This window comes from Chelonus insularis, unplaced genomic scaffold, assembly GCF_013357705.1.
Source record: "Chelonus insularis isolate UGA/USDA-ARS -01 unplaced genomic scaffold, ASM1335770v1 contig_44_pilon, whole genome shotgun sequence".
Lineage (NCBI taxonomy): Eukaryota > Metazoa > Arthropoda > Insecta > Hymenoptera > Braconidae > Chelonus > Chelonus insularis.
The window spans coordinates 307957-872778 of NW_023276585.1; the positions used below are offsets into that span (position 1 = coordinate 307957).

A 564822-nucleotide genomic window follows, 5' to 3' on the forward strand; every position below is an offset into this window, starting at 1 on the left:
TTTTTTTGTTAGTTTGAAAAACAATTTATTGATTTGATGATAATCTTTTAAAAAAATTATAAGTATATTTTTGAGCTTTAAATTTTTTTTTGGTAGAAAATTCATATTCATTTCACGTCGAAATTTGAATTTTTAATAACAATTAAGAATAATCATTCTCGTACTAATTTCTACTGAATACATTTTAAATCTCAACAATTTGAATGCTTAAAGCGTTTCTCTGACTAAAGTAAACTTAATTCTACTTCATAAAAAAAAATAAACATAGAATTTTTAGTAAAATAAAATGAATGAATGAATGTTTTTGACACAAAAAAATTTTTTTGGAAAAATTTTCAATTATTTTATTGAATCCAGCTGTAAATTTTTGATGAAATTGAAAACGATTGAAGTTTAAAATAAAAAAATTCATTAATAAATGAAACTAAAATTCATGAGATAATTTTCCATTTTTGTAGCAAAAAATTAAGATGTTCATGCACTTTATATTTATTGACTTATTCAATATTAGAAACACGTGCATAAAGTAGCTCCTCGAAATAGTTCTTAAAATAATACATATCGTGTTTGGCCTTGTCAGTTAGCACTGTGAGATTTCACTCGTCTGCAAAAGTATTTTAACTACTCTCAATGTTTATTTTTATTCTTCTTAAGCAAACTTTTTTTTGTATTTGCAAATGCAATATCATACTTGCTATGGCCCAATATCCTCTAACATCAAAACAATCATAAACTTTTCTACTTTTCATTTTTTAATTCATCAGTTTAATTACAAATTGACATCAATATACCTCTCATTTGCACAAATAAATTTACAAACCAAATCAATTCAAGTTTTTTACTCAACTTTCAACAATTAAACAACAGAAAATAATTTTTATGTTTAACCAACATAAAACCTGAAGAACGGAAAATATTTTTTTGAAGCATTAAAAATTTTATGAATTATTTACATGATAAATCAATTTGCAGGTTTATTTATTGATGTAAATTTTCCATGAAACATATATTTTGTTTTGGCTCCAAATAATTAAAGATCATTAATATGCTATTCGATTCAAATCAATAACAATTTATCGATCAGATGCATTACATTAAGGAGGTCAGAATAATTTGGATAGTACCAACCATTGATTACCGGATATAAATTTCCAAACTTCTCTCTATTCTAATTAATCGGCAAAACTTGGCAACACTTGGAAGTACTTCGAATCACCCGCAGAACCTATTTCTACCGCATTCTGAATCATTGGAAAATAATTTATGCTTTTTGGCAAGGAAATGTAAAATCGGCTATTGAACCATGTAGAATTTTATCGCTCTTCTTGGTAGATACTTGTATTTTATTTCTATCTATTTATTTATGTATTCAAATATTATCTAACGATCTCAGCGAATATAAAATGAAGTAAATGAATAAAAGATGATTGAAATGTATTTAATATTTGACTATTTTCTACTTTGATGAAAATGAAAAGTCATTTTATTTGATACCTCTTCATACATGATTTCTAGCTTTAGTTCCGACGAAATGTTCACAATAAACCAGAAAATAAATCACAGATAGGTATGTGGTGAACAAGCGAATAGGGTTGTTTATGGCTGCACGTTTAGTTCAGTCAGTTATGCGTGTATGTACATTGCTTGCATGGTATATATTGCGGTATTTTGAAAACTTGGAACTATTTTGTTTGTAAAAAACAACTAAAATTCATTGCCAAGAATTCCTTATTCAAGAAAATAGATAAATTTTATCGAAAGTATTAAACTTTCTCAATTTCATAGATTCTATCCAGCATTATGTTAATACGTTCTTGTAAAATTTTCTAATATTTTTATTGATTGTTCCAATAATTTATCACTTAATGACCCTGAAGTCTAGATTTGAAACAAAAACTAAAAATTATTTTCAGTTGAAAATATGTCATTGGAAAAAAATGAAGTCTCAGAAACGAAAGAAAAACAGTTGGTAATTTTTCACTTGAGGTTTTAAAAAGAAGAAATAATTAATATTTTCGAATAAAAGTATTGTCATCTATTGTTATAATTTTAAAAAATGAAGAATATGTCATAAATAAAAAATTAATTTATCTATTATTTATAAAACTAGAGCAGCATTTTTACAATTCTTTCGTACTCAATTTTGCATTATTCCTTCGAATATAATCATTTACAGAAATATCGACAGATTGTCAATAATTAAAAAATATCGATAATTTCGATGAATATTTATATTACTTTTCATCAGCACTGATGAAATTTTTGTTCATTCATTATTTAATTGCACCATTCGTGTCCATTTACAGCATTAAGATTCAAATACAACATAATGATTTGAAAAACAATTATTTACAAAAGTGAATAATATTGTAAACAATAATTAAAATTAGAATAATAGAAACATGATTTTGAAATCAATATTTTAAATTCAAAATCATTAAAATGAATCCAAATGGATTTGATGAAACAAACAGATATGATTTGATGATATTTAAAATTCATTATTCAACGGTGGTCATATGCTATATACTGGCCACAAGTGGTGCTTCAACCTCAAATATAACCGAGAACATGAGGCGGTAATAACAAAAAAAACTACTACAACACATACCTGTTTAAAACCACGATACATGACTCGAATTTCCTGTCTAGAGAATTTAGTCTGCCTGAGGAGTTCTTCTAGAGCAACTGGTCTTGTAGCTTGATGTCTTGCTCGTGAACTTTCAAATTCAAAGAGGGCCTCTTCAGGACCTGGTGAATCCGGTGGTGTTGCCATACCTCACACGTCAGGTCCAACGTCTTGACTCGTTGCGTTGCAATGCAACTTCAGACCCAAGCTAAAGATGACACTCCTTTTGTCATCTTAATTGAAACACGTCTCTCGTGTTCTCCAGGCCTGAAAACAATCATTGATCAATTACTTCTCTTTAAAAATTTTTTTTATTTTATCTTTCTCGGTAAAATATTAAGTAACATATGGTAGACTATGAATAAAAGCTTTGTCGAGATTTCGGATACATTTATAAATTCATTTTTGGTTAGTAAAATTTTTTATTACGTCAATTTCGATATTTTTATTCACATGGGAAGTAATGAAATAAATTTAGTCGACCATGACCTGCGCTGTCCGACGGTTTCTCCGATATCTCATGAGTCGATAAAGTACGACCCGGTTATCTAGACCGCGAAAGAGACAACCTAGGTTTAATTCCAATCTATATAACATACAGACAGACCTATTGCGTGCAATCTCACTTTATATATAATTGTCGTAGTCAACATCAAACAGTACAATTGCATTTCTCAGCCACTATGACGTACATCAATGTCAGAATTAACAAATCGTATTTCACACATTTTTTAAAACTAAAATTGCTCTAATTTTGCACTCTATCAATTATGTTCCTCGAGTTAATTCGTCACTAACATATCGATTTACATCCAATGACAATAGTAACATTTTAAATGGAAATATTTATGAAACTTTTTCAATTTATTATAATCAATTAAAAATATTTTAATATCAAACTTGAATACAAAAAATATTTTGTTCATAACATGAGCGAAATAATGCATTAATAGAAATCCAAAGATTGGATAATTTTTTAATGAATTAATTACTTAGAATAATCATCATTTAATTGGAAAATTTATTATAATTATTATGTCTGAACTTTTCCAGTTACCTTTTAATTAACTAAATAGATAAATTTTAAAATTAATTTTATCCTAGCGAAAATAATAGTTCTAATTAAACAAATGACAAAATTCATAGTTCAACTTCTTAATTAATTTCTGTTAACATTTATTAATTTAATAAAATTCAAAATAATTTTCATTAATACATACTCACAGTGATTCAAGATAACGTGCTTCTCGTAAAGCAAGATAATCGTTGCCACTTTACTACCTCCTTAGTCTTTTCCTTTTTGATAATTAATAGCAATTATACGTTTTTATTACCAAAACTTTTTATCCTTTATCAATTAATCTTATTTTTGCTTTTCCTTAACGTAATCAGTACACTTATTGAATGTGATCATCCACGAAATTTGCGCAATAATCACGATTTATATTTTATTCAACAATTTTATTAACGGCACTGAATCACGATATGCTTCATGAACGGCACTAAATTGTTAACGTTATCACACTGGGCCTGCTTTATTGCATTTTATTTTCAATTTCAGACCTTCAATTAGATTTTCTTTGATATCTCATCAATCACCAGCTCACTGATCGTTCAGTAATTAAGAGAAAAACTTGACAACTTTTTCGGCCTTAAAATCATATCACGTTGCAACTTTTAAAATATTACTATTCGATTGAAAATAAAATATTTAAATATTTTTTTGATATCAATCAATCAAATGTACATTAGAATTTTTTTAAATTTATGAGCATTGGACGGAAGGATTTAAATAACTTTTCCTTCAACATGATTTTTGATTTTGATTAAATATTTTTGTCAATCCGTGAATAATCTTAATACTTGCGAGAAATATTCTTCGTCAAATGTTATTCGACGTTTGGTCAATAATTAATTGAGTTGGCCTTTTACTCGAAGCAAGTAGAAGAAAAGTTGTAAATTTGATAAAATAATTTACTAATCTTTGTGGTGATAACAAAAGCAATATTTTCACAATCTGTCTTGTTTAAAAACACAGAACCCGGAAAGTTTTGTGATCGATAAATGGTGTTTTTATCAAATAAATACTCGTATTTTGGTGAAATGTATACGTGCTATGAATTCAATTCATGCAGAGAAAAATAAAAATGTAGATCAAAATGTCTATTTATTTATACTCGTTGTTTAACTTTCTTGTGAGTTAAATTCCAAATATGATTGTTTTAAATTTTGAAGTCTATTTAACGACAATTCAATTATCAAATTATTTTTAAATCTTCTTTCATAGAAAGGTCAGTTAAATGCAGGTGTTCAATACATCAAAAAATTGACATTACATTCTTCAAGCATGTGATCTTCTTCTTCTTCTTTTTTCACTTTTTCTTTCAGTAGAGTTTTTTTTTCAAGCGCTTACCTTGAAACTCTAAGTCATTAAATTTTTCGAAATAAAACTGAAAGACTCCAAGTATTTATAGCAGTATAAAAAATCCATATCTTACAGTAATTTATTGCAAATGAATAATCTATAAGGGCAATCTATTCAGTGTATTTTTTCATTTATTTTCCCTTCTCTTTGCTTTAATTACAAAATTTAGTCTTTCATTCTATTAATTACTTCTCGCTTTTATTTCTATTCCCAATGGACCAATTGAATATGTACGACGATAAAATCAACATCACCAATGCATCTTGCAACAATAATACACAAGTGATAAATAAAGAAACCTATGCAATAAAACAGATGTTTCTTTTTATTTTATATGTATCGCACATCTCTCACTCGTTCAAGGAATTTGTTTTTTTTTTGTATTTTTAGTCATCAAAAATTCTTTGTCTTTTATTTCTTTTCTCTGTTCACTCTATTTCGTGTTGACAATCCAACACTTTTTTACTTGCTTCCTACTTATAATTCTGAGAGCAAATCACTCGTTTTTTCTCTCTCTTTCTATTACAGAAATATGTATGACACACTTAAAGAAAGGGCGATGTCACTAGATAAATCAGAACTACCTTCCTGCTGTCTATCACTTTCACATCAGAAAGAATCAAAGAAAATATTCTACATGTAGGATTCTCAATAGACCTTTTATATCTTTGCACTCTTCACATCCCTATTTTTTCACTCTCTAAAACGAGAGCAATATCATCTTCCCAATTTACATTTGAGATTTATGGCAATGAATATTGCAGAAGTATAGAATGTATCTAGTTTATTAGTTTCAAATCAAAAATATGATGATGATGATACGATATAAATCCACGATAATTAACTGATGATTATTTCAATGATGAATTTATTTATTATCTCACGTATTAAATGATTTATTATTTATTGTTTATTATTAATAGTTTATCTGAATGAACAAAAAAGGATCGATTAAAAGGAAAAACGCGCACGAGCGAATCAGTAGAAAGGGGTACACGAGTTAATGTAACCCGGCCTTGGGGAAAAAATTGTATCTTCTTCAAACTCCTCCGTGGCGTCAGACGGCCGGCGCTACACTGCTCTTGTTGAGAACCTGTCCCCGGGTTATCGGGGGTGGAAAGCTCGTCTCTAGCGTCGCTTCTGCCTCGCTTTCTCTTCTCGCTTATTCCCTTTCTCCATGCGCCGCAGCTTTTGCTATATAATACTATACATATACAGTATACACTGTTCTCTCTCACTCCCTCCTTCTCTTACCGTCAATCACACACGTCTTATGCTTGCATCCTCACCCTCTTTCCCTCTTTTTCTTATACACACGTTTGGAAAATTATGCTCTTAAACACTTTGAGCCTTGTTTCACTTTGATACGGATTTTTTTTTACTCATGAAATAAATTTCTGTTCGACACTTTGATGTTTTTTTTTTTTTTTTAGTTTAATTTGTGTATATATTTAATTTTTTATTGCTGGTGATATTAAATAGGAAAAAATATTTTTTTCAATTTTTCTGTTCTATTACAATTTAATAAAATGTTTAATAAAAAATAGTTTCAACGTATTTGCATTAATTAGTGAAAAAAATAGTTTTGTGAAAGACAGAAAATTTTTTATTCCATCTAAGTAAATGTTAGCGTTTTGCGAATTTTTATCAGTCTCTAGACTTCAGTTTTTTCCTAGCTTACAGTATGAGTACATTTTTCTATAAAAAGACCTTGTATGTTCGATGAACCGTAATTACTCCTGATGGTGACATTTTTTTCTTTCAAGACTTTAGTCAGGTAACTGGCCTTCAACATTACAGTTTCATATTTAAATAAAATAAATTAAAAAAAGCTCAATTAATTTATCTATTATTTTAGATTTATGAGTATCTTTATAAACGTCAGTATGATAATTTTTTTCTAAATATTTTGCATGAAAGCGCAATAAAATATTTAAATAAAGAAGTTATTGATTTAATAAACAATGTTTTTTTCGTTTCTATTCAGAAAAATAATTGCAGATTTTCTAAGAAAAATTCCAATACTTAATGAACAACTTGAAAGATGTAAATTGAAATAATTAATTTAAAAAAAAATATGTAATTGTTTTTTTTTTTTTTTAGTACATCATTATTTTTCTCGACTACTTTTTTGAGCGTGTTCGTGTGGTTGTAAAGCCTCTTTTAAGCAAAATGAATGAGTACATGCTTCAAGAATTTACTCCAAAAAGAAATGTCAGAAAACTCGTGGCAAAAGATTATCATTTTAACTTTTATCACGTACTTCAGCGACTCTTTTCCAATAGAATAATGCGAACTACGATGTACATGTTATGTTGGTAAAAAAGGATACGAGATATTTTATAGTAAATAAATTTATAATCATTTCATATTTTATTAAATTATGCTGATGCTATAAATGTAATAAATCTTGCGCAAAAATGGAAGAAATGAAAATTTCTATAAAAAAATGACAATTCATTTATCAAGTTGATGATAAATGAATAGCATAAGAGAAAAAAAAACACAAAATAATACAATATAGAATTCAATTATAGTTTAAACTCGTTTATAGCATTTAAAGAGGAAGAATCAATAATAACAGTTTAAAATTCTGTGAATAAAAACGTTCAACTTTTTTCGAAGGAGTAAACAAAGAAACTGGAGTAATGAAGAAAATTAAAAGTAATTTTTAAAAACTCCGATAGACAACATATTGAGCTCAAATTGATGTTAAATTTCAACTTTCATCTATCGAGGAATGTGAGACTTACCACCACATGTACTGCAACAGACGAGATGTAACATATGACACCACTCAATTCATCGTCTTCCGAGAAATTTAAGAGTCAACACTGGCAAACAAAATAGCTCCAAACGATGGAAACACAAAAGGCAGCACAATACGCCGTCTTATCTAATGCAACTAGTGTTTACACTTTTAACATTCAAGGTTGTTCTAAAATTCTCTAAAAAATACAGTGAAGATATTATGAATACGCGCACATCGTACGATTATTATCTTAAATTACATGCAAAGCACTTAATGATTTATTATATTATATCGTTAAATATTCAGTATATAATTTAAAAACACTCGCAATTTTCATAAAAAAACACTCCAAAAATTATTAGTTGAAAAAACCTTTAGTTTCTAGTAACTCATAAAAATGAACCCTTTTCATATTATTTTACTAAATTTAAGATTAAAAAATTACATAAATACACTTATTATACTTTTTCACTCACAATTTACTTAAAAAGGCAAGATAAAATACTTGAAATTCATAAAAAATACTTGAAAAATAGGGAGACGCCGGGAAACTGAGTGCAAGCGCACACGATGTTTAAGAAGCTTATCCCCACCATGTTGTCTTTTTTCATGCGTGATTAAGATGCGCAATGGCCGTAATGTTCGAAAACTTTTTACAATTAATTCAAAATAAAAGTCGCGAGAATAAAAAGAAAAATTATTACGTAAATGTTACGATTAAAAATAACACTCTATTTTAAATAAATCTATCATATGATATATTATATACATGTATAAAATGATAACTAACTCTTAGCGCTGACATATTTTGTCGATAGGTCACCATCAGTTGAAACATGCTTTGACATAATGTAAAGCTAAACAATCTTCAACGGTATTTGCAGGCTATCACGTGTTTTTATTTTGATTCACAGAACCACAATTAAATTTTAAGACATATAGCAAAAAGAATACTTAAATTATGCAAAAAATGGATTTATCATTATTACGGCAAAAATTCAGAGGCTCAATATTAGGAGCGTTAATTGGAGATTGTCTGGGAAGTCCTTATGAAAATGAAGATATGTTGACAACCGGTGAAAAAATTGTTCTTCAAAAAGCTTTTGATAAATTGGAGGGTCCTGAATTCAAAGGTAATACTAAGCCAAGAAAATTTAACTTCTATCGATTGATAAATCTAAATATACTAATGTATTTTAGCACCAGTAAAACAATTTACTGATGATTCTGCCATGACAATGAATGTTGCTCAATCTTTGGTTGAACATCAAGATCTTAACCTAGTAGATATGGCAAAAAAATTTGTAAAAAGCTATTATAGAGAACCTCATCGTGGTTATGGTCCTGGAGTAGTAACTGTCTTTAAAAAACTGAGAGGAAATAAATTTTCTGATCTTATTAAACCTGCTAGCGAACAATTTGATGGCACAGGTTCCATGGGAAACGGTGGAGCAATGAGAGTTTCACCAATAGCATTATTTTGTTATAATAATTATGATCGTTTAATAGATATGACAAAAAAAGCTACTCAACTAACTCATACTCATAAAGAAGGAGTTAATGGAGCTATTTTACAGGTGATGATAGCTCAACTAACATTAAAATAATACAGAATGTTTACATTATTTTTTCCCCTTCATTATTAATTTGTAGTAAGCAAATTATTTATTACAGGCTATAGCAGTCCATCAAAGTCTCGCATTGAATCCAAATCAACCGTTAGATCCTATTATTTACATTGATGATTTAATTAAAAAAATGGAGGCGTTTGAAGAAGATGATGAACAGTAGTAAGTTACGGAAAATCTTAACTAATATACAAAACAATTTAATAATAAAATGGTTTACTAACAAAGTCTTTTTAGTTTAGACCTAGATGAGACAGAAGTAAAACCATATAGATTTAAATTATTGTACATAAAAAAAACCATTGATCGATGCTCAATGAATAACAATGTCCAAGATGAAGAAGTTATTCAAAATTTAGGCAACAACGTCACCGCGCTAGATTCAGTTCCAACAGCTATTTTCTGTTTTCTTCGAGCTCAATATCCTGTTAATGGTATTAAAACTGATAACCCTATGAGAAGAGCCATACAGTATGCTGTAAGTTGGTGTTCATAAGGAGTAGATTTTATCCAATAAGAACTTAATACTCCAAAAGAAATAAATTTAATGAGTACTATAAAAGTTGTTTTTTTTTCAATAGATTACTTTAGGTGGTGATACTGATACTATTGCTAGTATGACTGGAGCCATAGCTGGAGCTTTTTATGGAGATGAAAAAATCAGTAAATCATTATTAGCACATTGTGAGTCATCTATGGAATTTTGTGACATAGCAGATAGACTATTCGATGTAACTGTAACGAATAAAAATTAATTTTTTTATAAACATTTATGATACTGCAGACTACATCATTATTCGAAATACTAAACGCATGCGTATCAATGAATGAAGTAATTCCAAAAAACGAATGAAGATTTTAAGTATAGAAATATTGAAGAGAGTTATGTATTTTAAACAATTGTAAATTGAGTGAGTAATTTATTATTAATTTCACATATAAATATCTGGAGTATTTTGATAGTTGTATCACTTGTGATAACCTCCAAGTAAACAGATGGTTCAATACACGTACAACATAATATAGCATAAAGTAGACTATACATCAATCAGCTGATTCAATGGATAAATCAAATTCATGAATTTCAGTCTGTGTCCTGGTTATCAATCAATTTGATAAACAATAGTTCTGGTTTCTGTGAAAAATTTTTAAAAAGTGAGAAAAAATCTCAATTGTGATGGCTGAAAATAATGAAGTTCTTGAAGGATTTTTGTGTCCTATTTGTATGACAGACTTAAAGACACCTAATCAATTAACCAAACATTTCGAGGAAGTTCATAATGATGATCCTGAAATTTTGAAATCCTTAAAAGGTAATGTATTCAATCGAATAGTAAGGAAAGACTTTATTAGAAACTTTTTAAAATAAAAAATAATATCAAATTCCAGATCTTTTCGGCAAGGCTAAAAATAAAATTTTTAAACAAGATGAAATAACAAATGACAATTTATCAGAGCACCAGGTGTCAGTGAGAGGAAGGCGTAATAGCCCAGAAATTAATTGGGGGCCACAAGAAATCGGAGCTATTAAAACACATACTGTATATTTTAGAGATAGAAGAAATGCAAGACTGGAAAGATATTCTATGGAAACGAACAAGTTATTGATAAGATTGGATAAATTATTAGATAATTTACCATCAGATCCTATTGATCGAAAAGGTATAAATCATTCAAAGTAAAGTAATTTATAATACTTGAGTATTTTTATTAGAAAAAAGTTTTATTCTTATTATAATAATTTTTTTCAGTCCATGAACGATCAATCGTTCCTTGGATTGATGATAAAGATGTCAAATTATGTCCAAACTGTGCAAGAAGTTTCCATTTAGCTAGAAGAAAACATCACTGTCGTCTATGTGGCGCAGTTATGTGCCATGATTGTACTTGTTTTTTATCTCTAGTTGAAGCTCGTAAGTTAAATTATTCTCCAACTTTATCACAATATGATAATGAATGTAGGGCATCAACTAATTCAACTTAAGTTTCCATTTAGTTTAGAATGACTTAATTTTGATTTAATCTAATAATTATCATTACGTAACTTTTCTATTACGTGTATCATAGCTAAACGAAGCATCGTTAAGCATTGTAACAGGTGAAAAAATCATCTTACATCTCTTCATATACAATTCTTACGTACACTAACGTAGTACCAATCTTAAAAATATGCTTGCTATTATTACTTAATAAACTTAAAAAACTTCTAAGAATGTGATAACAATTCAAAAACATGATATTAATTATTTAGGGAAGATGACGAGTCCAATATCAGTTCAAGATGATTCAGCAGTATCTCCGACAGTTTCCGACTCTCCTTTAACAGGTAGGATTGTCCGAGCTGGAATAGGCCTAACAAAACTCGCACGATCACCTTCTAGTGGAAGTCTAAACAGTGTTTTATCATTAATGAATGATCCAGCGAGTGGTGAACAACACATCCGACTCTGTATTCATTGTAAGAACCTCTTGGATGCAAGAGAACGATTGAAAGCGAGACAATTCTCCAAACCAATCATCACTAAATTCTACGAAACTATGAGAACGTACATGGAGGAAGCTGAAAGATTCATGACAATGTATATCAAAATGTGGGAGTCATTGAGTGAAGGGGAAACAACGTATGATTTAAGAGACGCACAAATATTGAGGATAAAAATAGCTAAAGTTGGAGAAAATGTCGATAATATTAGTAAAAGAATTTTAGCTATTGGAACTGCCGATATTGATAATCCTCCTCAAGGCCAAACGCTGAAGCTTCATCAAATGATAAGAGCATCAGCTATGATATTTCTGAAGGAAAAATTATTAACTATTCCTTCGTTGCCTACGGAAGAAGAGTATATAGCTTTACAAGAACGACGCCAGAGAAAAATTGAGGAACGAATTGCTTACGAACGGCAGTTGGAAATTGAAGAAACTTTACGAGAAAGGCGTAAAGAACAAAGAAATGAGAATAAAAATTCTCAAGGATCGTCTGTGACGACTAATAATGAGGTACAATTCATAATTTTTAATTGAATCATCGATAAAAATGAATTCTTAGTTAATCAATTTTGTTTTTTTTTATTAATAGCCAATAATGGAAAAATCTCAAGGTTGGGGTCCTTCCAACACAGTGGCGATTCTTCCATCAGCATCGATGGATCCAATAATTGAACAAATGAGTAATTTACGATCTTATATTAAGCAAGCTAGAGCTGAATGCAAGTATGATGAAGTTGTTACGTTAGAAAGCAATTTACGAGAACTTCAAAGCGCCTATTTTGCAATGAAGCAAAATAATGACGGATAATTTGAGAAAAAATCAACGGCAATTAAAAATCAATTTTTACCGTTTTTTAATCTATTAAAAAAATAAATATGACTTTAAAAAAAATATTATGAATGCACTAAAGATTTTTTATGCAATTTATAAACGAAGCATTTGATAATTAAAATTTGCAACAATTTAAGTATCCATGGCAATTTAATTTTAATACTAGTTTTTTAGTTTTATTATTCTGATTTTTAGATTCTTAAATAAATAAAAATGAAGTGCATAAATCCATTAAAATACAAAATGGAAATATTTATTTCATAAACTCTGAACAATTCATATCGTAAATAATGGTATTATTTAAAATATATTAGGTATTTATTTATTTATAAATGTTTATTTACATTGTAATTTTTATTATTGTCAAAATGTATCACGTTTCTTTTTCCAATATACATAAAATCAATATAGAAACTTAATAATTAGATATCATTTGAAGACTTTATTATTAAAAACTTTTGTTGGTTGTTCTGTTCAATCAAATACATCCAGCTAATGATTAGTTATAATCATAAATCTATAAAAATACTTGTAATCAATATAATTAACGCTTAGAAAACTCTAAAACAGTTAGAGGTAATTCTTGGGAATCGATCGGTGCTGGACAAACGATAGATTTAAAAGTATCAGAATTGTTACTATTTATCCGTCTGTTAATCGGAGTGTGTTCTTGCTGTGATTGATTGTTATTTAAATCATCAGATACAGAACTGCCTATTAGACGAGAACTTTCTTGACTGTAATTAGAACTCTTGGATTCAGTACAACTCGATTCAATATCAATATCGGAATTTTCATCCCTCACTTTTTTTATACAAAGAGGAAGTTCAAATGACTGTAATTCTTCAGGTAATTGGAATGGTACTCCATTGGATAAGTTTTGAGGTATTATTGGAATGCTTTCTGATTCTTTTGCAGCTGCCATGTTAAGTTTTAGAGCCTCTAAATTAGGTAAAAACGAACCTGATTGTTCTACACCATATTGAATTTCTTTTATATTATCAGAACTGAACTTAATTAAATTTTCACTTTTTTCAGTGCCATTGTTAATCTTTTCTTCCTCAGATTTATTTGAATCATTGAATTCATTACTGAATTTTATCAAATCCGATACTGATTGATTTCCAAGGTTTAATTCATTTTGTGCTTTATCTTGTCCTGCTGATTCGGAGTAATTTACTTTAAATTCTCTGATATCATCAGTCCTTGAAACGGCATTAAGCTTTGAAAAGTCGGGTAATTCTCTTGAAGGATATGCAATATTTTGTTCATGTCCCGCTTCGACAGTTGATTGTCGACAATATTCAGTATTTGAATTCTCTGGAGAATCTTCTAAGCTTAAATGATCAATAAAATCTTCAGGAATTTCAACTGGTGCAGCTGGGCCGAGTTGTGGTCGTTCTGGAGGAAGTGTTTTCAATATTTCAACTGCTAAATAGTCAGCAGTTCTGAATAATTGAGCTTTGATTGAAAGATTAATGACTGAATTAACAGTAGGTCTTTTTCGACCCCATGTACCCCATTCGTCTAAAAAAATTTCTGCTGGGCAACGATGTTGCTTTGCTGCTGCACATTCAATCATCCTAAAAATAAAAAATGATTTAAGCATTATGATGATCATTACTTGCATTAATCAAGTGTTAATTAACGCATTTGCTTACCCTACGTGTTCACTATTGAACATAGGAGATGAATCTGATTCAGACTTAGGAATGATTCCCATTAAAATTTTCCAGGAGTATGGACTTAGCGTCTTGGCCAGCGCATAAAGTTCTGCTGGACGTAATTTTCTGATCTCTGTTTCACGGTCTACCATTTTTTATCACTTAAAATCACTTGCTTCAGTATAAAAATATCAAAATAGTTGATTCTGTCACATGCTCATGTCTTTCTATTGACACCATTGCTGTTTTTACATGCGTCATAGCATTTGAAAGTACTGCCCTCTAGTTTTGTGTAGAGTAACAAAATTGGTTACCAACAGAGAATAATAGTCTTTTATGATAAAATAGAACCCACATTGAGCTTTAAAAATGGCTGATAGATGACAGTAAAATGTAGCAGAGGCGGTCGAAGTTTAATTAATGGAAAATTCTGCTCTTCATGGAATCGTATTTAATTACTCATAATTTTTTGTTCTCTTTTTGTTCTTCCTAAACCAACGAGCGCTTATAGGCCATACAGTTAATCGTGCAACAAGTGGACTCCTTGTTTGTCATTACAGTGAGAGAGTGCATATTTTTGATATAATATTCGATCTTTTTAATTTAATTCATTAGCGTAAAAATTATCTATAAGAACTGATGAAAAAAATAATATTCTAATATGAATATTAATCTGTACGTGCAAAGATCATTTCATACAATGGTATAATTTACATTTTATACAATAAAAAATCAAATTAATTATTTTTTTACAGAATTATCATCCACTTGTTATCAACGATCCATTTTTCCTTAGGAAATGAAGACAAGATAACTCAAATAAACGAAGGATATCCTCTTGATACTGAAGATCTTCCTGCAGAATCATCATCTGAAATCCTAGAATGTCCATCTTCAAATGTTTTCCGTATCAAATATAAGTGTCCTGGACCTTCAAACACCTGGACAGATTGTATTAGAGCTCAATGTTGTCCAGGTTATAATCTAATTAATCGAAAATGCTATCCTCAAAGTTTAGATCCATGCAGTTTGAGTATATGTGAACAAAGATGTTCTGTTATTCTTCACAAGGTCATTTGCACTTGCTGGGATGGTTATAGATTTAGTACAGATAATCAACGACTTGGAAAGAAGCCTCTATGTATTGACATTGATGAGTGTTCAGAAAATACTCATGATTGTGAACAGATCTGTATCAATAAACCTGGGGGATTCTCTTGCAATTGTAGGAATGGATTTTCTTTAAGGAAAGATAATACAACTTGTGAAAATAATCATTTAAATGAACCAAAAATTAGCAATAATACAAGTACAGTCGTAAATAATTCTCAGTGTTTATCAAGCTGCACCACAGTTCAACGTCTTCAAAAAAAAGTCTCTAAGCTACATGAAAAATTAACTGCCTTAGAAACTGCAGTTTCATTATCAATAAATATTTTGAATCAACGTGATAATTTAGGTCTTTACAAATCTAATGGATATCGTGAAAATGTTGCACAGAATATTCACTCTAGTTCATCAGCAGCTTATAACGAATATTCTCATAGCAAATCATATTCAGTATTTGATAGTTTTGTTCAAATCGGATCTGATTATTGTAAATGTCAACGTGGGCCAATTGTATGTATTTTTTTCATTAATCTTTTACAAATTTTATGTCACAATAATCATCAATTCTAACGATTTTTTTGGTAAAGGGACCACCAGGCCCACCAGGCATGACTGGACCAAAAGGTGCAACTGGAGAAAGAGGATCTCGAGGGCCTAAAGGAGCTGATGGAAATATCGATTTTTTGCTATTAATACTAGCAGACATTCGATACGATATTACCATACTTCAAGAAAAAGTTTTTCCTGGGCAAATGTAATTATTTGAAATTATTTGCTGATTAATTAATGCAAGTAATCATTTCAGTTATTTGAACTTTCTTTTTTATAGACCTCCAAAGTTTGACTTGGATGAGGTATTAAAAAAGCAGCGGCTATTGGATGAGTCTAAAAAAGTAAAAAAAGAGGGCAAAAAAATAGAAGATTTTAAAGGATCAAAAACTCTCCACTTCTCCGATTACGCATCGCCTGAAGAAGGTTTTATTGAGTCTTCGGGTGATGAATGGGATCACTATGAAGAGTAAAAGATTCAGCAATATGAGAATATCTTTCATTCGTTAAATATAAGTATCATACATGTTTTTATTATTGAATTTTATTCCTATGTAATATAGAAACTGTTTGATAGGATCATTCAAGATATTTTAGTCTACTAATGGTGTTCAAAGTAGCTCATTATAATACTGGTTATTAAATTAATTTAGAATCCGTAATATGATTAGTAACTACATAACGCTGGTATATTATTCTGAGGATTTACTCCAAGGATCAAATTGGGCAGTCCTGTAAAGCTGCGCCTGCGTTTGCAACAGTTGCGAGTTTGTACCAATTGCGCATTGGCCGTGAAGAATCTCACTCACTGAGAAGAGATTCGATGTTTCAGCTTTTAACCACGCCCAGATCTTGCTCCCCTTAGATCAGAGCATTTATCCTTGCATTGAAATAAAAAAAAATATATGTGCATTGAAAAACCGGTTGAATGTTAGAATATTTTATGCAAGTTATTATATGGATTTCTTTATCCTTAATCCGTTTAATGTGATATTGTTCAAGATATTTATTAATGTGAAGGCACGTGGAATAAAGCAAATAATTTGCAAAAGAATCATAGAAAAGAAATTGAATAATTTTAACAATAGTTAAATAAAAATGATTTTAAAAATATTCTTTATTTTTTATTGTTTGCTGATGCATACAACTTTCAGAAACATTTTAGCTCTCGAGTACTTTCATGATTAAAAAATAATTCTGTACATTTACTCTTGAAATAAATGCATGAAATAAAAAAAAAAAAAAGAATATTGAAATTTTAACAAATAACTGGTAATTGGAAAAAATTAATTAAATTCATTAAAAAAAACAAAAGTATTTTTATTTTGTAAAATGTAAAACGATATAAACGAGAAATGATTTAAAATTCTAGTGGAAAATATGTAGAGATGAATAGATTTCCAAGGATGTGTTTGAAGGTTTGTGGATAAAATATGGTTAAAAGAGAAGAGGTTTGGTGAGCTTTAGGTTTGACCGTTTCATCGGACTTTATATGCTCACACCAATTTTTTTATTTTTTACTATATCCATCACTCTTTTTTACAGCTTGAGTTATCAAAGCTTTCGTATGCGAGTGAGTGAGAAAGAAAGTTAAAAAATGAGTTAGCACATTATTTTTACTGCCCCCGCTGGATTCAGCTGACCAGTCCAGCTTCATATTCAGCTTCAACCCTAGCTGGAGCGTCGTTCGAAGCTTTGCAATATGCCGCATCAGCGGACGTGAAAATGAATATATACAAAAAAAAGAGCACACATCCAACGTTTATAGATCCAAACGTATGTGTATATATATTTTCAACGCGCTACGCTTTGACGACAATCGTTTTAGGATAGATATGCTCTCTCCAATGTCGGTACCAGGAGGCCATTTTCAATTCAATCTGTTGAAAGCACGTCAAAAAGTCATACTATATTTCATTCAGCTTCCTACTATGTAGAATTTATATTCTATCTTTTTCCTATTAATAAAATCATTCACCATGCAAATAATCAGACTTAAAACTTGACTAAATTTTCACAGGAAAATCAGAGCATTGAATCAGCTCCCACGGGTTCAATGAAGCCACATTGTCATCATACACTTAATCGGATACAGTCAAAAACAGATCACCGGCATTCAATTGAATAAAGGTAAAGAGCATGGATCTCAATCAAAGTAGTTTTTTGTACTTTCAAGTATCTTACACCAAAATTCCCACCTACTTCTCAAACAAATACTTACGATAGAATTTGGGGGAGATGAAAGATAAGAGAAGTGTAGTGAAATGCACATGTTAGTATATTTTCATCTGTTGCAATTTTTTAATCCACCCTCGCTTTGTTTGGCTTCTGACAGTGGCTCTTTAGATCTCTATAACTAGTATCTGATCCGATCTAATCTGTGGCATAACATTGCAGGACTACTATAGATCTTGTTGGCAAACATCGTAATTCGAGATACTTGAAAAACGATGGTTCAATTGCTCGAATCTTGGAACTTTTCTCGCTTGATATAATACGACCTTTTCTTCTCTAAGAATGTGTATATAATATAATGCACGCACAAATAATATATTGGAATATACCTGTTGCCTCAGGACACTCTGATAAGGTATATTACAACTGATAAAAAATATTACTTGTGATTATATAATAAATTGACTGTTGGAATAAAAGTTTTTAAAGTTAGAATGGATGATTGTAACGTATGCTGGAAATAATTATGTAGATGGATACCATCAGAAAAAATGATCTACATTTAAGAGTAGTGAAAAAGAGAGGGTGAGATATTTGGGGGCGAAACACAGCTGAACACAATGGTATTATCCCATTCTCATTGCGGCGAAATAACATCTGTACATTAGATCACTATAAAAATCGGTCGCCATTGCTAGTTAACAATGGAGTACCCATTGAAATCTCGTTCGTGGAATACGATTCAAAGGTTTCGTCATGGTTCCCAAATGTGTTGATGGTGGTTGGTCGCGCAAACCCAAGCGGCATTTGAGAGATATTGAGACATCAAGTCGGTAAATTTGTATGTAGTGGATATAATAATAAAAAGAATAAAGAAGTAATAAAGAAAAAGAAGTAAAAAGCATATTAAATAAAAAAAAATCACTCTGATGAAATGTACGCGGGGGTTAGTAAAAACAGTTGGTCGTAACAAAAGAGAAAAAGAGAGACGAAACGTCTGAGCATCGCATCAGGTATTGTATTCGTTTATATTAGAAGGCTTTTAAATAAAAGAGTAATGTATTGGTTGGTTGCATTTACACTCTTCTATGTACACATATGAACTTCACGTATACATTATCGGTTCTTTATCCAGTTTTACATGCAGCGAGAAAGTGAAGAAGAGAATCTGAGAGAGGGAGGAGACGAGGAGAGGAAGCTGTTGGAAACCTAAAATACATAGTAGACTCTAAGTGAGATGGAGATCATGCCAAGGTATATGCCCTTTCGGATACCATCGGGAACTAGCTGCTGCAGATATAAACTCTTAACATCTTTGTGGGACGTCAGAGATCCGCCAATGAGCAGCAAGAACGGGCGTGGTCCGGGACATTCGAGGGTTACGTTTGGCGGAAGCCTCGGGGTGGAACACTGTGGCACAGTGTTTTATTTCGCGTAAATGTTGGAGGGGCTGTTAGTTTCACCGTCATCCCACCCCACCAAGTATTCCCCTCTCTTTTCCCACCCTCACCTCTCACCGCCGACGCCTCCCAGCTACCTGAATCTGATCCCATCGTGATGCTGCAATTGTTGACAACGACTAAGAGACCTCACGAGTCTGTTACTCTGGCATTTCGTCCGGAACGATCAACCGGACCCTTTACTATCAATCCCTCGGTACAGTGTCCAAGTGTGCTACAGTTTATCAAGATCACTGTAACTCTTAAACATTGTTCATCATCATTACTTATTGATACAGTTATCAAACCAGTGTATTTATTTCACCCCGGGTAAATAATCTCCCAACCAAGTGTTAGTCGTTGGTTGGCTGGCAGTCACGACGAATGAGACATTGCGACATTGCGCGGGGTAAGCTTTGCGCATATCCCGCTGCTTGGACAATTGAATCGTGGATTTGAATTTCCAACGAATAGTCAATCCCAACCAGTGCATCATGCATTCTCGTCAGAATAATCTTACATTATTCCGGATTTCTTATGATTAACTGTGCAAGTGTCGTTCCGTGATTCACATCATTTATTAAAATATAACTTACATCAATAACACTAGAATCAAAAATGTCTCAGTGAAATTAGACTTTGTAAGTCATAGTAAAGTGATTGAGTAGCAGCAATGTCTTTGCCAAGAGGAGTTGGTCTTGGAGTAGATGTAGGTCAGTTGATGCAACATCAACAACAACAGCAGCAACATCACGTGTTACCTGCTGCGTTTTTTCTGCGTGCCAGTGCTGAACGTTATCAAAGAACACCAAAGTGCGCGAGGTGTCGCAATCACGGAGTTGTGTCGGCCCTCAAAGGGCACAAACGTTATTGTCGATGGCGGGATTGCGTTTGTGCTAAATGCACCCTTATTGCAGAAAGACAACGTGTCATGGCTGCTCAGGTATGTCATGACGTTTATTCAATATTTCATCTTTGCCTAAAATTTTCAATCAAAAACTACTTCAACTATTCTACATTGTCCGATTGCTGCTCTGTAATTCAGTAAAAGTTGATGCAAAAATAATCAACGAAACGAGAACTCATTCTTAAAAATGATTTCGAGTGTTGCTTTGATTAAAATGAAAAAAACAACCCCGCCTTTAAGAGGATTTAGCATGCAAGAATTACACTTTTGTAATTCAAGTCCTGGGACACAGTAACTGGTAAAAAAGGGGGCAGGTAAAGCTCTAGAAGAAATATAACCAGCCTATCGTGTCACATTACCAGCCTCTTGGTACACAACCCTGATGTTTTTGCCGGGAAAACTAGACTGGCAACCCTCCTTTTGATACACACTCCAAGCATTCCCCTATGTTACATTATGTATACATGTACATTCTTTTTTATTTTACCAATGCGAAAAATGACACCCTGTCATTGATATGTTAGCTGAGTTTTATTCGTTTATACAGTTAATATAAAATTTGATTCAATAATACTCTCTAATAATAGAGATACCGTTGAACATTTTGGAGTTTTTTTCATACTGAAGTGTAATTAATTAACAGGTCGCATTAAGAAGACAACAAGCCCAAGAAGAGAGTGAAGCAAGAGAGTTGGGTCTCCAATTGCAGTATAATAATGGTAGTTGTCCAACTGGTCCTGTATTACCTACGACTTCTGCAGCTGCACCTACAACCGGAAGCTCACCCCCACATCCAACTCACGTTCCGAGTCCAGCTGGTCTGGCAATTGCTGCTGCAGCAGCACAGATACAAACTCAACTTCATCAGCAACCAGATTGTGGTCTTCTTCAACGAATTAGAGTACCACAGGATGATTATCGGCCTGACATGAAAACAGATACCAATTCGTTAGGATCACTTTCAGGTAAAACATTGATTTTACTAACAACTGAATTAAACAGAAAACGTATGTTATTGCGTAAAAGCTCATAAACATTGTCCTCAATTCAAGTATGCTTAAGATGCAGGTGATTATTAAAAAATTGGCATAAGTGCGAGTACTTGCGGGTCTGCACGCGCTTACTCTCAAGCTAGAAGAACAAGGAGCCAAGAGTCTCGAGAGCGACGTGTACTAGAGTATTAAAAAGCGATCCAAAACATTAACGGTCTTCTAGATGAGGGGTATTATTAAAAGAGCTCTGCTATTATTTACTCGGCCTCGTGGCTTTAGCATTTGTTCTGACACTTCTTAGCCATTTGTTCTTCGACATGAACTTTGAATTAGTAGTTAACGTGTGGCAGTATTTTTTGGTCGCGTGTCATTATCCAATTGTTGGCAGTTGAAAGTGAAGTGTTAGTTGAGAATGGAAATGAAGTGTTAAGAAGGAAGAAATCGTATTTTTCCATTTTTAGTCTTGATTTTTTTTTAATGCTCGAGACAGTGCTCAGTGTATAGATACCAAGCGAGAGGCAGAGAAAACTTAACTGAAGAAGTTTAGCAGTAATTGAATTTCTCGGGCCAGTGCCTCTTGAGTCGAGGGAAGAAGATGGCTGGTTGGTTTTAGTACTCGGTTAGATTCCTGCGTTATATACAGGTATATCATCTGTATATATATAAATGTAAGGGTGAAAGACAGCAGAAAAAAAATGAAAGATATTGAGAGGTAGTATCTATATAGGTAAGAGAGAAACTTGGACGATTCCTTCCCCATCGTACGATACTTGAATCGTGAAATCTCATCTTATGTATTCAAACGAAGATGGATACCGAAGTATAGAGACTTGGTATGGCCAGAGGGAAATTGTCCAACATGTACACATTCTTTTCACATACAGAGGTTTACTAAAAAGGAATCCTCTTGAGTTTAAGGTCATCCAACTTTGGACTTTACTCGTTTTCTATAAGAACCTGGAGACTGGTGTCTACCACCAGAAGTTTCCATGCTATTCTGTCGCGTAGAAGTTAATCTTGAGTGTATATGCAAGTCAAGAGAGTCTCCTCGTTTATTCCAAGATCTGTGGATATCACTTTGCTTCTTTAGTCATCGGCCATTATGCTCCTAACTTATTCTATGCTCAAGCAGGAAACGAGCCACCCAAGAAACTTTGTTCTATAAGACACTTGTTTCCGTATACCTGTTAGGGACATCAGGAAATTGTTTTTCTCATATAATGACACATCTTTAATCAATTCATACCATTTTCCTTTTCATTTTATGTCAAATATTGATATTTTTATGATGTGAGTCATTGGAGATGACTTTTGAAGAAAGTGAGTTGATCAGTATGTTGGAAAAAAATTTTTTTTTAGATACATGAAGTTATTTGGTTGTACGTATAGAAGATAACAGTATTTATGAGAAGTTAACCCTGGTGCTAGAATGATGAGGGTGTGCATCAACGTTCGTATGATGAACCAAGTACTTTGTGCTTATGTTTACCTAGGTGTACTCACGCGTGCGAACCCATAAGAGCACGTTTCCCGCAAGTGTTTGAACTAAACCTTCCTATACATCACCAACTCATTTACAGTCACGTTACTTTTCGTGTTTAATTCTGAAATATATTTACTTTAACGATTCTTTAAGTTAAATCTACATACTACAGCATCAATTTTACAACATTCCTTTTTTTTTCAGTATAAAATCTAAATATTTTTTAAAAATAATTAAATAAAAAACTCCTTGGAAAATATTCATAGAAGATAATATTTTTGGAGTTAAAATTTTGATGAAAGAATTTTCCTTGAATGAAATATTTTAGGATAGCTTTTTATTAATGGTAGAAAAAACTTTAAACTTATTTATAAATATTTTCGATGTATGCAATACAATTTAATTTATTCAAAGCCTATAAAAATTTGAAATTAGAGATTAGAATATTAACTTGCATCATTTTATATTGATACATGAAACCACCGGCACTTCTTCAAGAATAAATGAAATACGTTTAGTGAAAAACTACAAGTTGAAAATATTTTATAATAGGTTTCCTTCGTGTTAGTATTCATTTTAATTATAAAATTGAGTAATTAAAAATGAAAAAATTTTTAAAGGCTTGATAAAAATAAAGAATAATTTATGGTTGCACGAGAGTTGAGCGAATACCTCGAGAGAAAAATATCGAAAAGAATCGAGACGACGTGAAAGCATCGAGAGGTTAACGCCATTCGCGGGGAAACTTAGGAACAAAAGCTAGAAGTTGGCGAGAAACAATTAAAAACGTTTTGCTCGATCGCTTCCACACCCCCGACGCTGAAGTCTTTTTTTCTCTCCTTCTTTCTGTCGTAGTAAAAACGGCTTAACCTGATTACCCTACACCCTTTCGACGGCAAGAGGAAGAAGTGAAGAAAAAACCCAAACACCCTGATGTAAGGAGGGTGGAGAAGAACAAAGAATAAATCGGCGACGATTTAATGACTGATCGTGCTGTTGCTTGCTCTGTTGCTGGCGTTTAGAGCTGTTGCATTAAATTCTATACTACACCTTAGACTTTCGCTCATTTCCTACTCTTCAGCCCTTCCATTTCCCTCGTTGCTTTTTCCTAGCGTATCGATACGTGATAATGAGATTCTTTTGTCACTCCTGGAGCACCTGGAAATGCTTGCTAGCACATCGAGTGTCCATTGTACGTGACAAATTCTCCATCGTAATTATCACGTACTTATTATTACAGTGATAGAAGAAATTATTTTTTTGGATTAATCAGTTGATTTATTTCCAATTTTATTCATCAAGTGAATCAATATTTTTGTTTTACATAAACATTAAAAATAAATAATCTTTTTAAATTGAACTAATGATTTTTTTTCATCATCAATTGTCTTAAAACATGTCTGAGCATAATTATTGTATTCTACTTATTAAACAATTGATGCTATTTAATTTTGCAATATTCATCAATTGATTATACTTGGAAAAGAATCTCTAGTACAAAGTATACGTGATGATTGAATAAAAAAGTTTCTCATCAATGTATCTCGCGAGTTATCACCTTATTTACGGTTTACGATCGCGTCATAAACCAAGTTGTTTTATAGCAATATCAGTTAACAATAGAGCTTGATAATTCATGAGCCATGTCTGCAACAAGCCGCGAATATCTCGGGCATCCATAAGCCACACGGCTTAGTAGCTTAACCGCAGGGTTCAAAGGGGAATGATCCCTGAGGGTGTATCTGCGAGTGAGAAGTGTGACGCCTCGTCTAATTTATCACCTCGGGAACTTCCCTCTTTTTCAAGTCTTTCGTTAACTAGAATAATCATGGGACCAAACAATAGAGTCTATTGGGAAAAATAAAGATTAAAGTTGCTCATTATGTGCAAGTGTTGAATTGAGTTGGAGACAAGAGTAGACAATGACATATGAAGGAGACTCATCTAAATTTATAGGCGATGTTTCGTGTCCTCCACAGTTACCCAGAGCTGTGTCCTATTGCTCCTATTCTCTATTATGCCGCGCAGCAGCTCGGATGGAGCACCAGCTAGGCCGGAAGCTCAATATCTATATGCCATTCTAAATTATTCGGCATTGTCCCACGTTGATTCCATTGTCCGTGTCTGTCTCCACCGTGCGAGATACGCGATGCGCCGCGACGCCGTGCTTGTGGGGCGTATCCCTCTCCTCTTGCCTCTATTACACTAGAGAATGTGTGTATGTCCTCAAGCGTATGAATACACATATTCGAGCACTCGTTTGACCCTCGAGCTTGGATTAACATTCACGCACATGAGGGAGTACTAGGGATGAGAGAGACAACGTTTATATATCCTCCCTGGTGCACTTATGTTGAGATATACGTCGGCTTTATCCGTCTGATGCTTGTCCGAGAACACTCTCTTCAGTTTATAAAACTCTCTGCTAGTTGTTTAGTGACATGTCGCTTTGTTCTTTTATTTCTATTTTATTTTTACATCGTATGGTAGACAATGTCATGTTCCAAGAGTCGCCAAGAGCTTGTGGAGTCATAAACAGAACCTGAAGTTTCTTCTCAATCCCCCCTAATACTGATGACGTAAAATAATGTGAGCTTCTCTTATATTCTTCAAAACATTCCAGAGATTATTAAGATATATATTATGAGGCTGCTTGTCAAGTATATGCAAAAATAAACTTTATTTTTTAGGGTAATAGGTATTATGATGGAGAATCTCATAAAGAATGCCCCCAAAGGGATGTAAATCGTCTGTAATCGAATATAGAAAATGAGGGTGGAATTTCGGAGGTCGAGTATATAATCGTTGGACACTCTTGTATAAAATAGATGATAGAACATTTACGCTTCGACGCTAGTAATACATTTCAACGCTTCAGAGCATAATAATAATAATAATCTAGAAATAGACACTTATGGCACGTTTAATAAAGTGTCGCCGCCGGCTGACTCCGTTCATGAACATTATGAGAGATCACGAAGAATGACAAAAGCGAACGAGGTCAACCCTACTCACATTCTTTACATTTTTCTTTCGCAAATTGTTCTACTAGTAATATATGGTCGACAGTTATTACTGTTTCATATATAAAAAATACTCTTTAACAACTCAATACACCTTTTTTCATCATTAGTTGTTTTTCTATGCTTCATTTAACTATTACAAAATGTTAGTTCAGACTAATTACATTAAATGTACTTATCTAATGATACTTCAATATTTGTTAATCAAACAAACTAAAGACTTGTATTTTTTTTATTTATACAAAAAACTATATTTTATCAGGGTGTTTTTAAATATGAAATATTTAGACAAATGATAATTAGCATTTCATCATTAATTCGAATTTTATTGATTCATCAAAACATATTTAATACCAGGTTGAATAGAGTATAAAAATGGAAGGTAAAATTCTAGTATTGAATAAAATACTATCCAGCATAAAATTAATAATATCAATGAAATGTGAAGCAATTATAAGCTACATTATATTTGAATGAGTATAGAAAATCAAACAAATTTTATTTGAATGCTTGAAGACTCACTTTTCTTGAAATAAAAATAAATACGTTGGGAGAAATGAAATCGCTTAATAATCACTGCAACCCTTCGCTAATTTAAATTATCGCAAGAGTTTTGTCCGAAATAATTGCTAGCACACGAATGTTTTTATACAAAAGCGTTTTTACACCAATTGAACGTACCAATATCCCAGAGTTTTTGAATAAAACGGAACTTGCAGAACCATACGGGAAATTGTGAGCTTTTAATAGCCTTGCGATTACTGTGCGCTGATACATTGGTTGAACCGGGAAAAGAAAAAGAGAAATAAAGAGAGAAAAAAATTTCAAGAGCCGGATAACCCCGCTATTCCGAGGCTCTCTATCGCTGGCCGCTCGTTAAAAGTTCCAACGTCCGTTTACTATAGATTGATAGAGCCGCGAAATGTAGCCAGAGTGGTTGTATCAAGTGGCTAATACGAGTACATGTACATACAAAAAGCAACGCGTGTTACAAGAGCACTGAAGAATTTCTATTATGTTGTGCTCTACCTGCCACAACCTGCAATGTATATACACTGGCAAGCGGATCATAATAAAGATGCTGAAGAGAATAAATGAGTGAGAGATGATGGGAGGAGGTAGACCAAGAGGTACATATTATACGCACGAAGTTACCCGCAAGTGCACGTGTACACGCACTCTCTAGGATAATGGTCGTGTTTCAAGTGGCGGTGGTTTAACTTTCAAGGACTATTAACGATAGTATAGCATATAACTTAGCAATGGCACGAGTATTCGCCCTCTTCTTGCCTCGTTAGCGAGAATCAGTCGAGCGAATCTCATGAAATGATCTGGGGAAAACCCACCGACCATTGTCCGTTATCATCCCTATAAGATACTTGTCCTCATTTTTCCATTCATCCTAATACCAAATTTTTTTCTATAAACCATCCCACGTTTACACAATCTATCAAACTCACATTCAACTCTTTGTCTGATGTTTTTGCTTCAACACTGATTTTATTTCTCTTCATTCACCAAAAAAATTTTTTTTTCTTACAATCAAGGATCCAAACGGCCGAGACTAGCAGTTCAAGATTCTGGAAATGATGAGGATCGAGATTCTGATTCTGGTGCTGAAGCAAGAGGCTCTTCTACAGCACGATCACGCTCCCGATCGAGATCTCGTTCACGTTCTGCATCACGTTCTCATATAAATGTATCCAGTGGTCCAAGTTTGATAACAGAGACTGATCATGTGATTGGAATGAAGAGAGAAAATAGTATCAATGAGTCAGATGATGGTAGTCCTGAATCTGGTAGTCCAAGTCCAACGCATACACCTCCTTTAACTCCAGCCTTAACACCTCAAAGAGTTGACACGCCAGCTCCAGAGAATCTTAGCCTGCGAAAAACAATTAGTCCACCACAAACACCTACTCAAACAGTTCTTCAAGCTGTTGATCTCGTACAACCTCGACACAGTCCACCACCATCATCTTTAGCGGTTAGTAATATTTTTATTTGTTCAAAAAATATTATTACACACTACTGAAACTAAAATAACGTTTTTGATGATTCATGAACAAATAGATTCATTTGTGTCACTACATTTATTTTATGAAAAAAATTTAAATGAAAAATCAATGTTGAAATAAAATTGAATAAATAGGATTTTAATTCTTTTAAGAAAAAATAAATTATTTTTCATGTTTATGGTAGACTGATGTTGATCGTTAAAATGTTACAAGCAGGCTGCAGCAGCCGCGGCGGCTCACTTCTCACCTTATGCTCCACTTTATGGACCTGCAGCAAGTTCACTCTACTGTGCCCCAGCTCTCTACCAACATCAACATCATCATCATCACTTGGCAGAACCTCGAGAAATCCAAATGCAGATGCAAATGCAAATGCAAAATGTCCAACAACCATGTGGCATTCAGGTTCAACAACAACAACAACAGCAACAGCAAAGGTCCCCTGTCGATGTTTTATTGCGAGTTTTCCCGGGAAGACGTCGGGCAGATGTTGAAGCACTTCTGCATCGTTGCAAAGGTAAATTTATTCATAAAAAGTTAAATTTAAAAATGTTTTTCATCCAAATTGAATTTTTGGATATAAAATATCTCTAAAAATTTTTTTCATCCAATTGAATATAATTCACATGAATACACATAGAAAAAAATATTAATTTCCAGCGGAAATATTTGTTAAATGAATAGAGAAATATTCTTTTCTTCATTATAATTATTTGTATGAAAAATTTTAGGGCACGATATCATTTTATTGATGGAAAAAATATTTAATCTAACAAAAATAAATTTTTTCCATTATATAAAAACATCTTATTCGAACTCAATACATTTTTTTAAATTTATTTATTAAAAATAAAAGTTTATTCGCAAAATATTAAATTGATTATCGAGCTCAATTTATAGTCCGTTGAATTTCTGTATTAAAAATTTAAAAATTTCATGAAAATAATTTTTTTGTTTAGGTGATGTTGTATCTGCGATGGAAGTTTTAGTTTGTGAAGACAATCTCCAACCAAAGTCAGCATTTTCTCCCCTTGCTGGAGCCTTGGCGTCTGCAGCGGCGGCATCAGCAGCTTCAGCATCAGCTAACGCTTACGTATCACGAGCCAGTTATTGTGGTCCAAGTCCACCAACTCGTCACAGATTCTTAGCAGCCCCTTACACTGGTACGGGGTACCTGCCCACAGTGATCAGGCCGCCGAATCAAACTCATGCAAATGGAACTGGGGATGTATACCGAGAAACAAGTCCTGATGATGCTAGTGACAAGACCAGTTACTCTGAGTGACCTACCGAAATAATTCATCAGATTACGTGGTCTTACCCCTAGTCTATGGAGTATATGATGTAATAAAAAGTGAACAGTGTTATTAAATCAAATTTAAAACTTTAAATAACCAAGACTAAATGTTATAAATATTTTGAAAAGACTCAATAAGCCTTCTGAGGATCATGTAATGATATACTAGGCATTCAGTAATGCCGAGAGATATACTTTATGTGAGTAGTTAATTCCGTATAAAAAGACTAAGTAGCATTTCATAGATAAAATTATATATATTATATATAAATTAAGTATACTCGAAAGGTGTAATAGAGATGATGAGAAATTATGTAAATAAGTGCAGATTGTAACCTGAAAGAATGATTAAATTTTCGTCTATCAATTAATACTAGAACTATGCAATTGAATAATGAAAATATATAAATATAAAATTATTTGAAAAAATTATTTGTATAGAGCAAGTGCAACATTTAAGATACCAAATCTTTCAGAAACAGGTAAAGAAAAAAAGTTGAAAATTTTCTTCTGGAGCACATATGATTGTGCGAAAGATCTTTATTGTATAGACCGGAAATCCTTAATAAACCAACCATCGATATATTTGATCTATCATTTGAATGACAAGTTCAAGTAACCAATTTCTCCCTTAAATCATCCTCTCCACTGTATCCATCAAATGTTTCATGAAGCGAAAGTAAAAGTCTTGTCGATGAATAATAAGAATGATACAACCAATGTACTAGACTGTCTTCATTCCCATTTGGGTTTGAAGAGTATCTGGTTTCTGGCAACTAAATGAAAAACTTGAAGTAACAAAGATCAAGTTCACGACGTTTCATTCCACGCCCACGGACGTCAAGTGGTGAATCAAAGTAAAAAAAAAAGAGGAGGGAAGTTTCATTGTGGGACAATTAAAGCGAGAGCTTATAGAGAAAATGTTTGAATCGCAGATGGTTTCAAACGTTTCTGGTTGGTCGATATAATTCAGCAGGCTCGTGCAGGACTCAATTGAGAGTTTAAATTCAATTGAATTGAATTACTAGAGGTTTTGTTTGGAGCTAGTAGTATGAACAATGCGGCATCGATACTCGGTATAATCCTATGTCAAGTTTATATCTCTATAGCTTGACAATGGATCTGTTATTAACGACCCAGCATGGATGCTACAGCTCTAAGGCAATATACAGACACCCTATAGAGTTGGTAGCGGGTTTATGCGTTCACGAAGATTCCACATTCCCTTCACCTGATTCTTAGGGGTTACACTCTAGGGGTTATATTGTCTACAATTTGCAGCCTTTCGACATTGCGAATCGGAATTTTAAGCCCTGTTTAATTGATATAAATATTGAAAGATGAATACGACTGTGTTAATCTCTCAATAAAGACCCTCGAATTCCGTGATTTTCAGTTCAATGTCACTGATCATAAATAGAATATCTTTTATATTGAGTAAAAACAAAAAGAATCAAATAAAATCTTACTGTCTCACGAAATGTCAGGTTTTTTCTTCTAAGAAGCAGAAGGTTTTAGAGTATCTATACTGAACCCATCGACACTCGTGGAACCTCTCAAGTAACTTCTGCAAATAGACTGATCCATACAACAGTCGGCAACACTTTTTATCTTTCTAACCGATGAGATGCTCACCTGTGCACGTCAATGAGGTCCTTACGAAATTCATTCTGGATAAACAGGTAGGTACCATAGGTAAATTGGGTTCTCTACTGTGTTTAAGAGAGATAAAAAGACCAAAAGACTCAGCAAATATTTAATGGACATTCGAAACGTTAAAAGCCAAAGAGCCACCCATCATATACCGTTTCAATATTCTCTAACATCGTTCATAACTTTTTCGTTATTATTACAGGTAAAATTAATGTTTCCATTTTTTTTGTGGATGATGATAGATTGATCGTGAGAAATAAATTTTCAGATGAATAAATGATTTTATACCATAATTAAAAATTGAGTAAAAAAAAAATTTAATTTGTTATTAAATTATTTTCTACTTATAGCTACTATACATACTTTTTTAATTTTTGATCAAGAGTTTCAATAAAAATGAAAGTATTGGTTGTTTCAAAAATGGTATAAATCAAGAAAAAAATGATCGGATTATTTTCAATAAATCATTTTCTACAATGGAAATTCAAAGTTAAATATTCATAATTACCCCATTCTCTTCTACACATGATAATAACCATTCTCGTGTTTCAAGTGAAAAGGTATGAGAATACTGAAAATGAGTGAGACAGAGTTGGAATATTATCATGGATTTAATTAATATTTCATTTGTATGCTATTTCTCGCCTCTCCAAGTCACCCCTATTTTGTTCCACTCATATATACAGTACGTAAAGTTTGTGTCAATGTACAAGTTCAACTCACACAAGTTGAGGAAAACGCACCAGTACTTTAACATGGAGTTCATCCTGGTGATGCACACCAATGCTATCACATAACTAATTCTGGCTATGTATTTGTGTGTGTACATTATGTAATCATAGGAGCATTTACTGTGTGCGTGTTTCGTGCCCACGAGACAAGGCAGTGCAGAATAAACCGACCCGTCTCTCTATTTCAATTTAGCAGCTCTATTGTTGGATACTAATATTATTCAGTTGGGAATTGTTTCGCCAATCCCACGAACACTGGAATATCTCAACTATATGCACTGTCGGAGTCGTCTCCAAGTTTATGAAACTCATTTTCCAACACTCTCACGAAAAGCTCAATTTTACTTTCTTTCACAATAAAGAAAAAATTTATTGTGACAATTAAAAAAAATTTTTTTCAACAAAAACTACTTTATTTTTTATTATTTTTTTGTTACTGATCATTAGAAGAATATAACAATTGAACAATATGGAGAATAAAATTATTAATAATTTGCTAGAATTTAAAAAAGAAATATATATTTTATATTCAAATTCAATATTTTAATTTTGAAAAAAATCACTGGCAAAAAATGAATGCAATGTTTAAAGGATTTAATCTGTTTATTCTTTGAAGTCTCGCATTATTTTTGAGATACATAAAGCCCCCAACAAGAGTTTTTATGCTTGTTGTTGATTTGAATAGATTGTATGTATCACAAAAAATATAAAACAATTCATTATGATTATTTCAACAATATATCACACAAAAGATCCTCAATAAAAAAAATTGAATCATTTTTTTTTTTTTTGATCCAAGAAACAAATAAACCAGCTAGATAAAAATAACTGTCCCTTTCAATCGTCCTCATTCCACGAGAAATTCTTAAAATTTTAAATTAACAAAAAAATTAATTAATATTCTATGACTCATTGAATATCCATCTAGAGTTCGAGGCAAAAGTCACACCGAAGGCATCGTAATTTATTGACGACGATTTTGTGGTGACAATGAGAATACCAAACGGCAGTCTGAGCTTCCACCCGCTCAACAAAAGGGATGAGTAAGAATAAGAAGGGTGAAAACCAAGATATTGAATACCGTTTCACATGCTTTTCACGTAGCCATAAGTTAAATACTCGTCTTAAGAAAGAAATAATCAGAAACAAAACTAGACAATATCTTATCAAATACATTCCAATTATCATTTCATATAATGGTCCGATCCCTTTCTTAACTCTTCTCGATCATTTAAAAGATATCTTTTTTTTAATTGAATCTTAAGCTTAGCAACCCTCACACCAACTCCTTCAAATTTTATTGAATAATAATTCAGCGATATTAAAAAGTCTTCAGTGTTTACCGAATGATGTCATGGTACGTAAAAATAAATGTCGATGAAAGTTTCTCAACCCTTAACGTTCTGATGGAAAATATCATTTACTGAATATATGTATATATTACCTGCTATGTATATTTTATATTGCTTATTGTATTCATCTATTTAATATATTTATCACGAACACCAAACATCCAACGCTCTTTTGAAAGCGTTCTGATGGAATTTTCATTTAAAGGAATAACGTTAAAATTTGTTTGATGTTTTCTATATCTCTGTTGTGTACTTTATTGCATTATAACACATTCTATTCAAACTTGTTTAAAATTTTCGTTTATGTGACGTAACAATATTTCATTTATTTATTGGATTCCTCAATGAACAACTAATGTAGTGAATTTTTTTGAAATATTTCAAGCAGAATATTATCAAGGTTGATCTCAAGGTCACGTCAGGAATGTTTGAGATGATGAAGAGCATTTTATCAAATATTTATCACTTTCAAGAATTATATTCTCTCTATTTTATGAAATCTAAATAAAGTAAGAAACTTGAATTTTTTTCAATTCAATAAATTATAAATTATTTTTTTATTTAATAGTGGCTCTATTCTTTAGGCTTTTAATATCATTTTATTGTTAGTTTGACGCTTTTTTTTTTGTTTAAAATAAATTACGAATGATGAATTAAAATTTAATATTTATTTATTCATTCATTGGGTTTGGTGAGAAGTAATGAGCGTTGTAAATAAAGAATAGCATTTATAAAAATTCTTATTACTTTCCTTCCAACCCGATAAAACAATTACATATAATATAATATTATTCATTTATTAATTTATAAAACCTAACGACATAATAAATAACAGTATTACATAAATTTTATGTTAAATGGGACTTTTAGACATAATATACATCACATTACAGACTTAAATCAGAGTGTTGATTATTAACACTTTTTTCAGTACTATTTTTCGAATGAAAATATCTAGAGAGGCTTCAGATTTGCATAATCAATTTTTAAGATTTTCATAATATCGGTAAAATATTATTCTAAAATCGGATGAAAAAAAAATTGACGACTATCCCATGTTAAAAAGTAAATAATGTAATTAAAGCCAATGTTTGACTTCAATAAAAATGGGAACTAACAAGCCGTAATTTGTCCACGCAGCTTAGATTTAACCAGTAAGAGTAAGGGGGATATCAAAGAATAGTTTTAAAAAAGGAGAGGGTGAATTGAAAAAAAAAATATATATGACAGACGAAGCTTCAACGACTTAATTCTAAAGCGATTAGCCGCACGCGCGACAGGGCAAAGGTGTCGACCTGCAATTGACAACATTGGGATAACGGTCTCTCTTACTTCACGGACTCCGAAAGGGAGGCTGAGCGGGTGGTTACGCACTACAACCCGAAGCATTGCTACGTGAACCGCAGAAGGCGCGAGAAAAAACTTTCAATAGGGGTAGCAAATTCAAACTAGGGGATCGGAAAAAATTTAATAAAATTATTGCTTCCCTTTCTTATATTGCTTCTTTATTATCTGATGATCAAAATATTGAAATATGTTTGAGTTCAGTATAATTGAGTTATTCATCTCTAGAAGATAACTTTATCTATCGAAGAGAAATGAGAAATAGCTCAATGTAAAGAGAAATTTAATTTGAAATAAAATCTTGTTAAAAAAAATTAACTTAAAGTTTTATAAAAGAGGTTGATAGAAACTCTTCTAAAATGAGGTTAAAAGATAATTCAATGAAAACAATATCATCAAATAATTGAAATAAAATAATGGGTATTTAACTAGACAACGAGAGTAATCAACGAAATCTTCTAATTATAAAATTGAATCAAAAAGTATAGTGATGTCGATTGTCAGCTCACATTCGTATATTGAGAGCCAGCCATTTAGTAAAATTTTTCCATGAGTTAATGTTAATTAGTCGACAGTGACGTGATTGAGAGTATACTCAATAATTCGGTATGACTTCCACATCGTTCGATCTCTGCCGAAATTCCCAATTCTCATTTTATCACATTAATTATTGGTTCCAACAGTGTGGATATATCCTCAGTACGTGTTCATTCAAATCATATCTCTCTGCTTTGGGGAATTGTCGACTGTGTACAAAATTAACATCGTAATTAATCATTTGATATAAATAATGAATTGTCAAATAAAATTTATTACATTATTGTACATTTGGTTTTAAAATTCAAATTAAAACAGTGATGATACTTAATGGCTGTTATTGTACATCGTCTAGAGTCTTTCAAAAATGTTTTTTCTCTCTAATTGCTACAAAAATCTACATCATAGGAAATATTAGTCCTCATTAATCTCTTTTAAACCACTAGTAAGAAATAAAAGTGAAATACCTGAACTTATTATTATGTGTTAATACTCTAAACATTTAATTCTTGAATGGTTAAATAAGCTTTTTAACACTAGTAAATCAAACTAACGTAAAATGTTCTATAAATGGCTATCATTATCCAAAGAATAAGAGACCAGTAGATAAATTATTATTAATAATCTATTTTTTATTTTATAGTTGTCTTTTATTCTTAATTTCAGGAAATACTAAATAGTGATTAATAAGGTTGGAACGATTTTTAAATAAATCAATAAAAAAAATTGAAAATCAATCATCATGTTGATCAACCATCAATGCCAAACTGACCACTGATTTATTCAGAGCTCTATAGACTTGGTTCATGGTGATGGTCTTGATAGACTGGTGATCAATGTACAGTTATTGATTTAGAGTTATTCGTACTGATTCATTCTGAAAGACTACTATCCAACTGTACCCCATGTCCGACAGCTCCTTGACTTTTTCTACTTTTAAGAAATTTTCCAATAAAGATTCAATTTATCAAATGAAATAAAGTAAAAAAAAGTTTAGATGTTAAAGTTGCAATGAAGAATGTTGTAAAGAGTTTACTCTGGTTTTTTATTCCACATGAAATCTTAAGTTTCACTACTGAGTGCGTGAGTCTCGCAATCTTGTGGGTACCAAGTATTATAAAATAAAAACGCTTAAGAATCTTTTGTGTGATGAATTGTTTTCGATGTGGTCCAAGTGATATAGGTATAAAAGCAGAAATACAACGTTTAGTTTCATGGGATATACATGAGAAGGGTAAAGAACTAGACGGAAGAAAGAAGTTAAAAAAGAGCGAAGACGGTGGGGCGCTCGCCGTAGGACTCACTCTCCATATAATTCTTCATCGATAAAGGATATGTGAGTCTATATAAGTATAATATAATATAAGTCCGTCAAATGTTCTTGGTCTTTCTCACTCTAACGAACAACACCCTCGTTGACAGAAAAAAGCTCTGCGGGATTCCTAAAGCTAAATTTCAAGTAGATCACGGATATGTGGATAATATAACGCATTTTTTCTTCTGTCTTTTTTTATTTCTTTTTAGTTCTTACATATTATATACCTCCTCACTCTTTAAATTTCATTGTGTAAATTTAAGAGTCCATAGTCTTTTTTTCTCGAGTCGATCGAGCGTGGAAAATTCGATGTATTATATTCCTCGATCATTTTTATATATTTTTCTCTCTTTTCCTTCTCTCATTTTTATCATCTTTCTTTGCTTCTTTACACCATTTTCCAACTCGCTAAAGTTTAAATTAACATACGAGAACTATAAAATCCAAAAGTCACTGACAAAAAAAAATATATCTCACTATTTCTCACTTTCTTTTACACTCAAGAAAATGTTAAGTAAGAAAAAGATAAAATACCATAGGGTACTTGTCGTTCAAAAGTAAGGCATAAAGACATTATTTTCTTCCACCGAAAAATTCACCACCAATGTTATATCTATCCCCTGCTATTATCTCTCCATAAACGCATCTGCTGAATATTACTCGCGATAAAAATTTCCATGCAAATTATAGTCACAGAAACACGCCCCTCCCAAGTCTTCTATCCCTACACCTCATCCTTTTATTTACCTATTTCTTTTTTTTTACTGTTACTACGCTTAAATGCTCGCTTTGCATTTCAATTTGTCCGCTAATTTTTTCAACTATTTGCATTACAAAAATTATTTTCAGATAAGAATAATTTATATTTAGCAAATAAATTACTTGATTTAGAAATTTTCATTTAATTTCTTTTCGGAATCAATTAGTTACTAAAATTATTTATTGAAAATAAACATAATTTTTCAAATAATTATTAAATTATTAAATGGTTATTTTATCAAAGTCATCAAATAATTGAAATGTATTTGATGGAATACATGATGAAAATGAAAATTATAATCATTTGGTTATGATCAGTTTTACAAATGAATTGCATTGCCGATTAATCGGCAATTAGATGGTTTCAACCGCAGAGAATAATAGGGTCAAACTCTACCCTTGGTAAAGTAACATGAAATTAACCCTCGGCAGCGATTAAAAGCCATGGAAAATCAACCCTCGCTCTGTACCCTCTCAATCTGTCTCTTCTACTTCTTATAATTCATCTTTTGGGTACGATACATATGTTTTCGTTTTATCTCAACTCACGAAACTTCAAAGAAAAAATATCTGTATTAATTTTAAAGATTTTATTTTAATCATAATTTATTTTTTTATCTCTTAAAAATTAAATTTTAATAAAATTCTTTACTATAATCTTTTTTACAATAAAAATTTTTTAATTATTGGTATCATTATAAAATTAAATTATAATTTATTAAATTTATAATCATAAGTAGTTAATGTCAATTGCTGAATTCATTTTAAGTAAAATTACGTGTAGGGGTTCATTCAATGTTTCGCCTCTTTACATTATTTTTTAAATAAAATAATTAATTTAAATACAAGATAAATCTTCTAATTGGATTACAATTTTATATAATTATTATCTGGTTATGTCCCTCCTTTAAGAAAGACCAGATAAAATAAAAAGTTTTTAATAATAATTTGATATTGAAGCACTGAAGAATTTTAAAAATTTATCAATTCCATGAAAATGCTATTATTGTGCGCTTGTCTCAATTTGTATGAATAAAAAGGCTTGAAAGTGAAAATAACAAAAAAAAAATGATGAGTGAAATACACGTGCGTTTTCCGTCGGCTTACAAAAGCTGCTCATGTTCATCGATTCCCCGCTGATTCTTACCCAAGGTCCATCGAAAATCTATTGTCCCCTATCTATATACATGTATACTATATATACTCTGTCAAATGCATGGTATACCTTATATCTAACTACCCTTTGGCCCTTCTATCGTGCAAAAACGTGCGCCACACAATTTTATGGCTTTTCGATCTCGTCACCCTCACTCTTTTTCTCTTATTACCATTTGTTTTCTCCAATAGTAGTAGTATAGTCCTTGAAATGTCCGGGTCCGTCATATTGGATTCAAAGGGATAATGAGAAAAAATACGTCAAAGATATTTGAAATAAAATTCTATTGGTGTTATCACTGTTCGCTATTTACTTTATGATATCTCTTGATTGTGTTAAATAAAACTATGAACAGATTTATTCACGAATCATTTCATTTTTTGTGAAATACATTTTTTTAATAATTTTTTGCAATTAATAAAATTCAATAATGCGCAAAACAATCAACAATAGCTATCAAATTTTTATAATCATTCACAATATTTTTCATTGAAATAAAAAATTCTTTTTTTTTAATTTTTTCGAGAATTTGCCAATGACCAGGATAATTTAGATTATAATGATAAATGATGTTAATAAATATTTCAATAAGTAACATATAATAGCTAATTTAATTTGCTCCTTTAAATGTCGTTGACAAAATTTAAGTTTTATTGAATATTCCAATTAGATCTTTAGCAATTGCTGAAATAATTAACAGAAAAATGCAGAAAATAAATTTTTTAATTAATTAGTAAAAACAATCTCGACAATTGGTGCTATGATGTATCAATCAATAAAAAAAATAATAATCAAAGTATTAAAAATAAACTTTGAAGAATAAATAATTATAAATAAACCCGTGAAGACTTTGTGCATCTTAATTGACTTATCTATCTTCATTAAAAGCCTTTGGGTTAATTGCACGAGTAGGCAGTGGTAAAAGTGTCAGTCAGAGAGAGAAAGAGGGAGGCGAAAAGAGATAAAGGCGAAAAGAAAGTTTGGACGACTATTGCATGAATGGGTTTGGCTCTTGCGATTTAATTCCGAAACCTTGAGTGCCATGACGTAAATCAAGATTTAGGACGAAGCGAAGGGTAGGAATGGATTTTAAGGAGTCTATTTCGCCTCTTCTTTACACTTCTACACTTCTCGCTACGTCTTCGGGTCCTTCTTCTTTTGCTCACGGCCATAATTTGAAAAACTTTCGGACGAGGAACAAAAGTCCTTACTTTTGTTCCAAGTTTTAGTTCGCGAGAGCTGTTTGCGAGTGGAACGACGCCCCGACAATGTTTTGTGCGCTTTGTCTCTTTTCCTGTTAGGTATATAATACCTATATAACTGCTGCTGGATCACCCCCTTCTTCTTTATCGTCTTCTTCTTCTTCTTCTTTCTCATTCAAAAGCCATCCGAGAAGTTTCACTCGTTATTTTCCCTTGACAAACATTTAAATCATCTTCATAGTTACGTACACTAATTTTAAATAAAAAAAAATCCAAAAGAGGCAAATTGGAAAGAATAAAAGAAGGGATGGTGAAAAAATATCAAGCATTCTTACCCTTAGAGTATCGAGAAACCTTCCGGTAAATTATACATATAAGGTATCCCGTAGAGCCTTCTCTTTATTTCTTTGCAATAATAAGATGTCGAGGAGAACGAATAAGAAGGAAAAAGGTGAACTAAAGAGAAAGAAGAAACAAACGACCTTCATTCCAAGAGGGAGAGCTTGAGACAAAAAAATCTCGAATTCCCTTTAGCAAACCGTTTCCATTTCGGTCTCTCTTTTTTTTCTGTTTCTCATATATAAATTTTCGAAATCTCAAATTACTTTATAATTGTAAAACTCCACCCAACGAAATTCACTGTTGTACAACCACACATCATTGTCATTCAATTACAACTGAAAAAAAAAGCCAGACATTTTCAATCAAATTTTATACCTTTTGTACAGACAAGTTACCACGAGATTTATTGAATAGTAATAGTCTCCTTTTATGACAGTTTGTTTTCATAATAAGAAGAAGAAAGGAGAAAAAAAACATTTTATTGAATCATTTTCTTAATGCTGTCCTATAAGCAGACAAATCGCCGTGAGGACGATCGTGATGAGATGACATCAAGTTTACCAAACACATCGGAATGACCGTGACAGAATGCCTCAGCAGGATATTATACCGCATTAGTTTAACCCTCTGCCACTTGAGGCCTCGTACAACCCCTGAGGATACTACGAGAGACGTGCGAGGGTGGTAGAAATGAAGAGAGAGTTGGAGAAGAGATGCTGATCGGACAATACCGACTATCATGACAATGATGATTTCGAATTTGTGGACAAAGGGGTGGAGTACATTTTAGTCGCAAACACGCTATTTTCAATGAAGAGAGTTAGAGTGAGATGGACCTGTTAATACACTTCTCATAATCTTTGATTGATTCTGTATGCCTCGTAAAACTCCACTTGAATTTGAAATTATACTATTACTTGAAACTAAATGAGGTAAAGAATGAGAGTAGGAGTAGAAGACAAACCCTTTGGAGATTGAATTTCGTATTAGAAAATAAGTAGTTATATTCAACCGTAACTATAGACATTTGGAAGATCCTTACTTGAGGCTAAATTTTCAGTCGATCAATTGTATTGGCTATTAAATCTCAATCTTCTTTAAATTCGAAGATCTTCATGAGATAAATTAACGTGGGGGAACTTTGTCCCACGCTGTCGACCTGAAAAAGACGTACTGTTGAACTTGGGTCTAAAATCGTTTTTTTTTTCTTCATCGTATCTTGTTATTTGATCGATTGGATAAAGATCGATGTGGTCTTTCTAATATAAACTTAGTGTTAAAGTTACCTAAATATCTAGAGTTTTTTCTTGGCTATAAAACAATCAGCAAATAAAAAATGTACTCGACACTTTTTTTTCTTGGTTTACTGTGATTCAAAAAAAATTTTTACCAATTTTTTTTTACAGTGATTCTTTTGATGAAACAAAATAATAAAAACACTTAAGATGTGTAGTTATTGTTGAATAAATCAAATCGGTAAATATGAAATTTTGAATAAATATTTGATTTCACCTTTGGATTAGAACTTTTCCTCAAGTGAACTTCATTATGCTTCTTTACTTTAGTTTGAAAAGGTAAAGATTGTTGACGATAGTAAAACACAAAGCTAAAAGTTTAAAAAGATGATTATCCTTAGCAATAATATATGCATGAGTAAATTCAGATGAATTTTAACTGGCATACATTAAAATTTGATATTCATGTTGGCGTAAGTCTGATTTAGTATCCTAGAGAAATAACAATAGAAAGACCAATGGAAGAAAATAAATTAAAAAAAAGAGAACTAGTGATGAACAAAATAGGGTTAGAGCATGTATGCCCAGGTGCTTTATACGAGAATTGATTCACGCTTGAGTAAATTATTTCATATCTTGTCCATTGACCTCATATACACTGGGAACGCATCAGCGTACTCGAATCAAAACTATTATAAATGTAGAGTCGAAATCGGTATATCTTCTTACATACCAAATCTTGATGCTAGCCATAGAGAATTAATCAGCCTTTAATTGGACAACCAACTTGTTTATATTGAGACCTACAGATCGTTATCGCTCTTTTCAACCAACCTTTGATTCAATTGAAAAAGAACCTTCGTAAAAGCTCGGTATTTTTCTTGTTTAATATGCCAAGAAAGTAGCTCTCAGGAAAAACTTTCCAATGAATTCGTTGATTCTTTCATATTTTATCAATCGATTCAATATCAAGTTGTTCATTCAGTATCTAGAAATTTAATTTTTCCAAGTGACTCCAATACTTCAATTTTTGATTAAGAATACCTTGGCTTGAATTAAACCCAAATGGGGGATCATGATGTTTACTTGAATCAAACTTACTTCTATCTAATAAAATTTCAGAGTAACGAACTTTACCCATGTATTCTGGTGATGGAGTTTCAGAGTCATTACTAATGATAGAAAAGTGAACAAAATAAATTGTTAGATTAATTAATAACAACAAAGAATAAACTTGGAGGATGAAAAGTATGTGGTTTATGAAGGGAGTATCCAAATATCCTATCCAGTTAATAGCGGTCGAACGTGTAAGAGGAGAAATGAAAAGAATTTGCAACGGTGTGCAAAATCGAAGGGAAATTCGATGGGGTTGAAAGTAGAGTGATGAAGAAGAGTAGTAGGGTAGAAAAAAAAGGATAAAGTTTATGTATCTGTGCGTGAGAGAGTACATTGAAAACCGATTCGATTCACGCGTTCGAATAAAAAAGTATACGTGTGCAACACATCCATTTCCCTGAGCCTGGAAAAAACATGAAGAAGAAAGTGGTAGTGATAGAGGGGAAGAAGAAGGTGTGGTGAGAAAATCCAATATAACTGCACACACGTTCAGTTCGGTCTTCACTTGGGAATATATTGGAGCGGATATTGAAATACTTGTTGGTAGTTTGAGTCGAAGGTAAGAAAGATCGAGGGGGCGAGTGGAAAAGGAGGTGGTTGAGGAGGATGCCATTCCCGATGCCATCTTGATTGCGCAATCGAGGAATCGTCAGGATCGTCCGCTCCGCGAATTCTATACGATAATCAATGAATATAATACTGGGATTGCTTTCTCTTGACGACTTTTGCCAATGACCCAGTAAGGAGTCATAAAAATTCTCAATACCACCCCATGTATTTATCACTCCCTTATATCTATGGCTTAGTTTTTACTCATCTCCTCAATATTCATTTCCACTGACGATGTCACCAATGGAGAAAATGTAAATGGCAATTGTTGATGCTGCGATTGAAAGCAACGGGGGTGTATTGGGATGAGGGCATTGCAGATTCGAGTCTCAGGCTCGAGTCGACAGATAGATAGAGTCAAGATTCAATTAGCTCTAGCTGTCATTCGCATGATACTCGTCGACTCAATACCTATTCCCGAGATCCGCGACTGCGGCTTCACTCATGTATATCTAAATAATCAAGTGTGAATCTGATCAATTTGTTTCATGTTATCGTTAATAGAAAATTGCATGATTTAATCAATTGAAAAAAAAAAACTAAATTAAAATGTCTGGTTAAGAAATGATTGATACAGAATGAACAATTTAAACAATGAGATAAGAAAAGATGAGATAACTTAATCGAAGAGTAGTATTGTTAAGCGAAATGAGTAAAAATTGTTTGGTATGTAGGCTAACGTATCGAGAGGGTGGAAGTCAGTATCACTTATCCGAAGCAGCTGGGAGATGCCAGCCATTTTCAATTTATTTCAAGAGTCTTTTAGTGGCAGAGGATAGAAAGTGAGATAGATAGTATAAGAGCAAGGGGACTACTGCAAAGGAAAAGAAGTAGTAGTAAGCACAGAGAAGATACCCGTTTACTCTTCACACTTCTCATTTTCTTTCTTGCAGCTAGGAAGCAAAAGCTTTAGCACCACCGATATCTAGTGATGATATTGAGGTCTCAAAGTTATTTCAATTTGAGCATCAGTTGGTGCGACGGCTCTTGCGATTGAATTCAGATATTCTAGAAAAATCGATAACTGAAAGGTATTCTGTTGATATCTAATATAAATATATCAAATTAATACTTAATAAATAAATTTTAACAAAAATCTTATTTATTTCAATTATACTCACTGTTACTACAAAGATAAAGTGCTTTTATTTGTTACATTATTGTAGAAAAGCGGATATTTATTTTTAAAGATTAAATATGACTAAAATCATCTCCATTTAAAACAGTATTTTTCTAGGAAAAAGTACCCATGATTTTTACTGTTTGATTTTATCCCTACTTGAATGAGGTTTACATTGAAACATTACCATCTTGAAGACTAATATTTAAGTCGACTTGAGAATTTTAAGTAATTCTAATAAATAGTGTTGATATTTTTTAATAAATAAAGTAAAATGTATCAATATTAGTTAATATACTCCAAAAATGTTTTTCAGAAAAAAAAAGAAATATTTTGAGAATAATTGTTGCTTTAAAAAATACTCAAAGTTTGACGATAATTAATTTGAAAATAAAACGGTATATATGCTACAATCCACTCCATAGTTAACACGGGTATCCACAACATTAACACGAGCTCAAGTTGATGAAAAAAGAAAAAAAGAAAATGTAGGCAGGTTTTAACCACGCGTCGAGCTCCAACTACGTAAACAATGTGTGAGCAAATAGACGTGGCATGTACATGCGAAACACGTGAGTTTAAACTCATATATCTTGGGTCCACTGGTGCTATTGAAGCTCCTTAGTGGACTCGGCATTCGAGCAAGTGGGATAAAAATATATGCCGAAGAAAGGGAAAAAAAATTGTAAAAATATAACGTAGTTAATTAACGGATTTAACTGGGTACTTTAGTTGAAGCTGGAGCTCATTTAGCACAGTGCACACTGTAATAAGCAAAGAACAACTCGCGAGCTTCGGCCTCTTAAACCTGAGGAAACTGTGAAATGGTGGCCGTACCAACTACAGACTCTTCAAGTAATCCCTCCGCACATTTCACCTCCCTCTTCATGATTAACTGCTTTAACATTTTACCTTTATTATTTTAAAACAGCTTTATTTATTCATAAAACATTTTCCTTTATAAAAATTTATTTTCATATTTTTTACTTAAGACTCATATTAAAAAGTCTAAAGCTCGTTTTTCAACAGTGAGACAATCATGACGACATGAAACTACAAACAAAATAGAATCGTCTGTCATCTAGAATTCTACGGAAGTCATTTCTGTTTTATTCAACAATTTAACAAGATGAGATAGTAAAGAGAAGAAGAATTGCAGTGGCAACATCATTAAGCATACCGCAAAGGAGATACCAAAGAGAAAGCCCTGATTTGGAATGTGAATAAGAGGGTAAGTCAGATAAAGACAGAGAAATCAGAACGAGTTTTACGCCTCCACGAATCTCAAATCGTTTGAAAACGTGGAAAGGACTGCACTGTGGAAATAATACAACTTTGGGTACCTTACGAAGGATCAAAGAGAATTCACAGAAGCAAAGGTTCAGTAACGTTTGTAGTATAATATAAGGGCTGGAGAAAGCTCTTACCCTTTCACTTGCCTCCTTTTCTTTATCTTGTGAAACCTTACTAAATCATCTTTTACATTGTCTTATCTAATCTTATCTTTTCTTCTCCCCTATTTTCAATCTTTCTCAAAATATATTTATTTGCTCCTTTTGACTTTCCAATTTTTAAGGCTACTTCTATTAAAATATTGAATATCTCAATGGAATTAAAAAAACATGAAACACTAAATATTCAAACTGTAAGAACTATTTTTTTTTTCTAATTTATTGGAACCAATATTAATGTCAATACTTCATTTTTTAATGTCTTAGTAATCAATAATACCATTCTGATTATATGATATTTAAGTCTTCTTTCTGTTGTCATGGAAATATGCTCTAACTTTTTGTTGTTGGAGATTCTGGTAGAGGATTTCTACTTTTATTGTCAATAACTTGCTGCATTACATCAATTATTTGTGCAGGAGAGCTATAATAATAGCGATGATTAGGATCTGCATCGGGATGACGATTATAAGCATTATGAATGAGTTGACCATCGTAGGTGAAAAAAAGAATTCTCGGGACATATTTTCCATCAGGAGTATATTCCTTGTAATATGATAATATATCAGATGAATTTTCAACGTTAATCATCACAAAACTAAAAATAAAATGACATCAATTAAATATAACCTGTTTATTAGGTGAAAAAATAATCGACTTACTAATTACTGAGGTCAATAAGCTTGATTGATCTAGAAAACTTTTCTTTCAATTTTTGACATGAAGGACAAGTAATTTTATGAATAAGCAAAAAAATAGGTTTTCCAGTACGTCTAGCTTCTTGTAAACCCCCTGGTAAACTTCGCCATTTATAAGCTGTACCAAACCCATAATCTGAAATTTCTCCCTTAGCCCAAATAAATGCACTCTTTACCAGGTAATCCTTGATAGAAATTAAATTCAAAGAAGGCAAACATTTAAAATATCTTACCATATTATACGACACCATAATGAAAAGATATACGAAAAATTTAATAAAAAATGTCAAATCTCAAATAAAAAAAAACAATTGACAGCAGGAAGATTTTATCGTGTTTTAAAAATTGATATCACCTTGTTACTAATTAGAATATCAAGAGTACTTGCATATTGAATAGATTGAATACTATATTGCATGCATGATAAATTATTATATCATTCATGTACAAGTTAATGTTATGATCAATATGAAAATTCGAAATAACCTTGGGCGAGGAATAATTGAATGATGACACTTAGACAAATTGTCCACATTCATCGACGCCTTAGCAGTTGAACATAAATCAATGATAACACAGTTTCAAATAAACCTCCAGACTAAGCAGGTGTAAATATATTGGTCTCTGTTTTTATAACGTATTAATATTTGAAATAGTCTTTTTTATATCGTGAGACATGGTTTCTAAATATTATTTGATATTTATTTTTATCTGTACTACTTTAGCACAAGATTGTGCTTTTCCTGGGCGATATGTAAGTTAACTTTGGTAATAGATCTTCTCAAATATTAATAAATACCTTGAAAACTTTTCAGTGCATTGATGATGCTGCTTGCTGCGGGGGCTGCTGCAGAAATAATGTTTGTATTGAAAGTGAGTAAAAGACATGATACTAGATTTGTGCAGAGTTAATGTGAATTTTGGTTTTAGCATATGGTCCATGTATGATTCAAGATAGCCCGTGTTTGTCACATTATTGTCCTCCAGGGTTAGAATGCCGCGTTTATCAACCTGAATGCACTGGTTGTGAACCCTTTGCTGACTGCATAATGCCGCGAAACTAATGTAAAAAAGTAAAAAATAAATACAATGCTGTCTCAAGCGATCCTGTTTTGTCGCAACTTCTAAGACTTTTTTTTCTCTTACAATTTGAATTGAAGTGGACTCGGAAAAAGATCAGAGGCGGTTGGCGTTACTTTAGTTTAGCTATCTTACCGCAAAACGAGGGTGATCTTGAAATTACATGGTCGGTTGAACAGAATCTGTGTAGTGGTTTTGGGACAATTTTATAGCGACTTCCTGTGACGGTTGTGTAAAGTTAGGGAGATGTCGAAAGGGAGTTTTGTGACTTCCCTTACCATTTAATAAATTTGTAAATCAATCTTGTTATTAAATCACAACTAAAAAATTAAGTATGCAACTTTTTATTTTTCTTTCTCATTTTTTATTCTAATTTATGTGACCTAATTTTTCATATCTTTTGTCCTTGATGAAATCAATACTTCTAAGTTTTTTCAGTTCCCTGTACACAACTTTTTCTTGAACTGAAAAAGAAAAAAAATTATAATTTACTTCAATTGAAAAATTACTAATTCAAACACATTATAAAAGTAATAAAGTTCTGGTTACCATAAGGATCGAAATATAAAAATTCTAATTTGTCGCCCAATCGCTCTCGAATTCTGTTTACTCGATGTCCACTAACCAGGCTTGCACATGATACTAATATATGCCTGAAAAAAGTATCAATAATATTTTACATTAATTTTACTGAATAAATATTTCTTACATTGTTTTGTCATGCGGCTGATTGATTTGAATAACATTGTTCGATGTACATATTATAAATGTAAAGATAATATAGAAAGAATTTCATTAATAATAAACGAAAAAAATATAAAAAATATTTATAATAGAATTGTGTATTAATATTCACTTAACCTTACTTTGCTCTTAAAAAGTATTTTTTACAAAAAACGAGATGAAGTACTTACTTGCTCTTGGCTTTTTTAGCACAATTAATTAATGTCAAGAACATTGTGACTATTGTCAATCATAAAAAAACATTTAAATCACAGTTTTTTACAAACTGTTAATTGCAAATTATTACCGGATCAAACAAATACCAGGCTCACAGCCATTTCGCGGCCATATTGATTAATAATAACCTCTATAACTCGCGGTATTTTTTGAATAAAGCTCAAACTTACTTTTATTGATATAAATTTATTTTCGTAAAAACGTCACGTGTCTTACAATTATAGGATTTATTAGAATATTAATAAAAATCGAGTAAAATTGATATTATTATATTATTGTTTATAAGTGAGACCATATCATAACATTTATAGTCCACAATAGAATCATATAATTTGTTCAATTAATTTCATTACATTTGAACGAACATTGTATAAAATAGAGAAAGTTCATTTACTTGTTCTATCCTTTCAAAAAATAAACAATAATCGTTTTAAAAAGATCGGAAACATATAAAAATTACGAGGAATGAAATATTTCAGTATAAATGCAATACGAAGTGATTACAATGTCAGTCTCACACACATAAATTATATAAATTATTTCGATATTAGATGATTTTGTGAAAAAAATCAAAATCATTCATTTATTATGTATAGCCAAATAATTAATAATTTCTAATAAAATCATGCTTTTATTTTATCGTTTGCCATAATTTCAAATCTTTTAACTATTTTGGCAATATCAATATCCTTTGCTATCTTGAGGTAATCGAGTTTTCGTACATTATGAATACTTGCCCATGTTGGTAGTAATTTACACATAAGTCTTATATGTTCTTCTAATTCATTGGAGGATAACTTTGTTCTAAATGAATTGTCCAATTTGTTAATAACACTTTCTAAAGGAAGTACACTTTTTTTCTCAGCTACGAAAATATTTCTAAGAATTTTGGACATTTCAGGAAGTCTGGAATAAATAGTTGCTTCTTTATCTGCATTAGGAGTCCTAGTCATTGCTTCTAAAGCTTTCGCAGCTTGTTTTGCACGAACCTATATCAAATGAAAATATTTTTATCAAAAAATCGACTAATGGGAAATACAGTTAAACAATTATTTAAAATTATCAAATATTTACCCGTTCTAGCAACGCTTTTGGAATGCCTTTGAGTGCTGGATTAATAAAATCACCTTGTGTAGGAGGTGTGGCTGGTGGAGTATCGACACCTGAAATTTTTATTTTTTCTGAGCATCCTGATTGTTGTGGATCAGTTGTCTTTACGGTCTCTGAGGTTTCAGTACTTTTTGATGTCATTTTAGATTCAGCTAAATGTTGCAAAGCTTTTTCCATGCGTGTATTGCAATTGAATAGTGATTTTGCCTTCTCTGTAAATAAAAATTAATTCATTTGTAAATATTTTTTTCCATAGTTTCTCATAACTCACGAATTCGAGCCATCGCTTCTTCTGTGGTCAAAATAATTTCAAAGCCATTGTCAAAAGATAACATTTTTTGAAATATAGTGTGTATGGAATAGCTATTAAATTCAAATTCGATTTATGAAAGTTCAAAAAATTGTAGTATTTACAGATTGCTAATACTGTTTAAGAATCTCCAAATATATTATCACCTTTTTTTAAATTTATGTAATTGACTAAATTAATGTCGCGAAATATCTCTGTCAATATTTGCATGTTCGAATTAATTGCATTCTTATCTAAACATTACGGTTTATTACCAAGGACGTCTTGAGCTGACGTAGCCTTCTCTACAGTAGGAGGTTGAGGTAATTCAGCTTGCTCTATTGCTGGACAATTATCAACATCAAACTCTGGATGCCATCTTGTGATTTTATCCTTCGGAATGTTCATTGGATTTTCCAAACTTAACAAAAATTTCTCGTGTTCCAATTTCACCTTATCTGAAATTCATTATATTAATTTATATTTGAAAGAATCAACATGACCTAAAATATTCTGTTGACAAAAATAATACCTAAAAGAATGTTGTAAAGTTTGCGCTTTCTTTCCAGCATAACTCCTGGACCCATTGTATCCGGTCTAATTCTACTACCATCCTCTGAACTATTTCCAGTTTTATCAGTATTTTCTAAAATTGGAGTTATAACTAGCTCATATTTTTCTTTTGACGCTGATCCAAAAGATCGCACTTTCTCTTGACTGAATTTAAAAGCATTTGGATAAACACTTCTTATCTGAGCTAAATGTTCAAGGCCAAAGTTACGTCTCAGAAGTTCTTGAACAGCTGGTTTGAGTTTTTTGAAGGTAATGGTTTCCTTTCGATTAAACAACATTGCTGATACCTAGAATAATTTTTTATATCAATAAATGAGTCATATTGTAACTAGAATCTCAAAAATAAAAAATTAATTCATACTGTATCGACGCATCTAAAAATCTCAGCCAAAAATCTGTAGCTATATGGTAAAGGTAGAGCTGGAGCACCGCTCTCTATAAGGGATTGATATCTCTGATAAGCAGGAACTTTAGTTGGACTACATTTTACTGGACTTGGAGGTGTTTCCTTTGGTGAAAATAATAAACGCCGCTGAGGACTTGCTGTTGATGGAAGTTGAATGTTTTTCGTTGGAGTTTTCAATGGTGATCGAGCAAGTTTACTTGGACTAAAAAAGAAATTAATTAAATATTTATTTTTACAAATAATATTCCAAAAAACAACTCAAAGTAACTTTTTACCTGACTGGTATTTCTAATTCAATCTTCTCAAATTTCTTAATTTTCAATTGAGGTTCTTCTCGACCCTGCTGTTGTAATTTGTCAAGCTTTTCCTCACATTTTTTAAATTGATCAATCCTAGCTCGTAATTCTGCTAATCGTGAAGACTTATTGATTCTGTTTTTAATTTCTGTCAGACTTAAATCTTGCTGCGCTAATTTATCCATTAATGACCCTTGTTTCGGAGTCACAGAACCCGCAGCAGGTTTCTGTTCAGAATTTTCTACCAGTTTCTCTTGTTTTTCTGGATTTTTTGTATTTTTCTTGGACGACAAATTTTTCCGTGGACTTAAAAGTCCTTTTTTTTCAAAAGGCACATTACTTTGTTGCTTTAATTCTTCACCCATCTTGAATAATGACTCTTTAATATCAGTCTGCCCTTCATGTTGAACGATTTTTTTTAATTTCGAAGATCTTGCTCTCGTCATTCTAGTTTTTGAAGATGATACTTTTGGAGCATCAAATTGTATATTCCTAACAGCAGAATTTTTTTCTGAGGCACTAGAAGGTTGTGTACTTTCAGATGACTTGAAGACAACTTTTAAGGCACTTTCAAACTCTTTTTCTTTTAATGAAGCTTTTGGATCATCTTCTAGCTCCTTTTTAATTTCACCGTTACATGTAATTCTCATCCTCTCATGCTCCAAAACCACTACCTTAGATTTGTTTCTAAGTTCATCAGTGGCTTGTCGTTTTCTCGTATTAAAATACGCAGTAACTGACGGCTGCGACATTATTTATATACTGATATATACGACTGCAGCGCGACAATAAACAATACAACTTTAATTTATTTACTTCTGAATAATCTAAATGAATTATTTATCTTTTCAGCCTCACAAGTTTATGGGACAACCTCAACAATGTCCCTGCCTTCTCACTACTTTGTATTATTCTAACCTCTGTACCAAAATCCCGCCTTTTGTTCTTATTTACGCGCGTAAAGCAACGACATCAGCGCTTATCACGATTATTATCTGCCTTATTATAATTTACATTTATCAAAATGACAAGTGACGCGGTGTGTTTAATTAAGCACTGTTTACAACCGTCAATAACGGCCATTAGCGTTTTAAAAATGGCTACTGTTGCTGCCGAGTAGTTTCAATCATAACTTCGAGGAGGCGTTTCAATCGAAAAAAGTGTTCACATTGCAGTATTTATTGTGAACAGTTTTTTTAATTTATTTATTAAATTTTTACAAGAAAAAAATTGAAAAATATTAGTATTATAACAATAATAATTTTAATAATGACATCAAGTTCAAGTACCAATACAGAAGTTAAACGAGGTTCAAGGTTGTGCAAAGTTAATCCAAAATACTTTTCCCTTCATTGGAAATCATTGGATTCTGGAGAAAGTGTTCCGGATAATTTAACAAAATCCAAATCTCATGAATTTACTTCTGATAATGCAACCGAAGACAAAAAAGCCAATAGTTTCTTTAAAAATATTAGGAAGAAATTATCAATTAAAAACTTCTACAAATCAAAACGGAAGGTTTGTTTACTTATAATGACAATATTGTTTATATTTTAGAGTAATATTGATGTCTAATTTGTAATTGACTAACATAAAAATGGAGATTTAATAGAAATTTTACTTCATTCAGGTTTTGATTAATTTATTTTTTAGAGTATCACTATAGAAACTTCTCCAATTTCTGAAGAAGGAACAAGTAATAATAAAAGATCTTCAACAAATGATGAGAGACTTGAAATCAGAGATATCGATAACCCTGCAAAAATTGAAACACGAACTTCCGTGAGAAGTGAAGAGTCATTAAATCCAAGTCAAATAAACAGAAATACTAATATTACACAAAATACTGTTAACCAATCTAGTTTGGATGCAAATTTAAATGTAAATAATAGTGAAGATAATTTGGATCCTGAGAAAAGAATACAACTAAATGAAAATGACGGAAGAGAAGGTCAATCAACCTTATCGCAAGAATTATTAAAATTAAGTAAATATGGATGGTACTGGGGGCCTATGTCAGGAGATCAAGCTGATGCTCTACTTCTTTCTGAACCTGATGGAGCATTTTTAATTCGAGATTCCTCTAGTGATAGGTACTAATTTTGATATTAAATAAAATTTACATTAATAATAATTTTTTTACCAATTTGTACATATTTAGACATTTGCTAACTCTAAGCTTCAAATCTGCTGGCAAATTACTTCATGCAAGAGTAGAACATAGTGGTGGTATGTTCTCACTTTGTGACCAAGGAGAGTGTGGAAGATTTTCATCGGTTCCAGCTCTTGTTAATCATTCAATGAATTTTAGTAAGTACTCGGTCTTCTGCTATTCGCGACCAAGATATCCAGGCCATCCAGCATTTCCAGTACGCTTGACAAAACCAGTGAGTCGGTTTAATCAAGTTAGAAGTTTACAATATCTTTGTCGTTTCGTGATAAGACAAAATACTCGAAGAGATAATATTCACAAACTTCCATTACCAAAACCTATCAAAGGATATGTTGAGGAAGATTATTATTGATGAGATTGTTTTATGAGAGGATGAACCTACATAGCAGCAATTTAAAAAATTCTATATGTATATATAAATATTGAGTATATATTTCGCTGTATTTGCATTTGCAATAAGTAGATATATATATATACATATTTCGTGATATGTATATCGTGATAATGATAATCAGTAACGAATCTAGTTTAAAACGAAGCTTAATAGATAAACGGTCGACATCTCATAACTAACATTCTGCATAAACATTGTCATTAAGGTCACACATGGGAAATAGTATAAAAAAATTCATTAAAACTCAAAAAAGCTGAGATTTTTCTTACGATTCTCATATAATTGCACAGTTTAATATAAACATAACAATTGTTCATGTAATCGACTTTCCGTATATCTATTGATCGATTTACACTACTTTTTCCACGAAAATACTTGTTAATTATAAACATATACAAATCGTTACAAAGGCATCGAAAGATATATTTATCAGTTGATATTACGTTGTCCGAAAAAAATCTTAATAAATTTACGTACTAAAATAGCATTACTTTCTGCCGAATTTGAAGACTGAATTGTCGATTCATTAAAATAATTATCGACAGGTGTTTGAGCTCATGTTTACGAAAATTATATTTTCATAGTTTATAACACAAAGATCACAGTTAATAAACTAGTTTGATTCAAGACTTATAACAAAGATTTTTTTATTAACATAATAGTGTTTTATTATATAAGTTTTGATAAATTTTTTAAATTTAGAGTTGAGAATTTTTCTGTTATGACAATAAAAAAATCTTCACAAATAAATATGTTATTGCAAAAAATAATATCATAACAACTTAAGTATTGACTCATAAATAAAAATAATGATTTTAATGATTTAGTGAAATTTCTAATTAAATAAATATATAATGTTATTATTAATACGAATGTAAGAATAAAAAATTGTTAAATACGTTAAAATTTAAAAATAAAACAAAAGATTTTTATTTAGTGCAAGAAATCCTCATGACTTACATTTTTAGATATTTTTCTTTTATAAAAACTAAAGGTCATTATAAATAACTACAACTATTGGCAATACTTTTTACTTATTTGCTTCATTTATTCCAATTCAAACCAAGGATATTGCGGGCCTGAAATTTATAAAAAAAATTAAAATCAATATACAATTTTATAACTAAAAAAATGAAAATGAAATTACTGTTGTGAATGCTGCACTTGCTGCTTCAGTAGCTCTATTAATGGCTTGTTCAGGTGGAGGAATCTCAGAAGCGACATTTAAAACTCGCTGAAGTTGAAGAGCATCTTCAATTCGTCGTTCCATAAATTCCCATGTTTGTTTATGGTCCTCGCTACTATCCTGCAGTAAGTAAAGTTCTGAAGCTTTATATATTCCAGCAAGACCTATCCTCCTTGTATACCAGTTAAGCTGTAATCATTAATTTTATAGAATTAAAAAAAATCATAATAAATAAAAAAATTATTAATTATGCCAAGACTTACATCAACAGATCTATCACCAGCATAGTAACAAATATCATCAACTAAAGTAAGTAAATTCGCTAAAGCAGTAGGTACATTTGGTGGTAGTGTCATAAGAGCCATCGCTTGAGGCCAAGTAGATTTATATGGCACCAACATCCGTAGCCTAGTTTCCAAAGCATCTCTAACATGAACTTCTGGCGGTTTTTTGGTCTTTGCAGAATCTGCTTGAATAGCCAAAGCTTCAGCTTTAAGAATATTAGTCAATTCTGCATTACAACTAGCATAGAAATGTTGAACTAGTTCTGCTCCGCCATTAGGGAACATTCCATGAATAATTCCTGGGTATCCAATAGACTCAGCACCTGATTAAAAATAATAATTCCAAAATAAAGTATGTAAAAAAATTTCAAGCTGCTTTGAAGAATCTTAGTTAAATGAAAACCTGCACTAATAGCTTGCTGGCTCCATCCTAACTCTTGTACAAATGGTATTGATGCAGCGAGAATTTTTGATTTAATGTTCTTTTCGTAATCCTCTTCGCTCTCGTATTTATTTTCTTCAGCAGTTGCACTTTCATTAGGATGTGCTTGGCCTTGAAGTAAAAGCCTAGAAGTCCATAAACTTCTAATGCCTGGAGAATTTAATACTATCATTTAATATCATAACATTAATAATCTAACAATAACTAAGAAGAAATAAAAAGATAAGAATTTAGAAACGTATAATGAATATTTTATTCATCAATCATCATTTACACTGTGAAATATTATCTTCTATACATTCATTTATTCTAATCCTTATACTTTCTATCATATCAAGAATATTCAATGCTTGATGACCCGTTTTAATTTTTTCTGCAATTGGCATCGGTGGCAAATTTACTCCACCAACTGTTAAAGTGATATCGCTGTTTATATCAGTATTTGATGCTTGAGGTTTATTTTTTTGTTCTGTTTCCAAATATTTAATCTTTACTGTCCAGTGATTTCTTGCTATGTCTACTACTTCTTTCAAAGGTTCTAAGTATTCTTTTTTAATTATCTCTATCCATGTCCAAATTCCTGTTATATTAGTTTTATCGCGCAAAATTAAATATCGTATGAGATTCAAAGTAGCCATGACTTCATCAGCTATTTCTATAGGATCAGTTGAAGATCCACTGGGAAGGTGACAGATCTTTTCCATAAGAACTTTCAATTTTTTACCAATGAAATAATCACAATGAGGCACTTGGTCTAATGATTGTATTATTGCTTCTTTTAGAATACTGGTCACCAAAGCTAGAGAACCAGAGTGATTCACTTTCTCGTATAAGTATGTAAATACTAAGTGACGTGCCCTCATGTCAAAGCGTTTAATATAATCTCGGAAAATTTGTAAAGCTTGTTTTCTTTCATTCTCTGAATCACAATAAATCATTACTTGGAACAAATTGGTAAACAAATCTGTGAAAGCCTTAGACTGCAAGACTTCGTATGAAATTGATTCAATTTCTACTCGCTTTAGAACAACATCAATTAAACTTAAGCCTTTAAAAATCAGTATATATTTTTGTTGTTTTAAAAGATAATTTCCTAAGTAAAACAGAGGATTCATCAAATAATGGGGATGGTAAACCTGTGGAATAAAATCTTGTACAGCTTCTGATGTCATAAGAATATAAAAATAATTAGCAAATGCTAAATCCGTAACTTCATTTAATATTTGAACTTTGGTAGTTTGCAAATCTTCTTTATCTGTTTTTGGTTTCATTGTACGGCTATGACTTCGATCTTCAATAATAAATAGAAAATCGAAAGCATTACCATTCAGTTGACACAATCGCTCAATTAATGGTTTATATAAATCTTCTATTTCAGAGTTGACAGGTAGATGAGAAAAAGGATCTCCAAACAAGATTAAATATAATTGTACTAACATATACTTTACTTTAGGAACTTGAGCACTTTCATGAGTAAATAAGACATTAAAAAATGATTGAATATCCCCACAGATTTCCATCAAATTTTGAACAGTATCATCTGTTTCCTCTGTAGGTATTTTTCCTTCAATAGTCGGCTTTATATTCTTCGGTAGGGGTAATTCTTCAACATAAAGTTTAATCATCCTAATAACCCATTCGATTAAATTCGGTAATTTTGATTTGCGTAAACATGTTGCTAGAGGCCTTAGAAATGCATTAAATTTAACATTTTTAATATTGTCAACTTGTCCCAAAAATATTACGGCTGTTTCAGCAGGATTATACCGTTCAGCAATTATTTCAAGTATTTCTTCACAAGTATGAAATAATTTATTGTTCACAAGATAGTTTCCTTCAGTAAGTTGAGCTATAAGTTCTGGTATAATTTCCCAGAGTGCTGAATCAAGACTATCGTGATTAACAGTATTTTTTACATATTCTAAAAGTTCTTCATATTTGTGATTATTTAACAAATCTTCAATTTTCTTTGTAGCAGCGTTATCGGCTTTAATTTTATTCGGATTATCCATTGCCTTTACTTACTATCGGCTTTTATCTTTGAAATTGAAATGAATAAAATTGTACGATTGATTTGTTTATATTTTTGTTAACAATTAAACACATTCAATGAATTCGTTATATTAAAAGGTTAAAACCGGCGAATAAATTTATTTACCGGACATCTACAGCTTTTGCCCATAGAGCTCTCTAGATTTTAAATACTGCACTAGTGTTGCAAAACATTATTTCTGCTGAACACAGCCAATAAAGAATTGTCATCCAGGTAAGTTACAAGTAATGATGAAACAATAGTGTTAATAAATGTGTTTTTGCAAAAATGAAGTAAAGTAAAATATTGGAATTATTAGAAATTAAAAATTACAAATAATCATGCTTACCACTTACTGATAACCCTTTTTTTAACGCAAATAAGGTAAATACAGCCATGCCTGTGTCTAGGCAGGCGCCCTTTTAGACAGTTTGCAAAACATACAAGCTTACCAACTTTTTCCCATGTTGTTGAAGAGTCTAGCTGCGCCATCCTGGGCTTTTCTTTCGAACTGTCAACAAAACTTTTAGTAATTCGTATGCTCAGAATTTCTACGTAAATATTTATTCGATGAAAATAACCATACTATTGATGCCCTCTGCTTTTTTCTTCACGAAACGTGCTTGGAAGATAACCTTCTTTGGCAAAAACTGTCACCCTCGACGCGAGTTCAGCGTTGATTAAGCTCGAGGAGGTGAAGTATCCCTGATAATTCCAGACACCTTGGAAATTCGTGTAGACTGACCATAGTCCACGAATTTCCGGTGGTTTAAGGATAACATTATCAGTTGATTAACGTAAAATTATCTTTTCCCACGTCGACCGCACCCACGGAATTTCCTCCGACTGATTCATCCCGCAAAACATTTATCTGTACTTTGCTGTTGCAAAACTGTTCAATTTTTCTTGTTTTATTTACGGTGAGATAAACAATAAAAAATCATGACGGAAGTTCACAATTTAGGATTAGATATTATTACCTGTCATGCTTGGAATAAAGATCAAACAGGTTTGTTTATTTCATTATGAATATTTATCTGCTTATAGTACTTATTACTAACTTATCAAATGACTTCTACTTTAATATAGAAGTAGCTGTATGCCCAAATAGTAATGAAGTTCATGTGTATAAAAAATCAAATTCAGGCTGGAAACAAACGCAAATTTTAGAAGCTCATCATATGAATGTAATGTGTCTTGATTGGGCTCCAAAAACCAATAGAATAGTTACTTGTGGTGCTGATAAAGATGCTTATGTATGGAACCAAGATGGTAATGGAAAATGGATACCAGCTTGGGTAATTTTACGAATGAATCGTGCAGCAGTTTGTGTAAAATGGTCTCCCTTAGGTACTACAACAAGAAAATAACTTTAAATAATGCTAAAAGATACATTCTAACAATAAAGAAATATTTTCCTTTCACAGAAAATAAATTTGCGGTTGGATCGGGTGATAGAATGATAGCTGTCAGTTATTTTGTATCAGGGAACAATTGGTGGCAATCAAAACATATTAAACGCCCAATTAGATCAACGGTTACTGCAATAGATTGGCATCCGGACAATAAAGTAATAGCTTCTGGATCAACAGACTATAAAGTTCGAGTGTTTGGTGCTTATATAAAAGAAATGGAAGATGCTCCAAGCCCTGGAGTATGGGGATCGGAATCAGCGATGGGTTCTTTACTCGCAGAATTTCCAAATTCTCTCAATGGTGGTGGTTGGATTCATTCAGTTGCATTTAGTCCTTGTGGGAACAAACTTTGCTGGGTCGCACATAATTCTTCTATATGCGTTGCTGATGCAACGAAAGGAAATGCTGTTATGAGACTTAATACAGAACATTTACCATTTTTAAGTTGCGTTTGGATAGGGCCTACCTTAATAATAGCCGCGGTAAGTTAAATTTTATAACATTTTTTCTGGTCAATAATGTAAGGACAACTTTAATTATTTTTTTATATCAATTGTAGGGTCACAGTTGTATGCCTATGCTCTATTCACTCGATTTAAATGGTCAATTATACTTCGTATCGAAGTTGGATACCTCTCAAAAAAAAGAAGCTGCTGGTATTTCAGCAATGAGAAAGTTCCAATCACTTGATCGCCAAGCAAGAACAGAATCTAATGATAGTGCTCTTGATAGTATCCATCAAAATACGATAACATGCGTTCGTAGAATTTCTTCCAGTCAATTTAGTACCAGTGGCTTAGATGGACAACTAGTTGTTTGGGATCTAAAGGTATTCTCAATAACTTGATGATGACTTATGATTATTTTTTTTTAATAACAATTTTTAATTAATAAATGTATTTTTCTATCTTTATTTATTACAGACACTAGAAAACTCCATGGCTGGTTTGAAGATCGTCTAAATCGTTAAGTTTTCCTTCCTCGTGCTTAGTCACGGTTGTACATCAACTACAACGATGTTTTAATGTTAAAATAAATGAAGAAAATTTCTCATTTGTCATGTTAACAAGATTTTTTTTCAATTTTAATTAATAATAAAAACCTTGAATTTATTTTATAATTAAAGTAGATTTTATTATATTGCAAAATATAATCATTACAGGGAAACATTGAATTGGACCGCGAATATACGGAAAATTCACGCAAGCGCGTCGTGATAACTCTCGTACTCGCGGAGAAACTGGTGGGGATAGGTATGTCCAAGAACACGAACCAAGGGCTATCGATTTTAGTCGTACGCAATCTACCCCTAGTTTGTGTCCATAAACAAAACCTTATCGTTATTTCTCGTTTTGATTTTGTACAAGAAAGATAAATTAAAATGCTATATGTTTCAGAATGATAATTTAACAAAGTTGCCAACAATTTTTCTTTGATGTTAACAATGTGACAGAGTGTGAAATTATTTGAAATATTAAATCGTGAAACAGAACAGCCGACACGTACGAAACTACTTGGATAAAACGCCAACCACCCCCGTGCAAGCTCTTGCGGTCGCTCCGGCAGTATTGATTTACCTTACTCTCAGTGTCTTTTCTTCTCAAGATATTTAGGCGCCCATCCGAGCAACACTGCTTACTCGTGAGCCGTGATTCTTACAGTGTGTTAATCATTTATTTATTATATTAAATAAAAAGTTTGATTTATTTTTATTAAATCATATAAATTATATATACATATATCTATATATTATATATATTTTTATTAAATCCTTGTATAAAATATTGCAAGATAACATAGTTTATTATTGGAATATTACTGAAATTTTATTTATAAATCTTTTGTTTTAAGCTTAATATGATGAGAATCGTTTGCATCACAAAGATAGCAAGTTTGTCTTGACTATCGAAGAAAAACGTGAAAAACTAGGCGAGTTTTAAGTACAGAAGAATATATTACTTTAAGAAAAGTGAAGATATGTCTTCAATATCAGCACAAGGTGTTGTTGAGAGAGCAAGTGCAGAGCTTTCTAAAAGAATCAACGGATTGGCGTTACGAACTTCGAAACACCATGGTATAAAGATTTATTAAAAAATCATTAATTATTATAATTTTTTTTTTTTACTAAAACATATTTTTGTTTTTATTTTACTTAAATTTTTTATGTAGTAGTGAAGTGAATTACGATTTATTTTCATGCAGCATTTATGGCTTAATACTCGAGATTCCTGGTAACAAAAAGAAGTTAATTGGCAGATACTAGGATCAACGAGAGACTAAAGAAAATTTATCATTTTTTTCTTTTTTCAACTCATTTTCTTTGCTGATTATTTAAACTTTCTCAATCAAACACTTTGACAATTGAGCGTTTCCGCAATTGAAATATAACAAAAACTAAGAACAAAATCACTGCAATAACTGCAACGGAATCAATAGTAGTTGGCAGCGTATTCATCGTGTACTTCATTGACCAAGTATACAAAAGAATACTTTAAATACTGTATTCCAATCACAAACAATTGTGAATTTTTCAAAATGATTGTCATTGATTGCTGACCTCGTTCCATGCATCCTCGAAAGCACTGACTTATGTTTTAAAGTTTCCAAGAGTTTTCTCAGAAGAGACAAAATTTATCTGTATCCCAAATGACATACAATGTCTTCCGTACTAAGACATTCGTTCGGTGAATTTGGACTATTGCCAATTCAGTCTGAGGGTATGAGACACGATCTCCTTTCGTTAGATTAATCATCCCCATTGCATAATTTCATTCAATTTCTATTTCATTTTTCTTTCACACCTTCCGAGAAATAAAAAATATAAAACCATTTATCAACATTAATAACAACATGATTTTTTAAATACTTAAAATTATTACAAATTATTTTAACTCTTGAATAATTTAAAACTAATTATCAATGAAAGAATTAAAATTTATGAACTGATTCATAAAATGATAAAACGAAACACTTATTGCATTTAAATAGACTATTACAATAAAAAAGTCTAGATTTTATATAACAAGCTTAGAGACGTAAGTATGTCCGTAATCCTTACGAATATTATAAGTAATCTAGTTAAATAGTGTTAGTGGGAAATATTATTTGTAAAATGAACAATTATCCTAGTATTTAATGAAAGGTAAGCCGGAAAAAAGTATTAATGTTTCACAAAACTGTTCAGTGGATCATAGGGACGAGGTCAATTATACATCTGGTACACACAAATACACGCTTAATATCAACCACAATAATTCTTTGAGCTAAAGACAAAGCACATTCGCTGAATGAAAGACGAGTGGAATTTCCGGGCATCTTACACAAATGTTTTATGTGTCTTAGTAAGACTTATTATTATTGCTTATAACATTGTATTCTTTATCTGTATGATAAACCTCGCTTCTCCATATTTTTATTTAATTAATTCGACATTTCCTTATTGTCTTGTATTACGTAGTTACAATTTTCTGTTATTATTTTAGGCTACAATATATAAAATATCAGAGCACTGCAGTATGACCTACATATTTATTTACCATCCTTTTATGTTCATTAATATTTAAATAGCAACTTTAATCATACTCTTGTTATTTATGGTCGTCACGAATTTTTTAGAGCCAGCACTGCGTGTTCAGCAGAAGTGTACAAACTATATCGATTTGGCTTACCTGAAATTATACTAAAAATGAAAACTTTTACTTAGAGAAGGAATAACCATGTTTAAATATTTACAGGGGGTGGAAAGACGAGTGTTATGGAACGCGTGACAAATGTCTTTTGTGGTGGTGGTGGAGGTGGCGGCGGTGGTGGAGTGGGTTACATGAGTATCCAGAATACAAACACTACCCCAACTCCAGAGAAGCCAAGCAGAAGTGCGCCAACGCCTGTTAATAATCCAACTAATGTATCCAACAACAAGGGTCTGAGTAATAATACCGCTATGACGAGGGTAAAAATACCTCGAAAAACTAGAATAAAAACAGTTCCATTAGCTAGTGGTGGTACTGGAGGATATATTCCACCTACGTCTTGGGAGCAATTGATGCTTGATGATCATTTTCTCAGCCATTTTTTTCTCTACTTCAACGCCTCTGAGAGAAGAATTCTAGCTCAGGTAATTATCATTATGAACGCATGAAACTTTTAATGATGAATTACTCGGGAGAACAATAAACTCATTCGAAACAATGAGCATTTCTTGATTAAGTTATGAGTAGTTATGAAAGACTATTATGCTTCTAATTCAAACAATTAATTAAAATGATTTATTTTCATTTAATTAAAAGTTGATTGATTACCTATGAAATAAAAAAGTTTATCAGTATATTTGATATTCTCATTGATAATATTATAATATATTTTATGATTAGTTTTTTATCTAATCTGGCATTCAACACTGATATCGAGGTGCTAATCAACACGTTTATCTCATAAATTAAAAAAGAAATGTATATATTTATTATTCACATCAGTCAAGGATTCGATCGTTCACCTTTTTGATTCTTTATTCACTAACTCGTTATTGAAGCTTTTTTTAAATATTAAAACTCCATGGTTGTAATTCAATAACTTGACCTGACAAATAATTCCATTACAGAAACATTTTTTTAATTTAATATTATTCATAAAGTATATGATTGTATCCAAAGCAAGAATATTGATCTAATTTGATTTCAAGTTAAATAAACTAAATAATAAATCGCTTAAAAGTTCTTGAAAAAATATTAATCAAGTAACCTTATATTTTTAATAAAAGAAAAAAATTTATTCAAGAGAATCTTTTTTTAATAGGTCTGCTCTCGGTGGCGAGATGTCTTATATGCAAGACCAAGATATTGGGCAGGTCTAGTACCAGTAATAAGATGTCGAGAAGTTCGAGGAATGACTCCAGGATCAAGGACAAAACTTTATAACTCATTAGTGAGAAGAGGTTTTCATTCATTGGTTCTTCTTGGTGCTGCTGACGAGGATATTCCTGAACTAACTCATGGATTTCCTTTGGCACAACGTCATGTTCACTCGTTATCGTTAAGATGTTGTGCCGTGACTGATAGAGGTCTAGAGGCTCTTTTAGATCATCTTCAGGTTGAGATTGATAATATTCAATGAATTTACGTGACAAATACTGTATGAGCACTTGGTAATTGCAACGTATTTATCATTTTTTGCAGGCTCTCTTTGAACTCGAGCTTGCCGGCTGTAATGAGATCACAGAAGCCGGTCTCTGGGCGTGTCTTACACCAAGGATAGTCTCTTTATCTCTATCTGATTGTATAAATGTTGCTGATGAGGCAGTTGGTGCTGTTGCTCAATTATTACCAAGTCTCTACGAATTTTCGCTGCAAGCTTATCATGTGACAGATGCAGCGCTTGGTTATTTTAGTGCAAAACAGAATAGTTCTCTCAGTATCTTAAGACTTCAGTCATGTTGGGAACTAACCAATCATGGAGTCGTTAATATTGGTAAGACATTTTGAATGAATTTAATTTGAGTTGAACTAGTGAACCAGTTTCAATAAATACCATAAATGAGGATGTATTTTTAGTTCGATACAAATATGCTCTCGAGAAATTTATTGAAGTTATTTAATACGGAAATTGTGAGACAAGAGTAGATAGATTGAATATTTAAACATTTTGATATTCTATTTTCACTTAAATCTAAATGTTACTTGTATCGTTAGTTTCAATATAATTAAGCTCACTTAAAATAACTTTGATCATTTAACAGAACGACGAGACACTTTTATCAACTAAATTAAAATACCGTGAAACGTAAAAGCAATTCAAATATAACCAGAATAATGAGATGCTTTAAAGGAATCCTGATTTAAGAAAATTCTTTTCAATCTAGGAATGAATTGTAACCTTTAGAGTCTTAATATAATGAAAAATATGTTTCTAAAGTTACTTGTAAAAGTTCTATTCCCGGTTCTATAATTAGGAATAATTAATATACAAAAGTTTACTCAGCTTTTAAATTAAAATTCAATCAATTTTCAAGGCATAAAAAGTTTGATTTGCTTTTATGCTGTCAGTTCTTCATAGCCAAGAGCTCTCATTAAAATTGCATTCATAAATAGATGGATATCCTTATTCGATATAAAATATATCATCATAATATTCTGATGTATGTCAATCAATAGTTAATAATATATTGATTTATAACATAAAAAATAGTATGAGTCATGATCATGACTTTTATACATAATTAATGGAAAATCAATCAACACTCCTAGGAATTTTAGATCAAGACTATGTCAATAATCAACACAATTTTGATTTCAGTACATTCTCTGCCAAATCTCACCGTACTTTCACTATCAGGCTGCAGTAAAATAGCAGACGATGGAGTTGAATTAATTGCTGAAAATCTTTCAAGACTTCGGTGCTTAGATTTAGGATGGTGTTCAAGGATTACTGACGCAGCATTGGAGTACATTGCCTGTGACCTTAATCAACTAGAAGAATTAACACTGGACAGGTTCGTTAAAAAATTATCGAACAAAAGAATAAAATAAAACGACTCCATATATGGCGAAGGAAGTTGCCTAATATAGAATGACTTTTATATGGATATCTAATATTAGCTTTGCATTCAATAAATTTAATATCGTATGATAAATATTGGCTTAATATTAGGCAATTCCATTAAATATAAACTTCCAGTAGTCTATTTATATTGAGAAAAATTAGTTGAGTAAAGAAAGCAATAAAATTTTTGTTATTGACTTAACTTGTTTTGTTGAAGCTTAGCTAGCTCCAGATAAATCAATTGTAGTCTCTTTTTTCAAAAAAAAAATGGTTTTTTTTAGTAAAAAAAGAAAATGAAATAAATCTAAAAAATAATACAATTAATTTTACAAGATATAAATGAACATTAAAAAGAATAAACAAGATAGGATCTTGATAAATTATTCAACTAAATGACAAACTGAAATATTTGTCTTTTTAATCTTGCACTTAAGACTTTTGGCATTTATATACAAGTTTATTGCATACGACATGTCGTTATAAATCTTGTCTACAAACATGAATAAATAGACTTTGTCCACGATTTACTTATAATTTATTGGTTTTAAATAAGGTTTGAGATTTCTAGTAGAAGATCTTCAAAATAAAACAATAAATAAAATGAAGGAAAAATAAAAATAGAGTTACTAGTGACTCATGTTGAAAACAGTTAGAGAATACTGATTGCACAACAATCGTAAATTGAATGTTATGCTGAGAACGCGGAGATTTTGGCAGGTGAAAAGGGTCTATGATCGAATATCATCTAAGTTTCAGCTGCCAATTCAATTGAATCTCTGCCATGAGTGTTAATTGAGTGTCAGACTGAAAACTTTCGCGAATCGATTCAAGCGTAAATTTCGATGTGACTAGAATACAACGTCCAAAAGCAGTTGTCGTTACATTCCTTACTCAAACTCAAATTATTTTTTATTTCAAAGGTGTGTTCATATTACGGACATTGGCGTTGGATATATATCAACTATGGGATCCTTAAGCGCACTTTTTTTGCGATGGTGTTCACAACTAAGAGACTTTGGTCTTCAGCATCTATGCAGCATGAGATCACTTCAAGTTCTCTCAGTTGCTGGTACGTAAGCTTTATTCATCAATATCTCATTTGTTCAGTGAGTTTCACGACTGAAGTAATTCATCACGTTATGAGAAATTTATTAATTCATCAAACTTTCAAATTCAATATTCAATTAAATTTTTTCATCTTCAGGTTGTCCTCTATTAACAAGTAGTGGACTCTCCAGTTTAATTCAACTACGGCATCTCCAAGAATTAGAATTAACCAATTGTCCTGGTACCTCACGAGAACTTTTTGACTACCTCCGAGAACATTTGCCACGCTGTTTGGTGATCGAATAAAAACAAATTGGATAAAAAAGAGAAATAAAACAAATTTTTTTACAATTAATAAATATTCGTCAACGTCCAATGAAATATAAAAAGTGGTATACGAACCAACAACTCGTTACAACATCAAAGTATTCTTTTGAAAGACTGCAATCTTAATTACAAGATTGTATATTATGTATTTAGTTATGTTTTAATATCTTACAAATGTTTACCATCAACTATCTAATTACTAAATTATTCATTAATTCACGCTCTATCACCCTTTAGATAATTACTATTTTTATGAGTTGTCTACGCCGAAGAGTTCAATGATAGTATCTTCGATTTGTTTTTGTATCTGTTAAGTTTCTTAATTGCTTTTTATTTGCTAATATGCGTTGATTGTTAATATTCTGCTTGATAAAAGTATGATGCAATAATAATAGAAGAAAGTAGCTTCGCTGCATAACTAGAATACGTTCAAGAGTACACTCGTTGATATCAGCAAAGGACCCTTGGCGTAGATCTTTGACAAACTCAGCCACAATCATTTTAGATGGCTCGTGGCTTTATTAATATAGTAGTTGATCGCAAAGTATACATCAAAATATACTTTGCAAGACCACGGCACGCCAGCTAGGACTGTGATAAATTTATATTATTTTGTTTTATTATATTCATTTATTAAATATCACCCATCATCAATAGCCCATTAACAAATGATAATTTCCAGACTGTCTGCTTTAATAACTTCAGAATTAGATAGAAATTTGCTCTAATCACTAGTCAAAGAAGCTGTTAAAAGACAAAATATTGTTATAAGATCAAATTGAAGTATGTATGAAAAGTAAGACATTCCGGGTCACATTAAATAACTGAATTGTTGAGAAATAATTTATGTTTCACATTACTTGACAATACGTCTATGGAGTGAGTTTATTCCATTCATATATTACCTTATCACATTATATGTAATTTAAACGTTTTAAAACCTTTAGAATTCTCTTGGTGTTATAAAAACTTTGTTCTATTTAATATTTTTTCTTATTAACATCTTTATATCTACTTTACTCGAATAAATGTGGTAATTATAATTATTCATTAGAGTGCAATTTTGTGTGATCGCAATTGTTATTACATTTAAGAAATAACAATGACTGAAACAATTATAACGGGCAGAGATATTTATGTATATGCAAATAAAAAAAAAAGTAATAAAATTTGAAGTAATTATGTTGCAAATGACTACCAAACTCGGCGCATTTAATGACCGTGATTATAGATAGCGAAATAGTTTAGTTGGATGAAATTTTTACAAAAGAACAAATCCGCAAAAATTCAAATTGTTACATGATATATTCATGTGCTAACGAAACTTGCAAAATGTTTGTATATATTGTACAAATACTAAATATGCAACAGATTAATGATACAGAATATCATGTCATGATCATGTAAATTAATGAACAATAAATAATAAAAAATACATTTTATTGTAACTCTGCTCGTAAAATAATTAGTTTTAAGAATAAAGGAAAAATAAATGAATTAAATTGAATATTGCGAGTGGAATAAAAATGTTGTTCATTAAATGTTCAGTTTTTTCGTAATTTTTAAAAATGATCAAAAATAATCTTTATTTTTAACTTACATACAAAATATTCAAGTATTTTCCCACCAAGATAAAAGACCTAGACCTGGCTCATCAATCGCACCCTGTAACATATGATTTAAATAAATCATTTAAATTCGAATATATTTTTCAAGAATACTTACGTTGAGAACATAAGGTGAGACTGATTTATTTTCAGGTTTTTCCACTTCTTTGCTTCCGGTTGGCCCAGATATTGGTAATGTTTCCATAAAAGTTTCACTAACTACTCTAAATCTTATAGGTTCACCTGCATAATTTATTATTTGATATTATTTATCTGAATTCTTTGATAAAGTTAATTCTAAACTAAGATACCTTTACACACCTGCATCCATAAAAAGATCATGCTTCTCACCGTCTCCAGTATCATACTCCCAAACCCACGCTTGTTCTGTTTGATCAAACCTTGAGGGATTTTGGAGCTTGTGTGGAGGTATTATAATGTCTTCAAAAAATCCCAAAGTTACTGTAAAATTCACCATGTGTAGAAAAACATTCCAACTTAATTAAGAATTTATAATAAATTGATGAAATTATCCTATCGTTATAATAAAATGATAAAAATTACCATGCACCCCATCTGCACTGCAGCTACGAATTTTTCCAATAAGAATTTCTTCCATAAATGGCCTGAAGACAATATATCGGAAAACCACTTTTGTGTGGGATGATCCATCACCAGGAAAAATGTATGATTCCTCGATTTTGGTAATATCATATAAAGCTATACATAATCCTACATTTAAAAATACCTGCAAATAAACAAACAAAATTCATTAACCTTCAATTAGTATTGGAGAATTTTCCCGACAAAATAAAAAATTTAATAATACTTTATTAGCAAGTTTGTGGTTCAACTCATCCGTTATTGCATCATTGAATTTCCTTTTAAATTTCCAGGGTGGGATTTTCACAACATCTTTGAATTCTGCAAGGACAAACATTTTACTACTTCAAAAAACACGTGTCAAACCAAACTGAAAACAAAATTGCCGTAAGAGAAGACTGACAGTGAAAAATCTATACTATGTGTGCTTGCTAGACAGAGAGAAAAGATTTACATATACTATACTGTATAAATTGTTTTTTAGGTTATGATGACCAAGTTTTATTTATCACATGTTCTCAGGAGGTGCAGTGAAGTGTATTGATCAAAATGGATATTGTAAATTCAATTCTTGAACAATCTGAAGATGCAAGTAAATCAATTAATGTAGATAAGCCTATAGAACTTGATATTGATGAAGGAACTCTTCTTGTATCAGATTATAATACAATAGACACTGACAGATTCAGGTAACCTAGAATAAAAGTCACTCATTGTTTATGTTAACAATAAAGTTCTAACAAAAATAGTTTAAAATAAATTTTTATTTTTCTAGGTCTGATAAAGATGAATATTTAAAATCATTAACTAGAGATAACACTCAATTACTTATCAATAAAATTTGGGCACTTCCAACTGAACGTGTTGATGATGTGGTAATTGCTAAATTGCCAAAACCTAAGTATATTTTACCCAGAGCTCGTGTTGTTCCTAAACCTAAACCCTTAACTAAATGGCAGAAGTTTGCTAAAGAAAAAGGTATACAAAAAAATAAGAAGAACAAATCTAAATTAATGTGGGATGAAGAATTGAGGGTGAGTGTTAGATAACCTTTTTTTTTGAATTTCAGAGATGATAATAAACAGCTTGTTACACTAAGTAATCTTTTTCATTTTATTATTCTAGCAATGGATTCCAACATATGGATATAAGAGAGCAAAAGCACAACAACAAAAAGAATGGTTAATGGAAGTTGGCGATGATAATACTCCAAAAGCAAACCCTCGAGAGACAGCGAGTCGAGCAAAAGAAGAGCGAGTGGCCAAAAATGAACTTCAAAGACTTCGAAATTTGGCAAGAACTAAAAATGTAAAGATACCTAGAGTTGGATTGCCCACAACAGAGCAATTGGCTAGTTCAAAGCATCTTGCTACAGCTTTAACAGTCGCTCGAGTGTCGACTGCTTCTGTAGGAAAGTTTCAAAATAAGTAAGTTTTTTTTTATTGAAAGTTAAATGCTTTATAATGATGTATATAATACTATTTAATATAAATTACAGATTACCTAAAGAAAAAGATGCTAAAGGCATTACTACAAAAGTAACAGGATTAAAAAAGAAAAGAAAAGCACCTCCTTTGAACATGGTTGATGAGAAAAAGCGAAATACTGAATTAGTTAATGATATAATCAGCAAAAAAACTACAAAGGACATTCTTCAAGTACAAGATATTCCGACGACTCCATCTGTTTCTTCTGAAGTTGAAAAAAAGAAAGGAAAGAGTAAAAAAAGTATAGGAAGTAAAAAACCAAAAGCTGGCAAAGGAAAGAGGGATTTACATAAAAAAGTTGGTGGTAGAAAACGGAGATAAATTTTCTTATCTCCGTATAAAATTGCATTGTAATAAGCGTTTAAATTACTTGAAATATGTTTTTAATATAGATTATACTTAAGTATAATAATTATTATAACAATTACATTGAAATTATAATATCAGAGAAATAAAAAAATCAATACGTTGAAATTATTTATTCAAAGATTAAAAATAATTTTATTGATAATTTTAATTAATTAATTTAAATAAAAAGATTGATAAAGACGATTTCTTTTTTAAACTAGAGTACCGCAGTAAAACCAATAAGTTGGTAGTGTGTAAAGATGAAAGGTCAACAGTTGCGAGCATAGCAGAATATCGACTGGATGCCGTGAAAGGGAAGAGAGGGTTGAGGGTGGGTGCGGGTGTTCTCGTCAGGTTAGCTGAGGAAAAGAGGGAGAGAGTGTGAGTGACTGGAAACCGGGGCAGTCCCGAATCCTTAAGGGTCGCGACTCAAACGCGATTTTGACTCTCGGGAGTCAACACAAGTAGTTTTCGTCAATACGAAATTCATCAGTCACTGTCGATAGTATTTTTTAATTTTAGTGATTTAAAGAAACTAGTCAGCGTATATGCAAAATCAATTGGCGCCAATGGAGCGAATGTGTTTGTGTTGTGTAACATTGTCGATTCAATTGTCATGTAATGAACAAAAGTACTCGTAAAAGTGATTGATATTTTCGATGGATTATCATAGCAATCCTGGACGACGTGGACGGCCCCAGGACTCCTGGCTTAGCCAGGATGATGGGCGAACCTTGGATATTTAATAAATAAGGTGAAAGAAGAAAACAGAAAAATAAACCTAGCCGTAATTCATCACGCACGCGTACATTACGATTGGCGTGCAACGGAAAAAAAATAATAGAGACGAAAGGAAAAAAAAAACAAATAAACGAGAAGACTAATCGTGTCACTCTCGTATGATATCAAGATAACGCACAATGACTTCATGAGAAGAATGTGGGTGTACGCACAGGCGGACGGTGTGTAGTAAGGCAACAAAGAAAATAGCAAAGGAGAAAGAATAAAAATGAATATAAAAAATAATTCAAGGAGCATAAAAAAATCGTTAGACGTGCGACGATAAACCTCTGATAATCAGTGTGATTCTGGCTTAAAGCCTGCTTTTTTTGCTCTTGGCATCATTGGCTGCTCCTGTTGCTACTGTTACTGCTAATAATCCTAATATCATCGCCAAAAAAACAAGCGTTTGTCTTTTTCTCTCAATATACCAGTTTATATTAACATATATTACTTGTTTTAAAATTTTTGTAAAAACATTCATTGTGTTTTTTTTTTTACAACGGGTACCACAACTCTACGTTACAATCAGGACCACCAGTCAGCCTTTAAATTATTCCTGTCTCGTTGCTCACAGTCACGATAACCACTGATAATCGCACAGTGTGATAGTTCACGAGTTTACTTTTGTTGTTACTATCATGTGTGCACATTTTGCTATCTCATTAGTACTAGAATAAAGGACCAGCTTTGTGCTTTAACCCACTAACCCGCATTGTATACCTATAGAGTTGTAAAGTTGATATATGTGTGATACGCTTTTAGTCTTATTGTATTCCCTCATTATTATTTCATATTTCTATTTGATCTGAATCAATGCCTAATCATACATAAATTTCTGTTCTGCTTGTATCAGATACAAATAAAAGTTGAAAAAAACCGATCGCATAAATTTGAAAAAGTCCTTCATTGCGAAATTCATGTTACTACTCCACCTATTTGACGGGAATCGACCACTTATAAACTCAATTCACGTCACATGAAAGTCAATATTATATTTTAACTATTTTTTATTTATTAATTATTAATGTTATTAATATTTTTTTTCTATCATCTTCAATAATAAAGCATGTTCGTGATAGAAATGATTAAGTATAATAATGCTTTTAACACTTGAAACTTTAAAATCACATTTGCTGTTGTAATTTAGTGCATTTTTTATTTATCATACATATTTCAACAGTGAATCAATTTCAAATTCATGAAAACTTTTATGATAACTATGTGCTGACATAATTTTATTGAATAATTGACGGAGGAATTTTTTTCATACCTGTGCATGAATTACACAAGCAAGAATATGTTGTATGATAATGAAGAAGTTTGAGCAAGATGTAATTGCTGTGCTTTAATCGTAGAACATCAAATATTAGCACGCCGAACATGTATCTCATTTCAGAATGCAGAAGCATGCGTTGCTCTTAACGGGTAGCCGCCTGTCCCGGCGGCGTTAAAGCGGGAACACTAGAAGAAGAAGAAGAAGAAGGAGAACAAGAATAAGAAAAATAGAAATAATAAAAAAGAAATAAAATCAAGAAAAATGTATGCAGCAGCTGGAGGAGCAAGCATAGCTAATAGAAGGAAGCAAAAACGCCTTCAATTAAGTAAACAGCAAAAGCCACCAGCAGTGGTAGCAAAAAGTAAAATTACTGGGTCAACAACTGGAGTACATGCTGCCAAATTTTCACAACCGCACGTTCTATCTACACATCCTGCACCATCTTCAACGTTCCACTCTTCGCACGAACACCATCGTCAGCACAGTCATCACCACCAGCGTCGACGACCAGAGAAAGTGACACCTCATCGTTTGGCACCTCCACTTTCACCAATCCAATTCCCAATCTCACCACCTCCACTATCATTGGAGTCAGCAAACTCACCAACGCTTCCATTAAAATCCAACCATTTCCCATTTCCGCCACCCTCGTTTCTCGATTTAAGAGTTTCGCCTTCTACTTCAGAGCTACAGGTGGGTTTCACACGGGACGCTAATGAACCCCATAAAGTGACACGCGTTATTCCGCACAATCGCTCTTCTATTTAAAATAGAGTAGACAATCTATTCAATAATTATACATATCATTCGATCGTAAATATATTCATACTTTATCTAATATCAGCTGCTATTATCATTAGTACTTAATTATAAAGTATACATTTACTAGGATTTAGATAGTTATAATAATTTAGAAGTCATAGAAAAATGATGAAATCTTGAGGATCAATATTAGATAACATTCTTTTAACACCCGCACTGCACATTGAGGCAGAGAAATTTTTATGATCAATAGGATCAATAGAATAAGATAGTAATGAATCGGCTGTCTGGTGGAGTATTACGTTGCCGCGAAATCTAAATCTTCTTTTCACGCCTTGATTACATTTTTATATTTACGATAATAGACCAAGGCGTGTTGAAGAAGATTTATTAAAGTAACAATGACATGAAAGGAATGAAAAGAAAACATATGAATGAGACTCTCAGTCCGTAGACTATTCAACATTCTCCATGGAGAAGGATTGAAGCACTAGTCGAGTTACAGGAGTGACAGTTGATGTATTAAATCGAAGAGAACTGAATCGTGAGGAACGAATCAAAATATCATCGATGATTAAAGTAAATGAGTGAGCAGAATGCAGGCTGCTCTACTAATTAGACGTGATAAACAGCGTAGAAAGGCGAACTTTAGGGAGTTGCCATCCAACTTAGCGACAAGGCTTATTCCTCCTCTACCACGTTATCCCCCGAGATCTTACGTTTACGGGGTGAGTAAAATTTACAAGAAAGTTCTGACGGTTGCTCATCAGAAAACTACGGAGGTTTGATTTAGGGACTTATTAGACTAGCTCAAGCCCCTTGGTATCGAAGTCCGGTCTTGGGTCCTTTTCAAGAACTATAACTATCGAGACAAAAATAAAAAGCCTGTGCATTTGTTATTTTTGTACGATAATTACAGTCATCTTAAAGCCGGATATTGTTCATTGTTCAACTGTTACAGTGTGGAGCTCAGGGTCCTGGAAAAGCAGCATGGCAAGGCTGCAGCAGACCATCCCCGTTACCTTTATCTCCAGTATCACCCCATGGCTCTCGAGAAGGATATAAAACTAAACAGTGTGAAGCTCACCGAAGATGGATGAAAAGAAATAGGGTAAGATTTGAAATCATGATTGAAACATCATGTGATAAAAAAAGAGATGATGGATTTTATTATTTTTTTATCAAGAGTATAGATAATATCTACTAGATATTAAATGATTGATTTTATATTTCAAATAAAGTTGAAAACTCATTTTTTTTAATTTAAAAGTTAGTAGGTTTTTCATTTTTATTATCGATTAAAATAATTTCAAGTTCAATTTGACCTACATTTTTTGTTACCTATTTCTATTCTGAATGAGGGCATAGAATTGAGTCACTTTATTTTTGTATAAAAGTTTTTTTTCCATCTAAAGTTCATTCTTTCTCTTTTTTTATAATTACATTAAATGCGAACGAATTTTTTTAAAAGCACGAATATTCTTAATTAAATTTTAAAACTATGTTTTTTTTTTATTTATGATAATAAAAATTAACATTATTAAATGTATACTATTAAATTTAATTATGATGAATAGTACTCTTGTATTTTACATATTATACTCATTGATCATCAATTATGAATTTTTAGAAAAATGTAGACATTGATAAATTATTGCAGTAATAAACAGTATCAGTAGTATTTTTAGACCAAAATCTATTTTTATAACACTGATGATTCGATAAAAGCAAAGAATATGAAGTAAAATTAAATTTTGAAATGGTTTTCAAATAATGATAAATCTTATTTCAGATAAGAGATGCAAGTTATTGCTACGGGAGCAGTGGAGAAGATGACGACGACGATAGTCAAGCAGGACGCAGGCGTCCTGAAGTAAATGCAGCGTTTAATACAGTTCTGTATGCGGGTTTAGGTACCACAGCACTTGGTCTTGTCATATCTTTTGTTGGAACTGGTGAAAAGGGTTTTCTCAGTCCGGAACTGAGACTTGTAGGACCTAGTTTACTCTGCGCAGGATTACTTTGCTGCTTGCTGCGAGTTCTTCTATGCTTATGTCTATGTCATTGTTGTGATGATTGCCGATGGAAGCCATGCAAAGTGGTTATTGTTGATAAAGACAAGATAAAAAAAGAAAAAGAAAAAATTTCAACGTCACCCTCACGACAGCCTACCACATCGCTTCTACCTCAGCGTCAAAATCAAATAGCAAAAGCTCCAACGATGAAGATGTCTCCTCCTTCATCATCATCATGTTCAAAACCTGTTAAAGGACACGAGCTTCTCCTCTCACCCGCTCAATTGCCAGAGTGAGAAACACCAAAGATATAATTAAAAATTATAATGGAGAATTCAATCTTAAAGATTCTTCTTATATTATACAACAGAGTGTGACGGTAAAATTTTTCTACGAGATTTTACGACGAGAAGAAATACGTCGATATAACTACTGCCGGTTCTATATAGAAAATATAGCGTGGCTTAGCCTCAATCTCTAGCCCAATCTCCCGACACGACACGAATAAAAACCACAGCCTAGTCTAGTTTAATATGACATAGTGCTTGAAAGAATTACAATAAAGAATCGGCTACGTTTTTTCTATGTCTCTTGCATTTATTAACAACCCAAACATATTTTATGCAATTTTTGTAGTGTTTTTATGATAATTTATTTATCACTCATTTACATAAAAGATCAATTAAAGAGTATTAATAATATGATATCCAATAAAAGTGCAAAGAACTGAAGAAAAAAAACTTTTTTAACTTTTCAGGCAAGACCAGCTGTTTGAGAAATCGTTGGATGATCAAGAAAGTTGAAACTGCATTTGGTCTGATGATGAATAACTATATATAACAGGAGTGTCTGACGTTGAGGCGTTAGATGCAGTAATTCCAAATAATTGCTCTTCGTACAGTGTATTAGTAGAATCAGTCTTTCCATTACCTGCTGAATTTATGCCAGCTTGTGGATTGTCTCCTTTTGTAGCTTCTCGGTATTTCTGTAAATATATTTTGAGTGGTTCAACATAATTATCGAAACCAAGTGTCGTCATAGCAAATAGAATATCTTCTCCGTTGATTGTCTTTCGCTTTTCCATGTAACAACGATCACTAGCTTCTGACGTGATAAATGATATAAATTCGGATACACATTCTTGAACACATTCTCTGGCGTCTTTTGCTATTTTTCCTGCTTCAGGTATCGCTCTTTTCATTATTTTTGCTACATTTGCTATTGGTAAAAAACGATCTTGTTCTCTAAGAGGTCCTGAATTGCTACCACTTCCACCACCATGTAGAGGATCACCTCCTTCGTGAGTGGAGTCATCAGTGTTCTCCGGATCATCTGGAATAAAGTTATATTAATTACATTATTTTTCTAAAATAATATACAGAATTTAACATTTACACTATTTATTTATATTTTTGTTTACTTTTATTCTATATAAAATTCCAAAGCTACTAGGTATAATACACATGAATTAAATGTCTCCATTTTTTCTTATCAACAGACTATGTTACTAACAGTCATATCAATTCCATGACAGTGTAACTAGCCTAGTTTTTATCCGAAACAATTATCACGATCAACTTCAACGTGATTATCTGTTCAATATTCATATTATTCAAGCAATTATTGTTTGATTTAACTTGCATAGACGTAATTTGAAGCTGATATTTACACGTCATCCATCGTAATGTTAGAATACCATTAATGTAAGATAATTTATGCAATCAATTAGTTATATAAATAATTGTACATTGTTACCTAAAAATTGTTTATTGTTATTACAACAAAAAACGAAGAATATTCCTGAGAATAAAATAATTTTTATGAATAAATAGAAAATGTTCTATTCAAGTTTGCCCGCTGTTAGTACTTAATTATTACTAGCCAATCGTTTTATATGTTATTGCTAACGCTATTGTTGCGCAAATTCAATTTCAATTTTAACACACGTTGAAAATAACTAATTGAATGTCATTATTTATATAAGATACTAATGACAATTACAATGCCCTTCAGCTATGTTTGTAAACAAAGTATTAACTGCTCATTATAAGTGAACATGTCAGTGATTGTGAAAATAAAGTTTATACCTTCCAGATCATCTGACTGAACTCCAATGTAATTGGCAGGAACTCCACTACTGGTAAAATAGCTTGATGCGCTTTGAGGACCCGTATCATCAGCACTTTCACCGCTATTTTCCATTGTTTACTACTTATTGTTTTTATATCTTATTGACGAATCGCAATAGGTGTTTCAAGAAGTGTGTTTTCTCAAAACATCAACTCTACAATAACTCGTCATTTCTACCAACATTTTTAACCTATAAATCTCCCTAGAACATTCATTGTATATCAATGTGCAGTAGTGTATGAAACTGTTTTAGTGACAGAGCAGATTCTAATTTCTTATAAATTTCAGTAAAAAAATTAGTGAATTAATTTAAATAGAACAACAATTGAAGCGATCATCTGTTTTATTTTTTTTATTAACTGATCACTCTATTTACAGAACAACGCAGTCATTACTCAATAGCATATGTTAAATCACGAAACTGAACAATAATCAGTTTCATGATAATATTTCTGATTTGATAATACGATTGAACATTTCCTGAACAAAATAAAATTGAATAAATTGATTCCGAAAAATGATATCAATGTATTTCCTAAAATTTTATTAATTGATGGCAGTATAGCCTTTGTGAATGACTCACGTCCGGTAATATAAATACTGAGGAATAAATAATGAAAATAATTATTTGTTATTCAATAAAATTGTAATTGGCTAGTATGTGATGATATTTTCTTGTTAACGAATTTATTTTATGTGGATTCCTCTAGTTTTTTTCTGCTCTTTTTTGCCTCTCAATTATCTATTGACCAGCAACGATGACTGGAAGTGTACGAATTTAAGCCACGCCGTACTTCTTCTTAAGAGATTCAGGCATTTCTGGTGGTGGTGGTCGTGGCATGCGGAGCCAGACTTTAACTGCATCGTAGATGAACCATTGAGCTGCTGTAAGAGTACCAATCATAACAATCCTAGGTCCTAGACCTTTCCAAATTCCAGCTGGTCCTAATTTCTTTAATACTTGTACTGCTGTTGATCCTTGTTCTTGATTAAGTTTAGAAACAACCTAAAATGATATATAAATTATAATTATACTTATCAATCTTTATAATTATAAATTGAAGACTTTTTTATGCTATATATTTGAAACTTACGGAATCGGCAGGGTGAGAAACTACTGCACAGAAAACTCCAGCAATATAACCAGCAGCAAAAGTGACAATAAGTTGTTCTCCCTTAGTACATTGTTCACGAGGTTTAGGTACAACGAATTTATATAACAATTCAACGGTACGTTCGAAGCAAGCAAACTTCATCATTGTGTATGGGATTTGTCGTAACCAGAGAGGTACCAAACCTTTGTAGAAGCTTCCTAATCCTTCTTCACTCATCATCTTTGGAAGTGCTTGACGAAGAGTATCTGCGTAGCCAGGCATTGTTTGAATACGTACCTAAGTAGAATTTAATTATTACTAATTAACACTGTTACTTTCAAAGAGATTAAAAGTCATGCATAAAAATGTCAGCTTACTTTAGCGGCTTCCATGGGCGCAAGAGCAATATCAGCGAAGAATTCAGCCGATGCCGAAGAAATTAAATACAATGATGTTCTGTATTCATAAGACATTTCTTCACCTGCCAGAGTAGAGTAGTAAACTTTAAATACTTCATAGAGACCGAATTTGAACATTCCTTGCATGGAGTATCCAAAGAAGGTGGGTGCCCATCCTCTAGCTAAACCTTTCACTCCACTTTCTTGTAAGCTTACCTAAAATTTATATCATCAATAATCAATCTATTTTTTTTTAATTATTCATTCAAAGTTCTTTAAAAAAAAATAATTTTGGAGTAACATACTCGGAAACCAGTTACTACATTCTTGTACTTGGCAGGATCGACTTGAATACGGCATTTTACTAAATCCAATGGAGTTACCATGGTGTGAGTAAGTCCACAAGATAATATACCACCGAGTCCACATAGTAGGAAGTAATGATTAGATCCAAATTCGCAGCTATCTGTAAAAATGAATAAACATCATGATAAATAAATTTATTTGAATAATTTTTCATAATTAATATCAAATTTCTCACAATTATCATAAATACCATGTATTCATCGACAAAAAAATTTTTGTTTCGATAATGTCAATCAGGAATAGATGTCATTTTCTTAATTAATGTTCATGAAACATTTGATAATGAAAGTCATTCATAATACAACACAGGAATAAATAAAGAGGCTGTTGATTGAGTGATCACTGCGTATTTTTAGGGGTCTGTTATTTTAAGCTATTGTTTGTATCATATGCAATGGCAATCCTGAATGAAGGTTAGTCAGCTGATCAGTTCATGATCTCTACGAATACTGGGAGTAACCAGTTCATTAATTTTGACCTTTTATTTCTGTACTTTACATTGATTTTATTTTCTAGCATTGATAACTGGGTTTAGCTTATAAAATTTTGTAAAAAATTTGAGGATTAAAGGGGTTAATGTAGATTGTCTTCAAGGTCATCGAAAGACCTCAATACCTTGACAAAATGGTTGCCATTACGCAATGACTCCCGCGCGGTTGCTCCACTGACATGCGAATAAGATACATAGCTAACCTCGTACTTTATGCTTATATAATAACTCATCTCTTGTCTTTCAAAAATTATTCCAGGGCTTCTTCAATAAGAAATGACTTATGAAACTTTTTTGTGAAAAGCACATTTTTGTTCACGAATTCATCTGATCTGTCACATGATCGTTGACAGTTAATCAAACGTATTAAGTTCGAATGAAGTTTGTTGAAACGTCTGTGAAACGTCAAATTTAAAAAAAAATAGAAGAGATAGAACTCAAAACTGTGAAATTATTAATAACTTTGACAAATACTGGATTTTTTTAATTGACAATGTGAACGTGATATCGATTGTTGAAATTTAGGTGAAACAAATGAAGTTGGAATTTTTTTTTTAAATACTTACCACCTTCTGCTACGGCGAAAGCACCAATATTACGACCTGGTATCAAACTTTGGGAATTATCTGCCAATTTTTGACATTGGGTCGAAGAGTAAGGTGTAGAAAAAGGATTCTTCTTGGCAGCTTCTATCATTGACGACCACATTTTGTATATTTCCTGTTTCTGCACTCTACCCGCTGAAAATTATCAAATAACCTGTATTATTATTACGTAAAAGATATTTTATTTATTAAATTAACTCTAATATAAGTTTTAATTTAATTATATGAAACAAATTCAGACCTGACAAAAATTAACCCTCGTCTCCGTGCAATGAAAGTGGAGTGGAAGCGTGGAAGTGGAAGGAAAGGACAAGCGATAATTTTATGAATTAAAAATTACTTAGATGAGAAACTACTTTGTTTTAAAATTTACATACAGCGCTTTATCGACATTTGTGAGTAATTATTTATATTACCGACTGATGGTAATAACTGAACACAGACATAAATAAATGATAACCGGAAGTCTGCACTTGTGATATAGTTCATGACAATTTACATTCAACACTTGTGTGTAACTGCATTTATGGTGGTTGTCTGATTGTGTTTTTTGTCGAGTTCATTTTTAATATGTGGCAATGAAAACAATTTAAATAAATAATTAATTTAAATTATTTTAAGTTTTCAAGTTAAAAATTTTATAGCGTGTCTCGTAAGAACACGATTTTTGTAGTAAAGAAATGGCTAATACTGTTTTGGTTCAAATATAAGGATTGATGAAACTTAAAAAGCGTAAGAGTTTGTGCGCTCATTGCGTTAGTATGCCCGCCAAGGTCTCTCAGAAAATCGTCAACATGATTATAAGGAGTAGAAAATCCATCATGAAGGATGGAGTCATCACGGTAATTTCTAATTTATTTTATTGTTGTATTGAATTGCTACCCAAATACCATAGCATCATCCTGCATCTAACCAATCTTTTTGTGACCACATTTCTTTTATGTTGTTGTGGTAACATGAAGGAAAAACCAATTTCTTCCAGATTATTTGCAAGCTGTTAACGTAGTTAACCATTATGAAACAATTTATTTTTAATACTATTTGTGAAGATGTACAATTGATAAAATAATACAGATCACCATTTGTAAAGTATTTATTGGTTATCAATTGGTGAACTTTACACATTCATTATACTCATCTGTATTGCTATTAAAATACTTAAAGATATTAGATTTTTTCAAATGGTAAATGAATGCGTCATACTTTTTTTATATGTGATTGGATAACATATTTCCATATTATCTGCCTCATATTATTACCGAGTTACCTGTGTCATTTAAATATTCTTATCATATCTGGTCATTTTATCATTAGGACAGATAAGTTTATTTTATAAATGAATAAATCTGTTGAAAATAATAAAAATAATCCATATGATCAATGTCGTTACGTGTATCAATAAATATTTAGTATCACGATAATAATTATAATTACTTTAGATTATCATATTCTGCTACAAACAAAATGTAAATAACCAATAGAATTACAGTTCAACCATGGTCTACATTACGTCGATGCTAATGTGTTAGAGAAAGAGGTTTGTGGATTAAAGTTATATCACATCACTCAGTTGAATTTGTCGACAATCTGTAATTATTTAATGAGAATTTAATCATCATATATACAAATATAAAACAAGATTATGTAATTTTTTATCAATGTCAGACCGTCAGGCAATGACTAAAAAAAGTTTCAGAATTTTCAGAAAGATTTCCCATGCGCGAACGCCGAATCGCAGAAGTTGTATAATATTTAGAAGATAGAGATAGAGATGTGGAACACGTATGAGCTAGAGAATGATAATAGACAGGGAGAGAAAGATCAAAGCACCCACACTCTTGGGGAAAGGTCGGCAATGCAGTGGTTCGTGGTTCTATCACGAACATTTAACTATATAGTTCTACACATTGTCGATAAAACCCTGCTGGCGAGCAGATGATTCGCGAGGCTGGGAATCATCTCAGAATCAATGTCATCTTGATATAGACACTTGAAATCAGTAATTAAGTTGATTAACAGTTCGAAAGTGAATGTGTTGAAACATAAATCAAGTGCACTATGCAATTTTGCGTTTAGAAAGCAACAAAAACTCCACAGTAAGATTTTGGATTTTTTCGGGGTGTCAAGTGTATAGAGATTTCACGATAAATGTCTAAACTGCTCATTGAACATATTTTTGACATTGTTTTCATAAAATAATCAAGGAGTATCACAAGACAATGGCGTGTCCGTCAGAATATTGATCCGAAAAGAGAATTTCCCTAAGAATCATGAAACTACTGGCCTGGTGACGAGGACGAGGAGGATCCGGGTCACAGGGACGACATGCGTTCGATAGCATACAGAGTCGTTTTTACTAGTGTGACGGACGCGTTAGTAACTCCGTTGATGTCGTGGAATTCGTGTCTTCTTCATTATAATATTGTGGCAGGGCTTAAAGTTTCAACAACTCTAAATTTGGTTAATTTATTATATCATCAATGATAAAGATATTCATACACTCTGCCAGACGAAACCAGATTTGGTTGAACTTCTGTCCGTTATACTTACTACATGTAGATTGTACCACTACATTGTTCCTCGGATTGACGTGATTTACTCTGGATTTTCAAAGAAATGAAGATTTTTAATTATACGTGATAGAATCTACGTAATTATTAACAGGATGTCAGCTGACCGCAAGCGTCAGCCGCACTGGCAAAGACTATGGATCAAAAATATCTTCACATCATTTACTTTTGCTCTCTTTGGGCTGTTTCCTAAAAGATACGATCAGGAATTCCGCTAACAGTGACCTTGATAAATAAATTCCAAAAGTATTGTTAAACTACCTAAAATTATAATTTTTTATTTTTTTATCGTGCAACCACTACTCAATTACCGCAAAAATGGAGTGTTTTTTATGATTGAAATAACAAATCATAAGATAAGTTAGAAGGAAAATTTACTCTTATCAGACATTTATGAGCAAGTTCCTCTAATCTCAGGTTTATGAAAGTTATCATTATTTTCTTTGAACCTGCTAGTGATTAATGGTTAATGATCGAGCAAACTTGGATAATAGTCAATAAAGTCAATGCAACGATTCGTTCGAATTATACAACAACCAAATTACTAAGTAATTTGAATAAGATCAAAGTATGTTTCTCACTATTGCAATATAATGAAATTACATTGTGCAACATGAATTAATAGAAAAAACAATGCTTCCCTAAAACTGATTATATGAAAAACAACACAGAAGAATAAAGAAGGGGTTAGATTCCCCAATTGTCATGCCCCCAGGGGCAAAAGGTGGGACAGAGGGCCTAGATCCCTCTTGTTCAGAACTTCATGATAGCGAAGAAATTGCTCCTGAAACTATAGAACCTCCATTAAGTCTTTTTCAAAAATGTTACAGACATCTAAAGGTCAGCCAATAATCATGATGTAACCAAATTACTATTTCGACAAATCTAAAATAAAATGTTGTATCAATAGGTACTATCATTGCCTAAAATCTAATAAAAAAATGTATTTTTATGTTCCAGAGCTCCGGCGTGGGAGAAGCCAGTGTTTACCATGCACTGGTAGTGATATTTTTGGAGTTCTTTGCTTGGGGCTTATTAACGATGCCAATAATATCTGTGTTAAACAAGACATTTCCGGATCATACATTTTTGATGAACGGACTGATAATGGGAATCAAAGGGCTGCTTTCATTCTTATCAGCACCATTGATAGGCGCTTTATCAGATGTATGGGGAAGAAAATTTTTCCTCCTCATCACTGTGGCTTTCACGTGCGCGCCAATCCCACTTATGAGCATCAACACCTGGTGGTTTTTTGCAATGATATCAATTAGTGGTGTATTTGCATGCACTTTTTCGGTAGTTTTTGCCTATGTCGCAGATGTCACAGAAGAAAATCAACGATCCTTAGCTTATGGATTGGTAATTTTTATTTTACTACATCATTATTATAAAAATGAATCAAAGGAAGAAAATAAAGAACTATTTTTCCTTTGGAATACTTTAAAATTACTTTGATAATTAATAAGGTAACAAACATTTTTTTGTACAGGTATCTGCAACATTTGCAGCAAGTATGGTCATAAGTCCAGCTTTAGGTGCTTGGACTATGACAACTTATGGCGAAAATTTAGCAGTAGCTTTAGCAACTGCCATTGCAGTTCTTGATGTTTTTTTCATTCTCGTAGCAGTACCAGAAAGTCTACCTGAAAAAGCACGTCCGCCTGTCCCTATATCTTGGGAACAAGCTGATCCATTCGCTGCATTAGGCAAGGTAATGAGAAAAAATTTCAACTACGGTTTGCTGTTTTTAATTATTACAGTATTTATCATCGTGGAAAAATACCGCTTGTGATAATATTAACTCAATTAACTTCTCGATGTGCTACGTAAATTTCATTAGCTTATCATGTTTTTTTTTTCAATCTATGTTTTTTAACTTTTTTATGCATCGATGACCTTTTATATCAGCCACAATTATTCGATGATGAGAATAATAATAACTATTATTATGTCAATTTTTTTAGGTTGGCAAAGACCACACGATATTGATGCTATGTGTCACAGTATTTTTAAGTTATCTACCTGAAGCTGGTCAATATAGTTGTATATTCGTATATCTCGAACTTGCAATGGGTTTTTCAACTACAATGGTTGCAGTATTTATCGCAGTAGTCGGCATTCTCAGCGTTGGAGCTCAATTACTTCTCGGGCCTTTAATGAGGACACTAGGAAGTAAACATTCAATTATGCTTGGCTTATTATTTGAAATGCTTCAACTCATGTGGTATGGTTTTGGATCTCAAACCTGGTAATTAAATCTTAATTCAATATGTATATATATATGTTCAAAGTCTTCTACCTAATAATTGTATCGTGAGATCTATTAGTGCTATATTATATACGATTTTAGTTGTATATCCCCTCTGAGGGATTTTAGTTACCTCACCACATTCTAACGATCTAGTAATCAATCTTACAACAATTAAATATGAGAAATCCGAGAATGAATTTATATTTGTCGTGCTGCATTTAATCTCACGCAAATTTTGTATGAGAAAATGGGTAACAAACTATGAACGACAATTACGAGCTGGTTAAAATCAATTGCCACTAATAACTGCGGTAAACGAGTACTTATATCTCGTTCGATACATCCTTGAAGCTTACGTGGCTTTGTTTAGTTTACTCAGCAATGTTATTGATTTCTTTTAATGTCTATAACATATCAGAGTATTATGTTTATGAAACTTGAAACTTTTTTTATAGAATTATTTATCATGATTATTATTTTCTTGTAAAATATGAACGAGCGGATAATTTTTTTCAGTTAGCCTGCGAATGTAAATAAAAATTCCATCAATTATAGCTAGTAATTCAAGCATAAATTCATTAAATTCAGCAATCAAATTTGATGGTTAGTAAATATTTTTGCTGCATAATCTCTGGATAATTTTCGATTGTTGTAAATTTAACGTTTCAATTAAAATTTCGCCAATTAAAAATTTTTTTTCCACATAAAATTGTAATTTCAAAGATAGTTGGTTAAAGCAGTACGATTATATATCGCTACCAATAATGAAATTTCTAAGAAAATGACAACTAATTTAAATGATAATACTTGATTGTTTCTACTATTAAATACATAACTAATATTATGTGTATATTCAATACTCTAGAAACCTTCGATATTTATAATCGAAGATAGAATCCTATTTATATCTTGCACGCGTGAGTTTTATTAAAATCCAAGCAGTATGCTCTGCAATGGTCTGTGTAATGAACTATATTATACCTTCAATAATCAATACAAATATTTAATGACGTAGTTTATGCAAAATGATCATTGACATCAGATAATTAATAAAAAAAAAATTTTTTTCTAGGATGATGTGGGCAGCTGGAATATTGGCTTCAATTTCGAGTATTACTTATCCAGCAATATCAGCATTTGTATCAATGCATTCAGATGCAGATAAGCAAGGATTAGTGCAAGGAATGGTAACAGGGATGCGAGGACTTTGTAATGGTCTCGGCCCTGCCATGTTTGGAGTTATATTTTATTTATTTCACGTCGATCTCAACGACGAAACACCGTCACTACCTCTTAAACCTCCTCTTTTAGAAAACAGTAATCGGACGGGAACTGTGACACATATTGATATGGTTCCCCAGGTAAGATGGACATTCATTTTATTGAAAAAAATGTGCTTGCAATAGAAAAAATCGTAATTTTTTGTTGTCATATTTTTTGAGTAAATATAGTTCTGATAAATTGAAAGAACACAAATATCATATTCCTAACAACAATGCGGGTTGAAGAGTTTTGATCCTCTGCAAATAGTTGGACAAAAATGGAATAAACTTTCGATCTGTACGTGTTCAAGCTTATAACAAGAATAGAATTTAAAAAATCGCGTGCAAATGAAATTTAATCATGGTAAACAAAAATTTTTTTATTTGTAAAAAATATTTACCTGTTTAATTTTTATTTTTTTTTTAATCAGTCTCTGAAATCAGAAAAATTATAAATGCTGTTAAATTGCATGCTGAACAATATAAAAGGTCTTTTCTATTCCAACATTTTAATTCAAAGTTTTCTAATATTATATTTTATTCACGTTTTGAAGACCCTAAGTCGAACGCTATCGTTTTTAGGAAGATTTCCACGCATCTTGAGAACAAATGATGATATTTGACGCCCATGTTCTAAGCTTTCTATGTTTTTTTACTTCCTGCTGAGAAATTAGTCGTGTAGACCTCTTGGGTCGCACCCAGACCGTTTTTTTTATTTATGATTGCTATTAGTAAATAAAGAATGAATTTCAGTTGGTGCCTGGACCACCGTTCGTTTTTGGTGCATTATTGGTGATATGTGCGCTGCTTGTTGCTGCGTTTATTCCTGAGTCAAGTCCAATGGCAACGGGTCCACTACATCATTCTTCCACTTCTCGCAGGCCATCTGGTAAATACGCATATCAAAAATGTACGTTACAGGTTTCCCATCCTAGAGGATACTGATGCTTCCGGTGGTGGGTTTTTCACACGTGGGTTTATTTAAATAAACACGAGACTTACGTAGATCGAGGTCGATAATGATGAGATGAAAGATGCTTCATTACACGTCTAAATAAAATTAATAAATTTAAAATGTTTGTTGTTCATGAACTAACTTGTATATTTAACAATTAAACTCGCTTTCATCTCATCTCGAATAACCTCTGTAGCATAATCTACTTATAAATGTTTGACTTTTATAATTTTCGTTTCAAATGTCATTTTATGAGATTTTTTGCATTAATTTTCACAATTAAGAAATATAAAATCTGTGGAATATTTGTAATAAAAAATTATAAGGATAAAAAAATTTATTTATTTTTTAAATATTTTTTAACGTAGAAACTAGAACCGTGTTGATAATTGTTCAAAGTAATTTTAGAATAGGAATTAAAAATACTGATGACATAGATGTTGACATTTCACTTATAAAGTATCACAAAAACTTCTCGTGCATGTTAGAGTATCATTTAATTTATTTAATACATAAATTTATCGGCATTTCTTCATATCATAGCTTTCTGCAATTTAACATACTTAAAAATACAATGCAAAATAATTTTATATGAAATAATTTTAATTTTCAGGTCTGTCTTTAGACGTTCATTACGAACAAGATAGAATTGGTAGTAATCGAGGTAAAGTTGGACCGTTGTCACCTCTAGTCGACAACTGTAATTCTGCTGCACTTTAACCATTTTTCCCGGAATTCCGGCAAGCTGTTATCAAACACAGAGAAGAAACTTATTTTGCCTATTAATCGACGGCATTACTTTCGCTAGACTTACTAAAGTCTACTCTGTGACAGGATGATATAATATGGAAATATTTATTGTCTTTCGCGTATTTATGAATCAAAACCAAAATACATTGTCAGGTTGTCTAGTATAAATTACAGAACAGTGTTACAATTAGTATTGTGTAAATTATGAATTAGCTCATGTTTATTTACATGAGATTTTGTGATTATAAACGCGAAGACTATTTACAGAAAGAATAATTTTAATGTTTTCTATTGACTGAAAATAGCTCGATCGTCCTAGCATTTTCCTGCACAGACGATTGATTTCTGCCGAGAGCACAAACGACGAGAACTTTAGTGTGAACGATTTAAAGTAATCGTAGACAGTAATTCCACTACAATACCATAAAAACAATCAGTTCTACAAACTCTGTAGAATTGTGAGCTTTCGGTGTCGTGTCCTTTTTATCTCGCGACTTGGCATTGACGAAAGAGAGAGCAAAAAACAGTATCCTTATTTTTACAGTTATTTTTTTTGTAAATGATAAATTGAACTTAATAATGAAAAATTTCTTTCATTGTTCATTGAGCTTTTTATTTATTTATTTATAAGAATTAAGTTGATTTAAGCACATAAAATTTTTATTACATGCTCTCCATTCTTTTGCCGTCCTTTCTATAGATTAAACTTTCGTATGATTTTTTCATCAGATTGTGAGTTATAAAGATAATAATAAAGAATCGAGTTTAATAGTATCCTATGATTAATTGTGAATCATAACCGCGAGAAAAAAAGGATTTTATCGGCCTTTACGAATATTCATTAACTTAATGAAACTCTAAACAATGTGTGTAAGATATTTATCCTTAAACTGATTCAGTCATCTAATTGTATGACAAAAATATCAATTTTTTATTATAAAAAATGAATTACCTTTTTTATAAGCACATTATGGTCACAATTTACAAAATAATCGATTTTGTAAGATAATCGTGCTCAATAATTTTGAGACAATCACAGTCTACACATCATAGTTTGTTTATAAAAAATTGATCTATTCGTTCATTTTTTTATATATTACATTAACTACTACCTTTATTTATTCTCTCTTTTATCGTCAGTCAGCAAGCGAGAAAGTTGTAAGTTCTTCATCGAAGCCAAAGATCCTTAACACATTTGTCAGATCCATTGGACTAAAAATCCCTGAATAACATACATTGCCTTGGCAGATGATTTGTTTATAAAAAAATAAAACGTGTCAATTTGAATGTGGATTAATTAATAGTTCACTCAAGGAGCTCTCCTGTTAACATCCTCCAACTCCTGGTGAGTTCAATGATGTACGTTTTAAATAAAATTTATATTTACTGCACACAGAGAGAGATCTTTGAGATGAGTACTGAGATGTGTACAAGCTATTAGCGTATATTTTCTGTTACATAAAATTTCTCTAGATCATATTTAAGCCATTAATTTATGTTTGTACGTAAACAACACGCAGTTATAAAATTATGTGCGGAATGTAAAAATCTAGAAAAAATATCAAATCAGTATGAAAAAATGGAAAGATTGACACTTGATATAAAAATAAGTAAATATAATGCCTAGTTTAAGATTTAGAACTCGATTGACTGTCGAGTAATCTGTACATGTACGTTATATGACTGCATCAATAAAAATTATTTTTAAGATAAAGGAAATATGCAAAATCTTATTAGTCATTTTTCATCCTTATAATTATCTTATTTATTTACAAATTCAATTAGTATAAAAATTATTTGAACCCTGAATTATTAGCTATGGAAACTTGATTTTAAACTCAGTCACGTATTTAAAGTGCAAATTGTATTAGGTGACATTGTCACAAGTCCTGATCCGCTTTGTTGCCATAATTCAATTGCTTTATTGACTATTACTTCAGATGTTTCTTCGTTTATCTGTAATTTGATAGTTAAAATTAATCGTCTACAATGGATTAAAAGTAAAGTCAATCTCATAGGTGATTTACATTTGAAATAGTTTCTAAAACACGATTTATGTTGTCACAATTTAAAAGCAGTCTCCTAAGAGTCATGAAAATAACGGCAGCAATAAACGCCAAAATTTTGTAAGCTCCAACTGCAATTTTATCCCAAATTCTGAAAAACAAAGATTTAGATTAAAAACAGGATTCGTTTATTTTTAAGTAATTTTTGACATACTTTGGGAGAGATCTATCACTTATCGTTCCAGCAAAACACGATCCAAACCATCGATCAAACGGAATGTGATTGAAAGTTTCAAATTTTAATAAATGTTTATAAAGACAAGGATCTTCTTTCTCAAGAAGTGTGGAAGTACATTCTATTAACCTTCCATCATTATGAAATTTTTCTACGTGATCCAAAAATCCATCAAGTAACCAATAAATATCTATCATATTTTCATATTCGCCATCGCCCTCCATGATATGCCAAAGACTTTCAGACATCCTGCTCATTGCTCTGAAAATTTTTTTATTAATAATAACTTAATGACAGTGTTGAATAATAATTAAGCTTACAATAGAAAATGATTATTTAAAATATTTCTTTTACCTCAATAGAGGTGTATCCAATTGAGCATTAATATCCATCTTAACTCGACGTGTTCTTAATAACCACATTGTTAATAAAATTTGATGCGATTTTGCATTTTCATCAATAATTCTTGTAACTTTTAGTGCATTTTTTAAATCGTTAAACTCTTTTTTTCTTTGCTTAGTAACAAATTCATGACTTTCTGGATAAATTGGAGTTATTCCAAGTAATATCTTCCATAAAAAATTTCTATGTATTGCAGGTACAGTAAATCGAAGACAAAATTGTTTTAATTTCGCCTTGTCAAATGGTCGTTCTTTTAATAATATTTCTAATGATTTTTTTTCTTCAACACTTCGAAAGCCTACCTATCAAATAAAATCAAATTGTCATAAATAAAAATCACATCTAACCTCTCGATGCAATATTTTAGAACATTGACTATTTTTTATATAAATCAAAGTACTCACTTTTTCATAGTAAGAAGAACGAAAATTACGTTCATCTGTCATGATCTCTATGTCTAATTTAATGACAATTAATAAATACTATGATAATAATTAAATATAATTACTATCAAACAAATAAACACAAAAATACTCAACCTCTAATAAAAATCTATAAAGGTGCTTACACATCAAACGCGACCTCGCTATCGCCGCCATGTGTAAGCTGCTTAATCAATTTAATTGCGCAAACGTTATTTGAAGTTGGCGCGAATTTGTGTGTGATAAACTTAGATCGATTGTTGATAATTTTAATTATTATTGGAGTATATACAGAAAGTTATTGTCATTCGCAATCGATTGAAAATTAGTTTAGTCAGTTATAAATTTATATTTTTAGAATTTTTTCCAATAAAAATGACAAATGAAAATAAAAAAACCGAGAACGATTCTTATTCTAATAGCTTAGAAATTCAGGAAAGCTTTTGTTCTGAATGCAAAAATGAAATGGCTCAAATAGCTGAAATAGATCAAAACCAGGATGAAGATACGCCAAACAATAAAAGCTTTTGTTCTTCATGTAGAAGCGAAGTTGTTACTGATGAGACTCAGAATGGAGGAATTTTGATGAAATTTTTTCATGAAAAAATTGTCTGTTCCAAATGTAAAAATAAAGCTGCTGCTGACGAACATCAGAATCCAGAAGATATTGATAAAAATTGTTCAGATTCTGAAAAATTAATTAATGAATTATTTGCGGAAGCTCTTAATGACAATGAAGAATTATTACAAGCTACTCAGTCATTATCACAAATTAGTTTGAGTTATCCTATTGAGAAAGAAGAAAATCAATCCAATAATCCAACTCATCTAGGAGAAGATAACCTTTTATCAAATGAAATAAATGCTAATGAATATAAAAATATTGATGAGGAAAATGATGTTTCTCTTTATAATGATCATGATGATGAACTGCACAACATAGAAGTGGGAGAAAAAAATTTAGCTTCTCAAAATTATGATGATAATGCTACAAGTAATATTTTTGAGAACATAAATGATAACTCAAGGAAAATATTTTTCTGTGATCAAGAAGTTCAAACTGAAGTAGAAAGTACAAACAAAGAAAATGAACCAATGTGGGATCCAGAGTTCCCATCTGGAATGGAGCTTGAGCAGATTGATAATGCAGTTAGAGAAGCAACAATTACGCCTGCTTCCAAATGCAAGAGAAAACTTAATTTTGATGATATCGGTAGCAATTTTAAGATAGCAAAGAAAAGCAAAGATGTCTCAAAACCAAATGTTAATGCAATGATATCTACTAAATTTAATCGAGATAAATATTTAGCTGATTTAGCTAATGATTTATATGAATTGAGGTAAAATTGTAGAACAAATATTATTTTTGTTTTATTTTCATACAGAAGATTATTTTTTTCTATTCATAAATTACAATCAATCAACTATTTTTAAAAATATACAGCACTTATTTAAATGATATTGGAAAAGCTATGAATGTAAAAGAATCTAACAATAAAACATCAATGAAGATTCCACCTGCACCAAAAATTGTTGGGTATGATATTCAATTTGATTGTCTTAATCAGAGTCGATTTTCAAAGTTACCTATTACTATAGAGAACAATGATTCAAATAAATTTAATGGTTCGCATGAATCCTTGAATTCCAAACAACGAGTAAAGTAAGTGATTTACTTTGAAAAAAATTATTTACTTTATTTTTATTTACAACTTATTGATATTTTTTTAGGGCATTATCAAAAAAATCTTCAAACAGTGCGTTAAGTTTGAAAAATGTGAAAGCTACAAATAATAGTAAGGGAGTTGGAGTTCCTAAAAAAAGTTTTTATCAAACAACATTAAAAGAAGCATTCAGTTATGGTAAAGAAAATAGAAATATTCAAAACTCAAACACAGGGAGTAAAAAAATATTACATAAAATAAATCTTTCGCACAATATTAATGAAGATAACAAATCATTAGATTCTACATCAATGTATGATTTTAATCCACTTCGTTCTTCAACGTTCTCTAAAAAGAAATAAGTATTTTTTTTCAATATTTAATTTATAGTTTGATTATTTTATTGAATATTGTTGTATTTCACAAAAAGTGGCAATTTTGTAATTAATTATTTTAAATACCCGCCATTTCTTATTTTTATTTTTCCTACGTATAAAGCCGATAGAGGGCTATATCATAACCAAAAAAAGTGTTAAAAAATATCAATAAACATTGCCTAATTCACTGGAAATTACTTTATAATAATTATAATAATATAAGAATTAGATTCATAATTTTATGTTTTTGTTTACGATGTATTGAATTTTTTGAAATTCTTGTAAAACAATATATCTATGTTAAAAACTTGTGAATAAAAAGTTTGAAACATAACAAAATAAATACCTTTGCAATGTTACTTCAATTTAGTACTTATTAACAAAGGATGTAATCCTTAAACTTTCCAGTTATTTCTATCAACCCATAAAAATGGATGATAAAAAAATTACCAATATAATGCGTACTCCATTGAGAAATAGCAATTTGGCTAACAAACCATTTTGTTCACCTTTTAAATGTGATACTACACCGATAAAAAATAATGCAAAAAGACTGTTGTCCTCGCCAATACAGTAAGAAAAACAATTTCGCATTGAAGATAAATTTATTGAAAATATAATTATTCTATGTTCCATTTTTTTGTTCTTATAGTATATCCTTGTCTCCAGAACATCTAATTAAACGGAGACGCATTGAACTTGAAGATCCAGAAAATAGTCCACAAAATACTGATTCTACTGAGAAGGTTGAAAAAAAATTCAATGTGAATAAAAGGGATTTACTTGAATTAAAAAAACGAGTCAGAAATTTACGACAAGAAGTTGAAAGTTTAAAAGTTAAACTTGCTTATAGAAGAAAGGTAATTTTTTTAACTAACCGAAGTCTATAATTATGATCTAATTCTAATTATTTTCTGTTTAGCACAAAAAGGAAGATTTGAGAGCTGATATTGATAAATGGAGACAGGCTTGCCATAAAGCCTTAATTCAATACCAAGTAGATTGTTCAGAGAATAATCAAAGTGAAACATCTATTGAAATATCTGATATTCTGTTAAATTTAGGTATTCCTGAAGATATTGTAAAGTTTCCTAAAGATTAAGAATAATCTATATAAGTTAAGAAATCTAAAATTTTTATTATAAAGAGAGTTATTTTTTCATTTTCTACTAAAAATGTTATCATTTGATTTAACTAATATTAAAGAGTCAAAGTAATGTATAATATATTTATTATATTGAATAGAAATAAAAACGTACATTTTGCTACATAAAAAATTAATATTTGTGGGGTCTGAATGGATTGTCAGGGTCAAATAATTTAGGATCATGTATAAATGGAGCATGTTTATGGTATGTTGGCATAAAACCACTCTGTTGTGCTCTCCAAATTTCTATTTCAACAGCTTCTTGTTTATGTTTACATAAACCTGTTATGTGTCTTCCATAAACTTTTCCTGTAAATGTACTCTGGAACTGAGATAATAATCTCCAATTTTTGTAATCAGGTCGAATGTTTAAACGACATAAGATACATTTTTTTCGTTCTCGTTCAAATGGATTAGATTTTAATGTTATTGGCTAAAAAATAATTTCCATATAAATAATTTTATTCAAAAGTTAGGATCATTTAATACTTACAAGGTTATCATCGACTTCATTTTCCTGAGCAGCTGGTTCAGCTTGTTTACTATTAGTTGTATTATGAACAAGGCGATATGAAATTTTAACGGGAAATTCTAAAATAAATTGATTTATAATTTATACAAATAAATTGAGCGAATTAATGTCAAGCGTGAGGTTATGTAAATTATTTAGAAAAGTTACTTACTATAAATTTCTGAAATAGTTTTTATTATTGATATCATGATATTTTTTCTGTATTTTATTATATAAATTACTTTACAATAATTATCAATTGTCAACTTATTATTATCTTCAAATTAAAGTAGATATTTCGTTCTAACAAACAAAGACAGGCATACCGGTTGAAAAAACAGACTGGTGAGGGCGGTACCATATGTGCGCATGAATGTTGGTTGTTTTGTGTTTTGATCGTTTTGATTTACATTTTATCATGAACACACATATTTATACGATTACATTAAATATTAGATGAAAAATATCTTGTGTACTAATATGATTTATAAACGCTTTATTCACTTGGAATTATCAGATATTTGTATTATCCATGAAACATTTTACGATTAATTAGAATGAACAATTCTGAAAACGATAAACTATCGAAAGACATTGAAGAAGACGATGTAAATGTTAAATCAGAATCACCCATTAATTTAACTATTAGTAAAATGACTATAATTAACTTGGAACCTTTAATCTGGCACAATTATGATAAATCTCCAGAAAAATTGAAAGCTATGAACACAGGAAGAACAAGTATGTAAGAGGAAAATGATTTTGTCTACTATGACCTCTAATCTATTTAATAGTAATTATATCAATATTTTTTGTTTTATTGCGTAGTTATTGTTAATGGCAAGTGGCAAGAAAACCACCATCCTCTCTTGACTGGTGGACCATTATCTAATAATTATATCTTCTCTCAATTTCATTTTCATTGGGGACCTAATGAAATGGTTGGAAGCGAACATTATGTGGATAGTGCTAGGTAAAACGTTTTAAATGTTTATTTTTCACAATCACGCAATTTTTATTACGTATAAAAATGAAATATTTTAGATTTGATTTGAAAGTAATTCAACTTGTAATATTCACTTCATTAAATAAAATTTATATCGTTGATACTACGTATTCCATAGATATCCAATGGAACTCCATGCAGTTCATTTCGATGATAGAATTACTAGTCTTGAAATTGCCCGACAGAAAAAAAATGGAGTAGTAATTGCTGTTTATTTTTTTATTGTAATTGTTACTTTTAAACACGCAAAACTAATGATTTTTTACTTTGATCATGATATAAAAACTATTTTATGTTTTGTAGTTGCAGTCACAAGCAAATGAAATATTAAATAACATTATCAAGTCTCTTCCTACCTTAAAAAGACCAAATACTTCAACACGAATAGCTGCAGAACCTATCAGTAAAATTCTTCGACCATTTTCACAAAATTATTTTTTCTACAATGGCTTACTCACGGAGAAAAATGATGAATCTCAAGTTTTGTGGCTTGTTAGCAGGAGACCAATTGGGATATCGATCGATCAAGTAAGTTAACTACATTAATTCACCTGATAAATTATAAACCGACTAGTTTACTTAAAGTAACTAAAATTACGTCAAAAAAAATTATCTAGATAGCTGAGTTCCGTAAACTAAAAAGTGTGCGGTTTAAATCAATATTAAATAATTGCAAATCATTGAAAGATGGAAAACATGTAGAAGTTTTTTTTGTAAATCCTTCAGGGTCTACACATGCTTCATTACTCCCGATTATTCAAGATTAATAATTTTTATATTTGGTTGATACAAATATACATGATCTTATAAGTAATTATAAATAATATTATTTTTTTCGACGTCGACGCCGTTTAGCTCTTTCGCTCACCAAATCACAATCAGAATAAATTGCAGCACAGTTCGCACCTCCCAATCCAAGAACAGTGGCTTTGATAGATCTGAACATAGCAGACCAGGAATCTTTCTGTATCATTCGGGAAGATAGCCAGCTCATACCCAAACTATTAAATAATAATTTTATGTTATCAATTATTTACTTTTTAAAGGATTGTTGATTTGAACATTACCTCCACATAGGTATCCAAATTCTTTGAGAACTAGTAATTTGAGTAGAAAACTGATTGTCTCGACATAAGACCCACTCCAAACAACGTCCAGAATCATTCTCTGCTACTATTATAGCCTCGATAGATTGTAAAACTCGATGAGATAGTTCATTTATTTCAGAAACATCTCGATACGTTGCCGCTCGTTGATGTCTTGCTATTTCTGTTGCAACTGATGCAGTTGGTGGATACTATTGAATATAATGATAATTCAATAATTAACCAATTAGTAAAATTTCTAATCTAATCTTTACCGTCATAGCCATGAGTAATTGAATAATAAAACATCCAAAGGCTAAGAAAGCTAAAGCTGTTAAAGCTATTTCAAAGAAATCCTTGATTGACAATTCATTTTTCTTATGATGGATAGGAGGCGGTCTATGTTCTTCATATTCTTCTTCATGTGGAAGAGGTGCATGATAATGATATTCTTCATGGACTACTGGTATTACTTCATCATGTGTTGGATAATGATGAGGTGGTGGATGGTGATGATGATGGGGAGGTGGTGGAGGATGATGACTATAGTGATAACCAGTTGGAGAAGCTTCTAGATTACAAAAAAATTTTCAAATAAATTTGTTTGGACATTTTTATTATTGTAACTATTAAAAGTATTACCTTCATCGCTTTCATAATAATGCTCTGTTTTTTCATGAGATAGTGGAGCAGGAATAGCATATCCAGTGACTTCACCATCGAATTCTTCAATAGCTTCTAATGAACTTGGTCCCATTTTTTTATGTGCCATTGATTTAGCGGCGTTGTATTTGTAGTGACGATAAATATCGTCTAGAGTTGTTGTTCTAAATAATAACTGAGCATTAAGAATTTTCTTTCAAACTATGCAAAAGTTTTATTCGATGTATACCTTTGAAGCCATTCTTTATATTTACTACTACCTTCATCAGAAAGTAGTTTATCATGTACAGTGACATTAGTATCTCCTAAAAAATCTGGCATTGAGTTCATTGAACTGCTTTCATCATGACGTCGCTTTACGCGTATAGATCTCATGTCTCTAAATATTTCTTCAGCCATGAAGCCATGGCATAAGTATTCATTCATTCTTTTCCTGAGAATTTAGAATTATATTAAATAGTTTTTTCAAAAACATTTGATTGGAACAAAATTTTTAGTAAATTTAAATTATGTACCTGTGATAATCCATCTTATTTAAAGCTTCTTCAAAAGTTCCATTGTTATTCACTTTCACTCGAGCCTTTTTTTTATTTGATTCTTTAAAAGGATCACTTAGAAAAAATGTACCGGGCAATAAATCTGCTGACAAAATATCTTCCTGAGAAACACAAAAGTCATCTCCATCGTAATAACACTCTTCCGATGTTAAAGTTGAACTTATTAGTACAAATGGTATCAATAAAATGATTTTAGATTTAATTTTCATGATGATTTATTGAATAAAAATTACATTTACTCAAAAAATATTGTATAGCAACTTTGTCTTCACAAACATCAACGTTAAAATGAACTATCGTAGATTAAAAGACACACTGTTGTGTGCAATAATTATTTGGACCGCTAGATGTAATTGCTTTGACCGTGACGTTGTTGCTTTTTCATAAAAATCGTTGGTATCATTTAGACTTGCATATATTTTCTTAATAAAGTTATGTTGACTTGCTAAATAGAATTTATTCCATTAAATTATCGGAGTAATTATCAATGTAGGTTTTTCGATGATTCAGAAACTAGTTTATGTTTGACTGATACAAAGCTAAAACTTCCTGAAATATAGTAATAGATCTTTAAGTGATAATTGGAGCAGTAACATTTCAGATTGAACTAAATAAATAACTCAAATGTATCAAATATAGAAACAAAAAATTATTACACTGCTGAGAATTGAAATTATTAAGAGAAAAAAATTGAGTTTAACATCATAGGAATTTAGCAAGTCGAAAATCATTTTAAATGATAACAAATAAAGTGATTATTAAAAAGTATTAAGTCACCATAACTTGAATATGTATCATTTAAATTATTTTTTAAAAAATCTCGTTCTATCATAAACGTATTCAAATTAGTGAAAATGATCTAAAGAAAACATGTCATGACTAAACCTCATATAAACAAACTTTAAGTAATCCCCTATATTTTTAAAGACCGATCGATTTTAAATGTAATCTGACACTCATGATTAAATATATATTTATTAAAAACCACTTACGGAGCTCTTATAAATGTTTTACATCGTAGTGAATCAGTATGATTTTAGGGGATGTCTGGTTGAGGTGATGGGACCTTTTGTTCCCTTGGGAACTCGCTCACCTGTCTAATATCTAGCGAGAGTGGCAATATTCCTCCTTTCTAGTGATGTTCGTGCTACTCTATAACAGCTTCCATTCCAGCTTACAACATTAATCGCCCACTTTTCACGTTCCGGTTTTTCACCTTGTTTTTCCATCACCTACAAACAATGGAAATAAAAGAATTTCTTAAACCATAACGTGTCCAATGGATATTTTGATAATAGAATTTTATTTCTGTATTGATAGTTCTCACGTGTTTTAATGTGAGAAATTTTTTTATAGATATCATAAAAAAATACTTGTTTTTTTATTTCATTTGATTGATTGGCTCAATTATATTATATTGAATTTTATTCGTAAATACGCAATTTTAGGATTCTTATAGTTATTATTTGAGATAAATGATATAGTTAAAATAAATAAAAAGCACACTTAAATTTAATTAATTGCTGAATATATTTTATCTAATTATGTAAGATTTACGAACAGTTGGTGCTGAAGATCATGTAAAAGAATGTTTAAAATTTTTATGTTTCTAGGAATTTTATACTTCATTTATTAGGATTACTTTTGGCAAAGACGTGCTATTTTTCTCACAATTTCTCATCGCATTTGATAATTTTTAGAACCAATTTCGTAGAACAGGAAATACAGATGGATGTCATAAAACAAGTAGTATAGATAAACGAATAACTAAACTATTTTTCATATGAGTGGGTTTATCAATTATTTTATTTAATATAAAATTGAAGAAAAAATTCACTCATGATTTATCATTTTTATTACATTTATCTACTGATCATTTTTATAAGAGCCTATAGAATATTTTACTTTTGTTTATTATTATCATGTTTCTTTTCTGAAAACATTCATAGCTTCTATTTATTGCTAAGATTTTTTTGATGGAGTGGCCATTAGTTTACTTACACCAATATATTTATCCAGTATCTTTTATTTCCTGTAGCTACCAGTGATATTTAGAGGGCGGTTATCTTTACTAAAGCATGCGCACGTATCAACCAATCCTAAATTTTGGCATTGTGATAATCCATGACTTTCTACAAATTTTTTATTTCGTCTTAAATGTTTTAAGATACAATCAATTTGTTTAATTATTCAAAAAATTTATTAAAAAGGCTCAAGAAAGAAAAAAATTGTTTAGAGCAGTACCTTTTTTTAGGAACAAAAACTAGTTATTCAATAATACGTTGCTGGAACCTTTGCTCTTATTTCATTATAAATAAATTTTTTTTAAATGTCTGAGGTAAGAGTTATGAGTAAAAAAAAAAATGATTTAATGGTGGGAGAGATTGGAAGTGTCAGCGTTCTCCAGCTTGCGAGGGCGAAGATCCGACCTCTCAACAGAGAAAAGGTGGGGATAATACGTAGGGTAGTTTGCTTGCTGGACCACAACACGTGCCACCTGTCATCTATTAGGTGATACCACCTTTTCTACTGACAGATAGAGGATTAGTGGAAGATTAGTCGATGATGTGAGATCACTCTTGAACATTAGGAAAACATTTTGAATTTCTCATTTCTAAAAATTTGATCTAAATTCCACAAAATATTAAAGAATATTCCAAATAAAATGTAAATTGTTATTTACAAGAAATTTAATAAATAATAATTATTTATAAATTTCTGATGAGTTTTTAAAATATCAAGTTTTATTCTAAGCATAAAAATTTTGTGAAGTGATTTATAGGTCTTATCATTAAAAAAATGAGAGATAGTAATTCAGAATATTTTCATCAATTAAATGAACCTATGGATTATGCATCAGATTCTAGTGGAGATAGTGTGGTGAATAACTCAAGAAGAAATGTTTCATCAAGAAAAATATCTTCATCATCATCAGTGCAAAGTGCATTTTCTATAGACAGTATTCTCGGTAAAAAAGATGTTCAAAAGAGTGATTTTGAAGTTGAAGTTCAAGATAGACTTCAACATGATAACAGTGATAAAGAAATTCATAAAGAATTTAAAGAAGATCGAGGACATTTCGTGAAGCCGACCGCGATACCAGCTGTACCTGGAAATTTATATTATGAAAATAGTGAGTGAAATATATTTTTTTATTTTTAATTTATAGATCATCAATAAAAATTATGTAATACCTTTCTTAGGTATGAATAGAAGTTATTTTCCTTCTGATTTGACTTTTGCTGACAACTTTAGAGCTCCAACAGAATATCCAACATCATTGACTTCAGCACCATTCTTATATGGGAACTGGTTTACTCAATCTAAAGCTAATCAATTATTTGGACTTCAAGGTAAATTAATTTTCAAAAATATTTTTTCAATAATAAAAAAGAATTTTCAAATTTCTCTGTAAAATCTGATTTTTTAAGTCAGTCGTTAACTTTCTCAGTTCAAGTTTTACATCATCCTTTAATATTGACGGTCTATGTATGATAAAAATTTATTATATAAATTTCTGAGTAGATTTTACCGTAAAATATGAATGAATTTTCTAACAATTCTTCTTAAATGCCTACCCTTCCAACAAAAAAGTCGTAAAATGTATATACTCATCTACATTGACTGTATCTTTAGCAGAATTACATAAAAATACTTAAGGTCTCGGCCAAACATGCGACATTCAATTATTGACTGATTGTGTGAGCACTTGTCAGATAATTATTGGTGTAAATAACACATGGACAGTCATGTTGAGTGGCCGTTTCCACTTCTATTACTTTAAAATCGTTAAAAATCCTGCTAAAGATGTTAAAAATCCTAAGCAAATAATTCATGATGTAATTGTCTATGTATTTATCAAATTTTATATCTCATTAAACCGAAAAATTTACATGAGGTATAAAAATCAATAATATTCAACATCTTATATCTTTTGTGAAACAACTGATAGCTTAGCTATAGTATTCAGGACTTTTCTGCACGGAAATATAATATTATTACTTATTTTCACACTTAGACGATAATCGTTGTCAAACATACCTCATCATAAACTGTTTATGCATTTTCTTGACTTTCTGCCAAGAGACCAGATCGCATTAGGACGCTATTTATCCTTAAATATTTGAATAAAAATACCTTCTATATGTTATAGGAACTTTGTTCAGGTGATAATTGATCTTCACCCATTGTTAAGATTCAGTATTTGTTCAGCAGAAATATGACACTTAAAATATTATTTGTTTACATTAAAAGTCGTGTCTGTACAATTCATATTCTACTATTTTAGCACCCAAACCTAGTGGAAGAAGGTCCAGGAAACCTGGGATTGATCGAAAACCTAGACAAGCTTACAGTGCGAAACAACTGGAAAAATTAGAAGCTGAATTCAAAGTAAGATTAACTACTATTACCTAATGTGTAAGACTTCTAAGATTATTTTTGAATGTAAATAATTTGCTAAATCTAATTGATACTTAAAGTAAAAAAGCCAAAATGTAGCATAAAAACTACAATAAAAAACAGATGAGCAACAGGAATTCAAATGAATTTCTAATAAAATGATAAGCTGTAATAAATTTTATTCGTTATCAATTTTTTCTCAGAATTGAGTGTAAAGATATTAATAGAAGTCTTTTTAATCGGAGCCAATCTTATTTCTCAATGATATGTTCCCATTGATTAAGTCACCTATCATAGTATCAATGCAACTTTCCTAGAAAAAGAGTGAATTTATATATAAAAATTTAGTAACAAAACCTTTCTTAGTTTTTTTTGTCAATTGTTTGTTATCTATTTTTATAATATTGTTATTAAAATCCTATGGAATATTTTCTTATTATGTACATAATAAAAATCATTTAAAATAACATTTTTCAACTATTTATATAATTTTCAGGTCGATAAATATTTGAGTGTCAGTAAACGTATGGAGTTGTCGAAGACTTTGAACTTGACGGAAGTTCAAATAAAAACATGGTTTCAAAATCGAAGAACCAAATGGAAGAAACAATTGACGTCTAGACTGAAAATTGCTCAACGTCAAGGTCTCCTTTCATCTGCCTATTTTCCATCAACTCAGTATTCATTGTTACCTTATTACACATCGCCCTTGATGTTAAATACAGTTTTGACTGAAGATCCCGTGTCTTCAACGTTGCCCAGTAATCAAGCCATGCCACCAACTGATAGAATTGCTTAAGATTGGTAATCATATTCGTGATCAATACAAGGCAAATATTGAATTGGCGCCAGTAACATATTCTACACATATGTTTGATTATGTTATCTATTCGTTGCTTTACTCACGTAGACTGAATTTAACAGGGCCATTGATATTTACGTTTTGTTTAAATATTAAATATATCAGTAAATTATTAAAAAATTAACATTGAGCGAAAAAAACATTATTAATTATACATATTCTTCCATTATGACAAAATGGAAATTAGATTTAATAAGTTATGATTAGAAAAATATCATAGTTTATTCAGATACTCTCGAAGTTAAGAATGTAAGAATATTAAGTAACTTATCATTTGAATAAACATTAATTGTATATGAAATTAAAAAATTTGTATTGAAATATTAAAATATCAAATAAAAACAAAAAAGCAATTTAAATTTTTTTTATTGTTTATATTAGTGAATAAGCAATCGATAAAAGAAGGTCATTTATCTATTTTTGTCTAACAATAATAAATAAATATCTGGTGTTTTTATTTAGGCTTCATTATTATGGTGTATTTTTCATAGATTAAATTTATTTGATGAAATTCAGAATTATATCAAAAAAAGAAGTTAATTTATTCTGGTAGCATTCAGCTTTTCTATTATTATGAAGACAAGAAAAATATGAAATCAAGAAATATGATTTATTCTGACAAGTTGGGAAAATTTATTTTTCATTTAGAGATATGTATTTAAAGTGCATATACTTCGTAATTAAATAAAAAATTTATGTACAATTAATTAATTATCCAAGCTAAAACGTTATTAATTTTTATTTTTTCTTTATATGATCATCATATTGGCACCTTGTAATTCTCCATTGATACAAATATTTTCATTTAATGTTGTAGGAAAATTATTTGCTTTATATAAGCAGTATTTATAGTAATTCAAAATGTATGTTCTATGAACAAATGTTTTATTACAAATAAAAAATATGTTGAGTTCTACAACGGTATTTAATAAATATTAGTTGTAGATAAAAAGTTGTACAAAAAAATAATGTCTTTTATTATAAAAAAAACTTATTGTCACATTGTCAATGTATGTCTATAGTTGCTTAAACATATAAGATAATTCTCTAGAAGTATTTTATAACACTAGTCTTATATTTAGTAATGAATGGAAATGATAAGATGAGTGAAATAATGAATTTGGTACCTATGATGCAATTGAAGATTTCATTACATTCCTCGTTTTCTTTTTTAGTGGAACCAATAAGCCTAGGATACCACAAACTGCAACAAGTATTTAAAATTATATTTTTTTATATCATTAAAAGAGCTGTTGAATGATTTTTCGGACTTACTCAATAATTGTACTGCAATCATGATAATTAATGTCATACAATTTGCATCAATTAAATATCCAAATAACGAATTGCCAATTAATCCACCTAAGCGTGCAAATGCGCTACAAAGTGCAGCTGCCATTGACCTGTTGAAATAAAATTAGTTGTAAATGGATGAAAAGCTCCATACCATTAATTTTCTGAATTCCTCTGTTACCTTAAGTTCGTTGGGTAGAGATCTACCACTATACAAAGCACAATACTCAATCCTACAGATGAGAAAGCTTCGAATATACATGAAAGGATAAGATTTTGTAAAGAATTTTTAACAAAAAATAATCCAACGGTTGCTCCTGAAGCTAGGAAACATGATATAACTAAATAAAATTTGTAACCAAGTTTGTTGACAAACAATGGCAAAATCATGCTTAAAGGTACACATGCTACTCCTAGAATTAATGTATGCACATAAACTTCTGTTGGAATCTCTGACACGCATTCAGTACTTTCTGGAATCTGTAAAATATAAAAGTTTAATTATTCATGAAATGAGACTTGATCCGATTGATTATCTTACCGTAGCATTAGTTGTTAACTGATATTGTGAAATTTTGCAAACACTAGTAGATTCTCCAGGATAATCATTTTCAAAGCGAGCAAACCTTTGAAAAAGTTCGGGAAACCAGAGCATGAGTGCATAATATGAAGAAGCAATACAGAACATTAAAGAACATGTAATTGACGTCTTTAATAAATAAGGAGGTTTGATTAATGTCAATGACTGTGAATAAATGCCTTTAACTATAGCGACTGATTGGTCAGTTCTTGTAATGCGTCGACCCTCGTTTGTAGCTGTTTGTACTGATTTTAATCGAGTGTTCAGACTTTCACAGCCGCTTTTTGCCACTTTTTCCTATCAAAAAAAAAAACATGTTCAATCAATTGATTGATTAAAATGAATATGGAATGTAATAAATTAATCAATAATACATACCAGATAATCCTCAAACGATTTTCCTGAATTTTCTTTATACATTCGTTCCAATGCACTAGAAAATCTGGTATCTTTTCCAACTTCTGCAAGATATTTAGGAGTTTCGGGAAAAGTAAGAAGCCATAATCCTATCATAATAGATGGAATAGAACAAATTGCCACAAAAAGATTCCATGATCGGAAAAAGAAAACGCCACTCACGAAATCGATTTTTAGAGGAATGATGACCCATCCAACCACTAGATCAATTTTTTTCAAATTCTTTTATTTAATGCAGAAAAAATGTAGTCGGTTAATACTAAAAAACATTACTTACATGGCAAAACAATTAATCCAAGAGACCAAGCCATCTCCATCCAACAGAGAATCCTTTCCCTCATTTTTGCAGATTGGAATTCCCCAAGATAAGTGAAGAGAATATTAGTTTGGCCATTTATCCTATAATCATTTTGATATTTAATAATTATTCTTTTATTGGTAAAATAATAAAATACTCATAACCGTTACTTACGCAACACCACTGAGAAATTTTAAAGCTAAGTATCCCCAAAAGTTAGGAATTACAGATGATATGAATTCAATGATTCCATGGCAGAATAATGCTACTACTAGTGCTACTTTTCGTCCTTCAATATCTGCTAAACAACCCCAGAAGTACGCTCCAACGAACATTCCTACAGAATAACATGATTATTAATTGAATTTTCTGTTGATATGATGCCAATCATCTTGCTTGAATATCTAATAAATGATAAATGGTTTATAGAAAAAATTACCAAGCATTGGAGCAGCACTAATACGTCCTTTATCAATGGTCGTTAAATTAAAATCACATGCTGCAGATGGAAGAACCAAACCTACACTACTTATACTGAATCCTGTATTCATGAAAATAAGACCACAAACGATCACTACTTTGATATTAAATTTTCCAAAACCAGCCAATTCTACTGCAATTTCTGCATCACGTTCAGGTGATTGAGAATCAGTCGAAATTACTTTAATAGTCATGTTTAAATCAAAATAAGAAATGATTTAATACACGAATGACTTTACGTCGACTGAACGCAAACCTCCGTTAGGAGTCGACGAGTGCTTTCCAGACGATTCAGTTGGGACTGATGTTAGCAATTCAATCAATTTAATCGAACTGTATAAATTAAGACCTCTCAGCCACGTACATCAGTGATAGAAATGACCCAATACCTTGGTCTATTATCAGTTCCCACTCTTTTGCTCACAAATGTTTTAAATGTAGAGGCAGTGTGATAAGAAAAATTATAGTAAACCACAAACAGTACACATATATCTCGGTCATAATTATTAAAAAAATGACGGTCTCAACGCAATACTTTATATTATTTTTTGCTAACGTTAAAAATGTAATTTACATAAAAAAATATTTAAAATTTACTTTCAAAAGTTTTAGTCATCGAAATTATTTTCAATTATTTTAAAACTACTTTTTCAACTATCAGTATATATTGTTAAACAAATTTATTTATGTTTTTATCAGAAAAGTTTTGATTAGTTGCTCAATAGTGACTAGTTGATTGCAGTTGAGAATATTTAACTGGAATGTAAAAAGAATTTTACAAGTAATTGAAAACCAATAAAAACTTTTATCTTAATTATTATAATTGATTCGTTATAATTCTTAATTAATTTAAAAATAGATTAGTACATGAATCTAATTACAGAATACAATCAGGTGGAAATTAAAGATTAATTAAATATTGAAAGTAATAATTATTTAACGGTCATTAACCCTTTTATATGTATGAAATAAGTAGAAAAAAATAGGAAAGTTTATTTTTAAATTAGATGGTGGTTTAAATTATTATTTAATCAAAAACTTTAGAACAGTGAACTAAGTAGTTTCGATAGCATTGTGTATTCATGGAACTTATAGATATGATGTGTTTGAATAATGATTAATTTTGTTGACTTTTTGATTCTAAAGGGATATTATTGTAATTATCCTAATAATTACAAAATAGTTTAATCTGAAATCTAAAAATTATTTAAATTTTTAAAAATTTTCTATGGATTTATTTTAAGTTAGATATTTTAGCTGATGATGCAATCAAACTTTTTAGTTTTAACCATTTTTTTTAATGTCATTTGTCAAGTTCACTACTTGTAGAATTAATTTTATCACGGCGCTAAAATAAACTACTCAATCAATTGAAATATTATCTTCTTTTCGATCAATCTCGATATCTTCAATAGCCCTTGAGTTGTATGATTAATTAGAGAGCGTAAGAGCACGGCATTAACTGGTAAAAATACATTGTTTTTTAATAAATAGACATAGAATAGACATAATTCAAAAAACTGATAAACGCTTATTATCTAATCATACGTCTGTCTGTGAAAAGAACAAAATTTTTTTTTTATAATTTTTCTTGAAAATAAAATTGTAAAGATCATAAAAAGTGTTATCATTGATGTAAGAAATCTATGAATAACTAAAATTTATTTTCTTTGAACAACTGATTTTCAAAATTGTATTTGTAAGAAAATGGTTGCTTAAAATGCTACTGGGTTTTTTTTAAGAATGAATGATGTTATAAAATATAATAAAAAATACATTGTTATTAAATATAATCTATGATTATTTTTAATATTTTACATATCGTTACAATTTATAAACACTTATTAGTAAAGCTAGATAAAACTATAACAAAAAAAATTATGCTAAAATATTCGCACTTGATGAATTTAATACTCAACGATTTCCATAGAAAAAGATACACCAAAAACTTTTGGAATGTCTTTAACAATTTTTACACAGTAGTTATTTAATAATAATTAAAACTAAACTTTTTACAGGGTTTATGAATATTAATATTTAAATAACAACATTAATTTGATCTAAATAATGAAAGTTAAGGTAAAAAGATTAAACAATAAATGTAGGATTAATACGTATAAATAAATACTTTTACGAAAATAGTTTCATCTTATAAAAAATAATGATGAACTTTCAGTTAATTATTTTTCCCTACTTACACATTAGATGTATAATTTACATAATTATTAACAAGAATCAATCTAAAACTAATAGGATCATTCAGAATAAATCGTTGAGCATTGTCCAATAACGGACAAAGATCTATGTAAAGAATCTGAAAAACTAGAAACTCCCTTTGGTATTTTGAGCTACATGTAACTTGTGAGCATTTTATTAATCTAATTTTCTCTTTCACCTGAGAAGTTGGTGCTTATTTATTGAATGAATTTTTTTCTCAATCAGTCGAGAGTATCTTTACCAGTTCTTGGTAATAAGACGGAGAGTAATCCACACACTGTAATGAAAACAAAAATTTAGTTTATGTTTTAATTAATTAGATTATAAAAGTAATAATCTTTCGGTAATTATCTACTTACTAAATAAGAATGATGCAAATAGGGCAACAGGTACCACACAAGCAAGATCAATGAGATATCCAAAAATTAGATTTCCAACAAGAGCTCCCAATCTTCCCATGGTCAATGACAACGCTGCTGCCATTACCCTAAAAAAATATATTATTTTTTAACTCAAAGTCTCATTTATTAAATTACACTATTATTTAAAAAATCTATTTTTATTTCTTACCTGAGATTTGTTGGGAACATATCTACAATCACACAGTAGACTAGAGAAATTCCTAAAGACGTCAAAGCTTCAAAAATACATGAAAGAATGAGATTTTGATCGGCATTGACGACGTAGTAAAATCCAATGGTCACCGCACCAGAAATTATCAATGACACGACTACAAGAAAAGGTACAAAAATAATATCATATTAATAATTGTCAATTATATTTGGGATAGCATTGATAATTATCTTAAAATGTAGTCATTAGCAATTCTTACTGAGAAAAACTTTGGCTCCAACTTTATGAATGAAGATAGGAAGTATGATTGAGCCTGGCAAACAAGCAAGACCGATATAAACAGTATGTAGATAGACATCAGGAGTAATGATTGTATGACAGCCATAAGGGTCAGTATTAGTGTCATTAGGTGACAATGCAGAAACGATACACACTGATGTAGTTTCACCTGGATGTTCTTTTTCAAATTCGTCAAATCTAAATAAGCAAATTAAACATTTTTGTTATTAACATCTTAAAGTTGATAAATCAAATCCAATTATTGAAATATGTTACATTGTTCTCACCTTGTAAATAATTCAGGAAACCATACCATTAAAGTATAATAACTGCTAGTTAGTCCAAATTGTATTGCACATGCTAGAACTGTATTACGAAGATAAGGAGGTTTGCAAAGAGATTTTGTCAGTTCCCAGACTTCCGAGCAAAGAACCTTAAGATCTTTACGTTTATGCAGCCTTAAAGATCGTGTGCTCTTGTCTTTTGGATTGGTCTTTTTTTCTTGGAGAGATTTAATCTGAAAGAAAATATAAATTATAGATATTTACTACAAATAATTCAAAACAATATTAGATTAATTTAATTAAGAAAATAAATAATAAAAATTCTTACAGGATATGAATCAGGGTCACTTCCAGTATTTTGTGCATAGATCCACTTGAACACTTTCAAAGCTTTATCAGTCTCTCCGCATTCAAGAAGAAATTTTGGGCTTTCAGGGAAAGCAAAGAGCCAAAGTGATAAAATGAGAGAAGGAAAAGCACATAAGGCTACAAAGAGATTCCAAGACTTAAATTTAAAGTCAATAGAAGTAGGGGGAAGATCAAGTGGTACAATTATCCATGCAATAAGTGGTAAAGCTATGACTCCAATTGTCCAGAACATTTCCATCCAGCAGAGAATTTTTTCACGATATTTCGTTGGTTGAAATTCACCCAAATATGGGAAGCATATTCCCATTGCTCCAGTTACCCTGCACGTATAAATGAAGTTAAAATTATATCATCAAGTCGTGATATAAGTATGAATCATTATACTTACGCAAACCCGTTGAAAAACCTGAGGATCAGGAAAACCCAAAAGTGTTGAACAAAAGAGGAAATTACTCCTACTATTCCGTCCATCATTAATGTGGCAATCAGAACAATTTTGCGGCCCTTTGTATCAGCCAGGCACCCCCAAAAATAGGATCCTATCACCATCCCTATACCAAAATGGCATTGTTTTGTTAAAATATTTGTTTCATGAAATGCAATCGTGTTGTAAACACTTCAAGAAGCCGATGAATTTTATAACTCATTTTTAGGGCTTCAGAGTACTATAATCGATGCTCTACATTTTCTCGGTCGAGTTTATTTTAAATTAACATTGAGTTCTTATTTCGAAGAGTCCAAATAATTTTTGACTATTTTTAACAATGATGATAAATACAATTTTATTAAAAACCTTTGATTATCTTTATTAAGATCATTTTTGATTAGCTTCTTTACTAGATATTACATTAAATTAATTAACTAAGCATTAAAACTTGAATAACTAATAAAACGTAAATGGTTTCTACTTAATTTAATTTAGATTAAATATCCAACTAATCAAAATTACTTGACTTTTATTTTTTTTAATATTAAAAAACGATTGTTAGATAATTTAACTGAAGTTAAAATAAAAACTTATTATAAATTATTTCAGCTTCTTTAAAATTCATTAAAATAAATATTGACATATTTTTTGATAATTATTGATACAATTTATGTTTATTTAACTTTAAATTTAATGCATTTGTTCCTTTTTTGGTATTTTTTAATGATAAGAGCAGCTGCTAACATTTACCATTTAAATATTACGCAAAATAATTACTTAATGAAAAAAGAATTTACATTGTTATTGTAAATAAAAATTTTTGCCAATCATCACCTGTAAAAGATTGCCTGATTAAATTATTATGATGAAGAATTAAAAGAATTATTTTTAATGAAAAAAGAAAAATATTTTGTTTACTTTAATGTTAAGTAATTAATTCAATTTATGTACTAAAAAGGAAATGCATTTTACCTAGCATGGGTGATGCGGTGAGCCAACCCTTGGACGTTGAATCCATTTGAAGGTCGCATTGTGCTGCCGGGAGAACAAATGATAGAATTGTCACTCCAATTGCAGTGTCCATATAAATCAGACCGCAAATGGCTAGCAGCATGTAGTGGAATTTGCCGAAACCTAGACATGAGTAGTTATTAAATAATCGATGAATAATAGAAAGAATTTTTAATCTTATTTTGTATGACTTGTGGATTTGTTTTTAGCTCACTTGATTATACTTCATTACAATTAAGATACTCGTAATCTTTATATTTACTCAGAATGTTTTTTTTTTATTCCACGAATTATCACTCTCTAAATTTATTTACGTCGTTACAATAAACTGTTCTTTTCATAGCAAAAAAAAAAATTTAGATATTGTTTATAAAGTCAATTATCACTCGATTATTTCTGATAGAAATTTCATTTGGTTATTTCAGGTATTATCCACGTATATAGAAGTGTTTAATGAACTATAAAATTTTTTAGCACAATAATTTAGTTAATAAAAAAATTTAAACTCCACAACTTCTGTCTTGAATGAATACTTTTAAGAATTTAATTGTTTAATTAAAGTGCTGATAAAACAGATATTTTATAAGCTTGTTTAAGTGGTGACAATTGATGACGAGATTGGGCCAAGTTTATATTTGACATAACATGTTTTTTTTTAATCACAATTTATCAAAAATTTCATACTATCATCTTTACAAAGATCCGCCTTCACTTTTAAACTTATCTTCTTCATGTTGGATGTAGTTATCGAATCACTTTAGTACACAGATATTAAGAATATTTTTGATATATACCTGTAACGGTGATGGCATGCTCGAAGTCTGCACCTCCGTCTGCCAGGAAGTCGAGCCCTAGTAGCACAATAAATAAAATAAAATGATTAAAACTAGTACACCACTATTGATGATGATAATAATAATAAATAAATGATGATTGAACACTAACCCATGGCTGAATCCTGCGATTCTAAAGTGCTCCGTGATCGATGATTCGTAGGAAATTGGGGTCCAAGGTAAGACTGGCAGGTACCTTCCAGATGAGGTAAAACAATGTCGGTTTGTTGCTCGTGTTCCACGGTTTTGTCTTTGCCAAGCACTGCTCCCCTCACTCATTGGTGAGCAGCTGATATCTGATTGTGGATTTTATCACGCGGCAAAATTACTCTCTCCACTGACAATCAGTCACTAACAATAATTTTTTATTGGATATATTACCAAATGTCACGAGACACTGAAGAAAAAGGTTCTATCTGAAACTCAAAACTGAACAAAACAAAGAAAACCTTGAGTCAGCTTTACCACTCTAATTTAGTAAATATGTGTATAAGGGCCGTATATTCGTAGAGTACTATATAAGAGCATGATCATTCGAATAAACAAATTCTGGTTTATCAAGATTTATCCGGCTTTAATGAGAAGTTTCTAACTCAATTCTGTAAACATTTCGAGAAAATTCGTCAATTTATTGATAAGCTTGTAATGATGGAAATTTTATTGTTTTAGTAATCAAAAATCTGTCCTCATTTTGGTTTTAGTTACTATAATGCTCATTGATTATTAGAAAAACAACTTGCTACATGAATCGTCATCACAAAGAGATCCTCGAAATTGTCAACAAGGTGTTAGTCATAAGACGTGTGACGAAATAAGGTGTAAATACGTTGCAAATCTTCTCAACCCGATATGAAAACAATGATACCGATTGTTTAAATCCTTATTTAAATATATGGGTTTTTAATAAACTTTATTATTCATACTACTTCAATTTCAATGAAGAAAAAATTTAATATTGAAAGAGACATTTTTATCATTTTCCTTGAAATTATTTGATTACGATTATAGCTACTTTATAAAAATACCTGATGTGTAAAATTAATCTTAGATCTACAAATATTTTTTGGCTAAGTGTGATACTGATCATTTAGCTAAAAATATCCAATCGATTGCTACAATGGATATCATAGACAGAGGTTATTGATCGATCATTGATAATAAAGCTATAAAACTGTCAATCATTTAAATCTTGAATTAATCCACCTATAAATTACACTTGGAAATGGCTTGAAATTAGTATGTTAAATCGGTAATTTACAATTGCATATCAATCTTTTATCAGTGATCACTAACTCGGTAAATAATGATTTATTTGTTTATTAACAATAAACATTTAGAGAATCAGCAATTTAATTTTATCTTAACCAAATCTTTCTTTTATTGCGCCCGGTAGGCTAATAAAATACAACGTCGATACATTATGTAACACCATCAGAATCTTAATATTCTGTTTTTCCTTGATAACAACCTGATAAGTTTATTTTCTTTTATAAATTAAAAATTGGTACTTTTTTTCGGATAATGACACAGTCTACAAATGCCGGAAATTAGATGAATAACAATTGGAACAACAAAACTATATCTTACGTCATATTACCTACATCTTATAAATTTTATAATCTGTAATCACAGTCATATTTGATTTCATTCACTTATTAAAACAAATTTATCTCAACTTTATCACTGACAACAACACTGCACTTCTATCTTATTTCCTTGTCATAAATGACACATTTGAACTTGAAATATTTCTTATTAAAAAATTTTAGCTTTACTTAATCAACGTTATAATAACGATTATCACTTTGAAATTTATTCTAAAATTCATTTAAGAGCAGTATTCCTATTTCGACATGACTTTCAAAACCCAATTAATCTATGAAAAATATGTAAATGATCCTTACAGCTGTTGTCACAGATTTTTATTTGATCGATATTATTATTTCAATTCTAGATAACTGTCAGTTATTACTCAAACATAATTATCACTGCCTTTTTAGTAAAACTTTAAGTATATTGGGTAAAAAGTTGCCAAAAAATTACCTGTTGCGATAAAATAGGTGAAGAGAATAAGATGTATTAAAGAAAACGATTGGATACTTGACGAAAAAGGAAATTATTACGGAACTATGGAGACAGAACGACTTTAATTAGAACACAAGCCAAGGGTAAGAACAACTATAATTGCCAAGAGGAAAAGAGCAAACGAGATGTTGTAGCACGTCAGCAAGTGTCAGGGCAAGTTATTCTAATTTTGGCTACTTTGTCTGAACTCATATATCTAGCCAATCAGCATAAGTGAGCACCTGCGAGACCTATTTTCTACAACTATTTTCTATAACTCTAATGATCATTTAGCGACTGTGTATGATTTGTCAAAAGTTGACATGTAATAACTAAGATTACAAATTGGGTATTATCTCACCAAAAAATGTTTAGTATGCGAAATGATAAGAATGATTGAAAATTAGTCAATATGAATCACTTTATTTATTTGAGAAATGTCATTAATATTGTATTCTTTGTTTTTTCTTATATAAGACACACTCAGTTTGATATGTGATAAATACTTGAATAAGCACAAAAAAATGCTACAAAAGATTTTAGCTTGTCAGACATTAATCACATGTGATAAGTCATTATAAATAAAAACTTTATGTTGTACTTCAGGATTAACTTTTCATACTTTTATGTCTGACGTCGTGTCATGTTTACTAGGTAAGCATTGATGTTTTTAATTCCCTACTAACCGAATGTACATAAATTACTAGAGCTTTAATTGTATACTTTTAGTCATAGAAAATCATTTTTACAATGAGGTATCATTGGATGAAATAAAAAAAAATTGTAAATTTATTTTTGATTAAGATAAGTTGAAAAAAGTCTGAAGTTAATTAGATAATATAAATATCTTTAATTTTTCTTTAATAATAATTAATTTTCATTCAAATCTACCAAATGATTGCTTAAATCTAACAGAAAAATTGAGCATGTAAATAAAAAGATGCATCTGTAGAAGTAAGAAATGTATTGAATGTCATTGTAAATGTTTTCTTTTTCAACAGTATTATCTGAGCACTGATGATTTACCGATACTATGAATTCATTGGCATTATTAACATGAAGTCGATACTTGAACTGATGAGTGCTGTTTTCATATCATTCAGTCGAGTCAGATAGCATGCTGGCTATATAGAACAAACTGCAGCAACAATTAACCATAGTAGTTATATCATTGATACAGAGGTGATCATCCATACTAACATATGTGATGATCAAACGAGACTGATGATCATTTATTTCAGACATTATGTTTGCATGAAAATCAAGTAGAATGTTAATAACTTTTGAAAAGGGTCATTGAATTCTATTCTAAAAATGAATTAATTCAATATTAATCAATTTATCTTGCATTTCAATGATCAGTAGGTTTAATAAGATTTCCTTTGATTGATCAAACAAACCATAGCAGAAACAGAAACGTTGAACGTTTCTTTACTTGCTGATAAGTAGAATGAATATGCATAATAAAGTTCTTATCAATGATGTTTAATAAAGTCAACTCGAATACTCTAGAGTCTAGATCGCAAGGGTAACATTGACCAGGGATTTTAAATATTTCCTGTTTTATCGAGATAATGTCTGTTAAATACAATCATTGATATAATCATTAAAAGTATAAATAAAATCAACAAAAGATGCAATAAATTCTAAAAATACTTGGAGTCATTTCATTGTAAAGAGTATTTTATAACTTCAATAATAGGTATATAGATATTCTTTATTAATAATTAAATATATTAATTAATTTACCTGAATGTTTAACTTTAAGAAAGGGTGGATATTCTTACCTAGTAAGCCAAGATTAAAAATCAACCACTGGAACTTATTCGTTATCTGTTTCCATGCTTCAAGAGTTATATGATCATTCAAGTAACTGATCTGAATTAAATTTCCAGCGAAACGATTCTGGATCATAAGTAACAATAATTTCAGGCCAGCCTGTATCAATCATGTGAAGATGACTATTTATTGTTGAAGTCAATAAACACGCATTTACGACAATTGGTCTCTTTATCAACTGTTTTTAATGCTGTACGCGTGATAATTTTTATGGTTCTTCAATTTTTATGTAATAAAAACTTTAATTATTTCTTTAAGAAGTGAAATTAGTACAAGAGAAACGAATGAAGTATAATAACAATTAGCAGTACATTTGAACACATTTCTCACTTAACTGAGAATTTGTCAGATCAAGAAAATATTGCTTGCAATAAAGATCATAATAATTTATATGTCTTTCTAAAAAAATTTATATTAATTCAACTGAAATAACGAATTGATTTAATTAAATCATCTGACTACTTGATTTTATAACATGTTCATTATACTTGGAGATAATACACCTTGCTTTTTGCTCAGTGTATTGAACCTTTTATTTGAATATTTTCCTTTCATAGAGCAATTCTTGATGAAGCTTGGACTTGAAATACACGAATGATCTTGGCAAATTCATTTGGCAATGCGATACAAGAACTATTTTTGTCTTGGATTTATGTCAAGTGCACATTTCTTAAGAAGCTCCGGCTTTAAGCTTCCACAAATCTGAAACCTGCTTCGTACCTGTTACGTTTCTTTCGTTTCATTAGTTTTGTACAATACTTTATTGTCTACATTTTTTTAAACTTATTTATTGAGCATGTTTTCTCCAGTCTTTGCAATAAAACGACAATGAAAGTGTCAACTTTATCGTTTCTTTTCCTTGGGTGCTGAAATAAAGTTGATGGAATGATTTCCTTCGGTTTCCTGTTATTTTCCACTTTGAACTTTTATTTTTTCAACTTTTTTAGATAACTACTGAACATTTTATCGACATTGTATCTTTTTAAAAAACCATTTGATTGTATGTTTTGATACAAAACATTCCTTTTGAAGCAAATAAAGCTACAATAACCAATATTGATCAATTTTTATTGCTATTAAAATCAGAAGTTTCTGACTGAAGATATCTGGATATCAAAGCAAATTTAGAATTCAATGAATAGCTATGAGCCTGTTCGTGACAAAGTTACCCTTGATAGTGTGATTGGAAAAGTAGTCTAGGGGTGTAAATTGAGAATAAGTTGCGCTGATACAAGCGACTTAGAATTAGCCTTGAGTTCACCCTGTTCAACGATTGATAGCTGTGAGTTAAGGTTTCATCTCGTTAAAAAGTAGGCCATTTACATGTAAAAAATACCAGAAAAATTATTATTATTATTATTATTATTATTATTATTATTATTATTATTATTATTATTATTATTATTATTATTATTATTATTAAGATGCAGAAATTATTTTGTATTTAACATAGTTTCAAATTTGAGGAAAAAAATTATATTGAAAACTAATAAACCTTTATTTATTTCCTGTCGTAAAATCTGAAAGAAAGCTGCTGACGTCATTTACAATGCAAAAAGCATTGTGATGAGCTTTAAAATCGGATTTATTACTTCATCTGTGGGGATTTCTATTTTTTCTTATTTACTATTTATTATAAAGTGATATTCTATTGCAATAAGTGTTCATTATTTTTATTTAATTTTTTTACAACTAATATTTTAAATATTCAAACATTGAAATATTCTTACTAAAAAATATTCAACAGAAGAGTAGTTGATTTTAAAGAAAAGAAAAAAAAAGAAAAATTGATACACTTTTTCTAAGTAATTAAGGAAGCATTCTCCAGGATAGATACTAAAACATAATAAAAAAGAAAGAAAACACAAGTTCCATTATTGCGGAGTTGTTTATTTTATCAACAAGAAAATAATGAAAAAATTTCACATTCGAGAAAATGACATAATATCGATTTCAGCTGTTATTCCCGGAAATTACATTAGTTATATCATTGATGGTTTGAACATCATACTCTATCTCTGTTACGTACTAACGATACATGCATATATATAATCAATTTTATTATAGAAATAAATTCAATTTTCTGAACAAATAAATTTATTGTGTTAAATGAAGAATTTTACCCTTTTTGTTCTAGCTATATTTCGCTTATATAAAATGATTAAATATTTGCTCTGACGCTGATATCCATGATGTGAATATTTTGATCATGTTATTGACTCTCAATCAATAAAATAAATAACATCTCTCTAGATAGAAAAATGACAAAAAAAGACTACTTTATACGTTAATAAATGAAAATTTTATTATCCTTCATCAGTTTAAAAACTGTTCAAATGTTGGAGTCGGCGTGATTCTACAATAGGTCTGACGTACAGAGCTTTCATCCCCTATACAGTAAGGTAGTTGAAGGGATGCTCTCAGTTAAGCGCTGGACGTTCACTGAGCAGTGTCAGTTTTATTTCCCATATAGTAATCAATTCTTTAGATAATATTGTCAAGCCTTCTTAACAAATAAATACTGAAAAAATGAGTAAATGATGAATACTAAAATTCATTAAAGTAAGTTGATAACTATAAAATGGTGTACCTTTGCTATTCTAAATAGAAGTGACATCTCCTATTCAAAACAACTGTGATTTTACACTTGAAGTTATATCTAATTACCTGACTAACTTACCTTTGTTTGAAATAATTAGAATCAAAGTTTTGCTGAAAACTCTGTCAAAACTCTAGAAATAACTATCACGATTAGAAAAAGAAAATGTTTGATGACTATATAAATGTGGAAATAGCAAAAATAATTGCGGAAGTCTTCTAAATTGGAATCTAGATTTAAAATCGTCCTTAATTATGGTAGATAAGTTGCATGATTATCAAGGTCTTACGGGACGAGTCCATGGATTTCGTGATAAAATTAGTGAGAAGTGGTCTGGGTTGAAAGAATGGAAAAATGAAATTCCTACTAATCAAGGAATCGGTGGTGTTATCAACCATTTTCGACAACCACCCAAGTTAGAACGTACTATAGAAGATTACTCACATGTGTACAGGTATTTCGAAAAGAATAAATTGCATTTCTTTCTGTCATTTTTTCTACTCCTTCTTCTTATTCTTCAAGGCCAAAAACACGTTGGGAATTAGTACGAATATCAGCAGCTGTGATGGGAATTGAATTTTCTTATGCAGCCGAAACTGCCTTTGTTACACCAACTTTATTAAAAATCGGTGTGGACCATCAACACATGACATTAGTTTGGGCTTTGAGTCCTCTTGTAGGCTTTTTCGTAACACCAGTTTTAGGAAGTCTTAGCGATCGCTGCAAATCTAAGTTTGGCAGAAGAAGAATTTTTATTATTTTCCTTGCTATTGGTGTTTTTCTGGGTAAAGTAATTTTCTTAATACTCCGTATTGATTCAATTAAAATAAATAATAGTATTCTTAATCAACTAATCCATCATCATTATGTTCATTATTTTAATTGAGTCTTCTGAAATTGAACGATGAAGTTTTTTCTGTATTAAGCTCTCACTTAAAGAATGTTTTGAAATTTAATTCCGAATAATTTTTAAAATTAATTGATAAATTTTTAATCATAATAACCATTGTAAATAGATACGATAATAGTAATTGGAATAATTTTTATTAGGACTTCTATTGGTACCAAATGGCGAATCAATGGGGTATAAATTTGGTGATCCACTACCTTTAACGAATCATACAATACCTTTAGGGCATAGATTATCAGCTAAAACGGATAACATAACATTGCCAGAGACTCCACCTACATCTCACTCTTGGGGAATATTTTTTACAATTTTAGGAACTGTTTTACTTGATTTTGATGCCGATGCTTGTCAGAGTCCAGCCCGAGCTTATCTATTAGACGTTACAATTCCAGGTTAAATTATTTTTAAAATTTTGCATGGATAGCTAATATTCAGCAAGCTACGCATTTTACTAAAACTCATAATATAAAATACAGAGGATCATGCACGAGGTTTAAGCACATTTACAATAATGGCTGGTTTAGGAGGTTTTATGGGGTATGGATTGGGTGGAATAAATTGGGACGCAACAAGGATTGGAGTGGCTTTGGGAGGACATGTTCATGCAACGTTTACTCTCATAACTATTATTTTTATTATTTGCGTGACTTTCACGATTACAAGTTTCAAAGAAATACCACTTTATTTACTTGAACAAGAGCAACATCGAGCTGCCATGCAGGCTCAACAGGTTGGTAGTAGATCTGAACATCAATAATAATTTTCAAGAGACTAAAAACTAATTTTTTTATGAATCAAAGACAGAGAATCAAAGTGGAAATGAAAGTGAAAAGATAGCTCTTAATGATGGTGCTACTTATGGAACTCTCGGAAGTACAACGGATTCTTCAACAGAACAACATGAGGTATTATTTAAAAATAGGTCATTTAATCTAAATTTCACTAATTGACAAGGCTAATTATTTATTTTTTAAAAATTCTATTCATAGGAATTTGCATTAAAGCCTCTCCCAGTGGAACATCCTAAAAGACATGGCTCGGTACCAATGGTACCAGAAATCATAGAAAATTATGATAATTATTCTTCCGAAATTGATCAAGTTGACCCTAAAGCTACTTTAACAGAATATTTACTTTCAATTGTCTACATGCCTCATAGCGTACGCATGGTTTGCTTAACAAATTTATTTTGTTGGATGGCTCACGTTTGTTACTCCCTTCATTTTACTGACTTTGTTGGCGAGTCAGTTTATGGAGGAAATCCCAAGGCACCTGATGGCTCTAAAGAAAGAGAGTTATATGAGACTGGAGTTCGATTTGGCTGCTGGGGGATGTCAATGTATTCTTTATCCTGCTCTTGCTATTCGTTAATTATAGAGAAATTAATTCAACGATACAAGTAAATTTTTTTAATTTTTTAACAATAAATTGCCTAATGTTCTTATTTATTTTACATAAAAAAGCTGAAATAAAAGTAAAACTTTATTGAAACAAATTGAAAACAATATCTTATGTGATTTCGTTGTACTAAAAAAAAAAAAAAAATAAATAACATAATTTACCTCGATATTGATTATATTTTGCAGAGCTCGGAGGGTCTACGTCTACGGGTTGTTATTTTATAGCCTTGGGATGATGATGATGGCTTTAACAAAGCACCCAGTGGGAGTTATAATATTTTCTTGGACTGCTGGAGTGATGTATTCAACTTTATTCACAATACCATATTTATTGATCGCACATTATCATGCTTCATCGACGGTATGGATCAAAAATCTTACCAAATTATGATGTAATTCGAAAAGGTGTCTCTAAGAGTTGATGATTTTTTATAGTTTGCTGTTTCTGCTGAAGGCGAGGCAATAGATAGTGGTGGAGTGCGAGGATTGGGTACTGATGTAGCAATTGTATCATCTATGGTTTTCCTTGCACAATTTCTACTATCATGTTGTCTTGGCACGATTGTTAGCCTTTCGGGAACGACGACAGCAGTTGTTTGCGTTGCCAGTATACTCGCTGCTTGCGGAGCACTCTCAGCAACTCAAATTATGTATTTGGATCTTTAAGTGTGAACATTTGTTTCTGTAAATTATTTAAAAATCTTTCATTATCAGTGTGATAAAAGTAAAAGTAAACCAAACAGCAGTATTAGCTAATTACTAACCATAGTTTCAGGAGTGTTCAAAAATTAATTGAAAAATAAATCTCAATGGTACTCGTAAAGCACAAAAATAAAAATAACTATTATAATTATCTTAATGTAAATACTATTAAAAATCAATTAACGAGTATGTAAAGAAAAAAAATCAAATAAAGCTACAATTAAGACAACATTTGAACATTTATTTGTTTGAAATACTTCAAAATTATAATTTTTATAAATATTAAATTTATTTCAAGTACGAATATAATTGACAGATTTTTCAAGAATTTCTTTTTTTATTCTTGGAAAATTTGGATTTTGTTTCAATACTTCAGTACATGCTTGTATAGCATCAGCATATCTTTTACTCTTCAAACAACAATAGGCTAGTTTATATCCTAACGAGAGCTTTGTTTTACCACCAAATTTCCATGCTTGAGCATATCGAGTTGCAGCTTCTTTGTAGTTTTGCTCGCGTTCAGCAATGTGTCCGGATAATTCATGAGCTCGGACGCATGTCGCGTTATGTTGCAAAACTCGTCTTAATAATTCATTAGCAAGGTCGTATTTATTTGATTGAACGTAAATATCAGCTAATAAAAGCCAACATCTCTCAAGATATTCAGCATCTTCAAATGTCCAAACATTCTTTGAAACACGTTTAAGATGATTTCTTGCACGAGGAGTTTGTTTAAGTAGGATATGAGCTGTAGCAAGACCTAAAGCTGGACCTACATGATCTCGAAGAGTGTCTTGACTTGCCAGAGTTGTGCAGTCTTGTAATGCTCGTTCAATATTAGATTTTATTTTTGTTGCGAGTAGCAAAAAGTTACTCAACAATCGATGAGTCAGTATCTCATGAGGGCTTCCCTTTGGATTTAATTCCTATATTTACAATAAGAAGATTTAACAAAATTAAAATATTTTTATATTATAGATATTTATGTAAAGCAAATACCTGTAGTAATCTCTGAGCAGTTGTTAAGGCCATTGTTCTTGAATCTTGATATTCAGCATCCTCTTCAGTGAAAGCATCACTGGATAGCGCGGAGTCATCGTCAGGGTTCAAGCAAATTTCTATCATATTGTAAATCGCTTGTTGACCCCACTCAGGATCTCGCCTTGCTGCGTTGAAATTTCGTAAGGCTGAATTTAATCTACCAGTTCGCCAATCTCTCAAACCAGAACAATAATAATATCCAGCATCACGATTTGAACTTTCCGTTGCGGATTCTGCTCTTGATAACCATTCGTCCAGATCACTAATATTACCTATAATTTCAAAGTTGCTTAATTATTGTTATCATCAATAAATAAATAAATAAATAAATAAATTTACCAGTGCGACGGGAAACTTCAATCAATCGTGCTAAAGCTGTCCAATAAGTTGGTCTCTTCAACAATAATTGTCGAAAATGGAATGCTGCAGTTTCAAAGTCTACCTTTCTAAAAGCTAGATCTGCCATCATTACAGTAGCTGCTTCATTATCAGGATCTGCATTCAATAATGCTGTACAACTCTGAGCACATTTATCTAGATCGTTCACCTGCATATAAAGTTTTGCAAGCGTCAAGAGTGTTTTAATATCTGAAGGTTTGTGTTGAAGAGCATCTTTGTAATGAGAAATAGCACTATCAAAATCTCTCAGCGCAGTTGAATGATCTGCCATTGTTAGGCAAATGTCCACCAATACTTGTTTTTGGTTTGTAACTCCAGGTCCGATTGTAGCTCTTTGAATGCACCTAATTTGATTTTCTTTTGCTTCTTTTAAAGTAGATATTGCTGATGGAATATTTCCAGCTCGTTCTCTTACTTTAGCAAGTAATAAGAGTTGTTTTCCTCTTAATTCTAAACCTGATAAATCAGTTGCAGTTCTGCCTTCTTGTAATTCTTGTAATAAAATATTTTCAGCTTTTTCATGCTGTTTCATTCGCATAAATAATGCTGCTAGATCTAATTTTAACTCTGCACATCCTTTATTTTTGATTATTTCTTTATAATAATTTATCGCTCTTTCATACTGATGAGTTTTAACGAGCGCTTTGCCCATCTTGTTAGCAAGAATTATATCACTGGGATTATTTTTCAATGACTGTTCGTAGGCTTCAATTGCTCTATCAGGTTCTTGAATTGCCATATAAGCATCTCCTAGCATACTATATGTCATTGGACCTGGACAGTGTTCAACCAATTCTCTGAAGCTCTTGGCAAATGCTTGTCTATCTTTTCTTCTATGCAAATGAATATTTGCAAGTTTGGTGTGAGCTTGAAGATAGTAAGGTTCACCAGGTTGTACATCATTTAAATAATTAATTGCCTTTTCAATATCTCCTATATCTAAACAGAGATCAGCATTGGCTATAATTACTCTTCCTTCTTCAACTGTATTTACAAATTGCATTTTAGCCTCGCTCATCAATGCTGCTGCTTCATCGAATTGTTTCAACTTACTATAAGCTGATATGAGCTCTAGATAGAGTGTTGTTTTATCTGAAGATGAAAGAGTAGGTACTGATGAACCTTTTGATGTCTTCATGTCCATTAATTTCATCGCCGTACGTAGACTTTCTATACAAGCTTGTAAATTACCAGTATTTTTTTCAACGATACCAGATATTAAGTGATATAATGGATCATCTCGAACCTTGAAGTTGTAACTCAATCCTACCTCTAGACTTTGAGATGCTGATTGGTAGTTACCTTGACGAGTAAAAATCTGAGCCATTAATAAATGTGCACTGGCATTCGTTGGGTCTACAGCATCCAATAATTTTTTTAAAGCAGCTAACGCTTCTTCATAATCACCAATCTGCATGCTAGCTCTTCCAAGTAACAAATAAGCTTCTCCAAATCCTGGACATGCATCAACTACTTTTTTTAACAATGTTAAAACCTGTTTTTCACTCTCCAGTCTGAGGTTAGTGTCATTGTTTCCTTCTGTTGTTGGTAAATGAAGAATAAGTTCATTGACAATTTCCAAACAGAAGTCGGGATTTAATTCTTTAATATATGTATAGCTATAAGAAATATTTTTGCATTTATCTAGGATTATTTTAACTGCACTATTTAAATAACCTAGAGCTTTTGCAGCGTCATGTCGACAAATTTTAGCTGACATGAAAAAAAGTCTAGAATCATTTACATTAGGCTGATTTTCTATCAAAAAATCAACTTGTTGACGTGCTAATTCTAGTGCATCAGGAGAAGTATCAAGAACCTGGCAGTGAGCTAAGCCCATCAAAGCAGCAAAAGATGATTCATCAATTCGTATTGCACTTCTATACCAATGCTCAGCCTCTATGAGTTTATTCATATATAAAAAAATATTTCCAAGCTCTATCATCGGTTCAGAGACACTTGAATTTTGTTGAACGAATTTCTCTGCAATTTTTGCAAGTTCATTTAAAGGCTCAGAATCTCGATTAGTAATTCGAGAAAATAATTGAATGTCATTGACAAAAACCTGAACATTTTTTTGTTCAGCAAGTAAGAGATTACGAAAATAAGACTGTATATTTTTGGAGCCTGTAACGTAATCTCCATCACGACATAAAGTAACAACAGCTTTAGCTTTCATTGCATCAATATTATTTGTATCAATCGATAAAATCCTATTTGCAGTTTCTAATGCTTGATCCCAATCTTTTGTAGCTAACTGATTTATCATTTTCTCCACAAGGGGTAAATAAAGCTTAGGATATCGGACGATTAGAGCATTCAAAATTAAAATTGCTTGTTCATGAGATTCTTTTAACTCATGCATTTTGGCTGTTCCAAGTAAGACATTTAATTTTCTACTACTGTCTTTGGGAACTAAACCAAAATAGTTAACATTTGCACCTTTATGAAAATGTAAATCGATCCATCCACTCATAATTAATATCTCTGGATCATTAGCTTTAACTTTATATGCTCGTTCAGCATAGTCTTTGGCTTTATCAAATTTTTTGAATAAATATAAAACAAGTGCAGCTCGTATTAGAGCTGTCGAAGAAGCTGTACGCCGATCTTCACGAATTTTAGATTCAATTTGAGTTACACGTCCTCGATCTTTATTTCCATTTAATCGATGTACCAAAGTTTCAATCAAGAGAGCTGGTATTGCTGTATCTTCATTGGTAGTGAGCTCAGATATTTCTTGTAATGCTTCTTGAAAGCGATGAGTTAGGGTATAAGCTACAGTAAGTAAAATTTTAATATTTTCATTAGATGGGAAATTTTGAGATGCTTGTTTTGCATGATGAAGCATCGCATTGTAGTAATATTGTTGGCAGTGCCAAATAATGACTGCTTGAATGTCAGATTCATTTAAATTATCCATTTTATTATTGTTAATTTCAAGACTTTTCCAAAACTTTGGGTGGTCCAACAACTCGTGCTTGAAGATCTGGAGTTTTTATCATAATATATAAATTCTGAACATATCCACACGTGAGTATTAAGTAGTAATCGTTAATGATAGCATACGTAAAGGCCGCCTGAAATATTGTTTTTTGATTCTAATTAAATGATATCAATGTTGATTGAGGAATGGTAATTACCTCCGTTAATAATCTTGCTATACCTCGATTCTCAAATTTCTTAGGAACATATATTGCACGCATATCTAAAATATTGTCATATTTTTTATACCACAAGGTTGCACTTTCTAAAAAAAATTAATATGATTATGATTGTCAATTTCAATGGTATAGGTAATTATAATAATTAAAAGTTATGTAAATGTTACCCTTATTGTCGAGTTTTACATAAAAAATTTGACGTGAAGGATTATGATTAACTCCAAAATAATATCTTTTTAGAGTACCTTGTACTTTTAAATACTTAAAAATAGATGAAACTAATTTGATATGCATAAAATTAAATTGATATGAAAATAAGTTAACCACTTCTGAATAACAAGAGAAAATGTCATTTATTTTTCACAGATAAACTTAATTCCATTGTATAGTACAAAATCTAAAATATTTTTTATATTAATGAGTGTATACATTATTATTTCAACCGGTTACTCTTTTAGTTGTCATTCGTGGTTGCTAAGAAACAAGTGTTTCGGTAATCTATACATAGCTCAATTTGTCAAAAAAGAATCCACAAATACACGTTAGAAAGCAAACTCCAATAACAGAAGCAGCTCATAATTTATAAACTGACATGGAGTGGAGCAGCGTTTTTGTTCTTAGCGCGGAATTTAAACAAGAGATTCTCTAATACACTTTTTATTTAAATTTCAATTCTATATTGATTTGTGACGTCTGTCTGTTTTCATTAATTACAAGAAATAATTAATAATTGCTCTTTAATATAAAAAATTTTCATAGAATACTGATTATTTTCATAAATTCAACGTATTTTATTTATAAAACTAATTTTCATGTTTTTTTAAATAAAAAAAATTTTTCTTAAAAGTCTAATTATTTTGTCAATATTACATTTGCAATGTAATCAATAATTTACAACTACGGTACTTTAATTCAAGGATGTACTCTGTCAACATTTATGAAATCTGTAATGAACCACTAATTACACGAAGAAATTCGACAGAACCATTTAAATATATGTACTGAAGAAAGTACAATCGATAAATATCGTAATACATTCCAACTTACAACTCAAAAAATTACAGTTAAAAAATGTATTTATAGTAGTAATTATTAGAAGGTAATTATTCGCTAGTGACATCGGTTAATACTGATGAACCTAGTAAATAAACACCTACAGGCTAGAGCCATTAAACCAATATGGAAGAGATAGTATGGCCTTGAAGTAATAGTCAAACCAATAAACTTGAAAAAAGTCAAGAATATGAACAGTTAATTGATTTTGACATTTCCTATTCTTAAAAATGTCAATACCCAACTGAAATAATATTCGCACTCTTGTATCAAACCAATTACCAGTTGTGAAGTCATCACTGAACTCAAGAGATATATTTTTTCAATATACATATATGTATGAAATGTAATTCTGAATTTAAAAATGTCTGTAAAGTGTTTAAGATGAAAAACTTTTTATATAAATTGTACTATTTCTGTTGATTTAGGGTATAATAATTTTGTATAATCTTATATTTTATTTCAATTAAACCTTTTAATATAAGACCTAATAGATAACTTTCAAACACATTATTTGTCTCAATTATTTTCGACTTAATTAAATAAAATATTAATTTTATTGATATTAACATGATAAGATATAACATATTCAAAGCATATGATGTTAGCTAATGTATTATTTATTGAATAACATATAGTATTTATGCTTTCATAATTTAAAAATTAGTTTAATCTTCATTGTAATTTTTATAAACTACTAAAAACTAGTAACAAAAGCTGGAAAATTAAATTATAATATTTATAATTATGTTAAATTGGAATAAATAATCATTGAATAAATTTCATGTTTAGAGAGAAAAACTAAAAGATACTTAATGCTCCATTTCTAATAATAAAATTTGTAATTTTTATTTGCTCCAATTTATATATTGATTATAATTCAATTTCTGAAAAATGTATTATACTTCTCAATAATTACTACACATTGCTTTTCGTTCAACTGTCAGTAAAGACTTAATCTATCATGATAATAAGTTTTAATAACATTTTTCTGTCTATAAATACATATTTATTTATTAGTATAATCAGCGTAGCTTTAAACACATAAAATAATTGTTTCTCATCTTCTTTTTCATTGTTATTTTATCGGTTTTGTCGTCTTATCCTTAAATTGATTGTTTATAATGAATTTAAGTCTCATATTTTCGTATTACTATTTTTAATAATTTTTATCTATTACTCGTGGTTCCGCAGAAATTATCATATTATAAAATCTGTTTCGTTTTTATACACTATCATCTGTAAGTAAAAAGTACAATTTTTTTTTTATTTCATATTATTTTCTAAATAACTCAATAATTAAAAAATGAATTCATTTTACCATGATACCACCATTTTGTCTTCTTTGGATTTGTATGACAAGTTTTTACGTAAAATGAATTGTCCGGGGGTCTTTTCTATAAGAAAAAATATTGAAACATTTTAATTAATCAATTGAAACTAAAATCATATCTGTTGAAAGCTTTCAAGTTAATCAGGATTAATTAAAGATTTTTTCACATAATTCTATTTACCTTTTCTTTGCAAGAACTCAACATTGATACGATACTAAGGCAAACACTTTGAACAGAGAGAGCTGGGGACCAATCATCCGTTAGGATTGATAAGCAAATGTGCCCATTACTGTAAACGTGTGGATGAATAGGAATGTTTCCTCCGATGAAAGTGACTTGAGGTGAGTCGAAAGGATACTTTGAGCTAAACTTGAACTGCAACTGGAAGCGTTCACCTTCGTAAAGAGTTCCCTTTGCACCTTCCATGTTTACAATCCATTCAGTGAGATTCTGGCCAACTAAATCTTCATCAATTTGAACACCGGGTGGTGGCTCCCGTATTAGAGATATAAGCTCTTTTTGAAGTCGACGCTGCATAATACAAAGAGAAATAGGAATAAATGTCTGTTAATTTTCTTAAATATTAATATATATTCAGTAAAACGTTAATTTTATATTTTCATCTACTTATTTTGAAGTTGTGTCATCTATTTGACTTTTGAAAATTTTTAATAACCGACATGCAATTATAGCTATTTGAAATACATAGGTATTAATGTAGTGATGAAAATTGTTTGTGTCGTCATGATAACTAAAAAATTGTGGATGATTAAATAGAGCTGAAAATGAAAAAAAGTGTAATGATAATGTAATACTTTTTTTAAACATCATGCTGTTTGGAGTAATCGATAAACAAAGATCAAAGTTGGAACTATAAAATACTTAACTACATATTAATTGATTGTTTTAAGAAATTATATATTATATAAAGTTTAATTTTGCAGGATGATAACAATAAAAAATGATACAATGCTAATTTACGTGATAAAAATAGTAATGAGATAATAATATGACTAAGTGAATTATTCAGATTTATAGTGTTAATAATTTTTATAGCTGACACTATCTCGATCTCTTCCTTTGTTGATATAGACATATATAGTTCTAAAATAAATTCTGTTTATATCTGTTAATGACGCAATATTTACTGACTTGTAGATTCATGAATGGATATTTCAAGATAATGTATAGCTAAAATTCACGTAGTGAACTTTGAATAGTACATATTGCTAAATAAAATGATTAAATATTTTAAAAACTGAGTTTTTATTCATTTAATGATTTAAGTTTTAGTTAATCATGATTACTTTACTTTTTTAATTCCAATGAATTAATTTTGTAAAACAGAAAAACTCATTTAATGGAGTAGATTGTTTTGGAGTTTTTATTTAGTTGCGATCAAGCCAATGAACTTTAAATAAATAATTCAATGCACTCCCATTATATTGAATTATTATTATCACATATTATTAAGTCAGCAATAAATGGTTATTATTAAATTATCTGGCTTCCTATAGCGAACCATTGAACTAATGAAATCTTATCACCTTCGATGATGTAAAATAGTGCATTAGAAGTTTTAATGATATCGTATCATAAATGTTTGATAATGGTGTTGGTTTATAACGCATCGATGATCATAAGTTTCATCTAAACCTTTGTGATTATGATAGAGAAAGTACGTAAACTCGAATGGATAACCACTAAAAAAAACATCATAATGGAAGTCATACAAATATTTACTTACTTCTGATGGAGACATTGTTGACATTTTTAGATCGTTGTCTTTTATAAACCATAATCATTCTTCATGATAGAAATGAATATTTAATAAAAAATACATCATTCAAAATATTGTTATTCCTTGAAGTCTCCAATAATGAATGTAGAACCAAAAACTACTTACAATTTGTTCAATTTTCAGTAGTTAAAGATTTGTAACAATCAAAGTTTTCACAATCTACTCCAATCTTTTAATGCTTCCTTATAATGAGAAATATTTATTGCCTTTGTGTTTCTTTTATATGAATCAAAGCTTATTCATGTCAAATGATCAAATGAATGTTCTACTACAAAACTTGACAAATGTCATCTGTCGTCAACGACTGCAGCGACACTCGTAAACATTCTATCACATTCTACGTTAAAATTTAAAAAGAAAAGAGTGATGCAAATAATTATTATTGTATATATATTCAAATAAACGCAGCACAAATCTTTAACTGATTACAATTTTTTTTAAATAATTAACGCAAAAAATACATAAAGCTTCAAGTAATGTAATTGCTTTATAATAAACTGAAAAAAATCGTGTAAAATAACTGACAGGAATTATTTTAGAACAGTAAAATGTCGGATTCATAAAAATGGTGGTAATTTTCAGTCGATAAAAAACTGAAATAATACTACAGCGCTTTTTTGATGGTAATTTAACGACTATAATTCAATGAATTTCTGTATTATTATCACTTGGTGTTATAACCTAAATTTCTTGCATTGATAAGTCAATGAAATACGGAGTCTTGTCTTTTTGATCCTTGAACGTGGTGTCAAAAATAATTGATATTATAGGTTTTACAAATATAATAATTATCAAACATTAATATTATATAATGGAAGAATTGTATTTATAATTGTGATATTAAAAGTTATTGTAAATATGGGTGATTCCGATGATGAGTGTTTTGTAACTTATGGCGAGCCTTTGGAGCCATTAGATGAAGGTAAATGTCTATTGATATTTTTATCCTTTTATTTATTAATAATATTTTATTAAAAGAATGTAATTGAACAATTACAACAAAATCTATTAACTCTATACGAATATTAATCTCAATTATTATTCATTTATATTTATTATTTAACTTTAAATATTGATATTTTTACCCTTTCTTAAATTTTTTATGCCTTTTTCAACATAATCAAATTGTTTAAAAGATGGTATAAATTATTTTATTATGAAGTATTAATGCATAAAAATTGTGTCGTATTAATTCAATATCAGATTAGACTTCCGCCGAGGTTGTCAAAAAAACTTAAACTCTTTTACTTGTTAAAAATACAATTTATTTTTTGACTTAGATAATTTACCAAGAAAGAAAGCACAAACAATAGAAGATCAGTATGCATTGGATGATCAAGGAAGACGTAGATTTCATGGAGCATTCACTGGAGGATTCTCAGCTGGATATTTTAATAGCGTAGATACTCGAGATGGATGGAGACCACAACAATTTAAATCCTCCCGCAGTAGTAAAGCGGGATCTATCTCTCAACGTCCTGAAGATTTTATGGATGAAGAGGACACTGGAGAATTTGGAATCGCACCATCTGGTATTCGAGCTACAAGTGATTTCGCAGATCAAAATAAGAATGAGAAGAAAAGACGTAGAGGACAAAGTTATAATCAAGAACCTATTCCTGGTGTTCCTGTATTAAAGGAGTTACTTAAGCCAGTCACGTAAGTTTTAAATTTATTACAGTCTATTAGGGACACTGATTAAAAGTTTAATCCGGTAAAAAACTCAACCGCAAAGTTTGAAAAAATTTTTTTTTCTATTGAATCAGTTACTTCTTAACTATTGAGTATAATCAATAAAACCAATGCTGTAAATTTATTTTTTTATTTTTTTAATTTTGTCAATAAAATTATTTACAGTCTCTTAAGTTGAAATATTTTTTAATTTGATTTCATTTTTTTTTTGTTATTCCTAGTGATACTGTGGGTGTAACTTTATTAAAAAGAATGGGATGGAAACCGGGTCAAGGTATTGGCTTGAGACTTACAAAAAGGGAGAAAAAAAGAATTCGTGAAAAAAATGCGAAGAAGAAAGTTTATGGATGTTCGTTACCTGGTCAAGAGTTTGTTACTTCGAAAAGTGATTCGGAAAATTCTGATGATGAACAAGAAGATGATAATGGTCAAGCTATTTTATTTGCTCCTGATGACTATGAACCTTTCAGGTAAGATAGTTTGAACATATTTGTTGCTATCATTATGTAATTTTTTTAGTGAAACAAAATGAAATTTTTTTCTATGAAAACGTTTTTATCATCATATCAATATTTCTTTCTAAAAAATTACTACAACAGAAAAATGGTATTTTATTGTGTAGTATTGATTTTTTTCAACTTATATTTTTAAAATACATGGAAAAATATTTATTTTTTATTTTAGTCCGATTGATAAAGACTTCAATTAATAGCTAATTTTTCGATCATTACAGATGTAATCCCAAGGATAATTATTTTGGACTTGGCTACAGCGGATTAGATCGTCGACCAGTGCTATCAGGTCACGTAAATCTTTTCGACACGCCCGCATTTCAGTTACAGGAAAAAAATAAAAAGCTTTCAATTCGTGGTCAAGCTTTTGGAGTAGGAGCATTTGAGGCGGATGATGAAGATATCTACGCTGTGGACGACATGTCTCGCTATGATTTTACTCTTGGTCCAGAGGTAAAGAAAAAGAATCGATGGTCGAAAGAAGAAAAAGCAGCATGCTCACAATCGAAGTGTATTCCAGGATTTGTACCAGGTAAAAACAATTTAGAGAGAAAAAAACCTTATGAACCACCCGTGTTACCGAAAGACTTCAAGCCAATTCATCTAACCAGGAAAAGTCGGTTTGATTGTCCCGATGAATCAACTAGTAACATTAATCAGCAAAAATTAAGCAGACCTCAATTAAATGCTGAAGAGAGAGGGATAATATTAGGAGAATCCACACGTACTCCGTTAACTGGCAGCAAGCAAGAAATATCGGTAATGGGTCAAAAAATTCAAACCAAGAGTTCTACAGCATCTAATATTATTACAAGAACGCTGAATCTCAATGGAAGAGAACAACAGGAAATGCGAACACAGTTGAAGGATCAAAAGTTCGAAACATCGAAAACGTGGCTCGATAAATTGAATCTAACAAATTTTGTTTGTGGTGGTGTTGAAGGAACTAATCCGAATTCTTCCGGAAGTTTGAAGCAGTTAAAGGACTTTCAATCCACCTGTTCGCTTGTAGAAACAAAAGTAAGAACGAATGAAGAAAATAAAGAAGATTGTGACGATTTGGAATTTATAAAATCGTTCACGACCGATGTAGATAAACAAAAACGGTTTCTAAAGTATTTTGATATTTTAAAAAATGGCGGTGAAGATAAATTAAAGAGTCTAGGATCTTTAAAAGTGACCGAATGGGAACAAAACCATGAACATGAAGAATTTGAAGAAGCGGTACGGTTATTTGAAAAGAAAAACGCTTCAGAAAGTTTAAGTAAATTTGCAAAGGAAACTACTTCGAACAGTTGTTTAAGTTCTTCTGTAGAACCGGCGGTGAGTGCAGCAAAAATGAACATGTTTGGAAAACTTACTAGAACAGTTGATACTTGGCAGCCTGCGAGTATTGTCTGCAAAAGATTTAATATTCCAGAACCTAAAAGTGGATGTATGCAACCAAAGCTTCAAAAGAATAAAAAGTATTCTGTTTTTGAGTCTCTCGATATTTTGGGGGATGGAAATAAATTTCAAAAGGCTGTTGAAACGGCTGGAAGCTATAAAGAACCGTATATACCATATAAAATAGCTGATAAGAGTGTTAGAAGTGATGATAGTGATGTTAAAAATTCTGAAGAGGCCTCTAACCATTTGAATAGTGATGTGAATTCTACTAAATCAAGTAAAAGTACTGAAAACTTCAAAGCATCATATGAAAAAGTATTTGGAATGAATAATTTAAATGAAACAGGTGTCCCAGCAATCAATTTAAAATCGTCATTTGAAAGTTTGAATGATAAAAAATCTAATAAAGAAAAAGAAGATATGGAAACAGGTGAAATTTCATCAGTAATTCAATCTAAAGAAAATACTGAGGAAAAAAAGGATCTTTTTAAAGCGATATTCTTAAGCAGCAGTGATGAATCGGAATCAGAGAACGAAACGAATGAGGATGTAGATAGCAACACCGTAAAGTCACTTCTAATTGGAAAACCTGTGGGCGAATTAAATGTTCAAAGGAATACATCTCCACCGCGAGGGATCTTTGCAAAATTAGATCTTGATGATATTTTGGTACCTGGTAAAATAACAGAGAAGAGTAATGAGAATCTTATTCAGTTGCAAGATAAGCAAAAAGGAACAACTGAAAAATTAGCTGTAGCTCATCTAAATAAAAGTATTCCTGATGAGAAACCAACTCAAACAGTTGAAACTGAAGCATTAAACGAAGCTTCTAATACTGCTGATGCTGACGCTGAAGTCTTACCGGATGTATATGGGCCTGTTCTTCCGAGTAAACCATCGACACACAACAATTCTAATGACTCTACTGATATCCAGAAACCAATATTCAAGAGTGTCGTTGTACCGAAGTTAAATAACCCAGAAATTATGAAATGGGTGGAGAAAAGCAAAGCTAAAAAATCGAAAAAAGAAAAGAAAAAACACAAGCACAAGCAGAAAGAGAAAAAAAAGCACAAGTCTAAAAGAAAACATTGAATGCTGAAGTAATTATTTACTGGCTCAATATTTTTTTTTTTTGATGTAAATAATAAATTATATTTGTATAGAAACAGAGATAAACGACTTTAATTCTTGAATATTTATTGAGCGTGTTTAATGAATCGTCTAATGAATTGATCTCATAATAAATTTGTTTACAGTCTTTAAATTTTTGATAAAGAAAATTCTTTTAGTGATTTTAAAGATCGAAACCATGATTTTTTATACTTGAATATTTTAAAATCATTTGAAGTTGTTGAATCTATTTTTAGTTTGTGATAATAACTTTAAAAGGATTACAAATATATTGAGAAAAAACTTTGAAATTTTTGAAACTATTTCATTATAAATAATAAAGTAAAATAAATATCATATGCATATTTTCTATTGAATTCGGGAAGTTTGGTGTGTAACTCATATAGCCAGGTTGCTTTCAATCTGATCAAAATTAAATCCCAATACGGTTCGTTGAATACTATTTTTTATTGTTTCCATAAATTTAATTACATAGTTTCATTTTATCAAAAAATAATATGTTTCAGGTATTAACAAGATATTTAAATGAAATCCTTTTATAAAAGTATGAAAGAATATAAAGGTTTAAAAGATTTCTATCATATGGGATAGGTGAAAAAAGATTCAATTATAGATAATGATTTTTATAATAGAAACATTTATTTATAGAATCCGTTATTGAGATACAACGGTTTTTTGATTCTGTATACTTTTACCCCATCCCTATAAATAAGAGATAAGGTACAGTCTGCGTGGGATCACCCCTCACAGGTAAGAGTTTTGCTCTTATAATTCATTGGGATTTCCCGATGTATAGACTCTGAAATAAGTGCACACGAAACACAGACAGGTAGATTGTCAAGGTTTAAGTGGAAGAAAATTCGTGAGATTTACGATAAAGAGCTTTTTATAGTCTTATTTGTTCTCATGATTTTTTTTTCTTTTTTTTCAAGTTCATTTTTTATACACACGAATTTTCATCAGTCCCTTGAGTGACATGGATAAGACTTTGGTGATTGGGATTTAAGGCATTTCGGACATTTAAAAAAATAGTTTAAAAAGTAAAAAAATTTCCATAATACTTGCATCAGAGTATAATAGTATAAACAAATTTTCTATTGCATAAAGATGATTCAAAATAAGATACAGTTTATATTAAAACTATAAAGTTAAATTAAAATATCATTTATGGCTTATTTTATTACTTTTTAAGATATTTTTTGAGCCATTAATTCTCGAAATACCTTACACTTATGTTATTTTTTTTTCTAATTTTTTGAAAAATGAACCACGTGATAAATGATCCATTCTTCTTTTCCGACAACAGGTACGTGCTTGTGTTTTTTTATTTTATTTTTTATAATAAAAGTTTCAGTCAGAAAAGAGAAGTAACTAACGTATAAATCGTACACTTAACACGATTTTGTTCATTTGTTGTTTACCATAAAGATCCATCAAGTGTTGAGGAATGTGTATGTATGAAAAGTATTCAACACATTTGTGTGTATGTGTGAATTAGGGAAAAAGATGACACGACAGTTGGTAAGTGGTCAAATTTCCGTAACTCTTTGCACTGCGCTGATGTCTAATGCGCAATTGCCAGTAGTGTCGGGTGATTCAAGGAATTCTTCAGATGGCTTGACGCCGGCTGTTCTCATTTCATCGCGAACTTTTTCTACCTAAAAAACATATTAAAAAACAATGAAAAACATCGTTCTAAGCGCTCAGAGGATTAAAAGTTATCAAGTCGAAGAAAATAAATCTGTCTTGATTGAAAAAAAGTCTAGAAACCTGTCTAAGAACCCTGAGTAAGTTCAGTCCTGCAACTTTTTTCAGATCTAAAACGTCCCATTTTCCACTCCTCAACAATTCAGCAAAGAGTTCTGGATATCTCGAAACGTCTTCTAATCCTCTGGGTGTTCTGGAAGTTGAAAAATTGTAAGGATCAGCTTTATCATCATGATTGCATTTTTTAAACAACATAATTATATAAATTATTATATCACAATTTTTTTAATGTAACTAACTTTAACTAATGAATTTTCATTAAAGCCTTACAGTCATCCGATAATGAATTTATTACAGAATTTTTTATTAATATAGTGGTTAATAATTATTGATAACCTCTAATTAAACATTTATCAAATAATTAATAAAACCTAATGATTATTCAATCAACTAATATTGAATTATGTTGATTAAAATATTAATTATTATCAGTAGCATTATCCTCTTACTGTTTCACAAACTTTTGACAACAAATATTAATCAATTTCTTAATCAGGTTAATAGTATATTAATAAATTATTAATAAAAAGCAAAAAAAAATTGAACAATCAAATGCAAGGAAATAATGAGGTTATATAGTTTTTATGATGAAACCATAAAAATGTTCTGTAATACTTGTAGAATAGCTTTTATAATGCAGATTGTCTAATCCACAAAGCTAGAAGGTGTTCATCAAAATTTTTCAACACCATTTTAATAGTATTAGTATGACGTTGCGATTTAATTAAAAAATCATTTGAATCTTCTGATGTTATTATTATATTAGTTTATTACATGCATTATTGGATTATGATGATTAATTTTACGTTTATTGATTAAACAGGTGAAACAGAGCTGGAAGTGAGGAGTTTATAGAAGTTTACGCAGTTTATGGCGCAGTTTGAATGTACTTCATCAAAATAGTAATTCAATATAGGGAGCATACTTGTTAATTCCATCAAAATCTCCCCCAACACCAATATAATCAACTCCTATGAGATTGCGAATGTGATAAATGTGTTCAGCAACGTCAGAAACACTTGCATCTGGGCCACACTTGACAAAGTAGTTGTAGAAAGTGACCATTACTAATCCACCATTGGCAGCCTGTAAGTGTACAAAGAAAACGGATCTGTACTTTTCTATTTCGTTCGAGGTAAGAAAATAAACATCAAAAGCTTTATATAAACTTTATTTTATGAAGAGTGTTTTCAACTTTACCGATAAACAGAAAATAAGTAAAAATAATTGGGAAATATAAATTAAAGAAAGTGGCACTTGATCAATTTTCCTTTAGTTTACTTTATGTACTCTTATAAGGGATTACAAATATTTTCCCAAATACCTTTCTCAGAGTCGATGATTGATGTTAATTAAGAATGAATTCATTCAATTCAATATTCTCTTGAAATAAAGCAATTCATCATACTGAATATTACAATGAATGAAATAATATTGATAATTTTATATTATTCAATTAAATGACTTTGATCAAGGGTTTCAGATTTCTATAGAAGTTTCTGCAGATTATGATATTAAATACAAAAAAGCCCAAAATGTTTAACTATCGAACATTGGTGATTTAAATATGATTACTTTTGTTGAGAGTATTCAACTTTATTACGTTACTAAGAATATAATAATCTGTCGTCTGTATGAAAAACATCTTTATCGATATTTTAAAGACTTTTGCAATAAGCCAATGTAGTTTTAAAAGAGCAAAGTTATTACTTCCTCTACAGACTTGAGCTTAACTTTTAATAAATAACTTCGCGTATGTATTTCGCCAAGTTAGCGTTTTCTTCTAACGGTTATATAAAATTCAAAGTAACGATTTGAAATGTATAGTAATGCCACCAATGTAACCTACGAGACTTATATGTGACCTCAACAAGACTTATGTGACCTATCTCTGTTTCATGAATAGTTTGAAGTCTATTTGAACGGGGATATGTCGAGATTTAAAAAGGAAATATTTTTAGAAAAGACGAGTTTATATCTAAAAAAATATCAGTTCAATATCTTAAAATTATCAATGCTGCTTTCTTAGGCATCTCACTTTTATTTGTTATTTCAACTAAGAAAATTTTTCTTTTCGATTTATTCATCTTTGTTACTCTCAACGAGTTCAAGTAAATGCTTCGGGTTCGCGTTTGAAGATGAAATATCGAGGGATTTAGAAAAAAAATTGTTACAAGGAAAAATGCCAAGTGCAAAGAAATACCATGTCTGCGTCTTGAGATGCAATTTTCTTTCGGTTCTTATTTTTTGTAATTTTTTTATCTACCTATTTACATTTGTTAGTATTTTTAACTTTAAGTAAACAGCCAGAATGCTGCTTAAAGACGAAGAGTCTGGGAATTTATTGAAAATCCAAGTAACATTTTTATATTAACTAGACTTATTAGTCGAAAATATTAATTGATAAAACTTTTTTTTTCAGTTCATTTTTATTTTATTTCTTACCATTTTGATGATGTATCTGAGTAATTTAGTTACAGTTTTATTCATAGCTAAAATATTAAAAGCTTTAAAGAATGAAACTTTATTAAGTTTATGTCGAGTCAAAATATCTTAATTGTTTCAAATAGTCAGATAAATTCAACTTTTTATTTAATTGTTGTACGTTTTATGTTTTTAAGTAAGTGATTTCATTGATGGCTGAACGCTTTCATAAATCGTATTCAACAAACTCAAAGCTCAAAGCTTTAATTTTAAATAATTCAAAAGTTTTCTATGTGTAATTATTCCATAAACTTTTTTTTAGTATGCATTATAAACTTTGATGAATGGTTGACGAATTTTCTCTCAAAAAAAATTAATATTTAAAAAACAAAAAATGTTTTTCATTTCCACATTAAAAACCTTTAACACTTCATCAAACAGTTTGAATAAAAGAGAATTAATATGTTTGAAAGTTAATTAATCAAATGGGAAAAAAAAAAGAATAAGAGAAATTTTAATTAATTATTTAAACTTATTTATTTTATTACATTAATTAATAAATACTTATTTACTTAATTCAATATAGAAGTATAAATAAGTAAATAAGTAAATAAGTACTTTAGCATCAATAAATAATAATACATCCGGCTCGAAGGACCACATAAAATGAATAAAAGAGAATTAATATGTTTGAAAGTTAATTAATCAAATGGGAAAAAAAAAGAATAAGAGAAATTTTAATTAATTATTTAAACTTATTTATTAGCAAAAGTTGAATTCGGCATTAATAACTGAGATTAAAATAGCTGATCTAAAATAACGTAGAATGTAGAGAGCTGGTTACACGTCGAGGTGATCGCAGACCAGTGTTTGAACAATAATTAAGAGGTTGAAGCTGTTGAATCCTGAAAGAAAATATGAATTGGTATTTTCTCAGAGAGTGACACGTATGCCCGTAATTAGACACAACATTGAATCAACATTTTTAATCAAACTTTCTTAGAATTGAATCAAGTGGTTCTGTCAGCAGAAGTGTAAAATAAACTTCGTGAAGATTCATGCTGAATCTTCCAATAACATGTGATCAGAGACTCACTTGATTGCCAATTGAAAATCAACAACAAAACTTGATCTTCTAGAATGTTTCATATCAACCAGTTTAGCCAGCAGATGTTCCTATCTGGAAATCATTGAGATTTGAGAAAATCTCAGCACTTGAGAATGTGGCTGTTTACGTAGTTGATATGTCTCATTTTTAATCAATTGTAGATATAGATCAAGGTATAAGTCAGCAGAAATCGTGTATAATTTCGTGGAAGACCATCTTAACTTCCTCAAGAATGTGACTTATACGCAATTGATCTAGTAACATAAGAAGAATCAAGGCTGGGCTTGATCCAAACAATAATGAACTTGACTCACAACTTAGTTGAAGATTGAATCCAGCAATATGACTTATTGTAATTGATCAAACAACAATGAAAGAGAAAATCAGAGGCTTAATTCCAATTTGGATTGACCACACTAGAGATGTATTTAATTACAGCAAAACGACACAGTGCACTCGTTGGAACTTTTTTAAAGACTGACTCATTTTCTTTAAGATATCTTTGATTGAAAACCAAACATCTCTTTCTTTGTCCTGATTATGCGTCGATCAGAGACTCATGTGCTGGTACAATCATCATGAAAGTAATAAAAGTATCAACAGATGAATGGAAACCAATACTTAAGTAAACATGAGAGTACTTGAAACAGACTCTTAACGAAAACCTTATACTAAATATATTAGTTAAAAAATTGTAGTCTTAGCTTCATCATTTTATTAAAAATAAAAGAATGGTGTTAATGTAACAATGTAACATCATGATTTCAAACATTTCCGCCCGCCTTCGTCGACTTCAGCGACGAACTCTCAGAAGTTGAATCAATCACAAGAGGGCAGAGCTTTGTAATTGGTCGAGTCATTGTTGTTGTACTCGTTTTAAGAGTGACAACTCGAACTAAACCATCCTTGCCTGGATGTACTTGAATAATTTTGCCCATAGGCCACTTACCAGGTGGATATCGTTCATCGATAATCAGAACAATATTACCTGGTTTAAGAGATGGAGTAAGCTTGTTCCATTTGTAAATAGCTTGAAATCGTTGAAGATATTCCCGAGACCATTTAGTCCAAAAACTTTGTGTCATCTGGCTGATAAGCTGCCATCGAGAAAGCCTTGATGACTTTATAGTTTCCAAATTTGGTTCTGGAATTATCGTTAGAGAGTGGCCAATTAAAAAATGCCCTGGAGTTAAGACATCAAGATCATCTGGATCATCAGTCAATGGCATTAACGGTCTTGAGTTAAGGATTGCTTCAACTTGGATTAACAAAGTAGTAAATTCTTCATAAGTGAAGTGTATGTCGCCTGCAACACGTCTCAAATGATGTTTCATTGATTTAATAGCTGCTTCCCATTTGCCTCCGAAATGAGGAGTTGCAGGCGGGTTGAAATGCCAAGAAGTACCATCATTAGCAACCAAAGCAGCCATTTCACCAAGTTGTTGACTGTTTTTCGTGAATAAATCCTTTAATTCCTTTTCAGCGCCTTTGAAATTTGTGCCACAATCACTGTATAAATCCGAACAAATACCTCTTCTTGATACGAATCGTTTGTAGGCAGCTATAAATGCTTCTGTTGTGTAATCAGTAACCAATTCTAAGTGTACTGCTGAAGTAGTTAAACAGATGAACAAGGAAACCCAAGCTTTATAAGTCTTAGGATTCCTACCTTTCCAAGTTTTAATCACATAAGGTCCTGCATAATCTAGGCCAGTATGTAAAAAAGCTCTATTTGGATTTACTCTGGAATAAGGTAATTGTCCCATTAATTGACTTGCTTGAAGTCGCCGATACCGAGTGCATCTGACACATTTGAGAATGAACGAACGAATTGGATTTCGTCCACCTAAAATCCAATACTGATTTCTAATATACATAAGAGTATCTTGAGTAGAGCCATGAAATACCCGCTTATGAGCTTCGTCGATGATCAAAATTGAAAAGTGCACATCCTTTGGAAGAATATATGGATGTTTGGTATCAGTTGACAATGACGAGTGATTTAATCGACCTCCAACTCGTAACAAGCCTTGACGATCTATGAATGGAGTAAGTTTAAGCAAAGAACTTGAGTTTGGAATCTCTTGTTTCTGTTGTAAACAAGAAATTTCTTTGCTAAAATACTGGTGTTGAATTAACTTAATCCAGAACAGTCGTGCTTCATTGATTTCAGCTGGAGAAAGTGGACAAATTGCGAGAGATTTAGATTGATTTCTAAAACATTTAATTGCTCGTTTGCATGTTGCTGTTACTCTTAAAAGCTTGGTCAAATTTGAAAATCGATTTTGAAGATCCCAGATTTGATTTTTAATACAGAGATGAACAACTTTAGGTAATATTTTACTTCGTTCTTCTAAATCCTTTGTAGACTTATTAGGTAAAGGTAGCGTAGGCCACATTGACGAATCATCAACTAACCAGGAAGGGCCTTTCCACCATAGTACATAATCTTTAAGTTCTTTTGCAGTTAAACCCCTTGATGCACAATCTGCTGGATTCATTGTTCCTGGTACGAATTCCCATTTCGCTTGCGGAATTAAATCTTGAATTAAACATACTCTATTATGAACAAATTCTTTCCATCTAGAAGGATGATTATTGAGCCAAATATGAACAATAGCAGAGTCTGTCCAAAGGTAGCATGGAGCTTGGTTCAGATTTAATACTTGTCGACACTGAGCGACGAGTTTGGTTAATAATACTGCTGCTGATAACTCCAGTCTGGGAATTGTCATTCTTTTAATTGGTGCAACTCTAGTTTTTGAACACAACAGTGTAACTTGGGTTGTATTTAATCCATATGTCTTAATATAAACTACTGCTGCAATTGCCAATTGAGAAGCATCACTGAATCCATGTATTTCAATAGATAAATTCTTCATCATACCAGTCCATCGAGGTATTTCAATGTGATTCAGCTCATCCAATGAATCAATAAAAGTCTTCCAAGATTTTACCTGAGAATCATTGAGAGGATCATCCCAACCAGTTTTGATTACCCATAACTCTTGCATAAAAATTTTAGCTTTAATAAAAATTGGCGACAATAAACCAAGTGGATCAAAAAACTGTGCTATTTTTGATAATACCGAACGTTTGGTGAATTTTGTAACAGATGCATCCAATAGTTTAAACTGAAAAGTATCTAATGCAGGCTTCCAAGACAGGCCAAGAGTGTGAACAACTTGCTCTTTAAGTGAAATGGATTGTGTATTGATTACATAATTAGAGTCGATGAGCTTTAGAACTTCTGGTTCATTACTTATCCATTTTCTTAAAGGAAAACCGCCCGCCATGCAGAGATCATATGTTTGTTTAGCTTTAAGTTGAGCTTCTTCAATTGTATCAGCTCCTCCAAATACATCATCAACGTAACGTCCTTTGAGCAATATTTCAGCTGCTAAAGGAAATTGATGACCCTCATCTTTAATCAATTGAAGTACAGCACGTAAAGCCAAGTAAGGAGCACACACTAATCCGTAAGGAACTGTTGTCAGCTCAAACTTGATAATTTTACCCTCTTCTTTCCAAAGAATTCGTTGAAACGGCCAATCATCTTTATGTACTTGAACTTGGCGGTACATTTTCTCAATGTCAGCAGAAAATAAAAATTTGAATTGCCGTACCCATATTAAAATATCGAAAAGATTGATTTGAAGCTTTGGACCAGCATGTAATGCTTCATTTAGAGGAATTCCATTTGTTACTTGACATGAGCCATTAAAGACTACTCTCAATTTCGTTGTGATACTGGATTCACGGATGACTCCGTGATGAGGTAGATAAAAACTAACCTTTGGTTCAGGCTCATCGTCAGCTACTTGATTCATATGATGCAACATTTTATATTCTTTAAGAAACGAAGAATAAGCTTGATAAAAATCAGGATTAGAAGAGAATTTTCTTTGTAGATGATTTAACATTCGAATAGCAGATAACTTTGACTCTCCTATTTGGTTTACTAGAGTCCTGAATGGAAGTCTTACTATGTAACGACCAGAGTCATCACGAGAATGAGTAGCAATGAAATGGTTTTCACATTCTTGTTCTTTTGGATCTAAGGTTTTATTCTTAGAACTAATGATTTCCTCTTGATGCCAAAAGTTTTCTAAAAGAGAGTACAACTCTTTATCCAATGAACAATGATTTGAAGTCACCTCTCGTTGATCAGAATTTATGCTTGACGGTCCAGAAATTATCCAACCCAATTGCGTAAGCTGAGCTGTAGGTGAGTTATCTGGACCTTTTACAATTGATCCTTCTAATAGAGATCCATAAATGTCAGAGCCCAATATTAAATCAATTGCTCCTGGTTTGGTATAATGAGGATCTGCTAATAATAAATTCTTCAAATGATCCCATTGAGGTATATGACATGTCTTTGAAGGAATTCTTGAAGTTAATTTAGGTAGGACATAAGCTTGACAAGCTATAATAGTTGCAGATTCATAATGAGGTTTAATTTTCAGGTTCACTAATCCTCTAGTTGAACCAGTTCTTTTAGCTCCAACTCCGATGATAGGAATGGATGCTGATTTTCTCAGAAGCTTTAATTGTTGAACCACATATTCTGATATCAGAGAGATTTCTGAACCTGGATCAATAAGAGCTCGAACTTCTAGAGAAGTTCCATTTTCATGTAGAATTTTGACTTGAGCTGTTGCTAAAAATACAATCGCTTGAAGCTGTAATGGCTTATGAAGATGATTGACTTGTTTTGAAGGTTCTTCGGTGTGTGTTGAATTTGACTGATTCACCAGTGTTGATGACTGAACCTGTTTGTTCGAAGAATTGAAATCTTGAAATTGATGCAGTGATGTGTGATGTTTACGCCCACATTTTAAACACCGATGCGATGAATTACAGTTTGATCGAAAATGATATTTTAGACAATTATAGCATAGTTTCTTGGATTTGATAAATTCTTGACGCTGTTTAATGGTTTTAGATGCATATTGAGAACACTTTGTTAATGGATGTGGTTTTGAACAACAAGGACATGTCTGTTGTTTGGATGAGAACGAATTTCCAATACTTTCTTGACTCGTCGAATGATGTGACTTGAAATGATGTTGTCTTGAATTATTAGTTCCTGATAATTTTTTAGGAATCTTTTCAAAGGATTGAAGTGAAACCATTTTGGTTTTTAAGAAGCTCTCAAGTTGATCCCATGTAGGTGGTCTTTTTGAAGCGCCCAAGTAGTTTTCCCAAGATCTCACTAGATTAGCATCTAGCCTATTGACAGTTAAATGTACCAATATGTCATCCCATGAATGAATGGGACGATTCAATGTTTCTAAAGTTCTATATGCTTGTAATGTAGATGAATATAACTGTTCTAACTCAGAAGCTGATTCTTTAGTCATCGCTTTAATTGCGAATAATGATGCAACTGCAGATTGAACTAAGAGTCGATCGTTTTCATAAAATGAAGTAAGAGAATCCCATGCTTTTTGAAAATTTTCTGAAGTCAATGAAATATTCTTGATGAATTGAGCTGCTGGACCGGTTAAACTTGTTTTGAGGTATTGTAATTTTTCGACCAATGAAATTGATGCATTTGAGATCACAATAGATGTAAATAAATCTCTGAATGGCAACCAATTGTTAAATGTTCCATCATACTTTGGTATATCTATGCGTGGTAATCTTGAATTTATATGAGTGATAACAGAAGTAGGCTGTGAGGCCGATGATGTTGACGCTGTCTCACATGTTGTTTCGAGTAAATTCGACATCCTTTCAACGTTGTCCAAGTACGTCTGGTACGTCTTATTATAAACTTTGTTTATGAAATAAGTATGCTGTTCGAGCACAGTACGCTGAGGAAATTCAACTTTTCTGATACACATAAGTATTGCGTCATTGTTGACGTTGAAATTTCCCCATTCCTCTCTGAGAGCCTGGAGCCTTGACTCGATCCGATGACGAGAGACATCTCCGCGTCCAACACTCATCAACTGCTCGTACGCATTTTCAATGCGTTCTGCGTACGACAATTGTTGATCTAAACGACGCTCGACGTGTTCAGCTCTCATGTTTGAAAGGAATTGTAAACAAACTTTATCACTTAATATTAAAAGAAACAAGACTCTATTGATAAAAAACGAAATGACTGGCCGGACGTATCCGGCTCGAAGGACCACATAAAATGAATAAAAGAGAATTAATATGTTTGAAAGTTAATTAATCAAATGGGGAAAAAAAAAGAATAAGAGAAATTTTAATTAATTATTTAAACTTATTTATTAGCAAAAGTTGAATTCGGCATTAATAACTGAGATTAAAATAGCTGATCTAAAATAACGTAGAATGTAGAGAGCTGGTTACACGTCGAGGTGATCGCAGACCAGTGTTTGAACAATAATTAAGAGGTTGAAGCTGTTGAATCCTGAAAGAAAATATGAATTGGTATTTTCTCAGAGAGTGACACGTATGCCCGTAATTAGACACAACATTGAATCAACATTTTTAATCAAACTTTCTTAGAATTGAATCAAGTGGTTCTGTCAGCAGAAGTGTAAAATAAACTTCGTAAAGATTCATGCTGAATCTTCCAATAACATGTGATCAGAGACTCACTTGATTGCCAATTGAAAATCAACAACAAAACTTGATCTTCTAGAATGTTTCATATCAACCAGTTTAGCCAGCAGATGTTCCTATCTGGAAATCATTGAGATTTGAGAAAATCTCAGCACTTGAGAATGTGGCTGTTTACGTAGTTGATATGTCTCATTTTTAATCAATTGTAGATATAGATCAAGGTATAAGTCAGCAGAAATCGTGTATAATTTCGTGGAAGACCATCTTAACTTCCTCAAGAATGTGACTTATACGCAATTGATCTAGTAACATAAGAAGAATCAAGGCTGGGCTTGATCCAAACAATAATGAACTTGACTCACAACTTAGTTGAAGATTGAATCCAGCAATATGACTTATTGTAATTGATCAAACAACAATGAAAGAGAAAATCAGAGGCTTAATTCCAATTTGGATTGACCACACTAGAGATGTATTTAATTACAGCAAAACGACACAGTGCACTCGTTGGAACTTTTTTAAAGACTGACTCATTTTCTTTAAGATATCTTTGATTGAAAACCAAACATCTCTTTCTTTGTCCTGATTATGCGTCGATCAGAGACTCATGTGCTGGTACAATCATCATGAAAGTAATAAAAGTATCAACAGATGAATGGAAACCAATACTTAAGTAAACATGAGAGTACTTGAAACAGACTCTTAACGAAAACCTTATACTAAATATATTAGTTAAAAAATTGTAGTCTTAGCTTCATCATTTTATTAAAAATAAAAGAATGGTGTTAATGTAACAATGTAACATCATGATTTCAAACACAGTTAAACATAGATCAAAAGTTAAATACAAAAAAAAATTTTTCAAATAAATTGAATCACAAAAAAAAATCCGGTATGTAAATTTGCAAAAATAACTACAAAATTCTACAGTGAAAAATGAATATTTATGTAATTTACCAGTTGTTTGAGTATGTCATCTGGCACATTTCTAGTAGAATTGCATATTGCAAACGCAGAAGAGTGAGAAAATATAAGAGGTGCTTTACTAACTCTCAGAGCATCCCTCATAGTAGCTCTTGCAGTATGGCTAAGATCGATCAACATACCAAGCCTGTTCATTTCACGAACGACGGCTTTTCCAAAGCTTGTAAGACCGCCACCTAGAAAATTTCTTTATAGTTATTACAACCTCCTGGTGTGAGTTAATTACTTTAAAGCTTTATAGGTGTTTTGTCGCGCACCATCACCGTCATCTTCTTGTTCCACCGACGAACTTTTTGCCCATGGTGTGTTGCATGTGTGGGTCAGTGTAAGGTAACGTACACCAAGCTGATAGAGAGTTCTCAGTACAGCCAGACTACTTCCCAGACTGTGGCCACCCTCTACACCAATCAGTGATGCTATCCGTCCTTTAGTATGTGCTTCCAGTATTTCTAGAATGTTTTTAACGTTTTATGTTACTTTTAATTAAAAAAAGCAGCTGCTAAAAAAATAATATTACAGAAATTGAAATGATTATATTGATACAGTTATAAAAGAGAAGATAATTAAAACAATATGGGTAATCAAATGATAATTTTTATTTTAGATTCAATGAAGCATGACAAATAATTTTTGTGACTAAAATTAATAGAGAGAATGTAATAATAGTTGTATAACGTGTTATTGTGAACAAAAACGAATTGTAGAGATCAAGTTTTTATGTTCGACATTTATTTGATCAGTTCGTCCTGTAGTAAATACGTATTTTTTGAATAGAGAGAATGATGCATGTTTGGAATACTATTTTGTTTGGTAGAAATAAAAACCATGAATAAGATACAAACAAATATCAGCTACATGATGTGGTATATTATTTTTTCTACAAAAAATTTTTTAGTTTTTTAATGATATCATTAAATGATGTATTTATTACTCAAGGGAGTTGTACTAGTTTATCTTCTTGCTGTCTAAGAATAGTTATTAATGAACGTATATTATGGATTTGTGAACTGATTGCTAACTTGATTATTTTGTAAAGTTCAAAACTGAATGCGACCAATAGTTTCTGTTGAAACTACAGAATTCCCAATTAACAGTAGTATTCCAAATATGTTATATTTTCTTTTGTTAAAATTTATCTATATTACGTTTAAAATGAATAATGAAATTTATTAAATAATTAGTATGAAATTCATCAGGATTGAAAATCAGTATTCTCTGGTTGATAGAAATAATTAAAGTCTTGGAAAATGAAATTAAAAGAATCTTCATAGAACGGAAATTGTTCCTAAATTATACAAATATAGTAATGTGCCATTTTCATTCGCATGAATATTTATCCAACAACTGCAGAGTTTACTGCAATATTAATAGGTTCTAGAATTTTTACAACTTGAAAAGTTCATGGAAGAAGTAAAAGTTGGATAAAGAAGAAAGAAACTTCTATTCAATGTTAAAAATGCAATACCTCTAGAGGACTCAGCGAACTGCATCTGATGGGAGTACTTGTCAATGAGTCTTTTAATAAGGTCCACTTGTTCAAGAGTCAGCTGAACGGCGTTGAGATATTGAGATTCACAAGGGACGTAGGCAGCCCAGAACTGTCAAAATAAATATTAATCTATTGCACTAGAGTTGCAATTAAGTGAAGAGATCAATTAATTTGTCATTCAATTAATGTTTAATTGAAGAAAACTATAGAGATTACATTCAAGTGAATTAAAAAAATATTTTATAATGTGAAATCTATGGTTTATTCAACACAGACTAACTTTTTAATTGAATGCAAAACAATTTTGCAATGCAAAAATATTTTATTCAACAATATGCATATTTATCAAAGAAAGCACTTAGGCTTTTCTTCCGTGAATCGGGATTGAAAATAAAGTAAATATTTTTATGGCCAAGACAAGCATTGAAAAATTGAAAGGTCGTAATGGTCTTGGTGTCTCGTTGCTCGGTTACAAAATAGCATCTTTATTTACTACTGGGCTTTAATTCCCCTACGAATTAATAATAAATAAAGACATTCATTTACAGTGTGTGTAAAAATATATTGGGGTAGTATAGTGTCTTTTCTCAATTCCCATGTCGAATTTACACGTTTCTTAGGGGTAAAACTCGTGCAATAGGTCGACTGTCGAGAGTTAACGTAAGTGTAAGGGAACAAGGATCGTTTGGCTCGGTTATTCAAGTACGTGACTACAGACTTTGTAGCAATATATCACACGGTGGGGCCGCGAGTCGTGGGTTTACTCAGAGGATAGAGAGCATGAGAGAAGTGCCAAGAGCGGAACGAGTAGGCGATGAGCTAGTGGTGTAACGACCGAACATCCAAGTCAAAGGGAGAATAGGTGGGTTGGACCATGCAAATTAGAGAAAATGAAACGAGTTTGCGGTTGAACGTCGACTACGTAGCAGAACCAAAAGAACATGAGTAGGACAAAGCATTTGGCACTTTTTTTTAGGAGGTTACACTTGACGTGCACATTTCCATTACCCCTCTTGTGTTCTGCTATTGTGCGCGAGACAGGTTATATCGATTTGTGTTACTCTCCCTCGTTCTCTTGTCGACCTTCCTCTTTCCCTACATGCTCTATAGTACTACTGCATGCGAGTACATGTGACAAGTGCATGTTTATGTGAACATGTAAGCTCATCCATTCTATGATGCGACCCTGGAAAGGATCCAGACGTTCAATCGATTCACCAAAAGGTGAACTTTGACATGCTCCTGCATGAAATCTCGAGTGGCTGACTAAATGCACTGTCCTAAATTATTACTTAATTGCAAATCCTTGCTTCTGACAACGATAGTACTATTTTAGAGATTACTCATACATATTTCACCATGTAATAGCTATGTTAGCTTTTAGACTGTATCACGTAAAAAGTATTCCTAAGAAAATATCATTGTTTACTGAAGACTTTATCTATTTTAATAATAAACTTGAAAGTCGATATTAATTTTAATTAAGGTTTTCTCCAAGAACTCAGTAAAAAATAGGATGTTGTTGCATGTATTTTTATTGTCTCGTATATAATAGCGTTTGCTTTCAAAATTTGTTCAGATTATTAAAAACTATTCTTCTCGATGTTTATTAAATGAAAATAATGGCAAAAAAAAATGCGCAATCTAAAAATAAATTGATGGAGGTTTATATTTGAACTACAAAATCGTTTATTTTTATTTTATTTTTTATTTAAAGAGGATTATTACGGTCGAGCCGCTGCTGATAATAATCCATGTTCGTTTAATTAATTTAGCACTAATGATAAGTTGTTTATTCAATGAAAATTCGGATACATTAAATTTTGTATTTAATCTACTTTTTTTTAAACTTCAAATAAAATAACAATTTTTACTATTAATTGATTCATTACTTATGTCTAAAGTTTATTGAAAAATATAATATAGAGGTTATTTCATTCGTTTTAAATATTTTGATAACATTCAATATTTTAATAATAGAAATTAAATTTACAAATATAAATCATATTTTGTTTTATTTATTAAACGATTTTCGAGTACTTTGAATGGTTTGTGGGTAAATTAAATTTTCAATTCATAACAATTTTAGAGAAGCTTGTGTAGAAGCAATAAATAATTTGTTTTTTTCGCTTGTAGAGAGCTACGTAACAAATAAAATTTTAAAAATATTGCCTGAAAAAATGTTACAGCTTTTTGGATATAGTAGCGATTGTGTTGAATACGCGTGGTTTCATTATGTATTTATTTTATTTCGACAGAACTTTTCTTTTGCTTTACTGTAAAAGTCAATTAATCATATTAATTTTTTAACGTGAATATTCATATCACAGACAATTAAAGTACATTTTTGTATTCAATTATTAAAAACTTTTTAACCGACGTTTCTATAATTTATTCATTATTTTAAATCCATTATTTCATTTTCTATTAAATGAACTTACTTTTAAATTTTTCTCATAAAAATAAAAAGCCAATAAAAAATCGAAATCAATTAGAACTATGAAATTGAATTTGTATTTCATATATCTTGCTGTTAATTTTAAAAATCAAATTTGTAGAAATTCAATAAAATTAAAATTTCGAAAGTGTTTAAATTTTAAATTAAATTTTTTTTTATTTAAATCATATTTATTAAATTAAAAGAAAAGTAAAAGTAATTGATTTTAACTTTATTCCTTGAAATGAATGTAAATCGGTATAAAATGAAGTCATATTCTTTTTTTGGCACCACTTTTTCTCTTTATTAAATATTATTCAAGCTGTTATAAATATAAATTAAGGACAAAAACAATAAAAAAAAAAGTTCAGAACAAAAGGGTCTGGTATTCATTTAAATTTTTTTCTCAACTTATACGAAAAATTCTTAATGAGATTATGAAGAAAGCTCATAGTCTTTGGAATGCTAAAAATCTGAGCAAAGGGATTGTGCTTGTGGAATAAAATAAAATGATTACGTGTTGAAATTTTTGTTATGAGTTTTGTTTGACATCTATCGTACCAATATTCATACATATTCGTTATTATAGTCACAAAGGTTGTATCTGTATGGTGTCTCCGAGTGTATGAGCACCATTGAAGTACAGGTTGCATTATGTATGGCATTCAGAACTATACACATGTTCCAGATCTCAAGCTCAGATAAAAACGGATATAACGGAAATCGAAAAAAAAGTTGGTAGCTGTGGCATGCATCCAACTTTTGCATATAAACTATTTTGAATTGGAGAATATAAGCAAAACGAAATCACAAACGGATGTTACGTACCTATAATATATTTGAAATAATAATTTTTTCTTCATTCACATTTTATTTAGAGCTAAAGAAAAAAGTAACATTTCCTTACCTGACCGCCAACCATCCCCTGACGAAGTCTAAATAGGTCTGTTTGACTCCAAGCGCTTTTACTCCATGGTGTAACTTGTCGGAGATCTTTGTCAAAGTCAAACTCGTTAAGCTGATTGTGAACGAAGTTTCGGATGTTCCAGGGCAGGTCATTGTGGCCGTCAATCAGTGGAACTTCCGTTAAAACTTGTCGTACTGTTTGAAGACGTTCCCTGGCGGATGATAACGAAAATGATTCACCGTCAGCTGGACACGGTCCTATTCTCTCTACCCAGGTACCAATTGCTAGAAATGTTACTGTCACTGTCCAGATGCCTCTGTGTCCAGGAGCCTGGAACGATACAATTATTTATCAATTTATCTATCTTATTTTCTTTTCTTTCTTTCCTCTCCTCTTCACTTATCAACTTTTTACGTAACTTTCATCTTCAGTTTTTATTTTCTATTATATTCTGCACTTGAATTACTGTTAGAATCTCACAATCTTATTATTATGATTGTTGTCGTTATTATTCCGGTTTTATATTAAGCTGCTATTTAATTATAAAATATTATATTCTGCATTTCAATTAGAAGCTCAAAGTATTAATCTCATGATAGATGTGGTTATAAAAGTATCTTTTTGTTGTATTTGATTATATTTCCTTGTAAAATTTTTTAATCTTTAAAAGAATTTTTTTTACCGAATTTATGCAAAAAAATTCATCTAAAAGAAGAAAAATGTAGTATATACCAAAATATATTTATGTATTGCCAATGGGACATTAACCGTAATATTTTTTTCATAATCCTTTAAGTTTCACAAACAAGATTAAAAAACGCGGAAAATATTAAACCATTTATTAATTACACTCATTCGTTTATAAGTGTACGCTAGTAGATAGTATTTTTTTTTATTTTTAATTTAAAATTGAATATCTCGTAAGTTGTTAGTTATGATGAGAGATTAAAGTGAATATTTCTTTTTTATTTTGCAATTTTTTTCTATCCTTTATTTATTATTTAGGTGAATTCTTTCATTGGAATGATAAAGTTTATAAATCAAAGAAAAAAAAGAAGGATTTTATAAATCAAAAATTTTATGATTTAAATTATTGCCGATTATTTATTTCAAAGTGAAATAATTTATTCTAGAAAAGTACAAATGCTTTAATCTCTAAGGATCGTTGAAAACTACACTTTAACTTTTGATGAGGGGTTCTCTTTCCCTTACTTTACTTTATAGGAAACTGCTTTCTGTACGTCATGTACACTGCTTATCAATTATTTTCGTTTCTTTAATATCAGCATATTTTTTCCTAACTGAATGAAAATTCTAAAAGTATAAGCTTGCAACACGTCAATTAGTGACAAAAACTTAAGATTCTTTATTCCTTACGACACTTTACTACAGCAGAAATATTTTAGCAAGAAAGTGCACTTCAACTGTTCAACGATCAATATAGTTCCCACAAAATTCTCGTACTTTAAGTATGCGAAATTGTGGTTAAATAAATGTCTAAATTACTACATGAAAGCATCCAAATTTTGTTACTTCAGTTTTTCTACTTTTTATTGATCTGGAAAATCTTTTTGATAGAATTATGAGTTTTTTATTTGATCATAGCTGATGCTTTCGATTGAATTACTACTAAAAAAGACATTTTTAGGAAGACAATAAAAGTTGAGATACAGTAAATTTATTTTTCTATGCTTCATAAAAGATCAATTATGCCATAAAGTTTTAATATAAATGAAAGATTATTTATTAGCAATATATTTTTAAATATTCCTGGCTTTTCTATTCAAGAAGTCATTGCCAACTTGATAGTACATTGGAGTTTAAATTTTCAAGACATCTTTATGCTTCAAGATTGTCTAAAGCTGTTTATGCTGTTAAAGTCAACTTTGGTCGTGTGTCTATGTTTGTGAGTGATAGAGTATGTGGTCCGACTTTGTTATTCCGCTTTCTCGCGTATAAACGACACAATCAAAATTATTCGGGGTTCAATCGATTCATTGTGATGTAATGCATACCCACAAACAAGATCTATCGACATCAGTCGATTAGCTTCATTTATTATTCAAATTTAATTTTTTCCTCTAAAGTGAGCTCGGTCATTCTTTAGTATTTTTATTTGTCAAAGTGAGCATAAAGAATGGGTTTACCAATAATATTCAGTAACAAAAAAATATTTCTTGGCGTCTATTCAACAAATTATTTTGGTTAGAATAAATTTTTTTGCTCAGTCTGTACAAGCTACGAGAAATGTTGAATAAACTTTCATGAAATTTTTTTCCACATAAAAAAATAAAACTTATCACTATTACACAAAATTCTCTTCCAAGCCATTATCACCATTTGAAGGATGATTTTTATAATAAAATTCTATTTCCGACTCATTAGATCAAAAAATACGGTATAATGCTTTTATAATTATTGCTAAAGTGGAAATATAAGAATTTATAGAATTTAGAAGGAGATAAAAGGATAAAAATAAATCTACTAAGGATATTTCACATGGTCTTTTCTTCTCTTGAATTATCAATGCTTGGATGACGCGACAAATTCGATATATTTCCATTGTAAATCAGCAGATGGTACGAGGATTTGAGGCAAATCGACTTCACGGTGTAACCGCGGCAGCATTAATTTATTATCGCGCTTAGCCAACTATACCCAAAGCATTCTACATGCATTTCCCAGTAGACTGGGGTGGAGATATTCAGATGATAACAAAATGTAAAATAAGCTGAACATAACGTGAAATAAGAGTGTAATTAGGCACGAAAACGACACGTTTGGCTCAGTGATTTACATTAATTTTACTAATCGCTTAATCCGTCGAGCACTTTTGCTGTTATTCATAATTCTCTTGACTTTCAAAGTGTACTCGGCCTCGTATTTTCGTTATATTTTTTCATTTTCTTTGTTAATAATTTCATCGTTATGAAACAAATGAGCTGAAAAATGCACAGATTTTCTCAAGTTAGCGGAATACTTTTTTAATTTTATTTTTTTTACTTCTCAAAGAGGTTGTATTACACTAGTTTGAAAAATTTAATGGCTTTTTTAATATGTAGAGATTAATATCCGGTGGAAATACTACCTTGTCGTCTACATCTCAATATGAATATTTCTTTAGCTTCATAGTATTTTCATTTCATTTTTTTTCTTTTTTATATGAATAAGGATATATGAAATAATAAAATGATAATATTTAATTTGTAGTAACGTTATAATTTTATTGTTACAGGGTAAATGGATATTGGTATACGGAAATAAATGTATTAAATGGTTTAAGGTAACTGACAAGTCTTCGCCTTGGATGGTTTGAACGGAAGCGTAATACATTATTTATAACGAGTAAATGAAGCTCTATGCAAACAAGTTTTTTTAAGTTTACTTAGCTATTGCATAAAACTTTCATTTAGTGAGTCTGTTAATTTTTGTAAAATAATCTATTCTTTCACACATGAAAAATAGTAATAATTTCCTAGAAACTTCTTTATTAGATTTTTTTTTTAATAATTAATTATAGCTCTGAAATTTTATTTTATTTTATTTTATTTCAAAAAATTTTTATAAATTTTTTTTTTCTATTATTCAAAGAAGTGCAATAGGTTACGTGCGATAACGTGAATTTTAATTAGCAATTATTCAATTTCTATGAATAAATTTCATTTGGTTATAAAAGAGACGCATTGAACAATCTGATCACATCAGATAATTGAAATTGCTAATAAATTTTTATAGGGAAGAAAAAAAATATATATCTCCTGTAGCTAGAATGGAATAAAATAATATAGTGGTCAATAAAGGAGTTAAAGATAATGAAACTACAATAGGATTCTAGTAGTGATTAAATATGAATGGATTCCAGTCGTCTGCACAATGACTATATTTCTATGAGACAGGAAGCAAAATTGTATATATCAAGTACAGAAAATACTCGTTACACTACTCGTATTAATTCTGAAGAGATATTCCAATATCCTGAGTGTAGAAATCAAAGAGAAAATTAAACAATAAAGAAATTATAGAAATAAAATATTACTCTTCCTCTCTACATATTTATGAGAGAATGGGTAGATGATATAATTGGTTGTCAAAGTCGACTTAAACAAATGCTTTATCGAGCTCATACTGTTATGCGATAAGATTTATCTTCGCAGTTGTCAATATAGAACAACACCAGACTGTCATCATGGAAATTATTTCAGTAAATCTATTCAATGAAAAAATATCCTCGATAATTACACTTTGATAGCTATTTTTATTGCGCTTGAACTAAATATCGGGTAATGACCTTTATTGCTAGTTTTTAATATTGAAAATATTTCTCGTTTTCATGTTATATTTTATCAATCATCTTTACATACTTTGTCTAAATTTAATTTTTATCGTTTTTCTGTTTACTCAAATACATAAAAATTGATATTGAATTCGAAACTGGAGCACATATGTTACATTTGATATCTGCAAAAGTGCATAGTCATTACACTGCTAGAGTAAATCAAGCATGTGTGTCTCATAATTCATTAAATAAAATAAAAGATTTAAGTTTCTCAATACCATCAGTATTTATAGAGGTAGATATGTAAAAGGAATCAAAATATATTTTTTTTATGTTATTAATACATCAAAGTAAAGACGAGATTTTTTCAAAGCCACAAAAAGATCTGTGAAATCTTCAGAAGGCTTTAAAGAGTTTTTTAAAGTGTTTTTTTATAAAATAAAATCAGTAAAAAAGATCTTAAAAACAACTAAAATTATATTTTTATATTTAATTTCTATTTGATGTAAAGGACAAAACTTAGAACTAAAAATTCTTTAGATGATTTTTAGTTAATTAAAGTTGAAAACCAAAGAAACGAAATTGTAAAAACATTTTAATTATCTTCAAAGCAAAATTTATTTTTCGAATGTACTGTCATTTTTTCTCTTTCTGCTACTGACATTTTATTGTGAAAATTTCTTTTCCGGTTTTATATCCTTGTTTACTAAAATTTATATTAAAAATCATATTTTTTCTACATTGTAAGCCCAATTTTCCTTTACACAAGCTTGCATCTCTTAATCTCCATATAAATCTCAACTTTCTTCACAATATTTATCTTATGTACTTAATGTATTAAATCATATACTCATACTCTCGTATGAATTTACTTATGTAGCTATTAGCTTTCATTTACTTTACACCATTAATAGTGTGTGCTTTGTGTGTAATGTTCGTGCCATCTTTCGTATTTTGTAATTTACAAATTGTCTGGCTGTTGAGGCAAAAGCATATTAGCATAAACAAAGTATAATTAACATAATAAAATATAAAGTTAAGGTTTAGCAGAGAATGTATTTGACAGGAGCACGTATGTTGAATTTTTCCTATAATATACTCGTTAAAATATTTAGTTACTCTGCGACAGCAATTATTAATTGTATTCGTTGTGCTTTAAATGTAGAGTTCCATAACTTTGATTTACCGCATAGTAATTATTACCATAAACATGCGAAACGGTACATGTTCATATAATTTTGTACGATTCTGTTATCGTTGTCTGGCAATTACCATTTTTTATGATAATTACCATCGTATGTTTTTTCATGAACATAAAAGACGTGAAATCTTTATTGTGATTTTTTAGTTAAAAGTCACAATTGTTTTAAATTAATTCAAAGTGCGTGTAAACAATTAGAATAATAAATATTCAACAGTCGTAATTACTGACAGGATCAATACCCTTTTTTCTATAAACCCGTATTTAATTACGTTTAAATTAAATAGTGATGTTAATGCGAAAAAAGCTACTGTTCACACTTTTTATTACTTTAGCCAGCATTTATTTTGATTGTCCTTAAAACAGTACTCACCTTTTATTGTCTATTTGCTGTCTTAATCTCAAATCGATCCTCATTGGTTTTTATTTACTACAGACTTTTGTTGGTAATACTTTGAATTCTACTTTATAGATTTGTACTCGAAGAAAGTTGTAGCTTAAGATAAATATCATTAAAATATACAATCAACTTAATAGAATTTAAATTAATTTTCTTTCACAACGTAGTATTCTATAGTCTGGCATATCGTTCCAGACTGATTATAGCTTTTCAACGTTTCAGGAAAGGTTGCTCTGATGCTTTTAACTCGGTTACTCCGTAATTTACTATCGACTAATCAAATTCACGACATCGTTCGTCTTTTACAGAATATTCTACCTTATATGAGTGTTTCTGCTCTTTATCACACGGAACAAATCTAATTATTACGAAACTCAAATTATTATTGCATCATATTTTGTTGAGACTAACGTCTATTCATCTGTAATATCATGAATAGCTATCACATTTTCTGGATCCAACATTTTTGTCTTTATTTATTCTTGAATTCTATTTATTTTCAAATTCATTTTAGTTTCCGTTGTATTTATGTCTTTTTTTCAGACTATTTGTTGGGAAAGATGTGTAAAAGAAGCATATGCTTTCAGAACTGTCTTCATCTTCATCATTTTCAACGAAAACGCTTAAAGGCCTTGTCAACCTCTTTAGCATTGTCTTCAGCTAGCAGAAGTTAAATAGTTTTTACGCAAATACTAGTAGTAAGTGAAGTTTCCTCTTTGTTATTTTCTTTTTCATTCTCATTTTTACGTCTCTTCTCTACTTTTTAACGCAATTTAAATTACTATGGCACTATTTTCAGCTACCATGTCAAATATAGCACTGGGGAATATGAACAAATGAAAAATTTTCAGCCTCTCGAGGAAAGCATATTTTGCGAATTAAAGGAATTTTAAATTAAGTAAAGCAAATATGGATAATTTCGAATTAGAAAAATTAAAAACATCAAGTTCGTGCTATAGAAACTTTAATAATTATTGTTAGTAATTATAATTTAGATTACAATACATTGTATGTCATTAAATTTGAATAACAATGGTTGCTTTTTTCATGATTGACGTTTGACAGGTCAGTTCAAAACGTTCAATATAACTAAAAAAAGACGTACAAATAATCATTTAACCAAAATGCTCAGGCTTTTGCATTTCAACGCTAAAAGCCCATAAAATTTATATATTATTTTATCCACTTTTATGAATTTCGGATAATCATTGAAAGTATGGGATAAATTCATCAGTATATTTTCATTAATTAAAATAATAATAAAGTTGCTAAAAAATTTTAAAACTTTAATCTTAAAGATTTATTAGCAGTACTTATTTGTTTTATCAACAGTAATATTTGGAATATGATATTTTACATTTCCCAGCTGTCTAACTTCCAAACTATTTGGCTTAAATTTAGGGATATGAAACTCAGTAAGGATTTAAGCTGATAGAGCTTAAATAAAATTTTAAAGTTAATTTTAAATCACGAATATTTCATTTAATGACGTTAATAAGTTTTTTTTTTTAATCTTAATTACTAAACATTCTTATTACATATTTTTTTCAAAGCTGGTGTTGGATTTTGGCGTTAATTCCCAAAATACATTACACTACTGAATAAGCATCCCAATCTTCATGTTTAGCATTACCTTATAGCTTCATGTATATGAACTAACTAGTCAAGAACTTAAATTAGTTTACTTTAGTGTATAGTTTAGCTATGAAGCATACACTATTCCATATTAAATTAACTTTGGTATGCTTTTATTAAATGAAATTGTTTTATGTGAAAATTATTTTAATACTTGAAAGTAGAGCAGTTTATACATTATTTGGATATGAAAAGTGTGTACATAAAATGATGAAGAATATTTGGACTTCACATATAGAAAGATTATTTAAGCTAATCTTCATTATTGATACAAATGAAGTCAAATTAATTACTACCAAATAAAAGTGAAGTTCCTTTTTCATGAAAATAATTATTTGTCATCTTGATAAAATAATCACGAGTCTAATGATGTATTAATCAAGTTCAAAAGGATAAAGAGTTAATCAGCTTATGAGTTGTTATTGAATGAATACTTAACAGTCAAGTAGCATAAAAAAAAATTACAATTATTCTCATTCAAATCTCTCTTTCATCTTGGCAATTCCCGTAACAATTCAACCGCAAATATTATATATTTCTCCGATGGTAAATTCCAATCACCACGAGTATCAAGGGAATAAAATCAATTTATGTCGCGACGCAGTTTGAAAATGAGTTTACAGGCATATCTGAGTACTATGGGGATCGAGAGGAGTTCAAATTAGATGTAATAGCAGGGAAGCGAGAAAACGACCAAATTGATTTCAATCTGAATTAAAAAAGTGTTTTATTTGCATCTTTACATTAATATCCTTCTTCAAAAAATATTTTTTTATAAATGAAGATGCTCTTTGAAGATTGTTTGTATTCGTGATGATTTTTCATTGAATAAATTTTAGTTCGATAAAAAAAAACAGTTGAACATAAAACTTAACATCATTGGGAATTCAAATGTTACTAAACTAATACTCAGTGCGATGTGGTCGAGGTTTAGTTCTGAGAGAAACGGAAGCATGCCAAGCGCGGTTGAAATGGAATCACGTGCAAATGGAATCGGGCCTTTCTCATCCGTACTCAGAAATACCACATTGCTGCAATTGACGGTAATCCAATTGACCTGTAAGCTTTTTTCACGAGAAAATAATAAGATGATTGATCTTAATGAATATTAAACAGATCCTGCAAAATAAAATGACATATTTGAAAATTTTACTATTTTATTGTTCTGACGCCAGTATGTATATCGAATGATTAGTAAAAAATTAATATCTGATAGAGTTTCTCAATGAAATTTCAGCGATAAATAACATAAAAGTGAAAATTTTTTACTATATAATATTACACAAAGACGATAGTATAAATATACAAAAGAGAGTATTTTTTAAAATTGATATTAGACTTTTATATTGCATTTCACTGATTTTTGTTTTTTATATTTCGTTACGGAGTTAAATGAAACTTTAACAAAATTTTTTTTGTATACATATGAAAATAAATTTAATTTGAATTTCTGGATACAGTTCAACTTCGACATTTGTTGAAAATCGATATGTCACATCAACATATAATAACGAACATGGGACTTTACGTTTTCTATTTTTTTTCTAGTTTCATGATTTTCATGAGAATCATTGAATTCAAGTGAAAATAATGAATTTATTGTTTATTTCTTTCATATTTGAAGAGTAACGTTTTGTTTTTATGTCAAAAATGTGAATATGCCTCTTTCCTTTTAACTAGAAGCTCATCTCCCGGGCAGTAAGTTTTATTGCACCTGACTAATTTTTTTTGCTTGCAGATTTATCATGAAACATGAGAAATCATTCACGAACTGCTGTTATTCCTCTCGTTATTTGTCCACGACCATATGAGCATATCCATCTATCAGTGATAAATTTTTTACTGTGAAATAAACGTAGTTAAAACGGAACATGATATGATAGGAGGGTGAATCCGAGTTTTGGAAAATTTGTCCTGTTGAGGTGAAGTCAACAAACATGGAACCAATATAACAATGATTTGATGTTTGATATCTGTGATGATCGCCATCATAAAATAAATTATTTCGTTCAAAGTATTGCATTCCCCTGTCATACAGCAATTAAATAGAACGTAAAAATTGGAAAATAATATTCTAAAAGTCATTGAAGAAATTTTTATTAATTTTCTATCCATTAAATTTTAATTGAAGAAACAATATTTTATTTCACAATTTCTATTTTATTATTTTAATTAAGTATTAAATTAATTTTCAAATCAAGTAAACATATGTGAAATTCGTTAATAAAGTATTTAATGAACTTAACCAGCTTTAAATAATATATTTACAAGAATTAATTTGTACATGTGTAGATTAAAAGATCGTAAACGGAATAATGTATATTTTTAATTGGTAAATTTTATGCAGAGTTTAACGTGTTCACTTTATATATAATTTATTTAGGCTAATGTACAAATAACATTCAAACGAGTTCATTAAGTTGTAGAAAAATAGCGACATTGCGAATATTTATTATATTACTTGCCGCATACTCTATGGGAGAAAGCATCCACGTAAACGTGACTGGTTACTAGATCAGTTTGGATACTTGCCCGTTCACGAATTTCATCCCTTTTGCAATCAATTTTGAAAAATTGTTGCCACACATATATGTAGGAATAAAATCTATAAAAGTTAAATTTACAGTAATCGTATATGGCAAGCATTGAATACATAAACTTTTTCATTTTATCTTACAGAGTTGAGTATTCATCCCTCATTGAGTATCTTTCATATATTCTACGTTTAAAATGCAGTCATTTATCTTGCATATCTTGGATAATTATTTTCATTGAGTCTGACTCCTGACCTACACCATTGTTAAATAGTGTACGTCCAACGATATCGTAAAACCTCAGAGAACATAAAAAAAGGTATGTGTAAACAATAGACCTTTGTTAGCATTTTAGTTTATGAGACAGAAACGGAAGTTGTATATTTTGTAAGAAAAGAAACCGCTCTATAACCAGTATAGCTACCCTTTCTTTAAAGGGTGGTTAAGGAGTTAAATCACACTTGCTGGAAATGAAACATGATGCAGAGAAATACTTCTGTATTGTTGACAAAGAAAATATTTCTCTAATGAGAAGGCAGAAATGGAATAAGAGAAATCGACGGGTTACCGGAGAAGAAGAAAGATGAAAGGGTGTTGGAGGTTTTTGAACAATTGTTCAATACTAGAAACTTGTGAATTCTGACGTAAAAGTGTAATTAAGAACTGGAATAATTATGTTAAAGTTTTCATAACTACGACATATTTAGTGTTTTTGTTTTGATTGATGTTAATTCTAGAATAATATTTTTTATTTCTTTGCAGAATATTTGCTTGTTATAATTTTGATGGAAAAGTTGGAACATTAAATTTAGTTGTCCAAAAGTAATGCTATTATATTGAATCACAAAGTTTAAACTGATTTATTTAATGAATAAAAAGATCCAAGTGTTTTCCTATAGTTTTTCGGAAATTTTAGAAGTCTATTGAAGTTTTACGGGGCAAGTTTTACTACCTGTAATTCCTTTTCAAGTTTTTTTTTTTTTCGTTTGAGGAAATTAGAAAAGTCTTGTGGGTTTTTTTTTTTAAAATATTCTGATTGAAGAATGGAGAACTCAGATGTGACAGAATAAAAATCTGTTTCAACTGTAAATATAATGATGAAGTTGTTTTTTATTGAATTCTTTGCTTTTGACATGAATTTACTTCTTTTTTGGAGTATATATATTGATGTTTTAGAGGATACAATTTTTATTTAATTAAAAATATTTTTAAAAACTGCACAAAAAGGTGAGCTATTAATTTTTTTTTTTTTACTTTGAAATTCAGAAAGTCTTTTTCCACTCTTTTCTCTGTAAAAAATAAAAAAACTGATTTTGCTGTAGGAATCAATGATATTTTATTTTCTCTAATTGAAAAAAATAAATTACAAAAAATAATATTATTATTATGTATAAATAATTTTATAAATATCAGATGTCTGGAAAATCAATAAAGAGAAGAATGTGATTTGTTGAACAGAATTATCAGTTGATGATACTTGACTGAATGATCCAATTACAGAAGAATTCCTCCCTAAGTTTCCTCAACTTACGTTAAATCACTGGGTCATTTAGGTGTTAAAATAATGAAGAAAAATTAGCGACAGTTGACGAATGAGTGAGGTGTCCAAAGTGCAAAAAAATTCGAAAATAAGACAATGAATGAGTACCAATGGATAGCTGTAGTTGTTCACTAGACTTACCATTAATTTTCGTTTACGCGGACAATACTTTCTCTGGAGAAGTGTTAAAAAGTAAAAAGAATAAATTCAAAGAGAGGTTGAAGAACCAAACTCTTAGTAAGCTTCTATGAAAGACAAAAAGTAAAGCAATTTTCTTCCTCTATTATTTTGTTTTTTGTTTTATTTTCATTTTTTATTCATTGCTCTCATAGTTTCTTTTACTTCCTTTTCTGAAGGTACGTCAGAGAATATTGAGAAAGCGGAAGGAAATTAAAATTTCGTTGGTGCTATATACTTCAATATAACTTGACAAATCTACCTCAAATAAGTTTTCTCAAGTTCTGCTTGCCCTTTTTTCATACGTTTTTTTTAACCATTATATATTTTTCCTTTTTATTCTTCATTCTTCTTATCATACCATTGTAAATCCAAGTATGACCGTGAAAATAATAGAAACATAATAAAAAATATCATGAAATAAAAAAATCATTTTTTTACTGAATAAAATGAATTAAAATATGTCTCAGTTGAAATAAATCTTTTTGATTTTTTGATATGCTGAATTCTAATCTGAAGCTGCGAGCTTTTGTACGTGACTAACATTTCAATCAGCCAGCGAACCAAAAATAAAATTTTTCGAAAATCTACGGTCTCTATACGGTAAAGTATGCAAATAATAACGGATTTAGTCATTCGTGAAAATTCCTTTTGTTCAAAGAATCAATCAAACTGATTCCAATGTGAGAAGATTAAATGGAGACCGTCTGCAGTAGAAAAATCAAACCTTGTAGACAGCGGAAATAGAATGGAACGTTTGAAAAAAATGATAATATGACAGAAAAGCACTTCAATGAAGTTTATTTTTTATTGTATTTTCGACCTATCATATAATTCATCTAGTCAGATTGTAAAACCGACATTCATACTGTTAAATAAATGATAGAATAGATTTTTTACATCTATTAAAAATAATGTAATTTTTTTATTTCACTTAACTGTAATTATTCAAAGGCTTTTTTATGCTAAAGAGCTTTTAAAAAGCTGAAAAATAAAGTGATTACGAAAGCGAGTTTCCTAAATTTCATAGATGTCTTTCTCTATTGAGCTCTTAACTTTGAGCTGTAAATGTTTTATGAACAAGTAGTATTAACATAAAAATGTTTTACGAGTAATACCGCTAATATACCGCAAGCGAATTTTTAATTGTTTTTTATACAAATTTATAAAGGTATCTAATTTTTTATAACCTTTATGTCAGTTTCATTTTTTATTTTAAATATTTAGCATTAAATGATACTTAAAATTCACCGGTAATTTTTTGTTTCAATACAGAGCTTGCAAGAGCACAATTTAGGAGGTACTGCTCATTGGTTAACATCATTGCGGCACGTTACTAATAATAATAATCGTTTAGATAACTTTACTGCTACTTTGAGCTCACGTTACTTTTATTTCACAAGAGTTTTGCTACTTATTTTCATTTTCCTCTTTACAGATGCTGTTGCAGTTCTGATCTTTATGGGAAAAGTGGAAATTGAATCGAAAAAAGCTTTTAAAGAAGGGCCACTCATGTTACTTGGTGCTTTTTTCAAGTCTTCGAGCACCGGAAATATGTATATTCAATTTTTGATGCCTGAGGTATGTATAAAATAGATATATTGTTTTGGACTATTTTTCTATCTACTCTACTGCAATATTGACTCAATATTTGCGTATACGTCACGAGAATTTGAGCCTGCACTTCTATTTCACTTTTTCAATTGAATTTGTATCTATTGAATTGGTCATTTTAGAAACTATACTACTCAAGTTCCATAACTTGCCACTTGTTATTTACCTAGTAGTTGAAATGATCAATTTGATATTGGTCAAGGAACTTCAAATGTTGTGGCAATATTTAATTGCTACTGTAATTCCATTTCTAGTATTTTTGAAATTTTTTTTTATTCATAAAGTTCGTAGGGTTAACAGCTAGGGTACTTGGCCTACTTTTATTTAAATAAGAACACCTTAAGAAAGAGAACATTTAATTTAATTGTGCTTGGTGCCATTTAAACAAGCATTACTACAGCTATTACCAAGAACAGTTGTTAGCTATACACTTTGATAAAATTAAAAAAAAAGTTAAAATATTTAAATAAGATTTCAACTACTCCTTTTTATGGACTATTTTGTTAAGGTTAGATAGCTGGATAACTAATCTTCGATAAAGCACCGGCTTAATCAAGTTAGATTCTACAACCCTTCAACAAGGTCAATATCATCGTCTTCTTTAACGAACCGATATTTTATCTATTTATTACCTATCTTCTTTGAAGAAATAAAAGCATTAACTGAAGTATCACAAATATTGATTTTCATTTTGTAATACCCAGTAAAAAAAAAAAATTGTTCCAAAAGAATGATACCAGAGTTCCAAATTTTAATGCCGCCGCTAAGACGAAGTGGTACAAATTCGGAACTTTTTGATGAAACAATTAATATAAAATGCAATAAAAGATTTTCAATCAATGATAATTTAAATTAATCACACTTAATTATTATAAACACACCCTTAATTTTGTAATAGTTTATTTTCACTCATCATTAATTTTTAGTTGCACAAAACTGTTTTTTTTGCTTAAACACCATCGTAAATCTCAAATTTGGAAGTGATTTAATTTAAAACACTTAAAGTGTTTTAAAATGACGTCACTCATTCGATTTACATTGTAGTCATTTTTTAAACACTTCCAAGTGCATTAAAAGACACTACAATGTTTATCAAATGGGTGACGTCATTTTAAAACAAAACGATTTGCAGTGATCACTAGTTTCTTTGGTTTAAAGGTAACTAATGTTATCAAAAATGTTTGAACGTCGCACAACATTCAATTCAATGTTATTCCTTTGAACTAAATCAACGCGTAACCAAGAAAACAATACACAAGCGGTGAAATATTCTGCCTTTTGAACTGTCATTGAGAAAAATACGAGACATTTGAACTGAAGATAATTCTATCAAAAAGTTCCAAATTTGTACCGCTCCGTCTCATCAGCGGCGACATGCCTCCGGAACAATTTTTTTCCAAACAGAACTTCATTCAGTTTGGTTTTTTCTTATTTTATTTACTGGAAATTATATCATTTTTATTTCAGCAAATTGAGAATAAGTCTATTCTTGAATCGGAGTTCTTGTTTTTGTTGAACAACATGTTTTGTAATGAAAGTGATGACAATTACTCTGATTGTTAGGTGCAGTCTGTGAAAAATTTTCAATCAATTTAAAACTGCTTAAGTGAATTTATATTCATTAATGTAAATCAGAGTAAGTCAGTTGTACTTTTTCTTTACTATCAATTACATTGAATATTGAATGAATTTTTTTAAACTACCGAATACCTTTTACAAGAAAAAACATTTACAATTACACTGATTCTCAAGATTAGCTGAGTATTTTGTCTCTGTGCTTATGACCAAAAATTATTTGTTTATAAATCGGTTAGACTGACTGGAATTAATGATTGATGAACTTTCTACTAATATTGATCATCGATCATTTCTCGCCGAAGTATGGATGCACGTAGTCACATAATCTATTGTGACTTTGAGTCATGGTGTGAACGTGCACTTCGAATATAAACGGAATCGGAGTAGTTCGGTTAGTTTCGTAAATATGGACTTTAGGGCAAGTATTTTACAAGAGCATATACTCGGACTTGATCCTTTATTTCTATTATACGGAGGAATTCTTGCTGAGTCAACATATTTTTCAACCACCATATTTTTTTGAAAGAGTTTAGTCATAAAGTCGTGGTATAAATTGAGAGGATAGAACTTTGAAAGTAATGACAGTAAAGAAATATACTAAAGAGGATATAAAATGACTGTTGATATACATTCTCAAAGTAAAAATTTAAGCTACTGTCGTTAAAAATAGCAACACAGGTGGTGCTCAACGAGAAATATGAGCTTTTAAAATTTACGTCGGTCTAGAATATGTATGAGAGAAACTCAGGACTAAGGTTCGCTTGGCGCGCATTCAACTTGCCAAGACAGTTGACCGAAGTAGAGGTACATACAGTTCAAACATAACAGAGCAATAGTGCTAGCGTCTGGGGATAAAAGGTATGAAAGCTCACATCGCTTTTGCAGTGATGCAGGTGGCGCATCGCGTCAAAATGCGGCTTGCAACCTCAGAATCGGTCTTTTTTACGAGAGAAAATAAATTTAATTTGTTACATTAAATCCACCAAATACTGCTGGTACTATTCTGGTTTACAATTTTTCCAACTACATATTCATCAACAATATTTACATCAAAATCATATCAGTAATTTGATTTTTCACTTGAAATTTGATGAATAATTATTTCGCTATATTTTTTTCTATTTCAAGTAGGAAATAAGTCAGTTAATATTAAAAAATTCTTATATCAAGAATCATAAATAATATACCATTTTTACGTTAAGTTTAATAACTTTTTCTCGACACAAATGTATTCACTGCACTTTATTGCATATTTAGCATTTCACGAAGTCTAATATAGGAATATTTTACTTCATTATTGTTAATTTAATAAGACAATTTTTTTGTTCACCCGACGACTATTTTTACCATTTACTGGAAAAAAGCATTAATTACGTATATAAAAGCGGTGTCTATTTATTTAAAAAATTAAACTCTATTTCAGGGAAAAGAGCCACTTGGAGAAAAATTTATATTCTCAAAACTAACAATATTCACTTCAGTTGGTGAAAAATATTTTTTGTTGTCCGTAAATGGTGGTCTCGTTTAATTTTATTTCGCAAATGTAAGTAATGTTTATAGTTTGGGTAACATCATCCGGATTTCGAGCACATACGTAGCTAACACGCTTTATGAATTTATGTGTTACCATAGAGTCCTGAAACACACGAGAAGACAGGAGCTACAACTGGTACGAGGATCGTATGTACATACATAGCATATATAAAACAAAGAAATGCTAGAGTATTCGTACATTACCAATCTCCCAATGGAAATGACCATAAAGAAGCTCTCGAGCAATCTTGCGGGGTACTTGAAGTTCATTCTCTTAGGAGCCATATTTTACTGCCGGCTGCAAAGGTAAGTGTCTAAATTTATGTCCTTTTTGATTTTGCTACGTGTTTTCTGTCACCTGGTACGTGAACATACATTTATGTTTTCTTACTACCATAAATCATGTATATTTGTCTCTCGATATCTACTCCTTCAGTAGATCTTTTTACTAATGTTATGTTTTCCTACAGAATTGTTTGTATAATATATGGTCACATTGTCACGATATCGACCAGGACTATTCCAATAATTCAAATCCAAGTTCTGGAAACTTTGTGTCGATTATTTCAAATTCAATGGTCGTATAATTCGGTATTATCGAGCTGAACGGTCTCGGACTCTGGGCATATCATTGTATAATTCTGCGCGCCCTAGACCGGAAGTGGACGCGGAATGTTTATGGTTTCCTATGTAAACCGATCAGTATACTGTTCGCGTGTATCGATGAAATAACGATTATGATTTTGAACACGAAGTAATGTGATACAGATCTATGAGCTCACATAAATTATACGTGATGATGAAGATTCATTAACATTGTGGTTGTCATGTTTCAACACACATTAAGTGTTGCGTTGTTTCATTTATCAGCCATTAGAGTTTGAAAAAATGTCCAAGTTTTAAACAACTTACAGTTGTTGTTGCAAAATATTTTCAAACAATTCAAGTATGTCTGGTGGATTGAGACAGACTTTTTATGATAGTTGTTGTATTAGCACCACAACTTTAAAAAAAAGGTATTGAACTGAAATTTTTGATATTATAAAGTTTTGAAAACTATTGACAAACGATGTTTTGTTGGTTTGTGGGGTCAGCGAAGAGAAACCTGTAGTTGAAATTTATGAATTATTTATCAAATAAAGTAAATAACAATTTTTTTCAAAGATTAATAAATAATCTTAAGAAAAGACTTTCTTCAAACTTCTTTGGATTTATAATTCTTTTTTGTTGGGTATAGCTTATCTGTTATTATAGAAAATTTGTTTCATATTTTACGAGAAGTTATAAATTTTTAGAAACGACTGGAATGACTGCGTAGCTCCTATAAAATATGATTAAAATGTTCTCCAGACTTGAAGGAGTTAATTTTTAATTACCTTACTTTAAATCGAATAATTTAAATCACTTTCCAATCATTTAACCTTTTTTTTATCATTAAGATGAAGAAAAATTTCGTAATCAGTTGAGGATGAATTGTATATAAGAAATATGATGAAAGTACTAGTATCACTCACTTTGCAGATTTGCAGTGGTATTTCAGAGAGATGGACTTTTATCTCATGCAAAATTCAACAAAAGAAGTAGAGTAATAGAATAGATTCTACTTAATTTTTGAAGACATTAATACAATGTCAGATGAATAGAAGTGGATCATCAGCTATTACTTTTGATCATAAACTTTTTTTGGATCAATCGAATTTTAAATCTATTATTTGTTTTAATTCATCCAACTGATAGGATCGTTTTTTTTTATATCATATATAAAATAAAGACATGTGAATGTTAACCAAAATCGATATGATGATAAAACAATGAAGTGATTTACATATTGTATAGTTGCATGGAGATGCCAGTTTGAAATTATTGTTTCTATTATACAACGTACAAAAGCGTTTTCAACTTGCAATCAATTCAATATATCTTCCTATCTTCTTTATTAATTTTGATTCATCATTTTTGACTTTCGTAATTGACTTTTACTCGTTATGAGATGAGACTTTTTATTATAAAATTATTTCAAAACTATTTTTAGAGAGTATTGTTTCCCCTTCAAACTTTTCGAAGACTTGCTGACCTCAATCTTTGTTAATGAAGTTCCTTAATGCAAAAATTGTTGCACATTTCTTGAGAAAATTGCCTATTAAAAATTACTTTTAAAGTTGGAACAAATTCGGACCAACTTGAGATTATGAAAAAATATTAACCATCAGACAGATTTTTTCCATTTTATTTAAAAATTTATCCAAGAATAAATAATTTTTCTTGTAGCAGATTTTCTTTGTTAAAAAAATTGTTTTCTTTTTATGTACTATTTATATCTAAATACTTTATTTGCAACAAAAAAAATGTAGGTTTTTTTATTGACTACAATTTTCTCGCGTGTTTTTTTTTAATAGAAAAAAAGATATTGAAAATTTTCCATGGGTGATTGATGTGGATTTTTTTCAGACTCTTTCTGGAGACAAATAATTGTACCAGATAACAATATCCATTGAATACTCGTATAGTGAGTATAATTTATCGTATATTTCAGTAGGTAGTACTTTCCTTTTCTTTGGTTCCCGTGACTCACATTATTCACCCCGACAACTCAGAAATTTATTACACATCATAGCAAACAGAAGACAAGGAGTATAAAAGATTTTACATTTTCTGTGTCACTTACACGCGTATAATAATTTATCGTTGGTTGATTGTCATGAAATTATTGGTGGAACCTTAATATCTGTCACAATTCATGATTAGCTTACAATGATGGAAGATATTGCTTTTTGTAGCTCAATCGATGTCTCATAAATGAAAACTGAAAAATCAATAGTCCCATTTTTAGCAGTACCAAGCGAGAATAAATGGTTGTTTGAGTAGATTTTCCCATTTTATTTGTCAACAAAATTAATAATAAATGAAGCTAAAATTTTGATCAATGAACAAAAGTCGATTAATAAAACTATGATATCATTCATCATAAATTTATTATTTATTGGCTAAAATAACAAATTTGATGAAATTTCGTCTAAAACTGTTTGACATCTGTAGTATCTATTTATTCATTTTGTACATGGTAAACAAGAAATATACACCAATATTACTCTAGAATATAGCCTCGAAATTGATAAATCTTCTACATGTAAATAAATTGTGGTTTTTCATATTTTTATAAATATTTAGTGGCCATATCAAATTAATCAATTCATACATATTAAAAACAATTAAACCCACATGGAAAAATTTATGCTAACAACAAATCAACTGAAATCAATTTATTGTTACCGTTTTTCATTTATTCATCCATTTTGCTTTTATGACTCTAATAAGTTTATTAAACTGAATACTCATAATGATTTCAAAGTAATTTTTTTTTATTTTACCTTAATTATAATTATCTATCAAATAAAAGAGAATACTTTTTAAATAAATAAGCGGCTTATCAATACTTTCATTAGCTTGTATGTTATTGTGTAATTAAAACTAAATTTATTTGCAAAGTATTCAGATTGGGTTCAGTAATAGGTGATACTGTAATTTTATTGGCAATTATTGCCTGTAATAACAGAAATAAATAGCAATATAATTATGATATTTACTCAGATATCATTAGGGCGTGTTTGTTGTTCATATTTACCTTTTAAAATAAAAATGTTCTTTTGAAAGATGCATATTATGAGAAAAGTTGATTATTTTTCTTATTCATGCTTTTTTGTTTTTTTTGTGTCAAGGTGAAAATAAACGCGATAAAAGAACAGCCGTATTGTAATAGAAGTTAAAACTAAAAAGGAAGCAATTATTGTCGTTGTATTTGAAATATATTTTTTTCCATCAATTCCATTTCACGGTTCAATATAGTTTTAAAAAAATTAAAGCTCTAAAAATAAATGTATTTTTCTTTGCATTAATAAATTTAGCATTTTAATCTCGTGTCGCTAATAATTTACACCTAACAACAACCATCTACACGGAAAAAATATTCTATAACAATGACCGATTTTCAGTTTGTTTCTGTTACAGATTTTTTTTTTGTATCCTCAGCAAAAAGCATGTGTAGGTGCTACAACGTTAGTTTGTAATTGCAATAAAGAAAAAAGCTGTTACAACTACAGTAATAATCTATAGAGTAGAAAAATGATTTTCTGATTGAACAAAAGTTTATGACAACAATCATTTAAATGCTAAATGTTTTATACTCCTGATAATTTTTAATGTTTTATGTCAAATCAACTAAATGGAATTTACATTCTGAACTATTTTTGTATAGTATTGACACCAGTTTTAAAAAAAATAATTTCACATTTTTTTAATTTTCACCGAATACTTCTCATTTTCAAACAAAAAAAAGGGTTGTGAAAACAAAGCATATGCTGATAAAAATAAAATATTATCAATAAAATCATTGATTCTGTAATTTTATGAATTTTTTTGTTTTTTTACAATACTCTAATTATTATAATATTCGTTTTTAAATAAAAATAGCATACATAAGACGTTTAAGATAATGAAAAATTGATTAATCATCCTAGTTTGATGGTAAACATGTATAATGATTTTGTAAATAATAATTCTTCTGATGATTGTACTTATATTTGCAATAGCTTTTTTTTGTGTTGTAGTTACAGACTAAAGTTGTCATAACTACAAATTTCTTCTGATGCTGTTACAGATGGATTTTTTATGTATGAAAGTAGGAGCTGTAGTTATTGAGTCTTATGCTCCAATATAATAGCGCTCTAATATTTATTCTAGATATTCGATTTATACTCTGAATAAAACTCAACTTTTTATTTAAAGATTATTCAGAATTACGATTGATTTCGATTATTTACCTAGCAAAAGTTTCGATTATTATTCTCCTGATAATCAATTTCTTACTTTCAATAAAACTGAATTACAGATTGTAACGACCCATAAATGTTAAATAAATTCTTCTCATGCTACTACTGGTGTTTTATTTTAATTAAAATTTTTAGCTATTCGTAATTGCTTGTAAAGCGTCAGCAATTAAAGTGCTTATCATGCATTCGCAACAACAAAAAACGCTAATAAACTGAACCAAAGTATCTTTGACCCTTTTAATGAAATTTTTCTACTCATTTGTTTCTTATTTTCATCAAAAAAATTCCGTTATGTGGTTGTTATTTATTTTAATGAATATTTATAAAAAAAAAACATTGGTTACATTCTTTGATATATTTTCGTTTTTCATCCCTAACTACCTTTGATCTACAGTTCTTTGGTCACCTATTCTTGTTTTATGTATTATAAATCTCGTCTATTGAAATCTCGACTCGTAAATGTTTTCTGCAGAGGATCATATTTATGAACTAAATCCTTTGTCGTTTGCTTTTTTGCCCTTCAATTATTTTTACTTTTTATTCTCATCTCTTTTATTTTCAAAAGGAGAGTATAATCATTCGAATTTATGTGGTTATAATATAATGCAAACTTTCTTGTCTTTTTTTCTTTTCATGTAATTATAATTCTCTTCTTCCATCTGAATACGTTCACGTAATTTTGATTATTCCTCAAAAAAATGAACTCAATGACGTTATGTAGATTTCATTTCAATATGTAATTAGCATTTTATTGTTATCAACAAAAACAAAACGTATTATCTTACTGAAATTGAAGTGAAGTCAAATTTTTGATAAGAAACATTTATCAAAAAAATTGGCAGAACTCAAATAGTAGGAATATTTGAAAATTATTAGTACGAGAAGAATATGAAAAATAATTAATTATAGAATTTATAGAGCTTCCAAATATTTAAATTCAATTTATTAATTACTATGTATAGTTGTAAATGAGTACTTAATGTAATTCAAATTTCGTAGTAAAGTCTTTGATATAGCTATTGAATAAATTCATTGATATTATATTAATACAAAACTGATATAAATTATTTTTATTTGAAATTCGATCTTTTGGTTGACATTTGGCATTCAAAACAATTGACCATTATATAGATAATATTACAATGTACTAAAATCCTATGATTTCCATAAACCTTTGCTGCATTGAATTACGTAATAAAATATCATATATGATATAAAGCAACTGCAATCGCATAAATGAATACCCGAAAATTGGCATTGATTCTCGTTTATGCGGAATACGAGTACGTATTGCGGGACAATTATTGCGAGTCAATTTTATTGGAATCAATTTTTTCAATTTTTATTCACTTTTTAACATGCCATTTATCTTTATATGCGATTTAAATTGTCATTGACACTAAGTGAGTTAGAAAAAAAGAACTTTCCAGTAGTGTTATTCAAATGAGCTTAGAACTCTTTATTATCATGTTTGGAATGTAGAAGTGGGCAATAGTACAAATGTTGGAAGCTGAGAATGTAGATTATGTGAGAGATCTCGATATAATAGAACACATCTTCACTTAGATAATAGATACTGTATAAGAATCATGTTAGCAGTGTATTATTGATTTAATTATCTATTGTGACTGAACAGAGTACCGACCCTTAATTGCTATTATCTTGTTACACAACTGCAAGTCTTGTGAATGTACATGCACTTGGAAGATCTCCTCATTTATATTATACAATATAAGCTTGTAGATTATTTTTCCATGAGCTTATAAAAATTTTAAAAAAATATCTAACAAGAAATATACTAGAAAAAAATTACACCATTTTTTCCTTCGTAAATAAATGTGTAGAGATAAATGCTCTGCCAATTTCTTTTTCTCCAAGGTTTTTTATTCTGTCACGTTAGTTATTTTTCTCACTAAAGTATTGCTAAAAGTACCAAACTTTACATTTTGTTTTTCAAAGTATCTGAAAAACATATATACTATAGTTTTCGAAGATATCGGTCTATACATCGATTTATTCACAAACAAACTGACCGTAGGATTGCAAAAGCTGCTGAACCGAATTATTTGGAATTTTGCAAAACTGTTGTGTACATTAGTACTAGCATTGGAAAATTCCTATACCCTATTTAAATTCAATTTCCGTTTCTGCTGGAAGTAAACACTTTTCATTCCTTTGAACCGGAAATATTTTTCTTGTTCGAAATTGATAGAAGCTACATTGTCTTGAATAAACATTAAGTCGTGTTTTTTTGTCACACCAATTTTTGGTTGTCATTTTCATCTTAAACTCATTTTATTTTTGAATTTTTACTGTTGCTTTAATGATAAATATGAAAATAAAGTAAAAACTAATTAATTATTTTTTTTCCTTATATTTTTTTAATCTCATCATAATTACTTTGTCAAGCGGTTTGTCTCTCACTCGATAGAAAAAATGATGAAAGGAAAATATTAACAAAAAATAATTCTAAAAAACTCATCAACAATTTATTTTAAAAAGTTTTTAAAACCAAATTGTATTTATTAAGTCATTTTCTTCTGTGTACTTTGTCAAATTATTATACTTGAAGTTGGTAGTATCAAGCGCGAGAGACGTTTTACTTTGCTCTGAAGAATCAATGTTTGAGAAAAAGGTGTTTACATATGCAAATATGAAACTTGGTATATGCGATATTTTTAAGAAATTCATTTCCATGATTTTTTTTTCTCTTTTCTATGATATTGTATTAAATATTTTTTTTATATTTTCAAACTGTGGACTTGAATCGTTACGATTCGTATAGAATTGAAGAAGTTTTCAATCAGATCAAGCTGTCCTGAATAATAAGTGTCTCTTTATCTCTTTTTCTATTCTTTTCCATGACCTCAAGCTTTATTTTTAAAAGCTTTTCTACTTAATATATATTGAGTTTATATTACAGACTATCCTATATAAACTGCTAAATACATTTTTTATTATCGGGTCAATAGGTCATTAAATTTTTAGCTTTGAATAGAAACATTTCGAGAAAATAAGAATATAAATAAAATTCATTAATCCACGAACTGAAGTAGAATTAAACTCTTCAGAGATATTTTTTACAATGTGCTAAATGGAATTGTTTGAATTATTAAATTTTGTATATCATTCTTTTCTTATAAATATATTTTGATGTTTTAGAATACATTAAACCAACACTGTTGTATACATAAAACACGTTAAGCTTATGAAAAGCATGTTTCATAATCTAAAGCATATTAATGTATTTTTATAAAAAAAATTTTTTGTGGAAATATTTTATATTAAAGTTGTAAAAGATTCACCATTTATTTTTTGGTAGGGAAATGTAGCCGGTAATTTTGTAGTAGTAAAAACATTCCTGAAATTACGAGTACAAGATGAGTATAGGTTTTCTTTCTCGTTAAGTGCAAAATTATATACGATGTAGAAAAGTTAAATATATGTATATATAGGTAGATATATTTTCAAAGCATGCGCGAAGAAGTTTACCCACTTGGAAAAGAGGGTCGTTTAATATGTTGTGGTATCTGGTGCGAGATGCGAATGAGTTCACTAGCTAGTGTATAACTGTTTTAAACGCAGACCCCGAGAAAACAGAGACTATAAGGCCGCTGAAGCTTGGATTCACTGTCGTGTTTTCAAGTGTGAAAACTGGGTAATTTAAAAAAAGAAAACGATGAAACAATAAATTTACTGGCAGAATGAGAAGTAATTGAGCTTTTATCCCGATACGTTATTATTTATACTAAAAATTATTTTTCATAACTTGATTGAAAAATAAAAATGGTAACACTTACTACATTTCTACTTGAATTCATTCATCAAAAATTAAATTTTTTATTCAAATGTTAAGCTCGTGAATGGTTAAAATAAAAATTTATATGCCGAAAATGGAAAAGGATGAGCCAGTTGAATGATACATTGGAATAGATTTCTGTAAAATAAAAAAATAAACTTACCTTCATGATCATAAGCTCACATTGTTCTCTTGATGACTTGAAATAAAAGAATTATAAATATTAATATTCACTAACATCACCCACGTTTTGTTCTCCAGTTCATAAAAATATTTAATTCAAACTAACACTTGGTTAAAATTGTTTTAATTGTTCGGAAAAAATTCAATGTTAGTGGTATCGAGTATTGTGAAATAATGTTGAAAATTTCACAGGTACATTAGTGTAAATCCATTGAGCATCATTATTATTTTTTGTTAATTTCGAAATGTTTACAAGTCAAATGTTTACGGAAATAGTAAAAAAAGTATATAATTTAACTATTATTAATGGATTTATGTGCAACGTATAAAATAAAGAGTGTGAAAACACTTGTTACAATATTTGCACTGTTAAACAAATGTTTTTCGATATATACTTCAATAAATGTTGCGGATGAATGTGAGGCCACGGCCCGGCAACCCCCTACTGGCTCCCAAATGCCAGCTGGCTCCAAAGCTCTCTAGTATTCTCTCCAGTTTGTCCTCCCGCGCAGACTCTTCTCAACGCGACCGATGACGCCGCACTACTCTTTCTACAAACCTGGATAGAAAAGCATGCGAACGTTAGAAAGAGAATGATAAAGATCAAACATTCGTTGGCAATAGTGTAACGATTGCTAAGAAGGAATTTTCTGTGATGCTACGTGATAAGATCGCAGTCCTGGCCAAATTTTAATACATAAAAAGATGCTGGAAAAACCAACGCGTAAATTTATTTTCTAAATCCATTCTAACAAGTTATTTCGATTCATACAACTAAAAAATACTTTTCTTTTTTAACTGACAATTGAATTTAGGAGTTTTAAAGTATCTTCAATCAAAATAAAAATCTTTTATCGATTTCGAATTCTCATAACTTGGACGCAAATCAGCGTAGAAAATGTTATTGAATCTTCTCAGAGTCACCAAAAGTATAATCCTCAAAAAGCACTCAGATTTTTTTACTCGACTATTTTGATAGTTTTTATTGAAGTGAATGGGATATATTAAATTTGTTGAATTCCTTTGTAACTGCGAATATTTTACTCAAAAGAATAACACGTAGTTTAAGTATATTCGAGTCATCTTAACGAGCAGACTTGTGGTTTTATATTGATTTTTTTATGAAAGATTTCATGAGTTGTTACAATTATGTCAGACTTTCAATGTCTTATAAAATGCCTCTAGCAAGTTTTTAAATGTAAAAGTGTATAAAAGAATATTGTTTATAATTTCTTTTCCATGAAAAAGTTCGAAAGCTCAAGTTTATTATCTATTTAAAGTTCGAAAACTTCAACTGTAATTAACATGAATCAAAAACCATAAAGTTTTGATGGAAAAGAAGCGTCAAAAGCTTTACAAGTTTTTACTCTCATAACACTACTTTAATATTTATGAAAATATTGAGACCTTTATTTGCAAAATATTTGAGTAGAAAGTTGTTAAATATTTTTGTGTATTTTATAATTAGTAAAACTTAGAAATAAATGGTACAGTAAAATTAAGTTCTTTATCTGCAATATCGAGAATAAAGTACATCGGAATAACTTGACTGCAAATTAAAATGACTCGACATAAAATTTTTTATGTTTTACTTAATAACCCGGTAGACGTAGATAATCAAAAAGGAAATTGTCTATGAAATGACTGTTCAACTAATGTGATGACATATAATAATGAAAAATATTTCCATAAAATCGTTTTATCCACGTTCTTTATTTATTCAGATAATTCTTAAATTATCCATTTCCAAACATAATCAATAATTTCTCTCAAAAGTGTAATCGACTATTCTTAATATAATCAAAAATTTATGATCGTTAACATAATTATTATTACCATTAGTCAACAACATTCATGACTAATTTGCTCGAATTCGCATCACTAAGCTGCAGGCAAGGTGAATTATTTTAATTGTAGCTTTTGTTCAAAAAGCTCATTGTCGACGATTGTACAAAATATTCTGTTCACAAAATTCATCTGGAATTATTCAAATAATTATCATAAAGATCAAGCTTGTAATTGTTATCATCATTTCAAACTAAAATATGTGTTGTAATATTTGATTCAATTTTTACAATAATTATTTCTAATGAATTAAAATTGAATAATTGCAGGATTATTTTCGCATTATGGAAGGTGAAATAGAAGTGAAAATGGAGGCGAAAATTAAAAAACACATCAGTAGCTGTTAAAATTAATTGTCTATATGTAGTTCATGTATAAGTTAGTCTTTTATCCATGGTGGATAAATTATTTTTCCAAGAAATTAAAATGTCGGGACCATAAAGTATGAACCGTTGATTCGTCGTAGCTACTCATTTATTCCATTAATGTTGCGTGGTTTTCCTTTACTGCAACGTATTACCGCAGCGAATTCATAAACCAACGTTATGAATAAATAAAATGTTAAATATTACTACCATCTCTCTACAATTTTGTCATTCGTTTATACATTTTTGTCAGGTTTTTTTAATATGAATTATTTATCATCGATGAAGCTTTAAAAATCCACCTTCCTATCCTTCATATTCTGGATATTTCAACTTTTTTTTTATTTTTGATGCACAATTTTCTGTCCAATGAAATTGGAATGTAGAAAATTATTTCGATTGAATAATTTTTACTTATTAATAGCGTCAATAAATAATAGCGTTGTTTCAAATTATTTATATCAGAAAATCAGATGATTTTTGTTTAAGGTTAGCTAACAAGTTCATAAGAAAGATTGCAGAGAATTGAACCCTGGGGTGAAATAAATTCTGTTGATCATTTCCATGCAATTATGTACTAAAGTATGCAAAAAAATCTAATAATCTCGAACATCATGATGATAATGACAAAGTAAATATTTCATGACAGCTACTTTTTATTACAAAAAAAAAAGTTTTTTTATCTTCCAACAGCTTTTTTTTAACAAATTGTTGTGTACCGTAATTTTTTGTCATGTCATAAAAAACATCAGAAAAGTAATTTTATATTAATTAACGATAATTATATAAATTATTATTAAAAAAAAAAGAATGTAGATATTTTATCTGGCACTAAATTTCATTAACCCACTTCCTTCAGTTTTCCTGAGGGTCTTCAAATTCATTAGAAGAATTAATCGATCTCTTCTAAGAAATTTTTATTTCATTCTTATTATTGAATAAAACAAAATAGAAATAAAGTTGTAATAGTTTATAATTCTTTATTAAGTATTAAATATTAATAAACCATAATGTAAATTAAGAAATTTCATTACTATAAATATTCACTAGAAAACTTTTCCTGCTTCTTGTTCTGAAGTACTAAACATTTCGCTAACTTCCTTAAATAATTGATTAATTAGATCTTCTCAACCATTAATATTAAATAATTTACGTAAACAAACTTTTCATAAGTTAAATTTTTAAAAAATTTATCACTACTGCATTTTGTTATTTCTGTCTGTTATTGTCTCTGTATACCTGAAAAATCCATGGTACTTTTATTGAAAAGATTTTCCTGCACAAAAGAACAAAGTTTCGAACAAGTACCATTTTCTATTAATGATATCATACATCAAGAATTGAATGAACATCTGAAGATTTATTCTAAAAACTTGGTCTGCAAATTAGTAAGATGCTATTAATTTGTGGTATATTGAAAAAGAATGATGTTGTAAAGTATAATCTGTAAAAGAATCTTGAGATAATGATGGTAACGAAATTATGCAAAATATCAACAGTACGCGATAGAATTAGAGATTTAAATGATGAATTTTTAAAATTATTTATTCAACTTCATGGCATTTTAATTGAAGTTAATAGACATTTACAAGTGCGCTACAAATATTTTTCAATCGATTTCATCTAATTAATTAAATAATAATGCATAAAATTAATCAAAAGTGTGTGTAGTATTAACTGTGTGGATTAATAAGAACAGAGATATAGGAGAGAAAGCTTCATAAAAAATAAGAAAGGGAAAATACGTAGAAAAAGATACAAAAAATATCCAGAGAAAGGAAGCAAAGGCGTCTGAAGCTTGCCCTCTCTTTCGTACAAGTCAACAAGAGTCAGTGAATGCCTTGAATCTATACTCAAGTACTTCAGTGGTTCGTTAGAACTCAATCTGGCGCCTGGTGTTCGTTAGAGTATGTTTTTCATTTTATTTTCTCAACATCTGCAAATTGTTGATAATCGTGTATTTGCCAGTTGAAAATATACCATTCAATTAAATGCTCATTAAAGTGTATTAACCTAGAGAATCACTAGTATTCATATTTCATGATAGAGAACGATAGTCCATTTATGCTGCCGTCCGTTCAATTAATCGGTAGGAAGTAATTTGTTTGACCAAGACGTTGCCGCACTAAGCACGATTGGTTGTTGTCAACCGATCAATCTATCTATACCTTCTGACAACAAAGGGTGCTTGAAAATAGACAGAGACGAGAGGGAGATAGAAATCGGAATTGTTGCAAACATTGAAAACTATTATCAAGTGCAAGAGTCCTGGTGTGTTATTCTCGATATTTCGTTATGTTTACAATAAAATTTTCATGCTCAATTAAATCGAAATATTTTCCCACAGATGAAAGAAAATAAAAACAAAAATAAACTCATTCGATCGGCACTTTTTTAATTTTTGCTCGTGAAAAAAAAAAATTGACTCATCAATTTATCTTTCTGTCAGTTTTCAAATCCGATTCCGCTTTTACCAATTTTTCTTGTGATGTTGTAAAAACATTTAAAATTCAAATGACATTTTGATATTTGTGTTTGATTAAATCCATTATGATAGATTTTTCAAGAAAAAATTCCAAATGAAATACAATAAAAAGTTTACGGAGTTTTTTTTTCAGTGTATAAAATGCTGAGGAACTTTTGTGAAAAGGTTACATGTACATATATATATCTTATGTATCGTATAATGCGTTTGAAGAATATTGAAAGTGTTGTATAGAAATAATAAAAAAAAAAAAGTAAAATACATATGACCTGCTAGTTACCATAAAATCTATAGACAAACCTGGTGGAAAAAGGGAAAATAAAAAAGGAAAACAAGAGTTAGAAGAAACAGAGCGTAAAGCTATAGACCAGTGGGATTCAACTTTACACGAACTTTGGAACATGGTGAGTAGCAAGAAAGAGATGGCCAAAGTTATCAGGGGACAGCTACGAACCGTAGACTTGGCGAAACGTGTTCTCAAGAAATACCTTTTATTTCATTTCATCATGCTTCTTTTTACTTGTCCATGTTGGTGTGAGACGAAAGATATTCCGCCTGTCCTCATGAAAGTTGCAAACAGAAAGCTCTATAGATATATTTTACACTGCACAAAGCTTTTTTTTCACTTTCATCTATATGCGATTGTGATTGAGTGTATTAGACTTTTGAATCTGGCTGTTGAGGAAGTTTCCCAGTTTTAATGTTCATTGATGTTGTTAATTTAATGATGTAAATATATTCTACTTGTACTTGCAGTATTCTGTACCATTGAGGGCTTCTCTTGTCTTTAGATCCTATAGAAAGCAAGGTCTGAGCCTTCTCATGTGTTAACAGGAGATCCACAATCGAATTTCATGAATGTTTGTTAGGTAATTTCATGTGGGCGAATCTGTAATTGAGTTGGACTGTAAAGTCAACGAAGGAGAATTGAATTGAAATAATAGGCAATTGGAAGCGCCAGTCAAAATTTATTGATAATCAATTCGTAATGTTCCTATTAATTATTCATGGAAGAAAGAAAGAAAGTTGCAGTAATATTCAGCATTTACTTTTTTAAATTCATGTAAATTATCATATATTATTTCTTGCTTCCTATTCTCTCTAACTATTATCAAATATTTACAAAAAATATACTCAAATATTGATCCGAATAATTAGAATAAATTAAAAAATTATTGAAAAATAGTTTACTTCATTTCTTAAACGTTTTTCTAGGATAAAGATGGTAACATGAACATAAATTTCAATCTCAAAAAATTCTTTTCTGACACAAGACTTGAAAAGTATTTGTAGATGAAATAGTTGTGCCTTTTAGTCCCAATTACTGCTTTGTTAAAACAAAAATGATGTAAATAAACGTAACAATTTTATTTTGGGTATTTTCTTTGTATTATAATGACTTTTCTTGTAAATAGGTGCACACTTCATGTTTAGAATATTGTCAGAATGTAGTATAAATGAAATTAACTTTTTAAGAAACTCTCTACACATTTTTCCATTCTCACTCTATGTAAAAATATTTGCTTTAATAACCAAGCAAAAATTATTCACATGTGTTATGTCGTTTTTTATAATTATGCATTGCATATACTATGAACAAACAACATGAGTAGAATATAAATAGTATGAAACACATAATTGTAGTAAAATTTATTTTTAGAATCATCTCTCTTGGATGATACATTATTTTAAAATTATAATAATTCATTACTCAATTAATTTTATTAGTTAGTCTCAAGATCCCTTAATTTATTTTCAATGTAAAACGAATTATGGTCATTTTAATCGTTATTTAGGTCAATAGTCCTTGATAGGAATTCTTATTTGTTCTTCTTAAGAAGAGAAAGGAGTAGATTATTCACATCGACAAGTCCTCGAATTAATGAGCTCAATTTCTAGATATACAATCCAATTTCTCAAATTTCTTAATCATACTTAAATTTTTTTCTCTTTTATCGTGAATTATTATTCGTTTTGTGTGACATGTGTATGAGCTTCTTATGAAATTCTTGAAGAATATGAGGTAATATTCCGGAATATGATCCTTTTTCGTTCGTCGATCGATTTAAATGGAATATGCTCGAGAATGAATAATACCTCTTTCAATATATACTATAGAAAGTAATTATTTTTCAAGTAATGTTAAAGTTATTTGTACCTACGAATGAAAAAATATCAAATTGATTGAATAATTTTGAGTTCCGTTTTAAAGAATCCATGTATTATTATTTTTTATTTGATTAATTACTAAAATATTTCAAAGAAATCGGACACATTTCAACAAGAATACTTCCACATTTTTATGAGAAAATTTTATATAATTTCCTTTTCGATAGAAAAAAAATCGTAAAATTTTATTATCGTATTAATTGGAGTACGTACTTGTGACTAAAATAATTAATGAATTTACTAAAGCACTTGCATTTTTCTTCCAATCTCAATTAAAAATTATTGGATTTACTTAACTCAACTCTATTTTTTATCTCTTTTGATGTTATCTTATTATTTTATAAAATCTAAGCGAATAGAGTAATTGGATAAATACATCTTTTTCGAAATAATGCTTTTTCTCTTCAGATGCAATTTAATAAACTTTTGATTTAATTGATAAAATAATATTTTATCCTAAAAATTAAATTTTTGTTTATAATCACAAACACCTGGAGGCTTTTCTTAAGATAAACTATTCATCTTCTTCTACAAAACGTTTTTTTCTTAACTAAGTAAATATTTAACAATCATCACAAATAATTAATTAACAACCAAATAACTAATTTACAGCCCAACTTTGTTTTACATTTACACAAAAAATTTTTTTTTTATAATTAATTAATTTTTCTTATTAAAAAAATATTAATTTATAATTAATTAGTTAGGTCAATAATTAATTAGATTTATTAATCGATAACTTCCAGTTAAAAAATTTTGTCTGTGCGTAAATTAGTTCCGTTAGTTTGATATGTCTGTCGACATTCAAGGTCAAAAGGAAATAATTATGATATCGATTGTTAAAAAGACTGAAATAACGAGTTGTACAAGTATTGGGCGAACATAGGAGCTGTCAAGTAGCGCAGGTGTTCACCTGAGGCCTTATAAACATTTCTCGCTTGCTACTTTCATTTATTCTAGTATCTTATCGTCGTTCCTTGGAAAATTTCTCAACAATTTTTTCATCTCACTCAACCGATCTTACTTATACACAAGTGTCTAAGTTATAACTCCTCTTGGCCATTAGCTTTCGATACCACCGGTCTTAAATCTTGGCTTCAGGTGAGCAAACAGGTGCATTTGATCAGGAAATTAGGCTTCAGGAAAGATATTTAACGATCGTATTTCTGATTCATCGACACTTTAACTCAACAGCAGTGTTAAAAGCGTGTCATTTTAGCAACAGATATTGACTGTTGAATGTTGGATGGTAATTATTGCAGGTTTTTTTAAATTAAAAATATAAAAATTGCTAAATATTTTTGAATAAACATATTTATCGATACCGATTTTTCTAAATGTGTTCAGTTTTGTAAAAGTAGACGATCTTCCATATCACCTGTTGTCCTGATCAGACGCACCTGTTTGCGCACCTGAATAACCTCAATCGGGCGTTTATCTGCGCACGAGTGGTAGCACACTCTACCTCCTTTTACTTTTGCTACTCTGGTATAAGTATACGAATTTTATTTTAACTCTTCCAAATCTATCAGCCTACTCTTTCCATGGACCAAAAACTTGAAATTAGATTCACCAAACTTTGCCGAATTTTTACACATTTATACATTTTATGTCTTACTATAAATAAATTAATTCTTTTTCTTAATAACTTTATATCAAGAATCGAACGAAACTTTTGGAATATTTTTTTCCACAAAATATAATCAATTACCAATTCAATAAAATTTTCACAAATTATAGTTTTTTGCTCCAATTTTAGCATAAATTGAGTGCATTTTCTTCAATTATCTGATATATATTCAGAAAGAACAGCATTATTGATTCTTAAAAAGTGAAAAAGTGTTTAAATATTTCAATCTCAAGATTTCTTTATATTCCAAATTTGTTATGACCTTTTTTAGAGTCAATAACGGAATATTCGTGAGTTTTACTGAATTCTCCTATTTCAAGCTTTCATACCAATATCGGTTTCAGGTAAATCAGTCGTTTCCGCAGGCCAGGAGAACATCATGTTGTTGGACGTACAGGTTGCATGAATAAACCAGGTAAACAGTTACGTGCAGCTGACGTTGTCTATATGCCAGGTATAATGCATTACGTATACTCTGTAGCACACTTGCCTACAGCTATAGGTATACATGCTGCAATGACCTTGATGCAGCTGTTCAACAGAGATACTATGCCTGTTATGTGCCTTTGACATAGAATCTTTCAATTAAAAGACTAAAAATTTATCTATCATTTTTGCACTTTTAACATCAATTATGTGTTTATTCTTTTTTAGAGTAGATAAAAAAGATTCAATCGATAGGAAAATTAAAATTGATTTTCATTGATGAATCAAATGAATAAGAATGATTAATAGAACACATCTTCGACTGTTTGTTAGCCTGTTACATGATTCAGACAATTATACTAATTATAAAAAGAATCTCATATCGTCAGACTGGTTTCTCCAGTTTTATTGTAAATTACTTCCTGACACTAGGACTTACATCCTCAGAGTATTCATGCTATCCTGCTCGCCCACGCTCGGAGAATTCACCTGAAAAGGAAATTTCTCCCACAGCGGCATTTGTATGTTTTTGGAATGTGTGTGTAACCGTTGTATCTACGTTTTTTTATCGAGTGTGGAATGATGCTCGAGGGAATAACGAGACTTCTTTTTATTGGAATACATGTCGAATTATTCACTTCATAATGCATTTTATTATGCTTGCTGGAAACGACGTTTTTTTTTACAAAATCAAAGAAAAAAAGTTGAATGAAATGAATTGAATTTTTTGTTTCAATTTCATTTTGTGCATGAAAATTATTTATTATTTTGAATTACTAGTAAACCACAAAATTACTCAATGAATTTTTTCTCCATTCTTTTAATTTATTAAAATAATAATTAAAATTCACTGTTGATGACCAAATTATACCAATGTTCTTCGTGACTCTTTTTTTAAATATCGACTTTTTTCACTCAATAAACTCAGCATATTTAATTAATTCTTTTAAAAAATAACTTTTGATTGATGGAGTACTTTTTTTCTACATAAATAACGATTCTTTTATTTATTGTGAAAAGTTTCAAATTGAACGTAATTAAAAATAGATCAGCTGATGGAAGAGAAAACAACTTTAGTCAACGAGAGTAAAAATTTTATTGTATTTACACAAAAGTAGATAGTTTTCATGGAAATGAAGTAAATGTTACGTTAAAATTTATACAAGTTATTTCGATAAAATTATGTTAAGCTAATTATGAGAACAATAGAAGAGGGTAGTTAGAAAGGAAATGTAACAATATTATTTCTGATTCCCTGATAAAACAGTACCAATAACCAGCGGCTCTGCGCACCTCAGTTGCAAAAGGTCGTTGCGTATGCAATTACGGATGCTCTGTATGATTTATTACTTGATGCTATCAAATATGAATTAAGATTGCCGTAGAATCATATTCATGTATTCACAATTAACTGTTAATACATTCAATTTTCATTTAATTATAAGATAAAATAACACGAGATAATTGCATTTAAAATCATCAATTGTTTATTGAAAATATTACATGCTAATAATGCTATGTTACTTTTAAATAATCTTTTTTTATTCTCAATTATTTTTCTTTTTAATTCATCATAACAGGATTCATTATTTTTTTAAAACGCTTAAAAACCATTAATTTATTAATAAAGCGCCAATAAAAAGAATAAAATTATTACATTTTTCACTACGTTGGGAAATATAATCTTGTTTAATTTAAAAATTCATGTCATATTTCCCATCATCAGATTAAAACCACAAATATTTAAATGTACTTAACAATTTCATTACTTGTTGATTCATAATAATAGTACAAATATTTCAAATTTTCTTTCTAATTAAAAAAAAAAAACAAAATTCTTGTCCAATTCTATTTACTCTTTTTTGTATCAATCCAGAAATTAGAGTGCAAAATAAAAGAAAAGATTATTTCATTGTTACCCTCATGTTCATTGCATGTTGACGGTTGAAGTTACTCTGTACGATACAACAACGCAGTAATACAAAAACTCCTCCGATCTTTCTTAATCCCTTAATTACCAGACATTTTTATCAAAAATAATTCAGAGTTATTCTAAATAATTATGAAAATAAACAATTAATAATTTATTCAATAAATGATTTCATTATTTAAATTAATGAATGGTTGGTTAATCAAACATTTGCTGAAATAGTCTGTAAACAGTATTGAATACCATGATCTAGCAACCATCAATTACCTTAATAAACATATTAAATGATTATTTGATTCATGGAATTACAAAATATATTAAAATATTCATTCATTAAATTTTCGAAACTCAATCAGTTTAATTAATCAGACTTAAAATACATCAGATTTAGAATAAGCTCTTCATCTGGCCATTATTTAACCTTTTAAATATTTCAAAATTACATAAAATACTAATTAGCAAAATTTAAATTTTTAAACTTGCGAAATGGATTGAAAAAAGGTTATATTGAGAAGATAATTAAATGTTGTATTAAAAGATCAAGGTGAAGTAAAACGAAATACTTATGTCAGCGAGTATTTCAGAAGTATAAAATTGATTCTCTTGAAATTTGCCCTGTAGTTACGTGAAATTATACCAATTACCTGGGCCGGTTCTGTTAAGTGACTGAACTTTAGTCCTTCTCATTCGGCTGATTTCCTGGCATTGAGAGACGCAATCTTCTACCTGGCTCAACGCCTACACTTTAAATCCTTTTCTCTCTGACACGTTCAAGTTTTTACTTTATTTTCTTAAAAATTACGTTATACTATCTTACTTCATCTAAATAAAATTGAGTTTCTATATTTGATGATCAACTTTAACAACGTAATTTTACTTTACCATCTTCTTTATTAGCCTCCAAAAGGTAACTTGATGATAAAATAAAAAACGAAGAAAAAATATTATTCATTTCTTGCAGAGTAGTTGGTGTAATTTCCCTTCCATAGAGGTCATTAATAGAAGTGAAGGAAAAATTATTGCAAAAATGAATTGTAGAAACTAACATTTCTCTTTATTATTAACTAGAAATATAAAAACAGTCATCTGACACAACATATGCCATTGTTATCTAACAAGTTAGCAGCTTTGATTACTCGTGGAATTGTACATTTTTTCAGATATGATGATAAATGAAGGCTGTCAAGAAGATCAATAAAAGGAAATCATTTTATCTTCATCAACTTCTTTTTTTCCTGTATTATTTATTATCAAAATAAATATTCATTAATATCAATTAATATTCTACAGGAGAAAGCAATTACAAAAAATCGAAATTGTTTCTGAATGATTTTAGGATGGAAAAAAAACTTGCAATTACGTCAGTGTGGTCATGATTCGATCATCAATTGTTTATTCCGTTGAACTATTCCCAAACCAGGTAGACATGGAAATTAATGAATAATTGATTAATTAACCGAACTATTTTAGAAATACTTTGTTTTATCAACGATTTTTTTACCACTGAAATGACACCAAACAATTACTTGTAATTCGATTTGAAATAGAAACTGGAATCATTGGAATTTTATTGAATATTTTCTGTAGTTATCTTAAAAAAATTTTTAAAACCACGTTTTATTTTGTAAACTTGATCAAATATTTTTCTTAAATAACGCGAGGAGAGAAAATAATAAATTTGAATAAAATTTCTTAAAAAAATGATAAAAAGAAGAAAGGTTTGAATGATTGTTTCATGTAATAAATGACATAAGCGTTGAAATTTCAACGATTCGAATGATGACACTCTTGTCATGATGATCGATGTCGACGTAGCGTGAGCACGCTCGATAATTTGTCTGTGGTTGAATGGTACGGTGATAACCCTCGATATTCCTATTATATTCCAGCGAAAATCTGCACCAGTAGGATAATCCTCTATCTGATTGGAAATACCGACAATACCTCCGGAAACGTATCTTCATGCTTCTATAGAATTATTTTGGCAATGCGGACATCGAAAGTCCATTTTATTTATGAACTTGATTGAATTAACATTAATTGATAATTTATACCATTATTACATAGTTCATTTCTCATCGGAAATTTCAACCGAATTACATGTAGAATAGAGTGAAGTTATTTCGTGTAATCGCCACAATTGATAATTATTTTTGCTGTTATAATTTATTGCTTTTTCATGTCTTTTTATTAGAAGATAAATAATACATAGGATTAGGGAAAAAATGAAATATTTTTCTTTCGGTTTTTTAATTTTTTTCAACGACATAACTGATAAAATTACACTACTTTCCGGTATATTTTTTCTTTCGTTTAAATGGCTAGCATTTTTAGAATTAACTTTTCATACTTTTTTTGTAAAAAATTTCACGCTTTACACAAAAAGGTCGGATGTATTTTCGTTATATCTATCATCGTTTCCGCTTCGTAATCCATGAAAGTCCAAACGAGAGAGTCTCACTAGCAATGATACCATCTCTCTCATTTGATACTTCTATTTATGACGATTTCATGAGCATCGTGTTAATATTCAACTTGATTTTTTTTTTTTTGATAATAATTATTCATCAAAATCAAAAATAAGTTTTCCTTTAATTTTTTCATCGAATTAGTTTAAACAAAATACATTCAAATAAATAAAACTATTTCAACTGTTTTTATTTTTAATAATTATGAAATTTTTTGTTAATTATAACAAATCGCTGAATAATTACAATCAAAATCATATCTCCGGTTCCATCGGAAATTAATTAATCCATATCATTATTCTATTATGGTATTTAATATCATTATAATTAAAAAAAAAAAAAAGATATAGATATAGATCAATCATAAATAATGATAAAAAAACACCAATTGATAAATTCTCTTTTTATCGCACCGTTTTCGAGGGGAAAAGATAACTCTTTGAAATGAATTTTTAATTTTAGCGAGTGCCAATGATAAGATTTTATCAATAATATGTTATTGAAAAACAATTCTGATCATTATCTATTCCATAGAAATTTTCCATCTCGTCATATTTTTAGTTTTTACATGCATTTAAATATATCGATTTAAAAAAAAAAATTATTTTCGAAACACTTTATCAAAAACATAGGGAATCATGTTTAAATATCGTCCCAGGTATTTGGTATAGAGTATTTTTTGATCGGCTTGGTGCTGTCAAGCATTTCAATCTCACGGACGATGCGGCTTGCGGTCATTACTCTACGATTTTGGCAAATCTCGTTTCACGGTCAGTCGCTTTATCGATCTCCTATCGAAACTTGTATCATTTGATAAGCAGAAATTTCAAAAAAGGGATCAGGAAGTTCAAAATTAGAGGAATCCCTTGGAAAATCCATTAGAAGAAGAAAATTCTCAAAATGTATTATTAAAATACAACGAAAACAGATGATGCTCTATAGTAAAAGTTGAGAGGGAAATAAATCTATGTATAAACTGAGAAAGGAACAATATTTGAGTTGAAATGCAATGTTAACCAGCTCGACTTTCTCTTTCTCTACACCATTCGCGTCTCAGGGTTTTACAAAGACCGATGACACTCGTAAGAAAAACGAATGATTTTCCAGGAGATACATCTCCGCAAAAGCGAATATTCCGTTAAGGGAAGAAGCGAAATAAAAACATTAAGAAAGGAGAAAAAATGACAGAGATATGAAAGGGAAAAATGAAGCATTTCTATCGCTGAGAAAAGGTAGAAAACCATAGGAACAACGATAGTAAAAGAAAAAGATTTGTGGAGCTAATTTCCACGACTCCAGTTCTCTTCTTCTGCAGTCTATCCCTGTCACACTCACTCAAGTGATAATTAAGACTCCAGTCTTCCCTTTCCCTTGTCTCTCCAGCTCTCATCTACTCGTCTACATCTCTGTCTAGCTAGATGAAGATTTCTGAAGAAAATGTCGCCTCGAGTTGTCGACCACTACCTTTGCACCAAGAAAAGAAAGCTATGATTAAAATTTTTTCTGTTACTAAACTCACACAGAAAAACTAATTTATTTTATACATGGCTTAAGTTTTATCGATTTATTTCATTACATTTATACTTATTATTTGTTTTTTCAAGGACTAAGATATTTTTTACAATCATTTTTAAACGTGGCGCTTTTTGGAAGATTTAAAACAATATCATTAATATGTATTAGAATATTTTTTTACTCAAAGTTTAAACATCGAAAGAATTATTACTGTAACTTTTTGTTCTCCAGCTCAAAAAGATCCTTTAAATTTCACTGCAATAATTATTTATTTAATTAACTCGGTCAACACACAATATTTTAATGTGAATATTTATCACATTTTTGAAGAGATAATAATTAACTACTTAATAAAAAAAATTTAATTATGGAATGTTCATTGTTGGAAATGAACTATATGAAGAGATATAAGTTTAAACAGTGAAGCTTTTTAATTAAAAATCCAAGTCAATAATGAAATACACCTGCTTTAGTGAGATGAATTTCTTAATAGTGAAATACTAGAGAATAAAACGAGGATGATATTAAATAACATATCTCATCTCGACAAATGACAAATTGGCTCATGAACCGTGTCCTCACTCAGGAACATTATTAGACAATATTAATGGCAACTTGTCCATTTGTTCCTTAGCTTTTACAACTCCTTTATGAAGCGAAGTATCAAACTAGCTCTTGAAAATAAAGTAAATCAAATACAAAGCATTGCTTTGTTGTTGTACAAATATAAATTCCTTCATAAAGGACAATAACCAATTCGCTTTAAATTCCATGCATCACTTGGATACTCTATCGTTTTTGTGTCTCTAATAAAGGTGTACGTAGTTGACAAGAAATGATTATTATCTTGAAATTTCTTTTTCGATATCTTGAGAAAGGAAGACACATCTTTTGAGGATTCTTTTGAATTATTCAGGAGCATGAAGTTTTTCTAATAGTTTTTAGTATTAAAAGTAAAAAAAAATGAATGGAAATGGAGAATTTTTTTTCCAATTCAGTTCACAAGAGGAGATTAAAAACAATTTACAGAGCCAATCAGTCTTGTTCTGTTGTAATGTAATTTTTGAAGAAAAATCTCCGCGTAATTTTTCAAATTGCATTCGTGAGCTTACAGTTTAAACTTCAATTTTTTTCATCAACATTTCATGCTACAATTTTTTCTCTCGTAATTGAGCGATAAAACTGAAAAGATTTTAGTTTGAAACCAAGATAATTCAGTAAAATAAAATCGATACACATTTTCAATAAAAATGATTTTTACATTTAGTGTATGTGCTTTTAAGTTCAATCATGAAAATTATTCTGAAATTTTTCGGGAAAATAAAAATAATAATTTTTCCACTATTCCAGATGGGAGGAAGAATTAAATTCCAGTCAATAATTTGGGTATCATTGCTCATGATAGGAGACGTAATAACACAATACAGAAATATCAGTAAGTACAAATTAAATATTGATTTTTATTAAAATTGAAAAATTACAAAATAAATTATTGTTCTACTTAAATCTAATTTCATAAATATATTTGAATAAATTACTCAATTTAGAATAAAAAAATAATTCAGTTAAAAAGTTCTACTTTGAATCTTATTCAAAGTTCTCTAACGTAATTTCAACTCGAATAATCATGAGGAAACTTAGCGATTCTGTATAATCAAGAGTAATAAATCAATTATTCGTGATATATTTTATTAAATAGAATATTTATGATTTTGGGTGTTATATGTCAGAATACTAATGAATATTTCTTGCACTTGAGAAATAAAATTTTCGTGATGGAAAGAAGTTGATAAATTCTTTGTTCGTCATTCGACTAGTAAACTTTTACGAGAAGGTGAATTTTGGTCTTCTAACAGAGACCACATACGAGATACGAGCATGGAATTTACCCTTAAAGCTCAAAGGCATTTCTTTAGCTATATCTAGCGTGTATAGAACGCAAGAAATGTCGAGTGGATCGAGAAGACGAGGGTTAAAATACACCACAAAATTGAAAGGCTCAACATTGCTACTATCCAACCTTTCACACAGGATTTCCTTTTGCGTTTAGAAAAAGTATATTAAAATATCGTTTATTACTCACTTCACTTAACAAACTAATCTCTAGTTTATTAAAAAAAACTCTATTTATTATAATTGTCTCCGGAAGTAAATATAATTTACGGTTGAAATAATTATATTAAATATTACAGTTGAATAAAAGCGTCATGTCGTGAGGTACAACCTTTTTTTTTCAACGTTGACAACTTTTTTTTTAGTATTTTCTCATAAATATTTATACTATAGAATTTTCTTATCTATCTAACTTTCACATAAATATCGGAAAATACTTCTTGGGATAAATGAGATTTCGTAAAAAATCGCACATAGATATGTAATAAAATGTCTACGTTTACTCAAAATTTCACTAAATTTATTATTAGACATTAACTGAAAAATTGTGACAAAAAAGAAAATATCTTCTTATGAAATCATCAATTTTACAAATATTTTTATTTCATTATTAATTTAACGGTATCTGCTTATCAAAAGTAGTTAAGTAGTAGTATTTACTCTATCAAACGAAGTTAGAATAAGATAACTTGAATTTTATATAAAATTATTTATTTTTAATTTTTCAATGTATTTTAAAAAATAACATAATAAATAACCGTGAGAATATTTTTTTATATTATCAATTTTTCAAAGCTATCTTCTATTAAAAAAATATATCAGCTTTCCAAACTAGATTTACATCATCAGCTTCATATTTTTTTTAGTTATTTGAGTAAAAATTGTCATAGGATATTCCTGAAAAAGGAAATTAAAACTCAAGGATAAAATTACACAAATAATTAAAAATTTTATTGCAGTTTTACTCAAGAATGTGAAAAGTTTTCCAACAGAAATGAATTCTTATTCTTTATTATTAAAAGAACATCTTTGAAAACGAATTTTACTCAAATCCCAAGTATATAGAACATTATAAGTAGACCAAAGTACGTTATCAATGGATAGCACATTGCTCTTCAAAACATGTCAATTTTTATGTCATCAAGTCGTGGTGTTATTAAACTTCAACTCCTCTTTTCTTTTACCACACTATCATTTTTGTCGACTTATCGATTCATGTATATTTTTTTCTAATTTTGAACTTACTTGTTTAGACACTAATGGCATTATCATAGGGTAAAGTGAACTCATCTGAAACACATTATAGATAAAGATATCAATAGCTTAGCTTATATATTGCCAAGAAAATGGGACTCTGGTGTTTAATATCTAAACGACCTACATTTTCGAAAGTTAAAAATTATTCTGAAAAAAAATTATTATTTCAACTAGCTTGTAACTTATTAGCATAATAAAATAACTATTGTTTATAGCAGAGACAAGACATTAATTGAATTAAACAAATGAAATAATTAGATAGGTAACTTAGAAAGAGATGTATATAATTTGCAATTGTACACCAGTGTTACTCTCCAATGTGATGAAATGTATAAAATTTTCATGCTAAGCACATTCATCCTGCTAATACAAGTTTCGAGCAGTGCAGTTTCATCTCATTACAGTAATTTTATGTTATCATGTAATCCTTGTTAAATTAATGAATTACTCGTGTCTGCAACTCGATTCTCTTTAAATAAATTCCAAAAAACTGGATAGTACCACAATAATATATTTGGGCCATTTTTTGTGGTGGATTATTTAAGCTTTCATTTAATGGTACTCACTGGCTTTTTTTACTCTTCACTATCTACGAATATGTCCAGCATTTAAATTAAGCGGTAATACATTTTCTCAAAAATTCGCAATGTAATCAGTTCTATAAACTTGGCAAATTCATTTATGTACGATTACTAGAATTTTATTGCAATCCATTTATTTTAGCTTACAATAATCCTCACTTATTTGACCAATAACTAGTGAAAAAAATTATATAAAAAAATATATTTTTGAATTTTATGATCTGGTTATTCAAAAATAAATTGTCAATCTAATAAAATATAATAGTAAAAAAATAGGATAAACTAAATTTCGATTTAATTTCATTTTAATTCATCACTGACATTGCTCAGTTGTCAACTTATGAGAAGTAAAACCTTTCAAATCTGATTATAAACAACTCATTAATAACTGAATTTATATGATATTTTTGCTAAAAAATTATTCTACAGGAATATTATTTTCATTCCAATTTTGATAGGGAAGAATATACAGATGAAACTAGTTCAGATTTTATACTTGCCATTTATTTTCCATCGTTCTTATTGTAATTGAATGTGAGACGTGATTTACATCAGACAATAGTAAGGAGGCTACAAATTCTCCTATGTGGCAAACTTATTATTGCAGTAGCATAATACAGATATTTATCAAAGTCTACAGGTATTGTATGCAAATAGTTGATCGTTTTATCACAAATATATAGGTCTTGTCTGGTTTCATTATTTGCGATCGTATCGAGGTGAAGGATATTCTGTCAATGATTTGAAATTAAACAGTTGTTTTAATTTCTTTATTACTCTCCTCAATCATTTCTTATTAAACTATTCTCACATTCTATGAAAAACTTTTAAAGTTTTATCGTTAATTAAATAAAAAGAAGACACGTCTTAAATTTAATTAAAAATGTAAGAATGTACTTGACGTATAATCTCAGTATATCTTCATATTGAAAATGACTAGAGAACGTTTATTATTTTTATTTTTACGTTAGAGATTCACAGTTTAACTCTAACATATAGATTAAAACCATAATAAAAAGATATTTCTTTACAAGCAAGAATTTCTTTAGTGTTTCTCGTTTCTTTTTCATAGCTTATGTGTCACTTGCACAGAGAGATCTTCTCTCACAGAGGGATCTCATATAAAAATGCTTGAGGGAGTAGCGGGTCTGTGGAACCAGATACGAGTCGCTTGTATGTAGTATATTATATGTATATTATTGTGGAAAAGCAAACATTGTAATGAACATATACCTGTGAATCTAGATAATAATTATCCACCACGTGATTTCGTAATTTGCAACTTTGAAAAAGTCTACTCCTATGTCGCCTATTTTTCTCTTTCAAAGAATTATTATTTTTTTTACCACAAAAACTTTTCATAACATTATGAGTAGATAGTAAGCTGCAAAAATATCAGATTTTTCCCAGTTCGAGAGAATTATAATTTTTTTAATTAAACAATCATTCGTGGATACCTGTAATACAAATGTTTTTCCAACGATAAAACAGTATATTCATTTCTACATAAAATATTAAACGTAGTAGTTCTTCACGCTTGTTTTCTCATTAAATAAAAATAATTTTCAGGTAAAATAGTGGTTGGGAGCGAATAATTTTAGAAAAATAGGATTTTAAATGTCTATGAGTTTTAGAGCTATGACATTTCTGAAAATTACTGGAGGAGAATTTCGATCGCGGCCATTAAATTTACACAGACCACAAAACATTGACAATTTTAATGTCCTATATAAAATAGGGGCAATTAGGATTTACTATAGTTACTAAAAAACTTGGTGAATTAACTTAACTGAGGCGAAGTATTTTTTAAATCAATTAAAATGAACAAAAACTAACTTTTGTTTCAATTAATTCAAACTAAATTGAAAAATTTTTTCATTATGTTTTAACTTGTATAAATTATTTCACGAGAGCTGTTTCACTTCATAGATACCTCTACATTCTCTTGAAGCATAGAGCTCTCTGCTAACCCATGTATTATCCTGACTTTTGTATCAAGGATATTGCAAAGCAGCATCTTGATCAATCTGTACACAAACATGCAATATGATATTAAAAAATAGGAAGTAATTAATTATAACCAGTAAAAATATCTTTACAATTAATAATATTGTAGCGAGATGAAAGTTAGCTATAAAAATGAAGGATAATATAATTTTTCAACTGCTGCACAAAAATGGAGACGTAATTATTTAAAAATTTACAGTGAAGTATTAGATTCCATATAAATGGATGGAAGAGTCATTTTGTAGAAGTTGAGTCATTTTAGAGTTACCTGTAGCTTCCTCATATAGCTATTTACAATCTCTCCTACACTCGGGTAATTCCAGAGTGTTCTCTCGCAAATCTGATTTTCCAGTTGGCCTGGGGCGAGTTTAGTTCATGAAAAGTGGCATCTATGGAGGAGGTCACTAGATTAAATCACCAAGTATCATTTCGCTAAGGTTTTAAGGTAGTAGCAGCTATATGATAACATCAAGACTACTTTTTACAGTCATAAAATCATTTATATTCATCAATGAAAGGTCTAAGCTTTCTTAGACCCTACTTGACTTTAATATTTACTGATAGTAGAGTCCTTGGGATCCTGTAGTATTTTTCTATAATATAATTCCATACATATAATTATTCAGCTATGAATAATGTATGGAATGATATAATGTACTCACTTTTTATATGTACTTAATAGTTATGAATATATTGGGCTTTTTAAAATCAAAGAGGTAAAATTTTGCACTTGTTTATTTTTTTATGCAAATTTAATTGAGTTGAACGTGTTTGAAATTCAAATTACTACAAGATTAATTAAGAAACATGATGGTTTCTAATTTACTTCTTTTAGAAGAATAAGTTTTGACTCATTTCATTATATCAGACCATTCATACTATCTGGTTCCTTTTGAAACTCATTCAATCTAACCTGGTTCTCTATTAGTTTCCTTCAGAATTAGAACAATTGAAACAATTCACTTCTCACAATTTTATGATGGGAATTTTGTAGATGCTTGAAAATGATATTTTAGTGAGTGGAAAGATGAATGCATTTGAAAAATCATCAAAAGCAATTAAATTTCGAGTAGCAAGTACTTATGATATCGCACAAATACTCAATATTTCTCATTGTTTGACTCTAGAATAGTTGATATTGACATTTATCTTCTACTAATGCTGACAACACTCGGATAATCCTTAACGTCCAATACAAACTACAAATAGAATAAAATATCTGTCTTTATCATAAACTCTCTTCCAAATCCCGTGAGCATACGACTACAAAGCACACTCTGAACAAGATGTGTTTAGAGAAAATCGCGTATATCCTAAATAAATGATATATTGGCTCCTAAATTTTTTTCCACTCAGTTAGTTTCAGAAAAATATGTGAGGAAAATGCCAATATCATATGAAACGAAATATATAGAATCCATGCTATTGTTTCAAAAATAAAGTATTGAGATGACAAGAGATTTATCGTATGATAGTAGAATAGCCGTTGGAAGATTTTGTAGTGAAATAAATTGTATATGCATCAACGAGTAACTTTTTTTTTTCTTCCACTCAACAAAAAAAACATGTCAACAAATATGTTACTAAATTTCCTGCTTTTTTGCGAATTTTTACTTTTTACTATTTTAGTGATATCTGCGGTATTGATTGAAATCTAATGGTTGATCCGGATCGGATGATTCAACGCAAAAATTTAAATTGGAAGGAGAATGCATTTTTTAATGTCAGTGAGCTATTTTTCAAGGCAATTTGAGAAATGGTGAATTCAACTGCATCTTTAGTTTCTCGAGATCTTCCCATTCACTTAGTCTAGTGTTCAAATGGAATTCAAAACGAATTCCAAGTCATGTTAAGAGATGTAAAGTCTTTGCAAATTATGTAAAAAAATTTTTACTCATGGTAATGACGTTGATAAAGAATGTTTAATCGAAAAGTGATGGTGGAAATTTCGAGTACAAAATTCTCTTGGTCAGAATTTATTCATCTGTTTTATTAACTCCCAGGGTGATTAAAAACTTGCAAACTTCTGAATTGGTCTAATAATAATATTTGTTGTCGGTTATTGATTGGCTATGCGTCAGAAGATTTTTTTCTCCAAAGATTCTAAATTTTTTTTCATATGTAGACTGTAGGGTGACCATCGGTTGAACTCTAGGGAAATAAATATGCATCAACGAGTGACAATTTTTTCTCTCTTCAAAAAATATGTCAACGTATATCAATCAAAATTTACTGTATTCATGGCATTTTTGAATGATATTTTTTCCCGATTCTAGTTTTTTTATTTTCAATAAAAAAAAAATTTTTTTTTCTCAACAATAAACTGTGCTAGCAGTTTAATAACTAGTTTATGAATAAAACAGAAGCTTGATAATATAAATAATGGGAGAAAATTGTCATTTGTATATAGCGATGAATTCCTTTGTTTTCTTATCTTCCAGGCACGACACCAAATAGTGATCCGATACAGGCTTTTCTTGCTAGATATCTCCAACGTCGTCTCCAGGGTAGACAGCTATCGACTCCACCTCCACCGTCTGTGTTATTTGCCTCGAATCAACACCGCACGAGAACTCATCAAGCATCCAGACGACACAATGATTTGTCGACACTTTGGACGTTGGAAGAGAATCAAGAAAAACACAAAAAATATCATAGAGATGAATACGACGATTACGAGCATGATCTTGAGGGCTTTGAGGATAGTGACAGGAGTAGAACGAGGATCGATCTCCTTGCTGGTAATTTTATCTACACAATCATCTAGATCTCAATTTTCCCACTTGACACAACAATACTTCATTGAAATATCGATTTTTACCACCTAAATTTCAAGCTGCTTCAGTTAGATTCAAGCGTTTCAATTTCAATCACTGCTTCAGTTTCATCCTGTTTAAAAATAATTAATTTTAATCAGTAATTCAATGATCTATCATATAACAGTGAAAGCATCAATAACGACATTGATGTTTCACTCTTAATGTTCGTTCTATTTTACATATCCAATTAAGCTATTTAATTAATTGAACGTTATTATGTTCTTCAATGTTAATTACTTGTGTAAGAATTTTTTTGTGATGAGAATTTAAATGAACATTAATCACATTATGACATTATTTAACGCAAGAATACTTTCTATAATTAATTATACCAAATTAGGAATTCATGAGGGATATTAAATTTGTTCATATTTCATATTATTTTCAAACTTAAAATAACTAGAGCTATTAATTATTTAACTTTATATAATTTCCTATTTATCAATACTCCTTATCTAAAGCTTATCATGAATCAGTAGCAAACTTTGATTGAACTTATTAGAAATTATTACGGAGTTTATTAACAGTACATGTTATTTAACTTATGAATGATGGTATTATTTGTAGTTAATTTATCTTTTGAAAGAACAATTCTACAACTTATTTCACCTAAAGCATTTCAGTTCATTTGTACTGATTGGTATTGTTCTAAGAGAAAAAAACATGAAAATAGTTAAGTGGTTGAATAGTTTTCTCTTTATTTATACAGCTAATTTAAAAAAAGCTATTTCAAGGAAACGTATTGGAGGTTTCCAAGTTTAAATAAATAAATTCCATGAAACTCTTTCCACTTCTGTAAGCAATACTATTATGAATCAAAATTTTCCACTTGATAAAATTGAAGATTTATTTTCAAGTTCATTACATCAAGTAGGTTTGAAGAAAATGAAGTTTCTGCTAGCTTTTAGAAGTAACAAAAAGAATAAAAAATTCATTTGGTAGCTCTAAGAGCTTGTCAACTGAATTTATTGAAGAGGTTTGAATATTTTCAACTTCAAATACTCTTAACGGTGAAAAATATTATCAAGAATTTTTGAAAAATAAATAAAACAGCCATAGATAATAAAAAATCAGAATATTTGACAACATTAAACGAGAGAAGAAGGATAGGAATAGAGTGAAAATGCGCTTGGTAAAATTATGCTTGACTGCCAATAGTGAGATAACAAGGGTGAACAGAAGCGTGCATTGACGTCACTATGCTCTCTAGTGCTCTTATACTACTTAGGATTGGCTTGCTCTCAACTGAATCGAACAGAAAGACCCGCTTGAGTTAGCAAATTCCAATCCAACGTGCCAGTTATAATTTCAAAACTTCACACAATAAACGCAATTTTGCTTTTGAAAACTTAATGCTTTGATTATACGCCTTAAGCATTTTATTTACTGTACTATAAGTTATTTTTCTGCCTTTTTTGGCCTCGATCACAGGGAATTATAAAATTAAACTTTATCCTGTAAAAAAGAGAACTCGCTATGGCATTAATCGGTTTTTTTATAGTAAATACTGAATTTACCCCCAAGTTTTGAGATAGTGAGTTAAACTTTACCTGGTGGCTATCGGAAATTCTCGGAGCTGATCGAATGTGATATCAAACTTGAACTTTTAATCGAGCTTTTCCACATGACCGACGATATTGTAGTAAAAAATAAAATAGATTAGAGAATTATTGCGGGGGTAAGATAATACCGATCAATTGAACAAATAAAATTAAAACAATTATTCTTACCAATTTTTAGTATTGACGACTCCAATTAAAAAGAATTTTACTCAAAAAAGTTTGATCAAGTACAAACAATCATAGATTTATTTGATTTCATTGATGTTGTGTTGAATTTTTCAAGAGATAAATCATTGTTTACATTGTTAGTTTTATTAAGACCTCTTTTATTTATTGATGATAAAAAGTTTTTTATTTAGTACCATTTGATAAAATATTGCTATCAAACTTAATTTTCCATTCCCTTACTTTTCGATATTCATATTCCTATTTACGAGAAAAGCTGTTACATTTCATATAAAAATAGAAGTTGATGTGTTTATTGTCTAAGACTTTTGGTGTTATAATACCAATAGAGTTGGAAATTTACGAGATCGTTGTGAGTTTATTCGACAGTAAATTTTCAGTAATATTGTTAACGATATTTTTTCTATCATTTTATTTACCTTTGATTGTTGAAACACTAGAAAAAGTATATTGGAATTTGTTAATTTCCCAAGTACTATTACGAGTCAATACTTGATAATTGAAACTCATTAACTGAGTTTCATTTCAAGAGAATAATTTACATTGAACATTCTTTAAAGCTGTTTATTATCTTCAATAAAAAAAACTCTTTTACCGAAGAATTTATAAAAATAGGATTTACTAATAATACCGGAAAATAAACAAAAAGATGTATTATTTTTAAATTAACCAATAACTATAATGATTAAAATTAAAGTGTAGAAAGTGACTTCTCGTCAACTTATTGGATTAATGGATAGATGAAAAATAAATGTATATGATAATAGTGCATAATACGTTATCATATGTGGAAAACCACAGAGACTAATTGCTCCCAGCAACGTGCATCCGTGGCACATTTAGTATCTCATTTAAGCTGACACTACTATTCAGCATACCATATCTTCCGCATCTGTAATGTAACACATTTACTACCCTTTGACCTTCCTATTGTATACCTGCATGTTCACCTTCCGGCAAATTTAAGAGACGGGCATTCCGGAAGTAATTAATTTCGATATTATCCTGATGTGACAATGAAAATTATTCGGCCTCGTTATCATGCAGGATATACCGAATGAATTATACTCTCGGACCTAGCAATCAATACAGATAATTTGCAACAATGACAGATTATATTACAAAAACTACTTCATTTTAATAATATTCATGTTAAATCATTCGTTAATTAACTGTTAATCACGACCCCGTCCTTTTTCAAGCTATATGCTAAATTGTCCAAGTTTCATTATAGCATAGAGTAAAGAGTATTTGATTTCCAGTTTTGATTGTTGAAATATATTCTTTAATCATACGTAAAAACACAATATTTGGACGTAAATAAAAGCTTAAACTACTCATTCATTGAAACATAATCCGAAAATAATAGATATAAGCTTCTTTATTGATAGATAAGTAAGATAATATTAAATGTTAATAATAAAAGTATTTTGGTACGCATGGTAGCCTGAATTTAATAGTACTCTTACGTAAATACTGCAAGTATACACAAACATTGATGATATTTATTTAATCCACCTTGTTGGTGTTTGGTTTTAATTCTTTTCATAATATTTCTACTACGTACATACTTTGAAAATTTTATTAGTCATGATAACAACTATTTATTTCTGGTACAGTGCTTTATATTTGAGCTTTTGAGTAGAACCATCTACTTACAAGTGAGCTTGCAGTATTTCTGCTACAGCTTTTCCAAAGCTTTTATTCATGTGGTCTAAAATAAGGTAAAAAAATTCAACCTTGGGATTGTTTCATTAGCAATGCTATAAATTAAAAAGTTCGAATTTCTAAACAGTCATAACTCTTATCAATGCCGTGTTGTGCTCTAGCCAATTTCTTCAAACTTTGTGCCCAGTTTATAATTATTCTGTTCAATTGTTTATTCAGAATCGGTGCTTGATTCTTTCCCAACTCTACTACCATGAGCTATCTTTGTTTCAAAATTTTCTGCAACTTTGTGACTGTGCCCTGTTAATTATGTCTGCTACCATTGCAGATTTTTAAATATGAATGAAGCTTTGTTCTTCTTAACAAACTTTTTGATAATTATTTGTCTAACAAAGTAAAGTCTGAATTTATTTTCAATGAACAATTATGCTAATTTACAAGGTGCCTTTTCCAAAGATTTCATAGCTTGATTTATAAGGTTTTCACATGAGAAATTCAGATCAAGAGTCAGATATAAACTGCATGGAGAGAGAAATTTGCTCTACAAATTTCTCTCCGTTTACGACATCTTATTTTATATTAGATAAGCCTTATAAGATAGTCAGCAAGATTAATTTTTATGATTATTCGACTCATGTTATTTAATCACTGTTTGTTTCATTTATCTTCAGATGCTCAACTATTCGAAACTAGGTGAAGATCAAAGACAACTCAGTCTTTAGAATATATTATCTTCTACGAGTTTTGAAGTTCTATAGAGCATGTCATGTCAACAAATATTAATTAATATTTTATTAAGCGATAAGAACTTTATTAATTATCACTTTTAATTATTCATTGATTGATGGAACAATTTATTGGAATTTATCTACAGTTTTAATTAATTAATATGAGCCATTGTTCATGAAAAAAAGAATGTAAAAATTACCTGAATGGTTTGTTTATTAAAATTTCAAATTATTGAAATTTTTTTGTTGGAATTTACATGATTTAATTCACAGTATTTACTATTTAAAAACAATTTCAAATGTTATTTTGATACAATTGGAATGCTTTTTCAATAAATTTCAGATTGAATTTTCAAATATTCGTTATACAATGAGCATGAATTGTTACACAAAGAGAAAGATCGAGTAAAAATTATCCCACAATGTAGTGTAATATTGGTATACTCCACAAAAATAATAAAATTTACCATGCAACATCGTAAAACTTACTTTGTAAAATAGAAGTTTTTTAGAGTAAGACAAAGCATACTATCTTCCAGGGTAAATTTTATTTTTTCGACAGTGAGCCACAATTACCCTGCACAATAGGGTGATTTCTACTGAATTTATTTTCTATGTGAAGAAAAAATAAATAAACACATTTTATAATCTACATCATAAACAAGTAAACAAAGGATAAAATTTTTAATCAATTTTTCAAAAATTAGTAGCTAATAATTTAAAAACATACATTGCTCTTGTAATTTTAATAAATCAAAAACCAAGTGTATAATCCGAACAATTTAAATTTCATACAATAAAGTTGATGCAAAAAACTCTGGGATTATATTAATATTTTACAACAACCTCCTCATACAGAGTAAATTATCTGTTCGGTAGAATATATTTTCCATTCAAATTTATTATATGAAACATTATATCCGGAGTTAAAAATAATTTTTTTTTTATGGATCAACAGCCATACAGAGGCATAAATTATACTATTACAAGATCGAACAGAGAGAAACAATATTGTTAACTTTTGTTAACATTAAAAGTTTTGTTAATATAAAACTTTTAATGTCAGATTTTTGTTTTTATTTAGGCAATATCAGCAAAGAATTTATTGTAAAAAGTTTTACGACTTCACCTTTCCATTTTTTATCTCGATGTATACACTGAACTGAGCTTAATGATGAATGGAAAATTGCTTTCCTTTATTTCGCATAATTCCATTGAAAGTTAATTTATTCTTATGAAATTTTTACGAGTTTAATTCCATCATTAGTGTTTTCATTATTTATTCAAAAATAAAACTAATTTTTATTTTTAAATTATTTTTGCCTTTTTTTAGCCTCCATTCATTTTATAAATTTACCTATTGTCAACAAATCATTATTGTGACTTTTGCATTATGAATTCGATTTGAAAGATAAAAAATATCCTCACTAGAACATGTTCAATATTCAAATTAAAAGCTTAATATTCACATTTTTGTCATGTCTTAATAGAAAAAATTTTTTCCAATCATCTTCTATTCTTTCATTCATCTTTTATCGATCACAATCAACCGATATTGTTTGATTAGAAAAATAGACTTTCTTCCATTAATGACGGCATTTTTCAATCTAAGAGTAATGTAAGTATGGTCTGCCCTAAATTTATATAGATCTAAGAGTCAATGGTAGTAAATCGTTGAGGTTTTTCAAAGAAAAAAATTAACCTTGCCCTACTTACAGAGAAAGTGTTGTGAGTCAAGTTTGTATCGATTATTCACATATTCATTTTTCAACTATTTTTTTCGATCATATTTTCACTATAGATATTAGAATTTTCATTTCCTCATTTACATTCTAATATAAAAATACCTAATCCATTAATTAAATGTAAGCTTCTTTACATAATTACAGCAGACTCATCTGCAAATAGATGATAGCACCCATTTTGACGTCTGGTTCATGCATTTATGTACTTATATTTGTAAATAGATAGAATAATATTAGGGAACAAGTGTACATATATTATGTAGATGTTTGAGTAGGATTCATTTACTTATATGTAACTACAAGGTTTCTCCCAACATCAAGTTTAAACCGGGTTTTAGGTAGAAGATTCTCACTATCTCAACACGGATTCGTGGATAGTAGGTCATTCCTTCCAACCGGTCGACCGTCAAGAGTTTAACTTTCATTCCTGATACTGTCTATTCAGTAGAACTTGAAAATATTTTTTATTCCTATTTTTTATTATTTATACTTGTATCCTTAATATCGACTGCAATGGAAATGCAAAGAGGTGACATGGAATATTTCATGAACTTTTCAATAAGTTTTAACCGAAGAAAATTCACTTTTTTAATTTCATAAATTTTTTTATCGATACAAAGCTTTCATTATATAATACATAAACTGGAGATCCAATAACAATAATCCGCACATCACGAGCGAAAGTTTCCGACCGGTCATATAAATTTATAGCTCTTAAAATGATCCCCAAAATTTTATACTCATACACTTTATCTTAAATCAAAATTTTTTTTTTATCTTACCCGTTGCATTTATCTGTCATTTTTGTTTTGTAATAATTATCCTCGATATAGCAAAAATACATGTTTTTACCAAGGACGAATTAATATATTTTTTTTTACTAAAAATTCCTTGGCTATAAATATTCATTGTCTCCAACAATGACCTGAATTAAATGAAGCTCCAATATTTTCAATTAATTAAGAGTTGATTTATTTGATTATGATAATGGAGAAAGAAAAATGTTAACTATTTTAAAAGTTGTATTCAAATACGATGAATTTTTGTGTCATCAGCATCTCTTTAAAGTTTAAAGTCTAGTTTGACCCTGATTCTGCATTATTCGAAGAATGTCATTAAAGATGAACTTATAAGCTGGTGTAGAATTTCAACTTTCATTTTCCACGAATACGTTAGATGCTTTCGAAGTCGTTGAAATGTATGTGTTTCTACACGTGCATCTTTGCTTGTTCATCCGTACAAGTACTTCTGTACCACAAATACATTTGGCAAGAGGCTTACACAAGTACTTGCACCTTTATATAACAATTAAAGCTACTATATCTCTCATTTAGCATACGTATTTAACATAAAAAATCTAATTTGAATACAATCACACCGTGTATTATTTGAATACAATTAAAATTATAAGAGATCTCATTATTTATCGGATCTCAGTAACCAATTTTTGATGAAAGGATGATTTAATTATTGATAGAAAGTTCGTTTTACATAATCTGAACTCTTTGCTATTTTTATTTTATGTTAATTATTTACATAATTGATGATTTCATTCGTTTATTTAAAGTTTATTATTCACCGAAAGCCGCTATTAAAAAATCATCAGTCTTTAGGAAAGCACTAAGTAATTATTTCATGAAACACGTTAACTGTTCATTTAATTTTTTTTTGCCTATTTAGTTAGTTTAATTAATCGAAAATTCTATTTTATTTATCACTAACTTTTCTCGACCAACAAATTCCAATGATAATTTATTTATTATTTTAGAGACGAGTATTTCTCAGCAGAAAAGTGCAAAATGTTCAATAAAAGATATCTTTCATAAACATACGCACTAATTCTTTTTCCTAAAAAATATTCTATAGTGCTATAAACACAAATGCTATCAGTGTTTCAATTCAAATATTCTCTACAAAATAAATCTGGAGTCTATCTCAACATTTCTTGTATCCATGTTCACGAAAGATAGCATTGGTTGTATCAGTGGTACCTATCGAGTTATCTAGGGTCTATTTTCGCATGACAATATGATTTCTAAGAACAGATTCAATACATTCTTATATTCTTATATTCATAATTTTTTTTTACCATTTTTATCTTGTAAAAAAGTTTCAAGAATATTTCAAATAATTGTATTGAACACACCAAAGCATAAAGCTTCTTTCTACTTTTCTGGCTGAGGTTAAACTTGAGAATAATTTTTTTCGTCCTTTATAGTTTATTATGCTCAATGATGATCTCCAAGGTATTACAGTTGAGCTTCAGTTTACATTCCATTAGCTTTTTATGGAGCATGATAATTAAAAAATAAAGCCAAAAGAGCGTTGAACATAATTAAAGTTACACAAAGTGAAATAAATTTATACATTCAAGACCAGAATTAAAATGTTGCTCAGGAATCAATGACGGCATTAGTGAAGGTCGGCCGGTGCAGAATGTCCGATTGAAAAGCAAATGCTGTGGCCAGCTGGTACTCAGTCAATCGCCGCGTTTGCTTTAGAAGGTACAAGAGGAAGTATACATAAATGATAGACTTTCTACGCGAGTATTTTCGATTTTTTCATATTCAATCTCACTTTTATATCTCTATTTGAATCAGTTAGTTCTATCAGTGTAAATATTATTGCTGTTATCAATAAATTTACGACAGTTTTATTTATTAAAAATTATTGACATTTAGACGTGAAAAGGATTTTTTTTGTTCACACTGCAATCCAGTCTTTCAACTATAATATTATATTACTTGTCTAGAATTTTAAATTCTCTTTAACAGACGATATTTATATCATTAATTTAGTGTTTTTTTTTGTGATTTAAGTGATTAAATATTTTTTCTTCACTTGTGATTAATTGGGTTTACTAATTACAAAACATCACAGTACTTGGAGAACATTTTTTCAATCTTTTTTACAATTTTTAAACGATCTCAGTATGTTTGTTTTTCATTAATTAACAATAAAATACATAAGAAGATTTTTAAAAATTACCTGGAATTTTTCATCGGATTAATACAAGTGATAAATTGATTGTTTTTGTTTTTGAAAATTAAGATTATCTCAGGTGTTTGTTGTTTTAATACATATTTCTGAGGAAAGATAATTTCTCATGAAATCTAGATGATCGGGACAAGTGAAAAGATTGAGAATATTTTGTGAAACATAAGAAAGAGAAATAAAAGGAGAAAATGGCAAGAACAATATTGAGCCTGTTGATCGTGATGCAGCTTACATCGACAATGTTTGCAATATCTGGTCGTCTCAGTGGTACGTTTTTCCAATTTCCTATCAATAAACAAAACTTCACATACTCCATCTATTTTTATTTCTATTCCTATTCCCGTGTCATAACGTTTAGTATTATTATAGCTGTTAAAATGGCTTGTGTACACGTGGAAGTTTTTATACAAGAGACGTTAAACGGTAATATCCCCCTAATGATACTGAAACTTGCGGCTACTTACAATGCTTCGTAATTATTAGAGCAGAAAGAAGTTTGCAGTTGGTAATTACGTAATTTAAACACGAAAATATAAATGACGTGTATATTCTTATGTTCTCTATTATCTCGAGATTTGCTTTCATTAAAGCTTGTTTTTATTATCACTTTGAATTTTTTTTTCTTCTTTCAATTAAAATTTGCTAACTTTCTGTGAAAATGAATAATTAGAAGTTTTCACATAAAAAGATCATCATAAAAGTAGAGCTTTATGTTATAATTTCAGACAACGAATTATTTTTTATTCTTCACTGATTTTTGTGTTGAGTAATCCATTTTTTTTATTAAAAAAAACTTCATTCTTTCCCAAACCCATTATTTCAATGTAATTGAAGTCCATTTTGAACAGCTTTAATAACCAGGCGTAATTTTTCAGGCATTTATAATTAATAAGTCAAGAATCCTCACCATTTGAACTTTAAACTTTTTCAAGTATTTCTTTTTGATAACGGTTTTCAATGGAAAATTGAAATGAAAGCTATTTCAAAGGATTTTTTTCTATGAAATTACATTAATTATAGTCACCCAAAAATGGTAGTGAAGAATTTCATCAGTAATTTAAAAAGATTTCGACAGAGATTTCTGTAATTAACCACTATACCCTTCATTATTTGTTTATTCGGTTTTTTATTCTTGCATTTGATGACCTCTGCCCTTCGAAACTTTCACGAATGTCATCGAATCGAGAAATTGATTCCATCCTAAGAGCAACCACTCAAGTTGAAAGAATCTTGTCGATGAATTTTTACGATGAATCAACTAGTTTCAATCTAAATGTATAGCAATTAAATTTCTCTTTATTTTATCAGAATACTTGGATTCTTTTGTACTTTATAGCACTATTATATACATACCTACATTCTTTAAATATCACGTATCACACTTTCATTCAGACACTCTCCTCAACCAATTTTTTACAGAGTAAAACATTTCCCCGACCTTCGATAAGGCCTTTCTTATTTTCTTTAAACACCAGCACAAAAGCTGGAACATTCCTTTTTTTTCTCTTCATTGTTCTGCTGATGATATTATTTCCATGTAATACATATATTATTCATCTTCTTTAACTTTATAAGAGGTCAGTAATTATATTTATCCATGAGCTGTCTTTTAATTTGTCATTCCTTAAGTAAAATGCATTTAAGATAAAAGCCACTGGTTACAATCCATAATAAATCTCAGATGAAATATGTTGTAGATGATATTGCATTTTCTTGGAAAAAATGCTCATTTACTATAAAAGAATAATAATTTTAATGAATTAATAAGTAAATCAACACTTACATTTAATTATAAATATATATTTCTATTGATTATTGATTGTTACATAATTTCTTAATGTCAAAGAGACGATGACCAGTTCCCAAATTACATCAGAAATTATTCAGTAATCCAATATTTATTAATTATAAATAAGCATCTTCCTCTGCATAAGGAATTGATGATCAAAAATGTAGAAGATCAAAGTGACCATTCCCCAGGGTCTAAAGTGACTCTGGTTAAATGGGAAAACAATGTTAACCGAAAAATAAAAATATTACAGCAGTTAAAGACACGACAAATCAATATTAAAATACATCGAACATTTCTCTTACTAAATTTCCCATTTATTTCGTTCTACAATACTTTAAGTCCAAATTACTTTTTGCTTTCTACTGCACTCTTATTTTTATTCACCACTGTTTTGAATACTTATTAGGGTATATAGTCTCAACACCCTCTATTTTCTGTCGTATTTTATCCATTCAGAATGTTAATTCAAGATTTGATGTACAGAATTCATAGATTACTAAATAAAATTACTTCTATATATATCTGTATATATTTTATTCGTTATTGGATTGATTATTTAAATTTGCAATTCTTCAGGATATTTAATAAATTGATATTCATTTAATGGAATCATTTGAGATAAATGAATTTTTGTATTGCAATTGATATTAATTTTCTTTAATTGATTGTTTTATATGTGAATATCTGTAATTATTGAAAAAAAAATTTACGTCAATTGAAGGCCTTCAATTTTCGTAATTGATTGTTTCTGTCTATTACAAAAAATGACGTCACTTTCATTTTTATCTTTTATAGACATTTTTTATTTGCATTTTATTGACACTATTTTCAGGATGTTTTTAAATTGTTTGCTAATTGAATTACCCTAAAATATTAGTTTTTAATTGGATTATTTTTTACTTTCAGTAGAATTTTTTCTCCCTCGAGTATTGTTGATGAAGAATGGAGTAATGTTGAAATATTTGCATTTCGCATTTAGGCAATCCGTGACCCAAGGCATAGATATCAACATTCATTCTAGTAATCCCTGAAAGCACTCTGGTAATGCTTGGAAACTACCCATTGAACAAAGAGGTGGGTTTTGGAGTAAGTTCGAAAATTCGAGATGGCTCATTTAACTCTTTGAGGCTGACAAAAATTTGTACTCTACTTTTATCAAGTTTTACTTTTTTTTGTCTCATCAAAATTTAGGTACCCTAGATATTTTAAATGAAACATTTCTCTCTTAAATATTGGCACAATAATACCATCAATTAATTGAAAAAATAATTTAAAAGGAAAAACAAAATATTTCAAATAATATTAATTTCTCTTTACTTTATTTCCGGAAACATTTCCAATTAGTTTTCTCAATAGAAATAAGAACGCATAGCTTATAAATAATTCAAACAAATTAGAAAAACTATTAACCACAGTTTTAAGACTCATTTAAACTTTTAACAATTTTCATAATTATCGCAGCAAATTGACGATTCAAATACACCTCCATTTAAATTACAAATTTGAACCTTAATTAAATAGGAAAGTGAAAATGATAAAGCAGTTCTTCGACTTATTCGAAACTTGAGTAAACTTATACCTACATATATATATGGTTTATTTAAGTATTATGTAAATACGTGTACATCTGGTCCTCCAAAGAAATTCTTGGATTTAGTCAGAGTACGAAGTTGAAGCTAAGTCATTTATTGTACAAAACTTGTTACCGGAAATGCTTCAAACACTATGAAAGGGTCCTCTTGGTCTTAGTCAACTTTTACAGGTGTGTAATTAGAAAATAAGTCAGCTGAGTTAAAATAGTATAACTTAATACAAGCACTGAATTTTTTTAACTTCTAGACTCCACTTTCTTTGTCTTTTCATTTCACAAAATTTCTTGCTTAGTTCATTCGTTTATTTTGTTTTTTATTTCACCAACTTTAGCTATTTCTTGATAAAAATACTTCTGAAATTCAGGTCTCTTTTATATTCATTTTTTTATTGTCCAGCTTATTAAATTACTTCTCTTTACACTAATCAGACCTGAAAGAGTCATTTTGTATCTTATGGTGATATCCATGGAATCCAATCAACTTAAGTATAGATCCAAGTATATAATACTCTTAATTCTCAGCTTCCGTTCACTTGACTGTTGTACATTCTATGATATTAGAAATCTCGTACTAAAAGTGCTCTTACATGAAGGGAAGTGCGGAAGGGAGAAAAGAGAATGAGAGGAACAGAGAAATATTCGAGCAATACTCATGACTCTCATTACACTCGAACGTAATTCCTAATGAACTGAATGCACATCTGGTACTGTTCACCAGAGACAGATAAATCGAAATAGCTTTGAATGTATTTGAGCTGAAGATCAAAATTGTATACAGGTAAAAGCAAAATATATGGCTTAACGATAAAACAAAATTTTAGTTCTATATTCCTCGAGTGATTTCTGTGTTGATACTCTTTCCCGTGAGTGAGTTATCGAGATGTATTATTCAATCGTATCGGATCTCACTGAATTTTACATATCTTCATGAATTTTCATTTATTCGACAGAGGTTATTAATGGCAACTGCAGATATCAAGAGAGAAAGACTTTAACTATGTATATATATAATCACTTTCGATATGTATTTCATTTTTAAAGAGAATGAAATATTTTAAAAATAAGTTCTATTATTTGTTTTTTAGTTATTAAAATAAATAGTGAGTGCATGGAATTTCTTGCCATTTTTTAAAAGTTCAATCCAATTAGCTGAAGCTTAGTAAATGAACCTTTTTGTAGCTTAAGCTGATCAGATTTTAAGTAGGATCGCTTAACTCTTTCCCAGTTAATCAAGATCAATGTACAATATATATATTTTTTTAATAAAATGCCAATCATTTTGTATATTTCAATTTTATGATTATTGTGGTGAAAATAATGAAGACTTATTAAATGTGAATTGTAAGTAATAAGTTCGTTTTAATAAACGCACTAGTTGATTGTCAAAAGAAAAACATAAGAATCGAAGTGGAAAAAATAATGACAAAAAAGATATGGTACGTAAAAAACAAGACAAGATGTAAAATGCATGAAAAAGTATTCTTTTCATTTTTATGTTTTGTCACTCTTTTGTCACGATTTGTTGTTTTTACAAAGCAACTCATGTGTGTTTTCTCAAATATCCTTTTTCTTTACATACAGCGATATTGTTCTGCTAATGTTGCGGTTAAAGAAACATAAATGCTTTATTAACCTGGTGAATATGGGAGAGGTCGTTGTGTTTTTACTTAGTCTTGGATTACATGCATAATACTACATGCTACACCATGTACAAAAACAGTTTTAATATATTTCGTGACTTCCAATGTTCTCTAGATTAAATAACACTCCAACTTTAGTTCAAAACTTTAACTTTAAAAGAAGTCGAGGTTTACTTCGCAAGATCTGTTAATAGATGAAGTTTATAGTGTACATTTCAACAATAAAAACACTATTAATACGAAAAAATGTATATTGAATACGTAATAATCGCAAAATCACACTTAATTAAAAAGTAGTTACAAATTCATTTTCATTCTCTTCATCTTATGCTGGATAATCTTCCATATTAATTTATAGTTAAAAAAAAATCATAGCTTGATCGGAATTAGATAAATTATGTCTTCAGTGCTCTACTTGGATTTTATGTCGTATAGCCAATAGAGTCATTTGTGAGTAAATGCAAAAAAACCACATAAGACATTGGCTCGAGTTTTTGCAATGAATCGGAAATCGAGAGGTTTTATTTGTTAGATATAAATGTGATTAATGTTGTTCTTACTGCGCACATGAGACCACTCTCATCTTTTATTACTAAAATACAGAAAAAAAAATTCTTTCTCTCAGTAAAAATGATTTTTGTGGATTTGATATTAAACTAATTTTATCACTGACAGATAATTATCAACTGATTGTGGTAAATTTTAATTTGAAGATCAATTGTAGAGAAAGATTCTTTAAAAGGAAATGGATTATCTCAAATCATGACTTTCATTGGATCTAACTGAATATTCATTGGATATCTATTTAAGCATTAATCCCCATGAATACACATTTCTATGATCGAGTGTACAAACATTTCAATCGAACTTTGAGGAAATTAACACCAAAAGTGAAAGTTTGTAAAGCAAATCTTGTTTGCATTACTTCTCCAATTTGAATTCATATCAATTACTTCAAATGATAAAACGAACTTCCTGTAATTATAAATAATTTCAAACAACATAAATAAGAGACTTGCTTTTCAGATGTTTTCAAAATTCTAACATATTTATTTCCAAATATTTATCTAATTTTATCTATCGATTGATTCATTTTTGTTCATTGATAAAATTGAATGGTAGATTAAAAAAGTTTCTTCTGATGTGAATGTGTTTATAAAAAAAAAGTTAATTTCTCTGTTCACTGGACTAATGAAAAAATACTTATTCGTCTCAATTTGTATATTTTGTTTAAATATCACTTGTCGTGTCCAATTTACCTCAACATTTCAATATTTTCCCCATAAATTCCCAATAAACTGGCCAAACATAAATTGAAAAGATTCACTTCAAATGGTAAGTAATATTTTCATTAATATTATTGACATCAGATATTACTTGACATTTTCATTTTTGTTTTTTACAATATATTGAAGTATCATCAGGGTTCAACTGGAGAAAAATTCTAGTTTATGACCAACAGCATTACCAATAATAATCATAGACATCAACTTGGATCTCCAAGACATTTTTCTTCATAAAGCACACTTATAAATATAAGTACCATTTCAAGAAGTACATCTTTTTCTGAACACTGTTTATTTCATACAAAAAAAAAGCTACAACTATGAAAACTTGACAAAAAAATTTTTTTTTTTTTGGCAATTAATGTACTCAACTGTGTAATAACATCGATTTTTCTTCATTTCCTTTTGATTGTCTTCTGTCAATATGTTTAAAATGGTTCTCTCTATATTTACAAATACAAAAGATATGTGGATAAAAATAGAAAACGTTTAGAAGAGCAATTACTTTCAAGTCAACGTCAGCTCAAGTGCACAAGAAAGGTTGTCTGTCCCCAAACGCATTTTCATTCCAACTCAAGAGTTAATAATTCAATACAATCATCTAAAAAGACAAATAAGTTAGAAACCAATTCAATTTTACATTTTGCTAAAAGGCATTTTATATTACCATTTTAGTTTTAATCAATGAAACTTCACATTATCTATTGCAAGATAAATATATGCCTCCATCTCTATATATTAATTGACAACCGACTGAATTTATTATTAGCAATGCTTGACTGATTTGTTTATGTTTAGTTTCTGATTGAGACTTGAGCTGACTGAACATTTTCCCTGTCATTCAAATTTTCCAATTGATTTGATAAACGTTTTAATTACTTTCTAATTCGTTTTAGAGTTATTATTTCTATTTATTTTACAATATGTATGTAATATAGAACAATCTTCATACATATCTACAGCAAAATTGAGCATTATCAAAATGAAAGTTAATGCAATATTACTCTCATGTAGAATAACAGTATACGATTTTAGGCGTATTAGAACAATTTGACTCATCCATTGCAAGGATTAAGCCTTGATAGTTACATTAGTATGCATTGCCTTGTCTGCTATTTGCAGACTTCATATCCTACACCACGTATATTTCTCATCACACGTTTTGATATTTTCATCAGTTTAAGTATTTTATATTAAACATTAAAATATCATTAAGCTATTCTTCATTTAATTTATATCTAATCATTCAACCATTAATTAATTAATTATTTTTAATTGACTAAAAATAACAATTTAAAATATTGAATGGGGAAAGTAAATTAGAATTTTTTTTACATCATGTCATTAATGAAGTCCATTCCGGAATAGTGTAAATCCGTGTTGATAGTAATATCCTAATTCATTACTCTATTATTCAGATCTTTGAATATTTTATTCATTACGGATACTTTAATATGGTCATCAATCAAAAGAATTTTACAATGGATCTCATTTTACAATAGTAACTTCGTATTTAACTTTTTTTCCCTTCAAACTTTAACTGTATATTCTCTAAAAACATTTATTATTTGTAATACAGATAAAATTAATCATCCGCTAATATAATCTAAAACTTTAGAACTTGGCATCGTCTTCAAAGTAATAATTAATCATAGACTATATCCTACGTGAAAGCTGTGAATAATGAAGTATGAATAAAATTTAGAATTTAAATCTTTTGTATTGTTAATAATGTTATCTGAATTAATATTACGAAGAAAAAATTTATAGTGACTTGAAACACTAACTTTCTTAAAAATTCTTTTCTTCTTTTCTTTTAAAGATCAAAGTAATCGTGTATGAAAAACTTTGATCAACTCAATATTAATATTTTTATGCATTCTATCTATATCTATATGTATAAAATATTAAATGAAGTGAAAACAGTTTACAACTTGAATAACTTCCATTTGAAAGATTCGTATTTTAAAAAAAAAACTTTCAATGGAAATTGAAATCAATTAGACTTCATCAAATCTAATTTTCTATTTATACATGGCAATATTTCAAACGTTTTTAATATCTGAAATTAAACATGTAAAATGAATTATTGAATGTTCATGATAAAAGCATTTTTAAAAATATAAAATGGTAATATTTTTTCCTGTTACATATACATTGAAAAATAAAAAAAAAATTTATATTTATTCTATAATGATTTTATCGATAATTCTTTGTAACATCAAAGTAATTTACCTAGCAATATTGAAATTCATTTTTGAAATTTTAAGAATAACAGTACAGATTCAAATCCAATATCTCTTATACGATATACCTTAATGTAACTTAAAACTGATGGGATTTAAAGCCAAATCCAATAAGCAGTTTTAGAGTAAATCAAATAAAAAATTATCATATTTTACCAGATAGCTTGAAAATGACTCGACCGATTTAGTCTCATATTTAATCAGTTTTACGTTACGTCAACACATATTACGAAAGAAAATTCTACTCAAAATACCTTCAAAACCTTAAACCGATTTTCATGATGAACTCAATTGATCTTGATGTAATTCAGAGTTGATAAGATGAGGAGTGATGTCGTTAAGCCACCCCTGAGTTATTTAGGACAATCTGAACAATCCATGCATCCTCCAAGAGGTCTTCAGAGAAGGTTAGCCCTAGGATTTTCCGCCCTGAATATTGTCCGAATTTTCTGAATAATTCGAGAACAATTCAACCGATTCTCCTCAGAATCTTATCAATCCTAAGTGGCTCTAAGACGTATTGATTGACCTTCCAATGGTTAAAATCGGCCAAAGTACACTCAACCAGAATAAGAAGTTTTTTCAAATTGAAGTTGAAATTTTAAAAGTAGGACTTTTCAAGTCTAACCTCTTGATTATCAATCGAACAATTTATTTAGATGCTTGAATAAATACCTTTTTAGGAAACTAATTTCAAAGAATAATGATTAATAATTTCAAATAAATCGATTTTCAATATTATTTGTTTTTACTTGTTCAGCAATTTAAATCAATTCATCTGTAAATTTATGTTGTTTAACATTTACAAATGGATTTTATAACTGATAACATTCGTATTGAATTATTGAGCTTAAATTATGCTTTCATTTGTTTTGATATGTGATTAAATACTTCTAGTTCAAAGGTTCAATGGGATTATACTCATATTAAGCGTATAATATAAATAAAATATTCAAAAGATTAATAAATAAAAGTAGTTATTATTGTATGGAAAATATTCTTTCATTTCATTGAACAGTTAAAGCATTTATATTTAATTGAATCATTTTAACTTGGTATTTATGATTACAGCTTGGAAAAATTGCAATATTTATTTAAAGTCTGGATTTTACAAAATTAAAAAGATTTGTGTTGAAAACTTACTTACTATTTTGACGATATTTAGAGTAAGTTAAGATTGCATAGACTGAAGAAGGAGTATTTCAAGGAATTCTAGATTGTGGTTCATCAACTTGCTTCAAAGCAACAGCTTTTTATGGAATGAGTATTCGTGTTGCTGCAAGAAGTTCCATTTAAATAAAAGTTTGTCACAAATTGTGCTTTAAGCAAGTACTTGGAAAGTAGTTGGCAAAACAAATTAAATATTTAATTGCATACGTAAACAGGTCGTACATTATAAAAAAAGTACGAAATTTACATTCTCAACTAGGTCGTCCTGTGGTTATCACTAAAACTGGAATAAATAGAAAAATTAAGTAATCATCAGTCACATGAATATTGAACAGTTAATCTAATTTTAATAAATGCAACGTTGGAATTTTCGATTGATTTTATATTGAGTTTTTATGTTATATTCAATAATTCTTTATTCAATTATTCACTACTCCCCTGAACTTGCTTGTCAATTGATCAAATAGGTTGTTAGTTATTTTATTCTGTGAGATTTTAATATTGCAAAACTTGGTTGTGTTGCGATAAATTTAAATAGAGATGTATTATTTTCTTTTTTTAAACAAAGCTTTAGTTTCAGAATATTGCAATTCAATTTTTCATTTAATATAAAACGTTTTTCTAACAAAAATAAAAGAATTTTATAATTAAAATGCCAAGGTAAAAATTTTTAAGCTCTGCTAAAAAAAAAATGATGAATGTCATTATTAATGAAATATGTTTTAAGATTTATTATTTATTTTAAAAATTATTGATTACGAAAGAAAGCAATAATAATTTCAGACATTGAAAATATGAAGCAACTAATTATTATGCATTTCTCAATATCTTGGTTTTTATTAATAACTATAACCAGAAATAGAGATTCACTTAATTTATAATTTATTAACACTTTCACTTTTTTTAAATTTTATTACAGATGACTGTCCCAATTGTGTTGATGATCATGCCAATGGCCTTGGAGTTCCGCCCAGATGGACTATGCCTCTGTTAAAACTTGGTGAAAAACGATATTACTTAGGAATTTTTTTCAAGGTATTCCACTACCCATTTACATTTTAATTCTCATTAATTTCCCTAATTTTCCTACTTAAATAATTTTAAGTACTTTTTTATGCTCTTTTGAGAATTCATAAAAGTTAATATCTCCAAACATGGACTTAAAATGAAACCACGAAAGCACACTTTATGTTAAATTCAATAGATTTAAAATATATAATTCAATTTTTTAATAATAAATTACTTAACTTCTTCTCTAGTTTAATAACAAACTTTGTCATTTCAAGGATTAATTTAATTGATGAAAAGCTGTCCAATTTACCAAGATTTAATTTAAATGCGGGAAGTACGTTCTAACACAATATTTTACCCAAAGTTGTTACTTTGGTGTACAATCAATTATTTCTAGATGTATTGAATGCTTTAATGCTACTTCACACGTTATAATTATCTATCAAGTACTAGAATAATTGCAACACGTTTATCCGGTTAGTGGTTTTCTAATAGTCCAAATTATGGTGATGGATTAAACTGAAGTAACGTAAAACGAATAATCCTCTTTTGATCTCACTCTATCTCTTTTATTTCTTATTCAAATGTTGAAGTAAAAATTTCATATATATATATTTTTTGTCATGTGTAAGCAACATAACTCGACCGCTATTTGCTTTCATCTTGCTAATTTCGCATCACCACTATTTGGTTTTTTAACTTTTAGAACTTATTAAAGATCTAAAAAGGGAAACTATGTTTGAAAGCATTACTTGTTTTTGCTTTTTATAGTTTCCGTTATCAATATTGTTTTTAATTAATTTTTATTGATACATAAAAGACAGTAAAGTAAATAAATTTTATCATAGTAAATATTCTTTTGCAGAAAATTTGTTTTCTCTGGTACGAAAATTCATGAGCTAGAAGATGAAAATTATAAATTAGCATTAATTGAAAATCGTTCAAATAACTCTAGAGGACATGATTTTGATTGAGAATATTATTTTCAAAAGCTATTTGAAAGCGTGTGTATAGAATATAAATTGATAAATATTTTTGATATGAAAGTTGTGTTAATTAAAAGATGAGTATAGCTATTTCAGACATCCATCATGTATTTTAACTTAAAATTCCTTTCATAATTGAATATCATGGACAAAGTTCATATAAACTGATAAATTACATGAAGAATCTTGTATACTAGATAATCATTCATAGTTGCACAACGTGATTGAATTTTAAATAGTTTAATAGACATCCTGAAATAATTATAGGTATAATACAGTAACAGCATTCTTAAGAGGTTGAATATTTTGTTGTTTATATTAAACCTACACGTGTGAAGTAAAAGATCTATCAATTCATCAAAGGTCAAGTCTCATTAGAAAATGAATTAGATATTTGACATTGACATATAGACATTTGTAGATTGATGTTTGATGAAAAATTATCTCTTGATAGATTACTACTAAATAACTACGTTATAATTTCCTCTAAGTATCTCATTAAAGAAAAAGTATGTGTTTGATTAATGACAGGCTAATTGGTACCGAGCAGCGCAATACTGTCGATACCATGGAATGCACTTAGCAAGCATAGCATCTCAAGAGGAAAATGATAGGCTTGAAAAGCACATCAAAGATTTTGGATTGGGTCATGAGCACTTCTGGACCTCAGGAACTGATCAAGCTGAAGAAGGAACGTTCTTTTGGATGGCTAATGGACGACCAATTACTTTTGAAAATTGGAATGTTGGTGAACCTAACAATTTCCGGTAATTATTATATATATATTTTTTTTAATAATAATAAAAAGTGTAATTTCTTTTCTCATTCCAAGAAATGAACTTTCTTTTTGTGATAATATGTTTAATGAAATTACATACATAATATATTTAATCATAGACTGCTTTTTATCGTTGAATCAATTGAATTCTGATTCAGGATACGAAATGTCGGAACAAAATCAGAGAATACTACTTTCAAAAATTCTAGTTAAATAACTAAACTCTGTAATTATTTGTAATGATTTTTTTTTTCAATTTCTTTCATGTTGAATATAAGTCGTAAAATATTTTGCATAGATTAAAAGTTAATTTCTACTTCAATCTTTTCCATATATAAAAATCTCTTTACTTCTACCTCTTGTATGCATATTCTACAGACTTTGCAGCACATGTGTAAGACATAGTATTGAAAGACGTCATTGACGCATGATATTTTCACGACCCAATAACCAAAAATGCAACACTTTTTTATTTTTCTTAGAAATGAAGATGGAATATTTTCAATACTACCTTGAAAAATCACGTTGTTTCTTTTATATTTCAAATAAAATCTAAAAAATAATCCTAAATTTTACCGTATCCATTTTTTATGAACACTATAAAGCTGCTACGACATCGTTCAAATCGACTAGACTACTTGGAAATGCATTGAAAGATAAAATTATTTGAATAAAACAAAAAACGTAACGGTAAAAAAAATTTTGAAATCTCGATAAAATCTTCACTCAGATCGCAGTATGGAAGTTATATTTATATTGAAAATAAATGAAAATTGATATCAACTATCATGAAGATAAAATAAGTATTAAATAAAAAAGAAGACAGGAAAAACGTTGTCTATTTATATAAATCTTATAAGCGTGTATTTTGAGATTCACATTTTCCGGTACGCATCATTTTTCTGTATAGACTTTCTTGCTCTATGTTCATATGTGTACTATACATTTAAGCTGCAGATAAGTTGCATATGGAATACTTATTTCTGAAGTGAGGTGACTCAGATAAGTTTCCTTCCATATTTTTATGTTGCATAAATTCAATTTTTTTTCTTCACCACATCGTTTATCAGTGGGAGACTGAGATAAATCACCAGTCCAATGTTCACCAGGTTATTTATTTCTAGGAATTGGAAAACTATTTAACTTCAATTATTTGTGCATTAATATTTTTTTATAATTTCTAGTGAATGCTTCTCAATATTTTTTATTTAAACTCTGTGCACTCAATAATATTTTGTTCAACAGTAAATTAAAAGTTATTGAAGAAAATTTATAAAAAACTTTGCATGACACAGAAAAATGAACTTTATCGATATACTCTGGACTTATTGAAAATGTTTTGAATTTTTTTGCAGATATGAGAATGGTGAAGAAGAACATTGTCTAGAATTGTGGAATCGAGATGGTAAAGGACTCAAATGGAACGATAGTCCTTGCAGTTTCGAGACATTTTTTGTTTGTGAAGTTCAGTGACTATTCTGACTTGTAACTCTTATATTAATATAAGTTGTTTTTATATGTAATTGTATGTACAAGTTTTATCACAATACTCTAAACTTATATCAATACTCTAAACTGACACCAAAGGAAAAACAAACGGTGTGCAAGATTGAATGAAAGGCATGTTGAATATTTGATAGATCAATTGTAATAACAATTATTGTTATTGATTAAAACGTAACTTTTCATTCATTGAATACCCTAGAGATAAATCAAGATCACAATAATCAACTGTAATTTTTTTGTTAACAACTAATTTAAAAAAAATAAAAGTAATTTCTCTGTAGATTATTTTATTTAAATATTTTTTGATCTGAAATGAATTAACGAATTTTTTTTTGCAAGATAACAACTAGAAATTGAAAAAAGTATTAGAGCATAAGAATTAAATAAATATAGAAGTAAACTTTACACCATTTTCAATCGACTTTTTCAAATAAGTCAGTAAATAAGAGCATAATGGATGTATAAAATGCGAGTGAATCAAATTTTTTATCTGTTTCAAATCTGTTATCTGAATCAAAAAAAATGATTTTTTTAATAAAAATTATCCGAGATTGTAAAAAAATAGATAAACAAGAGATATAAATCAACAATAATATTGATCGTGTTTTAATTGAATACACCAATTATTCAGAATTGAACGAAAAATATTCAATATGAATATTCTCTGTTTGACAAATCCATCATAAGCAAAGGCAGGTCGTCATTAATTCTGGGTAAATTTATGAATAATTTATAGAAAACTTAAATGATCTTCATAAGGTCGAAGATATGCATGCAATATTAATCCTTGTCTTTTAGGATTCGACGTAAATTAATTCAGAATTGAACACAAATTCACAAAAATAAATATTCATGGTTGATATTTATATTTCACTTTATATAAAAAAAACTTAACTATTTTTAATAGATAAAAACATCGAACTTCTCATTTGTTTACGTTCTTTTACTATACCTTTTTTCACACATAAAGTATTACTTACCTGGTACTCCATTCTCTGCACGTTCAATACACATCGATTTTTGTTCAACGCTGCAAAATAAAAAAAAAAGATCTGCATACAGTGTAACAAAAAGCATAATATATTGTTACCTTCGTAACGAATCTTTTTGTTAGGCTGGAAATAAAAACCCGATGGAACTGGATTGACAGAACCAATTAGTGGATTATATATTTTTTGCAAACAATCGAAAAAGTATAACTAACTGAAAAAATTCAGTTTCAGTCTATTTTTTCATTGTTCACGTTGATTCCTTTAACTTTTATTTTATTCAACTCGATGACTATTGAAACTTCTGAACAAAAACTTTTTTTAAATTCTTAAAACGTTTGAATTAGAAAGAATCATTTTTTAATTATGCAATAAAGTTGTTGATGATTAAGCTACAATAGACAAAGTAAAAATACACTTTCACTAAAATAATAAGTCAATTTTTTAATTGATAACAATTAAGCTGTAGCTCATCAACTACTTTTTTTTTCATTCTATTCGTACTCTATGAAATTTAAAAAAATACATTCACTTTATTGCTTCACATCTTTCTAATAGAATTTTTATTAACTTCCGTAAGTGAATAATTGATCATATTATACAATCTACATATTAATAAAGAAGAAATTATGATGAGATACAAGATTGGAACCTTATCATCCCAAGGTATCTGATCAATATTTTTTTAGCTAAACATGATAAGCCATAAAATTCAAGTCATGTAGCAAATTAACCATCATCTTTGCTTTCATATACAGTTGCTATCTTGTGTTTAACAATCATGATAAATATAATAACTTGAAATTGAGAAAAAAGAGTAATTTAACATTTAATATGCTTGTAAGTATCATAAAGTTAAGCGTGCCATAATTTTCTTATTTAACGATGATGGTTCTACTGATTGATAATACCTTTCTGAAGGAACACCTGTGGTCCACAGTCGGCAGCGTGGAAACTGGAGAAGCAGTTGTCGGCAGAACAAAAATCTAGAGACGTATTGAAAGCAGTCATTTATCAACTGATAATATTCTTGGTGATTGTTATTTAATTAAATTTGTTATTATAATCAGAATTCAATTTAAAAAATAGAATTGTGATTATTTGAATGATTGCATATTTAATAGATAAAAGAAAATATCATTGGTACTTTTTCAATCGTTTAAAATCAATTTTCTTGTCTCGAACTGATATAAAGTATTGCTACGTTGTTTTTAATGTGCGAATATCAAGTTTTAAACTTTTTATTTATGTAAAAAAGTGAAATATGCAAAATCAATATCGAACATTGACCCCAATATTATTCTTTTGTGACAACGACATTCTACATAACATGTAAGTCCTGTTTTCAATAATTAAAAATTTTAACACGCTATCGATGTACTTTCGAATATTTAATAACGCAATGACATATATGAAAAAATATTTTTATCTATTTTTGCCTTGCTATTTTATTTTAATCAGGTGAATGGCATGTCATTCTTGAAATAGTTGAAATATATGTTAATAAATTAAATTTTATTTACTTCGTTATCATTTGTTCATTCCAGAATGACTTAATTTTGAACAGGAACATTTATATTTTGATTTAAAAACTACTTCTAGGTGTTTTATCGCCTCCCGGATAAAAAAATTTCGTTCCCTAAATTAATAATAGGACAGTCCAATAAAGTTTTTTATGGACGTTTTTAAAACTTTAGAATCTAAGCTAAACATGCATATCCATAAATAATGTTTAAAAAATTTCACATGAACAATTTATTCCTTTACTCCTAAAATGGGGTAAAACAAGAACTTGCTATAATTTTAGCATAAATTATGCTCAAATTATGATTTTAACTATTTCGACTTTTTTCCTTTCGACCAGATCATTCATATAAACCCTCGATCAACCCTGCAGCATCATTAGCATAGAAGTTATGCACATTTTCATATCTTACAGTTTTTCACCAATATATCATGATTTTATTAATTTCATTATGTATATTGTTTTTGAAAGTAGAAAACATTTAAAGTACGTTTGGAGTAGAGAGGAAAAATTAAAAAAAAAAATTTGTTCCCCAAACGTTTCCCATAGTCTAACGAGGAAAATATTCGGGGAACCTTTAGGGAACGAATTTTTTTATACGGGCTTTTCATAATAAATTCTTGATATCTCTTTATTTTTCTCAAACGACAATACCTCCAAAATCGTTTTCATACAATGATAGTTAAATCGCTTGGTAGTTCTCAGATTCTCAGTTAGTTGAGTTATACGATTAATTCTGAAGAAGCTATCAATAAGTGAAATATTACCCTTTTGGCATTTGCATTGTTCGCAGCGTACTGTGAAGATATTTCACGATTAAAGTCAGCATATCTTTCCATTGATCACCTAGTAAATCAATCACGAATTTGATCGAGATTCTTTTCAATAATTCATTTTTTAAATTAAATTTTTTTCAAATTTATAGCACTTCTCTGTCGATAATTTGATACGCGATTTTCAATATCCAAACAGGAATCCAATAAAAACACAAAAACAATTCATATATTTACTTTTATTACAAAACAACAATTTCTTTATTTAAAACAACGTACAATCATTCACTGTAAATCGTTTTGTGGTTTATTTGTTTACTGAATCTATGTTTGTGATGTATTTTGAAACTTTTATCTTCAGAATGCAGATGTCATAAACTCATTTTCGCAGACAATTGGTTGAAGGAGTTTTTTTTCATCATTTTTATTTCATAAATTTTCAGTCCTATATTTAATGATAAGTTGATTATCCTATCCTTTCTTCTATCTCTACCATTGAGCTCAATTTCATTAAAGTGTTTCTTAAAAACTACTCTTTCACCCATTTGCCTGTATCTTACATCTCTTTTGCAATAAATTACTGATATCTTTTCGAGAGTCAATTATTACTTGAAAAATGAGTTATTTCTCGTCATTCTCATAAGATATCTTTTGTTTCTGCATAAATAAGAAAAAGAGAATTATTAGACTAACATTATTATTATTATTTATCAATAAAATGAACATGAATATTTACAATAAAGGACATTTTACATCCACAGGACTTTTTTTTTTGTTTTTTTCATTATATATATTCATAATTATACAATACTTAATTTTATGATGTCACAGCAATTTTTGGTGGGCACAGGATTCATGACAATCTTTGAATAAATGTCACGATTTACTTAGCATACATTGTCGGACAATATTTTATCGGTTTATATGATTATTGGATATTATTTTATATTTATTCCATTGTTCATTGGCTTTGTGATGGAAATGAATTCCTCTGATTAAAAATTATCGCAACTTATATAATTGAGTTGCTGTTAAATCAATTTATTTCTTTATCTTCCGTTTTGTATATCTGGTGTCTATCTATTTTTAATAAAAATAATTTCTCTATCGTAATTGTATTATAATGAGCGAGAAGAGACTTCGAGTTAGTAGATTCACAAGATAAATTATTTAAGCTGTATAAAATGGTGTATGCAAGTCCCACAACAAATTTATTATGATTGACTCATTCTAAAGCTTCGTTGTTTTAATTCAAGTATCTTATATTAATCGTGAATAAAATTTACAAACAAAATTATTCGTTCTTAAAATAAATCAATTTTAAATTGAAAATACAGTTGTACTGATAATTGTATTGAGTTTGCAAAGATAAACAATATTTAATAAAAGAGTTAATTGAGTAGAAAAAATTTCCATTATTGCTTTTACAAGCATTAAAGATAATTAAAAATTGTAAAAGTAATAACCTGCAAATTTGCTGTCTGTTATATCAATTAGAGGAGTTTTTGTATTTGAGTTTCATTACCATAGTAATTTTAATGTATTTTAATTGCAAAGGAATGAGTTTCAACAATATTGAATAAATCAAGATCATATCAATTTTATTCATTTTCATAATAGTTCTGTGCAAATAAAGTGAATGGAGCGAACTGAAAAGTTTCTTTTGATTCAATTTTACATCTTGTAATTTTTATGAAATTGCATGAATAATTTTAATGTATATTTGGTCTTGAAATTCAGAAATTCATTAATCGTTTTAAGTAGTTTACTTAGTAAAATTAATAAGTTATAAATTTGGTATGCACTTAGGCAAATCTGAAATTTCTTCAATTATTCGAATCATCTGTTACAGTCAATCGGATTAACGACTTTTAGTTCTATGATATACTCTAATTGATTTACACTCATTAATTTACAAATACATTTTTTTCACTGATTATAATCTTTTATTGTAGAGAATAAAAATTTTTACATCTTACTAAATCCTTACTAATAAAATTAGTATTAATTTATCATTATTATAATGTAGATGATTATTTTGATTTTATTATCTTCTAAAATTTGCCATAGATAATTTATACAACATAGGAACTTAAATTGCTAATAATAATTTTTGGAACTAAAAGCCCTGGGAGTCTGTACGAAAGACTGAAAGACAGGTGTGAGAAGTGCAGTAGACTATTATATACGTTTAATTTGTCTACATGTGTAGGTAAGCATGATAAGAAAGAAATGATAATAGTTGATCTAACGATTTAACACTCCTTGCGTTTTTAACAGTAACAACAATAACAATATCTTATTTTCTTATTAACAATATATTTAAAAATTTTCATTTTTAAATGCACACTCACAAATTCAATAATACAAAAAGCGTATGATTTATACTCAGCCAATAGGGACATTTTATAAAATATACTGTTCATACGTGGTACTGTATAACTTAATTTAAAAATTTTTTGACTTTTAACAACCCGCATTACAATTTATTAATTATCATTATCTTATCACTTTGGCACAATTCCATAGTAGCATATTATTCCTTATCGGCATGTTTTCTGTTCACTAAGTCACATTTCATTTTTTAATTTTTTAGACATCCGATATGTTTACGAGCGGAAGTCTCTTCTATGAATGCAAGCATTTAAACAGAAATTTTGTGAAAGGCTATCGACAAAATATTTCTGTCTTCAATTTAATGATCAATACAATTATGTTTTATCTCTGTCATTAAATGATTAATTCAATATTCAAAATGGACTTTTGAGCACGTCACACGTTTTTTAAACTGTATTATTTCTTTTAGAATATTTGATAATATTGATATATTTATATCTAAATTTTTATATATTGTGCCTTCACATATATTTATTTATATTATATAATATTACTCATTTATGTTTATGAATTCAATATTATAGACCATTTACGTACACTAGAACATCCTCCAACATATATTTCGTTCAATATAATTTCTAATATTTTATTCTTATCATTAATGGGTAAAAATTTAACGGCAATGAATATTTTTTTAGTTACTATTATTAATTCCTTTGTTCACTCATTTCTTTGGTTTATTAAGCACCCGTATACTTTACTTTCGCTCCATTCTTTTTTTTTATTTTATTATAAATTTTTTGAACTCCAAAAATCCTGTTCATTTGTTGATTATCATGATTTGTTTTTTACTAATTTTCATTTCATTTGATTCTGACAAAAATAAAAATGGTAGTGATAGTAGTAAGTACAATTGTTTTAATATCTTTTTAGTTTATCTATTTTTTGCTGAGTATTGACATGAATATCTTATTTGATTAATGGATGGTTTTAAATATCTATTTGATTTGTATTTATAACTGTTGTTCCATATCCTATTCTGTTCAAGATTATTTGAATATTTCATTTGAAATTCGGGTGACAATCTTACAGAACATTTGTTTTTCAATTTTATTCATTCATAATAGTAGTAATACTGTTCACTTATTCGTTTAATATTCTATCTAGCTATTTACTCAATTATTATTTTTGTTTTATTTATTTGAAAAATTCATTGTTTAAAAATTTTTTTTTTCCTTCTCGAAAATTTTTAGCATCACAGAACTGTTTCTATCTCAGCAATTTCCGTTCGTGAAGATTCACTGTCTGGCACCCTGTGTGAAAAATAATGACTGTTTTAATAGTAGTAATAATTAACATCAATTTTGCGATAAAACAGAGATACATTGAGTTGGCAAATAAAGTTTGGCGTGTATTTAACGGCTCACATTACTTCTCCATTACCTTTGTGTAAGGTGAATGGAACAACGAGCAAGCAATTGAGGCCAAAGATGTGGGCAATTTTTTTGTTCAACGATATTTCAGGAGTTTATGAGGAAATTACAGTGCCTGTTTGTGAATTTGTCTTAATGTAATTCAAAATTAATCTAAGCATTTTGTTTTTATTTCAAAAAAATTTCAATCCGATCATTACCTCACATCTTTAAAATTCAATTTGTCAACTCAATATTTTCTCATTCACTTTAAAAAAATGTGTATCAATTACGAAAAAAAAATATTAATTACTTATAAATCTTTCCTGGCACAATTCCTCCACCATACTCATGACTTGCAACTACACTCCGCCTATCCCCCGGTCTTGACACTTCTACTGCGTCTAAATATCTAAAATTAAAATAATAGCGACTACAATAAATCTATAAAACCAATAATCGATTACTTTTAATACATGGTCTTGATAAAGTATAAGTAATTCTGAAGAAAAATGGAAAGTAATTTTTTATGATAAATTTTATTCAAATTGATGCAGTAAAAAATTGATAGAAGAATACATGCTACACTAAAAAATTAGAATTAACAAACCACTGTCAAATAATATACGAAAGAAATGTGATTTTTATCATGCCCTTGATGTTTAACTTACGAATCAAAATACGGTGGTAAGGGATGTGGCGCTTCTACTGTTAAGTGATCAATATGTGTTGGTAATTCACCCTGAAGGCATCCACGCCACCACCCCAATTTCTCGGATTTCCTTTGAAAGTACAGAAATATTTATTTTTTTATCTCGAATTCGAAGACCTTAATTATTTTAACTACTTTAATTTATCTGATTGAATGGCTGTCAAAGCTGTTATAAATGTGTTTAACGATAAACAATCATTCCAAAGTTGTAAGTATAAAAATAAACATACTAATTTTATGGATAAATTCAGACTATTTTTTCCAAGTTTTAATTAATTCTATCAATAATGATATATATATGAGATCGTGTGTAAAATATAAATTTTTTACTCCACGAAAATAATAAAATTCTTACTTGCTATGTGTTGGTTTAATGCCAGAAGTCTCGAGATCTTTTTCCAGCTGCCTTATTCTCACTTTAGCCATATCCAATTCATGTTTAACTTTCCATAAATGCGTATTACATATTGGATCTCGACATCGATGTTGACGTATTATGTCCTGAGCTTCAAAAACAGCTCCACGGAATGTCAACGATTTACCCATACTCTATACATCAAATGAACTTTAGTACACTAGGGTATATGTAATGAGTTAATAACTTAATATAGACTCACCAAACTTATCAAAGCACAGCAACCACCTTGATCGCTCTTTGGTAAGTGTTGTCTGATATATTTAAAGTATAGGTGTTCTAAGGCAAGAAATACTCCTGCGAATAATATTCCTACCATCAGCAAATAGAAAACACTCAAAAATTGTTCCAATGCCAATGGATCACTGCTTTTTTGAACTTCCTTTCCTGGTTTACATGATCCAGTCATCCAATATCTTCTTAGGCGTTCCAGATCACCTGTTATTGGATTTTTGTTATAAAAATATTTTATTTTACACATAAAAATTGATTTAAACTAAACAATTATATAATAGATTTTCATTAAAGTATCAGATAATAAACAATATTAGTTTGATTAAAAACCATTATTATATATCATGTTCGATTGAAAAAAATTGTTTTAAGGATTTTTGTAGTTTGTAGAAAAATAAATCACAATTTTACAACTAAAAAAATTATAAGTGCGTTTATTTATATTCTATTTATTCTCAAATAAATGTTCAAGAGGCTTGTTGCAATAAAATTTTCAAGTACTTAGTTAATCTGATTTTCTAGTCCACTTAATCTGTCGAGAGCGTTAACTGGGCCAATTAGACCCTTTTTGTCAAATACAATTACTACTACAAACCATTATTCAAATTTTCTTTGTATTCACTGAAAAAATAAAATTTGTCTTTTTCAGATAGCTTAGTTGACCTTCTCTCATTCTTTAATTAATGATACTATCATTTTTCATCAAGCAAAGAAGTGTGAAAAGACTCCATTAAACTCTATATTTTTCAAAAGAAATTAGTTTTTTTTCAACATTTACCATTTTCTCTGTAATCAAGTAGCCTTTTATTGAACATTTCCACATATTTTGAGTTTCTAGCGAAAGCTAAACCATACCCAGTCATGGCATACCAAGAGCCTACGGTTAATAATCGACAGTCTTCGTCTTGAGCTACTAAGTAATCCAAAACAGTTCCATCATAAAAAAAAGCATCCAATTCTCTGCAACATAAAATGTAGGAAATTAATATCCAAATAATTATCTTCAATTACATCTGATTAAATAGAGTTGTTTAGTTACCCGCTTTTAACAGCATCAATGCCTTGATTTACATTACTTTTATTAAAATTCTTCATGTAAGAATACATCTCCTTAAAGTACTTGGATAGAGTGCTGTCTGTATGGCTCCATGGTATTGTACCAAATTTGAACATTGGCTTATGAGACCAGGGCTTTATCAAGCGTGGGTCGTCTAAGCCAGTAAATTCATGAAACTCCTCTCGAGTTATCATGAAAGCTGCCAAGTTGGCAGTGTATATAGCAAGGAAGACAACAGCGAACATGGCCCAAACATTGGTCATAAATCTGTTGTTTAATGAGTAATCAATACTTAAATTATTCCAGCAAATCAATTAATCATATTCATTATTAGTGAGCATAAATAAATTCAGTACTAAAATAAATAATTATTAAATAAAAAATGAAGCAATAATAGATGAAATTGATACTTAAAATAATAATAACAAAATTTTCGAACTGTAGTATACATTACAATTTAATGAGCTTTTGAAATAAACAAATAAATATTAATATCTCTGATGTTAACTATAATAAAAAATATCTAGTACACTATTTGTTTTAATTCTCATTTATACCCTTTCTCGAAATGCGTAAAATAATATCATCATCAATATTATTTTAATATAATTATATAGCATCAATGATAAATTTATTTCAATATATTTAATAAACCAAAGATGAAATATTATTGATGGAATGAATTGAACTTATTGTAAATAATATGTTATGATTGCTTTCATAAATATTTGATGAAAGGGTTTAATTTTTGATTAATAGAATGAAATTTATGAAAAGAAAATCACAGCAAATTGAGAAAAATTAAGTTTAGTAATATATGGAAATCTAGTTATCTGTTTGCTTAGTATTTTATCACGTCAACAATGTTTTTAGTTAGTTTAATTATATCACCAATTCAATTATATATTTACCTAGCTGTGAACGCTCGAGGCGAATCAACATGTACAGAAGCCTGAAACAATACCGCCCAAACTAACCAATATGATCTTGACAGAGAGAATCGGTGATTACCAGCTGGATTTTTCTAAAATTCATAGACAAACAATTTATTTGATTACTATTTCAGTAGTTGAAGTTTGTTCTGGGATTATGTTCAAGGAAGTGTGATATTTGATCAACTGAGATCATGAAATTCAGCATGTTTTCATGAATTGGAAGAAAATTAAATAAATTTATCTTGGAAATATCTGCTTTAATTTATAATTTTGCTGCGAATATAAAGTGTAATTGAATATGAATTTAATGCTTACCTTCATATTGAAACCTGACGGAGATAACCACTCGAAGAGAAAAATCATAAACGTGGCAGCGTGAATTGCAACAATTCCCACCAACATCCATGAAGCCGCATCAAAAGGCTCTGTAAAAAATGTTCCACCAAAAAAGTCGATTAATCACGAAGATAAAAAACTGAATGGCCATTCACTCTTATGACGAAGTTTTTATGAATTGACCCAAAATACGAGCTTTTGATTTTAGAATGGAAAATAAAAAAGTACATTTTGTTATTTGTGTAATGGCAAAAAATTATGATCTAACTATAATATCCCTTGTGCGATATTTCGATTGATTTGATGGTTTTCGATAAAGCTACAAAATGTAAAACATCTAAAAAGAACGATAATTTCTCTATTGATTAAACATAAAATAAATGACCAACCTAGAAAAGCCGTCGGGGAAATAATTCCAGTTCTCTTTGATACTATGATAGCAATTCCAGTTTCCATGTAAGGCACGGTGAAATCAACCACTGCTTCTCTATCAGAATTTATCATCAGAGATGTAAGCACCATGTCGGTTTTTCGGTTTACCAAATCTGCGATCAGTCCATTCCACTTGCCATTCTGTAGACAAAAGACAAAATGTGTGTGTTAGGTAAGCAAGATTTTATTTGAATGAACATTCTGCTAATTCCAATGGGGAATAATTTCCCAAGAAAAATTATCATGATCCTTTTATCATAAAACTGAGATATATTTAAGTATATAACGAGGGTTTTTTGACAGATCATGCTATTTATAAGTAAGAAAAAAATAAAACCACATGAAAAGCTGATTCTTTAATAAATTGCTGTATCTGCCCAGTACTGAGGAGCTATTTTACATCTTAAAAAATGTAAAGTTTGCAAATAAAAATAAAAGAGATCTTGTTCGCTATTTGAAATACATAATGAATATAAATAACTAACATTTATTGCAGTGTGAAATTTCTTTTACTACAGCACACTATTTTTTATAGTGAAATATGATCTCCATTGTAATTAAATTATTCAGCATTTTTCCATTCTTATTCTCGTGCTCTTCAGTTATTAAAATGTTCAGTACGAATGGAGGGAATTCTTGGAAGAAAAAATAGGAGCTAAAATTATAATGCTCAAAAAGAATGTATAAAAAGTAAAACCAATTTTATTTATTTCGATTATTAAAGTCTTTATGCAGAAAAATAAAAAACTTTCCTCAAAAATTTTTGTGCAGTCAATGAAAAAATAATCCAAAGTGAAAGAACTAAAAATAAAATAACTGGTAAAATGCATTGAAATAAATGTAAGAACTTGAAATTTCTCTAATGTAAAAATCCTTTTTATTTTTGGTATATCTTTAGACTTTATTCAACATACCTCAAGAGTTCCCCATTTTTCATCTTCAACTCTCACCAACTCATATGTAAAGCCGATTTCTTCAGAAAATTTCTGCAGCAAGTCAATACAAAATCCACTACAACATTGATAGAAGCTCTCGTTTCTCTGGGCTGACTGAATATCCATCCTGTTAAAGATCATTGTTATCATTATTATTAACGACATGATTATCTCTTGCTACTGATTGCAATTAAATCTCCTCTTAAATTGCTTCATTTCACAGATCTCATTATCACTGAGGTTAAAGCTACTAGTAACGTGTATAGAAACGTGCCAAAGCGATAATCTTCTATAGCGAAATTAAGTATCCTTATATCCCTTATAACGATTAAACGGAAACGCTTCCAATATAATTAAATTCTCTCAGCTAATATGAGCCACAAAATTAACACCTGTATTTTTTATTCAAACATCTATTTTTACCATTCAAATTTCAGTAGCACAATTTCAATTATTAAAATTGAAATAATAATATTGTATCAACTTTTCATCCTATTATCATTATGAAGTCCTTTTATGAATATTATATTTTATGTTCGATTATGAATTAAAATAATCTGTCAGATTATCAAATGAAACTAGAGCGGATTATTTTGACTGCAATGTGTATTTTATTCTATTTGGTTGTTAATGTGGATAATTTATTTTGACTTATGTTAAAAACCACAAAATATATTTATGAAATTTTAAATGATTGCGAAATCCAGGGTAGGAAAGTACATTATAAATTTTATTGAGCTTTCGTGTCAATTGAAATAACTTCACACTCTCAGACGCTGTAATGTCCTTTATATCCAGCACTAACAGCTATAACGAAGTGACTAATTGCACACGGCTGACCATTTTTAGCTATTACTACTGCTCTTGTTCGTCTGTTGGAATTACGGTATTACACAGATAGTTCAAAATTTTATCATTTCGACATTTTTATCTACTTTTATTACAGTAAATTGAATAATTACAGCTTTAATTATCTAATAATTGACCGATTTAGTTATTATAAATTTTTAAATTAAGTAACGATTGAATTTTTTTTAACGGAATCGAATTACATTTTTTTTCCATGTCATGCTACATGCAGACGAAAACCAGAAAATTGCACTTTACACTCAGTATGTCTAACTGAACCATTTAGTGTAAAAATTCGTCTGAAGTTCACATCAAATTTATTTCCCAAGAGTTTAAAAATGTTACTCCAAGTCGATTCCTCAGCCTTGTCGAACAACTACAACTATGTGTATGAAAGTTTTAGTACAGGAAATCTATAAACTTGGTAGGTTATGACTTGCGAAGATTAAATACTTTGATATAACACTTTAATATCGTAGTACAGAAAGAAATTACTATTTTAGTAATAAATAAAAAAAAAACTTTTGAAATTTGAAGTAATTAAGCTCATATACACTGTAAATGTTAGTATTTTATTTTAAAACATTAAAAGTGTTTTAATATGACGTCCCCCATTCGATTAACATTGTCTCGATTTTAAAACGTTTTTAAGTGTTTTAAAATAAAACACTAAAATTTACAGTGTAGAAGTTGATTTTTATTCATCTTTTTGATCCTTCATTTGATCTACAATCAATGAAATTAAATTGAGGTTAGAAAATGGAATATTTTATAAACATTTACACAAACTTGATCACATGAAAGGATTAACGATTCATGATTCAGTTTTTTGCAGTTGACGTACAAAAATTTTATTAGTTAAACCAAGTAAATAATAGAAAAAGCTTCGAAGGAAATTGTCTATTATCACGTACGAAGATTCACACGTATTCGCCATTTCTTCATGACGAAATCCACAAAACTAGATTACGGAGTAATAAAAGAGCACTTTGTCACGTAGAGAAGAGTTGTTTGTTTTCTTCTCTTACTTGTAAAAATATTTTTAGCATTACGTTATAATTATTGTTCAGTGATAAATATTGTTGATTTGATTTTTTTAATTATTTAGAAAATACTGAGTGATAAAATTTGTTGAAGTACATAAAAACGATGAATTTTACTTGTTGATATATCTATATCTGACCTTCCTGAAAACATCGATGTTATAGGAAGTCGGGGATATTGATCCTATATCCGTTCTCAATTTATTCAAATACTCGTAATTTTCACTGATGAACGGTAGAAAAGGTTTAATTTTCCGCATTCAAAAGAGTACAAGAAAATAATAAATATCTACTTAAAAAGGTGGAACGGAACAAATTTTTTAGGTAAATTTAAATCCGCATATTTACGAGAGAAAATGATGGAAAATATGAGGAAATTTATTTGAACATATTTTTTTATTTTTTCTAAAATTAAAGTAGTTAATTCACAGACATGATATCATCCACTGAGAGAAATATGTAGTTGAATTTATTATTAATAATTCGAAAAGAACTCAACTATTAATTTTTAGATTGTCGTTCGTTGAATTATTCATTTAATTTATGAGGGCTTGTATATTTTAATTTTTTGTACTGCAATTATGAATGGAATTTTATGTCAATATAAAGATAACTATGTTAGTGTATAATTAATGATAACATTAAAAAAATTAATTTTTTTTAATCTTAATTAAAAATGACTTTACAATCGATTATTTTTTTTTAGACAAAGTAAAGATAACGCTTGAAAAATATTTTCATCAAAGAAGTAATTTTTATGTAACTTTAAATTATGAACGTATGGAAGAATTAAAATATTTTTAATGAGTTTAGTTTTTTAGACTGTTTTTAAAAAATACTTTTTTTCGTATAAATATTTATTCCTCTTATTTCACCAAAATTAATTTAGTATTTATTCTAAAAAATGTAAATGACATTTTCTAGACTTAATGATTTTAATATCAACATATAAAAATTGAGCTGTTTTTAATTTCTGTACACTGAAAGAGAAACTGCTTTGAAGTTTGTTTGAATAAATATCTAATGTAAAGTATGTAAATTAAACAAATTTACAATTGGTTTTTCACTTTGAAATATTTAATGAGTTTTCATATATCGAGTTCAACTCGAAACAAATTTGATCTCATAACTTGGAGAATGGGCTTAAAACACCCACAAAATGATGTTAGGTATTCTAAGAAGCAATTACACCTTAACACAGAAAATAGCCCATTCTTACCTGATATAATTTTCTAATAGGTATGCTATTATGTTCTCTATAAGCAGTTTGTAACAGTTTTGCTACAACAGTTTGATAACAATATTTAGTTAGTAGGAAGAGTCGATTGAAAAGAAAGACTAGAGGTTTTCCTATTACCTGCCGAACAAAGTTTCTGACAAAATGAAAGTGAATAAAAATTTTATCTTCAACTTTAGATAGAAGCTAACTTTACGAAAATAAGTTTATTAGGTTTATAGACTAAAGAATTTGTTCAAGATTTATTTTCCGTTTCAATTTGATCACAACAAAAATTATTAAATAGCTAATAGAATAAAAGTTATCGAAAGTTTTTAATTAAATTCCAGAGGAAATCATTCTTCTCTCCAGAGAAAAAAAAAATAAATCAAACATCGTATTCTATTCACTTTTTAGTAAATCCTTGACTGTTTAACCTATCTATAGAAATTTATAAAAAAAACCATTTATTTTACACACACACTCTGTTGTTTAGGAGTCAACTTTGATGAAGACAAATACTATTTCCTTTTATCTGATCCCCGGAATACTGTATGACTGAAAATGACAGTTTTCTGATACTGTTTTGTTACAAATATTTTTTGATTGAGTTTGATTTCAATTATTTTTGTTCATTGATGTAACTATTTCCTTACTAATTTTACCCGAGTAAAAATAAATAGACCCAAAAGAAGCCCAAAATGAAAAATAATCCCAATACAGGCCCGATTGAACCCCAATCTTGACTTAGAGAAATTTTCAGTGCCCAAAACAAGCCCATCACAGGCTTAAATTTTGACGGAGCCCAAATCAAGCCTAAAACTATTTTGCAGGCCCACAACACGCCCAATTCGAGCCCAAAAATATTTTAAAAATCTAGAAAAGAAAAAAAAATTGTCATAAAAACTTATTATTAAATTAACTTTCGCGCTACAAATTTACATTTGTAATAATTTATTGTCATCATTGTAGAATATGATCTTAGAAAATGAGCTTGAATTGAACGTGTTTTAGGCCTGAGTTGGGCGCGTTGAGAGCCTGAAAAATCATTTGGGCTCGAATTGGGTCTCTTTTAGGCGCGCCCAAAAACTAATCATTTTTGCTCGGGTATTAATTTAATAATATGCATAATATATTATATTCATAGTTAATTCGTTCTCTAAGATAGTATTGATTGCATCACTTCAATAATTGAGGCCAAAGACACATACATCAAAGACTATTCATTATTTCTGTTTTTAATCAAGTACTATAGCTCAAGAAGAGAGTCAATAACAGCACAACATAGACAAGAAAGTGCTAAAAACAGAATAGCTTTTTATTCCTCATCAGTTTTACTTCAAGCCAAGCATCTTCTATCAAACCTATTTGAAGTTGATCTTACATAACCCAAAATCTTTGTAATTTTTCGGGTTATGAGAAATTCTATATTAACATAAATTTTACTAATGTTATCATTTAAAATTTGGATGCAGAAATTTGGTCATATCAAATGTGTAAAAAAATAATCATGAACCTCATTCATAGGATGAGATATAAATAATTGAATTTTAAACGTAACCAAAGTAAAGTTTGAATTGTATTTAATATTTTCATCAGAAATTAAATATCAAAGTGAAAGATACAATCATATTTAATTGAAGTATGATGGAATGTTTTTGAGAAATATTTGAAGACAAGTTCGTTCAACAAACTTGATAACTTATATTATATGCTTTGATCTTCGTTGGAATGATGATTTCTTTTCAAAGTACGATAGATTTGTAAAAAGCACTTAAAAAATTCTTTTGAAAAACTATTGTAAGACTGAAAAGGTAAGTTTTTGAACTCAATTGGAAAAACTAAGCTTTATATCTTTGAAACAAAATACAGCTTTTAGAAAATAAAGAAATTTCTATAACTCTTCAAGACATTGGTATAGATTGGATACTGAAATTCTATTTTCTGACGGATACGGTGGATTTTTAATACATGTTCAAACGAATCTCACCGATTTAAATTGAGTTTATTGATATCTGGTTTTTAATTACTCTAAAAAAAGTTATTTACCAATTTAATTAATCAAATGATTTACTACATTGACAAAACACTCGTGTTACCAGTCGATCATATCTAACTACACATTGTTTAATGAAATTTGTTCTTGTTAATCTATAATACCAGATTAGTAATTTATTTTACACCATTTAATTGAATCAATTTGAACAAAATTAGATAATGAAAATCACAGTATTGAATTATTTACTGAATAAATATCATTAAAAAATCAAATTAAAACAGTTATAAATAACTTAATTTCTTTTGGAAATTTGGTTAGAACAGTTAAGTTTTAAAATTATTACATAATGATTGTGTTCAGACACAATTAAATGTTTTTGCATGTTCCAGGTTTCTAAACTTGACAATAGTCATGATGGATTGTAATTCTGAGAATAGAGTATTCTATCCCAAGTTTAACGCTGTTCATCTTAACCTTTCTCGGAGCTCTCTTACTATCAGAGTATGTAGCAAAACAAGTTAATTTCTGAGAGCTGTTGCATTTAGGAGACAGCATGTAGAGCTTTGAAGGTGTGAATTATGTCCTGAGACTCTTGAAGGGAATAAAACTTGAGAGAGAAAAGATTTCTGTGGAGATAAAAAATCTAAATGAATAAAAGCAAGGAAAAAGAGCTAGTCTACAATAAATACTTAATAAACTTTACGATTTAAAGTTTAAAAACTCTAATTAATAAGAAAATTCAACTTTTCAAAGACAAAGAGGACGATTTTCTTCAAATAAATACCTTGAGGTAGATATTGACGGATTTTATCAAATAAGTTAAAAATATCCTTTTAACTTTATCCAGAGAAATATGCTAGTAAGTCTTTTTAGGTGGCTTGAAAACATTTTCTTTGAAGAGAACCTCAAGGAAAATGTCGAAAGTGTATCTTAAGTAAGTTACAAGAATTTTCAGTCAAACACAACTTTGGAAATACTTGTGAGTGTAGCTCAATGACGTAGAGACATTGTCTTTAGGTTCAATCTTGAGAAAGGTCCTGGTAAATCTACTTTCATGATTCACGAGTATTTTCTTGGAACACGAATTTAAGGAAGCTGTCTGTAAATCTTACCAGGTGGCTTAGGAGTATCCACTTCAAGGTTGTAAACTACCTTGAATGTGCTTTAAACCTACATCTTTGGTTCTTTTCTCACTTTTCTATCGATAACAGTATTTTTAAGAGAGTGTAAACATTGTCAAATTTGCATGAGAAAAAATACTTTGAACTTCTTTTACTACTGTTACGTGGACACGAGCTAGTAGTAAATTTTATATTCCTTAATTTTATGCTGATTTGTTACATTTCGCTCTGTGCTAACATAAAACACAAGCATTTATAATGCAACACAAAGATTATGGTAAAACATTCTGAATTTTTGAAGTTAAACCTTAAAATCATCCAATTTATTATCAACGATAATAGAGTGGACATAAGAACTGCTTGGTTTCTCGGTTACTAAAAAAATCATATCATTTTCTGAGTTCTAGAATAGAATAAAAATTCAAAAGAAAGAAATTAAAATAAAATTTACTATAAATTGATTGTTGAATCAATTATCAAGATATTTCTTTCAATCTCTACTGCTTTTATTTCAAAATTTGACTTATAGCTTGATATGCATAATCTATGAAGTATATATTGCTACCTTGCAATTTTATAAACGAATCTGCTGGTTAAAGGTTTAATAACAGAAGAGCTAGTGATTCTTGCTGGACAGTTAGAATTTTTATGTGCTTTTTAATTACACAATAATTTAGATTTTTCATTAAATTCACGTTAGAAGAAAGGTATTAAATTTTAGTACTTCTTTCTTGTCCTTGGAACTTAATTAGTGTTATCCTGACTTACTACGAAGTCATCAAGTTCGGTTCTTAGAGGATTCTTTCCTTACAAAACGAAAAAAATTACCATCTTGCTATCATATAGACTAAGGGCCATCAATCAAAGCTTAAAGTTCCACTGTCGAACTAATTAGATTACGCTAATTGAGAACTAATTGGCATTTCGACATTGAATCAATGGAATTGATCGTAATACATTGTATTGATTTATACAGACTCTGGTGAGAAGGAAATGTGAACCACTGTTTCATATACATTCTATGGCGTACCATGATATTATGAAAACAATATCGCATAAATGAACACCAATATTATTAGCTTATTTTGGCGTTAAGATACAATCTCTTTAATTAATTATTGAGTTTAGAAACATACTTGGATTATGGCAGCGAATGAAATTTTATCCTATTAAAATGTTTGTTTTAATAAATAGTTAAATGAATAATTAAAGTATAAAATATTTATGTAAGATAAAGTTATTCATGAAAGTTTTTTGTTTCGGCTTCTATTAATTACACTTTTTAAAATATTTTTTGATATCATAAAATTAGGTTGCTATAATTAGAAAATATTTAATAAGCATTATTATTTCATTCAAAGATTGATCCTACAGTTTTTTTTAGATTAAAAGAATGAAAACGTTGTTTTATTATTTTTACTTCCAACTTCTATGCATTTGTAAAATTTTTTCAAATAATAATAAGTTGTAGATAGAAGTTCTTTTACGTAATTAAGGTTGTTATGATTAACACTGTTACGTCTCAGTAACAGAATAGTCTCTTTTTCGAGTCAAGACCCAATCGTCCTCTACTCACCATGGGTGCGGAGACCACGCAGAATATACTTTAGATGGAGAATTAAAGAAATAGGAAAGGTTCTTAGTGCTTTACAAACCACGCTGGTGCATTTAGTTTTCTCAAAGAAAGATAGAGATTTGTTCTTATGATAGTCAATTCTTTATTTAATTTCTGTCATCTTTTTACTCACTAAATTGTTTTACAGCTTGGCTAAACAGGTAGCTAGGTAGCAGAAGGTTGTATACGCGTGAAAGGCTGCAGTTGCTTGGTTTGGTTGACGCTTCGATTCTCGGCTCTCGGCGTTGGTGCGGCGTCTTTCGGCGTAGTTGAGATGATTTTATGGCTGTCTTGGTGAAAGGTTGTCGTTGGCTCGTTGGAAATCTTCGTTGAAGCCTTCTAGTTGACTGATCTTCCTTCTTCTTACACTCCCGATTTTTATTTTAATAATTTTTGTTAGGAGATAAATAAAATTAAAATAAAAGAATTTAAATATGCAATTTGTTAGAGAGAGAATCCACGTAGGATTATTTAATCTCAGATGAGTATATTTCAAGCCCAAAAATTTATCTTTGAATTTTAGAGTTGAATCAAGAATTAATTTAAAAGTATTCTGAGTTTGAAAAATTTTATCAAGCTGAGTTCGGATTTGCACCGTGCCCAGTAAAAATTTGGAAGAGAGTGTCTCTTGCGTCCAAGTCCGCGCTTTTTAAGGTGCTTTCCGCGCATCCTTTGGAAGCTTCTAGATTGGCGTTTTCCAATCCAAAGTTTTAATTAATTTAATTATTTAGGCCTAGCCCTAATTTCCTCCAATCATCTACGCAAATTTTTCCCTTCTCCTTTTGGTCAGTGTCCGGCGCATCTTTTGGCTCTAGCGCTTCCCCACGCAGGATTCACCTGTGCTTACTTAGCATGCGCCTCGAAGCTCTATGTCCCCCACATGGTTTTTACCTGAGCTGTCATTGCGTAGACCCTTTCCCTTGCGCTTCTATTTTTTATTATTGATTTTTGTAGGTTTTCTTTACCTGCTTACCTTTCTTCTTCTCTGTGTTCCTGATACTTCTATTCCTTTGCTTCCACCGTTTTCTTGTTAAAGTTTTTATTAATATAAAAAAAATACAAATCCAGTTTATAACATAACTCCCCACTTTAGGATGAAGCGTTAGTATCCCAATGGTTACTACGCGAATCCAAATTAAATTTTCCCCTGTTTTTATCTTCGCTCAACTTTCTGCTACCTTTACAACTTTATATAAAACTTATGCTTACAACATTGGTTCTATTGGTTAATTGCAGCTATTAGTATTATTCTATTGAGGTAGTGTTTTTATTGAGGATGTTTTATTCGAGGTAGTGTCAGTGTTGTTTATGTAAAAAAAAAGGTTTATTTGTTTATCGTATTTTTTGTATTTTTTTTTGTATATTTTTTTGCACACAACATCAATATTTGATCCGATTACATACATATTACTACCATTATTAATAGATTATAATATTCCCTTAAAAATCAGGTATCGCAAACACATAAATATGATGAATAACACACATGATTCATAAGTGCGATGGATAACACACAAGATTCATACAAATACATAAGTATCGTTCAGTGTTGCATCGATCTTCAGGTAAGAAATTCCATTAGGTATTTCCTCCCTCTGAGTCTACGCACGAACCTTCGGTGAAACCACATGTAGTACCTGACCGTAATCTTATTTTATTATTATCCAAGTCGACCTCAGCATAATAATCATGTATGTGTACTTCTAAAGATCCTTCAACTACTACTTCTTCCCAATTTCCATATGGGTCATTGTAATGTGATCCTTCACAGTTTCCATTAGTCGATAATTTCCCTGCGAATGTCATACCAAGATTTGTTGTGTCATTCGCTCGTATTCCATATACTCGCTGTTCTATTCCAACTCTAACAAATTTCGTATTGTGCATCTCTCTACATTCGTGGTGGAGTTTATCATGGGTGAATATGATGGTCATTCTCCTACATCCAATAATGAAAGAGTTGTCACGTTCATATTTCTTGATGCACAATCATATCCTAACATGGCTCCTGCAGGTTGTGCCAGCATGAGCATGATTATACTCGCAACCCAAATTCGAATAGTCTTGAAGCTCCCTCGCTTTCCTCTTTTCTCTGTCTCTTTCTTTTCTATTACTTCTCTCTCTCCTGCTCCCTGTAACCTTGGAGTGTATCGTAGTTCCTCATAGTCACTAGTTTTTTTTTGTCTTACACTATGACTATATTTTAATTCATGCAACTCTGTAAAACTCTTCTTTATCACATCTTCTGCTGATCTTGCAATTCTCTTCCTAGGTAATAATGGTCTCATATCTTCATATATTCCTTCTCCCTTATCATTACCCCCTAGATTTTCTTCTAACTTGATTTGTACTAACACTCTTTCTCTCAGAATTCTGTTCTTTACTCGATAAGCTATATTCAATGCACACTTGCCCCCTATATTCTTTACTGTATGATGAGCACACTTCTCGTCTGCTAAAGGCAAATCTGAAGTCATGCGTAAATTAATTACTTCTCTTCTTGTATAATGTACCACTATCTCTTCAACTTCGGCTCCCATCACATAAATTTCTCCAACTTTTTTTTTAATATATCTGCTAATTTTTCTAAACTCTGATTCCAAGCATACCCCTTTTGTGTCCATTTAATTCCTAGCAGTGCTTCCTTTATCGTGCAATTATCTCTCTTCTCAGGGCTCATCTTAAAGAAATCATAAGGTGGATCCACTATCCAAGTTTCTATCATTGGCTCATCTACCCCTACTATAGCTATCTCTTTAGGTATCAATTGTCCGTTTTCATCATAGAAACCCGTTATCCGTACCACCACTTTTATCCCTTCTAGACTTGGATCCATCTCGTCACCAGTCAAAAAAAAAAAATATGACAAGAATAATTTTCTCCTACTCGCTGTCGCCACTATCAATATTTGATAGTATAAGTCTATTAGGATGCACTACTCTTGCTTTATTTTCAACTTTAATACATACTTTACCATCTGGCATTATTTCTATTACTTTATATGGTCCTTCATATTGATTCTCTAACTTCCCTGATTTCTTACCTACTGCTAGACACACATAATCTCCTACTGTGAATCTTACTTCATTAACCCTTTTGTCATAATATTTCTTTGATTTTAGCATGAATCAGGTTTCCTCTTGCTTGTTGCTGTAAATCATATATTTTCGTCTTTAAGTCTACCAAATCTTCATAAGTCATTACATCATCATCTTCTTCTACCCTGCTCGATGGCAGTCTTGCTGGTCGTCCAAAAACTACTTGGAAAGGTTGATATCGTGTCCCTTCATGTACACTTGTATTGTAAGAAAAAGTGGCCAGCTCTAACCACTCATCCCAGTCTTCTATTTCCCTATTAGTATATTGCTTCAGATACTCTATTAATGAGTGATGTGATCGCTCTAATGATCCATTTGATTGTGGATGAAATGCAGTTGTCCTGACTTGTTCTATTTTAAATATTTTTGCTAACCTCTTCATTAATTTACTAGTCAGATTCGCTCCTTGATCGGTGAGAATTGTCTTAGGAGCTCCATATACACATATTACTCTTTTTACCAATCCTCTTGCTATCTCTTCTGAGGTTGTTTTGCACAATGGTATGGCTATGGTGAGTTTTGTTAACAAATCTTGTACTGTCAGGATATGTGTATGTCCCTCTTCTGTCTTTGGTAATGGTCCCACTATGTCTAATGCAACTTTATCAAATGCTGCATCTGGTGTATCAGTAATCTGCATAGGTTGTTTTGTTTTCACTCTTTTTAATTTTTTTATTTGACAAGACACACAACTCTTTATGTAATCTTGTACATCCCTCTTCATATCTTCCCAATAATGTCTAAGTCTGATCCTTCGATAAGTTTTTGAGACCCCTTTATGACCCCCTACTGGTGTTGCATGAGCCTCTTCTAAAACAGCTGTACGCTCATTCCATGGGACATACCTGACCTTTCCCAAACAAACCACTACTACTGTATTGACTTCTTCTACACTATCTTCAATATATCTAAACATTTTTTTCCATGTCACTCCGTTTATTGTTTTACTGAAAGCTATAGCTATTGCTTTTAATTTAAGTTTTTTCAATAATTCTCGAAAAGGATCCTTCATCCATCTAAAATCTTCTTGATAGTTTCTTCCTATTATTATCGCAATATGTGTTTTCTTGCCTATCTTCGTTGTTTTTATTGTTTTCTTTTCAAGATGCTTAAACCTTGGTAATAAGGATCTTTCTTTCAATCTCTTTGACCCTTCATCTTGTGGATTTCCTTCTTCGTCTAGGAAATACAAATAATTTACTCTACACATGTAAATCTGATCTCTGGTTTCTATGACGTATCTCTCTTTTCCTGATCTCATTGGTTTATCATCAATTTTTTCTTCTTGCTCTTCTTCACTCTCAATATTTTCATTGTAAATTTCTTCTTCTTCACTGAAATCCCCCATCTCTGAATCTTATGTGTCAGCGTCTATACTGATTTCTTCCCAGACACCTGACCTGCACCAGCCCTGTGGTGTTTCCTCTCTTTCCTTGCCACTGGCATGCTCCTCACTTTTCCTGAGCTCCTCATCTACTTCTTCGCTGTCTGACCTTTTTCCTTCATTTTCGCTCTTACTACTTTCTTCAGTTTCTCCTAAATCTTCATCCTCACTGGATCTTTCTCCATCTGAATCTTCTTCTAATTCCTCTATCAACTCTTCTTCTGAACTCGAGCTGAGTTCTATGATCTTCCTCGGTCTCCCTCTTTTTCGAGGAATTTGTGAAACTTTTTCCTTGACAAATGATTTTTTTGCTGCAATCTTACTGGCAACCAACCCTTTTGTGCTTTTCCTGCGACCTCTTCCACTCTTCTCTTCCCTCTCCAATGCCTGTTGCGTCTTCCTTTTCTGGAACCGCGTTGCATATCTTGGTACTTTCTCTGATTCTTCAGAGCTATGAGCTTTAGATTTATTCTTCGGGTCTGGATTAGCACTGGGAGGCTGTGTCCCTTCATCACGACTGGCGATTTTTCTCTTCTGAGAAACCTTTCGTCTTCCTCCTAATTCCATATCCTCAGTTGGTTGAGTCTTGTTAACTTGATCTGTAGATTTTGATTTTAATTCTGCTGCAGCTTTAGATCTCGTTAACATCATAACCTGCTTAGCCTGGTTACTATCAACTTCCATATCGGTTTGAGGTGGATTCCTAGAAAGTGCATCTGCGTTGATATTTGTCTTGCCAGCTTTATAGACTACAGTAAATTCATATTCTTCAAGTTTTAGTCGCCATCGCGTTAATCGCGAAGTTGGATCCTTGGCAGTCTGCATCCACACCAAGGGTTTGTGATCTGTGACTAGTGTAAATTTCTTACCATATAAATATGGTCTGAATTGTTGCACTGAATGCAAAATTGCTAGAGCTTCCTTCTCATAAGTACTATACCTTTTTTCATTTTCATTCAATATTCTGGACGTATATGCAACAGGACGGTCTTTCCCTAGAGGTCCTTGACTCAGTATACCTGCTATGGCATAGCCAGATGCATCTGTTGTTACTATGAATGGTATAGTCATGTCAGGATATTGTAACACTGGCTCCTTGCACAGCTCATCTCTTAACCTTTCAAATGCCTCTTGTTGTTCTTGCTTCCATTCAAACGGTAAATTTTTCTTTAACAAATTAGTTAGTGGCTTAGCTATATCAGAAAACTTATGAATAAATCTCCTGTAATAGCCAGCTAGTCCTAAAAATTGCCTGATGTTTTTAATGTTCTTTGGCACAGGAAAATTTTTCACCGCTATTATTTTATTTGGATCTGGTCGTACCCCTTTCGCACTGATAATGTGTCCCAGATATGCAACCTCTCTCCTCAATAACTCACATTTTTCTGGTTGCAATTTTAAATTTGCAGCTCTCAACCTACTCATTAGTCTATCGAGCTTTATCATATGTTCCTCTAAACTTTCTGCAAAAACAATTATGTCATCTACATACACAATTGCTACTATACCAATCAGTCCACTTAAAACACTGTGCATCAATCGTTGAAACGTTGCTGTTGCTGTTTTTAATTCAAAAGGCATTCTTTTAAATTCAAAATGTCCTAAAGCCGTAGAAAATGCAGTTTTGTGCCTATCCTTCTCATGTACTTTAATTTGATGAAAACCTGCTGCTAAATCAAAAATTGAAAAATACTGTGCCTTTCCTACTTGGTCTAAAATATCACATATTTGTGGGATTGGGAAGGCGTCTCCCACTGTTTTTTCATTCAATGCTCTAAAGTCTAAGACCATGCGCCAACGCTTATTCCCCTGTGCATCAGGCTTCTTAGGTACTATCCATAAAGGAGTGTTATACGGTGAATGAGATGGTTGTACAATGTCATTCTTCAAAAGGTCATCTACCTGTCTATTTATTTCATCCTTCAACAGTGGAGGATAACGGTACTGCTTCGTGTTGATAGGTATATCATCTGTCGTTGGAATTTTATGTTCCAAAACATCAGTACACCCTATTTTATCCCCAGGTAGATAATATCTGTCAGAATGTCTCTCCAAATGTTCCCTGATACTGTCTATTTCCTCCTCATTCAAATCCTTCAACTGCATCAGCTCTAGAATCTTTTCAACTCTTTCCTCTTGCTGTACACTAATTATTGCTACATTTGCATTCATTTCTTCTTCATCATCCTCTCTTCTGTACTGTGAGATTTCTTCTAGCTCGATGGCTGGTACCGCCACCTCTACATCCTGATCTCTCGTATTGTAGATATACATGTACCCCTTTCCTTCTCGATTTGTGACTACTGCTTCTCCTAAATAAACCCCTGGCTTGACCTCTAGCTTCTTAACATATCCAATTTTAACTTCCGGGTTTGTCACTCGAACATAAAACCCATGCTGTATTCTTGCTGGTATTATCATTGTTTCTTCACGCAGAAAAGGTAAATAACCACCATCCCACCTTAAACATGCCTTTGAGTACATAACATCAATGTTGTTTCTCCCTAAAAAGTCGGACCCTAAAATTCCATCTCTAGCTATTGGAAAATTGTCAGGTACCAACTGAAAATTTACTGAAAATCCCTCAAGGGTAGATATTATCTCTCCTATTGTATCTACCAAACTTGGCGTAATCCCTTTCAACTTTAAAATTTTTTCTTTATCGACATATACTTCGTCTCTAATTAAACTTCTTTTCATTAAATTAATCTCACAACCCGTGTCTATCATAATTTCCACCGGGCGAATAAATTCTTTTGCATCAATTATTATTGTCGGCGCTATATATTCACAGTTTAATTTAACTGTGGCCACAGAGTATATTCTTCTAGACAATCCTGGGCCGGTGTCTGACTCTCTTCCGATTCCTGAATATGCAAGACCGGGCGCGCAATTCGCCCCGTGTCCCGCGCTGCGCCATAATGCGGGAGGGGCTGGCCGTTTCCCTGATTTTGGGCGCCATTACCTCCTCCTCTATTAAAATTTTGAGTGCCTCCTTGGCCTCTATTAATATTCTGAGTACCCCCTGGGTCTCTATTATAATTTTGAGTGCCTCCCGGGCCTCTATTAAAACTCTGAGTACCCCCTGGGCCTCTATTTTCATTAGAATTTCCATATGGATTAAAATTATGAGGAGCTTGCTGCATCCTCCTGTCATCTATACTCTCATTAAAATTTCGATAATTACTTCGTCCTCACTTTTTACAATAATTTATTGTATGACCGGTCATTTTACAATTTTCACAATATAAATTCTGTCTTCCATAACTGTTTCCCTCTGTGGTCTTTCCGTTAATTAGTTTGCCTTGGGACGGGCCCTGTCCTCTATTTAAGCTATAACATTTCGACGCTTCATGTCCTTTCTTGTTACATAGCTGACAAACTATTGGATTCGATTGAATCATATTTACTCTATTATAATTTTTCCTGTACTCTCTTCTATCTCTATTATTATTCTCAGCTTGATTATGATCTCTTAAACTCTCTATGGCTCTCAACTCTTTCTCAGTAGCTATCGCGAAATCTATTGTCTCCGCTAAATTCTTGTCTCGCGGAACCCGCTGCTCATATGGCGATTTTAATCCTTTAATAAAACATTTAACAAATTCTCTTTCTAAACTCTCAGCTGTGGCTGCATTTATGGCTTGTCCTCCAGCGTTAACCCTATACATCTCCTTAATCTTGTTACTGAGATCTTTTACACGATTCGCATATGTCAAGACTCCTTCGTTGTCTCTTTGCACTACTCTTCCCAGCTCTCCTTGCAATTCAAATAGTGTTTTGGTTGGCATAAACATCTTCTTCAAAAATTTAATTAGATCCTCTACATTTTCAAAATCAGTTCCTTGAATACACCGCCGCGCTTCCCCTCTAAGTTTATTTCTTAGCACCTGCACTAGCCAACGTTCGTTTGCTGGTGGCACCATTCTTTTGGCCTCCTGACATCCTTCTATAAAATGACTAACATGCGTAGTATTTCCATCAAAGACTGGCACTGCTTCTAACGCGTATTTAATTGAAACAGCAAGTCCCTGGTCATTAACCGCCATTCTTGTTAGATTTCTATTTATTATCTCTTGTCCACCGTTATTTTCCTCTCTTAAATCCTCCCCTATCTGGCTTCTTTCACCTCCTTCTATGCTTTCTTGTTCGCTTTCTAACCTCTCTTGTTCCAACTCAGTCCCTTCGCGATCGGCCCGCGCAATTTCTTCAAACTCACGCTCTAAACTTCGCGGAATTAAACCTGATCTTGCTACTCCTGCTCCTTCACTATTTCTTGTTTCAACTGGAGTGCGAGGAATTCTGTCCGGCATTTGATCATATTTTAATAGGACTTTTAATGAAATTTTCTTTCTATGTAATGCGTTCCCAAAAAAAAAATCTAAGTGTGAGTCTATCTCAAAAAAAAAAAATTTTACCCCTTAATATTCACTCGCGAATTATTTACTGTTAAATCTTATTTATTGTTAAAATATTTTATTCACTTATTTAATTCAAAAGGTAAAATAAAAGCTAGTATCAAATATTCAATAGTAATGATCTTTTAGTAATTTCATTATTAAATCACCTTATGCTATTATCTTTATTTCAAAAAAAATTATTAGTGAAAACACTCTCATTAAATTATTTATTAAGTAATTGGATAATAATAAAAAAAATTTTAGGATGAACTCATTTTTCCCTCAAAATTAATTTATTATTTTAAGTGAAATTAATTAAAAAAAAAACTACTGTTCTGAGTCACTTCTTTTTTATATATTTCTTTTTATTTATTTCCTATTTTACGACTTGTCTCCCTCTTTCAAATATGTTTCCCTTTTTATTTTATTATGATTTTCAATTTAATTAAAAAAAAATTTCTTTAAAAACGAATTTTTAATCAACCTGTTTGACTCACACTTTTTATTACGGTAATAAAAAAAATTTAGAGGCTCCTAATTTCTAAATTAATTTTGTGACTCAACTGTGACTCATCCCCGTGAAGTCCATGACGCAATTTTTCCTTTTAACTTAATGAATCTCGATTAATGATTTTTCTTTTCAAATTTCATCAAAACTGAGCAGTTTTACTTGCTTTTACTAATACTCTCCAAAAAAAACTACTTTTATGACTGACCATTGCAGGTATTCTATTCTACTCGAAAAAACTTCTTTTTATCTTCCCTTTTTTTTTACAAGCGATTTGTCAAAGCTCTAACCAAAATTGCCATAACAATAATATACTCTAAAATGAGTCGTATGATACTCACTGCTACTACAATTTTTTCGTAATGATTTTCACAATTTTCCATGTTAACAAAATAATTTTGAATAAATTAATTTGTGTTCCACGCTTCTAACTGGCCAGGTTATCAACGTTAAAGTCACACAAAAAACTTTATCCAAAAAAAAGTTTTACTATTGAAAGAAATAAAAAAAAAAATGTAATTTCAGTATTGTTGCTTTTCCCTATTCTTAACATTAGTACAATTTAATAAAAAAAATTTTACTATTTACTCCTCAATACACTTCTTTATATTATTATTATTTTTTTTTTACATATATTCCTTATAACAAATACTATTTATTTTTTTTATTTTTACAACTTGATTCTACAATTTTAATTTTCAACTCGAAATCGTCTTTGTTGCAGTAATTTCTATAAAGGGAAGGTAAAATTGAATTTGCTATTTTGCTCATACTTTCAGTTAATCTCTCAGAGCTCCCTTTTTTGAAGAAAAAAAAAAATTTTAATGAATAAAAATAAAAATTTTACACTATATTTATGACAGCCTCTGTTTTGACGCGTTTATGTTTTGCATACGTCTAAAAATTATTATATAATTTTCAACAAAAATAGTCCTCAGTAGATCAGGTTTAATCTTTTTTTCTTTTTACGAATTTTTAATTTCTTTCTACGAAAAGTATTATAACGCAAATCGCGATTGGAAAGAGTTTGAACGGAAATGCACATAAGAAAGTTATTTACAAGTTTATTTCTTTAATCTCCATCAGGGCTTTTCTCTTTTAACATCCCACTTCTGACACCAAATTTTATTTGTGTTACGTCTCAGTAACAGAATAGTCTCTTTTTCGAGTCAAGACCCAATCGTCCTCTACTCACCATGGGTGCGGAGACCACGCAGAATATACTTTAGATGGAGAATTAAAGAAATAGGAAAGGTTCTTAGTGCTTTACAAACCACGCTGGTGCATTTAGTTTTCTCAAAGAAAGATAGAGATTTGTTCTTATGATAGTCAATTCTTTATTTAATTTCTGTCATCTTTTTACTCACTAAATTGTTTTACAGCTTGGCTAAACAGGTAGCTAGGTAGCAGAAGGTTGTATACGCGTGAAAGGCTGCAGTTGCTTGGTTTGGTTGACGCTTCGATTCTCGGCTCTCGGCGTTGGTGCGGCGTCTTTCGGCGTAGTTGAGATGATTTTATGGCTGTCTTGGTGAAAGGTTGTCGTTGGCTCGTTGGAAATCTTCGTTGAAGCCTTCTAGTTGACTGATCTTCCTTCTTCTTACACTCCCGATTTTTATTTTAATAATTTTTGTTAGGAGATAAATAAAATTAAAATAAAAGAATTTAAATATGCAATTTGTTAGAGAGAGAATCCACGTAGGATTATTTAATCTCAGATGAGTATATTTCAAGCCCAAAAATTTATCTTTGAATTTTAGAGTTGAATCAAGAATTAATTTAAAAGTATTCTGAGTTTGAAAAATTTTATCAAGCTGAGTTCGGATTTGCACCGTGCCCAGTAAAAATTTGGAAGAGAGTGTCTCTTGCGTCCAAGTCCGCGCTTTTTAAGGTGCTTTCCGCGCATCCTTTGGAAGCTTCTAGATTGGCGTTTTCCAATCCAAAGTTTTAATTAATTTAATTATTTAGGCCTAGCCCTAATTTCCTCCAATCATCTACGCAAATTTTTCCCTTCTCCTTTTGGTCAGTGTCCGGCGCATCTTTTGGCTCTAGCGCTTCCCCACGCAGGATTCACCTGTGCTTACTTAGCATGCGCCTCGAAGCTCTATGTCCCCCACATGGTTTTTACCTGAGCTGTCATTGCGTAGACCCTTTCCCTTGCGCTTCTATTTTTTATTATTGATTTTTGTAGGTTTTCTTTACCTGCTTACCTTTCTTCTTCTCTGTGTTCCTGATACTTCTATTCCTTTGCTTCCACCGTTTTCTTGTTAAAGTTTTTATTAATATAAAAAAAATACAAATCCAGTTTATAACAAACACGACCTTGGAAGTTCTCAACAGAAAACTATGAAAAGTTGTGTGTCTTCTACAGAATTCGATCTTAACAACAATTATTATCCCAGACTATAATTGTTGCAAAGTTGAGTACGTGGTTTGTAGAAAGTAATTTTTTGATGATGCTGAACCAGTGCAGTTTACTAGCACAACATGACACTATTAAATTCTAGGTAGTAGTGGGTGAGGAGTGAGTATCAACCAGTGTATCTAGATTAAATGTACAATATTTTTCCTTGACCGTATTGATATTTCAACTACTCAAGGATTATAAGCTCTGTTATTACACAAGCAACCATTAAACAATGAGGTGCCATAAAACAAATAGATGTTGAATGATGAAAAATGTATGTCTATCAATAATTCCTGTAATTAATTTTTTATACTCACTCAACCATTTCTGACTCCTTGGCGACACGACAAAGTACCCCACGGTCCATCAAACATTTGCCACTGACAGGGTCGGGTGGTGAGAGATTAATGTATGGTGGCTCTTCCAAAAATGTTATCTTTAAATAAAATTTCTCTGGAACACCTTGTGGTGGAGTATGAGAATTTCCAGGCCATACAATGTCTTTTATGTCTAATCCTTCCTTTTGCCATGATTTCCAAACTCCAATCTGAGAATATCAACCACAAAAAAATTAAATGTAGAGTTTATTTCAACGAAAAATATTTTTTGAAAAATTTTATTGGTTTCAACTATGTTATTTCTGCAAAAAGGATTTCAAGACATTTTTATGTTTCTAGTGAATTTGTTTTCAACGTAATTATTTATAATTGTGTATATAAATCATTCCAATACGTCACTTTAAATTAACTCTATTTGTCAAAAACACTAGATTAATTTTGTACACTCAATAAATTTTTTTAAGGGAAAACTTATTGTGTCATTATGAATTACTGTCTCTGTTTTATCGGCTATCATAATCCTCTATACACTTTAGGAAACCTCCATCTCTACGAGACTTGTAGACGCCCCAGCAACGTCGATATAAAATGAAGGGGGATGATCAACTACGACTGATGGTTCAGTGACCCCAATGAGAATTTAGGTCAAGTTTGGGAATGTGAATGCCGTGAAGAATGCCGGAAAAGTTCAAAGATATCTCAAGTGTATGTCCACACCCTACGAAAACAGGGCAGAGACTCAGCATTTATTTTATGGCATTTTTGTAAGTGTTTACATTTGATTTCAGAAATCACCACTTTATGATTTATCAACATTAATTTATCTAAAGTCTTTTAATGGGTACAGAAATAAAAATACAATTGTTCAATCGTTTAAAAAAATAAAAAAAAGTTAGAGATATATGGAAATTGATTGAATTATTTATTTTTGATTGATGCCATTTGTAGAAAACATTGGACTCTTTTAAATATTCAGTAGGAGAAAGAATGAAAATAATTGAAATGATATGTCCTGAAATTCGAAGAATTTTTTTTTTCCAATCGGTGAGATTCAGTGAACTGTATTGATTAAAATAAATTACTATAATTTGAAAAATAAAATAGATATGAGAACAAAAACAGCTGGGATTTTTGATGTTATTTTCTTTTTTTTTTGCTTACATTTTTTGTCGATTTTTTTTTTTTTAATAAAACTTTGAATATGTCTGAAATATTTATATCGTTAAACTTCCGTAGAAATATAATGATATTAAGGTGCGAAGAGTACCTTTTGAGTGTACTCATGAGATTAATCATCTCCAGTCTGACGTTAGTCTGTAATGTAACTTAACGTCAAGCAGATGATAGAATTATTATAATTCACAGCTAGAGTTTAACTAGAGTATTTAAACACATACATTAGTCTCTAGAGTATTTGAAATAACATGAGTTTAACATCTATTGTAACATAAAGTAGACGAACTCACAATTCATTAAACAAAAAGGTGTTAATTGTAGTTACCACAAACCTTCTTTTAAAATTAACACAAATAGTTTAAAAATAAATGTATTACTTTCGCCAGGATATATAAATACTGTATTATTTAATTTTAAAATTAATTAAAAAATATCAAATCATACTGTCTGTCTAACAATAGACCGTTTAAAAAATTTTTTAAATAAAAATTGACAATAAAACACATGTATTGTGAAACTTTTACTCGTTATAAAAAATTATCTAACTTATATTTCCTATTAACGTGAAAAATATTTGTATCTTTAAATGACGTATCAGCTGGCAAGAACTTTGAAAAGAGTCTAAAAAACAGAGAATGCTTGCCAAAATGCCCATCTCGGATTCAGTAATTGGACTGCACATTTCATTCTTATTGCATTCTGTTCTAATTTTCTAACATTTCCATCTACTAACTTAGTTTACACCCTTCGTTGGCTCACAAACACTTGTGTCATGTGTGATCAAAAAATTCAATTCAACACATGTAAAGATCAACATGTATACGTGATAAGATGCTTCAAATTTCATGAGTATTTTCAAAACTTTCCGTTAAGTTACAAGGACACTAAGTTACATAATCTTTTAACTTTAAAGGAAGTTGACAAATAAGTTTTGATTCTATCTAGTGAATGATTTTATAAAATAAAGCAAGAAGCTTTTTTATTTTAACGATGTGAGGCAAAAAATAGAGTTTTTTCCCCAATTTTTTCTTTCCAAATAGATCTGAAAAATACATTTTTATGACAGTAATTTCTTTGGAATTAGGGTTCCTGTGTGTGATGTAAAAGCATATTCAGTTTATATGTTATCAATACTTATTTATTATGGAACATCACTCCAACTCTTGGATGACTCAGAATGACCTAAATGAGACTGCGAGAACTGCTTTAATACATTAAAAAGATCGATCTTTTTGAAAGAATATAATTTTAAACCTTCTTAATAAATAAAGCAATCAAATAAATATTTTAAAAAATTCTATAACGACTATTAAAGAAAAAGTGTATTTAACATTAAGTAAGTAATTAAAACAACTGTTTGAATACTAAATCTTTGAAAGGGTTTTTTCCCTTGTATAATTCTAAAGAAATCTGCCAGTCATAATTTTGAATAAATTGATATCACACCACGGGTTTAACCCTTCTTTGTTCACTTCGATAGATCAAGATATTTCAACCTCACTCATCCAACTTAACGATGATGAGCGTTCCTTTGACCGACTCATAAAAACTTTTCTAAATGTTAAGAAGGGATAAAAGCACCAAGTCATTTCGCACTCGTGGAAATAAATTACTAATCACCGTAATAAAATTGTCTGCACTTAATAGAGTTATGAGTGATTAAACTTTTTCCCTTGATATTCAAAGGTTCAAGGATATCGAGAACAAATTCAATTGGTGGCTTACCTCCTCCCAAATTAATTGCTTGCTTGTACCAGGTCTGAGATTCATTATTTTCAACTCAGCAGCTTTCAGAACTCCATCTTGTGTAAATTCAATGTTTGGTTTTCCTTGATCGCCCTCAACAGAAACATTTTTCAAGTACCTAAAAGATCACGTGAAAATTACTTTTTTCACAGTATGTAGAGGAAATAACTGTTATGAGAAAGTAAAAATATTTTACCTAAAAAATCTGTCTCCGGTATTCCATCGTGATTCCCCTAGGCCTTCACAACTCAGTGCGGAATTCAAACTAAGATTGACATTTTTCGGATCATTTACAAAATCTTCAACACCGTAGGCATAAACTTTAATAGCTGTTGCTATTTCATTCACTAAGCTTGGACTAGTTGTGTCGAAATGCACTCCTGAAACAAATGAAATTATTTAAATATATCAATTATTAATTACTTAATTTAAGATAAATTTTTTTTACTTGAAATATTATATTTTATTACAACTAAATTTATTTTATCAATAAATATTTTGCACTTGAATTGAAGCTGACTAGAGTACTGGTTTTATAGGAAACAGTAAAAGAAGATGAGACAAAACACATTTCAGTTCAATATGGATCGTAAAAATGTGATCGAAGAAGATGTGAGGAGTCGGTAAAATTGAAAATTCTAGATCTCTAAAACCATGACATTTTACACATAATCTCTATTAATATAATAACAATAAAAATATTTTATGTAGCTTGTAGCTTTTGAGAAAGAAAAATAAGTTGATATCAAACAGATATTTACTTGAAACTTTTATGCAGCAACTATCAAAAAATATATGTATTAAAAAAATTTATTAACTGTATTCTAAAGTTAGAACATAAATAGAACGCCCCTGAGAAACTACTTTCATTGCTTATGTATTTTTTAAATTACTTTTTTCAACAAATAGAATAATTTAATTGGTTGAAACATATTTTTTCAACAGCTGATTTTGAAAAATAACTTTTGATTTTTTTCTACAAAAAATTCAGCATTCCTGTCAACAGACTAATTACCTAAAATATTTAACTAAAGTTTTAAATAATGAAAAATATGCCTGAACAATTGTTGAGTATTACTACTGGAAATAATTTTTTGTTTACTACTTTAGAGATGAAAGTTTTACCATAAAATAGCGACACATAGTAACAATTTCTGATTTTATAGAATACTAAAAAACGTATGAAAATTCAACAATTGATGGTGTCATTGGAAAAAGAAATAATTTAATTCGTTTGAATTCTAAAAGCGGATCATTAATGGTCTTAATGGTCAGATTGTCAACAGAAAAGTAAAAATAAATATCAAACTACATTACTTACCCAACATCCCAACAGGAAATTGATTTGGTACCTGCAACATGGTCTCAATGACACTTTGAGTAACGACCCAAACGTAATTTTCTCCTGTAATCTTGAGTTCTCTAGCTGCACTTAATATATGAATAGCTTCTTCCCTTGTAGCATAAAGTAACATAACTCTTGATTCACTTTTTACAAGTTCCAACAAATCTGTAGGTTTTGTTACTAAAATGGTATTCAAAATAGTAAATTTAAATGTATCTTGCATATCCGATATCCGTTCTCTGACTGCTTGAATAAAGTCGTCATGACCAGCAATTTGAGAAGTCACTACGCTAAACTGGTGCCATTTATATCGTTCTAAAATACTCAACATAGCAGCAGTTTGGTGTTCCAGAGAAGGCGCCAGCTGCAATTGCAGACTACTCTGCGAAGCTCTCTGTAGTTTATATAAAAGTTTTGCGTTAATTATATAACTTGAAAAAGTCGTAATAAGAAAACTGATTTATGCAAGCAGACCACGATTTGCATTCAAATAATACGAGAAAAATTTACAAAAGAATACAAAGAAACAATCTTTCTTTTCGTTTAAATTATTAGAATTTCATTTAGATTTCAGTTGAATTCTATTTTTGTAGTTATAATTTTATGAAAAATATTTAAATGTTTGAAAAAAATATCATTTTCTTATCACAATTGGTTCTTATTTTTTTAATTATTTAAAATTTTTCCATATAAAAAAATAGCTTTTAACACTTTTATATGTATTTTATAAAAAGAGTGATACATACCCTTTCCAAACCAGAATTATCAGCATTCCAGGCGATCACAGGAATCCCCAAGTAGCCAGCAAGCTGTAAGAAATACTGAGCACTTGCTGTACTCCGCCCATATGTCTCATAATTCATGAGGTAAAGAATTGCCGAAACATTTCCCGTGAGAAATTCGTTACAAAGTGATTTGAGAATTGCTGTAAATAAAAAAAGCATTAACAACTATTAATATTTATACTCTACCGCTTTAGAACATACTTAAAAAATCATCTAAAGTACATTTTTCCAAATTATTACCAATTACTTTAACGTTTTTTTCCTACAGAAAAATTGACTCTGGAATGAAACATTTTTCTTTATAAAATGGAACTTTAATAAATAGTCAAATGCTAGAACTATAAAGTTCTAACTCTCAGACACTAGGGATTAAAGGAGTTCTATTAACTATGAAGCCCTAAAAATAGATAAGGATGAATAACAATGGACATGAAAATTCAGTGGATTATTTTAATTGAATTTCTCTATTTGAGGTTTGTATAAAATCATTTTAAATGGTCTTCATATAATCATCAGTGTATATTTGCACACAGAAAGGGTTTGAATTACAATGAATTAAAATAGATTTTGATATTCAATTTATCGAAATATGTTTTTATCAGCTCTCCTTGAAATTATTGTATTACCATTAATATGTGTTTGATAAATAATGCTAGGACAAATAAATAAATAAAATTGAATAAGACAAACTTATCAAATAAACAAATTTATTCTGATGCTAAAAGTGAAAGATTTAAATTTGTAAGCTGTTCTTAAGAAAATTAATCTCGCTGAAGAATTACTTTAATAAATCATCTAGAATGAGGAGCAATTTATTTCTATTTCATTATCAATTTAAATAAAATAAAAATTTCCATTCAAAATTCTTTTCTATTGTATTTGGCTTGACGTTGTAACACATAATGTCACCAGTCGATACTCAGAAAATAAATATAAGAATGAAATCGGGCCAATAGGTCATAGAATGAAAGTACTATTCATTTATTTTTATTTCGAAGTTGTCAATTAAAAGTATTCAATATTCAATAGTTGATAAAAGTAAAAGCGACTGAAGTCATCAATTGATCTTAATTAATTTTACTTTGACCTTAAGCTGACAATAGTAATGTTTTCGTTTTTATTTTTAAACTTTTAAAAAAATAATTTTTCGCTACATTCTGAGCAAAATAAATTTCATATAGCAAAATCTTGTTAGTAAGTTGATATCATATCTAGTAGGATAGCTGTAAAATGGTTTGAAGGATTTGACTTGAAGTCTAATCAGCTTCAGATCACTCAATATACGAGTGTTCAGTTCAAGTTTCCCATAAGACGTATTGAGAAAGGTTTTGAATCCAAATCTGTCTATCTGTTCTTAGAATATCATCTGCAGAAAATTTTCAGAGATACACACCTAGCAAAATTTTGACTGGTAATTCTCGAGAGTGATCAAATCTATCTCAGTTTTGAAGGGATTAGAAAATCTGTTTAGAAATGATATTAAACTAATATGATATATTCCATGAAATTAATTGACTGGAATAACTGATATTCCTAAATGATTTATTTTCAAGAGAATTATCTAATTTTATCAGCTACGAAGTTCAAAATTTAATTGTTCAAAAATCAAAAGATTTATTATTATTTCTTGCTTTACGTAATCATGTTTCTGAATATTATGTTATTCTATTTAAGACATTACTATCACTGCTTAATGCATATGCTTGAATAACTATAAATGATAAAGGTAAAGCTGCAGAGATACAACTGCTTCCTTTGATCATTATATACCACAAGTGTATATGGAAATAATCATGTGGAATATGTAACTCTATTTGTAGTAACGATACATCGTAAAGGTAAATATTCAATCGACTGTCTATTTTACACTTGAAATTGAAAAATAATCGCTTAAGCAATTAATCAACAAAGCAATAAATATGATAGCAATAAATCCAAAGTTTTTGAAGGTTTACGATTTTTACATCTCTATTTTTCTTTTGAATTGTGAATTTTTTATCCATGACGTTCATAAATAACAATTATTGTCTAGGGTATAGAAATTCAATACATGATGATGAATTCTAGAATAGATTTTTCCAAATAAAACATTCTTTATTTATAACAAATGATATAATGAAAGTAGAAATTTCGTTAATGAAGAAAATTTTAATATTCATTCCATTAATTACATATTCGACAAAATCACAACAAGTTTTATTAATGAATAAATGGATATGCATGGAAACGTTATTACAACCACAATGTTAAGCCTAAAGAGATAATACATTTACTGATCTCGAATGGAATCACAATGGAGTGTATATAGATAATCCTTTGACATAATTAATAACATATCAGCAAACACTGGTGCGAAACCAATGAACTTGAGAGTAACATAATTATCTACATAAATCGAATATACCTAAAGATGAGTATTTTAAAGTAAATTAATTATTTTCATTAATAAATATTCTTCAGAAAGTTTGTTTATAATTTTATTAATAAAACATAAATTATTAAGTTGCATTGCTGACTGTTGCAGACAATTTAGGCTGAAGCTACTGACACATTGAACTTGGAATTAGAGCGAGGATATTTCACTTCTCTCGTCGTAAAATGTTTATATCTCGTAGTGCATAAGACAGGTACACAGAAAAAATTTTACTACGAAATTTACTGTTGAACTATAACATTACGAATTATGTAAGGGTTGCATATATAAGATTGGAGATGACTTTATGATGACAATTCTGGAATTTAATTTCAAATGTTTTAGAACAGATAATACGCTTGAGTGAAATTTAATTAAATTTTTTCTTTTGTTAGGATCATAATTTCACTTCTTATGGAATAATGATTATTGATTATTTTCCGATAGTGATTTATTTAATTAATTTAAATAATATATCAGTACTCTATTAACTCATTGTTCCTTTACAAAGCTAATAATGTACTAATTAAATTTCGCACGGAGTTATATTATTGAAAAATCAAATATAGATTAAGAGCGACTGTTTTGACTATGCATTAATGGATGCAGCCACCAGACCATGGAAGATATTAATAGCTGACTACTTTTATCAAAAAAATAACATTATAGTGATAAATTATAGCAAAAAACATCTCATTATGTTTGTGAAAGAAAATTTAGAAGGAGAAAAAAAACTGAATTAACACGTTAAGGTTGATAAACATAAATCATCTTTCTTAAATGATCTCAGTTAAAGAGAAATTGAAATAAAAACTCAACTATTAATTAATAGACTTGAGGTTTGTAGAACCCAATATTGATTTATCTTCATTCAATTGTTTTTTTTACTGTTAAATGTTTTTATTCACTTTCAATAAAATTACAAAGAGAATGTATTAATAAACTATTTTTATGACCATCAAAAGATGAACCAATACATTAAATTAGTTTCAAAAATATCTTCAAGCAAAATTTGTTGAAAATATAAGGAAATTCAGCGAGATAATATCTGGAAAATGATGTGACCGATTTTAGATGTTACAGAGAGACGATCGATGCATCTTGAGGTCAGTAAGTGTTGACAAAATTTTCAGCATACTTCGTTTAATATTTTCTTAAATTATTGCAAAAATTTAAATGATATTAAAAACCGAAAGTTTGAATCTCATTTTGTAACAATAGATATCAATCTAGAATTAATTTAATTTCACTTATTAATTAGCGAAATTAATTTTTATAATAAAAAATAACAAAACATTCTAGAGTCAAATAGATGTTTCTAGCTGAATGAAATCAATAATTAAAATAATTAATTTGGATACAAAACAGGATTGCAAATGTCATTGAATAAAATAATTATTTAGTGATATAATGACGGTTTTATTCCGTTCTGTTGGCGTTAATAAAACGATTAAAATGTATTACGTAAATATAAAGTACATAGAATCGAACATCAATTCACATCATAATATGATCAACAAAGATTACCTGTTGGACTTGGTGTGAGTTCCATCATCACATTCTTGACACCTTGAAGAGTAAAATCATAGTGGTCTAAAAATCTATATTTGCGTACTCCCCTACTTGTTTTATGTAAATTCCCTACAGCTTGATTTATTGCTCTTGTGTAGTCACGAGCCCCAAAATTTGTATGAGGAACGATAAGCCCGATACTCAATTTTGGTAGTGATCCATTTTTGGACGTAAGTGAAACGTCATGTTTCGAAATCCCATAGAAATTCCATTCTTTCATCGTTCTAGCCATTACGAGAGATGTAAAGACCGGAAATAAAGACAATGGAATCCACATTTTTTGTGAACCTTTGTTTTTTTCCGACGTTTCAATGTTCTAAAAAGCATCAAACAACCTTATAAAAGCCTTCAGCATCGAATAGAGCTCGATAATGATAATTATCACGTTCGGAATGACATCCTTCGGCACATCCACTTGATCTCTTTCCACTTCCCGCCCACTATCGTTGCAACTTTCATATCAGCGCTTTACATATCACTAGTCTTTTAATGCTCTTTCTTACATTCACTTGATCGCCGATTTTTTACCTCTTAGATGCACGGTGGTTTAAAAGTTTCTTATCGAAATTCTTCATCTATATAAAGTAACCATTATAAAAAAAAAGAATTATTTTTTTAAGAAAAATAATTATCTTGGAAGATTTTAATGAACATCTTTCCATAGAACATTTTTTTTGCTGCTCAGATATTTTTTTCTTTCGTAAAAAATGTCGAAGTCAGCAAAAGCATCGCAGTAATAATTATATGAAATTTGTAGAAAAAATAATTTCAAATATTAATTATAAAGTAATAAATTAAGAGAAAACGTTTGATGAACTCAGACTTGTAAACTTATTTAAGTCATGAAATTCATTTATTTTTCGTTCAAATCCAATTTTACGAGCTTACAGATATTTTATCTAAAAATATATAACATAATAACTCCAACTATAAATGAGAAGTTTATTTGTCCTGAATTTCTTTGAAATTGTAGGGAAAAATACTAGAAATGCTCGTTACTTTCTACATCAGCAACCCTCATCGCACATCAGGGAAGTACTGGTTTACGAGTAGCCTTAGAATAGTTATGAAAGCATTTGGACTGGTAGTTAATTACATATTTCCATTAATGGAAATATTTAGAGAAACATTTTCTTACATAGATGTTAACTTCAATTTCAGAGAAAAAAAATTCAATAAAATAAAAATGATACTTCATTTTTGTTTCATGTCAATAAATATTATTTACAAACCAGGCCGATACGTTTATTCATAGATAAATGAGTTTACAAATCAATTCAATTGATCACTGCAAGCTGGTTAATTTAAAAACACATACCATCTAGTATTACTGAAAGCGAGTCATAGGTAAAAATATTTTTTTTTGTTCAAATTTGATTCAAGTTATTTGCTAACAAATCAAGATTTTACATCAAGTTTTATCTTCAAATGTTTCAATACAGTTTAGCAAAATCGCATTTACTAATATCTATCATCAAAAATGGTTTAACTTTATTTTGAAACAACGGAGCAATTATGAAATTGACCTAAATCCAATCTCTAGGGACTTTTATACCTAAAAAGAAATATTGTTTATTTTCTTTTGACATTTTGTAGTGGGATAAAATTCTATATCAGTATCTCTCATTGAGTTTGAACTCAATTATGTAGCTCTAGATCACATATACTTTTAATTCAACTTTTGAACTTTTTATTTGAATTTCAAATTCTACTTTAATTTTATCCTTTCATTTTTAAAGCTTCCTAACAAAACTCTATATGAAATTCTCTTTTATTCTATTCAAACATTTAACAACCATTATCTGAGATAAGATAATACAGTTGTCACTTTTTTAACAAAAAAAATTTCGTTAAGATAATGAAAGATAGAAAGTTTTTAAGTACATGAGTTTAAAAAGAAGTTGATGTTTCAAATGAGTAGTCAAATACTCATAGTTTTTTGCTATTGCTTGAAATTGAAGAGCATTCAAGTCCGACTAAACACGTACCATAATCCCTTTTACAGCTCAGGTGCATCTTTTTTTGCAGTCCCCATTTTCTCAAGACTCTTCTGCCTACTCCACGCGCACATTCCTCCAGCTCTTCATTATTCGTAAAGTGGCCACTTTTCTTACCAACTACCTGGCCTCATTATTTTCTTTTGCATTACTTGTTTATTACTGACACCATATCTTTTATCACAATCAACTGAATATTTGCAATAACCATTAATCCTACTCCTTACTAAAGTAATTGGTAATCTTGTTGAACATAATTGTGATATAAAAATAGCAGGTAAAAATTTTTCTTAATTTATTCGGATGATCTTCTTCTAGGCATATCAGAGTGAGACAGAATTAGAACAAAACTACCCTAGTAACTGACAACAAATCTACATGGCACGCGCCCTATAAGGCTTCTTAAATTTTAATTATAAAGAAAATGGCAATTTAAAACATCAAAGCATGACAAAGAATGTTACATAATGTTCTGTTTATTAAAAACAACTCATTACATATTTTAAAAACCTTTCCCTAGTAAGAAATCACTCATAAGCTTTAATGTAAATCCCGATTATACTATTTTCTTATGAAATAAAAATTATGACATTATGAGAGTGGTTAAAAATACTTGAAAATATTTTTTTTTTTTGGTAAAACCTTGATTAGATCTTAATCAGACATAAGCCACCTAACAGAGGAACCTGACCAAAGCCTTAAGTTAAGCTTGCCAAGGCTTACGCTTATTTAAAGGGGCTTTTAGTTACTCAGGATCACAATTTTTTTTATCCTTTTCTGATTCAAATCAGGAGCATTGGTTTATCTATGAATTCAACGAATTTAAAAGGATTAAAAATAATGAATTAATTTCGTAAGTTTGCAAGTACGATGAGGAGAATCGATTTGGACTAGAGGTAGTGAAAATTAATGAAGACTTTGGAATTAATATTCATTAAAGGAATCGATGAACTTATATTGAAAGTGCATTAATTGAATGTAATGAGTAATTTTTAATACTGATAAGAACAAATGCTTCTATTTAATAGAGGAATAATGAATTGAATGTAATTTATGGGAGTCAAATAAATCATTTTTCTTTTATTGAATAATATGAATAAATGAATACAATAAAGTAAAAATAATTAATTAAAATTTTATCATATTAAATGTTATTTTAATTCGCTATCCCAGTTCAGAATTGATTTGACATCATATGTTAGCTTTGAATAAATTTATTTATAAAGTTTATTGAATAGAATAAACTTATTAAAATTTTTCTCAATAAAAAGTTCACATTCAGTAAGTGTTTGTGACTTTCCTTGTAACAGTTACAAGTTCGAAGCATGATAATAATAATTCCCTTGATGTTTTTTAGTGAAAAATCTAAGTTCTTACTAAACCTTGTAAAAAGAAACCCTGACAAAAATCCAAACTCACAATCGAAAAGTTAAATAAAAAGCATCAAGTCAATATTTGATTCACCAGATAATAAACCCCTGGGAGAAGCTAGAGCGTTAAAATAAAAAAGTTAACAAAAATTTTTTTCAATTGTAGCTTGAAACAAAAAGAATCAAATAAAGAGATAGTATGAACGTTGAATGAAAAATACGTAACTATTAGAGCGAAGGGATATGTTATAAAAAAAAAATATTGATACAACTACGGTTTGTTTTACATAAAAGAAAGTAACATGTGCTTGATAATCGTATGAAATTTTTCTAAAACACTTCAATTATCCTTAACACTTTCTTTTACAGTATTGAATGCATCTCTATACATATAATTTAATATTCCTGTCGTTCACACGTATCTTGTTGTGTATCTCTCCACTTTACGAGATATCTTTTTACAAAATAACGGAAGTAATATCTAAAACTCATTTGAAAATATATTTCTTATAAAACAGCTACATTCTTATCAGACAAGTAATCGAATGTAAGACGAATAATAAATAAATATGAGAGAATAATTTTAAAACCAGGAAGTTGGTATTTTTCCAAGTTCATGTAATACAATTTGTTATAATATTTATTAATTTATATTATAAGTTTCTAGTCAATTGATTGAATAATCAGTCATCAAATATTCATTATGATGGAGAAAAATCATTTCTGTATATTTAGCTTTTAACAGTTGATTGAACATGTACTTGATATATATCTAAAATGAATGATGTTCCATTTATAATAATCTAATATAATCCCGTTTGCATATTCATTCTACAAATATGACAATCATGATAATCTCCATTGTTTTCCTCCTGGATTCCTCTAGCATGAACATCATTATAATGGATACAAGAAATCTGACTAGTCAGAAGCTATATCTATTTATCAAGTTAATAAATGCACTTGATTTATTTATGAGTGTCATTTTCGTCAATAAGAGCAATCATTTGAAAAACCGATGAATTTTTAGTTGATGAGAAAATATTTTTATTAGTTTGCCTAATGAATAGAATGTATCAGAAAGACTTGAGCCTGCTTGAATCTATCATTCAATCCAATTATCGAATTTACTTGAGAAGATATTGTAAAGTGATAAAAAAATATTGAACTGATTGCTTTATAAAATTAAATTGAAGCTTTCAATTTCTTATCGTGAAACATTTAAATTTGAAAACTGCACTTTGTACAAGGAATGAACCAGATAGTTAATTTAAAAAGTTCGTTTGAATCAAGAGTAGCGGTTAAAAAATTTAATTATTTGTATTTTACATAAAAGAATAACGATGTAGATAATGAAAAGCAGCCTTTTATTGTATTTACAATTTATTACGAATTTTTTAACCTTCATTAGCGTTTAATATTTTTCGCAATAACACCAAACATAAAGCTATGAATTTTTCGAGAAATAATAAAAGACTTATCTTATTACTCGCATCCGAAATCATAAGAGCTGAAATTTATTTTGTTTTGATGACGAACGATAAACAAAGAATGAAATTAGAGAGGAAGATGCAATATTGGAAGTAATGAGGGGTGATTTAAGAGCTAAACGTTATATGCAACGTCATGTATATTTATCCAAAAATAAATTGTGGTCTACAGTTGAAATTTATGGGCTATTGTATGAAAAAAAAATATATCTAGTCGGTGATAGCAAGATTATTAAGGAAGATGTAACCATCTGATCATTTTTAGATAAAGATGAAAAAAAGGATATCGATTATTACTATAAAATGATAGAAAGCTTGAAAAAGACAATTTTGCGATGCAGTGCGTAAGTTTCAAAGTTGTTAATGAGGAAGAAAAGCTAAAATTGATAAGGGAATTACTTGTTTTTCTGTTGAAAAGTTTTATATTAAGAAAATTATATCACTAATTTACGTAGGGGAACAAACTTTTGATTTAGTTCGTTCTTAAAAAAATTTCCAGACTAAATGTCAGCAAATTATTGAAAAAAACTCTACCCATCATTCAACACATAATAATTTATTTAATAATAGTAATAAAAGTTTTATTTATTATTATGTTTGGTGCATTAAAATTAATTTTCAAGGTGGAAATTAAAACGCCAATGAATATTTGACGGCGTTTAATTTGCTCTTTATTTATTACAAGTGTGCAATGAATGTATTACCATTGGGATAAATTAATTTGATAATTGTATTCAACAATAACTAGCACGAGGGTTGGAGAGAATGAACGTTTATTAAAAACTTAAAACAGTTTAACGAGATAATCCATTGAGGAAATGCTTTTTAATAATAAACGATGACTCGCTTTCAGTTTAAATAGAATTTCTCCATCGAATTCTGTCAGCAATTACGAACCTTTGAATGGAATTTAATTATAGAGAACTGAGGTGTTAAAAAAAAATAAGATATATCAGCTGTTAAATCGGTTTCACTACACCACTTTCACTTTCTTTTGGCGCCCACGTTTTAGACGCTCACGCGAAACTACCCCTGAGAATCAATCTAATTCTATTTATCCCTTAGTATAAGATCAAGTGATTTTTTTTTTTTTTTACTATTTCATTCAATTATTTTTTCCTCTTTTTTCAGCAATTTCACAACACCAGAAAGCTGAACATGTATTCAGTAAACTGTCGAGTCGAATAGGCAGACACCGCCCAGCTGGTCCGACCCGGGTATATCACAACGAAAAACCACCCCTTGGGATAATTTCAACAGTGCGAGCCAACCAACAACGCAAGCGCTGTATCCATAGTAACCCCAATAGTGTCAGTCTCTCATGGTCACATTGCCATACAAACGTCTCATCTCTCAGTAGAAATACTAAGTATCTTCGGAATAGTATTGCGTTTCTTCCGAACAACACATGACCAACTGAATTATGATCAGTCATTTGTTAGGATAAAGACAAAACAAGCGAATAAATCTCAGGAAACTTTTTTTTCTTGGGATTTATTTTTTTTATAGCTCTCAATAAATTTAAATGTTAGTGCAGATAACTTAGACTTCATAAACAACAACAATTAATAACTTTTTCTTGTACTACATTTATTCCATTTAATAGAAAATCCTCTAATTTACACCCAAATGGACATTGATAAACAACGGACTGTTAGCTCCCGAAAATGAGTAAAATAAAATATGCCAAAATCTTTTTTAATGGCACTCGCAATTATATCACCTGGTATTTAATTACAAAATGCCATTTGAGAACTTTTAGAATAATTTAATAAAAATATTCTGTTTCGTGAGTATTAATTATTTAGTGACAATTAAATAAAATCAAGAAAATATTATATTTCATGGGATTTTTTTTGTTTTTATCATCTCTATTAATGATACAGTTTTGTCGAATCATTGACTATCAAAGCATAAAATTAACACTCATGTCAAGTGAGTGTAATTAATGTCATAATTACTGTGGAAATTTCAAAGCCTAGCTTGAAATTGCTTAAATTATAACTTCAAAGATCAGATAATTATCTATTTTATTTCATGAATTTCTACATTATTCTATAATGTAGAGCAAAAATGTGACTTATAGATAACTTGCAGATATCATTATGATCAGTATCAATGAGTTGCCTCAAGAATTTTGATTATATCCGAGGTGATCAATGAGCATATAATGATAAAACCTGTTGAAAACGTCTGACTTGAAGATAGAAATTTACTGGAAATATAAAGCGTAATTAATTGTTCGTTATTAAATTACTTCTCTTGTTTCTCTTATATAAAAGTAAAAGGGCATAAAAGAAATTAATTGTTTTAATTGTAATTATCCACAACGACTTTGATGGTTTTATGTTTTTATAAACTTTATTTAAATCTAGTCATAATTTGAAACAGTCTATGTTTAATTAAAACGGTTAAAAGCGTGTAATAAATATTTGTTCATGATACACAAACTCAATGTATTTAGACCGAACAAAATGACAGAGATGACGACGTCTTTTAGTATATAACATAGTATCTTTTAATTCTCGTTTTGTCCTTTAAAGTCAACACTCTGTGCAAGTATTCTACGCTTTGTATTCAAAGTGTGATATTGCACTTGGTAAGCAAATAAATATATATGTAGGATGTGGATACATAAATATCATGACATTCATAACTATACAGAGCCCTATGTGTCATATTTTATATCCCGCAGCATCAACTTACGCTTTCATATAAATCATAGGACCTGTAGAGGCAAATCATTTTTAGACTTTATGGCTGAATTACGATCGAAAATTTACTCTGAATTATTATTCGTTATCATTATTATTATTTTTTATATTATGAATATTAAATAATGTATTGGAAATATCGCTATTCCTGATTTGCTAAAAATTTTGATTTATTGGAGCTTTGATTAATTGGATATTCTATTTTAATAATATATATTAGGAGATGAAGTATTTACTAAATATTATTTACAGTGAAAATGAAAAGAGATATTAATTTATAATAAAATGATTTTTGATGAAAAATAGTGTAAATAGCATCGGAATATTTATTTTGTCATCTCAAAGTACTCGTGGACAAAGTTGAAAGTAGTAAACGAAAATTAAGGATCTGATGAACGTACGATGCTCGGATGAATCCTTTGACATTTTTATTTCTTTATTACAAAATTTTTTACATTCAAAAAGTTACAGTGCTTTGATTCCTAGAGATTCCCATTTGCGTGCAGATACTTTTAAAAAAAAAAAAAGTAAAAAAATTCATAACAATACTTTTTTCTGAACATCAAAAGTCGTTTATATTTTCTCGATAGTCAGTGTGTGTTTTTTTTTATTTTATTTATAAAAGCTTTTAAATTCCAATAAAAATAGATATCGATGATAGAAAGTAATCGATATTATTATCTAGCTAATAATGTAAAAGTATTTTAATGTAAAAAAATAGAAAACACTTCATCTCATTAGAGTATAATAAAATCTCTATCTATCAGTATAGTATAATGAATTAAAGTAATTTTTATTCATTAAAAATCTCCAAAATAATTCATTGGCTATTTATTGTATTAAGTATTGTCCTTGACACGAATTGATAACAACAAATTACTATTCAGAAATAAATTAATAACTACGAGAAAAAGTTCCGTAAACCTTAAACCGCTGGTAACGTTTAAAGCATTCAATGAATATTTATAGAAAATTTCCCTTACAATATTGGGAAAAATAACCTTCCCTAAACGACGAGTTTACACGGAACTTATTCTTTCCACGCGAATAAGACGGTAATATAATTCATCTACAATATCGATTTTCTCTTTCAATAAAATGCCTATCTATCCAATCCAATACAAGAGCTTCTTAGTCTCTTCTTTATCGTATTCTATTCTTCTATGTTACAATTTTTGCGTTTACTTAAAAATTCCGATTACGTAAAACTTCGAATGTCTATTCAACGATCAACGAAAGTACACTTCAAGACATTCTTATGGTTATTCAAAACTTTCCAGCACGTGCCTGATCATAATATATCAGTATCTATTTGATAGTTCCAAGGTAATACTGTTGAATGACATCGAATGAATAGGAAGACAAAACTTTAAAAATGTCTCATATGAATCAAATAATACTAAATGAATATTTAAAAAGACAGGTAGAATGCACGGCTTTTGGGAGGAATATTTTTTGCTCTTGTAGATTATAATTCTAGAGGTGATGGAGAAGAATTATCTGATCAAGATGATGACTTAGATGAAGATGTGGTAGGAATAAAAACTATTGAGTATTATAATCTTAAATATGAGGGTTAAAAAATCAATAAAACAAAACGTGTCTTCTAAATCTCATTCAAACCATTATCTTAATTGGGTTTAATCTGTCATGTTAATGTATGTTATTGCTTTTTGTACTCTAGAGAATTAAAGCTGTGAAAAAGATGTAAGCAGCATTAAAATTTAACGGATAAAAATTGTAAATTTTACTATTTAACAGATTGTATGATGATGTATTTCTAAAAATATGTAAACAAGTTAATGGAATCGATAGAACTTTTTGGAATTAATTCATCAATAACAATGTATTTTATATTAGAAATCTAAAAATGAAGAAATTTTAATTAAAACCATTTAATAAAGGAGTAATATAATAGGATATCATGAATAAAATTGTCAATATAAATTTTATTAAATCTAGTGACATAACACAAAATCAGTAAGCTTTGTTTTTACTTTTATTTTGTCGAGAAAAAAACAATGAATCACGGAATATGTTTACCTTTAGCCATGTTTTTTTGTGAATTTCAACCACTTTAGCGGAATATCATCATATTTAAATAGGAAAGCGTTGGACGCAAAATGACAATATGATGCGAAGAACACATAAAAAGATATAATATTCAATGGTGGAAAAACATCACGTTCGTAAAGAGAGATATCGCACGAATACCAACAGTAGCTGTTGAATAAAAACAAACAGAACAATACCATAGGTAGACATGATATATAGTAAAAACATTTATATATTTACTATTATTTCTCAATGTTTTCTGTATCACTTTTTTCCCTACTCTTTTTTCGTTTTTTTTTTCGTGGCAGCTTTTTAGCCCTCGCAATCCTATTCTAAGAATGGTCATTTCTTTTGTCAAGAGAAACCTCAGAAAAATCGGCAGAATCATATAATCAGATCACAAAGGGAACATGAATTTAACTTAACAATAAAATCTGTAGTTTTATCAACGTTGAAGTTTAATCGACTCAATCCCACATTTTTTTCTCAATCCGGAATGCCTGGCGAAATTCATCTCGATAATTTTATTTCTATATATATATCTCTCAAAGTGCCTGAGGTGTATTGAATGTCTAGTCCCTAGTCCATTCTGAGCTTTTGCTGAGTAACCTTCTATGTTTGAAGATGAGCTTCTTGTCTTTCTCTATTCACCATTTTTCATGTACGTGTTTTAAATAACCTTCCACAAGACAAAAAAATGTCTGAGGGAAAAAGCTTTCTCACAATAAATTCCTTTTTTAGTTTATAATTTAACAGACAATTAACTTTAAATTTAACGAAGCACTGTGGAATTAGAAAATACACCAAGTCGAGTGTATAAATGCTTGAGTTCATTTCATGTCTTGAGTTTGATTCTCTCTAGATATTTCGAGTTTCTTTCGTCTACTGTTGAATTTTGCTCCATGTTTATTTTAAGAATGACTTCTATGAATACTTTTGTGAATTAAATGTGATTATTCTCAATTTGTTAGAAGAATTTCATTGTAAAATGGAGTCCTATGATGAATGGAATTACTTTAATCTGTTTATAATAAGTGAGAAGTTAAAGTTCATCAGAGTAAAATAGTTACGATTCCCTGGAATCTTCAGCACATCCATTTGATGTTTAAATTAATTTCACAAAATTTGGTACAAATTTGAGTTACAAGTTGGAAAAGAGGTATGTTTGTCACAGATTATCAACAAATTCCGTCTACTGTTCAAGTTGGACTATCTACGAACAACCGTATTCACTTAGATTGCTATTATCTTCGGCATGTTTACCGAGTTGAATTCTTGTGGCACGAGATTTTAATTTGGCGTCTAAAAAGTTTAAATTTATTCCCTTCTACATGAATGAAAATTTCTCATGATTTTTGCTTCACTTTTTTGTTTACTTTTTATCTCTTTAATATGATTAAAAAAGTTTCCATTCAGATTATTTATTATTTTAATCAAATATTAATTCGGTATTTCTTTTTTGTTTATGAAAAAAATATTGTGAATTTGATCATTGCTAATAGAGAGGACAAAACTTTAAATTTTTAGAAAAGAAACTTCATATAAGCCAGTTTGAAATGTTTTTTAATAAAAAACTTATTTACAGATGTTATATTTTCTAGCATACGTTTAAAATATTTGCATTAATTATACAGTAAATTTCTTTTTAGATCATTTAAATCTCCTTATTTATGTTCTTATTCTATAAGCAAATGGATAATACTGTATATGTTTTGGATAAAAATAAACCCACAAAATGAATAATAAAAAAATTTATAGGAGTAATATAAAAATTTTGTTTAAAAAGTTTTTATGAGAACATTTTCTTCAAAATCATTTCTAACTAGTTTTCGCCGAATTTCATTTTTAATTCCATCGTTATTTAAATGAACAAATAATGACAATGTTTATTACGTTGGAAATAATGAGATTCTTTTATTATTTTTTTATGATCACTACTATTACTGATAAAATAGGATAAATCGTCATATTGAAATATATATTCTTTTATAACTTTTTGTATTCTTTTTGTCTCTTCGTGTCTGACTGTGCTAAGGTTTATGTCACTTTTTAATTCAAAAGTGTAAACGTGCAGAGTATTACTCTTGGCTAAGAGGAAGTGACTCCTGCTGCTCATTTCACAGTATCCTTTCACACAATCATGTCAAAAGCTTTTTTTAATACTTTAAAGAAAAATGTAGTGTGTAAAGTGTCTTTTTATTTTTTATAACAACGTGTAATGAGCCTCTTCAGAATGACATTTAAAAAGATTGACTTTTCACTCTAAAATAATTTCTCTTGGCTGATGATATTAACTAAAATTAAATTAATGCATCAGAATAATTAATATTGTCATCATTACATTAATTTTCATATGCCAAATTAATTTTAATTTTAAAAAAATATTATTGCATTATGATTATGTATTGATAGAATAATTAAAAGACATTTTGTATTTATATTTGTAGCATTTTGAATAGAATCTTGTTTGGACACTTAAGGATGTCTAACAAGAAAATAGTATCAACATTCGATGCATGTAACAGTACTCTGTAAGGAACAAAGCTAAACTTTGAAGTTAATTAGTATCGAAATTAGTGTTAAAAGTTGACTATGCTGTATTTCCCTAAGTTACTCTAATGATACATCCTTGATTCCCCTGATAGTTTGACAACTCCCAGCGATACTAAGTGAGTCGTTAACGTATTTTGAAGAGTACAAATTTCATCAATGTCTTTTTTTACTTGTCAGTGAAGATTAACTTTAAAAATCCAATTAGAAATGTAGGTTGCAATATACAAAGTGTAGAAAAAATGTCTCTATTCGAGAAAAATACATGTCTACTCTTAATGGTCATTTTTGCTTTTAAGATTTATTCAAGGCATAAAAGACCCAATAACATTTTGAAACATCAAGGGTGGGAATAAAAGGCTGAAGTTTACAATACGATGACTAGTATAAAACCACACTATTTATTTGAAATCTGACAGTTTTTAATGGTAAGCTTAAGAGACATGTATCAAAAGCAGTTCACATGAGTGTACTTTATAAAGGCACAAGAACTATGAGTGAGAGAAAACATAAACTTTGTACAATGAAAGTGTATAAAGACAACTACATAAAACGAACAAAGTAGTAGAAAAAAGATACGAAATTGATGAATCGTTGAAGCAACCTTTGATACTTGTTTCCTAGTTTCAACTAAAGAAAACTTAATTACATTGGACAAACTAGAGCAACTAATTCTCATAATTGAAGAAGAGTTGATAGAACACTCTATTAACAACATAATATAAAAATCCAATAGACAAATAGAAAAAAATTATTGTTGATAGCTGTAAAAACATAAATGTAATTTTAAATTCACCGAACTGTAAAAATATTGGTTCAATCTTTTTGTTCAGAGCTGCTGAAAGAAGTTAATCCTCGAGATAACTAAAAATATCTTCGATATATCAAATGTAATAGTTTTGATAAAATAGGAAAGTGAAAAATCAGGGCTGTTAAGGTCAAAATGCCAAAAATGGCTATCGTGTAAAAAGAGGGTGAAATGAAATCTGGTGAGAAAATATCCATGAAGTGTATAATAAGTGACATATTTTAAATCCAACCCACATCTTTTTCAACCTCATATTAGGGGTTTTCCGTGATCAATATTACGAAAAATATAGAAAGTTCTCTCTTAAAGAACCCACATGTTCAAACTTTATGTTTATCTAAGCTTTCTTAATCTTCTTACATTTTACTTTATTTTCGTGTTTTATTTTCTCTTTTGGAGTTAAAACTTTATAATGTTTCCTACAAATATACCCAAAGGAAAGAATGGAAACTATAGATAAAGAATATAAAAAAAAAAAAAACAAGCAAAAAATAAAAATAAATTTAAAAAAAAGTAATTTATGATGTTTCAAGTAAAAAATGCAGTTGAGTAAAATATTTAAATACCACCTGTATTTTTATTCGCTTATCATGCGATTTAATCGTCGATAAAAGAAAAAAATTACTCTCGTATTACCCTTCAATTTTTTCCAACCAACTACAAGACCACAAGAGTGTAAATACCCCTCGTCAGATAGCGCTACACGATTCTTGGGTAAACGATAAACTTTACCGACAGGATACAACATCCTGTGCTCTTGTATCACTCTAAATGTGGCTTGTAATCATATGCATAAATCTTCATATCTCTTCTGATACGCATCGTTAATTTATACTCATTTATGCCATAGCCAATTATTTCATGGATTGAGCTGAATAATTTATTACCAAAACTGCAATTATGCCAATAACATCAAAAACAGCTAATGAATTTACCTTCTTGCAAACGATTACACGAAGTTTGTGTTGCCATATAAATTAAATAATGATTCAATTTTGAGTTTGAGACAAAAAATTAATTTAAATAGCAAATTATTATAAAATTATCGTGAAACTTTAAAGATTTGTTTTAATGAAAACCTTAATGGATTCTGTTCCTGGACAATGATTACAAATTTTAATCAAACTTCAACTACTATTCTACCATTTAGTCCTATTAATAGATTTGGGATCACAGAATTTAATTATGAAACAATTTATTATGGATAAATTAATTATGTGTTAGTTACAGAAAACTGGGAAACGAAATATTTACAAAAAATAGACTGAGTGATCTGATGAATAAAAAATGATTAGCATTCAGTTTATTTTAAAAAAATATCTCTTTAATGAACAATCAGCATTTATTGAATCTACTCAATATTTTGCTTATGATAGGCCAATTTTTATTTTTATACCATAAAAATTTTTATTAGCTACTTCTTGCACTTATGAGCAGAAAAAAATGTACTTAGCGCATATTTTCGGTAAAAAAGGGTATTAAAATTCTAAACTCACTCTATAGGAAGGAAATCGAAACTTCAGTTGATATTTCCTTCGAGAAAATTCTCAATAGAAGAACGCGAGAAAGAAGTTGAAGGAAAAAGCAGAAAACTTGTCAGATAAAGAATCAGCGAAAGAGTTGTAGATGTAGTTTATAGATATGGAAGTTTCTTTCGGTTCTTTGATTTCAAAAATTCTCCACTTCTGATGCCAATTTAACTGAAAATTTGGTATGGAATTAACTTTTAGTATATTTTAAAAATAATTCTAGTAGAAAAGAGTATACATTATATTTCCATTTGTGTCTTTTTGAATAATTATTTTAAAATGTAAAATAAATTTCATTAATTAAATAATAAAAAACTATGTTCATACGACTGTTTGAAGAGAGATGTTTCAAGCGCAGTGACAATCATTGACTCAAGCTTTACTGAATTAAGGATTTGGTGAAGTGGACGTGTTGATAGAAAGTTTCATAACAAAAGTTTGATAATGTATATGGATAGAATAATGTTGCAACGAACTCACGTGATAATTTCATTATGAAACTCGTCACATCTAATAGTGAGATTTCTTGTGTAAATGTGGTTTATAAAATTAAAAGGTATTCAAGTAAAATGAGAGTGCAAAATAAAATAGAGATAAAATAAAATTCTTCAAAGTCTGACTATTTTAACTTTGGACTACTAAAAATGATACATTCCCATTATTCTCTTAATATAATTAATTAACTTTCCCTATTCTATCATTGTAGATGAAAAAAATTATTTTTTATTTATTGATACACTAGAATTATTCAAGGTAACGTCAATTTTTTATTGATGAACTCAAATACCAGGATGGTGATTTCGATAAAATCCTCACGTTTTGAGATAAACAACCATCCTGAATAGTGTTTGAAAAATGCCTGGATGTGAGCAGAATGTTAGTCGACAATGTCTGAAAAAAGGTGACTATAGTGGCGATGAACCTAAGCCCGAACAATGCACCTTTCGTAAGTGAAGACGAGTGAAGCTTCTACAATCATTTTAAAACCATTAGTTTTTCCCAATTTGTGTACAACTATTTTATTTTTTTATTCTATTTATTCGGTAATTTCGTTTTTAATGTTAAAAAACAACCCAATTTTTTATCAAACAATAACAATTAAATAAATAATTGAGAGACTTAATTAATAGTCAATTAATTACCTCATTAAAACACTTAATATATATTAAGTGTTCTAATGAATAATTATTATCAATTAACTATTCCAATCTAGAAAGGAGTTGATTGGTTATAATGAGTATCAAAGATTATTCTCAAGTGCTAATCACGGTCCAAAGTTTATCTTCATTAATAATTAGTTTATAATTATAGATAATTCTTCTATTATAGATGTCTATTTATTCCTCATTAACACTCATTCATTGGAACCACATGATTTTATAATACACTTTATCAAACTGGAAACATCAACAAGCCTGAATCAACCAAGCAGGAGTAAATCAATTTAATGCCTCATTTCATAACAGTAGGTACAAGCAGATATGCTTTTTTTGCTTCTTTATTTTTTGCCATTTTTGCTCTTTACGTCATCTATTTTCTACTGGCATATAAATCATCACTAACTCTTTAAAATTAGTTCAATATTTCCTTCTCTATTATTGAATAAGTAGGCTAATTGTAAAAGATAGATTTTGAAAAATAGATTCCAGTAAAAAATGAACAAAACATCATGGTTTTAATCGTAAAATTAATTGAAAAGAGTTTTATTCATTACTCAACTTTATTGTTTCAAATAAAGTCCTTTGTAGTCGAGAGAGCTAAATTGTATCATGGTTTTTTTTGAAGTCTGAAGATATGTCAATTAAAATAAATTGACAGTTTCGAGTTGAAGTAGATATGTTTTAAAACAGCTTATAAATTTTTATTTCTTGTTTCACCAGGAAAAAATTGGTTTGCAATATTTCCAAGAAATACAGAAAATAATTTGTACAAGATTCTAGACTTGTTGAAATTAAAGGAAAATTTTTTAATTTTTTTATTTTAATCAACATCCTAAGAATCTTGTGCACAATTTTCAAAAACTTTTTAAATAAGTGTGATGGTTTTTATCTTAGGAAACTGACAGTGATAAAATATTGGATTTACGGCAGTTAAAAAGTAATTTGGCACAAAAATAGAAAAGAAAGTTGAAGAAATTACAAATAACATCAAGTTAAATGAAACTCACCAGTTGGACTTGGAGTAAGCTCCTTCATTGTTATATCCACGTGGATATCATAACGATCAAACAGTCCTAATCTTGGTCCTCGGGTGCTTCTTTGCAGTGCACTGATCGCAGTCAAGGCAGCTTTTTTGTACTCTCGAAACCCAAAAGTCTTAAATGGCACCACCATTCCTACCTGTTAAACAATTACACTGGAGTATTTTGCTCATATACAAAGTGCTTAGTATGTAGTAAGCTACTTTTTTCTGCAACAACAGTAAAACAATGATGCTCTTCGACTGGAGTGTAGAGAAGTATGTGATTTTGCTTCAAAAATAAGACTCATTATGAGAATTCACCATTATTGGAGTCATTTTCTTTTAATTAGATAATTAGCTGACTGATGAAAGAAGATCTGATGACTTGAAATAGTAATAAAAAATTTGAAGAAATTTTTACTCTTTGTTTTGACTTTTCAATTCTTGAAAATGAGAATAGGAGCAGATTAATACTTAAGTTAATGATTTGATCACAATTGGTGGAAATTAGATAATGAATATGTGATTCAATTAAAAATTGGATAACTTTGTTAAAAAAATCGCGACAATTGTACTATTCCCATTTTTGTAAAATTTTATTAACAAAACAAAGTTACTTTATAAAGTGTAGTTGATGTTTAATAGATTTTTTTTATAAATTTTGTTCATTCAAAACAAACAATATCATGTCAAAGTAAAAAAATAAAAATTTTTGAAAAAAATAGATTTTTTATTCTAGATATTTTTGTATCCTGATAAAAGAGTTTTTGAATAAATACTCTGCACAAAAAGAAAAAATGTGAATAGTGAATGCAATTTTTTCATTTTGCAAGAATGAATAATTATTCTTGAATAAAAAATAACTAACCATTGACCTATTTATCTATTTTTTTTTAGATTAAGTATAAATTATCATAGGCTTGAGTTAATCGTAATATTTCATTAGTTAAATTCAGACTATTATAAAACAAAAAATTATTCTATTATTTACTAATCCTTACAATAAGATTAAAATCCATTGTTATCAAAAATCATCCTATTTATAATTAATAGTCAAGTAATTTAACATTTATTTATTTTAAATTTCGTTCTTTTTTCTAAATTTATGTTCAAGAGTGTACGTAGAAAGATCAAGAGAGCGAGAAAGTGATAAAAAATAAGAGCAAAAGAAATGAATATTCCGTATGAAATAATTGTAAAAGTGTATTGGAGTGTAGATAAAAATGTTCAAGTGTTTTGAGAAGAAATTTTTACGGAAAGATTATTGAGTTTAAGTGTTCAATTTTTCTATACGTACTCTGAAGAATCAACGAGGTAGTCGAATAAAAAAATGTAAACAAAAAGAGACAAAAAGTGTTGATCGAATGTCCAGAAAAACGATTGTATATTGTTTTTTCTTTGATCTACTTACTTAAACGAAATATTTCACAATTGTTCATTATTGTCTCTCCAAAAAACTTCATAAATACAACTTCTAGCTTTTGACCAAATAATTAATAGAATTTGATCACAATGATTGAACTTGATATTTTGCAGTACAACGTAATTGAATATTTATTATAATCATACTAAATTAAAAAGAGCTATTGTAATCAACTATTAAAAGAGAAATCCCTTGATCTGCTAAAATAAGTTTTAAGAATACGATAAGTATCCTTTGAATTCAATAAATGCAATAAAATGAAGAAAAAATTACTGTCTGATATCGAGGAATTTAATTTAAAAATACTTAGGTGTAATTGTTATTTTTTTATCCTGAATTAGCAAATGAGAAAAAATTAGAATTGATTAATCAAAAGATCTTTTCAGTCAGCAGTAAAAATGGTGATTACTCAAAGGTTCTTGAAAAAATAAACTTGTTAAACTTTTCATCAGTAATAGAACAAAATCATAAGTTAATTTCACCTGTTGCTCACTTCGATTATTATGAATAGGTGAATCATAAACAAAGACTTGTTGACATGTAACTTAACCAATGTGTCCGTAAACAATATAATTATTGATTGTATCAAATACTCGGTTTCAAAAATCTATACTCATGAGTTTTCTCTTTCCAAAAACAGTTATTTAAATGTAATTGAGCAAAATTTAATTGGAAAAATACAACAATTAAATTTTATCATTAAGAGCTTTTAATTAGTATATTCAAAAGCTTAATTTGTAAAATTGGGTTTTATAGGAAATCATTTGGTGAAATTGATGGTATTTTAATTAAAAACTACAGGATGATATAAAAGTTGCTAATATTTGAATTGAGTGAAAAATCCTTTGGATGCAAAAACTGATAGTGGATTTTTCATTTTAGATCATTTTCAAATGACTAAGCCTCCATAAAATATAAAAGAGCTTTAATGGAAAAAAGAAACGTTTTAAAACTACCTCGTTTGAATATTATTGAATGTTGATTGATGTGAGGTAAAAATATAAAAATAAAGACAAAAATTCTCTATTATATTTTGGGTTTTTAGAGTTATCTAGGACACATAGTAACAGAAGCCTGAGCTACTCAATGCTATCATTTTGCATGCAGAGTGTATTTGATATTTTTAGATAAAACCACTTTAGAAAAAAAAAAAAAAATGAGAAAAAGGCTGGAATAAAAAATTATAATTGACATTTTCCGCTATTAAAGGATGATGTGAAGTTGAAGTGAATAATCTTTCGTACACTTACCTTCAGGTAAGAGATATTTTGACTGCTACCACCTGAGGTAGGTAGCTGAGGAGCATGAGTAAAGTGAGGCAGAGGTGTAGTGGTTGTAGTAGAGGTTGTAGTGGTAAATGCTGCAGCTTTTTGTCGAGTAATATTACCTCTACCCTCACCCAACCTTACACCAGAACCTCTTCCCACTCCACCTTTTCCAGAGCCAATTCCAGAACCTCTTGATAAAGTGCCTCTCTCACTAACTCCTATTTTTATTGTGCTTTCTCCACGTACTACGTCTTTCCCACTAAAAAATCCCATGCCTCGACCTGGACCAATGACCACCAGAACCAGGACCCATGTGCAAGAAACTGGGAGCTTCATGATGACGGTCAATTTCTTCCTCGATTTATTTTGCTTATTTCAATTTCAATATGTCAAATAAAAATACTTGTAACATCGAATCTCTCTTTTTCCACCTTCCCAAAAATTTAATTTTCAAAAATTTCGGAAGTTGTCTCATCTTTTCATTTCCTTCCTTTGTTTGTCCAGTATTTCTTTGTCTCGCTTGTCTTGACTTTTTCGCACGTTCTAGTGAATAATCGTTTGCAATCTTTTACCTCAACTTCGCCCCATGTAAACGTGTCTTGTGACGACACAAACACAATAGCGTGGCTCTTCCTTCTTGGCAGACATTCTCGCTTTTTCTGCTGATGTCGACTGCATGAAAGTCTTTGCGCTCCACTGGAACAAAAAAAATATTCGTAGATGTTATTGAAATTTTTTAATCAATTTCATATTGAAATAAAATATAACGTTAATTATTAATTAAGTAACATTGTGATTTTATGTTTGTTTAATTGAATTAAAAAGAAAACTACATTCGTGGAATTGTTTTTCAAACAATATTATATAAACTCAATGAAATTTGATATGCATTGAAATACATATTCATAGTTCTCAACCATTAATTGCAATTTATTTGTTGTTTATTACATATAAAATCAAAGCCTTGTTTTCCGCACAACCAAAAATCGGTAATTTGGTACTTTGTATTCATTAATTCGAATTTCGTGTATTTATATATTGCAAAAGTAATGTTATTAACGTTATTTATTGTCAAAGCTCTGTGGTTTAGTTACTGGTGTATGTTTAATAGCTATTTTGCTTATTAAAAAATAAATAGAATTAAAATCCAGACTGTAAAGAAACTTTAATTCCTGTGTTCTCTCTAGAGTTTATTTTTAAATTTAGATTAGAAATGAATTGCCGAAGAATTTTATGAAATCCAGTTAACATGTAAATTGTATGGAAAAAATGGAGATAAATTGTAAGAAAAAATAAACACCGAAATTTAATCGGTATAATATAGATCAATACAATACAATCGCTAACAAGATATTGTTAATTTAAACTGAAAACAGAATGTTTGTTGCAATTTTTATGAAGGATTTAAAATTGAATGAAATTGGATTCAATAGAAATATTTGTTTAATTAATATTAAATGGGGGAAAAATATAATATCGTTCCGTTAATCTCAATTTCTACTACAATGTAGATCGCAGGTGGTGGAACAATTGTGCAATTGATTTTACTACCATATTGAACTGTGAAATCTAAGCAAAGTTTGGTAAATTTTAAGGAAATATAGCTTAATTTTCTAAATGATATTTGCTAGATTTTCCTATGATCGTATATTACAACAGCATCGACCATTTATAGTTCTCTAAGTCACCGATATTATATTGGACATAAGGACATTTATAGCCATATCCTGGAACTTAAAGTTTTATTATTCTATGGAAATAGATAAAATTATTATTCATGAATTCCAAGAATATTAATTTTATGAATGTATTGATATTAGATTGGTTTCGAATCAATCCTTTAGAAACATTTATTATCATTTTTATGATTGCCGTAAGTCATATCATGTATTAATAACCACAATTCCATGTTAAACTTCCTCAGAATTGCTGTACATATCAATCAAAATTTATAAACTGTAAAATAATAATAAATTATAATAAATAGTTAATAGATTATTTTCAAAGATTATTTTAATTTAAGAATTATTCAATTTAACAAAAAAAACTTTTGACATAGTAAAAGCATTTCACTTTTGAGTTTGAAGAGAAAATTTTTTTACTTTTGAAGCTAGAAAATATTTCTTTATGAATGTTTGGATTTCCAGATGAATGTTTTCCACTAACAAAAATTAAAAAGTTTTTTCTTAATTTTACGTTGAGTATTTTCACATTTGTAATGAGTTTGCTTTATTTTACTTTATAAATACTTTAGAAGAACCATTCTCTAACAATTTTTATGCAAACTTATGAAACAGAAGCTGACCTATTGTGGTTTAAACTTAATTACCCTTCAGTAAAACAATCTGTTGTCCATTACCACAAGGTTCATGAACACTCGAGCTGCTGTATCTGATTCAGAGATACAAATATTTATTAACTATCAATCATAAATATCAACATTTTGTTATTTGTTTTTAGTTAACGTATTTTTAGAGATATAATAATAACATGAATTTACTAATAAGAAGACTCCTCGAACACTATAAAGATTATCTAACACAAGAGGAGTTTTGTCGGAGTTTATTTAGGGTTGTTTAAAACTTCTCTAATGTAAAAGAAGTCGTAGCTGACTTTAAATAAACTTCTCTAAAACTCCAATTATGTCTGAAGAGTTTCAAATGATTCTACTTTTATGTATATTTATGGTTTATTCACCGTCATTTAACAACAGGACATTACATCATATATGTCGTGTCAGACCCGGAAAGAAATCCTTCTAGACTTACATCATAACTCCGCATTATAATTTAGATAGAATTTTATAAGAATTATTTACATGAATAGATAGAGAATCTTTTAGTGAATCAAATAGACAGAGATCCTGCGATGATATTAACTTCAAGAGATGGAATATATATTTATAATATTGTTAAGGTTCTAAATTCATCATCCTTCAAGTTATAAAACATAAACCAACAGGAAAGTTTCCATTTTTTATTGACTCCAAATAGTTATAAAAAAATACTGCGAAGGGATTTAAGTAAATTTTGTACTTCTACATTGATAGAAACTTTTTCCAACTTTATAGAGTATAGTATACTTTGTAATAAAATTATATTTTTAATGGAGAATAAATTAATTATTTTATTTAAAAATGGATTTAAATCTCAGGGGTTCTAAAAGTTTTGGAAACTAAATTTGTTTATTTGCCGGGTAATTATTATGCAGTAACCAAAAACAGGATTGTAACTAACTTTCTTGCAGGTAAGACCAATTCAGCAAGTTAAATCGTTTATTTTTTGCATTAAATACGTGAACTTGTAGTGGTACTAACAAAAATACTGGTGTAAAGTTTTCACAATGAAAAAAACTTCATATTCTACGTATCATATTGATGAATATTTTTTATTTGACGTAGAGAATTGTAACTGTGATTTAATTTATCTTTTCAATTTTTAATTTTGTAAAAATAACTTTTTAATTTTGAGAGTTATGCAAAAAAGTATTTGTCAGGTATATCTTTATGATATTAACAAATCTAAAACAGAAAATTAGTCATTGGTTAATAGACAAAATGATTTTCAATAAAAATCATGATTATTTTTCATTAAAAACATTTCTAATTAAGTCAATTGTTTCTGTTCTTTTAACAACATTGGGCTAAAAGTGATCAACGCGATTAATTATATTCACTTTAATGTTTGCTGTCAAACTAATCGGATAAAGACTGACTAAATGATGTACTCTGTGATTAGTCAATAAACCTTTCGAAACAATGCGTGTTAAATTTCGGTGAGATGCTAATTGTCACTGCCTTTTATACACCTAAACTTGGAAACGACAAGATCGATAATTTCAATCAGTGTCAAGTAACTCTGATATGTATCTTGAAGAGCTTCAACTTGCCTTGCCATAGATGACATCCTGTTTGATGACATTTCGAAAATGGGCAATTTCTATTTTCGCAATTAAATCGTCTATCTAGAAATGCAAAAGCTATGGAAAATAATATGTACCTATTTTTCACAAAAGAATTTTCTAAGAGTACGACGTTTTTGTCATGAATATTAAATGATCACGTCGACTTTTACTTGCAAATCGCATCTACAGCTTCGGAACTCTATTCCCGGCTGATCGAACGATAAGTCAAACTTATGGAAGTTTTATTGTACCATGTTTTTTAGTTTAATCAAGCAAACTTTCTCTACCCCGATGGGATCAATATTTTCCTCGAAATTTTGCTTTTTTTGAATAAAACTAAAGTACCATGTTTATTTCTTTTATCAGAGAAATTCGGTCAGTTTGAAACTTTTCCAAACTTTGCTGAATAATTTAGAAAATATTTCTTGTTGCAATTCGAATCATGCAAGATTATTTGATACTTTGAAAAATAAATAATGTGCCTCAAATACGACTTGAAAATTCAAAAGAACAGAATTTAACAAGGAAGCTAAGTAAATCTTGGGATAACTACATTGTTTCCATTGACTAGACAAACCAAAATTCTGCCCTCGTGATATTCCAATCCGACCCTTCCTTTTTTATGTGATTTCGGTCATCTACAAAATTTACGTGACCGCCTCAATAACAAACGAAAATCGGACTAACATGAATTTAACATTTTTTGATCATCAAAATAGTCAGAAAAAATTAAAACACTTAGATTTGTTAGTTAATGGTAATTAATTTGATTAAATAACTAAAAATTAATAATTATTAATAAGCCAAACAATTTTAACTCTATTTAATAATTTATAAATTCATTATATAATGGTATAATGAGTTAGCAGTGAATTATCAACATTGTTGATGAAGTGGAATTTTAATGGTCTAATTAAATGGATTTCGAATTTGAGGACGATTAAACCAGTTAAAACAGAGCTATATGTCTATGAAATATACAGAAAATTAGAAATATTTGATCCAATGAAATTGAAAATAATCTTATCACCTTGATTCTGAATAAAGATCAAAGAAGTAAGTAATTTCTCTGGAAGATCTTCTAAATCCAATTGTTAAAACTCAAGAAGATTCTTAAATTGCTCAATTTATTATTTAAAAGTTATTAGAGCAAACTTAAAGGATACTTTTAGGATTTAAACAGAGAGAATGGCTTGAATAAAACATTGTATATATAAGTAAAATATTTTAACTAAAGAACCGTGTCATTAACTGAAAATAAGTACATCACGTAAATCACTTTTTCACCAGATTTAAACTGAATTTTATTGGTCGACAATGTAGTAAACTTGCATTCTCTACAATTACTTATACAGAATAGAATGAAAATTTAGTGCGGTATAAAAATACGAATTTAAACGAAAAGTAGTTTCCATTGATCTGGAGTGATCTCAAAAGTGTTTCTCAGATCTCAAAAGACCCTTAGAAGTCAATAACATGTTATAATTGTGACAGTACTGGTTCAAAAGAGCTGTCACGTTGATTATACATAGGAACATTTTAAACAAATTTTGACGAAATAAAATTCATTAGTGGAATGTTCTTATATTGATCAGATTTCAACTATGTTATATTATAGGTTTTTTCTAATAAATTTTTTCCTATTTTTTGTTAAAAGATTAATGAGTAGAGACAGCTTTTATATGCATATTAATTGATTTTTCATTCTCATCCATAGTTTACTTTGATAAATCAAATTCAATTTTTAGTTTTCAAATGTAAAAATTGTATTTTGAGTTGATTTTTTTATCAAAACTGTATATTGAAATCTAGCATGTATGGCAAAAATAAACGTAGTAATGTTGTGATTGCATCAATTTTTATCACTGAGCCAATTTTCTGAACCGTTTTCCAAACTGCAATTAAATTTCATTCAATCAAATACTTGAAATACTCAATCATCAAATGTTTTACACTCGTTCAAAAAACTCTTCTACGCCAATTACTTTGATGGTTATTATTTTTGATTTAACTCTCGCAAATGAATGACAACAACTTTAATAAATTGGATTCAAATATTTTTTATTGAAAAAATTTTCAAATTATTCATGATATTTTCATAAGAAGTATCCAGATGTTGAACAAAAATAGATAAATTAAATTAATTTATCATGTCCTCAAATATAAACCAGGTGATTGCAAACTCGGATAGATTTGCAATAAGTTAGAGGTAGGATTGCATGCTTTCACAGTTGAGTAGATAAACACAAATGCTGCGAGCTTAACTGGAATGGAATAAGAGTATTTTTCTGATATTGTTCGATTATAAAATGTATAAGATATAAGACGATATTGATATTATATAGCCATAGATTATTGTGACAAATGTTTGTTTTCATCCAACGATATTTCCTGCCAACATCAAGATATGGGTTTCATCATATCAGCTATCTACTCCACGTACAGGATATGCACTGGACACTGACCTAGCCTCTTGGTGGTTCTCACACCCGGTGCTCTAATTAAATTGAGGTCAATTGTAGCAGCGATAAATTTCCAACTAAGGTCTCAATGTTCTTGAAACCATGTACCATGAATGAACGATGTATAAAAATAACTATTAATAAATTGTTGTGAGATTTAATTAATAGTAGAATTTCTCAATGAGTTATTAATAATTTAATGATAAATTAGTGTGATCATATTAAGCTTAATAAATTAGCATAATTTTTTGAAAATTTATTTGGATAAAAGGAAATAATTAAACTAAGTAATGTCATATTTTTTAAAATAACATTTCATTACGCTGCATACAATGTAGAAGTTTATATAAAATACACTTCAGATATGACATAGATGATCACACCTCTAGAATTCTACCTTTGCTACGAGTGTTTATTCAACCATGAAAATCAGGCAGTATTAGAATGTAATATTTTGAAATATGACAAGTAGAAGAATGATAAAAAATTTGATTTACGAGAAGATTGTTCTGCTGCATATTGGTGGACTGATGACTAAGGCAAAAATTTAATAATAAAATAGTGAATAGAAACAGATCTAGGAAAGATTAATAAAATGAGTTAGAGAAGATTTATAACAATTGATGATGTTTTGTTAGAATGTTTTTACAACGATTCAGACAAGAAAGTTCCTTGAAGTTGGTTTTTTTCGATGAGAATATTAAAATTTACCATTTTGTAACAACCGGGTATTGATCGATAAATCACTTTTTTTTAACGTAGCATGAAAAATCTGATTCATATATATTGCTTATATGCAGATGCAAATTATTGGAAAAATTCAAATTTTTCTTTCAAAAACAGAAACGTCAACAAAACTCGAAATTTATTCAATAACATTGCAGACTGTTCTGAAATAACTTTTTGGATAGACCGATGGTAACTAGTGGCAATTTTAGACTGTAGTATGTACACACCAATTGATAGATAGTTAACACCAGAAGATGAATACTAAAAAAAAATTTCATCGTCGCTTTCAAAGACTGAAAGAAAAAATTAAAAAACTCTGCTTGACATTGGCTTGACTTAGAGAGTCGTTTCAGACCACCCAGTACATCAATCTTAATAAAAAAATTTAAGCTTTGACTTTAATCTGTTATTTTTCATTCATAAAAGATCATTTTTAAAACAAAAGCCAGAAATATTGAAAGTGTTAAGTTGATCATAAATTATCAGATCTATACGAATAATGTAAAAGAGAGAATTAAATTTCTCTCCATTGTAGTTCACGATTATTTCGCTTGAGGTTGTTGGCTGCTCTTTTTATCTTTGTACTCATGACAATTCCTCTTGGAAATAATTTAAGAGTAAAAATTCTCTCTTAAATTTTTTACAAGTTAATTACAAATTAATTTTATTTCTCAGCATAAATTAGATAAGTATAATATTTTCTCATTATTTATTATTCTTCGCTGTGATTAATAGCAGACATTTGTTCAAAATCTCATAGATATTAACATTATTTTCTTTTTATAGTTATATTTTAACACGTGTTTTTCAACATTAATCGAAATAATAGTTAAATCCTGATGAAAATGTCGAGACACAGCTAGCCCTAATAAATTTATTAGTTAAACTTTTTATTATTATCTATGTCGTTGTAATTTAATACTAGCTCAGAATAAAAGATGCATTAAACTTTGGAACAAGCAAAGTCAAGCTTCGAGGTCCCCAATGGTCAATAAATCCTATAAAACGAACTAAAAAACGACCATGACGCTGTCGTTTAGGTTTCAGTCCGAAGTGCATGCCTTTACTGACATTCTCGTATAAAAAATGGCTTTTAGTTTCCACAGTTTGTAAAAGAATACAGTAATTCACGAGGTTATTTGAAGTTGTGGACAAAAAAATGAACCATATTACAGTTCGTCGAGATTTGTTCGCTTTATTTATACTTTTCAGTTTTATAACTTTTTATTTTTTACAAATTCAATCAACTTAGCGATTATTACTCTTTTCTCAATTTCTTCGTTCATTAATTACTTATTTTCTCATTTAACCACAAACCAATGTGTTTAAAATTTCAGAAGAAATATGGATTATGCCACAGCTAATATCCACAAAAAATATCAATAAATAATTCTCTTATTATTATCAGGGCAAAAAACAAAATTTATCCAGGGGAAATAATTTGTAGAAGTTAATAGAATAAAAATTAATGGAACTTGAATAAATCACATAAAAATCTCCCCTCAAAATATATATTACTTATTAAGAAGATAACTAATAAAGATATTGATGTTCATTGATGGCAATATTTCTTTCAATTTCCATGTTGGTTTTAAAATTACCGGATTAATTTATTATTTACACATTGTTCATTTCTTTTATTATTAACCACGCGTTCTTTTTTGATACTTTACATACCTCAGTGAGGTAAAAAACTTGAAACGTTTTTTGTAATAAAAATTGTGCAATAAATATCAAGATGAAAATACTGGGTCTTGGAGTAACACAATTATTAATTGTGGTTTAATTAATTAATGCTATAAAAGACATGGAAATAATAAGAAGAAAGACCACAGCTTCGAAAACTATTAACTTTTTCAGTCAAGTAAGAGAAAAAATGATGCCCAGCTGATGAAGGGGAGAATTCGAAGTTATAATAACTAATTTTATTTATTTGATCTCTCACTGATTGGCGTGGATGATTTAACAAAATGCTGATAAGTTGGGCATGGTATCTAGCTACTGACGTAGATTTATTGCTGACCTTAACTGCTGTTATTCAATTAATTTATTGCATATTCCTTGATATTTCGCTGCTTGTTTTAATCATAACCAGTTTTAAAATGCACATTTTATTCCGTAGTAATTTTTGCAAAGAAATTTACAATCTATTTAATAAAATTGTTATACGAAAAAAATGAAATCAATTCGTTGTAAAAATGTTTGTTGACGTAAATTTTTAACGGTAGTTGTACATATGACGTTACCAGAATTTTTAAAAATACATAATTCATTTATTGATTTATTTTCATTGCAATAAAAAAAAAGGTTAACTCTCAGGGGGAAAAAATCTTTAAATTTTCCAGAGGTAAAAAAGTAGAAATCTTGTCGAGAAATATTCAGAATTGTTGTTGTTTCCGGTAAAGTGTAAGCGATTGGTGGCAATCGATAGGCTATAGTCGTATGTCAATAAATGGATATTGTTCGACTGATCCATTCGAATGCAGTTAACGGACAATCCACTACTCCAACGCGCTTGCTATTATCATTTTGCACACATAAGCTAACACTCAAGTGATTTGAATTAAACTACGACCTGTCCTAACCATTGTTTTCACCGTCGTCCTCATAATTCTGTTCTACTGTCTACCTAGCACGTATGTGCACGTCCGAACCATGCGTTGATTGTCCTTTTTAAATACTCTCTTAAATAATCAACAAAAAAAAAAGACTTTACAGACTTTTTTTTTTATTTAAACATGCATTATTTACAGTGAACTCGTAAAAATAAATTTGGAACTTGTTGTGTATTTTATTTGCACAAAACACGATACCGTTAGTTATTATTAGGGCATAAATATTATTCTTTCTGCTTGATATACTGAAACAACAAATTAAGCCATAACATTTTTATACATAACTGTAGATAAAATAATTTAATTCTCAATCGACATCAAATTTGGAATTTTTTTTAAGCATTAAATAATTTTGCATTCAAATCATGGATGCTTTGCCAATCAATTTGCACATATGCAAATTCAATATTAATTTCTACGACTGACTAACTCTAATATTTAAACTCCGAACTGGGCAACATTCCATCAGGATGATAGATAGATTTGATTGAACCGTACAGATAATTCATGAAGATCTATCAAGTTTGCATTGCAATAAATGAAAACTAGAATTTTTTATTGAAAAGTAGCAGAAAAATATAGGTAATAATTATTTTAAGGTTGTTTATTCAATCAAATTAGCATTTAAAGCTCGAAAAAAAAATATTCAAGTTGAAATTTTCTTAACTCAATAAAAAGAATGCACATTGGGTATTTTATTTGTAAAATTTTTAACTTCCCCGGGGGAAGTTATTGTAATGGGTCTGATTTTGCGAATCCCGAATTTGAAAATATCTCCACGTTTCAAGGTCCCTGGAGTCGAATACAACAGTTTTTAAGTAGACATCTGTGTGTGAGTATATGTGTTCGGAATTATTTTTTATTTCAATTATCTCAATAACAAAAAATGATATCGATGTAGAACCAATTGCATTCGACACGCAATTTTTCAATTTAAAACTGATTGAGTTTTCAACAAAATTGGCTGAGCCATTTTTTATGCAGAATCAAAAAATCAAAAAAAATAGGAAACTTTCTGAATATTGCAATTTAGGCAAAACTTTCACGCCTGATTTCTTGATAATAATTATAATAATAATAATTTATTCTAAAAACTACAAAGAGCTTTTCATTCTTTCTACTAGAAAGTTAGTTGTGTGAACGTTTCGGATCGCATCCAGATTACTGAAGAGCACTGATATTTTATCTCTAAATACAATAGCTGAAAGTATTTATACTACTTTCAAGCTTATAATGTTTTTTTAATAAATATTTTGTTTATTTTAGTTGAATAAAAAATTTTATAAACACAAATGTATAACACCTTTAAACACAACAAAAATCTATATTAAAAAAATTTTAATAAAAAAAAAATTCCCTACCGACTCTAGAGTCTAAAGAAATAAAAAATTTTGTTTTTCAAGTTAAAAAACATGTTCTAAATTTAAATATTTGATCTTTTTTCTACGTTTTTCATCAACTTTAGATGCATTTCTTGAAGTTTTCTCAAATGTATGAACTTCTTTTCCATGGAAAGCGTATTTTTTATTTTAACTGTAGACAGGAAAAAACAAAGTCTGAGAAAAAAAAAATATTCAATTGTATTTTCATACAAAAAGTGGCAGAGCATTTCTCGCAATAAATGGAGTACAGACTAGTATGTGTGCAAGCGACATAATGAGATCGATTTTCTCATCTAGATATCTGGGTAACATTTCAAAGAATACTTATATTATCTATATACATATACGTGTCACATGGCAGGGACTCAATATGTCGAACGTTATATGATCATGCACATGTCCTTTAGACATCGACCTCATTCTCAAGTTTTGCCTGAACAATCATTTTTGCTAATGAAAATATTATTTGATAAAAAAAGCTCACTAGAAATTATTCCTTTCAATGTCCATTCAAATTTATTTTTTTCTATTCAATATCGAAGATAATCTAAGATAAAATGGAAAAATTCGTTTTATTGAAACATCGTAACCGCTTTTAGGTTCAGTGTGAAATTGATATTTCTCGATTTTACTTGATGTATATTTATTAAATCTATTCTTACATAAGCTCAACGATTTTTATTTGAAAAGAAGTGAAAGTTTATTCAGAAACAAAATTGCTAAGAATTCGCTGATGAATTGAAGTTCAATATAAATAAAAAAAAAATTAGATTTATGAATAGATATTTATAGATTTCTTTTTTGAGGTGAATGTAACTTCTGAGATTTATTTCAACTATTCTATGTCGCATGAAAGTAACATTATACTCCTTGGGGTGCTTACATTACTTTTTACTCTACTTCTATGCTGGTGGCAAGGATAAAATTATTCACAAAAACTTGTAGTATTGTTACTACCTTCAGAGTTTCTAGTCTCTACAACATTCTAGAGATGATGAAAGTCAAAAATTATTAGTTGTGATGAAATTGAAGATTATCATAATAATCATAGCATGTAAAATATTTTGACTGTTATCAGCATTACCCTAAACCTTTCTCATATGAGCTGAATAATATCGCACATTCAGAAATACTTGGGAAAATTGTCTGAAGAAAAAACAAAAAGCTTCCGAAAATTCAAGATATTTTTTTCTGAAAATATTGTACTGGAATGATGTAAGGTAAATCACAAACAAAGTACTTAGGTTAGTATGTCAAAAGTATTTCGCAAAATTCCAGAGTTCTTTTAACATGTAGTGATCTAGAATTATCTACATTGTTTAATGAGTAATTTTATCATTGATCAGCCAACAGGCAATTTTCTATCGATTATTTAGTTCCAAAGTATTTAATCAAGTTTAAAACAATTTCTGAAAAAATATTTTTAAAAAATTTCAAAATAATTATTTGATTACCTTACTGAAATAATTTTAGTATGAATAAATAATTTTAATTACAGCAGATTGATTATATTTAAGAGCATTTGAATAATTATTATAATTGGAACAAAAAAAAGAGTAATTGAATAATTATTCAAACCACTCTGACATTCTTGGAACTTATTTGAATAACTGAATGCAGAATTCAAAAATATGTGATTTCACATGAAGTGGAATTAAAACAGCTATCTAGATAATAATGAATTAGTTTAGCATTGCAGTAATGAATAACATAAAGGGTATAAGAATCACAAGATTTCAGGATTAAATTTTTACCACACTGAGAAGTTTTGCAAGTGGTTTACTTTAAAACACTCAAGTGGTTTAAAGCGCAACTATTCACTCGTATTTTTTTTAGTTCAAGAGTTGAATGATCTGAGGTAATTTAAGTTGAGAATTTATACTCTGTAAAAGGTGATTCGAAAGTGCAAAATTTCATATTTTTGGCACGACAATATACTCGCCTCAGGAGTCATTTGGATGAGAACTCGATGTATTTTATTGTCTTCTCGAGGTGACTAAATTCAAATCCATTTTTTTCAAAGAAAATGGACGCCTGAAGGTATTTGTGGCGCACAAGGGATTAATAAAAGGTAATGGAGACATTTCTAAATGTCACGTACTCTGTCGTTTTGCAGAATTTGCAAATTTCAAAGTTGTCACGAAAAATTTTAATACCTTGTCACAATTATTATTTAATAACGGTGTCAAAATTTCTTAACACGTTGCCAGAAATACTCCCATTTCTCACCAGTGACCAAAAGAAAGAAAAACTGAAATTTATCAACAAACTTTGGTCCCCAGCGATTAATTTCAAACTGTTTTGACTGCAATGTCGATAGAAATAGTCTGGAAATCTTTACTTTTGTTGACTTTTTATATATCTACAAAATACTGAACGTTTTATCTATGGAAATTGTTCATATATTTTCTGCTTAAAGTAAATTTAAAAATCGATAACTTTACGGGTATTTGGAAAACGTTTTAGCTGTGTGTTGTGTTATGATGTTACTCAAGGGTATCCAAACTTCGTATTTACTGAACTAAAGTTTTTTTTTTTTAAATTGTTATCTCTGGTTTACAATTATTGACTCTAGAAGTATTATATTATAAATCAAAAATTCCCTTGAAGATTATGTATTTTAACTTAGTAATTATGCAGTTAATTGCGTGAAATTGGTATCGGTTCTTTGTTCAATAAAAATAGTATTTGATAATAACAATTTTCATACTAGTTATGAGAATCAAAATAAAGAATTTAAGTGATTATGTTTTGTAAAAATCACAACAATTGATGATTATAAACTCGAATAAAATGGTTGAAATACTGCTATGTTCTTTCAACTTCACATACTAAAAGTTATATCTTCTAACGATTTCTCGTAATTTGCACAGAGCAACAATAGCACAGCATGTGCAGTCAAATGATAAAAAGAAAGAAAACGAAATAAAGATTATTTTCAAACTTTATTGTTGTACTTGAACAATGGTAGAAAGAGCGCACATGTTTGACGGAAAAAAGCCTAAACTCTCAAATATGAGTGGTAGTCACATTATCAATACTTATAAACAATGACAATAAAATATCTCTACCTTCTGTAGCAAATAATATGAGATTTCATATTTGACAAGTGATTAAGATTTATCTAAATGTTTGAACAGATTTCTTTTATCACAACATGTTTCTATTTTATGCGAATTTATGTGATTATGTTATCAATGAATAATCAGTAGACTGGATCAAAGTGTGATTGTTGGAAATTTTTACAATCAAAGATTAAATTGCGATAAAAAATGTAAATTTTTTCACTATTTTTTATGAATAAATTATAATTGATTATAACAATCAGTGATATAAAATAATGTAGCATATGCAGAACTTGGATCAAAGGAAGCTACAATAACTAGAACTGCAGGTTGTGTGCAGATTACAGAGAATCTCTAAGCCTCTTGCTTGAGAGAAGCTTTGGAACTGAATAGCAGTTGAATATGTGAGGCAAAAGATGTTTGGATTTGCGGGGAAAAAAGCTGGATTTAAAGGAGCTGAATAGTATGAAATTTAACTCATGAGTATTTTCAAAATATTCCAAAGCAATAGCACATAAATATTTCCATATTATTGCGCTTAACTGACATGAATATTGATAACTAATATTTCAAGTTGGAAAACTTTAATCTGTTATTACGTCTTCCAATTCACCTCTCAGTCAGAAGTTAACTATTGGAATCATGAAGATACTTCTGTGCCCCAACTTACTTGTTCGAACAATAGATTCATTCAGAAGCCACAATTTAAATCGTTGTTGAAAACAAATTTCTAATGTTCCAACTTCAAAGAGAACTATTGAACATGTTATGAAATTTTATCTAAATTAAATATCTGGTCCAATTTAACATTAGGAAAGTGGTTGGTAATATGGACATATCAAACAATTGTGCCCTCTGCTCTATTTGTTTTATTCGACTATACTGATCCATGAATAAAAAAAATGCATCATAGTTTGAATTAATTTGATTGTTATAAAACCAATTATCCCATTAATAAGACCCTCATTAATAATGATCAGGACATAGAATATTATTGACTTAAAACTTTAAAGTTTTATTGTATTCTATAGTTGTAATGTCGAAATTGTTTTCTAATTTTAGGAAATACTGATTATTAATTGATAATATGTTGTATACTGGTCAGTGAAGGTCATTTCTAAAAAAAATTATATCCTAACATCAATTTTCTTTCATAAAAAATATTTCATTTAAAGTAACATGAAGAAAGAAACCTTTTTAAAAGAATTGAAAAATTTTATTCAACAAGGAATCGATTAATAAAAATTAAAAATTAGTCTGGGTAGTGATTGCTACAGCATTCGATATAGACCATAAATAAATCTACCAATCTCTAGGATTTTCCACTCTAAACCGACATCGGATGTTAAATAAATATGAAATAACGACTCTCTTTCAATGGAGCTGAAATATACACTACTGCAGCAGCAGCAGCAAATAATCGAATCGAAGGACAATTTGAAAATTTTCTCGTTGCTCTATTCGTTGACATATATACATAGCATTTTTATCGTCACCTGCAATATTGGTAGACATATCAGCTTCCGAAGAAAAACGAGATCGAAGGAAAAATCACGCAAAATGTAGTAAACGATCTTCCTTCACTATGTAGCTAGGAACCGAGTTCACTTCGACTCTCTTCCTATCTCTCATCTTTCGAAACCTTTTGCACATGTTCAACTATCACATAAGGTTTTTTTTTCCAATGACAATAAAGCTCCAATTCGTATTCCAAGCAACGAAATTCGAGAAAATTCTAAATTATTGGAGAGTTGTATTTTGTTAACTTGATACTTCACTTTTTTTTTATCATGCTTATTGAGAAAAGTGCAAACAATTTATGCATTGATGATGCTGTATAAAATATAAGAAGTTCATATAATCCTTTAACACTCCGAGACAAAAGACGTTATTCAATATTTATTTGATAATAGATATTCATTCCATTCTTTAACTATAAACTCGAAAAAACCTCAGATAGTATTGAATGGCAGTAATTTCCTGAGTAAACATCTGTGATTCGCATACCAAAATACCCCAGGAACTCTAAATCTATCGACTTACTTTTGTAAAACAACACGCCTTTTTGTCTTTCCTGCTGACGTCGATTTTAAGCAAATTTACACCAATGGTCTCTTTCAAATGACTTCTTTTATTTCAAAAAACACCCACTGGACCTTTTCTCCCCAACTTATTACCATAAAAAACCTATACATCGTATGCTTTATTATGTCTAATCTTTTACAATAACCAACATATTTATCTTCAAAATATGAGACAATTTTTTTTATCCCTGTGACTAAAATCTCTGAAGGAGCTTAAGATTATAAAATATTGCTACATTTATCTTCGTTCGATTATCTATTTCATCTTCATAAAAAAAAAATGTTTTATTTAAATGAGACAAAATAGAGATCAAAAACTTTCAGAAAAAATATGTAGTTTATTGAGATAAATTTATTTCATGGTTTTTACATATTGTTATGATTTTATTGCATTTTAATACAACGTTGGATTATTAATTTCTACCATCAATTTATCAAATTGTTTTTCATGCTAAATTTATTTGATAATAATTACTTGTATTCAATGATAAACAGGATTAATCAGTGCCCCGGTTATATCCATCTACTTTTAACGAATTTGATTGAGCTGTGACATATTAGTTTGCAAAAGCAAACGATTAACATCCATCAAAAAACGTTTTACTAGCACAAATTTACGTAAATTATTTATGTGAGGTAAATTACATTTACACACTGTGCTAAAAAAGATTAACATGTTGATTAATTCCAGGAAAATGTCATGTTATTATACATAATATTAACTCTGATGATTGGATTGAAGTAAATGAGAGAAATATTTAGTAATCTAATGTGATTAGTGGTCAATTTTTGATTGATTAAATTCAGAAGAAAGGATACTAGATCTCGAGCTGCCAAAGCATACCAAGTTCTCCATAAAGGCATGACGGTATTGACGTTTATCCTTGCACTAACAAACCACAGTAGATTCCCTGATGACTAGATAGCAGTACTATTCTGAATTCAGTGACCAGACATTAATAGAACCCTAGGGTCATGACAAAATTACAAGCAATCCTCACCCTAACGAAGTATTATAGATTCCAAGAGATACTGAATAATTTCCTGAATTACTCGATGATTGCATCAAGTTTATTAACCATTTTGTGGAGATTGGCATTACCTCGTTGAGCATCAGAACTTTTAATAAGGTTTTAAGTGTTCTTATCTATGTGTAACATTTTTATGCATATCATTATTTTGATAGACAATAAAGGAAAGTGTCTTAGTTGATTTCTAAAAATTTTCAATTATGTCATTTTTAATTATAATTCTTTGGAGTTATTAAAACTTAAATTGGATAATTCTTGAGAGTTCAGTTTTATCCAATACTCACAATCCTCTAATTTCATGTCACAAAATTTTTTCACATTCAATTTTGAACAAACAAAAACAAGTTCATGACATAGAAGAGAATTATAGCAAACTTTAAGTAAGCCCTCAAGAACAGTTTTGACATTTTCTCAAAATACTTGAAAACTTAGACAGGCCTCGACACCTCTATATCATCAGCTCCTTTTGTTTTACAAAATTATTATCAAACTGCTATAGACATGCTACTGCAAGAAATTAGTTTTTACTTTATGGGAAGAAAAATTAAATTCATCCAACCAGAAATCAATTATCTATTTATTGTCAGCTTATTTTTTTTATTCAACCATTTTTCTGAATTTGGTTTATGTCAGAGTCAGTAAATGAGTTTTGTTGATAGAAAAAAACATGAAAACAATCTTTAAAGGATAGAAAAAAAGGTATTAATAAAGTCTATTGATTGCTCTGTAATACCAAGAAATGTATAATGGCCAATGTAATGCGAAAAACTTAACGCAGATTTGTAAATATAAGAAGTAAAAAATATTGGAGTTTGATGGTTTATTTTAATGTTTCTAAAGTCTACAATTTTTACATGAATATTTGTTTTCCACATTGAATAATTTCGAAAATAATTGTGTCTAAAAATAAAAATATTGCAAAGTATAATAGTGTTATAACTCCCAAGATTAAATTGAATGGTAAAAATACTAATTACAATTAATAGTATATTCACTCGCTAACACCTGTGCTATTAAGAACTTTTAATTGGCGGAGAAATTCAGTTATTATCTTTATTAGTAATTTACCAAGTATTTACCGCTTATATTTGGAACTTTTTATTAGCTTTCTCAGCAATTTTCTACTTACTTAGAATGATTTTTGGGATCTCATTTAAAATTTTGCGTTCAAGTAAACATAGTAAATATAACAATTTCTGATTCTAAGTATATTATCTAGAACTTCTAATATTTTAGACCAAGCTAAATGTTGGAATACTCTAAAATTTATTCTGAAATTTTAGTCAATCGATGCATATGCATATAGATAAACCAGGAAAATACAGTAATCTTCTTCTAATCTAAAATATTCGTTTACATTTATATTTACAGTATCTTTTGAACTTTTCAGAATACTGAAAAATTTTATGCACTCAAGGGCTAAATTATGCAGATGAGAAAAGATCAGTTACTTTTGGAAATTTAAAAAAAAAAAGAATAAAAAATAAAACCAAATTAGTTTACATCGACAACACAACAAGAGTGCACTTAAATAAACTTAGAAGCAGGTTTAAAGTTTTCAACGACAATATATTCACAAGTTTCCAACTTCTACATACTCTGTAACTTTTTGGAGTATTTTAAATATTTATTTTGATAATTTCATATAGTTGATCAATTACTTAGGATTCCTCCAGATGCTTCAACTCTAAAAGCATCCTAAGAATCCTATGAAAAACATAGCTTAAAGCTACTTAAATAAAGGTAAGTTAGCAAATAAACCAACAGGAGCAATTCATAAATAAAAATTATAAAATACAAAAGCTTATTTCGAATTTCAAAGAATTGAACATAAAATATTTGTTTAACAGCTTTACATATTCTTATCTTGCTTTTATTGAATAATTACTAATGGTAAAAAATACCACCCTAATTTTGTAATTGAGAAATTGATTTGTTATTGAAATTAAATCGTCCTGACAATCTAAGGAAAACTATTACGCCATAATGATCAATTAATTCCAGTATATTTATGAGTATCGATTACTCCCGATTCAATTAAACGTACGGGAATTCATCTAGGTCTTACTGGACTATCTGGTAAATAGATACTAAATTTTTTCAAAAGTTATTTATTGATATTTTTAATTAAATAAACCTGCCACTAATAGTGCATGTAATGTTCTGTAGAACATATTTTTACCACATCATTGTTGTTTTTCAATTTTACCATTATTGAAACTTTCAATAAAAAAAGAGTCTTGTTTTTTTTATAATTTCCAGCTTTTTTATCGATATTGAAGTAGTCATTAACTCTATCGTATTTATACAACCAATTATCAAATATTTTACTCGTTTTTTTTTTCTAATTTAATGAAAACCAATAACATGCTTTTACCATTCTCTTTTAAGCATAATCCGTTACAAAAGAATACTCAAGTGCTTGCTAATTTCTTTCTTTGAAAAAAAATTACTATTGATAAAGAAGATAAATAATATTCTCATTGATATAAATTTGAAGTATAAACCGAGATTTATATAACGTTTTATGAATCCAACTGATTTATATTTGATAATTTCATCTTCATATCATAAATGATGCGATTTTTCGTGGTATTTATTTATTCACAAAGACAATAAATATTTAACAAGGCCTAAAAAACTATCTAGAATTATGAATACAAAAAAAAAAAATTTATCCCTAGAAGTAGTGTAACTATTCACTCTGAAGAATCCATCTTTCAAGCTCCAAAAAATTCCCAACCGAATGTGTGATTCAATAGTCCACTTCATTCCATTTTTCACTACTGGTAAACCTACACCTGGTACCGATCCGAAGTTTTTTTCAACGAGATCTTCACGAGTTTATTTTACAGTATGACATTCAAAGTTTTTTGGTTTAGTAGTAATTCAATAATTCATTCGGAAAATTTTTTAAATTAATTATTTTCAGAATAACGCAGAAAATATGTTCCCTTCCGAATTATCTATCACGAAAGATTATAGAATAATCACCCTATTTACCGCACCTCCTTTGGAACAGGGTAATGTGTTCCCAGCTTACAACATACACAGATAAGTTATAGCTTATAACTTAACTACGTGATTCGAATTTGGTTTATATTTGATATTCCATAACTCAAACCATCTATGTGTTATATTTCAATTATTCTCATGTTTGATAAGAAAATAAAAAAAAACAATTTACTCACATATTTGATATTTCTAAAACTTTTTTTTTTTTATTTAAATTATAAAATATTTGTTTTATTTGAACTTTTCTATCAAAAAAATAATTGGTGCGAATAATCTGCACGAAAGTGGTCAGAATTCTATTTTCTTGTCGCAATCAGTACAACTAGAGATTCAATTTAATATTCTATTTATTACCCTGAGAGTTCTATTTACACGTTTCAATTTCTCTTTGTGAGCTCTACTATATAATAGACAAATACGATGAAAATCAAGGAAATTTAACAAAACGAAATTGTAGGGACAAAAAATAATTTATATCCATCAAAATTCATGATAACTCCAACTGCACGCATCAGACAGTCAATACATAATGAAAATATGAATTTTGTATTCATTACGAAGATAGATGTATTTCTGTTTGATGGATGAAGCAATTAAAGCTCCAAATCGTTGATTATGTTGTTCAAGATATAATGGAATTTTTGAAAAAATTGAGATATTTAAGAATTATTCAATATTCATAACACTTGGCTGAAGTATGAAATTAACTAGATACTAAGAGTATAAAAAGCAGAGCACTGATATTTATATTTATTAGTAATAAAAATTCTATAAAATGATGAAAATAATATCAAGCTTAGCAAGTCTCCAGAAAAATGCTATCTTAAAAGAAAAATAAGAACTCTATCAATCCAATTTATTATGATGTGAATCTTTATTGTAGTCATGGAGAGAAAAATATTATTATCGATATCTATAATAATATCTAACTCATATTTTATAAATCATTATCTAGACGATAACAGTGACCGTAGGAATTAAGAAGCTCGAATAACAATGGAGAATATTATACTAATTGGATTGAATTTCATGATAACAAAAAATAATTCAATATGTCAATCATATATAACAATGTTTATTGGCATTTGTATGATGTATTTTATATAATTGAGAAATCTTTGCGACGTTGTTTATTTTTTTCTATGTATTATACACTATATTATAGAATCTACTTAAATAAATTCATTAAATGAAAAAACATAGTTCTAATATTTAATTAAATTCTATAGATGCTTAGCATGACAGTTTATCACTTAGTGGATACTAAAATAACAAATATTTTAATTAATAATCAACGTTCTCTGTATAACAAATATACAGTCCATGGTGAGCACTTTTCAAGATTAATTATTGTCATGGTAGGAAGTCATTAATTTCCATTAAATATTTAAACACAGCTAAGACCAAATATTTGCCATAAGTTATGTAGAGAAAACATAGTGGCCTCTTATGTGTTAGCTGGTTGACTTGACGTGCAACAGCGCTATATTTGTGTGATAAATTTTAATGGAAATTATTAATATATTTAAATCCTAATTAAGAAAGTAAAACGATTCTGATCCAATGTAATTTGGATAAGGAAACAATTCTTGAAACTTTAATGGACAGTTATTTTTGGTCGTTTAATAGAAATTGTCGATAAAAGAGAGTATAGTGTAAAAACAGCCAAGTAAATAACAAACTCTGAGAAAAATATGTGCAACACATTCACTAAAAAACAGCAATTGCAGTTAAAGCATGAAGATTGTCTTTCCGGATTTTCGGTTCAACTTCTAATCTTTCTATAAAATGTGTTTACCATTTTTTGCATTAATCTGTCTTTGTCGAATGAAAAACACTTTGAAATTCGAATGAAATTCCAGTAGGAGATACTTTTTAAGATTAACTAAATCGATTGTACATAAAATAGTTGGTAACATTTTTGAAAACAAAGAATTTTAAGTTTACATATATTAAACTATAAACTTATTCGAGTACTCATAAAATACTAATAAATTTAACAATTTTTATGGTTGCATTATAATGTATGAGGAATCGTACATTACTACTTATTCATTTGTTGAAAACAAGAGCAGAAAATGAAAGTTATTTTTCATTAAACTGATAAATAAAACATATTTAATTAAAAATGTCTAATCAAGTGTAATGCTCCAAGTACTTTGGTGTGGAAATATCTAACGATTTCGCGATCAAGAATACAAGATTAGAGTACTTCAAACGGTAATATTATTCAGAAATCTCTTTCATGCGACTAATTTATCGAACATATCGGTTATGCGATTGCACATAATAGCCAATACCCGAGTAGAATTTATTTTAGGCATGCCTAAATACCTATTGGGCCCTTATTGGGAATTGAATGGGTTAGCGTAAATTAGGCATTCCCAACCTATGCCTGATCAATTTGTTTTTAGGATGAAGTAAAATTTGCCCAATTTCGCACTATCCAATAACTTCCCAATTACAACCTTATAAACTTGACTGAAACGATGTCTTAGTTCGTCATTTATTAGGAAATGTTTATCAGGTCCGCATTAGGTTAACAAAAATTACATCTAAATTAGGCACATATTACATTATCCTCATTAAAATGTTTAAAGAACAAATAAAAACTTTGTGAGGATGAATTTAAAATGAATTTGTAACAATATAAAAAGTTTTTATTAAATTAAGTATTTTCTTTAGATTCCCATAACAAAGTATTGTAATAATAAATATATTTTCAGATATTGTTTTTTCTTTAAACAATAGTTAATTGTTTTTATTAAACCTTAACTGAATTATGTTGACTGGAAATATATTGTAGTTTCAGAAAAAATAAATAATTTAAACGCATGAAAATATTTAAACCATTAACATTATTTATTATGGAGATTTAAAATAAATAATGATTTACATAAATCTTTTAAAAGATTATACATGTGGATTCGTTCATATTAATATAATAGTAATAATTTTTTAATTAAATGAATAGCCGAGCGGGTAAAGGCACTGGTCTCAGATGCGAGCAAGCTAGCGATCGTAGATTCGAATCCCCCAAGGAACAAATTTCAGCATCTGTATTTTCGCGGAAATTTAATTATAATACGTTTAATAATTAGTATTTTAACAATATAAAATCATAAAAAATGAGATAATCAAACAAAACTTAGTTTTTATATTTAACTTGCCTTAATTAGGCTTTCCTCACTTGGTCCTAATAGGGACAAGCGTTACATTCCCAATGTGGGCCTAATGTGGTATCCCATTTGGCGCCTAACTTGAATTTAGGAAATTTGAATTGGATGCGAACTCTTTCCCAAAAATAAATTCTACTCGGGTAATAATGAAGTTCCGAGAGCCCATTTATTTAACTGATTATTAATATTAACGTTAAATCATATGTAGAGAATTTCAGTTCGAATAGAATTGGAATTGTTAATTGATCATATTCGACCGTTGTCGATGATTTATTTGAAGAAAGTATTTGAAATAATATTGTTGATGAAGAATAGAACATGGAAAAGAAATTAGAATTCATTAGATAAGAAAGAAAAATGAAAAATACAATTATTGAAATATTATTGAGATAAATATAAATGTTTATATTGCGACAAATTGAATTTTAAGTCCCCTTAAAATGTCCTTTATTTGTTATTGCCACTGAAAATTTTTCTGTTTATCTTAGCTCTACAAATAAATCGACTGCCTGATAAAATCCTTAAGGGATGAAGTGAACGTTTGAGCAATTTAACAGATAAGACGAAAATACTTTTTGAATTTTTATTATTTAAATGAGAGCGATAAAACGGAAGCAAATGCACAAATGGAAAAAATTTTGTTTTTTAAAATTTATTTTGTTACAAGTGGAACAAAATAGAAGTTAAATTTAGTTATTTTATAAATGAAAAAAAAAATAATATAAATATGAAGTTTAAAGCTGTACCAAATAGTTGGATTTACGAGATAAATTTATTCTTGGGTTGTTGTTTAGAAATTGTCATAATTCTGAAGATTTTACGATTCTTGTACAAAGTTTGTAAGTATTTACATAGTAAAATATCGTGAAATATCTCAATAAATCGAAGTTGGATAAATTTTTGTAATAAATGAATTTAAATGACACAAATTGAAATATTCTTGTAAAACTAACATTCTATAATACTTGAATGAACGATTTATAAAAACTGTGAACTGCAGGAAGCAACTTTACATTAACTACGAGGTAAATGAACTTTCAAACTCCTTTTCTGACACTCGTGATCATAAATTACTGTACTTAGCGTTATTTTTTAATCTTACTTCTTATTTTGCTTTTTTAATGCAAAAGTGATAAAAACATAAATTATCACATTAAAAGTTACGTAATTTTTTAAAAAATTTTTCCAAGCAGAAGATTTAAATTTGTTTCAAATACTTGTTCAAGTTTTACATTATCATGGTAGAGCTTTTTTATCATTCCATACTTAAATTTTTTAATCAAACAAAACATCAAATTTTTACAATGAAAAATGAAAGAATGGTAAAAAAGTAATTTAATTTCAATGGCAATTCTCCAAACAAAACAACAAAATATAATAAGAATGTAGAATAAAATGGTGGATATTTTTATTTTAACCCTGCATTATTTTGTTCTCGGTCATAAGTTACGTCTAGAAATTTTTAGATTGCAGTAGATGCGAAGAGAAAAAATACAAGAAATAATTGCAAGAAATAAATAAAAGAATCAACTAAAATAAAGACTATTATATTTATCCATGAGATAAATTCTATCGATTCACTTTTTGAAAATATCAGTAAAATTGTTATCACTTCTGTTGGTATATGTTGTAAAAAAAAATTGTGGAATGATTAATAATATGCAAAAACAAAAATGACACATACCTGGAATGACTTTTCTAAAGTTCTATGAATGAAAGACTCAAAAAATTGGACAGCATTTTTCAAAACAACTGTTTATAAATAAGTTTCAAAGTCGATAAAAATTTTAATCTAAATTGAAAAATTTCTTAAACATTTTTGTTTTTAATTTACAACACGTTGTAAGGAAAACTTGAGAAAAGAATATGGTAAAAAAATGATAATCAAAATATAAAAGCTGTCAAAAGCATCTAGACTAATTCATTGTTTTCCAGTTATGCCGGAAGTATACCAAAATTCGATAGAAAAGCGCGGGTCGCGTACCAAACCCAACTGAAGAGATGACGTTCCTGTTCCTACATCCGCGATGTTGCCCCCGCCCTTCATTAACTTGTCGCGCACGCGTCCCAATCTTCAGAAGACGTAGACGATAGAGCATAACCTGGGCGACTAGACTGGTACTTTTACAAGTACTACTACTACCAAAAAACCATCCCCCATTGGATAAAACTAGAGTCTGGAAATGTCGCACATACCAAATACTTTTCTACTTGTATTGTTCTTTATATTTTTGCTGTATCTTTTTTACTAGTTTTTTTGCAACCCCCATTCATTTCAGATCTTTGCATATTCAGTTAACTACGCCTCAGTATTCTTTTACTTTTGCTAAAATCCACCAATTAAACGAATAAATTAATGATTAAGCAAAATTACCAATAAGTGGATGGTTTAAGTCGATGAAAGAATTTACTTTTCATTTTAATTAATTGTATTTAACTAAGGATCAAATAAAAATAACTTGTTCTTTCAAAAATTTATGTTTTTATTCCAATTAAAGTAGTTCATGAGTATTAAAAATATTGATGAAATGTGAGAATGTTATTTGATAAGTTGAACTGCCATATGGTTTTCTGGTTTGTACATTATTAAAATCAATCATAATAAAAACGTTCACATACTCACACTTAGCAACTTGGTAATATTCCAACTAATGTTTTAAAATGATTTCCAGCAGTTGGAATTATTACTTTTAGAGACCAATGTCCCGAGGGAAAAAGAAACACAAGTTTAGCTTTGAAGCCAATGATATTCAGTTGTTGTTCACAAATATCAAAGTTTCAAATAGAGAAAAGTTTTCTCAACATTTTCACTTCATAATAAAAAATATGTCTTTTTATTTATTTAATGTTTGTCATAGCAATACTTCAGAGAGCATAGAGTTCTTTTTAAATCATACTAGAATGAATGAAAAGGTTTAAATTTAAAATTGTGTAATAATTATAACACTTTATAATAATAATTTTATATCTATCAATAATTATATTTATTGCAAAATATCAGTAGAAACAAATTTCCAGACTGTAATTACCAATGTAAAATATGCTTGGTACGTTTCATTAAAATTTTTTTTGAAAAACAACTATCAAAATTTAAAGCAGAAAAATCTAGCAATGCAAAATATTGTGGAAACTAGCAGGAATATTTCATAGTTTCATTAACGTGCTCATTGTTACCTATCGGATCTAACTCTGAGCAAATATTTTATGTGGGTACCAAACATTGAAGTTTCTCTGTAACACCAACGGATGGACGAATTCACATCACCGGAACGAATAGGATTACATGGAGACAGATGCACTGTGTTCGTTCATCAAATCGACCAACGTAATACATTTAGTCAACAAATTGTGTGCGTTGTATGCACTAACCTAGAAGATAAGTTCACTGCCAATATGAATTTCAGTGAGTCTACGAAATCCTCATGCTATAGTCAACATTGTTTTCAATCTGCATCCGATATCACAGTTCGTAATTAATACATAATATTTAAATTTTCAAAACCTCAAATACAGATAAATTGACGTTTAGTAAGATTACTTTGAATTGAAGACAATTCTCAATTTAAACAAGGATAGTTTTCGGGAAAAATAACTGAAATAATTATGTAGAATGAATTGTTTAATTTATAACTTCTTGATAAACATTAATTTCTGAGTTGAAAACCATTTCTTGTTTTTGACGTTCCAATACTTTTGAACTCCAATACTTGGTGCTAACAATGAGCAAGCTAAGGAAGTTAAAAGCAAGTCAAAATTAAACTTGGTTTGGTTTGCATGGTTTACCTACAACTAAAAAGTATGTTTCGAAGTCAAAAGCAAGATATCGTTTATCTACTAGATAATTAATGAACTCCAAGAAATCTTATTACTTTCTTAGTTTAGAATGATTGAAAATGATTAATATTAGATGAAATTTCTTGGTTCGAATGTGTTTCCAACAAGAGAAAATGTATATGTAATGTTTTCTATATCAAATATAGACCAAAACAGACACATTGGATGAAAATAGAAAGAACGAAATGGATGAAATGGAAACTTTCTATTGGAAGAAACGTGAAGGAAATAGCTCAAAGACAATCTTTTTATGCTTGTCACAAGGTTTCTATTTGAATTCAAAAAATGAAAATTCCAAATATGAAAACGTCTGTCAGGGAATTTTTGAATTCGATAAAAGCAAAAGTTGAAGGCAAATCATGACTTCGATGTCAACCGTAGTCTTATAAAGAATGATGTTAAGTAGAAAAACACGTTCGCTAAATCTACTACGATTCTACCTTCAACGTCAAATCGGTACGAATAGGATGAAAAATATACCCCGAGGTATTTTCACTGTAAATTTAGCATTTAATAATCCATGATAGTTTTTAATATCGATAAAAAAAACTAAAAACTTATATTGAACAAAGGTTTTAAAAGAATGTAAGGAATTGATGAGATAAATTTTGTTCGTTAACTATATTTTAAGCTATGAAAAAAGAATTTGAAATGTTAAATTTCCATTATACGAATTTTTTACTGGTCTAAGATGCTTGAAAGTTTTATAAGAATTAACAAGGTAATTTCTTATTTCTTATAAGGTTATGAGAAAAAAGTTAAATATTATTCTGTACGCATTTAATAACCACCGTTGGCAGATTACTGTTTATTGAGACATTAATGACAATCCAAGGATGATGTCGGAGCATTCTCTGGGATTCCATAATTCTCAACCAAATTTAGGCTCAACCGAGACATTCGAATAAGCTTTGGACCGTATATTGCGTATAATACCCGACACTCTGTAGCCTTAATTATTGCAATAACTAGAATGCTTATGAAATATTTGTCATTGCCCGAAAAAAAAAATTACTTTTGACCGAAAATTAATCATATCAGTCATGAGAAAATTCTAGTTTTGAGGATAATGATTATTTTTATATTTATTGTCGATGATTATTAGTTTTTATATTTATGAAAAAAATTTTTGCGCTCATAATTCTGACTTTTTTTCAGATATAAATCTATCTTTTATCCTTCAGCACCTCCAGATTAACTTTTAACGACAGCTCACACCCACAAGGATGAAGCGATTTTATGGCTGATGCAAAAATAAAGGACAAATTAACACCACATCCATTATTATGGACCTCGGATATAAAAAGGATAATCTGGCTTTTGATCTAAGGAAAGCTCTGCAGAGCTTTTCATACAGAAGTATAAAAATCATTTTATTCCAACCTTCTGAATGCGGGTCTTGTTTTTCGGATTTTATGGTTTGTAGCGGTAGGGCTTTCGCTCGAGAAAAATATTATATGTAACTATACAGACTCTGAAATGAATGAATATTTTTCTAAAAAAACAAATGCTACAAACATCTACGTGGTTCGTGAAAATTTCTGTACATGTTTAGTTTATTTTTACAGCTGTACAATGAAGTGCAACTGTCGGCGAATTTCAACAGTAGATAACAACTAGAATTTATTCGTGTACGAAATGAGATAAATAAATGATTATATTTCTCATTTTTAGAAAATAGGATTTTTTTGATATTCTAAACACAATTCACTTCAAATAGATATTTAAATTCATAGGAACTTCGATTTTTTGAACTTTGAATTGTTCGTGCACCAGTGGAGCTAAGCTCCCTTATCTGAATTTGTAATTATTCGTATTACAAAGTTCTAATAAACTATTATCAGCTAGAAAATTTTCTAACTCTAAAAAAAACTCTGGTCTTCTGTTTCGTACAGCTCATATCTATCGAACCATTCTCGCTATCTGATTTATTAATACATTGTTCCTTAATATTATTTTATAATGAGGACTTCATGAATTATAAACTTTACTTTCAAAAGAAAATTCATTAAAATTGGAAAAATTAATAAGAGAAACTTGATTTATTTTAATGCTCAAAATTATTGAAATATCCCATTCTTCATCGCAGTGGTTAATACAGCTTTATACTGCAATTCTTTCTTTCTCTAGCATGTGCCAAAAAACGATAATAAAACTCGATATTTTCTTTAGTGTAAACCAATTGAAAACTCAATTTCTACATAGATATCCAATTTTAGAGGTTGTTATTACCACAAGCCATGTCAATAATAAAAAAAAATTTTAACCGTTGCTTGCTACTATACACTTGTAGATAATAAAGTTATAAAAATAGCATAAGCATTTTAGAAAAATTAATAATAGTAATAATAACAATAACAAAAGTTCCAATGTTTATTGTTTATTTGAACCATTTAAATTCTACTGGAATAATATAGACAAGTGATGCACCAAGATACATTGAATGCAAAAATATGAAAACTACCTTGGGAAAATATTTGAAGAGCTGAATTCATCTCTAGTTGAGAATAAGGCCGATCCAGGTATAGTGATTAATAATGGATACCGGCAATTTAATACAGTTTACTCCTTAGCACTACAGGAAATTGATCTTTCTTTTGTAATAGTTATCAATTATAAGCTCTCGTCAATTATTTTATAATTAATAGCTTGAAGATTATTGTTCATTAACGTTCTGCACACGACATTCTATAACACATGATAAATTTTAGGAGCTAAGTACTGAGTTGATCAGGTAATTTAATCAAAAATTTTCAAAGGTAATCACTAACTTGTGGGGAAATTATCATTTCACTTTTACCAGGAAACATAAATTTTCTATTGTTTTACTTATAACATAAAATAGAAAATAATTTGATCTAATGATAATTGAAAATTTAACGAGGTATTTTCAATGTCACTTATCTGTGTGGTTACTCAATTAAAAAACATTAAATGGCAATCATTAATTTTATAACAAATCTTATAATTCTGTGACCTATAAAATTCCAAATCTCTAATTGATATGGTTGTCACCATCTAATCCCAATTGATTTACGAATGCATACAGCAAAAGCTATCAATGTAATGACTATTTGGCTTAGATTTTTTGATGTCATAGGGGGTGAACTTTAGACGAGATAATAATAGTCTAAATCAAGACGATAAAATTCAAGCCTATGGAATTCGATAGTTGAGAAAGTGGGTGGTTAGATATGGGTCATAATCCCCTCGGTGATTGCTAGGGTCGTGCATCGTGTCTGCATGTAGCTTTTATGGATGATATACATAATGTAGACAACATAAAGATATTCCATGTAGTACGTCATTATATATTGTTTATGTAAATATGGTAAAAACATAATAATTCGTCTACAAAAGAATATAAGTTTTAATTACAAGAACATATGTGACATTAAATTTAACTGTATTTTTTTAATTAAAAAGTTAAAACTTTCTCAGCAAAATTTTAATTTGAAAGATATTTTTCTAACGAAAGAAAATAAGCGGTCAAGCTTTAATGTATATCATTTTACCATCTAATTGGTGATTTATCATTATAACGCATAAAAAAAAACTTTATTTCGAATGTTTTGTATAGTCAAAAAAAGTTGTACGTTAATAAAGATAAAAATCACTGCCATTCTAATGCTTTTAAACAGGAAAAATATTAAGCTTTTATGAAAATAAGAATCTTGAAAAATTTTTCATTTACTTGCTTGGACAGAAAGCTTATAAAAATAAGGATAAATTTTTTTTGTAATTTCTTCATTATTATTTCGCCGTAAAACAAAAATTAACTATATGATTCCATGGAGTGAATATTTATAAGTTTATCATAAGCTTTTTCTTCCTTTTATTTTAGAACTAATTGTATTTTTGTAGTGAAATTATTATCAAACCTCCCAACGAAAGTTTCTCCATATATAACCGTTAGTGTTTGGAAAATGAAGTTTATAGATTATGAGAAGTAATATTTCAAGCAAATTATGTTATTAGATAAAATGTCAAATGCATGCTTTTTCATTCGTGCTACAGATAGGAGTGATTTTTATGCATCTTCAATAACGCATTTGACTCTCAGTCCTCCCTAAATTTAGTAATGTTAGGAATCCTATTAATCTTCAAGAATTAAACTTCCTCATACATACTAGATTCACTCATCCGGTTTATCTTCATTATACCATTGTAATACCTACAGTGTGCTGTTCAAACAACATGAAACTTGCACTGTAAACGCTTCTATAAACGATGAAAAAAAATATTAGGTTTTCATTATCGTCAATAAAACTGAATAATTATAGATAAAGATTTTTTTTTCATGAAAATAAACATTTGATTCGTGAATGTTAAAATCAATTCATCTTTAATGGATTTAAAATATGAATGATAAATGAATTCAAAAACATTATTGAGAAGATTATACCCTATTATGTAATGAAGCTCCTTGCCTCTAAAATATTCTGTTCGAATTATGCAGTACGACAACTACCACAATTCATCATTAATAATGCATCTGCACTGAAGCAGCACAGCAGTCAATGTTTAAATATTGATCAGATGGGAATATAAAATTGACAAAATATCAAACACTCTAGTTGTCATAATAATGAAAAGAATGATTAAAAAGATAAATAAAAAAAAATTGAATTCGTTAAACAATAATAAAAATTTTTTATACAATTTTTATTTTAAGAGTATATCTTTTGATATTTTAATGATATGCTTTACATTCTTGATTCGTATTATACACTTCTCTGCATCAAAGAGAGAAAAGCTTACATCACTACTATTTGAACTTTGCAAACTTCGTTTTCAGAGTAGACTAAAGACAGGAAAGTCACTTTCTTGCCACGAATTTCATATTGCGTTTAAGATTTTCTTATGTGAAACAATATAGTATACTTTTAAACTGATATTTTAAACTTTTTTTCGAGAAAAATGGTTGTTGATCAATCTTTCGTTTCTCACGTATGAATTTTAACACATCAATAAAAGATATTAGAAATACATATATACAACATATAAGTAAGAAAAGAGAAAAAAGAATTGGATGAAATAGATGGATGTCTAAGACACCTTGAATTTCTCTAGAGATGTAAGCTTCTCAGAGACGTGAAAATCAATATAATGTTCACATTTTTTATTGTAAAAAACAAGCTTAAAAATTTATAAAATCAGCGTAGATATTGTTATTCAAAAATATTTTTCCTTTCGAAATTTTTTCTTCTAACAAAGGAAATTTATTCAATCGAAAGCATGATAAAATATTATACTTTTTGCTAAATCGACAGTAAAGCTCTTGGTTGAAAGAAGTTGTTAAAAGTTCCCATCAATTACATTCTACGATTTAAGAATATTTATTTTTTTATAAAATAGTTCTTTGCATTCGAATATATCCGACAGAAAAAGAAATGATTTTCTGCATTCTGTTGGGAAAGTATAAAATTCAAAGAATTTTAATAAAATTCAAAGGAAACGTAAAAGGGAACTTTAGTTACTAGATAAGCGGCCGAAAGTCTTACAAGTTTAACACAATGACAAAAAGAATTTCTAAGCTTGCCAATTCACTGAGAATCTTCTTAAACATTTTCAGATAAAAAATTCAGAGGGCTTTTCATTACATTAAAAATTGTAAAATGAAATATAAGGTATGAAGACGAGAAATAAAACACTTAAATATCTGCTCATATTCAAATATTTTTTTAATCAAAAGGCGAAAAGTTTAATTGAACAAGTTTTCTCATACAGAAGTGTAGCGTTACTTAATCAAAGTAACCGTTTCAGTAAGTTGTGAGATAATGCACCCAAAAAATCAAACAAAATCATTTTTTAAGAGAAAAAGTTACTTAAATAAATTTAAAAAGTCGTAAGAATTTCTGAAATGCTAGGCAATTATATTCTAAAACAATTTTTCAAATTTAAGTAGCACAAAATGGCCATTTTTAAAATAATAATCCATTATCGCAACTTAAAACTGTTACTATCATATAACACTTATTCCTAACTACCCATTACTCTGCTCTGTAAATGTTCATAAGAATGAATCTGAAGTACAGTTACGAATTTCTGTGAAATATCCATATTGTAAAATTACTTGTATATATAATTTCAAATTTTTTATGAGACTTTTATGGAATGAACTGGCGAAAAATTGTGATGAGAATGGAAATGGTACATTTTACGATACCATATTTCACGCTTTTATCACTAAATTTATTTATTAATTACAACATTTGGTAGCTGAAAATTTATCCAACAATTTATATTAAATTTAAAAAAAAACATCAAATATTTTTTCATATAAAATTAATTATTTTCCAAGTTTCAATGCATCGTTCAATAATTCCATTTAAACTTCAATCTGTCTAAATTTTTTGAATTCAAGCAGACACTGGCTTCAATAAAAATTCCAACTATTATGAAAAAAATCCTAACATTCGAAAAATTTAAAGCAGATAATAAAAATTGAAATTATTCAAATAATTTACTGTTATTACTATACATCTTAGTGTGCTCACGTAATTGAATAAACATTTTACTGTTATGAAATTTAGATTTGACGTTAATTTCATAACTATCAATCACATACACAACAAATCTAAACATCGCTTCTGTAATGCTGCAAATCAATACTCTCATCGGTTGCTGCAGCGTACAATAGTATGCAGCTTACCAAACTTACGCCCTAGTAAAGCTCAAAGACTATTCAATTTTTCTATGAATTTTATTTTAATATATTTATTTAGTTATTCAAAATTTTTTTTTCTCTTTTACATTCTGTAATTTTCAAAGTCTTTTATCTTATCAACTGAATAAAAATCCCATTTTCATTTATTCCTATTATTAATTAAATTTAATTAACGAATTAACACGAAGGTGACGATAGAAATTCTTATCAAGCTTACTTATGGTTGAATGCATCCTAATTTGACGCAGCGTGGCCAATTCGAACAAACGATTCATATTATCTGGAATACTGCTTTTGCGCAAAATTCAAGGGGGTCTTTGAACTTAAACAAATAGATTGAGTAAATATTATCGATCAACCGACATATTTCGAAACATCAAGAGGCTTTTATCAAAAAAATCATATTACATTGATAAAAAATTCAAGTAAAATATTACCGCAAATAAGGGGAACTTTCAACAAATTTTTTAAAATCAATTATTATTATTATTGTCATAATTATTAAAGTATATTTTTCATTATTATTATAATTATAATTAGGAGACGATGCATGAAAGTTTAGCGTAAATTTCAGAATTCAGCAAGTTTATCATTTTTTTAGTTTTTTGAATCCGCATAAAAAATGGTTGCACCGATTTTGCATAAAACCTAATCAGTTTTAAGTTACACAATTATGCATCGAATGCAATTGGTTTTGCATCGATATCATTTTTTGTTCTCAAAATAATCGAGACAATAAATAATTTCGAGCGCATACACACAGCGTTCCTTTAAAAACTGTTGTATTCGACTCCAGGGACCTTGAAACGTAAAGATATATCAAAATTCGGGATTCGCAAATCGGACCTATTACAATAACTTTCCACTGGGAAGTTAATAACTTCATAATAAAAGTCATTAATCCAAAACACATGCATGTGTATTTACAAATATATCATCTAGCTTTATTGAATAATGTGTAAATCTTGTTAGATCATATGCATAGTTGAAAGTTTTTGAATGTGCTGCATTCTTGTGCTAAATTACAATAGCAGCTATATTTTGCTTTGAGAGAGACAACGCCGGAAATTTACAAGCTCCAAATAGCATAAATATTTTTCAGTACTTCATCTTGGTCTTTCAGTATTATTTGTCAATATAAATGATCCACCTCATCAAGTTTTACTGAAAAAAAGAAATTTTTACTCTAATATGCAGAGAGAAAAAATTCTATCAATTGTTCAGTATAACAAAAGATATATTGGAAATTTTTATGATTATAAAAAATGAAATTTGTGATAAATAATGTCTCAAATAATCATTATTGTTGATCAGCTATGTTGATTGATTGTTAACTTATAGATGAAAATCTTCTATAAAAAATGATCTCTCCATAGAGAGAGAAACTTCGTACAACTAACTAACTTTATCGCTCAATAAAATAAAGCATTCATTTTATTTTTTATGTTTTTTGAATTAAGTAAAAAGCTAATAAAAATAATTACGAATTACATATGTCATTGAAATAAAATCTATTTCAAATTTTTCTTTGGAACTCTTTGCATCCATTTATTGATTAGTTTAGCTCAATCACTTAACTCAAGGAAAATTTAGGCATTTAGCCAATATAATTATTAATTTCTTTTCCATTACCAGTTAAATAAAACTATAGAAAAATTATCGAGTGTGCAAAACAGCTTTTCAATGTTGTCAATATACGAAGTGCACGTAGTTTGAGTGACATTAATTCCAAGTATGAAGTATCTCCTATAATCAACGTTGATATAGTTTTATAGTTGCTGATATGAAAAGTACAACGACAAAATAGAATTTTATTTCAAATACACTAAGTAGATATTTTTCATGAAGCTATAACGTTCATCACCTTCACTAATCAAGCTTCGGAGAAAAAAAAGTGAGAAAGCTTTATAAAGAGGGTCTATTACAGTTCCTTTTCACGATAAAGGTGATCTAAAGCATCACTAAATTTGATATTTAACATCAAGAGAAGTTCCCTAGATCTGTCAAATACAGCGTGAGATCTTATTTTCTATCTCTTTTTTATTCATCTATTTTATTCTTTTTATCAACTTTGATACAAGATTAGTAGATGCTAAGACGGAAAAAAGATGCTTTAATTTAATAAGGGAAGGTTTAACTTTAAAATTGAATAAAAAATTGAATGAGTAAATTTTTAAAAAGAATTTTCATTAAAAGAATACGAGAATAAAATATTAAAATTGTATGTAAAATTTTTTTCATCCATTATTCTTCTATTAACAGTATATTTGGAGTTAAAAAAACAAATCTCTACCTTCATTTGTGCATAAACAGAAACATTCAACATCAAACATTAAAAAAATTCATCAAAAATAGTTTTTTATATTCAATTTCAATAAAGGAAGTACTTTAAATACTTGTGAATATAACTAGCAGTAAAAAAACTAATTTAATTTACATGGATTCACTACAAAACGAGATTTATTTTTCAAAAAAAAATAACGAAGCATCTTCATAAATGCATTGTGAATGTTTATAAAATATCTAAAAAGCATAAAAAAGTTTTTGCAAGCCATTTTTCCTTACTGTCTCCTTTAAGATAGGATGACAGCGTTAAAATTAATTTTTCTCTAGAGAGAAAATAGTTAACAAGAATTTTAGGTTTATAGTTACTGACGAAGATAAAATAAATATGACAGCCTCAATATAATAGTCTTACTTGAAAAATTTACGCTGTAGTTTAATATATTTTTCAGAGACTTTAACGTGATAGAAATTTTTAAAGCAGTTTTTCGTTTGGAAAAAAATTAAAATTTAATATTACATTTCTTTTAAAAAAAAAGATTCAAATACTTTCCTAACTTATTTTTCGTCAGCCTTTCAGTAAACATATTTTTGATAAACTAAGTAAATAAAAATATATAAAGAAAAAAAGTTATAAATATGCTTAAGAATTTAATTTTTCTTTGTCTTTCATAAGAAAGTTGATTAATTAACCAAGAATTCCAATGAAGTTTGATCTGATAGCAAACGTAGAACTCTAGCAGAAGTAGAAAAATTAAAAAGTAATTAACCATAAAAAATTTATAAGTCTATCGTAATAATATTATTAGGTTGTTGTGTAAAAAGGATCTTACAGAAAATGTTTAATGAGATCTAAGAATCGTGAAGGAAATATTAAATAGAAATGTTCACCACAGCTTATCTAAATTACTCGCTACTAGTAATTAAATTTGCAGAGACAGAGAACAAGTATCAAGAGTCACTGTTCAACAAGACTATGCTATGTCATTTTAACTAGCTACCATAAAAACTATTTCCAACGTTATAAAAAACGAACGATCAAACGGTGATGATATTGTACGATAGAATCAAAAGTATTGCAATGTTGCACCGTGCCAAGCATGCTATTGGATCTATACATTAACAGCAAAATGACCAAGTGATATTTGGCTATTTATATGTTGAACACCTATCAATAAAACAAATCTATTAAATTAAATTTGGAAAAAATTGATTTAAATAAAACTGATAACTCATCGTGAAATTAATAAATATCAGTTTATAGAAATTATACAGCCTTTGAATATAACTTCTATTTTACTACTCTATAAGTGAGAATATTATACAATTATATCAGCCCACACTTCATCAACTGGATTTCAATATTCTAAAGAAAATTAATAGTAATTAAACACATATTATTCAATGACATTCTAATTAAGCTTGCGATTGCTTGACAATTAAGTTTAAGTTTCTTTTCAGATTCTCTGTTCTACATATGCATCGCTGATAGACCTTTACTCGATAAAAGCACATATATTATACTTACACCATTGATTTTATTAAAACAATTTTCCTTCATTCAATTCTCACCATCAAGTTATTGTAATTAATGGTACTATAAAGTTTTTGGTCATTTTTAGAGTCATTGGTTGTATCAAATTTATCGTTGTTCATTGTTGTAGACGACAATGTCTACATGATTTACCAGATATTAACTATCAACGCTTCAACGGTCCAGTGAATTTGGATCTTGTATTAAATAGCTCAACTAGAATCTCTTATACTTGAGCTTTGAGTAAATACATGACATTTGAAAAATTTTTTTTTAGAAATTGAATATTAGAAGTTAAAAATCTTTGATCAACTGATAAGATTACAACGATGATATTTATCATGTATAATTTTTCTCTCAAAGAATTGAGTTGATAAGGGTAAATATTAGTGAAATTAGATATGATGACAAGGAGACGGATCTGATAGAAATTGGAAGTGCATAGTATACGTAATATGATAGTTTTAAGCAAGACTCAGGTAGTATTGGTGGAATATTTATCTTCTTTTTCAAACTTCTAAAATTTATAATAAAATAGACAAAGTTATTCGAACGTGAAAGCTCATATTGTAACTACTAGAACTAAACAATACTAATGAGATTTACATATAAACCCTGTTCTGTCCCATCCTATATGGCATTACACTCTAGGTTGGTTACCCAAGGCAAAACAGAATTCATGTATGAGTTCTAAATGAGGCCAAGTAATATTTATGAACACATAGAGCTTATAGAGCTTTTTAAAATTTTTTTATTCTACAAAACTCATGTATATAATGATTTTAACATGAATGAAAATTCTGAAAAGCGCTCTCTAGCACAAAACAAGCCCTAAGTTTGAGTTATAGCTACAAACACTTCTAAGCAGATGTACATTGAATTATCATTAAATTATTTGAATAAAGCAATTTATCAACTTGTTATTCAGTGTTTGATTTTGAAAACAGAACTTTTAAAAAAACGCCATCATTAGAACTAAATGTAATTGCGTCTTAATGTTTGTTTTACTTTAAATTAGTAAAAAATTTGATTGTTGTTTCTATAAATTGAAATAGCTATCTAGTTGATTACACTCATGCATTTCAATTAATTTTTTCAAAACTTAAAATTTTCCATTATTGGTTCATCAACTCACCATTATCCGTAAAAAATTTTCTTTATAGTCTATATTAATTAAACTGGACGTGAGGAATTACTTATCAGGAATATAATTAAACTTGAAGAGATCTTAATCAAACATGTAATTTGTGCTTACAAGAAGACTGGTAATATTCGAACTCAGGAACACTTACTCCGTTATATTAGTTTTCTTAATTAAAAACCGGCCGCTAGAAAAAGAAAAAAAAAATAATAATTACTGAGTGACAGTGAGAAAAATCGCAAATGATTTTATATAATAGAATTTCAAAATGCTTTTTATTGGAATAATATTAATTGGCAAAGTATTTTAAACGAGATAATAAATGAGATATTGATTTAAAAAAGACTTAAACAATGATAGATGAATTCTATAAATCTTTTAATATCTCTGACGGTTAAATCGGTGAAATTTACCCAATTGAAAGTCGGTAGAAATGTCAGAAACTAGGTAGTATGTAATAAAAGTACATAAAAGTGAAGCATTCACCCGTTAACAATACTATTTCAAAGTTTTTCCGAGCATCAATTGTCGATTATTTCACGCGGTTGATCGTAAAAAGTGGAAAAAATATTTAGAAAGCAATAAAGTACATTGTCATCATCAACTGTGGTACAAAGATATTATTCACTATTTATTTGTTGTATTATAATTATATAGAAATATTCATTGAATTCGTCTTAGTAATTAATAATTACAGTATACATTAAATCGTAAATCGATGTATGCAGATATATAAATACATATTTTTATGGACATATAAATAAATTTATGATCATCTTATACACTATAACATTGAAATTGTTTAAAAATATGTGGCAAACTATTTCTACAAAAATGTAAAATTATCAGTTTTTTTTAGTTAATTTCTATCAAACTCGTGCAAGAAGTTACCTAAATTAATTGTGAGCACTTCAAGATGTAACTTCTGATGATATAATCAATTTTTCATTCTTTTCTCTTGCCTATAGATTTTTCAAAGCATTTTTCCGTATTAAAAAAAATATATTTGCAAACATTTTTTTTTTCTTTTCAAGGTATTATATTATGTTTCTCATTTTTACTTTAGTTTTTACCTATCACGAATTTTTCATTGCATACAATTACCACCATCTCATCAATTCAATACGCTTTTCTATGCCACTTTGACCAAATTATTCACTTTTTATTAAAGCGGAATGTTACTGCATTTATAACATGACCTTATAGCCATGCTAGTTAACTTTGAATAATTTTCACTTTTATTATAAAAATCGAATGTCATCAATAGAAACATTTTTTACTATTCATTATATTTTAGTTTTCATAAAAAAATTTATATTGATTTAAATTCATTGTCATTGTCAATATGTAAAGTAAAATAAACTCCAAAGTTAGTGTGAATTTATAGTTAATTAACGTTTTGCTTATCACCAAATCACGCATGATTTCTATTATTTCGTCTTGACGTATCTCTCCATCATAATTGATGCTGAAGCTCTATTAAAATGTTCTGATATTGATTTGGTTTAACTGGCAATGAATATTAAAATTTTTCAAATAAAATATTAAAGTGTCAATAAAATGCAGAGTAATAGTGTACGTGGTAATAGAGTAAATTTTAATTATATGAATAGAATTTTATGATTGTTTCAGCCTAGTTGTCGTGATGTATAAACTCCATAATGAATTTAAATGAATAAAAATTTTTATATCGATTAATTTGACAATAATTCATTGTCAGTATCATAATACAGCCTAAGGAAGGATGATCAATTTTTAATTGATTTTTTAAATTATTTATGAGAGTTGATAGTTACCATTCTCTAATCGATATATAATTTGAAGATATTTATACTAAAGTTTAAAATAAAAAAACATTTAATAGTTTAAAATTGATGTCTCACAATAAAAATAATCCTACTCGGCATAATTTTTGTTTAAATCGATTATAGGCTGTAATTTGACCTGAAAATTTTTTTCTGATTGAAAATCATTTTATCTTAGCTAATCTCTATTTCTTTGGAGCATCGAATTCTCAGTGACTTAGAAAAGTCATCAATGTAAATTATCAATTAATATGTTCTAAGTACACATTAAGAACCATCTATGCTTATCTCTTTTGTTTTTTATATCTGTAAGTAAACATTCGGCTATGGTCATTGTAAGAAGCCTGGCACTAGGAGTTGGCATTCCGTGTAATACTTTGGACTACTCTCTGGCCCCACCAAGCTTCCAAATCAAATGGTTGAAAATCTAAAAATTCGAATGTATAATTTAATTTCTTAGCTAAACATCGTATTCTCATTTCTATCGAACCTTTTAATTGAGGGTTGGGTTCTCTTTCTTGATAATATGTCACGGAAGCTCCATTTTGATAATTCTGAAAATCTCCATGTGATTGGTTATGACACATATCCAATTCTCTAGATACAGAATTCCATGCTAAAAAAAATAACAATTATCAGTAAAATTTTTAATTAAATACAGTAGTAAATATACTACCATAGTTAAAAAGTAACGTGAAATATTGGAAAATAAAGTAAGTACTGTAAATTTTGTTTAAATTAAATTTGTTTGTTTATTCGATTCAATAACACTAGAAAATTTCCTTACAGGTATAAATGTAATTGATGATATCAAAATGTTGAATGGTTTGTTCAGATTGATGTTTCATAGGCATTGTGGTTGACCTTTTACCATTCATAGCTGTCATTTGAGATCTTCCGCTAAATGAATGGAAGAATAGTGATTATTTCAAACAGTAAAATATTATATAAACATAAATAAATTTTCATGCATGAAAATGCTAGATAAAAATAATTATTTTTATTATAATGTCTATTACAGGGGAGAATGAAAACTTACGGTGAGTTCAAAAATATTTCAGTTACTGAAAGATAAATAAATAAAGGCAGTAAAATACTAAAAATAAACGATAATGTTACAGAAAACTGATAAAAATTACTTACATATAATTATTTGAATAAAATAATGTTTATATTAAAAAAAATTTCAGTAATATAATCATTAATTTTATATATCATATCTATAAAGCAGAAATTAGATTTAATAAATAAGCATAAAGTCAATAAAATGAGTATTTCTGTTAGAAACTTGAAGACAATGAAACAAAATCACATTTTTAATTAGATAATTAATAAAGTTATTATTAATTCGGGTAGTAATTACACTTTTTATCCAATTTAATTCCGAAAAGAATAACAAAGAACTGAAATCCCAAGAATAGAAAATGGGTCAGATCAAGACTAGACCTGGGTAGCGAAAATAGAAAACCTAGTAAGCTAATTAGGAAAATAATGATGTTCACGGTACGATAAAAACGAATTAAATGCTTGCATACTACTCTAAAATACATTCTCTTAAGTCTATGTACAACTCAAGCTATGAAACGTCATGTAAATGAACACAACAATTTAGCCGCCATTCCAGGTTTCAGACACAACAGAGCATATTCGACAAATCTATCTACTCTAGCAGATTTATCGCAATAGTAAAATTTACCTCATTATTTCTTCCGTTTAAGTTAAACTATCACGTTTCAGATTCCACTCAATGTTTACTTTGTGAATGCGTGTCAAACTTTATCGTACTTTTGTCAAACATGAACTTTACTGAACCGTCAAAATCGTTGACAGTTGAAGGCGTCCTTACAACAAACACATGCGTAACTACTACGTAACCGACTATTCGTACGTATTTACATCGATTTCAATGTAAATGTGTGGTAATGTATACTTTTTGCCACCAATCATATAGCAAATAGACACGTCGAGTTCTGACAAAGAATATACACTCTCTTACAAAGACGTGCATACTCCTGATTTATTTTAAATAGCCGTAAACTGCCTACGCCACCTGGGAATATTTGAGAATTTTATTTAATGATAACTGATCTTACCGACATTTAAGTTATCAATGTAACTGCAAGGTGACAGCACTTGAACGATACTTTTTACTGGCGCAATTGTAATGAAAATCGGAGTTCATAAATTGGAATTAATTATTAATACAAAACAGTTAAAAGACTTATTTAAAACTGAAAATTCAATTTCAAAAACAGCAAATCTACAATAAAATATTCGTCAATAATAAAATTAAAACTGGTTAATTAATCTCTGAACAAAATCATAACCAACTTAACATGCAGATTTCATTATCTCACAACTAAAAGACATTTTGTGTTATTTTTCGATGTGTTAATCATAAAGTTTGTTTGAAACCTTCTATTTTTTCGTTGATAAGACAATACATTTTTGTGACAAATTTCAAAAACAAAAATATCGAAAATGCCGTACAAATTACGCCTAAATCTAAAACATAAGGCTGCACTGAAGATAGCTAAATCGTTTTGGGAAAGAAAAGAAGTCCAAGCCAAAATAGAACAGTTTTTTGAACCTACTGGCAGGATAACGACTTATCACACTAAAATAGACTGGCAAAAACTTATAAGGACAATGTTCAAAGAATGGAATAAAGATACCATCCCGCAAACGTTGGAAATTGAATTAAATCATATTGTAAAGATGATAGGAGAGAGAATATATGATTGGTATCGGTACATCAATTATGAATACGAAGTGATGAGCAATCCAAAATATTTTATTAATAAAATATTCTGGACACCTTATGGCACTGTGGATGAAATTCGTATATTCAAGACATTTTGGTTAGACGATGATTTTGATCCTGCCACAGTTTACAATTTTGCATGCAAATATGCGTTAGAAGAACATATTAATAGTTTGTGGGTTGGGTGGGGATAAAATACCAAGGGATAAACAAAATTATTATTGTTATAAGCACTTCGAAGAACACATATTAGCATACTGGAAATGTTGCAAAGATGGTAATTTGCCTAACTTGATAAGATTTTTTGAAACATCTGTAACGAATATACAAGAGTTTAATCTTCTGTATAATATAAATCGTTCACTGGAGGAGAACATGTTACATTTATCTGTATATCGAGGTTATCATATTGCTGTAAAATATTTTTGGGAGAAGCTCACTGAAGAGGAAAAAGACCACAGCATAGTAAAATGTGCTCACATTGCAGTAATGCGTTATAATTATTATGAACAGAAAGAGTATGGAATAGACCATAAGAAATACCAATGTGTAGAAATATGTTTATTTCTTATAAATCAAATGACAAAAAATCATAAGGACACATTTTTTAACGAAAAGTTGAGATTGAATGAATCATATTCTTGGTGCCAAATGAAAACAATTACAAAAAATGAGATTCTAAAAATGTTATTATTTGCATGGCCATGGCAGGAACTTTTTGTGCCTGTATTAAAAGATATGCTACGATATCAAGATGATAACAACAAAATGAGTTGTATGTTCTTAGACGTAATTACACGAAAAATGGTGGGAGACCATTATCTGGGTTATTCTCTAGAAATGAGTCGATACCGGATTTTATTACGTGAAGCTTGGTTCGTTATTCCAAAATGTATTAAACAGAAACTAGGACGAGAAGACTCAAGATTTTACTTTATATCTGATTTGATAGACATATGGGACTTAGAAAGTCTCAAATTAATATTAAATGATCCAGCGGTTGCAGTTATCAGAGATAATCTTATAAAAAATGAAAAGGCATTATATGAACAATTTATATTCAATGATCAATGTGAGAAATTGAATCAGTTCATAGAAGAAGTATATACAAGTGAAGAAGATAAATCATCGTTTAAAATGATGATGATGAATACTGGGTACTTTTGTATAATGAACGGTCAATTCGATTTGATGGACAAGTTGTTAGACTGGCAATGTAGTGTACCTGAAGAAAGACAATCTTATAAAAGTAAAATAAGGCATATACCATTTTGTGAACGTATGATCAAAGGTAATGATTATGATTTATTAGAAACATTTCTAGATTGGAAATTAGAGACAGCAGAGGAGAAGCAAAAATGTAAGGATCATTTCAAAAATGATGATTTTTCAATCGAACAAATTCATAAAATATGGGAGGATTGCGGAAAGAATATAAATAAGGCAAAGAAAACATCTTCTAGGCTTTTTCATTGCCTCTTTGAGTCAGACGAAGAAATAGCCGGCTTTAAAAAAAAAAAATAATAGCATTAGAAGACTTTTTTCTCATCAATTGTAGACTTCCCAGAATAAATAATAATGGCATTTTAGATGATTTTTTGTCGTGGTGTTTATTAGACAATGAGGAAATCCAACGGGTAAAACAAGTTGTATGTCAATCATTTTCAATACAGTAAAGTTTAAATAATAAATTTTATAGTTTTGCTTTTTTTTTTAGTTATGCTTTCTAATATTTTTTTTTGTATCTTTATGGTTTTATTTTTTATCAATTATTTTTGATAATCATATCATTTATTTACATTTCATTGTATTTTAGAAAATACAAATCCTTAAAAATAAAGGAGCTGATATGCTTCATCAATCTGAATGAAAACAATTAGTATTTGTGAATATATTGTAAAATATTTTACCTGAATTTACAAGTAAAATATTATGAGAATGGTTAAAGCACATGATACGATTAATAAAAATATTTTGCTACATACATGACTAGGTTATAAAAAAGAGTGAGTGTCTTTTAGAAAAATTGAAAATTTTCGTAGTATTACTGTTAAAGATGTCCAAAGTGTTATTAATCTTATTTAAGTATGTTTTTTACTTTAAATGATTTTGATATTAATCTATCTAAAATTTGCATATGTTCGATAATATAAATATCGAAAATTTTTATTTTGATTCACTCAACAGTGCCTTTCAGAATTGTTGGTCAATTCAATGTTTAACCATTTTTACTGACTATTTTTCTATTCTCTATCTACGAAATACATAAAGATTTCTAATTCAATGTCATTTAGAATGTGATTAATTAAACTAAGTTAATCATTGGATTAGAAGTATGATGAAACTGAAAAAAGAGCCAAAGTAGTATTGAGAACAATTGCGCATAAAGAAATTAAAATTGGAAATTGCCCAGAAGAATAATATCAATATGTACATAAAAAGAAAATGAAGTTTTACTTAATAATTACAGATAAAAATACAATTTTTTATCAAGTGAAAGACGATGAAGATCATCAGTCCAAAAGAAATTTTAAAATTGTTGAATTATTCGAAATTTTATCCTTTTCAATCCTTTTTTCGTGAATTCATAAATTCCATCTCGTTTTATTTGGAATATGGTGTCATCGGCTGTAGAACATCAAAATGTTAATTTTTAAAAGAGTTCATTGGTTTGAAGGGAGAATAAAACACTGTAAAAATAAACTGTTATGCTTCTCCAAAATCGCAAATAATACATGAAAAATATAAATTTTAAGAACAGAGAATTAAATAATTTAAAAAAATACTTCTTAATTGTTTTTCTTATGTTGATAACTAATGCAATAGTTAGTTACTGATTTATTGTTAAAATTTGATAGTTAAAAAATTTTCTAGATTCTTGTGATTATTTTTGTGTATTTTGTGCCATCGAATAAGTTCTATAAAGTTTTCTTTAATTCGGTAATTCATTCTTGTGATGCATCCTCTGTAGAAGAAAAAATCTCAAAAATGCTGTATGAGTTACACTTGACTTTACGAAAAAGATTATCTCTAAGAGCGTTGTTTTATCGACAAGTTAAAGAATCATGAAGATAGAGACGAATAGTGATAATAAACGAATGGAATGAAAATGGACTAACTCGAAACTTGCAAAATGAATTAATTTATGTCGTAAACATAATCGGTAGAGAAATTGAAAATCATCAATTCATGACAAATTTCAAAACTGTTTTAAATTTCACTCCTTTAAATTCTATGTTTGGTACATTATTTTTTTCATCCCATTTAATTTCTTTGATATAATTTATTGTAGTATTGATGATTCCAGTTTATTGTGTGTAAAAATTTTCGTCATATTTTAATATGCAAATTCTTAAAAGTGATCACGTCACTTCTTGACAAAAATCAAATTTGTAATTTTAATAAATAATTGATTATAAGAATTGAGAAATTAAAAGAAATGGAAGAAGCATGTAAATTTAAATCATAATTTTGCCCGAAGCTACTCAGAGCACAGTCGAATGGTTCCAAACATTTTTAAGTATGTATTTGCATACTCTTGGCGATCAATTTCGTGATTTTATTGTGCAAAAAAAGTTAATTCATGGTTGGCCGTATATAGCATTACAATCTACGTTTCAAAAGGTTTTTTCTTTGATACAATATTTTATCTAGACAATATTTTTTTTAATTTTCCAGGAAATATGAATGAAAAATATAAAATACTAGATCAAATTCTAACATTTTTATTGATACAATATATTTTGCAATAAAATATTAATGAAGTAAAACATATAATCAAATATTTAAATTTAAGAGAATTTTAAGCTCGAGTTATAAACTCTTTTACAATCATTAATTTAAAAAATAACGATAACAGAATATTTAATAATAAATTTATTGCCACACACAATTCTTTATTTTATTTAAAATCAATCAATACATAATTTTTTAATGTTGTGATTATTAAATAAATATATAGGATAAAAGCAAATTACTTCTAATAGTTTCAATTTAATTGTAAGAAATATTTCAAAAAAATATACATATTTTTGAAATTTATTTTTAACGGTAATTTATCCTGTATAGATATTAAAAAATTATTACTGTCAAATCTATACTCATATATGTATGCATATATTATTTTCCATCTAGAAGAGACACGTTTAATTGCGAGCAATGTAACAACAATAAACAGCGATAATATTTATTAATAATAAATTATTTCATTGTCTTGTTTTTCTTTTTGTCAAATAATTTAATGAAAAGTGTCTCTATTGATTTTAATAATTTGAATAACTTCGCAAGAAATTTGCGGGTAATTAATAAGAAAAACAACAAACATAAAGTACAGTTAGTCAACAATAATATTGAAATGGAGCAGCGTGAAGAACAATTTTTCAATTACAATGTTAATCATTTTGTGTAGATTAATATAATACTTGTATTCCATTTTTATATCAACTCTGATGGTTGAGTGAATATTTTATTTATATTATTCTCTATACAATTGTGCGGGCTGTCCGCAGATCATCATATTCTTTACTTTATTTAATTATTTTTACTCAATACTCTAATTAGCTAGGGTCGCAATTGGTGTGAGATTAAAAAATTGTTTATTATCAACTCTCATTAATATATCAAGAGGTAAATCAAAAAAGAAAATAGATCAAAAATATTTTTAAGTGAAATAAAATATAAACGATTATAAGTCTAGTATCTATATTTCTTAAAGAGAAGATCAAATTATTAATGAGAGCTATGATAATGTGATTATTGTTATTGATATAATAATATTTGTACCGAAAAAGGTTGTTCAATATGATAAATTCAAAAAATGTTGATATCATTGAGAAAGATCTAAATTTTGAGTAAAATGTTATTAATCTTATATTGAATATACATATATATACGTGAGAAATAGACAATTAGTTATTTATATACATATAATAAATAACTTTTAATTAGAAATAATTTAACATTTTTCAATTAATAAAAATTTTAGATCAATCAATTAGGAATTGTTTCATTATTCTCTAATATTCGTTTATATCATTGATGATTAATCATAAACATTGAGATTGTATTTGTTACACATAGTAGTTTCTTATAACTTTTGATTCTCACTTTATTAATTGCGACGTAAAATTTGCTCTCTACTTTCATTATTTAAAAGTGTTGTTAGAGCAAGGGAAAGACGAGAAAAGACCAGATGAACAAATAGAAGTTTTTCACATAATAATGTGTGCGTATTTGTTAAAATATTTCTACAAGATAAACTTTTTTCTTCTTCAAATGAATTAACCTTTAAATATGTTCTTTCTCTGAAATTATCGATTCCTTGGAAGTGGAATGATCTTAAATGTAAATATTGCAATAAAAATTTGACCACTTATTGTATGAAATTCACTTTTTATCTTTTTCATAGTCAAAAAAGAAGTAATTAAACACAGTTGAGTGTATTCAATTATTAAATATGCATTTCTTCATATTAATTATTTGTATTGACATTTTGTTTTTCGAATAATCTTCAAGTTCATAGCAAAGGAACTCATAATACTGATGATGTAGTAATCTTTTCAGATGGTCTACAAGAAAATGTAGCAGATACCAGAACATTGAACTCACTGTGAAATGGATATTTCATTTGACCACAAATTAACTGAGTTAGATTGTAAGATATACAAGAAAATGGAATGACAGTCTTTAGATAATAAATAATGTTCTGGCAAAGCTTCATTCAAACTAATAAAGTTCCTTTTCACAAGCTTGCTTTGATTACAAGGGGATAAACGGTATAGGTACTTAATTACTTATCAGCAAGAGGATCCTTAGGAGATTAAACATAAATTTAGTTTGATTATTTATACAAGTGTCATGTCAATTCAATCTCTAACCATCTTATACTTGCCAAATTTAACTGGCGTAATGAGCAGATAAAACCGCTTTCTTTGAAATTTTCTCACACGCTCGTTCTCTTTCTCTCCTCCTCTCGCTCGTACACTCTACCTCTCTTGTATATTTCTAAGATTTTAACTTTTGTTTAATTATTTTATCACAGATGTTTCTTTTGCTCGCCCTTTATCAGCATTAGCTCACTCGTCAGTATTAAACCCATTGATACAATTATTACTTTATTTAATTAGTGTTTCTACATCATTAGTTATTTTATCAGCGTATCATCAATCCCCAGGTTCTATAATTTATTCCATGTTGTTCATCACAGATATAATGCTGGATTTCTTAAATCGATTATTTGTATACATCCAGAATTTCACGTATCACTCAGGCCTGCCCTAGTAGAAAAATATACAGTCGCTTCTTACAAAATAGATCTTAACGCGCTTTATCTCGCTAATATGCTTTTGTTTGATATTATTTTACAATTATTTTGATTCCTGGCAGGCTATTATTAAGAAATAACATAGATTTTAAATATTTATGATTACTTTTTAAATATTCATTTCTTTGACTGGGGACATTTTTTTCTGACTTCGAGTGAGCTCAGGGCTTCAGATCTACACTATTTGACGTGTCGTCTTCTAAACTAGACTTGCATTCATGGTTTTACTATATAATTCGTACTTGCTTACTTTTTTCTAGATGAAAATAAACTCAAACCAATTGGGAGTGATTACATGATGAGAAAAGTCATCGTTGGTCATAAGTCATGAATGAAAGCCTTAATACGTGTTGCCTATCCAGCTCTAGTTGTGTATTTGCTTTTGGCAAGCTCAGTCTTATAAATCGTTTGTTATTATTCGCTTGTTTTCATTTCTAGTTATTATAATTTTCATCTAATCATAAATACCGTGATCGTACGGAATGGCTGCACGTGGTTTTTTATAATCTAGCTTTGTACAAGAGGTTTACTTCACCCCTAGAAGACGATCACGCATTATCACTTTGTTTATTTCAATTATACCCATAGATATTCTGACATTATCATTGTACAATGCCTAATACATTTTTTAATGAATGTTTAGCTTTTTCACACTTTTTCCTCTTTCTCTCATTACATTGCAATATTTTTGACTGTTTACAAAACCAGGCTTACAGTGATCTAAAAACAAAAGAAGATGTATAACATGAAAGATTATCCATTGTAATATAACGATCGTTTCATTTATGGCTCGAATAATTATTTTTACTTAATTAACCAATTATTTAATTGCGCAGGGCCATGGGCGTGGATTTATTTTACATTCTCGCAAATTGATCGTCAGCGTTTATATACAAACGTCTCAGGTACATGTTAAGGCCCGTTCTACATTTCTTGTTAATTCGACAATTTTTAATATACTTTCCACGCAATATGCATATGTTTTAATTATTTTTGGTATTAAATACGACAAGTATACATACATGTTTTAATTTACATCAATAGATTTCTAATAGAATACTCATTTTATCTAACACAATAAAATTTGAACAATTGCGTCAAAATAAAATTAATTGAAATTATTATAACATATATGAACACGAGACATAGTAATGGACATTGATTGTTCAAGATATTAAAAGTGTTAAGTTTCCTCAAATATTAAAATTTTTTTGTCACATACAAGATCTTTATCCGTTTTTACTGCTGTTTATAAATTTTTTTGCAGTTGAAACTTTTTTTCAATAGTTTCTAATATTGTATTTTATTTTTATATTTTGCTTTATTCAAACAATTAAGACCTTGATTTCTTACACATATGTATGCGTGTGCGCTGAAATATATGAATCTATTTACAACTAGCAAACTACTTTGCCTAGTTGAAAAATAGATTTATACATCGTTGTCATCGGCTTTGAGCTATGTCTCATATTACAATTAAGAATTACAAAGCTCTCAACTTAAATAAAAGAGAGCAGAACGCCATATTAATGCGTATAAGAAGATGTGCGTCCGATCGGTTGTCGTATTAAAAATAACCTCGGTCCGCTGTATATTTTCGCGATCTACGCGATTATTTTTCTTTTTTGAATGTCTACATTTTACCTGACTTTATGAGGCTTCATAAATCATTTTTTTCTTTTAAGAGTAATACAAATTTACTCCTCGACTAATCTAAGTTCTAGCATAGTTGAAAAAACATCTGCAAATAATTTTCCTATTTTAACTCAGGAATCACTTTATTCTTAGTTGAAAGATCACTTGTGATTTTATTTTTTTTGTCTAGCTCTTGCATTGCACTATGTACGTCATTCTTGACTATTTTAAATTTTTATAGACCACTAATTCAGTCATAGTCATCTAAGGATTATTTTAATCCTTGTTGTCATTTTTATCTTCCAATAATTTAACTTAAAGTCAAGTACAGAGCAAATAATATTTTTTGTAGGAAGCCATTTACGTTATTTACGAAATTTCATTCACTGGCCGTTCTGATTCATTAGATTTTTTTGATTCTTCAATATAACACGAAAATGTGATAGTTTGTAAATGCATATTAGAAAAAAAATTATGAATTCACCAGATCTGTAGTTTGAGTTTGATCATGATATCATGTGATGGTTAATGATAAATAAGATTCGTGTTTTATAAAAATAAGATTAAACAAAGTTATTTTACGTCATCTATTATTAATGGCATAATTACGTCCCTGCTGTCGCCTTTGAAAGGGTCTGTTAATACTGGTAATAAATCCCAGTATGAATATATTTTCCATTTAGCTCCGAGTATTTTGTTTATTTCCTAAAAAATAAACAGTAATTATCTGTATTATTCATTATTATTAATTATTATAAATTCAAATAGTATTTATACTTACACGATAAATTTCTTCAAGTTTGTAAGATGTGTCACTTTCATTCATCATATCGTTTTCTGAAAACTCGCACTTTTGAAGAGTATCTCCTCTTAATCGTGCAATAGCAAGCATATTTTGTGGAAAGTATTTGTGTCCAATGTATACTAATTCTTCAAGACGGAAACAACGCCAAGCTATAAATACTAAACCATCAGGATTTGACTGTGCATCTGATGGTGGAAATAATTCTTCTTCATTTATTGAATCAATCCATATAACAGACCTCAATGTTCTATAATAATATGCAACGAGAGCATACATCACTCTAACGTTGACTTTTTCACAAAATAAAGCTTTAAAATGAGTTAAGGGCATTGCAGGTTTCAGTATATCAGAATGTGCGTATAGTATAGCTGCATATGCATGTAAAAAATTTATTCTCATTTCACAACGAGGGTTATTGTGAGTAAATAAAATCCACGACCTGTTGCTTGCTCCACGATTTTGATGCCAATCATGGACATGAACAACCAATCTTTCTAAAGTTCCAGTGGTAAAAGAATCCAAGAGAATGTCGTTCAAATGATCGTAATCAATTGTAAGAATTGTAAGATGTTTAAAATTATTAAACACTAAACTATCCAATGAGATGACTTTGTAATTATCCGGAATTTCTTTTACTGAAGCCAGGCCAAGGTGTGTAAGATGCTCGCTATGATAACTGCTCAGGCACTCAAGAATTTCTCTTGCAAATAGTGTTATGTCTTCAACACAACCAAGTGTCAATGTTTCCAATCGTTTAGTATTTTTTATAATGCTGATGATTGACAAGTGGATCGATTTACTTAACCTACACAAAAAATTATCAATTACGATAAGATAGTTATTCAAACAATTAATCAATAAATTAAAAAAATATTTTAACGTATCAGGATTATTTTAGCATGGAAGCTACTTTAAATTAATTAATTTAACATACGTTTCATTTTCATGCAGATCTAAGAACCCATTAACCCACTGAGATGTGGATAGTGAAGGTTCTATCATTAGTTTCCGTAAATTCCTACTTCTACACAAATTCTCCAATAAGCAAGCAAGCTCTATGCAGCAGTTGATATCACATTTTACAGTAGCCTTTTCAACACTCAGAGCGAAACGATCGGCCAGATATCTGTGGATTTAAAGATATTTTTAGCGTGAGAATATATCAGAGCATTACAGTTGTTTTTACCTTGACCATGGAGCAGTCTTTTTATTATTAAATAAGAATGTTATATTTTTCCAAAATAGTGGATGAAAATAAGCTTGTCTCCAATCTTTACAAACCTATCAAATAATAGAATACATCAACGAGCTTAGAATAGAGAAAGTATCATGAAAGTAGCAGCTGTTTTGACACTTACCACAGACGCATTTATCCTATCTTTCGGTTTAAGATATGAAAATATTTTAATCATAATAATACTGGGAAGGCGATCCCAGTGTGGTCTGCTATTTTGTGCCATTTTTTGAATTTTGATTTAAATCACAACAGGATAATGATTTGAAAGACGCCGAGGTCAAGTCCACTGGCTATATCACACTCTTAAAATATTGCACTGAGACACACTTTACTTCACACAATATAATATAAATCGATCATTTTCTTCTGACATTCTTGTTATTTTGATATATACTTTCAATGCTCACGAATAAACACTAACAAAATACTCGAAAATAAATTTACAGCCGTCGGTTTGGACACTATCAGGCAACAAACACACACAGGGACATACAAAGCTAGACTGAAAATATGAAAACACAACACTACTGACAAATGAGAGCAAGCGAGATATCAATGACAAGGATACATTTAAATGTTTGCCGACCACAGCAATTTATAAAAAAAAAATAGATTGCCTTACCAAGAAAAACGAACTAACCTGTCTGTTCTCAACAGAACTAACACATTTTTGGACAGATGGCGATTATTGACAGTTCGTTGTGTGACATTCAAATTGAACAAATTTTCAAATCAATTTGATCGAATATCATAAACCTATCAATAAATAAATATCATTTAAAATATAATCTGAATATTAGAATAGGTTTGTAATTTCAAAAAATTGTTTTTCCATCCAATTTGTTTATTGTGAAAATGTTTGTTTACAACTAACAATAAATTATCGACGCTACAATTATTTCGATTACGTAGTTATCAACTTGACTACTGAGGACGCCACGAAATGGACGCAGTGATTCTCAATACCGTTGTTTTGTAAATTATTCCAATTTAAATATTAAGAAAGAATATTTTGTTTGAAACTGGTAAACAAAAAGAAAAAGTGAAAGTAAAAATAACATGAAGACATGAATGTTCAGAACTAATTTCTAAATATTTATTAACGTATTATGTCAAAATATACTAGTCAAACAATAAGAAGTAGAATATCAAAAAACAATTTTCGTGGATGGGTTTTTTTTTGTAATGTAGTGATCATTCTAGTCTGTATTTTTTTTTATAATTGATACAATCAATAAAAGTGCTTTGTGGTTAAAAGTGTTAATTTAGATTTTTTAATTTAAATAGCATGATCGTAATTGCACCACTAGGTATTTACCATTACTTCATTTTTTTATGTTCTGACTATTATATGCATGAATTCTAAGTAAAAGCTACTTTAAATCATGGTTGCAACGACGCAAATTTAGAAATAAATTTTAAACTATGTTATTACAAATTGCAGTAATATATATTATTCATTTTATTCGTGAAATATGAAATAGAGTGATAAAAGGTATTCAGTTAATGTTTTTCTAGCTTTCATTTAAATTATAGCTCTATAAGTACTAATTTCGCTGATGTTAATTTCTCCAAGAGATTCAACTTTTTTGAATGAGTCTATTTGTATTATTGATTATATATCGACATTAAGTTAACATACAAGCAAGTGGATTTCTTTTTTACTAATATTCTAACATCAATTTGCTACATAGTTTCATTCAACTTTCTATGATAAGTATAGTTTGAAGTGCTCATTGGAGATTAATCAAATCTTTTTACTTACTTAATAATTGAACTCAAACTTTCATTTTGACTTTATTGAATATTAATATTAATGGTATTCATCTACTCATCAGTGTTTTATTATATAATTATGGTTATTTAATGATATGATTGAATGTTTCATTATCTTTTTTATACTTAAACCATCAACTTTAATTCATTTTAGAACCATTATAGATTATCACTAAATTTATTAGCACTGTCTGAAAGTTAAAACTTATAAATGATTTCCAAGTAATTTAACTTCATTCAATTTATCTTCTTATCTGAATGATAAAAAAGTTCGACTGATACTAATATTGATTTGGTTTTCAATAGGTAATTATGGTAATTCCAAAACCGCGGATACATCTGTGAAAGGAAAACAAACTGGTAAGTTGTGAATGAAACATAAATGACAAACCAAAGTGCAGTGGAACTACAAGAAAGAGGAAAGAGATGAAGATAAGATGACAGAGAAGTTTTTGATGACTAGGAAGTTGATCCTAACATCAAATATCTTGAAAAGCCCATCTGTAAGGCATAAGCTGAGAAGTCTATGAAACTTGTCGAATGTTTAGTGCTTAGTTGAGAAAGTTTTTCGCTTGGGTTAAGCTTAAAGGCGTCGAAATCAGTCAGAAAGCTTGGCTTGCTTGATCCGTATCTGGTAGAAATTTTGCGTTTAAAGTTACTGAGAGAAATAAGCATAGCTTTTTGTATAGCTTCTTTTGATCTCAATGAAAGAAACTCCTATGTGTGACTGAGAAAAATATTTTACGGATCATGTACATTGTGAAATTATTTATAGAGTAAAAACCTATGTAGCTTCTTTTACTTTTTGAATAAATATTAAGGTATATTCATAATGTAATATCTTTCTATTGAAGGAAAATATTTACAGAAATTTTAGATCTTATACTCTAGTATATGTAGTGTTCATAGACACTCTTTGGTAGAAGCTTGAGTTTCTTTTTAGAGGAAACAAATATTTCTATTAGGGTATGAGTTTTATTTGATTAAAATGGGATTGATGAGCCAATTTGCTATGAGATCGAGAGGAATTGGATAAGTCGAAGAGATTCGTAGGGGTGAAAGAAAAGTGGGAAGCTGGTCATTGGAGTACTTTTTTTATGTTGAAAGAATGTAAGAGTGAATATGTTGAATACTATGAGGGGTCGAACCCCTACATTGGCTCTAAGAATATTTATGGTCAATGTGCGGTTCTTATTTTTATTTAGTACTTGAGAATATTGTAGCTATGGGATAAAATTGGATGTAGGTATATAACATCAACTATATCAACTTGTTTTTTGTCTTACAATTGATCCAATCATTAATCTACAGCTTTTACAGATTTTATAACATAATTTATCAACAAAATTATCATAATATAAATGCATAATCTCATTTTATCTGCGTTAGATCAAAACTTGGACAAAAAAAAAGAAAAGTTTTATATTTTTACCAATAATTTGATACTAAATTTTTATTTGATATAATTTTACAAGATTTTGAAATGAAGTTTCTTATAAGAAGTTTGTCAAAAAAAGAAAATTTTCCGCATAGAAGCACCGATAAATGACGTAGAACTCCATTAAAAACTTTCTGAAGATCAACTTTTGCAGTCAAATACACTTGAGCAAAGTTGACTGATGCTTTCAAACTATTTTTTTTTCATTTTTCAATGCAAAAATGTTTGATACTGGAATAAATTCAAAGGCACCAATTAAAGAATGATTTTAGTACAAAAGTTATTTTACGATCTTAAATTTAGTTGATAATTTTAAAAGTAGAAGTTTATTCTATAAACGTTTGATTGATTAGTGTAATTACTGAGTTTCAGAAATGAAACTAAAGTCTGAAGGAGAGTTTCCAAAGACGTTGTCGATAGGTGGTGAGTATAGAAAGCCATTAATGAATTGCTATTGCTGAGGGTATCCTGAGTATCGAGTCGTTAAAACTATCGTTTTCTGTGGTTGATACACCGGCGTATTCACACGCTACCAAAGCTAGAGGCACAGGTCTGTAAATCGATTACCTTTATTTCTCTATTTTCATCTACAAACATGATGAACTGTTTGATGTATAGATCTTTTTTGTTAATATATCCAAGACTTGGCTGTTATAATTAATTTTAGAGCCACGAACAATTTGTGTATCTCTTTCGGTTGGGTTTTTAAATCAATATTAGAATATTAGTATTAGTTCCAGTTTTTTATCAAGCAATACATTTTCCAGGAATTTTATTTATATTTTATTCTACGTTTTATCTATTAATATTATTATAGATTGATATTTAAGATATTTATTATTCGAACAATATTTTCATTTATCAATATAATTAATCTTTTTACAAAGTATCACTTTTAAATAGAGCAATTTTATGTCAACAATTGAAAGTAATGATGATCATTTAAATAAATTTGCATGAGATGATGATAAAGATAGTTATTAACGTTTAAGACTATTATTCTAACATTATTTTTATTTGTTCATCATCTACAGTTTGACGTAAGTTGAAGCAGTTTTGTATCCCCTTAGCAACTTGTAAAGTTACAAGAATACATTACACAAGATGGAAATCTACAGAAAATAATTATATCTTAATTGCTACAATTAAATTTTACGTTTCACACGCTATGTATTCACATTATCAATGTTTTGCGATTTAAAATTTTCCACGAATATCATTTTTTCTGTCGTTGTTCTCACTCCCCTTTATCCACTGACTAATAGCTGCTATTACACTGCGTGGGGTTCTTTCCATCAACATGGCTTCTAATGCACAATACAATAAGAAAGACTAATGATAACATTTTTTTTATTAGTGATTTATTATTTTTAATTGATAATAATTGTTTAAAATTACTTAACATCAGTTTGAAGTTAAATTTTATTAGAGAAAATAATTTTATTTATTACACAATGTTTATATGGTAATGTATAATGTAACATCTTGTGTTAAAATATTTGTGTTAAATTAACGTATAAATTTTCTAGAGAAACAAGATTAATCTATGGTAGGACAAACAGACAATAAGAAAGTGCCACGCATTTATACATCGTGTTAGATTAAACATTATCTTTTGTTCAGTACGAAAGGCACAGACCTCGACAATGATCACAATTATCCAGCTATCCATCAAGGTCTACGACAGCAGGAAGACTGAACTTCTTTCGTATGTCATTGGGGTCTGACGAACTTTGTTCACGCTTGAAGGAACATTTTTTCTGCCTCTTTTATTGCAATAGTTATGTTATACTGAGCAGGAAGTAGGAAAGGGAAAGTTCTGATACTATATATAGTAAAGTTGATGGAAAAATATGATGAGCAAAGAATGATGCATACTGAAAGTGGTCCTGCTACTAAATCTGATATACAAAACTAGCATTCAGATCAGTGATTTCGTAGGGGGAGTTTTAAAAAGGAGTAACAAGATCCTTGGATTTTTGGTTGTTGGGTTTGAAAGGATTGATATATCACTCCAGTTGCATCAGATTTTGATGGAAAAGATGTGTTTTGGGGATTTTATTATAATGAAAATTCAGTAAAGAATTAGTTGAGCAATCGATCCTGGTTATTTTATCAAAGAGAGAAATATATTTATGACAGAAATACAAAAGAGTCGAATCAATTTTTGTTGGTTGATAGGACATAAATAAATATGTTCTATTTATTTTTATTTCTTTTGTGATGAAAAATAGAGGAAAAAATTGGTATTTGTTGATTGACGTAGTTATTGACCAAATGATAGTTCATCAAAGAAATAGCAGTGTTCTTTCGAAATTATCAATAAAATTTCATTATGCGAAACGAATGAGAAAAGACATTTTGAGAGTATCGTTTTTACGATTGATCCATTGGGAACCCATGAGAGAGTTAAGATGAAAAAGATAATATAAAAGCTAATACTAGAGAAGGGTTGTTCTGTTTTTTAAGATACCTGCAAAAAATTCACTCTTTCAGAGCGGCAAAAGATGAAAGATTTTTAAGATGAGTTTGGAATATTACTTGTTCTTTACTTCTCTCAATGGAATTATATTTGGTTTTATGGAGTTTCTATCACAAGTAGATGATTTTTCAAAGAGATCAGTCATTTGTTGAGACACTAAAAGATACTTTCAACTTTGCGAAAAAACTCGGTGCACTCACCGTATTTTTCTTGATATTAATAATGTGAAAAATAACATCAAATGTTATGAAAATATACAACTATCAATTTTAACTGTTTTTAATTTGGTAGTATAGTTAAGAGATAATTTATCTAAAAAGTATGAATATGAATTTTTTATAAATTCACCACACAAGATAACAAATTTATTTATGTATCAGGCAGTAATCTAAAAGCTTTTTATAGACGATCACGCAATAAGTATTCACTCACGATTTTTATGAGTTTTTAATTTCATTTAGTACCAACATTGTATTGCTACTTATTCTGATATAAATGCTAAAAAGTTGAATAAAAAGTTCCATTATTTAGAACCGTATTTTTAAATTAAAAATTATTTATAATAAAAATTACCGAAACTATAGTTTTAGTAATAAATAGCATAAATAACATAAATATTTTTTTATCACATATTACTTGTGAAATAACTCTATGATTTAAAAAACACATTTTTTTAAATTGAATAATGAGTTTAATAAATCAAAAGTAAAATAATTAACTCAACTTGTTGAAATTAATTAATCTTGAAAGAAAATCATGGGATTAACATATATTATTTATAAATTCATAATCTCCCTGAGAAACTTAACACGATATTACGTATATACATTAAGGATCGGGGGCTGGTGGTTGTAGGGATTAGTAGAACGGAAATTGTTGAATTTCGAGAAAAAATAGGGTTCCATATCCCCAGCAGTGATGTTATTAGTGTGAACAGCTCTACTTCACAGGGTCGTTTCGGGTTCTCGATTTTTAAGACCCTTTGTTATTTAATATCAATGTAAATATATTGAAAAGTGATAAGATATATTTATTATAATCCTTATCCACCTAATTTGTCATACATAATAAAAGATTCCATAAAACCCATACAAAATTGTTTATTTACATAGTGTATTATTTTACTTTATATTCATTTGGAAAATTTGCAAACAATAAGGATCATGTATGTATGATGCATAAATAGTGAATGTTATTTTCATAAGGTATAAGTTACATCAGAAAATAGTTTAGAAAGCTATTGGAAATCTAAAACTCCTTTTCGAATAAAGTTGAAAGCTTGGAGCTTAACGAGTATTTGAGTATTAAGTAAGAGAATTATTATTTTCAAACTTTTTAATTAATTACTTTATGACGAGATTTTTTATTATGATTTTTTTTCACTTAATTACACTCATTTATTAAAACTATTAAGAAATTTAGAATAGAAATTATTTGACATTATTTATTTATTTTTTGTTATCCTAAATAAAATATTCTCTCAAAATTGACTTTTCTACTTAATTTTTTTTTACTACGATAAATAATCCGAAAGAAGATGTACAAATTATGTGATATTCGAGTTCTCTAAATGTTGCTCTGTTCAAGATATTTTTTTTTCTATTGAATAATTCATTATCGTCAGAAAAACATTATTTCTCAATAGTAAGACAATATATATGTCTGACTAGGCGTAAACGAAAACGGAGAAATACGAGTGTAAGAAAAAGTAGGAAATGGAAAAAGAAAGGATGAGAGACTGAGCATGAATTTTCGTAGCGTGCTCGTAAATTCACTTTGAAATGACAGTACACACTAATCTTTTTCATTGCAACAAACAACGAACCATCTAATTTAGACTCTATTCCATCCAATTTCATGGGCCCTTTCATCTCATCGGTATCCTTTCCAGTCGTGCAGTCACCTTATTTTGAACCATGTCTTTAGGTATTTTACTCCAAAATACAGTAGTAGATACGAATTAACGAACCGTGAATTACTTGGTAACATTCGCTGTGTCTATTATAATTATATAGATGAAGGATTTTTTCCAATTACGATTGTCATGATATAATATAATCACAAGGTAATAATAGACCTCCAATTATCGAGAAATGACATAATTATATTTAAAATTCAAGAAGGTAAAATAAAATTGAGATTGAAAATTTTTTGTTGATTAATGAAACAGCTGACGCTTGATGAAATAGTATTGAAGCAGTACATGGAGTAGATTAGAGGATCTGTAATTCTGCAAGTGCTGACTGTGCTGGTCAGTGATATGGTGAGAAATTCTAGAAGTAGACGGAGATAAAAAGGCTAAAAGGAAAAGAAATAAACCGAGAGAACGTCGTTGAAGAAATCTCATTGATTTCTGACCTCTTCAGTCTGCACTCTTTCTTTTTCTCTCGCTTTTCACTTTAATCCTTCGTCACCCCCATCGACATTGACCAGCGTCACTCTAATTGCGTTTCTCGCTTTGTACGCTTCATGGCTTAAGCTTTTATACTACTACTCAAGAACCACCCTAATGAATCAGCATCATTCTTTCATGTTTCTGTCAATTGTTTGAGCTGTATAGTACAGTTTAAGAGAATTCGAGAAAATAAAGACCCTGAGGGTATTTTATCAAACTTATGTAATTTAGCAGCACACATGTAAACCCTGCTAATCTATCAAAGCTTCTCATGTACTGACTAAAACGAATTATAAAGATACATGGTTTATTGATTTTTTTTTTAATTAAACTTTTGTTAAGTTTATAAAAATTTGAACAAACAGGAGAGTAATTTTCTTGAATTTCTGTAAAGATAATTTTTGTAGCTCAACTATCTTATTATAAAATTATTCTACCAACATACAATTACGTGATTTTCGTAAGATAAGAGAAAGAAGCACGAAAAAAGACTAATAAAAATAACGTAAAATTTTTCAATTAAGTTAAGTTCTACATCTTCTTTTTATGTTAGCAGTTTTACCAAAATACTGACTAATATTAAGTTAAAGTAAGTTTGATTACTCTTCGCTTTTTTATAACTTTAAGATTTCACGAGGATTTTATAGATACATTTGAACAATTGATATTCGATTGTGCTTCACGAATCTGCGTAATATAAATTGGATAAAAGCTGTGGAGCAAAATTTTATTGAACGTATGGCGAAGTATATGTGTAGGTGATGGATGTCGAAAATCATTAGTTAGAGGGTAGAAAAATGTAACTTGATGTAACGTTGTAACATTTTTCAATGTCTAACACATTTAAATCGGAAGTCAAATTGATGCAGGACTTATTTTCCGCGTGGGGCTGTTGTAATATATTCAGAAGGTTTCATTTTGAAAAATGAAGACTTTCAAAATTAATTCTTAAACGATAAAAAATAAAGGGGATGTAATAATTCTTGAACCATATGACATGTTAAAAACTTGATCCTAACTCAAGTAAACACAACGAATGTCACAAGAGTAGCATGATACAACTAAACATGATATTGATTGATATGTATGTCTGCTTATTACTCATATTAAAAAAATGTCAAGAATTTTTTTAATGTTGATAAAGTTCTAAATACATCAACACCTACACAAATGAACATATGTTTATATTTATTTTTATGTCTAAAAAATTTTAAACTAATGATTAATATTACTGACCTTATTTGAATGAAAAAGAAGAGCACGAATTTAGTATGGGAATGAAACATTACAGTTAGTTATTTATTAATTATGTTTGCTTCTTTAATGAGATCATTTTTCTTCATATATTTAAAAAATGGTATAATAATTATATTTTATATTATAGTTAATATATACTATATACTGTAGTTAAAAAGTACATATTAAATTTATTAGCATAAATATAAGTAGATAAAAATTTTTCCCATATTGATTAGAAGTTTCAAATTAAAGTTAGAACTAAAAACATGCAATAATTGCACGTGCATTCACAGAAAACTTTTTTTTACCTCAATACTTTTATAATAATATTATCTATATTTATCTAGAACATTATTCAACAGCCATTGCTGTTATATTTATGTTAAACTTCTGTTTTGGAGTGTTCATCAATAATTATAGCAAGCGAATAATAATAATTTCTGTTCATTAAAACAACTGAACAGCCATTACTGTTGTGATGCTAAATATTTAAATGATAGAGAAGCTATTCAGAGGTTTCTGATAGAGTAAATATGGAGGAAAACAGTCGGAAATACCTTATGAATTTAATATTATTATTCAATGAAAGATAAAACTTAGTTTCAAGTAATAAATAATTTTCGATGCATCAGAAATTTCGAAATTTTTGGATTTATTGTAATATTAATTATCAAGCTAGAAGTAGAAAGTATATATGAATAAGTTAAATTGGGATTAACGGAAGATAAAAAAGTCAAATCAGCTAAAACAAACGCTGTTCTCTTTCCTTATGCAATGAAAATTATTGTGACAGAGATGTTTATTCTGTATTACTATCATTTATTATTAAAAGACAATTTATTGCAAGGTAAAGCTCGCACGAACTGCGTGCATTGGTACAACACATACATTATAAATATTATAAATAGAACAAGTGACACTATTGTCAACCCTCCCTATATGAGTATAGTGATTGGCTATTTTCTGTGTTTGACACATGTTTTGGACCTAGAATATAATAGGAGGGATGTAATGATGCCCATAAATTAATCATTTACACTCTTTCAAAGAGTCATTAAGGGAGTATTCCCAATGTTTACAAGTGATGACTTGACAGAAAATTTACAATAGAATAACATCAAATAATTATTAAATCGCATAATAATCTTTTAGTATAATTGAAATATAAATGAATAACCAAGTTATTTCTTCATTTTCATTCATTTACTTTTAAACAAAAAAAAACGAACCTATTCTGGCAAACATTATTTTTATTGAAGATGTTATCGAATTTTTTTTGTTTAATTTGTAAACAGATGAATTGACTGAGTTTATTTGAATAGAAAATCGATGTTGGTGAGCTTTTACTGAAACTCATTGTGACTTTTCGAATATTAAAAATTTCCAACCAGTAATTTGTCACTGGCAGAAAAGGGACGAAGTTGCAGTAACCTCAATCATTAATCAAAAATTATTATGCATTCGTGAGTCAATAATTATACACTCTCTGTTTAATAAATAACTTACTTTAGGGACTTGATATTTCGTGATGATTACCTTAAGTGTGATTTTTATTACATACCAAGTAATTTATTTTTCCTTTTCTGATGATCACACTGGATAATTTATCTCAATAAAATATAACGCAGATAAATTATGATATCCTCATGAGATTGGATGTATTACAAAAAATAAGTGGTATTTAATATGAAAAATAATAATTAAACATATAAAAAGTAAGTATTACGTGTTGAGTTAGTATATTTATAGTATCTCAAAGATTCTAAGGAGGAAAAAATACAACAGAGATGTAATAAAGCTTTGATCATCAGTAAACGAACAAGGTCTTCAATCATTATATAGAGTAATTAATCATTGCCAATTATGAGGCTTGCATGACGAATCTTATAATAGAGTACAAAGTGGTGTGCTCAGATGAGGGTTGCGTGTAATACCTGTCTAAAATAAAATCAGCTTCAATTCTGAGAAATAAGTTAAAACAGTCGACAAACCCTTCATGTGTATATTCATATATTATAAAAAGTAGTTTTATGTTTTCTCTTTGATACCGAGCCATTTGGGGGCCAGAATATAAATTTTTCCAAGTAGTATATTTAATTTAAATGAGGGAGAGATGGATTATCGAGTGTCCTGTGTAACAGTAACTGGCTATGGAGTCTGAGAAACTTCAGTAGATCGCGATTTGTCATACACTCCAGGGCTATTGTGGAGCTTAGAGAAAATAGAGAAAGGGGTGAAACAGACACTGAGAAAGAGATACTGGAATGAGGCATGACGGAGTATTTAACAATGAGTCTGGCAACCAAGCGCAACCAACAGCTGATAGGTCTTTTGTTTTGCTGTGACGCCCAGTTTAGTCTGTTATGCAAGCACCCAGGTTTTATCATGTTGATTAACTCTTCTTCATCACGATTTTCATTAACGTTGAAGACCAACGTGTTTTTTTTGAATCTAAGTTGTTTAATGTACAGTAGATGAAGTTTAGCAAAACTGGTTTGTTCTAATAGATTAGCATAATGTTTTGGTAAAAATATTGATTAACTTAGGGTTGTTTATAAAAAACTTCATAATGAATATCATTCATTAATAAACTTCCTACCATATCGTTTCATGTTCTAACACTTTTTCAGTTATTTTTTTGAATTATTTAGCTGAAATTAATATGTCCAAAAGTTGGAATTGAGTTAATAGTGACTGTTTCATCTAAATTTGCTTTTAAAAATATCTTAGTATAATCCACTTCTTTATCTTAGGATTCATCATATCTATACACTACTCACGATACCACAGCTTAAAGTTGCATGTATTCTAAGGCACATATAACCTAGTTTAGTTCTCCCTTTAGTCCTCTAGAGCTTATCTAACTTTAGTTTCCGAATATCCATTGTTTTCGTCTGGGTTGCAGTTATGTATATTAATTGTTGCAGTCAGTTACGTTCTTAGGTGTATTAATAGCTTACTTAGTAACTTGATCTTTCGTCATTCAGATTTAATTCTAAATCCTTATTTAAAATAGATACATTACTGTATAAACTTGATGATTAGGTTGATAGAAGATCGTTATTATTTATTAATTTATTTATTGAAATGTTAATATAAGAAATATCTTTTATAATACTGATTGTCGGATGGCTAAATCCTAAATCAAATTGGCTAGTACCAAGGTAATACAAATCAAACAGTCCTACATGCAAAAAAAAAGATATTATGAAATTGAAAGAAATTTTTGAATAAAGATTTGATTCCCGAGACAGAGTCATAAAGATAAAAAATGATTATAACTCTATAAGCTTGTTATAATTTTTTAAAATCAAAAAGTAGATAAAAAAATTAAAAATTATGACTTGAAACTAAAAAAGATTTCTGTTTCATCATAGTTTAAAAATAATTTAATAATTAACTCGCTTATTAGTGTTTGCTTCAGAAGCTGAAATAATGAAAAAAAATTTCAAAACAGTCAATAGAAGGGAAAACCCAAAGATGTTATGTCAAAAAAATATTGAATCAATTAATCTTTTATTAATATAACTAGATCAACTTTGGGTAGCGGAGAAAGTGAAAAAAATAATTTATGAGGTATTAGAATCTTTAAGGAATAATACGATTCATCACATATGATTTATATTCGGTAAAAGCTAGGCGTCAAGATTTAGTGCTGAGTGACTTCCTGTGGATACAGCGGAAGGTTGAACGGTGGAGGATGACGGTAGAAGGTTCTTCTGAGATTGAAGACCCCTACAGCAATAAGTTGGACACCCTCTTCCATAGATGAGGGAGAAACCAAGAATCTTCGAAAGACCAGTGAGTTTAAGAGTTTTAGTTAGGGTGGGTTGTATCTTGTACGCGTCAGCATTTTTAGATGAACACCCATGAAGAGAAGTGGTTCCAGGACTTATGTCTTGTTCGACCACATACAGTTCAAACTATATATGAGCAATGTTAAGCTCAAATATGGTGAGATTAATTCTATTCTGATTTATTATATTAATAATCGGCTTATGATTAAGATATTATTGCAAATAAAATTTTATTTCCGTATAAATTGAATCTTTTCATCGTTACATTTAATAGAAGTTTCATAGAAAATACTTTTTACTTGTTGCTTTTATAGATGTTTATTTTTTAATTTATTTTGTTACTTTCATAATCTTCAGAGAAAATGACATCAATAATTATACTGAATGATGAATATTTGTAATTAAAAAGGGATAATTTCTAACAGTTATAATTTAAGGGATAAAATAATACTTAAAAAATTTTGTTTTTCATTGAATAATTAGCAAAAATAATTTTTTCAGCTGAAATGAAGCTGTGCGATTAAAATCACAAGTTGTGAATATGATTGAATAGAAATTCAATTAATGAATTTGTTTTTCAGATTCAAAAAGCATTAACAGATATTAGTAATCGATTAATTCTTTATGTGTAGTATATTGCAATAAAATCTTATGATATATAAAAAAAACACAAATAATAAAATGAGTAGAAACGAGTAAAAGTGAATTTCTGATAAAAGTTTTATAGACTGAATTTTTTTGCGTTTGTTTCGGATTCAACTGAGGGGTTGATATAAGCATCATGGGTGGTCGGTTGTTTGCCCCTCGAGCTATAATTCATAGACTACGTTTGACCACAACTCCCTCAAATTTTCTTTCTCTCTCTGTACTTTTTCGTGTCTTTCTTTCTTTCACGATATACAACTAACTCTTAGTTCTTTTATTTTTAATATATCTCGTATTTTTTTTCCACCATTTTATCGAGCATCACTTGATTTATATATGCTAGGATTAGTAATTTCAGCTCCTACAGACAATTTTTTAAATGACAAGAAACAAAAAAATTCTGAAAAAGTATTGTAAAAAAAGACTAATTTTATAGTCAAACGCTAGGCAATTTATTTTGTGATTATAAATCCTTTTTTAGCATATTCTCTTTGCTCTTTGAATATCAGACTACCGAAATATTTTTTCTCATTTTTTAGATACGATGTCCCTAGAGAGCAGGTACAGTTGACAGAGCATGAACGTGAATTGAAGAGTGGAACTAATCGCGAATCGATCATTCTCAAAATAAGAGAAAAAGAAAATGAGAGAGACAGAAGTTAATTCACCCGAGATATTCTTGAGGTTTACGGTTCGATGGAGCTTTTCAAATTTGCTTCTCTGTAAAGGGGTTTTTAATTTCCGGCGTAAATAATCCTATGTACACCCTAGTAGAGTTTTCTCTTGTTTAGTTAGCTATACATGTAAAATATAGCACGTATGTCCATTAAATTCTCTCTTAATCTCAACTCAAATATCGTTCTCGAGCTTTATTAAGACTAGTCTAATTTGATTGTTATCATAATTTTTATGAAAATATTCCAAGCTACGTTGAAACCGAGAGAATGTGGTCATTTTAATAATGAACTTTTTCTTTACTTCAAATAACATGGTATTATATGGTAGACATCATTTTGTTTTCTTGAATAGTAAAATAAAGAAAGACGAAAAAAGAATATGTTTTTAATGGGCTGAGATTTATATATAGTTACTTAAAAATATCAAGCATTAGTAGTATTAATGAAAAAAATACAGTTCGTTCAACTCATGAGAATAAATATTTTAATCTTCATGTGATGAAAATTGCATCAAATAATTAATCATCTTCACTGATTCACTGATAAATTTTTCTTGAATCATGTTGCATTTGCTATCACTGACACGTTTGACATGCATAAAAATAAACCATTTACTTTAATCGTCTTCAACAAATTATTACTGATAAATAATATCATAATTGTCAGAGTGCATTCATCAAAGTGCATTAATCATCGTAAAAGGTATTGGATTGCTACATTTGAAGTTTGAAAATTATCAAACCACCCAAAAAAAAATTGTCCTTAAAAAGAAGTTGTAGTATTGTATTATAACTGTGTTGGTGTTGAAAATGACATGAAATGAGTTGCACTTTTTTAGCCAAGTATTCCATAGTATATTTGATTTAACCATCAATTCTATTGACAGGTTGATGACTCATTTGGTTTTCCACTTGGCCACCAACCCAATCTTCCAGCAACTTATAATCCAATCAATCGCAAATTAACTTTTATATCAATAGTTTTGTTGAATGACACTTCACCACCCAACACTTGACTTGACCAATAATCATTGACTTGATCATAAAGTAGCTGACCATGAACTTGAAGATACTCGTAACTCATTATTTATATATATATATATATATATATCTTCATACAGAGTTACAAGTCACTTCCTTTAACAAGGGAAACGATATGAAAGTTTTATCTCAAGAAACAGACGTAATAAAACTAGCGAGTCATGGTGTAATAAAACAAATAACAAAATCGAAACTTTTATATTCTACATGCTCTTAGTAGAAATATATCAGTGTTACTTTAACACTATTGTAATGTTGTCAGAAGTGATCTCAAGTGAAATCGAGAGAATATAAGTACAAAAATACTTAAGTAACAAATGACAGGGAAACATCACCAGTAATAAACAAAGGCATTGCGATCATCATAAAAAATCTATGTCTTTTTTATCACTATAGTAGAACGTTAGAGTTCCTCGACTATCCTGGTAATGCTTTTAAACATAAAAATTCTAAACTTTCACATAATTGTGTCTAAGAAAGTGATAGGTCTATTTTCTAATATTTTTCCAAGAACTTCATTGAAAAAATTACAATCAGAGTAAAAGCTATGAATGATTTCAACTTGTTTTGATGATTTTTGATAGAAAAAAAAGTAATTGACAAAACAAGTGAATAGAGAAGCTGCGAGAAATCGTTTTCTATTGGGAATTTTTCGTCTGGATCAAAGAACTAGTAAGAGAAATTGAGAAGCACAGTAAAATAAAAACAAGATCTGTTCAGAAAATCACGACTTGAAGTATATATGCACAGGAGTCGTTTGCACTCTTGGCAGGCTTCATTACTGGCTTTTACTTTCCACAGGAATCGACAAGTTTCAAAGACGAGTGAGGGTGCTAAGTGCCCACAGTGGATGTCAGGGAGCAAGAGAAAAGCAAAAAAGGGGATGTAAGCGATGGACCTGAGCTGAACGATGGGGAGAAAGATGGCAACCCCTCACGGTGATTCAATTCGATACAATCAGCGAGTAGATTTCCACGCTTTCAAAATATATTGCTTCCATACTAACACGGGCAAGTGAACGAGAGAGAAATGAAGAGAGCAATTCGCCCTCCAACTGAGACGGCGTTATCACATTGCTCAGGAACTTACCAATCGTTTCCATTCTCTTCCGGCTTCCCTCGTGTTAATATTACAGAACATACATCTCCTTTTTTATTATTTATCCTCGATAATCATTATATGTGACGTGGACAAAAGACATTCTTTCATTTTTTTCATTTCTAGGTTACATATACTCCTCTATAAAATATAGCACTCATATCCTGGTCATTCAACGCAATGCCATTTTTATGAAATCGAAATGTCTATTTAGATACAATGAATTTTTTATGAAAAATATTCTGTGGCGAATTTTTTTTTCTATTTTTCATTATAACAATGTCATGGATTCACCCACTATTTGACAGGACAAATATTCGATAATGAATGAGATTTATTTATTTAAAAAAATTACCATTTGATTGAAAAAGACAGATCTAAAGGATCAAATTTCTCACAATTTAAATTCTACTCAATTGCAAAGTCACTAGTAAATGAAAATATTTGATGAATGGTTTATAAATGATGACAAAGACTAATCATAAACAAATTTTTTTTTAAAACCGTATTTTATTTTATTTAGCTAGTGAAATGTTATGTTAAGTGAATAAAATTGCTCCATTAATCGTAAGGGTTGTTTGATTAAATTGGAAAGCAAAGTGCTAGAAAAAGTTTTGGGAAATTACTTTTCTGAAATGAAGTTACTAAACGAGAGGAAATATTCTGTTTCCACCACTCATTGGAGATCAAGTCATGTAACAGTCTTGATTTCTACTGTATCTACAGTAGTAGTATTCGTGAAAAATCAAGTCAGTGGTCGTTTGCCCTATAATCTAAGAATTTTTTTTTTCTCACGTGTCAAATTTGTTTACTGATTTCTTATAAAAGTTGAAGTCATATTACTTTTTGACGGTTTCGCAATCCCTCAGGTAAATCGGTTTTTCCTGCCTTTACGCTCTCCACTCACTCCTAAGAGTCCAATCTTCAATCATCTACTCTACGATACGGTTTAATCTCTCACAATTTTTCTTGCTGTGAGGGAAAAAATTTCCTATTTGATCTTGTGAGCATCCAATATACGCATTTGTAAGACATTTTAGATCTTACACAGCTCTTTTAATAAAGAATTACATCTAATTCATCAATAAATCATATTTTATTGAATAAAATAATCATTCAATTAATTTTTTTGTTTTAGCATTTTTAATAAAAAAGTGATTATTGGTTTATGTGGTTCTTTTTAATTCATTCAAAATGAATTTAAAAAGTAGTATTACCCGATTTTGTTCCGACATTAATTAATCAACGAAAAAATTTCAATTGATTGAATAAAATATTTTTCATTAATATTAAAAAACGTACATTTTCCAATATCAACAAATAGAGCTTGTTTTTTTCCGTTATTAGCTTTTCTGCAGCTCTATTTTAATGTAATCAGTTGAGTGGATTACTGCAGGAAATTCTTTTCTTGGGTTCATACCTCTTTGTCCACTTCGCTTGAAAATGCGAGAACCAAACTGCTTTAAGCTATATGTTCACATGGGATGCTTTTATGTCAGAATTACTTAGTTGAAAAAGAGAAGAACGTGCCGCATTTCGAGCTATCTAGAGGAATATCATTCGCAGACACCGCAATATCTTCCGGACTCAAGTCAACCCTCAGTGGCGCCAGCTGGTACTTTTATACTCTTATTTTCTTCATCATGGTTTGTACCCGAACGAATGGGCAATTCGTGGAGAATACACGGTGCGACCACTGCAACTGCAAATAACAGACTATATGCTACTCTTTACAAAGATAAAGTGCATGAGAACACTAAGCACTCCTTAGTTACATCCTAGACGAAATTGCTGAAAATACCAACTATATTTCAATAGTGAGATGAGATGTACTGGTAATACAATTTTGTAATAAATTTTATTTAACTAATTTCATGTATTCTTAATAAACAAATAGTATTGTCGTATTTACCATTTTCTAAAATATTTTTAAATTAACATGGATAAATTATTAGTTATCAGCAGAAAAACATTTTTATTTCATCATCATGTTTTAAGCAAAAAAAAGCTAAATAAGTTTAAAGTGATTTTTAATAGAAAGTTTTGTTTGAAATAATTTTTTTTCTAGAATATTATCATCGATTTTGTTTGATGTGTAAGCTTACAAGGGATTACCTTAAAACTATAAGTAAAGTTTGCTTTATATATATTTAATTACGATAGAATTATTAAATAAAAACCCAAGACTACTTTAAGACAAGTTAAGCTTTTGAAGAAAATCAATTTGTGTAAAACTATAAAGACAGTAGTGTGCTAGACTCCTTTAAGGCGTAAAAGTCTTCCAAATGCCTTTGGAGACTTGCTTTTTTGTTCACTAACTTGTATTTTCCATCTTACTTACTCTCTTTATTCTGTTCTGAACTAGACAAGAGTTAACAGAAAGTACACCAAGGCTTCTTAGAAAACACCTCGCGAGATATCTCCCGTCTCTCAACAGAACTTTGTCGGCTCGGTTTATTATTCATAACCGCAGGCTGATCCATGAGGATTATTTTGGTAGTTGTTTTCCGTTGTATTATGGTACTGAGGAGATATTTCAGAAGCTGTAAGCCTGTAAACATTGCAGTATTATGTGATGATGAAAATTAGTCTAAAAAACTACCCAATGTTCATTAATTTATTAAAAAAAAAAAATTATTTTTCTATCATCTTTCGGCATTAAAGTTAACAAAACAATGTATTCAATGCACCCATTAGAGGTTGATGATAGGTCAAAGTAACATAGAGTAATATCATTGGATAAAGTTGTATAATCTACTTAATTACTATGTTCATTGACTAATTAATAAAACAACAGAATTAAAAAGCACTAAGGACAACTTTAATCGATTTTTCCTGAAAATAATTTGTTCAACCAACTGAGCGATTAGAAAAGATCACTTTTACAGTGTTATTTAATTACATAAAACAACTTTCTAGATAGATTAATTGCACTTTAGTCAATCTACATATTTTAAGAAATAGTACCACTCAGCACATTATTTATACTCTATATGCAAATGAAGATAAAATATGTGAACAAAGATAGTAAGTAATGTGATTAGATGCTTCCTTAACATCAAAGGATAATCATAAAAGGCATATGCTTAGTCTCCATTCAGTCTCTATATAGGAAATATCACATTATGTTTTACCATTGCACTGTCAAGCTTCTTGTCCGAGATCTACCGCACATATGTCCCATGCAAACCATATACGTATGTCGACAAGATGAAATAAACTGTAACTACGATCTGTGTGCAGTCCAGATCGAGATCGACGCGACCAAAAGAATGCAGAGAAACTAGGGGTTTAGATTTAGGAGGACAGTTGGAGATATACGTGACACTGATTTTCATGTGATATCCTTCCAAATCGTGTACATTTATGTACTACACGCTTATTTATTTTCATAATCACTATACTTGATCATTAATATTCGAATTATTTAAACAAACCGACTAGACATTAATAATTAAATTTCATTCCTCGACTTTCTATCCATTTACTTTATTTCATTCAATATTTTTTGAAAACTGGCGGTTAATTTTCATTCACTCATTGTCGTTTGTTATAATGGAAATAATTTTTTTTATCGATAAAATATTTCCTTTGTTATGCATCAGAGATAAGCAATATAATATTCGGAAAAATAAAATTGTTTACTATTAAAAAAAATTTGATTTAAAATTTTAACTCATGTCACGTCTTCCATTTCCTCTTTACGCTATTAAATCTTCTCGACACCTTGTTTGAATAATAATTTACATAACATTGACTGATATTAGTAGGTAGCAGATCAAGATTATAACGGTAAAATATATTAAAATATTACGAGAGTCAAAAAAAACCCATAAAAAATGTGTGAACAAAAATTAAGCATTCAGTTAAAGCAATACATTTTTTATCACAAGAAATAATCATGATTATCCATCAAACACCAATTTTAAATTTATTATCACTAGTGTTAGGAAGTTGAAGTGGATAAGTTGAGGTAATTTTTCTCATAAAAAGTGAAATATACTGTGATATCTAGGGAAAAAAATTATTGATTAATGGAAGTCAATTTAAAACTAATTACCGTAAGGACATCATCATTCTGCTGTAATTCTCAAGAGAGGTACTTTATGATATCGTGATTTATACTAAAAAACAGATTTAGTGATTTAGTGAAAGTCGATTGGAGTTTGCGTCAAGAATCTCAATGAAGTAATAATATAAGAACAGAAGGAGAAATTGATAGGAGTAATTTGCAGAAAATTGATTCAGCTGTGATGTTTGATTATACTATTGATTATTCTAATATTACATAATAGGAGCTTAAATGAAGTGGAATGAATTAAGACAAATTAAACTTAAACAACTTCACAAAGTCCAACGTTATAAATTTAAAATGATCAAATCTATCTATTATAAGTATTAAAAAATTAAAAAAAAAACAAATAAAGTACGTAAATTGATTACGTTAATAGCATCGAGTCGTGAGATAAATATGCGTCAATACACGACGGTAGTCACGTATTTCCGGAGTGTGATATACATCACGTTATTATGTTGTCCCAGCAATGTGTACGCTAGAATTTATCGATCGTTACGTTTCTTTGGGTTGAAAGTTATAACGGTTTTAATCCTACTGATATCAAGTTCTTCCTTGGCAATGAAGGTATTAAATTATTGTAAAGACATGAAACGACGGTCTTGAGGAGTCTGAAAGGTTATGTGATCATATCTCAAAGATACCATTTTTATGTTTTATACCTTCGAGATTTTACAATTCACAGAATAGCGGGAGTTACACTTTTTAACTATTAAATAAGCGGAATCGTACAGTTGTATGCACTGTTCTTTTGCTTTTTACAGTGATTAATTTCATTTGCTATTGAAAAACATATCTATCAACGTTTATAAATCGCATTAGACAGACTTAACTATTCAATAGTACTCTATATTATTGAGTCAAACGCTTATTAAAATCATTTTCATCAGCCCGATGATACAAATCATCGATTGAAATGAGAAATTAACCGATCTGATATTTGAAAAAAATGTTTTTTGCAAATTCCAAGCTCATGCAGTATTTATGACATACATCGCCATTATGTAGAAATTCTAGAATTCTGAAATTTTAGGGTTTAGTGACTTTAAAAGCAACTTGAATAGGTCTAGTCCTTCACGCTGAAAGAACTAAAAGCGACTCGCTTAATCAGCTAGATCGCAATCAACGCTTCATTGAAATCAGCTCCTATTGTCGACTATTCAAGCTCTTTATTCTCCCTTTCTTTTGTTCGACGTCCTTGTATTGCTGTCCAACGATTGCATTGCTGTTGAGTGACCATTGAAATGAGTGGAAAATGCTTTTTCGGTCAAAGTAACCTAATGACATCATTAAACTTATCGACTTTACATCTGATCCATTTTCCGAACTTTTATTCTACTCCTCAGCTTTTGTTAAACTATAGCAATGTATCGTATACATATAAGAGTAGAGAAGTAAGATCGATCTAGTCCTGATGGACGGCCAGATGTTATGTTAAATAATATCACAGACCACAGACTCGTGTTTATTTCAATTGTGTTTGAGTACATGCATGTAGTCAATTATTTACAGAAACATGAATGGCGATAATAAATTGTCTTTATTTATTTAGTTAAAACACAATTGTATTTTTATTGTGAATCCGTAAATGATTAGATTTAATTTTTCATTTTATTTATTTTTAAAACATATTTAAAAAAAAAAAAAAATGTAAAAATTAATATTTAAAAACAGTTTTTATCATCTGAACTTTATTAAAAAAATATCTCTAATTGGATTATTGAGTTATTAAAATACTTTGAAGTTGGCCAGATAAAAAATAATCTAGTTTTAGGAGTATGGTATTAATTAGCTCAGTAGCTTTCCTTTAAAGAACTTTAATGTGACGCTGTCTACATGGTTCTTTTTTCAGTTTAAAAATATAATTCGTTGAGAACTCCGTCATAATTTTTCTTGCTCAGTTTCTTTTTCCTCTGATGTTCGCCGTCTTTGGGTCAACACATGTTTTATTATGACTCTTCTTCAAAATATTTTAAGGTATTTTACGAGTTTTAATGTACATGAAGGAGAGAAAATATAAAAATCTTAACAACAAAAACAGCTTTTGTTAATATTATGAGGTGTCTTTTTACGGTTATTTATAATTAAAAACAATTTGTTGAATTAAAGTGAAACTAATGTAAGAGAAGTGTGTGCAATAAAATTAAAACAATTACTCGAAAAGTTTTATTATTTTGATAAAAAATCTTCTATCATGTCCATGTATTCTTCAGGGAAATCACGAATGATCTTAATTCATGTCAAGAAAAAAACGAGGAAGAAGATTAAGATCATCTTTCAACATGATGAAACATCAAGTCATCGTGAGTAGCAAAGAATACGAAAATCTTCGTCGCTTCACGTCGTTGTTACACGTTATCGCAGTATTTCACTCTCCGAAGCTTCGAAGCAAGGATAAATCAAAGATTTACTTGTCATTATTAAAGAAATGCTTTGATAACTGATTATAGTAGATGTTTCACACTCAACTGTCTAATATTATCTTTATTTATCCTGTCGATCAGAACAAGTTCTCAACTGTACACAGATAATCTATGAATATGAGCAACTTGAATAAAATGACTGGTTGGAAGCAGTGCTGCTGGTAAAGATATTAAATAGTAAGAGCATATTCGTTATAGGTCAAGATAATCTTATATATTACAAGACATGACCTGGAAATATTAGTAACATTTTATCCCCTTAACTTGATTTGTTACCAATGAGACGTTGCAACTGCATTTTGCATTGATTTCTTTTAATAAAATTGTAGTGTTCACTCAAAGATGAATATCAAATAAGAGTCATCAAGTAATTACAAATAAATCATTCATCTGTTCTAGTTTTTAATATCATCAGTAAATATAATAGTTCTTGCACTAATATTGCATCACAAATAATTCAATACTAAACTCAAACAAATTATTTTTATTTGAAATCCATAGAAAAAAGAAAGATACCATTTTTTTGAGCTGTGAAAATGATGAAATTTTTTGGAAAAAAGGTTAATATTTTAATAAACCAAAATTTAATTAACACTTGACATTTCAAAATTAAAATAGAAATTGAAAGGCTGTACGTCATGAGATTCTAATTCCAGGCAAAGATGTCATTGACGATGCATAACTTGTGATCGCAATCTTATAACACATCAATCTCGTTCTTGAATCCCGAGGGATTGCACTACAGAGCCCTGTCCAAAGCCCACTCGTGCTCATCTGTCACGAACTCTCTGGGATCTTATAAACGTGCAGGATAGGTTGAGATGTATATAGAACCTACAAGTATGTTTCATTGGTGATCTTTGTTGCTGTATTTCTGATTTTGAGTTTTCATCATAGGATTTTCTATCACAAGATAGATAAAGTCATACATAGAAACAATGGTGATATTGATGATGATTTATATGGTAGCGGATGATGTTCTTCGTTTTACTTTTAAATATAATGGGCTCATAGGACAATCCTGGATTACATGCGAAACATCTTCATACAGGGGTTGTTGGATTGAGGGTTGGAGGATATCGATTGTTTCAGGTATTGTGAGTGGAATAAATATGAATGCTAAAATATAGCTGAAAATTGCAAATCCCTTCGATGTATTTCACAATAGCAAGCTTGTAAGAATTTGAATGTTGATGAATATAAATATTAGAAGAACTTATCTGAATAGCTACAGGATTAATCGATCACATCTAGAGCCAACTAGCGCTAATAAAATTTTGGAGAAGATCAATAAAATAGTTTGCCATCAGTAATTAATTTATCAACTTTATCATAAATTTATTATATGGAAATCTAATACACTTGCCCTTATTAATTAGAAACAGGAATTGACATGTTAACTCCATTTTCATCACTTTGTAACATGGACCTTCACTTGGTGGGTCATTAATTGGGTCAAAGTCCCTACAAGAGGTTGGGGATTGAAACAGTCCTAAGGTTCAGGTGAGTTATTGATCAATTAATACAATAGAAAGATAACAAGTTGATATATTAATTTGTTATAACACTTACTTAATTAATCAATCAACAATTATCAACACTAATTTTTATCTATTTCTATATACTGTGTTTGCTTTTTAATTGGAAATGAATTCCATTGGGAAATTATTATATTAGTCATGGAAAATAATTACTAAGTATACATTAAATATATAATTCAATTATGCATTAGGTGATCAATCATAGAGATTACTGTCCTAGATGTATTTGAATAAGTTTTCTTCATTATTTATAAATTGTCTCTGACAAATACTTACGTAGTAACTGACAAGATCAGACAAATAAGATGAAATCTCCAAACGCTAGTTTATTTCTTGGAGAAAGCAAATAATAATTTGACTTCAAGTACGTGGTGTACTCGAGAGTATACGTTAATTATCTAAAACTTATTTCGGTATATATTTTTATATGCATAAAGAAATAGATTGTTGCGTAAAGATTTATATAACATAATAGAAATTTTAAAAGAGTTGAATATTATTGCAATAGTAATTTTCCTCAGGATTCAATGCACAAATCGAATGGAGATCTGTATATATACTTTCATGCTAACTTACTTCAAGTAATTACTCAAAAGTAGATTTCCAATCGATGAATGTCTGTTGTTACAATGATTGACTATTCACATACTTAACTACGAAAGATCTCGACCGATTGATCTCTTTAAAACTATCAGGTGGAACGGCATTATGTTCAAGCAAGAAGAACTGACGCTGACATTTGGCTCTGGTGTTGGAGAAAGGCGCGTGCACTGAAATTCAGCACATATTGCGTACACTGTTGGTATCAATAGTCTGTAGTTCAATATCCTGACATGAATGTCATTTATAACATCAAAAGCTCTGACTTGTGATACATCTTCTATTGTTTCGTTATTTGATTTATCCGATAAAAGTTTTATATTTGATAATATTTTTTTCTAATCATGAAAGAATAGACATTCCAAACATCAATAAAACAAAACTAAAGGTTTCAATTAATATCAATTTATTTTGAAACTCAATGAATAAATTTAATATTCATTTCATTCCTTGAAGCAAAAATGTGAGTATATTTCAAGTGGTTAATTCTTAGCAAGCTAACACATCTCCCAGGATTACTGTGGGACAGTGAAGGGGATGGGCAGACCTTTTCCAAATCCAATCTCTATTGTAGCATAAATAATTATTCTGCTATAAAGTTTTGCCTTTCATTACTAATACAATAGTATGTATTTTATTGTCTCATAATTGATTCATGTTTAAATATTAAATCATCTAAACTTCTCATCTCAAAAAGCCTAATCATCTACAACATAGATGAAAAATACCGTCTCATAAAATCTGTGATCTCTACTTGTTTCCCAGTAGTTTAAATGATGAAAGAAGAATCGATAAAAATTGAACATTTATTTAAAACATCATCAGTGTCAGCAATAAAGCTCATTTTATAAAAATATGATAAATGTTTCAATATTTTACAGACTGTGCCTATAGCATGTAAACCTCTGCCTATACATGGAAATGCTCATAATGCATGAATGTTGAGGTAGATGTATTAATTTATAGCTAATAGAGGGTGAGCTATAGTTTTATCAACATATTAACTTTTTAATTACTGTTACATAACAACTTGTTACTTCTTTTTGTTTTAATAATGGTTTATTTTTAGGATCAATTGTTATTTAATTATGATGATGGTAGTATGTAGTTCTTTATCTATGAAAAGTAGCTATATTTCCCACCGTGTCAACAATTTAAAAATGAATAGGAATATAGATCTCATAGCTTAAAACATAGATAGGGAGTATAACTGAGCAGTGATTCAAACGAGTAATTGATACGCGTGGAAATCGGTTATGCACGAGTGCACTTAGAGAGGTATTGGGGTCGCGTGCGTCCTATGATCGCTGTCTTCGATTCATAATCGTTGGCTACCTACAATATACGTCTGATATTTGTAGCTAAGCTACCAACTATCTTCACTCTATCATTTATTTCCAAGTGGTCAGACTGACTTCAATTGAAGCGCGGAAGTTTCAATATGTCAGATGAAGTGGTATGAAATAATATACTATACAAATAGAAGAAGAAAATAAAGATAAAATATCAGCATCGATATTTCATTTTCTCTGACGCTATCATTGCGTCTATGAAATAAATATTTACTGGGTATTTTCTCTAGACTGAATAGAAATATTTAAATAATAAGTTTCATGTCATACAACCTTTTTCAATAAAACAGCAATTGAATCAATTTTCATAACAGTCCAACTATATCAGTACCACAGATTTATTCCATTAATATTTACCAATGTAGATATGATTTATAAAAATTCAATATGCAATGAACTTAGCTTTTAAATTATGCAAAAAATGGTCATTATGTTTTCAATATCAGTTTATTCAATTGTTTTGTTGCTCCAAAAAATGATTTAATGTTAAAATACATTTTTTTGAGAGTAATTAAAAATATCGCAATGATTTTATCTCAATGATCTTACTACAAAACGAGAAAATTTAATTAATCCATGAATAAATCATCCGATCTGCTGATTAGAGAATTATTTTGCTGGTAAACTGTATTCTATGCTCTTTAAGGATATGATAATTTACCGGTCAATTAATTCTAGAGGATTTATTGAATCGTCTTGAATTTATTTCTATTATTTGTCTGAAAGTAGTTCCTTGCAGTAGGATACATGATAAAAAAATAAGATATACATTTCAGTAATTTGTGAAATATAATGCCTATTTTATTTTAAAAAAAAACATATCATAATTTTCGTTTTTTTTTCATTATTTTTTTTGAGTGTGAAGATGATAATTATTCTCTTGAGCACTCAATAATTATGATAAAAGTAGGCCTTAGGGTTGCATCTACCACACTTTCATGGAGTGTCACGTAAACTGAGGCTTGTTTTTATCATGTATTCACACAGAACACACGTGCATTGAAAATATCATCACGACAGGGAACAATACGTGTGTGTACACATCTGTGGTGTAATTTATTACGGTCTATTGGCAAGTTTGTGGGCGTACGATACGCGTCGATTCGAGAATCAATAGAATAATGTTCATTATGGTGAATAAAAGGGAAAAAAAGAAAAGTATATGTTGCTGATTCGTTTTGGAAGATTACTGTTGGACTGAAATATACTGGATACACTGAGTAAGATTAGTGAAGCCCTCAAAGATTCGGTAAAGCAAACGTTATTTGATCCATTGAATTACGAGTAGCCTGCACATGAACAGATGACAAGTGGATACAGTCTCTCTGTTTTATATCCTCTTCGCTTCGGTTTCTCATCTCTGTATGTATGTTTTTGTAGGAAAAAGAGAGAAATGCAGAGGGAAAAAATCTATAGGGGACATGGAGAGTCATGTAAGGTAGACTATAAGAGAAAAGGGTATAGCTAGAGGGTAGCAAGAATAGATTTCCAACGACTTCTATATACTTATTTCATATATCACACAGTGAAAAAGGAAGAATGTTACACACTACCAAGCCAGTTGGGTATACGATTTGTTGGAGCTGGATCATGGAATTATACTTATCATAATATTACAGGCTAATGGCAAATAGAGATGTATTAAGACCCTCCGCATTTCGTTGGTTAGAGATTAAAGTATACGTACCAGAAGATATAGATAAGAAGTATTGTGGAAAAAGTCAATCTTCTGCACACGCTTCTATTAAGTTTGGTTGATTGAACAAATAATTCAACTATTGACATTCTCTGTGTTATCTCTAAAATAATATTCAATCCATTTCATCAGCTCTGTTACGTCTTTTACCTATTTTTAATGCTAACTCTATTATTATTGTTTTTCGCTAACTTGCCGCCTTTGTCGATTAAAGTTTTCAACAAGAAAATATAATTTGAATTTTTATCGAATTCTTATATTGTTATTGTGTTTGACTATTGATCTGATTATTTTCTAAGATGAAAATAACTTGATGTTGCCAATAAATCAGCTTTATTTTTATCTTTATCTATTTATTTTAATGTTTGTTACATTTTTTAGATAAAGAGAAAATAGTATGTATAAAAAAATAAAATATCTAACCCCTAAAGGTCAAACGACTTTAGTTTCCCAACGTTCTCAAGATCAATAATGATTTTTCTAATTAAGGTAATGGCTAGAAAGCATTTTATCTAAAAGTAAAAAAATGTTATTGATTGTAAGTAGCATCGGTTATTTATTATTGGAAGTAGCAAGAACTCAGATGGTATTCTAAAAAAGAATAAGTAATAATCATATGTCTTTATTTCTAAGATACATCGTTGCAGTCAGAACGATAGCAGGATTCGCATTCATGTGGAACAGTAGTGGTTTAATTTATATCACACATATCATTATGTAGCTCGTCCGGTAAGAAAGGGGAACAAGATCAACTGCGACGCTCGCATAATAGCACCAGTTATCTCCCTTGTAAATCATATCATCTAGTCTACTGTGCGATAAATTCAATAAGAGCTCTTACTCCCTATTTTTTCGCAAATCCATCCACTCATTATCATTTTTCTTACTGTTTTCCTATACTTAAGAATGCATCCTCCGGGAATGCGAAGGAAATGGTTTTTGTTTGAAAACGATCCTGATAACTGATTAAGTACATAAGATAAAAGGAAATGTGTAGATTTCGAAAAAATTCTGATCACAGAGTATCTTATACAGCTGAATAATAATCTTTTGGGGCGTAAAGGACAAGTGATTGAGAGAGAATCAGTTTCAAAGAGAAAGGATACGCAGGGGGTAAGTTACCCTCGTCAAATCGTTCACTTTTGCTTCTATACAATGACGTGGTCACGTGTTAACAACCCCTAAAGTGAAGATGCGTGTCACCAACAAACACGTGTCACTTCGATCACACCTCTCGATTCCTGGGAATTTTGACATATTAGCGGTTGGTACAATTGTATACAAAATTTCATTTTTTAATGGCAACTCACGTGCATCTCGATAATAAGGCACAGCATCAGGATTCTATTTATCACTATGAGAACGAAATTGCAAAGTTGCTTGTCACGCTTTAGCTTTAGCTTAATATTATTTGACACGCATGGTGACTTTTTTTTAATGTTTTTATCAATATGAAAATTCTTGATTAATGCGTGAGAACATTGAAAAAAATTCTAGATCCTCCATGACTAATTATTAAAGGCTTATGCAGATAAAATATTAATTTTTTCCTTATTTTGCTCTTAATACGAATAAATACTTAATTAAGTAATCATATTTTTTCACTGATTCATGGTGAAGAAAAGTGGTAGCATTTATGGTGAGTGAAGTATTTTGTTTTTCTGAAGATATAATTTGTTTCAGAATGCTGATGAGTATCAAAAAAAGAAAAAAAGGAAAATTCACATCTGCTATTAAAATATTATATCAGTATTGAGTTTGGATGAAAATAAGGATAAGATAAAAATCACATTCTCTATTTAATGATGGTTAACAGTCCATTAAAATGAGACATCAGAAAATTGTTTGAGGTGAGAAAAATTTCGAAAAGTCATTCTCGATCACGCGATAAGTTAAATATAATTGGATTTTTCATGTTATCACGCATTACAACGCAGTTGGTAGTAACATCTTTATTAACTTCAGCTTTTCAACCAACTAATGATAATTAAAGGTATTAAAAAAATACGAATTCAATAAATAATCGTCCCTCTAATTTTCTTTAATAATTATTTCATTACGCTTAAAAGGATTGTTTGGAATTAGGGCAGGAAAATTTCCCTTTCTTTCTCTTGGCTACTAATATTCATTGTTACAAAAATTGCCACTTTTTCAATTCTCTGTAAAAACCGAACCTAAAAAACTATAGCATGTTAGCTAGCCCCAATAACAATAAAAGCTTCTAATCTTCATAAAGCAAGTTTCCCTTTATTTTTGTAGTTTTTTTTGTACGATTTTCTATTTCATTCTCATTTTAGTTGGTGTTCTTCTTACCTCTTAACCACCCTAATAGTTTGTTCCTTTTTCCCGCGTTCCACTTCTCCCAGAAATTCACGAGGGCTTTGTATAAGCACCGAAGAGAGAGCAGAGGATGACACATACACACCAGAGTAAACGTTCACATATGGGCACATACAAACAAAGGAAGGATATTGAGGGTTGCGTACAAAGAGAGATACGTATATAGGAGGATAAAATACATGAAAGAAAGAGAATAGGGATGGAACTATAGAGACAGACAAGAGTGAATCCAAACACCCATAGAAATTCAGGGGATGGCTGTTTCATAATTGCTTTTAGTCGCATATAGTATGTGCCACTATCAGCTGTTCCCTTATTAGGATTATACACCACCGGTCATAGACAGATTGGAATATTAGCCTCGCACTTTAGAAGAATGATACACAATGTGACAAAGAGAAAATTTTAACTTGTTATTCTTTTTGGGATAAATCGAAAAATAGATATTAGACTTGAAGTCTCAAGACAGCATTCTAACAGGTGGCAGATAAAATAACAATTGAGAAATAAACCATAAATTATTTTTGCGTTAAATAAAAGTCATCAACAAATTTTTATTCAGTAAACTTCATCATTTTATTTTTAACTAAAAAAAAAAAGAATATCATTATATTTTTTGATTTGTTCGAAGTTAAAAAAAAATAACTCTTTTATCTAGTGTATGTTTAATAATTATAATTATTTAAAAATGGAATTATATGGTTATCATGTTTTTAATCTATTTTTACAATCAACACATGTTTTTTTTAATAAAATATTTCACGTCAAAATTTTTCCTGCTGCTTTACCCTTTTTGTGTTTTCTTTGTAATCAGAAAATGCATCATCTCTGCACACCTTTATGGCCAGATCCAACGATAAACAGTGATCTCTAATTTAATAAAAAATGTTCTGTGTTTTGTAACATGTGCTGTCGATGATCTAATGTTCAGAATATATATAACTATAAAAATATGATTAACTCTACATCTAAAAGTGCTTTATTTAATTTACTTGAGTCCTATATTACCCCAGTGTCTTTTCATGTTTCATTTCTCTTCATGATATAATCTATTCCATAAATGATGGTTATGTTCTCACCAGATGTCCGGCATGGCTGGATTTTAATATATATCAACAAAATTGGGACAATAATTGTTTGCACACAATTTATGGTTAACCTACCTATATATGTCACTGCTACCTACACAAACACAAATCAATATCTAAGTCGTTTCATCTCCATAACAACGCTATATTTACGACTCAGTATTATGCCGTAAGCTGCTAATATTTTATTCTTGCTTATTATATTCGAGTAAATTATTCCAATAAATTACTTCTGTTTTCTATAAACATCGTTTAATATAAAAAGCTATTAAGAATTCTTTTATTTTACCAATAGAACTATTTTTCAGTGTTATAATTTACTTTAAAATACATTTTTCAATTCCATCAATGGATATTATTAAAAAATAATATGAACATTTTTTTTTAGAGCCGATATGTTTCAATAAAACATGAAAAATGCAATTAAAATTTTTTTGGAATTTTCTGTTTTATAGAATGAACAAGTTTGATGATAGTTTGATAATTCATCTACGAAAAATATTTTTCAAATAATTTAAATCCACTAGTGATATAAATCATTTTTATAACCTTTAGCACGAGTATTAAAATGCATCCAAACACTGTCGGCCATCTAGAATATTGTGAAAATTATTTTAAAAATTTTTCACAATATTTTTTTAGATAGATTATCTAGCCACTGTATTGTGAATAAAAAAATTGATAATAGAGATATCAAATGTTTTTTAGTGATCATAATTGTATTAATCTATCAACAACTATAATCAATTAAACAGATTTGTAAAAAGTTAAAAGCTTTTACTGAAAAACCATTTTTTTTTTGTATTTTTCAATCAAAAAGATATTTCTTAAAATCAAGTGTAAGAGAATTATTGTATACTCTTTTTTTCAATAATAAATTACTGATGTGAAAATTATTTAAGACTTTTTATCCAATAACATACTGAAGATTGATAGCACAAAAGCTCTGAAAGACAAATAGAGCTTTCATCAAGTCTCAAAAAAAAAAAAATGAAAAACGATTTGTTAAAAACAAAGAAAAAAAAAAAGCTTGGGTACTATGCTGTCATTCATTTTACTTATTGATGTTAATGATATGATGCCAGTTGTTTTTTTATACTAAACACTCTTAGACAGTGAGTTTTTTAGGTGGTTGATATGGTTATCTTATAATGACTATCAGGTGGTGATTCCCTCAGGGGATCAGATAGAACCAGTTTTTTCCCCTAATTTTCTGCTTTTTTCATCTTCTCGTTTTTTCGATTATATTGATTATCTCTTCTATACATTTTGATACACTTCAATATTTGCATACTCAACATGCTGCTGCATCTCGAAAATGCAACTTCTGGCTTCTCTCTTTTATAACCATGAGGTCAAAAGGTATCTTTATTTTTCTTCGTAGAGAGGATTGTCAACAGAATTGGAAAACTGAACGAAGACATACGCATATAACATCCGAAGGAAATTGGAAATTTGAAAGAAAGTTGAAAAGTCAAAGAAAATTTAATCTAATCTCTTCTGTTTGAAATTCAAAATGTTTGACACAGTCCTTCAATCCCTTTCAGGTTGTCGAGACTGTATTGTATTTCTTACAATTGGATTTAGAATGTGTTTTCAATGTCCGGAAACCAGCTGCATGCAGTGTCCACACTCTATATACCGAGTAGTCGGTATAATGTACAGCATACATCTTTCGGGGTGCTTAGCCTCCTCCACATCGAATCGAGTGTTCGAATAAGTCACGGGTGGTCGCTTCAACAGCACTTCCACCAGAAAGGATGCGTTTCCAAAGGCGAATTAATTTCAAAATGCTGTCAGGGGTTATTTTTGTTCCACAGGAAATTGAAAATTTCTTTATTCAACGTCTTAATTAATTTCATATTTTTTCATTAATAAATGGCCATCTATAATTGAGATGAAGTTTCAAAGAACGACAGAAGGAAATTCAATAGAATGTGTGATAAAAAAAATATGTATAAATTAAGTATTCAGATCATTAACTTTTTTTGGAAAAATGTTCTTTCAATTGCTTCGCACTTTTTTATTTTGTTGGCAAAAAATTTATTTTAGGTGTTCAAATAGCAATTTTTTTAATAGAAGGATCTAATTCTTACCAATAAAAAAATGCCTTTTTTCTTGGGTGAAAACCTTTTTTTTACTGACTTGTGTAATTATTCGAATTATCGTCTAGTTTTTTTTCGGTATTATTGTACCGTTTATGTGTCTCTTACAGTCGGTTTAATTTTCTTTTTATATATATTACTGTTGATCTCTGGCCTTGTAAAAGCTTAAAGCAACAGTCTCTGTAAATACATATGTACAAAAAATGCTGTCACGCGTGGTATATAAAAAAATTAGGGGACAAATTAGTCGTAATAGTGTAATTTTCCGAATAGTAGTCACAAACTAACTTGATAATAATGCTTATGTGGCCATAATCTTTTTATTATATATATTCTTTCAAACGCCAAAAACTTTAATCAACAATGCCTTTGATTTTTTTATTCAAACTTTGAATCGTTTTTCATTTTCATGTGTTGAATGTAATGACTGTTAATCATTTTTACGCTTTGGTCTGGAACAAGCACCACAGGGATGAACCACACGGTTGGTCAATAGACAGGGTGGCTGTGACCTAATGACAAAGAAAGGAGGTCGTTTAGTAGAATCTATGTTACATTTTAACAGCAAACAAGTAAAGCAAAGAAGATGAAAGAAGGCCACAGGGTGCCAATGATCGACGCTAGTGGCACGCGTAATCACATGGTTGTCCATAAAAATATAAATGTCCATGAAAAGTCTTTGCTCGCGTGCATCAATTTATGGCCTCCCCAATCGAGGTTTTTTTCCTTTGTTCGCACTTTCTTCTTTTCTTTAATGCTGATCCCTTCAAGTTTACGTACAATGTACTGTATCTGACAGCAAACGTAAATTATCAATGACTGTGAATGAACATTCATTACTTTATCGAATTTTACGAGACGGCTTTCTTGAAATTTTCCTTTGGACAATCACCATTCATAAATGAAAGAAGATGTGGAAAATCTTGCAATAACTTTGAGGTTTAGAATTTATTCAACGGGATTGAAGCCAGTTAATAAAATTCACTTGGATGTTTTCAGCTGCTGTATAAATTTTATAATGAAAGCGGGCCTATTTTTTTACGCAGTAGATTTGACCTACAAAATTAAGTGATCTTTTGGAAATGGTTTAGAGCACAATGAGATTGACGAAATGGTGTCAAACGTGTTTTGAATAATTTTTCATGAATATTAAAAAAAAACATTATGATTTGTATTGAAAAATTTAGTGAAATAAATCTAGATTTTGTTTTTTACTTGAAAAAATTTTTTGTAAATACACACGATGTTCAACAACAGCATTAAAAAGGAATATTTTTTGTTATGCTTTTAGTTGAGTTTATGTGGTATGGGATAGCAAGGAACAATTCTCTCTGACATTATTACAATTGATCTCCCTAATATTTAGTTGAACTTTGTAGAGAACTGTGGTAGAACAACCATATCATAAAAGTATTTTATAATAATAGTGCTTTCGCGATGTTTCGTATAGTTCTAAGCAACTACCGCATGAATTCTTACATTGAGGAAAACAGCAGGGCGGAAGACAAGACGAAGGGTGAAACAAGGAATAGAGCTATGTTTGAAGAGACTGTTATTAAATTGCGTGGAAACCAAAGTTCCTTCTCAAAGTCGATTTATGTTTCGTATGATAACGCTTGGAAGGGTGTTATTTATTGAAATTTATCATTTTAATTTAAATTTTGAAAAAATTTCAATTTATTATTCATCATTGTCAGCAGAATTTGGAAAACTTTTAATCAATTTCAACTCAACATGTTCATTTTTAATATTAAACTAAAAAAATGCTTGATTCTTTTTTTCAATTTTCGAAAGAAAAAAACGAATAGTTTTCTGAGTACAAAAGTTGGAAAAATTTTGAAAAAGAATATCCTATCTATTAAAACTCATGACTTACTGTCAGACAAAGAAATACAATTACAAAAGCCGTTCGTGTGAATATAACTAAATATTTATAATATTTTTTTGATAAAATTACAGAGATTAAAATTCAATAATAACAAAGAAAAAATTTTTTAATTACCGTAATAAATACCAAAAAACAATAATTAAGGAATAAAAAATTAAATCGACTAATCAGAAAAGCGTAACCATTTTATTCGTGCGCTAATTGGTCAGTTTTATTTTTGAATTTTCGAAATGATTAAAAATAAAAATTAAATAATTTTTTACGTTGTTGACTTGAAACTGCGTGCTCGAAGAGCGCTCAGTGTATTTCTAGTTTACATAAATAATAAATAAAAGAATTATCACGGAGAATAGATCAAAGGATTTATGATCTTCTTTTTGGGGTCACATTATTTACTCCTAAAAAATCCTTTCTTTGTGGTTTCTGGTTATTAGATGTCCTCATTTCAGACATATTTTAATACCGCATAAATCTCATGTACACCTGCGTATGCTCCCCAAAAATTTCTAGCAGAATCAACTTCAGACGATTCCCCTATCTCTAACACAATCCAATAGCAAAGGACTCAAAGATCCTGCACAAAAGCCACATCTGACGCGTGGAATTGGAGCCAATCTGGTATATCCTGGGTTCCATTTCTAGTCAAACTCACAACAATGTACAACTCCAAACCACTTCTACTGCTAACTATATTATTTCAAAATTATTTCAGGAAGTAAACTTCAAAGATTTAATAATATTATTTAGGCCAATTACCATCATTTCCTTTTCTTTTGCACCTATCATCAGTAACCCATGTTTTTTTTAATTTTAAAAGTATTTCAATTATCCAGAATAGTATTTATGTCTGAGTAAAAATATTTTTATTTAAACAAATTTCAAACTCTATTAACTACGCAATACAATTTATCATCATCATCATCATCATGATGCATTTAAAATAAAACATTACGTCAGTCTTACAGATATTTCGACGACAGACAAATTTTTAGACATGAACACTTAGACATCGACAAACGACGTAGAGTCTAGGAAAAAATTAGATTATTCAGGTGTGCTAAATAAATGATAATTTTATTCCATCATTTGTTTAATTTTTTATGAATTTAAATAAAATATTTCGACTCTTAAATGATCAAAAATAAATTTTATGATCGTCAATATTATTTTAGCATGTTCTGCGATACTATTTCATGTCCATTTTTAATAATGATCTCAATAATTTTTACATACGTCACGAAATTCTAGGAAAAGGTAAATCAACAGAAGGATCGATTAATTAATTATTATTATTTATTTATAATTTCAAAGTGTATTCACAATTTCACCGTAATTTTCACCAATATATACTCAAACAGCAGATCAGATTTTTTCAATATGCTAATTTATTCGAATGATTTTTAAGTAATATTTAATCAAAGTAGGCCAGAAAAAATTATTCGTTTGAGTAATTGTATAATTATATTAATACAAGTATATGATTTATTTCGCAAAAGAGTTAATTAAATATTTGAAAGATAATGGAGTATAATTTGATTCACCTTTGTTATTCGTATCAGATTATCATCAAGCAGAGATATTTCTGTTCTATTATGTTCCTGGTGAATAGAAAAATAATCAATATATTTATATATTTTTTTATACGTTAAATTGCTAAATTATTGTATGTAAAAGTGAGTAAAAATATGGAACACTAATATTTGATAAATAATTTTTTTGAATAAAATGTTAATTAAGTTTTTAAATAGAATGTTCGAAGACAACTTTAAAAATTATCAATGGACGTACGCATTTCACACAATAGTTCATCATAGATTAATACATGGAAACTGCACTTCTATTAGGAAAAAAAAATAAGTGAAATTCGATTTTCCTCCATTAGCTATTATACAGGACATCTGTCAGCTGTAGTTAGGAATTTTAACAATCCTTCTATTCTTTCTACATCTATCACCCCTCTGCTCTTTGGAGCACTATCGACAAAGAGAAAACCCACATCCTTGTTGATCCCTTCTCTAAAATACATCAAGCGGACACCATCAAGGGATATCTCCTTTCAAACATCAGCCTGACATCAAAATTAGAAAGAATTTAGGTCCTTGGAAAAACCTTTTGAAACTGTATAAATATTCTCCGTAAATCTCAATTGTTATTCAAAATAGTTATAAATATCTCTTTCGAGTGACTTATACCCTTTCATCTGGACTTATATTGGAAATAAAAATAGATTAAGGGTGATTGAATATTTTAATAAATTTATTTAATGAAATATTAGTTAACACGTGAAAAATGAATGATAAAAATTTTGGAATTTTAAAAAATCATAGAAGAGACAATAAAAAATTACTTAACTGCGAAAAAATTAAATAAATCTTTATCATGTCAGGTTTCATGTGATATGATGGTGGAAACGTCTATAATCTTCGAAACGGTGTCATAAAAGAAAATGAATATTTACGGTTTGAAAAAAAAATGAAAAAAGAAGTTGGTATTTATAACAATTTTCCAAAAATAGAATTCAATATTTCGTTTTATTTTATGAGCAAATAGTTATTTCAAAACATCGAACAGCGAGAAAAACTCTATAAGAAATAGAAAAACTGATACTCGCCTAAACTTTAGGCCTGAATGACAGCAGGGAGGGTTGTACAAAATGGTCACTGTGAAATTTACGAGGCGTTGTCGCAGTCTCGCTAGATCGAAAGCGAGATTTACGATCCACATCTTTCCGCACCCGCGCCGGACGTGGTATATATGATCGGAAAAAGGGCGACTGTTTTTTGTCACCAAGCATACATATAGTAGGCAATACGCACAATGAAAGTACAAAGGGAGGAGAATTTTATGACTGACTGACACCTGGTGGTCTGTTTACTAAAAGGTATAAAATTTGGGGGGAAATGGGCGTACTTTTTCCAGAAATAAAAAATTTTCACAATATAAATGTTGAATAGAAAACCACATTGGAAATATCGCAGCTTTCCTTTTCTTTATGTGTCAAGCATTTGCAGTTTTTATTTTATTACGAGGGATGGGGGATCAAAAAAAAATAGGAAACCATGGAAAATTTCATTAATCAAGTTTATAAATCATGACAGATTAAAATCAGCGTTAAATTTTTTATTAACATTTTATCTATTCAACTTTGAACTTAATAGTTGATGATGATCAGAATAAAGGAAAATAACTTTGATAAGCTTTTTGTGTTCATAAAAATTATTATTATATTAATTAATCATACAGTTTAAGTCTACTATGACTTAAATATAATTTTTAATAACAGAATATTTATTAGAATTTTATTAGTATCTAGATGTAGATATAATTCATTAAGTGAGATATTAGTATTATTAATGACAATTTATTAATAAAAAATACATTACTAATAAAAAATTAGAATGAATTGATATTAAAAATGAGTCAACGTAAAGCAGAATTGATAACAAAATAATTTTTTATAGAAGTATATAAACCAGGTTGAATTACGATGAAAATCAGTTTTCTGCTAACTTGTGTGAAACAGAAGCCTAATTTGATTAACTTATCCCTGAAAAGAGATTGTATAATCGGCTTTATTTTAATCTACCATCAAATCGTTTGATAAAGAAAGTGTATCAGTGATCAAACGAGCACTAATAGTTCACTAGACGAAACAAAATGATGAAAATAATGGTCTTTGTCACACCAATGCGCCTCTAATAAATTTTCATGAACGATCAATAAACTTATAAAACATCTCCAAACAATAATTGATCCCATCATAATATTTCCCGAATGAAACAAAATTGGTAAGTCTCTTCGTTACTTATTATTTCAATTTTATTCTAAAAAGAAAATAGTAAACATTTTATTGATAAGAAAATTTATTTTAATTGTTATTGAATGGTAGTCTAATAATCTACTAAAAAAGGAAAAATAGAGTAAAGAAATCTTATTTATAATAAACTTTGAAAATTTCGCAGGCGTGAATTATGTCATTATATGATAATGTAACTGTTCTTTTTTGAATAAATTGAGTAACAATTTTTGAATACGTAAATTATAGCTAAATAAATGATGTAACGAGAATTTCTACTACATAGCTATTTTCAGCTGTTACAATATTTTAATTGATGAATAATAAAAGATATGATAATGGATAACAAATAAAAAGAACAAAATCAATGGTTGGATCTTTCTTCATTAGATTTGGAAATTTGAATAATTATAAATAATCAGTAGTTAATAATTTCAGGACGCTGCTTAAAATTCTCTCAAGCATTACATTGACAGGAATATATTTGCCAGACTAATATTCATTTAATGATTAAATGAGGTAACTAGCTTTATCAAGATTGGTTGTAATTTTATAAAGAGCAGGTAGTTAACAGTCTGCAAAATTACTTACAACAAGTCTACCTTTATCTTTATGAAAATGTGGAGTAAGTTCTTAATTAAAATCTCAAAAATATAAATAGATATACATATCTTGAGTACAAGAATTTAAAAAATTTCATTTGCATATATTGTTTCAGATTTATCTAAAATTTTTGTGGTCTTTGGATTCATTTCACTCTACAGTCGTCATGTAATTGGTATGGAAAACTTTTAAAGATTAAGTTTAGTAAATATAAGGTAACATTTAGTGTATACGAATTTTTTACAGTAGGATCTCCAGTCATGAGTGTAAATCAAGTTTCAACTAGACCTTATAGAAATAATACACAAAATACACCAAGGATAAGAAGTAATTCATTTCAAATGTTACGAGATCCTTGGTTTCATCCAAAAGATGGCATTTTAGCAACTGCGAACACTAAAGTGTTTGCTATTTTAAAAGATAACAATACAAATTTAGAATGCCATGAAATCAATAATGTAATGCATTAATTAATCTTCATGTCAATTCAATATTTAACTTAGAAATAATATTAATGAGTAATTAAATTTGTTTAGGCTGTCCATGATATTGTTGCTCGTTCTAGCCATTTATTTTTTGCTCAAACCACAAGTGAAGTTTTTAGCAATCGTCAGCGAAGGAATCGTGTAAGTTTTTTTATCAAAAAATGAACTTTTTCTCTAAATTAATCATTAATAAATTTATTATAAAATTTTTTAATCACTAGTATAGTAGAGAGAGACGCTTAAGAACAAGAAAAATGACTCCTAAATATACAAAAGTTGTTTATCCTGAACTTGCAATAGCAGTGTCTTATGAGTATTTCAAGTATGCATTGATAATTTTTAATTTTTTGGAGTATTACTTTTTATTCATCAATGATATTTTTTCATTCAATAGAAAATTCAAGTTTGACTATTGGACCATCATACCCTACCTGCTGTCATTCTGGAACGCAGTAGACATGAGATACAGAGGTTTGGAGAATCCAAAATACAGATTCCACATATCACAATTCATTTTTGAAGCAGAACCTGGCAACTTTAAATTTTTAAAAGAAAATGGAAGTCCAGATTATTTGACTTATGACTGTGTTTATAATGCTCGTAATTTTTGGTATGAACAAAAAGAATTAATTCCCTTGGATTCATATGACATGATAATAATAATGACTAGGTAAATGATCTCTAATGAATAATGATTATTATTTTTACATGTAATTAAATATATTTCAATATTAAAATTTTTCATGACAGCTCCATTATCTGTATGAAATATGACAAAGTAACGAATAAGTGTCTTCCACAAATTTTTGGTAAGTAGATAAAATATTTTTATAGTAATATGAAAATTAATATAACATTTATAGCTATTGTTTAAAAAAATTTATGAGTCAATGAATTATGTCGTGATATTTGTCTGAGATAATTTTTCAAAATGTTTTTATCACTTTTTCAAAAATATGTACACATCCTCTAGAGCTGGTATTTTGTCGGTCTATTTATCTGCTCAGCAACCTTTCTTCTGCTCTGTGAAAATAGCTGGATAAAAATATTTGCTAGGATATCTATGTAGGATGTGTCAATATACAAGTATTCCTAGTAGTCGAATCTCACTTCCGAATACATAGGAATAAATATCGTTTTTTCGCATTTTTTAACAAAAGAACTTTTTTCAATATCTAACCAAACACAAAACGATACCGGTTTTTTTATTGTTTTCATTTTTTTCATAATCAGTATCATATTTCTAATAACTTGATTCATAAATAATTAAATAAATGATTGTAAACCATAAGAGGGTTTTAAAAAGTATTGATAAATCGATTAAAACTTTAAAATAGTGTTCAACATGTTACTTTCAGTACTATTAATTACTTTTATTACTTAAACTTAAGTATGTGATGTATTTTTTTGAAGGTCAGGCTTGGCCATCTGGTGCATGTTCAGTACATCACAATATTAAACAAATTGATAAACTCGCGATTATTCATGATAATGGAGCATATGAAGGAGTAACCACTGCAGCACATGAAATAGGACACCTGTAAGTTCATTAAATTTCTACTACACGAAGATAATTTTGCACTAAATGTAAGTGCAAAAATGACAAGTGCACGTTTGGATATTTAGAAGTAAAAATATTTCTGTTCAACGATGAATTTTGAGTTGTCATAAGTAATTATTCTACCAAGACACTTTTTAAGTATCAAATTTACTTACGCAAAATTATCTCCGTGTATTCTTTTTATATATCTTAATAATTATTCAAAGGTTTTTTTTAATATCAATATTAATTTATTAGATTAGGGGCTTTAGATGATGGTGTAAGTGTGTATAATTCCACTACTGAGGAGTGGGGTAAGCATTTGTTCCCGAAATTCTATTCACAAATTTAAATATCAATTAATTCAGTTTCTATAAATAGGTCCTCCACAATGTGATCTATGGGATGGCTACATCATGTCTGGTAACAAACAAGCATCTCAAAATGCTTTCGAATGGTCTGAATGCAGTGTGAAAAAGTTTGAAAAATTTATATAGTAAGTACATTATTTATTTAGTGTACCCAAAAGACAAAATTCTTTAGTAGTTAATTCTTCTTTTAGCTCAGAAAGTGCTTCATGTCTTTATAATAAACCCAAAAGTGTTGGACGTCCAATTCCAAGATATTTACCTGGAAAACTAATGAATGCTGATGAGCAATGCAAACAAGCTGGAGCAATAGAAAGCTGTGAGGTAAAAGATGCTTTTCTTTCATTTAGATGAATAGATTTTTATTGATATACATTTTGTGATTTCTAGGATAAAGTTTCGAATTGTATAATGTTGCAATGTCGATTTGAAGATGAAGGGTGTATAAATACAACAGCTCCCGCGGTTGAAGGAACAAATTGTGGTTTGAATACTGTCGGACATGTAAGTAGAAATAGTTATGTACTTCAATTTTATTTGTCAATAACAATACTTTCTTTTAGATTTGCATCCATGGTGAATGTGTACCAGAGATTAATTTTATTTGACTTAAAGTCTGAAATAAACCACAAAGCTTTACTTTCAATAGTTTAATTGGTTTAAAAAAAATTGAAACTTTTTTTTACTTGAGCTTCTTGTAAGATGTAGACGGATAAATTATAATGTGGGATGCAAATTAATGAGAAGCAACAAATTCAAAAGTCTATTTCAAAAAGAATTGTATTTTCTGAATGTAATGTGAATAAAACTTCCATCAGAAACATCTTATTTTTTACTTTTGTGAATGTGCTTCTTGTTCTTCTTCACAACCTTCTGGTGTACCTGCTATCTTATTTCCATGCTCCCTAGAGGAATATGTTATTAGGCCTCCAGGATTATGTACTTTTCTATAGAATGGAAGACGAACTTGACATCGAGGGGTTAGAAAAAAGACTAAAAACGAGGGTTCAACTCAACTCACAGGAGCCAATTTACCGTCTCATTTTTTCATGTTGCTGATATTTTACCATTTTATAATCCATGAGGGAAAATATGGAATTTTTACACATAATAAAAAATATTATAATAACAATAAGCAGGTTGTATGAATATCATTACACGATAAATAATTATATCTAACAAAGTTTGCCATTAAATTAAGCAAAATCAATTATCATAAGTGAGTATATAATTTTCAACAAATCTTTCCAAATTTAAACTTCTCTAAAATTTAGATGAAAGCTTTCGTAGAATCGCAATGTTATTTTGAAATGGCTTTGAGATGATATTTTAAATATTTCATTCAATGTGCACATACAAGAAGAAAGCAATATAAATATAGCAAGAAGCATGTATGTATACGTGGAAAGGAAAGAGAAAATTTACCCCAAGTTCTGACGCAGCCTCTTCATCCTTCTGTACAGTTCTCGAGGGAGCCTCGTATGAGCTCGTCGAATCGTTAATCTCGTTTAGATGGGTTGCGTCGACGTACATATGAAATGTTTTGAAGCTGTGTTAGCGGTTTACATGTTTTAAGTGTTTGTCTTTGGATATGTAAATCAGTTATAATACTTTTTTACTTACTACTTCTTCTGTGAAAATAAAAAACTTTTACATGAAAGAATGACATAATTCGACAGATTTTAACTCAAACAGAATCACTGCCATAGAAAAATTATTCCCAAATAGAAATTTATGGTGATCGAAAATTTTTTTTAAGATATTAGACTTATTTTCACAGAAGGGTTTGATGATGAATATTTTTCTTTTCATAAATTTATCATCTGCTGGAAGTCGATGATGGTTGATGATTAAAATAATGATAAAAATTTTCAATCCCAGGGTTATCTAAATGAAAATTATTTTCATTAAGCAGTTTGAAAATTTATTACAAAGTCATCATCGTTAATGATTAATATTAGTTTGGTTTCAGCTGCTAATACTGGGCTCATGAAACTTATCATAAATCCGTTATCGATTAAATTATTGGTACACAATGCATCAACTTAATGAACAATAATTACTCTAGGATAAAATTGGCCATTAATCTACTATCTACGTACATTAATGATAAATAATTGTCAAGAACTATATCATGATATTTTTTTATACCTAAAAAACCATTTATAAATTTCAATAAAATCATTCGACTAATAAATATTTATAGTGACCAACAAAAAACTTTATTACCCATTTAGTTATAAATAAAATATCCACTGTAACAATTACATTAAGTGCAGCAATATAAATATAGTGTGTCCCTTTTGTAGAAATCATTGAACTAGTAAATTTAAAAAATGGCAACGACATTAATTACGTACACGTGCCTATAATGGTTATTGCGTGATTTATTATTGTGTGATGTTTATTTCAACAGTTTTCCTAAAATTTATTTATTCAAATGTCAAAAGTACACAATTTACTCCAATTCTCTTTGTGTACTTTAGTATTATTATAACTTTAATTGCGTTTCAATCTGTTGAGTGTTCGTTTCCGATAGACTGAATCAAATGAATGCAGTGAGGATAGGGAGGGTGTGGGTAACACTTCATGGTCCTGTCTGCAACAGACTATTGACACTTTATCGCTGACATTTTCGTTTTGTGAGCAGCTGTTTAACTTTACCGAATTCGCGTCAATCTTTGGAAAAGCTGTATACATAAAATGAGTGTGTGTTTGTATTTCCATCTAAGTGTGCACATATGTAGAGAATGTGTATTGGGTAGCAGCCTGAGATAACGAGAGATACAACAGCTTCAGAAAACCCTGAAGAAATGTCATCAGTGTCTTGACCCTATACGGGTTACTGCTATAAAGTGGTATCCCGAAGACATACGGGTATAGCTTTCCTTAATTTTGCGGAATAAAGGGAGAAAGACACTAAATCTTTACGTCCTATTTTCTCTTCTCTTTACTCTTACGCACTCGGGGCTCTGGCCTATATATTTCTTTATAGGCACGCAGATGACTGCACCTTCGGTGACAGTTTTAGCCCCAACCAATCAATAGATAACGGGTCGTAAGCTTTCAAAATATCTGCTTTTTTCTCTCCCTTTCTTCGTCTTCAACTCATGTGTTTATCCACAAAATACACAGAGTTATAACGCACCCCTCAATATTTTAAACTCCCTGGTTTCAAAGTGAATCTTGGAATACTGATGTATATGGTATTGAGATCATTTTTACACTCGTTGATTATTGCCAAACAATATTGGGGGATCATGTTTTGGTGTTAACTGAAAAATGAGGGATATTGTTATGTTATTATGAGCTTATAAACATTCATCGAGTACGGTTCTAGTCACGTTGATATGCTCCAACCCTCCTTAACTATTTCTTTAACATTAATTTAGACACACTTTTCAACAACAGGGTAAACCTTGTTTTCTATTACAAATAAAAATATTATCCTCCCTATAACATTTCAATTAAATAGTTATTAAACAAAGTATTAATAATTGTTTTTTCAAAAACGTATCAGTTATTTTTTTTTTATCATTCTGAATTTTATTTTCATGTAACCTTACTATTGAAGTGGACTTTCAACATTTCCACATTTGTCAAGTGCAGATAAGATGCAGCAATTGGTTTGGATTGTCCTGATCCCTTAGAACAATTTTTGAAACTTAGGGCTTATTGTTAAGTGGAAAGATACAACTTTTTTTTCTGACATCTTTCTTTTTTGGTCCCTTCTCGACTTCTGTACTTTGTTCACATGGTTACCAAGTCTAAAAGTTGACCTATGGATTTGTTTATATTGGTTTTCTTCTCTTGCCCTTACAGTTTTGTAATCTTCCAACTACTCTGGACAGAAATTCTACAAACTAACTCCCTTTCTTGTCTCACATACCTTACTCTGTGTAAAAACAAGAGTTTGCCGTAGTCCTTATTGGCAATATTTTACTAGGGATTCTTCGCCTGGTATTCCAAAAGTCACTTATCACCCTTAGGGTTCGAAAAATTCAATTCATGTAATGAGATCATGACCGAATGATATCTATATGTGTCAAATAAATTTCGTTTTTACAGATCATCTGAAAATGTATGTATGATTAATTTTAATGCAATAGAACGGATAATAAAATATTAAATAACACATCCACTGTAAATTTGAGCGTTTTATTTTAAAACGTTAAAGGTGTTTTAAAATAAAACACTCAAATTTACAGTGTCTATACGTGTTAAATATGACGTTATCTATTTGATTAATATTGTAGTCACTTTTTACACACTCGGAAACGCATTAAAAGTAATTACAATGTTAATTAAACGGGTGACGTCATATTTAACACGTTTAGATGTGTAATAAGAACGTACTTGGATTTACAGTGAAGTGGCCAATGAACCATTCATATAAAGCAGATAATACGCGTAATGTTAATGGTTCACTGTGTATACTACTGATTCACTGTTAATCGGATTGCTCTACTTGCTGAACTTCCTATGTGTTTCTTCAATTCTTAAATCAAATTTTTCTAACAAAAATGGATAAAGTATCTCTACAATGCACATCTAAATGCATTCTTGTTACACGTCTAAACGTGTTAAACATGACATCACCAATTTAATTAACATTGTCATTTTTAATGCGCTCCTAAAGGTGTAAAAAGTGACTACAATAATCATCAAATGGATAACGTCATATTTAACACGTGTAGATGTATAACAAAATTGTACTTGGATTTGCAGTGCACACCTCGCGTTTGATCGAATTACTTTCCGTAAGATGTATGTTATGTTTTCATGCACGCAGAGAAATATATAGTAAAAATTACTCTGAATTTTATAGTAATTTGATGACACTGTAGGGTGAGGGTAAAAATTACTATATACATGGTAAAAATTACTGTGCATATTTTTAAAATTACCAAACTGCATAGTTATTTTTACTCTTATTTTACCCTAAAAATTACTATGCAGTTTAGTAATTTTAACAATGTGCAAAGTAATTTTTACCATGTATATAGTAATTTTTACCCTCACCCTACAGTATCACCGAATTACTATAAAATTCAGAGTAATTTTTACTATACATTTCTCTGCGTGTGTAGCAGAAAAAACTTTGTTAGTAGAAGTAATCTAAGTATTGTCAATGATTGAATCATTTAATTATCATTAAAAATAACAATAGTTATTTATCAAAATGAATTAAATGAAATAGAAATGTAATTGAAGAGAAAAAGATGATTAAAGTCTGGTGAGTTAATATTATTGACAAGATAAATTGACATCCTGACTGTTTATAAGACCCCAAATCAGAACAATAACACAATGTGAAAAAAAATGAAAAATGAAGGAAAAATAAGCACTCACTAAACACTGTCGACCGCTACAAGTTCGTTTTTCGTTGTTTTTTCACCATCTTATCCAAAAGGATCTCCTCTTGAGCCAAGATATTTAATTCTTCGTCCTCGTTTGCATTTCATTTGAATTTTTTCAATCGTCCGCTAAAAATGGGAACAACATTCTGATCCCTTAGATCCTCTCTTTCTTTAGAACCTCACACTCTCTCACTTTTAGATCATCTTTCTTTCGTCTTTTTTTTCTGCTCCCTCATCATTCAGATTCTCCAACTTCAATTCCTGTATTCTTCCTTTCTTTTCTCTTTCAACCAACGTATTTCTTTTATTCTTCGAGCTTTTTCATTAATCTTATCCCAATCGTTGTAGATGTGCGGCGGAAAAGCACTGACATTAGCGCATTTGTAATGCAAATTACTTTTTTTTTATTTCTTGAAATGAATGTCGTCTTTAATAAACTGTTAAAATATAAAAGTACACTCGAGTTCGTTACAAAAAATAATAGGATTAATGATTTTTCTCATCAAGCCAATTTTTTAAATTACTAAACATTATGGATTTATTTATTTAAAGTAATTTATTAATAAACATAATTATTTTCTATAATAATATTTCTGTGAAATGACTGGATTTTTAATAATTAATGCTTTCACGCATGAATGCTATAAACCCAAGTGACAACAATACAACCCTTCATGAAGAAAGCTCACACTACATGTTCCATAGAATCCTTACAAGTTTTACCCTCATTACCTGTATTATAGTCTACAGTCTAAAAACGTCTTATAGAGCTCTTTTCCCTATTATTCTACTTGAGTTTTTCTTCAAGACATTTATTCAATACTTCCAAGAATATTTTTTTATTAATAAGAACTGTTATACTTCTTAAGAAAAAATTAATACTATTTTTATTAAATCTGATTGATTTTTGTCTATTTCTATTATCAGATGAATAAATAAGAGTTTTTAAATTAATCTCTAGAGATGATTTAAATATTCAAAGTCATTGAGTGAAATTTATACACTTGAAACTTTATAGACAAGATCTAGGTGACAACCCTATGATTAATGACTTCCAACACTTGCTGCTCTAGTGTCTTTTACTCACTTATCTATCCCTCTTAAATAACTCCTTGAACAAATTATTTCATCAGACAAACAAATCTCTTTATATGCTCTTCGTAAGTGTCTCGACGAAACAAGCACAAAAACGACAGCCAAATTGAGAAGACGAAATTATAACATACATCATGGGGTTGGAAAAAAGACATGAAGCTATGTAGGATAAAGAAAAGATTTTTGTTTTTGACTGGGTAAAACAAAAAATAGAGGCAGTATTGATCTCCTAAAAATTAATGAGGAAATCAGTGACTGGAACGCGTCGTTTGGGGCGTGGAACGATTAAGAAGAAACTTTCCGAACTATCATTTGTTTCTTCGAGTTTCCCCAATTCTGGAGTAGTAAAACAACTACGGAAAGTGATAGCGTTGCATCCTTCTCTAACTCCTGTTCTTCTACAGACTTTGATGCTTTTATTTCAGTATTTATGTAATCCATGTGTAGGTGATATCATTTCCTTATTCCCTATTTCATGAAACATGATATTGTTTTTATTACTTCCAATTAATAAAACTTACATATCATGAATGCTAATAAAAAATTAAAATAAAGTTTTTGTAAGAAGATTCTTATTTTTTCTAATACCTTTATTATCTTCCACCAGCTTTATTTTCATTTTATTTTTTCCAATTAACACTCATATAAAACTTTAACGATACAATTAACATATCTCTTTCTTTAGAAAGTTAACAGTTGGACAGCGTCGCAAGTAAATATAAGAAAGTTCTTTTATAGTTAAAACTTCGACGTTTAATAAGCAATAAATGAACATCGACTAGTTTTTACATTGAAATGAAAAGTTGTTAAGATAAATTATAATGTGAAGAAAAATACAAATTCTTATGCTTCACCTACACAAATAATAAGAAAAGCATGTTAGAAGAATATAAAGATTTAAAGTAAACCTAAAATTGTTGGTTGCACAGCTAAGAAATTTCCTGTTTGTGCGCTCATTTGTACTGAGTGAAAATTTAACTGTCTTTCGCAGAGTAAATGCTACCGTTACACACAGTGCGAGTGTCAACGACGTGATTTAAACCTTCAAACGACGTAAAGACAGTACGAGGGTCGTTTCTATTACTACTGCTGCTATTACCCTTATACCAGTTTGCACACTCCATTTATTTCTTAAAGAGAATTCACGAGTATAATAAATAATATCGCACCACTAAGTTCTACACTTTGTAACTACTGTGGAATTATTAATGATTAGAATATGAATTTAATTGATAAACTTTATACTTTTATGTTTTTCAATTTCACATCCATTTATACTTCAGTTATTTTAATAAATAGTATCAACACTTTCCTATTCCAATAAACTTTTCTATGCTGTTCATAACTTTTATTTGCTGTAAATGAAATTTATTGTTTTAAATGAACTCGATTTACCATAAATGAATTTTATTCACCATAAATATTCTATAAAACAATTTTTTTCCAGTGGCTAAGTCGTTGGAATGGCAAACAATTGTTGCTACATTTTATTATTATGTTGCAATAAAAGCTCTATTAAAATGTATTTGATTTAGCAATTGGTCTACATACTGAGCTTTCTCAGGATATGATAAAAAAAAGAATTTTTACAAATGAAAAGATAAAATTTATTACACTGGTATTTATTTAATGGTGAAATACAATAATATAAATCACAATATTATAGATATTATAGAATATCAATAAATATTTTTTCTCTCAACTTTGAGATGAAAGTAAGTGTCTTGACCCTTTTAATAGACATACTTTATAGCATAATAAAATCAGGAACGTGATAAATCACTCTCAATAATGTACATAAGTTCATGGAATGAATTTATCATTACCAACATCAATAAATCAGCAATATTAAAAAGCTCGAGATTATTTTTGTGCTTATGATATTTAGATGAAAAAGTAAGTCAAGTAATTTTTAAGAAGAACCAGAGGAGAATTTATTTATCTGAGTACAATCTAATCAATACTTCTTCAAGATTTAGAGTAATTAACTTAAGTAAATGAATAGAAAACAGATTCATTTTATTTCACCGAATAAATGATTTACTTTTCAGACTATTTCGACTAATTGATGATGTAAATTATCTAAATTAAACTATTAATTAGTGATAAACGTTAGTATTACTTTGTTAATCATTCGGTGCAATTAAATGAATTTGTCACACTTAGGTACATTGAGTAGGGTCCAGAAATGAACATCTTGTGTGTTCCTTTTGGCTCACTTAATTAAAGTTCAAATTTACGTCTTTCTAATTTTCAAATACAGTCATTTCTTGGACTTTTATCTGAGATGTGGATATTAAAATGAATTATTGAACGATAAAGAGAAAAGTAAATTGAGAAAAAATATATAATATTCATTAGCGATAAATAAGTTTTATTATTGACAAACAAAAGTGATTGGTTATTAATAAATTGTATTTACCAAGAATAAAATTTATTAACAATAAATAATTTTTAAAAAGATGCTGTGAAATTTCTTTGTATTGACAAAGAGTTATTTGAAACTCAAATAATCGTAAAATAATTATGAATTACTGGACAAGAATTAGTATAAGAGGCAGATGGTGGAGTTGCATAGTAATGACGGGTTAGAAATATGAGATAATAAGGCTGGACACAGTAACGGTTGTTTATAATAAATAATAAAGTTAATTAAAATTTTTCTAGATCTGACTATTTTAGAATTCTAATTTTTGCAGAGCATTTTCTTGCTTTAAATTAATTACAAATTATTTTTAATAAAATGCACTAATTGTATTTTATTAATAAAATTCATCAAAAAATATTTAAATAATTTAATTAGTTTTTGATATCAGTAATAAACTGTGGTTAAGAACTAACATTTACCTAGAAAGTTTGATAAAGCACATCATAAAAACTACGAAAGAAAAAAGTGTAGATCACTATCCCGAGTTTTATCAATCTTTCTCTATGGATATCCGAAATTGAAATTTTTCACTAATGCGATCTTTGAATCTACCCCTCTTCTTTCACCATGAAACTGGAGACAAGCGTAGGATCCCTTAAGGGAAATATATTTTAAATGAGGCCGTTCTTATTTACATAAAAAAAGTTCCACATTACTTGTGACAGTAGGAGGAGTTCATCTTTCCCCGCAAAACTTTTCAGTGAGTTTTGTGATACCAAAAAAAAAGAAGATAGTATCTGAAACTAGGGCTTTGCAATTCTTTTGGATTGATGAATACGACCTTCCCATTCTATATAATATAGAATAAACTATCGAAGTGATGGCGATAAAAAAGTTTTATTCAAATCAATGCAAATCACGTCTCTGATAGTATTTTTCTGACCTAAATTATTATTGCGAGAATAATTGATGTGCTTTTATGGTAAAATAAACAATTTTTTTTGTTTCATGTGCGGCAATCTCATGTGAAAAAACATCACTAGCTGTCCACAGGACAATAATGAATCAAAGGGTCTAGTCGGATTAGTGTTAGATAAGAATAAAATAATATATGGGGGAGACTGAAGTGAGTTGTGACCGAGTATTATTTCCTTAAATAAATAATTTTGACAGATTGTCGATTAAGATCCTTATTGAATCATCATAATAAATTATTTATTTGTCAACAATACTCATTTCACCATTGTTGCTTGTGAATCATTCAATCCACTAATATGTAGAATTGTACAAATTTTTAATTCTAAATTGAAACAGAATTAAAATTCTCAAAGCAAAAAAAAATATTTCCAAAAAGTAAATATCTTTGTGTCAAACTGTAAAGGTAGTTAAGATTTTCATGGTCTTATGGTACATAAAAAAGGGTCTTAGGATAAAGAAGTACCTTTAAAGGGTTCAGAAAAACTTACTATAAAAATCCCTCTTTATAAAGCTCACAGTTTCCTTCAAAGGAATTTATCGAATTTTCAAATCAGGTACCTAAACTTGATACAAAAATTTAGCTGTATGTATTTTAGATATTCCTACGTATCCATTTTACCATATCTTTGAGATCATAACAAAGGTAAACGGGTATCAAAAGGCAGTTAGTGAATAAAAATAATGGGGAGAACTATGGAAAAGTATGTTAAAAAAAATAACAGAATCGTAAATAAAGGAATATATATGGGCCATACATTTATTAGCATTAATGTAAACGCAACAATGAAACCGGTGGTCAGCATAGAAAGGCAGGTCGTGAGCTATATGGCTTGTTGATACTGTTTTATTTAGGGATCAATTTATATTATCTTTTATAAATCTCGACTTTAAATCAACGTACGTGTATCGATAGACGGTTACATTTTCAATGTATTACCCACGAGTTTAGTGTGCATCGTGCAGTTGTACCATGGTTGTATCATTTAATGGAATTATAAATCATTGGAATACTTTTTTATTGTCGATATCAAAAAATGGACATGAAAATACGAACTTTGACTTTTTGAATTAAGGTCAATAAAAGCGTGTTATTATGTGAAATTTCAATTCAACGCTTTCATTGGCAAACCTGGCAGGAGATCCCAAGGATGAAAGTGAAAAAATCTCTTTCATACCTGACTTATTTTTGTAAATTCAATATTTTATTTAATGACTTCCGGTGAATTATAAGTTTGCGATCCAAGATATTTTTTAACGTATTTTATAAAAATCTCCACCATTACAATTATATTTTATTATTAGCTCAGATCATCTGGTTCATTTCTTTTTCAAAAATGTAGTCTTCTTGGATATACACTTTGATGGAAATGATACATCCTTTGTGAAACAAATATATATATTTTTAGATTTTATTGAAGCTATTAAATAATTTAATTCGTCAAAAAGTTCAAATTATACTTCTATCAATCAATAAGAATAGTTTCTTTGAAGGTAAAAGCAAATATTTTCTTGAAAATCAAATATTTAAAGTATCTAGATTTTACAGAATAATGACATCAATGATATATTATTTGGCATAATAAAAATTTTTTTCTATAAATGTCAGAAATGTTCTATGTAAGGTTCAGGCTCTACGTTGGATCTAAAAAGGTACATTTCCCTTTTCTACTTGAGTTGTTCTACTTGACAGCATATCATTTCATGATTACCCAGACTTCAAATAATATCGGTGAACTATTCATGTAATGTCAAGTCTGGTTACTAAAAAAGCAAAAGAAAAAAAAAATCTTCAAAAAACTGTAGATAATGTTTTTCAAGCAATTACTGAAGAATGGATGTAATTTTATTTGTCTAGTCAACAGATACATATTTATTTTCCTCGTAGCTTTGTGTTATCACTACATATGTAAGAGTGTGTAGAAGACGTGGACAAGAAAACGAAGAAGAATGGACAGCGTATATAGAAAAACAGAGTACAAATTTGGGGATGGTCACATAAATTTCAAAGCGCAAATATAACACAGTAAATCAAGTTTGTTAGTCTAGTAGCAACGCCCTTCGACACATCTTTGGCATCACTATTGTTATGTATGTATTTGTTTGGGGTGACTAGAGGTGTGAATAGCTGGAGAAGAAAACCAAAAAACCGTGAGAAAGAGATAGAAAACAATGAGAACAATGGAGATTGGTGAAATGAAAAGTGGACATAGTTTGAATCTCTCTACGAAACCAAAGTTCAGACAGTAAGATTACTTAATGTTCATTTGGTTTGAAGCAATAATAATGTAAACAACCAAGAGTTCCATATAATTTATTTATTATTTATAATATCTATAGATATAGTGGGAGTATGATGTAAATAAATGTATTATGAACGATGTATAGATGTACTTATTGTTAGCAGCTAATATTCAAATCATCAATATTCATCAGAGATCCAGATCCACAGTGACTTCTTCCATTATTTAACAGACATATAATCAATTTTAACCTGAATTCAAGTTAAAAGATCATTTTAAGAATTATCATAAAACATTCTAAATCACTCCCATCATTTAAAAATTTTTTTATTCATTTACATTACGATTTTTTTTTAATTTCTTTTATTTGTGAGCCAAAAAAATTCTGTTAAACTAATTATTGCTAACACGAAGTTTTAACAATTTTTTAAAAATCTTTTTGAAAAAACTTTAATGACAAAGTGTTCATAAAAGATTTTTTAAATTTGTGAAATAGTTGAGCTGTCAAAAACATTCGAGATGTCAATATTATTCTGGTTTTAATAAATTAAGTTATTACATTAAGTAAATAAGTTAATTGTAGATATTTTAATATCCATCTATTGAGATGAAACTAAGGTTTTCAAATAAAAAATATTGGTCTCAGGTTTCATTACGGTATTCGAAGCAATTTAAATGGAAAAGACATTGGAAATTATAGCCAGTAAATTTACTATAAACGACTATAGATTGACATGGTAGGACGATTAACGAATAGTGATTGTACAAGTCTAAGGTAGGGAACTCTTGACTAATTACGGAAGAGTCTTTATGGATTCACGGTCGCTTGAATCGGGCAAACTTTGCACTCCGTTAATTAAACCGTTGCTCCAACGAAACTGCCATGGTTTTCAAACGACTATCTCAGGGGAAAAGCAACCCTCGAAGCCCTGTCGTGAAGGGACTCCATTTCATTGAACGGTCTGCATTCGGCCAAGTTTAAGTATCGATTCGCTCCGTATTCAAGTAAGTTACCATTCTGGGCATTCAATGATACTTTATTTCATTTTCTGCTACATTTTATTTATTGGATTTTTCTTTTTCCTCTTTAAAATCGTTTTTACACTTTAATCATTGGTAACAACTAATTTTTCTTGTTTTTAACTGCTTCGACACATTTTTTTTTCTCAACCTGTAGTCATTTTTATCCTGTATTTATTTCATTAAGGTGTTTACAATAGAGAAAATAAATAAAAGTGAGTTCAAGTCATTCGTGTATTTGTATCGTAAAATCAGAAGAGCAGTTTATTTTTTAACGGTACTTTTATTTTTCCAGAGTTAGTAAGACATTTTTTATTCAATATTTGTGTTACATTTTTATCGTATCTTATTTTTTTTAAATATAAATAATCTTTTTATGATAATAACTATAAATTTTTTGTAAACCTTTCAACAGTTATAAAATAATAAAACTAAAATTACTATTCCATCGCGTGAATAAAAATTGTTATATTGATTAATAAATAAAATAATACCTTACAGAAACAAATGGCAATTTTTGTCGACTGTTTAAATAAAATATTTCCAAGTCCAAAGTTTCTATAAACTTATAAACAACAATCCTCTGATTAGTGTATTTTTAATATTTAATAGAAAAATAACAGTTGCAAGAATAAAAAAACTTTTGACTTATCATGATTAACTCTATGAAATATTTAATATTACTTTTTGCAATAAAATATTAATAAGAAAACTTGATGACATTTTATCACTATTTTATTGCACAAAGTACTTGTCCAACAGTTTGGCGTATCGTGAACTTGTACTGAATGTGTTAACATGTCTATCACTGACATTTTGCTCCATTTGGAAGTAGTTTATAGTCCAGATGGTGACTTGATCAAGTTCTCAATAGTTAAGGGTGAAAAAATGAAAAAAATAATAGATATGGAGAGTGAATAAATACTCGCATAATACAAGCAAGTAATCAGGTCTTAACTAAGTGTTGAACATATGTTTGGTTCAAAAAAAAATTTTCAATTATAAAAAAGAATGAAAAGAAAAATCTGTATTGTTTAAAAATAATTATTACCTCATCGATCTAGGATATAAATTACATTGGAAATAAATATCCAACGTAAATGTTAAAATATCACGAAACAATAAATAAATAAATAGAAACTTTAATATCTAAAGTGCTTAAAGTTAGGTACAATATCTAGTATGCATGATTCCTAAAAATCTATAAAATATTAAGATTATCTATAACTATAAATCAAATCGGTCTTAAACGTCTCAGTTGAGCTGCATGATATTTTTGCATGGAGGTATCTAAAGCCCATAAAATAGAGACATATAGTTATTTAAAAAATCTATTTAATGTATGATTGCTTGCGAAAAGTTGATTTACATAACTAATATTTAATTGACTTGTTGATTTGAGACCTGGTGTGTTGTATTGATCAAAGAGTTTATAGCGATAAGTCAAAGCATGCCACGAAATTTCAATTTTCCATGATTTTACCATGTCTGGCATATTTGAAAAGGGTGTATTGTAATTAGCGGCTGAGATTAATCATCACGCAGTTGGACGTCGCCAGTAAATGAAATCGGGGTATTTCGTATAATGAAGAAGAATGTTATTTAGCCCTAATTTCATTTATAATTTTTGCAGTTTTTTACAAGTTTAGTTTTCACGAGGAAATCTGAATAAAAAAAATCTGCATTTCCACTGCTATCTATTTTTGAAGAACTCGAGAAATGTAAAATAGTAATAAAAGTGTTGATGAATAAAAGAGAAAGGAAAAGACAGATAACAGAAAAAACACGTGAAACATCCATGTCCTTTTAACTCTCGTATACACTTGGAGTATCGTGTATGGAAACGAGTGCAAATTCAATTACACCCTTGAATTCAATATTCCTTAGCAGACTTTGACTGGACGGAGACAGAAAAGAGAAGAAAAAAGCACATGAGTTGGTGCATGTCAGCAGTAAACATCCGACAAACAAGGGTGAGATTTCGCATGTGCCAGGCTTTGTAGATTGAATCAATGTGAGGAGTAAAATAGTTTGAGCTACGCAGTGCCATTTTATGTATATATACACACTTAGTATGTATATACTTGAGTATATATTTAACTACGAATGTAATATACATAGTCATTTTCGTTTATTGAGGACTCTTCAAGAGATTCATTCGCACCAATAAACTACTGGTATTCAATGAATTACTTCGACATGAATTAAATTCTTTCACTCAGTTGACTGAACTTTTATTTATTTCCAAATTAATTCTTTGTTCTAACTTGCTTAGTATTCACCTTATATTTTCTTCGACCATCTAATAAATAAAACGATTAATTTATGTCTGTTAAAAATGCATTTCAAGTGTAAATACACTTTTTTTTGCTGTTTAGATTCGTTGATACATTCACAGATGAAACATTGAATGTACTCGCCAACGTAAACATACTAAATTCCATCCTGAAGGTAATCGTCATGTGTACACATATGCACCGTAAATTTTTTGGTAGATGTATTTACTCTTTTCCACATATTTTTTCTTTACTATTGTTTACTTTAGTAATTCTTTTTTAGAAAAAAATGATAAAAAATACTCAAGCTGAACATCATGAATGCACTTTGTATATTATTTTTATTATACGAGAAAAAAAATATATGGAGTTGTTTCAATCTAAGAATAACTTGTTTTTCCGGCTTTTCTGGAGATATACAAGCAAATAGAGAAATAGACGTTGATGGTACTCATATGGATGCATCTGATATTTTAAGGAGTAAGTTAAAGAATATAAATGGAAGTTTGATGATGAAACTTTTGATGAAGATGAACCTTTTTCTCCACCAGTTTTTTCTCTTGAAAGATGTGCGGAAGCTCAAATGTAACAGAATAATAGCTCTTACGTCAATCATGTGTAATAATTGTGACAGCTTTGAAAGATATGACGAAAGATTGATCAAAAATTGAAGTAATATCAAAATTAAGAATGATTTCCAAGTTGATAGCTTGATTAATTGTTAGAAGAAATAGGGAGATCAATAATCGAAAAGTGAAGTTTGCTTTGTGTTGGATATAAAACAAAAAGAAAATCTGATGAAAGAGAAACGAATTTCTGGAAGAAAAAAGTAGCATATTCCCATGAGTTTAATCGGGAACTCGTTGAGATCTTGCAATCCCTGATTGCATGACCTGTGGGAGTTGGCTGGACTATGAAAGTACGCTGACGCAAGTCCCAAATCGTTTCTCATGTTTACGTCTACCGTTTTATCACGCATCATTTACGTTTTAACCATCTTGGTTACCGTAAATCGATTTTCGTCAGAATTTACAATCTTTCAATTGACGTAAATTATTTTCTCATTTCTTTTACTATATCGTTTCTACTTTTTTACATTATGTGAATAAAATCCAACTTGATGTTGTATATAAAATATGTAATTTAGCTTTGCAATAAAGAACATTCAATAAATCATTTTTTTCACTTCTCACAACATGAGAGAAGAAAATAATATACCTAATAAATGATTTGTAATAACGTGGTGTAAAAGGTTTATTTAATTTCAGTTGGAAAAATTTATTTGAATAATTTTAATCCGTTGAAATGTAATTTAGCTAATTTTTTAATCAAATAAAGAATTTTTTTGTTTTTTAATTCAATTACAAATTGGTCTTATATGGTAATTAGTATTAAATAGTCTGTTATCGATCTGTATTCCTTGAAATGTAAATAATTCAATTACTATAACAATGAGATTATTAATTAACGCTAGTAAGTGACAGGTCAAATTGTGAAATGAATTGATACCTTTTGTTACAGATACATTATGAAACCAATTAATTCATCACAAGAGTGGTTAACTCTATTAATCGATTATCCACATCATCACTTTTGTATTGAGAGGGAGAGAAATATAGAATTGAAAAGTTTTTTATGTTAAAAAAAGCTCTCAAATTGATTAATAATTTAGTCTAGATAAAAAAAGATAAATATCAGTCGTGTTTATTTAGTCATAGTCGATAACTTGAGGATTTAATGCGTATTGAGAACTGAATATTTTATCCATTACAAATCCAATATGTATAGAGAAACTTTGAAACGATTTGGAAACTTGTTTCAAACAATCTGTTTCGGACGAGCTGTTCCAAACTACACTATTTACTGACTAAGTCGATTATGTTTGTTTGATTGTTGCCACAAACACTGAAAAAAGTTTCAGAAGTTTGGTCTAACTTGAAAATCTTTCTTGGATTCAAATGTTTCTGAATATTCAGGTAACATCCGATTAGATTATACTTAATTAGAATATTTCACTCAGAATTCTATAAATATTTATAATATAAAAATCTCATGAAAAACTCATTTTGTTTAATAATTAACAACACAAATTTAATCATTTATCTCACTAGTTTAATATCATTATTAACCATAATCATCGATTATTCATATCTAATAAAATCTTTGATGGAGAAATAATAATAATTGACCACATAATGCTATACATTGATTATAATATTATTATTTTAACAGCAAACTATACTATGATTATAAAGAAAAAAATTTCTACTCGTTTAAACCACATATAACTACATAAGTAATGCGTATAGTATGCATTTAATTCTGAATGAATATTACTCGATCACGGTCTGGTAACTTCACATTTTAGTCGAGTGGATTTTCTGACATTCTATTGAAGTCATAGAAATATTTCACTCAATAGCATTTCAAGTTTACTCTTTTTCAAATATATTCGTTTGAGTTTGGAAACTTCAATCAACTGATTGACAAGTAGTATAAGTCAATAATAGTAACAGTAAAGCTTTATTCAACCTTTTACTGTTGCTCTAACTCGAATAGATTTTTTGTCAAATGTGTCAATGTTTGAACACTATCAATTCTCTTTTTTTTTCTTTAATTATCGACATACGTAGATGGGAACAGACTAAAATGAATTAAAACCGTCACAGAGAGTATTAAGATTTTCAAGCATTAATGGAAAGCATCATTACGAGTATTTAAATTTCACTAGATTTTATCTCTCAAGCTTTTCTCTTACATAAAAATTTTACTCCTAATAATCTTAAAGAGCATATTGTATTATATTCGTCTTTTAAATTGGTAGCTGCTAAGTAAGCTGCATAAATTTGTAAAGAGAGCATTTAAGATATTTATCCATCAACGATAAAATGATAATAATGATGATGTACCGTCATCGTTAATTATAATGTACGCACTTCGTTGGTACCTTTGCTCTACACGGCGTTATGCTAAGACCTTCAATTTAGTGTCATGAATAAAGAGAACTCTCTGGCGTTCTACGGGATAATGTACGATGCCGAGTTGAAACTGTTCCACCAAGAGTGTGTCGTCTATCGGAAAGATAAATGAGGATACGTACCAGAAAGTTCGAAGGAGGGGCGAGGCTTCTAAAGGAACTCCATCTAACTGTTACTCCAATTGCTTCTGAAAACCGCAAAGTGCTCTCGTAAAGATATTAATCTTACAGGAGTATGAAAAGCTTTACTCTGACTGACAATACTCAACGATGTTTCAAAACGAGAAGTCAATGCATTGCGGTTTTATTGAGTTCGTCGTAACATTTTACAATGTGAGTAAAGTTAAAATTATAATTTTGCCATACAAGTCACGAAAAACATTGTGTGATATCCTCTTTACTGCTTGGATCTGGAACAAGAGGAATTACTTGAAATAAAGTTAAGCGATAATAAAATGTTTTAAACTGCTGTTGTCGATAACAAAATCGATACTGGCATATTATTTATTTATGTCGAGAATGCAATTATCATTTAACGGGTTCATTACAACGAAATAAATATAATAATTATTTGATTAAAAAATATTTTGCCTTTAAAAGGAATAATAATTTTGAGTTCAATCATATTTTTTTGGAAATCCAATAATTAGCAAATTCATTACAGTATTGATGATGAGTTTGAAATTAATTAGAACCGCAAATTCATTGACTTGGAAATAATTCCTTATTACAAAAAATCATAATTCAATTAAACAATTAATTAAAGCTTCAACAATCACTTGCAACTGTCTGATAATTAAATTTCTCACTCAAAATCAATACATACATTTCACGATAATAATCTCATCTGTTACCTGGTGCTATCAGTTGATATTTCAACTTCCACGTGAGGTGTCATGAAACTTTGATAACAATACCCCAAAATAAAAGCAAATTGATTATTAAATGAATTAATATTGTTTCAATCTATTTATTAATTGATCGAGTATCTCAACTGATGATAAATCAATCCTATTCCAAACAACTTTATGAATACTCACAATTTCACTTTCCCAACTAAATCAACATCACGTGAACGATTGATTATATTTATCACAATACAAAAATGTAAGTTGCATTTGAAAATAAGTGTTGTAAATAAAAACAAATTATTTACGTTCATTGATTGTAATAATGTCAATGAATTTACATAATAATAGCTCGCAATAATTCCTCTGTGTTTATTTATTCAATTGTATTTTTGGACTTTTTAATTATCTCGAATTACATTAATTTAACACATGCTTGCACACGTTCATTGGAACTCGTCAAAAACAGAAAAAAATAAATAAAATATCAATGTACAGAAATGAATAGTATATTGTGTATGTACATTTACCACATTTAGATTCAAAAGCAAATTCGAAATTGTTTTTTTAATTAAATATTGAACAGAGCATAACAAATGAATATTCAATGCATTGTGTTTTCATGGCATTCATATAACAATTTTTAACTTTGCAGTAGTAACAACCGCAGAATAAAAATTGTAATTCTGCTGTGTGCACGCCACGATAAACATCGTGTAATATGCAGCTTCTGATTCTCAAAAGTTCTTTCTGATGCATACATACATTGCAGTTGCACAAGTTGCAATGGCAAGAAGTACCAGACCACATTATTGAAAGGTAAAGGCACTCGTGGTCTTGCAGTTCTGTATCAAAGTGCTTTAGGATTCAATTGAATTCCGGTTTTGAATGTGCTTCAGAATGAATTGAATGTCGAACATTAAAATGCCAAGTGTAGATCACTTGCATGCTGAGAGGGTGTATTACGTGTGCTTTACGTGTCTATATAACGTACATTTTATTGCAGGCAAATACAACAAAGACATGAAAAGAAACTATAAATAAAAAAAAAGGTCAAAAGAGGTAGAAATCGGTTGGATTAATATTTGCAATGCAAACTTATTTTTATACTAATATGTTTGAGTCAGTTGTTCTGCTAATTGAGTTGACATTTGAATTTAACTTGAATTGCTTTCATCAACGAAATGTAATATACTACACATTGCTGAAGCAAAAATGAAGAATGTTAAGAATGTGTATAATATCTGAAGAGATTCAGATTAACTGACGTACATTTAACTATACTCATGGTTTGTAAACTCCTACATTTACTCGGAAACGCATAATTTGAAACTTCTCGGCCGTGGTTGGATACAAAGTAAATATGCCTAAACGAAAATGTGGTACAACGGTGGGCAGATTAATTTTCGGGATAACATACCGACTCAATTTTACCCGCGCGTACAATCAAATATACTGAGAGATACCAGGGAAGTTGGGTGGAGAAAATAGAAGGAAATAGGGATAGCGTAGAGAACGGGATACTCGAGTTTCACTATGAGAACAACAGAATGTTGGTCAGCTATTCAAACATTTGTCTTGCTTAAAATGTAAGGGGTGTGATGGAGGGCAGACGCTCGTTTTTAATTCATTTGAATCTACCTTTAAACTAAATTCGTTGAGTCATGAAGTAAATTCATATCAAGAGTCTAATATTAGCAAGTGAATTCTAAGAAAACATTAGTTAATAACATTTTCAGCAAATTCATTGTTTACATAGGATAGGACTTCTTTATAATTTAATTAATTATTTTTTTTTGCTTTTGTTTGCATTTGTTATAAAGTCATGAAGTTTCTAGAGCCATACTTCAATTTAGCATAAGAATAGGGGTAAGCTTAAGTATTTTTGTGAAGTAAAAAAAATTTTTGTTACTCTAATTTCAAGACTTCATTAAATAAAGAAAGTATAAAATATTTATTTCCTGAAATTGATAAACAAAAGTAATTATTATTAAGAAGAAAGTTTAATTTACTGAAAAAAATATTTTTAATGTATTTTACAAAGACTTGAAAGGATTGTTTCAGACAGACTGTTGTATCTTAGTAATTTGTCAGACTATGATTGTTGATGAATAAATGTTTTAGGGAGAATTTATTTTATATCTGTAGGATGTCATGAATAGAAAAAATTTTTAGTACTTGTACTGTGATCCATAAAAGCTTTTTTCATGTCCTTTAGAAAACAAGAGCTCGTTCAGAAAGTAATATGAAGAGTTGGAGTTGCTTAAACAATGACGATGAGGAAGACTAAGGAGTTTGGAAGATGTAAAGGATGTTGGAATAGAGCTTTGCTTTGAGGAAAATCATGACTGAGGAAAGTGCTAGGGAGAGAAAATGTATTGTTGTGAAATTAGTTCTCAAGGGAATAAAGAATGGGATTTCCTTCTTACTCATAACCACATACTATAGTAGTAGAAGTATGCCCAAAATAAAATAAAGCTCTAGTATAATTATCATGCCTACCTATAGCCCCTGAACTTTGATCATTTTACTTTAATGAAATTCTCAACTATGCATCAAAGTAATAATTAATAAATTAAAATATTTCAAAGTATTTATATCAAACGAGTTACAAAATAAATTAGAAATGGTGATAAGCTTATCATCAGAATAATCTTTTCTGAATATTCACTGGTTTCAGTGATAACAGTGTTTATTCCCTCATCTCTCTAAAACCATTTATATATGTTACAGTTTGCTATTACCACAGACTTTGTCTCTTAAGGCTGCTTAAGAAAACTATCATGGTAATCCAGTGAAACATGTCCATGAGAGAATCGAGGAATTAGAGCGACGCTTGCTTTCCACTCTATCTTTTAACCCTCGTCTAACTCTCGCCTTATTCGCTGTTCTCAGTCACACTTATACACTGTCTATTTCTCCTAATCCACCCTTGACTATTTGTGAATTGGCTAACCAACCCTTATCTTAATTCTAAATGGTGCTAGCATTGTTGAGGGTTCTTACAGTGTAATGTCAAGAATCGTGCAAAAAGAAATACGTACAAGACAACTGATAAAAATTGTCTAAATAAAAGAAAACATTTCTTATGTCATGTAAAAAATTTAGTCTACCCTTTTGCTAATTTTTTTTATCATGTTGCTAATAATGAAGACGAAAATAAATTAAATTTGCTAAAAATAATTATTAGTAATTAAAATATTTTTGCGGTTGGAACAATAAGAAAAAAAATTTTATCATGAAAATTTACTAGGAATAAATGAATTGGATAAAAATATAAGGATTTATTAAATTGTTTGGATTGAAAGTATGATAGGAATTTAATTGAAGTACTAAGTTGAAATTAATATTCACTAAAACATGTGTTTTGCAAATAAAATAAAAAAAAGAACTTTAGCCAAAACATTTTCTAAAATCTGTCCACAGAATGTATGTATTTAGTTTGTTTTCTGATCCGCTAATAAACTGAGAACATCACAGGGATAACGAGATACAGTAATAGCGAACCCCTTTCATAATTCAAAGCTTGAAAAAAGTAAGCAATAAGCATACGCGCGAAAAAAGCTGAAAGAAATTTGCGATTTTGTATTTCGTCATGACATCAAACGAAGAGTTGTTTTTTTATTTGGATGTTTCGTTATTAAATAGCCTGTGAGTAGTTATATTATACAGTTTTCCTTTTCATGTTTGATTTTTTTGTTTTTAAAAAAAAAAGAGTATGAAATAAGAGGAAAATTCATTTCATGTTTCTGCGAAGTTTGATAAATAAAATATGGTTTGGAAATTTATTTTTACGCTGTTCTGGTTTCTTTAAATGGAAATTCAGAATAACAAGAAATAAAAAATATTTCCGAATTACTTATAATGGTATCTGAATAGGTTAAAAGTTTATAATTTTTTTTCATTATAAATTTAATCAATTAAAAACAAATAATTGAATTTTTTAGTACAAACATTTTATTGGGAATAAAAATTTAAAATATTTATATAATTAATTGGATTTCTCTTTTTTAATCATGAAGGAGAAATTTACCTTTAATGAAATCAATAGTGCTATAAAAATGCCTCTTATTACATCCTTTGAAACATAATAAAACGCAATAACGAAAGAAGTGAATTTGTTTGTAAAATATTGGATAAAGTATAAAATGTCAAACAAAAGTGTCTTACTGAAGCTATAAAGAAAGAGCGATTGAGACGCGTAAGGGCGGTGCAGAGTCGTTTACTAATTGGACTTAATTAATTTAATTAATGCGTGGGATAAGCAACTAGTCGGCTGTGTCTTGAAAAGAAACCTGCATAAAGCAGCGCGAAAAACGTTAAGCTGCGCTGAGCCTTCTTCTCTTTCTATCTTATTCTTACTTATTATGCTTTTATAGGTTTCTATTACAAGCGCGACCCATCTTATTATTGGAGTTAATGTTTCTTCACAGAGCAACGCTCTCGGATTTTCTTTTCAAGACATGTCAAGTCTTGTTATTTATTATTGCCAATAGATTAACGACTTTCTTTCATCACGAAATAAAAAAATTTCACTGATATTATCAATATGATAAGAAGCCTTGTGAAAATGAATAGCTTTACAGTGAGATATATCTGCTAAATTATATACGATTGTTTTACAATGGTACATATGAAAAAAGAAGAGGATAAAATGAAGCGAGAAAAAGAGAAAGAAAAGACACTGCTGGTAATTCTAAAAATAACTGTGGGTGTTTTCCTTCAGAGGGGATCGAACTTGTGGCCGCAGGAGTTCACATTATACAACTATATACAGTTGAACATCATGCATGATTTATTTTTAGAATGCAATATGCTAAATCAACCATCGTCATATAAAGTTGCTTAATTTTATATCCGTTATCATGGTTATAAACAGTCTCGTATATTGCGGATGATGGACAGAATATGCAATATTTGAACCATACAAATAAGAATATTACACAATAAATTTACGGTTGTTTATTAACAACGATACTCAAAAATATTCAACCTCTTTTAAGATATGTTTATCACTCATTTACTTCAGTTAAATTGTTGAAAATCTTTTTTCTTGTCACTACACTAAGAATTCACACTTTTTATTAACGTATTATTGTGAGATTCATTTGAATATAAAAATGTTAAAATTTTTGCGTTAATTTTTTTTTTTTTTGTTCTGAAGATGATTAATATCGTGTAAATATATTTGCATATAATATACGCAATGTCTTGAAACTTTATGCGAGTTACTTTCACTTTCAGTTTACATCTATACGTCTTCAGTGAATTACGATTTGTAGGCTTCAGATTAAATATTCAGATTTTCAAGTCTATTGTCATTTTCTTAAGAAGGCTGAGGAATTTTATTTTTATCTACTCGTCAATATGTCATACAGTAGCTGTAGATAATGCATGATAGATGAAGTTCTATTTTTAACTTCAACTACCTTGACATGAAAACACTTTTTTTCATTGAATACCTCTTTGAAGTCAAATCTTTAGTTTTGTTTTTATTCAACCCTTCAAACCCATCCAATTATTATTTAAATCATCATCAGACTAGTAGCTAAAGTGCATCATACTGCAATCTGAAGTAGAATTACTTTGATGAAAAATTTTTTTCAAAAATTTCACGGAAATAGTTATGCATGATGTTAATTTCATGTTTGGAGGGATCATGAAGAAGGTAAATCAAATTAAGAAAGGGTCGAAAAAAATGAAATATTGATTTGTTCAGTGAAAATCAACACTACTGAAGGAAAAGAAAGACTAATTTGATTAACTCGGTGCTTTATTAATGATTCTCTGAGGGCAAATATCTTCACCTAAAAAAAAAAGTGAACTCAACCCCAGCAATTCTTGGAATTGTCTATTCAAAATGATGATTTAAATAATATTTGTAAATTGACTGTTTTAAATTAAGTTATCCTATTAAATAAAAATAATAGCTAATAATTTTTTCAAGAGCTTTAAAGATTTGAAATAGAGTGACATCTGATGAATCGTAAAATATATTTATGAAGCCTTCAATTCTGAGATTTTTCAATACAGATGAATATATACTCTGCCTCATTTAAATATATTTCGAGCAAAATATCAGAATTTTTGAAAAATTTTATACACGAGCATTCAACTAAATAACCCTTATCCCTATTTTTCACCCTCATAGTACCTTTTTTACCCTTACTCCATTCCTGGATTATCCTGTCGTATACCGCATGTTTTCTCTCGCTTCCGAAGGCTTAAGATCTAGCATCTCACTTGGATTCTCTGGCATCGTGTCAACCTTTCAATCTGGTACGGATTTGCATGGAACCCTTTGCTACCCTTCATGCTTGCAGTATCTGGCCATTATAGTAGAATCCCCGTGAAGAAGCTGAAGCACCAGATGAAATATTCATTTAATTATGACTGATTAAAATATAGATAGCGTGTTATATCGTGCATCATTGTTCAGCTGATGGAATTCTAGTTTATGTATTTCCCTTCTGTCTTGCTTGCTGCTACCTTTATCCTGAGTACTTGCTTTTATTTCTTTAGACAACTTTATGGCGATAAAGATGTTAGATGGTTAATTGTTTGTAAAGATTAATATTAAATTCAATTTCTTCATTTTATGATCTTAAAAACTTTTTCTTTTTATTTCACTTTTTTATTTCAGAAAAATATCATTTATAAAAAATGTGTAATTTTTTCTTTTCTTGAAGAAAGGTTTTTTTTTGTTGTAGAAAGCTTTTCAATAATAAAACATTGTAATTATGATGATGATGTACACGATGAGAATAATTTGTCCATTGAAATAATTATTAGAAATACTTAAGCTTTAAGCACTATTTGAACAAGCCATTTCAAAATAAATGGTAAAATGAGACGTGACTAAAATGAGACCAAATGCTAGTAGGCAAGCTTTAATGACAAACCCCCCAATATTTTGAAATCCGTCAAGTATGTCGCACTCATTATATTGGCGTCAACGAATTCCACGCCGCAGTAATTTCAGTAATAACCTCACAGAGTGTTGAGGGACGAGAAGTACTGGAAGAGAATCAAAATATGTAAATCCAAGAATGCTTCTCACTAATTAGAAAAGCAACGAACGAAAGGTGGGTCTTAATTTGTGAATCAGAATCTAGCTCAGTAATTTCTAAAGGTTTCATGAGATTTAGGTAAAGAAGCAACAGAAATGGGAAAAAACACTATTATGAAACTTTTAAAAATATAAATGAGAAAATTACAAAGTAGTGCTATGAATGAGTATATATATTTTTTAATAAAAAATGAACTTCTTACTTAACGTTTTATTCTTATAATAATATATAAAAAATTAAAGAGGGTGATTTTACATAATTCATTCCTTCAAAATATCTAATAGAACTTATTAACCCTCAGCTACTTCACACTTTCTAATGAACTCATTTTCATCAACATTAATGAATTTCCTGGTGAACATCTCTTATCAAGTTTCTTCTTCCACTACAGCAGCTGTGACATATAAGTGTTTATCAAGCTTTCAAGTTTGCAATTGATCCAATTCTCATGAAATAAAATACAGACTTTCATGTGGAATAATAAAATTTGGAGCGTCAAGTTGTACTGGAACGAAGAAGATAAAGCCAAAAAAGCACTCCGTAGATCTATACCTACCAGCAGTTAGTTTAATTGGACAAAAAGAGACTAAAGAGAACGGAAAAAATTCGTTTATGAGATAGCCGTGAATTAGCAGAGTCGTTTCGTTGATGATTTGTCCATCTTCTCCCCTTTTTTCGCAATGATGAGCCACCGAAAATTTCATCCCTCAATTTTAAATTACCAAGGGATTAGCAACGTGCATTTTATGAGAGGGTAAATGACGGAACTTTTTTAATGGTGCGATAGCGACTTGAATCGCAATGGCTTAAAGCCCTTTTTGCATGTTCATGACCGGTTGGCACTGAAATATTGTTCGAATTGATACCCCTAAGGTTTAAACCAACACTCTTGTGCTTATTGCTATCTGTAACGGGTTGTCAACTAAATATTTCACTGGTAGTGATTTTCTTTTGCTTATTTCATTCAGTATTGCGTGTTGCTATAAATCCTAGAGTACATTTTCAACCATTTGGAATATTGATGTCGGGAAATATCGATTTAAATTGAAGGAAACGTATGATGTTTGCTGTACTGCTTTAATTCACATAAATTCTTGTTTCCAGTTGAGTGGGTAAAGCTATATACTGTCTGCTTTACAGTTTCAAATATACCTCAATATCAATATAGAACATGGATGAAAGGTTTATGTAATAAAGTCTGCTAAAAAGCTTCAATGAAGTATAATATTTCACTGAATCAAAGTGAAGTTGACCATTCATTCCTTTTGATGATTTATTCACCTAACAATAATTATCATAAATGATGGTGAATATTTCGATCCAATATCTTTATAAACATGAAACTACTACCTTGGGAGTCGTATCTTGATATTTGGTCAACAGGAAATGCTTTAGAAATTACTCTAGAAGATTCCCTCAGGAAATTTTATTGAATTATTTTCTTTTCTCAAAATGTCAATAAATTCTTTTCAATTAAATATTTCAATCGATAAGCAATATTAAATATTATGCACAACAATTTTGTTTAATAAAACAAAAGTATTAAAACAAGGTAAATAATGATCACTATTAACAACTTTTTATTTTCATTGTAACTTATAAATTTTAAACACAAAATGTTAGCAACTAGCGAACTTGGTTATTGTAGAATAACCATAAGAACATCTGATGAAAGTACTTGATATTTCCGAGTCTAAAAATAAAACGAAACCGTTATCAGTTGAATGAATAATTAAAAAGTAACTGCTGAAAGTTGATAAATGATGCTATATATAGAAGCGATAATATTTAAAAAGTAATTTTAATTTAATGAAGTGCTAAAAATAAACATAAACTCCATAAAATAACTCAAGCTTGGGTCGAGATCATGTCCAGAGTTTGGAGGTAGTGAATTACACGCACAGCATCTTGGTTTGTCCCATCTGGCTTCTGTGCAATGAACATTAACTCTACTTCTTCTTGGCAAGCCGGTCGAAACCAAGACATAAGGATTAAGGGTGTAGAGAAGAACATGCAGAGCGCAGAAGGGACAAGAAGAGAAACCGGTTTAATTTCGGTAATCCCGTAGTTACTCTCGTTGGATTCGTCGATAAGACCTTTGCTCGGAAGGAGTGATAACTCTGAACGCAGGTGGCCTTCTTCTATACGATGGCAGTTACTGGAAACATTTGAGCAATATACATTTCTCCTTCTCGCACTCTCTTATTCTTAGCACTTTAATTTTCGTACGACACAATTTCGCGAATGAATCGCACTTACATTCGCTGATCGCTTCCGCGAGATGCAAAACAGTAGAGGATTTGTCTTGAATTTATAGCCATGGCGTCGAGAAAAATAATAATCGGTCTGCTGCGCACACTTTTCTGTCGCTCTTCTTTTCTCACCCACAAAAGTCTGAAGGGCGATTACCCCGAAAGATTTATTACACCTTAAGTGAGAATTTAAAGTGGTTTGCAAACTTATTTTTCCGTCAAATGTCCTGTAATATTTGCAACAACTTATAAGCCAGTGCTCTCTCTATTATCTAGTCATTTTCTATTTAAATCATTTAGTGTAATTAACTAATTTCAATATGATTTATTGACGTGTCTAAAGTGTTATGGTTCTGAGTGTTACTCTAAGTTGAACTAGAATTTGGAGATAGAAGCGCTAGAAAAAAGTTGACTTTAACATTCATTTATATAAGCTCGTAAATATTTCATTCTTCTTATATAAACGAATGGCTTTTCCGGTAAAATTATTCCGGCAGTAGAAGTTTGTTATGACACTAAAGGGCGTTACTGGTACCCACTTGTTAAGACACTACGAAAAAGAAGGAATGAAAGAGCGCAGTAAGATAAATAGGCTTGGATTCTTTGTCACTTAAATATAGACCGTACCTACCGCTAGTACAAAACCGTCAAGATATGTCGGTGAATCCGTTCGAGCGTTTGTCTGATATTTTTCATCGGGGTTCACCCTTAACAGTCAGCATAAATATCCGCCTACCACGATGGAAAAAAATATGAAGAGACGTAGAGGAGAAGAAAATGCTAAGAGAAACTGAAAAAAAGCAAAAGTTTATAAATACTTCATAATATAATTAGCCAAGGAAACAGTGAAAAATTCTCCGTATGAAATTGTGTACGTCATGAAAAATTAGACGTCTGTCAGGGCTTCATAAAAAAATGATTAAAATATTAGTTAAATATAGACTGGAAAATTAATATTATTCATTTTCTTGGTCTCTGAAGAAATCATAACAATTTAGAAGAACACAGAAAGTAGTTTTGATGTTAATTACCCTATAGAGGGCATTAATTTTTAATGAGAAAAAAATGTAAACATCAGTTGGCAAATATTATAGCAGTCTCCCATGATTTTTTAACCTCACCCAATTTTCGTATATTTATTGTAAGGATGTCTGTTGTTGATGGGATATATATCATCCCATGGGAAGCATACCGACTAAATTTTTATATTTTCAAAAAGGGAGAAGGCATAATAACCAAGAAATTACAAGCGCGTGGTGTAAAGCCTATCGTAGTAGATGGAAAAATTGCAAAGGGGAAAAATTGCACATCCCACAAGCTGGGTTTGCGTTTTACAATGAGGGAAAGAGTAAAGTATATCATATATAAAGCATATTCACCCATCGTGAATATTTTTGTTTTCTCAGGTCTTTGAAGCCAAGCCATGTTTCATTATCCCGGGATTGGATCATGCAAATTTTTCGACATATACTCGACGAATTATATCCTCGGTATAAAAGAAATTTTATTAGCTTCTCATCATCCATCATATTTTTGTTAAATAAAACTGATATCTACTGAAAATATTTTACGATGCATGAGGTTAAAAGAAACTTGTATATTTTATATTTTGCTATGTAGAAGTCATAAATTAGTACGGGAATTAGATTTTTAATTGGAATTTAAAGAATGAATTCTTCTGAAATTAACTATCTGTGTATTATGGACAGCAGTAGTATGATTAACTACTCTAGAAATTGATTTAAATTGAGGAAAATATTTCAGGCTTTCATTGGGAATATATGATTTGCTTAAACAGTTTCCAAGTAATTTCTAGATAGATTTCTATTTAAAATAATTAATTATTATTAGACTTGAGTAAAACTGTAGTTAAGATATTCATTAACATTCAGAAATAATCATATTCATTAATATTAGAAGACTAACCACAAGTGCAATGTATGATCATACTTGTATTTTAGTAACGAATTTTGAACAAACAAATTAGTGATTGTCTTTTGTCCATAGGATCAGTGAACATTCATCAATCATCCAGACATTGAGTCACGGACTCATGAAAAGCTACCCCCTTTGCTTTTGTTACCATTCCCGTACACTGGGTTGTCATTGCTTGAGGCAGATTGAGTGAAGAGGAAAAAAGAGAAACAAAAACATTGTCAAACCTGTTGACAGCTTCATACAAACCGACACACAGACAGAAAGCAGAAAAAAGGTATTTATGGATATTTTATGAAGTCAGATTTGTTGATATGAAAATTTCATTTTCATCTCTTAAATGGTTTTTAACTAAAACCATTTCATCTTTCACCTCTCCTTCTATTCTATCATGATTTATATTGAAAAAAAAATTGTCAATTCCAAAAATTTAAAGTAAAATGAATTTTTTTAAGACTTGTATAATTCTTTGATGATAAAGTACGATATTTATCACGAATTTATTCATGCATTACCAGTTGCGGTGGGTTATTTATTTTAATTTGAGTAATCTTGGCAAGAGTTATAAAAGCAAATAAATTAACGCTCGTTAAAAAATTCAAAGATATAGTAGTCTTAAAATTTGTCAGTTTTGCCAAAGTTTCCTCTATGCTGGTCCAGCGAAGCATTCGAGAGAAACAGATCGTATGGTTAAGAGGTTAGTACAGTTTCAAAGTAAACGCTACCCTTGAGGAATATTTAATTAGGAGAGACTTGCAAGGTGCTGTGAGTTCTTGGTGGGTTTAACCCTTCTGCTTGGTTAAGTTCCAATCCTTCTCGAAATTTGTCGGGCACAGTGATTACAAACTGTTGACTATTCAGAGCGAATATAGAGAGACGGAATTGATATTATGATGATAATTTCCAGAATTTAATTATTATGTCGTGTTATTTTAATAAAGTCAGGTTATATGAACACAATTATTAACTTTGTTATAAAGACATTCAGAAAATCATTCCATTCTGTTGATGGAAAGTGAAATTTTAATTAAAAATAAATTTCAAAATTATTCCAATTTCTGAGTTATGTTCTTCTATAAAATATCTTTAATTTACAATCAATTTGATAAAATATTTTTCTTTTAATGCGTAAGAAAATATTGAATATTCCAAGTACTGTCAAGACATTTTAAAACATGAGAATTATTTTCAAATAAGTTTGACTTATCATCAATCAAAATCATTCACTTGATCAATAAATCAGCTAAATTTCCGTGTGAATTAATTTTATTTATATTACTTTAGTTACTCAATTCAGAAAGATGAAATTAAAATATTCATCAATGCCAATAGAATCGACCGATCGAGTGAATGATAAATTTGAAAATAATAAAATATCGTTGAATTTAATGAAATCAATAAAAAATTTTCAACAATTACTATTGATTACTATTAAATCATCAGCATCATCAGAAATGATAAACTACTCATCCATAAAGTTAATTATAGCAATCATTTAAAAATTCTAGCTTCTCTATTTTCGAATGTTTTTTTAAATATAAGATGTATTGATTTATATTTTTAAGAACGACGGGTAATACATCACGCTGCCGCTACTCTAGTAAAAATTTCAGACCTTATTTCTTTACTCTGTTGGTATACATTTATCTGTATTCATTAAATTAACCTCGTTAACTAGAAACTTATAAAAAAGTAGTCAAAATATTACTTCTTGGTTTAGATCAATATTTGATGATCATAAATATCGATTCCCTACGAAAAATGGTACTCACGTAGTGGAAAAAGTATAGAACGAATTGATGCAAACAAAAATTCCACTGGATTTTATGCAAAGTCACCCTGTTAGCTACGATTTACTTTCATGACATCTCTTTTCCTATAGCATCGCAATTGGGCGCATTTTCCATAAGATGTCATCTTTTTTCTATCCGTTTACTTCTTGCTTCACGCTCAGAATAAAGATACAATATTTAAACATGTTCATCCTTCAGAACGACTCTGCTTAGTATGATTGTATCGATGAATTTTGATTCAAACTTACCGAGTGAAGATTATAAATGAAATCCAACACAGCAGGCTTTTTTCTGTCATGAGTTGATTTTTTATTATACATCCGTCACCTCTAGTATCTTGAATTGAACCACTGTAAAGAAAATATAATCAGAATGTTATAAATGGATGATTCTTGGAAGTATTCATTTCAGATAGTTTACAAATGCATATTCTATGATAGATAATGATGTGTAAATTAATTATTCATGCGTGAAAAAAACTATTTACGTGATTTTAGTCAATGATTTTTGTGCAAAGTCATCTACTTTAAAAAAATATAGAAAAAAATTATTAGCAGTTTTTAAGTGTATAAGTTTTTGAGTATGAGATAAACAATTGTCTGAAATAGTTAAAAACATTTTTGACAGTAAATAACGAGAAACAAAATTAATGATTGATTCCAAGTTTGATTGATTTGATGGAAATTAATCAAAAAAAGTCTATATTTAATATTAAAATAATTTTATTTTATTGAAGTTGAGTTTGAAAGGATCACAATCGGACTTTTGTCAAAGCGATTATGCAAGTAGTGAGGTTGAAAATTCACTATAGATGAATGAGTGATTTTGGAAAGTGGGGTGTAATCCGGAAGAAAAGGCGGAAGAGATACCTACAGACATACACTGCCATTCGACATTGACTAATGATAGTTAAAGTCAACAGTTAATCGTATAGGATTCTTGTCACACAACATCCGTTTGTAATATTTTTCAATAGTTTCACTTTGTGGCTTTGTCCTTTGATCTAACAACATTGATATTTGAAATGCTTTTTGGATTCGAACGCATCATTAAATTTCTATATGGGGATAAACATTGTTAACGTACAGTCCTAGAACTTGACAGAGAATATAGAAATTGGAAATACATAAAAGAATGTGGGAGAATGGAGAATGCTATCATTGATTGTGTTGCAGAATAATAGAGATCAAATTACATTAGTCAATTGTTGTGTCGAGTATACAAATCATTTATAATAAAAAATAGAATTGTAGAATTTTTATTTGATTTTTAAGAATTTTTCACATCTAAAATTGTGTGACAGTTCTGATGTTATAAACGAATTGAATGAGAATTTTGCTACGAAAAAAAATTGGCCAACATTGTTGAGAACTCAGTGGGTATGAATTCATAAATAATATAAAAATTCTGCTGTCAACCATGATCAAACAAGAGACTAATATTTCTTATAAAAAATATGAATATTTACTTTCGAGAATCAATAATTCAAAAAGTTTCACATGTGCATCAACAACTCACTGGTGGCCCTCTACCTCTTTTTTTCATCGCTGTTTACGTCAAAATATAATAAATCTTCAAGTATCATCTTTATAATTTAAACATTCGAAATCATTATAAGTATATTTTAAAAATGCCGAGACTTGATATTGATTACTTGTTTCATGGACCTGTTTGGTAGCTTGTAAAATATCTTACAGAATTATCTGGCGATAAAATCACGAAAATAATTTTGAAAAAATGCTTATTTTGCATATTCCTACTTTCACAGTCTAAACGAAAAATTGTTGGCAGAGTTTAAGAATGTTATGCGTTAAAGAAAAGAGGATGGTTACGATTTTTTTACTGCCCTATTATGTTACCAAAATTTCCCAAAAAAATTATTTCCTTATATTTCGATACAAACATTGTATGTTAAAAATTAGCCAGTGGCAAATAACTATACAGAAGGAATAAAAAAAGACTAGGAAATAAGCAAAGTTTACATTTAAACACAATCCTTACATTGATTACAAGATGAATACAAATTAATGTTTACCCTAAAATTATCATCATTACCCAACTTTTTACTTTTCATCTATTACCATTGATAGTTATAATCAAACTAATGATATATTCATTAAATTTAATTTGAGAAGCAACGGAATAAAAGAATATTTGCACGATGTTATTCAAGTTTATGTTGATGTGAATTCCCTTGCTCGGTTTAATTGATCGAAAAGGGAAATAACTCTACATACGAATTCAGTATTTATATTGTTGATAAACGGGAAAGAGAATCCATATTAAAACATGCAAATCCTCGGATAGACAGAGGGATAAAAACTCAGGTTTCTCTGTTGGACTTTCCAACATAACCCACGGATTTTAGGGATTTTGGGGGTTCGAATCACCACGAGAGTGTGACAAGAAGTTTTGAAAGATTGCGAATTCGTGTCGAGGTAGGCGGGTCCTGTGTGTAGAAAAAGGGGAATCATGATGTAGAGAACTTAATCCTTGGTTGTAGTTATATGGCCATTGAAAGAACATCGATTGTTCTCTTGAGTTGTTCAATTACAATTATCATCAATCAATGACACTCCCTTCTGTCTTCATCTGTGTACGATCACTAGTATTTCTTTTTCTCTCTACATGTAACATATCTCTGCGTTCGAGTCAATGTTTTGACACTAGAAGTCGTGAACTCTTTATTTTTCAACATAAAAATCTTTCACCATTCTCGCAGGTAATATATTGCGTTATCGGGTATTGTTTTTCACAATTTTTTTTTTTCTATTTCTATTGCTCTCACCCTTTTCATCAATACAATCTATAATACGATTGAATACTATTCGTGCCACCGGGCCACTGTGTTACTTGGCCTCGCAAATGTTGTTTCAAGCATAAACCTCTAGATGTGAAACTCCTTAGACAATGAAAAAAAAATCAGCTTTACCTCAACATCTATTGCACGCTCACGGCCTCAAGGCGGAGAGTGTTAATCGTGTTGAACAAGTACAAAATAATGATGATTGATCCCAGGAAAAGTTTCACTGTAGTTAAGTAAAGACCGGTTCACGCGATCATTTTACTTTATCGCTATTTCCAAGTTTATCTTTCTAGTTGATCTTACTCAAAGTTTCTCTCGATGAATCGAAGTGTATACTTGAAATAAAACGGATGCAACTGCACCTTTCTTTATTGAACACTCTCCTTCAAATGGAATAAAACTACATTTATTTCTTGGTGTGATACCATCTACAGTTATTGATGACAAATATAATGGATTTAGATGATTTAATCGTCATTTGCCATCCTCATGACCTTTATTACGATTATTTCATTTCATTCCTTTGAAAGTGTTTAGATTACAAAATGACTGACAAATCATTTCCACGAAAATGAATGATTGCTAAACCTTCTGGCTTTAACAATTGACAATTACTTTATTATTTTTTACTCATTTTTAATATTAGGTTAAGAGGATTGCATGACAATTGATGCTAAACTACAGATCATAACAATTATCTTTTTTTTAAATATTTTTTTTACGATGGGAAACATTTTTTTTTTCTATGACAACAATCAATGCTAAAGTACTGATTATGACAATTGTATTCTTCACAAATATTTCTTTAATATCAGAATAGATGATTCTTTAGTGTTTATAGTTGATTCAAAAAAATGTCAAGAGTATTTGATGGTAAAGTATTGATAAAGTTGAAACCTATGATTTCTACTTATGTCATTTATACATCTGGTATCAACAGTCTTTGGCTACTAAACCAGTTTGTGTGTTAATTCATCGTAAATCATAATCATGAATTGTCGATCAAGAGTGAAAGAATATGACACAATTTGAGAGCAAGGTTATAAAATTGCTTGGATTAGTTATTATTAATTGAATTTGATCGCTAATATGTGGTGTGAGAAATACAATAGATCTCTTCGGTATGACTGTCAGTAATTAATTGATTGTGTATGCATATAATTTCAGTTATTATTACTTCTATCACACCCAAGTGTACGCGTCATTGATCACTGATCACGAACAATTTGCTGCAGCATTCCATAATTGAACTTATACTCCGTAATATATTTTGTTTTCTAAGAAATTGAATGCTCAAATAATTCTCTTTTTGCTTTATGCAATTGATTGAAATTTTATTTCTTACTTTTCGCTCTCTTCCCTACTTTGCATTCCGTTAGTTTAAATTATCCTTCATACCTCTTTTCTTCCCTTTTTATGCCACTGATTATACATTGAGATTCATCGATATACAGTACACCTGCTGAATGTTTTTTTGTACACATAATGTTCTATTTCAGAAAAAATTTTAATAACAGATTTTTTTGCACGCTTAAATTAAACACGACTTACTTTGTAACATAATTGATTCATACCATGAAACCAAGATTTTTTTAAAAATAAATTACCCGTGTAAAAAATGATTCTGATTAGTTGGTTCAATATCCCTTGAGGTGAATGTTCATCTAGTGGAACAATCTCAAACCTTTCATAAAAATGCCAATTTTCAAGAAACTTCCAAGTATTGAAGGATTTTATATAATTTTTAATCTGAATAAAAATTTTTATGCATTCATCACTTTTATGTTCTTTATTGTAAAATTAATTCTAGAATAATTCCAACTATTTTTACTGCCATCGAATAATTTTATTTTTTCATCTAATTCTTCAGAATCTATATAAGGAATCAGGTATGCTCACGAAAGATCCTATAAGGAGATCAACTTTTCTCTCGCCTAATGCATAAAATGCATGTACGTACAGATATACGAGCATGGAGCTTCTGCCGAGTGAGAATTACGACGCGCGATGTTAAACAGAAAAGGAAAAAATCAACTAATTGATAGATTACATGCCAGCTTTTATTGGCGATCATCAAACATCGTGAAGTGATCTTTTCGATTTAATTTATTACACCTTCATATTGGAGTAGTTGAAAAGTTGATAGACAGAATAATAAAACATTCTAAATGAATGTACTGTGTAACGAAATTGAGATGTACTTTACCTGTTAAATATTTGCTGATGCGTATTTATAAACATACTAGCACAGTAAACATTTATTGTTGCTAGACATTTTTCAACATACTAAACTGGAAATAGATTAATGCAACCGTGAGACATTGAATTAAAATTTTTCTTAAGATAACTAAAAATAATAAAAGTAAAATAGATTAAGTGTTAGCTTGATCAACTGCTAATTAATATTCAAGTAAAATCGAGAAGCAAAAGAAAACACTGCCTCTACTTAATTCAAAACCACTTGTTTTATATCTGGTGATACCGTGTTCATGACTATTTGGAAAAAAAGCTTCAATAATTAATGTCTCATACCGATTCATCGGGTATTGTGTATATAAATAATTATTAATTAATCGATTTAAATCAGTTCAAGAAGATTTAACAACTGCAAGTAATTATTTTATTCTAACACGCAAACATTAATCAACCGTAAACAAAAACTTTTATTTCTTGTTGTTGAATATTCATTGTATCTGATTTTATAAATGATTTATTTCTCTATAGAATATTAATACTAAAGTAATTGATAACGGCTACTGCACAACTTTTATGGAAATAAGTCTATATTACGTAAAGTGCATAATCATATCTTCAGAATATTTTTTGAAGCTATAAAATTAAAATAATTATTAATAAACCGAGCGTCACTATCGTACATTGATCGACTGTTTTCCATTTTTATATTATTGATAAAGAAAAAAAGATTTTTTTCAAACAATTTAATGCAAAATTCATTAATCAGAAATAATTTTATAAATATTTCCAGTTAAAAATAACGAAAAAAATTGTTATTTTTATTATTCAAACAAGTTTTTTGCATTATTTGTCGTCTTAAAATTGAATAAATGAAAGTTATGATGAAAAATAATCAACATTTATCCTATAAAATGTTTTATTATGTAGAAACATACTCTAATAATATGATATTTTGTCCATATAGAGATTGGCTGAGCAGTATCATTGTTATAGAGAGGAGAACAGTCCATCTACTCGATCTTACGGGGGCATTCGGTGAAGACTTTGCATCCGAAGTGGCTTCTATCGTGGAGCGAAGTGCCTATTTTGTATAACCAGTTCTACCAGACAGAGATTTACGATCATGCTCTGGTCCCTTTTCTACTGGCTCTTTCTGCATTACAGCTACTAGTGTTCTCTTGCTCTGTCGTTTTCTTGTTCTTTTGCGTGACGTTGGCGGCAACTTGTACTCTGGCGGTCGTCCACGTCGAGGACCGGGTGCATACACTATTCCGGATGACGCCTAACCAAGTGGACGCTTTGCCTGGAGTCATTGATGTCATCCACCGAGAGACCTCCACCTCATGTTTTTCCTCCTGGGCATCGATGCACTTCACATGTATTCTTAGGTTTATTCTCGTATACCCCCAGGCAATTGTTGCTCGAGAACTCTGTGGCCACGTCGTGCGTTTGCAAGTATCCATGAGAAAAAGAATGACAAGAAATGAGGAGAAAAAGAGGAAAGTGAATACCAATCCCAAGCAATTCTCAGGGTAATCATTTTTATTTTGAAATCGTGATGAGTTAGGTATGTGTTAACGTTCCTTATTTATATTGAATATTTTTAGACCGCAATACCACTTGATACAACATCACCAAAATATGCAGGATGGATGAAAGGCTCACGTAGTTACGCCCATATGATGGTCCAGCAGCTAAAAATAAACTTGATTTAAATTCATCACGTAATTAGCGTCACGAACATTGAAAAGTAGTTCAAAGGGAAACAGTTTTTTTATTTTTTCAACCTCATTCACAATCATTTTATCTGACTATCACTCTGCTAATTTTTTACTGCCTTATCTCTTTTCCGTTAGATAATATGTTTTCGTTGTTTTATAAAAACGATTTATTCATCAACCAGACCTTGTATAGATGGACGTCGAGCAACCTATAATCTTGCGCGTTCTCGCAGATATTTACGGGTCAACTGGACCCTTCCCTTTTCTACCCTCGAGCTCTAAATCTAATCACCGGCACCGTTTTACGGAGCAACATTTATAAGTCCACCAAGTGCACTCAACGATCAAGGTAACTCAGTCAGAAGGTAGATCTAAAAAAATACTCTCGAGATTCAAAAATATCATTGGAATAAATATGATTACCGCTATTTTAACTTCATTCCATCAGCCAGTCAATGCCTCCAGTTTGCTCTCAATTGTATTTTTCATATTATTATTTATTTTTTTATCTGCCAGAGTAATATTATATTCTTCTGTGGGTATATAATAGATAAATTGAAACGTCGTTTCAAAGTCAGGAAATTAAATGTCAATATTATTATTATTTTAAAAATTTAATTTTTTTCAAAACTTTCTCCATATCATGCATACAAATATTTGTAGGATGGAAATAAGCTGCATAACATAATATAATGGAGCATTTTCCGACGAATTTCCGTGAAAGGTACACTATCAAGGTCAGTGCCCTAATGCTGCATTATAAGGGTATATTCATGTATGTATACATGTACCAAGAAAAAAAAATGTTGTATCCCTTCCATAACAGACATCTAACCGGATATTATCGTTTATAATGGTTGTTCATACGCGAAGTATTTTTATGAATTAAATCATGTAAACAAAGGGGGCATAATCGCTAGAGGATGTAAGTGCAGCAGTGATCAAATCAATTTTTTTTTTGATGCTGAATAAAATACTTTCTGCAAAATCAATACATCTATAATTTTCTGTTGAATGATGATTATTAATATTTTTTCTATTTAATTCTAGAATACTATTTATTCGGTTTATTATTGATGAAGTAATTAAAGGATTATGAGGCTCTTTGGTAATAAATAATTTGTAGCTTGTCAACAGTATCTTCAAATAACTTTCAGGATAATTAATTGCTCAGACAACCAAAAGAAACAAATGTAGTGGACCTTCGTCTCCTATTCAAAATCTCAGATTACTGAGATATTTATTACATAGCAAACTGCTGTCATGCAGATTTATTTTCTGTAAAATTCAGATATCACGGTACTTACTATGATAATAGAAGCTTTATAATAGAACATAAAATCAGACTGAGAATGATAAGTAAATCTCAGGAATAGAATTGTATTTTGATATGTTTTATAGTGACTGAAATCAAGTTTGCTAAAGACGAATGACTAGCCAATTTTAGGGAATAATTGTCGTTTTCCAAGAAACATCAACATGAGATGACCTTCGTCCACTAAATTGACAATAAACGCCGTGGGAAGTTTAAGTTAAAATTGACACAGCCTTATCGGCTTCACTGAAGATCGCACCTAGGAGGGTGGCAATGTTAATCTTAATGACAGCCTCCGGCATTGAAGCAACCCTTTCTACTCAAAAGCTTGGATGTCCTCTGTCTTTTGAAGCAAGGGATATAGAGAGTATTCGGATCCCTTGGACAGCTCGAATTTCCAAGAGATTTAAACTTATGAATATGGATCAGTGGACTTTACTGTTCATCTCATAAAGTTTATCATGGTAAGTAGTGAAACATGTTTTACCTTCATTTTAAATGCCTGCATAATAAGTTTTCTTCCAATGTTTCATCCTGGGGAATAGAATTATCATGTTTTTGGCATGTATTTATGGTAATCTGGTCAATTGAGTCCAAAGAAATGTTTGACAATTTGCTAATTTGTTAGCAGTGATACTCCGTTCATAAATATTAATTCTATTTAATTATCAATTTTTTTAACTTTGTTCCTTACTTAACGGTCAGAAAATGAACTATTTTTGGTCTAAAAATGATCGTGAATAATATTATCATAGATTCCAATTAAAATATTTGAAAATGGAAATTGGCAATAAATTCTCCCAAAATGGCTTTTCTTGATTTAATTTTCTAAAATTTAATAGTAGCTTCTAGACATATTGCTTCCAAAGTAAATGAAAACCTTATTAAAAGACTGGTTATATTCAATTTATAACAGTTTGTTAAAATAAGAAAAAATATGTTGAAAGCTTGAATAATTGTATTGGAACATTACAAATATCAATACTGGACATCAATATACTACAGTTAATTTTATTATTTCGCAATAAAGTTTACTGTAAGAAAATTATACATGATATTACTTGACGAAATGAAATCTCATAAAACATAGGCTTGGCCATGGTCACTTGTAATTGCACACCAGGATGTACAGTCTCACGTAACCACGTTTCGTCCAGCGTTCATGTTGGCCAACCATAAGAGAAACGAGCAATACGCAACGTGGATAAAAGAAACATAGTGGAAAAAACAAGACGAATACGGGCGTGATATACGATTCGTACAATCATATATCCTTCGATATTCAACATATTGTTAAATTGAAAAAACAAGTACGTGCCAGAGGCTTTTTGTCATGTTGCCTTTTAAAAATGATCAATGGCTTTTGTGGTCAACTGAAAAACATTTCCACTGGGAGGAAAAAAATTTCATTCATCATAAAAACATACTTTACAACATAATAATACCTATATTTATCTTCAGGTCACGATAATTATTGAGATAATTGTCTAGCTTGAGCTCAAATATAAATTAAGGTGACTTTTTTGATGAAGAATCATGCTAGTGGAACAGTGGATGAGATAAAACTTTTTCTGACGTTCAGCCATTTTATATTATAATTAAAAATTAACTTCTTTAGCTTTATTTTAAAAATTGCAAATTAATTAAACTGCATTTTGAACTTAGTAATCCGTTTAAACAAGTTTTTTCTTTACCAGTCATTAGTTAAATGTTAAGTGCTGGAATTAGATCAAATAGAGGAGAAAATCTTCAACAAACGAATTGAAATATTCAAATAAAACTGTGAAAATTGATGTGTACGTTTCCTTATCATTTGTCAATTATAATCAATCTCTGATGTGATGTAAATTAATATGTGATTGAATATTGGAAGCCTCTGCTAGAGCGCAATCAACATCTCTAGCGAATAAATCTTCGAAATAGTCTGACCTAAAACTCTGATTTTCATGCATTCTACTGTTGCTAACTGTTCAAAAAAAATTGCCCTCTCCAACCGGGGAATATTGATTTCCCTCAATTCTATACCTTTAATAAACTGAAGTGAATCCTGTTTCTATGGATGGATTTTTTTTATTAAATTAATTCGAACTTCTAAAAATAAACCCATCAAATAGCTAATTAAATTTGAATAACTTAGTATAGTAGTTTTATAATATTTATTCACATCATTAAAAATAAAATCAAAAGCTATAATGACTTTATTTATAATATATTTTTTTATCAATTCATTAAAATGACGAAATAATATCGTTTTTGATATCTATCCGTCTAGAATAAAGCAATAGAATGCTCACAAACACCACAAATAAATTGAATAATAAAACAGTCGATTAAGTTATGAAGGTGAATAACTAAAATAGATTTTTACCCAGAAATTTATCGGCAATAAAAACGATGGGTGATTATTTTGATTGTATAAGTCCTCGGTGTATTTACAAAATTGTTGAGTGACAACCATTGCGAATCAATAATTGTTGAAAATGATATATGACATCACGCCTGCAGACAGAGGTGTGCACAAATAGACAGTAGAATCTTGCACTTTCACTAGCAAGAAGATAAGACTTTGAATAACCACGAGAGAAGCCTCGCCCATCAATGCTTTCGTAATGAAATAACACGTCCTGGTTCCCATAACTGTTCCAACCACAACATATGAGCTTCTATTATACAGATATGTATAGCAAAGATTCTAACAGGAAGATTACACGGGCTATATACATTATATGTATTTACATGTTGAAATTATGTGCAAGTCGCTGCATGACTTTATAATAAATATTATGTCCTTTGTCGACCAGAACCATATTAGTTAATAGCTCATTATTCTCGCATGTCTATGATGAATGTTCGTCATTTTTGATGCAATACAAAAATTATACAGCCTTTATATTTATATATGAGATGAGAAGAACGGTACCATCATGTCTTACGATAATAATCGTATTGAATTTCTATTATTGCAACTTTTCTGCAGAAAATTGAAGAAATTGAGATGGTTGATTTATTCATAGAAATTGATTTATTACTAGAGTAAAAAGGAAATTCTATCAATCTAGAGGTAGGATAATGATACATCGAATTGATATGTTAAAAATGGCTGTATGATTATTTTTAATTAAATCATATTTCAACACAATTGGTAATGATCGACTAAATAAAGACAAATGACCTCCAGTGGTCAGTAAGAGTATAAATATTAAAAAGTTTTCGGATTGAAATTAAATATTGCTGTGCGTTGTTTTATAATTAATGGGAGTAGAAAATTACTATTCTACATGATCTATGTGAGTAATATGAATTGGCTGTAAAATCCAAAATCGAGGACGGGTCATATGAAGTGATGGGCATATGAATCTCGGCTCGTAAATCACGTAAACAACGCGTGTTATGAAGGAAATAGAAATTGAAAGCGAAAAAGAAGACCGGAAAATCGTACACTAATTGATGCATCGAGTTGCATACGATCGATAGCTGGTGTCAGTATATCTATATATTGATGTGAATGCTAGGAGTAAATGTAACTCGCCACTCCATTGGCTAATCCGACCGCATTTGCTATGGTGTTCCGGGTTCATTTAGCTCATAAAACTAACTACAGCATCAGCCCCTGTAAAACTGAAGTTCCGAGTAAAATAGAAGCACAGTGGATCTTATTGGAGTTCGACGGACAATGATTAGTGATTCGTCGTGGTGATATTATGGCCGTAAAACCTTTACTAACACGTTTACCAGCAGAATAAGACGTGACTACAGATATGCACGCTACAACTGATGCACTTGAAGCATCCTATTTCTGGTTTGCTTCACTCATACTCAAGCAAAAAGTGGGATTTTAAATACAAAATCTGATTGGTTTTTGTTGGATACTAGAAGTTAATTAAGTTTATCTCATTTTAAATTTATTTTATTTATACAACGTTTATGTTTAATTGCATTTAATTATTTCAAGCCTTACTTTGGAGAGTCGAGGGAAAAATAGTGTTTATAGTTTTCTAGATAAGATTTTTGATTTAAAATGTTAATTTGCAAATAAAATTAGAAAATTTATTTTAGTGTTTATTAATTTGTATGAATAAGTTCTTTTTTTTCCACTAAAGAGTTCACGATTTGGAATTAAATTCTCCGAAATAAAAAATGTTATGAAAGAAAAATAAAATAATGATAGAGACGTGACTTTCAAGGGTGTGTCTTTTATGATCAACATTTTTTTTAAAAAGATTAATGTCACACTCACGACTCTTCGTGAATGGTATATAATAAAAATAATTGATTTTATGAAAAATTAGCTCTGCGGAGAGAAAAAAATTATTCAAAAAAGAGAAAATATTCTCCTCTACTGTGATTCTTCATATTTCTCTTTTATGCAAATCATTTTAAAATGGCATTTCCATTGTTAATGAATCATTTAATTATTTACTGTTTACCGTATTGTTGGTAGTGGGTTAACAACCTGTCACAGTAACTTTCAATAAAATATAATTAACATTGAATTATGATGTACGATAACAGCTTTCTAGTTAAGCGTTTGCTCATGGTATATAAGTCAGTGTATGTTTAATGCATACAACTAAATGTACTTTACGAATATTTGACGATTTAGCTTAATCGACTGTAATAATGTAGAGAATAGGATTTACGTTACAACCCATCTTATACAAAGTACGGTATAGTTGAAACACTTGAATGCCTTATTTACTGCCTATATTTTTGCATCCATAAACTCACGTGGTCTGCTGAAAAACTATAGTAATTATATTGCTATCACGTGAGTCATAAAGTTTAAAAAATAGCTGCAAAAAACTAACTATAAAAAATACTACACTTTACTTTCTCTTTGACGTCCAAACAATAAAATAGAATATTTTTTATCACTCAACAATTTATTCAATTTTCACTGTTTGCAGAAACTTTTTTCAATAACGAATTTTCCGAAATAAATTTTTCTTTTTTAATGAAAGAATTGATCTTTGGTGATGTAATCGAGTAATAAATAGTTTTATTGTTAATAATAAAAATATAAAACATAAAACCAACTTAAATGAGTGTTCATAGCTATTAACAAAATACTGAATTATTAGTAATATATCATAGGCTTTGACAAGCATCCACAACTTCCTCTTCTGTTGATGCTTTTATCGATTATGTTGCTAATAAAGCAAAGGGCTAAACATGGAGGAGTACTCAACGAGTATCTTCCAGACCCTCGAGATTTGAACGTGATGAACTTTGTAAAAACATTCATCATAACATCATAAGGATCACAAAAGTGGGTGATAGAGAGCAGGGTATATATATTACACATATGTCTATGTATACATATATGTATTAATAGTGGTATGGTAACCCCTTTCTTGTTTTTATGTATCGCTCTGTCTCCCCTGTTTCTCTTGATCTGTTCATCTCCCGGCACGTCGAGCCAGGCGCAAATGTGTTATTACGAGTCCAAATGTGAAAGAACAAAATAACTGGCGCTTTTTCGTAATAACTTAAATGAAGGCAGACGACGATTGCAGTATGATGAGCCTTCACATATATGATGTAAGACATAAGTTAAAGCTGGTAATGGACCAAGATTTTTTATTCATATGCAGTAATTAAACTGATTAAAGGATAAACCGACCGGGATATTAGATATGAGCCAACTTTTTACCATTTTTCTGAGTTATCATAATCATTATTAACTCCGTGATTTATTTGTATCATTTATTATCTCTGCTAAATTATTTTTGTAATTTTACTGTTTAAAATTCAGACCTGGAGAAAGCATTTCCATGAGTACCTTGATCATTTACATAAATAGAATTTAATTTATTTTCTTTTAAATAAAAAATTTTTTAACAAATTATTCATATATTATTTCTGAACATCAGACTGTGAGAATTCAATTGAAAGTAATGCCATGAATACTTTTATCGTCAACTTTTCTATTGAAACCAAGGCTATGAATAACGTGTTTTTTTATATTGAATCCAGTTTGTTTGTATACAGAAAATTATGCAATCACTGCCCACACATAATTTCGTAATATCAAATGATGTTTGTGCATGCAATAATGTACGACTTCAATCTCCTGCATCAACTCTGAAGAAATCAAGATCCTTTCTTAATCGCGGTCAACACTCTGCGCTGGACATTACTTTGACATAAATTAATCTAAGTGCAAAAAAGTTTTTTAACTGATTAAAAATCATTTTTCACTGAATTTTTTGTATGTGACTTGAATTTATTAGAGTTGATGAATGTGACTGTAAGATCCACAGCTGAAATAAAATTTACCATACCTGATTTATTATGTTAATTACTCTAGATAAAATATGAAATGTTTTTAACCTTGAAAAAGACTTGATAGTATGTTATCATCAATTGCAATATTAAATGCATGAGTGTTTACGATAATAAGTATTTTAAAAATTCCAGGAAACATTTTTAGCTTAATGACCATGCCTTGGCCATCTGGTGAATTTAAATGGATACTTCTTAATAAAAAATAGTCCTCTCTAGTATCGTTTTAAAAGAGTTTTTAGTCATTTGAATGGTTTTAAAGTGTCATCATGTCGATTTATTACTTTTTTCTAACACCAGGAAGTAAAATATGGGATTTCTAAAATAATATCTTAGAAAACACACATTTAACATTTATTACAAATCACGAGTCGAAATATGAATGATACATTTATGCGAATAAAATAGATAAGTTAGTCTAGTTCATTGAAATTGTGACTTCTGAGAAATTTATTTATAAAATAGGTGCCAACATATGTTCTAAATTACACGAAAGAATTAAGGGTGCAAAATGCTCAATTTATTTTCAGATGTTGCGTACGTAATACAGGGAGAGGAAACGAAAGTAAATTCAAAAGATTCTCATCTGACTCACGTAAACACGACAAAAGTAAGGGAGAAATTTAGCTGCGTACATTCCTTCATTATTGCTAGAAGGACAATTTACCTACCCAGTGCAATTATTTTATTCAATGTATAGGGATACTGCTCGCGATTAATTTCATTGTCAGAGCACAGTGGTCAGTGGACGGCTGGAGAGAATAAAGGGCAGATATGAAACTCACACTTCTCTGAATAATATACGCAATAAAGTGAAGTCCCGTTTCTATTCCTCTTATTTTCGTACTCAATGAGGTGTACTTAATTAAATATTTATCAACTATTGTGAAAGGTTGATTTATCAACGACACAACCTCAATTATTTCAATTATTTTTTAATCATGTTACTATATTTCTTATTAACTAATTAATATTTCATGTGTTATTCAAATTGTTTTGCTCAATAGTTTTTATGCTTTATTAGATAAATATTTACAGCCAGTGATGCTTTGTAATTGATTTTTCTGCTAATTTGTTCCACATCATAAAAATTTTTAGACAATAAATTTTTTTCCTCTTTAATCTAAATTCTTTCAATAACATGTTTACCTTAATAGTGATTTTAACTACTTAAAAATTTTTTTAATTTAATTATTATTTATAATTTTATTTTAAAAAATTAGCAATGAAATCAGTTTTTTTTTTTTATAATTCGGATGTCAATCAAAATAATTGCTTTAAAATTTTTATAAAAGCTTTTAGAGTTCAACAAATGATTCTCTTGGCAAAAAAAATTAACAATTATCAATGCTAATAAAACTTTAGCTATAAAAAAAATTGATAATAAATATATCCATGCACTAAGAGATAGTGAGAGGAGAGCTGAGCACAGAATGGAAACTGAGTTTTAGCCAGGTTGATTTATGTGCTATAAAAAGACTCGGTATAATAATGGTGCAGATTAGAGTGTTCATGTCGCCGGCTGTTAAAAAATACAACAAAAAAATGAGTCCGTATAGGCTCCTCTGGTCTCAGCTTTTTTCTCTCTGTTTCCCGCATCGCCACCTATACTTTATGTCCTGGCAATAAAATGCAGATAAAGTGCGGCTGTATTTACGAAGCAATGGCTTGCACGTTTCATCCCCAAAATCTAAAACGCATGGGAGGGTAGCGACCCACTTAGAGAAAGAACTCGTGCGAAGATGACTAGTGCTTCTGCCTCCCGAACCATCTCGCAGCGATAAAGCAGGCGTCACCCTTCATAATCTTGAGAAAATCGTAACAACTTTCAGTATAATCCCGTCTATTTCGTATGAAACATTTTATATTTTATTTTATTTCGCGTCTTCATTTTATGTTTTTAGATTAACGATTCCTCTCTTGATAAAGGAAAATTTATTGTTTATTGAAAAAAGGAGAAAAAATGCTTTAATTTATTGAACAATTTTTTTTTTGTAAGATTCCATAACATCTTTCTCCCGTGTAGCTTTAAATTCTTCTTAAGAAACTTATTGATTTTTAATGCAAAGAGTCAACCTCAAAGAAATTGTATACTGTACACTGAATTGTATTTACTTTAATCTTACAAAAACGGTTGATGAGGAAGCTCCACTTTCTTTGAACTTTTATCATCATTACGACCGCAGAATCAAAGTGTGTATTTTGTATTTTGCTCACGCTACACGTGTTCGCAAGTTTTTTTTTCAAATTTTTTCTGTGCCCAGAATTAAATGATGTATTGATGTATCAAATTTTATTTTTAACAAAAAAAGGTCATAGTTACTTTTTTATTACCTTCAAGCAACTCGTTAAATGTTATATTCCCAGCACGAATGTCTCTATACATTTCTTCAAAGCAAGTCGTTTATGCCTTTATTGTCTTATATTCTCCCTTTAAGTGACAATATTCAATTGATATACACTTTACCTTGTGCTCATCTGCAAAAAAAATATCCCTTTAAAGACAACAAGAAATTCTTTTTTTTTCAAAAATAACAATTCAATGAGTCTTAAAAACCATTTTTTATTTTACTCAATTAATCATTGGTGAGATATTGAATTTATTCATGAAAAATTAAACGCATAATTTACAACAAATAATAAAATAAATCATGAATGAAACACTCACTTCATTGTTGTTTTGTTCATGATTGAAGTATAAAACTGAATTCAATGAATTGAGAAATTCTGAGGTGATAGTATAAATGTCATCTATTGTTTTCAATAGTTGTAAAATAGAAAATCAAACACTATATCAATACTTTTTTGCAACTTTTGTTGTTCACAACTTATCAAGTTACATTGAAACTATCAAGCTATCAATAAAACGTTCTACACTCTTTTTGCAGAAAATAACATCACACAAATAATAATTTTAATTCACCAAACTAAATATATAAACTTATTTTTAACCAATGATTTAATGTTATCCTAATTTACTTTTCTTGATAAACTGTATTACTTGGAAGTTCATTACTAATCAATGATCACCAGGTCATCGTTCTCAATAAAATGAGCAAATAAATATATTCAACGAATTGGAAAATCTTTCAGGAAATAAAATTTTTATAGAAATATATTTTTAAAGAATAAATGGCGTGTCCTTGAAAAGGTTAATCTTCGTGAAAATCACGAGAGTTCACTAAAAGCTTCCAGAGGCCAGAAATAAATCACCGAAGGTGATCAGTTGCTTCTGAGAAGTTCATACCGAAAAGAGAGACTTACTCTTGTAGCTGGAATTTTGGATCATCATAAAACAGAGTGATTCACAGTCAACACCAGATACAGTAATATAGTAAATGCATATAAACGCAAAGAGATATGACACGCACTAACATTTAGGAACAGTTTAAGACATAATCCATTATCCTATACAAAATATACTACTCAGTCGATACTTTGTATCGTTTTTCAGATGCCAGTGAATTCAGTCACAGGGCACATACATCCGGGGGCAAATCTGAAGAAATGTGACGGATTTTACTGCGTTGTGACAACGTGAGTATCATTTGTTACGGACTGAAAAGAGGAGGCATCGAGACAACCGAGTGCACATATTTTACGCCCACAGAAATTTGGGATGGGCGAAATGGCCGATTGTAAAAGTCAGAAGAGGTCATTATTATGAAGTCAAAGTTTCTTGGTTCATATACATATTCTCATCACGAATGGAACAGCGACAAGAGAGAAACGACCACAAACACATTTTTGACAATTAAATAAAATATGCGAATTTCTTTTGAAAAATATGATAACTCCGGCATTGTAGTAGGAAACTTAAGTGGATAATTTACGTATGTATAAAGAAATAATAAATAATTGATTGAAACTGAAAATTAATTATGATAGATTAAAATTGCTATGTGAAAAATAATATTAATTTAATCTTTTCTTCCGACTGATGATTGATTCCTCCTCGTTGAATAAAGAATCATCATTTAATTATTAAATCCTTCTAGAAATAATTATTCTGAGAAATATATTTCTACTTTGTTAGTATGTATTTTAATTACAGTAATTACACGTAGTCAGTAATAAATTGTATGTGAATATAACCCAAATAATTCAAGTGTTCATGATTAAATATTAATTACAATGTTAATGAAAAGTATTAAACTTAATCTTTAGTTAAAAAAGTTTAATTGATTGTTTATTTAATAACACAGAAAATTGAGAGAAAATGAATATAAAATTATTCATTACAAATTAAAGGAAAATACTTGTTTTTTTTTTAATTTCCTTCAACCATCAAAAGTTCCATCAAATTCAAGATCTTCATAGAAATTTGTTGAACTTGTTTATTGCTCTCAGTAATTTTGCATGAGCATGTTTCTCACTTTCTGACACTTATTGTTGTGAACTCGATGCAACTCTACTTGTAGCACTTGCTCACCTGCATAAACGTAATGAATATTAATGCTTACTTCTATGATTTACGAACGGTAACCTAGCTCACTATTTTACATGCGGAATCTTCCATGAGCTCAGAACGGTCATTTACCTTTAGAAATCAGCAAGAAGACAAAGTTATCGGGTCATCATGCATGTGTATTAAATACTTATAGTTAAGTAATATTTATTGAGCTCCTCGAGGTCATATTATATATTCTCCAATATCTTATATTGAAAATTTTTTCATCGTAAAACTTGCAAAATATTTTAAATAACTTATTTTCGCTTATACGCAGATTCTCAAGTGATAAAAAAATAAATTGCAGACCACCTGACCTTCTAGGGCTCAAACATATTCATTTAAAAAATTTGCAAGTAGATTTTTATTTTTTATTTAAATTTTTTCATAGTGTATAAAAACTCTAAGAATATTATTATTTAATTTGAGAATATTTATATAAAATTAATTTATTTTTACTACATGTGTGTGGCAGTTGGTTACTTTTCATTACTCGTTTTTAGTATCACAAAGTTAATAAATAAATTTGCCATAAATTCAGCTTAGAAGTATTCCCATCAAATTATTAAAATCACACGTGTTGTAATAATAACAACAACCTTAGCATCACACTATCTTATCCCCTTTGCAAATATATATTTTTATGTTAGCAGTCAGCTTGTCAGGTCGTAAACCAGACCATTCGTGTCTGTACCACGTAGTTACTATTGGTCGGTGTGTGCTTCTGTCTTTCCACTATGAGTAACCAAATTCAATAATTCGAGAAAACTCTGGTAATACAACTGAGCATGTAAATAAATATTAATAGATAAAAGGATAAACATCAAGCAGCGAAGAAAAGAAATAAATGATAGATTTTGCATAGCGAACAGGATGCATCTGGAAATTGATCAAAGCTTTTTCCACTCTGCCTTGCGTTGAGCAACTCAGACTACTTAACGGTACAGAAAAAGACAAACGAAAAGTGCTTTGCATGAATATGTCTCCAACAGGCGTAAATAACATTTTTATGAGAGCCCCAACGAGTGTCTGTGGTTTTGTGCCGAAATGAAGGAATGAATTTTTCGGTCGACGGCGTTTCTACCAAAGAACGCGAATATATTTTAAAAGAACTTTGCGGTGTTTCTCTGCGGTCTTTTGATTCTCTTCTTTTCGGGTGGCGAAAGAGAAAATAGTTATTGGGAACATAAAAGCTTCTCAATATATGCATTTATGATCAACCCCACAGACATCTTTTTTTTATATATTTCCCAGTATCTTTCTTTTCTTATCAGCCAACTGATCTTTCAAAAATCATTGCACTATCACTGATAAAAATATTTGAGATAAAATATATCATAATTAGTTATAATAAATCAAATTTTGTGATAGAAGAATAATGGAATATATCATGAAATTAATATGTTCAATATATCACAACTTTTGCCTGATGAAAATGAGGTTAGAAGCCGAAGCATTGCAAACAACTAAAACTGTCATTCCAACTACTTTGAATAATATTTGATTGATTTAACATATTCAATGATAAAAGACTGACTAATTTAAAAGACTGTCTCTAATGAAGAAGTAACATAGAAAATAACTCGCATGGAGATCTAAAGGTATGACTTTGACAAGATAAGAAGATTATAGCGAGTTATCATCCATAATTATTCTGGAACTTTTGAAGCCGAGAAGAATAGTTTGACTAATGTAATGTTGGTTTTTTGTTGATCAAAAACAAAAATTTATAAGGGTACGGATGTTAAAAAGAAGAAAAGTCGTTTCTTCTTGATGTTTGAAAAAGGACTGCCGGCAGGCGATTTGTCTGGTCACAAGTTTGTGATGAAGAGAAAAAAATTCGGGAAATGAAAATTCTCGACAAAGCTTTCGGAAGTAATTTTCAGGGGAGAAAAAAGATTTAGAACTTTTGAGCAGCTATACTTGTCTTCTTTTTTTGTCCCTTTTCTAGTCTTCTAATGCTTATTATTATTATTCACCCTCTCATTTAGACTCTTTTTATCGACGTGAATTTTTAGTACGAGAATCTTCGACTAAGACACGTTTCTTATCCAATGAAGTACGCGTTTTAAGTTTCTGGCGCTTTGACGTCTCATCGAGGCAATGTGAGTATAGTCAACCAGGTTGCGCCCCAGGAGATTATGGTAATATGCTGGCAGACGTTTCGGGGCCATAAAAATGATATGATGGAGCTGAAGCTCAGCTACCGGGTACAAGTTTACTCTTGCATTCACGCACATTCATTACTGAAAGTTAAAATGATGACGTTGCATACAAACTGTACCTCTAAAATGGAATAGTGTGAAATTCTAATTCATTTTAGTTCTCAATTTTCGTCTTCTCACATTTTCAAGTAAGTTCTGAATAACTTTCATGAATATTCTTTTCTTTTTTATTTGCAAATCATCTGATCCTCAAATTTTATTCACACTCTTCTTCACCTGAATTTTGAATTGTTGCAATCACACTAAATTTTGACAATTTGAAGATGATGTTGACATAAAGAAATAAGTGGATAAATTAAAGGAGCCAACGTAGCTCGACCTATTTTAATTTTAATTTTCAAATTTATTTTAATGTTTGTAAATCTATGGATATTTTTTGGATTAGAGTTTGAATAATTTATTTCTTTATGAGCTTTGCTTTTATCAGGGCTATTGGGAAACTAATAGAAGAGAAAGTGTCAAAATTAGGTATTATGGAAATTGAGAAAGATATCAGAGGAGTTGAATGATATTTTATTCATGAATAATTAATTCAGTTGACAGAATAAACAAGACAATACAGCAGATAATAGAAATTCAGCTTTTGACAATAATATTTAACTAATTTATTCATATTTATTACTAACAAAACAAAATCAGTTTTCTACAAATGTGTGCAAATAATATTCGATTTAAAAATAAAGTTGACTCTGGGAAATGGTTGTGAAAAACGTGGTGTTACTCGTCAAGATTTAAACATTGATGCGCCATAAAATTATATTGCCTTCAAGGGTTGAACAAAGGCGAGAAGAATACCTATAAATACAGGGTATAAACCAGATGAGTAAAACCTGAAGCTTTAACTTTTAACTCCATGAACGTATTCAGAGCGTGATTCTTTCAACTATAAATGAGATAAAGACCTTGATGCTACGAAAGTGCGTGACTTTCCTTGATGAAAATGGATTTCAATGGAAACACCCTATGTATATGTGTATGGAATGGACGTTCGTAAAATATCAACGACTTTGAAGCCCAATTTTATAGAAGCTTCAGTCATACTGTTTTATGTATGCACATGAGTATCGAAACAATAAAAAAAAGTTAAGTACTGTTGATGGTATCATATAATCTCTAGTATTTATTTTGATAAAACTGAAAGGATGAATTTGGATTTTCATTTCACCAATCTTTAGCCCTACTATTTTTTTTTGCCTTAAAAAACTATTTTAACAACTATTTAAAATGGAATTAGTCTGTGGATAAATTAATTAGCAAAATGAAAATTTATTTTTTAAAGGTTTGATAATATTTGTATGATCCCTACATGTAGAACTAGTTCACTGAAAAGATTTGAATAATTTCTTCGTCAAAGGTCTGCAAGGGTAAAAGGGTCCTGCTTGCCTAAATATTGATTTTCTTCTTCCTCTTCAAATAGTTATGTCTAATAATTCTCCATTGGTTTAAAAAATAATGAAATCAGCGATAATTATTCAAATTACATAACTCTGAATGTCTATAACTTAATACTGAAAGCACGGATTTTATATAATATTTAGAATTCGAAATCCTAATTAACCTTCTTTAATCTAGATTTTAATTAAAAAATCTAATAAATTTATATCGACTACGAACCATAAGTCTAGTGCTTGTCGTAACTTTACTTGAGAATTATTTTATGTAAAATATATTTCTCATGATAATGATGTTTATTTATAGATATTGCTATTTCATTAGTGAATCTAACTCTGGAGCTTGTAAATGTTAATTTTAAATTAATCAAAATAAATAAAATTATCTAATGCCAAGAGTTGAGTTTGGAAATCGCTCAATCTTTATAAATCGTCAATAACTTTTGATGCCATAAACTGATTTCTGGATCATAAAATTGATATCCGAGCGGCGTATAATGAAATATAAAATTTTTATTTTTTCATCAAATTAAAAGAGTAGAATAAAACCTGTCGGTTCTCTTTTTACCTTCATCCATCGAAGTTGTAATGAATAGCGCTGCTGAGTAAACGAGGTAACGTCATAGTTGCGTTAATTAAATAAAGAACAGTTTCCTGAGTGAGATTGCACACACGGTCTACCTAACGAAGTGTTTACTCGTTTACGAATCGTCGAAGGGGCCACTCAAATGTTATATATAGATATAGATATATATATTTTCGCTCCGCTGTTCTCTACCTACTCCAAGATATCACGGCTCACGCCCCGTTTAGCCACTTGATCGACTCTGCTTCTGATCGATGGCTCCTCGATGACTTCGGACTTTCTCTTTCAATGAGATATTCAATCTTTGACGTTCGAATGATCTTCTTTCTAATAAGTTACAGAGATCGAGTTTTTGATTTTGAATTTAATAGCTCAATAACAGTACCGGAGTTATTTTAATGAGATCGTTATTATCTTTTTTAGTAGTGGTGTAAATAAAACACTGATTTTATCATTTTCAGGCCACTGTAATATTTTTAAATTGATATTTAAGATCGTTGTAATGCACTTACAAGGTGAACACAGTAAATTATTATTTTTTATTTCGTTTAATATACCAAAGAGTAATCAAACATTATTTTTCATTTTTCGATATTTTTATATATAAATTGATTAAATTTTAAATTGCTCATTTGTTACAGAAAGCATAATATATTTTTTTTATTTATTAACATGATTAAATGAATCCTTTATGAGATCTTTGGAGTGTTAAAATGCATGTAAAATGTTGAAATGAACATCATCAAGTTTATTAACTGCAATGAAAATTATTTAATCGCGTAACTCATCTGGTATATTCACATATACTCAATCATAGTCAAGTTCACTCGTTACGATTTTATCTATTTTCTGTTATTACGTTGAATGTCACGGCCATCTATCCATCGTCCATCCTCATTATACTAATAATATCGTGCATCCCACTCACATTCGAATTCATAGAAAACCGTGACGATTATAATACATTATAAAAAGTAATGGGTTCTTGAAAGCTATTTTCAACTTTTTGCATACCGTTAATGCAAAATTTTTAATTAAAAATAAATAAATATAACAATTTTAATATCTTTAATGTAAACTTGACATTGTCACATTGTCATTTAAAAAAAAAACAAATGTTATGTTTGGCTAATGAGCCGTTTTTTCCACGAACTATTTAGCTAATACTTCACTCGTATTAACGTTGGCTGCCAAACCACCTTTACGTCATGATTCACAAATGAATGTGTTCCATTCACCCTTGTCCATCATTGCAAGAGTTGGCTAACAACGAAATCACAAAAATGTGCAACAAATAAAAGAGCAAAAATTAAAAGAAAAAAAAACGTGGATCTTTGTATAGACTAACTATTCAGGGAGGTCGGGAAAATAACAAGGAACGGTTGTCACTCACCCGTGACAGTTGAGATGAAAATATTTTTACCCGGATTATTAAGTTAATCTCGTGCTAAGCTAGATCATGAGGAGTCAAGGTCAACAAGAGTTTTTTTTAATCAACACACTAATATCTAATATACTTGTTCTATTTTATTATCTTGTCTAAAATAAAATCCCTAAGTCTTATCTTCTTATATAAAATGTATAAAATAAAATAAAAAAATTATTGAAACAAACAAAATCATCTTCGATATCTTAAATTAATGATGAGTCATAATATTCCATAAAAGACTTGGGCATTTTTTAACGGCAATTTTTTTTTTTAATAACAAACGTAAATTGATTTCTCGAGGATCATTATAGAAATGTATATAATGCAACGTGCAGTCTCTTTCATGCGAATGTTAATTTTCGTCTGCCCACGTCGTTCAAGACTCGTTAATAGACTCAAATCGATGGGCGATATGCTAATAAAATACAACGATTGAGCTCAAGACTTTCGTATCCTTCACACTGGCTCGCCTTCGAACCAAGCCGCGAGTTTTTCTTTCCTGGCACGTCGCTAGCGAAGACAGTTACTTTTAATTAACGTCGATATCGAAACGAACCTCCATATAGCTTTCATGGGAGATAACCAATCCTGCTTCCTATATGTCTTCTATAACTCGTGAGTAACTTTTCTATACCTACCTTTTTCTCATCTATTCCATCCTTTTCTTCATGTTGCTACTTTAGTAGTATTCTTTATTCTGATACAGTTCAAGTACAGCTAACGATACTCTGTGAAACCTCTTCAAAGCTGAGACGAAAAAAAAGTCTCTTTGAAAAATTGCGATTAATTACTCTAGGATAATTTTTTGATGACACTTTTTATGTGTAGGAATTTTAAAATAAATTAAGGATAGAAAAAAGCCTCTACGTTTCTTCATCAAAATATCATAAATGTCCAACGGAAAAATAAGTGTATGTAATAAAACTTTTTTTCTGGGTACTAAAAAAAGCTTTAATCAACTGGAGACTTCCATGAAAATTAATAGAGAACACGGAAAGAAAATCCAACGTAATGATAAAATGATAAATTACTACTTTTTTCAGAGTGGGATAAAATAAGGAAAGACGTCAAGTCTATAAGTCGTTAAATAATTACACCTGTGGATTGAAATGTTCAGTTGAAGTACAGTTACTCAGTTCAGACATATACCATATACATTTCTATCTGATATTTAAATTAATTAATGAAAATTTGATAAATATCATTAAACAATTATTTTTAAATGTGTTACATAAATTAATGTGAGAACCTGATGTTTTATGTGGGTAATAGAAATAAATGAGAGATTAAAACACTCAATAGTGATCCTACACTCGACAATCCTTGAATAATAAATGTATATTATAAAACTGATTTTAATGAAAATTGAATAAAATTGCGATTAAAATCGATTACTATCGTTAATTAATGCTTTAAAATCAATTAATCAATTTGATTCTACAGTCTGTCGTATGTCTGTAAAGTTCAGACTACAAAAAATAAAATAGAGTTACTTACAAATTTATATTTTATGCCACCTTTTCTCCAGGAAAATCACTGTTAAGTACGATCCATTATGACATTGTTAGGTCTGGTATCACATGAAATATTAAAAGCTCAGACATTTCCGACAGGTTGCTAATTTCGAGTATGGCCCTGGTAAACCAACCACGTTTCCTGATTCAACTCCATTTCTAATGCTAAATCTTTTTTCTCTTTTTCTAAATCCCTCTCTTGAGTCGATTTTGGGTTTAACGGAATAGAATAGTTCCAAATGTTTCAACTCCCACGCGTCGTGAGCCTAGAAAGCTGGAGGGTCCTCTCCAAGGTTCACCTAATAAATTATTTACCTGATTATGTCACATAGAAACCACGGCAACAGAGCTTATACCTATGTCTTCGTACCAGTGGCTCATTCTACATAATTAAATACCACTGTAGAGGAAGAAAAGTTATCTCAAAATAAAAGTGAAGAGTATTTTGTGTGCTTTAACATTTTCTTACCATTTCTAAATATATATTCTTGACCTAAATGGTCGTCTCAAAAGATACTTAGTAATTTTGAATATAAATGGCTTATTAAATCGCTAAAATATGATCACTTTCATCAACTTGTTACTTAGAAATTTTTTTATTCTCTAAATTGTCATGAATATTTTCCTTCAGATAACAACTATAATATTGTGGAGTGAGTATTTCGTATTTAAATTTATTAAAATGATTTTCAGTGACTGAGAAGATTGTTACCAATTGTTTAAGGAGATGGTAGAATTATGGTTCAGTCCGTAATATGGTCCATTCGTTTATTTTACGAGTACGTAAGTGATGATTGGTGATAATTTAATTGATTAAAACATAAATGAGTAAATGGAAAAAATAATCCATAATCCTACTTTCTGCTCTATAATTTCTCTAAGAACTATGAATAATGAATACTATGAGCTAACGAAAGAACGAAATTAGATTTTTTTTCATGATTAACCTTTGATTGTTTATCTTGTTAAAATGTCTTTTGACTCAGTGTGCTTATGTGTCAATAAGTGTCATTTAATACTCGTTAAGACGTACCTTTCACCTATCTGTTCTCAACGACAGAACGTGCTTCGAATTCTAGCTGAATAAAAGCAAATACAGAGGCAAAGATGAGACCTTTAGGAAGCAAAACAGAATGAAGGTTAATAGGTAATCCCTTGCCAAGAGATCGCCCATTATCTTCGTACCCCTCTAGCTTTTTTAGAAGGATCTTTTAATATGTCCCCTTTTTTCTATTCATCTGAGTAACTTCGGTCATTAAATCTGCCCATATACTCCATGATTAAATTTTTCATTTGTCTAAATATTGTCCTGACTACAATAAAACTTTGATTCTCTATTTATCTGTTCCAGAAAAGAATAGAAAATCAGGTTGAGAGATAAGTTATTGCAAATATAGTGATATTTTATCGGTAAATTTTAAAATAAATAAACGTAAGGGCATGATGTAAGAAAAAGTGAATGTAAGATAAAATGGATTGCCCAAACAGAGGCTACGGGTTTGTCGTAGACGAGTCAATATTTTAAAAATTTTCCAAAAGATTAGATATGCATGTGCTGTGAAGTGCAAATTCCGATACCTTTGTAGCTTGTACATGCCACTGTTTTTATGGTCCAATATCATCATAATATATATTGACTTATATTCATGAATAGCAAAAAACGAAAAGCGATAAAAAAATTTGCAAAATATTGATAAGAACTTTTATAAATTTTTTACACTATTCCATTCTCCATTTCTTTCAGTAGATAAATAACAAACCACATACACGAAACCACAGACTTGAAAAAAAGCACTAGAAAATTTCAAGTTGGAGTTTTTTTGATTTAATATAATTTTGAATTTACGAAGCATCACATCAATTTTCCCGTTGAAATAATTCTGTAGACGGATTACATTTCAACATATTAAATCAGAAGGGTTTATTAAAAACATTATTAATTACAAATATGGTGAAGCTCAGATGAAATCAAAAAAAGGTGGTCCTCTCCTCGCTCTAGTACCTTATTATCTACTAACTCTGCTTGCTATTAAATACAACTCGAAAAAAATCACTTTTCGATTTTTTTCCCACAAAGCCAAATTAACTAATGATTTATCGTAGATTATCTAGAACATTTCATCAGGAAATTATTATTAGATAGTAAGAAAATCCATACACAAAACGTATTATTAAGCAGATTCTTATGTGCCCCAGGAGTTGCATTAGCTTGCGCATGTAATCGAACTAAATTACCTTCGCTGGTTTATTTATTAATCTGTAACGGAAAAAAAGATAAACTTCATACACCAGTATGACCTAGGGCTATGCTACATTCAGTATAGGTGTATATGTATGCTGCTGAGATATTTAATTGTTTCTCACGTCAACGAGATTTTCAAGCAAAAGTTTTAATGAGTTTGTGAAGTACGACAGGAGTAAATTAGTCTACAAAGAACAGAGTCTACTTAGCCTTCTCTATTTTATAAACTTATGCTGTCAACACTGTTAATTTTTTTAATAAAATTTACTTAACTTGATTAAAAGCCATTGAGAACATTTCTAAGAGAATTTGTAGCTTTAATATGATAAAGTTGTATATTTATTTCCAAACCAAACTTGTTTACAATTATTTCAAAAACACTTCCTTGAAAGTCATTACAAACTTTTTTTTCATTGAAAAACTATCCATTGTAAAGTCGATTTATTATGAGAAAAATTATTTCTATAGTAAATAAAAAGTAATTCTCAATTCTTTCTTAATTACAGAAAAAATAATTCATGAAAAAAATAAGCGAGCTATGAATCACACTAGAATTGTATTATTGTGTAAAAAAAGAGTGGAAATTAAAGGAAATTGATGGACACACAAAATTCCCACGTTATAATTGTGTGTGAAATGAGCGACAAAAAAAAAATAGCAAAGAAACGAATAAAAAAAAGAATAAAAGAACAACAGTATGACATCTGTGGTCACCTTGACAATTTCGAGGGTGCACGACACTGAAACCGGATGTTGAAACTCATGTATTTCGTTTGGCCAAAAATATCAAGCGCATATGTGCAGATCTGGGTCTAAGAAATCAGTTATATTTGTCCTAACATTGCAGATATGCTGTAGTAAGTGTACGGACTTTTAAACCTTACAGTGTCACACCAGTGTAATATTTGGATCATATGCAATTCATAAGTCTTTTACGCCCTCACTTGTGTTTACTTAATCCTTATATCAATTCAACAGAGTTTTTAGCTTCCAAGAATGTTTTTATCTCTCTACGAATCAGATGGTCAGGGTTTTTAAATAAATAATCCTTCTCGAAATCATTTATACATAAATTTAAAAAAGTAATTTAATCGTTTTCTTTGAACATAAAAGCTCGTCGTATTTTAATTAAACTTATGAATTCTTGTAATTAAAATTAAAAAATAATTAATCTTGCTGAGTGAATAATTTCTTTATTAATAATTAGAATAATTTAAACAGGTTGTTCTTACTTTATAGTAGTAGTAAGTATTATTTATTAATTTACTTTACATTAATTGATTCATTAAATCCAAGAGAGACTGTTAAAAAGTTCAAAAAGCTCTTCTTGATGATATCCTTCTTTCCAGCACTAAACTACTGCACGATTGAAATTGATAGTCGCCTCACGTACACCTGATTAATTTCGTATGATATTTTAATGGATGTCGAGCGACATATGTGATGCACGAGTGCGTCGCAATATGGGATTCTGGATATATTGCATATATAGCAGCCTATCAGGACGGCTAATATATGCGTCGCTTTTGCATTGGGAAATAATCTGAAGGATATATTCACGAGAATTTCGTAGAATTATACTTCTGATGATGATTATCAACAAATTAATTCAGACTTGAGACTATTAATAAAATTCAATTAAATATCTGTTTTTAAAATGAATCTTCATTAATTTTCAGTAAAAAATTTTTTAATTGCAAAAAGTATTGCTGAAAAATCTCTATGAATAAATTTCTCTTGGTCTTGTGAGCATTTAAAATGAATCTAAAGTGTACTAAAATTTTTCTAAAAATGTATTTCATAGAAATGCATTAAATTTTTCACAGGCTGCCGCGAGCGACTTTGATAAATTCAAAGAGCAGCTAACGACGCGCAAGCAATCTGCTTCTGTCGCGGCCTCCTTTTTTTCTATTCTTAAAGTTTTTTTTCCACTCACATACATGTCTATGAATAAATGAAGGTGTGAGTATGATTGTATTTGATGGGTTTTACCACAAGCCTCATCCATTATCCTCTGAAACATTTGTTTCGATATCACGTCAAAAACTTTTAAATCAATCAATCCGTTATTAAGATTGCCTCAAAGACGAGCTGATGTGGGAGTCTTTTATACACAGACATTGAGTAAAAAGTTTAAATTGAGAGAATGAAAGTAGGGAATGACGGAGTGAAGGTCATTAAATGCTTACAAAATAAAGTTGATGGTTTTTTACCACCATAAAGAAATACTTTTTACCAAATAACCTAATTTGATTGACATTTTTTCAAAATATATTCACTTCTATTAGAGCTCATTTATAAATATGACTGATTTTAAAATATAAAACTTTGCAAAAATTATTTATATAAAATTTTCCCTCATTCTGCTGGAAATACTAGACTCTTAAAGTTTCTTAGTTAAACATTCTTGATAATAAAAACCACTATAATTTATCGGGAAAATTTTTTAAAGTTATTCCAAGCTTTCTAAATATTGGTTGGTTCATTAAATTTTTTTTCATTTTTGTACATTATAGTTTGAATAATAATATATATTTATATATATATAAGGTCTCCATAAAATGCTAAAATTATTCTTATATGCATAAAAACATATCTAAATATTACATAAATTTCACATCGATCGACTGACTTAAGTGGAAAAAATTTTTCGTGATGATTGCAAAGTTTCATAGAGTTAACATAACTCCAAAAAAACTTTATTTATTTCACTTATGTCCAAATAAAAGTAAAACGATGCTTGTTCAAGATAAAATAAAACATGATTTCCATAATTTATTTCTACTCTATAATAATAATGAGATAAAAAAAATATTTAAATCACCACCACTCCAAGAATTTACATAGATACTAAATAAAAATATTATAAAAAAACTGATAATATTAAAAGAAGAATTATTTAGATAATATTACAATAACTTACTTTTTGTAACAATAAAATGCATTGTAATTAATCGAAACCAGATTTAATTGAACATTTAATAGCTATTAAATCCTTCTTCCACTATACTGAAACATTACCTTTAATGCTCGCATTCAAAATTTAGAGCAATACCCCGAGCATAATTCGTGCGTTGCAAGGAATATAAACGACTTTTTTATTTCAAAATGCAACATTTAATTATGTTAATTAAGATATAAAAGAAAGTGTTCATACACAGTGGATAACGTAGATTTTTCGAGGCGATAAACTTCAAAAGTAGTCGATCTAGTATGAATCATTGGTTTCCAAATACATATTGCTTATATTCAACATGTTGCATAACCCTACACCTCAGTGACCTATTTTTCTTACTCCATTAGTTACCGGAAATACTAATCGCATGAAATAGTTCGTACATATGTGCAGCAAAACCGTTCAATTCGATGAATGATAATTCGTTGGAGTAATTTCATTGTTACGCCTGTATGTTTCCTCAGGCTGCAGCTGCTTTATAACAGCTGGTTGTGCTGATGTATCCTTTTTCCATATATGAAGTCGATTAATTTCAAGTTTCATTTTTTGTTAATCAAATCATTTATTTTGATATGCATATACTCATCTTTTTTAATGTTTTTTATCATTGTAACACCTATGTCCTGACCCTTTCTTTTTGTGCTCCTTGTTTTTTGTTGCTTCCCACTCACTTGGTGTTAATGAAATATATCGAAAGCTCCTCTTTAATTCACGCAACGTCGATAAATACATATATGCGCATGGACCCATGCTGGCGGATTACAGTAGTATGTTTAAAGAACACTGCTGAGCTCTTCTCTCTCTAAAGTGTCCTTGAACATGAGTATCGATCGCACCGTAAGCCTTCCCATAATTTTCGTAGTCGAATATTTTAGTTAGTTACATATGTGTATTATATCATGCAGTATCTAGTGCTCCCTAGAGATTACACAGCTTCAGTAATTAGAACAAATGAGTGGAAAAATAATTACTATTTTTTTTTTTATTCTTTCAAAGATTAAAAAACATTGATGAATTTTTTTGCGTTAGAACTGGTTGATTAAATGAATTAATTCAATTTATTTAATTAAAAAAAAAATTCTTTACATTAATATTTAGATTGCAAATGATGTAAAATGTATTTAAAACAATGTATGTTTAAAAGAAACATATAATAATTTCAAGAATATTGTAGACAAACTGTTCAAAAACCATGTGCAAAAAAGGTTATTAAAATAATAAAATACCGTCTCCTATTAACTTCACCAAATGCACCTATGTTTTTTTAACTCATTCTTCAGCAAATATTTATTCAAGTTAACGATGTCAGAGAACAAAATTTTTATGTAGTGAAAGCTAGTTTGTTATTCATTACATTTTTCCCCTCTTTCATCAAAATTATACATATTTAACTAAATAAAAGTATCCAAATACTTCATACATACAACTTTTTTATGAAACAAAAAAAAAATAATCGAAAACTCTAAAGCAAATATTTTGAACATTATTTCATTCTCTCACTCGAGATATCTATTCTATCTCAGCTTTCCGCTAGTACATATTTAACTGTTTTAGCTCGATAAGGTATTTTATGTATGCTACAAATGGTCTACGAATATGTGTTTACATGAGTAAAAACACTCATAGGGTTACAAGGTAATCTATGGTATACATAAATTAATAATTTCTATTCTGTACACATTATATTTCAGTATATATTCCCATAATTTACGTATATGGCAAGTGTTCGTATATAATACACACTTTTTACATAATTTGCCCCCTATTTGGCATCCCTCCTCATATATCCTACATAGTATGTACTTTCGAACACGCTGTAAAATATTTTCAGTCTAAATATTTTCGAGAGAAGACATTCTCGTAAAAACTCAGAATATCAAGCGTAAGAAGCTCAAATAGTCACCCCTTCAGTAAACGTGCTCTCATCCATATCTCCTTCTCACTTTCCACATCACCCGAAACTCTATTCCTCACATTTCGGAGTTTACGACCGAGGAGGACAGAAAATCTAGAGATGAAGTCTTCTTTTACCTTTTGGATTAACTTTGGTGGTCTTATTGAAGGATACAACTAAACTTAATAAATGTTTGGAGTTATATCAGAACGATTTCGCAAACTTGATGGCTAAGGTAATTCATTTTTATTATTTATTAAAAATTTTTATTGATAACATGAAAATAAATGGAATATTTAAACTGTAAATTACTTTTAACTCTTAAATACAGACCAGACGACAATTATGTATTAAATGTGTAGGTAACATGTATTGACCAACTGCGTGTCCCAATGTGTCGTACACAAAAGCATTTTAAGAGTGGAAAAAAATAAAAAAGAAATGCTTTTAGAAGACGAACGATAAAGGGAGAAAAAGCGAAACGTATAGCTGATTACGACACGAGACAAGGAGTGTATGTTTGGTACTGACGGACAGATGGCCCTCGAGAAAATTTACTAAGAAGGAAGTTGTAGACTGTGGTGTTTAATTTTTGACTTTAATAAATCATGAAAATAATTCTCACATACTTTATAAGTATTCAGAAAAATTCATAAATATTTCAATTGATCGATTAATTTTTTTTTTCATTAAAAATCAGACAATAAATAATTTCTGAAAATAATAGAAAATTGATTTATTATTCGATATGTCTAATAAAAATTTGGTGCTTTATGTTTTTATTATAAATTCGATTTCAAACGGATTTATATAAAATCACATTTCAATTCTTGGCGAACCGATCGCGTTATAGATTTTCACATGAATAGTCGACTATATTCCAGTCATTCAATCTTGAGAAATCCTTAGATGCACAGGCTATTTTAAATAAGCTGTGATTTAGGGGACGATGTCTATGTATATATTAAAAAACGTTCAATTGAGCGAATGGAGGCGAAGTAGATTCTTATTTAAAGGATAAAAAATAAATTTGTGTGATGAAGAAAAAAAATGGAAAATAGGAAACAAAGAGGAAATAACAAAAAGATATTAAAAAAAATACTATGAAAGAAATGAAAGAAAAGTAAGATAGAAACAAAGAGGGTGGAAACAATTGAATGGATTCTTACGCTTATTTTCAGTGATACATGGAGCAATGTTACTGACCCTACCCGCCCACTGAAACAACCCTATTTTCCTTCTTCTCGTTTGCGTTGCCACCCTCTTTCTTTTTCTTCCTTACCTATTTTACTTTGGAATTTCCCCACTTACTGGATATTTATTTCAATTAATTTCGACTACTTTATAACTTTTCTTCGATTTTTTTCCTCGAAAAAATTCTATTGAAATTTACAACTAAAGTCTCCGGCATTCTTTTTTAATTGAAAAAGATTTTTCATTATACACTCGCTAACTAATGCTGCATTTAGATTTTTATACTCTGCTTTCTCTTAGAGTATTATTTACTCTAGCCCTGATTGGTATGGTCTCAGTATGCCTTTTCATACAATCTATATATTTATTTAACCCTAATATATCTCCATTGTATACTTATCCTCTTCAACCCTAATGCTTTAATGCAATTCGTTAATTGGTTTCACCGGGTTAAAAGGGTTCTTCTGCAATAACACTCGTGAACGTGAGTCGACCTCAAAAAAGCAGTTATAGAGAACCTTTAGTTTCGTGCTTTTTCCTCTTTTATTGTCTTAATCTTCTATTACACTGCACGTCTTATATTTATTGTTTCATCAGCTCTTTCTTATTGGTATTTATTAAAGAAGTACGTACGTGTAAATGATAAAAATAGCATCTATTATTTGAATCAATTATCAAATTCTTATCATCATTTAATTAATTTATCCAAATTATTTCTGTTCATTAAAAAAAATTTCTTTTTTATCATCAATTTAAGTAAGTAAACATATTAATTATTCCTACAAGTCGTAAAAATGATCATAAATAAATAAAAAAAAATGTAAAAGCGTTTATATATATTTTTCTTCAAAGCTGATAAAAGCTTCTTAATGGATATCTTAATGAGCTATAAAAAATATTTATAAATAATTCATTTTCTTAATGATTTAATGTTAGTTCTGATGCGTCCACTATGATATAGGATAACATCATTTCTAAGGAGAGCATAAACAGGAGGGGGGAAAGACAACCGGAATAAGGGTGAATATTTATTCAAGATAGACTCGTTTATTTAGCAACTCTTGAAAAAAAAGTCACATAGAGATTGGCGTAAATAATTCAGACCTACCGATGCATACTTAATATCGTCGAATGAAAAAGAAGAGGAGGTAAATTAAGGGAAGACTTTTACTTAGGGAAAAGACATATAATGAACTACCTGCAGTGGCTGTGGCTTATTCATGATTTCGCTTGAAAACTTTATGTCTTCTATCATCCCTCTTGCTCACTTCTCATTCTCTTCGGTGAGCACTCACAATAGCGGTTTTTGGGTAACAAAAACGAAGTCGAAGATGATAACTTGGAACAGGATTGTAGCTGCTGGACGACACCGTCACTTTCTTTGACTACGGAAAAATATTCTCTTGGTCTTATAATGCTCTCTTTATTGTAGACTTTGATATACCACTTTTATATACATAACATATCATCATAAATATAGTTCGTGTAACATTCGAAGGCACTTTGCAAACTAGTACACGAAAACGTGTCACTCAACATAAAGAGACTCGAAATTTAAATTTTAAAACAACGCAGTGGCAGCAGTAAGCCACTCCTGAGTTAATACAAAAACTTTTTTGCGTTCACCGGAAGTTTATTCTTTGTCTCGGCATTTTTTTTTACTGGATACCTTATTCTTCGACTTTTGCATTTACAACTAAAATAATCTCTTGATAATCCACAGAGACACTCTTCTCCAGAGTCTAACTTCTCTTTTCATGTTCCTTTCTCCTAAAATCTGGGCTGCTTGGGTTATTTAAGTAATTCTTATTCAGATAATGGAATATTAGGATCGTTTTCTATATCAGGACGGGGTTTCCTAGATGACGGGATGCTGTTGTTTTTGGTTTAGTGAGTAGGTAACTCTTGAATGGTAACTGAAGAGTTAGGGTGGTGGCATACAATAATTGCGCCCATCCCATTCAACGATACCAGTGAAAGCATACTCTACTTACAACTACCCTTTCTCCGCCCTCTTTAACGCATAAAATATTTCGACACTTTAATGGCTAATAGCTTTTAACGGAACCACTATTGATGACGGTAGTTTCCACTCCACCACGTTCTCGGTCACTGCCATTCAATTAAATTCAACGATATTTTTAATAGCAATCTGTTCAACATTTACCACATTTTCATCGTTGAAATCATTCATATGTCATTGGTATTGTCCGATGATTTCTGCCAATTATTTTCGCGATTAATCGTTGAACGATTTTACGGGGAACAAAATTAACCAATCGTTTGTAAATATATTTTGATGCTGTCAAACTATTTCGCGTTTCATCATCACAGAGGAGTAGCTCTTCATGTAAAGGGCATTAAAACGTTCAATTTATGTGTTGTTGGAAAGAGTAGATTATTTAGATTATAAATTTGCGATTGATTTACGAATAGATATATTAAACAACAATTATGATTTATAGTGATAGCAGCCACGTTCAATTATTTGTAATAAAAGCTATCAAAGCTACATCCCAATTATTAATTAATAATGATTATTTATCTTTGACCATATAAATTTAAAAACAAACTCCCATGTTCGTCGTAATTTATGAGAATTCGTTGATGATAATCGATACTTTATACCGATTTTCCAGGAATGAGGACAATATATATCATTCAATAATTTTCTGGATGTATCTGTCAGATTTTTTGTACTTCCCCCAAAAAAGGGAAAATGATAAAGAATCTTCAACCAATTTTTTATTGAACGTTCATCTCATTATTTGACGGAGCATCTTTTCATTATTACGTGCAATTTTTTCGATTCCTTTCTTACATCCGGAAATCTATGCTTGTCAATTTTTTCTAGCCGCATTACGTCGTTCATGGAACGTAAGAAAGGGCGTCGGAAATATATTGGGATACGTTACGCATGGTGAAAAGATATATATATGGGGGACTTGAGATAGATCTTGGATATTTACGAATTCGGTGGAATTTCTATGAGGCAATACTTAAACTACTGTCGTCCAGAGTCGATGTTAAGGTACGTAATCTTTCTCCACACTTATCATTTCCCCCTGTTTGCTCTTTTGTTATGTCAACCGCATGAGTCAAATTTTGCCAAAAATTCTCAGGACTAAAAAATATGGACTCCAAAGAGGAGTAGGATGAAGTCTATTATCATATTTACTCTGCAATCTCTAGATCATTGTCATGAAAAAGATGCTGCAGTTCCTGATAAATAAATTTCAGCATAAAATCTTTTAATTCCATGTTTACTATGCCTGAAATTTTCTTTGGTAATAAATGAATATTCCTATTATAATAAATTGTCGATTGGTAAATCCAGACGCGTAATAAACTCCAAAATAATAAACGAAAGCCTGGAACGATCGTTGGTTGCGTATACACACAAAGGTATCTTGCTATTACTGTTCAAAGTAACTTTATAATATCACTGAATTTACCGATTTATATGTTTACACAAACGAGCTGTAAGCTATCGGTAAACAGCTTGGAGCATATACCGGACACAAACTGTTCCATGTTATATTTTTCCAATATATAAATGACATTATCCAACAATATACATAAAGCATAAATAAACGGACATTATAATGTGCTTTTAATAATAATAATAAATTTTGTTTTCCTATAATTATTCCAATAATCATAAGTAATAATTGAAAATTAATCATCAAATAAACATTAAAATTACTATGATTAATCTAAATAATGAATAAAACATGTTAAATGAAATAGAGTAATATGTAGATATAAGGAAACACGGTAAGTCAATTGATTAATTTTTAATAAAAAGTGGTTACAGAAATAATCAAGTAGAATCGTTGAAAAAAGTATTTAACCTATAGTTCCTTTTTTCCCTTTAACGTATGTTATCGATATTAAATAATTAATTGACTGTATTTAACCTGTAACTGTAAGATAGAATTACATTTTAGTTGAATGCTAATTGTTAATAAATATATTTATACAAAACCGTAGTGAAAGAACTAATAAACTCGATGACGAAAGTTGATTATGTTTGTTTAAATTTTCATAAAGCTGTAATCTACGATAATAACTTTGGCATAATAAAATCCCTGGAGACATGAAAAAACTTTTACTCGTAATAACTGTATGTATTTCTAATAATTCTATGGCATGGGATTGAATAGCTGACGTGGAAGTCATTAATATCAGCACTGAAATTAGCAAAATAGACTTATATGTCAATCAGAGAATGTAAAGCACAGTATTACAAAACAGTTTCTTATCTAACCAACCGGGTTATAATGTTTTAAAAATAAAATCCATACAAGTTTTAAAGTTTATCTTTTTTTAATCCAAACATTATACATCAAGCATATTTGTAAGTCTGCCATTTTAGTAGATCGTATAATTTTACCGTTATTATTTAATCGTTCATTTTTCAGTTTAGCGTTATTAAAATAAATATGAAAGTTAAAATTTCAAATATGGTTTCGAGTGTACTTAGTAAAGGAATTTTACAGTTCTTTAATAAGTTTGGAACTCACGAAACTTATTGAAAAAGTAGCTGTTACTTACCTAAATGAACTTCACGGTTACCGATTAGAGCCTCAAATACACAAAGAATTTCGTTTCCAACAGTTTTACTGGAACTCGTAAAAATGTACAATCAGTATAAAGTATCGTGTCACGTAAAAAATCAATCTGTTAACTGCTTTGTAACATAAAATTTCAGCATAATGTTTTCATTTGATGTTTATAAATTTAAAAAAAAAATTTATAACAGTACTAATTATTCTAAATCGCAATTAATCTATTTACAGTTCACCTCTAAACAATTTGTCCTAATTTGGCTTATACATAATGTGAAATTCTTCCCAACCCTCACAGAACTGCACGCAATCCAGTTAGAGGGGAGCGATGTATACAATTACGCAGGTCTTTGGCTATAAAAAACATTTCATGCGCTCGAAGCTTAAGTCCTTGTCACATTTAAGGACGAGGGTCGGTTGATGACCTCTTCTAATACCTAATTGTTCTGATCCGATGATTATTGACGAGATTGGACCGATTTCAAGTGCACTTCTACCGTGTCTAACTCAACTATTTTCTGATAAGTCATCAGCAGTATATTATTACTTGTCAGAAAAAATAATTTTATGGAGAAATTTCATAAGCTTCTTCAGATAAATATAGACAACTGCATATGAGAAGGTAGTGTATTCGATCGTTGTAATATGTATATCTGCATAAGCAATGCTAGATCTGCAGTCGGCAGTCTCTGAAACCGCTTTAACGGTCAGAGAAAGGTACATTTACGATTATTGGAGATATTGAGCGGCTAACGCTGCATAAAATATGATTTAGAGACCTTTGAACTCTGCGTAATAGCATCAGCAATACTGTTCCTTATACTTGTGAACCTATGAATGCTGATGTATAAATATAACCAGAAACTTACAAGGCCAATACCTTAAATAGTTTCAACGCATATTTGAATATACATCTAGGAAATTCGATTTGTTTCTAACTCCTCATGAAATGTGAACTCAAACAACTGTGGAAAATATAAATATTTTACCAACGTTCTTTTAAACTTTCCTTTATAAAAGAACATGATGTGTTTTTTATCCAATTTAAAAATTAAAGTCTGGAATTATTTAGGATAAAAAAAAAATAATTACTTGTTTTATCGTTATCTAGAGTAGTTGTTAAGATTGAAGATAAGTATTGATTTAAGGTATTCATAGATAAGAGCATTTATAGTGCATAAGCTGTTTTATTTCAATTCATGCCATGAAAGGATCCCATCTAGCAGATATAAATACTATCTAGTTAGGAAAATGGATACGTCTTCAGGAGTAACAAGGGTTCCTAACATTTATCACAGAATTTGACACTTTAAACATCAGTGCACATTATCTAAGTCCCAACATTTTCTAGCTTTTATGTTGAAAACAATTTACCAATTAATGTTGGAAATAAAATAAACTTTTCGAATTTTTATTTTATCTTTAAAAAATGCTAATATCTTACTGAATAAAAATTTTAATTCCCTATTAGATCAATTTTACTTTAAAATGATGATCGATTTGAATTCCTTGTTGGTCGGAAGAAGCAATTTGCTTAGAGTAAATTTGTTTCAATAAAAATAAATAAATAAATCTACAAAAAATTTCACGGATGATAATTTATGAATAGAAGTTAATGCAATAATGTTTTAGAAATAATGTCGATTAGTATTGATCGTAAATCATTAAGCACGACTTTAATATTTATACTCAGTACTTTAAGAGCAATTGCTTTAATCGCGTCTCCCACTCTTACGTCAGACCGCGTAATAACAACTCGTGAATTACTTACAGTTCTATATTCGACACGATTAAATTGCCAGAGTACTTTTTTAAAACACATTACAGGGATGGGCTGGGTTCTCTGTTGCGTGAAGTTCCCATATTACTAACTCGTAGAGCCGCTTAATCGAAGCACCCTCTGTGACGGACCCTGATCGACCGAACCATTACCCTCTTAAGTCCTCTTCTCTTTCGCGCATGTGCATTCTAGTTACAAGAGGAATACTCATGACCCGGAGGCAACGAGTCCACTGCCCCGTGAAAACAATTAGAATACTTGCTTTGCCTCATTTAATTCCGTGGTAAGCGAATGAGAATGTATATATGAGTGTACTTGAATTCACATCAAGATTATTTTTCTTGTGTATCAAGATCAAGTATCAATCTATTGTGAACCTATTCAACCCGTCAGCTTCTCTTATGTACTTATATCTAATACATCTTCTTACATGAGGGAGTAGGATGAAAAAAAATTCACTTCAGATATTGTTTGCTGAAACGCTTGATAAATTCTCTTACATTGTAGTCGAATCATAACTATCAAAATCTTACAGAAATAAATTCGTTCAATTTGATTTCATTAGGAAAATATATACTATGAATATTTCAATTTTTTTTTGATGATGTCAATGCAAAAACTGTTCTTTTTGTGAAACTGAAGCTGGTAAAATAGCAAGATAGAAATTTATTTCAAACATATTTTAAAAAATGAACAAAAAATATTCCAACAATACTCTAGATGTCAATTCAATTCTCCATTTGATAATTTTTGATAAAAGCAATAAAATTTACCAGAATAAAATAGTAAAACAGATTTGCACTCCTAGAACAATACTTTTTACAATCAATTTCTCTTCATGTATACAAACATAAAAAATAAAAAAAAACCGTTATTGTTTTAAAAGGTGCATGTAAATATATTTAAAAAGATAAAAAATACTTCTTATCTTAAAACATGAGTATTTTTCTAAAAAAAATTGCTAATATTATTAAATAAACTTAAACTGAATATTTGAAAGTAATTTATAGCCAGAATCAAAAAACAAGATATCTTTTTCTCAAACCATAAAATTAAATAAAACTGTAGTCTTTATAAGATCTTACAGACAAATTATTCTGCTTTTAAATTGCAATGGTTTGCTTGGAATTATGGCGAGAGTATCCATCACTCTTGAAACGTTTTTACTTGGCAATGTTCTTGAATAACTCAATCATTAATTAAAATTATAGCTTCTTGATACATTGAAAGCATTGACTTGCCTTTTGTTAAGTGGATGCCCTTGTTAATTTCAGGGTCGCAAGTACAGTCACACACGGAAGAGATTTACAAATGGTCAATCCGTTGACATCGTATTGAGAAACGTGAACATTAAAGGTAAAAATATACTGGAGAATGTGAAGGTTAGTGATCGAGTCATTATTACTTTAATCCTGATGAGGTTCAAGAACAACTGGTCGAATATGTAAAATAAAAAAAATACAATGAAACCTCTATAAATATAAGCTTGACTTTTCAAAGGTATTATATGGGTATGGATATAACCCTCGAGGATTTTCTTTCTTCATTCTGATCGCTTCGAATTGATGAAAACTTGTGAATTAGCATACAATCCTTTTCCACCGCATATGATACACAGCGATTGTTAGTCATAATTTAAATTTCTTAATTTTTCTTTCCACTTATATCTTACTTCCATAAGAGAAAAATATTAAGGTCTTTGCTTCGTAGTTATAGTCATCCCTTCTTTTTAAAAAAATCCTATAGCCTTGGTGGCGTACATTTGCATCTTTCAAGCGTCAGTAAGGATGAATAAAGGCTGTGTACAACGAAGATAGAGTACGACGTGAGACTTGCTTTGCAGGTGATAGCAAATCACAAATTTTTAGTACGTAATGCAAAATTATTGTCTGGTCTGACTATGGAGCGGATGACTTGGAACTGGTTTCCAAGAGATTCGTTTGTCTGATATTTCACCAACTAGCACTTGTCTACCTTCGCAAGCTAGTGTTTTAAGTTGATTGAACTTAACAAGCTGGAGTATGCTCATATCAACTTAAATTAAATAATTAATTTTTCAAATTGTTTTCGGACGAATTTTCTCTCTAGTATGAGAGAGAGAGAGTTATTACAACATTTATGACTCATACATACCGATTAATTTTTTTTATATTACATGCGTCCATTAATTCTTTTTTATCTAATATATTTCACAATCCACTTTACATTTTTATTATTTAGCAATTATGAGTGGTAAAAAATTTCTGATAAAAAGTCGTCACTCTAGAGTAATTGATTTTATTCAAATCTCTTGTAATGAATTTTTTCATTCAATTTCCACTGTTTGTTTTAAGCTAAATAATTTTTTTCATCCAATTTAGTTAATTAATATTCAGAAAAAAAAATTTATTTTTGTTTTAGGAATAAATTATCATAGTCTCGTGGCCTACTAAAGGATGAATCATCATTCGTAAAAGAAAAACAACGCAGTAGAAAGTGATAGAAAATATTCGTAAACCTTGGTATCACTGCTAGATTACAATCATAAATAAATTTATCAGTAGAGTTACGCTGAAGACTTCTGAAGGCTTTTCACGGTAGATGCTTAGGTTTGAGAATGAAGAACTCCGCCCCAACTGCAATTAGCAAAGATCATCGATAAAACGCTATCGAGTGCACGGCAAGGTCCACTCGAGGGCGCGTGAGGAGCATTGCAACTCAGAAGAAGAACGATAGAGATCGCAGCATCGATTGCAACGCTCGTAAGGTCACAGACCCGCGATGTGGTTGGCAGACCATGTGTACCGATTCCGGTAGCTCTTTTCAAACAATACATACAGACGCAAACTATATCTATATTATAATATGATTAGTTTTCTTTTCAATCATGTAATTACAAATTAACGTATACACGTTTCATTATATGGAACTATTCTATTGTCAAATAATTACCACTTTCATTCTATTGTACGTAATGAATCTCTGTAATTATAGTCTCGGGATTAATGCATATAATTTATATGGAAATTTAAACATTTTTCAATTTTAATTATGGTTTTATCAAAACCTCTCAACTATTAGGAAGTTAACAAGATTATATTGTAATGAGTGTTAACTTGTAAATTATTTAGTCAATGATTCAAATAAAATATTTTCATTTGCTTACTATTTTTTATAACATCAGAATCCATCAATTTAACTATTTTTTTTATGATAAAGAGAATAAATATCAAACCAATATTTTATATATACTTATAATAAATCAAATTCTTTCTCTATGAATAAATTCTTTAATTGTATTTATTTATTTTCTAACGTATCATAACACATTTGTTCACATTGATCGATCATTAATAGTTATGATATAAATTGAAAGATAATTAATTGTTCAAGTATCAGTAAATTGAAATCAAAAGTTATATATTGAACAACACAAGAGTAGTTTTAAAATTCTTACTATTTTTTACAGAGTAAAAATGATCATTTTTGTACAAACTTCAATTTCTGGTTTATATACTTTCACCCGATTGGATTATATTGATTGATTGGATTATACAAGGTAACGATCGATATTTTATCTCATAAATTACAAATCTTACGAATAAAATGACTTTCAAATATAAATCAGATCAGTGTATCTATAGTTTTATATTTAGTCTGACTGCATAATTACTTAATCACTTAATCTATTATTTTTTCTTTTTCACAGACTGAAAAAATCAGTTAATTGTAAGATAAATTACTATATACGACTCAATGTTCTTTAACAATCAGAAGTAAGAAGTCACGCAAAGTAGATGTACGTAATACAATTAGAAAGGTAGTAAAACGTACCAAGAATTGTTGCAATGAAATTTCTGCGAAAATGCTATTAAATAAATACAGTTAATCCATTACCGCAAAATTTATAAAAATTATTATAAAAGTTATCTTCATAAATTATTAAAAAAATCACGTACACAATCCAATCCCTTTATAATTAACTCTCCCAGTAGTAGTAAAAAAAAAATAAAAATTAATTTTCTCTAAATATTGATGTAAATTAATAAAACATTAACATCATGAAATCATGGTAAACATCATAATTCTTGATGCGAAATAATTTTAAAGTGAGTTATAAATAATTAATAGCTTAGAAAATTTATTTAAATAGAATAATAATGACGATAAAGTTGTTAAATGCATCCATCAATAACTAAATACATTATCCAGTCATTCACTTGACTGATATTCTTCTCATATAAACTCATTAGTGATAGTAAAGTTGATGAGACCGGAGGCCCTTGACATAAGTCAAGACTTTGTCTTGTTCGTGTGTGTTGTTAAATAGTACAGTTAACACTATTTAACCCTTCTTTCCGCTTTGACATCTCCACCTTTTCTAGCATGACTCACAGTCGCTGAACATACACAAGCTTTTTCACGATTCCGTGTTGTGTTATAACACAAACTCAACTACATATCCCTTTTCCGTGGAGTATCAAGTAAATAGCAATTTCTACCTAGTGATCATAACTGTCTTATTAAAAGTAATTCAATCGAGTAATTGTTTCATTGGTTATGACGAGCATCGAGATAACTATTCAGCTCAATGCCCGGAAAAATGATACAGATCAGTGCAATTTAGATGTTGCAAACTGTCTGACCGACAATATCTGAATATCTATTTTTATCCTGGTGTCTACCTATTGGATTCTCAGCAAGTATTGGTGTCTGAATCTCAGTGGTTTCTTTCCTGCAGCTGCGCGAGAGCAGCATGCATCGCGTAGCCATTAATTTCGTTCGACTCCGAAGAGTTGTTCAAATCGCCGAGAAAACTCGAACCAATCCTCCTCAACAGCTCGCTCGACCTCTCTTCTTCCTCCTCCATCTCCAAGAGTCCCTACCTCTTGAAATTGCCCGCACAGTTCCAGAGAAGGAAGCAGGTTTGTTTGCTTCGTTCTTATTCTCCGTTACACGCCGAATGACCCGTAAGTACCTCCACGAATTATTCTGATACGTAAACAGATAAAGATGGAAAGATCGGATACTTGAGAATTACGAGTCCGATGTAATTTCAATCAACAGGACGACATGGATTTTTGGACTGAGTAAATTTAAGTTCACGTATTTGTGAAGCATTGGATATATACCTTTAAAATATTACCAACACAATCTGGTTGCAGGCAAATGCAAGAAAGCTGGCAGTGTTTTAAGGCAGCACACTAAGGCTGCCCCCTGAACCGGATCGCGGCATTAACCTCCGCCTGTACATCGTCTCTCGTCTCCACCTCACCGTTTCTGTTGCTGCACTACACCGCCTTTGTTTTTTTCTTCTTATTACTCACTCTCTCTTCACCTTCCACCACTATACCTCCACTCTCTTCCTTCACATCTGTACGACATAACCTTCTACCTCTCCTCAGCACTTTCCCACAGTTTAGACTTATCTGTCTTACCTAAAAAATCATCAAAGTGCATATAAATGTTGATACTTTGCAACCTTGACAATTTTTCTAATAAACTCATCAAGTACCAAATTATCTCAATAGAGAAAAAGTATATCCAATTCAAAAATCATTTACTCTCGATATGCAACTTCTTGTTTTTTTTTTGCGATTCTGAATGTTACTAAATATTTTTACGATAATACTTTTTACGTCAATTCTTGTTTCCATTTAATGTTTTGCGGCTTGGCGTGATTGAAAAAAATTTTTTTATTGAGACAAAATAAAATCTTAATACTAAATTTATTGACCGATTGCTCGATTTTTTTTCTATAATTGATTTCCAGATTATCTAGAATCGCGTGAAACCCAAGTATTGCAGCACAACAACCGGCAATTACGGAAAGTTATTACTTACTGCCGCTTAATTTCGTCATCCTCCTCGCTCTCGCTTGAACATCGAAAGACCGTTACATCGGGTGTATACATGATACACACCGTACAGCACAACCCATGCGCTCTCGGTAGTCATCTCAGTAGTTGGTACATGCTGCTGGTTGAAACTATTAGTCACCCTTGTGTCCAAGTAATTACGGTACCTGGATGTAATCTTGGATCATGCTTAACGTTGTTTCTACCTTTCCATCCTATTTGTTGTTTACTTTAATCTATTCCTAATATGTTTTCATTTTGCTTTAATTGCTTCGTTTGATAAAGAAAAAATCCTAGGCAACGTTTTAGCAATTTTCGTGACAAAAAAAACGAATTCGAAAGCCACAGAGTATGTTGAAGTTTTATAAAATAAACTGGTAATTTATTCATACATTAGAGGAATCTTATTTTATTATTTATTTATATAATCTCATAGAACGTGCAAATATTTTTACATTAAAGTATTAATGATTTTAAATCAATTTAAATGGATAAATATGTAAATGAAAAAAAATATTCCTTAATAATTTAAATGAAAAAAAAAATAAGTCTGTAGATTGATATAAAAAACTATAAAATTATCGACATTTATAAAGCAATGTTGCCTGATGGTAATTACGATAATCATACCAATTATCCCATTTTATTATATTGATAACGCAGAAGTCATTGCAATAACTATTTGCTATAATAATTAGTCATCTAAATGTATGTAATAATCTTATAATCATCATAAATTTTTTTAATTGAGTTAAAAATTATCGATTCATTGATTATATGATATTGATATGCTATTATTTTAATGAGAGCTGAATAAAAAATGCACAAAAACGTTTTCACTTAATCAACAATTGACAGACAAATCTGCACTTCATTAATAAGGTCGTTAGCCTATACTAGTATTTTGCAAAGGTTATAAACAGTTTTTAAAAATTATTAAATGACGATTTAATGAGTAACTTTGTATTAACCTTTCAAGTAGCTTCTGAGAACGAATAAAAATGGAAATAAATAGTTACTAAAACATTTTAATTCGTAACTAAATTAAATATTAACATAAAATTTTCTATTTTCTTCCTCCTCAGAACATTTACGTTATTACTCTGAGAAAAAATAAATACCCTTTAACATTAATTTGAACAACGAAATTATAGATATTTCGCTTCAATTTTTTTTTGTTAGTTAAGTAAATGTTTTCTCTGAATTTGTAACTTGGAATTAGGTATTGAAAGATAGCTTAGATTTGGATGAGAGAGTTAGAAATGGTCTATTGTGTTTGAATAAGTTGGTAGCTGATTTGATTGATTATAACAACTTGGAATAATTTAACTGATTACTAAATTATCAAATGTGCACACGTCGATTGCCGTTACAATGAACCTAGAACGATCATTTAGATGCTATTGCGATCCTTAGATATCTGAACAGCGTGTAGCTGAGACTTTGAAAAGAGACGAAGTAACAGCAAGCAGCAGCATCCGCTAGGTGATCATTTCCGATAACCTACCTCACGGTAAAAGCAATTACACTAAAAGACTTCACGATAATTTACACGATAACTATAAGGCTTGATGTTGGAAATTATAAGAAAAAATTGAAAGACTCGAGTCGTGAAAAAATACATTGATTGATAAACAAAATTAACCTTTGCCTTGTTCATGTATGCAGACTGTAATTACACAGATCTTACAATTTCAAACATTTAATTTGAGTAACTCTATGATATTTTCATTAAACTATCATTTTCATAGAATGTCTGTGTACTTAAAAAATCAAAGGGCATATCCACTTTAGCAGTGTCTCGTGTACCAAGTATGAATTATGATGGTGATGAAGTTACTACTGTGTTTCTATTCCGCTCGAATCAAAAGTTTTTGAAGTCATGGATTTTAAAATCACGATTCCTTTGAAATATTGATGAAAATACAATTTAAAACTCGGAAAACCTTGTTAATTAGCCGAGATAATAAATTGAACATGCTATTATATTTTGAGAATCGTGTGTTTATGAAAACAGAAAATTTAAAAATTTTGTAGTATAAAATTGCATCAAATACCGATTAATCTAAAAAAACATGTTTTTTTTTTATAAAAATGGTACCACATTGTAAATCCAAGGTGTGTTATTACAGTCAACTTATCTACACGTGTTTAATATTGAATTCCATGACCAAACTATAGATTTTAACACGCTTTGAAGTGTGTTAGAAATAACTACAAAGTTCTATAGTTGGCGTATAGCAATTTAACATTGAACACGCTCAAAGTGTATTATTTTAACACACCTTCGATTTACAGTGCATTAAAACGTTGCTGCATGAAATGAGAAGAAACTATTTTGTATGAAATTGTTAATTATTAACAAAATTTATCCTTTTTTATATTATTTTGTCTATGAAGCTGTTTTTATTATGATACAATATTAAATAAAAAAATGATTTTGTTTTTCTTTTTATTGCCCCTTTTTGATAATTGGATTTTTTTCTTGTTAATTAAGGCTCTAGAATGATTTGGAAAATGTAAATAAAAAAGAACCATACTAGTGCAGAATTTAATTAATTCTTTTTTGTCAAAAAAAAATATTTAATTTGATAGGTAGACTTCCGTTAGTTTTCCGAGCCCATCCCACTTTCTCTTTTGTACATAATGTCCCCCATGGATATGTATTTTTTCTCTGAGCTAAATGATGATGGTGACATCCAGATGATGTTTAGGTAGGTTGATTTGTATCTGACAGGTCTAGTTGATATGCGGGTAAAGATCAAGCAGTTGATAATGAAGAAATTGAATACATCACGTATGTTTAACAATATACTTTACATGCATATATAAATTTTTTTCACGTGAAAATTATTATCCTCAATACAACGTTTCACATCAGCATTTTCTACTTAGTTATTAATCAACACAAAGTAGAAATATTGTTTGTTCAATTCGTGGAATTCATCGGAGAAAGAAAGCGTTAAAAAATTCAGGAGTAAATTATAAAGATAAAATTAAGATAAAACCGAAAACGAAATATTCACTCTCTTGTGACTGAAAATGAATTACTTTTCCATGAACGTAATTTCAATTGCGTTTTTTAAATCAATTCGAAATGTTTTGTATCATATTTATCTTGTTTTTGTGCAGGTGGTGAAGTTCAAAAAGTAGCCTTGATGATATATTTCGAGGTTGTCCAAATCAAGGGCGGATCCCCTAGATTATCACCCTACTAATGTTGAAAATTGAATACGTCATGAAGTAGTTGACAAAATATTTTATACACCTGCGATAGGAATATTTTTTTCAATCTCTTTATCTTGATAGATCTAATAATAAATAAAAAAATAAATGATCAGTTAATAAACAATTGTAATTTTTTTCTACTCAAGTTTAATCTTGAATACTCCAAAGGATGTATAATTGTAGGTAAAAATTGTTAGTCAACTTTTCTTCAAGTCTGAATAATTATTTAATAGCCATAGACTTGCGTGAAAGTAATCAGTAAAAAAAGTATATACTGAAAAAATAAATTGAAATAAATTAAAATAAAATAATTGGTACAAAATTGTTCAGAACTTTTTGAGAATAAAACTTTGGCGCTTTTCTTAGCGTTAAAACTTGAGAGTTAAAAAGTGTAACAATCACTTCAAGTAGTTGGAACTTTTTTACAAGATATGATTAATGTAACATTAAAATACTCAGTGAGAATAAATGAAAAAGGAGTCATTACTTATTATGTACCTTTTTATAGAGTTTTAATTCAATCCAATCCAGACAAAAATGAAATTATTGTAAAATTATCTCCAGTCGACAGTAATTTTACCGTCTATGCTTGTTTGTTTTCTTTTCCTGCCACGCAAACTCATTTCAATTACGTACCTGTCATGACATTCGCGCAAACATCACGTGCTAATGCATTTCTTTCATCTATCCTTGTCATCGCCAGGATGACTCAGGCATGCAGTTCATTTGCACTTGACTGTATATATCCTTTATATGTCCCAGTATAGTCAAAACCATGTTCTCGTCAAGAAATGACATAAAAAGTAAAGCGTCTTATCAGCTTGCTGAAAATCGTTCACCAGCATTTTCACTTTGTACCAACATTTTTTATCAAGGGTAAAAAGCAATTAACTAATTAAAAATACAATGCTTCTTTAAAGTGATACTCGGTGATCTAAAAAATAAAAAAAAAAGAAGGAGAAAATAATAGTAAAAGAAGGTTTTTATTTATTATTAAGAGTATTATGAAAATTAAGCATAAATGAGAATAATGCGGTTGTTACTTATTTTATCGCTTATTTCTTTAGCATTAGGTGCTAAGACGTAATGTGTAATAATGAAAAGAAAATAAATAGAACGAATAATATAGGGGGGCAGATTACATGGCTAGGTTGCTACGTGGCATTTACGAGTAATCAGAACTCTCGCGAGCCATAAAGATAATTAAATGTATACCAAGCAACCAGTGGTCTCTGAACGGGCACTGGTGTTTAGGTTAATTAGCTCTCAAGAGACTGCACTACTAGCTTCCTGCAAATAAATACCCTTCTTCCGTAAATGTTTACAGCACCTGACGTTTAATTTGGATTTCCACAATTGAACCAGAAAGCATAAATAACATCAGAATATGCTACTTATGCTGATGATTGCATAGAAAAAGAACACTTTACAGATTTATGCTGATAGATTAAATTTTACTTGTTCATTGCAAATGATTATTTTCCCATTTGAAAGTACATGTGATGTTAAATTATATAGAATTAAATTTTATGAACGTACAAAATGACAAATTACTGTTGCTGATCTGTATAAAAATTTTAAAATGAGGCATAATCATAATGCAAGATGATTAATTGTTTAATTCAATAATTTTAATAATTATAGTCATTTAAATTAGTATTTTTAAAAGCTCATGTACTCATCGAACTTTGCTAAAACTTAATTGTAATACAGATTGCATGTATTGAAGTTTCATAGCAATCTACATAAAATATTGTCAAGAATTTCCAAGTTGTTAAAAGTGATAACATCAACAATTAGATACGTTTCACATAATGTGTGACTCGAACAAAATGTATAACGTTGCTGATATATTCTATAGAAAATAATCTAGATTGATGGTAGTGTGTACTACCAGTAACGAAATGAGCACATTTGCAAATAAAAACACCACGAGGAACCAAGTATTATTACAGCAAAGTGCTGTGTAGTACACAAAAGTGCAACAAAGTATAGTAGTAAAGTTTCAAAAAGACTCACCTGCGATAAAATCTGATATGTGTTGTACCGCTTCGTTGAATGCATGCAAACTGTATTACAAATCTTAGATAATTTTTTTTTTTTTCCATTTATATAAAGTCTATAATGCCATAATAAGCTAGATTTTCATTCGGAGTAACATACTCGTCACAGGGCAATCATGAGTATTTCACAATTATATATTCTCGACTTCAAAAGCCCTCTTTCGACGGCTGACGAGCAAATAAAAGTGCAAGTTGACACGCAATACTATTTCCTTAATGTATATTTCGATAGTGACTTTGAGCTTGCACAAATATTTTGCTACGGAATTATAATAAATTACGCTTGGAATGGGTTTATTTTTTGCATAAATAATTTATTGCATCAATATAAAAGAAAAAGGTTTAATTTATTTTTTTTATCAACAGACTTTAGCAATTTATTTTTCGATAAATATTTAAACATAAATTATATTTAATTTATGATGAAAAATGTTTTATTGCAACATTAAATCTGCTACAAATATTTATTCGAATTAAAAGAAAATTATAGTTGGCTTAAAAATGAGAGTTATTCAATAATTATTACTCATTACTTTGAAGAAGAAAATTGTATCACATATGAAATTTATTTGTTATTATATATTACAACTTAATTATTGTTTATGAAGCTTAATGGAGACTTCAATTAAAAACATACTGTTAATATCCCATTAGATGAAAAGTAAAGAAATAAAAAATCATTTAACAATAAAAATGGGTAATAGAAAAGCAAAAGAAAGATCATTTGATTAGTATTTAATTACTGCAGACCCTTGTATTTTTAATGATATCACGCAAACATAAACATAATTCTTAATTGCGCAAAAATGATGTTTCAGTTACCTACGTTGCAATTACGCACGATGATTAATTACTTTCTTAACATCAAAGTTGAAAAGCTAAAAGTAAATAGTTAATTGACATGTAGATTTCTTTTGTTTTATTATTCAAACAACATCTCGATAATGAATTAATCTTTATTATGGAAAAATTATCAAAGATTGTAACGGAGATACTTTGTTCCTGAATCTACAACTGCATCATTGATTAAACAAAATATGAAAAAGAAGGTCAGAAGAATCATTAAACTAACAACATTAGCCATTGACATTTATTATTAATTAAATATATCATATCCGATATGCTCTTTACACTCAGCATACAAACAATGAGTAACTTTGCCCCAGATAATTTTTGTAGAAAAACATATTTACTTATTCATATGTCCACTCGTGGGTCTGTTTCATCTCTGCAAATGAAACACTTATCATATATCTGTCAATTTAAAATGAGGCGCATTAAATTTGCTGCATGCCCATAATGCAACAGGAATGAATAAACTTAATAACTATGTATTTGTTATTCAAACTAGAGCTACATGAAATATTTTATTTGAGTCATTGATTGCATTATTAATATAACTGTCAATCAACTTCAATCTGTTAATCTGATTAATTTATCTACATTTTAAAATGTTCAAAGTAAAATTACTTGAACATTATTTCATAATGTTTTTAGCTATTTGAATGCGATGTATTTCAATGTTTTATTAAAGATAAGAAAATTATTTAATGGTATGGATAACAGTAAACAACAATATTTAATGGAATAAAAATGAAGCATCAAGCTGTTCTAGAACTAAAATCATACGTCCAACAGAACTCATCAATTTTAAAGTCAACTGTGTGCATGGGACGTGAGTTTACTCACAGCAAAAAGTATTTACTGTCGTATGGTAGCTTGTGTAAATTGCCAAGCATATATAATGTTTATGCAAGTTATACTCAAACAAGCCACAATAAGCAGCAAGTAGTAGAAACATATATCTGTATTATAAACACACATACATATATGTTACGAAAATTCGAGACCTAGGTCTCTCGAATTTGCGTGAGCTATGACGTCGCCACACCTTCACTAGCACGTTAATTACCAGCCACGTCTACGACATGAGATTGGCTAGAGAAGGATATGTGTCGCTATAAAAAGTTGAGGTCAAGTGGTAGGTTGACATCATTTATATTGGTTTATTGCAGTCAGATTGCTTCATTTAGTCAACGATAACTCTTGTACTTTATGTATCTAATCCTACATCAAAGAAAGGAAGATAATTAATTTTTATTCTAATATTTTTTATATTAAATCAAAACATCTTTTTCCAAGTTTCAATGGGAAAGTGAATGATGAATTGCTCTTTTAGCAAGCTCAAATAGTATTTATAACAAGTAGTTGACACCAAAACACCATGTAAAGTGTAATGTCATCACTGATGAGATGAAGAGGATGTTTTCGACGTTAACCGTGAATAATTTCTGATTACTATTGGTTACTAAATGATTAACGTAGATAGATGTACTAATTTGATAGGATATTTATCCGTAATTTATACAGAGATCATCAATCATCGAATATATCATCTAATTTCTCTATAAGGTACCTCTATTTACAAACTGAAATATACAGATAGTGTGATAACACTATGGAGCGCCAATGCACTAGGTAATGAATAAAGACACGCACATTTCTAAATAATTGGACATGCATTCTATCAGTTTAAATATTTATTACATTAGATATATCAAGCATCAAGCAAAATAAACTACATTACATTAGTGTAATTATGTACTTAATATACATTAATATACTTTTTTTTGATAAAAATAATTGATTATTCAGAGTATCAAATTCTAAAGACAAAAGTACCGCAAAGTAATTATATGTACGTTGTTAATATATTTATAAAGAAAGTCGCACGAAACTCGTTGTCGGTCATAGAACTTTGCCAGAGCTGACTCACCACGTATAGTCCATCATTGAACGCCACGAAACGATATATGTATATTTTTCTCTCATTTTTACATATTTTTCTTTCTCAAACACAAGACTATTATAATCTATTTATTATTTCCTACAGATCCGTCGACGTTGGACTAAATGATGAAGTCTAAACCAAATAAAAAAATATTCCAACAATTTGAGTTGCAGGAATTTTAATTAATGAATAAAATAATGAATTGTAATTTATATTTGTCTCTCATTATAGTAGAAGAATAATGAATTAAAGAAAAAAAAACTATGCAAAAGTGTATTTTAAATTTGTATAATTAAAAATAAAAATTTAATGATGCTTAAAAATTATTTCAATTATTCAGGAAAAAACTACGTTCATACAAAATAATTAAATAATTATCCGACATATTTGTTCAAGCTTATAAAAATTTCACAATTTTCTCATGACATTGACATTTATACTTTTTTTCATGATTAAAGAATAAATTGAACCTTCGTACGACTCGAGTTATTTTCTTTTTTGAGACATTTTTTCTAGTCTGAACTGTAGCGTGCTTCCAGTAAAACAGGCAATTTAATCGATTTGTGCACAGGTCACGGGTTCGTCGAGAATATGAACACGTATAAGTAAAGTGCGTGACAAATATTCGTGTTTCAGCAACATAAATTGTTGCCTACATCTAGATGACGTTTTTCTCCCAGAGACATGAGATGAATCAAGCCATATTTTGTGCAGAAAACTGTAAAGAAGAATAAAAATAAAAAAAAAATGAGAGAAAAATTAAAGAGAAGTAGAATGAGTCAGTGTCAGTGCACTGCCAATGTTTGCCCAGACCGCAACCCGCTAAATAACAGACGTTGGCTGCAATACGCTTTTTTACATCTTTAGTTTCTTTATTCTCATTTTTTGCTTTCCTTCTTCATCTTTATAATGTTACCAGTCATTGAAGCATTTTCACAGCTCCTTTGCGTATGTGGAAGGTGTTAATTATAATATGTAGGTACATAAATATGCGTAGAAATATAGGATTTGGAGCTGCAATGCTTGCATTAAGATTTTAAATAACAGAATGAAAGCAAACGAAAGACTTCACGTTGTTTCTTATCTTTAACTCTTTACTTCCTTGCCATTATTACATATGGATTCGTAACTTTTTTGATGCTGATCGTAGGCGGTAGGTAAATTTATGCTAAACCAAATTAATGACTTATCGTGTCAATAACCCCATCATGCATTCACACCAGAAACAACGGATGTTGATACGACTTTTTCTGCACTTGTTATTATCGATTGTAAGAATTATTCGCGACTCACGCTTTTCATTTCAAGCACCTTATAAACACTTGGATACACATAACACTCATGTTATGAATTATTATTGGAAAAATGGGTAAACAAAGTCGAGTTGAGTAATAGTGTTAACGACCGTTGAAGGTGTTGATGCTTTTTCTATTGTAGCCCTGCGATTAGGATTTGTCATGTTATTTATTGATCACCCGGAGAAGCTTTAGGCTGCTCATTCAAATAGGGGAAAGTTGGTTAAATTGAAGCGACAGCTAAATTAGACCTCTGTTGGTGTATTTGCTAATAATAGTGTTGAAATGTTTTACAATGTGACAGTTCTATTGTAGAGAAGGTAATACTGTTAAAGTGTCATCAAACCATAACAAATTGTTTTAGCATTTGAAATTTTTGGTGATGAAATTCATCAAGACTAATTCAAATGTCAAAAAATTCGAGGATTTTTTTATTTCAAAATTTACTTCAGAATTCTATATTGATTTCTAGATGTTCAATTATAAAGTTTGATGGCAGAAAAGCATTGCAGAAGAAAAATGCAAAATTTTTTTTTCAACTTTATGATTTTAGGTATTCAGTTCTGCTTTATCAGTAAATACTTACTAGGTCCATAACTGCAAACAAATTTAAATTTCAACAAATTTGAAGATTCTTCATCAAATTGACTACCTTCAGACATTCTTCGAAAGTGCATAATGTAGAAAATTGGGAACAAGTTTTGTGGCTACGATGCAGGAACTTTGGCTTGATTTAAGTTTGAAGTTTTCCAGAAACATATTCTAACTGTATAAAATCATGCAATTGGTTATGTTCTATAAAGAATGTGACAAAATTAATAGTGACATTTGTTTTACAAAGTTATAGATGTTCGTGTTCTTTTTGAACAGCTACTTTAATTATTATTCCATAGATGTAGATTTTTTTCTTCAAACATTACGTGCTATATGACAAGAAATAATACCACTGTCGCATTATATTTTCGCAGAAACTGCCAACTTTCTAATGAAACTAATTTTCGTGAGACAATATGAATTGTTTGGTGAATATACGACTTTGTGTTATAACTTCCGTACAAATTACATTTGTGAAAAGAAGCAAATGATTTTTACACTTTGAATTACATTTAGTTAATTTTTCTTTCGTAATAGACATAAAAAATGAGTCTACCATTAATAGGCTCCGAGCGATTGTACTTGAAAACATTTGTAATTTTTTTTTTTTTCGTAAGAGAGAATGAAGCCTAATTTTTCGTGAAATAATCTGATGATAAAAAAAGGTATAGATAATTGTTATTGACATATTGAAGCATTAAAATAGCAATCTCTATTGCACAGTCCATTTTCTTATCGAGTTGTCATTTCGTCACGGCTTTGATCTATTGGGAAAGCTGGTCATATCCTTGATCGAATCATGAATCCTAAAACTCTCTAGTGATAATATATACAGCGTCATGATCACTAGGCCGTATAGGCAATTTCACGCTACACTCATGAGCTGCTACAACATAGTACACATTTGTTACACATCCATGGTACATTTAGGATAAATCCTCACCATCAAAGGACATGTCAAAGGACAGACGTAGGATTTTAAGAACATGACGTAGGTAAACTGTCGATATTGATCCTCAATTATCCAATTTGAAGGCTTAATAAGAAAGATAGCCCTTAAACATTACTCTTTCACTTACACAAGACTTGTGATGTTCTACATAAAAGAACATTTCTTAACATTCAACTAAATTGAGCAATTTTTTCTTCAAGTTAACATCATACATAATTAACCCGAGCAATAACGAAATTATTCCAAAGGAAATGGTTTAAGATTTCCAGCTGGTTACGAGTGTAAAGACAACCAACAATGTTTATGTTCATAGATTTCCACTTTATGAGGTATCGATTCATTGATTCAGTAACATATGTAATGCATCAAGTATTCTTCTCTAATGATTGGACTACATCACAACTAGAACACATAGTTATCATCCTTTTATGTGGATATAAATGATCTGAAGTACACTTATAAATAATGGAATTTTTTTTAGTTGAATTGAAAGGTCACAGAATAACCTGCTCTCAACTGACCCTCAAATACATGAAGAATTATGATAAATACATGTTTATTGCACCGTAGATATTTTTATAAGAAGTCCTAAGTTATTGTACAAAGTAGAACTTATATGTAATATTTCAATGCTAATGAGAAAATATACAAAGCCTGATGAACTTTGGCCTTGCAATCGAAGGGTAAGATCACTTCTCATCTACAACAAGTCTTAAGACTATTTTTTTCTTACTTTGTTTGACTGATTATCTCCTTCATGCTCCCTTCCATTGAGCAATCTACTGCAGATAGTTTGTATTCACTAAAAAAAACCTGCAACGACCAGTTCTTGTCGATTAGTGGGTAAACATTGAAGAGCTGAGGTCGTGCGAACCTGCCGACATCGTCATTGCACCGCTTGTCTCTTTACTGTCATTTGAAAAATGTTTCTGTGGTTGTGAGGTCAAAAACCCTCGTCACGTAATCATCTACACCAAGATGCATCGTCGAGTGTCCATTCCACCCGAGTAAATTTTTGTTACATTTTATTCCTTTGGATGAGAACATCCGCTCGCACATTTGTACATCTTAACGTAAGCTTTGACGCTCAAAGTCACCGAGCGTAACGCATTTACTGTCATGCATTGTAGAAAATTGTTTTTAATGACTCGCAAAGTTGGTGAAACATAAGGCGACGACTTTATCATGTAATTGAGAACATTTTATCTCGCGAAAAATTATCCGAAGATTCAAGATTACTTCAATCTGATGATTATTCTAGACTCATCGAAAGAGTATAAATTAAAAACATTCATACATTCAGGAAACATTTTATGGAATTTACTCCTTAATTATACATCTATATGCTTTTAAATTGTCGATTTTATGGTTACTTGCATCAGTTGAAAATACTTTTTTCTAAATAATTTATTATTATTTTACAGCTAACATTTTATTTAATCTTTGCCTACATAAACCCACAATAAATTTCTAATCAGTGCTTTTATTGCTTAAAATTACGATAGTACTGTAAAAGATGACTTTATGTTGTACGCCTAAACTAAATAAGGTATAATTGGGTCTAAATATTAATTAACCGAGTTATGCAAATAAAAATTTAAGTGATCGTAAAACACTTCCGGTTAGCTGTTTTCATGTTTATATAAAGATACTGTGAACTCTCGAGTAAATATGAAAAACAGTTTACGTGTACTTGGCGCGAGATGTAACTGGGTTTTCTTGATAAAGTAATTTTTTTATTTCGTTTCCAGTTTTTTACTCCTTACCATTGATACTGAATGTAATGAAGAGAGATTGCCGACCGATGAATCTCGTTACTGGAACGCTAATTAGCGTTAAATTGCTTCATTCGTCCTTCTACTAAACGAGATGATTTCAATGGATCTTCCGAGAATCGCGTCGTTGGTCAGAAAGTCTGTCTATGCTCAGACCGCGATATATACAGCTATAATACAACCTTCAACTCACATCAGTATACGTAAAAGATGATGATAAATGCTAAATATCTGCTGAAATTATCAGCCGTACTAACAATGAATAATGTTTCCTCTAAAAATTGTTTTATATAATCATGTGGCTTCGTTATGAGGGGAAAAAATATTTTGACCTAAATGTCATCACGCGAGAACAGAAAAAAAAACTATCGAAAGTGCTAAAAAGATATACTGCACATTTATTGCACAGTAGAGTCAAGAGTATTTGGTGTAAAACTGGGAGGCAACTACTTGAAAAAAAGATTGTCGGAAAAATATTTATTACCCACCCCCGCAACCACGGACAAGTGTAAAATGAAGACAGAGTGAAAAAGAGCACGACAAAATAAACGCAGTTTTTTACACAGCCTTCAGCTCTCACCTTCTAGGAACTCCATGGAGTTATACGAGAATTTAAGTGCCCATTTCGTGGTGACCCTCTGAATCTCTGGGATAAGGCAAGTGGCTTTTTTTAATAAGACTCGACTCAGCTTTTTTTAAGTTCTGCTTTTTCACAAGCTTAGGCTTAAGAAAGTTTTAATCCCAGTAGATCTTTTATTTTCACATTCTTCCTGCTATTGTTTTTAAAAATGAAGCTTACTTGATTGTTACAATATTCAACACAAAATCAACTTCCATTTTTATTTCAGTAATTTTTTATAAAAATTTGTTTTTCATTCAAATAAAATTGATTGTTATAAATGATTGGGTTGTAAATTGTTCATCCAAAATGTACTTTGATTGATCAATTTATTGAATGAAATTTATTTCATAATAAACATAATAGTCGTATAAATGATTCAATTGACCTTCTCAACACTTAGCAACTTTATTGAATCATATAATTTACTATTAATATTTATTTATTAAGAAAAATAAAAGAAGTGTTTGTTTTTAACTTGATGTATATCAAATTAATAACTTTTTAATTAAATAAAAATTTATTACATTTCAATTGATAATTGTTCCCTAATTTATATTTAATTTTTTGTTTACTACATTTATTTAAACAACTTAATTGAATTTCCGTCGCATAAATTGGCGTATTTTATTTAAATTAATCCATCATTTAGTAATTTAAATCATTCATAGGAGTTATCGTTGAGAATAAAAACTCTAGTAACAATAAATGAATTAATAAAATATCCATAGCTCATATATAAGAAGCAGTCGACATTTAAATCATTGAATATACATTTTTTCATCTTACATCCTATGATACTTATAGCCTTCAAGATAGAAGCAATAGCAAGTCATTACGGTAATTTGGTTGACTCGTAACAATCGAAGAAGTAGTTTATAGATATTATTATCAGCTGCCTATCATAAATTATACTGTTTATTACATCAGTTTCCTTGAATTAACAATAAATGCTAATAAAATTAATTCCAAAATATATCTACATTTTACAATGTAAAAAATTTTATGATCTCTCTAATAATTTTTATTTTAAAAAAAGTATCATAAATTATTTTGAACTGTTCCAATTGAACTTTAAAGTTCCACTTCTAATTTTCAAAATTAGTCGTTCTATTATTTGCATAATTGAGAATTGGATAATTTTAATGTTAAACAATTCATAAATTAATTACAAATGCACCTTTAAAGTTATCAAATAACATGTGTCTACACCCCATATGTTGACAGTTTGAGATGTGAAAAGATTTCAAACATGAACGCATTTCACAATCGACTGTTGACACGCCACAATGCGCTCCTTGTGCAAGAACCGCGGTCGAAGTCCACGTATCCATAAAGCGGTGAGACTGAGGTCAAAGGCACGAGCCAATATTTGTGAGTTTACACGGATATGGAGAGACACACGCCACTTGAACTAAGAGAACAGAATACGGCTCTGTGCACTGTGTCCTCTCATGTGTTCAATTCGATGACTATGTTTCTATGATGCATGACTGTTTATTCATTGCCGAAATTACAAATTATTTAGTAAAAAAATTGTTAGTTCAATTAACACCTTTTTAATTATTTGGAAAATTTCAAAATCACTTTTCATAAAGCCAATAAAAAATAATAGATTTCAGTTTTATGTCTTTCAGGGGTATTTATGGAGTAATTTTTGGTATATTAAGCTCGAAAATCCACACAAAAGTAATATCGTTCAGTGAGAATGAAAATAGAGTGAAAAAAAGTCGTCTGTTAGTTTCTGGCAGTTCGAGTGTTTCCGAAATCCCGACAGTGCACGATCCAATTATCAAACTGCTGTCTGGAGTTAACCGTGGGTTCACTCAACATTCAAAATGGATATGCATACATACAGAAAAATGCGAATACATGAAAAAAAAAAAAATAATAATAGAGAAAGTTTCTCCCGAATTGTGAACAAGTGAAAATAGTCGATATCACATAGACAAATGTAAAATATCTTGTAAAAAATACATACAATTGGTTAGTGCTAAAATTTACTGCGAATAGAGTAAATTTTTTCTGTTTTAGATTCGAAATTTTCAAGGGTTTAAAGGGACAGAGAAAAATGTACAGTAATACAAGAGTACGAGTCTTCAATTACCAACAACCGATACGTACATTGTATAGATATATTCGGTTGACAAGGATAAAGCACGATAGAACAGTTCCGTGCTGATTCTATTTTCGAGAGAAAGTGGCAAAATATACGATATGATTCCAAGTAGTCGAAAAAATAGTGACAGAAATGTCATGGATAAATTATAGGGAACGTAGTGGAAAAAAATTTGCAGCAGTTATTTTTTGTCGCGGGGTGTACAGCGTTATTTTTCTATAACCAAGATTTATGCATTCGAGACACTATTATTGAGTTAACGGCAAAGTAAAATGAATTTTCTTCTGACTCATGTGTCAAAATATAGATAATAAGATTAATAAACACATGAAATAAAATTTAAATCAATTTGTGTATTCATCAAATCAGATTTATGCATATTTTTTTCAAATTTCCAAACGACAAAAATAAATTTCATTTATCAAACATCACGATTTAATGAAAAATTTTCATTTACGTCAAATACATTTCTCGTTATAAAGCACACAAAGCTAATCCATATTCGAAAAATATTTTTCTCTATCGCGCACGCTATTCAATGTTCTGGAGTATTTATTCATTGTAAATTTTCAAAGAGTAAAACATATGCTCTTTCCACTGGAATTACCTTTGGCTATTATAATTGTTTATTGATTTATTGTAAAAAAAATTCATCAGAATAAAATCTGGTGAATCGTTCATTGTAAAAAACATCGTTTGAGTTCCGGAATGTAATTACCAATAGAACGGTATTTTTTAAGTAATTGTTCATAAATGAAAAAATGCTGAAAAATATTTCAAAATAATGGTACAATTATTTTTCTATCATTTTCGTGGAACAAAAAAATTATAAACGTAGAATATAAAATATAATTGAAATTTTTTGTGCAGATATTCAATTACGAGCAATATTGACGTTTTTTTCCATGATAAAAAGTGAGAAAGAGTTTAATATCTATCATATAATATAAAGCTATTTTTCTTTCCTAACGATTCTTTAAACATAATAGGAAAACTTTTGTCCTGAATTCGCGCACATCATGGAATCTCTTGAGAGGATTATATTTCCTTCTCCTCAGATCAGGTCGAGCATTCGTAAGCACTTCACTTAGGAGTTAGTATTCCTTAGTCGTAGCAAGCGACAAAGCCCATTATTAATTATCGCGCCGTTGGAAGGTGCCTTTACTCCCCTGACGGTGTGGAAACACGGTGACGTAGCTCGGGCGTTAAGCCTGAACAGCAGTCACGTCAGATTTCCTAGTGACTGGATCTCGTTCATACTCGTTAATTAATTCCTGGATTGCAATCAAAACACCCTAAGGCTTCCGAACTCTTCGTTTTACCCCCACAACTGAACTATAACCAATAAACTCCCTTTACATCCTTTATCGTCGAGTTTATGCGACCTTCTAAGTAGAAACTTTCATTCAACACCAACATTTAGTGGTGCCAAAATCATGTGTTAGTACTTATATATGTTTTTAGATTGTAACCCTTTCAGTTATATTCCATGTTTAGCTTCAGACTATGATTATTATGCTAAAATCCATTCCGAACCATGAAAAGTAATTCTTACATCATTTTCAATGCACATTCAAGTGATAATTGACAAAAGAGTTGTTATAAATATTATTGAAATATCAAATTATTTTTTTTCACTCCACATTGATTATTTTCCAACTGTTGAATTTATTGAATGAATTCAGTGACCTGCTGGGAGTTTTTTGATGACTATGGATTGAGAAAAAAATATCGAATGTAAACGAGATTATACTCAAGGAAGGAAAAAAAATTGTTATTATAGATACTTATGATTTTTTTTATACTTTGCAACTATTTAGTGGATTATTGTGCGTTTTATAGTCATCAGCCCATTAATTATTAATTTCCATTATGATATCAAATTATCTAATAACTATAATGTAATAACTATACAATGTATTAATGATAACAACCTCACATGTTCTTTGTAATTGTATTATTATATACACATTGTTCATTTCAAACGATCGTTATTAGTATTATTTTAATAAAATAAACTTGAAAAGAATGTCATCGTTATTTATGCAACTATTAATTAACTTATATATTCATACTATTGACTATAAATTACCTAATTATATTATCATAATATGTTATTAATATATTTCAACTAATTCTCAAAAACTCTGTGGGTATATCTGTTTAAAAATTAATCAGTGATGCATAAATAATTAAAAATTAATTAATAAATGTTTAATCATTCAAACAATAATCAACTCATGTCGATCATATGTAATCATTTTTATATAATAATGTTTGTTAACTATTATTATAATATGAATTCTACTGTGCATAAAATGATTACATAAATAAGTTATTATTCTTTGATGATTAATCATTATTAGCTTTACATTATTATTTTTTTCTTTAGACGATTATTATTCTATTATCATAATTATTAGTATTATTGTTATGTTTATAGGGAAAAGTAAATATTTAGAAACTACGTCATACTATCCCTATAATAACCTGATCAAAAATTCTATCCTGAGGATAATAAATTTGGTAATTTGTTACACAAAGCCTAATATTCACCCGGATTTAATGTAAAATTAAGAAACTAGTATTTAACCAGATGGTGCACCACTTGGTTCATTTTCTTTACGTGTTTATAAATCAATTCGTTCGAAGGGATTATAGTGCAATGCAAATCAATTGAAAATCAGTGAAGCGTATCGTCGACCTAAATATTCCCCTTTAGACAAAATCTGGATGCTAAACAAAATGTTAAAAATAGAAAATTTTACAATGCCATCTATTATCAGGGCAAAAAGTATAGAAGAGTTTTCCCGGATGTGATGTCAAAGGACATGGAAGTTATCCCTTGCTCGAGGCACATACTATAGACCCTACAGACGAACCCTTTTACATTATCCTCATAGACCTGCTATCCACCCTAACTATAAGTTGAACGGGAGAGCAACAAATCCACTGATGCATACCACCCTATTTTTTTTCTTTTTTATCCATTCACTTTTACTAACTTGAGTAATAATATGACGACCTGAACGAGACGAAGAGAAAAATAGAAAAAAAAAAGAGGGGAAAATCTTTTCAACCCCTCGACGAATTCAGAGAATCTGAATCTCGTAATCACAACAAAAGCTGCCTCACATCTGCCACGTGAAAATCGACAATACCGACTTTCGTTAGTTTTTCATCATAATCAAACGTACATTCTACCTCAGATGTTTTCATTCCCGTATAAAATACGTAACATTCACACAGGTTTTCTCATTAATCAATTAATTTTTTTTCATAAAAAAAAACTATTTGTGAAAAAATGATGAATAAATCATTACAAAAGATGAAAAAAATGAGGCTGGGAAATAATATTCATATAAACTTTTGAATTCAATTGAAAAGATGCAATTTTTTCACCACTTCCAACCCCACACTAAAGCGACTGAACTAATTTATGTAATTTGTGACACTTTAAGTGCTAAATATAACTCATAAATATCGTATACAATCAATGGAACGATAATTATTCTTAAAGGAACAAGAATTTTTATCTTCAAGTGTTTATAATGTTAATAATTATCGAAAATACAGTAATTTTTTTCACACTAATTAAAATTTATGGTGGTTTCTTTTAGAAGAAAGAAGAAGAAGACTAAACAACATGCGTGATACATGATGATACCACACAAAAGCAAAAAAAACACCAGCCTGTATTTACAAAAGCCTTCACTCTCCATGTTGTTCTTCTCAGACCTGTTTTTTCACTCTCAACATTCTTTTTATACAGTGATTAGGATCCCATCGACTCTGTAATGTAGAACGGGGGGGAGAAAATATCCCTAGTGTGTTACATTCATAATTATCACTGACAAGCAGATGAGAAAGAAAAAAGACATAAATTGAAAGCCTCTTGAGTGTTAGTTGGGTGTAAGTGACAGTGAGAAAAATGAAAAGCACAAGAATACAATAAAAAAAAAAAATTGTTTCACATGAGAAAGTCATGTGTGTAAAGAAAATACGCAGAATGTATAAAAAAGAAAAGTAGGAGAATGTATGTCACATAAGATGAATGCTATATTACCATTAATTTCCGATGTATATTATAATTCGGCTAATTTTATTGATGATACCAACTATCATTAATCTTATTCATTAATGGCACACAAATACAATAGTGCTAAACAATTTTTGCACTCACTGTGATCAATGGTCATGAAAAAAAAAACGTCGTTGACTTTTTGATATTCTTAATGGATTTATTTATGCCCCATTTTCCAACTTCAATAGAACTTTTATATCATTCTTGAATAGGTTTTGTAAAAATCGATTTTACTTTACAAACATCTCCTTACGCGTGTCGGAAATACATCTATTCAATGCATCAATGTGTTACGTAATCAGTATATTGGTACCTCAGATATTCTTCCCACGTATGAATAGACTTTTTAATTTTATTTATCGAAATTTGATCAATAAATAAAATGCATCGATTAATAAAATATCTGAAGCATGAAAAAATTTCTTTGCCCTCAAGTACTTTTTCATCGATGAAAAAATTGTGGTGGGAATTTATTAGTTGTAGTATAATCATAATAAAAAAAATATGAAGGGAGAAAAAGTCCCACTAGAGGGATTATTTTGTCGGAGCTTTTATTGCTTACATAGTGAAAACCATGATAGATCGAGCAAAACTGCATATAACCTTTTTTGTGGAGCACAAAATTTGCAACAAAAAGGACGTAAGAGTTTTACTTAAACACTGGTGGTTTAAAATATAAAGAACGCCTGAAGATATGTTTTAATACTTTTTTTATGTGACTCATCCAAAAGAAAAAGACAATTTTTGTTGAGTATTAATGTAATAAAATATACAAAGAATTGTTTGTCGATAAATGTGGCAATGTAGGACAACTTCAATTAATTCTTAAATAATTAAAACAGAAACATCTATTAAGATCTTCTGTAAAAAAGAGAGATATTCTGATGAAAATAAATTTCTTTCTTTGTGTAAAAAAGCACGAAGTGTAACTTCAAAGCAATTTCTGGAGGCACTAAGTGATGAAGATATCAAAAAGTCAGTAACAATGATTCTGACATATTTTGATGAAGGTTTTACCTTTGGAAAACATTTATGAAGTACCTAGAAGTACTTTAGAATATTTTTTCAAAGAAAAAGCCCATTTAAAAAATGCATTCTACAATTTTTTACTCTTCAAAAAAGATGTACCAATTATTTTTACACAACAATCCAATTTTTAGATGTAAAAAAAATTATTAAAACCATAGAAGAATTATATCCCGACTGCTGGACCAAATAGCTGCCCTGCGGGCAAACTAACCCCATTCTATTCAGTTTAAATTATTATCATTATTATCATGATTACTATTGATCAAGCCCGTATTTAATGGAAAATTAATATGGAAAGAAGGGTGTTTCTGTAAAAAAATGAGAATAAAAAATTGATATGTAGTTTTTTCGAAAGAAGATGTTCATGAATACATATCGACAAAATATAATATATTCAAGACATGAAAATCATCACCAGGATTTCCTTATACATATTTATTTAGAGTATAAACAACAAAAGCCAACGTCTAGTTAAATAATGCATAATTCAGATGATTTAACACCCTTGTATAAGAGTGAATTATTCTCAAAAGACGAGCGATTCACCTTCGCAACATATATACTGTTTCAACGAAGCATGCTGCAGATATGAAGTATTTCGCTATTAAACGCAAGCTCGTTCTCATCTATTCTGTTTCACCGCTTCTCTTGAATTAATAGCCTTAACGTGGTGTGGCATATACTTCTATATGTATAGCAATCTGCCTCTGAATCGGATTTACACGTCGCTTAACGATTAACGCGTTCGCTCATACCAAATGTTCTACCGACTGCACCTAAAGTACAAGAAAACGGAATTCCTTTTCTTTCTTTCGAAATAAATTCATTCGCACGACTTAAAATTAGAAGGTGAAATATGATAGATAGGGAAACAGAATATTCTTCAGGGAATTTTAATTTATTCATTGACTCGATATGCATTCCCCCTAATCGCTCAGTTATCCTGCCTTTTCCGAGTTCCCCTCGATTCGAGGATATGGAGGAAACGAAGAGGGTCAGTCCTATATTTTTAACACACCATGATCCAATCTCACAAGAGTGGTGAGCTAAACGATAAATCAAATTGACGAGATCCCTCTGATTACTCCTTCGAAATCAGAATAAATGCTCGACCTTGATTTTTCACAATAATATAAACATCAAATACAATCAATACAAATCCTATCACCACAATAACTGTGTGAATTACGTAACACTCAGGAAACCCTGGGAAAAGTTTATTGAGTTGTACAAATTGGATGAGTCGATGATTAAACTCATATTAATAGGTGGGAAAAAGTTAATGTGCTTTAAATAGTTATTAGAATTTATTGTTGAAATAAATAATGTGACGTCGATGAGGGGATGTACGAAGTGAAATTATCTTTTGACATGGTGCTGTATCTTTAATCATTGATAATTTGATTTCCAAGCACATCTCCATGAACTTGGATATTTCACCTCGTCTTAATTTAAAATATATAGGATAAAAGGCAAAGGAAAGGAACATTTCTTGAAGTATTACGCATTACAAGCACGTTAACCGTCTTTCAGTAATGTCAAATTACTTCAATTCGTATCTTGCTTAGTCGCCTTATATTAAGGACAATGCGAAACCCGTTAAGATCCACCCTTAATCCTTCATCACAATTCCAAAATACCCGAGACCGCAGTAGTCCCATAGCTCTTACTTGGTAATATCGTCTTTTCATAATCAGAAAGGCGTCTTAGTGATGCTTAAAGACCCTTCGTTAAAGATGATCAAATTATTTGAGTTTAGCCTTAGCCATTGATAAATTTCTACATCCAAATATTCTCTACTCTCATTCTGGGCAAACCAATTTCAGGATAATTTATATTCATCTTTAGATCTTTGATCAATTAATGTAATCATAATTATTAAGATCATTTAAACTTCTAAAAAAATTGTGACTCACCATTTTCTTAAAAAGTGTTGAGGTTTCGCCTTCTGAAATATGAAAATAGAAAAATTATTGTTATTTATAAAAACTGGAAGTGTAAAATTCAAGTTTATAAAAAAAAAGATTGATTATTTTTATGTAAAATTAACTTAATTTATTATTTAACTTTAAGACTGAAAGATATGTCCTCCCAAACTGAATAATCTATCTGCAACTGAAACTTATTGATTACTAAAAACCGTAATAGGTCTCTCAAATCTAAAATAATCTGCAATATTATGATATAATCTATTAACATTCCGAGAAAACAATGACATCAATTTAGTCTGGTGCATACACTGTAAATTTTAGTGTTTTATTTTCAAACATTAAAAGTGTTTTAATATGACGTTACCCATTTGATTAACATTGTTTCGATTTTAAAATACTTGAAAACGTTTTAAAGTCGTTTTAAAAAATTTATTCGAAAGATATTATTATAAAGTAAATCTGAGTGAAATTTGAATAAATTCGGTCGAGCCGTTTTTCTTTATAACAAAGTAACTAATAAATAAATGGAACGATTAGCCATTTAAAATACTTTGAAGCCAAACAAAAACAACTCCATTTGAAAATTAAGTCGATATTAATAAAGCATTATTGTTTACAACCAAATATGACTTCAACAATTACGTATTGTTTATAGCTATTTGGATTTGTTATTAATAATTAATAATAGGAAGTTCGTCGTATTAGCACAGACAAAGTGTGCTCAGACCAATTTTTATAAATGGATAAGAACATTTATTGATATACATACTTTAATTAGTCTTGCAATCTGTTCATACATTCAATAATGAATGAATTTTATTCTTATTCTTACAATTAAGGATTGAAAATATTTTAGATTTATATTTTTTGTGAAAATATTTTTTTTAACACAAAAAAGTTTTGGCGTATTTGATATTTTTTAAGTTGATAGAAAAATATAAATTCAAAGAAGCAGACTTTATAAGTCGCATCAGTATTTCTGTCACCCTAGTATTTATTCAGAAATTATTTTGAAGCCACTGATATTGGACACAGTACATATACAATGTTTATTTTCACGAATTCTCTTCTTTCTATGATATCGTCTCCATACCTGAGATGTCTGCGAAGAAGTAACATGACATCAATAGCATTGTTATATCGGGAAAGCAAGATTGAGAAAGGTAGAAGGGTTGAAAATACAATTGGTCCACTGAAAAATGCCATTCGCATTTACGTCCAGCCTTTATTGTGTTTCAAGACTCAGAACATGGAAAATTCGCTCTTTTCGTGACAACTTGATCCTTTTTATTTTATTTCTTCTTATATTTTACATGACAGCAGTTGACTCATTGCTATATAAGTTAGATTGTTCATTCTGAGTAACTGTAAAAATGAAATTCCAAAAAATAATCTTTATCGAATCAAATATGTAAACAAATAAATCATTGAATAAATTTGACTTATGACCAATTGAAAGAAAATAAATGTTAAGAAGATTTCAATTTAAAATTAATTCTATAAATTGAATTTTATCAAAGATATAATCACTGAAAAATATGTCTCTGTCTTTTTTTATTCACGCCAATATCGTAAGATCGACATGGTTTCACAATTGCCACCCAGATAAAATGACAATAAGAAAAATCGGACATGAAGAAGGTCGAAAGGGGAGTAAAAATATTGTCTACTTCAGAGATCTGCATAGTACTGCAATACGTGGGCTCTTAACTTATACTTTATCAACTGAATCTCATGATACATTTCCTCAATGTGTCCCTCCGACCTCAGCACCGTAAGTATAAAACTAAAAAGAAAAGAGACCCTTACTGGTATTTTGGGTAAATCCCGCAGGAAATATGTTTTTTATCTCTTGCTTCTCGAAAACTTAAATGAATAAGGATGGCTTAATTTGCAGAATAAAATTTACTAAGAGTCCTTTAATATAAACCAACTAATGAAATTCTAATGTTTCACTTTTAGTTGTGAATTTTTCATTATTAAATAAATCTTTATTCTCCAAAAATTAAACTCTTTATCATAATGCACTTTGACAAAAAATTTTTCCTCTCTTAAAAAGAATTTTAATTCTAATACCTAATAAAAATATCTTGAATTAAAAACGTTAATTTTTCTGTACCAATTGTAAGAAATAACAGTTTTTTATGACTAAATTACAATCTAGAATAAAGTATACATTTTCATTTCCACGAGTAGATTGAAAAATTTCCGAAAAACCTAAAGAAGTAAAAAGTGGATTGAATTCTACCATTGATTGAATAAAAAATCGAAGAAAAAAAATGGTTTAGAAGTAGGGTATGGTATGAAAAAAGAAGTCTGAAACTAGTGGATTATAGAAGGTAGAAGAATTTTCTCTCATCTTGTCATGATAGATAAAAAGTACACTCTTCAACACGACGCTTGGATACCTATAATTTGAGGGTAAATCTTCAAGGGCGCGAGAAAAACGTCTTCGGGGATCAATGGCAGCCGTTCACAGCCGATTTTCACGGGACTGCTAGTTCAATGTGAGTCGAGGTGTGTCTCGTATGGCCCAGTGGAGCGTGTTCTCTTTACTCCGTAGGTACTTCACAACCGGCGTCGTATAGACTTACCAGTAATTGTCCATTTTTCACCGCCACCGCAGCCTGAATGTTGGCATTTAAGCCGCTAAATGACTTAGCTAGAGCTTAAGTATTTTCCATTTTGTTTTTAAACTTAAAGTGTTATTTAACGTAACATAATTGTGCTCATTAAAATAAATTTCAAAGATTAAAATCACTAAAAAGGTAATGCAATAATAAACAGAGATGGTCAAAAGTTTTACTGGCGTCTGAGTAGACTCTGTACACAGCAATATCACACTTCACGATCGGTTAGGCAATACGCTATAAGCTGTGTGCTCAGAGTCTCGTCGTTTCAGTGTTCTAGCTTGGCTGTTTCATGATTACACGACACTTCGTTGACTACTGGACAAGTTATAGACATATCATTATTTTCTAGCTTTTTTTATCTTACAACAACACTATGCATTTGAAACGAAAACTCATTTATTTCTTTTTAATATGAAGAATTCGTATTAAAATGAAAAAAGCTTTCGTTAACTTTTTAACATTAAGCTGTGTACAAGAAGTATGAGTTGGATGAAGTGACAGCAAAAAATGAAAACATTAAACTGTTGCACCTACAGCTTTTAACGACTCACTTTCGTATTAATTAAATTTTCACTTGTCCTTTGGGAGTGCTATACAAAATTTCGCTGGCACCACATTTCATTTTCTACTCTCCAAGAGTTCCACCTCTTAAAGGGTTATACCCTGAAGTTTAAAACATATTTGTTGCAGTAAAGTTAGGTTTTGACCTATTTTAAATTATATTTTATTGTACGAATGGTCTTTTTGTATATTTTTTATACGAAAAATCTAAAATAAAACTTAATTTAATTTAAAAAAAATTCACAACTTTGTAGTACAAAATTTAAAATCAGATGCATTTTCCGAATACAAAAAAATATTTTATTTAATTTTTTTCACTAGTTAATTCAACTTTCATCATTTAGGAAAGCTTTTAATGCTTTAGATTAAATTAATTAAAAATAATAGCAGAGGTAATGAATATTAATAAGATTATAAGAAACAAACTCCACACACACACATCTTTTTAAATCTCTTGTTCGAAAAAAATGAACGTGAGTGACGAAAAAATTTATGTGGCAGCATTTTGTGATGTTATTTATTCATAATGTCGATTAAATGAGAAGAGTGAGAGAGAAGAAGAATCAGCCCACAAATCTGCATCATAAAGATCTCGATGCAAATTTACCAAAGCAGACAAGGATTCGTGCAAAATCAGCACAAATGCTGTGTGACACTCAATATCAGTCATATTTTATATTTATGATCTCTATAACTAAAACTTGCTTATGCAAATTTTGACTGCATCAATAAATATTTATTCGGCGCAGAATATATTTTTTATCTCAATAAAATGATGTTTTTTGTTACGTAATAAATTATTGCAATAATATATTTGTTAAGTTTATTATAATTATTTTAATAACTAACCTAAATAAAATAGTATTTAAAAAAAACGAATGCCAAAAGGATCAACATTAAATTCTGGAAAATATCATCAAGATATTAAAGCATTCGTGTTAGTACATAAAAAGGGGATGTATGCAATGTAAATACCCTTTCACATGATGAATTTCTTTAAGCGAAATACCAAAAAGGGAATGGAAGTAAGAGAATCTTGGCACGATATCTAGTAAGTGGAACACATGATATTATTATCTAATTCCACGCTCTCAGATTTCATCAAAGTCTCGAATTTCATGCTTCATCTTTTCCTATTGGGTCTGATGATATGAACGGATAACTTATTGTGTTCTGTCTCCGGATGAGAAAAATTTAATCTAAGAATCCCTAGCTCTATCCCAAAATTGTAGCACTCGGTAATCCAACACAGAAAATACATTGCATCTTACAATAGTCACCTTTGAATTGGAGATCTTGCCACACCCTACTAAATAAACTCACTAAAACCAACTTTATTTATTTTTCTATCGAAGAAAAATTTTTCTTTCCAGAGTATTTTTTTTTCTTTAGAACACAAACTGTAATTTACTAATCGGGTTTCATGTTTGAAAAAATTGTAATAAATTATTTATTAAATTTAGTATTTAAATAATTAATTAATCATGATAAAACAATTTTAATGATTCTCATAAAAAATTTGGTTAAAACACCAGGTTATAGCTTAAACGTACGTTAATTAATTACTTAGATATGAGTATCAAGATAAAAAAAAGTTTTTAAGATCTTAGGATTATATAAATGCAAACAATTTGTAACTATAATTTTATCACATGGTTTAGTATTATTTACAGTTAACTCAAAATGATTTATAATTACTGCTGCTAATTTATTGATCACTAATTTCATAATCAGAATATATTTGCGATAATTCCAGAAAACATTAATGTCGAAAGTTGCAATTATTTATAATGAAAATTAATACATCATATCTTGAATCTAAATCTAATCTGCTGTAGAGAAATACTCAACTCATGAATGTATGTTCCAAGTTTCCACAAGATCATTTATTTGCTCTTTAATCAGAAACTACATGTGTAAGAGATTGATTTATGACAGGAAACATTATCACGAATTTAAAATACTGCACTAGGCTGCAATTTAATTTCATCAATTTACCCATTTTTAACACGCAAATATGAAATTTAAAATAATAAAATCAAATTACTTCTAACTCAAGAGCTTTTCAAATCTCATCAAAATAAGCATGAAGAAAAAAACTTTAACTATGATCCTCGATCACATTAAGTAAAAATATCATCAAATCAACTATTAAACTAGATGTTCGATTAACTTTAACAAAAATTATTGCATCTAACTACAATTCCAGTTATACATCCGTTCAACTTGCTCTTTAAGTACATCAAGACGATTTAGAAAATGCAATGCTCACGTAAGCATCAAAGTGGACAGGTCAGTTGCACGGATGGGTAGACTTTGCTTCAAAAGACCATTATACTCACTAATCTTTCGAATATCATGAAAGCAAGAGATATGATTTTATAGCCAGGTACAGGGTAGCCATAGATATGAAAGGATGCACATAAACGAGTGTATACATTACGAAGTTAGTGAGTTTATGCCGGAGATTTGCGTCGTTGAGTTTGTTTAGGAGTTCACGTTTCTTTCTTTTATTATTTTCGTTAACCTGCTCTTTCTTATTATAATACTCTTCTTTCATTTACACTCAGCTATTGTTTATTCATTAATTTTACATTCTCTTATTTTATTTCAAGTACAACCGTTCATTAATACAATAGGTAATAACATTACTAACAATTCCGAATAAAATAATATAGAATAAGATAAGTATTTGAAGTGCTCTATAAATAATAAATTATCTGTGGAATGATTTAATATTCATGAGAAAAAAAATTGTTTTACTCTAATGTAAATTATATGAAAACATCATTTTTCAATTATCTCACTGTAATAAAGGAATGAAAATTAATTGAAGCTTTTTATTTAATTCAGGACAAATATTCGGAGACTTTTTCATTACTGACAACATAAATTTGAAAGAAAAAAAGTATTTAATTGAATAACGATTCGTTTCTGTATCTTTCAATGAATTTTTTATAAAATAGTTTAGATTTATAAAATGCAAAAGAGAATAGAAAATATTTAAGTTGTTGTTAAATATAATGAGAATGAAAAATTGGCAATCTAGAACCGTTATTTTGTATACAAAAAAAAATGTAACCGCATCCTATTTGTAAATCATTTTCCACCTTTTAGTATAGGACTTATTAGTAAATGAAACCATGAATGAATAACAATATTTACTATTAAATAAATGATAATTATAGGGTTCTACTAGTGTTCTACATTTGAGAATAATTTTTTGCGCATTCCTTATATATGCAAGACATATAATATCGTTCCACGAAGAAAGAACTGATCATTTAGTTGTTTGAGCAGCGGGAATATATACTTTATGCATGATTTCTAGGCCGCAATAGCAATTTAAAACGCATTTCCTGTAGTTGTTTGAAAAAGAATAGAAGTACGTCAAAGGAGAGATGAATATCATGAATAATAATGATAATATTAATAATTATAATAATTGTTATTGTAGTAATGATAACAGTACACATAGAAAGAGGGAAATATCTATGTTTCTTAAGATATAAATCAAAACATGCAATAAATTTACTAAAGATACTCGGATATATCAAGACACCTCCACGTGAACACATTGCCTGAAGAAATCAGCAGTTATACCGTTGGGCAAATCTTCTCTCCATTGACCCCCTCCGCCTTGAACTTGATTTCTACGGTTCAAAGGAAGTCACGCTACCACGAGTAAATCGAGAACGATGTATCCCAAGTACCGCGAACGGCATGGACTGATGTTAAAGTGTACAGAAAGAGAAAGAAGTTGAGTGCACTTTCCGCCAATTGTAAAGTCATGTCGGATGAACCATCAGGTCATGAACAAACGTAAGAATGAAGGAGAGCAAAAAAGAAAAAGAAAACATGCGTGTTAAAGCAACGTTGCAAATCGTGTCTCCAATTAGTGGGAGAAGGAGTTGGCTGTTATTTGTGGATCAAACTCACCGTTAGATCTCTGCTTTCCAGCACCGATATCAGCTTTGATTCCAACTACTGTGTTACTTCTACGCCAAGTTCATTGCGCAATAGTGGTTAAGGTTATCTCGAGGGCTAGTTATATCGGTGTTACCGTGGAAATAACGTGGGACACCCGACGCCACGGTCACAGACCCTTCTCTACCCTTCGGACAGGGATATCTCTCAAGAGAGAGATCGGATCTGTCTGCTGTCTCTCGAGAGACGCTCGATCGTGATCGTCGGTGACTGTAATTACATCGTAATTTATGCGTGTCACGCTCGGAACGATACTGAACGAGCTTTAACTTATAGAAATCATGGTCTAACTTCGCGGCAGGCTTTAATGTTGCCACGATCTATTTCAGCATTTGATTTGTACTTTTATCGATAAAATTGCTCTTTATTGGAGCTATTTAAATGCTTCTACTGCTTGGGAAACTTTATGGTGAAAATAGAGCAACGAAAAACCATTAACATTTCCAACTACCTCCGCCACATTCTCGTGACTGTTCATTACATTTTACGAGCCAAGTTTGACCCAGCATTTGGACCTTGCCGCGGTCAACTCTGTCGTTTAACTCACTTGCGAAAACATAGTTTTTCCCAACAGAAGCTGGCGAAAAAAAAAACGAAAAAGATGCTTAAACGTGGTCGTATGCCGAACCTGCTCTAGCTTAAAGAATAATTCAAGAGCGACCCTACTCTACTCTTAATACTACCAATAGGTAAAAGCACCGGTTTTTTATGTGATCTCTATTCGGACAACTTTGGTTCTCCATTACCGTTGGACAAACTTCAAATAAAATAGTTGAAGCATTAAATTTTCTTGAAAAGAAAAAAATACATATGATCCTGTTCCACCCTCACATCACGTTCTCCTCGACAACAAACTAATACGCGTCAGCAAATTTCTCAACTCAACTTGAGCTAAGTTTTTTAAATTCCCAGCACGCAATAGTCATAATACATTAATGTAGGCAGGTGGTTTGTCCCTTAAATTTATTTTTTGTCGCTAAAAAAACTTTCGTGCTCGTTGAATCGGCAACCCGAATCCTAGTCGCGTTAAAATCGAGGTCATAAACTTTTGACCAGGGCCATTTTAGTGGAGCAAAAAAATTCAAGCTTAATAAAGTGTCACAGTAGAGTTCAATGTGTAGTGTATAAAAAATTTTGAAGCTTGTAAAATTTTATTTGCGATTGTGTAAATACACATTATTTTAATACTGCCGTTGACACAAAACTAAAATGATTTTTTTTCGATAAACAATAAAAATTAAATCCGTCGTTAGCAGCATTTTTTCCAAAATTAAAATTTATTTCAATAAATAAACAATTAGCCAAACTCACAAATACATTTTTCATTCACAATTTAATGTGTAAAAAATTATTTCCATCAAATCCAATCAATATAATCCAAAAATAAAAGGGAGTGAATAATAATTATAGAAGACAATTATTTTAAAAAAAAAATCACTTGACAATAGAAGATCCACGAAGTGGTAAAACCCCTTGAATCACAATCCTCATGCTTGTCAATTGATCGATTATTAAAATGCAAACAAGAAAAAAACAATCCACATTCGTCGTGACAGCCAAGAGTCGTTTTTTATGACGATCCATTTTCAAGAGTTAGATTTAGTAACGTAACACAACACTGCGCGGGGAGAATAAAGCTGCGTTTGGTCTGTGATTAAAAACTGACTTTGTGCTTTTAGAATACAGACCTGGTGAAAGGGGGTTATCAAGGGTGAAGGAGAGTGACGTTTGAGGGAGCATAGAAAACGTAGAGGATGAACAGGGTAGCTAACGAGGGTTAGAACGGAAAGAGGGAGAATGGAGGGACGTAAACCACGCAGGGTGAAGAGTTAGGGAGGACAACGGAAGAGGAGAGAAGAAAGAGACTGGCTGGGTGAGCTGAGAATATTGTGTATTTGGTAGGTATTACAATGGCGGCCTCCGAGCTCAAAATATATTAGTTAAAGGGGATACACAGACGAAAAACAGATATCGTTCATGATATTGTGGCTCTGGTGTATCTCTTATAGTAGTGAAAGCATGCACAGGACATGATTTCCTCATTCATTCGCTTAGCTCCACTTACCAGTATGAATTTTCTTCACGCCTTTCCGTCTAATTTGCTTCTAATTTTTCCTAAAGTGCCCCATTTGCGTTCTTTTCTGCTAAATTATTCTGTAAAATCGAATTCCTCCCTTTTTTGCACAGCTCAAATTTGTTGATTTTTCTCTGAAATGAATTAGATAGTAATTTATTTTCATGAAATTTGATGAAAGATAATCTAGAACTCGGATTAGAACAAATGAAGATTAAAATACAATTTATCAGACAACTTTCGTGTTTCAGAATTTCTACTGTAGGCTTAATTCGTTTCTTATAAACACATCTTAATAATTATACAGCTATTATATTTTCTAAGACGCAAGAGGCTTTTCATAAATTGAATGTTAATATTTACTCCGGTATTAATTTTAGTCTTGGATTTCCCCCTGAGCCTTAGATTTCAACTAAACCAATATTTATAAATAATTATCGTGTTAACCTGTTGAAGAAATTAAATTTTTTTTTTCTTTTTTTAAGTCAATCTTCAATCTCACCTTACTCAAAATACTGTAATAAAGAAAAAGATACCGTTGGAGACTTGAAAATAATTCTTTCAAATATTTATTACTGTTAAATACGTATTTATTCAATATCTAACGTTGAGCACATTTCAGGAGCTGAATAAAAAATTTTATAAATACTGAGGTAGGAAAAATTGAGTAAAGTGCACTCCAAATACCTTTTACTGAGTGAATAACAGAACTTGTAAACTCATTGTAGGTCATGGAGTCATGAAACTGTGAACGTGTTAAAAAAATGCTGACAATATCCTGAGATAAAAGCCTCGTACTTGCTTGTACATCCAATGCTATTAATTAAAATAGACACTCGACAATTTAGTTGCGATTAAATAGAATTTATATGTATCTACATACTTGGATAATATAACTTATAAAAACATCACTGAATTGATAAAATTTTTTCTTTAACGAAATAAAAAATCAGATACAGCGTAAATACTCGTTACATTACTATCTGTAACGCATACATCACTCAATGGAATAAAAAATTCCGTTAAGTAATTGTAAATATCTGATAGTAATGCGTTACAAAAATTAATACATAACATAACGAGCACGGTATGATAATATTTATTATTAACTAAAAAATAGAAATTAATCATCAAAGAATGTGTGTGTATGGTTAAAAAAAATTGACTATTTTTTTAAATTACTTAGGAAAAATTACTTTATAATATGAAACCATTGAAAATAAAATTGAAAATCGTGTAGATTTATTAAAAAAAAATCCCCAATTAACTTTTATTTACTAATAGAAGAATTTATTAATTAAACCTTGTAAAGAATTTTTTTTTTAATAAAGGAATAATTTATTGTATTAAACAGTAGAAGATTTCAAGATTTAAATGAAGGTATTTCGATTTAAAAGTGAATATCTTTTATAAAAATTTCATGAATGTCAGGAATTTAGTAAATTGCAATCAAAACGAAAAAAAATCCTAACGCTACAGTGCAGGGGTTATCGAATTTTCTCTGGGGAAAATTCTCGGTGCTTTTGATATCATTATTGAGTACCTTTGCACCCCAAAAGTATTGGAAGTTCCACACTTTGTGGAATTCTGATTTTTCTCTTTCCTTTAACCTTTTCTCTCCCGGTATATGGTGGCTATATGTGCGCGAATCTGGAAGTGAAGTAGAAAGGAAACGAGAGAAAACCGATCAAAATGTTGAGCACGTTTCGTAGTACAGATCGACTGCACGGAAGCAGTTATTCTCAGATTCATGGGGTCTGCAATACATTGATAAGCCAACGGCTCGTAATAAGTTACCACTAACCAATGCATCCTTTGAACACTAAACTTATAAGTTATCTACGTAACAAAGTTATCTAGTGTGGTGGAAGTAAATTACAACACCAGTTTGTACGTGCGATTCCGACAAATTCTGCCATTCCATGAGATCCATAGCGGGTAAACACTGATTCTATTTGAGAAAAATAACTTTTCTTAAATCAATTTCTTAGATTTTTTCCTTTTTTGTAGTATTCAGTTATTCTTATTTCCGCTGCAATTACATTAGTTCAATAATGAACTTTAATCTTATGAAGATGTTCACTCAGAATCCCAACAAAGTATTCAGTCAATTTAATCAAATTATAACGAGTTTCAATTTAAAAATTAAAATAATCTGGACAGCATATCCTTGAAATATTATCTCCATGAAAATTATTTATCCCGTTAAAAAAGACGAAGAGTAAATTTTATTAATTCGATCACAGATGCCAAGTTTAAATGAAAAATAAATTGAAAGTTTCAGTAGATTATAATAATTATATAATTTTTTTAAAAAGTATTTAAAACCAAAGTACTTTCACTATTAATGTAAGTTAATTAACACACATAATAAAGTTCAAGAGAATCATTAATTAATCCATGGTCGTTGTACTTTGAATAGTGCACAATTTCACTGATCAACAGATTTGGATACTTTCTGTACTTGCATCCATTGGAAATAACACAATAACGTTATCCTCTCAACGTTAATGAAATTCAAAGCGATTATTCCAAATCCCATTCGAACAAACTAGAGATCCATTTTCATCCTAAATTGTTTCCAAAGCGCGTCAGTTGGTCAACGCAATGCTAGAATAGATAGAGACAACGACAAGAGTAATTCTCGTCTATGTCTAGCTGAACATGTCGTTGATTTTGAACACAATCTAATCTTGTATTGGTAGTGGTATAGCTTGAGTTGGCTCATGTGATGCAAATGAGCAGAGGCTACGACCCTTCCGGACTTTAGTATACAAGTGAAACGTACCAGGGAGAGAAGAGAAGTGCTGTTTAGTGCGTAGATCCCTATTTAATCCTTCAACTCCTGCGACGTACGGCAAAATTGTGCGATCACGTACGCAGCACTAGAAAATAGGGGGAAGTTGGAGTGAGAGCAAATGAGAAGTATGCTTAATGAACAACGATGCTGAGTACATGCACAATAAGGGTGACAGAAAGAGAAAGAAAACTCACACTGTCGATATACTGCTAACCACGAAACCCTCCTACCGGAATGCAGATATATGCTTGGTGAGATATTTAATTGAAATACGGAGGCACGTTCCTGCGGTTGTGATATCACGACCCTTTTGCTGATCCCTCTGTACCAATTTCCACCGAGAAATAGTATAGCACTTTCAGTGATATTTAGGAGCACCTAAATAGGTGCCTAATAATCTTCAGCAAATGAGCATGGAATTAACAAAATCTGATGATGAAATGAACGAGATGGATGGAAAAATTTCACATCCTTGCATTAATGAAACTCAAAGCCAAACTATCAACATTTTACCTTATAAACTAGTATTATGCAAAAAAAATCCTTCAGGAAATATTGAATCTTATTTTTCATTATTTTCCTACACAGGATGTGATTGTATGTTTTTTTTTATTGCAAAATGAAATTTTAGTCAACTCTCTACATAAATTATATGTTAAATGATGTAATGATTTAGTTTTTATATAATTTTTAATAATTTAATAATCATGTTTAAAGAGTGTAATAAAAGAACATGAACAACTCATAAATAATTAATTTAATAAAATGAAATTAAAAAAAAAGATTTTAGTAATAACTTTATTATATCTATTTTTTAATCAATCGAGAAACTTTTTCAGCTCACGTCACTGAGTTTATAAAGGCAAAAAAAACTTTTTGCTAATGAATTATTTATCACAACTCGCAATGATTAAATCTCGAATTGAGAAAAAAATAACATATTGTATCCATGATAAGAATCGTAAAAAAAAGAAATAATGATAGACTCCAAAGAGAATAATTTGATTATATTTTATTTAATTTCCCCATTTTCCCTATGTTTTCCCAACCTGATGCTCAATCTAAATAAGCTTAGATTAAGAGATTAATAATGGATATCTTTCGACACTATATAGGTGTCATTTGATCTTATGTAATCATGAAGTAATGTAGTCGTTAACAATTTTCTCCGGCCACATTTCCACAGTTTATTATGTAATATATTTCTAAAATTTAATCTGCTAATGACCATAAATAAGCTCATACTTGGATGATCGTAATTTTCTATAAGAGACAACACAATTTCCCCCTTTTTTTCATGAGTATATTGGAAGAAAGCTGATAAACCTGCAGCACAGTTTTCCATAAGAGAACGCTGCTGTAAGGGTAGCTTTATATACATATATATATATATATATGGATATACATGTGGATGAAAGCTCGAGGGAATCCTCGCTTTCTCTCTCGCTCTTATTCTCTCTTCTTTTTCCACACAATCTCAGTGGCCATGCGTCAAGCTAATCTTCGTTTCGTAAAAAGGGTCTTTCTACCATATTCTCGTAGTTTTAATCTAGATATCGACCTGTCGAAATGCAAGGTAAAAATTACTATTGCTGACATATCACTTATCTACTCAACGTATTGGAGAGGAATATAAATCTTCAATATATGTTCTTATATGAAGTTGAAATTTACATATTAAAAATTCTCTCTAGTTTTCGACCTCATAAAAAGGGAAATTTTATTCAGCCAAAAATTTAACTTCACGAATCTCTAGAGATTCAAAATCTGTGTACTTAATGAACGATTATTAGTTTCGATGTTATTTAATATTAATTCATCGGAGTTTTTCCATGAAAAAAAAATTTATCTGTTCGATGAAACCACGATGGTGGTTTTTAATCAATAAAGCTTATCACTCTTATTGAGGTATTATATATTCGGAGACATTTTTGAAGAAAAAAATTACTCAACTGTGATGAACATAGCTCTTAACAAGAACTCGTCTTTGAATAAGAAGATAAATAACTGTTATTATTAAAAAACATGAATCGAAATTCAATATAATAACTTGTCTTCCAGTAGCCCATAATAGTCTTCAGCTACTAGAATATTAAAATAATTTTTCTATAAACTGATTCTTTTTTAGATATTCAGTAGTTTGGAATCTATTAAAGTTTTAATAATACGATTTATTTATTTCTAGCCTATTTTAAATGTATCTATGTTCAGAGAATAAAGATTCTGACTAAAAGAAAATCATAAAACATCATACATTCAAATTTTAATGATTTAAAATATTTTTAAAAAATCAAGGAGACTTTTTAAAATGGATTAATCTTACACGTTTCCGGATATGATGAAGAAGAGCATGGTTGAAAAATTTTCTTAAAAGATATTTGACGTTAGGCAACATAGAGGCGTGACTTGAATTTGAATATCACTACTTTGATCACTTCAGACGATGTCGATAGAAGCATATATGTGAGAGAGCTACACAAGAATATTTTACTCAAGATGACTTTCAGGTGTAAAGAGATGAAGGGTAATGTAGTAAACAAGGGCAGCAGGTGGATGTGATATCAAGCAAATGCTTCTTTATTTTTATTTGCTATCGTATAAGGTGGTGATTCAGTCTCAAATATTACATATATGCTTTTGAGTTTCCAATTATTTTTATACCTCGAGAATATTTGATGTCGTCATTTAAAGCAGAAGTTGTCATTTACGAAAATGCTTTTCTCAGATTTGAAAAATATCGTTATTAAAGCTGAACATTTGAATTGACTTAGTTATTATTAGGTCAGACTGAATGGTTTCTGTCACTCAATACCAATAACCCTATTATAACTGCTAGGAAAGGGTGACAGAATAAACATCATAAACTTTAAAATTCATGTCTTTCCTCTCCCAGAACTCTATGTTGACATTGGGATTTTCGTTTTTTCTCAATAATCCGTTTTTTTCTGTAGAATTTAACACACGACACGTGTGAGACATATGCGTAGGTTTTAGCATAATCCAAAATCATAGAATAGAGTGTAGAAAATATGATTAATTTTGTATGGACTATTATTATCCCTCATTCTTCGATTTTATACCTACCGATGTTCGTTGAAAAATATCCATTTTGACTATTCACTCAATGACTATTTTTTATAGAATCTCTTCTACTTGCCACCAGTGTTACGCTGCTTTTCATCACTGTATAAGATGATAAGAAAAATATTGGAATTAAGCTGAAAATGACTTTGTAAAATTTTCATGGATTTTTAGGTTTTTGACATACTAAAAACTTAAAAAAAATCCTTTACAATGTTAACGTACAGAAGATCTGTCTGTCAGATGAGTCAGCTAAATGATCTCCAAAATGTCTACGTCAAAAAAAAATTGTAACTGGTCTATTGAGCCCTTTTATTGGATCCTAATGGACAATTGATAGATAAGAGAAACTTTTTTTGTATTTAATAAATTTTAGTAACTATAATAAATCACAGATTAATTAATATTTAACGATTTGATGGTCGAGAAGATATATTTAAATAAATACTTCATTCATGACAAGAAAATCAATTCGCTTTGAGTCTAGAAACTCTTTTTTCAGTGTCAAAGTAAAACATCTATTTCTAGATCTACATGAAAAAATCAAGCATTAAAATATTTAAAAGAGATGCATCTATATCTGGTTTTTCATTATAGTTACTGATAAAAATTGAATAAAGCATATAAACACTGACTACTTTGTGTTCTGAAAGATAAATTGAAAAAAATACACATGGATTAAAAAGGGCTTGACACTACTTCCATGTATAGTTATGTTTTTTTTATCGACTTCTTTTTTAAATTAAGTGTCGTTCCATATGATAATCATACGTTTGTTTTTTATCATTATTTTCAATGCATGGAGTGGTTTTTAATGTACTATTATATGGATGGATATCACACTAAAATCATCTTTTTCATTCGTGTAACATATCCATGGTCTATATATTCTAGTCATGCTACAATGTTGCACGAAATAGAGATAAACTATTTTAAATAACGTTGGAACTCATACTTTTATTCGATTCTTTCATACATCACGCAGGACTTCTCCGTTAATTATAGAGTATGAAAGGGCTAGCTTTTGTTGGGACTCCCCTTTTGTTTTTTATACATAAAAAATATAACCAAGTTCGTTGTGTTTTGAAGAAGTGCATTGCTGTCCTAACACGATTTGCATTTACATTGTTTGATGTTTCCGCATCGTAAACTACCTCATAGTTACTTCTCGTTCCATTTCAGCTTCCTTTTAATACCTTTGTACGGATACACACGTGCCAATGGTTTTTTAGCCGCTAGATATTTTTAATTTACACTTTGGATCGTGGAAAAGTACTTAATCGGTAAGATATGTTCGCTTACGGCAGTCTAATAAATTATTGGATTTCTACTTAACCTTCGATTTTATACTTGACTTAAGAGATTTATTTTTTCCAATAGAAAATCAATTGGATGAATCAACATGAAAAATATTGCATTTTGTACCGATAAATAAAAACACTGGAATTAATTCATGAATTTCAAAAAATACTCATTTTAAATTGGATCATTTGTGATTTTTTTTGAAACAAAAAAAGGTCAACTTTCCATACAGTTTGAGTCTCGGTGCATGTAAAATTTTTCGTTTCAATACTTATGTACATTACCTTCATTTAAGTACATTGTAGTCACCTTTAGTACCTTGAAAAATAATATAAAAATAAAACATTTCAACCACGCTAGGATTTACAATGTACACTCCATTTCAATGTAAGTCCTTATTTATCATGCAAATAATATTTTTATTTCAAATGTTGAAGTGTGTCCTTGCATTTATTGTTACCTAATATTTACCTCGTCAATTTTTAAAAGCAAATCAGTTTACTCCGATTGGAGTTAAAGGCTAACAGAATAAATATTAACGCAAGTTTCACTAATTTTCATTGTAAAGCCTTGAAAGGGAAAATCACGAGAAAGATCAATCGAAATAAACTTTACTGGTCATGATTTATCCTTATTTATTTTTAACGCTTTCTAACACTTCCTTATCCGTCATTAATCAGCTGATAAATAACGAATATCACCGTTTATTTTTGTCGAGATTTAATATATCGAACTTTTATGATTAAACTCAACCCTCAAGCTATATCGATAAAACGACGAGATAGCATAACTGTTATCGCTTTATATCGATTTTCGTAATGGGTATAACGGCAATTCAAGGAAACCCGCATGAGATACTTCCCAGATTCGTGCAAAAGTTCAACGTGACAACAGCTTAACTATATAATACAACCTTTATTTTTTCATTTTTTTCATTTTTCTTGTTGATATAATGATGTACGATAAGTTGATAACATATACTAATCATATACTTTGCACATGTGAATAAAAAAAATATGATATACTATGTGCAATATAATAAAGTGATAACATACAAACTAATATCATACTCGCTTCATCAATGTTGCTAGATACATTACAATCTATTCCATCTTTTGAATATTCTAGTCTAAAGTACAAACAAAGTCTCCATATCTTGATTTTTCATATTACTTACATTTCTACAAATCTGATCATAATGTGCAGTAGCTTTCATGTATTTTACAATAACAATAACAACAATGTGAAAGTGTTTACTAATGTAAATTCAAGATTTATCATTTGAATTAAATCTCCGATACAATATACCTCGAATTGTAGTGACAATCGTAATATAAATGTGATTTTTTTTTCTTTAATATTCTAAATCAATACTGAATTACATAAAACATGTTCAATGACCTATAAATTGCATTAATACTTATAATCACATAAAATTATCAGCTTCTATTTGATTTTTAAAATTTCCATACGAAAAGGTAATAAATATTGTTTGCAAATGGTATACAATTATTTAATGAGTTATGCAAATATTTTTTTTAATTGATGCAAACAGTTTTTAATCTGACTAGAGATTATTAACAAAATGATTATGCCTAGTAAATTGAATAATATTCAGTATTTTAAGCTACGTTGCTCGATCAATTTACGTATGATGAAATTATAAAATATGAAATTATCTGGAATAGGCTTTCTTTGCTCCAATTTCACTTCGATAATTGCATCTTTAATTCTATTTTAACAAACATGTTATTATGGATATGGATATAAAAACATGTCAGTCATGACAGTGTTATATTGAGGAATAAAAATCATACGTATAATTAAAGAAGAAAAGAAAATACCGGTTTGTAGGAGTGGATTCAAATTTTCTGTTTTTAAACACATCCCAAGTCAGAATTATTGTTCAATTTTGCTGTTGAATCGCCTGAGCAGCACGGAAAATTTCATTTTTTTCTATAAAAAACTGTTTTTAATTTTTTTCAAAAGATTTAGCGTCAAAATAAAGTTTCCTATGAGGTTTCGCATCAAAATTACAGAAAGACTCGGATTGTTTAACTTAATTTATTTATAAATAAACGTTTAACTTGGTTGGAAATTACCCTAATTGACGTAAGCCACCATTTAATACTTATCCATTAATTTTATGTGCTTTCTAAACATTTGTTAGATCAACAAACTGAGCTGAAAAATCAACTCAATATTTATATCTACTCCAAATATAACTTTTTAAAGTGAGCAAGTTTCTCCTTGAATTTAATAATTGGTGATGAGCATGATCCTTAAGCTAAGCATGTCGATTCATAAACTTAAAAAATTAGTCGTGAAACAGCACAACAAATCTCGTCAAAACGATGGTAGGCTCGGAGTAAAGTTTATGAGATTTTCATTGGCAGCACTCCAACTCAACACTGTAAAAGCAAGGATCCGTTGCCAGTACTGTGTATGAACTTTTTGTCTTTCTTTCTTTCTTTCACTGCCAAGAAGATACGAGTTTCCGCAGCGATAAACCGTAACTCCATTGGTTGAGTCAGAGGCTTGCTTATTCCATTCGTCGTTAAATTTACACGGCTCTCCAGTGGTTATATGGAAACTAGTCTCGAGTCGTAAACCAATACTCAATGATTGTCGATCTCTAGCACGAGAAGTAGAGAGCTTATTACTTTCTTTGATAAACATTCAAACAAATCATGAAAACTGTATCTACTGATGCTACATTTATGCCAATGAAATTCTTTTTTTTATCCTCAGTTTGATACTTTGATAAAAAACTCTCAATGTATTTTACAAATACGATTGAAAATTATTTTTTATTTTCATCTATCTTGGTTTGAAAATTGTCGGTAATAAATTGCCAGTACGATACGAACTTGATTTTATTTTAATTAAAGACTCTAATGTTTGATAATAAAACAATATTGAAATTAATAAATTAGTTACAGGTTAGAAAAATTATTATACGAATTCCCGGAATCATTTGATGATACAATATCTTAAAATGTCATTTCTCTCCCAACAAAGATTATACGAAGATATATATACATATTTTAAGCACGAACAAACTATAAATAACAAAAAAAAAATTCAGCTGATGAAATAGAAATAAAATCACAGAAATCGAAATATTGAAGAGTTTTTCTCAGAAATGTAGATAAAAAATATTATTATTTTTAAAAGTTTCAAATAAATTATGTGAGCTTTGCGATATATGAGCCCGCTATTAATAAAATATTAATGAGTTTATTGAAAAAAAAACATTCATCTGTCAAGTATGATCAGCCATACACGATAAATTAGAGAAGTGAATTTTTTTCCAATAATCCAGTGGATACAGTGCAATTACAAGAAATTGAGTGCCAAGAGTTTGAATGGCAAATTGCAGTGCTTAATTCTATAGCTCCTATTTGAGTGATATTCAATGAGTTCCGCAGAGAAGATAAATTTAAATTGATCGAACATTCAATTCCTCGGAAACGAGAAAACGACCGGTCGGCTGTCGCCAACAGAATTATTATTTTATCTCGTCTTTTTTAACACCACAAATCCGGCGCCTTGGGAAACTACCAGTATATATTCTATTTACAAAATATATGCTGGACGATAGGTCTATTACAGCCTTCCAAGAACCGCGTTCCGCTTTAATTACTTATGTGTACTAGTCTTGTATTTGTCACTTTTTCAACTTTGTCGGCGGTGATGGTCCTTCTCTAACGGATAAGATTAAAGGATCCGACTCTCGAGGCTAGTGGCAGAAATTTATTCATTTAGCTAATATTGGACGTCTTTAAATTGTCCTCATACTAAATCTATCAATGTTGCTACCTTGCCACCGACCACCGTGAGAGTTTACTGCGAAATTCACAAAGAATCCTTCAAAATTCTTTGGCTTTAACGACTTTAAATAATTGTTGTGAAGAAATAATAATGTGAACTCATTTCATCTTTAGAAGCATTAATAATATTTACTGATTTGAGAGATGTAGATTGGTCGTAAAATACGGATGGAAAGTAATAAAATTACAAAGCAAGAGTCAATAAATAATTATTCAATCAAAGCGCTATTAATTAAAAACGTTAAAAAATATCATAAATTCGTGAGTAGAATAATTCTGTTTTATGTGAAACTTTTTTATCAATTATAGTATGTTTAAAAATAGATGATAATTGGAATAGTGTCCTTGTAGTACTTTTCATGGAGTAAAATTACCAGTAAAATAACCAGAAACTTATAATTTTGTTTTAATAATACAATTTTATAGTTTTTAATACTTTATAATAAAGATTGTGTAAAAGAAGAATTTTATCTACTTAATAAAATTGGAAGTATAAAGGAGATTTTATAAAATAGAATGAATAAAGCGAGTCTGTACATTAAACATTAAAAGATAAAAGTTTTTCCACCAAAGCTAAAAGCCGTTTTAGTCCAGCAGCTTGGAATAATCAAGAGATCGTTCTACGCTTGCGACATGCTCAAATGAGCTTTTCAAATACTATATTTCGGTCCTGCGCATTTCGAATAATCATAAGGGAACGAGAGTTAGGGAAAGTTTTTGTGCAATGAAAGAAAAACAAGGATTCCAGAGGAGAATAACACAACGTGATTCTGAGATAAAAAGAGAAGAGAAGTTTGCTCTAGTACAGTATTCAAAGTTTTAAGCATAGAAACTCGTAGAGGAGCTTTCAAAAGAAAAAGCATCATCATTGAAATTCGTCTGATCACTTTCGTCCTTTCTAATCTAGGAATTACAACGGATTTGCATTGCACAGTTTAGTAAACTTTCGCTCAACATTGAAACATTATGAAAGCTACTTTTCAACAAAATATATATTTAATATCTTTGTTTCACCACAACTGTCCCAACCAACTATGCACTCATTCAAAGTCATTAAGCTCTCATTATAGTGTAATTGTGATTTTATCAGACTGTCTATTTAATTCACTAAATTTTCAACGATAATAACATGAAAATGAATTACGTTTCTCAATTAGTCAGTAAAAATGAATTTTAAAGCCACCATTCACCTGCAGATATATATTTTTTCCTTGATTATTAAATAAATACATTCGTAAATAAATAATTTTTTTCCATGTTATTTAATAAAAGTTACTTTAAATAGGTTGAATTCAAAAATAATTTAAACTAATCAAACTGTATGATTAAAAATTATTTACAACTATACTAACTTTTTATTAGTTCATTAATTATGAACAGTTTAATGTTTATTTCTGATTTTTTAGCCAAACTAATGGAGATACCAAAAAATTTTTTAGACAAAAAATGTGTATCTTTTTAAAATAAACCATTTTTCTTAATGACTATTTTTCGTCTATCTCCACTATTTCAAAAGTTGGACGTAATAATAAATTTTTGGACATAAAAACCGCTCGATGCTTATGACTGACCCTTTCTTTGCATACGCAGCATATACACTATAAATCCCAAGATTTCACAAACGTGTTAAAATAAGACACATAAAGCGTGTTCAATGTAGAGTATCCATAAACAAACTATACATGATTTATAGACATTTTTATACGTTTTATAGTGTGTGAAAAATCTATGACATTTAACATTGAAGAGGCTTAGCGTGTTAAAAGTGTCTATAAAAAAAAACACTTGGATTTGCAGTGCATTTATTGCTACGGCATAGAGTGTAAATGCTATTCTGATTCTTAGGTTTCATTTAATCAACTATCATGAAATTTAAATTGACAATTGTGACTAATTGTTAAGATTTATTAAATAAAAAAGTTAACTCGACAAATTTAAATAAAATTGTTTTTTCTCTGCCTCATCATTAATTTTAATTTTCATCATAAAAAATGTATCTATTATTGAAAATAGGGAAAAAAATTTTTTTTGAATTTCAATTGTTATAAATTATATTGTTATGTATAATACACGAATTACTTGGTATCTGTACATTTGAATCTTTTCATATATTACAGAGTATTTGATTTATTCAATTTTGGTAGATATTGAATGGTGACTGGTCCATTGACTGTCAAAAATACGAAGTGTGGCTTACTCTATAAACAATTTCCCAACCTAATTTAATTACTCTTCTGGTTCGACATGAGAAAGGCTTTTTACATAAATTTCATAAGTATGAATGTTTTTTTTGAATATATTAATTTTTGTTTATAAAAATATTTCATATTAATATTTCAACACTGTTATCAAACTGAAACTTGTCTTCTATTCAAAAGCTGGTCCTTTCATCATATTCCATTGACTTCAGTAAAATTCATACCCGTATTTTATTCATTAGGACCCATTGAAAAAAAAAGAGTTTCGAATTAAAATCTGTCCAGTCATCCTTGAGATAGATAAAATATAATTATCAGTATTCGAGTTCATTAGAAGATGTTTTCTACTGACCCAATCCTTGTATCTAAAAAAAATATTGGATTGTCAAAAATGTAAGTATTTTTTACTGATTATTATCATCATAATAATGCATTTATTTTTAGAATATCATCGAAGGCTTAATTTCAAGCAAGAAATAAAAACGTGGAAGAGATACCTGAGGGATTTTGACAAAAGAAGACCTACTATTCAAGTAATTCGAAACCTTCAAGACTAAAGGAGACTTTTCTCTAGCAACTGGTTGAACAAGTAAGAAACTAAAAGAGGGGCATCCAACCACAATCCGGTAGGTCTATTGTCGTCTCATAATCGATGCTAAATATGCTGAAGAGATCGAGCCTCGAGGTAAAGCGAGCCACGTCGAAAAAGAAAGAAAAAGATGTAAGAGAGAAGGCAAAGAAATAAACGTGTTACCTCGAAGAAGGACATCACTATATAGAGACATTTGATACCTGGACCGTATACTACGCGTGGAACTTATGGTTTTATTTGTAGTTAACAAAATTATGGGTTCGCCTACCATCCAATAATAGATCGCTTCGAGATTCCCTGGATCGGTTGATCCTGCTCCTATCCCTTCTCAAGGCATCGAATTTGAGACAAAATAAAACCAGTTGCCTCAGGATTAGCCACATCCTGTCATCGTTCAATCGATCGATAAATTTATTCACACATGCAGTGCATAGTGGTTGACAGCATGGATTTTGTGATAATATTTTAGCGAATAACCTAGTTTATGAAGTGAAAAAAATCCATTTAAAAAGAAAAAAAAAATCAAATAATGTATTTTTAATCCCTCTGAAAGATCATCGATATCTTCAATAAAAAAAGCATTTTATGTTTCCTGCAGTAAGTGGATTTTTCTTTGAAGTATTTTCGAAGTAATATGAAGAGAAATCCATTTTTATTATTGCATTTTTCTGAAATTGAAGATCCCTCACCGAGAATAAAAAAAATTTCGCAACAAAATATTTCATTTCTGTGTAAATGAATTTTACGGATTTTTTCAACGTTCGAGATAATTTTAATTTAAGAAATACTCCAATTTGTCATGAAGTGTAATTATTTATCTAGATAACGGAAAAATGTTCCTCGGACATAAATTCGATAAAATACTCACATTTTTGGAATTGATAGAATATTTCCTGTAGTAGCGCAGGTTTTATGAGCGTTTATCAAACATTTCCACAATAAAAATCGGAGTAGAGAAATTATTGATATGAGAAGAGAAGAGTAATGACTATGTTTATTCTTATTGCAGCTGTGGCTAGAAATTTCGAACGAATGCGGAAATGATTTTAAGAAGTTGTGGATTGTACACGCAAGCAACGATATCGCGATTGCTTTGGTATCCGTTACGTCTGACAATTAAATTTGTTCGACTTACACTATCGTATATTTTTCCTTGAGATCTGTGGTAGATAAGTATGAATACTTCTGGAGAGTGTATGCCCCTTGAGCTTCCGTGCATCGTAACATTTATTTTCGTCTTTCTCGAGTCTCTTTTCACAAATAAAAGAGCAACGAAGAAACCGAGAAAGCCGAAACGCCGTTTGAGTCATTCAGAAATCAGAGTCGGATGATCGCAACATACAAATCCGGTCGCAAACGAGGCGTACGCAAAGCACGTATCTTCGATGAGGGAACCAAGATAGTCGAAGAGAAAGCAAAAGATAGACTGAATGAAGCGCCACCGCGAAAGAAAATAATCGCGCAAGATGAAACACACTTCTTCCCTTGCTGAGAAGTAAAGAACTTCTTGGATACCGGTAGAAAACGACGTCTTGCCGCGTCAGAAATGCTGCTATGGCACCGGTGTCTCGTTCTCTGATGCCTATATGGTCTTTGAATGCCTGATCGAGACACAGCACACGTCTCTTTCCTTATAAGTTGCTTCAAAGGTGCCAAGAAACACCTTGGTAAAGTCATGACAGTCGTTCAGTTCGTTCAATATTTTTTGTTATTATACGTCCAACTAATCACTGTCTGCGATTACTCTAGCTGATATTTTACAATCATCTTCTATTTAACTTATTATTTACTTTAATTATTCAACATTGTTGTTATTGTTATGAATTCTTAGATAATTAATATTCCCATGTAATCAGATGGATTTATTGAATTTGCTTGGAATTGAATTTAAGATTGTTATTGAAATTAATTGATATTTTTTCAGTAAATTTTCCGATAGCATTTGATCTTAACAAAGATCAACAGAAGTCAAGGCACGTGTCATATTTTTTATTCCGCATATTTCCTGACATAAGAAGCTACAAGTGTACAGCAAATATCACTTGATCAAGTATAAAAATTAACAACCAATGTCAAAAGCCAATGATATCATGATAAACTATTCAATTAACATTTTCCAGACGTCATAATAAACATTGTAGTACTTGTGATGGAAATAATATACGTTATAGTTTTTATCTTTTTCTATATATATAAAACATAGTGCTAATCTTGGTTGCAATGTTGCCTGATAATCTATTTCAACTGCGTAAATGTAGTAAAAGAAAAAAAAATACGTGAAACGATTGGGGACGTGGTCATATCACATCAGTGCACAGATAAGCTCTGCAAAAATGCGTTGCTCTTTTTATTTCTCAACTTACTGGACTTTCGTAACTTATCTACATATGTGGTTATTTATTTTAAAAGTCGTATTAAAAAAGATGTACATAAGTCCTTTGTATATATAATGCTACTCGGTAATTTCATTACAAGGCATAGAAACTATTGATCGTTACTGAGGACTTCCCCTCTTTTTTACTTCAATATCAGCCATTTGCAATTAAATACAAGTGCAACTTACACCGCGTGTAAATTATTACATCGTTTCTACGTAAATGCTGAAGAATCGATAATAAAATAATCTTCGATATTTAATGTATAATAAAATTAATCATTTTGATGGCATTTATCGAGGGATGATTATCAATTTAATGATCAACGTTAAATATTAATGCTGATGGAGAAAATTTAATAGTGCTGTAAACAAATAAAATTAATGTTAGGATTAAAGGACTCACTGTTAATGAAAAAGCAATTAACAAGTGAATAATTTAATTGATTCATCTGAAAAATGATATAAAGATATTTTTAAGTCATGGCTGATCGTAAAATTTTGTTAAAAAAATTTACGAAAAATTTTACTCTCATCCAGTACCATATTAAGCCGTATTTGTGAAAAATTAACGACTGTATTTACGGTATTACTGATGATAAAAGAGCAAAGTTTAAAGAATTTCTCAAGGAAAGTACAAGGTTTTTATAAGAGCAATTAAAAATTAATCCTACTATTTTATGAGTGGCAATTATAGCATTTAATATAAGTCTAAAGTATAGTAATTGAATAATTAATATCGACGAAAACTGCAGGCAGAAAAAATGGAAAACGTATCTAAGTGGAGAAAAAAAAGAGTAGTAAACTAAATGAAGTAAGCCCAATGTTGCTGATGAAGCATTATCTGAAATTTTCTTTAATGTAAGTATTTAAATATTCTTTATAACGAAATTCACTGAGTAAAGCTTTCAATCTCTTTATTTTCTTTTTGTTATCTCATCCCTTTTGGTGATTTATGATTCATTAGCATCTTAAAGAATTAATTTTTCCAACGTGATAATATGATTAATAAGAAGTCAAAAATTTTTGAAAAAAACATATTTTTCTTTAGAAAAATATACACATATTTAGATGTAACAAAATAATTAGACACACTAATGTATTGTTCGACAAACTAATTAATGCTAACAACCAAATATAACATCATTTTTTTTGGTTTCCTGAATTTATTAAAAATGATGTAGATAAATTGCGGAAAACCAGATGCACGAAAATAACATAAAAACTGTTTGGGAACAAAAAAGGAAGATTACGAGGTGTGAAAACCCATAAAAATTAATGGTCAATTTTCTTTCAGTAGTCAATGGACTTGGTAGTTAAAAGAGGATAGAATTAGTTCTGGAGTGTGAAAAACTAAAGCAACTAAGATTGTCACGATAACGCATGAAAACAACGTAAATAACAATGGCCATCATCCCATAGTAGTCAACTCAGTAAACGTTCAGGCATATGAACTGAAACCATTTAGGATTCGTTACGGGCATTTTCATCCCTAGGAAAAATCTATATTCACAAAGGAAGGTGAAAATTCGACGCAGAAAAATACGATGATCTCATAGTGCATTTAAGAAGGGAGGATCTTTTGATCTCATCATGGTGCATTAAAAGAACGTTATAAAGTCTCTCTTGAGATCAGAGCCAAGAGCTGCGATAATTACCATAAGACAATTTTATTTGTTCGTCAGTAATTTATGAGACGTGAAAACATTAATGTATCAACTTAAAGATTTGATCCAGCCTCTTTACAAAATTGGAAAAATTTTCTATGGAAGAATCTAACAATGTATTTAACAAATGAAAGATAATCAACTGCAACAAACTCACTTGAATAGAGTAAAATTTATTGACAATAAATGCAATCTAGACTCCAGGAGCATCAACAACAGAAGCTCATGTATATGTCTATCTGCATGGTGTCTGATGGTCTTATTCTTATTCACAGGTAAAGAAACTGAGACGCTCTCAATTGTAAAAGCTCCACGTGAGATCTAGCCATGCGGCTGGTTACATTTCTAAAATTTCTAAAGAAATCAAAGAGACTGACCACAACAGCCGGCTTACGTCTTCTGCGCCTCAGGAATCTCAAAGCCTGGCCCAGCGGTCGATAAAGGTAAATCGTTTATTGGTAGATATGAGATAACAATCGCTAGCCATAAAAAAACATCTGATTTATTACCGAAGAAGATTTTTAGTTACATTTTTGTTAAGGTTGGCAATTTTTTTTTTGAATAAAAAGTTCGGTGTGTTATAGATGATATAGAGAAAGGATTTAGAAGTAAATTTTGGATCTTACCTTGATCTCTAGACCTATACGAGTGGCCTTTTCCACATGAAAAAAATTTTCTTTTCCAAGGATATAAAACATACTGATAATTCTCAGCGATAAGCAGAAGTTTTTAATGCCTATATACTCGTGTGTCAATTTCAATTATCTTTAGAATCGTATTAATGTCATAATGATTATATCAAAATTCATGATATCATATTCTAAGATTTCCGATATGGAACACATTTAGAGTAAATCATAGAATGGAGTTTGGTATTAGAGGCCTGGAGAGATTTCACAAACACTTTTTTTTCAATGACACATGGATGAAGTCGGTCGTCAAAAAATCTACAAATATCTAAGAGTGATGTAATCATTTGTTAGTCATGTGAAACCTTCAGTTGAGCGTTAGCATTCCTCAATACAGAAGCTACTTTACCAATCAGTAAGCCGGCTGATCGTGGTATAGATAGCTTTAATTAAATTCAAGAACATTTGAATCCTTTAGAAGTTTAATCCCTTCGCTGCTACAGTAATTAAGTCTGCATTTTTACGACGCGTGAGACATTAAAGCCATACAAGTTTTTATTACTGATTGTAATCACTAAATGTTTAAACTCTGAACTGGTAAAATGATTCAAACGTGCGAAAAATCCTTTTTATCGTTTTTTGAAGGATTTATTTCTACAACACAGCCATTATTTTATTCAATTTATTTTAATTCCTTTCTGAATACAGTCAACTTTTTTTTTTCATTGAATTAATTTTCAGCCTTGGTTTAATTGTCTAATCTGTTAAGATGGCCTTATTAATTAAAATAAAACGGAGTAAATTAATTCAATATTGATTGATGTGTTTTTATTTCAAAAGTTTTGAAAACTGGTTTAAAGAAAATCATGTTTGTAAATATTGAACTGAATTTCTTAACAAATTTATTTAAAATAATATTAATTTTTAACTTGGTCTTAAGGTTAAATCTTTTTTTTTTACAAATATTTGCCCTTTAAGTAGTCTCAAAATTTTTTCATTATCAAAGTTATTTATCCACTTCTTTTGATGCACAAAAACAAGAACTCTGAACAAACTTGAGAAAAAAGGCGTGTATGGAACATGGTAATAAATTACCTGTTTGCTTTGGTCACGAACACGGTCAAATTATGTCTGATTTAAGTTTGTTGTCCATAAAATATAACAATGTTTTCTTAATAATTATGAATAAATGTATTAATATTTTTTTATTTTACATCAAATTCATTATAAAACAATTAATATAAATATTTCAAATAGCTAACTGTCTGGCAATATAATTCAAAAAATTTGAAAATATCACAAAAACTTTTCAAAAGTGAAACCAAATACGAATTAATTAATGACAATAATAAATTTAAAAACAAGTTTTTATCGCAGACAATCAAAAAACAGTTAATTAAAAAACACAGAAAACGTTCAATAGACTGGACACTAGATCACTTTTTTCCTCGTCATATAATAGATAATGACAATTTCGATGGTGTATATGGAAAGTTAAAAGCATCAAATGAGTCTACTACTGACATCTGGCCACTACAGATATTTAATATTCGAAACGTTGGGAATAAATAAATTGCTAAAATTTTCATGATGAAAAAGATGAAATTTAGAATCAACACACCTGCAACTAGTCTCAAAATGCTCATTTGTATATCTTTAGTGAGAATCTTGTAAATTAAATACTTAATCGTGACTAGTTTGATACAATCACTATGAATGATTCTGTGCAGGTAAAATCTATTCAAAATTCTCAACAGAATGAGAATAAAGTCGTAAATATAATTGGACAGTGTCTGGCAAAGTACTCTGTACAATAGTTAACCAAAATACATATGTAGACTGTTATAATAACTACAAACTATAACTACATGAAACTCGTGATTCTAGTAACGATTTCAACTGCTCTCGTTGAGACTAATAAATATAATCGGATGTCCAATTATTTAAAATGTAAATAGTACATTTTCCACTAAAAATAAATACTCCTTGCAAGAAAACTCATAAATAATACGTATTTATTGTCTTAAATAAATTTGCTATTCAAATAACAAACACGTGAATAAAAAATTGACGATACAATTTAAATTCTGCTTTAAACTTCACAGTTATCGTTGTATTGTTTTATGCTTCTGAAAAGATACAGAACAAGATTTTCAGTTTTATTAACGGAAATAAAGATTTTGTATTTTTTTTTTATGTGCGTTAACATTCGTTAATTTAAATTACAATTATTGTCGAATAATTAATTAGAAATAGCAATGATTGACAAACAAATTGAAATTTTTATTCAAAAATCAGTTTCTTTCAATTTTTAAATTGTTTTTTTTTCAGAAGAAGTGATTGTTATTGAAAAATACTACATCACTTTGACTTGCTTCGCGATTAATCAATAGAACAAATTCAATATAAATGATCGCAGATATCTTGACGTGTTAAAAATTCGAAAAAAACGCGTGTAGACAAAATCGATATGTTAAAGCCAAAATTAAATGACAGTGAATCGCGAGTGCGATATATCACATGGTTTTTTTCAGAGTAAGATAAAGAGACTACAAGATAATTCCTGACGAATTGATGAAAAAAACTCGGGATAAAAAATGATTAATAGTTTTGACTTTGAGAAGGTCATAATCGTCATGCAAACGTACAAGGAATTCCCACGTTCTCACGTGTTAATGCACACGCAGAAGTTGGCAATATATATTCACAATCCGGAAGACACAACGAGTAGCAGAATAATGTCATCTCATCTATCATCAACGAGCACCGTGCCAAGACAACACTCAGCTGGGAGTAAATAAGTTTCCACGTGCCGGAAAGCGAATCTATGGCGCTGAAAATTCGATAGAGATACTAAGACACAGCAATACCAGAGTAAGTACTCTTGTCTTAGATTCCTCTCAACTCTCTTTCGAGTTGCCCCTTGAGGTGCCACGTGCAAGTCGAGGGTTGCGATTTATGGTAAGTCATGGTACGTGGAAAGGCAAGAAAAAAAGTGTGTGCCCAAGAAAAGACGAATGTTACCAAAGACAACGACAAACTAGTGGTTGTAGCAAGCAAGCTAATGCACTCGAGGTCACCAGGAAGCCACTATCTAAGGTATTGTGACGTTGGGGATATCTTGGCTGACGCTTTTACAATAAACAGCTGTTCTCCAGGTCTGAGTCACACTACTCGCGTAGCCTTGGCGCTCTAACACACTACTATGAGAGATTAACTCGGTTGAGTTTTCATTACGATATTATTATAATTATCACAACTATTGTTTCCATTATTATTCTAAATGACATCAGTAACTAAATACACATGCTGAAATATAGAAAAAAAAAATAACGGTTAACAAGTTGAAGACTATATAATTACGCTTATCACTAATTATCTCGTCTGAATAAAATCAATGAATGTAGAGATTATTATAATTAGAACCATTCTCTATACAATTTTGTTATCTTGTTAAATAAATTCTTTTTTTATGAGACAAAGTACATAACAAAGGATTAATGAATATCAACTATACTTTGATCTAACGAAACTTTATATTCTGCGATTAAAAAAATTACCGTGTTTGTGAAAAAAGTGTATTGCTTTTTTTATCATCCACCAGACCGAGTAAAAGTTTTTATTGCGGTGAAATTAAATTTAATTTTAAAATCTTTTTAAATGGAGTATTTTTACTACTGTCTGTAACACGAATTATTTAGAAATGATTTATATATAAAAATGAATAATTTATTTCAAAGCTTTATTCAATTAATTATATATGGTAAGCATAATAATAAATGAATATTTACACTTATTAGATATGTTTTTTTATGTGCATTAGCATAATAATAATCTCTGCTGAGATAATCAATTATTTTCTAAAGAGAAACTTGCATTGATTACCGTTTATTCAGAAGTGATAAGTTGCAATTCTAGATATTCTAATAAACACATGTGCTTATTAAATGTACGTCTAATCAATATAGAATCGTGACTCTCATATATTTGCGTTATGTAGAGTCATATGAACATAATTATTTAGAATGTACCTATTTAAAATCGATTATGACCAATTCTACATATAATTACGTTCCCACATTAATTTCAATATTACTAATACACTATATGATATTTTTGAATTTAATATTCCATTTGACATGTGCTGGGAATATTCAGTTTTATGTAAAGTTTTAATTAAATATTTGCTTATCCTAGAACTACTGACAGTTAGATATTATGATTATGTTCCTTAAGTAAACGAGTCAAAAAGACTTTGGATAACTCTGGATACGGTTACATGCTCTGAATAAAGGATTTTATAACTGGCAAGAGAATTTTTTTAATATGCAATTAAGTATTATAATTAGATACATGTATGAAATTTTTTCTTTGTTATAAAAATTAGAAAAAGATTTTTTAAAAATACATCTGAATGTTGTTGCAACTTTTTTTATTGATGTATTATGACATGGTTTGAAAAAATTTTTTTAAAAAAATATGAAAATGATTTTTTTCAGTGTATGTGCTAGTCGAAAAACGTGGAGAGTAATAAAAAGAGAAGTTATGAAATTTATTATGCTCTGATAATATGAAAATATTTTTAGAAAGTATGTTCAAAGTATTTGTAAAAAATATTTTCGAAGAAAAAAAATATTTTCAAATACTTCAAGAACAAACATTTTGGAAAATTTTTATTGTTTATTTACTCATGTGATTTAATAAAATATTTTAAAAATACTTTTGAATATTTTCAGCTCTAGGATTGCTGTTGGCATGAAGCTGAAATTCATGAAACTCCAAAATGTTGAATAAAATTAACAAATAAATATTATTCAATTCCTCAATATTATGAATTGCAAACTAAACTTTTCATACATTTTTAATCTTCTATAAGCAATGTTAAAAAGTGATTCAATGAATTTCGCGGAGTTTGAACCTTATATAGATTCCACAATAAATCAATGTCAAGCATGGACACGTGCATTGAAACTATTGGAAAAAGGTAACAATTTCATTAGAGTAACATGAGTCTAAAACTTTCGCTTGGATGTATTTGAAGTGAACAAGACATATTACATCTGGAACTTTAAATAGTTTAAGAAGTATCTAAATGAAAAATAAAGTTAAAAAAAAACCAAGTGCGAGATAACATTTTCTCAGGTCTCGGCCGTGACCTTTTTCACTCAACTATTCTCCAAGTTTTGTCACGTTCTTACCCACTATCCGAAAAAGAATCCTAGAATCCCTCCAATTTATTTCAAAAGCCTCGTTTAGAAAACACGAGGATAAAATCGTCATCGCTGAGAAACATACGCGATACTCGCGTGAAACAATTTTACTAAGTTAAAAGCACAATTTCTCACGTACAGATAATAAAATAGTGAACATTTCCATCATGCATTCCCATATTTTCCTTTCTTTTTATCATTTATCTCAGTTACTTTTAATTTAGAAAATCTTATCCTCGGTATCAACACCAATAAACAATATTATTAGCTTTATTATTCCCATTGTTGTAATACTTCTTTATTATTAATTTAATTGATTTATGTTCTGTCTACTTATCATTCTATTAAAAATAATTTTTATACTACATTTTCCCATATTTATACGATGTTCTTCTCTGAAAATAATACTTCATTCCTTTATTTACAATAACACATCGCAATCTAGATAATTAAAAAAAAAGTAGTTATTCAATTGAAAAAAATTTAATCACATAATTTGAGACTATGTATGATGCATAAATTACAGGAAAATTATTTCAAACTCAGCTTTTTTCTTTTCCCTTTAAATGATTACATCATCAAGCATCAAATGAGAAATAAATGAAAAAAGCCAGGTGTTTTGACACTCCTTAATATTTCTCGACAAGTTGCTGTGTACGGAAAAAATACTTAGGGTCAGAATCATCATTTATGTTTCTATTAAAAGTGTATTTTCTTTAGCTAAGAATAGAAGAAAATTTTTGATTCTACATAGATAGTTTACATTTATCTGTTTCTTTTAGTACATGTATTGTCTCTTCGATCATTCAAATTTGTAGGTTTTTAAGCTTCAATTCCACGAAATATTCTTCGTAAGAACCAACTGAAACACTCAGATAAGAGTACTCGTTTGTACCCACGAGACTCTAGCCACCGCGCACGTTTCCATCGTAAGTTTATCCCACCTGCCAGGTCACGTAGATCGTAAATTACGTCGATCGTAAATGGGCCCCGGACGATTTTCTCAATATTGCCCTGTACTATATACGTACACCGTTTATTGTTTATTTATTTTTATCTTATTATTAAAAAATATATAAAAAAATAACTGCAATATAATTTAAAAGTTTAAATATTTATAAAAATTTTTTCAACGCCCCATAACATTTTTTGCTCCAAAACTCTCAAATGTTCCTTTAAAATTCTAACAATGAAGAGAATGGAATAAGTCAAACAATTTTTTAAAATTCAATCCAACTGTAATTATTCTAATATAGAAATGTTCTGTACATGTCGGAGTATTGTAAATAAATGACTGTAAGAAAAGTGCAGCTGTCTGAAATAATGCATAAACTAAATTAATATTTAATTAAACGACACAAAAAAAGCTGAGTCGTTAGCATAATAAACTTTTTATTTATTTTGGAATAATAACTTTATATTCTTAATCTTGTTATTTTTCGCGGAATACTATAATAATAATGAATTAAAATGAACGCTCCCGATTAGTTGTCACTACCTAGAAAGGTTCTCAACAGGTTTTTCGAGTCAGAATAAAACAAGATAAAAAACTGCTGAAGATACTGGTCGTCTGCCGGATGAAAGCAATTGGTAATGAACGAGTGCACGTGCGCGTGCGAATCTTGTCACATAGCTCGTGCTGTCCTGTACTTAGCATTTAAACTTGATAAATCAAAGCAATTAACTAGCTGTATATCAGTTATTATCAGATAATTGCAAGTAATAACTTAATTAAAACTATATAATAATGCATATTTGAAGCAAATTTGTCATGTCTGCAGCTGAGATATTGACTGTTAATATCATTGAATTACAATCCAATATTCAAGGACAATAAAAAAGAAACTAAGTAGAAGCAATAAGCGTCCTAAATAAGGAGATAGCGGGTGTAAGACGGTGATGATCCGTGGATGATTCACACGGTAAGATAAACACACCGTAATTACGCTTCGCACTTTGTACTGCTCAACATACGTCGCACGTGCACAGTTAAGCTATTCAAATGCTCTTTCTGCATTATTCTACAACCACAAAGTACGAGAAATCTAACTACACAAAAAAATTATTCCATATGCTTTCTTACTATCATCCATCCCCTCTTTTATATGATAATCTTCACGTAACGACTTTGAATATAACTAGTGGTTTCCTGCACAAACCATTGACTTCATCTATTACGCAGTATTTTATACTCCTTTGTTCAATTGGATGCAGATAAGAAGCACCAAGAAGTGACAAAAAGTCAAAATAAGGTCATACTGTGTATAACACAAACGCATTGATAAATATGGAAATTGAATTGTTCTCATTGTAAGGTCTTTGATTATTTACTAAAAAAGCTCCCTTCGGAAGAGAACTTTAAGTTAAAAAAATTTTCTTTCTCCATTGTTGTTGATTTTTGATGGAAAACGATGCAAACGTGGATCAAAAAACGTTGAAAATTGTTCAGGTTAACAAATTACTTCATTAAATCTGAAATGAATTGAGATTGGTTTTTCTTTCATATTCGCCTGTTTTTTTTTCAGATCACGGCTTGATTGTTTTAGTGAAATCGGTTAGCTGACAAAGTAAAAAATTCACTCTAAACGTTTGTGGATTAATTTTTTTAGTGCAATTAAAATAATTGAAAAAAATTACTTCATCAAGTCAAAAAGAAGAAGTTAAACCCCAAAAACTCTTCCTCATCCTCCTCTGGAATCCGAATTTTTTATAGTGAAGACAGACATCTAAAAACGACCAAAAACTGTGCTTTTTATGGTCCTCTAACTACTCTGAATGATGTATGTGAAGAGAAAGTAAATTAAAATAATTATATATCGTTCTTCAAAAGATTTGAAATTCAATGAGTTTATAAATCAATTGTTATTTTCCATATCTAATGAAAAAGAAATATAATTATTCGAAAAACGGGATATCAAAGCTCCAAAAAAATTAGAATAAAAATAATTAATACGTCAATATCAATGCAGGAAGATAATGAAATAAAATCTAATTTAAAATAAGGTCATATTGTAGATCATAGCGCCATGAAGATAAATATGCTCATCGTTTTTTTATTGCATAATCTTCCTAGATGATCTAATTGCTGTTTTTTTTTATTTCAACAATTTTTTCAAAACCAAAACAATATGAATGATGGATTTTGCGCTATTGAGTTATCGAGTCACGCACAAGCTTTCAACAGTTTAGCTTTCGTGACATCTTCCTGTTTCTAAATCCAAACTTAGGTTTTAAGTTATGACCATTGGATGATTATACCAGCGTACCTGATTTTATCTACCACTTAATGCTGCATGAAAAAAACAAACTCCGTGTACACCTCCAAATGTGCATCCATTTGATTAAAATTGCAGATTAATCTGTGTCGCATCAAGCCTGCGTTTCGATAACCGACGAGATATGAGTCAGGCATAAAAACGCAATTAAATTGCATTCACTGAATTAAATTTGGTAGATGTTATCGTTGTTTCCTTGACGAAAATGAAATTCATCAGGGTTATTTATATGATTATCAAGCAGAGAAGAAGAAAAAAAAACCTTCGATTGACAGACATTGATAGATCACAATGGTAATCAACTTCTAACTGCTTTTAACCACTAAGCAAAACGTTATTCTTATCAAAAAGTAACGACTTTATATCATTATTTTGATATAACAACTTAAGTTTCATCTTACATGTACTACCATAAACATTATTCTTATTTTAGCAACATGACTAAATGGAAATTCAATATCTACTGATAGCACATTCTTGATTTATTGCATTTCTAAAAAAAACTCCTTTATTTAGGTTAAAGTATTAATTAATTGATTCAAGATATTACTAAAGATTTCATAATGGAAATTTTTCATACCCATTTATTATTGTTTATATTTATAAACAATCAGTGAAAGTTTTTTAGAGAAACTTTTTATGAGCATTGAAAAAATTATTTAATAATCACTTTAGTAACAATAAGCATTACGGTAAATACAGATGGTAGCTGGTAATTACTGTTCTAAATGTGCATTAGCAAGTTTGGTACATAAGTATTGGATCCAATAGCTAATAGGTTACACATCAGAAAATATTATCCGGCTGAGTAGCCAACTTAGGGACATACTAGACTAAAGCTTTCTCAAAGTAAAATTAGTCCATCGCCAGATGGTAATGCGATTTCTGAATTGTTAATATTGTTGTGAACAGCCGATAAGCCGTAAGCCACGAAACTCCAATACGGTATGGAGGCGATGCAAATTGATTCACTAGCTTGCTAATATGCCATCAGCTCCGTCCCCGCGGGATAGGATACACAGGAGTGCTAGATAACTAGAGCCAAGTGAAGGTCCATGAGGTTCTAAACTTCATTTTAATTTGCTTCAAGGCATTATATATTTCCTTATTTTAACATTTCCCTTCCCCTTTCTCTTTACCCCTGCTTCTTGCTCCATATAATAATGTTATATATTAATCAACGTAAAAATATTCAGATGATTTCTTGCACGAGAATGAGATTATTCTCATCATCATACTCTCGAAAATTATTTATAATTCATCACTGATATTCTGTTTAACTGTAAGTATTGCGACATTTGTACGTAATTTTTGTTAAATGCAGATCGACTAATTTATAAATAAGACAAGAAATGACTCATTACTTTTTGAAAATAAAAATCTTACTTTCACTCTGAATTATTCATAGGTGTATGTATGATGCACGATGTAAAAGCGGTTGCATTTGGTTTGCTAACAATTGAAATGACTAAAATATTGTTATCACTGTATATAAATTTAATTAAATTCAAATTAAAATTTAAACTTGATGTGAATATTTTTTTTTTGTGGCTTAAATGATATTAAACAGACTTATAAATATTGAGAAAACATTAGAAACTTGACTAATTTAATATCTGGTTCTGATATTAATGATAAAAAATTTGTTTTTCAGAAAGCTATCTTAATCTAGGAGAATAAATAAGAGTAGAGCTGATAATTTTGATATTAAATTGAAATAGAATTAAATTTTGATGAAATTGTCATTCATATTGAATCATGAATCATCATTTATCTAAGTGGAATCAAATGTTTATCACATTATTTTAATAAGTGAAATTTTTATTTTTTAAATAGTTTTTGTCACTTTTAACGCTTTAATGATAAAAATTAAATACAAAATCCATGTAAATAAAAATAAAGTTAACTTTTATGTCGTATCTATTTTATTTCCATATGATTCAGAACTATTTAAATGTAATAAAATAGATGGAAAATTAATAATTCTATCATTTAATCAGACAAACCTCTTCTATCTCGCATGAATCATCATGTAAATTAATTTAAGCCATCCTCACATTCTCTAATATGTAAAATATCATTAGTAAATGTATTCTGTTATGACTATCATTAATTAATTAATAACTAATCCCTGCATTGACAAATATTATCTAATACATAAAAAACTAAATATTAAAATACTTAATAATATTGAAATATTGAATAAATATGAAATTTTTATTTTTAAACTCACATAAATGATTAATTAACTTAAGTTTCACTCGATACATAATTTAATTCGTCCGGAATAAATAAAAGTAAGAAATGATAATTTCATCATTTTAATTCACGAGTTTTTACATATTCCATTAATTTATGAGATTCAAGACAAATACCAAAAAACTTGAATAATGACATGTCGACAAGATTTCAAGAAAGTTTGGATGTTAATCTTAAACCCCTAAAACATCATTTTTTTCTCTTTTGATAATTAATAAAAATTGCTTTTTAATTGGATTAACCTTTGGAACATATAGAGAAAAAAAAACTCTTGGCTGCAGGTGAGTATCATGCCGGAAATACATATCAGTAAGTTATCCTTCACAAAATGCAAGTCTAAGCACAACAATTATCCGACTAACAAAGGCCATTGCACATATATGGCATAAAACGTGACGGTTGTTCAGTAGGTAGCCGAATGAATCATGTTGATGATTCACATTGACGCGCATTGAAACAGTTGATTTCGATAAAGAAACATAAAAAAATAAGTAAATATCTTTACATTACGCATTTAGATATAAAATAATCACCAAGGGTAGTTTGTCACACATGTTTTGCTTTTACATCCTTCAATTAATCACTTATCTAATACAATTACTTATTCATTATTGTTATTATGTGACTAATCATTAATTTGCAATAAACTCAAAAGTCTTCTTCCGACTATAATTAAAAATAAGAATAAAGTTATTTCTGTTAATGAAAAAAAAGTTTCGAAATCATTTATAACGACATGAAATTTTTTGAAAATATAATGGTTTTGATCTTTTTAGAATGATATCGTTATTGCGAATAAAAGATTTTGTTGTTAAAGAAAATAAAAGGGTCTTTAAAGAAAACAACATCGCTGGCTATAATGTTGTTATAGATCTCTAAATTATAAGAAAAGAATCTTCAACAATTCACTATAAAGAAAAAACTTACAATTACATTCTTTGTCTCGAAAGAATTATTGAAAATAACAATATCTCTTGGTCGAGTAATATTTTTCTTTCTACAAATTTATGTCTTCTTTGGCTGATTCTTACAATAAAATAAATTATCAAGATAATCCCTTGTTCAATAAATCTTTGGAAAAAATATCAAAACGATCAAATAAACAGGCTTACTAAATAAAAATCATAAAATTGATTTTATTACCGTACGTTATTTTTATTTCTAACTATTAAATTGTAATTATGTACTACTTTATTATTGACGTATTACTTCTTTTTATTACGTATTAACATCCACAATAACCTTGTATTTTATACCATAAATATTTTTATAATAAAAATAATATTTTACATAACGAAATTATTCGTTTTAATGTAAATGCATAAATGTAAAGTAAGAAAATAAAAATTATTGAAAATAATAAAATCGAATCCATTCTATAAAATAGCATAAAATACTAATTTGATCATCATAATGATTTCGTCTTTCAATCTATTGATTTTCCATGAAGCAAATAAGGAGTATATGAATTTTTTATTATTTCCCCAAATGACATACTGTCGACCTCATCGATAATACCATTACCCTCAATCACGAGAGTAAAGAAAACCTCAATCATACTATTACCCAAAAGTACTGTTTGAGAGGGTTTTAGTTACTTACTCGGCATCCATTCAAATGTATTTGAAATTCGATATAATAAACGATATATTTATAACTTGTACTTATTTGCATGTGACATGAATAACAGAAAAAAATACGTTACAAATGATAATTTATGCTTATGAGGAACTTTAAAGTCAATAGTATGGCTTCATTTATATTTTCAAACCATTCCCGACAATTATTATTTGAACAGTTATTTCTACTGAATTCATGCAAAAACATCCAGTAGGTAATCAATACAATCATTTAGTCGTTAATATTTTCGGTAAGAGCTTCAATAACAATAAATATTAAATCCTCATTTTTTTGCAGTGGATGAAGACAATAGCTGTAATATAATGGTAATATTGATTACGATGGTGGTAACGGTGGCAGTATCGATTATGCTTGCTTTAGTGTGCAGTTACAGCTGGGTAAAATCAAGATTTGCTGTAATAATCGTGAAAATACAGAGAAATTATTCTTAATTTACATAAAGCTTTTATTGAAATGGTTAAATTACTAATATTAGTCGAGAAATGATGTGTTGGAGTGTACTTGTATGATTCTCAAAACAATTAACCATCAAAATTTGGCCTTTTATATTTTTTAAAATATTTTACACTTAATGAATCACTTTTTTGCAGTTCATTGGCCTTCGATAAACAAAAGCTATTTTTGAAATCATTAATGATTATTTACATTGGAAAATGTTTTGTTTTTTTCATTGAGAAAACAGTTAAAAAGGAAGTTAAAATTTTTAATCACAATAAACATAGCTTTAACAAAACATATTCCATTCATAAATCCTTTTTATTTTTATTTCACACCGCTTGTCTTTTATTGAATAATGTCTCATACTCTCGACAAATATTTAAATAACTAATAACGATATTTCAATAGCTTAACTATAAAATAAAAATAATAATAGTTTATAAATAAAATAATACTATTTACTATTAATCTTCTAATGATCTAACAATATACATACAAAATACTCTCATACAATTTCAGTTATGTCAAGGTAAATCTCGAGTGATCAACGACGGGGAAAGAATCTTATTTACTCATGTAGGTGAACGATAAGCGACTTAATGACACGATTGACGTGGAAAATAGTAAGAAAAAAGTTCACGGTCATTCGAGCGTATAACGAGAGTTGATTGAGAAAATTATCGTCGGAAATTATCGGGCTAATCGTCAAACTAGTGTTATGTCAGAACGACAAATGTCTCATTGCGAGGTAGAGAAAAAAAGACTACGTAAAAAAGTTGAAGTGAGTGAGAAACTATTCCGCGTAATTTGATTTCAACTGTAAGATCGGGATGTCATAATGACTTATAAAACGTAGGAGCGCTGATGGGCTCGACAATCATAATTTTCCCAACATACCACCTGGATCACAGCGAGGAAATGAGCTTCGTCTACTTTCCTGACAACAGAGTCGAGTAGAACCATTCTGTGCATTACAAGAGCAATAATGATAATTCTTACCTGCATCTCTCCTGAAGGTTGTGCCGCATAGCAGGAGATGTGCCTTCAATTACTAACAAAGCTGCTTCAGTCAAGTCATCGGCACCTTGAAAAACAACTACGATGAAAGCAAGTAGAGAACTCGAAGCAACCGTATCAGATCGATGCTCCAGACTATGCTTTCCTAGTGGAGGTAATCTAAACGTGCTGTCTTACCTGTACGTACCCATCTTGAGTCAAGCGAATTAACTTTTAGCTACAGTCTACTACAACACTATCATCATCCATTTCAAAATGATCCTATACATATGTTACATGTTGCTGGGAGCTATTAATTATTGAATAACGAGGAAATGGTGAATTTGGGATTATTTTTACAGTAAGTTGTATGTGAGAAGAGGAATAAAAATATATTGGAGAGAATTGAAAAAGCCACTTGATGACTTGAAGAACAAGTTAAAATCAAAGGGAGGAACTTGAAGAGCTCTCGATCCTAATCGCAGCAGAGACGACGTGAGGCTCGTTTCTCAACAAACTCAGTTGCTATGAGTGGTCAGCATCATCTATCCTTCATCGTCTCAACTCGTTCGTGAGCTCCGGTCGTTCTACAAGTTTAGTTTCCCGTAAAACCATGTCGAATCATCGGAGGATTTCTCTTTCTCTTTTATATATCTCCTCTTGTAGGATGGACAGTATAAGTAACAACAGTCTAACCGCGATACAACGGTTTATGATCGTTTAACGTTTGCGGAGTGATGCCACTAATCATACACTCTTATGTTTTAAACAGAAAGTTGCGAGTATATAGTGAGAGAAGGAGATCGCGAATTACGACGATTGGTCGGCTACACGCAAATAAAGAAACGAGAGAAAAGAAAAACAGATGACCAGGCAGAGTAAACAAGAAGCAGGAGCATGAGGATAAGAGAAAAATGATGAGATGAGTGGGTGAGCAACAAGGAGAGATATACGAAATAAGAAAGAAAGAAAAGCATAAACGATAGAAGGTGAGTTAAAGGAAGAGGAGAAGAGGGGTAATTACTCTGGCGACATTGACCCGACGACGACCCAACAACCGCTCGCTCGACTCCACTCGACTCCACTCGGCTCACCCACACGCGAGTTCTCCTCTCGTTTCTGCTGAGCATGGTTCATCCGAGTTCACTCCTCGATCGCCGAACCCGAACACCAGGCCTTAGCTCTAACGTCGTCCCTGTCCTCGTCGTCGGGCCACCGTGCAATCATCCACAGCCAGTTGATTATCTACACCTACATCTACACATATATATACATATACATACTCATCCAATGATCTCAGCTTTTCGTATCACTCACACTATTACCGTTTATTAAAGACTAGCCTAGCGATACATCCAGCCCTAATTAAACGAAACTTCACTCTATTGTCGTCAACTTAGACTACATTGAAATTTAACCTTTTTTCCGATAATTAATAAGCATTGTGCTTTATTTCATATAAACCTTTGAAAAACGACGCGATGACCTGGTATTTTTTTATTACCAACTTGGTCTGATAGCAGGTTCGAATACTATGAGGTAAATACCGTCGCTAAAACTTTTCTTGTTGTAAATTTTGGTTGAATATTTTTATGCTAGGTTAATCACCTGGATTATTCCGATAAATTGATTATCAAAGTTGAGCATTTTATAACGTACATAATACACGCCACTTTGCCCAGGTATTGATTAAGCTTTGGGATACGTCAAAGAGTTCTTTTACATGATATCATTATTATTTTATTATGTGAAAAGTAATAGCAAGTAAATTGATGAGGACAATTATTGTGATGTGTGAATTCCTTTACGGGCTCTAATTATTTTCTATTGTAGTCAAATTGCATTTGATCTTAACTCTAATTCATTTGTAGTTAATTTAATTGCCAATGTAAGTTGTTTCTATTCAACAACAACTTGTTCACATTAAAATACAGCAATAGCATTTAAGTTTGCTTAACTTACTTGCACACACTTCAAAATTTCTGTAATTTTCAATAAATGAATTTTATGGTTTAAGTGTTAATACCTAAGTTCCATTCAATTGACTGAATACTTTCGATTCAAATGAACCGTGAAATTCGATAAAAAGTCAACTTCACGTTGAAGAAGTGAAGTAGACTTGAGTGGTAATTTTTTTCTATGACAATAACAAGACAGGTACTGATGTATTACAAAGTCTATGTTTTTGAAGTAAAAAATCTTGTTTAAACATCAGACACAAGGTAAAAAAATTTTTTTTTTAAACAATCTAGTAAATAGACTTTAATTTTTCATTCTATCTCGTTTTATAATTAACTCAATTGCTATTCGCAGTTAATAATATGAGTGAATATCAATGTAGATTTAACTTTGCGAATAATTATAGTTATTCGACTTCAACTTCATTCCAATTTTTTTGCAACAATATTAGCCGTCAATATCAGTAATTACAATGTAACATGGATATTTAAATTGACGTAAAAGCTTTGAAACTTTTCAATCTATTCATTTAAATAATGCGTACGAAATTTTTATGGGCACTCGTTGGATATGGAGTTTGAATGGGAAATCAAATATTTATTTTCTATACGAGAACTGTAATAAAAATAATTTGTATTGAAAAAAATCATTTATTTACCACGTGTTACAAAGCAAGTACGTAGGTACATTTGTTGAATGTATTGTATAAAAGCTTCTTCTCACGTACGTTTTCTGTAGATATATTGGAAGAATATCTTATTCAAAGGAAGATTTTTCTAGAGAAGTAAAATGCTTGTTCGCTTTCAGGTTTATCAATTGAAAAAAGAGATTTAAAGAGGAAATGAAACGACTGAATAACGAATTTAATTTCCTCGACGAATTTCACCCAAGGCGAGTGGCTGTACTGCTTCACACTTCCGTGGATTCTATAAATATTTTCACCACACACGTTTTCAACAGTAAAGAAGCACGATGTCGAAGATATATAAGCTTCGAAGTACGACGTTGACGTTTATCCCTTCGCTTTCGTGTTTTCCAGATGTTGTTAGAGACGCAAACGAGAAAGAACGAAAGGCTGAAAGAGGAAAGCAAAAACGAGGGAGTTACAACAAGGAGAACGACCAAATGGTATTACGTAGCCATAAGCGTCGAGCTGGCGTTGTCGACTATCCCGACAAAGTTGACAAGTGGATTAGCTGCGCATTGCGTATTCCAAGCACTTTCGTCTACCGGGTTTCCGCAAACACGATACATTCTTGTTCCATCAACGAGTCCTTTTGGTAAACCCTCATCCAAACTTGACAACACATATATGTAGATAACGTTAATGGTCGAACGGACTAGAAAAAATTGTTAAACGTCTTTCTAGCTGGTTTTTTAGAAATTAGATCGACGATAACAGTAATTAATTACTTGAGCTTACACGGTTTTATATGCAAACTCCAGAAGAAATGATTCAGAGGATTTTAACTGGTTGGAAACGATAAATCACGTATTTTGTGGATCTAATCTCGAGGATAAAAAATAGTCATTAATATTAAGGTCATTAGATTTTGATAATTTTTTTTAAATCAAGTAATTTACATTAAAAGCTGAAAGTGAGAAGTTTGGAGATATTTAAATATTTGAATTCGATTTTTAAGGATTAATAAAAGAGCTGAATTAGTAATGAACATAAAAATGTCAACTCTAAAAATTCTTACACGAGTTAAAGAGGTTTTACATGTACTTAAAAATTAAAAGAGATAATTTTCAACGATTATACCCTATAAACGCTATATTGAAAACTGAAAAAACTTTATTACATTTTTTGGAATTGAAATTGAAACAAAAAAATTTAAAACTGCATCTTCTCCGCAAATATTGAAATTTCAAAAACCCATTTTGGGTTTAGACTGAACTAGAAAATTGAAAATAACAGAAAAAAACGTTAGTTTGAGTGATTCTATAGGCACTTGTTCCTTTTTACCATTAAAAACTCTTCACAAATACAGCAAAAATGATTCACGTTGGTTCACCAGTCAGTCCACTCGAAATTTGCATAAGAGTTTTTTAACATTTAAATATATTTTTTTAATAAAAAATTTCTTGCAATAAAGTAAAATTAGTGATTTCTATCAAAAATATTCAATTTTACAATTTTCTACTTTAAAAAATGAAAAAAAAACATTACATTACATAAAAATTAAATAAACTCATATTAAACATACTGATAAAAAAATATTTAAAAAATATATCATCAATTACAGAATTTTATTTAATAATAAATTTAATTGCAACAGTTAACTGACTCGTCTTAATAAATTCTGGGAAAATTGTAATTTACACTTCTATGACAACTTTTATAACAAACAGATAAAAAATGAAACATTAATCAGAAGTAATTAATGGTCAATTATAATGAAAAGAGAGTTTAGTGAATATGTATTAAAAGTATTGCTCATTAAAACGACAGTGAAATAGTGTTAAAAAAGCCACCGTTTACTGGAATAATACTTGAATAATATAAATTATCTTTAAAAATGAACGAAAAAAATGAATAATTGCTATAATACGATATGAAATTCCAGGCCCTGATCATTAATTTATATTATTAGATTATATTTAAAGTAAGAATAAAATAAATAACCAGTTGCATATCCCAGACTGCAGCTCTTACATATGGACCAGTCAGACAGATCCGCACACTACTAAAAGTAAGTGCATGAACCCCAGCACACCTGTTGACACACCAGGGCTAGCCAGTCTTGCACACATTCAACAGCACGTAGATGCAACTCTCCTCACACACAAACAAGATTTACAAATCTCGTGAAGAGAATACACCTCCTGCAGTGCATCTAACCTGTTTCTCCCTCTTTCCTCCCCCTCACACCGAGTTTATTTTGATTTATTGTGTCGTCACTAAAGAGATGTATTGTTATGACATTACCAGAGACCTTCTAGCTTACAAGTAGAGCGAGATAGGCTAGACCAAAAATAAAGAACGAAATGGAGATGGCTATATAGATATACCAAGGGTGTGCTAGGCATAGAGTGGAAATATCTCTTCATTTTCCATGGCTCTTGACTCGTAGTATTTTGCAAAAAGGAGAAAAAAGAGGCTTGAGTCCCGTTCCCTAACTTCAACAAAACCCCCTTTATTTGGAAAATCGATAGTGTCACAGATACTTCCATTGATGATGGTTCAGACTAATAGTAGACACAAGGGATCGACACCCCACAGATGTATTTTACGTCAATAGGTAGTAGTGGAACGAATCTTGAAAGAAAGCCACGTTGGGGTTGCATTTCGTGGTCTTTGTGTAAAATAATGAGCTGGGAAACTGAGTAGAGCTGCATCAGGTAAACGGCAGGTGGTCGGAAAAATCTGAGGGGATGCAACAGGGAAAATAAAGGAACAAATGCAGTTGTGACCTAAATGCTTTTATGTTCCTGACAATGAAAATCATATTTTTAGGTTGTTGACCCAATAAATACACAGATGAGTCGAACAGTGAAATTTTATTATTATGGAGATGCAACGATTATAGCGGTGAAATTTTCTATGGGAGTCAAACGGTAGCAATAGTTTTTTCTTTAAGAAAAACACGTGCGCCGAATGAATTCTTTTTTATTACTAGTCTATTATTACCATTCATAACAAATAACAATGCAAATAGAAAATAATCCATCATTTTTCACAACTTATTTTTCTTTAATGAATCAACAGACGTTTTTTCAATGCTTTGTTCGATGAGAGAAAAATTTTATTCACAAAGTCATAAAATTTATTTATTTGCTATTCTTTACTTAGCCGGGTATTTTGCAGAAACTGCGTACGATTAAAAAGTGTAATATGGAAAGTTTAAATTACCCATGCTTGATCTTATTTCTTTAGTTATTTTACCAACAATGCTATGTAAAAAATTTTGTAGTGATATTAAGAATGCAGATAAAACCATACTATCTCTTCGAAATATCTATTATAATGTGGATGCTAAAGATATCTACTCACAAAAGCTTTTAATGGAGCAACTCAGAATAATAATGACGCGTTTCTATAAGCTCATGATAAATTAAGTAAGTGTGAAGTTACGAGATAAATATAAAATAAAAATGTTGGCTTTTTAACGTGCCTTGGAGACATATTCATATATCTTAGCTGTTTAATAGCAAATTTTTCGAAGCCACGATCCCTTTTCATTCAATAAGGCTCTGGCAGTGATGCACGATTTCATTACGGTTAACTGGTGTTTTTTTTCCACCCAAGCTTACGATTCAACGTACATATTATGCAAATTACCCACCAGGGGTTGTTGTTCTCCGTCCTCTCTTCAGTCACGTACTGGCCATTATGACCAAAGATTACTTTTAAGATAGATTTCATAGAGCTGAACAGCTTCGTCTAATACTCTAATGTTTTTGATTTTAAAAAACACAAGACAACATTTGTGTCCTACCATAAATAATACAAAAATTCTGCAATGATTGTTGATCATCTTAAATAGAAATGAAACATTACTGTGTTTATTTTAACTTTGATCTAAGCTTTAGAAAATACTTTGAATTTTTGTTTGTGTAAAAAAAATATTGTATCAACCAGTTTTCCATTGAAGTGATTTTTTTATTAAAAAAGTCAACCTTTTATTTACCGCTTGACACAACATATCGAGAATTTTATATTACATGGCTGATTTTGACACGTAATTAATTTTTTTTATTAAAAAATCTAAAATAAAAAACATATTATTCCTTCATAATGTTCTGTCGTGAATTATCAACATTAGAATAATTCTGATAGTTACTTTATAAATAGAATAAAATTTAATAATTTATTAATAATAATTTAATGTACGAAAAAAAATGAAGAGAAAGGCAGCACGTGTAATTTATAATTTTATTGACTGAACGATAAATAGGTGGAATAAAACCTTAGTTTAACTTAAGAGGAATAAATATTTCTACTTATTTATTCACACGTGGCTATAATATTAATAATTTATCTAATTTTTTCAATCATTTCCCTATATAATATTGCAGCAATGAAGGAATGAAAAAAGGGATGACAAATGCAGTAAAGTGGATAAATTTTTAAATAGTTGTATTATAATTAATCTACAAATAATAATAATTATTTAACATCACGTATTTTCTATCGGCTGTAAGTTATAAAATCGATGTAAAATAATGTAACACATGTGAAAATTCATTTAACATTTACGACATGAAAGTCGCACAATTTTTCGTGTCGCCATTACCATTCAAATTGACGATCATCGTAGAAGTAATTGAGCTTTTTGGCAACGGAAATGGGGTCGATTTTACCACTATATGAGAGGGTGAGGTGAATCTATACCTACGAGTTAGACCCACAAATTCAACACAGTAATATACAAGTGTATCGATCGATACACACTCTCGCACACACCATAGTGTGTAATGACGTTTCACGTAATCTCCGTTGGCCGTAAATTGCAGGGGGTTGAAGGGTGAGAATGAACGACATGTTTCTCTTTGTGCACCAGAATATTAGCACCATTCATTTATTTAAAATTGCATGTACACACTCATAGCGATGTATGATTAATTGATGAATATAGATAAAAAAATTATCTTTCATATGTTGGAAGATCTTCATAAGGATATATCAATTGATTGAAGGTACCAAATGATTGATAAGACTGTTTTAAAATTAATATCTTTAATTCTCCATTATTTTTTTCAAAGGAAACTGAAGAATAAATTTTCAATAAAAATCTAACCTAGGGGTTTAAATAGCGAAGAATAAAATAAATGCTTTCTCCAAAGTGATAGAACGAAAAAGGATTATCCTATACGATTTATTTTTATAAAAATAAATTTAGTTTATTGAATAAAAATTCAGATCCGTATTTTATACAATACCCAACCCTTTGTAAGCCTTTAATTTTTTCCATAAAAAAATCGTTAGAGATAACAAGCTGCATTATTTGATGCTCAACAAAAAAAACATTGCTATTATTATTTTATCTCCTTAAGAGTTTGGACAGCCATCACGGATTTGGATGGTTTAAAAGAAGTTGACTGTCAAAAAAATGGTGCGTGTGGTTGATAACGTCATGTGTGACTCTTTTTTTATGAAATGATTCCTGTCTTCAACCAAGCATAATGTTACAAACGTGGTATTATCGTTTTGATACATTTTGTTTGTACCTGCGAACGTGACACAAACCTAGGTCCACTAGATAAGTCTCAAGCTAATGGCTTTTAGTCGTGACATTTGTGAAGTGCTTGAGAGAACCTAAATGGAATGCTCAATATGTGTTAGCTGTCCGTTACCAGCAGTGTGTCTACATGCGTCATGGTACATGGTGCCTGAAGTATATACGTTTCTGTCCCTCCCATACCAAACACATCAAGTGAAGCGAGTTTACTGTCTCAATTAGGTATTTCTGCTTCGCATTATAATTTCAAGTTCAACAGACGTGACGCGACCAACTGTTGAGATCTTATAATATCAACTTGACTGTGAAAAAACGCGAATTATACTGCAGCCACACATGCTACATCACTCCAAAAAACATTGATGCAAGCAGCAGAATCTGAGGAAAAAATATATACATCAAGTTGCAACATTTCAATATATGTTTTATCTTCAAGTAATTGATTCTGCATCAATGCATCTCGATGACCCCGAGACACGTTTACTGATCCCATGATAATTTCATTCACTTCTTTTATTTTATCGAAGGACGGCCCACTTGTCCGTGAACTGCATCATGACATTTTGAAATTTTTCGTTTATTCCTTTTTCTCCAACATTATCGCAATGAGACGCGTTATTTTGATCCAACATACAGCTTATCGACTTGATATCGTAGTAGTTACAGCTGACGTTGCGCTGTCTATGCATATGTATATATATATTTATCTATATGGAGTCAATTACGTTGAAATTATTCTAGCTAAACCGTAAAAGATAAACTGAAAAATAATCTCAATTCTGTGGTGTACGGTGACACATTTAAATGAATACAAATTAAAAATAGGTACTGAAATTATACTAATTTATCAACAAGTATTGAGAGAGCAGAAAATTATTCTATATTTTAATTCTGAACTTTTTCTCTTCATTTATGAACTAACTTATATCATTCAAAAATTAATTTTATGACCTAAACTACATATATATTATTGTACTTTCCAGAACAAATAGAGTCGGAAGTGAATTTACCAGCACTTAATTTACTATCAATATTCATTGTGAATAATTATTCATTATCTAGTGTATAATATTATGTAAATGAAAATCTAGAGAAAGTTATTAACTCTTGAAGAGTTAATTTGCAAAATTTACAACGTCATTTAGATAATTATTAGAAGAAAATTATATTTCCCTTTTAAGTTAAAAGTTATAATAAACTTTGACGGTTTCACAATCCTGCTCTGCAATACATCAGTTACGACGTTTTTGCTCATATCATCACACACGTACTCTCCCATCTAGCAAAGTAATGAAAAAAAAAAACAAGTATATGGATAATCGTAAGTTTAAGTACGAGAATGTATACGATTATTACAATCATTATGATTTTTTTCTAATCAAAACCCAACATGTAAGTAAATACATATATGATACGAATAAACACCACAAAGTGATGACGAACCAAGGAGTTAGATTACTATAATCTAAACTCTTGGCGCTTACACGATTATCGTGCGCATGAGTTTAAAGAACATTCAAGCATGTCTGTGAGAATCTTGTGGCACTAATTATGATTCAAAGCAAACCGCAACTCTATCGCAAAACACTGACTAGAAGTCTTGCATACGTAAACACATTTCCTATTCACCTACTACTTGATTTTCTCATGTTCTTTTATCCTATATAAATGTTCAATTACTTTATTTTTCTGACTATTTAATACGTAAAAAGCACAATAGGAGCCACAAACACAGCATTTATAAATTATGGCTACATTTAATGTCATAATCATTATAAAGCGTTGCAAAAACCATCACTATTTAATGTAGCAATAAAATTAATGCAATATTTTTTACTATTACTGTTTCGATCTTATGGTTAAACATTTATTACACTGGTTTCTAACATTTTTATTTGTTTATGACTAATTTATGAAAGCTATCAATTAATGTTGATTTTTCATTCAAGCAAAAAAGTTGTTTTAACATGTAAATAATAAAGTGTTTTTTACCTTTTTTAAAAGTATTTTCAAATGTATTTGAGTTTTGGAGAGCTTTTTCTCCCTACACTTCACTTCACAAATACGACGATGTAAAGCTCTTACAGTTTTTTTCAACGCTTCAAATTAAGACATAAAAATTCTAGCTAACCATGTATTTAAATATAATTTATTCTAAAATTTATCAAAGATTTTCAATAGAGCAAAAAAAAATTTATTATTCAGATTTTTTGTTGGATTTTTTATGGGAAAGTTATTATCTCTACGCACTAAATAAGGGTTAAAGCATAAAAGTTCTATTAAAAGTTGGAATCTCGATATTCAGAAGACCGAAAAATATAGACGACAGTGGCAAGAGACCTTCAGCATGTTTGTCTGCAAGTTTCCGAAGTGGATATTCCTGAAAATACTGCGTATTGTGGTTTTCGACCCTCTTTATCTTGACGTCACACTCTCGAAACCTGATGCTAGGCAAGTTCTTATGGACTATCACACGTGCGTCGTCGATAGCCATAAACTTGAATCAAGACCGTTTTGCTCCCCTTTATAGAAGAGTATCTCTCTCCGATTCGACGATGGGTTACCGAAAATGTTGATATCAACCTTAGTATATCGCTTTGACCCAAATAAATATCGTCTTAAACTTTCGGACTTGAAGTATAGAAAATCAAAAATAACCTCATGACTTTGGAAAAGTCAATATAAACTACAAAAGATTACCATTTGAGACAAAACCAGCTAAGCTTGTTTGGACTTGCGGCGAAAGGCGAAGACGCCGCGCCGGTCTGGCGCCATGCTTGGGAAGACCTCAAAAAAAATATCAATGAAACACGTGTGAATTGAGGAAAAATTGAAAAATAATCTTTATCGAATCTGCCATGATTCGCTCAACCTCATAGAATATGATTCTCGCTCAGCGAATCGTGAAATATTTCACTTAGTCTGATGGAATGGCGCCTACTAGGTTTTACTATGTATGTAATACACACCATATACACTCCGTTTGGCTGTTATTGCTTTAGCTACTGCATAGTTACGCAACGTTAATTTTTAAGCATTAGTATTTATAATTATCAAATAGCAATTTTTTGCTATTCCATTATCATACTGTATACATCAAGTACCGTGGAATATACACGTTTGGAGTTGAATTCTTCTCTAAACCGACAATCCAACTAAAGCTTATCACATTATATGGATGTAATGAATTCATTAACTGAGATATATGATGACTATAATAGTGCACTTAAGAATCTCTACTTGTCATGTTTACTACTTGAATTTCCGCATTGATTTGTTAAAACAACTATTACGTGCGCACTTAAATAAAGACGCATCATATACAAGAGTAGGAATGACGAAGCACAAATAATTTAATTATATATTAATTTATTCTAGAAGGTAAAGGACCTTGTAACAAACTGTTCTTTAATTGTAATCAATAGCATCTAATATCAATTATCTTTTCTTTTTTGTTGCAGAGGAAGAGAACACTTGTAAAGATAATTTGAGGGTTAAAAAAATTTTTTCATCATAAATTTAGACGAGAGAAAAAAGTAAAAATAAATAATTAGACTTTCTACACTCGTATAATTTTAAAAAGTGCCGTTACCTCGTGAAGTGTCATTGTGCCTCGTGTTTTCTTAACGAATACCTATTAGAAGGCGAAAAATTTCCAAGTTAGTCTCCAGCTACAGAGGTAGGTCAGACCATTAAAATTTCACTTGTTCCAATTTATTGAAGTTATAGAACAACTAATTATTCTAAGATATTTCTCGTTGATCTTTTCGTACAATAAGACTTCTGAAAATTCACTGAACATTTCTCAGATATTAGCAGTTTAATTAAAACTAATTAACGATATATTGGAAATAGAGTTTTAAGCTGTTGGTAATTGGGCACTTGAACTTGCTTGGGAAGAAAAGCTGCAATTAATCCATTTAAATACCATAAGAAAGGAGGTTTAAATGAATTTTGGAGAACTTTAGGCAGAAATCTTAAAAAAGCTGTGCTGGAGAAGGAGTTAAAATAGGTACAGCTGAGAGAGCAAAGCGCCTTCAGACGAGTTTCAAAGTATATATAAGCGGTCAATAAATATTCTATAATTTATTGGCAAGGCCACTAGACGCTTATTCGGTGGGAATCAAAGCATTTCGGGTGTGTGTTGTCAGCAGAGTCCGGAGCTTGAAAACCTCAAAGAAAACCGCTCGCAACGGGTTCCAGGTATATCGGTGAGTTCTCTGCACGTCCGTCTAGATTCCAATCAACGGGTTTTTGCAGGATCTTCAGACAAAACTTGTCGGTTTCACAGTGCAATCCTGGCAATACGAACGCGATCACTGCGAATATTAAACACCTTCCATTCTCCTTTTACTCATCAATTAGCTATCGATCCTTTTTAATTATCATAATCGACGCAATATATCCTAATCTTGATTGGAGACCGCCCGCATCTCCAATCGATAATCTCTCACCTTTCACCTGAAGACACTTTGCTGAATCATAATTAAATAAAAACCCGACAAGTTTTAATAAATCTTCGGTTGCTATTTTTTATTCATTTTTAATTAATACAACCATTTAAAGATATTCATCGGTACAAATTTATTCGTGTTATTTTTTGAGAAATTTCATTTGAATCGTAGATTTAATATTTTTTTCATAATCCACCACATTATAGTGGCGAGAATTTTATATAAAATGGTAGTCATACACGCATTTTATAATTCTATATAGTCCGATGTGCGTGCACAAAATTTAAAATATGAACATTTCCCCTAACCAGACTATGTACCGATCGATCGATGATAATACAGGTGCATTACCCTCCAGGGTAGTAGTCGGACTCTTCAATAATTCTGAGTTGATAGCCATACCACGTGGAATCACGCGAACCCCACAGGGCAGGTGTTGCTCCCTGCAATATCCAGCAACAGAGTTCAGACTTCAGACCGATACTATTAGAAATGTACGTGCAGGCTACAATTCATATATACTATTTCTGTAGATACTTTTTCTATTATTCACCATTGCTTATTACTTTTACATTCTTTTTTATTACATTATTTTTCATTATTCATATTTTGTAGACTTCATCCCGTGGAACTCTACAGAAATTGATGATATATTGAAAAAAGATTTATTCCACTTCTTCACCACACTTGATTTGATTTCATTGTTTCTTTTTTTTTTTTAATAAATAAATAGAAGGCATGATAATTCAAGGATATAAATTAATTTGTTATTCCTCATAATTTGTATCGAAAATATTAGTTGTAAAATAATTTATGCAAATCTATTCTGTCAAATTATTTAAATCCTTTTTGTACAAATTTATGAACATACATGGGTAGAAAAAATGAAACCAAAGAAGATAAAAAATTGCTGACATTAATGATAATAACAATGATTAGTCGTGTTTCTTCTAAATAGCTTGTAGTTTGCAATTTGCTTGCATACATATTTGTCGTTCTTTTAAAGAGAATTAACAATTGAAATAATTCACGAAATACAAGAAAGAATATATTATTCTGGGTAAAGAGAACTTAAAACTCCGTCAATGAACTCGTTCGCCAGAGCGAGTAATATACACATTCATCGCTTACAAACATGAATCTCCCTCATTCTCTATTTCTCTTTCTCTCGTTATTCGTGTCTTGACACACGTGGGCGACATAAAAGAGCAAGAGCATAATTTTTACGATACAGAGAAATGCACGTCAAGTTTAAAGAGTGTGAAGAAAATAAACGAGGAAAGCAGAAGTAAAAAAATCAAGTTGAAAAGCTTGACGAAAATGAGAATGGCTCGTTCGATAATAAGAATATAATGAAAAAAAATTAAAAACGAGGTGAAAATCGAGAAATGTAATTTAAAATAATTATAAAAACATTACTCGGCACTAGTTCGTTGCTTGGATTCAGGGAGGCAAATGAGATGGTAATCTCGATGATTTGTTATGCTATTGTTGACGCCTAATGAGGTGGACTCACGTATTCCTGCGCATATACGACTCTGTGTGTCCACACTGCTAAAGACTTACAAACGTCCATCGACCCCCGATGTCGAAAATACTACAGCGAATTGTCTGGTAGATTTATTCGCCTACTGGTGTGGCCATCGTTATGTTGCATTCACTCTTATTTTATTTTATCCGACAGCTAAATCGAATTACACTTCCTAAACAAAACCCACCAATTCCTAGATCATTTATACCGATAAATTAATATTATTAAAACAACATGGAGGCCTTGGTGATAAGCTTCTTCATCAGCAGCTACAGTGACCTTGTAATCAATTTAAACCTAGATGATAATGAACTCTTATATGGAAATCTTGTATGAAAATCATTGTGATCATATGATAATATAGAATATAATAATAAACTTTAATTCATGGATAATAATTTTCATTCATTTAAATTTGATCAAAATAATAAACTTGAAGTATTTAATTTTATCATAAAAATCAAATAAAAGTTATTTCACGTCAATTTTTTTTATAAACGTATTTTTGTTATTACAAATGATGAAAAAAATATTGAACGGATTAAGTTATCACCGAGGTAACATTATATTTATTCAAATGCAACATTTATGCGTATTTACTAGATATTCGTAGACGTAAAGATTACATTAAAAATGAGTACAGTTGAAACATATCAGTTGTCATGGGAAAATAAGGTGACACGCGGGAAATCCGCGTATTCTGTGTGATGTAAATACGCAGCAGCTGGCAATTGTCAAGTGATATTCTTTGTTGCTTGGTGCGTAACACGAATGCTTGGTTATAACCCTCGTTAGCATTTCCCGTGTGTCACACAACTCTCAAGACCATTTGACTACCGAGCGGATAGTGAACTTTTGCAATGCGCAGCAGCATGTCACGATTACTGTGCCTGTACCATTGCCATTGAGTCTATAATATAATACTACTACCAGTTTGTAACCGGACAGACGATGCCGTGACTACTTATCCTGTCATCATTCACGCTTTTATCATAAGAATATCATCGTTATTCTTTACAGTTTATGGATTTACATTTGGATGGCTTGGATATGAAGAAGAAAGCACTTACGATCAAATGGTTCTCGTTTACTTTGAATGAATAACCGATTAGTTGGTAATTGCAGCTAGAAATTAAATTACCTGACGACAGGAAATTTTATCAAGCTTTATATGAAGCTATATGATTATACCAGCTGATAATCATTGTAATCAATTACGAGCTGATGTGAAAAATAAACAATTAAAGAGGATGTCATCAGCAAGACACGCGTATATAGGGTTATATGAAAAGTCGTAAGCATGAAAGTTATTGGAACACTATAGTCTTGGACTAAATACGTCCGCGCAAAACGAGATAAGCGAATTTACTCAAAAGAAGTTCATGCAGATGTGGCTGGGTAACGTGCCAAAAATGTGCCACCGCGAACAAGAGATATGTAAGTACCAATTTAACCAACTCTTCGCCAACGAATAATCCATTGGACCTTGAACGAAAGTGGAATAAGATTCTCAAACCGTTTACCCACAATATCACCCTCTAAGAGGAAATAACATGTTCTCATTTGTATTTTACTCAGACTAATGTATCTAAAATGTATTATTATTATTATTATTTTATATATGAATTTATAAAAAAAATCATTTTCTTGTATTTTCGATTGCAATGTCAACATTTTCAATGAATAATAAATATTTTAATAAGATATGGGAAGCCTTGACTATTTTCTTGTATTTTTTTAAATAATTTAAAAAAACCTTCTCCTCGGTAAGTACATAGTATGATTTTTATCGATTCCAAATGACAGTTATAGTTAAATAAATAGTAATAGTGATTTAAATATTGATTTTCGATGGATAAACATTTCAATGTTAAGTGAGTTAATATTATTTACAAATACTGAACTGTCTTGTTGCTAATAAAATGCAAGAAAACAAAAAATCCATAATATCCCGATAATTTTTAATAAGCAATCAATTAATGGAGATAAAATCAAAACATGTACAAAGTAGTAAAGTGATTGGTCTCAACTTAACGACGTCAAACTATCCGGTTGATGCGCCATCATTGTCGGCGAATGTCGTTTGTTAATCGTCGTAGTAAACGACAGCGGTGGTTATTATAAATTATTATTATCAACTATGTTTACATTAATTTCTTGTCATACGATTAATAATCGAAGAACACGGAGGAATAAGGGGTTCACTGAGCAAATCAGTTACGAGGCAGAACCGCTAATATATCAGCTGCAAAATGCATGTTTATTGCCGGAGAAAAAAGTTTTGATAATACACACTCAATCTTTCTCACTCATGTTTTCTCTTTCTTTCTTGTTGAAATGAGGAAAGAGGTCGGAACAATGAACTTGTGTTTTATGCGATATCGCTTGATACAACGACACGAGCCACACGCTTAAACATATAAATCTTTTTGTGTTGCAATAATATTTAATGGAATTAATTATGTACTAATTCGAAATGCGTCATGAATATCGATGATGATTAATATCCTTTAAATGCTCTCTCAATTTTAATTTTAATTCAATATTTAATTTTGACAGGCCAAATAAATTTCTCTCTAAACTACAAAATTGCATTGATAAAAATAATAATAATAAAATGCACACATGATAACATTTAATACAAATAAAAGTTTGCAATCAAATTGATTATTCGATAATTCAAATAAATTATTATGTATCTTAAAAAATATTCTTCTTTTATTTTATTTGAACATATTATTCAAACATGTATTTATAAAAAAAAAATTATCTACAATAGAATTGATTTTTCTTTAAATAAAAAAAATTTTTTTTCTTAGCATAACAATAGACGTGATTAAAGTATTCAATAATAAATCGAGTAAAAAATAAAAGACGAATATGATTCTTTGATAGACTGTTGAAGTAGATTGTCTACCTTATAAATTGCCCTAGACTCCGAATCACTCATGCAGGACAACGGGCGCATATGAGTCGTAAGTAAGAACACCAGTGTCGCAAGCTGTGTGACTAAGAGGTTCAATTTTTCACTACAAACTAGTTGGACTAGCAAGATATAATATAACTACCTATAGGCAACATGTTGCAACACAACACCCACTCCAATTGAATACAAGAGAGTTGAGAGTTCTATCAGCTTGTGATGCTGCCGAAGTTATCTCAAGTTTGCATTTATGTGACTAGAGTGAACTTTACTAAAAGATGTATTGATATTTGCATATGAAAAAATTATTTAACAAAAATATCTATTGTATTTAATAATTATTATATCCAATTATAAGCTGAATGGATCAAATTCGTATTAATAGGAAATAATTTCATTAAATCCCCATTAAATTTCTAATAATGTAATTATAATTTATCATTAATTGACATCGATAGCGCAATCATTTTTATTTGACATTTATAGCGGAAAAGATCTTGTTATCAATCGATTAATTGGAATCGATCCTACCGTTATCTCTTTACATCACTACAATAATATATCTTTAGACTACAGAGTATATAGTGATCAGGATCCGGATATGCTTCATTAATTTTCGCTTAATTCCAGTTATAATTGAAGCATATCAAGTTGAAATATACTCACAAATTCGAGTTCACACAATCAGAGTACAATACATAAAATTACTTTGCTCCAAAGCTGTATGATGATCATTTACCAGACTACTGCTCTCAACGAACTTTCGTGCTCCTTTACATCTCCTAATGACAACTATTGAAGCATACATCAGAAGATTCACTTCAACAACTATTCATATAATACTCGGGTAAGAATAATATAATATTATGTTATTTTCATTTCAAGTTCTGTTTTAAAAGAACATGTAAACGAAAAACGATAAACGATACCTGAATAAGCTGAAGCTAGCTATAAAAATTTAAATGACTTCCTTGGATCGATCTAACTATCGGTATTTCCGGCGTAAAGTTGATTTGTATCCTTTCTTTCATTCTGGTTTCTTTCTTTAGCTTCTTTATTTTCCTTATTTCCCGTCTTCTTTTCATAATCGGGAACTAGTAACATTTAATTACTCGTTTAACGATACAAGAATATGTTGCAATGTCCGGACGATACTTTTACGGTCAATGACTGGTTGTGTAGATCTTATTGGCTATTACTGACAGTATCCTATAAATTTTTACCTTCGATTTAATCATTTTTGTCTTTGTTTAATGATAACATGCTATAACTCATTGTATAAGTCAATTAATGTTAGGTAATGGGATATTTTTTTCAGCATCTTTTTCGTCAATGTTATACAAGATTACGAATTAAAAAAATATTTAAAATATATGTGCTTGTATATATTGTATAGGTGTGTATTCTAGACTAGACTCCTTAATCCTTCATACACGATGTAGACACGTTTATTTCGTAACTTAATTATCGGTATTGTGCAATGTCTGAATGTATTATGTATAATTTTTATTGCTACTGGACGTTGTTTAGAAGAGTAACAACTAAAGAACATTAATCTAACGTCAATAAATAGCAGATTACGCGAACATAAAAATGTCAACCAGTAGGAAAATAAAGACTAAGTTGCTTCGTTAATAAATAAACAGAAAATCTAATGTAATTGTCTGCAATTGTCTGAAGGGTCAGACAACGATGATACTTTGACCTTTTTACAACGGGCTAATACCCTAGGAATGATCTTTTTTTTATATTTGCCATTGAATAAATTATTAATATATTGTTTGATTTATAAAAATTGCATCGATAGTACTTTGCAATGAATAGAAGAAAATTAGAAAAAAATTTGAATTGATTTACCATTGAATAATTTTTAAAAACTGCTAGAATGGAAATGATCGAATGTCTTTTGCGAATTGATAGGAAAAAAAATGTTACAATAAAATCAGTGACTTATTAACACATCATAAATATGATAATTTTATCGAAATACCTGAGAACAAGCACCGGTTCTGAAGAGAAAAGAATAATAAAAAAAATTAAGAAAATTGAAACAGTAAAAATATAAGAAGAGTAGTACGAAAATAAAATAACGAAGATTTGAAGCGTATTTTTAGGAAACAGCACCAGGACGTTCACTTTTGGTTTTTGGCGCAACGACAAATTTTTCCCTGCTGCACGCATTTATAAGTGTAGAGGATAAAAGAGTCGAGAGGAAAAGGGAGAAAACAAGAGATCTTTAAAAATACGCGACAGGACGATTCTCCCGCAGAGTATAAGAAGAAATGTCTCACAAGGTGATGCGCTTTGATAAATTATACCGGGACCAAGCAAGCTTGTCGCATGTCGGAGGCTAATTCAGAGTGACATTGAAAAAGATGATAAGTTCGGCTCGGTAGATCCTAATTGTTGCATTGTAATATTATAATCAATGCAAATAACCTTGCATGAAAAGAAAAGTTCTCTTCCTTTCACAAGCCACATTAAAAAAAAGAATGATTTGCTCTAATAAATCAACTCAGGGACAAAACTAAAAGATTACGAAAAATATAACTTGTCGAATAATATTCGTATGATGGCAAGCATTGATGGAGCATTTTTATTCGCAATTTTTTGAATGAACGGAAGGTAGAAAAAACATTCAAATAAATATAAAAGAAGAAAAAAGTGTAGATCTGCATTCAGCTCACCAAACTCATTACGACTGTAGTGAATATTTAGGACCCTATTTTAAATGCAACTGATTTACATGTAGGACTTCATGTATAGGATACCTAATACATTCAGTTTGCAAAAAAAAATAAAACTAAAAGGGAAACAACACTAAACATACACATATTTTTTACTGAACGAACCATTATTTTAATAAAACACATTTACACTCATTAAAGTGTTGAAAGTATTTTTAATATATGGAAATTTGTGTATACCCTATACAAATTCCTCTACTCTAACATCCCCCACCTTCCATTGGTATAGAAGTAAATTATAAAACTTAAAAATTTATATCACTGCCATTTAGAAATTGATTTATCGCCGAAGATAAATTTTAAATTCAGTCGATAACATTTATTAAAAAAAAAAATTTTTTTTCAATAATATTTGTAAAACAAATAATTTTAGTTAAATTAACATAACTTTTGGAGTTACTTACCACTAATCATGTATTAAAACAATTCATTCATTGCAGTATTTTACAGAAAGAAACATTTGTATAAAAATGGCGGATTAAAGAGTATACTTGAAAAGATATGAAACAGATAGTTTTTTTAAATCGAAACGTAAAAAAATAAACATAAAAAGTGTATTATCAGCACACGCGTTTTATAATGTCTACATGAAAACTTGATAGCAACGTTCTACTGCCGAAAATTCTTGGAACTTAATGGCCAGTGACAGCGTCTATTCTTCAATATGGGACACATTAAATATAAAATCAAGTGTGTAAATTTTTTGCTATATTTGAATACTTCGATATTTGTTATATTTAAAAAAAATTAATCACGTTGAAATCACTGTAAACAAATTAAAATAGTTATAATGTGTAACTCACAATAACTGATGCCACTGACAACGCACTATAAAAACAAAATAATTTCGTGATTTTAATTGGTTATGCTTTTTATTTATCACTTAGTTTATTAAAAACAAGATAAAAAATAATTTAAACACAATATTTATGTATTTAAGCTTCACAAATATGCACTACACATAAAAAATTATTCGCGAAAAAAGATGTAATCTGATCAATAGTCAAATTAGAACTGAAATGATGTGCGTAGTAACATTCGATAAATATCGACTAGCTGGATCGATATGCGTACGGCGACTGTTCGAGCGCCAAAAAATTCGGAGAAATCTCGGTGAAAAATGTCGATGAATATGGACTCTATTTTGTTCTATGTATTTCAAACAAAAAAAAATCACATGTTCTCTTTTTTCTCAGAAAAAAATGAATTGGTCAAAAATTGTCAGTTGAGCTAACATAAATTTTGATAAGTTGACATTTCTACGAATTACAGACTATACACCGACTTGTGTAAGGAAGTTTTTGAAATTTATTGACTATATTTCCAACCAGATTTATCCACTTTTAACCAGACCATCGACACGGTAGTATTGTACTTATTCGTCAATCGTTTGTTTCATTATTTTGATAGAAATTTTTTCGTTGAATTAATAAGAATGTATGAAATATTTGATAAAATTTATGTTGTGAAGTATTTTACACTATTAATGGTGAATATGTGAAGCATATCGCTGCGATTTCACTAATATTCAAAGGGCTTTGTATTTATGACGCCATATTGAAATTATGTTACAGTTAATAATATTTATAGAGTAATTACTAATGATACATCCAATTGATTGTCAGGTTGATATTAAATTTGATAAATACGTTGTTTGAATTGTTGAAGGCTTAAGCGGATGATTAGACGCTGCTTGTTTACTTCTGAGCACCGAGAATTTTCGGCATAATAGTTTGAGTGTTTTTACGACCATCATGCAAGGTGTTTTTTGTAATAGAATAATGTTTTTAAATATTTTCTTGTAGTACAACATGAAATTCTTTCAATAGTATTATTTGTGTAGTGTTTTGCGTAGTGATTAGTGACGTGTGTTCCTTTTTAAAAATTATAAGCTATTTATGGTGATGAAGTGCTGTGAAGTTTTGTTAAATGTGTAGTTATGTATTTTAAGTGTATGAGTGATAAAATCAATATTTGGTGGTTTTTTCGAACAATATAGTTATCGACAGAGTTAAAAATTTACCTCAAATGGTAAATAAATTTAAAAATAGTAATTTTGTATTTTTGTGAATTTTTTAAACTGTTTCTTTATCGATAAAGATATTAGAGTTGTGTATGTTTTATAATTTTATTCACTAGCTTTTTCGGTCAACATCAGTGATGATTGATAAGTGCTAATATGTTTTAGTGAAACAGTAGTTTTTTAGAAAAAAAAGTGTTAAATGTTTTTTGCCCTCTTTTTTACAAACTAAATATATTATGTACTCTCAATCTTGATTACGAGAATTCGGTGCATAATAACTTTTTCGGTAAGTATTTAAATGGTTCTGTATTTTTTATTAATCTAAAAAAAAATTCTTAGATTAATTTACTACTTATTTAATCGACTATGATAAATCGAGCACAGTATTTTTCGGTAGAGGTTTTATAATGTTTTAATTGCTAATAAATTACTAATATTTTTTCTGATATAAATATTAAATGGAATCTTCTCTATCTTAAGAATTTAATTACAACCCGGTTTTTTTATTTATTCAACGTACCGGCAATTAAAGATTAATTAATACGAATTAAATTACTCACAAAATGATATTCTAAATAATCGTTGCATAAGCATCATTCCATTACCTTTCCCTAATTTATTTGATAATGCCTATATTTTTATCAAATTCGCGACTGAAGATAAAAACGAAAGCTCGCAATAAAAATTAAGCCAATAAAACTTAACAGCAGTAGAATAAAATAAATGAGAACTAGGTCAATGTAATAAACATGATGTTTTAAAGAAATGCCGAAGTTTAATGAGCAAATAGGTAGGATGATAAATGTTTGTGATGTATTGAGGGGTATGAAGTTTGGACAGCCTCATTGAAGTTATACTGAGGGCAATCACACGGAGTGAGAATAACACACGGGAAGCAGATACCAGTCACCGCAAGGGTAATAAGCAGGATCGATAAATCGTTCATGACGCCGAGGTCGTAATGGAAGTGTAATTGCGATATTGCGTATGCGGGAGAGCATCTCTTGTTGCCATTGCCGAGGGCTTGAGAGAGTCACCACATACGGTAGTTACATACGCGCTCAAGCGCAAGAGCATGTCATTTCCGTCCTTTACTCTCTTTCCTTCTTTCACTTCCTTACTTATTTGTGTTTGCTGAATATACACTAGTTCATGATATACAAATAAATCGGCACAATAAACATCTCCGCTTTTATTTCATTGTAAATATCAAAATTAAAAGTAAATAAATTCTGTAAAATGTGAGTCGGAAAAACATGAGAAAATTGAACAGTTCTTTCAAAAAACAAATCTTTTTCTTCACTCTCAATATATAGACGTGATTTGAAAATTAATTTCATTTTGAAAAAGTGTTGAAAAGTTTGATGAAAGATTAGGTGTGTGGTAAGAGAAAAAATAATAGTGGGTATAAAACCATGCCGGCGTTTTAATGAGACGGTTATTTACTTCTTCTGCTCACACGCCTCAACGCGCTGGCTCTGTGCTTTACGTGTTTTTGTAAACTCGCGCTCGTACTTTTGAAAGCTATTTAAATGTGAAGTAAACATTTTAGTAGCATAATACAAGCAAAATATCAATCATTTTCGCACAATCGACATGATACTTTATTTACATATCATCACTGTAAATCCGAGTGCATTTTTGTCATACACCTAAACGTGTTGAATCGATTAGCATTTTTGTCACTTGTTACACACTTAGAAATGCATTACGAGTAACTACAATATTAATCAAATAGGTGAAGTAATTTAACACTTTTAGATGCATAAAAAATGCACTTAGATTTGCAATGATTACTTAATATTTAGTCTTCGCAAAAAATCCGAAATTTATGGATATTTATTTAAGTACTGTTTGAAGAAGAGAGAAAAAAATGGTGAAATCTTTTTTTAATATTATCTCGCCAACTTTTTATTTATAGATCTTATCTAATCATTACCAATAAATTCTCCAAACAGTTTTATTGAATGTCTAGCAATACAGTCGAAAGTCAATTTTCTGAAGGCTCTCTGTAGTATTACTTTTACGTGAAAACTATCAACTTGCAAAGTTGCATCGTTCAATCACAGGAGATAAGGAAACAGAAAGGTTCAGTTCATATTGGATAGTGTATTTTCATGTTCTGACAGTATTAAAGATTTTACCCTTCTATTTTGACACTTTCATCATTTTCTCCATCATCTTTTCCATTAAATCTATTATCAATTTCATTTGAAATCGTGTGTACTTGTATTTTATTCTGATACTTTTGATATTGAATAACAGAAGTCTGTGAAAATCAATGATGAGTTACGAAACCAAATATCGAGTTCAGATAAATATTTACTCGATAAAAAAATCAAGTATTTTTTATTTAAAATAAAGTTTAAATGTAAAAATGTTTACTTATTAATCCACTACACAGTAAATATTTATTATATCAATTTTTGCGATATTAAAATGTTGCATGAACCACAGAGCTTTTTTTTACATAAACTCATGCAACCATTCTTCACTGACGTATTAAATTTACGCTTTACCAATCTTCTACAGTTGATGAAAATATTTCAACGTAGTCGTTTTTTTTTCTGAAAATAAAATATACAAAAATTTTATCAAAAATCAGAAATGGATTAAATAATAAAAATAAAAAGGCTGGTTTAAATTTTTTCGCACAGTCAAGAATATTTCTATTTTTCTCACTATTACAGATAATTTAAAAATTATGTAAAACTATTTTAATATCAATAGAAGTATTTTAATAACAAACAGATTAAAAATAATTTTAATAACAATGACAATAATAACCTGTCCTCGTTTTTAACAATAAAAATGGGTTATTTAAATAATAAAGTATATATTTTTTTGAGCGAATAAATTTTCAAGAGGATTACATTCAGATAAAATACAAAATGGAATATGTGACCCGGAGGTTCTTCTCAGGTACCTATAGAAGTGTGTATAATAACGGGGTCTACATTACATGCTGGGTCACATTTACAGAAGAGCTAGAACTACGAAAGAGAAGATCCAGGGCTGCAGAGGAGTGGGATCGACGAGAAAGATCCGCCAATCGTCTGGTGGGCGGACGCCAGGATCCAGTGGAGATCGCTGCCCCCCGCCAAGGACACCCACAGTGCACCCAACACTGTTTACTTCTTTCCAACTTGTATTAGTAAATCCTTCTGCATTAAACTCACCTTGAAGCTGCATCTCAATCCTTCAAATTTTATCTTCTTTATGTGCACTTACTCTGCCAGAATTTAGTTTATGAAATAACAATATCATCTGAAAACAATCGTAATTTACTTCCGAGTGCTACACAGGAAATAATTTTTAAATTTCAGCCATTTGTGAAGAGATTTACAGAGACAGTTTTTTTTCTCCTCAATTAAATAATTTTCTATTCGACGAATCATCCAGACATTTTTTAAATCAAATATTATATTTATGTAAGATTATCATAAATAAAATGATCCAGTCGAGATATGGAATAATCTAGAGAATAGCAAGTCTTGTAATAAAACATCATAAAATTTATCAGTAACAGATTAAAACCAAATGTTTATTAAATTTACACAGTAGATGGCAAGCAAATATGGTCAAAGTATATTATAGACATCTAATTTGTTTTCTTTGATGAATTAATTGATGACAGCACCGTTGCATCGTGATGATTTAATTTCGTGCATCCGCACTCATTAATCAGCCGAGCGGAAGTGGCGTCGAAGAGATGACAACTCAGCAATTATCTCGGGTGTGCCTAATTCGCGATAACTTGCACGATAACACACCGGCAATTTAATTTTCACGGTCGCCCGAGTATTTCGGTCAGTGTACGTTTGTTGTTGAGCTCCAAGCAATTTTGCATTACCATTCATGACACGTGTTTATGCATCATATTAAAACTCTAAAGAAAACTTACAAAAGCCGATTGCAACACTAGAATAATATTGCAAATCTTTATTGGATTTATGCATCTAATCGAAATGCAGATAGAATGAAGTTTTAAAAATACTCGAATGTGAAGAGCATATTTTCTAATATAACAAAAATAATCTCAGATATCCATACGTGTATTATTATGCATTGATAATATTTTGATAGACATTTTTTTGTGATTTCTAAAAAAATTTATTTAAATTAAAACATGAAATACAAAGACTATAAGATGAATTTTCTTTAACTTTAATAATTAAACATGATTTGCAATCAACAGGTTATCAAGTAAATTAATTAATTGATAAGACAAATATGTTCAAGGTATTTTTTTCATCAACTCTAATTATAATCAAATAGTAAATCATTAGCGAGTTGATGCAATAATAAAATTTTTTGCATCAGCCAACTTTCTATTTAATAAAATCTAAAAAGAAAATATAATATCACTTTTTCCATTAGTGTGTACCAGATTTATTGGCATTTATTTACTTTATAAATATTGTTTCAGAAAAAAATGTAATAAACTTTTTTATCGTAGTAAGTTTATACAATTTATAACGAAAATTGTTTATCTACAGTGTACCAAACTCGTATATAAAAGTTTCTTTGCACTAGTTCTTTATTTTCCTCTTCTTCAGCTCTTCAAATCGTGCATCAGGATCTCACTAAGAGAAGAAGAAACCGGTATCTCGCGTCTGGTCACGTTTAAAGCAAGTAGATGAGGAGAAAGAGTCGTACTATGTCGTTGTGCGTTAGTTCCCTTATACAAATTCTTGCTAACTCGACTAACGAGTCCCTCGTAATTATGAGCATAATTAAAAATTACGGCAGACTTACAGAAAACACGGTATGGTTCGCTATTCAAAACACCTTCGTTGAGTTCAAAAGAATAATTTAATTTTACAGTTTTTCTTTATACTGTTTTTCATTTTTTTCTTCACTTTTTCTTGTTTATTTACAGTCATAAATTTTTGTTTATTTATTTCTTTTTTTTTCTTTTTGATAAACAGGAAAGAATGATTTTGTTAGAAAATTTATGCTGATAAAGAGATGAACGTTTCATGGTAATGGATTCATAAAAATTTAAATTGATTCGAGCGAGAGAATTTGTTTGCAAGAAATAAGTAAATGCGAAAATTGAGGTGAAAAATAAATATAAAAATTGCAATATATTCTTATCGTTCAACAATATTGCAGATTTAACGTCACTGAATGTAAAAACTTTGTGACGAGTAGACAGGACAGGTTTTATAGCACTTAATTTAAAACCGAGCACATGATTCAGGAGTCTATTCGCTTTTTTCGTTCTCTCTCTACCTTTCGTTCTCCAACACTTTGCATTGGGTTGTCTTCGCCTTCTCACTCCATAGATCGATGCCAACCGGTTTTGGCAACTGCCCAAAACATGTGTTTCCTATAAGCTCTTATTGGTAGATAAATCAATCGTGATTTTATTGAAAAATGATAATGTTTCTATAGAATACTGATGGGATATCACCTCGAAATAGAAAATCATTTTGTGTTACGTTGTGTATAAAATGTTTCTACAACTCTATTAATTCTGTAACTCTCCAAATTCGCAACTACTTCATTATTCATATATTACTTCCTACGATTTCATCAAGTTATTTTAATTAATTTATTCTATTTTCCCGATAACACTTAAAGTTTATTGAAAAATTATCAATTTATAATTTATTATTCATCATTAACTAATACATTTGTTTCAAATAAAAATTTATGAATCTGTAACAAATAGAGTTAATCTATATTTTTTAATTTTTTACAGTAAAGAAAAAATTTAATTATAGTACTTCATTATTTTTCTCCATGAATAAACAAACAAAATTACATTAACTGACGTATTTGTGAAAAAAGATAACTAGATAAATTTTTTACAATGAATTTATATAATCAAATTAATGCTTCAATAATTGGCTCAACAAAAAATTAACATAAAAGATGTATATATATATATAAAAATTAGCATCAATAAATTAAAAAAATAAATATACATACAAGATAAACAGATTTGAAAAAATTTTTAGATCCAACCGTTAATAAAATATATAGTTTTTAAAGTATCGTTTATAATCACAGACAGAATATTGATGGCGCCGCGAAATTTTTAAAATTAGACTGTTATAAATCAGAGAATGGAATGTGAGTCATATCTGTTAATGCTTCAGTACATATATACATATAAGAAGTAAGATCACAGAATGTACATGTTCGTATATATTATCCTGCATGAGATGAGAACACTGGAGTTTTATTTAATCTCAAAATCTATAGGGCAATGATGAATATCGTAGCAGAAGAAAGATCTTAAAAGAGAAAAAAGTAAAAATTGACACTACGTGAAACGCGGAAAAGGCGTGGCGAGTTACGCTGTTAAAAGAGATTCAAAGGAGTGAGAGGACTTGGTTATCTCTAGCCCAAATGGTTCTGCTCAGTTTATATATGCCAGAGATACAATTTTAAGCAAAAGTAAGCGAAGTAGTGATAATGATTAACCGCAAGATAACGTAAAAGCATGACAATCTTTTTTTTAATTCCTGAGAAGACAAGTAAAAGAATGAAGGCCAATAGTCACTTTTCCAAAGCATTAACCTGATGATGACGTTGACATCGTCTTTTAGAATTATAATTTATAAAAGAATAAAAAAGTGTTCGTAGGTGTAAATGAATGCTCCCGGACTCGTTTGAGCTAAAACAGCGACAAGAGAAGAAGAGAGAGAACAAGAGTTGAAGGAAGGGAGACAATAAGAATAAAAAGACGAAAAGATCAGAGTGAACGAACGAAAAGGCGAAGGACCCAGAGAGTCCAATAGTCGCTTTTCCGAGTCGTTAACCCATCGAGGACGCCCACGGTTCGTCTGAGTTGCTGAAATTCTTTTCCTTTTGCTTCTGCTTTACATTTTACTTTATATAAATATTCGATATATTAGTTCAATTTTCTTAAACTCACTCTAGAGTGTAGGAAAAGCGCAAAGTGTTCTCAAGGCGATAGGTTAAATCGTCTGGAAATTTCTAAATGAAACTTCTTTTTCTTTTTATATATATATATCATGCCGTTAACCCGCCAACAAGGCTGATGGCATCGCACGGCGTATATCCCACTCGTCGTTCGTGTTTATACTCACACAAGATGACGGAGAAAAAGCTGTGAGGTGAATTTTTGAAATTCTCATTCGTACGAAATGTTTACAGGCAAATGTCAGTGGCAAAGCGCAGTGAAAAGCAGAAGCAACACAGTCAAAACGACGACGATGCGACGAGTAGACACAGCCGCCACGAGAAAGACTATTCTAGGAACGGAGCTCGTTGTTTGCGGGAGGAAACGCCACAGTGCGAATCGGCGGGGTTTGAACCCGAGACCTTGGACTAACCATTGCCCTCGATGGCTACATATCCGCGCCGTCGCTGCAACCGAACAACTATTGACCATGTCCAACTACTACCTGCTCACTCCTCACCTGTCAATTTAATTCTGATTCTCTTTTACACTCGGTTCATCCTTTACTCTCTTATGTGTATATACACAACCCAATCTCCAACTCTCGTAAGCAGAAAATCGCCACTTGTCTTCTCTTCGCTCTATCGATTCGTCTTATTTTCAACCTCGCCGGATCCTAACCGCTTGAACAATTTTTTCACCGTCAGTTTACACGACCAACTGCAACCTCGCGAAAGTTAAGTGTCTTATGCTTTTCTATATATCTAAAGGTACATTGTATTTATCTCTCGATATAAATCATGCACTTTTTTGTGACAAAAAAATTAACATTATTCGACCGCAGTAAACAACATTTAAAAAACATAAGATCGATTTTTACATATTCCAAAATTGTGTTAAGCGATAATTATTATGTCTTTAAATTATACAATCGTTTTTGTATGAAATCGATCAAAAATGCAAAGTTGATTAATTTTTACCACTATATATCATTTTTTCTTCTCTGACAATCTCTTTTATTTTGAATTAAAATGATGCCATAAATTTATTTTGACTAAGATAAAACAAAAAATCACGTCTCATTAACTCAAAAAATTTATTGAAATTTTCTCGCGTCATCGAGCAAGGTCATACACAAATACTACTTGATATGATGATGATGATGATGATAATAATAATAATAATAACAGTAATCACAACAGTTGCTAATAAATTAAAATATTAAAACTCAAGAGTTGAAAATTTACGCTGTAATAAAAATAAAAGGCAACGTGAGCGTTGACATGTGTAGATAAAAGCTATTTTTTGGCTTCAACTCAAGTTCAAGTACCAGTTATTTTTCGTTTGCCACTGACGAATCCTGACCTTGCTTAAGAAATTCGGCCGTTCACAAGTCAAATATACATATAAGTAATAATAATAGTGGTTCTTTATTTGCATATATGCATTTATTATTACTGAAGTGAAACAAATGTGTACACAGGCGTATGTGAATACGTATTGCAAACGAGAGAAGCCGATAAACGGTTCGATGACGGTAGGCAATTAATTCATTCAATTGAAGAATATATACCCTCGACTGTAGAAAAGAAAGAGACAGTGAAAGGTACGATGTTATCGTTTCAAAATGAATGATCGCATTCGACCAGTAAGGCTGGCATAATTCACTATTCGACACCTGTTGCCCGCGGCGTAATCGAGTCTTTCAAGAGTACATAAGAGTCAGGAGTCTACTCTCATGGTCGCAAAAGGTGGTATAAAGAGAGATGGTGGCTGATGCCACTGGCAACCTGAGGCTACTTGAAGAGAAAAGGCGCTCGTTCGTGTAAACCTTAACCACAGGAGTACGAAGAAGTATCCGAAAAAACTTTAATAGCTTCGATGATAAAAACTGATTGAGACGTAACCAAGATTAGTGAATAAAAATGATCACCGGTGATTATGTTGCTGTCAAATACTTTTTTTCCCATGTTTCTCATTTATCAGAGTTGCGTTTACAAATGAGAGACTGAGTTTGTAATTTTTTCCGGCTTTCAAATGTTATTTTTTTTTCATTCGCGAGCAGTTTAAATAATTATGTAGCCGAGGAATTGTATGATGCCAGTGTAAAATACACGATTAACATTGGAAGCTGAAGAATTGTAATCTCTTCTGGTATTCATGATCATAGTGAAGATGTTTTAAGAAATCCAACGACCTTGATTAAAAATTATAATTCCGGTGCTCATGCGAATGATTGGCCTCGAAATCATGCCAAGCGTTATTATACTATCCGACGCGACAGGAAAAGATAAAACAACGTTTCATCTGCTAAAATAAATATTCCTGGAGGTGAGAGACAATAGGTAATCAATGGAAATTAAATAACCGTGAGAAACTAATTTTTTTTTTTGATAGAAATTTTTAGATAAATGTTTATGTACAGCAAATGTTAAGTCGACGCTAATAAATATATATTATTTAGTATCTTTATCATTCATTTAGCTGAATAATCACAATTCACATGAACGTGTATATTAATTAATATTTTCATAATGTAATCAAATATATTTATCTGGCGTAGCTGGAAATTTCGTTCGAGCGTGAAAATATAAGTAGTATGTAAGACATGAAATTATAAATAAAAAAAAAATGATTTTTCTTAATGCATATACTGCAAGAGACGAGCCGATGACGTTTATGCCGAGCTAAGAGTGTACGGAGTGAGTGGTCGTCTGTGCGACCCGTTTACACTACAAGGATCATTCACCGAACCAGAACGTAGTGAGACAGGATTGTTCGAGGTTAACAGCAAAAAACAATCTTCCAAATGATTTTCATCATCTTCGTCATACGGCAAATGAAGACGGAAACTAAAGAAAGAAATTTTAATAAAGTAAACACACGGAGAAAAAAACGTTTTAGTCGCCTTATATATTTTCAACCTTGACGATTTTTTGCTACAAAATGCAAAAGCAAATTTACTGTGATACCATCAATCTGTCATGAAGATGTAATGTAGAGGGCAAATCGAAAAACATCGCTAGTTATATTAGAAATGAAAATAACTTTAGATAAATAAATTTACTTTACCTTGTCTGTTGTATGTTTATGCTGCATAAGACATTGAGTTTAGTTCTTCAATAAATTTTTACTATTTTCTATTAGTAGACTTTACAGTAATAATATCTATTTTTTTCTTATTACAAATCAATGACTAATAATTTATTTTTCAATTGATTATAATTAATAATATTATTTTTAATTTATTGCATAATTTAACTAAGAAATAAAAAAATATGTAAATAAAATTTCTCTTTCCAATTTTCTTCCTAATTTGATGATTCACAATTAACATGTTTAATTCATCGATTGAATCATTTTAATTGACTACAAAATTTTTCATGTATTATTAAAAAAAAATAATCATTAAAAAAATGTCTAACAAGACAATTCACATATTTCCAATTAATCTAACGACGAATATTGATCACGTTTCAAGTAATAAGTGTACACATGATAGTTAAAAAGCGTGAAAAAAGTGATAGATGGAATAAATTACACATAAAATAATAAAAATAATTGTCTTGAGGGTCAAGCAAACTTTGTCAAATGAACTTTTCTTTTAAAAACATGTTTATTATTTCAAACGTTTCTTCTGATTCAACAGACACGCCTATTTCCGTTCTTTATTATGATGATTCTATAAAAAATACATTCTATACATTGAGATTGATAAACGTTCATAGTGTATTATCACAATCTTTCGCTAACGATCTCAATTTATTTTTTATTACAATGATTATTATGATTTTATTATTAAAGAATCTATTTTTATCAGTTTATCATATGACATTAAAAATATTTTATCGCGTTTTAAAATTCATGAAGCTTAACATTGGATTTAACGAAAATGGGACAACTGCATGTTGTATAAAGTATCGCTAACATTTATTTTTCCGTTTTTCTCTTCAATTCGCTCAACAGTGATCACACTTGCAGTGTGTAAGAATAAAGTTAAAAGCCCAACTGCAGTCGTAAAGTGTGAAGAAACAGTAACTTAGCCTCATCACATCGACGAGAGTACGTGGGTGTCGGTAACTGACCTGCACAACATGTTGGAAGCAAGAGAAGTCATGGAGATTCGTGTCAAACTATATACTACTCGGGATTTTAGTGTATCTCAGATGTAAATTACCCATAAAATAGCCATTCCTTTTATTCAATTTTTTTCGTCACCAATGTTACGAAATTTATTATTTAAATGCTAATTTTTTTCACCGTAGGTCAAACTAATTGAAATAAATTGCGATACTAAATGCTTTGAGAAGAAAAAATACTTTTAAAAATAGAACAAAAGTTGTACTTGACTGAGAAAATTTATTATTATTATATTTCAAATAAATTTGGTTTTTAATTAAGAAGACTATTTTGAGTGTCTAATATCCAACACTTGAAATAAAGAACATTTATTCAATCAAGATATTTGTATTTTGTTACTGATTGAAGATTAAATATTTAAGATTATTATTATGCAGACACGGTCTTACACAAATTAAATATGTATGTATTCTAGAAAAATATCACAACCGTCCTCTATATTTCACTTGGGTTAAAAATATTGTTTTGCTCATAGAATTTTCAAAAAAACATGCTAAATAAGACATCAATTTTTTGTTCCAGTCTTCTGGGAGTCTACATTTATTCATAGACATTTAAATTTAATTTATTTTTAGAAATTGCAACCACTGTATCATTTTCGTAATAGGGAGTTACTTCTTCAGCACTTTTTAATAATTGTGTTTCGATTAACTGTCGAATTAAGTTATCGTGATAGTTAAAACTTTGGTTACTCTCCCAAAAGTTGTCTAATTTGTTTTTGGAGTAATGTTTACATTACCTAAAAGTTGAATTAATTCAAGTTGCTCCATTTATTAGAAAATCAGTTGAGCTCGGCAAAGAAAAGTTTTAGAAAAAAAAAAATGAAGAATTATTAGTTTTAAATTTAAATAAAAAATATCGATAAACAATGTATTATTTATCAGCTTTCAGACAAAAATTAATTTTCGATCTAGATACAATAAAAGTATGTATGCATTTTACAGATGACTAAGCATCAAAGAATAGCGAAAACGTTTCATTCTTCGATTTTCAAATGGAAACCAAAATGAGAATTGTATAAATATACATTATCGAAAAAATTATCATATATACACTTGGTAAATATATTCCGTATTGCAAATTACATTTCTGGAAGTGTGTTTGGAACAAGACCCTCTTGTATAAAAAAGCCATCGTGTGTTCCTGACCTCCCGCAACGGCGAGGCCACACTTGTTATTTCCTTACTTCCATCGTTGCTCGCCTCGTTGATTTTGTCTTTGTCTTGCATCCAATATCCAGCCTATTCAGGTGTGCGTGTTACCTACGTGTAAACCAAACTACAAGTATTTATGCCTCGTTGCTCCTTCGTCTTTTGCATATATGAACTTATAATGAGATGATACTTTCCACTAACACACATATATTCTGAAATATTCTTATACTGGACTTTTAAATCGCACCCAATGTCCAATTTAATCTGCCCCTGAAATGATGATACGCATGACAAATTTGGTGTCCGAGGGAATTTGTAATCTCAGCTGTGCGATGAATCGAGAGATAATTTTAAGCAAACATGTTTTATAAATATATAAATATGCATTTAGAAACTGTGAATTGAAGATGATTGCAATAAAACAAAATACTCGAATAATGAATTCATGAAGGATTATTTTAACAACATTAGCATCACACTCTCCACTTTCCAGTTGTAATAACATCACTTGTATGAAATTTATTTTACACAAAAATTCTTTCATGACATGACTAGAGTATTTGCTGGAGGAAAAACAGGTCGCAAGTCATAAATTATTACACATATATATTTTTAATAATTATTTTGCATAGAGGTTTTTGATTTCAAAGCATTTAAAAGCATTTTAATGTAAATTGTTATTGAATCATTCATTTCCGTCGAATAAATAGAGAAAAACTTTTAGGAAATAAATAATATTCAACTTATAAATAAGAAATGAATTATTTTTTAAAAAATCTGACAAGTAGAAAGGTAAAATGATTACCGTGCATTTTTGATATAAAATATATTTATTAACTCATATATATTTGGTTCTGTTGGATTGCAAAATTTTTCAAAAAAATTTTATCAATTTAATAAAGGAGAAGCGATGGTGCGATTGGTCAGTTGAAAGGTGCAAGGATTTATAACTCGAAATTTAAGATCTTGACTCTTGGCATGAAGTGTGTCGAGGAGTCAGCAGCAATTTCTACATCTCGCATCAGAATAGGAAGTACATGCCTACCAACTGGACGTACATAATTTGAGTGTACGTACACTACCCCGTGAATGTTCTTGGCTTGAAAGTAATAAACATAAAGGATTCACAACTCACTCGTTTGCAGACACGTCTATGCAGTTGTCCAAGCCTTGAATTGAGCTTTTGCCGGATTCCGCAGGTTAATTTGTTTTTCACAAACCTGCAATGTAGGCGTCTCAGGTCTTGGCTTGTTCAATGGCTTGATCATAAACTTGACGCTTTCTCACTCTTCTCGACATGTCTCTCGTACGTAATCATCTGCGTGAATGTTGCAAAGATAAAAAAATGAAAATGCAACGAGAGAAGACAACAAGATGATGTTATAAATATATTCGATCATCAATATTCTTGTGCTGATTCTTATTCCAAGATAGAATTTGCAATTTTTATACATATATAGCTTAACATCAAGAATACGAAATGTCAAAAATGATCAACGTAAGCCTCGACCTCTTTATGTCTGACAAATCTATATCGCTATATTATTACCAAACTAAATATAAAGATCAAACCAAATGAACATACGTTCGTAAAAGAATTTTGAAAAGAAGACGGAACGCAGATGCTTTTCATCTGTGAAAAGTGGAATCTTCAGGGTCATGAAGTAAAATCAACGTCTCATTACACCGGTGTGCCTTGAACCTCGATGAAACGAAGGACGAAACACTAAAAATATCCGGACAAGAATCGCACCCTAACACTGTTGCACTGGCTTTTAATGGCAGTTCGGCATGCGAATCTGTTTGAAGGATAAATACATAGTTCCGTGTACAGTATACATTCTACTGCATTCATATCATTCATTAACAATCGTAATTCATCGAGCATTGTAAGTTTTCAATACTCAGAGACCTTTAACTTTACAATTTTGCCTCTTATAGCGACAAATGAAGGATAATTAAATTCATTGAAAACTTCATGGACACCACGTGTCATATTGTAACGTACTTGTGTGCATCGTTATTTTAAAAACATACAAATTATATTAACCTTAAATATGTTCTAATAGAAAAAATTATAAGATGAGAAATATTTAATTTAAAATTACATAGTAATAGTGGGGTTGAAAAACTTGGTAGAATAGATATGATTTACATGATAAAACAGCTTTATGTAAATGAGATTAAGTGACAAATTTGAAGGAATTATTCAAAAAGGGGTTGTCAAAAATAAGGGAAGGGTTGACTTCTCTTAGAAATATTACCCTTTATTTTATTGACTTTATTTATTCGTTATCATTAATCATAAAAAATCCCAACTCTTTTACATATATAATTATGAATAAATTATTTAAATATTCAATGAATTTATTAAATATTTTTTTTTTTTTCAATTTTATGTACTATTTGTTACATCGAAAAAATATGAAATCAATCAGTTAAAACGTGTTTAAAAATATTTTAATTTAAGATTGGAATTAAAGTAATGTTCTTCATTTTTTCTCCAAGTAAATATTATTGATGGATTGAAAGTTATTTGCTAATGCTTTTGAAATTAGAATAACCTGAATGTTTATAATAACAAATAAGTTTAAGATACATTGAATGATTCTTTTTTTCATTCGAAACTCGTTTTTCAATTGTCATTCCATAATTGAATTCATACCGGATAATTTCTAGAATACGATTGAAATATTAAACGTCAAACTATAAAGTACTTAATAGTATGAAGCAAGCATTTAATTCTAATTTAATTTTCAGTAACCTGTTTGGAAACTCAGTTATTCATATTATTCAGGTTAGGATGATTGAAATAACTAAAATCATAATTATTTCAATCATAAAATTCCTATAAAATATTATTTTATTTTTTTCTTTTTCATTTATCGTAATATCCCAAACGTACGATAAAATTGTTCCTACAATAAATATTCCGAAAAAAGTCTATAAAACAAGACAATTGAGTTTGGTAAAAAAATCAGCATTCCATCTTCAACGAGCACTACTATAATACAGTAAAAGTGGCAACAATTTAGATCAATTTATCAGCAGCAAGAGAAAATAAATTAAAGTAAAAGCATAATAAAAAAGTTGAAAAGCCTATGGAGTATATAAAAGTGATAAAAAAAGCTGGGGCAATTGTTGTTTTCCAGTTTGTTGGGCCTCCCGGTTGCGCAGCAGCGAAAAAGCGCAAGGGAAGAGGCTCGGTGGAATAAGCAAAGGAAAAAAAAAGTATGTAACCCGGGTCCCGCTGTTTGGACACGGTTGGACAGATATACGGATCCGTGCGTAAAAATCGACGAGAGGGAACACACTCTACAGGGTCAGAGACAGTGGAGTTACACAGACTAAAAACATATGTGGCAGGCTTTAGCTTGTGCTGCAGCTTATGTGTGTGCGAATGTTTGATCGTCCAACGAGATATCGAATGTTGTCCAGAGAAAAACGAGAGATAGGACTTGTAGCAACGAGGGTACATCCTTAATCGTATCACTTGCGTATGTTATCCTTAATGCTTAATTACTGTGCATACAGTGTGTAATTAGTAAACGCATGGATACGAAAATATCTAGCATGACGTTGCGGCTCGTTAGATCTGTGCGATCGACGGTTAAGAGTAAGGTGATTTTCAGAACGCTACGGTGAACAAGATAATTGATAGTTTCTGCGTAAAATCACAAGATTATCAGTGTAATTATTGCTGAATATTTACTTGATCGGTTTCTCTACTGGGACACGCAAACTTATTATCTTGGTTACTACTCTCAAGTACTCCAAGACGTCCACTTACTATTGGCATACAAAATAGCTTGATCGTCAGACCAGATATATGTATCGACGTTTGTCTCGATACCCCACGTATTCTTAATCAGCCCATTCGCATACGTTATCCTGTACGCTTAATTACTATAAATACCGTCTGAACCCAATATCAGCACTTCCAACACCCGGTGTACGCCAGTGTATCAGCAAGTAGTTTACCCAATCGTCCGAACAACAGGAATAAAAGGAAAACTTTATTTGCCATTACAGTAGATAACCGTTGTACATTTCTATCACACCTTTTTGATATGTTATAGTTGCACAAACAAGTTATAACACCTACTTTCTTCATTACCGTGTTTACTTCACCTCAATACTTCTTCCAATTAGACTACTTGATGTATTTATTTTTGATAACTGAATCCTGTTTTATTGAGAGTAATCGCTCGAAAATTTTGCTCTATTAATAATTAAAACTCCTTCGAAGATAAATTTATTCATTTCTGTTTCTGAAAAAACAACAAAAATATCTCATGATAATCTTGGATATTTATAATTAACATAAATCAGTGCATCTATTGAGTATGCAATTTCCATTAAACGTCGCATTTCAGCTAGATCATGACCCTTAGATTATAAATAGATCAATCGGAGATAAATATTTTAATTTAGATGACGTACTTACGAACTCGAAATATTTTTATCTACCACTATCATCGGTATGGAAGATGATAAAGATATAAATTCTGCAGGTAGATTTAATAGGTGGTTTTTTATGTCAGTAAGTATACGTAAAATAAAAACACAAAAAACGGTCGGATGAAGGATTGAAAACCTGCACTCTTCGATTCGTCCTCCCTTTCAGAACGAGTATATCAAGGACTTTTCACGGTTGAAATGCTGACTCGGCCTAGGTTATCTGCGCCTCAAGTTTTAATGTTAAAAGACTGCAGATATATACAACTTCAACGATGAGTAAAATGAATGAAAAAAGAATAAAAGCCATAGACCCGTAGGATCGGCGTGGTTGAGAAAGAAAGTAATGATGATGCTAAGATTCAAAGACTCTTGTGCATCCACACGTTTTATCTATCTTCTTCTTATTATCTCGTTCTCTGTTATACCCATATACTTGACCGTACACTGTATGCGATGTAAACAGTACGGATGTTGGCATCCCTGACCGGTCGAGTGCATCGCCACGGCGGACCTTGAGCGATTATTTTACTGCGAACGGCTTGCACTGGCTCGTCTTTAATGTTGAAGATTCGCGAGTACCATTTTCTCCTTCTCGTTTGCCTTTTCTCACTTTCTATTACGATGTATTTTCAAACTGCCCTTGGCTACTTGTTTTCACGATTAAAGATTTTATTTACATATTCAACTGACTGAAAAGAGATACTAATGGTAAAGCCGTGTCGTTAGATACAAAGTCAAGATTTAATCTTTTTTCTTTCAATGATAATTATGTCTCCTGACACTTAGTCAAGGTTTCGATGATGCTTGCAACGCACATCAAACGCCTTTGGCATCTATTTCAAGTAGTGCAATTGCTACTTTTAATTTAGATATAACACATAAACGTTGCAGGTAACCTCAGTATCGAGGAAGCATCCGCCCGCGCACTTCTCTCAAGGTCTGATCTTAAATTCAACTACTTTATATACATAGTTATCAAGATATATATCGATGTGTATCAAGTTGTGTCGCAGCATTTTCAATAGCAGCTTGTAGTAGATACGGCACGTGCGTTCATACTCGCGCGTGGCAATCAACTTTCGTGTATGTACTACTACGTAATAAGCTATTCATATTGCGCAGATTTTCCCGCCAACGTTATTGTACACGTGGCGCCTAATGTATATAACTTGTTCTATGTACATCTATTTATTCACGTTCACAAGCTATTGTTTTATTTTGTTTTCTTCTTTTCCAGTAAAAAAAAAATAATCATCACTGGAAAGTATTCCGCATCTACAAATAAAGAAATACGTCAAGAAAGTTGTGGTAAAATTTTATTTAATGTATTCTTTCGAAATACTCTCGTTCTTTATAGACAAACGGTGCAAGTCGTAAATGGAAGTCTTTTGAACTCTCTCAACGCGGAATTGAACGTAATGTACGTTAGGTTTATTTACACAAGTGGCGTTGCATTGGAAATGTGCAGCACTGTCCATTGCAAGTATCTCACTTATAGTATTCTCTTTCTGATCTTCTTAAACTCTTTTGCTTATGTTGGTATACTTGTTACCTCGCTGCGCGGTTATTCCTCGCAAAGTGCTCCGACCGATACGCGATCACGAAGTGAACAACCTCGGGTGAGTTCATCTACAGGGTCCAGGTGAATAAGGAACCTTGAAAGAGAAGATCTAACCTATCGTTATCGATAATTTACACACTAATTCATTAATCAACCTCAACTTATTTCCTACCAACATGTACTTTATTTATTTGATAAATTTTTACTTCTTTTTTTCGGCTGTTTATTAGCATTAATTGATCGAGTATAACTGAAATTAAGCAACAGGCACATGCAAATGCATATAGAGATTGCACTCAGGGTGTTCTCAGACGTGAGTAAGGTCAGGTATTTTAGCATAATCGAAACAAAACTCGTGACGCAACGGTCCACAAACACACTAGCGAGTCACGAAATGATAAGAGCCTGTTATCGAGTTATCGGCACGACGACCTTGTCGACATTTGAAGACGTTCGAATATTAAAGCACACACTCTCTCTTTATATATCTTGATAACGAATAATAAAAACTCTGATTGCATCAGAAAAATGGCTATGTAATTTATTATAAAAACGTTAAAATATTGTTTGTAAGGAGATTGGAGAATGTTTTTGAGTTGAAAGTTTTCATAAGCTGATAATAATTGAAGCAATACAAAAAATAGTTCAATAAACGCAAAATTTATTAGTTGATTTATGAAATGAGTGACAATAA

The 564822-nt window shown here is 29.7% G+C and overlaps 36 protein-coding genes and 1 long non-coding RNA gene across 47 annotated transcripts; 19 read left to right on the plus strand and 18 right to left on the minus strand.

Annotated features, from left to right (window-relative positions):
• The first annotated feature begins 7857 nt into the window (after positions 1 to 7857).
• Positions 7858 to 10207, plus strand: LOC118069822 (ADP-ribose glycohydrolase ARH3-like). Of its 2 annotated transcripts, XM_035088155.1 has the most exons (6): positions 7858 to 7986; positions 8721 to 8939; positions 9007 to 9383; positions 9481 to 9596; positions 9672 to 9912; positions 10016 to 10207. In XM_035088155.1, the coding sequence occupies exons 2-6, from the start codon at positions 8768 to 8770 to the stop codon at positions 10187 to 10189; spliced, it is 1080 nt and encodes a 359-aa protein (XP_034944046.1). In that variant the 5' UTR covers positions 7858 to 7986; positions 8721 to 8767; the 3' UTR covers positions 10190 to 10207. The 2 variants fall into 2 exon arrangements, with proteins under 2 accessions (XP_034944046.1, XP_034944045.1); XM_035088154.1 differs by lacking the exon at positions 7858 to 7986 and having other exon boundaries at positions 8641 to 8939.
• Positions 10208 to 10482: 275 nt separating this feature from the next.
• Positions 10483 to 12997, plus strand: Rbsn-5 (Rabenosyn-5). Its single transcript, XM_035088151.1, has 5 exons — positions 10483 to 10747; positions 10824 to 11096; positions 11186 to 11347; positions 11686 to 12431; positions 12511 to 12997. Exons 1-5 carry the CDS (start codon positions 10612 to 10614, stop codon positions 12727 to 12729), a joined length of 1536 nt encoding a protein of 511 aa, XP_034944042.1. The 5' UTR covers positions 10483 to 10611; the 3' UTR covers positions 12730 to 12997.
• A 114-nt stretch (positions 12998 to 13111) lies between these two features.
• tub (interleukin 1 receptor associated kinase 4 tube) lies at positions 13112 to 14659 on the minus strand. The gene is made up of 2 exons (XM_035088152.1): positions 14415 to 14659; positions 13112 to 14336 (listed from the first exon to the last, which is right to left on the minus strand). Exons 1-2 carry the CDS (start codon positions 14567 to 14569, stop codon positions 13298 to 13300), a joined length of 1194 nt encoding a protein of 397 aa, XP_034944043.1. The 5' UTR covers positions 14570 to 14659; the 3' UTR covers positions 13112 to 13297.
• Positions 14660 to 15078: 419 nt separating this feature from the next.
• On the plus strand, positions 15079 to 17090 carry LOC118069863 (collagen and calcium-binding EGF domain-containing protein 1-like). The gene is made up of 4 exons (XM_035088206.1): positions 15079 to 15092; positions 15173 to 16037; positions 16115 to 16281; positions 16357 to 17090. The coding sequence occupies exons 1-4, from the start codon at positions 15079 to 15081 to the stop codon at positions 16547 to 16549; spliced, it is 1239 nt and encodes a 412-aa protein (XP_034944097.1). The 3' UTR covers positions 16550 to 17090.
• Positions 17091 to 19845: 2755 nt separating this feature from the next.
• Positions 19846 to 29452, plus strand: dmrt99B (doublesex-Mab related 99B). Its single transcript, XM_035088214.1, has 5 exons — positions 19846 to 20633; positions 21241 to 21562; positions 27643 to 28079; positions 28330 to 28630; positions 29073 to 29452. Exons 1-5 carry the CDS (start codon positions 20364 to 20366, stop codon positions 29396 to 29398), a joined length of 1656 nt encoding a protein of 551 aa, XP_034944105.1. The 5' UTR covers positions 19846 to 20363; the 3' UTR covers positions 29399 to 29452.
• A 16082-nt stretch (positions 29453 to 45534) lies between these two features.
• LOC118069872 (thioredoxin domain-containing protein 12-like) lies at positions 45535 to 46577 on the minus strand. 2 transcript variants are annotated; one of them, XM_035088216.1, is made up of 3 exons: positions 46264 to 46321; positions 45995 to 46179; positions 45535 to 45930 (listed from the first exon to the last, which is right to left on the minus strand). In XM_035088216.1, the coding sequence occupies exons 1-3, from the start codon at positions 46279 to 46281 to the stop codon at positions 45666 to 45668; spliced, it is 468 nt and encodes a 155-aa protein (XP_034944107.1). In that variant the 5' UTR covers positions 46282 to 46321; the 3' UTR covers positions 45535 to 45665. The 2 variants fall into 2 exon arrangements, with proteins under 2 accessions (XP_034944107.1, XP_034944106.1); XM_035088215.1 differs by having other exon boundaries at positions 45995 to 46577.
• Positions 46578 to 47438: 861 nt separating this feature from the next.
• Positions 47439 to 48172, minus strand: mRpL33 (mitochondrial ribosomal protein L33). The gene is made up of 3 exons (XM_035088217.1): positions 48025 to 48172; positions 47660 to 47763; positions 47439 to 47574 (listed from the first exon to the last, which is right to left on the minus strand). Exons 1-3 carry the CDS (start codon positions 48066 to 48068, stop codon positions 47480 to 47482), a joined length of 243 nt encoding a protein of 80 aa, XP_034944108.1. The 5' UTR covers positions 48069 to 48172; the 3' UTR covers positions 47439 to 47479.
• A 323-nt stretch (positions 48173 to 48495) lies between these two features.
• dup (double parked) lies at positions 48496 to 51759 on the minus strand. The gene is made up of 6 exons (XM_035088211.1): positions 50724 to 51759; positions 50404 to 50650; positions 50002 to 50329; positions 49745 to 49927; positions 49145 to 49392; positions 48496 to 49059 (listed from the first exon to the last, which is right to left on the minus strand). The coding sequence occupies exons 1-6, from the start codon at positions 51494 to 51496 to the stop codon at positions 48694 to 48696; spliced, it is 2145 nt and encodes a 714-aa protein (XP_034944102.1). The 5' UTR covers positions 51497 to 51759; the 3' UTR covers positions 48496 to 48693.
• A 123-nt stretch (positions 51760 to 51882) lies between these two features.
• On the plus strand, positions 51883 to 54014 carry LOC118069838 (cytokine-inducible SH2-containing protein-like). Its single transcript, XM_035088180.1, has 3 exons — positions 51883 to 52262; positions 52398 to 52837; positions 52906 to 54014. The coding sequence occupies exons 1-3, from the start codon at positions 52014 to 52016 to the stop codon at positions 53267 to 53269; spliced, it is 1053 nt and encodes a 350-aa protein (XP_034944071.1). The 5' UTR covers positions 51883 to 52013; the 3' UTR covers positions 53270 to 54014.
• Positions 54015 to 54217: 203 nt separating this feature from the next.
• On the minus strand, positions 54218 to 57975 carry LOC118069876 (ubiquinone biosynthesis protein COQ9, mitochondrial-like). Of its 2 annotated transcripts, XM_035088219.1 has the most exons (6): positions 57842 to 57975; positions 57605 to 57766; positions 55185 to 55373; positions 54761 to 55104; positions 54459 to 54686; positions 54218 to 54390 (listed from the first exon to the last, which is right to left on the minus strand). In XM_035088219.1, the coding sequence occupies exons 2-6, from the start codon at positions 57651 to 57653 to the stop codon at positions 54355 to 54357; spliced, it is 846 nt and encodes a 281-aa protein (XP_034944110.1). In that variant the 5' UTR covers positions 57654 to 57766; positions 57842 to 57975; the 3' UTR covers positions 54218 to 54354. The 2 variants fall into 2 exon arrangements, with proteins under 2 accessions (XP_034944110.1, XP_034944109.1); XM_035088218.1 differs by lacking the exons at positions 57605 to 57766; positions 57842 to 57975 and adding an exon at positions 55582 to 57567.
• A 146-nt stretch (positions 57976 to 58121) lies between these two features.
• On the plus strand, positions 58122 to 59736 carry Arpc1 (Actin-related protein 2/3 complex, subunit 1A). The gene is made up of 5 exons (XM_035088222.1): positions 58122 to 58264; positions 58345 to 58605; positions 58683 to 59152; positions 59230 to 59499; positions 59594 to 59736. Exons 1-5 carry the CDS (start codon positions 58198 to 58200, stop codon positions 59630 to 59632), a joined length of 1107 nt encoding a protein of 368 aa, XP_034944113.1. The 5' UTR covers positions 58122 to 58197; the 3' UTR covers positions 59633 to 59736.
• Positions 59737 to 59830: 94 nt separating this feature from the next.
• On the plus strand, positions 59831 to 67773 carry LOC118069877 (F-box/LRR-repeat protein 16). The gene is made up of 8 exons (XM_035088221.1): positions 59831 to 60330; positions 60522 to 60744; positions 62405 to 62784; positions 63462 to 63755; positions 63842 to 64133; positions 64959 to 65154; positions 66125 to 66273; positions 66409 to 67773. The coding sequence occupies exons 2-8, from the start codon at positions 60648 to 60650 to the stop codon at positions 66555 to 66557; spliced, it is 1557 nt and encodes a 518-aa protein (XP_034944112.1). The 5' UTR covers positions 59831 to 60330; positions 60522 to 60647; the 3' UTR covers positions 66558 to 67773.
• A 361-nt stretch (positions 67774 to 68134) lies between these two features.
• Positions 68135 to 69174, minus strand: Polr3H (RNA polymerase III subunit H). Its single transcript, XM_035088224.1, has 5 exons — positions 69015 to 69174; positions 68750 to 68933; positions 68507 to 68647; positions 68304 to 68428; positions 68135 to 68243 (listed from the first exon to the last, which is right to left on the minus strand). The coding sequence occupies exons 1-5, from the start codon at positions 69123 to 69125 to the stop codon at positions 68190 to 68192; spliced, it is 615 nt and encodes a 204-aa protein (XP_034944115.1). The 5' UTR covers positions 69126 to 69174; the 3' UTR covers positions 68135 to 68189.
• Positions 69175 to 69272: 98 nt separating this feature from the next.
• LOC118069879 (ribosome biogenesis regulatory protein homolog) lies at positions 69273 to 70732 on the plus strand. Its single transcript, XM_035088223.1, has 4 exons — positions 69273 to 69477; positions 69564 to 69822; positions 69914 to 70215; positions 70287 to 70732. The coding sequence occupies exons 1-4, from the start codon at positions 69338 to 69340 to the stop codon at positions 70594 to 70596; spliced, it is 1011 nt and encodes a 336-aa protein (XP_034944114.1). The 5' UTR covers positions 69273 to 69337; the 3' UTR covers positions 70597 to 70732.
• Positions 70733 to 70977: 245 nt separating this feature from the next.
• Positions 70978 to 76044, plus strand: LOC118069824 (uncharacterized). 3 transcript variants are annotated; one of them, XM_035088158.1, is made up of 4 exons: positions 70978 to 71810; positions 72803 to 73375; positions 74406 to 74555; positions 75237 to 76044. In XM_035088158.1, the coding sequence occupies exons 2-4, from the start codon at positions 72944 to 72946 to the stop codon at positions 75753 to 75755; spliced, it is 1101 nt and encodes a 366-aa protein (XP_034944049.1). In that variant the 5' UTR covers positions 70978 to 71810; positions 72803 to 72943; the 3' UTR covers positions 75756 to 76044. The 3 variants fall into 3 exon arrangements, with proteins under 3 accessions (XP_034944049.1, XP_034944050.1, XP_034944048.1); XM_035088159.1 differs by having other exon boundaries at positions 70978 to 71377; XM_035088157.1 differs by having other exon boundaries at positions 70978 to 73375.
• Positions 76045 to 76067: 23 nt separating this feature from the next.
• Positions 76068 to 77792, minus strand: Nf-YB (nuclear factor Y-box B). The gene is made up of 2 exons (XM_035088161.1): positions 77547 to 77792; positions 76068 to 76791 (listed from the first exon to the last, which is right to left on the minus strand). Exons 1-2 carry the CDS (start codon positions 77659 to 77661, stop codon positions 76250 to 76252), a joined length of 657 nt encoding a protein of 218 aa, XP_034944052.1. The 5' UTR covers positions 77662 to 77792; the 3' UTR covers positions 76068 to 76249.
• A 134-nt stretch (positions 77793 to 77926) lies between these two features.
• Positions 77927 to 80882, minus strand: Mpcp1 (Mitochondrial phosphate carrier protein 1). Its single transcript, XM_035088160.1, has 6 exons — positions 80784 to 80882; positions 80504 to 80677; positions 79387 to 79547; positions 79061 to 79297; positions 78684 to 78980; positions 77927 to 78595 (listed from the first exon to the last, which is right to left on the minus strand). The coding sequence occupies exons 2-6, from the start codon at positions 80643 to 80645 to the stop codon at positions 78368 to 78370; spliced, it is 1065 nt and encodes a 354-aa protein (XP_034944051.1). The 5' UTR covers positions 80646 to 80677; positions 80784 to 80882; the 3' UTR covers positions 77927 to 78367.
• Positions 80883 to 81031: 149 nt separating this feature from the next.
• Positions 81032 to 90052, plus strand: LOC118069833 (hippocampus abundant transcript 1 protein). 4 transcript variants are annotated; one of them, XM_035088171.1, is made up of 7 exons: positions 81032 to 81384; positions 84073 to 84474; positions 84605 to 84826; positions 85080 to 85363; positions 86439 to 86727; positions 87382 to 87538; positions 88197 to 90052. In XM_035088171.1, exons 1-7 carry the CDS (start codon positions 81259 to 81261, stop codon positions 88301 to 88303), a joined length of 1587 nt encoding a protein of 528 aa, XP_034944062.1. In that variant the 5' UTR covers positions 81032 to 81258; the 3' UTR covers positions 88304 to 90052. The 4 variants fall into 4 exon arrangements, with proteins under 4 accessions (XP_034944062.1, XP_034944064.1, XP_034944061.1 ...); XM_035088173.1 differs by lacking the exon at positions 81032 to 81384 and adding an exon at positions 81941 to 82079; XM_035088170.1 differs by lacking the exon at positions 81032 to 81384 and adding an exon at positions 82383 to 83952.
• An 11-nt stretch (positions 90053 to 90063) lies between these two features.
• TBC1d7 (TBC1 domain family member 7) lies at positions 90064 to 91520 on the minus strand. Its single transcript, XM_035088174.1, has 5 exons — positions 91381 to 91520; positions 90929 to 91278; positions 90554 to 90835; positions 90361 to 90490; positions 90064 to 90289 (listed from the first exon to the last, which is right to left on the minus strand). The coding sequence occupies exons 1-5, from the start codon at positions 91420 to 91422 to the stop codon at positions 90176 to 90178; spliced, it is 918 nt and encodes a 305-aa protein (XP_034944065.1). The 5' UTR covers positions 91423 to 91520; the 3' UTR covers positions 90064 to 90175.
• Positions 91521 to 91753: 233 nt separating this feature from the next.
• On the plus strand, positions 91754 to 93548 carry LOC118069827 (uncharacterized). The gene is made up of 3 exons (XM_035088163.1): positions 91754 to 92738; positions 92843 to 93061; positions 93130 to 93548. The coding sequence occupies exons 1-3, from the start codon at positions 91774 to 91776 to the stop codon at positions 93422 to 93424; spliced, it is 1479 nt and encodes a 492-aa protein (XP_034944054.1). The 5' UTR covers positions 91754 to 91773; the 3' UTR covers positions 93425 to 93548.
• Positions 93549 to 93735: 187 nt separating this feature from the next.
• Positions 93736 to 94671, plus strand: LOC118069829 (uncharacterized). The gene is made up of 3 exons (XM_035088165.1): positions 93736 to 94012; positions 94092 to 94299; positions 94362 to 94671. Exons 1-3 carry the CDS (start codon positions 93870 to 93872, stop codon positions 94539 to 94541), a joined length of 531 nt encoding a protein of 176 aa, XP_034944056.1. The 5' UTR covers positions 93736 to 93869; the 3' UTR covers positions 94542 to 94671.
• mRpS18C (mitochondrial ribosomal protein S18C) lies at positions 94653 to 95471 on the minus strand. Its single transcript, XM_035088166.1, has 3 exons — positions 95270 to 95471; positions 95080 to 95177; positions 94653 to 95019 (listed from the first exon to the last, which is right to left on the minus strand). Exons 1-3 carry the CDS (start codon positions 95304 to 95306, stop codon positions 94717 to 94719), a joined length of 438 nt encoding a protein of 145 aa, XP_034944057.1. The 5' UTR covers positions 95307 to 95471; the 3' UTR covers positions 94653 to 94716.
• On the plus strand, positions 95462 to 96963 carry LOC118069831 (putative carbonic anhydrase 5). Of its 2 annotated transcripts, XR_004690690.1 has the most exons (4): positions 95462 to 95838; positions 95926 to 96070; positions 96407 to 96631; positions 96721 to 96963. XR_004690690.1 is itself a non-coding variant. In XM_035088167.1 (3 exons), the coding sequence occupies exons 1-3, from the start codon at positions 95655 to 95657 to the stop codon at positions 96432 to 96434; spliced, it is 357 nt and encodes a 118-aa protein (XP_034944058.1). In that variant the 5' UTR covers positions 95462 to 95654; the 3' UTR covers positions 96435 to 96963. The 2 variants fall into 2 exon arrangements, 1 of the variants encoding a protein (XP_034944058.1); XM_035088167.1 differs by having other exon boundaries at positions 96407 to 96963.
• On the minus strand, positions 96930 to 99507 carry LOC118069832 (uncharacterized). The gene is made up of 7 exons (XM_035088168.1): positions 99401 to 99507; positions 98367 to 98957; positions 98081 to 98284; positions 97831 to 98015; positions 97464 to 97759; positions 97171 to 97400; positions 96930 to 97104 (listed from the first exon to the last, which is right to left on the minus strand). Exons 2-7 carry the CDS (start codon positions 98615 to 98617, stop codon positions 96930 to 96932), a joined length of 1341 nt encoding a protein of 446 aa, XP_034944059.1. The 5' UTR covers positions 98618 to 98957; positions 99401 to 99507.
• A 1708-nt stretch (positions 99508 to 101215) lies between these two features.
• LOC118069828 (homeobox protein MSH-D-like) lies at positions 101216 to 103798 on the plus strand. The gene is made up of 4 exons (XM_035088164.1): positions 101216 to 101541; positions 101612 to 101761; positions 102697 to 102800; positions 103306 to 103798. The coding sequence occupies exons 1-4, from the start codon at positions 101253 to 101255 to the stop codon at positions 103606 to 103608; spliced, it is 846 nt and encodes a 281-aa protein (XP_034944055.1). The 5' UTR covers positions 101216 to 101252; the 3' UTR covers positions 103609 to 103798.
• An 889-nt stretch (positions 103799 to 104687) lies between these two features.
• LOC118069865 (uncharacterized) lies at positions 104688 to 114927 on the minus strand. Its single transcript, XM_035088207.1, has 19 exons — positions 114776 to 114927; positions 112845 to 113161; positions 112694 to 112750; positions 111861 to 112022; positions 110850 to 111012; positions 110421 to 110781; positions 110096 to 110325; positions 109789 to 110006; positions 109527 to 109686; positions 109316 to 109443; positions 109198 to 109233; positions 106699 to 106953; positions 106434 to 106596; positions 106239 to 106360; positions 105923 to 106161; positions 105506 to 105841; positions 105146 to 105444; positions 104947 to 105074; positions 104688 to 104875 (listed from the first exon to the last, which is right to left on the minus strand). The coding sequence occupies exons 2-19, from the start codon at positions 112846 to 112848 to the stop codon at positions 104799 to 104801; spliced, it is 3138 nt and encodes a 1045-aa protein (XP_034944098.1). The 5' UTR covers positions 112849 to 113161; positions 114776 to 114927; the 3' UTR covers positions 104688 to 104798.
• Positions 114928 to 119083: 4156 nt separating this feature from the next.
• Positions 119084 to 122412, plus strand: lovit (loss of visual transmission). Its single transcript, XM_035088187.1, has 8 exons — positions 119084 to 119688; positions 119757 to 120019; positions 120285 to 120536; positions 120621 to 120874; positions 120945 to 121049; positions 121134 to 121543; positions 121731 to 121905; positions 121980 to 122412. Exons 1-8 carry the CDS (start codon positions 119489 to 119491, stop codon positions 122208 to 122210), a joined length of 1890 nt encoding a protein of 629 aa, XP_034944078.1. The 5' UTR covers positions 119084 to 119488; the 3' UTR covers positions 122211 to 122412.
• A 127-nt stretch (positions 122413 to 122539) lies between these two features.
• LOC118069870 (tetratricopeptide repeat protein 21B-like) lies at positions 122540 to 127066 on the minus strand. Its single transcript, XM_035088213.1, has 5 exons — positions 127018 to 127066; positions 126853 to 126936; positions 123627 to 126766; positions 123246 to 123559; positions 122540 to 123172 (listed from the first exon to the last, which is right to left on the minus strand). Exons 3-5 carry the CDS (start codon positions 126607 to 126609, stop codon positions 122540 to 122542), a joined length of 3930 nt encoding a protein of 1309 aa, XP_034944104.1. The 5' UTR covers positions 126610 to 126766; positions 126853 to 126936; positions 127018 to 127066.
• A 1823-nt stretch (positions 127067 to 128889) lies between these two features.
• Positions 128890 to 131467, minus strand: LOC118069842 (ubiquitin-conjugating enzyme E2 W). The gene is made up of 4 exons (XM_035088185.1): positions 130985 to 131467; positions 129418 to 129768; positions 129225 to 129300; positions 128890 to 129142 (listed from the first exon to the last, which is right to left on the minus strand). The coding sequence occupies exons 1-4, from the start codon at positions 131006 to 131008 to the stop codon at positions 129129 to 129131; spliced, it is 465 nt and encodes a 154-aa protein (XP_034944076.1). The 5' UTR covers positions 131009 to 131467; the 3' UTR covers positions 128890 to 129128.
• A 238-nt stretch (positions 131468 to 131705) lies between these two features.
• Positions 131706 to 135828, plus strand: LOC118069841 (G patch domain-containing protein 1 homolog). The gene is made up of 4 exons (XM_035088184.1): positions 131706 to 131960; positions 132319 to 132697; positions 132952 to 133200; positions 133464 to 135828. The coding sequence occupies exons 1-4, from the start codon at positions 131897 to 131899 to the stop codon at positions 135724 to 135726; spliced, it is 2955 nt and encodes a 984-aa protein (XP_034944075.1). The 5' UTR covers positions 131706 to 131896; the 3' UTR covers positions 135727 to 135828.
• Positions 135829 to 136385: 557 nt separating this feature from the next.
• Positions 136386 to 179152, minus strand: LOC118069845 (dipeptidase 1-like). The gene is made up of 9 exons (XM_035088188.1): positions 179119 to 179152; positions 178704 to 178739; positions 153428 to 153757; positions 150060 to 150192; positions 148852 to 149043; positions 148568 to 148770; positions 138458 to 138618; positions 137536 to 137665; positions 136386 to 137423 (listed from the first exon to the last, which is right to left on the minus strand). Exons 2-9 carry the CDS (start codon positions 178713 to 178715, stop codon positions 137295 to 137297), a joined length of 1290 nt encoding a protein of 429 aa, XP_034944079.1. The 5' UTR covers positions 178716 to 178739; positions 179119 to 179152; the 3' UTR covers positions 136386 to 137294.
• On the plus strand, positions 137359 to 225827 carry LOC118069846 (uncharacterized). Of its 2 annotated transcripts, XM_035088189.1 has the most exons (9): positions 137359 to 137682; positions 138356 to 138667; positions 166629 to 166771; positions 170015 to 170221; positions 194907 to 194991; positions 201736 to 202035; positions 221644 to 221759; positions 223253 to 223488; positions 224855 to 225827. In XM_035088189.1, exons 3-9 carry the CDS (start codon positions 166652 to 166654, stop codon positions 224970 to 224972), a joined length of 1182 nt encoding a protein of 393 aa, XP_034944080.1. In that variant the 5' UTR covers positions 137359 to 137682; positions 138356 to 138667; positions 166629 to 166651; the 3' UTR covers positions 224973 to 225827. The 2 variants fall into 2 exon arrangements, with proteins under 2 accessions (XP_034944080.1, XP_034944081.1); XM_035088190.1 differs by lacking the exons at positions 137359 to 137682; positions 138356 to 138667 and adding an exon at positions 163722 to 163792.
• A 5228-nt stretch (positions 225828 to 231055) lies between these two features.
• Positions 231056 to 310768, minus strand: Nmdar2 (NMDA receptor 2). Its single transcript, XM_035088191.1, has 19 exons — positions 310644 to 310768; positions 285477 to 286190; positions 282790 to 282961; positions 262086 to 262264; positions 261316 to 261733; positions 260191 to 260374; positions 259974 to 260112; positions 257052 to 257281; positions 237077 to 237224; positions 236120 to 236303; positions 235710 to 235819; positions 235371 to 235483; positions 234442 to 234726; positions 234181 to 234362; positions 233371 to 233606; positions 233109 to 233302; positions 232713 to 232823; positions 232355 to 232453; positions 231056 to 231942 (listed from the first exon to the last, which is right to left on the minus strand). Exons 2-19 carry the CDS (start codon positions 285828 to 285830, stop codon positions 231885 to 231887), a joined length of 3396 nt encoding a protein of 1131 aa, XP_034944082.1. The 5' UTR covers positions 285831 to 286190; positions 310644 to 310768; the 3' UTR covers positions 231056 to 231884.
• Positions 310769 to 324825: 14057 nt separating this feature from the next.
• LOC118069869 (MAPK regulated corepressor interacting protein 2-like) lies at positions 324826 to 328149 on the minus strand. Its single transcript, XM_035088212.1, has 4 exons — positions 327923 to 328149; positions 327014 to 327126; positions 326717 to 326842; positions 324826 to 326653 (listed from the first exon to the last, which is right to left on the minus strand). The coding sequence occupies exons 1-4, from the start codon at positions 327925 to 327927 to the stop codon at positions 326577 to 326579; spliced, it is 321 nt and encodes a 106-aa protein (XP_034944103.1). The 5' UTR covers positions 327928 to 328149; the 3' UTR covers positions 324826 to 326576.
• A 5267-nt stretch (positions 328150 to 333416) lies between these two features.
• Positions 333417 to 339525, minus strand: LOC118069837 (F-box only protein 33). Its single transcript, XM_035088179.1, has 5 exons — positions 339111 to 339525; positions 338939 to 339033; positions 338687 to 338878; positions 337729 to 338557; positions 333417 to 337652 (listed from the first exon to the last, which is right to left on the minus strand). Exons 1-5 carry the CDS (start codon positions 339210 to 339212, stop codon positions 337521 to 337523), a joined length of 1350 nt encoding a protein of 449 aa, XP_034944070.1. The 5' UTR covers positions 339213 to 339525; the 3' UTR covers positions 333417 to 337520.
• Positions 339526 to 379098: 39573 nt separating this feature from the next.
• Positions 379099 to 382106, plus strand: LOC118069866 (A disintegrin and metalloproteinase with thrombospondin motifs 9-like). The gene is made up of 13 exons (XM_035088208.1): positions 379099 to 379105; positions 379199 to 379258; positions 379330 to 379541; positions 379620 to 379709; positions 379790 to 379890; positions 379963 to 380238; positions 380319 to 380377; positions 380982 to 381108; positions 381367 to 381422; positions 381490 to 381604; positions 381671 to 381800; positions 381867 to 381980; positions 382040 to 382106. Exons 1-13 carry the CDS (start codon positions 379099 to 379101, stop codon positions 382082 to 382084), a joined length of 1392 nt encoding a protein of 463 aa, XP_034944099.1. The 3' UTR covers positions 382085 to 382106.
• A 135785-nt stretch (positions 382107 to 517891) lies between these two features.
• On the plus strand, positions 517892 to 518344 carry LOC118069875 (uncharacterized). Its single transcript, XR_004690693.1, has 2 exons — positions 517892 to 517950; positions 518027 to 518344. It is a non-coding gene; the product is annotated as an uncharacterized lncRNA (long non-coding RNA).
• The last annotated feature ends 46478 nt before the right edge of the window (positions 518345 to 564822 follow it).

Excerpts from the sequence above, each read along its gene's own strand:
- LOC118069822 (XM_035088155.1), top strand. The coding sequence starts at position 8,768 with ATGCAAAAAATGGATTTATCATTATTACGGCAAAAATTCAGAGGCTCA. Across the intron at positions 8,940-9,006 it reads GGAGGGTCCTGAATTCAAAG|CACCAGTAAAACAATTTACT; the intron begins GTAATACTAAGC and ends AATGTATTTTAG. Across the intron at positions 9,597-9,671 it reads GAAGAAGATGATGAACAGTA|TTTAGACCTAGATGAGACAG; the intron begins GTAAGTTACGGA and ends AAGTCTTTTTAG.
- Rbsn-5 (XM_035088151.1), top strand. The coding sequence starts at position 10,612 with ATGGCTGAAAATAATGAAGTTCTTGAAGGATTTTTGTGTCCTATTTGT. Across the intron at positions 10,748-10,823 it reads AATTTTGAAATCCTTAAAAG|ATCTTTTCGGCAAGGCTAAA; the intron begins GTAATGTATTCA and ends ATCAAATTCCAG. Across the intron at positions 12,432-12,510 it reads CTGTGACGACTAATAATGAG|CCAATAATGGAAAAATCTCA; the intron begins GTACAATTCATA and ends TTTTATTAATAG.
- tub (XM_035088152.1), bottom strand. The coding sequence starts at position 14,569 with ATGGTAGACCGTGAAACAGAGATCAGAAAATTACGTCCAGCAGAACTT. Across the intron at positions 14,337-14,414 it reads TTCAATAGTGAACACGTAGG|GATGATTGAATGTGCAGCAG; the intron begins GTAAGCAAATGC and ends TTTTATTTTTAG.
- LOC118069863 (XM_035088206.1), top strand. Across the intron at positions 16,038-16,114 it reads AATGTCAACGTGGGCCAATT|GGACCACCAGGCCCACCAGG; the intron begins GTATGTATTTTT and ends TTTTTGGTAAAG. Across the intron at positions 16,282-16,356 it reads AAAGTTTTTCCTGGGCAAAT|ACCTCCAAAGTTTGACTTGG; the intron begins GTAATTATTTGA and ends TCTTTTTTATAG.
- dmrt99B (XM_035088214.1), top strand. The coding sequence starts at position 20,364 with ATGTCTTTGCCAAGAGGAGTTGGTCTTGGAGTAGATGTAGGTCAGTTG. Across the intron at positions 21,563-27,642 it reads TTCGTTAGGATCACTTTCAG|GATCCAAACGGCCGAGACTA; the intron begins GTAAAACATTGA and ends CTTACAATCAAG. Across the intron at positions 28,631-29,072 it reads ACTTCTGCATCGTTGCAAAG|GTGATGTTGTATCTGCGATG; the intron begins GTAAATTTATTC and ends TTTTTTGTTTAG.
- LOC118069872 (XM_035088215.1), bottom strand. The coding sequence starts at position 46,281 with ATGGTGTCGTATAATATGGTAAGATATTTTAAATGTTTGCCTTCTTTG. Across the intron at positions 45,931-45,994 it reads CTTATTGACCTCAGTAATTA|TTTTGTGATGATTAACGTTG; the intron begins GTAAGTCGATTA and ends TTTTATTTTTAG.
- mRpL33 (XM_035088217.1), bottom strand. The coding sequence starts at position 48,068 with ATGTTCTTGACATTAATTAATTGTGCTAAAAAAGCCAAGAGCAA. Across the intron at positions 47,764-48,024 it reads GCTAAAAAAGCCAAGAGCAA|GCATATATTAGTATCATGTG; the intron begins GTAAGTACTTCA and ends TACTTTTTTCAG. Across the intron at positions 47,575-47,659 it reads TTTATATTTCGATCCTTATG|TTCAAGAAAAAGTTGTGTAC; the intron begins GTAACCAGAACT and ends TTTCTTTTTCAG.
- dup (XM_035088211.1), bottom strand. The coding sequence starts at position 51,496 with ATGTCGCAGCCGTCAGTTACTGCGTATTTTAATACGAGAAAACGACAA. Across the intron at positions 49,393-49,744 it reads GTCAGCTCAAGACGTCCTTG|AGAAGGCAAAATCACTATTC; the intron begins GTAATAAACCGT and ends TTTTATTTACAG. Across the intron at positions 49,060-49,144 it reads CAAAAGCGTTGCTAGAACGG|GTTCGTGCAAAACAAGCTGC; the intron begins GTAAATATTTGA and ends CATTTGATATAG.
- LOC118069838 (XM_035088180.1), top strand. The coding sequence starts at position 52,014 with ATGACATCAAGTTCAAGTACCAATACAGAAGTTAAACGAGGTTCAAGG. Across the intron at positions 52,263-52,397 it reads TCTACAAATCAAAACGGAAG|AGTATCACTATAGAAACTTC; the intron begins GTTTGTTTACTT and ends TTTATTTTTTAG. Across the intron at positions 52,838-52,905 it reads CGAGATTCCTCTAGTGATAG|ACATTTGCTAACTCTAAGCT; the intron begins GTACTAATTTTG and ends GTACATATTTAG.
- LOC118069876 (XM_035088218.1), bottom strand. The coding sequence starts at position 57,235 with ATGGATAATCCGAATAAAATTAAAGCCGATAACGCTGCTACAAAGAAA. Across the intron at positions 55,105-55,184 it reads CCAGCAAGCTATTAGTGCAG|GTGCTGAGTCTATTGGATAC; the intron begins GTTTTCATTTAA and ends ATTTTTAATCAG. Across the intron at positions 54,391-54,458 it reads CAAGTGCAGCATTCACAACA|GCCCGCAATATCCTTGGTTT; the intron begins GTAATTTCATTT and ends TATAAATTTCAG.
- Arpc1 (XM_035088222.1), top strand. The coding sequence starts at position 58,198 with ATGACGGAAGTTCACAATTTAGGATTAGATATTATTACCTGTCATGCT. Across the intron at positions 59,153-59,229 it reads CTACCTTAATAATAGCCGCG|GGTCACAGTTGTATGCCTAT; the intron begins GTAAGTTAAATT and ends TATCAATTGTAG. Across the intron at positions 59,500-59,593 it reads TAGTTGTTTGGGATCTAAAG|ACACTAGAAAACTCCATGGC; the intron begins GTATTCTCAATA and ends TATTTATTACAG.
- LOC118069877 (XM_035088221.1), top strand. The coding sequence starts at position 60,648 with ATGTCTTCAATATCAGCACAAGGTGTTGTTGAGAGAGCAAGTGCAGAG. Across the intron at positions 63,756-63,841 it reads CTCTTTTAGATCATCTTCAG|GCTCTCTTTGAACTCGAGCT; the intron begins GTTGAGATTGAT and ends CATTTTTTGCAG. Across the intron at positions 65,155-66,124 it reads GAAGAATTAACACTGGACAG|GTGTGTTCATATTACGGACA; the intron begins GTTCGTTAAAAA and ends TTTATTTCAAAG.
- Polr3H (XM_035088224.1), bottom strand. The coding sequence starts at position 69,125 with ATGTTTGTCCTTGCAGAATTCAAAGATGTTGTGAAAATCCCACCCTGG. Across the intron at positions 68,934-69,014 it reads ACCACAAACTTGCTAATAAA|GTATTTTTAAATGTAGGATT; the intron begins GTATTATTAAAT and ends GTTTATTTGCAG. Across the intron at positions 68,244-68,303 it reads TCTCACCTTATGTTCTCAAC|GGTGCGATTGATGAGCCAGG; the intron begins GTAAGTATTCTT and ends CATATGTTACAG.
- LOC118069879 (XM_035088223.1), top strand. The coding sequence starts at position 69,338 with ATGGATATTGTAAATTCAATTCTTGAACAATCTGAAGATGCAAGTAAA. Across the intron at positions 69,823-69,913 it reads TGTGGGATGAAGAATTGAGG|CAATGGATTCCAACATATGG; the intron begins GTGAGTGTTAGA and ends TTATTATTCTAG. Across the intron at positions 70,216-70,286 it reads GTAGGAAAGTTTCAAAATAA|ATTACCTAAAGAAAAAGATG; the intron begins GTAAGTTTTTTT and ends TATAAATTACAG.
- LOC118069824 (XM_035088157.1), top strand. The coding sequence starts at position 72,944 with ATGTATGCAGCAGCTGGAGGAGCAAGCATAGCTAATAGAAGGAAGCAA. Across the intron at positions 73,376-74,405 it reads CTTCTACTTCAGAGCTACAG|TGTGGAGCTCAGGGTCCTGG; the intron begins GTGGGTTTCACA and ends CAACTGTTACAG. Across the intron at positions 74,556-75,236 it reads GATGGATGAAAAGAAATAGG|ATAAGAGATGCAAGTTATTG; the intron begins GTAAGATTTGAA and ends ATCTTATTTCAG.
- Nf-YB (XM_035088161.1), bottom strand. The coding sequence starts at position 77,661 with ATGGAAAATAGCGGTGAAAGTGCTGATGATACGGGTCCTCAAAGCGCA. Across the intron at positions 76,792-77,546 it reads TCAGTCAGATGATCTGGAAG|ATGATCCGGAGAACACTGAT; the intron begins GTATAAACTTTA and ends ACTTTATTCCAG.
- Mpcp1 (XM_035088160.1), bottom strand. The coding sequence starts at position 80,645 with ATGTGGTCGTCAATGATAGAAGCTGCCAAGAAGAATCCTTTTTCTACA. Across the intron at positions 79,548-80,503 it reads TTTCGCCGTAGCAGAAGGTG|ATAGCTGCGAATTTGGATCT; the intron begins GTAAGTATTTAA and ends TCATTTTTACAG. Across the intron at positions 79,298-79,386 it reads ATGTAGTAACTGGTTTCCGA|GTAAGCTTACAAGAAAGTGG; the intron begins GTATGTTACTCC and ends TATAAATTTTAG.
- LOC118069833 (XM_035088170.1), top strand. The coding sequence starts at position 83,818 with ATGCCCCCAGGGGCAAAAGGTGGGACAGAGGGCCTAGATCCCTCTTGT. Across the intron at positions 84,475-84,604 it reads GATCCTTAGCTTATGGATTG|GTATCTGCAACATTTGCAGC; the intron begins GTAATTTTTATT and ends TTTTTTGTACAG. Across the intron at positions 85,364-86,438 it reads GGTTTTGGATCTCAAACCTG|GATGATGTGGGCAGCTGGAA; the intron begins GTAATTAAATCT and ends ATTTTTTTCTAG.
- TBC1d7 (XM_035088174.1), bottom strand. The coding sequence starts at position 91,422 with ATGACAGATGAACGTAATTTTCGTTCTTCTTACTATGAAAAA. Across the intron at positions 91,279-91,380 it reads GTTCTTCTTACTATGAAAAA|GTAGGCTTTCGAAGTGTTGA; the intron begins GTGAGTACTTTG and ends TTTATTTGATAG. Across the intron at positions 90,290-90,360 it reads TTTTAGAAACTATTTCAAAT|ATAAACGAAGAAACATCTGA; the intron begins GTAAATCACCTA and ends ATCAAATTACAG.
- LOC118069827 (XM_035088163.1), top strand. The coding sequence starts at position 91,774 with ATGACAAATGAAAATAAAAAAACCGAGAACGATTCTTATTCTAATAGC. Across the intron at positions 92,739-92,842 it reads AATGATTTATATGAATTGAG|CACTTATTTAAATGATATTG; the intron begins GTAAAATTGTAG and ends AAAAATATACAG. Across the intron at positions 93,062-93,129 it reads AATTCCAAACAACGAGTAAA|GGCATTATCAAAAAAATCTT; the intron begins GTAAGTGATTTA and ends ATATTTTTTTAG.
- LOC118069829 (XM_035088165.1), top strand. The coding sequence starts at position 93,870 with ATGGATGATAAAAAAATTACCAATATAATGCGTACTCCATTGAGAAAT. Across the intron at positions 94,013-94,091 it reads CTGTTGTCCTCGCCAATACA|TATATCCTTGTCTCCAGAAC; the intron begins GTAAGAAAAACA and ends TTGTTCTTATAG. Across the intron at positions 94,300-94,361 it reads AACTTGCTTATAGAAGAAAG|CACAAAAAGGAAGATTTGAG; the intron begins GTAATTTTTTTA and ends TTTTCTGTTTAG.
- mRpS18C (XM_035088166.1), bottom strand. The coding sequence starts at position 95,306 with ATGATATCAATAATAAAAACTATTTCAGAAATTTATA. Across the intron at positions 95,178-95,269 it reads AACTATTTCAGAAATTTATA|AATTTCCCGTTAAAATTTCA; the intron begins GTAAGTAACTTT and ends AATTTATTTTAG. Across the intron at positions 95,020-95,079 it reads ATGAAGTCGATGATAACCTT|CCAATAACATTAAAATCTAA; the intron begins GTAAGTATTAAA and ends ATTATTTTTTAG.
- LOC118069831 (XM_035088167.1), top strand. The coding sequence starts at position 95,655 with ATGAACAATTCTGAAAACGATAAACTATCGAAAGACATTGAAGAAGAC. Across the intron at positions 95,839-95,925 it reads TATGAACACAGGAAGAACAA|TTATTGTTAATGGCAAGTGG; the intron begins GTATGTAAGAGG and ends TTTATTGCGTAG. Across the intron at positions 96,071-96,406 it reads CATTATGTGGATAGTGCTAG|TTGCAGTCACAAGCAAATGA; the intron begins GTAAAACGTTTT and ends TATGTTTTGTAG.
- LOC118069832 (XM_035088168.1), bottom strand. The coding sequence starts at position 98,617 with ATGAAAATTAAATCTAAAATCATTTTATTGATACCATTTGTACTAATA. Across the intron at positions 98,016-98,080 it reads TATAAAGAATGGCTTCAAAG|AACAACAACTCTAGACGATA; the intron begins GTATACATCGAA and ends GTTATTATTTAG. Across the intron at positions 97,760-97,830 it reads TTATTATGAAAGCGATGAAG|AAGCTTCTCCAACTGGTTAT; the intron begins GTAATACTTTTA and ends TTTGTAATCTAG.
- LOC118069828 (XM_035088164.1), top strand. The coding sequence starts at position 101,253 with ATGGATTATGCATCAGATTCTAGTGGAGATAGTGTGGTGAATAACTCA. Across the intron at positions 101,542-101,611 it reads AAATTTATATTATGAAAATA|GTATGAATAGAAGTTATTTT; the intron begins GTGAGTGAAATA and ends TACCTTTCTTAG. Across the intron at positions 101,762-102,696 it reads TCAATTATTTGGACTTCAAG|CACCCAAACCTAGTGGAAGA; the intron begins GTAAATTAATTT and ends CTACTATTTTAG.
- LOC118069865 (XM_035088207.1), bottom strand. Across the intron at positions 106,597-106,698 it reads TAGTGCTGCTCCAATGCTTG|GAATGTTCGTTGGAGCGTAC; the intron begins GTAATTTTTTCT and ends GTTATTCTGTAG. Across the intron at positions 105,842-105,922 it reads AATCGTTTGAGGATTATCTG|GAAAAAGTGGCAAAAAGCGG; the intron begins GTATGTATTATT and ends TTTTTTTGATAG.
- lovit (XM_035088187.1), top strand. The coding sequence starts at position 119,489 with ATGGTAGATAAGTTGCATGATTATCAAGGTCTTACGGGACGAGTCCAT. Across the intron at positions 120,537-120,620 it reads ATTAGACGTTACAATTCCAG|AGGATCATGCACGAGGTTTA; the intron begins GTTAAATTATTT and ends TATAAAATACAG. Across the intron at positions 121,544-121,730 it reads AAATTAATTCAACGATACAA|AGCTCGGAGGGTCTACGTCT; the intron begins GTAAATTTTTTT and ends TATATTTTGCAG.
- LOC118069870 (XM_035088213.1), bottom strand. The coding sequence starts at position 126,609 with ATGGATAATTTAAATGAATCTGACATTCAAGCAGTCATTATTTGGCAC. Across the intron at positions 123,560-123,626 it reads TGAAGTTTCCCGTCGCACTG|GTAATATTAGTGATCTGGAC; the intron begins GTAAATTTATTT and ends TTGAAATTATAG. Across the intron at positions 123,173-123,245 it reads CTGCTCAGAGATTACTACAG|GAATTAAATCCAAAGGGAAG; the intron begins GTATTTGCTTTA and ends TTGTAAATATAG.
- LOC118069842 (XM_035088185.1), bottom strand. The coding sequence starts at position 131,008 with ATGTCAACAATGTCTCCATCAGAA. Across the intron at positions 129,769-130,984 it reads CAACAATGTCTCCATCAGAA|CGTCGACTTCAAAAAGAGCT; the intron begins GTAAGTAAATAT and ends TGTATTATGCAG. Across the intron at positions 129,301-129,417 it reads TGAGTTCTTGCAAAGAAAAG|AAAAGACCCCCGGACAATTC; the intron begins GTAAATAGAATT and ends TTTTTCTTATAG.
- LOC118069841 (XM_035088184.1), top strand. The coding sequence starts at position 131,897 with ATGGGTGATTCCGATGATGAGTGTTTTGTAACTTATGGCGAGCCTTTG. Across the intron at positions 132,698-132,951 it reads GAGTTACTTAAGCCAGTCAC|TGATACTGTGGGTGTAACTT; the intron begins GTAAGTTTTAAA and ends TGTTATTCCTAG. Across the intron at positions 133,201-133,463 it reads GATGACTATGAACCTTTCAG|ATGTAATCCCAAGGATAATT; the intron begins GTAAGATAGTTT and ends CGATCATTACAG.
- LOC118069846 (XM_035088189.1), top strand. The coding sequence starts at position 166,652 with ATGGGAAAAGTGGAAATTGAATCGAAAAAAGCTTTTAAAGAAGGGCCA. Across the intron at positions 194,992-201,735 it reads AACACAATACAGAAATATCA|GCACGACACCAAATAGTGAT; the intron begins GTAAGTACAAAT and ends CTTATCTTCCAG. Across the intron at positions 223,489-224,854 it reads GGTGAACCTAACAATTTCCG|ATATGAGAATGGTGAAGAAG; the intron begins GTAATTATTATA and ends ATTTTTTTGCAG.
- LOC118069845 (XM_035088188.1), bottom strand. Across the intron at positions 148,771-148,851 it reads ACAAGAAGATGACGGTGATG|GTGGCGGTCTTACAAGCTTT; the intron begins GTGCGCGACAAA and ends GAAATTTTCTAG. Across the intron at positions 137,666-138,457 it reads GATTTTGATGGAATTAACAA|AACACCCAGAGGATTAGAAG; the intron begins GTATGCTCCCTA and ends TTCAACTTCCAG.
- Nmdar2 (XM_035088191.1), bottom strand. The coding sequence starts at position 285,830 with ATGAAGCTCCCAGTTTCTTGCACATGGGTCCTGGTTCTGGTGGTCATT. Across the intron at positions 235,484-235,709 it reads CGTCAGGTTTCAATATGAAG|AAAAATCCAGCTGGTAATCA; the intron begins GTAAGCATTAAA and ends TATGAATTTTAG. Across the intron at positions 234,727-235,370 it reads CCTCGAGCGTTCACAGCTAG|ATTTATGACCAATGTTTGGG; the intron begins GTAAATATATAA and ends ATTAAACAACAG.
- LOC118069869 (XM_035088212.1), bottom strand. Across the intron at positions 326,843-327,013 it reads CATCAATTACATTTATACCT|CATGGAATTCTGTATCTAGA; the intron begins GTAAGGAAATTT and ends TATTTTTTTTAG. Across the intron at positions 326,654-326,716 it reads ACCCAACCCTCAATTAAAAG|ATTTTCAACCATTTGATTTG; the intron begins GTTCGATAGAAA and ends TCGAATTTTTAG.
- LOC118069837 (XM_035088179.1), bottom strand. The coding sequence starts at position 339,212 with ATGGCACAAAATAGCAGACCACACTGGGATCGCCTTCCCAGTATTATT. Across the intron at positions 339,034-339,110 it reads ATAGGATAAATGCGTCTGTG|GTTTGTAAAGATTGGAGACA; the intron begins GTAAGTGTCAAA and ends ATTATTTGATAG. Across the intron at positions 337,653-337,728 it reads AACTTGAAGAAATTTATCGT|GAAATAAACAAAATACTCGG; the intron begins GTAAGTATAAAT and ends TTTATTTTTTAG.
- LOC118069866 (XM_035088208.1), top strand. Across the intron at positions 379,542-379,619 it reads AATGCCATGAAATCAATAAT|GCTGTCCATGATATTGTTGC; the intron begins GTAATGCATTAA and ends AAATTTGTTTAG. Across the intron at positions 379,710-379,789 it reads ATCGTCAGCGAAGGAATCGT|TATAGTAGAGAGAGACGCTT; the intron begins GTAAGTTTTTTT and ends TTTAATCACTAG.